At 39.9% G+C, this 576,716-nt stretch overlaps 2 protein-coding genes and 1 long non-coding RNA gene across 3 annotated transcripts; 2 read left to right on the forward strand and 1 right to left on the reverse strand.

The window, feature by feature from the left end:
- Window positions 1–1,759: 1,759 nt before the first annotated feature.
- Window positions 1,760–472,747, reverse strand: LOC122551638 (voltage-gated inwardly rectifying potassium channel KCNH7-like). The gene is made up of 17 exons (XM_043693875.2): window positions 472,105–472,747; window positions 463,398–463,628; window positions 244,785–244,937; window positions 219,373–219,405; window positions 205,679–206,113; window positions 195,015–195,035; window positions 160,844–161,058; window positions 98,671–99,096; window positions 82,848–83,247; window positions 78,763–78,962; window positions 65,409–65,661; window positions 30,546–30,751; window positions 23,715–23,814; window positions 22,780–23,046; window positions 19,337–19,487; window positions 7,042–7,234; window positions 1,760–5,188 (listed from the first exon to the last, which is right to left on the reverse strand). Exons 1-17 carry the CDS (start codon window positions 472,178–472,180, stop codon window positions 4,922–4,924), a joined length of 3,627 nt encoding a protein of 1,208 aa, XP_043549810.2. The 5' UTR covers window positions 472,181–472,747; the 3' UTR covers window positions 1,760–4,921.
- On the forward strand, window positions 140,661–190,336 carry LOC122551639 (uncharacterized). Its single transcript, XR_015757697.1, has 3 exons — window positions 140,661–140,846; window positions 141,990–142,174; window positions 189,927–190,336. It is a non-coding gene; the product is annotated as an uncharacterized LOC122551639 (long non-coding RNA).
- Window positions 472,748–481,787: 9,040 nt separating the features above from the next.
- On the forward strand, window positions 481,788–482,168 carry LOC122551929 (histone H2B type 1-O-like). Its single transcript, XM_043694499.1, has one exon. The coding sequence runs from the start codon at window positions 481,788–481,790 to the stop codon at window positions 482,166–482,168; it is 381 nt and encodes a 126-aa protein (XP_043550434.1).
- Window positions 482,169–576,716: the final 94,548 nt, after the last annotated feature.

A 576,716-nucleotide genomic window follows, 5' to 3' on the forward strand; every position in this document is an offset into this window, starting at 1 on the left:
AATTAGAATTTTTAACATTTGTCTTCTTCTTCTGTAGTCACATTCAAAATGCCATTGATATGTTTTTACTATATTTAGTTTCAAATTACTTTGGTGAATTTTAGAGCAACATAATTGAAACATTAAACTCGTTAGGAGATCTTATGCTTTGACATTTGCTCACAATACTCAAAATAGTTATGATGGTAATGAAAATTGAAATGCCATCACTTCTAATGCTTGGTAATGCTTCATAATATTATTTAATAAAGTTTTAGTAAAACTCAGATTGTATTTAAGTGCAATAATGTTATTGCAAATATGGAATAAAAAGCAATTTACAGTTTTTATATTTGAGGCAATTAAATCAGAAAAAAAATCTGTTTCTTAATCATTAATATTATTATAGTGATTTGTGATATTAATCAATGGATAACCAACTTGGAATAACCAACTTGGAATAACTAACAAACGAGAGAGGAGGGGATATGATGTTTTTGATAAAGTATAGGTGAATTGGCCATGCTAAATTGCCTGTAGTGTTAGGTGAAGGGGTAAATGTAGGGGAATGAGTCTGGGTGGGTTGCGCTTCGGTGGGTCGGTGTGGACTTGTTGGACCGAAGGGCCTGTTTCCACACTGTAAGTAATCCAATCTATAACATTGCGGCTGTACTTAGGGAAGGTATTCCTGGGAAAACGAGCAGTGAAGTTATAAAGATGGAACTGAGAAATAAGAAAATGATGATCACCACATTAGAATTGTACTATAGATCCCCCAATATTCAGCAGGAAATTGAAAAGAAAGCATGCATGGAAATCTGAAATATCTATAAGAATAATTGGGTTGTAATGATAGTTCCAAACATAGACTGAACTGTCACAATGTTAAGTGTGTACAAGAAAATTTTCTTATTCAATATATGAATGTATTTAATAGAGAAAGAGCAAAGTGTGACCTTCCCTTAGGAAATAAGGCAGGACAAATGACTGAGGTGTCAGTGGAGGAATATTTTGGGACTAGTGAACATAATTCTATTATAGTTTTCAAATAGTTATGAAAAATGATAGATCTGATCTAAAAGAGGTTCTAAATAAGAGTAAGGCCAATTTTGATAGAATTAGGCAAGAACTTTCAGAAGTTGATTGGACAGTCTATATACAGGTAAAGGGATAGTTGGAAAGTGGGAGGTCTTCAAAAATGAGATGAGAGTTCAAAGACAGTATATTTCTGCCAGGGTGAAGGGCAAGGTTGGTCGGTGTAGGGAATGCTGGATGACCACAGATTTTGAGGTTCAGATCAAGAAAAAGATCGAATATTTTCAGCATAGCTGGGATCAAGCGAAGCCCCAGAGGAGTAAAGAGCATGATAGAACATAGAACATAGAAGAATACAGCGCAGTACAGGCCCTTTGGCCCTCGATGTTGCGCCGATCCAAGCCCACCTAACCTATACTAACCCACTATCCTCCATATACCTATCCAATGCCCGCTTAAATGCCCATAAAGAGGGAGAGTCCACCACTGCTACTGGCAGGGCATTCCATGAACTTACGACTCGCTGAGTGAAGAACCTACCCCTAACTTCAGTCCTATATCTACCCACCCTTAATTTAAAGCTATGCCCCCTTGTAATACCCGACTCCATACGCGGGAAAAGGTTCACACTGTCAACCCTATCTAACCCCCTAATCATCTTGTACACCTCAATCAAGTCACCCCTAAACCTTCTTTTCTCTAATGAAAACAGCCCCAAGTGTCTCAGTCTTTCCTCATACGATCTTCCTTCCATACCAGGCAACATCCTGGTAAACCTCCTCTGCACCCGTTCCAGTGCCTCCACATCCTTCCTAAAGTATGGCGACCAAAACTGCACACAATATTCCAGATGCGGCCGCACCAGAGTCTTATACATATGCATCATGACCTCAGGACTCCGGAACTCAATTCCTCTACCAATAAAAGCCAGTACGCCATATGCCTTCCTCACCGCACTATTTACCTGGGTGGCAACTTTCAGAGATCTGTGTACATGGACACCAAGATCCCTCTGCTCATCCACACTACCAAGTATCCGACCATTAGCCCAGTACCCCATCTTTTTGTTATTCTTCCCAAAGTGAATCACCTCACACTTAGCTACATTGAATTCCATTTGCCACCTTTCTGCCCAGCTCTGCAGCTTCTCTATATCCTGCTGTAGATCAATATACTTAAAAGGGAAATCAGGAAGGCAAAAGGGGAAATAAGCTAGCTTTGGCAAATAGAGTTAAGGAGAATCCAAATTGATTCTACAAATATATTAAAGAATAAAAAGTAACTAGGGAGAGAATAGGGCCCCTTAAAGATCAACAAGGCCATCAATGTGTGGAACCACAGGAGATGGATGAGATATTAAACTAGTATCTCACATCAGTATTTACTGTGGAGAAGCACATGTAAGCTAGAGAACTTGGGGAAATAAATAGTGATATCTTAACAAGTGTTTGTATTAGAGAAGAGGAGGTTCTGGATTTCTTAAAATGCACAAAGGTGGATAAATCCTCTGGAACTGATCAGGTGTATCCCACAACTTTGTGTAATGCTAAAGAAAAGATTGCGGGGCCCCTTGTTGAGATATTTATATCATTGATAGCCATGGGTGAGGTTCTGGAAGACTGGAGGTTGGCTAATGTGGTGCCATTATTTAAGAAAGGTTGTAAGGAGATGTCTGGGAACTATAAACTGGTGAGTCTGATGTCAGTGGTGAGTAAATTGTTGGAGAGGATTCTGATGTACAGGGTTTACATCCATTTGGAAAAGCCGAGAATGTTTACAGAAAGTCAACATGGCTTTGTGCATGAGAAATTGTGTCTCAATATCTTGGTTGAGCCTTTTAGAAGTGACAAAGAAGATTGATGAGGCCAGAGTAGTAGATGTTGCTGATATAGACTTCAGCAAAGCATTTGACAAGCATGGTAGATTGATGAGCAAGGTTGGATCACATGGAGTCCAGAGGGAGCTAGCCAATTAGATTAAAAAATTGGATTGAAGTTAGGAGAGAGAGGGAGACAGTGGAGGGTTGCTTTTTGGACTGGAGACCTGTGAACAATGGTGTGCTAAAAGGATCAGTGCTGGGTCCACTGCTTTATGTAATTTATATAAATGATTAGGATGTGAATTAATGAGGTATGATTAGTAAGTTTGCAGATGACCCAAAATTGGTGATGGACTGACAGTGAAGAAGATTATCTCAGGTCTTCTGAGATAATCAGAAGATTATCAGGTTGGTGAAAGGGCTGATGGTGGCTGACTGAGTTTAATTTAGATAAATGTGAGCTGTTGCATTTTTGTAAGGCAGGTTAGGGCAGGTTGATCATAGGAGACTGGGGAGTGTTGCCAAACAAAGAGACCTAAGGGTGTAGGTGTATAGTTCCTTGAAAGTGGAGTCACAGTTGAACAAGATGATGAAGAAGGCATTCGGCATGCTTGCTTTTATTGGTCACTGCTTTGAGTATTGGAGTTGGGATGTCACGTTGTCGCTGTACAAGACATTGGTGAGGTCACTTATAGAATACTGTGTTCAAATCTGGTCTCCCTGTTGTAGGAAAGATGTTATTAGGAAAGAAGATTTACAAGGATGTTGCTGGGATTGGGCTATAGGGAGAGGTTGAATAGGCTGTTTTTTTTTTAATAAAGGTTTATAAAATCATGAGGGGCATGGATAAGGTGAATAGCCAAAGTCTTTTTTCCCAAGGCAGGGGAGTCCAAAAGAAGGGGGCATAGGTTTAAGGTGAGAGAGAACATGTTTAAAGAGGACCTGAGGGGCAAATCTTTCACACAAAGAGAATTGCACATATTTTACAAACTGCCAGAAGAAGTGATGGAAGTGGGTACAATCACAACATTTAAAAGGCATCTGGATGGATTATATAAATAGGAAGGGTTTCAAGGCATGTGGGCCAAATGCTGGCAAATGGGACTAGATCAGTTTTGGATATCTGGTCAGCGTGGATGGGTTGGACTAAAGGGTCCGTTTCTGTGCTGTGTAACTATGTAAATTTATAACCGACTAAACTAACTATCTGCTGAGCTGCCTATCTTCATGATTTAGCATTAGTTTGTTTGTGAGTATTCAGAAAATAAAACCTTAAGCAAACATATGTTACCATGTGAGCCAAGCATCAGATATACGAAAATATTTATTGCACTTTAGATTTATGGACCTTCAATAACTTGATTTTAAAAGTAAATATGTCAAGTCTTGCTCAAAAACAAATGACAGTTGAATTCCATACTTGTATGCCTGTCTTTCAGGCCACTACTATACTAGACTCCTATAATGCAACTTGAATTGTATTTTTCTTCACTATGAAGATTCAATTATATTTTCCCATTCTTTCATAGAATAGCAATGTCGGAAAACAAAGAAATAAGATGAACTAATTGAGTTTAGTGGAATGGTCAGATGCTATTTTAAGCACAAAATGTACAGTTCCCACAGATTTGAAAGAGCTATGAGCTCAGTGTGCTTACAGTAGCTGTTATTTCAAGTAATAATATCTAGTTCAGACCAGAACTGCAGCTTTTGCCTGTTAAACTTACATTAACAGACATCATTCTGTCTCCCCCCCACCCCACCCCATGAAATCTCTAGTTTGAGTTCAAACTAAATTCATGCAACACAGAAACCAATGTAATGGCATGCATTTCAGGCTTGTTATCACTTAAGGTGCCTTAGATTACTGGCAGTGCGACATTGTAAATGTATTCTTATTGAAGCTTTCAGATCATCATCAAAGAGGAACTTTAACATTGTGAGCTCAGAGCTGATATGAATCTACAGTGCTTTTGCATATGACAGTATCATTGTAGACCCCTGAGTCATACATGGAGGATGCTATTCATAAATAGGAAAACAGCCACTCAAAGCAGCAAACCTACAGAAATGCAGAATATTAGTTGGCTATTTGCCTGGAAGACCAGGATCTGACAGATGCCTATGAAGGCCCAGCAGTCCCATGGTACTTAGCGAGGAGTCCGGTAAGGAAGGGTGCCGCACTGGACACAGAAAGGATGGTGACTGCTGCTGTTGAGACTGTGAATTTTGTTCTTGTTCGTGGTCCAAAAATGTGGCAAAATTATCTTCTGATATTGTGTTGAGATGAACCCCACTTGACAAAGACTCTTTGGATTTCAGTTTGGATTTTTCAAAATCTGGAAATTCTGGACTCTGAAAGAGAGAAGGAAACATAAAATCTGAAATAGAAATATCACCATAAATTATATTTCAGATCTTATACTTGCAATGGATACAGAACTTTTGTTACTGTTGATTAGTCATTTGAAGATATGTCTTCCATTGCAGAACTTGCAAGTTTGAGATCCAGGATTATTGCAGCTAACACTTTTGTTAATGAAATTCCTGCATTCAAATGTAATGCTGGAATCTAGGATGGAACTGAATTATACTAGGTTTCAGGGGGATTTCACCAGGAGAAGACAGACTATGGTGGGATCCTCCTTAATAAAGCCAGCTTCAGGTTATCAAGATAAATTCACAATTATATTAGCTAAAGGCATGTGTTGTATAAGATAATGGGTCTGAAAGGGTTAATGTTAGAGACTGCATTTGGGTCCAGTCAATCTAATGACTTCAGACAATCTTGTGTGGAGAAAGAGGTGTCTAGCTTGAGATTTCAATAAGATCAGCTATGTCGTTGGTGGTTCTGGATAGCTTTAGTAATTATGTGTTACTAACCAATGCAACATGTACCTTTTGCTACTGTACAATAAACTACAGCTTGGTTTTATGGCAAGTGCTTCTTCTTGCTAAGAATTACTAACTGAGTGGTCTATCCTCTATCACTTTTAACAAAATAGGCCCTTACTCACAGAATAGACAGGAGAATTGGTGACAGTGCTGTAGCTCAACAATTAGCAGGTTGTGTAACACATACTACATGGTGATCACTGGTGGAATCTACTTAAGTACCTAAAGGAGAAAATGAGGACTGCAGATGCTGGAGATCAGTCGAGAGTGTGCGCGAGAAAAACAAAGCAGATCAGGCAGCATCTGAGGAGTAGGATAGTTGACATTTCGGGCATAAGCCCTTCATCTGGAGATAAAGGGCTTTTGCCCAAAATGTTGATTCTCCTGCTCCTCTGATGCTGCCTAACCTGCTGTGCTTTTCCAGCACCACACTCTCGACTTAAATACCTGAAGGCACAATAATGAAAAGAAAAAATCTATTTAATCCAGGATAAAAGAAAGAATCAGAAAACAAATGAGTTGACCACTTTAATGTTATAAATATCATCAATGCCTTAAAAATTCTAGGTCAGTCAGCAACCACAAACACTTGAACATATAGGCATTCATCAGAACTTGTTTGCTTTAGGCTAAAATATAGATAAGAGAGGATTGAGGCATGTGCTCCACTACAGAACTTGGTTGGCTGAGGAATTGATGCAGTTTACTGCAGTTCCAGTTTTTGAAGCATGTGTGAAAGAGTGAGGCAGAATTCTAGATGTGTAAAAACATATGTGTAAGTAGATGGAATGAGGAATAGTTCATGCCTTCCACCCTAAGGACATGAAGTGGTAATATTATTGGTCTTAATTAACTGCTGATGAAATACTGTGATTTGTTATGCTTAATGAAAAGTGTAACTTAAGTGTTGCTGATAAAGGGTCAGCTTTGACATTTTGAACATACACTCTAAAAGGCACCAAATATATTTCATTAAACCTCCAGTTAATGTCCTTAGGGAAGGTTTAGTGTATGCCTACCCCTGCACTTGCTCACCACTTGCATGAACCTCAATTTCATGGAAAATTCCCCTCAACCCCTTTAGGTGTAATACTCTGAAGGATTAAAAGAGAAAAATCATGGCATGTGCTTAATAGGTGGGAATTTAAAAATAAATTGTTTCCTACCATTCCATCTTCCAGCATATCTTCTGTAGGCACATGCTTAAATTGCCAACTTCTACCCTCCATTCCCCCAGTTACTTGAGATAATGGAATTGCTCTTGGTCAGGCCTTTAGAAAGTTTAAATCATAATATCCAATATGGATATTCACCTGTGGTGTTGTTGGAAAGCTGTGTTCTGACCTTACAGATGTTACTGGTTGGACAGTCTGTGCCATCCTTGCAGATGATCTTTGATAGTCCCTTGTGGCTGTTACCATACTGTATGCAGGTGGTCCTGACATGGATTGTCGTTGCAGTAACTGTAAGACGGTGTGAATGTCAGTAGACAGTTGTGTTTCCAGCCTAAAAAAAAACACCGTATGCTTAATTTTTGTATCTTTCTTACATTCTGTACACATATTTAGAACAAATTACTTTTTGTCAGTATTATGTAAAAACCTGATTTTAATGATAATAAAGAGCTGAGTTGTTACTTGTTTAAAAATTCCATGAAATAAAGATATATTGTATGTAATCATTGAGAAATGTTCAACTATGTATCATTAAAACAGTTCTCTCTTGAAGTAATGTTATGCAAATAAATTTAATCTTCTTAATCTTCTCTCTGCAACTTTTTGCATTAGGAATCAGCATGTACATAAAACAATACCTCAGTCTTCAGGCCACCAAACTGCTTCTTTGGTTACCTGTTAATAGGACTTGCTTAGAAATATTACACCAAATTACGCCTTTGAGCCCAAACACGGTCTTTTCTGATCATACCTACAAGCCTATTTCTCCATCACCTTAACTGTTTTTCATTCATCCAAGTGTCTAAATTAAACATTATTGTTAATTTAGTTTTTGTATCAACCACTGACTCTGAAGCATTCCACGGCCTCTCATCTCTGCCTCAAGATATTTCTCCATTCCTCTGTTCCATATCTCTTACACTTAAAGCTATACCTCTGCAAACTAATCTTCGAGTTCTCAACTGTCGAAACAGTCTGCTTCAATCTAGTTTGTCCCATTATTTCATAACTTAAAACATGTCTAGTATTTCAACTTATTTGTGTTACTTAAGTGGCTTTCTGTTGCATCTAGTTCTGAAGCCTCAGCATCCCAAAACTGCAAACAGTAATTCAACTGAGGGCTCAGTAAAGTTTATTTTACTTGATTAAGCACTATCTTTGGCTTTGTTTTAATCTTATACCTCTGGAACTGAAAGCTAGAATTTTATTACATTTTCTTTGTAAGACTTATCAATTTGAGATATCTGATGCAACATTATATGAACACATTCCTATGACATACTGCTTTACTCAGCATTGAGCCTACTTCCACTTGGAATATAATTACTGCTTTTCTTTACACTCATAGTGACAGTGAATGTAACTGCCACTTCTTCTCCATTTGACCTTTTAGAGAATTAACTATATCTTCTATTTCAATATGATCTGTAAACAGAGATACAATTCCCTCTTGGCTTATATCCAAATCGTTGGTACATACAATGAAGAGTGGTAGCAATGAGCCCCAAGGAACACCATTACATAATTCAACTACCCTGAAAGACTGCTATGGCCTTTTCCTCTATGTTTGTTCCCTGTAATCAATTTTCAAACCAACTTGCTGTTAACCAGATACTATTATTATCTGGTTAGTACCTGTAGATGTTGGAAATTAAATCTGAATGTTTAATTTTAGACCAATAAAACTTTTCCCAACATTTCATCATTTAAAAGAAAACAAGCAATCTTTATTAGATATGAAAGAATTAAATAAAAAAAACAGCATGATTAACTTAACATTATGGCTTGTATTTTCAGCTCAGAGTTGATAAGTGAAGTTAGGACTACAGATACTGTGCTGCATCAGGGAAGAGGATAGCTCCTGGACATGTTTCAAGATAGAGTCACACCCCTTAGATTAATTACATTAAATTTACTTTGTAGTTAGGAACAGGAGGCTATGATTGTGTTAAGGAAGTTAACATGGCCCAGTATATTTTTGGAGGAGCTTCAGACAGACCCTTTGCTCCAATAGACATGAAGTTCTTGCTCAGGTACAGACTGCAGAGAAGAAGAAGCAATGTAGTACAGAGCATCATTCAAGTGGCTGGAGAAGAGCAAAATGCGGTAGTATTGAAGGATAGCATAGGGTAATGGAACCATTCTCTTCAACAAAAACACAGTACATGAGGCTTTGTTGCCTTGCTTGTGCCAAGATTCAGTACATCTGGGTTGAACGGGAACTCAGGGGAAGGATCCAGTTATCATGGTTCATGTAGATATCAATAACACAGGTAGATTTAGGAAAGAAGTTCTGCAGACAGATTACAAGAAGCTCAGGGCTAATCTAAAAGCAGGAACATAATGTTAACAATCTCAAATTACCTGGGTCATGTGTAAATTGACATAGAGTATAGAAAATTAGAAAGCTAAATGCATGACTCAAATACTGGTGTAGGCAAAATGAGTTCAAACTCATGGGGCACTGCCACTAGTACTGGGGAGAGAATGTGCTGTTCTATTGGGACACATTTCATGTTGGAACCAGTATCCTAGTAAATTGTATATTTATGGTTGTAGACGGGGCTTGACAATAATCAGCTGGGTGGGGGTGCAGGGTTCTTTGGAGGGAAATGGAAGAAACAAACAAAAGAAAGAGCAAAGGGTGCAGGGTAATAAAGAGGCAAAGTATGACAGGCAGCAGCAGGAAATATAAGCAGTAAATTGCAACAGAAATTAGAATCAGAACAAATATTGATGGCAAAAAGTCAAAACTTAAGACTCTATCTGAATACATGCAGTATTTTTAATAATAGAGATGAATTGAAAGAACAAATGGAAATAAACAAATTTGACTTGATAGCTAATGCAGAGAAAAAAACCCCAAAGAACTGTGAATGCTGGAAACCAGGAACAAAAATAGAAATTGCTGGAAAAACTCAGTAGATCTCGCAGCATCTGTGGACAGAAAGCAAAGTTAACATATCAGGTCCAATGACCCTTCTTCAGAACTTCTTCATATCTTTAAAATGTCTTAATCTGCATATTGACTGATCAAAGTAGATGGGCAAAGGTCATATGGAAGACAAAGTTGTAAAATGTATCAAGGTTTTTTTTAGAGCCGTACATTTCACAACTAACTCAGGAACAGATATTTTAGATCTAGTAGTGTGTAATGAGATAGGATTAATTAGAGATCTTGTAGTTAAGGATCCACTTAGGGATAATGATCACTACATGGTTGATGGGAACCAACTTGGGTGTCAAACCAGTGCCCTCAACTTAAAAAGGGCAATTACAGAGGTATGAAGACTTGTCTAGATTGGGCTGAGAAACTAGGATAACGGGGAAGTCAGTGGATGAATAGTAGTAGACATTTAGATTAGGTTCCCTACAGTATGGAAACAGGCCCTTCAGCCCAACAAGTCCACACCGACCCTCCAAAGAGTAACGCACCCAGATCCATTCCCCTACATTTACCCCTGACTAATGCACCTAACTCTATGGCCAATTCACCTGATCTGCACACCTTTGAATTGTGGGAGGAAACTGGAGCACCCGGAAGACACCCATGCAGACATGGGGAAAACATGCAAACTCCACACAGTCGACCGAGGCAGGAATCAAACCCGGGTCCCTGGTGCTGTGAGGCAGCAATGCTAACCACTGAGACACCGTGCCACCCCACATTAATTGTGGCACTCAATAAAACTTTATTTTAGACAAAGAGAAGGACTTGACAAGAAGGATGAACTATCCATGGTTAACAAGGACAGCATCCATTCAAAACTAAAGAATTGCAAAGTGGTGAAAACCAGGGGTGGGCCAGAGGATTGGGATTTTTTTTAGTAACCAGCAGAGGATGATTTAAAAAGTGATACAAAGGGGAAGAGTTTCTATGGGTACATAAAAAGAGAGTAGCTAAAGAAAGTGTGAGATGCTTGGAGAATGTGATTGGGAAATCACTAATGGTGAACAAGGAAACTGCAGTTAATTTGAACTAATATTTTGCATTGGTCTTCATTATAATGTAAATATCTCACGTAACAAGCTGTTCAGAATCTGAGTTTTCTTGTTCTGGAGGATGTCGAGGGTGAAAGAATTTTTTGCAGTGATGGAGAGTGTGTCCTCCAGAAGATGTTAAACACCAGGAATGGGCACATATTATTGGCTTCACTATGGACTCTAATAGGGGTTATGTTTAGGCCACCAATCCTGCATTATTCAGGTACAGAAAAATGAGGAATAAAACATTCCCTCCTCAATTCTTTGTGAATATTATATTCTGTGAAGATGAAATTTTACTATACAGGTCTACAGCCAAATGCTGGAAATAAGAATAGGTTGTGTAGTGATTGAAACCATGGCCAGGAGATTCTCATTGACTGTGAGATTCTTGCTTGGGGTTGTTAACCTGGGCCAATCAGGGAGTGCTGGCTGACTGATATAAATAGCAGATTCAGATGGTCTGGGGAATGGCTTTGAGCTGAATAATCACAGCCCATGTACAGTGCACATGTAAATAAAATGCGACGTGGTGTTGGGATTCTGGCCTCTGTGCAATTGTTTCAGGTTGGTTATTTGTTTGTTTATCAGCCATGCAGACACAATGGCCAAGTAACATCCTTCTGTGCAGTAAACTTGCTATGTTTCATAGAACATAGAACATTACAGCGCAGTACAAACCCTTCATCCCTCGATGTTGCGCTGACCTGTGGAACCAGGTTCTATGTTAATGATTTGGATTAGGATGCAGAGGCTAACATATCCAAATTGTCTATTGATACAAAAATAGGTTGGAAGTCACAATGTGATTTGAACCTAAGGAATCTACAATGGAATATAGATTGATTGAGTAAATGAACAAAAAATTGGTTGATGAAATTTAAGGCAAGCTTTTATGAGGTCTTACACTTTTGGATGAAGAATCAAAAGACAAGCTATAATTTAAATGAAGAAAGACTTCATAAAAAGGAGCACAATGGAATCTGGTGTTCTTGAATATGAAGCACAAAGGCTTGCATATAGGTGCAACAATTAATTAAGAAAGCAAATGGAATTTTGGCCTTTATTGCTAGGGGACTGGAGATTGAAAGTAGGGAGATCATGCCACAAGTGTACAGGGTAATGGTGAGGCCACACCTGGAGCATTGTGCATAGTTCTGATCCCCATATTTAAGAAAGGATACATTGGCATGGAGAACAGTATAAAATAGATTCATTAGGTTGACTGGTCAGATGAAGGGGTTCCTTTAGTCCAAAAAGATTAGGCCTTTATTCATTAGATTTTATAAGAATGAGGGCTTATCTTATTGAAACACTCAATATTTGAGGGGGTCTGACATGGTAGATGTTGAGAAGATATCTCTACTGCAGAGAAAATCTCAAGCTAGGAAACATAGTTGCAGAATAAAGGGACATCCATTTAAAACTGAGATGCAAAGATTTGTTTTCTCTCATGGAGTAATGAATATCTGGAATTCTCTACCATAGAGTGTTGTGGAAGTTAAATCACTGAAAGTATTTAAAGAGAATGTCAATATATTTTTGAAGTATCAAAGATTTAAAAGTTTTGAGGAATTGAGCCCTGGTCTTATAGTCAGACATGATTTTATAGAATGGTGGAGCAGGCTTGAGAAGACAGATGTCCTACACCTCCATCTATTTCTTTTATTTCTTTAACTATATAAGCAACACATTTACTTCTTACTTCCCCAAATATTAATTTTTCTGAGACCCTTATACTTCTTCAATACTTGTAAGCTAATTCAGCTGATTACTTTCACTTGCAATAAGACACTGTGAGCCCAACTGTAGATTCTCCCAGCAACTTCATTCTAGGTGATCTTCAAGCTTCTATTTCATGACAAAACTCAAACTGAACTCAAGCCTCATCTGTATTCCATACAATCAATGTTGAAGTTAGCATTTTCTGATGCTCACAGAAAAGAGCAGCATGGTCTCTCTAACAGTCATTTATTTTGGCTAAGGTCTTGCAGAACTGCAAACCACATCAAGTCCAGACTTCAACTAACTCTTTCTGTAAATGCAGACATAACATAAAGCTAATGAACTTTCCAAAATTTCATTCACTTCCATGCTCTGGGCTGTCCTCAAACTATCTTTCAGTTAATTAATTCTCTTCTTTAGTTTCATTTTCAATCTCATGATGCTTTCTGATCTTTAAATATTCAATGAATGCTTTAAAAGTAATTTAGCTCTTACTCCCAACACAAAAAAAAAATTCCGGATTGCAGTTCTTTGCTAATACTTTAGACATTTTGTCTCAATGCAATTATCCAACCAAGTAATCCTCCATGATGTTTTATAGGTCTCACCTTCCTAACTGTTACACTTCTATGTCAACCTGGTCTCAACCTTTTAAACACAATATGCATTGGTTTCTTTAAATTATTTATCCCATTTTCCACAACTAAACTCTAATTATTAAAATAAATTAACATTGAATAAATTATTTTTAATAATTGTCCTTAACTTCAGGTAATAATCTCCCGTGTTGTGTTCTTTAATGCAGTCTAGAATAATTCTCTTCAATCATTCCAAGCTCAAGCAGATGTTAGGCCTTTGCTCAGCACCAGCTAATACTACATGGGTAGAAGATCTTTTGGGAATGGATTGGCAATGTTTGTGGACCAGCCATGCATACTTGGAGCAAACATGTCTCCTCATATACAAAAAGTCACTTTTAATTCAGCTCCCAGCCAAAACTGGGCACACTCACTTGCCAACAAAGTTGCCATCATGTCAAAAAGCACAGTGGTTGGTGGGAGGGGGTTGGGGATGTCGGGATGGGCAGCAGTAAAACTAAAGAACTGATCATGGACTTCAGGAAGAATGGAAGAGGGCGTGTCCCTATCTACATCAGTGGAGCTGAGGTGGAGAGGGTTGAATTCCTGGGAGTGACAATAACCAACAATCTATCCTGGACCTCCCATGCTGATGCGACAATGAAGAAGGCACAACATCTCTTCTTCCTCAGGAGGGTTAGGAAATTAGGCATGTTCATGAGGAGCCTCCCCAACGTCTACAGTTGCACCATAAAAAGCATTCTATTTAAGTGCATACTGGCTTGGTATGGTAACTGCTCTGTCCATAACTGTAAGAAAATACAGGAAGTTATGTACACAGCTCAGACCATCACACAAGCCAACCTCCCATCCATGGACTCCATCTATACTTCTCGTTGCCACAGAAAGGCAGCCAACATCATCAACAGCCTTCCCAAACTGGTAATGCTCTCTTCCGAACTCTTCCATCAGTCAGGAGATACAGAAGCTTAAACATGTATACCAACAGGTTCAAGACAGCTCCTTCCCTGCTGTTATTGGATATCTTTCACTTTAAATCTAATGTTGAACTTGCTTTCTGCACCTCATGTACAGCCGTAACCTTGTATGCCTTGTTTTGTCTAAACACCTTCTGACCTTGTATGTTATGATCTGCCTGAACTGCTCACAAAGCAAAACTTTTCATTGTACTTAGGTACATGTGGCAACAATAAATAAATGGAAGTAAAGCAGTCTTGGTTAGTTTTAAAGCATCCAGTCAAACATTTCTGCTCAGCCAACCGCAGCCCCCACCTCCCCCCACCAAAAAAATTAATTAGAAACACATTTTGGCTGCGTTACTTTCTCTTTAATGTTTTGGATCTGATTAGAACTTGCATGGTGCCAGCTCTGACTACATCCAATATAAAGTGGAATTCAGGTTTATATTTCAATCATCGAACATTATTTGCCTCTTATAAGTAACAAACTGCTGGACATACCACAGGCACGTTAAAACTAAACTTCTTTCAAAATGGAACGTGGCCATCATTGACTTTGATGAGAATGATAAGGATCCCATCCCCACCTTTGAGGCTGTTAATACCCAATAGCACCAGGCACTAGGAAATGTGAATCCCTATTAGTGAGATTAAAAATTAACAAGGTCTCAGGTTTGAAACAAACAAAATAAAAGCAAAGTGCTGCAAATACTGGAGATCTGAAATGAAAACAATAATGTACAAAGTGGTGGAGACATTCCATGCTAGAAAACCTGAAGAATTCAGAAGCAGAGTCATATCTAACTCGCAACATTGGGTGGAATCTTCCCAGCTCCTGTAAGATGTAGCCAATTGTGAGTCAGTTCGGAAAATAAGCTCAGCAAAATGAGATCCTTGACGTTGAGAAAAAGGTCTGATTTTTCACCCAAGGTTTTGATGCTGCGAATCTTGTTACTAAGTAGTGAGAGATCTGTTCGTATATATTAACATGTCATTTTTACTTAATCTTTTCTCTTTTAAATGCAGGTTCCTATTTCTCCTAGAATGTGACAATTCCAGACATTAAAGTCTGAGCAGATACCTGGCTTCTCCAGTATACTGCTTGCTGCCCTCGGTCCATCTTGGCCAGCATATCCTAACAGCTCAAGGCATCCTCCCACATCCTTTGTCCATGGAAGTTGCCACTGGACATGTACCACTGTTGACACACCCTCACGGTACAACTCTCACTCACTCACTTATAACATAATTCACTACTTCAGTACCAAATCCTGGAGTATGCTAAGAGCTTTCATTGTAATACTGCTGCCAGGTCCCTCTGTGCACATTCATCTCATGCATAACACAGGGTATATTTCAGGACACTAAGTGTGGTGCCAGTTTAGTTCTCTAGTGCTCACGCATTTGGGCCTACTTGGATGCTCACTGCATCTATGTTTTGTTTTTTCTGCGCATGACCACCTCTCTCAGAATTGACAGCATCACAATAGTTCTGTCTTTCCTTGCCTTTTACTGAAGACACGATTCAGATACACTGCCATGGTTGCCAACAGTGATTAGACTATGTTGGACGACACCATGCTAAGTCATGTTACACAAGTTTATGTGGCAAAGCAGTCTGCAAGTACTGTGAACTAATCACCATGTCTGAAAGTCTAAAGGAGAAGTCCTCTGACCAATCAAGGAAGAGTATGGTCAGTTCTAGTGTAGTCAGTCAAGGACATTGATATCAATCCAGGAGCTTTGATACATTGCAATCTCCAACTGTATTTGTGTGACATGACTTGTTCTGCAAGCATCAGAATAGGCTCATTATTGTGCAGGCAACACATGGCCCTTCTTGTTTAAATTCTCTGTTTCTTAATGTATTGCCAACAATGCTGTACTGTCATTTATGTGTATGTGAGTTCTGACTGGTTTACATTACTAAACGCCTGGTCTGCTTTTAATATTGCCCACATAGGTTCATTATAACTATGACCACTGGAAGCGGCCCACAGCAGGGATTATTGACACTGAGGTTGTGAAGCAACAGGGGTGCAGAGGAATTGGACGGCAATAAATGTACTAACAAGCCCAGAATCAGCAGTGACCTCCAGTGGCAGCTGAACAACTTCCACATAAAGAAGTCATGGCTGAAGGCCCCCTTAGGATACAAAGTTGCTAAAGGAGGCCCTAAGTCTAATGTCTTGATACCATTTCCCAAAGGTGAGCCAAGGTACAGTGATACTGCAGACTGAAGATGTATCAGAGCACTATCACAGAACAGTGTCATATCTGCTGGGGCTGGACTTGTGATGGTGGGTGGCCATCTTATCCCAGCGGCTATCAAGGTGACAGTCCCACTAAACGTTTCTGCACTGGCTGCTTCTAACGTTCCATTGCAGACCTGCAGTTAAATTCTCTCCATTAGCTCTGTTTCTACAGATGCTGCCAGACTTGCAATTTCCTTTAATTACTAACTTAGACTTGAAAGGTTGGGCAGAATTACACAATTGCAGAAAAGGTGGAGAGATATTAGAATATAGAACCCCTACAGGGCAGAAAGAAGCATCACAAGTGGAAGGTATGTTGCTCCCAAGGCTAGAATTGAATCTGAGTTCCTTGAATCAAAATTCACAGGACTAGATTCCAAACCTTAAATGTTCAATAATGCAGACATAAGCCCATGTTTGCATGCGTTAGCAAAGCTGTCAGTATAATGGAGTGAAGCTGGTTCATGGAAAGAAGTGCACTCAGTGGAGAAAGAGACATGTATTTGGAGTTGTTTCTAAACCATATGTTCAAAGAATCCTATCAAACTGTGATGATAATTTTGACAAGGCCTGCCCTCTTTATAACTAATGCTGTGACTTTGACGTGTACACTTCTGCTATTACATAACTTGTAGTACAGGGAGAACTTCTTAGATTTACCAATTAATGTGGAAAGTATGTAGCGAGCAAAATGCAACTACCTCTCAAGAACTGACAAATGCCAAGGTGTTTAACATCCTTGTTCTTCAAGGGATATGTAGTGTTGATGAATCCAGAGCTTTCAAACTCTGCACCTATGGCCTTAAGCTCATTGCAAAAGTGAACCTTGAAGTATAGCATTGTAACCCATTACAGCACAAATTGACTGACACTCAAAGGGTCCACACTCTTCGTGAAAGGACATTACAGTTTCTGCACAAGTGGAATTTCATAGTCTGTCTGAAATAGGGCTGGAGATACTGGGATCACACTGTTCAGTACACTGTGAGTAAATGTGGCTGATAAGGGTTTGCTGCAGGCATCAAGGCATTTTACCAAACAATATTGAAACATGACAGTTCACTTTGAATTTTAACTTGTAAAGCTTCTGGATATGTCACACAAGCATCCATGAAGAATAATTTATCATGTTGTCTTCAAATGCATAAAAAACCTTACTGCAACAAAGACATTTTGAAAAAGGCTTTTGCTGTTTGCTGCATTTAATCTTTACACAAAAACAGTGGAGAAATTTTCTCTAACAATATTATGAATCAACAAGATTTTAACATTGTAGAAAGAATGTCCAACTCAAGGCAAGGAATGATTAGCGATAGTCAGCATGGCTGTGTGTGTGGAAAATCGTGCCTTACTAACTTAATTGAGTCTTTTGAAGAAGTAACAAAGAGGATTGATAAGACAGAGTAGTGGACGTGATCTTCATGGAGCGCTCAATAAGGTTCCTCATGGTAGACTGGTTAGCAAGGTTAGTTCACATGGAGTACAGGGAGAACTAACTATTTGATACCAAACTGGCAAGAAAGAGGGTGGTGATGGAGGGTTGCTTTTCAGACTGGAGGGCTGTGACCAGCGGTGTGCCACAAGGAACAATGTTGTATCCATTGCTTTTATATAAATGCTTTGGATGTGAATATAACAAATATGGTTAGCAAGTTTACAGAGGACACCAAAATTGGAGGTGTAGTAGACAGCAAATAAGATTACCTCACAGTAAAACGGGTTCAGATGGGCCAATGGCCGAGGAGTGGTAGGTGGAATTTAATTTAGATAAACGTGAGGTGCTGTAATATGGAAAGGCAAATCAGAGCAGGACTTATACACTTAATGGTAAGGTCCTGGGAAGTGTTGCTGAACAAAGAGACCTTGGAGTGCAGGTTCATAGTTTCTTGAAAGTGGAGTCCTAGGTAGACAGGATAATGAAAAAGGCATTTAGTATGCTTTATTTTATTGCTAAGTACATTGAGCATAGGAGTTGGGAGGTCATGTTGCAGCAGTACGGGACATCGGTTAGGCCACTTTTGGAGTGCTGCGTTCATTTCTGGTCTCCCTCCTATCAGAAGGATGTTGTGAAACTTGAATGGGATCCAAAAAGATTTACGAGGATATTACCAGGGTTGGAGGATTTGAGTTAGGGAGACGGTGAATAGGTTGGGGCTATTTTCCCTGGAACATTGGAGGCTGAGGAGTGACCTTACTGAGTTCAAAAAATCATGAGGGACATGGATGGGTTGAATAGCCAAGGTCTTTTCCCCAGAGTGAGTGAGTCCAGAATTAAAGGGCATAGGTTTAGGGTGAGTGGGGAAAGATTTAAAAGGGATGTAAGGGGCAACTTCTTCGTGCAGAGGGTGGTGTGGGTAAGGAATGAACTGCCAGAGGAAATGATGGAGACAGGGACAATTACAACATTTAAAAGGCATCTGGATGCATATATGAAGAGGAAGAGTCTAGAGGGATATGGACTAAATGCTAACAAGTGGGACTAAATTAATTAAAGATATCTGGTCGGCATGGACGAGTTGGACTGAAGGGTGTGTTTCCATGCTGTACATCTCTATGACTCTATAACACAAATTTTCTTACATTATCGTTAGAAATATTGTCCATAATTCTGAAATTATAATATAAAATATGCTTTTGAGTTTTTTTATACGAGATGTGTCTCTGGTAAGGATAGCATTTGCTGCCTAAGCCAAATTGCCTGTGAGATGTTTATCTATTTATTTCAGATTTCTAGCACTTGCAGTATTTTGCTTTTAAACCACTACTCATATTGTTTTCAAATTTTCGTATTCAAAAGTGAAGGGCACTTTTAGGAATTGACACAGACAATTTACCAAGATATCTTCCTTCCATTACTCTGTGCAAGAGGTGAGGTTGGAATGACTAAAATAGAGCCTGAAGATATGATTACCTGCTGAGGTGTTCCTGAAGTAAATCTAGTCTGTGCTCCACTTCTCCATATGTTATATCGCTTCCAGACTCTGAGACACCACGGGCTGCTTGAGAGGAGGCTGACTGCGTTGACATATCAGGGTATTCTGCTGACTTTCTCTCATTAGCATCTGACAAAACATGTTTAAAAGAAAAGCCAAAAATTAACATAACCATTTTTAACATTTATTTTGTTACCTTCGACAATTCCTCTTGCAATAGCAATCCCAGGAAAGGACAAAGGCAAAATGTTGCAGATATGTATTAACTATAAATAATATCTTTGTTAACTATCTACTATTGGTTTTCATAGGTATAAAATTATAGTTGCTGAACTATGATTGGATATGTTTTCAGGATTTTTCATAGAGTTTTTCACTTTGGGAGGTCAGGTGACATTTCTCATACAATTCTCCATTGCTCACTTTATTGTATCTGCATCCCATCTTTCCAGTGTTACCTTCACACAATCATCCACTCACTAGTGGCAAAAGTGCTCATGGTACCACAACCGTCAGATCTTCACACCACAGATACCATATTTATACCTAGCTGTACACTGTTTCAAATATAGTGTATTGCTGTACATTTTTAAAGGAGATGCCAGAGACCTGGACATCTGGTGGATGGAGTAGTGCAGAGGAGTGGCATCCTCTTTCCCCAGGACCACCAGATGAGACCACTGCGTCAGATCTTTCCAGCCTTATCCAAAGTCCGAATCACTGTTTCCCTTGTACAGAGGAATGCGCAGCAATGTCACAAGAAGTTTTGTAATCTTCTGCACTTTACATGTTAAGTTGCATTTGCTCTGGGACTAAATGGGGACTTTTTGTCTTTGAGACAGCAATAGTCATTAAGTGATGACTACATCCAGCTTAGATCTATTGAAATATCAGAGCTCTGATGAAGAGTCATCTACACGCGAAATGTTAGCTTGCTCTCTCTCTCCACAGATGCTGCCTGGCCTGCTGTGATTTCTAAGATTTTTGTTTTCAGTATGAAGTATGTCTGCCTAGTTTGCCAGAACTTTAGAAAGTTCCAGGAAACCATCCAAAAATGTATAAAAACAGGGTTCACCTGCCGACTGATCTCTCTTGAGTCTACTGGAAGCCTTTGGAGAAGACCAGCATGGCAAGATGTAGAGACCAGCTGACCATCCAGTGAGAGAGAGAAAGAGAGAGAGAGGAAGAGAGAAAGCAGATTCAGACTCAGAGAAGTGAGAGAGTGACTATGTAAAACTACAAGAAACTTGGGAAGTATTGTAAACCTAAGGAACCAAATAGGTTTTGAAATAGCTTGTTTAATATTAAAGGTTATTGTGACTTGTTTCCTAATGAGTTTTGTGTTGGTCCTGGCTTGTGTTCGTGATGAGTTGACTGCTTCGGTATTGTGGTAAATTCATCCATAACATTCTGGCTGGAATTGTCCATTGTGTTTAAGGAGGAATGAGACAACAGGATCAGATCTTAAAAGTCTGCCCCGGGTACATTGTGTGGGGCTTTGATGCTTACATCGTAGACAACTCTAATGTTCCTGGTTTGTTTCATGGGCCAGATATCTCACAAGGATGGTTGTTGGGATTCAAAGATCACCCCCGTGATCATGACTGATGACTCTGTTATACAACTCTCTGACTGAAGCCAAATGTAAATACAATTCTGCCCATTTTTCAACTAGGACCACTGTGGAGCAGATGATAGGCCTCCTGAAGGGAAGGTTCCAATGCTTGAATTGATCCGAAGGTCCTTGTTAGACACTCCAGACAGAATGTGCTGCATCATCTGAGCATGCTATGATCTGCACACCTGCAGCAGGCAAAGAAGTGATGTGGTGGATGCTGAAGAGCTAAGAGGGAGCAATAGTCTTCCCAGGAGGAAGATGAGGAAATTGAGTCAGAAGAACATCATCTTCTCAGTGATAGAGTGGCACAATATCAGGTCCTTTAAGCCAAGCAGGATTTAAGTGACACCCAGTTGCAGTCAATGAAAGCTGGATGTAGTGATTATTTATTGACTGAAAATTTGTTGTTGCTCAAAATGCAAGCAGTCTGTTTCTATTCTTTGAGGCATGTACAGCTATTATTTGTTTCTTTATGGTTTTCTTCTGCTGTTGCTGAATAAAAATGCATGTTTTAAACTGTTTGAAGGCTTCCTTGTGAGACACTTCCACATTGAACAATGCTAAGAGTATGAGCTACACTGGGCTTTGTGTAGACCAGGTTGTAAGATGCAATGGGGCTGCATGACTTGGATCTTAAACAATGCTGGACGTGAACTGTACACTTTAATGTGCAATAAGTAGGCTCTGTGTCACCTCTGTGCCCTGTGATGCATCAGTTTGTGGCTGCCTTCTCACCTTGTGCACAATGAAGGGCAACTCTGGACTACCAATGCTTGATTGTGCGCAGCTGGGTTTCAAACATGGCACTGGCACTAGGGATCAAGTAAGTGGTCAATATTTCTACCTACAGCGACTAGGAGACAACAATGAGCATAGAGCCTGAGGGGCATGGTGCACAGGTAATGTGGTGAGTTTGGAATGATAGTGTGAAAAAAGCTCATGGAGAGGTCTCATGATTTCTGGTAAGATAAATAAGATCTGGAGATAGGTCACAGTTTAGCTGAATTGCAGAATAGCCTTAGGGAGGACCTATCTTATTCTTTATTCAAAATTGAACAAAATGATAAGCAAATGCCCATGTTCTATGGTATTCACTCTGGTTCATATAGAAGGAACTCATACCCAGATTGTATCACTTACATCAGCAATAAAATTAAATTGAAGTGAATTTGGAAGCACTTGGGAAAATTCAATCAAGGGGGTCACCAATCAGAAAAGTCACTGTTATAAATAGAATGGATAGATAGGTTCATAGTGAACCTGTGAGTAGTAACTGCAGGAGAGAAACAGCTTGGGATTGGAGGAGCAATGAGCAGCAATAAGTCAGTCAGTAAGTGAGCAAGCAAACTGCCAAGGTGCGTTTACCATAGGAGCTTCAGCAGTACCGGCACAGGGTTCCTCACAAACTGATGTGTTGTGTCAGTGATGCTGAGGCTGAGGGTCCCAAGTCTTGAGAGAGCCGACTATTAGGAGGTTCACCTGCTAAGTCTGGGTGGAGGCGTTCTTCTGCAGGGGGTTGGAAGGAAGAGGCTCAAAGTAGGTTGGGGGAAAAGAAATGTTGCAAGGAGAATGGTGGAAAATTAGGAAGCAGCAAGGGTGTTAGTGGGAGAGAAGGAGGCTACAAGCAGGCATACTGGGTATTATCTTGAATTGTCTCTTTGACTGTTTAGCTTAATTGCCAGGTTCATTGCATGAACATTTTTCTGTCTCAATGCTATTCAATGAAATGATCTTCAATATTAAATTCAATAAACTAAAGTATCACTAACATCAGCTTTGCTGGGTTTTGTTCTGATTCCTTACCTGACACCTTAATTCTTCTTTCAGCTTTCCTGCTTTGTATTTCTGATCCTTGTGCAAACCCCAGCCTGCAGCTCTCTTGTATCTCTGAAGGAAAGTCCAATATTCCAGAACATAATGGTTTCTTCTCCTCATCAACAGAGGTAGAAAAGGATGATGATGGTCCACTGTGCTTTTCTTCCGAATCTCTTTTTTTACAATAATTTTGCTGTTCTCCTTGTGAGATATCTTGAGTTGCTTCGTGGAACTCATAATCATTTTCATCATCATCTGTGATGGCAAATATTATTGAATAAGGTGAGTGATTGCTATTATAAACAAATCAACCTTGGAAAGTAGGCTGACTTTTGATTATTAACCTTACGGATTCCCATTCATCAAAATGGTCAATTTTTGAAGTGAGATCCATGTAAGCACTGGTAAAGTATTGTATCCATTACCTCAAATCCATTTAAAATTAAATTCAGTTTATTGTTCACATTGCACTGTTAGTTTTCACATAATGATGCAGTTCAGCAATAACTGTAATGAATGATTTAATTCAACTGATGATCAAATATAGTATGGGGAGAAAGTGAGGGCTGCAGATGCTGGAGGTCAGAGGTGAAAATGTGTTGCTGGAAAAGCGCAGCAGGTTAGGCAGCATCAAAGGAACAGGAGAATCGACGTTTCGCGCATAAGCCCTTCTTCAGGATTCCTGAAACGTCGATTCTCCTGTTCCTTGGATGATGCCTGACCTGCTGCGCTTTTCCAGCAACACATTTTCAGATCAAATATAATATGCCAATTAGTTGTATTTTAACAATCACATTTTGGAAATAAAATGGAACTCTATTTTAAAACAAGTATATTTTCCTACATGCAAAAATTAAATGTTTTTGCTTCTATTTGCTAAATTCTCATTTTAGGACCAACATTAAACACAAGAGATAAATTACCTTCATTTATTTGCTTTTTGAAGGAAAGCTTTCTTCTTCGAGGTCTGGGAATCTCCTCATCTGAATCATCACTTGTTTCTGCTCTGAGCAGCATGTCTGCCTAGAATATAAAAGAATAGCAGTGGGTGGCATTAGACAAAAGTAATGACAGAAAATGAGACAGAAATATTTCAGTATTTACTGAATCACAGTTTAAGGGACATGAATAAACATAAAGGGTAATTTTGACAATAAAATTAAATGTGCAATATTGGCTCATCTGTCCACTTAATGGTATTTTCTGATTTTAATCTAAATAACAATCACGAGATGTGTAATAGAAGGTTAGTGGGATGGGTCAGATTACTGTGACTCAGTTACCATTTATTGAAATAAATTATCTTTCAAATGTTTCATAAATTAGCAAAAACTGATTTAAATCTGCTTTGGTAGAGTTGCCATACCAGTCTAATCTTGGCAGTCCATTCCATATTATTGAGATAAATGATATTAACATCTGGCTGCTTTTAAACAGAAGAAAATAAGAAATAGAGACTTCAAACCAACTACAGGTACACCATTCAATAAGGCTGATTTCGACCACAACTCCATCTCATAGAATCAAAGAGTCATAGAGATGTACAGCATGGAAACAGACCCTTCGGTCCAACCCGTCCATGCCGACCAGATATCCCAACCCAATCTAGTCCCACCTGCCAGCACCCGGCCCATATCCCTCCAAAGCCTTCCGATTCATATACCCATCCAAATGCCTCTTAAATGTTGCAATTGTACCAGCCTCCACCACTTCCTCTGGCAGCTCATTCCATACATATACCACACTCTGTGTGAAAAAGTTGCCCTCTTAGGTCTCTTTTATATCTTTCTCCTCTCACCCGAAACCTATGCCCTCTAATTCTGGACTCCCCGACCCCAGGGAAAAGACTTTGCCTATTTATCCTATCTATGCCCCTCATAATTTTGTAAACCTCTATAAGGTCACCCCTCAGCCTCTGACGCTCCAGGGAAAACAGCCCCAGCCTGTTCAGCCTCTCCCTATAGCTCAAATCCTCCAACCCTGGCAACATCCTTGTAAATCTTTTCTGAACCCTTTCAAGTTTCACAACATCTTTCCGATAGGAAGGAGACCAGAATTGCATGCAATATTTCAACAGTCTCCCATGGGGTACCTTGTCGAACGCCTTACTGAAGTCCATATAAATTAAATCTACCGCTCTGCCCTCATCAATCCTCTTTGTTACTTCCTCAAAAAACTCAATCCAGTTTGTGAGACATGATTTCCCACACACAAAGCCATGTTCACTATCCCTAACCTGTCCTTGCCTTTTCAAATACATGTACATCCTGTCCCTCAAGATTCCCTCCAACAACTTGCCCACCACCAACGTCAGGCTCACTGGTCTATAGTTCTTTGGCTTGTCCCAACAGTGGCACCACATTTGCCAACCTCCAGTCTTCTGGCACCTCATCTGTGACTATCGATGATACAAATATCTCTGTAAGAGGCCCAGCAATTCACTTCTCTAGCTTCCCATAGAGTTCTAGGGTCCACCTGATCAGGTACTGGGGATTTATCCATCTTTATGCATTTCAAGACATCCAGCACTTCCTCCTCTGTAATCTGGACATTTTGCAAGATGTCACCATCTATTTCCCTACATTCTATACCTTCCATATCCTTTTCCACAGTAAATACTGATGCAAAATACTCGTTTAGTATCTCCCCCCATTTTCTGCTGCCTTGCTGATCTTTGAGGGACCCTATTCTCTTCCTGTTACCTTTTTGTCCTTGATGTATTTGTAAAAGGTCCTTGGATTCTCCTTAATTCTATTTGCCAAAGCTATCTTATGTCCCCTTTTTGCCCTCCTGATTTCCCTCTTAAGTATACTCTTACTTCCTTTATACTCTTCTAAGGATTCATTCGATCTATCCTGTCTATACCTTACATATGCTTCTTTCTTTTTCTTAACCAAACCCTCAATTTCTTTAGTCATCCATATCTCCATGTTCCTTAATTCTTTTAGTGCCCAAACATCCATTAACTTCTTCTTGAATACCGTATACTCAAATGAGCATCTATGGCTCCCTGGGGTAGAAAGAGTTATGAAATTTCTCCTTATTCTAGTCTTTCTGTGTCTGTGACTTCCTGTTCTAGATTCACAGGAAAATCGTTTCTCTGCATATACCCTGTCAAGAATTTTACATCTTTAAATTCAATCACCTCTCATACTTCAAATTCTAAGGGGTAGAAGTTGAGTTTAATCATAGAACAATCCGTTCATCCCTTAATGATGAATAGGTATTTCAAGCTTGACCACACTAATGCCCTGTATAACTATTGTAAGATTTCTTAACTCCTATACTATAATTTATTCTGTTAAATTCTGAGAATTATCTACAGATGCACCCAGGTCCCTTTGAATGCACACAATTGCCAGAATCTCACTGTTTCAATGATCACACCATTATTTTTTATTCTTTTTTTGAAAAGTGAGTAACTTAGTACTTTACCATGAATTACCATTTTATTATAATTTTATTGGCAATACTTCATTAGGTATTTTGTATTTTATTTCTAACCTTTCTGATTCTCATGTAAACAGTACTATAATTGTGCACTGAAGTTGTATTACGTAAATACATTTTCAAATGTATCTTCTCATTTAAAAGTGCCTTAGACTGGATTTTGAAACAACCAAGATAATTCTCACATTATTTACTTTTATTTCTGAATTGTATATTCCAAAGAAAAATCAATAAAATTGATACTTATAAATCAATAAAATTGATTTTGTCACACCAGTTGTATCAAAACAATTTATTTGCTGATATTTGGAGATTATTAAGAGCAATACGTTATGTTGCCGTAAGTAGGTCTTTTGTAACACAATTCAATGTGTTTGTAGAGAATTACTAGAATATTTAGCTGGCATTGTTATGGATGTTTACATTTCTTCAGGTCAATGTGTACCAGGGAATCATCCTAGGGTCGTGCTCATCGAAATAATTTCAGTGGATTTCCAATTTGATTCATGTCTGCACCCCCGTCTCAAAACCTGGTGGAGTGTGAGTCATTGTTGAAGCAGGCCTCAGGTACCTGCCTCAGGATAGCATACCAACTGTATGGCTGGATGGCTGACTAAAATATTGAAAGAAAGAAGAGCTTACATTTATGTCGCCCTTTTGTCAATCTCAGTATATCCAAAAGCAGCTTATTGCTAATTAAGAATTTTAAAGTGTGGTTACATTTGTATCGTAGAAAATATGACAGCCAATTTGAACAGAGCAAGATCTCAGAATTAGTAATCTAATAATGACCAGGCCGTTTGCTTTTAGCTATTGAATGAGGGATAAATATTTGCTAGGGGGAATCTCTCTGCTCTTCTTTGCATTAGCACTATGGGGTCTACCTCTTTCCTTCTCCTATAATGACCTAATTGTCTAATTGTATCAGACAATGTTATTAATTGTTGTTCTCTGATGCTAAGATAAATAATGGGGAAAGAAAATGTACGTTCCAAGAACTATCTCAGGTGGCACAAGGATTTAACAGGTATAATCAAGCTCCACGCTTTCAAGAACTGAACAAATCGGCCTTACCTGGGAAGACAAAATCTTTGTAAAATATCCAAACTGAAACAAATCAACTCTGAGAGTGCAACCCACTCTTGGTACTGCTCCAAGTCTCATGTTAGTGTATGCGTTCAGGTGGCTGGAGTGGGACTTGAACTCTCAATGTTCTGACTGTGAAGTCAAAATACTACAATTGAGCCATTGCAAATACCAAAATACTAAATGCTGCTGGGCTGACTTGGGTAGAATTGATTAATTACACTACATGCATAAGATTGGGCAGATATACTAATGGACCACCATTATTTTTTGAAGTAAATTCCATAAAGTACCAATGGGGTGTGGGAGCTAGCAGAATGGCTTCCCACATAATCATGACTTAGCCTGATGAAATTTATATCAGGTCGCTGGTATAAATCCAGAAAGAAATTTGTCCCATTATAATTTGATGTGTGAGCATGTTGATTCAATACTTAAAGAGAATTTGATACTGTTTAACTGTTAAGTCATCATTAACACTGTTTAATGATTTAGTGTTATCTCATTTTAATTACTAGGGCATCGATTGTGGCATTGCTTCCAATAGTCTTACAACCAAACTCAAGGCTTTATGTAACAAAGCTGTCTGGCACTGACTGAGCACTAATGGAATAATGTGTTCAAATATATATTGTGTGATGATAAGTATAACAAATTGTCTGATCTGCAAAACACCTGCAACTTTAAGCTTGAGACGTGATTACATTAACAGGGCATAAAGGTCTGAAAAGGAGACCAGAGAGGGAAGAGAAAGAAAATCAGGAAGAAAGGCAAAGACAGAAGGAAGGAAGAAGATTGCATTGACATAGAACCTTTAATATATCACATAATTAAGTTATCACAAATGCTATGAGAAAACGTAAACAGAATAAAACCAATTAAATCACCCAGTATCAATCTAGACACCAAATTTGGATAGAAAGCCACACCCAGGATGACCCTGCAAAATTCCCCTCAACTGGCAGAGCTATCTCACAGATTGGGAGAAAGTGAGGACTGCAGATGCAGGAGAACAGAGTCAAGAGTGTGGTGCTGGAAAAGCATAGCCAGTCAGGCAGCATCCGAGGAGCGGGAGAATCAATGTTTCGGGCATGAGCTCTTCATTAGGAATGAGGCTTGTGGGCCAAGAGGGCTGAGAGATAAATGGGAGGGGGTGGGGCTGGGGGATAGGTAGCTGAGAGTGCTAAAGGTACATGAAGGTGGGGGTGTATGGTGATAGGTCAGAGAGGAGGGTGGAGCGGATAGGTGGGAAGGAAGACAGACAGGTAGGACAGGTCAAGAGGGTGGTGCTGAGTTGGAAGGTGGGACAGAATCAATTAATTACACTGCACACATAAAGTTACCTGCACTTTCACTAGTCATTTACTGTATCCGTTGCTCCCAATACAGTCTCCTCTACATTGGGCAGACAGGACGCCTATTTATGGAATGCTTCAGAGAACATCTCCAGGACACATGGATGAAGCAACACCACCACCCCATGGCCAAACACTTTAACTCCCCATCCCACTACTCCAAGGACATGCAAGTCCTGGGTCTCATCCATTGCCAAACCCTTACCACTCGACACCTTGGGATCCTCCAACTATACGTGATCTATGTGATTTCACCAGTTTACTCATCTCCCCTCCCCCCACCTTATCCCAGGTCCAATCTTCCAACTCGACGCCGCACTCTTGACCTGTCCTACCTGTCCATCCTTCTTCTCACCTATCTGCTCTACCCTCCTCTCCGACCTATCACTGCCCCCTTCAGCTACCTATCTCACTTGCAGCTGCCTTTCCCCCAGCCCCACTCACCTCCAATTTATCTCTCAGCCTCCATGGCCCACAAGCCCCATTCCTGATGAAGGGCTCATGTTGAATAGATTGGTCAAGCAACTGGTGGACAACTAGCAAAGTCCCACTCTTTGCATAGGTTGCATTCTTGAAACTCTCACAAATGGGGGACACTTTTCTTAACGAGTCAAGATAGTTTCAATATACAGTGGAAGATAAACAACAATAAACACATAGGTTGCATTCTTGAAACTCTCACAAATGGGGGACACTTTTCTTAACGAGTCAAGATAGTTTCAATATACAGTGGAAGATAAACAACAACAAACACAATCTTTTCAACATGACTTCCCTACTCCCATAATCAAAGGACTGAGCAAGCTTGCCAAATGCCATTTTAACCACTATATGTGAGGCAAACTTAAAAAAATTATATATCTGCACCCCTAGATCCCTCTGTTCTACTGCACTACACAAGGCTCTACCATTAATTTGAATACAAATGCAGAAGTTGAATGAAAACGTGTTTAAGAAGTATATAAAATTTGTCACACTAATAATAAAGTTAGAAAACTACATGGCAGATAATGTATGGACAGCGTGGACTATACACTATGGACATCTTTCATATTTTAGAGTATCTAATTTCAATCAGGAGTGCTTTCATCTTTTTCTACTGGAAACTGCAGACAGGTGAAGGTTGAACTAACAGCAAGCAAAATGGTATACATAATGTTTTGCTTTGATAAGCAAATTTGTGAATGACAAAGATGTAATTGGTGTAACATTTCTGTCATCACATTCATTTGGGCTGGATAAGTATTCTTCCATTAACAAAGACAACATGGGGCAAATGGATTCCTTCTGTACTGTCAATTTTTTGTATTTTTTTTCCATTGGATTACAGATTTATTACATTCCAAAATGGCTGGCAACTAATTTAATACTTTTCAAATGTATGTACTATGGTAATAATGGAAAATGCTGCAGCCAATGTATGCATAAATTGTAATTGACAACCAAATAATCTATTCTAAGTGGTCTTAAAGAAGGGTGAATCTTGTTTCAGGTAACAGTACTTCACTGCTCTTCTTCAAACAGTGCCATAGGAATCATGTGAGAGGGCAGTGTTGGTATTAAGCCTATTTTTTTTTACTAGTCCTCATACACCTTTTCAGTAGAAATCAGGCTTAAACTAATGTGCTTTAACAGTTAAGGAAATAAAATTCCTAGTCAATAAAATTCCTACTAAAAACTGTAAATAGGAACAGCCATAATTTTATAAGTTTGCCAGTCTCAAACATCTCAATAACTAACTAAAATGTCAAACTGTGTTGAAGTAGTACCACTAACTGCCTGACATGACACAGTAACATGCTTGTTCGCAGTTAATTAGAAAATGTTGGCATATTGCTCTTTGAGTTGCCTTGAAATTGTTACCTTTGAACCTTCATCTCGTAGATTGAATGTGAGTTCCAGATTTGTTAAGAAGTAGTCGGAAAATTCTGGATACATATCCAAAACTTCTAAAAGGTCTTCCCTCTGGATCTTGTGCAAATCACAGTACGTCAACGCTCGTACATCAGCATTAGATTTCCCAGGTCTTGCATAAAGATGGATCATTTCACCAAAGATGTCATTTTTCCCTAGACAGAAACAGATGTTCCTTTTAGAATCAAAACTCCTTCGCCATAAATCTTGAGTCACTATTTTCCCCTGATACTGGATTCAGAAAACTCCAAAGATTCTTTTGATTTGTTTTTACCTTGAGACACAGATTCTCATAAATGATTGAAGCATGTAACTCAATAGATACAACTGGGCGTCTGTGCTGACGGCTTATTGATGATATATGATATTGCTTTAACCTTCTCATTGGAAGAAGTCGGATAGCTACTATTTACGTATGAAGCTGCCACTGAAACCTGAAATCAACTGTTCTCTAAATGAAAACATATGTCAAAAGCTATGGCTGAATAATAAGCTTCTGGATTGTATCTCAAGTGCTTTTTTTTCACTAGGGCTGTTGCAGGTCTGTTTTAACATCAGTAACCTACATAGCCCATTTATTTTCCTTTGTTCTATCTAATTAAGTTGCATTTATTGATGACTGTGCTATGTTTTACTGAATTCTAGTTTGGTAATCTTCAGGTTCTGAAAGGGAAATTTAAATGAACAACTATTAAATAAGAATCACTGAAGTTTTCAAACATATTGCTTTAATTTACAGGAAATTTTTTTTGAACTTTGTTGATTGTTGTAAATGGACTTTAACTCAACACAGAAGTGGTGTTTCTGTCCTGCCCAAATGAAGTCTCAATTTTACTAATGGTTTAAAGTGAAAGTAGATAAAATCTTTATCAGATAACTTTATAATTATGTGCTAATTATTGCAGTTGCACCGTTGCAGTTACTAGCACGTTAAGAATTTTACAGACATGCTTATCAAACATTTGATATGATACACATTGAAATGAACTTGCTGTATGAAATAATCAAAGGCCTATTTTATTACTGATAGTGAACTAGCAAAAGACATTCAGAAACCAATACGATTGAAATGTACAATTCATCCTAATGGGATGTAACAAACCAATAGCAAGTAACCAGCCATTGTCTTCTTCTTGAATTCTTTGCCCAATGGAAAATCTGACCCATTATGGGTAGAGCAAGGAGGCAGGTCCCAAATTCACACCAGACAATGGAGAGATCAAATTCGGTGGTACCAACACCAATCAGATCCACATTAGCTGTCCAGCCAATTGAGCTAATCATAATGAGTAAAATAAAAGTGCAACACACACAGAGATGTGTGACTGATCTGGAATCTCTCCCATTCTTACCTTCTGCCTCCAGGTTCTATAACAGACAGGAAAATGTTAAGGCCCCTGTTGTTTTGCTTACCTACTCTTTATCTCTGTTGGTATTCAGTTCTGACTATTTGGACATGCTTCATGGTAATTTATCATTTTTGATTAATCTTGCCTGATGTAGGCAAGCAAGAACTCTCAATGTGAGGAAGCCTTAGCCCTGGGACTGCTTCCTTATACTCCAAAGGATGTCTCTTACAAGATTGTCCAGAAACAATTGAGAACAGCAAGATGGGATCAGTATGTTTTGATCAATTGATATGGTTAATTGGCGAGTTGCATGCATATTCCAGCAGGGGGCACTGTGATGTCAGGTATGACAAGAGGGTGATTTCTAAGTTTCCAAGAGGAACATTAACTAAGTGCAACATCTTCTGTACAGGTGCAGTGTGCCTTAAGTTCATTTTAACTGTTGCAGCAATCCACTGATAGACTAAAGTGGAAACTGCAGCATTCATCAAAAATAATGATTCAAATAAATACTCCCGCTTCTGAAGTATAACACATGAAACAGTAACAGTTGGAAATTCAGGGGTAAAATGCACATGAACTTGCAATTTGTATTGCTGACAGGCAAGATTCTCTAATGGAAGCATGAACTGACCCCAGTTTTAGCCAACAGACTGCAGCTGTACCCTGCTCCATTCCCTCTGCTTCTACTCCTAAATCTTCCAATTTAATAAGTTCATGTTTAAGTCTGATCTGGTATCAAACATTCACTTCTTGAACTGTTACTAATAGTGAGTAATTATTCTCAAAATTTCAATGATTGACACATTATATAAAATTAACAACCCACAAAATGATTTTTCCTCTATATTGGGTTAGTTAATTTCCAGAGAGACAAGGTTGGTCAACACTGCACTGAAAACAAACAGTTCCTTGGCACTTTCATCAAATTCCCAAATCAGTCCACTTTGTCACAATATTGAAGAGAAAGATTTTCTATCATGAACAGTCTTATTATCAAATATATGAGAATAATAAATGGAAAATGTGGTGATTAACAAGTTCTTGAAGAGAACTGAATTTAGAAGAATTTTAGGATAAATGATACAACAATATTGATTGGTTGTTGAAGTGACATGAAATGAAATTAATTTATATGTTGTTATAGAGGAAGAGTATTCCGGGCCTTCAGAAATATTTAGGAAAAAGAAGAAAAACTGCAGAGATTTACAATGGGTTTACCACTGACTAGCCCCATTATGTCAGAATTTACTCTGAAGACCATTTATCCAATGAAAAATGAGTAGTTTCAGTAAGATTTAGCTTTGAACACCTGCTCAATATCAGCCAGACATTGAAAAATAACCTAATTATACAAAGGATTTGTCAATAACCTGGAAAGGCATGTAATATAATAGTTTGATGAATGTTGCTTTAATTATATAATACAGCACCTGCGCCTGAAGGTTAAACTGCAAGAAAACGTTACAATACATCTTTGCTGACAAGAACAAAATACCTTTAAAAAAAGAAAACGGCATTTAGCTACAACAGGAATTGTCGAACAGCTTTTGAGTATTAGGTTTTCAGTATCAGGTTATTCACTCATTCTTTAGGCAAACAATATTTACAGTCTGCACTTCATGGAAAGATTACCTATCTCAATGTAGCTTTGGTTCTATAATTCTAATCATATGGATTTTATGATGTTTCTCTTGTATCAATATATTCTTTGACAGGAAACATCTGGTTGCTATGTTCAGATTAAAATCCATAGGTTTTAGAGCTATGACCTGTGAAATGATTTGAATGGTCCCTGTAGTTGCCAGATGTCTTGACCTCAGGCTTTTAAATTTTTGTTATTTATTTTATTTATTGTCATTTTTGTCCAATGTGCTTATTAAAAAATATTTCAATGATGGCATTACTTTATTTTTTGTACAGATGCTAACTCTCAAAGTTCAGGCCAGTGTTGGGAATGTGTTAATGTTTACAAGAGGAATGCCCCACTTGTAGCAAGGTTTGAAGATCATTGTACATCCACAATTTCACAGTAGAGAATTCATTTACAATTTTCTTAGGAAAGCAACGAACACCCAAAAGGTTCAGCACAGGGTACTCCTGCTGCTAATGTTGATAGTCAAAGGATACTTGTAGCTGCAGATATCAGGTCTTCTGAATTACAGGTAACATATTAGTCGGTTTAGCATTTATTGTTCACCCTTACTGCCTCAAGTAAGGAAACACTTAAGGGCACAGCATCCATAAACAATACAAAGGTTTATGATAATGGTAAACACTAGAAAACAAATTGAAGACTCAAACTGCATGGGATTCAAATATGGCATGCTTTCATTAAATAAACTTTTTATTTTTAATAATATTTACAAGTTGTTTTGCGTCGTGCTAGATTATAGTAACAGAAATCTAAAAGTCAAATCAACAAATTGTCTAATCTTATGATGTCATTTTTATTGACACTTCTGTCAAGTAGCTTGCATATTCATTTATATTAATGGTCTTTCAGCACTATAGAAATTCAAGTTTTTGCTGTATACAGTATATGCACTTTCACAAAAAATGTGAAAAATCAGGTCAGTGATGATCTGCACTGCAATTGGTATTACTGTCTCTAAACTCACCTTCACCCTCAAATAGCCAAGGTATTTGCACAACTCTAATTCTGGAACTCTTGAGCATTCCTGATTTCAATGGGTCCACTACTGGTCTCTATGCTTTTAGCTGCTAGACTCTGGGATTATCTCCTTAAACTACTCTACCTCACTTTCTATTTTTTCCTCCTTGAAATCTACCTCTTTTGTCGAAGTCTTTGCCTATCCTTCTGCTGATCTCCTTGGGTGGGTATTAAATAGACCATAAGACCATAAGAAATAGAAGTGGAAGTAAGGTCATTCAACCCATCGAGTCCACTCCGCCATTCAATCATGGCTGATGGGCATTTCAACGCCACTTACTCGCACTCTTTCCGTAGCCCTTAATTCCTTGCAAGATTAAGAATTGATCAATCTCTGCCTTGAAGACATTTAACGTCCCGGCCTCCACTGCACTTCGTAGCAATGAATTCCACAAGCTGGCTGAAGAAATGTCTCCTCATCTCCACTCTAAAGTGACCCCCCTCTAATTTTAAGGCTGTGCCCACGAGTCCTAGTATCCCCACTGACAGAAACAAATTCCCAGCGTCCACCTTTCTAAGCCATGCATTATCTTGTAAGTTTCTACTAGATCTCCCCTCAACCTTCTAAACTCTAATGAATACAATCCCAGGATCCTCAGCTGTTCATCATATGTTAGGCCTACCCTTCCAGCGATCATCTGTGTGAATCTCCACTGGACATGCTTCATTGCCAGTATGTCCTTCCTGAGGTGTGGGCCCAAAACTGGACATAATATTGTAAATGGGGCCTAACCAGAGCATTATAAAATCTGAGAAGCACATTGCTGCTTTTGCATTCCAATCCTCTTGAGATTAATGACAACATTACATTTTCTTTCTTAACCACGGACTCAACCTGCAATCAACCTTTAGAGAATCCTCGACTAGCAATCCCAGATCCCTTTGTACTTTGGCTTTATGAATTTTCTCACTGTTTAGAAGATAGTCCATGCCTGTATTCTTTTTTCCAAAGTGCAAGACATAAGACAAATACGACATATAACCGCATGAAATGGGATTGGCAGGGGGAGTTAATTGGGAGAAACTAAAATCCCATTTTCCTGATGATGGGATAAAATGTAGATATTAAGTCAATAGCTTTACAGATGCAGTTTGAACCTTACTTTGGCGTGTTGACTTGTAGTTTTCAGTCTATTTGCACCCCATAAGTAGTCATTTCTTAAAATGCTTTCAAATTATGCTCTGCTTCAAGAATAAATCAGCACAACACATGAGGAATTGAGACACTGGTTTCAATCTTATAAAGATGGCATGGGTTAGTCAGGTTTATCTTTTGATTAAAATCGACAGCTGTTTTTGTCAGAATCTCTGGCTCAGGAAGTGCCAGTTTTGACAAAGAGCAAGGGGGGCAATGGCAAATTGGGGATGTCAGAGGTGTGAGTGGTTAGGTTGGACCTTGGAGGGGAGTGAACAAGAAGTAGTGAAGTGGGTAATGTTAGATGCTGCAGTGGAGCGACTGTTTCAGGCCATGAGGGAAGCAAGGTGTAGACAAGGATTATTAACTGAATGATTAATGACCTCAGATTTGAATATCGATCAGCAGGTAGATAGGGTGGTGAAGAAGGTATGTGGCACGCTTGCCTTCATTGGTCAGAACATTGAGTGTAAGAGTTGGGACAGCATGTTGCAACTGTACAGAACATTGGTGAGACCCCTTTTAGAATATTGTGTGCAATTCTGGTTGCCCTTCTTTAGGAAAGACGTTGTTAAACTTGAGAGACTGCAGAAAAGATTTACAAGGATTTTAGATTAGATTAGACTCCCTACGGTGTGGAAACTAGCCCTACAGCCCAACAAGTCCACACCGACCCTCTGAAGAGTAACCCACCCAGACCCATTCCCCTACATTTAACCCTGACTAATAACCTACACTATGGGCAATTTAGCATGGCCAATTCACCTGACCTGAGCAGCTTTTGGATTGTGGGAGGAAACTGCAGCACCCGGAGGAAACCCATGCCGACATGGGCAGGATGTGCAAACTCCTCACAGACAATTGCCCGAGGTGGGAATCGAACCCAGGCCCCTGGCACTGTGATGAGGCAGCAGTGCTAACCACTGAGCCACCGCTTTGCCCTTACTTTGCCAGGATTGGAGGTTTTGAGTTATTGGGAGAGGCTGAATAGATTTTGGCATTTGTTTTTCCACTCAGGAGCATCAGCGGCTTAGGGCTGACCTGACAGAGGCTCTTAAAACCATGAGACACATGAATAGGGTGAATATCTAAGGTCAGTTTTTCCCAGGGTAGAGGATTCCAAAACTAGAGGGCATACATTTAAGATGAGAAGGGAAAGATTTAAAAAAGACTTGAGGGGTAACTTTTTCACGAAGGGAATGGTGTGTGTATGGAATGAGCTGCCAGAGGAAGTGGTGGAGGTGGCCACAATTTCAACATTTAAGAGGCATCTGGTTGGATATATGAATAGGAAGAGTTTGGAGGGTGGACCAAGTGGGCAAATGGGACTAGGTCCGATTGGGATGTCTGCTCAGATGAATTGGGCTGAAGGATCTGTTCCCAGGCTGCATGCGATACCTAACCATCTTGTTTGCACGGATCCCCATCACACATATGGCCTCACAGAAGCCATACTGTCACCCACTTTAGTCACATTTGCCAAGCAATACTGAGGCTGCCTACACATTCACTTGTGTGGCATAGCTGCCAATTCACAAAGATAGTTTGTAAAAGCAAAATACTGCAAATGTTGACAGCCTGAAACAGAAATTGTCATGAAAACTTGCTTAGTCAGGCAGCATCTGTGGGGGGAGAAATTGAGTTAATTTTTGAGATTAAAAACCTTTCATCAGAACTGAGAAAAGTTGGCTACATGATAGGTTCTGAGCAAGGGACAGATGGGAAAGGAAGGGTCTGTGATAGGATGGCTGACAAAAGAGATTGAACCACAGAAGAATTAGCCTTACAGGATCAAAGGGAATGGTGATGGGACAAGGAAATGAGTAATGAAACAAAAGACGTAATGAAAGCAGTGTAATGCTCCCTGAGATCCTTAATTGTGGAGCCTATGGAAACCTCTTTGGTAACTTAGATGAAGGGATTGAAGGTATATTTGTCAAATTTGCTGATGACACAAAAAATATGCCATAAAGTAAATTGTGAAGAGGATATAAGATGGCTGTGAAAAGATAAGGATAGGTTAAGTGACTGGGCAAAGATGTGGCAAATGGAGTGTCATGTGGAAAAACTTGAAATTGTTCATAATGACAGATAGCATATTATTAAAATGATGAGATATTGCAGAGCCCTGAGTTGTAGAGGGATCTGGTATCATTGTGCATAAATTGCAGAAGGTACAGCAAATAATTAGGAAGGCTAATGGAATGCTTTCATTTATCATGAGGGGTGCTGCATTGAAAAATAGGGAGATTATGCTTCAGTTAAACAGGGGACTCATAAGACTGTATTTGCATTATTTTGTAGTCACCTTATTTATGGAAGGATGTAAACGCATTGGAGATATTTCAGAAAAGATTTATCAAGTAATACCTGGAATAAGAGAGTTGTCTTTTGAAGTAAGGTTGGACAGGCTAGGCTTGGAAGTGGAAGGGATAATTTGATTTATATACATAAGTTCCTGAGGGTTTTTTACAGGGTACGTTTGTCAGATATTTTCTCCTATGAGAAAATATAGAACAAGGGGACATTGTTTACCAATCAGGAATTATTCATTTAAAACAGAAATTAGGCTTTTTTCTTATTCTCAGAGTGTTCTGAGTCTTTGGAATTCTCTTCCTGGTGGAAGCAGGGATCTTGAATATTTTGAAGACAGAAGTGGATAGATTCTTGTTAAACTACAAGGTGAAAGTTATCAGAGGCCAGCAGAATTGTGCACTTGAGATTATAAACAGATTAGCCACAATCTTATTAAACGGTGGAGTAGGTTTGAGGGCTGAATGGCCTCCTATTTCATATGCTTGTATGTTCAAAATATGTGACTGTGCCATTTAATCTGGCAAATTGGGAATCCTTTTCCTGCACTGGGTCCAAATTCTTTGATAGATGCCCAGGTGCCCACATCCTCTGCTGAAATCCATTTAGGCCACATTAGTCAGGCAAGAGGGTCTTTTGTTGCCATCTGTGGAAAACAGCACCGCCTGCTATTCTCTCCCGGGCTGGAGGATAATCTGTAGGGAGGCATACCGGAGCTTGGAGCTGGACTCTTTCTCATGTCAGACATGTGCCCAGTAGTTGTTGATGATATGATTGGAAGGGGACCCACTCACAAAAGAAGCATATGGAGTGAGTAATGGGTATATGTTCATAGGAGTGTGGTGAGGGTGATGAAATACAGCAACAAGAATTGCGATAACGTTTTGATAGAGTAAAGTTGGTCACGAAGATTGTGATTATTAAGCAGAGCCTCTCTGGTTGTCCAGAAGAACATCTTATAGCCACCTGCACTTGGTGCATTGTCAGCTGTTGGTGGGCTCACCTGATGAACATCCACTCCCTCCCATATAACCACATGTGTCCTCTTTGCATTCTATCAACAATTTAATTTGAATCATGTTGAAAGTGACTCATGGTACACATCCAGGAGTGGCACTCATTTTTGGTTCTGCTGTCAGGAATAGGATGCCAGTTATTAAATACTGTCCATTCTATGGTTTAGTGTCACATTTTGTGTGATAATGCTTCTGTGAAGCATCTTGGATGTTCCATGGTTGAATGATGGCTCACTTGAAAGCATCTGAGTAGTACATAATCCACTGTGGGACTTGGTCACAAAATCCAAGGCTGACACTTCATAGTCAGGAATCTTCCAGTCAACTGTGATGATAATATGACAGCATTTCACACTTAGAGAGAGGGGGAAATAAGGAGCCAGTGTCTGAATCATAAAAGCATGTTTCAATCATTGAAATATGACATGCTTCTGTTTGGCTTGAAGAGTACAAGCCAAAAAGCTTCAGCAAGATATCTCTTTGCGGTAACATTCAAATTTAGCATATCCAAACTGGGTGGATAAAGGGAATCCATATATGTGGCATCTTCTGATATCTAGATATGGTGTCACATATGATGTTACTATATAAGATAACAGGTTTGGGTGTTGGGAGTGATATATTAGCAAGGATAGAGGATTGATTAACCAAGAAAACAGAGAATTGGGAAAAATTAGTCATTTTCAAGATCAAAACTTATAGTTAGTAGAGTGTCACATTAGCCTTGTTCGGGCAAAAATGAAATAAAAAACGGTGAGGAAATCTCTCCAGGAGTCAGGAATGAGATAGAATGATAATTGGTTGAATCTCAAAACTGGATGAAAGGAAATGATTAAGGGATGACAGTGGTGGCAGAAAAGGCTTGGCAGCAAACAGAGTTAGAATACTGGGTTCTAATGGAAATCTAGTGAAAGGGACGTTTAGATGAGAGCACTAAACTGAAAGCTTTCTCTTGACGATGTTTAAGAACTTTTCTTTCTTTTGAAGGGAATGGAGTTTGATGAGTCACCACCCAAAGCATCAGGACCATACGTGGAAATATAAGTCAAACTTCATAGATCTTTTGCTACTGCTGTTGGGGAGGTTTTAAACTCATGTAGCAGGGGGCTGGGAACCAGAAGAGAAGACAAGTAGACAGTGAGGTGGAAACTGGAGACTGTAAGACTCATGAAATTAGCATTAATAAGGGGAAGAGTAGGCAGAGAGCAAATGAATGCAAAAGAACTGGTGGCCTGAAGTGCATATACTTTAATGCAAGGAGTATAGTGGGTAAGGCAGATGAACTTAGGGCTTCGATTGGTGCCTGGGAGTATGACATTATTGCAATCACAGAGACTTGGTTGAAGGAAGGGCATGATTGGCAACTAAATGTTCCAGGATATAGATGCTTCAGACAGGAAAGGGAGTGAAGTAAAAGCAGGGAGGGGGATGATTTGCATTGCTGATCAGGGATGATATCATGGCTGTGCTAAAGGAGGACACTATGGAGGGTTTGAGCAGTGACACATTATGGGTGGAGCTGAGAAATAAGAAGGGTGCAGTTACATTGTTGGGACTGCATTGCAGGCCTCCCAACAGTGAGCGTGAGGTAGAAGAACAAATAGGTAAACAGATTATGGAAAGATGTAGAGGCAACAGGGTGGTGGTGATGGGAGATGTTAATTTTCTCAATATTGACTGGGATACACGTCGTATCAGAGGTCTGGATGGGGCAGAATTTGTAAGAAGCGTCCAGGAGTTTTCTAGAGCAGTATGTCAATAGTCCAATGACAGAAGGGGCCATATTGGACCTTGGATTGGGAAATGAGCCAGGCCAGATGGTAGAAGTTGTGGTGGGGGATATCTTTGGGAACAGTGACCACAATTCTGTAAGTTTTAGAATACTCGTAGACAAAGATGAGGGTGGTCCTAAGGGAAGAGTACTAAACTGGGCCAAGGCCAATTATATCAAAATTAGGCAGGAGCTGGGAAATGTGGCTTGGGATAGCTATTTGAAGGGAAGTCCACATTTGATATGTGGGAGGCTTTCAAAAATAGGTTAAAGATAGTGCAGGATAGACATGTCTCGTTGAAGGCAAAGGAGAGAAAATGCAAGATTTGTGAACCGTGGATGACAGCAGAAATCTTGCAACTATCCAAGAGGAAAAGGGAAGCCTATATAAGGGCCATACGAGCCTTGGAGGAATATCGGGAGAATAGTTCCAGTCTTAAACGAGGAATCAAGCGGGCTAAAAGGGGTCATGAAATAACTTTAGCGAGCAGAATTAAAGAGAATGCCAAGGCCTTTTATTCATATATAATAATCAAAAGTGTAACCAGAGAAAGGGTTGGTCCCCTAAAGGTTAAGGAAAGAAGGTTGTGTGTCCAACTTGAGAGAATGGGTGAGATTCTGAATGATTATTTTGCATCAATGTTCACTGAGGAGAGGGACATGATAAATGTTGAGATTAGAAATAGAAGTTTGATTACTCTGGATCACATTGACATAAGTAGGGAAGATGTGTTGGGTAGGCTAGAGGTTATTAAGGTGGACAAACCCCCAGGACCAGATGGGATGTATCCCACGTTGCTGAGGGAGGCGAAAAAAGAAATAGTTAGGGCCCTGACAGATATCTTTGTAGCATCCTTAAACACAGTGAGGTGCCTGAGGACTGGAGGGTTGCTCATGTTGTTGCCCTGTACAGGAAGGGTAGTAAGGATATTCCAGGTAACTACAGACCAGTGAGCCTGATGTCAGTGGTGGGCAAGTTGCTGGAGAAGGTACTGACAGATAAAATCTATTTATATTTGGAAAAGAATGGGCTTATCAGTGATAGGCAACATGGTTTTGTGCGGGGGAGATTGTGCCTTACCAACATAATAGAGTTCTTTGAGGAAATTACCAAGTTGATAAATGAAGGAAGGGCTGTAGATTTAATCTACATGGACTTTAGTAAGGCGCTTGATAAGGTTTCCCACTGTAAACTAATGGAGAAAGTGAAGACACATGGCGTGCAGGGTGTTCTAGCTAGGTGGATAAAGACCTGGATGAACAACAGGAGACAGAGAGTAGTAGTTGAAGGGAGTTTCTCGAAATGGAGAAAGGTGACCCAGTGGTGTTCCACAGGGGTCAGTATTGGGGCCACTGTTGTTTGTAATATACATAAATGATCTGGAAGAGGGCACTGTTGGTATGATCAGCAAGTTTGCAGATGACATGAAGAATGGTGGAGTAGCAGAAAGCATAGGGGACAGTTAAAGAATACAGGAGACTATAGATAGACTGGAGAGTTGGGCGGAGAAGTGGTAGATGGAGTTCAATTCAGGCAAATGTGAGGTGATGCATTTTGGGAAGTCTAATTCTAGAGTGCATTATACCTTAAATGGAAAAGCCTTGGGAAAAGTTGATGAGCAAAGACTTCTGGGAGTTCAGGTCCATTGTACCCTGAAGGTTGCTGCACAGGTGGATAGAGTGGTCAAGAAGACATATGATATGCTTACCTTCATTTGAGGGGGTATTGAGTATACGAGCTGGCAGGTTGTGTTAAAATTGTACAAGACATTGGTTCGGCTGCATTTAGAATACCGTGTACAGTTCTGATCGCCACATTACCAAAAGGTGGATGCTATGGAGAGGGTGCAGAGAAGGTTTACAAGGATGTTGCCTGTTTTCATGAGAAAAAAGGAGCTTGAGGGGGGATCTGATTGAGGTCTACAAAATCATGAAGGGTATAGACAGGGTAGACAGAGATAAGCTTTTTCCCAGGTTGAAGGATTCAATAATGAGAGATCATGCTTTCAAGGTGAGAGGTGAAAAGTTTAAGGGGGATACACGAGACAAGTACTTTACACAGAGGGTTGTAGCAGCCTGGAATGCGTTGCCAGCAGAGGTAGTAGAGGCAGGCACGGTAGATTCTTTATCGGCAGCACAGTGGCATAGTGGTTAGCACTGCTGCCTCACAGAGCCAGAGACGTGGGTTCAATTCTCGCCTCAGGCAACTGTCTGTGTGGAGTTTGCACATTCTCCCCAAGTCTGCGTGGGTTTCCTCCCACAGTCCAAAAATGTGCAGGTTAGGTGAATTGGCCATGCTGAATTGCCTGTAGTGATCGGTATGGGTGGGTTGCTCTTTGGAGGGTTGGTGTGGACTTGTTGGGCAGAAGGGCCTGTTTCCACACTAAGTAATTTAAGATGCATCTGGACAGATGCATGAGAAGGTGGGGAGCAGAGGGATACAAATGCTTAGGAATTGGGCGATAGCTTTAGATAGTGAATTTGGATCGGCTCAGGCTTGGAGGGTCAAAGGGCTGTAAAGTTTCTTTGTTCTTCTGATAAGATTATCCGAGAATTAACAATGTGTGGTATGGTATTGGGATACCAGATAAGTCTGCAAAGATATTCTCAGACTAGTTCAAAATAGCCTGGTATAAAGGAGGGGAAATATTGTACTGAAGAATGAGTTTCAATCATGTGTACCTCCTGGACAAACAGCATGGCACAGAATGGTTAATGTGGCCAGCAAAGTGAAAAGAATCTTCATTTACAACACAATGACGCACATTCCCTCAAGAAACTGATCATAACACAAATGGGACAGAATAAAGTGAGCGAAATTGCAAAATAGGAGCAAGGAGAATTTAGATTGAATAATCAAGAGCTTTGGATTTGGAATACTTAGTTAGCAGCATCTTCAAGATGAAAGAGAGCTGGAGAATTTTAAACCCATGTATGATGTTACTTTATTGTTATTGAGTGAGGTGAACTGCGGATAGAGAACTGGAAAACACACCAAATTTGGGAGCATAAGTCTGAACTTATAATATTCAGAAGGTATAACTGATAGAATATAGTGAATTTTAGAATAAATCATAGAATCAGATTAACTGAAAGAAAACACGAATATTGACAATTTGAGCAGATCATCACATTCAATGATCAAGGAAAGAATGACAGTGAAAACTATAAGTCAAAAGTGAGAAAGAATATAAAACCTTAAGATTCCAAAGAAGTTTCTTTTAATGACTTGTTTAAATTATAAACATGATTATATTTCATTCTTATCAATGGAATTTCAATATGTGTGTTACCTTATTTAATAAAGAAAATTTGTATGAAAAGTATTTAATGTAAAGACAATAAAGCCCATCTAGGAACTAAATTTCTGTTTTAAACAAGAAAGCCTGCAAATAGAAGTTGCAATTGCAGCTTCAAGACAGAGACTGTTTTTATTTCAAGGTCAAGTGAAAGAGAAACTGCTCCCAACTTTGCCAGCCCTGCCAAAGAATTACAGCATTAGGTGTATCCTTTTTATTAGATGTGATCTTTTAAATTTTATAATGATTGGTAGGAATGAACATCCTTTCTGATTTTCAGTTAAAGTTTTTTAGGGAGAACAAACTGCATTGCAGAATTAAACAAAACAAACTGTTGGTGACAAGGAAAGTACCTGATTTAATGGGAACTTCAATTTAGATTGAGACATGAGGTTTCTAAAAAATAAAATAGCGGGTATAGCTCATTGGGGATTTGGAGGGGGGGTGGGGGGTGGGGGGGGGGGTGGGGGGGGCGGCAGTAAATGAAGACCATGAAGTGGATACTTGATGGATTGTACAAAGGGATAAATGAGCAGGTTGAATGGCTCAGAGAAATTATGGAAAACCTGATAAACTGAGCTGAGGAAGCCCAAGGGAAATGAGGCTGGTTTGGGATGGATAGCAATGGGACCACAACCAAATAGGGTGGTGATGCAAGCTCATGCTAAAACAATCACTCAATCATCTGATTGACAGGGAACAGGATGAAACCAGAAATGTTCAAGAAGGACCATTGTGTTATGCGTACAGACTATGGTTGGTAGGCCAGATAATATGCAACCTTGATTGGATCTAAAGTCGGGAAGTACCTGACTGGATTAACAGCACACAGTTGGCACAACTAACCAAGTCTAAGGGGCAACGTGACTTAGACGAATGTGATTCAACTGCCATGGAAGGATGAGACCTAGAAATCATTCATGCCTCCCATTCTCCCCACAACACTTCACTCAATCTAGATAATGGGTGGAAGGGACATTAATGTGTATCAATCATGGAAATGTCACACAAATATGGAAGCTTATACTGCCTCAACACACTCCTTAGTTTCTGCTTCAGCCCTCGCCTGTCACAAGGCTTGTATGATGCACATCTGACAACAAAAACTGGAAATGCTCAAGGTGTTCAATCACCTCATAGTCTATGAAGAAGTAGAAGCAGAACCAATCTCACACTTAAGTGAACAACGGGGGGCAATTAGACAAAGAATAGGGAAGACAATTCAAGTTTCACCATCATTTGCAAAAGAAATTAGACATTCTTGAAGAGTGCACAGAACAAGAGTTTCAGGAATAGAAATGGTAATAAAAAAGAGGATAAACATTAAAATTCTTCTCTAAATCAGGATAGTCACATGCTAGTAGGAGTACAGCCAGTATTGGCTCTGACATGCGGATTAATGGCCTGTAGATCTTGTAGAAAGGAAAAACAGATTATTTTAAGAGAAAACAGAAAGTTCTGACAATAGTAGCAGCAAGTTCAGTTAAAAGCCTTTTCCCTTCTCAGCCCTTACTGAAAGGGGAGGATTGTTAGGGCAAAAATGAAACACCTACGTAGGTTCCCCTCCGAGCTATTCAATCACAGCCAAAGAATCCCCACCAATGGTTTCTGTTCAGGCCACTTCACCAATATCTGTGAATCCTCCAAAGATATATCAGTGACTCTCTCCTCTTCCTCATTTACAGGTTAATCCTTAATAAGTTTCCCCTGACATTGGAGTCAACCTCAATATTTTTTCAGATTACATTCAGCTTTACCTTTCCATCACCTTCCTTGACTGCTGCACCATTTCTGTCCTGCCACACCATTTGCTTCTCTAACAATCCAACTTCAATATTGATAATGCCAAATGCATCATCTTTAGTTCCTGTCACAAATTATGCATTATTGGGACTAGTTGTTATATTGTTCCAAGTTGTGTTACATGCATATAGATTGTGACAAGCTGGACAGTCCTATCTGTCATTGTTTGAGGCTGAAACAGACAGTTCGCAACATTTGTACCCAATTTGATTGAAGCTAAGCTCCTCATACCCTCTCTATCACGAGGACTGCCAACTTCCATCTGCATAACATTCAAACCTCTGCTCTTGCATTGAGAGTGTGGTACTGGAAAAGCACAGCACATCAGGCAGCATCTGAGGAGCAGGAGCATTGACATTTCGGGCATTAGCCCTTTGTCAGGAATGAGGCTTGTGGGCTGGGGGGAGGGAGGGAGGGAGGTGGGGCTTAGGGGAAGGTAGCTGAGAATGCAGGTGGGGTGAAGGTGGGGGAGAAGGTGATAGGTCAGAGAGGAGGGTGGAGTGGATAGCTGGGAAGGAAGATGGACAGGTCAAGAGGGCGGTGCTGACTTGGAGGCTTGGGACTGGGATAAGGTGGGGGAGGGGAAATGAGGAAACTGGTGAAATCCACATTAATCCCGTGCAGGTGCAGGGTCCCATAGCAGAAGATGAGACGTTCTTCCTCCAGGTGTCGGGTGATTAGAGTTTGGCAATAGAGGAGGCCCAGGAACTGCATGTCCTCAGTGGAGTGGGAGGGGGAGTTAAAATGTTCAGCCAGGGGGCGGTGGGGTTGGTTGGTCGGTGCGGGTGTTCCAGAGATGTTCTCTGAAATGATCCGCAAGTTGACATCTGTCTCCCCAATGTGGAGGAGACCACATCAGCTGCAACAGATACAGTAGATGACATTTGTTCAATACAGTAGATTTCTGTTGGGATAACATTTGTGCAGATACAGGTAAATTTCAATCCATCTTTGGGCGAATCTTTTTTTGTTGCTTCCAAACATACTTATTCGAATGTTCTCATGCCCTAACCTCTGTAAATTTCAGTTTCTCTGAAACTTTATTGCCTCTGTCCTATTGTATGCCAAACTCATCTCTTGGCCTCATTGACCTTTGTCCTCATTGCTCTCGTTCCTTGGCGCAAATGCTTCAACTTTAATGTGGTAATGTTTTGAGCTGAATTTTCAATTTGGGTGCAATCAGTAAAACAAGCACAAATTATGAGGCTCTGAGTTACCACTCAAACTCATTCACATTTCACCAAATTCTGCCATGAATTAGCCAATATTGTTAAACTTATGTATCTTCAAATGTATTTTGAAGTGGGTAGGAGAGATACCTTCATCAAAAAGTGTGGTGCTAGAAAAGCACAGCCGGTCAGACAGCATCAGGAGAGTCAACATTTCGAGCATGAGCTCTTCATCAGGAATGAGGAGGTGGCCCAAGGAGAGAGAAATGGGATGGGGGGGGCCGGGTAGGGCTGGGGGGAAGGTAGATGGGAATGTGATAGGTAGATGAAGGCAGGGGTGAAGGTGATAGGTCGGAGAGGAGGGAGGAGCAGATAAGTAGGAAGGAAGATGGACAGGTAGGGCAGTTCAAGAGGGTGGTGCCGAGCGGTACTTGAAAACAAGTACAACTGAAAATGTTAGCAAGAGGCACTGACTCTGTGGTGTTCCAGCATTGTCTGCAAGGAAATAGCTCAGAAAAGAAAGTTAGCTCCTAGGTTTGCTGAGAGGAACCTGCAAGTGCCAGGTGACAGTGGTGAAGAGGATATCAGTGCTATATCCTGCTGACTAGCAAAGGATGTCACACTACCAGCTTGGGCTGAGGTAAAAGTCTAGTCAGTGCTGTGGCCCTGGTGAAATGTTGCGCACAGTAGTACAGGAAGAAGGTTTCATAGTAGACTCATTCAACTTGGAAACAAACCCTTTGGTCCAATCAGTCCATGCTGACCATACTCCCAAGTTAAATTAGTCCCACATGCCTGCGCTTGGCCCATATCCTTTCAAACCCTTACCTATTCTTGAACTTATCCAAATGTCTCTTAAATGTTGTAACTGGACCTGCATTCACCACTTTTTGAATTGAATTGAACTTATTGTCACATGTACCGAGGCACAGTGAAAAGATTTGTCTTGCAAGCAATACAGGCAGATCACAGAGTTAAGTCGCATAGATAAGTAAATAATAGGTAAACAGCCGCAAAAAACAAAAACACAGCTACAGGCGAATATTAAGAGTTTGTGAATCCATTCAGTGTTCTAACAACAGTAGGGTAGAAACGGTTTCGAATCCAGTTGGGTGCGTGTTCAGGCTTCTGTATCTTCTATCCAATGGTAGAAGTTGTAGAAAAGCATTGCCAGGGTGGGATGGATCTTTGACAGTGGGCCTGGTAGATGGATACTATAGATGGGAGGTTAGCCTTTGTGATTGTTAGGGCCAAGTTCACCACTCTCTGTAACCGTCTCTGATCTTGAATGGTACAGTTGCCATACCAGGCAGTGATGCATCCAGACAGAATGCTCTCAATGGTGCACCTGTAAAAGTTGACAAGGGTATTCGTTGTCATGCCAAGATTCCTCAGCTGCCTGAGGAAGAAGAGACATTGTTGGACCTTTGCAACCAGTGTGTCCACATGTAGAGTCCAAGAAAGCTTATTGTGGATGACCACTCCCAGGAGCTTGCCACTCTCCACTCTTTCCACCTCTGTGCTGTTAATATCTAGGGGGGCATGAGTAAGATACTGCCAAAATGCAATTATGACGTTCTTGGTGTTGCCGGCATTGAGAGCTGGGTTGTTCTCAGTGCACCCATCTGTAGACTGTTTCATCGCCATCTGAGATTCTGTCAATTCATTCCACACATGAACTACTCTCTGTGTAAAAACGTTGTCCCTTTTAAATATTTTTCCACTCACCTTAAAAATATGTCCCCTAGTTTTGAACTCCCCCACCCTAAGGAAAATACCCTTGTCATTCACCTTATATATAGAACATAGAACATAGAAAAATATAGCGCAGTACAGGCCCTTTGGCCCTCGATGTTGCGCCGATCCAAGCCCACCTAACCTACACTAGCCCACTATCCTCCATATGCCTATTCAATGCCCGTTTAAATGCCCATAAAGAGGGAGAGTCCACCACTGCTTCTGGCAGGGCGTTCCATGAACTCACAACTCGCTGAGTAGAGAATCTACCCCTAACATCTGTCCTATACCGACCACCCCTTAATTTAAAGCTATGCCCCCGTGTAATAGCTGACTCCATACGTGGAAAAAGGTTCTCATGGTCAACCCTATCTAAACCCATAATCATCTTGTACACCTCTATCAAGTCACCCCTAAACCTTCTTTTCTCCAATGAAAACAGCCCCAAGTGCCTCAGCCTTTCCTCATACGATCTTCCTACCATACCAGGCAACATCCTGGTAAACCTCCTCTGCACCCGTTCCAGTGCCTCCACATCCTTCCTATAGTATGGCGACCAAAACTGCACACAATACTCCAGATGCAGCCACACCAGAGTCTTATACAACTGCAACATAACCTCAGGGCTCCGGAACTCAATTCCTTTACCAATAAAAGCCAGTACGCCATATGCCTTCTTCACCGCACTATTTACCTGGGTGGCAACTTTCAGAGATCTGTGTATATGGACACCAAGATCCCTCTGCTCATCCACACTACCAAGTATCCGACCATTAGCCCCATACCCCGTCTTTTTGTTACTCTTACCAAAGTGAATCACCTCACACTTACCTACATTGAACTCCATTTGCCACGTTTCTGCCCAGCTCTGCAACTTATCTATATCCCGCTGTAACCTGACACATCCTTTCTCACTGTCAACAACTCCACCGACTTTCGTATCATCCGCAAACTTGCTCACCCAACCTTCTAGCCCCTCCTCCAGGTCATTTATAAAAATGACAAACAGCAATGGTCCCAAAACAGATCCTTGCGGAACACCGCTAGTAACTGCACTCCATATGCCCCTCATGAATTTATAAAACTCAATGTGTTTGCCCCTCAAATTCCTACACTCCAGAAGTCTCAGCCTTTCCAGTTTATATTTATATCTCAAACACTCCATTCCCAGGAAAACCTGGTAAATCTTTTCTGGACCTTCTCCAGTTTAATAGTATCCTTCAATGCACACAGTGTTCCAGAAGAAGCCTCACCAATGTCCTGTGCAACTTCAACATGACATCCCAACTCCTATACTCAAGTACTTTAAGAACGGGTGGACACTGAATCATGGAAAAGTATATTATTTACATTCTCAACATTGCTGGTTCACCACCAATCTTTCTATTGGTGGGAAGAAATACACGTGTACCAATTTCTGAGTCATAGGAGTCAATTAGGTTTTGCATTTTATAGGTAATGCCATAAAATATAAAAATAATGAAAATGTTAAATTGGTATAAAGTATCGGTTAGGTAATAGATGAGGTTCGATATTGTCTTTTGTATGTTACCTAATAGAAAGGATAACAAAGTCTATAAGACAAGTGTTTCTTGTCATTGGGATGAACACTTAAGAGTCATAAAGTCATAGATATATGCAGCACGGAAACAGACCCTTCAGTCCAACTCGCCCATGCCAACCAGAAATCCCAACCTAATCTGGTCCCATTTGCAGCACTTGGCACACATCCCTCTAAATGCTTCCTATTCATATACCCATCCAGATGCCTTTTAAATGCTGTAAGTTTTGTTATAAATTCTGTGTCTTACAATTGTGTACTCCACAACCACCTGATGAAGGAGCAGCACTCTGAAAGCTAGTGCTTCCAATTAAACCTGTTGGACTACAACCTGGTGTTATGTGATTTTCAACTTTGTACACCCCAACCCAACACTGACATCTCCAATTCAAGGAACTGAATTTGTACTCCAAGGTCTCTTCATTTAGCAACATTCCCCAGAACCTTACTTGTATATGCCCTGCTCTGATTTGCTTTTCCAAACTGCAGCACCTTGCATTTATCTAAATTAAACTCCATCTGCCACTCCTCAGCCCATTGGCCCATCTGATCAAAGTTCCGTTGTAGTCTGATGTAACATTCTTTGCTGTGCACTACACCTCCAATTTTGGTGTCATCTGCAAATTTCCGAACCATACCTCGTATGTTCATATCCAAATCATTCATATAAAAGATGAAAAGTAGTGGACCCAGCACCAATCCTTGTGGCACACCACTGGTCACAGGCCTCCAGTCTGAAAAGCAAGACCAAGAACGGGAGGGCGATGTCCGAGGTGGTTCAGGTGAATGTGAGCTCAGGTGAAAGGTGTTAGTGTAGTTGATAAACTGTTCAACCTCCTCATGGGAGCACGAGGTAGCACTGATACAGTTGATGCAGTGGAGGAAAATATGGGGGATGGTGCTGGTGTAGGTGCGGAAGACGAATTGTTCCACGTACCCGACAAAGAGACAGGCATAGCTGGGGCCCATATGGGTGCCCATGGTTACACTTTTGGTTTGAAGGAAGTGGGAAGATTGGGAGGAGAAATTGTTAAGGGCGACGACCAGTTCAGCCAGGCAGATAAGGGAGTCAGTAGAGGGGTACTGGTTGGGATGGCATGAGAGGAAGAAACAGAGGGCATGGCGGATAGATGTGGACAGAGACTGGATGTCCATGGTGAAGGTAAGGCATAGGGGCTGAGGAAATAAAGGTCTTGGAGGATGTAAGGGTGTGGGTGGTGTTCCAAACGTAGATGGGTGGTGTCCCTGTACACATCTATCCGCCACGACGAAAGTTTCCAAGCCCTCTGTTTCTTCCTCTCATGCCATCCCAACCAGTTCCCTTCAACTGACACCCTCATCCACCTGGCTGAACTGGTCCTCCACCTAACCAACTTCTCCTTCTAATCCTCCCACTTCTTCCAAACCAAAGGGGTAACCATGGGCACCCACAAGGGACCCAGCTATGTCTGCCTCTTTGTCGGGCATGTGGAACAGTCCATCTTCAGCAGCTACACTGGATTCATGCCCCACCTATTCCTCCACTACATTGATGACTTTATTGGTGCTCTCTCGTGCACCCATGAGGAGATTGAACAGTTCATCAACTTCACTAACACCTTTCACCATGACCTCAAATTCACCTGGACCATCTTGGACACCTCCCTCCCCTTCTTGTATCTCTCCATCTCCATCTCTGGGCGACTGACTAATCATGGACATCTGCTACAAACCTATGATCTCCCACAGCTACCTGGATGACACTTTTCACCACTCTGCATCCTGTAATAACACCATCCCTTATTCCCAATTCCTCTGCCTCTACCGCATCTGTTCCGAGGATGATCAATTCCACCATAGAAAATCTCAGGTGGCCTCCTTCTTCAAAGACCACAATTTCCCCTCTCACATGGTCAATGATGCCCTCCAGCGCATTTCTTTCACTTCCCACACTTCCCCCCCTTTGAACCACACCTCTCCCAATGCAACAAGGACAGAACCCCCCCACCCCGACCCTCTCCATCCAACCCGCCAACCTCTGTTTACATTGCATCATCCTCTGCCACTTCCGCTACCTACAAACACTAGGAATACATCCCACCCCCCCCATCCCACCACTATCAGCATTCCAGAGAGACCATTCCCTCTGTGAATCCCTTGTTAGATCTGTGCCCCTCACCAGCCCTCACCCTACTCCAAGCACCTTCCCCTGACACCACAGGAAGTGCAAAACCTGTGCCCACATCTCCCCCCTCACCTCCGTCCAAGGCCCCAAAGGATCCTTCCACATCTGACAGAAATTTACCTGTACCTCCACAAGTGTCATCAACTGTATCTGTTGCGCCTGATGGGGAGACAGGCTGCCAACTTGCGGATCATTTCAGAGAACATCTCTGGGACACATGTACCAACCAACCACCTCTACCACCCCGTGGCTGAACACTTCAACTCGCCCTCCCACTCCACCAAGGACATGAAGGTCCTGGGCCTCTTCCATCGCCAAACCCTAACCACCCAATGCCTGGAGGAAAAAAAAGTCTCATTCTCCGCCATGGGACCCTGCACCGACATGAGATTAATGTGGATTTCACCAGTTTCGTCATTTCCCCTCTTCCCACCTTATTCCAGTCCCAAGCCTTTAACTCAGCACTGCCCTCTTGACCTGTCCATTTTCTTTCCCATCTATCCGCTCCACCTTCCTCTTCGACCTAACAACTTCTCCCTCACCTTCATCTATCGCATTCTCAGGTACCTTCTCCCCAGCCCCACTCTCCCCCCCTCATTTATCTCTTAGCCCATGTCCCACAAACCTCATTCCTGATGAAGGGCTTATGCTCGAAAGGGCTTATGTCGATTCTCCTGCTCCTTGGATGCTGCCTGATGCTTTTCCAGCATCACACTCCCGAGTCTGATACTCTAACATCTGCAGTCCTCACACCCTCTGAATCTTTGAGGGGCCCTATTCTCTCCCTAGTTATCCTTTTGTCCTTAATATAAAAACCCTTTGGATTCTCCTTAACCTTATTTGCCAAAGCTAACTCATGTCTCCTTTTTGCCCTCCTGATTTCTCTTTTAAACATACAGGACTTCCTTTATACTCTTCTAAGGATTCAGTTGATCTCTGCTGTCTATACCCGACATATGTTTCCTTCTTTTTCTTCAGCAAAACCTCAATATCTCTTGTTATCCAGCATTCCCTGTACCGACCAGCCTTTCCTTTCACCCAAACAGGAATATACTGTCTCTGGACTCTTCTTATCTCATGTCTGAAGGCTTCCCATTTTCTAGCCGTTCCTTTACCTGTGAACATCTGCCCCCAATCAGCTTTTGAAAGTTCTTGCCAAAGACAGTCAAAATTTGCCTTCCTCCAATTTAGAACTTCAACCTTTAGGTACAGTCTGTACTTTTCCATGACTATTATAGTCACTGGCCCCAAGGTGCTCCCCCACTGACACCTGCCCTGCCTTATTTCCCAGGAGTAGGTCGAGTTTTCCACCTTCTCTAGTAGGTACACCCACATTCTGAATCAGAAAATTTTCTTTTACACACTTAACAAATTCCTCTCCATCTAAACATTATCCACTATATGTAATCTTTTTTGTCCATACAAAAGCATCTGACTCGGTTGATTGTGATAATGCATAGGGTGCCATTCCCAAGATTGGCAGCCCTCAGAAGTTTGTCACTATCCTCCACCTACTCCACAATGACATGTCATCCATAATCTTCATCAACAGAACTACCAGAGACACTGTTGTAGTGAAGATTGGTGTCAAACAAGTCACATTATACTGACTCGTTTTAAGTTTGCAATAGTCCAGCTCACCTCCAGCAAATTGCTCACAGATGTGGAGATAATTTACAAAACAGATGGGAAAGTGTTCAACTTTCATGCCAAAAACAAAATCACTCCAACCTCAACATTATTAAGCTTCAGTATGCAGATAATGCTCAATTCAATAACCGAGCATCAGTTATCAATTCCTTCTCTGAAACACATAGGAAAATGAACTTTTCACTAAACATCATCTCGGTGCCAGCACTATCTTTGGCTGTATTTAAGGAGAAAGATCTCAATCTTGAGATTAAAGTCATGGTTTACCAGATAGCAGTGATCGCTGTACTCCTATAGGTTTTGGAGACTTGAACAACCACAGCAGGTATGTGAAAATACTGAAGAATTATCACCAGCAGTGCATTAGCATGATCTATTAAATTGGTGGCCAGAAAGATGCTCCAATAGTAGGATCCTCTCCAGCAAGTCACCAGACAAAACATATTGTTTGTTTATTTGATGTCAAACCCTGCCAAGCAATTGCTCCACTTGGAACACAATCACAGCTGGAGGATCCAAAAAGATAGTAGAAACACTTTAGAAAGCATCACTGAAGAGGCTGAACATCCCATAGACCATGGGGTTCCCTGACATGTCACTGATCAAATTGGAGAAGGATCATTTGAGAAGGCAGCAAATGTATTGCATGACTTTATTGGGAGTTCCAGAAGTGAAGTGAATTTGTGGTGTTAGAATACATGTACAACCTTTCAAGGAAGGCATCTACCAAACCTTCAAACAACAGCATCCTGCACGTAGCAGGGTCTGCAGATTGAGCATTAGAATTATGCAATCTCAGAACACAAGAAACCAGAATGGAAGTAAGTTATCCTCAATTCTGAGAAACTGTCTAAAAAGGGGAACTGGAAGACATAATCCCTCATTCTGAATGTGATAATGATGACAGCTTTGTTCACTTGAGTGGAAGAAGTTAAGGGAGGACTCCCAAGGGAGCTGTTACAGTCCTCTCTTCATATCTGACAATATCCCAGAAGTATCAGGTTTCTCAACTTATGTTGGATGTAAACCTTTGGCAAAAGCAACATGACATCCTTAAGTGGCCATTACTTTGCTACTTAAGGACCTCAACAGGACCTAGAGCATCCTGATTCTGTATCTATTCACTGTAATATCAGGGAGATGTTGGCTTTGGGTGTGATGGTACTGGAAAGGCAATCACCTTTATTTTATGAACATTCCCATCCCCAGCCAGGCTGGTGAAGGTCTGTAATATCCAGACCATGAAGCTTTTACAATACTCAATTATCCCATAAGTTGCTATTAAATTCAAGACAAACATAACTTTTAGGAAGAAATTAACCAAATATTTGAAGCACAAATCTATTAAGGGAAATGGATTGGTTTAGAGAGCTGTGATATGGAATGGGCAAAAGTATAAACATGAGGGGCTAACTGAATGCTGATCTTCTGTGATGTACTGAATCAAATTCTGTAATCATAGAAGTGGGAAAATGCAGCCAGTTAGCATATAAATCTAATTTTTCTCATGAAACTTCTGTTGAAACTGCAAAATAAATTTTGTTGAAGATGAACATAAAATTCTCAGGAATGGTTATCTCTGCTACACAGTTTTTAAAAGCTTAAATCATAGAATCCCTACAGTGTAAAAAGAGGCCATTCAGTCCATTGAGTCTACACTGACCTTCCACTCAGATCCAATCCCCCATCCTCACCCCACATTCACTAATGCTAACATACCTAGCCTATACAATTTAGCATGGTCACTCCATCTATCCTTCATATCTTTAGACTGTGGGAGGAAACCAGAGCACATTGCAAAAAGCTACACAGACAGCATGCAAACTCCACACAGACACCCTTGCCGGCAATTGAACATGGGTCCCGGGTGCTGTGAGGCAGCAGTGCTAACCAATGAATCTTGATTAGATTCTTTTCGTTTTATTTGTGATTACCAAACATGCTTAAACTAAACTGTATCAATTCATCAACATATTGCTTGCTGTACCAGACACAGCTAAAAATATATATTTCTTATATTAGCATGTTGTAATCAAGTATGGTGAAATATACACTGCATTGTCTAACATTAATACAATGGACTGATTGCGACTAGTAGATTTGAAGGGACATTCAATGACATAGACCTGGAAATTTCAGTCAACAATAAAGATACGTATTTGTTCTGATTTTAAAGAAAACTGCCATAATGACTTAATAGATTCTACAGCAGAAAATTCCAATATTCTGTCAACAATTTGAATTTGGTGCTATTTAAAAGTGATCTGCAGCATTCAGCAACAGTGACATTGTTGAGCAATGTGAGTAGCCAATCACATTGACAAATTCTCATGGATCACAAAACACCAAGTAAAAAGTACAGATTATAGCTTCATGTTCAATCATTTTATAGAGAGAAAAATAAAGATTGAGTTACACATTAGATTAAGGTAGAAGTTGACATATCAAAATAAACTTCATCTGCCAATGCTTAACATTTTCAAGAGGTTTTTATAGTTATAATAGTATGCAAAACATTAAATTTAATTCCCCCTGTGTTGATCGTCTTTGGGAAGAATGCAATAGTGGATATTTCAGAAGAGTATGATATCCCCTTATGCACCTTCCGGATCTACCATTTTAATTGCGTCCATGCAGTAATCCCAAAGGTCCTGAGCCCATACACGTAGCTGGCAGCATTTTCGGCTCAATTTTACAGGTGCAGTACAGTTCAGAAGCTACTGCTGGCATTACTATCACCACTCTCATGGGACACAATTCTGAGCTGCCATTTCATCAGAGAGTCAGCAGCTCTGCAGCTATAACATTCATGCCACACAAGTACCAAACAATGGCCAACTCCAACAAGAGAGTATCTAGTCATCATCTGTTCTATATTCTATGCCATTATCATTGCTGAATCCCCCACCATCAATATCCTGGGGATTACTATTGACTAGAAACTCAACTGGACCAGCTATCTAAGTACTGTGACTACAAGATCAGATTAGAGGCTTGGAATTCTGCTAAGTACAACTCACTGGCTGACTCCCCAAAGTCTAATGACCATCCACAAGTCAAAGTCAGAGGGTGATGGAATATCTTCCATTTGACTGGAAGAGTAAAGCACCAATAACACTCAAGAAGTTCCACACTATCTGGTACAATGTAATGAGCTTGCCTGGCACCTTAGCCACCACTTAAACATTCATTCCTGCATCACCAGTCTACAGTGGTGATAGAGTATACCATATACAAGATGCACTCTACCTTTTGACCATATCTTCGAAACACATGGCCTCTACCAATGTGAAGAACACAGCCAAGAGATGCATGGGAACATCACCACTTGTAAGTCACACATCAAACTGATGTGGACCTTTATTGCCATTTTATTCACTGTCATTGGGTTCAATTCCTGGAACTGCCATCCCACAGCACAGCAGGCATATCTATGCCAGATGGACTGCAGGAATTCAAGAAGATAACTCACCATAACCTTCTAAAGCGCAATTAAAGATGCATAATGAATGGGGCCCTTGCCTGCGATGCTTACATCACATGAAGAAGTTGAACAAAAAGGCTTTGTTTGTGCCAATGATAGGGTGCAGGAAGAAAGAAAGATTTGCCCATGGTGACATGCTGTGGCAGGCTGCTATGTGTACCTTGAAGCCCTCGGGGACCATTGTTGCCACAATGACAACATTCTGCTTATGGAGCCACTAGGAAAGAAGTTCCTCAGTGTAGTGAAGGTTGGCTTCAGGCATCTGCCAGACTCAGCAATATCATGAGGGCGTTGGAGGGTGGCAGGTTCCAAGTTTCATACCATACTGGCAGCTTGATAAAATGGTGCCATCTGAATGGTTAATTAGCTCAATTACTCACCCCCTCTCTGGTCAACGTTGCAGCTAAATTGCAACCACTCCTGCCATTGATAACATTCCCTGCAGTGGAAGGCCGACTTCTGAAGAGCTGGTAAAATTCCATCACAGAAGTTATGAGTTTTACACAGGCATGATGACAGATCCTAACATATTTAATCTTGTATATTGTTTCCTGTTACAGCACTTGATAGAGAAGATGGAAATTATGTATTTTAAATAATCATACAACTAACAAAACATAAAAGTCTATTGATATTAAGTAATATATAACTTAATATATAACTTAAGTTAGTAATCCAAACAGTTTTAATAGGATCAGTTTAAGAATTTGAATTCAGTTTTAAAAATTTGAAATCAATGTAAATAGCCATGAAGTTATCACTTTCTTGCACATCCAACTAGTTTGTTAATGTTTTACAGGTCATCACTGAAACAACTCCACAGAGGCCAGTATCCCATCACCAAGCCACTCTTTATTTACATGTACATCGAACATAGAGATCATAGCACAGGAACAGGCCTTTCAACACATGATGTTGTGCCGAACATGACACCAAATGAAATGAAACCCATCTGTCTGCCCTAGACCCATATCCCTCTATACCTTGCATAACCATGTGTTTATCTAAAGTTCGCTTGAATGCCCCTATCATATCTGCCTCCACCACTACCCCTGGCAGCGTGTTCAAGACTCCTCCCACTCTCTGTGTAAAAAAACTTGCCCCTCACATTTCCTTTCAACTTTTCCCTTCTCACCTTAAATGCATTCCCCTCTAGTATTAGGTATTTCAACTCTGGGAAAAAAGGTTCTGACCATCAACCCTATCTATGCATCTAATAAATTTATAGACTTCTATCAAGTCTCCCCTCCGCCTCTGCCACTCCAGTGAAAACAACCTAAGATTTTCTAGCTTCTCTTTATCAGCTTATACCCTCTAAACCAGGTAGCATCCTGGTAAACCTCTTCTGTACCCTCTCCAAAGCCTCCATCCTTCCTGTAATGAGACAACCAGAATTGAATGTAATACAATGTAATACAATGTAATAAGTCTTAAGTGTGGCCTAACCAAAGTCTTATAAAACTACAACATGACATCCTGACTCTTGGACTCAATTCCCCAATCAATAAGAGCAAGTATACCATATACCTTCTTTATCATCCTATTGACTTGTGTGGCTGCTTTCCGGAGCTATGGACTTGAACCCCTCTGTACATTAATGCTGTTCAGGGTCCTGCCATTTACTGTATACTTTTCCTTAACATTTGATCTCTCAAAGTGCAGCACTTCACACTTACATGGATTAAACTCCATCAGTCTTTTCTTCACCCATATGTGCAATTGATCTACATCCCGCTGTATCCTTTGACAAATTTTGACATTATCCACAATTCCACTGATCTTTGTATCATTTGCAAACTTACTAACTCATCCATCTACATTTTCATCCAAGTCATTTACATATATCACAAACAGCAGACATCCCAGTACGAATCCCTGTGGAACACCACTAGTCATAGACCTCCAGCCAGAAAAACACCCTACCACCACTATCCTTTGCCTTCTATGGACAATCCAATTCTGAATCCACTTGGCCAAGTCACTGCAGATCCCATGCATCTTAATCTTTGGGATGAGTCTACCAAGAAGGACCTTGTTGAAAGTTTTACTAAAATCCATGTAGACAACATCCTCTGCTCTACCCTCACTGATCACTTTTCTCACCTCCTCAAAAAATTCAGTCAAGTTTGTAAGACATGACCTGCCCTGCACAAAGCCATGCTGACCATCTCTAATTAGACCATGCTTCTCCAAATGGGCATAAATCCTATCCCTAACAATTTTCTCCAATTGCTTCCCAACCATCAGTATGAGACTCATCAGTCTATAATTTCCTGAATTATCTCTATTTCTCTTCTTGAACAAAGGAACAACATCAGCTACTCGCCAACCCTCCAGGACCTCTCCAGTGGTGAGTGAGCATACAACAACCTTGGTCAAAGCACCAGTAATCTCCTCATATGCCTCTCTCAGTAACCTGGTGTAGATACCATTGGGCCCTGGGGACTTATTGACTTTAATGCTCTCCAAGACACCCAATACCACTTCTTTCTTGATCTCAAAATGGCCTCATGTATTAGCATGCTCCACACAAACCTCACTATCCTCCATATCCTTCTCCTGGGTGAATAACGATGCAAAGTGCTCATTTAGATCTTGCTCACAACCTCTGCCTCTAAGCGCAAATTCCCTCTTCATCATTGTGTGGTCCTATCTTCTCCCTAGTTATCCTCTTGTCTTTAATGCATATATTGAATGCCTACTTGCCAAGGTCATTTCATGACCCTTTATTGCTTTCCTAATTCCTTGCCTGAGTTCTTTCCTGCTTTCATTATATTCCTCATGGACAGTGTCCAATTTTAGCTTTCTAAACCTTACATATGCTTCTTTTTCCTTTGACTACATTCACAACCTCCCTCATTATTAAAGCATTCCTTACCTTGCCACCTTTGTCCTTCTTCCTTACTGGAACATGCTGGTCCTGAACTCTGATCAGCAGGTCTTTAAACAATTCCCATTTGTCAAATATGGACTTGACCAATAACAGCTCCTCCCAATTAACACCTGCTAGCTCCTGCCTAATACTGACATTTGCCCTCCCCTAATTTAGTACCTTTCCATAAGGTCCTGACATTATTGTTCATAGCTATCTTAAAACTTAAGGAGTTATGATCACTGTTTCCAAAATGCACTCCCACTGAAAGGTCAGTCACCTGGGCCAGGCTCATTAATCAATACAAGCTTCAGTATAACATGTCCTGTAGTTGGACTATCCATGTGCTTTTTCTAGAAACCCTCTAGGACACAATTAACAAATTCCACCCCATCTAAACCTCTTGCTCTAAGGGAATCCCAGTCAATATTGGGGAATTTTAAGTCACCTACTATGAAAATCCTGTTTATTGCTTCTTCCCATAGTCTGCCGACATATTTGTTCCTCAAAGTCTCTGTGGCTGTTAGGGGGCCTATAGGGTAATCCCATCAGAGAGATTGTACTCATCTTATTTTTGAGCTTTGCCCATATTACCTCAGTGGATGAGTTCTCCAGTATTTCCTCTCTGAGTGCAGAAGTGACATTCTCCCTGATTATTAATGCAACTCTAGCGCCTTTTTTACCTTACTCTCTATGTCTTCTAAAACACTGAAACCCTGGAATGTTGAGCAGCCAGTCCTGTCCCTCTCTTAACCAAATCTCTGTCATGGCCACAACATCATTGTTCTGTGTACTGATCCGATACTCAGCTCATCTGCCTTACCTATAATATTCCTTTCAATGAAATAAACACACCAGCCCAATGGCACCGCCATGTTCATTGACCTGTCTCTGTCTGTCCTCTGACTCACTTGTCGTAACACCTATCTTCCCCTCAATCCCTCTACTTGCTGACCTTTTACTCTGGTTCCCAACTCCCTATCACTCTAGTTTAAACCCTCCCAAGTAGCACTAGCGAATCTCCCTGCAAGGATATTGGTTCCTCTCTAGTCCCTCTTATACAGGTCACCTCTGTCCCAGAAAACATCCCAATGATCCAAGAGTGTGAAACTCTGCCCCTGCACAACTCCTTAGCCACGCATTCATCTGCCTTATCTTTCTATTCCTTGCCTCATTAGCATGTGCCACTGGTAGTACCCCAGAGATTACAACCCCTGAGGCCCTGCTTTTCAACCTCTTTCCTAACTCCTGTACTTACTCCGTAGGACCTCATCCCTCTTTTTACCCATGTCATTAGTACCAATGTGCATGATGACCTCCGGCTGCTCAACCTCCCCCTTAAGAACTTCATGCAACCACTGAGAGATGGCCTTGATTCTGGCAATGGGGAGGCAACACACCATCGTGAAGTCTCAAATGCGGCCACAAAAATGCCTGTCTGTGCCCCTAACTAGTGGGTCTCCTACCATTATTGCTTGCTTTGACTTTGCCTGACCCTGCTCTACATCAGAACCAGTTGTTGTGCCACAGGCCTGGCTGCTACTGTTATACTCCCCTGAGAGGTAATCCCCCTCAAACAGTATGCAAAACAGTTCACCTGTTAGAGAGGGGAATAGCTGCATGAGACTCCTGCACTACATGCCTGCCTCTCCTGGTGGTCACCTATCTACATGTCTGAACCTGTGATGTGACCACTGCCCTGTTACATTCACTGTCCCTTGTATGCTCCTCAGTGTGTCTAACCACCGCTCCATCTGAACAACACGGTCTGTGAACAGTAGCAGCCAGTCATACTTCATGAGACATTGTTGACAGGGATACGAGACTGCTCCCTGATCCCGTACATCCGGCAGGAGGACACCACTGCCCTTAGTACCACCTCTGCCCCTTTAAATTCAGAAAGATAAAAGAATCTTGTATAGTTTTAAAAGAAAGTACTTGACACTGGCCCAGCTTCATCAGAACCAGCTCTCATAGTGAACAAAATTGCTGACATTCCTGTTTATATCTGTCAGCCAGAGCTTCCTGATTGTATCAGGTCAACAGCCCCAATCAGGGAACTCATATTCTATGAGGTCCACAAGCCTGATCTTATTACAATCACTATATCCCTACCCCTCTATGTCCTGGGACATAAGCCTGTTCTGTTTCTTGTAGCCTCTCCTGGGGAAATTTTCACATCGTGTCTGGTTCCTCCAACTCAGCCGCAGATACAGGAAGCCTTGACTGGACCATAGCCCGCATCTTTTGCGAGGAATGTTCCGGAAGAAATTCATCCTCTTCTTCAGGCAGTAAAGTTGTCGAGACTGCAACATCCGCTGTGTCTATCTCAGAGACCGAGGTTTCTTTGACGTTAGGTGGAGGGGGAGAACCTAAGGGTTCCAATAGCTTCTCCAGTTGTTCTGAGGGGCTGAGTATGTTTTGCTCCTGCCCCATTTGTGAGTTTTCAGCTTTCATTTGGTTCATGTTTATTCAGGACCGCCTCACCAACCCGAACCTTGTACATCATGAAAAAAGACTTTGCACTGACCATGTCTCTAACCCACACATGGCCATTTCCATGGATTTGGGACCAAACTTCGTCTTCTGAAGTAAACGGTCTCTCTCGCCTAGAGGAGATTTGTGTCCAGCATTCCTGATGCCCATTTCATCCTCCCCTGCCAAGATCCAGGAAGATCAGACTTAACCTGGTGTGGACTCATCTTCTAACTAACAACTCTGCTGGAGTTATGCCTGGCGTTTCATGAGGGGCGGTCTGATAATCAAATCAAATCTGGGACAGTTCGGTATCAAGTGAAGTTCTAGCTTCTTTAAGCCTGCCTTCAAAGTTCGGACTGATTTTTCTGCCAGACCATTGGATGATAGATGTGTATGGAGTTGTCCTTACATGCTGAATGCCAATCAACTTTTGGAAGTACTCATTTGCTGCTGGTAAACGATGGCCCATTGTCTGTGACTAACACATTCAAGAGTCCACGTAATGCAAAAGACTCTTGCAGTTTTTTTATTGTCTCCCCTGTGTTTGACAAATGAACTTTATGCTCGTCCAACCACTTTGTATGGGCATCCAATGGCTAAGAACATTGAGCCAAGGGCCGGCATTGTTGACATGTCATTGAGTCCAGGATTTACCTGGCCATTCCCACCAACGTGTGAGAACTCCTGGTGGTAATTTTTGTTGTTGTTGGCACTCTGGGCACTGCTCCCCCAGTGCAGCTATGTCTGCATCCAATCTGTGCACCAGACAACTTCTCACCAACATCACCATTTTGGATATCCCTAGATGACCCTGGTGGAGTTTAGCCAGTATCTGGTGGCGACCTTTGTTCGGGACCATCACTATTTCATTAATCCCACATACCAAACGATTGCTCAGCATCTCGCTAAGAATTAAACCCAAGCCATATGCCTCCACCAGTCATCTTAACTTTGCCAAAAATCCCGACTTGGATTCCCCAAGTTCTTGAATTGCTGAGTAATCTTGATTGTGTCTCTGAATTAGAGGAGACCAGGGGTCATAATATTCCTTAACTAAACCTGTCAACTCTTGAAAGGTTTTAGTCTCAGAAAATGTCAGGCTCCTAATAACCAAAAAAAGCTGCAAACCCACAAGCTTCCAGGAGAATTACTCATCACTTTTCATCTGCCCCAAAATCATATGCTTGGAAAAAATAGCACATTCTTTCCAAATACTGGACCCAATCTTTAATGGCAGGATTGAATCAGTGAAGCTTTCCAAAGAATGGCATGATGCCAGAAATGCTTATTCTCACTCAAAGATGACTGTTGTGAGTGAATTTCTTCAGGAGCATATTTTTAATCTTATTGCCATTAAAAAAAAATCCATAGCAGCTGGTATCCCATCAGCAGGTCACCCTTTATTTGCATAGGCATATTACCTGACATTGGTCTGGCTTCATCAGAGCCAGTTCTCAGAGTGAACAGAACCTCTGACACCATGGGTGGCATGGTGGCTCAGTTGTTAGCACTGCTGCCTCACAGCACCAGGGACCTGGGTTCGATTCCAGCCTTGGCAACTGTCTGTGTGGAGTTTGCATGTTCTCCCCGTGTCTGTGTAGGTTTCCTCTGGGTGCTCCGGTTTCCTCTCACATTCCAAAGATATGCAGGTCATGTTAAATTGCCCATAGTGTTAGGTGCATTAGTCAGATGGAAATGGCTCTGGGTGGGTTACTCTGTGGAGTGTCAATGTGGACTTGTTGGGCAGAAGGGCCTGCTTCCACACTGTAGAGAATCTAATCTTCTGTTTTTATTTGTCAGCTTGGGCCCTCTGATTGGACCAGGTTAACATCCCCAATCAGGGAACTTATATTCCATGTGGTCCACCTGGCTGACGTCATTGCAATCACTGCACTCACCTGGTTTGACTTGTATGAATATCAATATGGTCGACTCTGATATGGGCGAAAGTGAGCACTGCAGATGCTGAAGATCACTTTTGACTCTGATATGGGTGAGTAAACCACGTTTCTGGGCCAATTAAGGATGGGCAATAAATTATAGTTTTGCCTGTCATGCCCATGTCAACGAATTAAAAGTAATTCATTGATAGCCTTTTATTAAGATGGACAAAAATATCAACTTAATTGATGCCTTTTTCTGTATCTATAGAACATAATAAGAAATTGAAAATTTACAGGAAGAGTTTAAGCAAAGTCCTAAGTATATTTTCTATTCTACAGACATACGGTTAGCATTAGCACTCACATCAACTAATCAGCAGCTGGAGACTACCATTCGAAAAGCCGTGAAAGTTCTAAAATACTTATTGAATCTTCGTGTTTCTTGTTCACTTACCAAGAATTGCTACTACAATATTTTCCTTTAGGATTTCTATGGAACCCCTAGAGATGAAGTAGAGTGCAGTGAGAATATCCCCACTGTGAACCAATGTGTCACCGGGTGGAGCATGTGTGGTTTTAAACTTCATAGCCAGAGCTCGTAGGCAGCCCTTGCTGGCACCTTTGAATGCCTTGCAGTTCTGAAGTAATGCCTGGTTGAGATGGAGACATATGTCTGCCTGTAGACATTCAGGAAATCCCTTGAGGACCTAGTGAAAAAATTATACATTAGCAATAATGAATGGACACAGTTTTTAATTACAGTTAAAAAACTGTACTCTCAAAAATGATTATAAGAATGGCATTCTAGGCTAACTATTTCACGTAAAATTCTAAGTCAATGTGGCAGCTATTAGAATATTCTGTGATGCTTCCAAAACTGCTTTATTCCTCCTAAGTCATAACAATTTTGAATAATTTGAGCATACATTTTGGAAATAAGTTTTATTTAAATATAAACCACTTATCAGATTACTGGTGCTGAACATATGCAATATTAAAACGGTATGCTGCTGGACAATTCGTATGTAGGTTTTCCTAAACTACTTATCAAACAAACAGTATTTTTGTGTCGTTGCGATGTTCTTGTGAAGTATCTTGGGATGTTTCATTATGTTAAAGGTGTTATGTAAATATATGTTGTTGCCATTATTGTGCACTAGGTATATTTTATCTTAGTTCCAGAACCATACTAAATACAAATATCCAATTACTTATTTTTAATTATGAATTAAATCATCTGAAAGAAATGACACCTAGCTTAAAAAAAACAGCAACAGCAGAGATTATCTAAATATTTTAAGAACTGAATTACTACCTGAGATGTGCTGAGATCTGTGAACGTCATGCTTAATATGTGCATATTAATGAAGACCAGCACAAAAGATAGAGTAAAATCTCCATATTATCATTTTTGCTCAAATGAGAATTTGGGAAGTACTATAAAACAAAAAGTTTAACTTGCTATTGAAAAATACAAACAGCTTTCACAATGCAGAATTAGTCCATGGTGAAGAGTTTGATAAATTGTTTCTGTTTGCCTCCTAATTTAGCAACCCAGTAAAAAAATAGTTTTGGATATTTTGTTCAATCTTGTTCAGCCACCAGATGGCACAACCTGCACTGTTTATCACCGAACAGATTGCATTCATGGCAAATTTACAGAACTAGAGGCAACAGATTGATTGACCAAGAGGCATGTCTCATGCAAAATAATACTGCTTTCATGCAAATTTATCATCGTAATAGCACAGTTCGAGTTTTGAATTTAATACTAATAAAAAGTTAAAATAAAAATCTAAATCCAATTGATTCATTCTCTAATAGGCATAAAATGACAAACTTGGTTAGTGAATGCCATCTCATTATGTATTTGTTTGATATGGCTCTGGGTACAATAGTAATATTTAGCCTTATATCTCTTCCATATTGGTTTTAACTGTTTACAGTGATCTGTGAAATGTAGAACATTAGATTCAGAATTTTTAAAAATGTCTTCATTGAGAAATTAATATTCACTAAATTTGAATACATTGACACAGACATTATTTGGTTCTGTGCAATATTTGAAAAAGAAAGTCAGTTCTAAACTAAATACAAATTCATCACAAACTCCCAGGCAGCTTGGGTGTTTAGCCTTATGCATAGAGTTATAAATAGTACAAGTTGCTGTGTTTCCATGTCAACAGCTGCAACCTTCACATTCATTTCTTAATCTCTACCTATCTAGTGTGCAAAATTCCTGGAATATTTTTGTTTCAGAAGTTATGTTTTTAATCGCTTTGCTGATTTCTTTTCTTTAGATTTGTTTTTGTCCATTTTCATTTATTTTCAAAATTGCTTAGTATCATATTGTAGTGACAGAGACATTGGTGAAATAGTGAAAACATTCACTCCCATTAAATTTCAGATACAACTACAATTAGAAATATTATAATAAGATACTTTCTTCACAAGTGAAGAATTGCCAATGCCTAAAAGCATGACTGTCAGTAGCTGGACATGTACCTGTTATGAACCTCTTTGTTTAAAAAGAGCTTCTGTTTTCAGGATACAAAATTATTTCCAATTTGACTTTTAAGATGTCTGATATTGTAAATAAAGTAATAAAAATAATTGTGTGCAATATAAACAAGCCATGAATGATTCAGAGACATCCTTAAAGGATAAAAATCCTTTTAGGGGAATATTTGCTCAATTACAAATCAAAAATCAATGCACTGCAATTTTTACTTGCTGGAATGATTTGATAAGGGAAATATATGATTGCCTCCATGGATATTCCTATTAAGTTACTTTAAATAATTTTAGATTTAAAGATCTTTAAAGATTTAATAATCAGTATAATTTGATGACAATATAATTTGTAAAATTCAGACTTCATCCAACTATAACTAGCCAATAGATTGTTGATATATATTTTGTCCATTGTAAAAAATGTAAAACAATACCTTCTTAAATAAACAAAATAATCCAATGTGCCACTTTTAATAAAAACATACTTAGCTCTTAAATAATGTAATCCTGAATTAGCAAAAAGTGGAAATAATAGGTATGGTTTTTAAACATTCAAACACACGTTATCTTTCAAACTTCTTGCTTCTCAGTAGTATTCGATACATATGGTCTAAAACTATCTTCATCATTCATCTTATCTGTCAAGCAATCATTAACTTAAATGAGATTTTGTACATAATATACCAAATGGAATAAACAATAAAACAGAAAAGCAGGAAATGTTCAGGAAGCAGCTGTGGAGACATTAAAGCAATGACCTGTAAGTTCTGGTGATGCCAAAAAAGGCCTCCAAAATGGAGGGGAAGCAGTGCTCATGCTTCTTGGCCTCGAGGAACAGGTGATGGAAGAAGAATCAAACACCACTTAAGCCAGGCATTTTACCCTTTGCAAACTGTTTGGTAAGTCTGGGGCAAAAGCATTTTGGGGTGTGAAACAATGGGCAGAATCTTCTTCTCACATTGATGATCCTGATGGTAGTACTAGAAGAACATGGCACATCTATTCAGAGATGGAATGATTGGCCATATAGCGGACAACCAATTTGTTATGCAGAGGAGAGAGCCCTGGACAATCATGTGACAGGGACATGCAGGAAGTTGTCAGCCCTGTCATTACTGGTTGAAGTTCTCTGCATCATATTTGAATGGTTCCCAGACAGGTATCCACTTCTCGTCATCTAGTAGCATCAGTTTGGCTGTTTGTAGGGAATGTGTAAACTCTGGATCTGCTGGCACCCACAAAATAACATTGCGTAAGGAGATCATGAGATCTTATTCATTGAAATCTGAATGCAATGAAGTTCTTTTGGGTCCATCTAGCATGTTACTATACTGCCCTTGTTCTTTCTGCAGTGATGTGCCCTATTATACTTGATCAAACTTCATTGACTCCAGAGCTTCTTCCTATCATCATTGGTCAACTCCCAGTAAACATCATCTATTATGTTTAACCTTTGTTCTTTGTTTTACTCTACTCTCAGGAACTCACCATACACTTTCCTCTATAACCCTTGATCTCACATCATCATGCTTGCCTCATTGTCTGTAGTCTTGACCTTCATTAAGCACTCTCCCCCTGTCTCCTATGAATCTTTGTAGGCCTACCATCTTCCTCCCACCTTCATGCATCCATCCCTCATATTCCTTTCATCTACCTCTCTCCCTCCTTCCCTTCTACTCTTTCCCCCACTCTGGACGGTCATGACCCTTTCCCATTGAAAGCTGCCAACCAACTTCAGTGCATCAATGCCTCTTTTTTCCTGAAATAAAACAAAAGTGACAGAGAAATTCAGCAAGTCTAGCAGCATCTATGGAGAGAGAATTAGAATTAATATTTTCATTTCCTCCTCTTTCCTGTTTCAACAAAACTCCTTATTCAAGAACAACACTGTCTTCAGCAAAGATCCATGAGGACAACTACCTTATTTACTGTACACCATCATTAAGCAGTCATTCATCAGAATGCAAATGTTATTTTCACTTGATGCATATTTAATTCCAAGTGAAAAATCTAAATTGTCAAAGTTGAGTCTTAATGAGCATGCATAACATGCTAACAAATTAAATCGAGGCCCTGGCTGGGTCTGTTAGGGAGCATGGTCAGCCCTCAATCTGCTGCCACATTAACACACAACTTCCATTCCACATCAGCAAGCTGGCATTTTTTCTTCTCTTCAATTAAGTGCTTATGCCCGCTTGTTGACAGTTCCTGCGAACCTCACAGGATTTTGACCAGTGACATCTGCACTTGCTGCACTTTGCAACGCCAGTATGTGGGAGTACCTGCTACTAAAATTTAAGTTTTGATTTTTTAAAATCCTGAATATGGAGCTGGGGGAAGGAATACTCTTTTATATTGTTACTCCTACCCATCCAGCTTCATGTCCTTGGGCTTCCCTTCAGCCTGGCCTCTGATCTTCCAATCCCTGGTGTCTCCTCTGAATATCCTTATCAGCCACCTATATTCTACTTCCCAGCCTCTGATCTCCTGATCCCTCCCCCAAGTTATTTTCTAGGATGCAACAATACTGTTTTGTGCTTGGCTGGTTCCAACGGAATGAGGTCTATGTTCCAATATTAACCTCAGGGTTACACCATTTATGAGTAGGAGACATATACGATATTGAGCACAATGGAATTTCTTCTAAACATTTAGATCTTGCTTGGTTCCTCAGATATCCTGAGGAGGTGACTAAGACCTGAATGTTGACATGTTTCGATACAGATGCTGCTTACCCGGATGACTATTGCCAGCATTCTCTAGTTTTATTTTTGAATTAGTAGGATTTTGTTTTTTTTGTTCTGTGTAAATGTCAACTCAATTCCTGATACAGACATCATGACTAGACAGTGGCACAGATTTTATAGTTCAAAAGATGGCACACTGACAGTATTCATTGTCATTACCCGATGAAACTGACAACATCCTGAACATTTCAAAATGTGTAGTTAAATGTGAAAACAAGTTGCTCTCAGTGCTTCCCTACTCTTCCACAGACTGTTTCATTGAAGTCCTTGCAGATATGAATGCTGGAAACCACTATATTTGGTGCAAATGTCCACTTTTTAGCAATTAGTATCAGTATAAATACATCTTGAAAAGTTACAGCTTTTTGAGGAAGATACATTATTGTTTAGTCATAATTATTGCTCGTCAATCTTGCTGGCCGTGGAAAACTAATTTTACATTTGTGGAACAGTAAAATCTCCAGCCCATGATAAAAATCGCATAGATTTTTTAAAAATGATTTTTTAAAGTTTGTATACAGTAGTTCAGCTTCTACCTTAATCCCAATCTTCATTTCACTCTTAAGTAATTTTTACTCAAGGTTGCTGTGTGTGAGAGTTGTTTTCCATATTCTTGGTGATTTAGCCTGCTTGTTGATCTTATTGTAGTTGTATAGTTGAGATCCCCTAAAGCTTAAGCTGAAATGAAATGAATGTTGGGGAAGGTGAAATCCATTCTACAGTGTTCATTAAATCTTTGTAAGTAATTGAGGTCAATGGCGATTAGTGTCTTGTCACCACCGATTGCAAAATCTGGGCTATTGGGAATCAGATAACTGCTATGCAGGAATGTTCCAGGAAGTTAGAAATTAATGTGTTTCTGATTTTTTGTGTTATGTGTTACTGAAATGTCAATTTATGGACAAACTGCACTAACAATCAAATAGTTATAAATATACTTAGAAAGAATACACGGTTCTGTACAAGTTGTTCTTCCCCATTAAGCAGTAGTGTATTTGAATCAATGTAAAAATACACTTTGTTTTGCAAACAATATGTTCTTTTTCCTCAGAGCAAAATGACAATATAAATTTGACTTTCCATTTGTGTAAATTTACTATGCCACCAAAATTTCTGTCTTCCAAACACATCTAATGGTATATGTTAGATTAGGACTGCTCAAGGAAAAGAATAGAAGTTTGCATGAGAATAAATAGGTCACAAAATTATCAACTGTGTTCTACTATTCACATCTTTTCATGCATGAACTAATACAGTAACTATTTACACTGTTGCACTGTGTTATGCTTGGAATAAAAATATTAACCTCTTTCATTCACAAAAGATTCAACTTGATAAGTTCATTGTGTAAAATAAAGACTGCTGAACATTTACTTAGCTCTGAAAAATGAGGGCAACATTTTCTTAGCTGGAAGCATTGCCATTGCTAGTTTACATGAAGGTATTTATGGCACTGTAAGCTTCTGTAAATTCTAAAGCAGAACATTGTGAGAGTGAGGAAATTGCACTGTTGACAAAGGGCTCAATCAGTGGCGATCACTTCTGTTCTTCTTTCATGGCCAAGTGTTAGTTGAGATGATCAGATCGAATGTGTGTCAAAGCTGAAATGTCAGCTTCAAGGATTAAATTAGTCAGTACTGCTGACTGAAATTCAATATTTGGCAGAACTAAATCGTAGTTGGATTTGTAGAAAGTAACTTTTAAAAATTGGCTCTAACTGAAACATAATAGAATGCAGTTTATTTAACACAATGGAGGAAATGTCCAACATGACATAAAAAGTTTACTTATACTTTGTACTGTGATGAAAAAGACAGAAATCAATGGTGGGGCATTTAATCACCAATATGGCTCCGGTAAAACTCTACTTTATGAGAGGCTAATTCTGATCAATATAGATTATTTTGAGGTTGTGAGAAATTTTGGAGAGACCTGAAAGGTTGTTTCACCAAGAATGCAACCGACTTGCTTTTGCTTAAATGGAGGCAATAGTCAAGTGTATTCTCTTTGTCAACTACTTAAAAGGGACCCACTGGGGCCTCCATCCTTACAAAATGTAGAGGACACATTCATTTTGCTGGCATGGTTAATATTAGATAACTGCTTGTATTGATCAGATTAATCAGTAAATCCCTTAGTTCTCCATCTTAAAAAAACACATTCTATATTCATAGAAACTGGACAGTTATGCCAAGAAAGGAGAATACATAAATGAATTTCATTAACCAGAAAATGTCTGAACATATAATTTCACAGCTTGGTTTAAAACAGATTTTTTTTTTGAAAAGGAAGTGGACGACTGAAAGCTCTTTGCTGCAGGTTTTGTCAAGATTAAAAATGAAAAGAAAAAGAAAGCAACATAAAAATAATCAACCAAAACACTATAAATAACAATTGCACACTCAGATTATCTCATGGCAATAAGGTTTCCTACTCTTTTGTACTCTGCTATCTTTGTTTACTCATAGACCATCTGTCTCTTGGGCTTCATGCTAATGGCATAAAGAATAAAATATTGCCCTGGATTTCTGGTCACAAAGCTAGTCTTTTTTTTAAATAAAAGCTGTTCCTTGGCTCAAGGATACTCTGTCTTTGATTTTTTTCAGAGGGGCAATAAACCAGGCCAGGCTCTGATTAGTCTACTTTGGTACAGCGATGAAAATGATTTTGAGAGGCCTTTTGTTTATATGCAAACAGATGAGACGTCAGGCCAAAGTGATCATGTTTTAGAAGTGACCTGTAGAATGAAAGGGGAGTGGTCTGCTCTCTTGTTGAGCTGAGCAGTTTAGTTCAGTCCAGAACTGGTTGGGAGTTCAACATTGAGCTGAGTGGAAACTCTCTCTTCTGCCCTTCTAACTTCAACCTGTAAGCATCTGACCCCTTTTTGTACTGTGTTTTAAAGGGAATTTGCTTATTGGGACTGTTGTGTACATTCAGAACAACATATTTAAGTTTAGTCTACAGACTGAGTTCTGTAGGGGTTCTTTATTCTGTTCTTCATGTTTCATTGTGTAATTTTATGAACAAGTTTTTTGTCTGTTTTAAACCTGGTAGTCAACCTCACAAACTTAATCTGGGCATTTTTCCCTGTACACTTACCAAAACAAATTGCAAAGTCATGGTCTGGGCTGCTTGCTTAAGAATGTTTTGAGTGGTCTGGCCTAGTCCATAACATTTGTAACAGGAAATCTTAAAAAAAAAACACACTGGCAAAGAACTTTTATAAGTAAGGAATGCCATTCCTTTAGGTTTGAATTATTATTGAAATTACTCTAAAAATATATTATGTGTTGTATTTATTATATGTAAAATTATATTGGGAATGTATTATCTTTTCCCTTTAATTCTCTTAACCTGATATTTCTTTCTCTTTCGTCTCATGTTTATGGATTTACATTTAATTATTCAAATTCATATTTCTATACCTCTCACTGAGACTTGTGCAATCTGATTATTGAAGGGGCATATTGTCACTGCATGCCTTGCTGATACACTACAGATACTCCGTAGAGAATGGCATGCTGAAAAGGATCTGAAAATATTGTAAGATAGAATTTGCAGCTGGCTGTCACTCTTAAGCTTGCCTACTTTCCAGTGGGACACCCTACAGCCAGTTAATACACAGAGAAATAAGACTCCTTTGAGACAGGGCCTTCCACTTCTCACTATTAACAGGTTATGTCAGTGGGCAAAAAATTAGCAAGTGCAGTATAATATGGGAAAATGTGAAGTTGTTCATTTTGGAAGAAAGAACAAAAGATAAAAATGTTATTTAAAAAGGAAAAAAATTGCAAAAAGCTGAAACAAAAAGGGACTTCAGGGTAATTGTGCACGAAACCCAAAAAGCTGGCACACCATTGCAGCAGATATCAGGAAAGTTAATGGAATGTTGGCCTCTTATTTCAAGGAAGTTGGAATATAAGAATACAAAAGTCTTATTGTAATTCTACAAGGAGCTGGTGATATCACATCCAGAGTACTGTCAGCAGTTTTGGACCCCTTATTTAAGGAAAAATATAATTTACTTGGCAACAGTTCAGAGAAGGGTCATTGGGATGATCGTTAGTATGGAAGGGTTATTTTATAAGCAATGTTTAAACAATTTGGGACTCTACTCATTAAAAAATAGAAGAATCAAAGGTGATCTAATTGAAATATAAAGGATTTTTAAAAGATGTTTGACAAGGTAAATGCAAAGAAAAGGTTTCCACTCATGGGACAGTCTAGGACTGGAGGATAAATTTTCAGAACAAAGGGGCACCAATTTAAGACTGAGATGAGGAGGAATTTCTACTCTCAAAGAGTTGTGAATCTTTAGGTTTCCTTGCCACAGAGAGCTGTGGGAGCAGGGTGCTCAGGTATATTTAAGGTTAAAATATATCGATTCTTGATCACTCGAGGAATGAATGGTTCTGGGGAATGCACAGGAAAGTGGATGTGAGGAATGTCAGATCCAGCCATGATCCTTTTGAATGGCGGACCAGGCTTGAGGGTTGAATTACCTACCTCTATTTCTTCTGGACTTATGTTCAATCTGACTGGCAAGCTTTTGGTTTCAGCAGCCCCACCTAAAGCGGTGATCATTGTTGGGTTTGCATCCACCCCCGGAAGAAGAGCCAGAAGCCAGATGACAACAGTTGGATAACGGAAATGTTGAGGATGGCATTTTTGGTGGGGCTAGGATAAAGGGTGCTCATGAAGGTGGTTGAGAGTGTGGGGTTGGGGAGCTCAGGTCAGGATATGAGAGGGACAGATCTTGGGAGGGTGAATCTTGTGTGGGTGGATCTCTGTACAGAAGATGGGAACTATTCAGGAAATCTACCCACCCCTTTATTGCCTGAGGCATCCTGTTTACCTGCTGCATCTCCTATACATTCTAACTTCCTCTTGCTGTCTGGAAATGATGACATTTTCCAAGGCTTCTGATGGCAAATCTGCCAGGAATAAATCACAAAAATCTGCCTCATAAATTGTCACTCAAAAGCCAGTGAGAAGGTTTTGGGTATCGATATGCTTAATGCTGATCACAAACCAATGTGCTCAGTAGAGGGACACATATTGAAGTGTTATTTGTCCCTTAAATAGAACATTTAAAGGTTATAAAAAAATAAATATGCTGTATATATCTTTTAAAGCATCATTCTCAAAACCTGATATTGTAATTAATTATAAAAGTACAATACAATTCTTTTCATAGCATACTGTAACTCAAAAGAGAAATCTCAATAGCATGCTTTTGACTAGAAATGGAGAAATGCTACTTCTTTCCTTCATTTAAATGTAACTTATTTTCACTAACCAATCATCTAGTACTATTAATACATAACACCACACATTCACTGACTCTCAGAGAGACTACTCTCGAGAGCACAAATATGTAATATGGATTTCCCTACTCTTCTTGCAATGAGCATTGTCACATTTTTATGATAATTGTGTTTGAGGATGTCATGCAATAGCAGTTTTCTTAAAAACATGCAAATTTGACAATTGTGGAATAGTTCGGAGGCTAGAAAAGTGCAGTTAATATGTGTAATGCTGTCATGTATATAGTTTCAACATAAAATATTCAGACATAAAAAATAAATCAGAATAACAAAACAAGGTAACGTGTTCACATCATAAATTGTCACAAAATAAACATGTTCACAAGAAAAAACAGTGCAATGCAAACCACGTGCATATGGAAGTAAGAAAAGACATGGGTACTGTGAGACACTAACTTTTAATTAAATTACAACGAATTGTTGACTTGCATAAAAAAAGTTGCAATTTGCTTTTCTTATCCATGTCTTTTATTTTACTCCCATAATTCACCTTATCCCCTTCTTTTATAATTCATTACCTAACTATGGGGTCATGCAGAAATCTCACAATTTAAATTTAGAAAGCATCAAAACAGTTTAGTAAGCTGCAAAAAGAACAATAATGTTTTTATGTTTGTAAACAATAATAACATATACCTCCTGTTCTTACCAGAGGGTTGAGTTATTCCAAGTATTGAGGAGTGAAGCAGATAAGGAAGAGATAAGCTTTTGTAAATACAACAAACAATTAAATATTGGTTCTGTTTTTACATTGATACATCTTAAGAATAGGACTTCAGACATGATGAATGATTTGTTACATAGTTCGAAAGACCAAGAGCATTCCTATTCAGACTAAGAGGAGACATCTTTTAGCATTTTTGCACGTGATATTCAAGAATTTAAGAATGAAAATGTTTGTGCATAAATGCATTTGAACAGATGTAAAAGCACACTGATTGATCCATTGAGATTGAAAACTCCACACAAATTTGACATTTGAAATGCATGTTTGTAACAACATGGTTGTATGAAATACATGTATTATTTCCACACAAAAGTAAATTAACAGTTGTGTTTAAGTGAATTGCAGCACTATTTCTCTTAATGATGTTACCAAAGCTTTACAAATAATATGCAGTGGCAATTCAACTCAAGTGTTAATGCCACAGTCTAGGAGCTTTGTTGTTTACTTTGGCTTAAAGTGTTATTGTTTAAATAGAAAGAGTGTAAATTTTGTCAACTGATTGACCATTTAGTGCAAATTTTTAAAAATAAGATGTGTTTGACAAAGTAATCTTGTCAAACCAAAAACTTGTCCAGAGACAAAACAATAGTAACTGCAGTATCTGTGCTTTCCAGCTAATAGGAAGGGGGATGCAAAGGCACATATTTCATGCAATGGTGCTGTTCCAAAACTATACTGGATTCTGTCATCAATTTATGAAAAATATGAAGTGGTTACCAAATTTAAAAGCATTTGTTTGTCCCACATATTATTAGCAATAGAACTGAAAAGCAACTTGATATATTTATAAAATTATCCTTAAACTATCAGGTATCCAATCACCAATATATAAAAACTTATTACACTTTAAATAGTGTTAAGTGCCATATTACTAGTTATTTGTTGGCAGATGTCTACACACTAGACTGTTTCTATTGGCAATGAGAACTTAATGTCACCAGCATTTTCATTCTGCTTAAATTTACAATTTTAAAATGTATTCATGGGATTAGGGTGTTGCTGGCGAGGCCAGCATTTATTATTAACCATTCCTAATTTGCCCAGAGGTTAGTGAAGAGTCATCCACATTGGCTTGGGTCTGGAGACAAAGCAGGCCAGACCAGCTAAAGATGTCAGATTTCCTCTCCTAAAGGACAGGATTGAACCAGATAGATTTTCTTTTAATGCCAGTTGAAAATGGTTGCATGGTCACCATTAAGTTTTTTTTTAATTCCAGGTTTTTTTTATTGAGTTCAAATTGCACCAATTGACTTGGTGGGATTCAAACCCCATGTACCTAGAATATCGGCCTGGAGTTCTGCCAGGCTGGGTTCAATGACATTTAGACATGTCACCACTTCACTGAATCTTTAAATACCAATTGGACTGATAGTGTTGTACAGGTAAGTCTGATTTGGTCAGGAAACCATCTTTTCTACCTTACAGTACTGTCGGATTTTTGATTGGATCACCCAAAGCTACTTTCCAAAGCAGTTCAATAAAATGTGCATATTGAACATAGCCTGAAGTTCATTAATATTTAGCCAATAAGGAACTGGTATTGACTATTTTTTAAAAAAATCAGAATTCTAATGAGTATTCCTAATTATAATTTCTATGTGTATATTTGCTTTGAACTCAAATCACAATTTTTAAAAATGCTTTTACTCAATTTATTCTCAGTTGTGGAATTTTAATTTATCAACTGTGCCAGGTTAAATAGTTAATAGCAGTAGCTAGTTTCCATTGTGGTGAAGCTACTCCTTTAACAAGGTTATGTTGTCTGTGGTAATTTATTTAAGAGAGGTCGTGAAAGACACAGACTCTGAAAAGTCTAAGTTGAAGGGCTTCAGGGCCAGTTTGATTATAGCAAACAGATACTGCCTCAGGAATTTGGCTTTCAAGCTTTTTGAAAAAAACACGTACAATGAAAGGGGAGTGGCCAGTTCTCCTAGCTCAGCTTTTCTCTGGTTTGGTTTGGGTTTAAGTAATGTTGGAAAAGCTGTTGGATGCAAAGAAGCAGGTTCAACCTGATCCTCCTCTCTCTCTGACTTCTCTCCTGTAAGACCCTGTGTTTGATTTTACCTCTTGTGCCAAAGGGTGTTTATTGGGATTGTTATAAGAATTGGGAGCAGCATCATTAAGTTGAAATAATCTGCTGGGTTTTTGGATACGTTAAGTTATTTGGATTTTTTTTCTCTTTTGTTTCTGTTTCATTTGATAATCTTGTAAATAAATTCTGCTTTGTTTAAAACTAAGTGGTTTGATCAGCTGCATCACTCCTGGGATATTCGTGTTACATCTGCTTAAAACAACTAACAAAGTTAGGATCTGAGCTACTTTCTTGAAATGTTTTGAGGAAGTCTGGCCTGGTCCATAACACCATATCTCTTCTAATATTTTTGAAAGTATAATGATACCACTTAACTGCTTCTAATGTCTCTGTTCTACAACTTACAGATTTTGTGCCTACTCAACAAGAATTTCAAACATGAAGAGATCAGTAGCACATACCATGTTCATATCTATGCCGTTTGTATATGTCCAGGCATGTTGGAAGTATTCCTCCAGCCTCTGACGGAGAGGATTTGGAATTTGATGAAAGCGTATGAATTCCTTGACTCGAAGCATTTGCATGTGATATCTTGCTGTTCCAGAATATAGTCTCTGGATAATTGCTGAGACGTTACCAAAGATACTGGCATACATTAGTGCTGATCAAGAAAAAAAATGGATTCAATCAGATAAGTGAGTAAAGCTTTATTTTAATAAATGGAACCTCTTAAATAAATCAATTTCAAAATTACTCTGGAATGTCTTGAACCATAACTATTCTTAAGTATATTACATATACCAGATAATTTTCTGGATGATAGAATATAAAATGTTATAAATAGAATTAAATAATGCTGTGATGGTTTTTTCAGAGTTTGCAAAAACAAAGGCCACAACCTTTTGGCATTTTCTTTTAGACTCACACTGTGGAAATATCTGTAAATACAATCATTATAGTCGTCATAGGGCCACTCTCTCGTTACAGAGGATGACTGATGGTGGTTTAACCTGAGAGTCACCATGCCTCAGGTGAGGGGAGAGGTTTAGAAAGAGAGTCATTCATGGTAACCTCAGCTGGTACAGGAATAGAACCCATAATTTTGGTGTTACTCCATATTGTAAACTGGCAGTCCAATCAACTGAGTTAACTTAGTCCCCATTATTATTAGGTGCACAGAACAACCAAAGAGAAGCAATGGCACTAATAAGGAAGCAGAGTCTATGAATATTTCTGAGACAGATGTATAGTTTCTTGGTAAGCAAGGATGTTGAAGGTAGACAGGAATACAGAGTTGAAGTTACAATCAGAATAGCCACAATCTTAATATCAAAGCCAGAAATTGCCGAAAAAGCTCAGCAAGTCTGGCAGCATCTGTGGACAGAAATCAGAATTAATGTTTCAGATCGAGTGGCCCTTTCTTCAGAACCGGATCATGATCTTATTAAATGGCATTTCAGGCTTGAGGAGATAAGGCTACCCTGACTCCTAACTCATATGTTCATATATATGCTGCATATATAGTTTAAATGATTTATTTTTTGTAATATCATTTTGGGAGGGTTATGGAATGTCTGTAAAAGAGGAATGCTTGGATTCTTGACAAGAAATGGAGAGTTGTTGCCAGCCCCTCAAGACTTGCTGTCAACTTGGACGATTCCAATATGCTTTAAAGCAGCTTTAACCAGCTGTCTAGGAAATCACCTGCCTCGGGATTTGAGGTGCAGTACTTTTATATACTAGTGCCCATGCTATGTTATCGTCTGCCATGAAACCACAATACATGCACCACAGCAGAGTAAACACGATCTGCAATAAGATGTTGGGTAACATTTATTCTACTTTAAGCATAAATGCAGTACAAGTATATCAAATGTATATTGAAAGATCCTTTCTCGCTTTTATCTTCTGATTTATAATTATTTCTGGGGTGTGAGTTGTACTCCTTGTTGTAAATATAGTTACAAAATAGCAGTTCAGTTCATCTGCTGCTTGACTCTTATTCATTATTAATTCACCAGAATCACTATCTAGAGGACCAACACTCGCTTTTTTATAGTTTGTCTGTTAAAAGACCTGTAGATTTTTTATGTACCTACATAGTTGCCCTTCATCCTGGAACTTCTCCTTCCTTTTAAGTCCTTGCTATTTTTTAAATACTGTCCAATGTTCAGACCATACGAAAGAGGAACAGAAGGAGGCTGTTCTGCCCCTCGAGCCTGCTCCGCCATTTGATAACATTGTAGTTGATCAGACATTCCTCACGTTCACATTCCTTCACCTTTTCCTGTAGCCCTTGATTCCCGACTGATCAGGAATCTGCCACAGCATTAAATATACAGAAGGACTGTGCCCCCACAGCTCTCTGTGGCAAGGAGTTCCAAAGAAACTCAATCTTCTGAGAGAAGAAATTCCTCTTCATCTGTGCAGTCGCAAGTAGATAGGATAGTGAAGAAAGCGTTCGGTATGCTTGCCTTTATTGGTCAGTGCATTGAGTACGGGAGTTGGGAGGTCATGTTGCGACTGCAGGACATTGGTTAGGCCACCTTTGGTATAGTGTGTGCAATTCTGCTCTCCCTGCTTTAGGAACACTATTGTGAAGGGTTCAGAAAAGATTTACAAGCATGTTGCCAGGGTTGGAGGGTTTGCGCTATAGGGAGAAGCTGAATAGGCTGGGGCTATTTTCCCTGGCATATCGAAGGCTGAGGGTTGACCTTGTAGAAACTTATAAAATCATGGGGGCATGGATAGCCAATATCTTTTTCCCTGAAGTGAGGGAGTCCAAAATTAGATGGCATAGTTTAAGGTGAAAGGAGAAAGGTTTAAAAGGGACCTAAGGGCAACTTCTTCATGCAGAGAGTAGTGGCGTGTATAGAATAAGCAGCCAGAGGAAGTGGTGGACGCTGGTACAATGACAACATTTAAAAGGCATGTGGATGGGTATATGAATAGGAAGGGGTGAGAGGGATATCGGTCAAATGCTGGCAAATGGGACTAGATTGACTTATGATATTTGGTCGGCATGGACTAGTTGGACTAAAGGGTCTGTTTCCATGCTGTACAACTCTGTGACTCTATGACTCTAAGCATCTTGTTTTGTTTAGCATAATATAATGAAAATATAAGTAGGAAATATGAAATGAGCTTAAAACCGAGCTGTTAGTATTTGAAGGTGATTAATGAGTCAAATCAATGTATTAATTTTGAACATTTTCCTGTAAATCCCAAAGTCTAGAACAATGATAGATATAATAGCAACACCAATCTTAGAACATCTCGAACTATGGAATTCCATTTAGCAGACAATTTTCCATTAACATAGTTAAATCAATCATAATCATTAGCCAAGCTTGACAATTTTAATTTATTTCTATTTCCTGCGCCCTGCATGTTAGGTAGAATCATCCAATTGATTAGTTTGACCTAAAGACATTTTACTTTCAAAGTTTAACCTTCTGAGGGGCACCATTCTCTAGTACAAGATCATTTATATTATATTCTTATCATCACAGGAAGCATTTTCATGAGCATAACTTATGCCCTTAGTATATCTAGGGAGTTGTACTGAGAAAGATGTATTGAATATCAACTTAGTAACATCACCCAGACATAATTAGGGTTCTAGCCACCACTTCAGATCAGCAGACCACAGGAAATGCAGTCACCCATATAGGATTTTTATGTATCACAAACATTTTTGCACATATGTGGTTATGCAGCCAATGCGAGCTGGCTATGTGCACATTGCATCTTTTATAGACCAAAAGGTTCACACCAGCATTAGTAAAGATGACAGCTTCAATGACCCATAGGAATTTGAAGCATCATACTGATCTCAAGAGTCATACTGGAGCTGACATATCATAACATCGCTGCTAAGCCTTTACCCTGGTTGCACCACAGTGGAGTAAATAAGATCTGTAGTAAGATACATTTATATTACAACAAGCATAACCTTAGAGCAAATATTGTGTTATACAATTCTAAAAACATAAGAAATAATTAAGAAATAAATGATAAACTGGACTGAGATATAGAAATTCTCCTTTTCTGGTAAACTAGCTCAGTCTTTTAAAATGTACTCTTCTCATGTTATCTTATACAGGGCTACCAGAAATGACAGTGTCGTTAGGAACATAAAATATTGAATAATAACTGAATACGTATATCTCCAGTAACTGATCACAATAAGAGGGTTGGGTTCAGATCATTTCCAGGTATTTACTTGTCATTACATGGGCCATTTCAAATAGTAGAACATCATTGAGCTGTAATAACAGTTGAAGGGATTTATTATCTTTGAGGTCATCTCCTACTACCTTCCCGTTATTAAAAATATTGGCAGGGTTTTAATTCTGAATTCAGAGCTTATTTATTCAGTACATGTACAGATACCAATCCCAGATTTAAAAAACTTGCAGTTCAAAACATATCTTATGAAAGAACTCTGCAAAGTTACAGAACTAAATCACCCGTAGATATTCACATTTCAGAAGCTGACATTTTTTCAGTATTAAAATTAGTACAGAGAGTAAAGATCACTTACAGCCAATCAACATGACGCAGATGGAAAAGATCTTCTCCGAGTTAGTGTTAGGGGACACATTCCCAAAACCAACACTTGTCAAACTGCTGAAAGTGAAGTAGAGTGCTGTCACATATTTGTCCTTGATGGATGGTCCAGAGCTAGCATCGCTGATATTATATCGTTTTTCTATTTGCTGTCCTAAAGAATCCAACCAACCAATTTTGTGTACCAGGTACGGTCGCTCCACATTCCCAATGGCGTACCAAATGCAAGCCAGCCAGTGTGCAATCAAGGCAAATATGCACATGAGCAGCATCAGAACTGCAGCCCCATATTCAGAGTATCGATCTAATTTACGGGCAACCCTCACCAGACGCAGCAGGCGAGCTGTCTTCAGAAGACCAATCAGTGTTGTTGTCTGTCAAAACAGTAGAATTATCAGTGAAGGAGAAAAGAGATCACAGCTTTTTCTAAATGAGATGTTTATGTTCATTGATTTTCTAAAAGACAACCTGCCTGACCCCCAGCTTTTGGTTACGAAGCACAACACTTTCAATACAGTAAACCCCGTTTTCACAAAGAAAATCTTAGTTAAATTTATTGCTGAAAAGGTGAAAGATAATTCTGAGCAACTATGTAGGAAAACCAGTATAAGGAGGTAAAAAAAATTCATTTCATTTGCATTATACATCTTGACAATCATAAATAAATATTATGTACTTCCCATCAGCCATATCTTTTGCAAGCACTGTCAACGTGCATCACGTATATGCTGACATCCTTAATCACCAATTGCTTATCTATTGACAAACAAAAATGTTCCATCATATTTATAAACTGTAGTTTTCTGATCGAAATTTCATTCAACTTCCCAAATCTAACAGAGTCATAGAATCATATTGCATGGAAACAGATCCTTCAGCTTGCTTCATCTATGCCGACCAGGTTTCCTAAATTGAACTAGTTTAATTTGCCCGCATATAGCCATTTTCCTCTAAACCTTTCCTATTCGTGTAGCTGCCCAAATGTCTTTCTTGGGTTAAATCTAGTGAGAAACATGGGATCTATATTTGAAACCATCTGTGTTGAGGTTTTTGCCTCACATTTGCTCTATACTCAAGATTACGTTTTCTATTGTTAGACTATTGCCTGCTTAACCAGGCAAAAGTGGGTACTGCAGATGCTGGAGTTTAGAGTCAAGATTAGAGTGGTGCTACAAAAGTCTGAAACTTTGATCTTCCTGCTCCTCAGATGCTGCCTGACCTGCTGTGTTTTTCCAGCACCACTCTAATATTGCCTGCTTAAGTTGTTCTCTCCCAAATGCTGTACAAGCATCTATGAACTTACATCACTGGAAGGAAGGATTTTTAATGTCCTCTTCACTGTTTCAGTACCTTCATCATACTCTAGATTGGCTGAAGTTTGTGTAAGTGTTTTCTCCCACCACCATCGTTCTTGTTGAATTCCACTGGGTTCCTATTTCAGTTAATGAACTTGCAAACGTGTAACTGATCTTGAGTCCCTCCAGGGCTCACTTGAGCAATACTCGGCATTTTTTGACTGTACCTTTCACTTATCTGATCATGTTTCCTTGTTGCTCCTTTGGAGGTCCATTATTCAAACCTCTGTCATTCAGGTATCTTTCTCAAACTAATTTACCTTGATATCGTCATTGCCTTTAAAACCCATTAAAGTTATTCTGCACTGTGTAATTGTTTCACTGCTTAAATTTCTTCATCCTTCTCAGTTTGTGTTTCACTTTCATGTATTTTGTTACTTGCTTTCATACCCCTTTGGTTTTGGATAATCTTCAGAAACATGCAGAGGGTTTGCAGGAACTAATTTCTACCTATTGACTGCTATACATGCATCCTGATCATTTCATTGGTTCTGCATCTGGGCAATGCTAATGCATTGGCTCTTTGCATCAGGAGAGGACAATATAATGATTGCATGGGTTGGAGATGTGGGGGTTGTGGAAATCAACTAGCAACTAAACAGTTAATAATTCTTTTAAACAGAACTAATGGCACCATTGCACAGTGGTGAGTTTAAAAGAGGGTATTAGTTGGATTGTTGAGCTTCAAAATGGCGCCACTGGCATCAAAGCAGTGTTGCACATTGATTGAATTCACAATCTGATCATTCTGTTTACATCTGGCATATTTTCACATTATGCAGGATTGTCATTTGCCCCAATCATCATCTAGCAAGATTAGTTTCACGTGTCTTCATGCTTATTGTGCACATTATTTTGGAGCTGTCAGTTATTCAGTGTACCCATAGATGTGCACTGAAAAGCTGCTTTTCTCACCTTTTGCTTGAGAAGAGCACATCTAATCCGTGTTAAAAAAATTTTCCATGATGGATAGAATTCTTCAGGGGCAAGGAGTAACATTCTTGCTCCTTTGCCTTAAAAATAAAATAGGAAATATTCGGTACTGTTTGAATGTGTTATATTTTGAGTTTAGTATGTGTGGAGTTAAAATTCTTGCAGTAATAATTAAACAAAAATATCTCTTTGCTGGTTTTACAGAATTCAGAAGGGCTTATAAGTTTCAAATAACAAACATGCCAGGTAATGATTACCTCCAACATGAGATCATATAACCATTTTCCCTCGATGGTGGGGTGGGGTGGGATGGGGGGCATGTGTCTTACCATTAACTAGAAATATAATTGATTTAGCCTTACAAATACTGTGGCTACAAGAGTCCATCTACAAGGCCCAAGTAATGAATATGATGGAATGCTCAAGAAGCTCAACAGAAACCAGGAAAATGCAAACTGTTTGTTTGGCACCCCATCCACCATCTTAATCAGTCACTCCTTCAATCACTGATGCACAGTGGCATAGAATGCACCATCTGCCAGACACACTGCTAACATTCCCACAGGCTCTTTCAACTGAATCGTTCAAACCAATAACACCTCCCTCCTAGAAGGAAAAGTGCTCATATGCATGAAAACACCAACAGTAGAAGTACCCTTGAAAGATGCATATTATCCTGACTCGGCATTCCTTCACTGTCACGAGGTTAGTATCCTGGAACTCCCTTCCTAAATAGTGTTGTTCATGCCTATGTATGACACAGACTACAATGGTTCAAATTGCTGGATGACTAGCACCTTCTCAAGGACAATTAAGGATGGGCAACAAATACTGGCCTTGCCAATAAAGTTAACATCTCATGAAAGAATAAAAATAAAGTTTTATGTGTATGAATTTCACAATTTTATCACAATTTTTCTTGGCAAAAAGAGTTATGTTCAATTCATCCACATTTAATTAAGTACAATACTATACATATCACAACTGATTCTCTGAACTTTTTAAGTACATAATTCTTTCTTGAGATAAATCCTTTCAGTAAGTGTTGCATAATCAACATGAGAAAGAATTCAAGAGGGACTGATAACTGAAAAGTCAAACACCTGCCTCTAGCTTTTCAATGATCTATGGAGAGTTCAATGACTGTGGGCTGTCGATATTGTTTGCATTACATTCCCTGTCGATGTTTTCGATGGTGGGTTGCCATCCAAAAGCATGGTACCTCCGACTATTTAGTGTAACTAATCGATTCAGTTTCATTACAGGCAGACTAAATGATGTGCACTCATCTTGGTGAGCCAGGGGATCTACAGACAACATTCAGAAGCTTATAATATGATATTGTGAGTTACATTATCAGATTAATATAAAATAATGCTTTCTTTTACTAGAAGTGCAAAGATTTAAGGTTTACTTTCTCAGTGACTAAGGGTTGAATTTTACCAGAATTCTCAGTGCTGATTTTGACAAGTTTCATGAAAGATTTTACTCCGTGCGACCAAACAAGATATCTCATGTCATCTTCCCACATTCACCTATTAGCTATGCACCACACTTCAGTGGGGTTTCACTCATCATATCATCCCTACTTAATGCAGGCAGAAACATGTGCAGTATTGTAAAATGCAGTTGTCCACCTGGTCAAGTGCTGGCAGTCTGAGCTACACTGCAAGATTCCTATCATTGGCACAGGCATATCAGACACAGGGAAATTTCCTATAGGAATCTGGAGGTCCTGGTGGATGAGGTGGTGCAGAAGAGAACAGTCTTTTATATCCAATTGGCAGAGGAGGCCATGACACCTGACCCTTCTAGCCTGGTCTGAGGATGCTACCTGAGTCTGCTTCATATCTATGGTCCTGAGGAATTCTCAGCAATACTGTAAGAAGGTCAATAATGTTTCTGCTCTGTGAGGATATGTTCTTACTCTTTCTGTTACCATGCACTCACTCTATCTCTGCTATTGTCCCCCACCTCTCACCAAGGCTCATTGTTCACCATTCTCACTATCACATGCAACACCGTTTATCTTTTACTCTCATGCATCAAAACATCCCAACTTTACAAAACCTATTTTGCAACTGCAGTTCCTACTCATTTACTCCGGACACCTCATCACCTTTCCCCCACCTGGACCAGCACTAATAGTTTAGCTAGCCACCTTCATCCCACTCAATCCTTCCATTGTTTCACTCCCAGGAGAAATCAGCCCAAAAGAGGGCAGAGAAAGCCAAGACAGATGGTAGGATGCAAAACATTCAGATCTTTTCTCCCTTCAAGGAAAGGATTCTGGACTTAGCCAATTAGGACTGTGACCATCCATGTAGTAATGCTGAAATCTCCATGTTCTGGCAACTAAGAAAGAAGCATTGTCCATTGCTACTTCCTGTGCTCTCAGCTACCTCGCTGACTGTGTTAGCTAGATTAAATTCAGGCGCACATGATAGTGAGCACATTCCTGTTACATCTCTGCAACTGGTAAAGGAAGAAATGCCCTAGGTCACTGGCACTCAGAAGGCAGAAGGAAGCAAAGCAACTGCACATCTCCAGACAAGTGAGGGTGTCATGATGTCAGCAATTTTGAATGTAATTGGAATTATAAGCAAATGGATGAGTAGCAGGCAGCTTTGTCACAGGGACTAGGAAAATTGACTCAAATTTGAGGGAATCCATCAACTCTGTTAGTGGCATGTGAACATCTAGCTGCCTTCACAGACAGGTTTGCAGCTGCTATTCAGACCCAGGTCCAACATATCCAATGCTTGCTGGATATTTACATGGATTAGCATTCCATCAACTTAGTCATTCCAACAGCAAATCATATGGAGAAGAGGGACCCAGATGGAGGAGGAAACACATACAGGCCCCTCAGAAATCTCCTCACAGGACAATCCAGAGATTGCTAGGACTTCCACTTCCACTCTGCTGCCGCCTTCAGGCTAGCAGGAATTCAAGCTGAGCACTGTGCATCTGCATTTGGCCAGGACACGCTCAGCATGTATAGGTCCTCAAGACATAAATGCCCTATGGTCACCTGATCAAACCTTTAAGGCCAGTAGGGTCAATGGTAGGGCAGATTCCCTCTATTCTAGCTGTGGATTCTGAGACCACATGGAGTAAAAATGGAAAGGAAAGAACGATGACCTTCTGAGGGCACATAGGTGGTACGGGGTGATAACTGCATTGTGAAAATGTTTCCACATTCATATATTCACTGTTGGTCAGCTATGTGAGCACATGATTTTATAGCTGCATCTACAGGATTGAATGTGCAGAATAGCAAAACACAATATGGTCTTAGGTGTGCTGGCCAGCGGATGTTAGAAAATGCCTGCTACTTTGGCAATCAGGGCCAATCTTTCCAGAGCGCAATATATTACTTGTGCATCACAGACGTTAGTGGGATTGACTCCTGATGCTGCACAATGTGGTCAAAAGTATTTATGACCAATATCTGGGCTTCACACACAGGTCAACGCCTAAGATTCACATGTAACATTTAATGCTAAGATGAGTCTTTCCTCCGCTGTCTGATTACTGTGATTGTCCTTTGAAGAAACTCATATTGCACGAAGGTGGAGCCCCCTCCCTCTCAGAAAGAGCTATGGTGACAGCCATTTTTGTCCATTTTGAGCAGTGGATATTTTCATGAAAGAAACACAGTGAGTTCCATTATTAGCATCTCACTCTGGGTTAACCCCCACCACAGTATTCTCTGTAGCCTTCCCCATCATCCTCATTAGTTTTGATGTTCCCATCCAAATAATTTATTTCGGCGTTTATCTCCACACTTTATCCTCTGAGCCATAGCCATATTGTTTCAAGATATAGCCATCAAAGCCAGGGTCATGCTGACTATTACTGACCCTGTTTCCTACCTTACCCTTTTCCCTCCCATGCTTTTTCATCTTTCTCCACCCCCTTAAATATTGAGTTGCTTCCCTTCACAATCCGAATTCCCTCTGCATCCTACATACTGCCTTCAAACTCCACAGCTGAGCTTCCTTCTAATCCCCTCTTGCATTTTACTGGATGAACTCCCAGGACTAACTATGGCTTGCCCCCTTGGCCAAATTGGATAGACAGCTGTTCAGTCTTCTGACTGATCTTTGCATAGCTCCCCAAATGATGACTCCCTGGACAGGTTCCACTGGCCCACTCTCCAAACTGCAGATGATTCCTGACTCTGGCTGTCCTAAGCAACCAACTGATTGTACCCAAACCCCTGGACTGATATCAGAGGCTGCTTTTGACTTACTGTAACAGAACCTCAGACTGAAGGGTATCTCCTTTGACTTAACTGAGGACTACTCCTGTTAGACTTTGAGCTATGATTTGGTTGGAGGACAAGCTGCATATGCTGCTGGCACATGTGGAAGAGTGAGATTGGCAATAATATAATGATATACAGAAACATGTTCACCCTCTTAACTGATCACTATTGACAACTATGAGAAGCTGCATGGCTTTGTACCAGCATACCAACACAGAAAAACTATTTACCTTTAAGCGCTGGCTGAGGGGGAGAAACATAAAGAGGCAAGGTGTGGCAAAGAGGGCATGACGTGGCATGGCAGAGAAGTTGTGAGCAACCAGGCAGTGCAAATTGAGTGTGTACTACGAGATCAATGAGGAGCTCTGAGGTATACCATGACATGGGTATCTAACTCTATGTGCAAAGTGCCCTGGCAATGAGAGCTGCTGGTGCACTCTAAAATGCAGCATGGAAGTGGGTCAAATGATGCAGAGAGGCTGGTATATGTCTGATGCCAACATCAGTTGATTGTCTGCATGTGCCTTTTGCCCACGAAGCATGTTCTGACATGTTAGTTAGTGGTGTCCAAGATGGAGATCTGGAGGAGCAATGGGGGATCTAGAGTCATCATTTAAATGCTCTGTGTTTGATGATTGATGTTCGGAACTGTCATCATCTAGATGGCTGGGTAGAAGCCACCTATAACTACAGTTCCAATGTGTAACAGTAGCTACAAAATGATTGGGAATACACTTCTTTATCTTTAAATCTTTTATATAATATTGCAAGATTTGCAGAATTTTTACTTGCTCTCTGGCCTTTTTCAGTTTAAGATTAGATTAGATTCCCTACGGATTAGATTCCCTACAATGTGGAACAGGCCATTTGGCCCACACTGACCCTCCAAAGAGTAACCCACCCAGACTCATTTCCCTCTGACTAATGCACCTAACACTGTGGGCAATTTAGCATGGCCAATTCGCTTAACCTGCACATCTTTGGAAAGCATATATCCACTGTTCAGATTTCAGTTAGCATGAGTAAATAACCAATTGGTTGGGTGCACATGAGAAATTGCAGCCTCTGATTTTCCCTCCCATGCAATGGATAAACTTTGCCCCGCTTCTGTGCTTTCTTAAAATGGCTGCACATTATGACTGGCAATCACTCTGGAGAGGTATAAATCAAAATCTCTGCTCTCTGGCTAGTCTTAAGAGACATGTCACTCACTGCAATGTCAAAGTTCTGGGTATTAATGTGGAAAATGTGCGTGATTTCTGAGTATATCTCAAGTTGTACATTAATTCTATTTGTGGTACCTTTTAAAGTGCTAACCTCTAATATTCACAGAAAGAACATTCCGTTTATAGAAAATCAATATTTTTAACTTGAATTGTAACTAAAATGTCAAATTCATTGGTGAGTTAACAACAGTTTATTGCTGTCAAAATGATATCTGCTGGAGGTTTAGACTTAAATTGACCAAAATAAATATCCATTTGTTCTTCACAGCAAGTAATATTAATTTTATATTACTGCCCTTTCGAAGCACAGCTGGCAAATAAGACTGTCAAAGCATTGAATGCTCACACAAACTATTGTGGACTGTTATAGTATTCTCTTGTGAGGTTCAGAATGAAAAGATTTGAGTCACATGAACAGCCTGAAGTTGAGCTGACAGAGCCAGCTTTTTATGGAGAGTCTCTTTCACCACATACCAAAAAGAAATCTCTGAGACAGTTCATGAACTTCACAAAAACACTTTAAAAATTGTGGTGATGGTAAGTGAAGAGTCTTATCAACTTTTGAAAAGGAATTCCAAAGCCATTAAGAAAAGGTTTCATGTTAAAGTTTCATAGTTCAATATGGTTGTCACTTCAACACAATTTAGTTTAGATATGTCAGTTTAGCACACCAAAGACTGAGTGCAAACTTTCCCTAAGTAAATAAAAGATAAACAATAGAAAATTTCTTTCACTGAACCCTTCCACCTCACATTATTTCACCACACTGGTGGGATGCAGCTTTGGTGAGGAGTCATTTTGTGTTCTCTGATCTTCGGCTGAATGAACTCCACCAAAAAATAGTTTCAGGATCTGCCGCCTTGTCCTACCTCAGTCACAATGGGGATTAAACCCTATGTGTTGACAGCAATCTGACCCCCATTAGCAATTCAGTCAACTGATTTAACCAGCAATCCCACCCCCCACAAAAGCTTGAGTTGCCATGACAACATACTGTGTTACATGTTACTCTTTCTTGCTCGAGCCACTTCCCATTGGCATATTTGGAAGGATTTACAAGATGCTAGTTAACCTGTTTGGCTGAATTATGAAAGCATTTTCCTTGGTCAACAAGTCAGAAAATGGCACTTGTACATGAAGCTTCTAGTTCAGAGTCAGCACACCGCACCATGAGGCCTCATTTTTTAGTACGTGAATAATTTCCTCTGACATGAACACGAATATTGGAAGAAAGGTGGCACAATTCCATCATCACATGGAAAACTCTATTCTATTTAAAAAGTCTATTTAAATCTCTTTCTATTCTTAGCATTTACAAGCTTTGCAGATTGAAGAGGATGCAGTCCATCCCGACCTGTAGATACACATCTAATGTAAAGATCTTTGAGTGTGCATCGGTGGAAGGGAAATTATTGGAGTAGATTCTTAGGAACAGGATTTCCTCACATTTGGTAAAGAATGGATTTAATACAAAGTCAGCATGGCTTTGTGCGCGGAGTCCTTGCTTCACAAATTTGATTGAGTTTTTTAGGAAGTGACAAAGATGCTTTATGAGGGTAAAGCAGAGGATGTTGTCTGTCTGGATTTTCCTAAAGCATTTGACAAGGTGCCCCATGGTAGGCTGGTGCAGAAGATTAATGTACTGAAGCAAAATGCTACCTGTTACTGGACATTCTTCCTCATTTGCTCACAGGTTCAGTATACAGATGAACCTGTATTTATACTTTTAAATACTTGCATCCAGGTTGGCTGGGCACTGATCACTAGGAAAGAACAGACCTTATCTCGTCTTTTCCAGAGACTTCAAAGCTTAGTTAATTGCTGCATTCAGTCATTACTCCCATTTGGTAAAAGAACATCATTAAGGATGAACAAACAAAACTGTTGGCACCGAGTATCTTTGGAAGTGAAATGAAGAACTTCTGTGAAATTAATTGTATTTTTAAGTAAAACACTGAAAGTTAGGGGAAAAACAAAGGGGCAGTAGTTTTTGAGTTTGGAGGAACTTTAGCGCATAGTTGAAATGTTGAAATTTAGAGCATTCCAAATGTCTAAACATTAACTTGTTCTCATTTATATCATAATTATTGTATAATTTGTAATCCAATTATGTCTTTGACTGCTTATATCACAGCAATATTATAGGAATGGAGAGCTTTAAAGCACTTCAACATGAATGCAATGAGTGTTATCTTTCAAGGAAGAGATCATGACAGTTACCATTGGAGAGCCACAAAATGGTTTAGTGATGGGAGAGGGCCAAATAACTTGCATTTGTGATTGTCGATCAAATTAGGAGCTTCTTCACCTAAACTCCAAAACCCTGAGGTGGGATTAACAATCCCAATCTTCCAACTTTAAAACTATGAGTTTGATTGTGTTGTTCCTCATGTCCCATTGAAATGATGTGAATATTTTCAATGCCAAGATTGACCCTTTTCCATCAGCTCCAGAAAATTAAATGAGTCAGTGCATGAAAGCAAAATGCTTTGACTTGTGCAACAGCAAAACATTTGAAGTTAGGTTCTTGGTCAAGAGTAACGTTTCATAGAGAGAAACTTATGAAAAAAGCTTTCAGTTATTGTTTCCAATTTAAGTATATTAGATTTGTCTGTTGTTATAACGTCGGACACTGAGGGCGACCTTATAGAGGTTTATAAAATTGTCTTTTTCCAAAGGTAGGGGAGTCCAAAACTAGACAGTATAGATTTTAGGTGACAAAGGAAAGGCTTTAAAGGTACCTGAGGGGAAACTTTGGACAGGTACATGAACAGGAAAAGTTTAGTGGGATATGGACCAAATGCAGGCAAATGGGACTAGTTACGTTTGAAATACCTGATTGGCATGAATGAGTTGGATCAAAGGGTTTGTTTCCATTCTGAAAGAGTCATAGAGTCTTAGAGTCAAAGTCACAGTGTTACAAAATTGGCTTGAGTCAGAGAAGACAGCAGATAGTTGTGGAGGGGTGTTTTCCTGACTGGAGGTCTGTGATTAATGATATTCCATAAGGATCAGTGCTGAGACCTTGTTTGTAATATATATAAATGATTTAGATGGTCTGCTTAGTAAGCTTGCAGACAACATGAAAACTGGTGGAATTGTGGATTGAGAGGAAGGTTGTCAAAGGATGCAGCGGGATATAGATCAGTTGGAAAGATGCGTGGAGAAATGGAGCTTAATTCAGACAGGTGTGAGGTGATGTATTTTGGGAGATTAAATATAAGAGGAAAGTATACAGTAAATGATAAGACCCTTAGGAGCATTAATGTACAGAGAGATCTTGGGGTGCAACTCCATAACTCCCTGAAAATGACAACATTAATAGATAAAGTGTTAAAGACACTGTATGGCATGCTTACCTTCATCAGTCAGGACATTGAGTATAAAAGTCCACAAGTTATGTTGCGGCTGTATAAAACGTTTGTTTTAGAGTGGATATCTGGAGTCTTTTTTTTCAGGATGGAAATATCATTTAGTAGTGGGCATAGGTTTAAGATGAGAGGGGATAAGTTTAAAAGAGATATGCATCACTGGTTTTTTACACAGAAGGCGGAAGAATCCTGGAACATGCTGCCAGTGGAGATGGTACAAGTAGATACAACAGCAATGTTTAAAAGGGATTTACACAGACATATAAACGTGCAGACAATGGAGGGATATGGACCATGTACAACAAATGGGATTAGTTTAAAATGGTATCATAGTCTGAACAGACATGGTGGGCTGAAGGGCCTATTCCTGTGCTGTACTGTCCAATTTTCTTTTTGTTTTACATGAGTGCGTGACTAAAAACATAGATGGCAATCAGAACTGAAACATTATGTAGCCTTTGTTGATTGCATTGGTAACAAGGAAGATAGCTGATGAGGCACATCAGCATTCCTCAGTCATAAATATGGTTAGCATGGAGGAATTCAGCACAGTGATATTCTACATCCTGCTGAGTACAGGAACCTGCACCATAGGATGCCCCAAATTGAAATACAAAGATGTGCTAAAAGCCCATTGCTGAGATTGAAAGTAGTTCCCACTACATTGGGAAAAAAAGCATTGCTGGATAGATCCAGATGTATAAGTCTCTGTCAACAAGCAACCACAACATTTGAGGAGACCAGAGTTAGGGACCAGCAACAATGCTGCAAAGCAAGTGTCTTCATCCACTCCTCTGACAGTGATGTTATATGGATTATTTGCACTCGATATGTAAATTAAAATTTGGCTAAACAGCACAAATGACACTCATACCAACCAAGATGGTGAACAATTGATATTGTTGCTGAAACCCGTCCACCGAAATGGCAAGAAAATCCATCACATTGCAAAATTAACAAGCTAAGCTGCAGTGTTCATTTCAAATCAACTGGTAAATTCTAGATGCAGCTCTACACATTGTGTTCCAAGTACTACACAGGCTCATCCAATCCCAAAATGTTGAGCAGGAATTTTCCCTCTTCCTCCAGAGGCACCACCTTTCTCTGCCATTCACCACTTTCACTTAGATAAATTAGTCAGTTTGATCATCCACATTGAAAGAAAAATGAAAAGCATTATAGAAGTGCATTTCATTCTGCATTTATACGAGTGCCACTTTGGCATACACCTGCAAAATCACTCAGCACTGGTTAGCTGATCCCATCTTTCTGGATTAGAATGGTGCTGGAAAAGCACAGCAGTTCAGACAGCATCCAAGGAGCAGGAAAATCAATGTTTTAGGCAAAAGCCCTTCATCAGGTATTCCTGATGAAGGGCTTTTGCCCGAAATGTTGATTTTCCGGCTCCTTGGATGCTGTCTGAACTGCTGTGCTTTTCCAGCACCGCTCTAATCCAGAATCTGGTTTCCAGCATCTGCAGTCATTGTTTGCACCTAGCTGATCCCATCTTGACAGGAGACATTGAAGCCTAATACCCCCGCCTATCAGTTTCCAAAAAGGAGTCTTACAACAGAGTACCTCTAGCTTGCTTTCACTTGGTAGGTCATTCCTTGGTATTGCAGGAATGTTGCTCCATATTTCGGAGAGAACATTTAAATATTAGGTAAATGATTCTGGAGTGACATTGGAAAATCTCAATCGTTATTTTCTGTGGGGATACCATGTATGGACGTTAACTTTGAAGTTGACCGTGGATGTTTGCAAGATACCTGCTTCAGATTGGAGAGTCGGTAGGATGTAAAGCCGAACTGCAGAGACTGCAATCGGGAGACTGGCTGAAATGCTTGTAACTATCAGCCAAAATGACCATAATTGCAATCCTACTCCACTTCCTCCTGAAATCCCACCCTGGTGCGGGTTGAGTGGGGCTATGATGGTGAAAGCTGTTGTGGAGGAAGGGGCCAGGCTTAAAGGTAAGGAACATGGGGTGCCCGACACCGGCAGCTGGGGGGCAGGATAGAGGCTATGGCTAGCAGGAGGCCCAGAGGCTGAGTCTGGCAAGAGGACCAGCAGCTGGGCCCAGACTGGAGATAGAGAACTGCTGAAGCAGTAGCAGGATGAGAGTGCTGCAGGCATAAAAGGAGGTTATAATCAACCAAATGAATTTTCTAGAAGACAAATAGTTTCAACCTGGGACATGTAGAAAACTGAAGTAAAGGAACTCAATGATGGTGGTAAATCTTTGCGAGGTACAGATTTCAAAGTGCTGCTGAGCCTTGCAAGTTGTTTTTGCATGATAAGAATGCATTTGTTAGGAGAGGGAAGCCTTTTGTGGTGGGGTCGTTGTCACTGGCATGGCAACAAGAGTGCGCCATGCGCGCAATGGTAGCAACCTCCTGGTGATCAGAGGCAGCAGCAGCAGCAAGCTTGTGACTCCTCCTGACAATCAGGTCAGCAGCAGCAATGGTGGCAAAACTCCTCCTTGCAATCAGAGGGGGTGGCAGCTGTATGACAAAACTCCTCCCAGCCCCTGAGTTGGCAGCAGCAGCAGGAATGTGGCTACTCCTGGTAATCAATGTGAGACCCGCAGACGGCCGAGCATTCCATACACCTTTTTTGAGACAGCACTTTAAGAACATCTGAATGTTTTCCTTTCCTTAAGATCTGGGCATTTTTTTTTTCTCCTTTTGGTTCTGTTTCTTTTATTTCTTCCCCTTTTTAAGAAAAGAATTCTGGTGCTGTAACTAAGATGGCACCAGAGAATGGTGACTTTATACACTTTTCACTGTACTCTTGAATTCCTATATTGAATAGACATGACAATAAAATCTAATTCTAATTGGGCTAATTTTGTCCATTCCAATGACAATAAAAAGTAAACAGTAAATAAAAGGCAATTGGGCTCTGAAACAACAAAGGTAGACATCAATTGCCACCACCTCCACACCCCTTATCACAGCCAAGTTGCTCCGATACAACTATAACAGAAGATGCCCAATCCCAAAAGCAAGGTCAATGTAACTCCATCGGTCTACCAATTACTGATCTGTCAGCCTTCTTGCAATTATGAGCAAAATGGTAGAAGTAAACATCTAACCTGCCATCAAACAATATTTACTCAATAAAAGTCTGCTCAATTGAAACATTGAAGCTGGCAAAACAATTTGTTACAACCTTTATCCTGTTTTGGAAGAATAGGTGAATAACAGAGGAGAAATGATAATGACCTGTCTTGAGGTCAAAGCAGCATTCAGCTTGTATGTCACTAAGAAACTGTGCCAACATTGAAATCTATATACATCAGGAAGAAATATCTCCAGTGGTTGGAATCATACTTGATGCAAAGGAAGTTCATTATGGTTGTTGAAGACCAATCATCACATAGGACATCGCATCAGGAGTTTTTTTTTTAAGTAAAACATCCCTAGCCTAACAATATTCAGCTATTTCCCCAATGATAATTCTTCATAATTTTAGCACTCATTATCATGCATTCAAGAGAGCATTCCTCGGCAACGTGCAAGAAGCTAGTAATGATATTTGGGCTGACAACTTTTACAGTCACCACCATCATGAAGTTCCTCACATCAACCTCTTGGGATCACCATTTACCAAAGTTAGCTAGATGAGCCATATCAATACTATGACAATAAAAGAAGGACAAAACTCCAACAAGTGGCTTAGTTCAACAGGATGGTGAACAAGTCAGTGCTCACCTGTAGCTGTAACTACAGTTGGAAAATTCCAAAGCATCCAGGACATTGGAACAGAAGTTGGGCATTCAGTTTTTAAGCCTGATTCCATCACTCAAGTAGATCACAGTAGTAAACATTAATCGCATTTATACAGCAAACACTTATTCATTTACTGCAGTCTAATGCTGAGCACATACCTAATCCTGGGAACGTGTCCAATGTTCCAACAAATTTGGATATTATTTGTATTCAAAAATTTCTCCAAGTTCGTGGAGACAAAGGGGAGTTTCAAGTTCGCTTGAATTTTATGTCGGATTGTAACTTTAACTTTAAGGTTCTTTAGCTTGGTAAAGTTAATTCTGGAGACCTTTGAATTAAGATCAATTCTGCCCTCAGAAACTCTGGTGCTCATCACTACTCCATCCTTAGGATTGTAGCTGCTGACATATTAAACCAAGCTGCAGGGGTCACAGATTTGAAACATTTAACAGCAGATTTAAATCCATTTACATCTAAATTCTTGATATAAACCATCCGCAGCTAGCACCATTTTACTTTTGAATTGAACTTCAAGTGGTAAATTTGGTACTTTCTTATGCCAGTCTAGAAAAAAATTTTTTTTTTTCTTGAACATGGAACCTACCTGATTAAGTTAAAAGTTACTTTGAATAATACATGCCAACCCATCTATTAGGACATAAAATATAATATAGCTAGGTTTCTGATTTCACAAACTTTACTTGTAACACCAGCAAATAACACCACACGTTTCCTCCTGTTCACAGTGAATAGTAAATTTAGATATTTTACTGAGTGGAAAAGTTAAGCCAATCTCAGACAACGAAAATACTTTTTACCCTTCATCTTGAAATTCTAAACATTCTGATGCTTTTAGAATATTATTTTCTATAAATATGAAGCTAATTGTAGTAGATAAGACTTACTTCATCTGACCCAGATCCAAAAATCAGCAGGTCAAAAGGTATAGCAGCAACCATGTCAATGAGGAACCAGCCTTTGAAGTAGTGAATTGCAATTTTTGCTGGATGACTAACCACTTCTTCATTTTGATTTACATATGTTGTTCTGAAGTTTATTAGAATATCAATAATGAACATAATATCCACTATTAAATCTACAACATTCAATGGGCTGCAGGAGTATCCACACTCTCTTCTCTTTTGCTCCTCCCTGTCATTAAGTAAAAAGGCTGCAGAATAGGGAGTGAAGATTGCTGTATAAATTACTAGTAGCAGAATTAGCCAGTCCCACACAGCCTTGAAAGGACTATAGTGTAGGATGGTGAGCTTGTGGATGCGAGGAGTTTGAAGCTTGTACTCTGGTAAAACGTCAGCTCCCAGGGATAGAACCTGTAAGGTGCAGAAATGGAATAATGTCAAAATGATCACTACTTTTAGGTTAACCCAATTTATCTTTATTATGATAAAGATTTCCATTGTAAGGTTGACAGTTACTGAAAAAATAATTATAATTCAACCAGAAAATATATGATCGCATATTATTTACAATATAAGATTTTTAAAATCTTTTTTCTCGGGTACACAGGATGTTCATAGACCATTCAGCCTTTTGAGTCTGTCTTTGCCATTCTCTATTCACACTGAAATCTATTTACTTGAATCCAAACTTCTTGAAAACTTACTGTCTTGAAAGGTACAATTGACCCAGAAGTTAGTTTGTTGGAAAAGAGGGAGAGAAGGCTTAAATAGTTCTGGTAGAATTGAGGGAGAATTTCAACTCCCCTATTGACAGAAAAGGAGTGCAGGAGCAGTTAAAATGAAATGGCTTCATTGCCCAATCTGTTTATGCCAATAAGCTTCCTGCTGGGCTTCGATTGCAAACTCACTTATAAATAAAGAAGAAGATCCCATTATGTACAGGGGATGCTATTGTCATTTTAAACTGTTCCAGAGCTGCCCACGATGTATCAGGAAAGCAGCCAAGCCCATTAAGGTACTTTTTAAAAATCCTCACAAAGTCTGGGAAAAATAGGAGTCCTGTTCCAGGTGTTGAAAGATTTCTTAGGGAAATCTGCTATTCCTATCATGCCCATTCATGCCACTCGTGAAACAGACATCCCTGCCTTTCCATGACTTACCTTACTGCTGGCAGACTCTTTCTGGCTTTTGGGATACCCAATTTTTGACCATTCCTGACAGCCAGCAGCCAGAAACAGCCTCTGGCTCTCAAGCGAGATACTTGGCAATTAACATAGATTTGGCCTCCAAATCCCAATCCTACATTGGACTGGTGGCTATTTCCAGCAGCTTCCCATTATGAGTTAAACAAGACTTCAAGGTTTCAGTCTGAGAGAGGTCAAGAGCTTTGAACAATGCAATATTTATTTGCTTATTTTTCCAACATAACTTTGGAAGTGGAAAAGTTATACTATTTTCCTCTAGATGGCAGTAATGTCACTACGATATTCAAAGTTATTAAACAAAAATCAGATGGTAAAAATATCCTCCAGATTTTATGTAAAGCATCTGAAGTTATACATTTCTGTGAATTAAAAATATACAAGTTCATCTCTCGTAGTGTTGCTACTGGACAAAATTAAGAGTCGTCTCTTTTCCTTATTTTTCTCTCAGTTAGTTTGTTTTCCTCTTTTTGCTTTTTACATGCATTCCCTTACACCTGGAATAGTTGTCGTACACATTTCCCCCATTAACATTTTTGTACCTTTCAACTTATTTTCAAGCCCAAATCATAGTCCTACTCAAGCTGGGGAGCTGTGTAAAACATGGTGTCCCACTTGAATCTGAGCTGAACTTCAACCGTATCCAACTTGTCACCAAGACTGACTATCCCCACCACTGTTCACTAACCCCAGCTGTACTTCACCTGCAATGCCATTAAAACTCTCATCTAATCATTTGTCAACTGCAATGCCAATATTTCCAATAAGTTCAAAGAGGAAAAAACAGCACATGTTGGAAATATTTAAGGAGGGCTTCTGTTCTTGATTGCCAGCAGCTGCAAGATTTTGTTTTAGGTTTTCCATTAACTTCTAAACTGACTTCCCAACCAATATCCTATATCTGATTCTGTATCATTCTTAGTTCATGTATCACCTTTCTTCTTGCTGAGGTCAACTGGCAGTATTCTCTAGCTCCTTGTTTCAATGAACAAGAGCCTGATATGTTTTATTGGCCCTGCTGCTTATGAGACTGCGTATGTTAGTGACATAAGACAGAAATCTAAATAGGGTACATCCAGAGTGGAGAGATGGTTGTCTTAGAAAGCAGTATTTCAGCAACACAATTATGAATCCTGAGTCCTATACCTGATGGCAGCCATAAGGAGTGATCAACTAAGTGTTGTATCAGTATAGATATTCTGACAGTGACTATAATTTGCTCTATGTTTGAGGTAAAAACAATGACTGCAGTTGCTGGTAACCAGAGTCTAGATTAGAGTGGTGCTGGAGAAGTACAGACCAAAATTTGCAAGAAGCATCAGTAGCATATTGCAAGGATAAAATATTAGAAGATTTATCTCAAGCAGAAATCTACTGAAGCTTGGTGGCTATCCCAGTTGAGTCACTGCTCCAGATGCAGCAGTTTGAAAATGAAAAAGGCCCTGAGAGAGATGCATGTGCAAATTGTAGAAGAAGCATTTCCAACAATATTGAAGCAGCAAGAGCATGTACAACTGCTATGAAATGTGGGAAAATGATAACAGAACTAGATCACTCACCTCTCAGTTCAAACAGTCCTGCTATTGTCTTAATTCGGCAATAATGAGGACAAGATTAGGGCAAGCTGTGAAAGTTCCACAAAGACTTGCCTCCTAAAAATAAGCACTACCACAGTTGTGTGGTTGTGTGGGGGTATTTAGGGAAAAAAATCCCCCCAAGAGATTTAGAGTCTGCTCAGTTTAGGGGACTGACTCTGTGCTGAAAACAATATATAACCAGGAGATTTAAAGTCTCCTCAGTTTAGAGTACTGACTCAAAAGAAAAAAAAAGACTGGCCTCCTGATGTTTGGACTTTGAGGTGATATGGATAGTGGTGGTGGGGTGAATATGAAGTGAGAATGTCAATTGTTTAAAGAAACTAGGTGCTCTGCTTCCTCCCACAGTCCAGTGCAGGTAAGGTGGATTGATCATGCTAAATTGTCCATAATGTCCAGGCTCGGTGGATTAGCCATGGGGAAATGTGGAGTTAGGGAGAAAGGGTAAGGGTTGGGTCTGGGAGGGATGCTCTTTGGAGGGTCAGTATGGACTCAATGGGTTGAATGGCTTATTTCCACACTGTAGGGGTTCTCTGATCTAAGTGGTGAAACAGTTGAAATTGAGAGAAACCTAGGGGGCTGTGTGCAGGGTTGTTTATGATCTTACTTCATTAAAATACATGTTAATAAATGATGACATATAAGATGATGTAACATCAGAAGAAGATGGAATAATCTACCTTAGAAAATGGTGTCCCAGAGAAAAATATAATGCAAATAGCGCATAAATAAATGAGTTTTTTTGAATTCTCTGCACTTGGGTAAGGTAGGTATCGAGATGCAGCATTCTAAGAATGGAGACAGGACTGTCGGAGGAAGTAGCCTTTCAGCAGTGTCGTACAGAACTCCCAAATTCTCAATCTTGTAGCAGCATGAAGACTGATCAACTAAGGACTACATTAAAGACAGATCAAACACTGCACTCCTCCACTGCAAATCTATCCAACTCTATACCACTAGTTATACCCTCCTAGTTTTCTGGATCTGACAAATTATCCACCAACATTCCACACCATGTCTCATCAGGATCTAACCTGGGATAACTGGCTCTGCTCCTTGTAATCTTTGTGATCATTTACAGCTTCCAATGATCAATTTTGTTTTGCAACATTATTTGACCAAAGCACCATCCTCAACAGTTTTACAAAATAATGGCATGGAAGTTTTTTTTCTTTGATATTTTCATACTATGGGAGCACAACTGGCAAGATTTGTTTGTTCATCCCTAATTGGGGTCTCAGTACGATGATGAAATCATCTTTTTGAACCATAGCAGTTCATTTAATGCAGGTATTCAGTAGGTGTTGTTAGGAATGGAGTTTCAGGCTTTTGGCCAATGACACTGAAAGAAAGACAAATTAGAACCAAGTCAGGTTAGTCAATGACTTGGAAGTGAGCTTGCAGGTGGTGATGTTCCTGTGTTTGCTGCCTTTATCCTTTGAGATGGTGAAGAATTTGGGCTTGCTAGGTGCTGCTGAAAGATGATTGGTGAGATGCTGCATTGCATCTTGTACTTGGTACACAGTGTTGGCACTGTATGTTGGTCATGGAGGGAGTGCGTCTTTAATGATGTGCATGGAATGCTAACTGAAATGGCTTTTGTTGCCTGAGTGATGTTGAGCTTCTTGAGGGTTGTTGGAGCAGCATTCATCCAGGCAAGTGGAGAGTATTCCATCATACTTCTGACTTGTGCCTTTTAGATGGTGGACAGTCTTTGATGGGAGAAGGTGAGTTGCTTGTTACAGAATTACACAGAAAAAAGCAGGAGTCAGCCATTTGGCTTTGTGGGCATGCTTTGCCATTTAATACAATCATGGTTGATCATCCAAACATTACTCTGTTCGACTTGCTCCCTACCATAACCTTTGATCTTTTTTAGTTCTAAGACTCTATCTAATACTCCCTTGAAAACATTCAATGGTTTGGGCTTAACTATTTTCTGTGGTAGAATTACACAGGCCTACCATTCTTGGAGTGAAGAAATTTCTCCTCATCTCAGTACTGAATGGTCTACCCCATATCCTTTGACTGTGACCCCTGGTTCTGGACTTTCCAGTCATCAGGAATATTCCTGCATTTACCCTGTTGAAATTTTCAGAGGTTTTGATGTGATCTCTAATGCTCAGCCTCTAAATTGCACCTGTAGCCTCAGTATTTATGTGCAGGTCCAGTTAAGTATCTGGTTAATGGCAACATTGGGGTCTTAGCAATAGATTTAGATTAGATTAGATTAGATTACATTACAGTGTGGAAACAGGCCCTTCGGCCCAACAAGTCCACACCGACCCGCTGAAGCGCAACCCACCCATACCCCTACATTTACCCCTTACCTAACACTACGGGCAATTTAGCATGGCCAATTCACCTGACCTGCACATCTTTGGACTGTGGGAGGAAACCAGAGCACCGGGAGGAAACCCACGCAGACACGGGGAGAACGTGCAAACTCCTCACAGTCAGTTGCCTGAGGCGGGAATTGAACCAGGGTCTCTGGCACTGTGAGGCAGCAGCGCTAACCACTGTGCCACCGTGCCGCCCACTAAGGGAGATGGAGATGGAGATGGAGATGGTTAGATTCTTTTTTTTGCATTTGGACATTCCCTGATACTTTTGTGGTGCAAATGTTATTTATCATTTGTCAGTCAAAACTGGAACATAGTTCAGGTCATTCTGCATTTGTACATATCTGCTTCAGTATCTGAGGAGATGCTAACGGTATTGAACAAGGTGTAGTCATCAGCAAACAAACCAGTACTAATCATATGATAGAGAGCAAGTCTTTGATAAAGCAGCTGAAAATGACTTGATCTAGGATCCTATTGCAGTAACAGCCTGGGATGGTCAGATGATTGAACACCAGCAGTCACCACCACCTTCCTTTACTAGTTGCCAAAATGCCTTTCACTCATATGGATATGTCAGTCCCTTGATTTGTATGGTTTGCAACATGATGATGGATTTCTGCATGTATCAACCATAATGGCATGGACTGCAGCCAGGAATCTAATGAGGGGAGAAAACATTTATGTATTGTTAAGATAATTCAAACTCTCTGTGGTGAGTGTCCAAATAGGAGGACTCCCACTGCCCTATACAAACCAACAGTTGGTCTATCAATGCCAGTGTGGTAGCCTGTCAACATGGCATGAACATTCCTGCATTATTATTAAAATATAAGCAGTGGGCCCTTCATTGACTCTTAGTTGAGTCTACAGTGGTCAGACTGCCTCTTAACTATTTCCTCCAAATGTTAAAATAGTTGCAGTAGTGGGGAGGTGACAGGCACAGTATAACCTTCCAATAGCCTCACCACAACTGTTGGCTCCCTCCCATGGGGTGTAAAATTCTGGCCTATATTAGACACCAAGACATTGAAAGAACATATTATTCTACAATCTAAGTACTGAATGTTGAAATAATCTAGACGATTCCTATCTGATGCCAAGTTTATAAGCTGTTGCGAGAATCATTAAATTAAATGAAGTTGGTAACCTAAAAGTAAAATTGGATAAATTATCAAATAAATGCTGTGGCGAAAAATGTAATTGGAACTTTGTAATGCAAATATTTTGCATTGTGTTTGCCAAGGAGTGTACATTATCGCAAAGTGTATGAAAGATTTTTACTATACTGGCATGCTGGTTAAAACTTAAATTGGAAGCCCTTAACACAAATATATATATTGGAACTGTCTTCACTTTCTTTATTCTGTCTCAGCAGTTTCCACCTACGTGCACTACACTGAATATCATTTTTCATCTCAATTATCTCTACTCGTCTCATGACTGCAAAGAGCGACTTGCTGAAGCATATCACAGCCACTCAAAATAAACATGGGTTTCCCTCAATTTCTCACTCATAATACTCACAGATTCAAAACAGTAAATAGCTTACGGCATAGATTGCATAGAAAATATCAGAGGAGAAATCATTTATTGTGACATGATGTTTCTCGAACAAAAGAATGTTCCACATTGTTACAGGTTTTGAGGAAAGTCATAGATTTTGCCTTTGTTATTGAACAAAATAAAAACAAAAAAAGAGGAGCAGGAACAGATCATTTGGTCCTATATCTCAACTCCACCTTGTCTTGATATTCCTAAATCCCTGAATTCTCTTAGTACCCAGCTTTCTATTCACCTCCGTCTTGAATATACTCTACAATCTGAGTATTCACAGCTCTCTGAATTAAAGGATTCTAAATATTCACAACACTTTGAGTAGAGAACTGTTTCTTCATCTCAGTCCTAAACATTGATCCTTTATTCTGAGCCATGACTCCATGTTCTAGATTCCTTAGCCAGGCAAAACAATCTATCAGTTTCAAATCTTTTATGAATTGTATATCTTTTGATGAGATCACCTCTCATTGTTCTAAAGACTAAGAAATATAGGCTGGTGAACTCAATTGTGCCATGTCAGATAAGTCCCTTATTCCAAGAATCAGTCTTGTTTGTCTGACAAAGAGTGTATCAATACACTCTTGTTTAGGTAAGGAGATCAAAACTGTACACAATAGCCTATTTCAATTCATTCCATTAGTATCAAGATATAGTTGGAGACATTGGATATTGCAAAAGCTATGTGCCCTGACAGCATTCCAGCAATAGTACTGAAAACTCGTACTTCAGAACTTGCTGCAGTCCTAGTCAAACTGTTCCAGTACAACTAATACACTAGGCATCTTGCTGACAATGTGCAAACATGCCCAGGTATGTCATGTGCACAATATACAAGACCTATCCAACAGTCAATTATTATCTGATCAGTCTACTCTCAATCATCAGTAAAAAGATGGAAGGTGTCTTGAATGGTGCCACCAAGCAGCACTTGTTTCGCCACAATCGGCTCACACTGGTTAGCTTGGGTTCCTCCAGTGCCACTTACCCCTGCCCTCATTATAGCCTTGGTTCAAACATAGACAAAAGAGCTGAATTTCAGAGGTGAGGTAAGAGTGCCAGCCCTTGACACCAGGGCCAATATGACTGAGTGTGGCATTAAGGAACCTTACTAAACTAGAGTTAATGGGTATTGGCGGAAAATCCTCTGCTGATTGATATCATATCTGGTACAAAGGAAGATGGTTGTGTGGTTGTGGTTGTCAGAGATCAAGCATCTCAACTCAGGACATCTCTGCAAGAGTTCCTAAGGGTAGTTTCTGAACCCCAATGATCTTCAGCTGCTTCATCAATGTCCTCTCCATCATAAAATTAGAAGTAAGCATGTTTGCAGATGATTGCGCAATGTTCAGCACCATTTATGACTCCTCAGATATTGAGGCAGTCCATTTCCAAATGCAATAAGATTTGGATACTACCTAATTTGAGCTGACAAGGAGCAAGTAACATTTGTGCCACCTTAATAGCAAGCAATTGCCATTTCCAATTAGAGGCAATCTAACCACCACCTCTTGACATTTAATGGCAGTACCATAATTGAATCCTCCCTATCAATATCCTGGTGGTTATCAGAAACTGAATTGACTATCCGTATAAGTATCGCAGCCACAAGAGCAGGTCAAAGGCTCAGAATATTACAGTGACTAATTCACTTCTTGACCTCCCAAAATCTGCCTCATTCCAGTTAGGAGTGTGAAGGAATACTCCTCAGTTGCTTGGATGACTGCAGCTCCAGTAAGAAACTTGACACTCTCCAGGACAAAGAAGTCTGTTTGACAGGCACCATAACCACTAACCCGGCCACTGATGCTCAATAGCAACAGTGTGTAAATATAGGAGAGTAAGATGTGAAGAGGATATCTATGATCTTATTAAACGGCAGAGAAAGCTTGAGAAAATGAATGGTTTAATTCATTTGTTTGCGAGTAAAAATCTATCCTGGACAATTCACTCGATTGTCAGTGAATGATTTCATTCTATTTTTATTTCTGTCTGTACAGGATTAGAAGGAAAGATCAATCCAGGATCAAGAACTTCTAAAACTAGTGGAATTGTGTTGTTCATTGATTACCAGGAAATGTTAATGAATATTTGCCATTTTAGGAAACAAGTTCAATTCAGAGCTTATTTGCAATTTAACCACCCTATTCTAATTGCTTTTAAAATCTACATTAACATAATAAAATAAAAACAAAGTACTGTGGATGTTGGAGATCTGAAATAAAAACAGAAACTGCTGGAGAAACTCAACCGGTCTGGCAACATCTGTAGATGGAGAAACAAAGTTAATGTTTCAAGTCCAATATGAGTATTCTTCTGGCTTTTCCCTCTGAGATGAGTCACATTGGACATAAACGTTTGTGCCTCCACAAATGCTGCCAGACCTACTGAGTTTCTCCAACATTTACTGTTTGATTAAAGTAAGATTCCTTTCTGAAGTGCTTTTGTGAAACAAAAATACTCAGGAATGGGGAAGTGAGGGAGACTGGGATGAATTAAATCGTTCCGTCAGAGAAATAGTTGTATTAGTTTTTGCTTAGTTGGTGATACTCCCACCTCTAAACCACAGAAGCTCCTAGGTTAAAGCCCCATTCCGAGGCCTAAGTGCAATAAAGCCAAAGCTGACAATCCAGTGCAGTGCCGAGATTCAGTGCACTTCTGGTGGTGCAGTCTAATGGATAGGCTCCTTCTGCCCTTTCGGGTAGATGGAAAAGATCCCAAGGTATTATTTCAGAAGAGAGTCTTGATTTTTACATGTCAATCTGAGATTTGGGTTCTATTTGCAGCTTCACATGGTGGATGTTTTCTTTCATTGTGATGGATGTAATCAATTTATTGTAGATATGTAAATGTTGGCTGGCATGATACCTTCAGAATCAAATTTGTCATTCAGTGTAATGAATGGTTAGTAATATGCAGTTCAAACATATTGTGGACTTCATGCTCATTACAATGTCATATGACCTAGGCAATGTTATGTATTTTCATGAACCCAGGTGTTTGCACAAAAAAATATTGTGTGTTTTTTCCTGGTTCAAGTTGGATAACTGTCTATCAGCTCAATAATCATGTTCCTTTACTGTTTTCTTCCTTCTTTCTAGCAATGCATCATGCATATGTAGGCAGATGGTAAGAATTGGGAAGAAAAGAGCTGTGTGCATCTGTCGATCAACATGAAAGGTGCTATTGTGAATAAATCATTAACTAAAGGAGTAGCATGTAGATTTAACATATAGTTTGGAGAAGGTTCACTGGGATGACCTTTGGTGTGGAGGGACTGTCTTATGAGAAAAGACTAAACTTGTTGGGACTTTACTCACTGGAGTTTAGAAGAATGAGAGGTGATCTCATTGAAACATGTTGGATTCTTAAGGGGCCTGACAGGGTAAAAACTTAGAGGATGTTTCCCCTCTAGGGGCCTAGGATGAGAGGGCACAGTCTTAAAATAAGGTTGAGATGAGGAATAATTTCTTCTCTCAGAGGGTTGTGTGTCTTTGGAGCTCCTTGCCTCAGAGAGCTGTGGGGGCAGAATCCTTGTATATATTTACGGTTAAAGTAGATAGATGCTTGATCAATAGGGGGATCAAGGATTTTGGGGAAAGGGCAGGAAAATGGATGTGAGGAATGTCAAATCAGCCATGATCCTCATGAATGCAAGGGCTGCTCGATGAGACAAATGACTAACTCTTGTTCCTATTTCTTATGATACTATGGTCTTATGGTCTTATGGTCTATGTAAAAATTACTTTCATTAATCATGGATTTTACAGTGCATGCAGTGTGTTCTCTCAGTGCATTTGATGGATGGTAGTGAAGACAGAAGGTAATATGTTAAATATCCCATTTCTTTTACACATGACACGTTAGAGTACTGTAGACTGCTGCTGGACACTATTTGTTGAGATATACCGAATGTTCTGAATATGATGGGCAATGTATAAACAACCATCACACTAGTAGTATCCTGGATATGTTGTACAAATGGAATTTGGTGAAATAGTCAGTCAGCAGAAGGAAGTCGTGCCCTTGGATATGGAAAATATCAGTCACAATCTTTGACCATAACTCAGAAAGAATCTCATGTGGAAGGAAAGGTTCTGTCAATTGTTGAAGTTGATGTATTGACATATTTCACACAACATCAATGTCCTTATTAATGCTTAGCAAATATTCACACACCAATTGCTTCTTTTTCTGCACCCATGTGACAGACATGTTTTCAAACACATCTTAATGCAGATTATGAATTATTTTCCTTTAAAAATTATGTTCTTAGGCATTCTTAGTTTATCTCTGAATGATCAAAATGAATGCAATAGCTCAAAGATTTTCAGGCCAGATTTATGATCTTTATTAGTGATTGTAGCTGATCACCATGGAACGCAGTTTGCTAAATCTGTTCTGCTTGGCTGTGACCAAAATGTATAAGATCAATGTTAAAACTCTCACTCAATTCAGACTCAATAATGTCCGCTGGTAAGTCTAAAGGAATATCTTTATTCTAAGCATGGCTTGGAAGTTGGCTAACAGCATTGGAGATGGTCATTTGGGAACCTGGTTTGCACTGTACTTCAAAAGGTGACTAGAGGTGGCAGCAGCACAGCATCAGCAGCAAGAGCGGACTGTGTGCAGAATGGTGGCAGCCTCCCAGAGGTCAGAGGTTGCGGCGGTGGACATGGCTCCCCCCAGTGATTGGAGACAGCAGCGGTGGACATGGTTCCTCCTAGAGTAACAGACAGCAGCTTTGACATGGTTCCTCCCAAAGGTCAGAAGCAGCAGCGGTAGACATGGGTCCACCCAGTGCTTGGAGGGGGCGGCAGTAGACATGGTTCCTCTCAGTGATTGGAGGCAGCGGCAGTGGACATGGTTCCTCCCAGAGGTCAGAAGCAGCTTTGGTAGACATGGTTCCTCCCAGTGATTGGAGGGGACGGTGATGGACAAGTTCTTCCTCCCAGTGATTGGAGGGATGACGGTGGACATGGTTCCTTCCAGTGATTGGAGGCAGTGGTGGTGGACATAGTTCCTCCCAGTGATTGGAGGGTGTGGCTGTAGACAAGTTTCATCCCAGAGGTCAGAGGTGGTGGCGATGGACATAGTTCCTCCCAGCGATTGGACGGGGTGGCAGTGGACATGGTTCCTCCCAGTAATTGGAGGGGGTGGTGGTGGACATGGTTCCTCCCAGTAATTGGAGGGGGTGGTGGTGGACATGGTTCCTCCCAGTAATTGGAGGGAGTGGCAGTGGACATGGTTCCTCCCAGTAATTGGAGGGGGCGGCGTGGATATGGTTCCTCCCAGTATTTGGAGGGGGCAGCGTGGATATGGTTCCTGCCAGCGATTGGATGGGGTGGCAGTGGACATGGTTCCTCCCAGTAATTGGAGAGGGTGGCGTGGATATGGTTCCTCCCAGTAATTGGAGGGGGCAGCGGTGGAGATGGTTCCTCTCAGTAATTGGAGGGGGCGGTGGTGGACATGGTTCCTCCCAGTAATTGGAGGGGGCGGTGGTGGACATGGTTCCTCCCAGTAATTGGAGGGGGCGGTGGTGCACATGGTTCCTGCCAGTGATTCGAGGAGGCGGTGGTGGACATGGTTCCTCCCAATGATTGGAGGGGGCGGTGATGGACACGGTTCCTCCCAGCGATTGGAGGCGGCAGCAGTTATAAAGGCAGCATGGATGAAGCTCCTCCCAGTGTTCGGGGCCAGTGGGAGCAGCAGAAGTGGCAAAGGTCCTCCAGCGATCAGAGGTGGCAGTGACAGCATCATCAGCAACAAGAACATGGCTCTTCCTGGTGATCAATACAAGATTAGTGGGCTGACAGATACTCTCGGCGGTAGTTAGGCCCGGGTGGTTTCAGCGGTGGTTCCAAACATCTTTGTGGATATAAGACTTAGACTTTGAGATCTGGACATTTATCTTTGCTTTTGGCTTTCTTTTATTTCTGCTACTTTTTTTAAAGTTCTGGCTTTGTAACCAAGATGGCACCAGAGAACAGTGACTTTGTACACTTTTCCCTATACTCATGTGTTTCCACACTTGAGAAAACGTGACAATAAAAAAAATCAAATTCTAATTTTAAATTGTACCCTTGGATCTTCAAAGGTTGGTGCTGTAGCTGCACTTGTGAGAGATTTTTGGCAGTTCATCATCAGTGTTTATTTGTTAGTATGAACAATGAAATGCTTGCCGAATGAATATGTATGAAACAGTTGCATCCTGAAGACCATAGCAACTGCGTCTCTTTCGGTGTTGGACTGTCATACCATCCTTCGAACCAAATACAATATGCCTGTCATCATGTTGTCGACATAGTTCAAGGCATTTCTGGGATATAGAACATAGAACAGTGCAGCACAGTACAGGCCTTTTAGCCAATGATGTTGTGCCGAGCATTTATATTCATCTAAGATCAGCCTAACCTACACACTTCTCAATTTACTGTCATCCATGTGCTTGTCCAGCAGTCACTTAAATGTCCCTAAAGTCTCTGACTCGACTACCACCCCTGGCAGTGCATTCCACGCACCCACCACTCTCTGCATAAAGAACCTACTTCCAGCATCTCCCCTAAACCTTCCTCCAATCACCTTAAAATTATGACCCCTCATGACAGTCACTTCTGCCATGGGGAAAGGTCTCTGGCTATCTACTCTACCTATGCCTCTGATTACCTTGTACACACCTATCAAGTTACCTCTCTTCTTTCTTCTATCCAGCATGAAAAGCCTGATCTCATTCAACCTTTCTTCATAAGGGGTTTAGATTAGAGTGGTGCTGGAAAAGCACAGCAGGTCAGGCAGCATCTGAGGAGCAGGAAAATCAACGTTTCGGGCAAAAGCCCTTCATAAGACAAGCCCTCCAATCCAGGCAGCATTCTGGTAAATCTCCTCTGCACCCTCTCTAAAGCACCTAGATCCTTCCTATAATGAGGCAACCAGAACTGGACTCAATATTCCAAGTGCGGTCTAACCTGGGTTTTATAGAACATAGAACATTACAGTGCAGTACAGGCCCTTCGGCCCTCGATGTTGCGCCGACCTGTCATACCAATCTGAAGCCCATCTAACCTACACTATTCCATGTATCTCCATATGCTTGTCCAATGACGACTTAAATGTACTTAAAGTTGGCGAATCTACTACCGTTGCAGGCAAAGTATTCCATACCCTTACTACTCTCTGAGTAAAGAAACTACCTCTGACATCTGTCCTATGTCTATCACCCCTCAATTTAAAGCTATGCCGCCTCGTGCTCGCCGTCACCATACTTGGAAAAAGGCTCTCCCTGTCCACCCTACCTAACCCTCTAATTATCTTATATGTCACTATTAAGTCACCTCTCAACCTTCTTCTCTCCAACGAAAACAGTTTCAAGTCCCTCAGCCTTTCCTCGTAAGACCTTCCCTCTATACCAGGCAACATCCTAGTAAATCTCCTCTGCCCCCTTTCCAAAGCTTCCACATCTTTCTTATAATGCAGTGACCAGAACTGTACACAATACTCCAAGTGCGGCTGCACCAGAGTTTTGTACAGCTGTAGCATAACCTCATGGTTTCGGAACTCTGTCCCGCTATTAATAAAAGCTAAAACACTGTATGCCTTCTTAACAACTCTGTTAACCTGGGTGGCAACTTTCAAGGATCTGTGTACCTGGACACCGAGACCTCTCTGCTCATCTACACTACCAAGAATCTTACCATTAGCCCAGTACTTTGCATTCTGGTTACTCCGACCAAAGTGAATCACCTCACACTTGTCCACATTAAACTCCATTTGCTATCTCTCAGTCCAGCTCTGCAGCTTATTTATGTCTCCCTGTAACCTAGTTGAAACTTTATTGCTGGAACAGCACAGCAGGTCAGGCAGCATCCAGGGAACAGGAGATTCGACGTTTCGGGCACAGGCCCTTCTTCAGGAATATGCCCGAAACGTCGAATCTCCTGTTCCCTGGATGCTGCCTGACCTGCTGTGCTGTTCCAGCAATAAAGTTTCAACTTTGATCTCCAGCATCTGCAGACCTCACTTTCTCCTCCCTGTAACCTACAACATCCTTTGTCACTATCCACAACTCCACCGACCTTCGTGTCGTCTGCAAATTTACTAACCCGCCCTTCTATGCCCTCATCCAGGTCGTTTATAAAATTGATGAACAGCAGTGGACCCAACACCGACCCTTGCGGTACACCACCAGTAACTGGACTCCAGGATGAACATTTCCCATCAACCACCACCGTCTGTATTCTTTCAGCAAGCCAATTACTGATCCAAACTGCTATATCTCCCACAATTCCATTCCTCCGCATTTTGTACAAAAGCCTACTGTGGGGAACCTTATCGAACACCTTGTTGAAATCCATATACACCACATCAACTGGTTTACTCTCATCTATCTGTTTGGTCACCTTCTCAAAGAACTCAATGAGGTTTGTGAGGCACAACCTACCCTTCACAAAACCGTGCTATCCCTAATCAAATTATTCTTTTCTAGATGATTGTAAATCCTATCTCTTATAACCTTTTCCAACACTTTACCAACAACTGAAGTAAGGCTCACTGGTCTATAATTACCAGGATTGTCTCTACTCCCCTTCTTGAACAGGGCAACCACATTTGCTATCCTCCAGTCTTCTGGCACTATTCCTGTAGACGATTTAAAGATCACTGCCAAAGGCTCGGCAATCTCCTCCCTGGCTTCCCAGAGGATCCTAGGATAAATCCCATCCGGTCCAGGGGACTTAGTTACTTTCACACTCTGCAGGATTTCTAATACCTCTTCCTTGTGAACCTCAATCACATCTAGTCTAGTAGCCTGTATCTCAGTAATCTCCTCGACAACATTGTCATTTTCTAGAGTGAATACTGTTGAAAAATATTCATTTAGTGCTTCCCCTATCTCCTCTGACTCCACACACAACTTCCCTTCCCACTACTATCCTTGATTGGTCCTAATCTTACTCTTGTCATTCTTTTATTCCTTAAATACCTATAGAAAGCCTTAGGGTTTACCCTGATCCTATCCACCAACAACTTCTCATATCTCGTCCTGGCTGTTCTGAGCTCTCTCTTTAGGTCATTCCTGGCTACCTTGTAACCCTCAAGCGCCCTAACTGAGCCTTCACATCTCATCCTAACATAAGCTTCCTTCTTCCTCTTGACCAGAGATTCCACTTCCTTCATAAACCACAGCACCCGCGCTCTACAGCTTCCTCCCTGCCTGACAGGTACATACTTATCTCGGAAACACTGTAGTTTTTCCTTGAATAAGCTCCACATTTCTAATGTGCCCATCGCCTGCAGTTTCCTTCCCCATCCTATGCTTCCTAAATCTTGCCTAATCGCATTGTAATTGCCTTTCCCCCCCAGCTGTAACTCTTGCCCAGTGGTATACACCTATCTCTTTCTATCACTAAAGTAAACATAACAGAATTGTGATCGCTATCACCAAAGTGCTCACCTACTTCCAAGTCGAACACCTGGCCGGGCTCATTACCCAGTACCAAATCTAATGTGGCTTCGCCCCTTGTTGGCCTGTCTACATACTGTGTCAGGAAGCTCGCCTGCACACACTGGACAAAAACTGACCCATCTATAGTACTTGTACTATAGTGTTCCCAGTCAATATTTGGAAAGTTGAAGTCCCCAAGGACAACTACCCTGTCTCTCTCACTCCTATCGAGAATCATCTTTGCTATCCTTTCCTCTACATCTCTGGAACTATTCGGAGGCCTATAGAAAACTCCCAATAGGGTGACCTCTCCTTTCCTGTTTCTAACTTCAACCCATACTACCTCAGTTGACGAGTCCCCAGACATCCTTTCTGCAACTGTAATACTGTCCTTGACCAACAATGCCACACCACCCCCTCTTTTACCATCTTCTCTGTTCTTACTGAAACATCTAAATCCTAGAACCTGCAACAACTATTCCTGTCCCTCCTCTATCCATGTCTCCGAAACATTGAAGTCCCAGGTACCAACCCATGCTGCAAGTTCACCCATTTTATTCCGGATGCTCCTGGTGTTGAAGTAGACACACTTCAAACCAACTTCTTGTTTGCCGGTGCCATCTTGCGTTCCTGAAACTTGATTTTGGACATCCCTACTCTCAATCTTTTCTGTACTCGCACTACAATTTTGGTTCCTATCCCCCTGCTGGATTAGTTTAAACCCACCCCAATAGCCTTAGCAAATTTCGCCCCCAGGATATTGGTACCCTTCTGGTTCAGATGAAGACCATCCTGCTTGTAGAGGTCCCACCTACCCCAGAAAGAGCCCCACTTATCCAAGAATCCAAAACCCTCCCTCCTGCACCATCCCTGTAGCCACGTGTTCAACTCCTCTCTCTCCCTATTCCTTGCCTCATTTGCACGTGGCATGGGCAACAAACCAGATACAACAACTCTGTTTGTCCTAGCTCTAAGCTTCCATCCTAGATCCCTAAATCTCTGCCTTAAATCCCCATCTCTCTTCCTACCTATGTCGTTGGTGCCTATGTGGACCATGACTTGGGGCTGTTCCCCCTCCCCCTTAAGGATCCCAAAAACATGATCAGAGACATCACGAACCCTGGCACCTGGGAGGCAACACACCAACCGTGAGTCTCTCTTGTCCCCACAGAACCTCCTATCTGCCCCCCTAACTATGGAGTCCCCAATGACTGCTGCTCTGCTCCTCTTCCCCATTCCCTTCTGAGCAGCAGGGACAGACTCTGTGCCAGAGTCCTGTGCCCCACTGCTTTCTCCTGGTAAGTCGCTCCCCCAACAGTATCCAACACGGTATACTTATTGTTGAGGGGAATAGCCACAGGGGATTCTTGCACTGCCTGCCGGTCCCTTTCCGTCCCATGACGGTAACCCATTTGCCTTTTTCTTGTACCTGAGGTGTGCCTACCTCCCTGTAACTCCTCTCAATAACTCCCTTTGGCTCCCGAATGATCCGAAGTTCATCCAAATCCAGCTCCGGTTCCCTAACGTGGTTTCCAAGGAGCTGGAGTTGGGTGCACTTCCCACAGATGTAGTCAGCAGGGACACTAGTGGTGACCCTTACCTCCTGTAGTCAGCAGGAGGAACATTCAGCTGCCCTAACCTCCATTCCCACTATTCTAAATTCCCAAAGAGATTGTTGAAAAAATAAGGAATATAAAAAAACTCGTTACCTTACCAATCTGGCGCACAGGTCCTTTTTTTCTGGTTAGAGGAGGAGGATGGGTGGGAGACACTACCCGAGTAGTGTTTCGGGAAACGCAACCACACAAATATATGACTTCCCAGAAGTCCTTCACTCCTCCCTCGCACCTCTCGGCAAATGGAGGCCCGATTCCTGAGGTAAATCCCTTTTAATGCGGGAAAACTCACCCTTCCTGGCAGCCCTTGCTTCACCTCTCCTTCTCTCCTCGCCGCTCTGGCAAAATAGAGCTTCAGCAAAATCCTGCGGCTCTTAAACTCAATCTCCTATTAATGAAAGCCAAAACACCATACACCTTCTTAACAACCCTATCAACTTGGGTGACAACTTTGAGGGATCTATGTATGTGTGTCCCAAGATCCTACTGTTCCTCCACACTGCCAAGAATCCTGCCTTTAGCCTTGTATTTAGCATTCAAATTCAACTTTCCAAAAGGAATCACTTTGCATTCATCCAGATTAAACTCCATTTGCCACTTCTCATCCCAGCTCTGCATCTTGCCAATGTTATGTTTAGCCTGCAACAGCTCTCGACACTATCAACAACATCACTGACCATTGTATCATCAGCAAACTTACTAACCCACGTTTCCACTTCTTCATCATAGTCATGGATAAAAACTACAAAGAGCACAAGAACAGATCCCTGCGGGACACCACTGGTCACCGACCTCCAGGTGGAATACTTTCCATCCACTACTGCTCACTGTTCTCTTTTGGCCAGCCAATTCTGTATCCAGACAACCTAATTTCCCTGTATCCCATACCATCGAACTTTCAGAATGAGCCTAATGTGGGGAACCTTTTCAAATGCCTTACTGAAATACATATACAACACATTCTCTGCTTGACCATTGTCAACTTGTATTGTCACATCCTCAAACAACTCAAATAAGGCTTGTGAGGCATGACCTGTCCCTCACAAAGCCATGCTGACTATCTTTAACTAAACTATGTTTTCCAAATACTCATAAATCCTATTTCTCAGAATCCTTTCCAGTACCCTGCTTACCACAGAGTAAGACTAGCTGGTCTGTGATTCTCAGGGATTTCCCTATTCCCTTTCTTGAACAGAAGAACATCATTCGCCTCCCTCCAATCATGTGGTATTACTCCCATGGAGAGTGAGAATGCAAAGATCATCGCCAGAGGAGCAGCAATCTCATTCCTCGCTTCCCATAGTAACCTTGGATAGATCTAATCCAGCCCTGGCACTTACCTATCTTGATGCTTCCCAGAATTTCCAGCACATCCACTTAATATCAATCTGTTCAAGCCTATTAACCTGGTCCACAATCTTCTCACTATCAACAAGGTCCCTCTCTGTAGTGAATACTGCAGCAAAAAACCCATTTCGGGCCTCCCTTACCTCTTCAGACTCCAGGCACAAATTTCCCCCACTATCCCTGATCGGCTCTACCCTCTCTCTTATTCCTCACGTAAGTGTAGAACACTTCTGGTTTTTCCCTAATGCTTCCTGCCAAGGCTTTTTCATGCCCTCTCCTAGCTCTCCTCAGTCCATTTTTGATTTCTTTCCTAGCTACCCAGTAATCCTGTAAAGCTGTGCCAAATCCTTGCTTCCTCAACCTCAAGTAAGCTTCCTTCTTCATTTTACAGGAAGCTCCTTGATTCTTGTAAGTCCCAGGCTCCTTCACCTTACCGTTCCTTGACTGTCTCAGTGGGACAAAGTTATCGAACACTCACAACAAATAATCCTTGACAGCCTCCACATTTCTGTTGTGCCTTTCCCGTAGGACAATTGTTCCCAATTTATACTCTACAGCTCTTGTCTAATAGAGTATAATTTTCTCTCCCCCAATTAAACACCTTCCCATACTGTCCGCTTCTATCCCTCTCCATGGCTATGTAAAGGTGAGGCAGTTGTGGTCACAGTCACCAAAATGCTCTCTCACTGAGAGATCTGACACCTGGCCTGGCTCGTTGCCTAGCACCAAATCCTCTTTGGCCTCCCCCTAGTTGATCTAAATACATATTTAGTCAGGAATCCCTCCTGGACACACCTGACAAAATCAGCTCCATCCAGACTATCTGCACTAAGGATATTCCAAACAATATTGAGGAAATTGAAGTCACCCATAACAACTGTTACATCTGCACTTTCCAAGAGCTGTTGTCAAATTTGTTCATCTCTCTGCTTCTATTGGGGGGTCGATAGAAAACACCCGATAAAGTGACTGCTCCTTACCTGTTACTGACTTCCACCCATACTGGCTCAGTAGACAAACCCTCCTCAACAACCTTCTTTTCTGCAGCTATAATGCACTCTCTAATTAACAATGCTACTCCCCTTCCTCTTTTACCCCCCCCCCCCCCCTCCCTGTTCTTTTTAAAAGACCTAAACCCTGGAACATCCAGCAACCATTCTTGCCTCTGTGAAATCCATGTCTCTGTTATGGCCAAAACATTGTAGCTCCAATCTACTACCAATGTGGTTAGTTTGACAGGAGTATTATATTGAAGTACACACTTAATGGCTGTTGGAGCATCTTTTAGAGATTGTAAAGTATTCTGGTGATTTTCATCTCACATGTATGGTCTGTTTTAGTGGAGAAGATCTTGAAAAGGAGATACCATGATTAAAATTTCAGAACATATATGGATAAGAAGTTAAAGAAACTGAGACATCATTATAAATCAGCTTTTTGAACAGTGCATGAATCTACTGAACATTTGTTTTGGTATGATCAGGTTTGATATGGTTGATGAACAAATTGAATGAATAAATTGATCTGGTTCATATGATTTGACAGCTGTTCTGTTCAGACAAGACCATTGTACCTTTGCCAGTGCTACGAGCTGACTAAGGTTTGTATCAGGAGAAAATGAAGACTGTAGATGCTGGAGAGTCAGAGTTGAAAAGAATGGTGCTGGAAAAGCACAGCAGGTCAGGCAGCATCTGAGGAGCAGGAGAGTCGATATTGTACTTCGGGCTTCTCTGGGTGATCGAATTTCTGAAATATTTTAGGCAAAAGTGAGTACTGCAGATGCTAGAGTTTAGAATCAAGAGTGTTGTGCTGGAAAAGCAAGGCAGATCAGGCAACATCCTAGGAGCAGGAAAATCGACGTTTTGGGAAAAAGCCCTTCATCAAGAATCATCAGGATATATATTTAGGCCACTATCCTCTGGTAGAACATAGCTTGTGTATGTCACGAAATGCTGCACACTGTCTTGGTGGGTGAGACAAACCACACTTTAACTGAGATTTGTATACAGCTCCATTTCTTCCACTGAATCTATTGACAGCTCAGTTGTTTCAGAGTCAAGCATTACAGATGTTGCTGACTGGTTACAATAACTTTGAACTTATGTCCTTCTTCCAGCAGACTTGATGGCTGTAAGAGCAGTTCCATAAGCCTTTAAGCTAAGTTATATTCAATGAAATCATATTCTGTACTTTTGCATCAATACCAGCCTATAAATTGTTCAAATGTTTTACCAGGCTGCTGACAGTATGGATCGGACTCAGGGCCTGTGTATCTTGAAATTGACTCAATTGAACAGTTTAGTACTCAAAGTTTGTGAGAAGATTTGTAGCTCGGGTGCACGTTGCTGTGGTTCTGTTCGCCGAGCTGGAAGTTTAGTACTGTTCAATAGTCAAAAACATTTAATCAGGGTCTTTGCGGTCATTATCAGAAATAGTGGATGATTTTAATCTTCTTAGCCTTTTAGTGTCCAAGTGTAAAGAAGCATGATTGCTCGCCATTATTTGTCAGTTATCTACTAATCCTAAAAGCAAAGGTTGATTATTTAGTTAAAACAATTGGCGTTCTGACAGCCTATCAATGGATTGTCAGCCAATAGTAAGGTGTTTGCTTTTGATGTCTCTCATATGTAGCTTTATATTCTTTAAAATTTAAAAGTAAAAATCTTTTTTGCATTGCAATGCCTTTCTTTTTATATTTTCTCTGGCTTACTTCTCTTTTCTCTATTATTAAACCTACAAGCTTCTGCCTGTAGGTGGCATTCACACCTAAAATGAAGCAGTGAAGACATCATGAAATTTTTTTTTGTACACATTTAAAGAAAAAGTAAAATGATGAATCAATCACATCTATACCAGATAAGGCCTCTTTAGTATGAAGAATATTCTTTTTCTGTGGGTTTTCTGTACTTTGTTCCAGGATTGCTTTTGGTGGAAGTTATTCTTCAGAACTTTAAAATGAGTGTTTTGTTTTAAATTGTATCTGTTGTGAGTTAACTGTAAACTAATTTTTGTTTGAAAGTGTGAGGCAGAAATAAATACTCTGTTCTTTAGTCTTGTAGTCTTTAGCTTTGGTTGTATTTGTAACTCCAGCTCTGAATTCAGAGAAGCTAATGGTTGACTGTAAAGAAAAAATGACTATTGACATACAATTCTGCTATCACATTTTAGACTTTAGCATCTATTTAGTGTCACTAACATACTATTACCACTAGCTATTAGTGACTGACACCATGATGTAATTTGTGGTTTTCTATGTTAGTGCACATAGCATATACCACAAATACAGACTGATACAGATGCCTTGAAGTTTATTAACAAAACTAACTATTCACATTGATACAATATCACAGTCTGGGTTCTATACTTATTGTGCTTGCTAATGTTATTCTATATTACACACAAATAACTCACTGACGACACTGACTTCCTAACACACTAAGAGAGTGACTGAAGGGGTGGTGGGTACTTTAATACAAGAATGTGGAAAATTATGATGGCATGCAATTGTATTAAAGGTGCAGGCCTGTCTGGTCTGGAATCTATCCCATAATACAACACTGGTCAATATCTAGCCCTCAAGCAACATCACAAAAACACATTATCTAATAATTATCACACTGTTAACCACATTCATAATAAAAAAAAACATGTTGGCAGAATACAGATGTTTGTCTGTGATGCTGACACAACAAAAATAGAAACTTCAATTAGCTAAAAGATGCTGACACAACAAAAATAGAAACATCAATTAGCTAAAAGATGATGGGCTAAATGATCTATTTCTTTCCTTGACTTACCTGTTTAATATATTGAATCTAAATTTTTATTCAATTGCCTCCTGATTTCTAATAACCAAGAATATTCTCTTAACCAAACAGTTAACATACATTAAGCACCAATGCAGATTTTGACAGAAACAGAAAAGTCAATTCAGTTTCATCGCAGCCAAGTAGGGCCCACATGGTTCCCACAGCAACAAAGGAACAATTGGCAGAGTATGCATTTACAAAGTTTTGTATCACACCTTTAAGCAGCAAGTTCACAAGGGCATGATAAAATGCCAAGGTTATTCCACAATTGATGCACCAAGGTAGACAATGGAGGGATAAGAATGTCCTTCCCTATCTATTGTTTTTGTGAGGATTCAATATGAAATGATCTTAGGCAGTAAATCCAGTGCTCATGGTTATCGTCCTAAAGCATGAGATTGTTTCTAATTCAATGGCAACAGTCATTCTCACTTGGAGAACTGAAAATCACATAAAGGCTAAGTACATAATCTGCAGGATTTGTTGCAGCAGCCGCACCACAATAAACCACTTGCCCTAATTAGAAGCTTTTAAAAACCAAGCCACTTATTCATAACTTTCTAATATATGTTTCTTGTTATATCCTTTCTTTTCATTGTTTTTGTCTTGGTGATATGCTAGATGTAAAGCAGAACTGAGACTAATTCAGATCTGGTATGAACATTTGTTCATTATAGAGATGCTGATTAACCAAATACTGGCATTTATGCATGGGGCAGTCAATGTGCTGTTCTCCACAAAAACAAAACTCCATGGAAGGATCTAACCCCAAGTGTATTTTACATAAGCAGGTATGGATTTTTTGACATCCTTCAATGCAGTTTTCAAGTTCAAGGCAACTGATTACATTATTGCCTTGCCTGGAAAATCTTTGGATCATCTACATCACAATGTTTAATTTTCAAAGCAATTAAATTAATTACATCACTGAGGAGGATAAGTATAATTAAGGTACACGTTTTATGTATACAATATAGTTACAGATTCACAAAACAGATGGCAAAGATGAAAATGCCAAAGGTTTTGCAGTTTCACTTTACAATTTGCTTCTAAGCATTTTATTGTTCTATATTAATTATATACATACAGGTTATTGTTATAATCAGATTGCTGTTTTGAAAATGCTAAGTAACACATTTCCTTTAATGGTGCTTAATGAGAATAATTCTAATTAAATATATAGATTGAAATCTCCTTAAATTTGCTGTATAAATACTTCGCAAAGCTTACAAATCACAAAATGCAAGGTTTGATGCTGACCTTAGCTAAGATGAAGTTAATCAACTGGTCTCAACATTTCCAGGGTGAGCGGGGGAAAGTGCAGTAAACAATTCAGACCCTACTTGCTACCAGTGATCCAAATGAAAAAAAAAGAGATGTGCAATTGTTGACTAAACATAAAATGGGTACCATTGTAGTGGTCTTAATGGATGAATAGCTTGCTGGCTGCCTTGCCTTACAATTAAGAAATTGCCCATTTGGCTCAGCATCATAGTGTTGTGAGTCTCCATAGGAAAGTACTACAACATGAGTTATTTTCTTCACGATAGAATTATAATTCGAAGAAAATCTTTGAAAACAAAACACCTCCCAAAATGAAGATTACATCACTTGACAAAAATATAAAATTGTTATGATGCAAAAGTAAACCATTCAGTCCATCCTCTCTGCATCAGGACTCTGAAAGAGCATCATGATGTGATGTCATCTTTCTGCTGTTCCCTGTAACCCAGTACATTGTTTCTTTTTAAATCATCGTCAATTGCCCTCTACTTGAAATTGCATCCAGCACAAATCCAGACAGCTCATTTCAGATCCGAGCCATGCATTCTGTGCAAATAAAAATCATGCATCACTTTTACTACTTTTGTAAATTCCATTAAAGATTCAGCTGCTTGTTCTTTATTTATTTATGCTTGGGAAAAGTTTTTTTTTCCTGTATGCATATCCAGACCTCTTATGATTTTGAAAACTGCAATCCCACAACTCATTCCACTGGTTTGAAGCCCTCCCTGTTGTAGCGCCTTTCTAGCCAGGCATACACATTATCCTCTAATTTCTATATTCATTTGCACAGATTAATGGAAATTATCAGAGATTACACTCTCTGAGGTTCTGCCTGTTAAGGTTCTACCAAGCTCCCTAAACTCTGACTGCAGGATTACATTTCTGGTTCTACTATGCTATTGATATCATTGGCATATCACACTCTCCCCGAAAAATATTCTGAAGCTACTCTGACATCATTTACCGCAGCACCAGGGAGAAAACATACCATCCTGGAGACTCTTTATGACTGTAGAAACAGCTGTCAGTTTCTCTAACTAATGAATCACCTAATCACTGCGCCTCTTTCACTTCGCTTTCTTCCCTAATGTACGGCAGGTCTATCCAGAGGTATAACGGGCTTGCTACTTGTTACGCTCCTCTATAGAACCATCACGGTCATCAGTAACCAGAATAGAAAATTGATTCTCAAGGAAGACCTTAAGGGACTCCTGTTTTCCCTGAATTGTTCTTTTGAACTGTCTGGCAGTCATGCATTCTCTATCTGTCAGTTTGGCCCGAATGTGTGGCGTGACCACTTCTCTGAAAGTGCTATCTATGTCACATTGAGCCCCAAGGATACAGTAATGTGATTCTAGCTGCTGCTGGAGTTCCAAAACCAAAACCAGTTTAAGCAGCCAGTGACATTTTCTGCGTGTGTTTGTCTAGGTCATGTAAAGTGTCCATGATTTCCCACATGCCATAGAATGGGCATTCTGCATGGGTGAACTGCCATCCCATAACTTTGGCTTACTTTTCTACTATTAAAATATAAAATTTCAAGTTCTGATTTATTTCCTTAACATGATACTTTCTCTAGGGATATATTTAAAGGGATATTAAAGAAGTGTTGATAACTTTGTTTGAAAATAATGGATTTCTTTTTAGCACATTCTAAATTGCTAATCCCTCCATTGCAGAAGTCGGTTTGCTGCATCTCAGAGCCAAGTAAATGCATTGCTTAAGGGTATGAGAGGATGGCAAGGTTCAAAGAAGTGTCCTGGAGCCTAGACCAGGAAGAACAAAAGGGGGCAACATCAGAACTGGGTGCTTCCAATCTGCATTGGAATCCACTGAAGGATGTTGATCTTTTAAACACTTACTTACATAAATAAGCTTGTACACTCCTGCCTACCTGGTCATGGTAACTGCTTTATGAGGAGCTTATGCCCGAAACGTCAATTCTCCTGTTCCCTGGATGCTGCCTGACCTGCTGCGCTTTTCCAGCAACACATTTTCAGCGCTAACTGCTTTATGCCATGGGCAGCAAAATATTGTGGTCAATTAATTTGGTAATCTCTTGAACCGGCTGTTCATTTCAAAATGGCTGGTGAGCTGCTGACTTCTTCACTAGCCCACCTACTATATTATGGGGGCAATAAAGGATGAGCAGGAAGGTGCTGGGTTTGCCAGTCCTCATAATTTACATGCTGCTGTGTCCACACTCCACCCTCATTGAAAGAAAACACCATAAAATCCATTCCAATTTTATCATAATTAATACACTTGCAAACAATGTAAAACCCTTTGCTTCTTCGAAACAAAACAGAATAGGTTACATTTTTTTGTGAAACTACCTTATTTTTTAATGTTCAGAAGAAAACTCAAATATGATACAGCCACAAAATGTAAGACTAGGTTTTATTTGCTTTTAAAATGAGCTCTAGCTTAGAAAATATTGAGTAGAAATGATGAACTTTCAATATAAGTGAATGTTTTAATGGAAATTTGAGTGCTGTGGGGAGTTTAAATGTTGCTCTCAAACCCTTGGGAACCAAGTTGAATTCAAGCCCGAAATAATGAGCTGAAAGTCTCTCTTCTCTACTGATTTAAGTTTTAAATGAAGAATGTTGGGTTATCACATTAAATCTTAGCAGTTGTGATCTAATACAGAAACACTTATCACAAATTGCCTTCCTTTACTCATGGTTGATGTGGGTGCTGGAAAAAAATTCACACTGGGATTTATTTTCAATTGCAGTAATAATTTTATTTTAACCAGAGTTAGTCAAATCCCCTAGATTTGCAAATTAATAAGATTCTTAAAATGTAAAAAGAATACTTTGTGCAATTAGCAGACGGCATGTTTCCTTTGAATGCCACTGGCAAATGTAATTTAATTAATCTAATTAGCCATAATAGTTTGGCTCCTTCTCAGTGGTCATATACAGAAAGGATCTGGTTCACAGAGGAGGTGACCTGTCTGTCCATATGGCCTTGCATTTTTTTTAATATTCAAAAAGTAAGATAATTTGATTGAAGGAGCTAGCAGCAGATTTCTGAGTGTAACAGTTCACTCATTCTGAACAGCCTGCTACTCGATTCTTTGGTTCAATAATTTCAAAATAGCAGAACTTTCAGAGATCACCAATTTCCAAAATGTCCAATTAGTATGTTTGGTAAAAGGGTATAAAAGAAATTCATCCTAAAGCAAACCGTGAGGTTTCATTTTCCACAATATACTTTGATTTGGCACTTATCAAAAGTTTTCTGGAATTCCAAGTACATTAGGCCTACTGGTTTTCCTTTAACCAAAGTAAATATCATTCCTTAAATTTCCCTTTCACAAACCTGTGCTGATGCTTCCACATTATCTTACACTTGTTAAGCATCCAGAACAAAGCTCTTTAACAATCGATTCTATCACCTTCCCACAACAGATGGCAAGCTAACTGGTCTATAACTTCCTGTTTTCAGTCTCCCATCATTCTTGAATAGAGGTGTCATATTTACTACTTCCAAGTCACATGGAACTCTTATCTAGAGCTTAGGAAATTTTGTGATATTAACATCAATACATCTGCTACCTCATGAGCCACCTCTTTTCATCCTGAAGTTGAAGTCTACAGCTCTATCAACCTGAAGCTTTAGAAGAATTGTAAACTGTGAAGAGGGCAGTTTAATCTGTCATGCTTCCCTCGTGATTGTAATTTCAGCATGTTCCTCATTTCTTTCTACCTCCTGATGTTAAGTTATTACTGGATTTTTGTTTTATATTGTCTTTAGGTAAAACAGAAACAAATATTTGTTCTCTTTATCCACTATTCACCCTATTGTCACTAAATCACCGGCTTGTTAAGTGCAGAAGGGGACCACATGACCCATCATACCTGCAATGGCTCTTCAAACAAGCATCTTTACCAAGTGCCATCTCCTCCTTTTCCCTGTACCTTTCCCTGTACTATTTTTATCCAAGTAATCATTAATATCCTCTTGAATGCCTCAGTTGAACTTGACTCCACTATATTTATAGGCTGTGCATTCCATACCCTAGGTACTCGCTGTATGAATTTTCATTTCTTACCCTGGCTTTTTTGCACATCACCTGAAATCTATATTTCTTTTACGTGTGGGAACAACTTCTCCCTATCTACTCTATCCAGCCAGCTCATGGTTTTGAAAACCTCTATCTAATCTCTTCTTAGCCTTTTTCTCTTCCAAGAAAACATTTCCAACTGCTTCAATCTATCCTCATAACTGAAGTTTCTCAATCCTCAAACCATTCTTGTAAATCACTTCTACACCCTTATTTTTATAATGTGACACTTGAAACAGTGCTCAATATTTCAGCTGAGACCTAACACGCCATGTAGAAGTTCAATATCACTCTATGCCACTATTAATAAAGCCAAGGACATTGTACACTTTATTTACTGCTTTCTCCACTTGTCCTGCCACCTTCAATGATTTATGCACATATACACCCAGATCACTGGTTACTCGTGCACCCCTTTAGGATCGTATCCTCTGTTTTAAATTGTCTTTCCATGTTTTTCCAACCAAAGTTGCATTGCTTCACACTTCTTTGCATTGAACCTCATCTGCCACCTATCCAACCATTCCACCAACTTGTCTGTGTCCTTCTGGAGTTCCACACTGCCCTCTTCACAGTTTGGAATTCTTCTAAAACTTCAAAATCATCCACTGCACACCAAAATCCAAATCATTAGTACATATCAGGAAAGGCAAGGGTCACATACTGATCTTTGGGGAACTCTACTACAAACCTTACTCCAGCACAAAAGAAACATCCATTGACCATTATTTTTGTTTCTGATCACTCAGCCAATTTTGTATCTATGATCTATAACTTACCTAAGTCTGTTGTGTGACACTGCATCAAACATGTTCTGGAAATCCATATCGATTACGTCCCTTTTAATTTTGTTCTTTCTTTCTGCCTTGTTCTTATGATTCTGTATCTAAGTATTTGAACCTAAGATGGTACCTTGTCTGGCAACAGTATACACTTTTCACTGTACTTCTGTACTTCTGTTCTTGAGTACATGTGACAATAAAAATCTAAATCAAAATCAGTAGCAATACCCTTCTCAAACCTGTTAACTTCACAAAAACTCAGCAAGTCAGTTAAATTAAATTTGACAGTGATTTTTGCCAGGAAGTTGAGCAAGTTCCCTCCCAAATCTTACAAAACTTGCTGAACTAGTTGCCAGTCTCTTCCCTATGATAAGTATCACATCTGATTTCTACCCATATCACCACAGCTTCCTTCTCGAACAACTTGGCATTCATCAGATGTCTACCAAATGATGAAAAACCATGGCGTAGGCACCATCTTTAAAGGTCCATTGTACATCTGATAAAGCACAATCAATTGAATCTGCCCTGCATGGTTCCAAGCATTTGTGTAAGGCAAAGAGGGGAAATCAGTAACTTACTTTGAGGCAGGACTTCCTGTTTTCCCCCTGGACCAGCAGTGGAGGCTATAACACCTAACGATACCAGCCTGGATTGAGGTTGTCACCTTGTAAAGCAGTCTCAGTTGTCTGCAAGAATGGCCAGCATCGTAGGAAGAAGGCCAATGACCTTCTCCATGCCACCAGCATAAATACTATCATCTTCTCCTAACATTCAGCTTTCCTCGATCTCTAACACTGTACTCATATCCCACAAAGACTCATCTCACTATTGGCCGGGACATCTTCCACACTTACTTTTGCACACTTCAACCAGATTTACCCCTCAATATTCAAGATTCAATCCTTGTCAACCAGCAGCCATATCTATCTGATACAACTATCAGATCACATATATATGCTTCAATGTACGCTATCATATATTTACTGTGTTGTAAATGCTACACATATTCAGATACGGAGTCTTTGGTTATTTTAATAACATCTAGTCTTGATTGTTCAAGACTATACGTTAATAGGTTTTCATTTTTTCCATCTTTCCATTCTCTAGGTCTGGTTTCCCATATTCGAATCTTATGCTCCTACCTTGTCTCTACTCTTTGATACACCTCATCTTTCCACATTTGATCTCTTTTGTTGTAGTAGGGCTCCTAGGCCAGACCTTGCTTGCTCCAACTCCTTTTCTTTTCTATTTTTTGTCTTTTTTTTTCTCTCTGTACCTCTACTTACCTCTTGTCCTGAGCTCAGATGGCATCGATGGTGTGAGAGCCCAGCCAATCTCAGTGAGCCCAGTAGTGAGGAGAGTGAGCCCACTGCAGAGCTCAAGTGGGCCCAGCATGGAGGAGAGTCAGCAAAGTGTGGACCTCAAGTGAGTCCTTACTTACTTTTCTGGGGTGAGCACAGGACCTGGCACTGAAATCAGCCACTGCTCCATCAGTGGGAGCAATGTCGGCAACGTAGGCCCAGCTTTGAAATATGGTGCCTGAGGATTGGTGACTTCGTCGGTGGTTGAGTCCGGTACTGGCAGTAGCGAAGTGGTGATGAAAGGGCATCACAATGACATAAAAATGAGAGACACAACTCCAATGTTGGTTGATCTGGCTCAGGAGCAGTGAGGTGGTAGTGTAGGAGTATTGGCTGAGTAGTAAAAGATGGCACCTGAGGATCAGCGATTTCAACATTGGTTAGGTCTGATGTAGATGGCAGAGGAATGGTGGTGCAGGCATTGTTGATGGTGATAAGCTGGCTCAGGACTGATAACTCTTTTAAGGCTATATCTTTCCTTTTCATCCTTGTTCCTAAATTACTCAAAAAGACACTGAATCGTGGAACAAATGAAAGCTATTCACCGTATCTTGTTGTATTCTTACTACAAAAACACGTGACAATAAAATCACTAATTAATTAATTCATTCATTCAGTTACCAGTTTATTTAAAACATACTCTACCTCCCTAGTTATACAGGCCAGAAGAACATTGGCCAAGCACAGTTCAGGTGTAGACTACCTTAGCTCTTTCTTTCTCCATTACTGGTACCAGTGCACCAGGAACAAAAACCTATTTCTCGAATACCACATTGTTTAAACTACATATTCATCTAATTTTATATATCCAATGCCAATTTTCACGCAAGTAAGAATCCAGATGTTTTCGAGGATCTGATTTTTAATTTAGTACCTAGCTTCTCATACTATCTATGCAGAACTTCTTTACTAGTTAAACCTATTTGATTGGTATCCATATAGACTCTAAGTTATTCACCAACCCTGAGCAGATACCCTGAGCCCTAGCACTGCACAAGCAACACAGCCATCTGGTCTCTTGTTCTTTGCTGCTGAGAATGGTGTCAATCCCTTTCTTTATACTGTTACTTCCAGTACATTCCTTCTTGATCCCTGCACATGGATAGCTTTCTGTACCATGATGCCATGATATAATTCAACTTCTCAGGAGCTGAAGAAAAGGCCCTTTGCCAGTGACTTTTAATGTATGCAGAAGGCCTGAATTTGCCCCTTCCTTGTAAGGTCAATCCCATTTTTGAAAGATTGAACTGTGATATTACATTGTGAAGATTTTTCATACAAGGAGAACAGAATGTTGACCTTGCAGAATTGAACTCAGCTCATTATTTTATTCTGAATGTGCTCCTCCGTGATTTTCACAAGTAAAGAGGATCTAATGAATGGAAATGGAGAAGGGTATCATCAGATCTGTGACTCTTAATTGGTACTTGCCCATTATTATATAGTTGGTTATTTTGCTTCATTAAAGAACAACTACCGAGAATCAGCAGGGCATACAGGAAGAAGCATCTTTTTGACAATTGTACATTCTGCTCTATGAGGTGCAACACAGGAGGGGAGGACAGCCAGATTTATGCTGCAAGAAAGAAAAAGGGGGTTGATCAGGTATATGCTGCCTCCTACCACAATAGATAATGTAATGTGTCACCAAGTGTGGATGATATAAAAGCAAATTACTGTGGATGCTGGAATCTGAAACCAACTGAGAAAATGCTGGAAGATCTCAGCAGGTCTGGCAGCATCTGTCAAAGCTTTGACAAAGGGTCAGTTAGACTCAAAACATCAGCTCTTTTCTCTCCTTACAGATGCTGCCAGACCTGCTGAGATTTTCCAGCATTTTCTCTGTTGGTTGTGAATGATGTATGGTTTTGAGAAGAGCATAACATAAAACTGCATATAGTTTTGGATGATTCAAATAGAGATCATATCCTTTCAGTGTCTAATACAGACATTGTGCCATGATTTTCAGGCAGCATCAGAAACAGAGTAAGTGAATTATTGGTACATTTCCAATTCCATATTCAATACAGTTTGAAGCTTTTATTCACATTGTAAAATTATAGGAGGCATACACTTAGCATATCTACATCTTGTATTTTGCACATACTGCCAGGTTTTCAACAAGGATAGACATACCAGGTAAACTCATTATACCATACTTACAGTACATTTTTTGGCATATTATTGAAGGCAGCTACAATGACGCAGCAAGGGTCAGACATTGCTTCACATTTTTATCTCAATGAAGGAAACAGTCAATGCTGTCATTAGAGTGACCATAACCAAGGGCATAGCTCGTGAAAGGACTGAAACCATTGAAGATTACAATATCTGCAGACTTGGCCCCATCTTCTTGTAGTTCCACAGATGATGCAGTTGCTCTCCCCTCCTTGGATACCATTCTACATGGTAATCCAGAATTGTGTCATCCATATCAAGGAAACTTGGTCTTTGAGGGCAAGAACAACTTGAGGTCATTCTACAAAGCCATCTTCTGCGGTGTCTAGTGCAGTGCTGCAAAAGAGATTGTACTCTAGGATTACAGGGGATTCATTGATTCTCTATATAATCTGGCTTGGTTTGATTTATATAATATTTTAATTATTTTGGAGAGACTTTTAGCTTTGCATTGTGGCCAAGTAGACTCTGTGTTGTTCAGTAACAAAGGGGAGCTAAATTGTGGATGTATTGCTGAATGGAGAATGGAGATATTGCAGTCACACCCAGGCAGGCTGGAAAGGGGCTGTTCTCATTGCTTTTCTTCCTCTCCCTTCTTCTCAATTGCTCACCATTTATCTGGTGGCAAGTGCTCCACTGACATGATGGCAACTGTGTACAGTGCGTAGCAAACCATCAAAAATCTTGATGCTATCTGTATGAAGTGTTGGCAGACTTCTCCAGAGTGGATTAGGCAGCAGTGGTATTAATTCAATACCTGAGTGATTTCCAGATCAAAAGTGGAATGATTTTCATTGTAAGCATGCTGTTCATGTGCACGTGTTGTGCACCAATGTAGTTGTCTTCTGGTTTGACTTGGTGGCTCGATTACAGACAGCACACAGTGGATCACCAAAGTAAAGACGCATCATAATTGATGCTAGGTTACCAGACCTGGTTGAACAATATCTGCATGCTGAGTGAGTAGAATCATTTTTGGTGTGATACCTCTCAAAATTGCCACTTAGCATCCCCACAGTAATGATCATGAGTCAATGGTATTCTGTACAGTGGGTAGCCCGAAATCCACAGAAAGCAATGTGTTCACTGTTCTTGTTTGTCATGAGGGAATGAAGCATATTTAACTCCCTTGGAACTCAGAGAGTCAATGATCTCCCTTGTGTAACAGTGGTCAGCAAATTGGGAGATATTGTAAATAGCACTTATTTAAACTTGGAACAAACAAAATCCATAAAAGCTGGTTTCATTGGCTGCCTTCAGAGACATGAGTGTTGCTGTCCACACTACACCCGAGGTGCAGTTATTTACAATTGCTGCAAGGAAGCGAGCCTCTGTGACTATGTATTTAGTGAATTGCAAAAGTCTGAAACACTGTTCCTCACTAAAATTTAGATAAGAGAATTGATCCTTAAGCAATTTAGTTAGAAATAGCCTTCTTCTGAGAACTCTTTTCATTCTCTTCCTCTATCTTCGAAAAACTTGATCTGCTCTGTGCTAACTTTACTTATTCTCCCTATACTTTGGGGAATAGATACTACCATATCTATATCAGAGAACAATTGATTTGTGCAAAAAACATTGGTATCAGGACAAAGTCTTATAGTACATTCCACAGCAAATCAGTAAGCTTCAATAATGTTAAGGAAATCAGGAAGCCACCAAACATGACTTAATTATGTCAAGAGCCGATATAAATGAATCAGCAATTAACTGATATCTAGCTGATGATCCTGTATATTGCGCTGAGAGTGTCTGTGTGTGGGGTGAGTGGGGGGGGGGGTACAGTGTGGGGGGGGGGGGGGGGGGGGTGGGGTGGGGTGGGGTGCGGTGCTGTGGCAAATATGGCCCTTTACTGCTGCCATATGCATATTCAGTTTAAGGGTTAAGATTGGATGCTCGATGGAGTATTGAGCTGCAAAATGGCAAAAAAAAAGGTTACAGGCTATTTGGGGTCACAATTTATCTCTTGCATATTTCTGATGCACAATGCATTGTGTGCATCCAGCACCATCATTCTAATGTTGGGTATGATTTGCACCATAGGGTCATAGAGTTATATAGCATGGAAATCAGCCTTTAACACTCCAGGGAGAAAAAGCCCCGGCCTATTCAGCCTCTTCCTTTAGCTCAAACCACCCATTCCCAGCAACAGCCTATTAAATATAGATGCATATGCTGTCAGCAACACTTTGAAGGAAACAAAATTGTAATAATAGCACTGAAAGACTCGGTGCTATGAAGCAACATTTCAAGACCAGCATTTTTGCAATACATCATCCCTCTATTAAAATTAAGTACCATCTTACATTCTGTGCTGAAGTATTGGAGTAGGGCTTGAACCCACAATCATCCAATTCAAAAGGAACCCTAGTAACATTGAATGGAGTCAACCCTTCCATTTTCTCCCCAAACTGTCCCCTGCTTCTTTATTTCCTTTGTTTTCTATTTATAAGCTTACTTATTGTGAGAAATAAGAAATGTAGTTTTCTGCAGGTGATATAGAAATGTAGTTTTATAGGTGCTAGTGGAATGTAGCTTCTGTAGATGGGAGAAGGGTGAGACATTATACAAACAGTCACGAAATTCTTGTAGCATGTAGTATACTTAAGGCTAATGAATATAGGTGGTCTTTTAAAGAAGTAGTTCTAAAGAAAATAGTTTAAGCTAGAAAATAGTTTAAGCTAGGAGTGTTGTAGCTGACCACAAAAGAAGAAATAAGGGCGTTTTCACAATAAAGCTTATAGTAACAGAACAAACAAAGAATAAGGAATGCAGACATCCAGGGACGGCTTGGTACAAAGATAAGGAAATTGAAAAACAAGTGAGGTAACCGACTTGTGATAGGACCAGAGAGAAAAGGGAGGCGTGTTTCAGCAATTCGTAAACTAGACAAAGAACAGCTACATTCTCTGTTACATGCGCATTTCTACTGGACCATAGAAGCGCCCAGATTTGCAAATTCGTAATAAATTGTCCTTGTTTCCAAGGCTTTGTCTCCGGCTGATTTATAAGTGAGTTCTGTTTCTCACAATTGGGGGCTTGTCCAGGATCCAAAACTCCGACCGCTCGACACTCTTGGGATGACGGGGGAGTTGCACCTCGCCGATTTTGGCAATCTCCTACTCCCTTGTTTGCTGTTTGTGGTTTGGGCGAATACGATCCGGACTGGGAGACCCTGGAAACAAGGCGGGCAGACGCGGCGGGTTCGGTCGGGCAACTCTTGTGTGCACAAGACCTGGGTCTTAAAAAGGTCTTAAGGTCTGGAAAAAGATGTATCCAGGTGATCGGGGTTTGCAGCGACCAGTAAGAGCTGTGGGGTTTTGCAGTGACCAATAAGAGCTGCAGCTATTGCCACACAAGTTAGGAGCCGGCAGGACCAGGTAACTCTGTGCACAGACCAAGGTAAGGAAAGAGACCTTTAAGTATTGCCTTGGTGGTCGGGACGACCTTAAGTGGTCGGGAACGTACGAGAAGCACGGGGAATTGACGAGATCTAAAATAAAGCATATGTCAATGGAAAACAGCCCGTGTCAGAAGGGCTAGTAGCTGAAGGGCTACTGAGGGTACACTTTATAACTAACTTATGGCCAACCATCCAGAAAAATATTTAAAAGCTAGAGGGGTCGTTGTGGGAAGCTCAAAGTGTCTGTGAAATATGGTGTCTGTGTGTGTGTGTTTGTGTGTGTGTGTGTGAGAGAAAGAGAGAGAAAAGAGCTGTCCAGCTAGTAGAAACTTTAATCCTTTGTGATCCGGTTTGAATGCATATTTGTTTGTTGGTGATTGAATGTTAACAGTTGAAGTCTCAAAAAGCATATAATTGGTCAGATTAATCGGACAAGTAAGGTGTCTAGTCAGGACCCTGAAGGGGGTGTGGAAGAAGGTGACACCGGACCCCGTTAAGATTAATTAAATTTGTAACAATGGGAGGCACTGGGAGTTGCCTGGGTAACAATCGATCTGTAAAGAATATTAAAGGGGAATATATTCCGCCCGACAGTTCTTTGGGGAGAATGTTGGGTAATTGGGAAAACAACTCCTGGACGCGGGAGAAAGATAAGGCTACAATGATAAAATATTGTTGTTTCGTTTGGACTAGAGAACGTATTAAGGCGCCTGGTATTTTTTTGGCCCAAGTATGTGTTCGATGAGAATTGGCTGTGTCAAGATTTTAATATATATGTCAATCGAAAAGAACCTACAGTCAAAAAGAGTCCGATTATGCAGCTTGTTGGATAGGGAGCGCAGGAGTAAAATTATGTTCCATGAATACGGAGGAATCAGGGAAAGAACAAAAGAAAAGAATGAAAAAGGGAAGCCACAATGGGATCCCTTAATGTGTTTGCCGCCCCCATATATTACTCCCCAGAATGAGCCTACAGCTCCCGAAGTAGAACCGAGTCCAGACATAGAAAGGGGAACGGATTCTGAACTAAAAGATGCAGAACTTAGGGGGCCCAGAGTCACTCGAGCCACCACACGTAAAGGAGGGGCAGAGATAATGGAAAATGCAAAATTATGTCCCTTACGAGAGGTTCCGATTGGGGAAGGTACAATTGGATACGTAAACGCTCCCTTAACTAGCAGTGAAGTTAGGGTCTTTAAAAAGGAAATGAAAAGTTTAATAGAGGATCCGGTTGCACTGGCCTAACAATTAGATCAATTCCTAGGACCTAATTTATATACCTGGGGAGAACAGATGGCAATTTTAGGAACGTTATTTTCAGGGGAAGAACGAGGAATGATTAGGAGAGCGGCTTTACAGGAATGGGAAAAGAAGCACCCACTTGGGGAAAAAGGGGCCCCAGCAGAGCAGAAATTCCCAAATGTTGACCCTCATTGGGAAAATAATGGCAGAGAAGATAGGAAGTCAATGAGGGATCTACAAGAAATGGTAATATTAGAAATTAAAGAGGCGGCACCTAGATCACAAAACTTTGTTAAAGCCTTTGAAGTACAACAAGAGAAGGATGAGACCCCTTCTGCATTTCTTAAAAGGCTCAAGGAGGCCACAAGGAAGTATTCGGGAATGGATCCCGATAATCTGATAGCACAGGAACTCTTAAAGGTCCAGTTTGTAACTAAATCAGGGCCGGACATACAAAAGAAATTACAGAAATTAGATGGATGGAGTGAAGAACTGTTACGAGAAGCAGAAACAGAAAGCCAAAATGATGGTGGCTGCAGTAGAAGAAATAAGAAAAAGAAGAATGGGATCAGGGGATAACAGGAAAGGTAGGGGAGGATACAAAAGACAAGGGTCAGATACCCGAGAAAGGAGGCAACAGGCAGGGTGTTATCATTGCGGGAAAGTAGGGCATTTTAAACGGGAATGCCTGGAATTAGCACGAGAAAGGGAAGCCATTTCCCTAATGACCTTAGATGAAGATTAGGGGAGTCAGGGGTTCCTTCCTCCTGAGACCCACCGGGAACCCTTGATAAATTTAAAGGTGGGACCTGAAGGGGAGGAGGCAGTATTTTTGGTGGACACGGGAGCGGCATGGTCATCCCTAAGTTTTAGACGATTTACTTGTGTCAGGACAAAAGAAAGATGGCATGAGGTTGGCCACCAACAGACTGTTAAATTTTCTAGGGCAACAGGGTTTAAGAGTATCTAGGAATAAATTGCAATATGTAGAGAAAGAGGTGAAATACTTAGGACACCTTATTAGTGAGGGCACTAAGCGCATTAACCCTGAGAGAATTAAAGGGATAGTAGAACTGCCCCTTCCGACCACCAAATGAGAATTACGGAAGTTCTTGGGGCTAGTGGGCTATTGTAGATTATGGATAGAAGCATACGCCCAGAAAATGAAGGGGTTATATTACAAATTGACAGAATCTGAACATGAAAGACTGCACTGGACAGAAGAGGAAAAGAAAGGGTTACATGAGTTGGAGCGTAGTCCAATCACTAGCCTGGGAAAGGAATTAATACACGAAGAGTTGATAGGACAAGTGTTGAAAAGTTTGGAATTACCCCGGGAAATAGCTATTGTCCACATACCTGGGCATCAGAAGAAGAACACTCTAGAAGCAAGAGGGAATAGGCTAGCAGACAAGGCAGCCAAAGAGGCAGCTATGAACCTTACAGTAACAAAAATACGGGTTCTCATGCCCCTAGTGGAGTCCCCTTCCGTGAACCGTGTGTACACGGAAGAAGAGGAAAAGAAATTCCAGGAAATGGGGGCCACTAAGACAACCCAAGGAAAATGGATTCTCCCGGCTGGGAGGGAGTTATTAAGTGAACCAGTCATGAGAAACATCCTAGCCACCTTGCACCAAGGCAGTCATTGGGGCTCCCAAGCTATGTGTGACATAGTGTTAAGGAAGTACGGATGTAAAGGGATATACACCTTAGCTAAGCAGGTATGCACAGGATGCCCAACTTGCCAAAAGATTAATAGGAAAGTAAGAAGCGAGGAAGTACCTAACGCCGAATTTACTGATAAGTTTCTGAAAAATTATATTGTGGCTCTTGGTTCTTCATTGTCTTTTCTTAGGAATAAGGGTCTACTGGCACATTCACCATCTTCAGAGTTCACGGCACATCAGATAAAACCGGGAGATTGGGTTCTGATAAAGACCTGGAAAGATACTAAACTGCACCCAAACTGGGAAGGGCCATTCCTCACTCTCCTGACTACCGAAACGGCAGTATGGATTGCAGAAAAAGGGTGGAGCCATCACACTCACGTTAAAGGTCCGGTAGGTGCTCCTTCTTCCTCGGCAGAGTGGGAAGTTAATCCTACAAAGGACCCTCTGAAAATCAAGCTGAGCAGAAAGACTGAACTGAAATAAGAGACTTTTAAAATTACTGCCATTGATTTAAAGAAAATTGCTGTAAGTGCTGCGTGAACTCACTTTTCCCAGACACAGGAGCAAGGAGTGGGTGAGTACAGGGATAATATTATAAAATAGGTACCATGAATAGAGTTACCAGCTTCATCCTCTTAGTGTTAAGGTTTTACGAAATAAGGTTGGCATGTTCAAAACTATTAAAAGTCCCTGAATCTAACTACCCGCAAGTAATAAAGATTGATGTTTGCAGCTTAGTAGACTGCGGAGATGTAAAAGATCAGAGAGAATATAATTCTTTTGAAATCAGTCTCCAGACACAGATGCAGGAATCATTTGGTGTACAAGGATGGCCACCCGACATCACTGTTCATAGAGATCCCTTTCGCCCGTCCCCGGAATGTACTGATGAGAAATGCAACCCAATATACCTCACAATTAAAAATACCTCCTCTGAAGAATCCTTTCCTACTCGCTTTCTACCTCCCCGTGAAAATAGGAGTCGACCCTTTAGTAGTAACCTTATGGTCTTAATGGAAGGCCCTGGGGACCCCCTGAAAATATGTAGGGGTGCGATGACTGGGAGGTACCCTGGGAAGTGTTTTGTTGGCTGCTGTTTCCAAATAATGGTAGAAAAGGGAAAACAAAAAGAACAAAAATCCTATATCCCTGACAGTGACCCGAAATTGGTAAAAGCGATAGAGGTCAAAGACTTAAGACAGACCATTGAAATAGAAACTGGATACGGGGATGCAAATGCCTGGGTTGAATGGGTGAAATATACGGTAAAAAGCCTAAATAAAAGCAATTGCTATGCATGTGCCTCAGGTAGACCGGTGGCTCGGGTGGTTCCCTTTCCGCTCGGGTGGAAGTGAGACAGGGCTGATATACTATGCATGATAGCCCTATACCAGGATGAGACGGCGTGGGGAAACCCTAGTTGCTGGACATTGCTATCGATGTTTCCTTCCCTAAAGAGGAGAGAACTAAAAACTCCCCCTATATTTGCGAATGCGGTTGGGAACCATACCTCCTGTGTACAGAGGAATGGAACAGACCAGTCCCGATTTCCAGGAGACTTAAAGCTATGCTCGGAAGTTGAATCAGTTTCCGAGACAGAGTGGGGAGGGAACTATTCAGCCAGATACCCTGAGCGGATTTGTGGTGGAAAGATTTTAAGACCCACTATGCTCTCTAACTGGCGAGGCACTTGTGCAATTGTACAACTGGCAATTTCATTTACCTTGGCATTTAAGAAAGAGGAGATGGTAGTAAAGAAGGATGAGCGAAGTAAGAGATCGATATTAGGTACTTCCTTTGACGACAGGATTTATCTTGACTCCATAGGGGTTCCCAGAGGGGTGCCTGACGAGTTTAAGGCCCGCAACCAGATTGAAGCAGGTTTGAATCATCCCTATTTTGGTGGGTAATGATTAACAAAAACGTAGATTGGATAAACTACATTTTTTATAACCAACAAAGATATATTAACTACACTAGAGATGCAGTCAAGGGAATTGCCGAACAGCTTGATGCCACTAACAGGATGGCTAGAATCATGGTTTGGGAAGTGGAAAGGGGTGGTAGTCTGTTCTCACATCCTTGATAATAGTGGTAGGGGTACTAGCAGCAGTTGGTTGTTGTATTATACCTTGTGTACGAGGATTAACCCAACGATTAATTGAAACAGCCTTAGCGAAACAAATGACCCTAAAGGGTAATCAAGCTGAGGGACTCCATCTCCTGAACAACAAGGGAATGGGCACCCTTAAGAAACTGGACATAATAAATGAGGGTGCAGAGAATGAACAGCGAAGGGAAAGTCAAAGGTTACTTCATGAATTCGAGAAACAAATAAGATTGTGAACCTCTGCACTTGAGGGTGTGAAGAGGGCAGATGGTTCCCATACCAGGAGTCGAACCCGGGCCGTCTGGGTAAAAACCAGGAATCCTAGTGTACGTTCAAGAAAATAGAAGGGGAGTTTAATTTAGATAAAGAGAAGTCACGTAGTGGGGAGAGGGGACCTCATGCAGCGCAAAGATATAACTATGTACATGTTCCAATGCTCATTGCTCATCTGCTTAATGCATCTGAAGCTCTTTCTTGCAAGATGTAAGATTGTGAACCTCATCGCCAAGAAAGCGTAAGAGGGCAGAAAATAAGAAAATGAATTAAAGGAAACTTAATAAGTGCAGAAACTACAGTTTAAAGAAAAGAAAAGGGAAAATTGTGAGAAATAAGAAATGTAGTTTTCTGCAGGCGATATAGAAATGTAGTTTTATAGGTGCTCGTGGAATGTAGCTTCTGTAGATGGGGGAGGGGTGAGACATTATACAAACGGTCACAAAATTCTTGTAGCATGTAATATACTTAAGACTAATGAATATAGGGGGTCTTGTAAAGAAGTAGTTCTAAAGAAAATAGTTTAAGCTAGGAAAAAACTATGGAGTGTTGTAGCTGACCACAAAAGAAGAAATAAGGGCGTTTTCACAATAAAGCTTATAGTAACAGAACAAACAAAGAATAAGGAATGCAGACATCCAGGGACGGCTTGGTACAAAGATAAGGAAATTGAAAAACAAGTGAGGTAACCGACTTGTGATAGGACCAGAGAGAAAAGGGGGGCGTGTTTCAGCAATTCATAAACTAGACAAAGAAAAGCTACATGCTCTGTTACGCGCGCATTTCTACTGGACCATAGAAGCGCCAGGATTTGCAAATTCGCAATAAATTGTCCTTGTTTCCAAGGCCTTGTCTCCAGCTGATTTATAAGTGAGTTCTGTTTCTCACACTTATCTTTCATTTTGAGTTCTGACAAATGGCTCATGTGGGTGTAGGACCATTTAGTGCAGCCACTTTGGCGCGAGCGATTCGGCGTGACTGGTTTGGCGCGACCCATTTCGGCGCAGACCCATTTCGGCGCGGGCGATTCGGCACAGCTCTTATTTATTCCTTTTCAGGCTTACTTACAAGCATTAATGAAAGCAATAAAAAGAAAAATAACATTTATCCTCTTCAGTAAAAATGTTAAAAAGAAAATAGAAATGAAAGAAATAAGGCAAATACAAAATTGTTAATGGCATTTTAACGGATTTTATTTTATTTTAATAATTTGTATATTAATATGTTTTATTTTAATATATTTTAATAATTGTAATAATAGTAGTTTAATAACTACTACTGAATAACTACAAAACAGTTCTGCACCAAATAGGTCTGTGCCGAAATATATTTTATTTTAATATATTTTAATAATTTTAATAATAGTAGTTTAATAACTACTACTAAATAACTGTAAAACAGTTCTGCGCCAAAATGGGTCGCACCAAACCGACTGCGCCGAATGGTCCCACTCTGGGCTAATGTATTACTGTTGACATGAGTCTGCTTTGAATTTCTGTTGAGAATGTGGTGCTGGAAAAGCACAACAGGTCAGGCAGCATCCAAGGAGCAGGAAAATTGACATTTCGGGCAAAAGCTCTTCATCAGGAATGGGTTGAGGGGCTTGGGGGCCCTGATGAAGGGCTTTTGCCCGAAACATCGACTCTCCAGCTCCTTAGATGCTGCCCGACATGCTGTGTTTTTCCAGCACCACACTCTTGACTCTAATCTTCAGCATCTCCAGCAGTCCTCACTTTGACCCTGTGAAATTCTGTTGTTTTATAATCATACATAAAGTTATTAGAACTAAAGCCTTTGTTTCTATTTTGCATCCTTTTAAATTTTTTTCTTCTTGCCTTCCTTTGAAATTCACTCATTAATTAACATGCAGACATATCAGTTCGGCAAAAACATTGCACTCAATGTATTGACGTTGAGATGTGCACTAAGCCATTTAATGCAGGCAGCATCACAGCATATGTTCCTCATGTTGTTGCACAGAAGTGATCCAAGAAATTATAAATATCTCTTCAGATGAACAGAAGGCTGGACCATTTGTTATAATCTTCTACACGTTGAGTCTGTCGGCACCAGTTCAGACATATCATGGATCACAAAGAGAGCATCAGAAGGAAGTTCCTAGAGATGCACTTGGTGCAAGTAAAGACCAATAAATTGAAGAGACTGCAGAAGCAATCTAAATGAAAGGGCAAGCCCAGGTATGCAGCAGTTGTCAAAAAAACTCTCTGCTTACAAAAGCTTGATGTGAGTTTAAGAAAGCACAAACATCTCTTCAGCACTTGATGTACAGTGTGTCAGACCCACTGTAGAATTGCTGCTCCAATGTTGGGGTAGTAATGTGAGACAGATTAGGGCACCTGCAGGCCAAAATGGAACTGGTGGGAACTTCAAATAGGCCAAGTGTCAATTCCAAATTACAAATAAAGGCTAGGAGTTTCCAATTGACAGATTGTTGTTCCTGCAGAGTATATGGGAATTTCATACCTGGACCCTGTGGAATCCACAGTGCAGCTGTCTCTGAGTGAATTACCGTGGCAATTTAATATTCTGCTGGGCAATTCCCCTCTGCCTGGAACCCTCCAAAAATATCCAATTCCCCTCTGCCTGGAATCCTCCAAAAATATCTAATTCCCTTCTGCCTGGAACACTCCAAAAATATCCAATTCCCCTCTGCCTGGAAGCCTCCAAAACTATCCAGTTCCCCTCTGCCTGGAATCCTCCAAAAATATCCAGTTCAAATAGAGAATTCAAAGGGTTCTGCTGCAGTTAACTAAATAGTCACTCAGGAACAGTCAGATGGTTAAAAACACAGGTTAACTCCTGAGTAACTATTCAACTGACTGCCAACTCACCATCTACCCCACCCCAAGCTATAATGCCCTCAACCCTTTACATCCCAGATCCTGACACACTCTGCCTGACACTCAACAACTCCTTTACTCCAGACACCGCAACACATCCCTCCTGCTAACCATGGGACCTGACAGCTTCACCCCTTCTGCTGAACACAACGAATCCTATCTCTGCTGTTGGACATAACATTCTCTTCCTGTGTGCTCTTCCACTTCAACCTGAAACCCTAGTCCCTCTCCCCTCAGGACCTGACACATCAAACCCCATCAAACCTGATACCATGCATTTATCCTGACCTACTGTAAAAACTCCATCATGCCTGGCCGACTTTCCACCTTACCCCCTGTCACTTCACCCACCTGCATACTTACCTTATGTACTTACCATTTCAGGGGATTTGACAAAGTGGCTGTCTGTGATACTGGACCTTTAAAATTACAAACTAATGTAATTGATTTCAGTGAAAAATGTTTTTTTTTTGGCTTCTCCCAAAGATCCTGCGTTATGGAGGACCTATCACATTTAAAGTTAGCTCCACATATCTGTTGGAGCCCTGAAGAGAGTTTCCTGTCATAAATATAGTGCTTTAATTAATGTGAAACAGGAGTGAAATGGCAATCTGACAGCGATTGCCTCTCCACAGAAGATGATAACAATAACCTGTTGTTTCTGTAACATGTGGAATGAACTTCTAGATGGAGTGGTAGTTGTGGGTATAGTTACAATCTTAAAAGACATTCAGTTAAATACGTGAATGAGAAATGTTTGAAGAGATATGAGGATGCACAGGCAGGTCAGACTAGTTTAATTCAGGATTATTTTGGTTGGACTGAAGGTCTGTTTTCGTGCTGAATGACTCTGACTCTGTGACTCTGTAAGTGTGGTAGTTGATCTGCCATCTTACTTTCTACAGTATCAGTGATTTATGTGTGGCAATCTTGACTCTGAGAGAGACTTGTCCATCAAGGAAAATGCACAATGTCCAGCTGAGGTTAACAGGGAGGCATAGTGGAGGAGGGAGGCAAGCAGCGGCTGGTGTCCACCCTGCCTCCATCTTCAGATAATGATCATTTTGGTGGGAGTTTCCAATAATCCTTTTAAAGATGGTGTGTGTTTCAGTCAGCAGCTGTGGAATGGGCCCACTGCCAGTTTCAGACAGGCACTGTGAGCTGTCACAGGTGTGCCCTAATCTATAAAACATTATTTGCAGAGTGGCTGTTGGCAAGGAAGAATCAGGCTGCTAAGGGTGACACCAGGGTCCAGATAAGTAGCAGGGAAATGGTTTGAAAAAGCTGTCATGGGAGGGAATGATTGGAATGTACTTGGAAAAGGGTCCAGCTGAAGACTCCTATTTCCTCACTTTTTTGTGATTTGGGACTCATACTATTTGGACCCTCATTAAATTGTAATTGGGATTTTAAAATACCACCATTCTATGATTAACATCTTTTCAACAGTGCAAAATGTCTGAGACTAGCAGATGATGTAAAATCCTGAAAATTACAGATCTGCCGTGATAGAGTGAATATAATATTTCAGTCACTCCTGCAGAGAGACATGAAATTCCCATTCGATCTTGTAGACTTTTAACATGACGCGATTTTGCGTAGAATTAATCTGTGAAGTTAACTGTGATGTTCTGTGGGAAGCTGCCACATGTTACAAAACCTAGCAAATTTCTGATTTGACACCTCGCAGGCACACACACACCGGTATACCCCCATCCAATTTAGTGAGCCCCACTCCTTAAATATGAACATGGAGTATATGAGTATACCACCACTGCTGCTTATTCAGCGTTTATACAAAACTGAGGAAGAATAGTAATTCCTCTGAATGCCAAGGACAGATCGATGCATATCGAACATAGTGTAACTATTAACAGAAAGAAAACCTGCAGAAATGTAATGCTGAGGTAATAATCAATTTACTATGATGGCAAAATTAGAGCTTCAGGGAAAATATACATAATAACTAGAACGCTTTGGCTTCTTTGAAGAATTATTCCCAAAAGTGAACCAAATTCAATTTTCTTTAAATTAGAAATGCTATTTTGAAGTTTGTTGACAAAAGAAGCAATAGGTTTAATTAAATCATTTGAATCTGATTAGCTATGAGAATAAGTTGATGAATAATGAATAATAAAACATATGAGACTCCATAATGATTCAGTTTTAACATGAGTGTATGAATGAGGAAAATTACCCCCTCCCCCGCCATTGCCTTTAAATTTATCTTAGAAGTAACAATTAAATGATTTATAACTTGTATTCTCTGGACAGAAGGACTCAGCAGCATGGAATATGCAAGTTCATTACTTTGCTGTCTTTCATCAACTCACAGCTCAACCGTATTTTACGACATTTCTGATCTTTTCAGAATTCTAATGAACTGTTATAAAGCTATAAATCAGAAATAATCCATTAGGTAACTCAAGTCCAAACATAATCTTAGAAGTACACTAACAAGCAGTTGTTTGAAACTATTGAGAAAGAATTAGATTGGAATCCATGTCTTCAGTAATACGATTTTAGCTGATTTATACACAAGTACCATACTCAAATGGAAATCCAGTTAGCTGCTACTTTTCAGATACAAAGCTATAGAAATCCCTCTGAGAAGGGAGAGTGGAAATGTTGGTATTTATAGATGTGAATTAAATGCAATGCTGCCTCTCCCCTTGTTAAAGTTTAGTTCAACTGCCAGAGAATCTCCTAATTAGTGTTAATCTCTACTACTGGTACTGCTAGAGCTTTTCAAATGCAATTTTATTGTTCAAATGGTCTATTAATAGTTTCTGCAAGTAGATTTCTGCTTTAAAACCAGTAACAGTTTTGCCTTTCAGCGATAACACAATTCAGGTTGAATAAAACAGGAAGATAATTTTAGATCTCTAATAATTATGTTATCATTTTGCAACTGATGATGAAAAGCATTAGAAGATATAAAACTCCAGATACAGAATAGAGATCTTTCTTAAAATAGATCTGTTTTTACTAAAATTAACAAGGCCCAGTCTTGGAACAACAGTAAAACCTTTGCATCTCAGTACTATTTGCTAGAGTTCTTAAAACTGAGAGATACTAAAATGTTATTTTATGCTACTAGTATAAGTTTTAAATGAAGTTCTCTGAGAATTAGAAGAACAAATTTAAATCTTTGAAATGAACTCAAAATCCATTGGATGTGTTACGTATTCTGGTTGCCTGAAGTTTAGACTAATCATATTTTTAAATTCAAAGTACCAGAGCTTCATTGAAGTGTGTTTGTTGCAGGTCTCCATATAGCTGGTGAACTGATTTTATTTTGCTCAGTATGTGACTGCACTGCAGCAGTAAATGTGGCACCTCAGAACACATTCCCAGAACAATTAGTTCCGTATGAATAGCATAAAAATATAGCTTTCTTTACAAACTACCTCTATGTCAACATAATTATTCAAATCATTACTTTTTTTAAACAGTCTAAACAAAAGATGATTAACAATTGTCTTTTATAACTGAACACATTATTAGTCTGCAATAAGTTAATTTCTTGTCTCCATTTTGTAGATTTGGCATTCATTGTTCTCAATGATGAGTTGGCATGCTGCTCAGGGGACATTCTGCATGTTGTTCCTGCTGCCATCTAAGTGTTGCCTGAAGTTGCTTATGTCCTGTCACTTCACAAAACTTTGTTGAAGTTTCACCACTTGTTGGTGATGTTGTGATTTAATCTCACTGGTTAATAATGTTGTTGGTTTATGATTTCTGGTTTTAAATTACAAGTTATAAATCATTTAATTGTTAACTCTAAGATAAATTTAATGGGGATACAGACGGTGTCACTTTCTTCACTCATACACTCATCTTAAAATGGAACCATCATGAAGGCTCATATATTTTATTATTAACAATTTTTTCTGCATTTCACAATTCTTTAATGCCTTTTGGATGCCTGTTGAATACATAGTTGCTCTGGTTCTGAGCTTTCACTTCTCTATTTCCATGTAGCCATCACGTATCTCCTGTACAATGATTTTCTGGACTTGGTGGGGTATGATTGTTCTGGATCCAGCCAGCAGTACACCATCTTCTACTGCGTTGTTATCTCTAGTAGACAAGTACATCATTTTCGATGGTTGTAACTGTCATACCTTATCAAATCCCTGGATCAAATACCGGTACAGAGCATCAGAAACACTTTGAAATGAATCTTATGTTTTATTTGGCGAAGTCCAAGTCACATCAGATTGTTTGGAGGTTTCTTCAGTGCAAGGCTTAGCAAGTTTCCTCACCACACCTGACAAAACCTCTAACACAGAAATTACCTACACCACCCCATGGCAATCCTGACTTTTGACTTCTACCTAGCTTTTCCCCGAAGGAAAATGAGGAGTTTGACCCTGTCTCTTATTTCTTCCTGGTTTGGATTTCAGAGCGATATCAAATCTGTGAAGCCATTGAAATAAATTCAACAGTTTTGTTGGATCTCAGCATGTATCTTCTGTATTGATCTGATTCAGTGGACTATCATTAGTTTTCCTTTGGTGGGTAGCTGCTGCATTTCAAACATAAGTAAAGGATAATTGTATTGAGAAAGCCTTATTTTATGAGTAAGGAGAAAACACAGCTCACCGTTTGCATTTGCTGGCATTAAACCCTGGCTTAGTGGAGGCTAGTAAAGTTAATGTAAAGTCATTGAGGACATGGAATTGTTAGGCTACAGTTACAAGGTAATGTCGCTAAATGCAGGGATCTCCGGGAAGCTTGACCTAAAATGACTAAATTCTCAACTTAGAATTATGATTTTAGCATGAAACATTGATCTAGACAATTTACATTTGTCACAACATTGTTATAAGTATGCTAGTAATAGACATTGATGCGATGTACAGTTTATGCTAATGTGGCACAGCTGACTGAACAAAGTCCTAATGACAATTGTAGCTTCCTTCTCATAATTTCATGTTGTTCTGCTCGGAATCCAATATAAGGCACAGAATGTTAAGCAGAACTTTTGCAGTTACTCCCGCATAACAGTTGATTGGTAAATTTAGGGACAGATGGGAAAATGGGTGCACCTTCTATCAAACAAACCATATAAGAGCCAACAAGACATGGACCTGCCCGTACACCAAAATGGAGTTTAGTTTCCATGAACAGGTTTTGAAGAGAGTTGACCTGTTTCCATCAAAATCTTTCTATTTTATGGAGCCAATGCTAAACTGAAAATGGGCCAATCAGGAACTGTTGCTATCAGTGAAATGGGCCAATCATGGATTGTTGTGATTGAAAGAATTGGCTAATCAGAATTGGCTAATCAGGGTATGATGAGCAGCAGAGATTGTGTCAGCACTGTGGTTATAGACAGAGGTTGAAAAATTGGAAAGTCAGTTCAGTGGTCATTGTTCCCCAGTCTGATGTTAAGATGATTCTTGTTGCCAGATGTGTCTTTAAGAAGGATTTGTTCTGTCATGCTTCTTTTGAAAGCAAGTGTTGTAAACTTGGAGCTCAGCTTCCTACTCTGAGCCCAGCAATGTAGCCGGTTTTGGTTTTTTTAAAAGAAGGATGAGTGGGTGGAGTTGAAACTTTATTGCTGGAACAGCACAGCAGGTCAGGCAGCATCCAGGGAACAGGAGATTCGACGTTTCGGGAACAGGAGATTCGACGTTTCGGGCACAGGCCCTTCTTCCGGTTTTGGTTTTTTTAAAAGAAGGATGAGTGGGTGGAGTCAAGAATACACAGACCCAAGATTTGCAGATTTGGCTGTTCACTGTTCATTTTGCAGCTCCTGCTGCAAAATGCTTGAATTCTCTTTCCCTCTCTCTCTCACACAGAGTTTTCTCTTGGTGTTCTTTCTTCCTGGACTGAAGAATTGCATGTGAGACAATCTGTTTTTACTGAACTTGTCATTGTTAAGGGTGTATTTATGTGATGTTACCAAAATGGAACAGTTGCTGTTTAGTAGGTAAATAATCTATTATTCTGTTAAGTTTTCCAAAAGAGTTACGTCATTCCAATTTTTTTCGTCTGTATTTTAACGATAGTGTAAGAATATAGTGTGTTTTGCTTCAAGCCTGGTAGTTTGACCAATTGAATTGCATGCCTCGCACTTGCCTTTAAAATGAAGAAAAAGTTGGAGTTGAGGGAATCTTCTTAATATGCTTTGAGGGGGTTTGGACTGTTACATAACATCCTTTGTTATCTTGATAGACCCCTTGTCATTTAAATGTCTTTGGATGTTTTCTTGGGTTAGCAAGATGTACAGAGTGGCTGATGTACTTAGATAATGTCTTTGATTTATCAATTTTAAAAGTCATAGTTTACAGCAGCTGCTGCAGGAAAGCAACTGGCTTTCTTGAATTTTAAACTATGTTTTTGACTGCAGAGAACATACAGCTATGTACATTTTCTCTCTCTCTCTCTCTGTCTCTGTAATTTGTTTTCATCTGTAGGTTTCTCAGCCACCCGAGAACCAACCACACAGTTGTTGGTAACTTAAAAGTTTCTGTCACTGATAGCTGTCATGGGTCCAACTTCCTGTTACCAACCAGAGCTGCATTAGTTATATACCCTCAGCTCCAGCTGATCTGCAAGCAGAACTTCAATTGCTGCTTGTTCAAATAGTTATCTACAACGTCTGCCATGATATCAAGTTACATTCTTTCAGAACTGCAGCTACTCTGTCAAACACTGTTTATTAAAACATTTCTTCCTCATTTTAATCCACAGTTCAAAAAGCACAAAAGTAAAAAGACATGGTCCTTCCAACACAACACATGCCAAGAACAGCAAAAGTGAAGGCTTTGATCAAATTATAGAATTCACCTTTCCTAAAATTAAATAGAAAATTATGAGACTTATGGGAATGTTGTCATGTACTCAAAGAATCTTGCATGTTCCAATAAGGTCTCCTTTTATTCATCTAAATTCCAATGAGTACAGGCCCAATGTACTCTAAGTCTTTTCAGACCAGAGTTATTCCATATCTGTTATGAGCCTAGTGATCTTTTCTGGATTGCCTCCAATTTCTGTAGGTAAGGGCTCCAAAACTGCTCATAGTATTTTAGTTGTGGCCTGATTAGTGCTTTGCACAGTTTTAATAAAACTTCCCTATGTTTATGCTCCATTTCCTTTGAGATTAAAAAAAGCAGTATTCCAAATGCCTTCCCTATTACCTGCTGAACTTGGATGCCAGCTTTTTCTGATTCACATTTGAGGTCTCCCAAAAAGACTATCTGCACATTTCCTGCATTTAAAAAAAAATTCAGATGTCTAGCATTTCTTCTCACATTGTGTGAAATTGCCTCAGAACTGTATAATGTTCATCTAATACTTAGCAACACCCGCTTTGGGCACCTTCTGGATCATTGAGGCCTTTGAAAAGGGTATGTTTCAATTCATCTCGCTGAAGAATTCTCCTAAAATATAACCCATCATAATTTTGCTTTTTTTAATATAGTTGTTGCTTAATGGTGTCATTTTTAGTTTGGCCACCTACACATCCACAGATTCGTGATCAGAATTCAGCTGGCTCCCTTTATGACTGATGACATTGCTTACTCAATAGTCAAGTGAAAGCAGATGGAGCAGCATTGAGAATACCACATGCCAGTGCACGGCCTGCTGTATTTACATTCACCTATCAATGCAATGCCAACAACATTTAGCAACAAAGCAATCAGAGAAACATGGCCACTCTTCTTGCTTGAACGATGGAGTGTGAACTTTCAGCATGCACACTCAATATGTAGATTATTCTGTGATCAGTATGTAGCAAATGAGGAGAGTTGAGTAGGAATTAAAGACTGTCCCAATGTCAGAGTTTCAAAATAATTTTAAAAACAAATAAAAGTTATAAATTGCATTTATATACTATGTTTCATGATCTTAAGATATCGGCTGGTTCCTTGCAAACAATGAACGAGTTCTGAATTGTTTCACAATTAACCAACTAATAAAAGTAGGGGGCTTCACATAGGACGCTGAATCCTCAATGACTGGGGAACCCAGTACACAATGCATTGACATGAAGAAACAGCTGAAGGCATTTGATTCTCAAAGGCTAGAAGCACTGTTAACTTTCCAGCATTAACATTGAAGACTTGTACTCCAGATCTTGCTGCACCCCTAGCCAAGCAGACCCAGGACAGACTCATCACAGACAGCTACTAAGCAATCTGGAAAATGGCCCAGGTACATCATGACCTGAAAAATAGTCAAATCAATAGGTCACTATCCCATCCGTCTACTTTTGATTATCAACAAAGTGATGAAAGTAGTCATCAACAGTGCTGTCATGCAGCACTGACTTAACTACTCATTAATACTCCATGTGGATCATTCATGAAATGTCATGTTCTCATCATGTCATTAGTCCAGGCACGGACAAAACAGCTGAACTCCAGAGGTAGGGAAGAGTAATAGCCTTTGTTATCAAGGCATCATTTGACAGTGTACTTTAAGGATCCCCCACAAAACTGAAGTTAATAGAAATTGTGGGGAAATTCTCTAATGTTTGGTGTTATATCTACTATGAAGGAAGATACTTGTAGCTGTTGGGGATCAATCTCAGTTCTAAGATATCTCTCAGAAGACTCCTCCTTATTGTATCCTAGGACCAACCATTTTCAACGGCTTCATCAATTACCTTTCCTCCATAAAGTCAGAAGAGGGATATTTGCTGATCATTATGCAATGTTTAGTACTATTCTCAATGCCTCAAATACTGAAGCAGTCTGTGACAGTGCTCAGCAATACTCATTCCTGATGAAGAGCTTCGGCCTGAAATGTCAATTCTCCTGCTCCTCAAATCACCTGCTGTGATTTTTCTGCAAGACACTCTCGACTCAGCAAGACTCGGAAAACATTAAAGCATGGGCAAATAAGTGGCAAGAAACATTCATGCCAAAGTTCTCTTAAACAAGAGAGAACCTAACCATTTCCTCTTACCTAAATTAGAAGGGGACTAATCCACTGGCAAGGAGATTTGCTAGAGCTGCTAGTGGTCTAGCAGGGATTGTGGCAAGTATCACAATTCCTGACTGCTGTTTATCATCTACAAGGCAGGAATTAAGAATGTGACGGAATAATATTTATTTTTAGGGTAAGTGCAGCTCAAACAACATGCAAGAATCAGAACAAAGTCACCTGCTGGATTACTTACGCTATCTTCAGAATTGCACCAATGCACAACGACAGCAGCATCCACCATCCACAATATGTACTTTAACAACTTATCAAGGTTCTATCAGCAGCACCTTCCAAAGCCATGACCTCTACTAAAGGACAAGGCAGTATATGCAATGGGACCACTATCATATGTAGATTTAACTTCAAGCCATGTACCATCCTGATTTGTCATAGGATCACCATTCTGGAACTTCTATCCCCTAATGACACTGGTAGTGTACCAATACCATATAGTCTACAGTGTGAAGAAAGCTGCTCATCACATCTCTTTGAGGGCAGTTGTGGCTGGGCAACAAATGCTCATCTAACCAACAATGCCAATATCCTGTTAAAGAATAAAAAATAAATCACTGTGATAGCCAGTTTTCACATTGTACGGCTCCACAAACAACAGTGAGATAGCTAAGAATTTTATTCAGGCACTTCCTATTTAAGCTTAATGACAACCTATGATAGTCTCTTTCCTGCCAAACCCAAGTGCCAATGTATAAATACCTTGGGATGTCGATGGAGACATATCTTCACTGATTTATTTCCACAAGGACTATTGTAACTAAGCTATGCCATTTGCATCTGGCTATTTTAAAGACAATCTGGAAGAATTGGATAGGTCTTTCTCTAACTGGAAAATATGTCATTGATTAAATGTGCCTTCCAAATGAACCAGTCCAGAGTTCATTACTATATCAAATAACTGACATTATTTGTCAGACAAAATACATCACAAACAAAAACAACATAATCTTTAGTTTTAACCCAAGACATCACAAATGAAATATACATGGCCATCAAGATGCCACCCATAGATCTCAATGTATATATAAACCGGGTGGCTCTTTAAATAAGGATGTTAATGAGCAAAAACAAAAACAGAGTTAACATTTTGAGTTCAGTGACTCTTCTTCAGTTCTGTAGCATTGACTTTGCTTTCACTCCACGGGTGCTGCCAGAGCTGCAGTACTTTTTGTTTCTGATTTCCGGCATCCACAGTTCTTTGTCTTTTTTTTCTAAAGTGTATTTATGATCACAGATATGTTTTCCTGCATGTAAATTCCAATTGCCTAGAAAGTAGTCACAATGTCCTAATTCTGGTTATATGATGGATCATAAAGAATGACTTTGTTACCTGCGAGACCTGGGGCTTTTCCTTGCAGTCGTGATTTATAAACCCAATTATAAATTCTCATGTTGCAACAAAACATAAATACAATGGCCAAGGTTTTGTGAGTAGTAAAGATGGTGAAATTAGTAATGAGATTGTACCTCCATTAATGCTCTCAAACTTCAGGTGCTGTTGAACATAGAAATCAAAATATTGCTGCCGGTGACTTGGCAATTTTTCATAGGTTTCATTGCTGAGGTTCCCATAGAGTGCAACATATAAATTAGTGAGAACTTGTTCTGTTAGACTATTAGTACTACGATAAAAATCCTTGAAAAAGTTGCTGAATGATGTTTAACTGGGTTTTTAACAGTGTCATTGTTTATAATTTCCGCAAAACAGTCTCATTGATGCCAAAGTGCTAATTTAATATTGTGGCATTTCACACAACTGTATTATGACTTTAAAAAGTTGTTTATATATCATTTTCTATCCTTTTCCTATATGTAAACCACATTGGTTTATTTTGCTTCCTGTAAAACTAAAAAAAAATGACGGTATTTTGAATCCTTTAATTCCTGGTTTGCTGTCTGTGAGAATAAGTAGACAGGCAGGAGGCTGGAAGAATACAGCAAGCCAGGAAGCATTGGGAGGTGGAGAAGTCGATATTTCGGCTGTAACCCTTCTTCAGGACTGGGGGTGGGTGTAGGGGGAGCTACGGTTAAAGGAGGAGGCGGGGGTGAAGTGGGGATAGATGAAGACAGGTAGCGGGTACGAGCTGGCTGGTCAATGAGAGGAATGAATCTGACAGGTGGCTGGGAGGGGTGGAATGGAGGGGAAGAAGCTGGGAAGGGAGTCGGGGGATGGGAAGGGAGGATATTTGAAATTGGAGAACTCAGTGTTGAGTCCTCTGGGCTGTAGGCTACTCAGGCGGAAGATGAGGTATTGTTCCACCAATTTACAGAGGAAATTTGCTTGGTTCATTGTGGCAACGGAGGAGGCCAAGGATGGTTATGTCAGAAAGGGAATGGTTAAGGGAATTGAAATGGGTGGTGACTGGGAGGTCTGGTCAGCCCCTGTGGGCCCAGCTGAGATGCTCAGCAAACCGTTCTCTAAGTTTACGTTTGGTTTCCCTGATGTAAAGAAGACCACATTGGGAGCACCTGATGCAGTAAACCCGGTTAGAGGAGAGGCAGCTGAACCTCTGTCTCACCTGGAAGGACTGTTTGGGGCCCTGGATGGAATGAGGGACTGGCGTATTGGCAGGTTTTGCATCTTTTCTGGTTGCAGGGGAAGGTATCTGAGGGTTCGGGGGGTCAGTGGGGAGAGCGGCACAAACCAAGGACTAAAAAAGGGAATGGTCCTTGCAGAAGGTGGAGAGGGGTGGGGATGGGAAGATGTACTTGGTGGTGGGGTCTAGTTGGAGTTGGTGGAAATATTTCAGGATAATGCATTGGATGCAGAGACTGATGGGGTGGTATGTGAGGACAAGGGGGCCTCTATCTTTATTGTGTTTGGAGGGGGAATGGAGGTGATGCAGTGGAGGACTGACTGGATGACACAGGGAGGAAAAGCATGTGGTTCAAAATAGGTGGACATCTGGGATGCTTGGGAGTGGAATGTCTCTGCATCCGTGCAGATGTGGTGGAGACGGAAGAATTTGGAGAATGTGATGGAGTTCTTGCAGGATACTGGGTGGAAAGAGGTACAGTCCAGGTAGTTCTGGGAGCCTGTGGGTTTGTAGTAAATGTTTGTCTGGAGACTGTCGCCGGAGCTGGAAATGGAGAGGTCAAGAAAGGGGAAGGAGGTGTCCGTGATGAACCAAGTGAATTTGAGGGCGGGGTGGAAGTCACTGCCCATTTTAATTCCCCTTCCCACTCCCTTTCTGACATGACCATCCTTGGCCCTCTCCATTATCACAATGAACCAAACCGTTGGAGGAACAACACCTCATCTTCCGTCTATGCAGCCTACAGCCCGGAGGACTCAACATTAACTTCTCCAATTTCAAATAACCCTTCCCATCCCCTGACTCCCTTCCCAGCCCCTTGCCGTCCCTTCCACCTCCTCCCATTGACCAACCAGTTCATACTCTCTGCCTGTCTTCACCTATCCCCACCTCACCACCCTCTCCCTGCCACCCTGTTTATCTGCAGCTTTCCCACACCCACCCCCAGTCCTGAAGAAGGGTTACACCTAAAACGTCAACTTTTCCACCTCTTGATGCTGCCCAGTTTGCTATGTTCTTCCGTCTTCCTGCCCGTCTACTTTGGATACCAGCATCTGAGGTTTTTTTTGTCTCTACCCACGCCTGTGAAAATAAAGCTATATGATTTACTGCTTATCTCAATTGACAACATAATCACAGCTCGAGGGCCAGAAACTCTTGACTTGTTGCCAGATTCAAACCACCATTGGGAAAGGAGAAATCTGATCAGCTTTGTGTGAGGTGAATTGCCAGTACCATTATTTTATGACTGACGATTAAATTTACCCCTATGAGTCCTATACCAATATTTGAGGTTCTATATGGAGTACAAAATAGACATGCTAATGAAGCAATATTATTGCTTGGATTATCAAGCATATGGCTGTTGTGTAATCTATTTAGCTATCTGAGTTCATCACTATATTTTGCATTGTGCTATTCAAAGAGGCAGCAGGCTAAAAAGGAGGCTCATGCTATTACAGCTTCACAGGAAGAAAATAATGGAAGCAGATGTAGGATGTGGAGAGATATCATCCACCAGAATGGAAACTGATAACACCTATTACATTCCACTGGGACAAATACAGTAGGGAAGGATTGCTATACCTCTGTATTCAAGATCTCAATTACATCATCACAGTATTCATGAATGTTGTTTTAGAACATAGAACATAGAACAGTACGGCACAGAACAGGCCCTTCAGCCCACGATGTTGTGCCGACCACTGATCCTCATTAATGCGCCCTCAAATTTCTGTGACCATATGCATGTCCAGTAGTCTCTTAAATGTCCCCAATGACCTTGCTTCCACAACTGCTGCCGGCAACGCATTCCATGTTCTCACAACTCTCTGTGTAACGAACCTGCCTCTGACATCCCCTCTATACTTTCCTCCAACCAGCTTAAAACTATGACCCCTCGTGTTAGTCATTTTTGCCCTGGGAAATAGTCTCTGGCTATCTACTCTATCTATGCCTTGTATTATGCCTTGTATACCTCAGTTAGGTCCCCTCTCCTCCTCCTTTTCTCCAATGAAAAAAGTCCGAGCTCAGTCAACCTCTCTTCATAAGATAAGCCCTCCAGTCCAGGCAGCATCCTGGTAAACCTTCTCTGAACCCTCTCCAAAGCATCCACATCTTTCCTATAATAGGGCGACCAGAACTGGACGCAGTATTCCAAGTGCGGTCTAACCAAAGTTTTATAGAGCTGCAACAAGGTCTCATGACTCTTAACCTCAATCCCCCTGTTAATGAAAGCCAAAACACCATATGCTTTCTTAACAACCCTGTCCACTTGGGTGGCCATTTTAAGGGATCTATGTACCGGCACACCAGGATGCCTCTGTCCTCCACACTGCCAAGAATCCTATCCTTAATCCTGCACTCAGCTTTCAAATTCGACCTTCCAAAATGCATTACCTCGCGTTTATCCAAGTTGAACTCCATCTGCCATCTCTCAGCCCATCTCTGCATCCTGTCAATGTCCCACTGCAGCCTACAACAGCCCTCTATACTGTCAACGACACCTCCAACCTTTGTGTCGTCTGCAAACTTGCTGACCCATCCTTCAATCCCCTCATCCAAGTCATTAATAAAAATTACAAACAGTAGAGGCCCTGTAATCCTACAACAGCCTACAACAGCCCTCTATACTGTCAACGACACCTCCAACCTTTGTGTCGTCTGCAAACTTGCTGACCCATCCTTCAATCCCCTCATCCAAGTCATTAATAAAAATTACAAACAGTAGAGGCCCTGTAATCCTCTAGAGCTGAGCTTGACCCTAGCTTCCTCCACCTTATGTAAGCTACCTTTTTCCTTTTGATGAGAAGCTCCACCGCTCTCGTCATCCAAGGTTCCTTTATCTTACCACTTGTCTGTCTCAGAGGGACATATTTATTCATCACTTGCAACAACTGTTCCTTAAACAGTCTCCACATGTCTATAGTGCCTTTACCATGGAACAATTGCTCCCAATCCATGCTTCCTAACTCATGTCTAATCGCATCATAGTTTCCTCTTCCCCAATTAAATATCCTCCCATTTTGCCTAATCCTCTCCTCCTCCATAGCTATATTTTCTGTGCTTGTTATCTCATTACTTTGGATACTATCCAGAAATGTGTGCAAGGACACCACTTGCTTGGCTGTACTTTGCATTTAAGTAAATCCCTCCAGTAGAATTGTTTTTTTACCCCATAATCTATCTTTAAATTCATAAATACATTGTCTGAGGTGCAGCACAAAGGAAAGAACTTGACACAAAGTGTTGTGAAGGTGCCATTTCCTCAACATGGAAAGAAACAACAGGGGAAGACTAAGGTAAAATTTACAGAGCAAAACCAACCAACAATTTGCAAGATTGCTAAGATCACAAGGCTTATAGCTCATTACGCAGGTGGTTAGTAAACACAGGTCATGCTTTGAGATTTTAGAAAGAGAACCATTGTATAAGGTATCATAATTAATGAATATTACTTTGTAGAAAATGACATTATAAATTCAAACAATGCACTTTACAGATGTATGTCAAGGAAAAAGTCTTAGGGTTATCTCATCCAAATCAGATAGTTTCTTTAGAATGACTGATCCAATTCCTGTTTTTGTTTTCTCCTGACATACATAAGTACGCCTCGCTTGTCAGCAGAGTTGTGTAATGGAAACACAGAAAAGTGCTGGGGTGGACAACACAGCATCACTATGTTCAAATCACCTTCTCCCTGTCTACAACTTTATCACATTCCTTTACGTGGAGCTTTTTCTAGTGAGTCTTTTACAAATGGCATTGAAAATGATGTATGTGGCATCATTATTCCTTACTGCACATCATGCAGTTTTGGTTGAAGAAAGGTTGCAAAAATTACTTTATGCAGGATGTGCTTCTCTCCTCTTAAGTGCAAAAAACAATGATATTGTTCAAAGGATAATTGTATTGATATGTAAAAGGAACTGTACCTAGCTTTCTCTAGATGCCAGTGATTTTTTTATTTTTGTGCTGTCTCATGTGTTTGAGGTGATGGATATGATAACTGCATCTCCTATCTCATCCATCACTTAGATTGCATCTGTGTTTTACAATTGAGTCATTTAAGAGATGGTAATTTTTTGACTTATCTGTTGCAGTCAATGTTCATGGACTGTAGTCCTACACTTTTATTAAGTCAGGTGCCAGAACATTCTAAAGATGAAGATGGGCTTTCTTGAATGATTTTGCAGAGCAATTCTTATTTGCTACAGCATAAAGTCAATTTTGTTAGGACTGATAAAAATCAGAGCTATAGTGAATGTTTAATGATGATGCGAATCTCTGGAAATAGAGACCATTCTTAATATTGACCCATGTTGTTTTCCCTAAGAGACACAGCTCATTGCAACAAGGTCTGGCAATCATCACTAATATAAAGAAAACTTCCAAAATAATCTGAATACAGGCTTAAAACTGTTACATTTCACAGCTTTGGCTTACTGGCCTCATCCCAAAGCTGTCCAAGTACTTCCAACTTGAGGGGACAGCTGTTGAAATGCTCCTTTGCAACAGATATTTTTGAATCCACCTTGAACAAAGGAGGAGTATATGAAGAAGGCTGACCAACAAGCCGCCACAGTGCTTCGCGCGAGCCTGGAAATTGTACATTGGTCTACCCACAATTCTCCCTGTGTTGATAAGATTATCTGCACCTGACCCAAATCCTTAAATGTTGACAGACTAAATCCTTCTAAAACCATATCCAGTATATTCCACCTTCATAGTACTTCTGTGGAAAAGGATTTGTATATCAAAATGGATTATCAGAGACCAAAGAATGATCCCAGACCCATACACTTAGGAGTACCCCAAGATAGGACTTTGAGTTTTAGGAATACCTAAAGAAAGCATCAGCAAAGATTATAATAGAATTAATCTTTTGACCAAATTCATTGGATATATGGAATGCTCCTGTCGCAAACTTTATGCTGACAAACATTACTCCTCATATATCTTCCCATTCAATCCATCTTTGCCTGTCTTACATTTCACTGCTCGAGATAGAGTAACATCTTTGCACAATAACTACCAACAGACATGCTTTAGATCAATAAATGGGAAATATGGGAAGTCACAAATATGTTCCTTCTGACAACCCCATCTATCAAATTTCAGGCTATGAATTGCCACAGTGACAGTGGTCCTTGCTAATGGTATTCAGAATGATCAGGCAGCCCTGACCGGCACTGGACCCTCAGTACAATTCTCTTCAGTAGATGTGCTAACAATACAGCATACTGTAGAATGTCCCCTCTACAAACTAAGCATGATTAACTACTTAAACCTCAGCATATGTGGAGGTTATTGCTTGAATTTGGGAATTTCCACTTAAATACATTTACAAGTAAAAATACACATTACAATAGGTTTTGTCTGGACAATCTCCAATCTATTTGGTGTTATATACTTAATTTTGCTTCATTTATTATAATTTTGGTCTGTCCTTCCTTTCATTGTCCTGTGTCAACATCAACCTTTTTGTGTATTATTGCTATGTATTATACTCAAGCAAAAATATACAAATTTAAGAAATAACAAATTGGTTTAAATACAGAAAAAGACAATAATTGTTTCATAAACATTGATTGTCTAATTTCAGGTTATAATTAATGAGTCATATCTTTCATATTACTGATCAACCAGGCAGAAAAAATTACATTCAATATTGAATACATTGCAAGTATTTGGCAACAATTCATGCAAAATATGTTTTTCTTGAAATGGCCTCTTAACATTACATTTGTGCAATATTTTGTTCTCTGGTATTTTCTGTCTGTGATGAATGTCTCCCCTTGTTTTAAGGTGTTTGGCTCTAATTTGCTGAATGCCATAAAAGGTACTTGTACATGTACATGAAGTTTCACATAGATGTGTTTGAATTATTGTGTGGTTGCCTGCAATTGGATTACTAGTGTACATCAAAGTTCAAGGTAGGCACATGAATGAATTAGTCACAGACCCTCAGCAATGAGCTACAGTTCACACATACTTTATATAAACAGTTACAACCTGCTTTGGGTCACAGAGAGCTGAGCTTCCTCAAATGGACACAGTGCTTTGCAGAATATCCAAAATGGAGAAAAAATAAATGTTAAATCAAATGGTGACTGTTCAAAATAGCAACTAAGTGGATGACTTTTATCTTTTCTGAGTTTGATTACTAATACTGAGATACAATGGAATTTGTGTTCATGAGTAAAATCAAGTGTTTCAGTTCTCTAATTCCCTTTAATTGCAGAATAATGCACATAATTTTTTGAAATTTCTTCTCTTCTCCAAATTGAACATAGCATATTTTATCTATTCATTCACTGATGGAACAGATGAAATAATTAGATTTATTTCTTGGCCAGGTTAACTCTGTGATTCCAATGTTTACTGGAACTTGCAAGAGCAACAAATGGATTTGCATAATTATTGAGGATAATAATTATTAGTGAAAATCATGTTTACAAGTATGAATAATTTTCTTTTAACTACTTTGTCCTATGTGCAATACTCTTACCTGTGTTACTTTTTCTGTCACGTTGTGCGTTCTTTCCTTCACTTTAGGTGCAATGATGGTCTTCTCTGATGAAGGTGGGGATGAACTCTTCTTTTCAGCTTTTATATCAGAAAAGTTCAGGGTGATTTGAGGAATCTTGCTAATTGTGTTATATTTGTTGAGATTAGAATCTGATGTGGAACCCAATAGGCTTGACTTGATATGATTAAAAGGGCCTGAGGAAAATTCACAGTAAAACAAGTGAGGATATATTCTGTACACCAGATATTTTACACAAATTCACATCTTATGTTCTCTCAAGATGCAATTGTATCTTGAACTTTTTGATTATCCTTATGGGAAGGACCATTTCATTAATTTAATAATAATGACAAAAATATAAATAACTAATTTCAGTTATTACAGTTGAATGCATTTTCAAAATGCATGAACTTTTTGCATGATTGTTTTCATCTGCTCAAAGTATGGAAATTCCCATTGTACATAGTGCAATATCAAATGCAGAACCTTAATTAGATATGACATTGCATGCAAGCTTTTGCAATTACAAATGATCTACACATATCATCTAGAATTTACTAAAAATCAAACTATGAACAGATCATCACATACTCAATAAACAGTCAGTCAATGGTCATTGCTTGATCAACTACAGATGCACATGTATTTCTGCTAGAGTTGAGAACTGTATAGTTCAAAAAATTTTGTTATTTTTACAGGTTCAATATATATCTATATTTTGAAAGACTAAGCAAATGGTTCAGTCTAACATGTTTCTGAAAGTCTTTAACACAAGTTAATAGTGTTTCAAAACACATACTTTCGAAAACTAATTTCCTACCATCAGCTATGATCCATGAATGAAGTCATGTTACCAATTAAGATCAAGTAATGCTTTGTCACTAAAATAAATTTTTATCCTTACTTATATTACACTTACCCCTGTTTAGTTTTAATATTGTAATATCTATTTTATACAAACCACATGACATTTTTCCATTTGTGCTAACTAAAGTGATAGTGCCATTTGATTATATACTTCCTTGCATTTTTATGTGCTGTTATTTTATTTTAAATCTGTCTTTGGTTTCCTTGACCAGAAAATTCACTATAAACATGGTAAAAAATATACGACTAACTCTGCCCTTTGTATGGCATGCGTGTACTTTACTGTTTGATAGTGCTGGCTTGTTACTGTTGATAACATTGGTTACCTGATGATTAGATTCAGCAAATAGAAACTGAAAGAATTGAGAATGCTGTAAATCAGAGAGAAAAATAGAAATTGCTGGAAAAGCTCAGCATGATAAGGCAATGCAGGATGACACTAAGTAGAAAAGCAAGTGAGCAGTCTTGAGATCTAGCCTGGCCAATCCAAGAGCTGAGTGCTTGTCTTTTTACCTAAAGTGTCCCTGCTGCAGCCTTTCAATGCTAATTGCTTCTTCTTCACGCCAGGTATTACTTTCTGTCTGATTCTGCCACACATCCTGCCTTTGCCTATGCTGCTTTGACCCCCCAATAAGATTCTGCCCAATGTCTTCTTCATCTTCTGAAAGTTTCCATAAAAGCAAATAGTTCACTTATCTATCCTATTAATTTTATTTTTAATTTTAAATACATCAACTAGACCAAATCTTTTGTGCAAAGGCTAAGCAGGTTGGCTTTACTCCGTGGAGTTTAGAAGAATAAGAGGCAATCACATTGAAACATACAGGACTCTTAGTGGGGCTTGACAGCATAAATGCAGAGAGGATACTTCCCCTCATGGGAAAGCCTAGGACCAAGCAGCATAGTGCCAGAATAAAGGGGTTCCAATTTAAGACTGAGATGAGGAAACATTTCTTCTCTCAAACAGTTGTGAATCTTTAGAACTCCTTGCCACAGAGAGTTGAGGGGGCAAGGCCCTTGTGTATCTTTAAGGCTGAGATAGATAAATTCTTCATTGGTCGGGGAATGAACAGTTACGGGGAAAATGCAGCAAAGAGGACGTGAGGAATGTCGGGATCAGCCATGATTCTATTGAATGGCAGAGCAGGCTCAAGGAGCCAAACATAAGAAATGGATGTCATGGTCTAACTTCCATTCTTTTGAACTGAAGAGAATAAAATCAAATTTCATGTGTTTTTATTTTGACAACTCTTGTATCATTCTGCTGAATCTGCTCTCTATCTCTTCAAAGGTCAATTTTTTTGCGGTTTGGTTTCAAAACTGAGCGTAGTACTCTAAATGGAAACTGATGAAAGTTCTAGTCAATTGAAATATCACTTTCTGACAATTTGATTCCAATTCTTGTGTGATAAAGTCTAATTTTCCATTCAAAATTTTGATTACCTTTAGTATCTGTACAAATGTTTTTACCGATTTGTGCAAACAAAGGCATAAATCACTTGTTCCTCTATAGTTCTTATTTTCTTATCATTCAGAAAATATTCCAAATGATCATGTTCAGATCCAAAGTGAATTATCTCACACTTTCCCGGATTGAACTCCATCTGCCACACTTTGCCCAGTCACTCCATAATCTATTGTAATGTTCAACTTCAATTCACACAGTTTAACTGTGTCTCTAAATTTAATTGAATCTGTGAACTTGGATATGCATTTGTTGTGGGCATGGGAATAATAGTGAGTTATCACTATTAATCACTTCTCAATTGGCTGCAGATAATTATGTTTTAAAGTGGAAATATTTCATATTCCTACATGACCGCTCCTGGCACCTAATGAAAGTTGCACCTCGATCAACATATGGCACTGGGTAAGAGTTATTTTAGGAAGTTCACTGCTATCTTTGCTCCTTTTTTTTTTGTTTAGGTCCTTTGGGCCTATCAAGTGATCAGTAGTACAGTATATGTCATCATTGAGTATCTACAGAAAAAACACTGTTCTTAGAAAACAGGAAGGTTTACTTCATGATTGCAATAAGAATAACCAAATTTGGTTTGGCATTATTGCAAGGATATTATGGAGCTGGTACATCCCCAAAAGCTCGAGCAGAACTACACAGATTATGTATTACATTTGTTGAATGGATGAGCCAATGTAACATGACCATTATGTTTTTCAGTACCATCATCTCATACAACAAAAGTTTTATTTGTTGAGTGCTATACATTGCAATAATAAACAAAACACAGGTCTTAAGTTTAAAAAAGGAGACATGTTTACTTCTTAATACCTGGATGTATTCACAATCACAATCACTTAACCACACATACATACACAAACATGAAAAATGATAACAAGAGAGGGAGCATATGCTCTAGTCTTGACTTTTCATCACATCATTTTAATACATGAAAGTCTTGACTACAAGATTGAAGTGTTGCAGGCCTGATGATTCCTTTTTGATTTCCTGGAGAAATGGAGAACAGAAGTTTCTGATGATGAATTCACAGTAGCTCACTGCTTGCTGCAGCAGGTTTTTGGCTTCAGTCCAGCTGAGGTGCGTTCGACCTCATATAGTTAAGATCAGGTTTGGCTCTTCAAGATAGTAGGTTTATGATATCCCTAATTCTCTTCTTGCTATTTAATTTCAGGCAGAGTCCTTGCTTTGTTGGTCTCACTCTATCTGTCGGCATTGTTTCACTGAGTCTGCTCACCAAATGTGTGTTTATAAGTATACCTGCAAGGACTGCAACAAACATTACATTGGACAGATGGGCAGGAAACTAGCCACCAGAATTCATGAGCACCAATTAGCCATCAAAAGAGATGGCCAACTATCATTAGTATCGATACACACAGACGAAGGTGACACCAGTTTGACTGGGACAATACATCCATCCTGGGACAGTCTAAACAAAGACATGCACAGGAATTCCCAGAGGCCTGGCATTCAAACCGGAACTTCATTAATAAACGTATCGATTTGGACCCCATTTACCAAGCTATCAGGAAAAGAACCGGAAGTGATATCACCCTGCACAACAGATCAAGACAGATAAATAGCAAGTGGGACAGTACACCAGCACTTCATCAGAGGCTCACTGATGATGTTACCTAGCATGGTGATGAAACATCTGCAAACAAATCTATTAGCTCAGCGAGCAAATTTACAACTTGAACCACAACCTACAAATCTTCTCCAAAAGCGCAATAAATATCCCTATCACAATCTCGCTTCTGCCAAGTGTCCATTGTAACTGTTTTGTCATTTCCCACTTAACTTGTCCCTGGTGACTTCGTGCATTGACTTACAATAATGTTTGAGTTTCATTCATTTATATCTCCAGCTAAAAGAATGGGTTTCCAGTCACAGTGATTCTGTGGAATTCCATTCACAGTCAAAAGGTTTCGTAGGCTATTGTGAACTAGGCTTCTGAAGTTACTCAGACAAACTGGTAATCATAAAATTCATAGGAAAGATATGTTGCATTTTAATGTCTTATTAATGAAACGTCATGTAAATTAATTTATAGTTTATTGCTTTGATTAAGCAAACAACTTAATTTTCAGCTGTGTGTTCTTTTTTATTTATTCATTTGTGTGATGTTTGCATCACTGCCTGGCCAGCATTTATTACCTGTCTCTAGTTGCGCTTGAGAAGGTGGTGATGGGCTGCCATTTTGTACCGCTGGATTCCAACTGCTGTGGGATGATCCACAATGCCATTTGGGAGAGAATTCCAGGATTTTGATCCAGTGACAGTGAAGTAAAGGTGATATATTTCCAAGTCAGGATGGTAAGTGGCTTGGAGGGGAACTTGAAAACTGTGGTGTTCCAATATATCTTCTGCTCTTGTCCTTTGGGATGGAAGTGATCTTGGATTTGGATGGTGCTATCTGAGGATCTTTGATGAATTTCTGCAGTACATATTGCTGCTACTGAGTATCGATGATGGAGGGAATGGATACTTGCAGATGTAGTGCCAATCAAGTGGCCTGCTTGGTCCTGGTTGGTGTCTAGCTTCTTGATTGTTGTAGGGAGTTTATTTCATCACACTCCTGACTTGTGCCTTGTAGATCATGGACTGAGCTTTGGGGAGTCAGGAGGTATCTTACTTGCTTCAGTAGTCATAGCCTCTGACCTGCTCTTGTAGCCACTGTGTTTATGCAGTGAGTTCAGTTGAGTTTCTGGTCAACGGTAACCCCAAAAGTGTTGATATTAGGACATTCAGTGGTGGTATCACCATTGAATGTCAAAGGGCAGTGGTTGGACTGTCTCTTACTGGAGCTGGTCATAGCCTGACATTTGTGTGGTGTGAATGTTACTTGCCACTTGTCAGCCCAAGCCTGAATATTGTCCAGATCTTGCTGCATTTGAACATGGATTGCTTTAGTATCTGAGGAGTCATAAATGGTGCTGAACATTATATAATCATTTGCAAACATCCCTACTTCTGGTCTTATGATGGAACAAAGGTCATTGATGAAGCAGCTGAAAATGGTTGGGCTAAGGACACCACCCTGCGGAACTCCTGCAAAGATGTCCTGGAGCTGGGATAACTGACTTCCAACAACCATTACCATCTTCCTTTGTGTCAGGTATGACCCTAACCACTGGAGAGTTTGCCTCTTGTTACCCAGTGATTACAGTTTCACTAGGGCTCCTTGATGCCACACTCAGTCAAAAGAAGCCTTGATATCAAGGGCTATCACTCTCACCTCATCTTTAGAATTTTGCTCTTTTGTCCATGTTTGAACCAAGGCTGTAATAAGGTCAGGAGCTGAGTGGCCCTTGTGGAACCAAAACTTGGTGTCACTGAGTAGTTATTGCTGAGCAGGTACTGCTTAATAGCACTGTTAATGATACCTTGACTGATAATTGAGAGGAGACTGATGGGGTAGTAATTGGCTGGGTTGGGATTTGTCCTGCTTTTTTATGTACAGGACATACATGGACAATTTTCCATATTGTCAGGTACATGCTGGGCGGCACGGTGGCACAGTGGTTAGCACTGCTGCCTCACAGCACCAGAGACCCGGGTTCAATTCCTGCCTCAGGCGACTGACTGTGTGGAGTTTGCACGTTCTCCCCGTGTCTGCGTGGGTTTCCTCTGGGTGCTCCGGTTTCCTCCCGCAGTCCAAAGATGTGCAGGGTCAGGTGAATTGGCCATACTAAATTGCCCATAGTGTTAGGTAAGGGGTAAATGTAGGGGTATGGGTGGGTTTCGCTTCGGCGGGTCGGTGTGGACTTGTTGGGCCGAAGGGCCTGTTTCCACACTGTAATGTAATCTAATGTAATCTAATGCCAATGTTGTAACTGAACTGGAACAGCTTGGCTAGGGGAGCAGCAAGTTCTGGGCCACAAGTCTTCAGTACTATTGCCTGAATGTTGTTAGGCCCCATAGCCTTTGCTGTATCCAGTGTCTCCAATTGTTCCTTGATATCATGTGGCTGATGTCTGTAATGCTGGGGACCACTGGAGGAGGCCGAGATGGATCATCCACTTGGCACTTCTGGCTGAAGATTGCTGCAACTGTTTCAGCCTTATCTTTTGCACTGATGTACTGGGCTCTTCCATCATTGAGGAGATGAATATTTTTGAAGTCTCCTCCTCCATTGAGTTGTTTAATCATCCACTACAATTCATGCCTGGATATGGCAGGACTGCAGAGCTTAGATCCGATCCATTGGTTGTCAGATCGCTTAGTGCTTTCTATCACTTGCTGCTTATGCTGTTTGGAATGCAAGTAGTCCTGTTTGATATCTTCATCAGGTTGACACCTCATCTTTAGGTATGCATGGTGCTACTCCCAGCATGTCCGCCTCCACTCTCCATTGAGGGATATGCCAGGCCATGAGGTTACAGATTGTGCTGGAATACAATTCTGATGCTGCTGATGGCCCACAGCACCTCATGGATGCCCAGTCTTGAGTTGCTAGATCTATTCCAAAGCTGTCCCATTTAGCACTGTGATGGTGCCACACAACATGATGGAGGTTATTCCCAATGTGAAGGTGGGAACTCGTCTCCACAAGGACTGTAATGTTATTACTCTTACTGATACTGTCATGGACAGATGGCAGATTGGGAAGGATGAGGTCAAGTATGTTTTTCCCTCTTATTGATTCCCTCACCACCTGCTGCAGACCCAGTCTAGCAGCTATGTCCTTTTGGACCTGATCGGCTCAATCAGCAATACTGCTGCTGAGCTACTCTTAGTGGTGGCCATTGAAATCCCCCACCCAGAGTACATTTTGTGCCCTTGCTATCCTCAGTGTTTCCTCCAGGTGTTGTTCAAAATGAAGGACTACTGATTCATCATCCAAGGGAGGACGGTACGCGGTAAATAGCAGGAGGTTTCCTTGCACATTTAACCTGAAGCCATGAGACTTCATGGAGTCCAGATGCAATGTTGAAGACTCCCATCAATTTCCTCCCAACTGTATACTACTGTGCCGCCATCTCTGCTGGGTCTGTCCTGCCAGTGGGACAAGACATATCCAGGGATGGTGATGATAGTGTCTGGGACATTGTCTGTAAGATATGATTCCATGAATATGACTGTGTTAGGCTATTGCTTGACTGGTCTGTGAGATAGCCCTCCCAATGTTGGCACTAGCCCCCAGCTATTAGTAAGGAGGACTTCGCAGTGTCGTCAGGGCTGTTTCTGCCGTTGTCTTTCCTGGTGACTATGCCAGGTGATCCATCCAATTTCGTTTCTTTGAGACTCATGTAGTGTAATGTCATGTATATTGATAGAAACAAAAATAGGTCATGTGGCTTCTCAACCATGCTCCGTTTTGTTTCTAAATGCAATGTGCTCATTTTCCATAAATTAATGAATATAACTATATGGTTGTTACAATATCTCAATTCCATCATCCAAATCATTAATATTTTTGGTGAAAAGCTGACGGTCTAGTACAGAATCTACCACTTGTCACATCCCAGTCAGGAAACTAACTCTACCTTTGTCTCCTAACTCACAATTAATTATCAACCTATGTCCAAGGCAATCAAGTGTTTTACTATTTGCTAATCTTGGAAACAAACCCTTTGGTCCAACCAGTCTATGCTGAACATTATCTCAAATTAGACTAGCCCCATCTGCCTTTTCCTGGCCCATATCCCTCCAGACCTTCCTTGTTCATATACTCATCCAAATGCTTTGTAAACTTTATCAGATATCACCTGAAAACACATGTTGAAAAAAAAAGACATTCTCTGATTTACAATGAAAGTGACTTTCTCAAGAAACTCAGCTAGATTAGTTAGATTGATCATAGATTATAAATTTATGATGAGTGTCATCAGTCATCTGATGATTGGATACGTACATAGATTGCACATATCCCCTTCCATGTTTGGATATAAGCTACAGTGGCAAACCTAAAACCATTTTAATAGTCTTTCTGATAATTGATTGTTTTCAGAGTTTTATATTTAAGATTCTCTGGAAATCTAATTTTAAGTTGATCAAATCAAATATTTCTTAAGTTTCTGTTCACCCACCAGACAGTTGTTCAGCTCCACAATCTAATGCACGTATATCAATAAAAAGAGAAGCTGCAGAAACTAAATCATACCTGAGAAAGTATGACTAAATTATGTTACAGATTTCAAGCAAACTAATCACCAGGCTTCTCCACAAAAAAAAATCTGTGGCCACTGACACCAGTCTGGAATTTTGCAATTTGAGACATTTCCGATTTTGGCAAGGCACACCAGTCAGTAACTTATAGATTTGCCACATAAGTGATAATTGCCTTATTTGCTTGAGTAAATCATTGTATTTCTTTCTACATAGAAAACCAACAGAAATATGACAGAGCTAAGCAATTTTATGGGCTAATTTGATTGCCATAGCTCCAGAGTTTTATGGATTATATCTATGTAACCCATTGCACAATTTCACTCCTTCTGCAAACAATGATTCCATCTTCCTATGTTTTGCTTATTATATAATTATAGCACTAGTTTCTACAAGTTAGTATTCACTTGAAATCCAGTAACCCAACTTCTTCATTTTAAAGTTATAGCTGTGGTTCTTCATGAAAACATTGCACCAGTTTTGAAGAACAAAGTGGGAAGAAGAGATAATGAAGGAGGAGGAGTCTGTAATAAAAGATAGGATAAAAAGGCCAGAACTGTTACAGTAATGGAGAGTTTCTTAGTCATGGCAAAAATGGCTCCTGAGCCCCAAGTCCAAACTCTAAACATGGCATCTACAATTTTGTGAGGCTTGGAAAAAGTGGGGCAGCTTCAAAATTTCATGTCTGTGGATCACTAAGACAGCTGACAGGATAAAACAGCAGCTGACTCCAGTCATGCCTGATTTTTGACATTTAAGAGTACAAAAATAACATGCATAATTTAGACTTGATAAGAGGATGTTTAACTCTGCTTGGTTGCTTGGGTAGGTAGGGTAAACATTTTAGTGTTAACATACTCTTTTTCCTATGGTCTCAGGGCACCTTTAGGGTAGGTCAAGTGCTCTTTGGGCAAGGTAAGGTACATTTTGGTATTATTTGATGTAGCTCTGAATGTAAGCAGAAAATTTGTAAATGCATTGAACTGCTAATTGTAGTTATTAAGAGACCTGTCATCAGTGTTGTCTATAGAGCTGCCAAAAATAACTGTCAAATAAAACTAACAAAGGGAGGTATGGCTCTGGAACAGCACAGCAGGTCAGGCAGCATCCGAGGAACAGGAGCATCAATGTATTGGCCATAAGCCCTTCATCAGGACATTCTTGATGAAGGGCTTATTCCCAAAACGTCAATTTTCTTGCTCCTCGGATGCTGCCTGACCTGCTATGTAGTTCTAGCACCACACTTTTCGACTCTGATCTCCAGCATCTGCAGGCCTCACTTTCTCCTATCAAAGGGAGGTGCCAAGTTGTCAAGGCTTTTAAAACTTGTGCCCTTTAAATATTTTAAAGGAATTGCAGTTTCTTAGGATAGTGGAGAAGGCATTTGGTATGCTTCCCTTTATTGGTCAGAGTATTGAGTAAAGGAGTTGGGGGGTTATGTTAGGCTGTACAGGACAATGGTTAGGCCACTGTTGGAATATTGCATGCAGTTTTGATCTCCTTCCTATCAGAAAGATGTTGTGAAACTTGAAAGGGTTCAGAAAAGATTTACAAGGATATTGCCAGGGTTGGAGGATCTGAGCTACAGGGAGAGGCTGAACAGGCTGGGGCTGTTTGCCCTGGAGTTTCGGAGGCTGAGGGGTGACCTTATAGAGGTTTACAAAATTATGAGGGGCATGGATAGGATAAATAGGCAAAGTCTTTTCCCTGGGGGCGGGGAGTCCAGAACTAGAGGGCATAGGTTTAGGGTGAGAGGGGAAAGATATAAAAGAGACCTAAGGGGCAACTTTTTCACGCAGAGGGTGATACGTGTGTGGAATGAACTGCCAGAGGATGTGGTTGAGGCTGGTACAATTACAACATTTAAGAAGCATTTGGATGGGTATATGAATAGGAAGGGTTTGAAGGGATATGGGCCAGGTGCTGGCAGGTGGGACTAGATTGGGTTGGGATATCTGGTCGGCATGGACAGGTTGGACCGAAGGGTCTGTTTCCATGCTGTACAACTCTATAACTTTGTGACTCTATGCTTGCTCTTTTACTTTGTGTATTGATATAAACCAAAAGATTATCATTACTGGATTAGAATGTAACCTTCCATTCCCACTTTGGGGTGCCTGTAAATTCAGTTTGAATGAGACCTTCAAGTGGTTATGGATTTTTGAACTGATATCATGATCAACTACTCTCCATTTGTCTGAATGAACACAGCTAATTTACATTTAAGAATCTCAAACTACCCATGATGATACATCCTAGTTGATCAGTGCCTCATTCACTCCTTAAACATATACTCTTTTCATTCCCAATCACAGTGCCAGTATTGTCCAGAAACAATGAGATGCATTGAAGCAATATGACAAGGCTCCTTCAATAGCACCTTCCAACTTTAATTTTAATCATATAGAAAGACAAGTACAGCAGATTTGTGAATACACCACCACCTGCAAGTGCCACGTCCCTCCTCATCCCCCAAATCAGACATAGCCTGACTTGGAACTGTATTGCTATTTCTCCACTGCTGTTGGGCCAAATCCTGGAACTCTCTCTCTAATAGCACTGGGGCTGTAACTGTATCACCTGGAATTCAAGGTTTCAAGATGGTGACTCACCACCCACTTCAGGGGGCCAGTTAGAGATGGAGAGTGAATGAAACACATTCCAAGAACAAGGGAAGAGCAAGGAGGATGTAATAGTCCAATTAATTATAAGTCAATCAGCCTCAGCTCAGTTCGAGGCAAATTATTGGAAAAAGGTCTCTGGGCCACCTATGCCCATTGGTGATACCCTTCATGGTCACTCCCTCCCCCCTCTTTCCTCCCTTTCAAACTTGTCCCCACCCCCACCTCTAGACATCCTTTCATTCTGATTCCTGCAATCCCCTGGACTAAGTTTAAGGTCAGGATTTTCTTTATTGGGAAGGACTGATAACCCTGCAGTTGTCAGCACTTCAGTCTAAACAAGAGCTGTTCACCATTCAATTAGCTAGCAGCTTTCTAAGGCTGGACTTCGTTTCATAATAGGGCACAAATCAAACAGTCTAGCAATTAACATTGCTTCCAGCATTAACTTGCTGAGGGCAGCCATCACTTTTATGGGCTGACTCACCACAGATATTTTTTCACTGAGTCTTTAGGGACTACAGTGCCTGCTAAAATCCAAGGAATAATAGATTCTGCCATACTGTGTTGCCTGAATGTATTCATTTTTGTAATTGATATAACAAATGAAGTACATTTATTTAATTGATAAATAAATCCTTTCACAGCAATTATGTAGTCTGTACATTGGAGTAATTGGACCTCCATTGATCCTAACTTTAAGGCCAGTGGTTGTGAGGGGTGATAAATGAAATGGAGAAAGGAAGATCCTTCCAGTAGTGTGAAATCAATTTCTCAGCCATTGTTTCAAGATTCTTTGCTGTAAGGAATGCTGAAAAAAATCCAGTGTGATACATATTAATATACGAATTAGATTGGTTAGGTGGGTTGAAAGATTTATTCTGATTTTTAAGATTAGGCCTTTTTAATTATTGGAGGTAAACTGTGGCAGCAGTTGCAGTATGTAATAATCAGCAGGAGGCTTTCTCACCTATTTGTGATCTGATGCCATGTACTTTCATGAGATCTGGATTCAATGTTGAGGAGTCACAGGGCAGCTCAGTCCTAACTGTGTACCATTGAACCCATGTAAGTAATATGCCTTAAAAATCCTAATCTGTGACCTGCTCGTGAGCCACAGTATTTGGCTACACCAGTTCAGTTCATTTCAATGATGGAGAAGGAAAAACCCAGGGATGGCATTAGTGCTGTCTGGGACATGGTCTATAAGGTATGATTCCATGAGTGCATCAATATCGGGATGTTGATTAGGTTGTGGGGCAGTTTTCCAGATATTACTAAGCAGGTCTTTGAAGGGTTTGCTTTTGTTGTTTCTGGTCCTTTGTCAATACCAGATGGTCTGTTCACTTTCATTTCTATTTTTGGACTTTGTAGTGGTTGATCCAATTGGGTGAATTGATAATTAATTTTATAGGCTAGTTAAGGTTCAGTTGTATTGCTGTGACTGGAGTCACATGTAGGTAAGGATGGAAGATTTCCTTCCTGAAAGGGCATTAGGTAAATCAGGTGAGTTTTTCAACAATCCACAATGGTTTAGTGGACAACCATTTTTACCAGTTTTTATGATTCCAGACTTAATAGTTGGATTCCAATAGTTACAAGAAAGGTCAGAGTCAAAGAATTTTGCATCAAATAACACATGTCTGGTCTCTCCAAAGCCTGTCTGCTATCTTCAAGACACAAATAGCAATACCGTGCAACATCTACAAGATACACTGCAGAAATTCACCAAGGCTACTTAGACAGTACTTTCCAAACCCATAACCTCACTGCCATCCAAAAGACAATGGCAGCCAATGCATGGGAACAACACCACCTTCACGTTCCCCAGAAGCTAGCCACTATCCTGACTTGGCAATGTATTGCTATTCCTTCAGTGTTTCAGAGTCAAAAACCTGGAACTTCCCCCAAACCTCAGGAAACCTTGCACCTCCCCCCCCCCCCAACAGAATTGTAGGTCAACTTATAGCACATGGACTGCAGTAGTTCAAGAAGACCATTCACCACCATCTTCTCCAGGGCAAATAAGGACAGAAGATAAATGTTGGCCCAGCCAGCAATGCCAAGGTCCCACCATTCAAAAGACAAAAGAGAAAATCTGCTGTAGTGGAATTCAAACTAACGTCCCCTGAGCATTTGACTAGCCTTACTAGTCCAGTTACGTTAATACCATACTACTGCTTCTCCCACTTCAAATAAAAAGGCCTCTGTGTTCCACTAAATGGAAATATACTTTTTAAAGTCCACAGTTATTCATTCATATTGCTTCTTCACATTTCACTTGAGAATGGAGTTGTTATTTTTAGGTACTACCTGAGCCCAGCATTATATGTAAAACTGTTTACTGGAATAATAAATAGCATTGAACTGAATAGTTCTGATGACAAGTCTCAGAAGTTCTAACAATATGTAACTCACTTTTCTTTGGAAAATGCCACTGTATAACAAATGATTTCGATTTGATGGCCTCCATACAATTTATTCTATAAGCTGTTTATTATCTTGATTCTACATATACTTTGGAAAGAAACATTGCGCAAAACTTGTATATATTTTGACTGTGACATGGTTCATCTTGTAGTTATTTACACACATGACACTAGATGAAATAATTTAGCTGAACATGACATTCGGTGCAGTTACCAAAATGGAAACTGTCGAAAGAGAAGAACTGAAGTGGAGGTAGCTCAAACATATGTATTTGTGTTAAGGATTTCCAATTTAAGTTTCACCCATGACACCAATATAAATCCTTCATCTACTTTGCAATACTTTGCTGACTTCTCCTTGATAAATGCAATTCAATATGTTAGTATCAAAACATGGGATTATATTTTGTCCATGGCACTTACTAGATAAATTATCCAATGTTACTTCTAAATTGATATCAGAATTGAATTAAATATAATTGACTGTAACTGATTTTATAATCCTAACAGCAAACAGAATATAAACTATGTTCTTCATGACAACCAAGTAACCCAATTATAACAAAAAAAACCCAAAGTACTGTGAATGCTGGAAATCAGAAACAAAATAGAAATTGCTGGAAAAAGTCAGCAGATCAGGCAGCTTGTGTGGAGAGAAAGTAGCCTTAACGTTTCGAGTCAAGTGACTGTTCTGAAGAAGGGTCACTGGATCTGAAACATTAACTCTGCTTTGATTGATTGATTGATTGTTGCATGTGAAAAGCTTTGTTTACGCGCAGTACAGGCAGATCATAGTAAGCAAGGATGTACAGATCAAAAAGACTTAGACACAGGCATACAGGCTACATTGCACAGGGTGTGCACTAGGCAGGATCAATGTTAGCAAGATCAGCATTATTTGATGTTAGAGAGTCCATTCATCAGTCTAATAACAGCTGGGAAGAAGCTGTTCCTGAACCTGCTGGTGCGTGTGTTGAAGCTGCTGTGTCTTCTGCCAGACTGAAGATGTTATAGGAGAACATTACTGGGGTGTGATGGGTCTTTGATGATGTTGGCAGACTTTCTGCAGCAGTGAGTCATGTAAATGGAGTCCATGGATGGAAGATTGGCTTCCGTGATGGTTTGGGCGGTGCACACAACCTGCTGTAATTTCTTCCGGTCCTGGATAGAGCAATTGCCATACTAACCCTTAGCGTATATTTTCAGTGGTGCAGCTATAGAGCTTGGTGAGGGTCTAATGGACATGCCAAATCTCCTGAGCCACCTGAGGAAGAAGAGGCGTTGTGTGCCTTCTTGACCATCGCATCTACATGGGAAGTCCAGGACAAGTTTGCATGCCCATGTTAGTATCTTTTGAGGCTGAGGAGGAATGAAGTGGTACTCTTGGTTGGATGTTCTGTTTGCTGATAAGTAAGATGCTGGATAGTTTCAAGCGAAGGCTGGAAATAATCAATGATCTGGCAATTTAGGTTGATTGAGGATGCATAGTTCATTATGATTTCTCAGGTCCTTACTATGAGTGAATAAGATGGTCTATATGAGAGCACATCTGTGTAGAAAGCCCATGGTGAAATATTGGGATAATGTACAGATGTTTAAAGCAGATCTTTGGGTACTGACAAGAGGCTTGGGAACTGTCACAGATACAGCAGAGGTTTTATGAGCATACGCAAGCTGAAGGAAAGACCTGGTTTCTGTATCTCTGGAGCTATATTGTCTTCCTGGAGCCCTCCTTTAAATCAAACCTTGATAGCTAGCTGAAGGATTACTGATGAAGGACTTATGCTCAAAATGTTGATTTTCCTGCTCCTCTGATGCTGCCTGACCAGCTGTGCTTTTCCAGCACCACAGTCTCAACTCTGATATCCAGCATCTGCTGTCCTCACTTTCTCCTGAAGGAATATTTAGTTGAAATAGTGACAGTTAAGAATATTTATCTGGAGTTGAGGAAGTTTACTAGTGACAGGTTTCAAGCATCAATGGTTGACATGTGAGACCACATCACTTGGATCTTGATGATAGATTGGACTCTCAAGAGCAAAAAAGAGACTATCATCAGGCAGGTGACTGTTGGCACACAGCTTACAGCTCCATTCCTTGTTCCAACCTCCAAGATAAGCTGCTTGTCAATTCTACCCAATGGATACGTCAAAGAGAAGTGCTGGAATTGTGGCAGGTTCTGGGCACTCAAATGATACTGACCTCGCCTTAGTGTTATTCTGGGAATCGCCCACATCAATGTAGAAGAAAAGGAGAAAGCGGCTCACTTAGAAACCTAAGAACTGAGGAGGCTGAAGTGTTGGTGTTTGAAGGCCCAAGTGGCGTAGAGGTCAAATAGTGATGAGCATTTTTCCCTCAAAGTTGTGCAGCAACACAGCCACTCAGATGGTCCATGCTTGCTGATCAATGTTGGATGCATTGACTTCAGATTTCAGAAGCTGCTGTTTCACACTGACCTTGAAGGTCTACACACTGCCATGAACGTTTAGAGGAGTTAGTTGAAAAAGATTGTTGGAATGACCTGTGCATTGTGAATGCGGGGGTGGGGGTTGCGTCTGGTGTGACGAGGCTTATTCCGACCCTGAAAGAAGGTGCAGTGATGAGCTGCCAGGAGGTAGTAACTGTTGCCAAACATATGACCCCTGGACAGCCTGACCAAATTGGACCCCAGTGTGGGTGATCCACCACAGAATCTGGATCCCATTGAAAGTACCAGTACAGATAACAGGCTGAGAATGTCCTCTTGAGCAAATGTTGGATATCATTCCAAATCACACTATTTGCCAAGATTAGTGATGCAAGATGAGAATGCTGCCACAAATGTTGACCTGAACATTCTAGGCATTGTACACAACTGAATGTGCTGCTCCCACAATTTAGCCAATTGTCACTGTGTGCTATGTGTAATTGTAAAGATGGCAAGTTTCAAGCAGTGGAACAGGGCCTTCAACAGCAGGTGGCAATGTTGTTCAAGATCCAGGACTATGTGCTGATGGACGCACTAAAATTTGGGTCAGCTGCTGCCAAGGCACAGTGAGGAAAGATCACTGTCTAAGCAATGAGAGTCCATTCAGTTAGCAGACCCTCTCTTTGCCTCAAAGTATATGTTAATAGTGTCTTGGATAAGGAGGGAAGTGCCTTTGGATTTGCTTTTCTTTAGTACCTGTGCATGTACATAAAGAAAGTTGTTTTATGAATAAAGTATATTTTTGTGAAAAAGAAATGAGCAAACTCTTGAAAAACATGTAGAATGTATTCCTGCTGCAGACGTTGGATGTCGATGTTGGGTGACGTTGGATCTCCGAGGAGTGATAAGCCAGCAAGCCTAGCTCTTTGCCTCGGAGATCTCCAAGATAATATTTCGGTCCAAAATCCACTTTGTGGAGCAAGATGAGACATGCTCACATTCACAGGGAGAGCTCTGTGATCAGCAGCCTAAAGGAAGAAGATGGCTTGGTCATGTCATCTCAGTATGACATCCTGAAGATTAGCAAATCCTTTTATGTCAGACTGTATGACACAAAGTCCACAGATAGTGCGGCCTCCCAGTCATTCCTGTCTTCCATAATAGAGGTCTCAGACAGCAGCATGCAGGCGAGGCTAGACTACCTGATGAGCTGACTAAGGCCCTCCAGTCCTTTAAGAAGTGCTAAACTCCCAGAGGTGACAGTGTACCAGTGGAATTGTATTCAGCTCTGTGTGACGTGATTGGTCAGGACCTGCTGGAGGTGTATGACAGTATGCTTCTGACCGCTAGCATGTGTGAAACCATGTGTAGGGGCATCATCACCCTCATCTACAAGCAGAAGGGAAAGAGAGGGAGGAAATTAGAAATTTCTCAGTGCTTAATGCAGATTACAACATCCTGTCCAAGGTCATCACCAATCAGTTACAAAACCTGAACAACAATTATAAGCCTTGGTGCAAAACATTACTTCTGATAATGGAATAATCCAGAAGCCTAGCTCATCAACAGAGCAAATTGTATGTGTGTTTCTAAGAAAGCAGCAGTGTCAACAGTATTACCAAGACAGGAATGCTAAACTGGTTTAAGGTGTATAATCTGATGACATAATGAGAATAAAACTGTTTGGCAAGTTTCTTCCTTGCTCTAATATGTTCAAGCATGGTGGGTACTAAGAGTTACTATATGCAAATCATGAATTGGCAGCAGTTGACTTTTGCTGATGAGCCTCTTGCAAACAAAACTCCTGCAGTTGACAACTTCTGTGAAATGTATGCACACTTCAGGGTCCTCTGAAGTGTGCATAGTGGGAGACAGTCAACAGTGTACCATTCCTGACAGCATAGCAGGAAGTGTGTACCACTTCTGCCCCTTGCTTTTTCCATTTCCCATGTGATTACTGAAAGTTATAGTACTTCTGGTATGCATCATGGACCTCTGTGATCATACAGCAGAGCCCACTTTTCAGAAGTGAAACAAGTCATCTGCTGATCTGTGGGTGAGTCATAAGAAGAGCCTCCAAGGAAACTAAGAAGGCTCAGTATCATGGAAATCATTCTGGCCCAATTTTAATGCCATTAACATTAGATTTGAAAACACAAAGGCAGCATGGAAGATTTTCAAAATTAAATTTAATTTGTAAATATTCCACTTTACTTCAGTTTCACTTTATTCATATGTGCATCATTGCAGTTTGTTGAGAGTAACTCATTCAGGGAGCACGTGATGACTGACTCCGTGAACTTGGATGAGATGTATCCCAGGCTGTTAAGGAAGGCAAGAGAGGAAATAATAGGAGCCTTCTGCCATTAACTTATTAAAAACTGAAAGAACTGTGGATGCTGGAAATCAGAAACAAAAACAGAAATTGCTGGAAAGGTTAATCAGGTTTGGCAGTATCTGTGGAGAGAAATCAAAATTAATGACCCTTCCTCAAAACTGATGGTAGCTAGGAAAATGTTGTTGTTTTTATGCAGAAGATAGGGTAGCGAGAGGGGGTAAGGAGTAAACAATAGGTGGAGACAGAGCCCAAAGAGAGAGGAGAACAGTTGGACAGACAAAAAAGTGGATAACAATCAGCCTGGGAAAATGAATAGGTACCATCAATTCTGAGGAAGGGTCACTGAACCCAAAACATTAACTCTGATTTATCTTCACAGATGCTGCAAGACCTGCTGTATCTTTGCAGCAATTTCTGTTTTTTGTGACACTAGTTTATCTTTTTTCTCTTGCCTAACAGGGATTTTTAACTTGACCCATGGAAATCCAGAAAGGCTCCTTCCCAGTCAAACATCAATTGAGACTGTCCTTTCAGATCCTTCTTTTCCATGAACACTGTAACTGCCAAGTATGACAACTTTTTCTTAAGGTTTGCTAACTCATACTGCTCTTCCTGCACTCCCTATCAAGTCTATAGTGATAGTTTTAGCCTGGCAGGCTGTTAGTCTTCTTGTTTTTTCCATTGATATGATCTCAGCTGATGGCATGACAGGACAAGTCAGATCCCAGAATGAAATCTAGCTTGATGGATCATCTTGTTTCAAAAAATAACATTGTGGTCTTTCACTGAAACAAGCACACAAGACTGCAGATTTAGTTTTATTAATAAAACAGACTTTATTAGACAAGATAAATAAATATAAAATGTTAAAAATCTAGCCGAATAAACATTTGCAGTATTTTAAATTAGATGGTGAAACAAAATACCACCCCAACACCATCATTAACATTTACTCAAAAAAAAAGAAATATTTCCTCGCCCTGTAAAATCTGTTGGTTTGATTTAACTGCCATTTTTTCTCTGTTCATGTCCTGTAAGCTATGAAACATTTTCCTTGGATCCTCATACAACTACCATCTCAGGCATTATCAGCTTTCAATAAACAATGCAGATTTTCAACCAACCTGGTCTAGAAATTTTCTAATATCTCTTTCACTACATATCTTAATTCCATATGTGTGAGGAATCACCTTTTTCCCTAAGGGAGACTAAACTTGTATTTAACTCCTTGAAATTGCCCAAAACCTTTTCAATTCCTCAGTTTTTCAAAGCTAAGTTCAATTCTCGATTATTCAGTTCACCAACAAAACACTGGAAGGCACATACTACGTCAAAATTATTGATCTAGAAAGACTGACTTAGTTAATATTAAATCCTTCAAAACAAAAGACCAATATCCATAACACTGCACACAAGATACCTTTGTTCTGAAGTTTGCTTATTATTCAAGTTTTTGCAGCTATTGATGAGCTGTTTGAGTGATCTGAAAGTGATATTTTATTTAAAGCAGTAGTATTCTGATTTTTTTCTCCTGGATACAGTTTTTTTTCTATAATTGTTATCATTACTGTGATAGAAAAACAATGATGTCCATTGCTATAGTATGTGCTGGATAGCCAAATCACCAACAGATACTCATTGGGTGAGGAGAGTTACCACCGATCCTCCTTACTACTCTGACTCTGAGGGCCTGTTTGGTTAACAGTGGTAGAGGATTAGCCACTACTCAGTCTTAATTAAAAGTGGCAAATGTCTTAGAAAGAGATGTTTGCAGGTAAAGGGACGGCTGGAAAATGGGAAACCTTCAGAAATTAGATAACAAGAATCCAGAGAAAGTATATTCCTGTCAGGGTGAAAGGGAAGGCTGGTAGGCATAAGGAATGTTGGATGACTAAAGAAATTGAGGATTTGGTTAAGAAAACAAAGGAAGCATATGTCAGGTACAGAAGGATAGATCGAGTGAATCCTTAGAAGAGTATAAAGGAAGTAGGAGTATACTTACGAAGGAAATCAGGAGGGCAAAACAGGGACATGAGATAGCCTTGGCAAATAGAATTAAGGAGAATCCAATGGGTTTTTACAAATATATTAAGGACAAAAGGATAACTAGGGAGAGAATAGGGCCCCTCAAAGATCAGCAAGGAGGCATTTGTGTGGAGCCACAGAAAATGGGGGAGATACAAAATGAATATTTTGCATCAGTATTTACTGTGGAAAAGGATATGGAAGATATAGACTGTAGGGAAATAGATGGTGACATCTTGCAAAATGTCCAGATTACAGAGGAGGAAGTGCTGGATGTCTTGAAACGGTTAAAAGTGGATAAATCCCTAGGACCTGATCAGGTGTACCCGTGAACTCTGTGGGAAGTGATTGCTGGGCCTCTTGCTGAGATATTTGTATCATCAATAGTCACAGGTGAGGTGCTGGAAGACTGGAGGTTGGCAAATGTGGTGCCACTGTTTAAGAAGAGCGGTAAAGACAAACCAGAGAATCATAGACCGGTGAGCCTGACCTCAGTGGTGGGCAAGTTGTTGGAGAGAATCCTGAGGGACAGGATGTACATATATTTGGAAAGGCAAGGACTGATTGGGGATAGTGAACATGGCTTTGTGCATGGGAAGTCATGTCTCACAAACTTGATTAAGTTTTTTGAAGAAGTAACAAAGAAGATTGATGAAGGCAGAGCAGTAGATGTGATCTATATGGACTTCAGTAAGGCATTTGACAAGGTTCCCCATGGGAGACTGATTAGCAAGGTTAGATCTCATGGAATACAGGGGGAACTAGCCATTTGGATACAGAACTGGCTCAAAGGTAGAAGACAGAAGGTGGTGGTGGAGGGTTGTTTTTCAGACTGGAGGCCTGTGACCAGTGGAGTGCCACAAGGATCGGTGCTGGGCCCTCTACTTTTTGTCATTTACATAAATGATTTGGATGCGAGCATAAGACGTACAGTTAGTAAGTTTGCAGATGACACCAAAATTGGAGGTGTGGTGGACAACAAAGAGGGTTACCTCCGATTACAACAGGATTTGGCCAGATAGGCCAATGGGCTGAGAAGTGGCAGATGGAGTTTAATTCAGATAAATACAAGGTGCTACATTTTGGGAAAGCAAATCTTAGCAGGACTTATACACTTAATGGTAAGGTCCTCGGGAGTGTTGCTGAACAAAGAGACCTTGGAGTGCAGGTTCATAGCTCCTTGAAAGTGGAGTTGCAGGTAGATAGGATAGTGAAGAAGGCATTTGGTATGCTTTCCTGTATTGGTCAGAATATTGAGTACAGAAGTTGGGAGTCATGTTGCGGCTGTACAGGACATTGGTTAGGCCACTGCTGGAATATTGCATGCAATTCTGGTCTCCTTCCTATCGGAAAGATGTTGTGATACTTGAAAGGGTTCAGAAAAGATTTACGAGGATGTTGCCAAGGTTGGAGGATTTGAGCTACAGGGAGAGGCTGAATAGGCTGGGGCTGTTTTCCCTGGAGCGTCGGATGCTGAGGGGTTACCTTATGGAGGTTTACAAAATTATGAGGGGCAAGGTTTGGATAAATAGACAAAGTCTTTTCCCTGGGGTCGGGGAGTCCAGAACTAGAGGGCATAGGTTTAGGGAAGAGGGGAAAGATATAAAAGAAAGCTAAGGTGCAACTTTTTCAGGCAGAGGGTGGTACGTGTATGAAATGAGCTGCTGGAGGATGTGGTGGAGGCTGGTACAATTGCAACATTTAAGAGGCATTTGGATGGGTATATGAATAGGAAGGGTTTGGAGGGATATGAACCGAGTGCTGGCAGGTGGGACTAGATTGGGTTGGGATATCTGGTCGGCATGGACAGGTTGGACCGAAGTGTCTGTTTCCATGCTGTACCTCTCTATGACTCTATGACTCTATGTGGTTTATTGTGTGATAGCAAAAGAAGCAAGTTATATTGGATTGTTAGACATCATACGTAAGACTATCAGGAGATGACGGTGGCACATCTGAGTCAAGAGCTGGACTCCTTTTTTCATGCCGAAGAGACTGTATGACATCATATTGGACAGAGCTTCATACATTTTCCAACATCAACCCTTTCAAAACAGTACCATATACAATAATCTTTGTCCAAATCTCTGCTTTAATCACTATCCCAGGCCCAGTCCCAGTCCCAGCTCCGGTCTCTACTTTAATCTTGGCCCACTCTTACCCCTAATCTTTGCTAAACCTCCAGCCATTGCCCCCGTCTTGACACTGACCTTTGTGTTTTCACTGTTGTTGCTGCCATCATGCATCAAGCCTGACAGACATTCCACCCCAACAACCAACTCTGGTCTGGTACATCACAGGGAGCAGAATAAATAGGCTTAAGGAGGGCTATGTCCTGTTGGAAACACTGCATGGAATTGATGGTGGGATGACAGGTATTCAAGATGTGTGTTAGTGGCCACTTTATTGAAGGCCCTGGATGAATGTGGTTTTCAGTTGTAGGGCCTGTATTTCCTTTTGCCTCCTCCTGAGAGCAACTTGCCTTTCTCTGTAATACCTCTGTCCATTTCATGTTGCAGGGTAAGGGAGGTATTTATGGCACCTATTGATGGAAATTAATGCTATTTCCCATGGTGAGCCAGCAGCAGAACCCCCTAATACTCCCACCTTCACCCAATTAAAGACTGTGACACCAACGCCCCTAACTGGCAATTCTATCCCGTGAAAATTGAGGTCTTAACCAGACAATTAAGGCTCAGTTAAAGGCCTTATTGCACTGCTATTGCTGTTAACCCCACACTATTTTAGGCGTCAGCCAACAATAATACAAAACCAGTAAAATCTTTTTCTGTTCACACAATATGATTACACCAGTGCAATAAAGTACAATAGAAATTGCCCATAGCTGGCGGTGGGTGGCTTAGTGGTTAGCACTGTTGCCTCACAGGGCCAGGGACCTGGGTTTAATTCTAGCCTCGGGCGATTGTCTGTGTGGAGTTTGCACTTTCTCCCTGTGTCTATCAGGGTTTCCTCCGGGTGCTCCGTTTTCCTTCCACAGTCCAAAGATGAGCAGGTTAGGTGAATTGGCTATGCTAAATTGTTCATAGTGTTCAGGGATGTGTAGATTAGGTGCTTCAGTCAGGGAAATGTAGAGTAATAGGATAGGGACATGGGTCTGGATGGGATACACTTCGGAGGTTTGGTGTGGACTTGTTAGGCCAAATGGCCTGTTTCCACACTATGGGGATTCCATGATTCTATCTATATGATGCTTGAAATTAGAAACCAACAACTTAGCTAAGTGTTTAATATAATGCTAGTAAGGTGCCTTCCTAACAATTAGCACTTAGTGAATGAATGACAGAATATTTAAATTTATCATTGAAAATGTTTTTTACACCTTCCCCTTTAACTAATTCTCTTACTGTAGCACATCTATCTAATCCAATATTTTGGAATAGTGTGATTAAAACTAAAAATGTGTTTGTTTGTCCTTGCCATCAGATTGGAATATTAGTGGCTGGATAATGCCTGGAAAACAGAGAGGCGCTAGAAAGCTGAATTTTCAAGTTGGGTCTAACAATGAATTTCAAAGAAAAAGAATGATTTAATAAGCTGAAATAGTGAGGAAGGAACAATAAAAACACTATAGTCATAAATATTGTGAATTTTTAAAAATACTTTCCAATGTTTCTTATAAAAAACAGACTTTGCCCATTCATAACTTAGAATACAGCAAATGCCAATAAAATGCTGTCTTTCAATATAACTGTATTTCTCATCTTCAACATTTTAATAATCTTTTAGCCTTTGAAATAATCCATCTCTTCAGTTGCTATAAAATGAATGAGAAGTTAACTTCAACACAGGAATAATATTCTATTTGTGTAATGATGTATCACATTTGGGTCTATTTGTGCTTTCAGCACCTAATCATCAAGGCAAGATACGGTGATCAACTGTGACACCATCACTTCAGCCAACAACATGACAGTGAAAAATCTCTCAGTGCCAGTTTTCTGTTAAATCTGTTTAGATTCTAGAATTTAGCAGCGTTTTTCAGTTGTACTATACCAACAGTCACATTTTTCAATTAAAATTACAGGCTTGTCATCACCTGATCTTTCAAATTAAAAAACATGTTACATATCAAACTCTTAAGTAATTCACTGGGTTCAATTTTGTTATGATGCTTCCACAACAATGGCCATTAATTTCTGTCCACGTCACAGGCAATGACCTAGAGCACCTAATGCTTGCACTTGCTGATATCATTTTGATCTGACAAGTTAATATCTTCTTCACAGCTGGTGAGATAAGCAGAATTTAGAATGGGGATTATAACTGCTGACGCAAAAATTAAATAAATGTAATTTGATTAGTCTTTTCCTTCAAAAACACTGACCCAGTAAACTATTCATATGCAGTTATTATTTTAAATGTTGCTGCATAAATACATTAAAATGTAATGAAGGGGCTGAGAGATCTTGACAGATACGTAACCATGATTTCAGACATCGATGCCACAAAAACAGTGACTGTTTTAACCAAGTTTTCAGCAATGAATGAGTTGCTCCACTTTATATAGAAATCACAATAACAGACATTATCTGCTTGGAAGAATGCAGGCCTAAACAGATATATTCAATATAATGGTCCACATTATGATCAGGGAAATGTTATAGATGTCATGTGGAGGATACTGCGCAGATGAATATGTACAACAACATTTTACTAGTGTAAAAGTGCAAGAGGAAAAAGATAATGGGGGTTCATGATGTTTTAAATATTATCTCATCATTTTCAGTCCACAGTTATGAGAACAAACCTCTCAAAAAGTTTGAAGCTCTATCTTTGTGTTTTGATTTTTTAATTTACAAATGGATGATTATGTTGAAATGTCACTGGCAGAAGTTACAAACAAAATACATTATTTAAATTAAATAATTATTCTTTTAATAACTCAGAAAATATACTTAATGGGATGCAGTATGTGATCCAGATGTATGCATATTATTTGAAAATTAGAGTAAGCATACCCCCTTGCCATCCAAGAACAGGAAACTATTATTAGAAAGATACACAGATGGAAAGCTGTAAGAAGTCTCCTATAAAACAAAATGTAGCAATGACTTAATATGGTTCATCAATCACATTTTGTAATAGTTTGATGAGGTTGTAACATATTGTGAAAAAGTAATATCCACACCTACATCTTTGTATACTTAAGTAAGACACTCAACAATATTTTTCATCATAAATGAAACCACTGTAGACTGACAGTAAACTAAATAAGATCTCAGCCTCTCAACTGGTAATTATGGGGATCCTTTTGAAACTAAGGGACTTAGATCAATAGCCTGTTTAATAATAAAAAAGTAAAAGTGGGACATAGAGCGGATGGCTAATCTGCTCAGATTTGCACTAGACAGATGAGATTGGAAATCATGTTAATGTTTGCTAGGCTATGCTGTGTTAAAGGCAAAATTCTCCCATCTGTTGAATACTGGGGCAGGAAGGTATTGCTCAGGATCAGCACAAAGAGCACACAGGTCCATACTAAAAAGTGTTAGTGATTATGAACAACTTATTTACTGATTATAACCTCTCAGTCTCGAGGAAGAATTTTAATAAATGCTTTTTTCTGTCAAATTTTCAAGATGTGGCCAAGACTAACATTTAACGTCCACCTCTAACTGACTTTAAAAATGTGATGATGGAACTACATTAATCTAAATTTCATCCCTAAGTTCTTAAAAGGCACAGATATCTTCTGAAGTATAGTTTCAATCCCTGAGTATCTCTATTCTGCTTGTGTAGACTCTGGAGGATGCATCTCACTGGTCTTAACAAGGCTAAATCTGAGCAGACTCTCACCCAATATTCACAAATGATCTGGTCCAGCCAATGGGTAGCGATTGGTGTGTGAACAGTAAGTCATTGGCTGAATATTCCAAATGTGGCAATCATTATTGGATTGCTACTCCATTCCTATATTTTTACCCAAAAATGGAATTCCACATTTCTATCTGTATATCTAAATTCAGCTTCTTCAGAAATATAAAGCAGTCTTTCAACTGAGTCCTTCTGTGCAGTGCAAGTTCAGCAAGGCATGTCCCTTTTACTGAACTAGCTAATGCATTCTGGCAAGCCATTGTTCCCTTAATGGGAAAATGCCATCCCTACTACTTACCGTGAGAGTTCACCTCCACCTTCCTGACAGCAGTCTACATACCTCCTCATGCAGATGTGGAGAATGCCGTAGACATGATTTACACCACCACTGTAAATCTGTAGAGATGAAATTCCCCAAGCCCCTCATCATTATGGCCAGTGACTTCAACCAAGCCAACCTCAAAAGGGTGCTGCCAAAATACCACCAAACACAACTCCTGCTCCACTAGAGGACCAAACATTCTGGACCACAGCTACACAACAATCAGAGAGACATGCCTCTCCATCCCCTGTCCACAATTTAGAAAATCAGAACACAGTGGTGTTTCTCCTGCCAGTTTACAAGCAGAAGCTAAAACTGGAGGACCCTTCACAAAAAGAAGTACAATGCTGGTCATAGGCTGTGGAAGACTGTCTCCAGGACTGCTTGGAATTGGTGGACTGGACTATATTCAAGTCCTCAGCAGAAAATCTAGATGAGAATGCCACTACCGCAATGGACTTCATTAGCAAATGTGTGGAGGACTGTGTACCAAAGAAGTCAATCTGTGCGTTCCCCAACCATAAATCTTAGATGAACCATGCAATTCATTCCCTCCTGAAGGCCAGGAGTGCAGCATACAAGTTGGATGACCCAGACCAATACAGGAAATCTAAATATGACCTCTGCAAAGCCATCAGAGATCCCAAGAGGCAGTACCAGACTAACTTAGAGGTCCAAACCTACCAGACTCCCGCCACCTATAGCAATGCCTAAACAACATAAAGGGGGACAAAATGAAACTGAGCAAGATAGCAGACAAAAACACCTCTCTTCCTGGTGCGTTCAATGCTTTCTATGCTCAGTTTGAGCAGAATGCCAGTAACGTGGTGTCACCTACCCTGACAACTCCAGCCACACCTGTTCCCTCGACCACTGTTGCAGACATCAGATTGGTCTTCCTGAGAGGCAACCCAAGGAAAGCGATGGGCCTAGACAGAGTCTTTGACTGGCGGAGATATTCACTGACATCTTCAACCTCTCCTTCCCTCAAGCTGAAGTCCCTACCTGCTTCAAGAAGGCCATCATCATCCTGGTACCTAAGAAAGCACATGCATTGTGCCTTCACGACTACCTTAATAATCATGAAGTGCTTTGAGTGACCGGTCATGGCCCGCATCAACTCCAGTCTCCCAACCTCAATCACCTGCAATTTGACTACCGACATAACAGCTCCACAGCGGATGCCATATTCCTAGCTCTGCACTCATCCCCGGAACATCTGGACAACAAGGACACCCACATCAGATTTGTGCTCATTGACTACTGTTCCGCCTTCAACATTATTATCCCCTCCAGACTGATCTGAAAACACTGTGACCTTGGTCTTGGCTCTGCCCTCTGCAACTGGATCCTCAGCTTTCTGACCACAATCAGGGAAGACAGGTAACTGCACCTCCTCCACAATAACACTCAACACTGGCCCCTCCCAAGGATGCATCCTCAGCTCCCCCCACAACAGTGTTGCCAAATTCCAAATGCCATCTTGGAACGCCATCTACAAGTTCACTAATGACACCATGGTAGTAGAGCGGATATCTAACAACGATGAGTCAAAATACAGAAACGAGACAGAGGGCTTGATGATGTGGTGCAGTGAGAACAACCTCTATCTCAATGTCAGCAAAACTGACTTCAGAAAAAAAGGAGGACAACATGCCCCCATCTATATTAATGGAGCTGAGCTTCAGAGAGTGGAGAGTGTTAAGTTCCTGGGAGTAATGACAACCGACAACATGTCCTGGACTTGTCACGGATCAAGAAGGCAAAAAAAAATGCCTCTTGTTCCTCAGGTGGCTCAGGAAATTTGGCATGTCCATAAGAACCCTCACCAACTTCCATGGTTGCACCATTGACAGAATACTGTCCAGGTGCATAACAGCCAAGACCAATAAAGAAAACTACAGAAGGTGGTGTGCACAGCCCAGACCATCATGGAATTCAACCTTCAATCCATGGACTCAATTTGTACAGCTCACTACCGCAAAAGCTGCAAACATCATCAAAGCCTCTGACCCTCTTCCGTAAGGCAGAAGATACTGAAGCCTGAACACATGCACAGGTAGGTTCAGGAACAACTTCTTCCCAGCCATTATTAGACTGATGAATGAACTCTTCAGCATCAAATAATGTTGATCTTGTTAACATTGATCTCATCTAGTGTACACCCTGTACAATGTATCCTGCATGCCTCTGGGCATTTTCTTTTACAACATATGTACATCCTTGTTTACTGTGATCTGCCTGTATTGCTCATAAATAAAGCTTTCACTGTACTTTGATGTACGTGAATCAATCAATCAATCAATGGTTAACCTTCATTCATGTTGGGAGTACATACTGATACTTATGGACTATGTGAAACACCTGAAGACCTGGAACTGTTTAACCACTTTCTTATATATGGTTTCTTGGAAATTATCTCAACAGTTTAATGTGTGCATTATTTGTTGTGTTCTAAAAAACAAATGACACTGGGAATAAAAGACAAGCAAAGCTTTTTAGGGAGATAAGAGATCAGATTTATGGCCTTTAATTGTTGGAAATCTGATTTTTGAAAAAGCCTCTCGTGGGCCTTTGTGTTGATTGTTACCCAGCAGCCCTTGATGGACTTGATTTCTGTTTTCCAGGATCTAGGGAGTCAGTAAGGAAAGGAACCTCAGAAGCTGCAATTTTCTCTCTTCTTCTTCTGGGAATCTAGTACAGATTCCAATTATCAGCATTTCTTACTATCTTATAAACCCCGAAACTGCTGAACTCTGGTCACCTACTCTAGACGTGTGTCCACCTTCACTTCAATCCAACTGAAGATACTCCATCAATCTAAAGCTTTCAGCAATTTCATTATGTTGACAAGAAATCTGGTGGACTGTGAGAATTCATCTAATTCTAGCCTTTCTTTTCAGGCCATCAGGTTTTTCTTAAAAAAACAAATTGTCTCTGCAGAATCTGTTGTCTTTTTGTGTTGAATGAGTGTGTCTATTTTGGGTTAAGGGGATATATTTCTAACTATGGATTATAGCTAAGATGTTAACTAGTGTTTGCCACTTGTTTTAAGAATTAGGTTTCATGTTACAATAAACAAATTACTTTGAATTCAGTTCAGAAGCCTCATGAAAGTCTCTTTTATTCTGTCTAGCAGTATGAAAGAGAATTGAGTGGTCATTTTGATGGTAAAATTAAAATACTTACATAAATGCCATGAGTGGCAATGAGTAGTGGAGCTTCATTAAAGACATATGCCTCCCATCGCGTTTGTAACATCCATGAAAAAAACAGAGACATTTCTGGACATTTAAGTATTATTTTACGGTGTTAATGTATGAGTACCAATGAGTTAATTGGATAGAGTGGATAGGATGGTAATCTGGTAGAATGGCGGTAGAGTGGGAGGGTGACGATATGGTAGGTGGAACAGTTGTAGATGGAGCATAGGTTGCCAACTATGTGGACTGGCTGTGTGGTTGAGTGGCTAGGGTGGATGAGTTGTAGGGTCACATTGGGAAGAGTGTTTCAGGAATGTTGAGGGTTGAGGATGGATGGGTACTGTCAGGAGGGATCAGAAGGTTGGAAACTTGGGATTTGGGGAAGAGTTGGAGAGTTGTGGGGGAGTTGGAGGATTGTGGGTTCAGATCATCAAAGGAGTTAAAGGGTCAGTGAGTGTGACAGTAGGCTTGCAGGAACGAGATGAACTAACTGTAAAAAGTGTTATAGGTATGTAAAGGAAAAGATTGGTGAAAACTAATGTAGGTCCCTTATAGTCAGAAACGGGGGAATTATAATGGGGAACAAAGAAATGACCGATGAATTAAATTCATACTTCACTTCTGCCTTCACAAAGGAGGACACAGATAATTTACCAGTAATGATAGGGAACACAGGGTTTAGTGAGAAGAAGGAACTGAAGCAAATCTATATTAATAGAGAAATGATGTTGGAGAAATTGATAGGATTGAAAGCTGATAAATCCCAAGGACTTGATAATCTACATCCCAGCGTACTTAAGGAAGTGGCCCTAGAAACAATAGATTGGTGGTCATCTTCCAAGATTCTTTAGACCCTGAAGCAGTATCTACAGATTGGAGGGTAGCTAATGCTACCCCACGGTATAAAAAGGGAGGTAGACAAGAACAGGGAATTACAGACCAGTGAGTCTGACATCCTTAGTGAGGAAGATGCTATATTACCAAGGATTTCATAGCATAGCATTTAGGAAACAATGACAGAACCAGGCACAGTCAGCATGGATTTACATAAAGGAAATCATGCTTGACAAATCTACTGGAGTTCTTTGATGATGTAAACAGTAGAGGAAGTGGGGGAGGAAGTGGATGTGGTTTATTTGGACTTTCAGAAGGCTTTTAACCAAGTCACACATAAAAGATTAATGTATAAAATTCAAGAGCATTGGCTTGGGGCTAGTGTATTGAGATTAATAGAAAGTTGGTTATCAGACAGGAACAAAGAGTAGGAATAAATCAGTCTTTTTATGAATGGCAGGCAATAACTAGTGGTGTATCACAGGAACTGGTACTAGGATCCGAGTCATTCACATTATATGTTAATGTTTTAGATGAGGGAACTAAATGTAGTAGCTCATACATTTGCAGAAAACAAAGCTCGGTGGAAGGGTGAGCAGTAAGAAGGATGCAGGAAGGTTGTAGTATGATTCAGACAGGCTGAGTGAGTGAGAAAATGCAATGCTGATGCAGTATAATGCAGGATAAATGTGAGGTTATCCACTTTGGTAGCAAAAATATGAATGCAGATTGCTATTTCAATGGCTGTAAATTGAGAGTGGGGAATGTTCAATGTAAACTGGGTGTACTTGTGCACCAGTCACTGAAAGTAAGCAGGCAGATAAAGAAGGCAACCTTTTTGTTAGACATAGTGAGAGGATTTGAGTACAGGAACAAGGATGCCTTGTTGCTATTATGCAGGGCATCGACGGGGGTCACACCTGGAATAATGGGAGCAGTTTTGGTCTCCTTATCTGAGGAAGGATGTTCTTTTTATAGAGGGAATGCAGCGAAGATTTTCCAGATTGATGCTTTGGATGGTAGGGCTGGCGTATGAGGAGAGATTGAGTCAGTTAGGATTGTATTTACTAGAGCTTAGAAGAATGAGGTGGGTTCTCCTAGAAACCTATAAAATTCCAGCAAGACTAGACAGGTTAGACTTAGGAAGGATATGGAAAGTCCAGAACTAAAAAAAGTTAATGGATTAGTTTATGGATAAGGGATAAAGGTTTTTTTTGGGCGAGATGAAGAGAAGTTTCTTCACCCAGGGAATGGTGAGCCTATGACATTGTCTACTACAGAAAGTGGTTGCGGCCAAAACATTATGTTTGAAATAAGAAGGCAGATATAGCTTTTGTGGCTAAGGGATCAAGGGATATGGGGTGAAGGCAGGACCAGGGTATTGAGCTTGATGATCAGCCATGATCATATTGAAAGATACAGCAGGCTTGAGGGGCCAATGCCTTACTCCTGCTCCTATCTTCAATGTTTTCATGTTTCTATGTCAGTGGTAGGTCACAAGTGAGGGATTAGATGTAATGGTGGGGAGCAGTGTTATCAGTTAATTGTATAGATACCCCAGAGTTTGACATGATTTTAATATCTCTAAAATTTCTTGGGTAACTATGCAGGTAAGTAAGTCAGATGTCTGTCATCTGTCCATTTCAAACTTAAAGTCTGAAAGATTTGAGCGGGATCACAAGGAACTTGTAAATTACCCCTGAAAGTTAAGTTTTGCAGTCAATTCCAGTGGAGTCAGTGCACTGGAATTTCAAGGGGGTCCAATGTGTATGTCCAGTTTGAGCTCTGAGCATCTGGAGATCTCTATGATCTTTCCCACTACATCTGTCCACAAAAAAGTCTCACAAGCTAATAGAATAGTTGCAGAAGTTGCAAAATCCGGCAAGCAGACAATAAATGAAACACTGAAATTTCCTTCTCCACAGGAGAAGGTTACACATTTAGTTCTGATGGAAGTAACAAATATTAGTGCCAGACTCAGTGCAGAAACATATTACCAGGGCAAAACTGGAAAAGTCAGATATTGCTTCTAAAAAAGTTAATATCACATTGGGATAGTAAATATATATCTTGAATTAAATAATTACAAAATAAAACTATGGCCCACTTGGTAGCATCATACTGCATGTTTGAAAGTAAATGTGCCACACTGGAAACAATTGATAACATTTAAAAAACTGCCTACATAACAAAGTACATAAAATTGGAGAGAATTTAGACATACAAGGTATACAAGTTGGGACTTGCGAAAGTTAGTCAGCATTAATAAAAGTTTTATTTAAAAATAAATAGTTGGCTAACTTTCAAGTAGTAATTCTGTGATGGTTAAAAAGAAGTGTTTCCTAACAGACAAGCAAAAGCTGTAATACAATTTAATTTAAGTGTTCCTCAAGCAATGCTGTTGTCAAACTTTCTTGTAGAGATCATAGAATCCCTACAGTGTGGAAATAGGCCATTTGGCCCAACAAGTCTACACCGACCCTCTGAAGAGTAACCCACCCAGACCCATTCTCCTACCTTATTACTCTACATTTACCCCTGATTAATGCACTTAACCTACACATCCCTGAACACCATGAGCAATTTAGCATAGCCAATTCACCTAACCTGTATATCTTTAGACTGTGTGAGGAACTGGAGCACCCGGAGGAAACCCACACAGACACAGGGAGAACATACAAACTCCGCACCCCTGAAGCTGGAATTGAACTCAGGTCCCTGGTGTTGTGAGGTAGCGGTGTGAACCATTGAACCACCATGCTGTTCATAAAACCTTTTGTCTTTGGGTACTTTTGAACCACAAATCTTCCAGTTAACAGCTGAACATGCTAACCCATTACGCTACAGAGACAGATGCTAGAGAAATTGAATACAGTTTTCTACATCTTTGTTTTGATCTTAGATTTTTTTCTCTGCTCAAGCTAAATTATAATTCTCAAATTTATGTGCCAGTTTACATTTTATGTTAGCAAATTCTGATTTATTCACTGTGATGGGGACAATCATCAGCAATTCGGTACAATGCTTCCCATTTTTAAATAATCATTTTAATTCCATAAGTTGTTTGTTTCCTTTGTACTGTGCAATTGATAGAGAAAATATTAAGCATGAAATTACTTTGCAAAATAATGTAAATGACCAAATTCCTTTCTTCACTATTTTAACCATGGTGTTAACTTGTTCAGTCTAAAAAAATTGACTCATTTTCTAAAGTTATGTGTAAAGGAATTTCAAGTACTTCAAGCAATTGGATATTAATTTATTACATTGCAATCTCAGAGATACCTCAGAATATGCTAAATTTTGCCTGCAAATCTGTTTTATTTTAATTGCATAGTTATCAGAATGATTTGACGTTAGACAAATCTTTCAATTCAGCACCTTGATACCAATTTGAAATAACAATGCTTTCACATACAATCTTATTTTTTAAAAAAAAACTTTCAGGAAGATGAATAATATTTACTCAAATTATTATAATTATTGATGAAACTATTTAGAAAAATCATAAATTCTCAAACAGTTTTAAATTAGTTAGCATTTATCTATTTGGAATTAGTTGCATGACCTTTCTGAGTTTGCAACAACAGCTAATTCTATTTCAACTAATAAGCAAGACAAATGCATTCAAGTAACACAACTTAAATAAGAGCATGCAAGCTTAGTTGAAAATATTACCTTTAATATGTCGTCCGTTGTCTGTGTTGCAACATAGTGACACGTAAGAAAAAAGAAATAAGAAATGTACAAAATAATAAAATATAAATTCTAAAAATCATTTGTTTTAGAGATTTATTTATGCAGGAGCAGTCCAGTCAATACACCAAACTCTGTAAGTGTAACACTCTCGGTGATTGTATCATTTTCACAATGGGGCTACAGGGCCATGGGATTTGGATTTTTCATGATACATTTTTGCTATTTCATGGCATATACATTCCATGGGAATCTCATTATAAGTTGCGAGAAGCTTATGCAGAACATGCCTCAACACAGCATGTGAAATACTTGCTTTTCAAAGATAGAGCTATAATGAGAATGGAGAGGTGCTGTGAGGGCCTGACTACCTATTAAAGTGATGTAAAATTCTAGTGGCTGGTTTCAAATATATACTAAAAGGATGCAAATGAAAGGGGTAGTGTTTTACTTTTCAGTCTTTAAATCGTGTTTCTAATTTATATGTGGAATCATAGCTATATTTAAAATAGTTGATACTATTTTAACACTTATTAAATAGTCAAGGAGGAAAAACTGGAATGATCTGTCAGAGGGAATGGTAGAGGCTAGTACGTTTGCAACATTTAAAAGGCATCTGGATGGGTATATGAATAGGAAGGGTTTGGAGGGATATGGGCTGGGTGCTGGCAGGTGGGACTAGATTGGATTGGGATACCTGGTCACTATGGATGTGTTGGACCGAAAGGTCTGTTTCCATGCTGTACATCTCTATGGCTCTATGACTTGAACTATTACTGCATATTAATATGCTTTAGATTGGTGTCTAAGAACATATAGAATGATATTTAAAAATGTTTCCACCTACACGACAGTATAGTTGAGTCGGCCATTTCACTGACAATGATACCAGATTGAAAATTATGTCCATCATCAATTGTGTATATCATGACAAGGAATAGAATATCAACAACCATAACACTAGTCTTGGAGACACTCAAGGATATATTTCTCACTGAATTTCCAGGGTTGTCCTCTGATTACTTCTGGAGATGAGCATAAAGGTTTTAAAATGTTTTATTACAACAGGATGTATTGTATTTAAGTAGGACCGTAGGAATAATGATTCTAAGGTACTTAATTAAGGGAAAAGTGAAATAAAGTAAAGCTAGAGCTTAATAGAAACAGTGAAGATAATCTTTTGGCTGAGAAGCTAAGACAATGGGGACTAAATTGAATAGAACTCAAAAACAGGTAGAGCAATACAAGAATTGGAATGCAGAATTAACTCAAGCCCATTTATTAAAATGAAGACAGCTTCTTGCTGCCTATCATTTGAATGACCTCTGCATTTAGTCAGTACTGACCAAGCTGTTTAATAGCTCAGCGCTTTGCTGGAGATCAATATTCCATGACTTACAGCTTGCCCGCAATGCTTAAAACTGGCCTGTACTATTTAAAGTGGAGGTGCATTGTGGCCTGAGACTTACAATTAAAAATAACTTGATTGAGATGGGCAAAGAGTCTTGAGTCCTCCCCTGCGTCCCCAACCCGGTTAGGTCATCAGATACAACCAGCTGCTCTACAATTTGCATGGAGTTGAAGCAATTTTTTGATGAGTTACGATCCATAGCATCTCATAATGAGATCTGCTTATTTAACTCATCTCCATCCCCATCACTAGCACTATCTCTAAATCTTATGCCGAATTGGTTTGCCCAAGTCCTGAAAGCAACTATTTCCCCTCTCGCTGGATTGAAAACCTGACGTTATCTAGTACTTTGTCCTGAGGAGGTGGAATAAACCAGGAATTTTCCTTTTTCCTGTGTTCCACCTCAAGGATTAAAATTCAGGCCTTAATGATGTTTCCTCACCAAGTTATGGTTATGGGCAGATGTATCGAGTTAACCTGTCGATCAATCTCAATTTAGTTGAATAACCCATTTCTGTTCCTTTGTTCATATACTGCAAGTTTCACACCCGTATTGCAAAGACTACATGCTCTGCCAATTCCTCCACCATGGCAGCTACATCAGCCAAATATATTACACCAGAATTGCTATAGTACTACCTTTTCTCTTGCAGGACATTGTGATGTCAAATGAAAAGCAGCAGGAGCTGACCGGTGAGGGATTGGTGCTCCTTGATTCTCTAATCCCCATGGAGGAGATGATGCTGGCCATTACAAGAATGTTCATGCTGAGGCTGTGGCCAGAAGTGGGGTTGAAACCATTGAGGAAGATGATATCCTTGAACTTAATTCTCTTTTTCTCATCTCACTTCTGCCTCATCTCATATTTCCTTTTTGTTGACAAGCTGCAGGTGATACAATCATGCACCTCTTATTTTCCGTCTCTCTCTTTACTCTAGTCTTACCTCTGTGTCCTTTTCATTTCAGATATCCAAGGGTGCAACCTGACCAGGCAGTAGAGGAACAGTAAAAACAAAGTAATGGTGAAGACACAGCACAATCACTTTAATTCACACCTGTACCAGTTCAGAAACTGACACGGATGTTTCTTAGTGGAAAATGAGAGCTGAATTTGCCTGTCGTAAGATACTGAGCATAAGTGGTCTGCAACCATGGTAGGGGGCATGAATAGCTTAGTCTCAAGCACAATGAGATCACCCATAAGATTCCAGCTGCAGAAGACTTAGATGAGCACTTCAGTGGGCAGCAGACAGAAGATGTTTGATGTCTATGAATAATGAAATGCTCAGTACATTGAAAGTTTTGTTGGAAAGCTTTCAGTCAACAACACAGAGAATTGAGGATTATGATATCACCTTGGCAAAGCCTTTTACACATTGCCAGTGGTCAGCTAAATCCACAGATTTGTGACACCAACCATGATACAATATGATATGACTGATGATGTAGCTTCCAATACAGAACTAGCAGGAGCCACTCAATGTTTGAGTTATGCAGAAGAGGTACAATCTACTGTCATGCAACAGCAGTTTGCTGCCTGCATGGCTGTGGATTATAATGTCTTAAAGAGGTTTTCAGGGTGCTACAGCAATCCAGCAAATGGATGGATTCTGTTGTCCAGAGAAGCTACCTCAGGGCAGTGGCAGTGGCTCCAGGCTGCGTGAACCTGCTGTCTTGACTCAGGAAAAGAAGCATTCAGCCTCCAACTCGAAGTGCTCTGGCCTTGTTCAAGGAGAGCATGCCAGCAAAAGCTCCAGGCACACCTAAAAATGAGGTAGCAATCTAGTGAAGTTACAACACATTATTATGTGGATGCAAAACAGAATTGACAGCATTAAGTGGTCCAACAGATCAGATCAGAATCTGTAGTCCTGTGATGTGACTCATGATGACCGAATAAATTACTAATTGAAAGAGGAAGATCCAGAAGTATTTCCATCCTCAGTGATGGGGAATCTAGTAAAACAATTTAACATACAAAAATAAACATTTATAACCAGCTTCAGCCAGATGTACCAAGTGGATTTCTCTTAATATCTCCAGCATCGCAGAATGTAGTCTTCAGCCAACTCAATATTGCATAATAGGTGAATGCATTGAACACAGCAAAGCCTTTGGGCCTCATTAACATCCTGACTGCAGTTGTGTTCCAGGCCTACTCACACCCTTAGCCAAGCTGTTCTAGTAAAGCTAAAATATCAGGAAATGTGGAAAATTACCCAAATATATCTTAACCACAAATCCAATCCAGCATGAGTCCAGTCACGATCATCAGCAAAATGAAGGAAGATGTTGTTAACAAGGTCATGAAGTAGCATTTACTCATTGTTTACTTATCGACCAATGTTCACCTTGGATACAGCCAGAGCCACTTGGTTTCAGACTTCATTATAGCTTTGGTAGACACATGCCAAAGCAAATACATGCAAGAGATATACTGAATATTATTGCTCTTGACATCAAGGTAGCATTTGGTGAAGTGTGGCACAAATCGGCCTGAACAAAATTGAGAACAGGGAACTGTTGACGAATTTGAAGCTGGTTGAAGTCATACCTAACTCAATGGATATTGATTGCAATTGTTGAACACCAATCATCTCAGCTGAGGATGATACTGCAGCAGTTCTTTAGAATATGTTCCAAGAGCTAACCATTTCAACTACTCGTCCAACGACATTTTCTCCAATGAAAGGCCAAAAGAAAGAAGGTTTACTGATGATCTCACAAAGTTCATTGCCATTTGCAAATCATCAGATGCTGAAGCAATCAGTGTGCATATACAGCATGACCTGAGCAACGTTCGGGCTTGGGTTAATAGTTGGCAAACACATGATTGTCATATAATGGCCATCTCCAATGGGAGAAAATATAACCACATCCACTTAACATTTAATGGCAATATCTTCACCCTCACCACCAATATTCTGGAGTTAGAACTGACCAGAAACTTAACTGGACTGGCCATAAAACTACCATAGCTACAAGAACACAACTGGGAATTCTGAGGTAAGTAACTCACCTCCTGACTTCCCAAGACTTGGTCACTATTTACAAATCAGGTGTATGATGGGAGACTTCCTGCTTGCCTGGTTAATTTTTCAATCCAACAATATTAAAGAAACTCAACACCATTCAACACAAGGCAGATATTTTGGTTGGCACCTCATCCATCACCTTCAACGTTCATTCCCTTCAGCAGGGCCTTGCAGCAGCAACAGTGTGCACCGTTCATAAGTTGCACTGTAGCAAGTTGTCATGGCTTCTTTGATATTACTTCCCAACCAGTTACCCTTACATCAAGGAGAACACAGACAATTAATGCAATGGAAATCATTTTCAAAGAGTACTGTGGATGTACTGAAATGATATATGCTGCAGTGGTTCAAGCAGGTCACCAGAGTTTTCTCAAGGAAAATTACAGGTCTTGTCAGTGATGGTCACATGCCATGACCTAATAAAAATAATGCTCTCCTGTTTTCTATCAGCCAACCAGCCCAAATTACCATCTCCTGTACTTACAAACATGAAAAGATTATTGAAAATACTAAGCACATTGATTCAAAGCAAGAGATCATTAAGCATCTAAACTGTAAAAGGTTGATGATCCCTTTCAGTAATGATGAAATTAGGCAGGCAAATATGTTGCTAATTATGCATTTCACTGTGCAAGTTAAGAGAGGAAATCTAGAGAGTGGAGCTCCAGAATGGTGCCATTGGCATCAAATCTGTGTGATTTATTTCAGGATCTGCTTGTTCTGCATACTTCTGCCATGTGTGCGCTGTGTGCATGCATGCAAATGCCTGTATCCAATGGCATTTTGTCCCACAATTGTGTGAAAGTTTCCAAAGCCATTTTAGAGCTCTCTCAGTACCCACAGAATCTGATAAATAGATGCTAAAGAGACTACATTCTCATTCAAAGGATTTTGTGAAGGGATATTAAGAAGTAATGTTGATAGGCTGAAGGCTTTGGCATGTAAGATTGAATCAGTGGAGGGAGATGCATCAAAAGTTATCATCGTAGTACTGTGTGTGGAGGAAGATATGGAGCTGGAAAAGCACAGCAGGTCAGGCAGCATCCAAGGAGCAGGACAGCCAACATTTCAGGCATAAGCCCTTCATTGAATGGCTTATGCCTGACTCATTGACTCTCCTGCTCCTCGGATGCTGCCTGACCTGCTGTGCTATTCCAGAGCCACACCTTTCGATTCTGACTCCCCAGCATCTACAGTCCCCACTTTCTCCTGTGGACGGAGATAGGTAATGGAATAAAGGTATATAAGGGAGGATACTGCCATGGAGGATGTAAGTTTGAAATTTGGTACTTTGCATGAATGAGAGTCTGTGGAATACAGTAAGATGTGTTGAGTTAAAAGAGCTTAAAGTACAGTGTAAGAAATTAAGATTAAAAATTTCTGAGACCACTGGATAGGAAGGCTGACAAAAAGCACTGTGAAATAATTGGTCTTTAAAAAATGGGTCTTTTGTCATAGAGAGGTTTGGGTGACTTAGCAATGTTTGATGGTGGTATATGCACCCACATTTTATGTCAATTGTGTGCCTGTCACCATACTGTTAAATGTTTCTGGAATCTGTGCCTGAAAAAGATACTAGACACTTTGCATTTGCGAAGAGGGACCTTTTTAAAGCCACCTTTCCAAAATATTTCCTGCCTGAATATAGCTTGGATTGAGCTGGCTGTGTCCAAGATACATGTGTTTAAATGTGTCCAGCCAGCAATGACCCTTAAAGAAACTACTAGCAGCCAACAAATTTCAGTTATTTAAAAGAAAAATGCTTACCAGAATGTGGAGTCAAGAGGAGCCTGGAGGATCTGGCTCCAAACTAATTCTGAAAGCTGACCCCTGTCAAACAAGGTTCCCCATGGGAGACTGATTAGCAAGGTTAGATCTCATGGAATACAGGGAGAACTAGCCATTTGGATACAGAACTGGCTCAAAGGTAGAAGACAGAAGGTGGTGGTGGAGGGATGTTATTCAGATGGAGGCCTGTGACCAGTGGAGTGCCACAAGGATCAGTGCTCGGCCCTCTACTTTTTGTCATTTACATAAATGATTTGGATGTGAGCATAAGAGGTACAGTTAGTAAGTTTGCAGATGACACCAAAATTGGAGGTGTAGTGGACAGCGAAGAGGGTTACCTCTGATTACAACAGGATCTGGACCAGATGGGCCAATGGGCTGAGAAGTGGCAGATGGAGTTTAATTCAGATAAATGCAAGGTGCTGCATTTTGGGAAAGCAAATCTTAGCAGGACTTATACACTTAATGGTAAGGTCCTAGGGAGTGTTGCTGAACAAAGAGACCTTGGAGTGCAGGTTCATAGCTCCTTGAAAGTGAAGTCGCATGTAGATAGGATAGTGAAGAAGGCGTTTGGTATGCTTTCCTTTATTGGTCAGAGTATTGAGTATAGGAGTTGGGAGATCATGTTGCGGCTGTACAGGACATTGGTTAGGTCAATGTTGGAATATTGCGTGCAATTCTGATCTCCTTCCTATCAGAAAGATGTTGTGAAACTTGAAAGGGTTCAGAAAAGACTTGAGCTATAGGGAGCGGCTGAACAGGCTGGGGCTGTTTTCCCTGGAGTGTCAGAGGCTGAGGGGTGACCTATTAGAGGTTTACAAAATTATGAGGGGCATGGATAGGATAAATAGACAAAGTCTTTTCTCTGCAGTTGGGGAGTCCAGAACTAGAGGGCATAGGTTTAGGGTGAGAGGGGAAAAATATAAAAGAGACCTAAGGGGCAACTTTTTCACGCAGAGGGTGGTACGTGTATGGAATGAGCTGCCAGAGGATGTGGTGGAGGCTGGTACAATTGCAACATTTAAGAGGCATTTGGATGGGTATATGAATAGGAAGGGTGTGGAGGGATATGGGCTGGGTGTTGACAGGTGGGACTAGATTGGGTTGGGATATCTGGTCCGCATGGACAGGTTGGACTAAAGGGTCTGTTTCCATGCTGTACATCTCTAAGACTCTAAATCCATCCCAATTGCTTCCTCCCCACATTGTTTTTCCGCTTCCTCAGAATATCCTCTCTCCTGGTTAATCTCTCCAATCTCCAGGCCCTAACTGAGGGTTGTAGCCATATAGGAAACAATCCTCACTTGTTCTTCCTGGATCTTTGTCTGGATACCCAATGGGCATTCCGACCCAACACCTGACAACATTGACAAGGTCAAAAACCCACTTTCTGGTGAGACAGGCTTCAGGTATCAGGTTTGCAAGGCTTTCAATAGCACTAACCTACAGTAATGTGAGTAATATTGTAGATGTCTAATATTATGGAGCAGTCTTTTTGATGGGGAAAATACATGGTCAGATTTTTGTGGAGTCACAGAGACTCTTTAGATCTTTAAAAATGGTGAATAGGATCCCATTCTTTATCTGCATCCACAATTTTCACCAGCACAAGAGAAGGTCATTGGTTAGATTCCTGATGAAGGGCTTTTCCCTGAAACGTCGATTTTCCTGCTCCTCGGATGCTGCCTGACCTGCTGTGCTTTTCCAGCACCACTCTAATCTAGACATTGGTTAGATTGTTGCTGAAAATGTGTTGCTGGAAAAGCGCAACAGGTCAGGCAGCATCCAGGGAACAGGAGAATCGACGTTTCGGGCATAAGCCCTTCTTCAGGAAGGCATATCTGGTCCGCATGGACAGCCCATTCCTGAAGAAGGGCTTATGCCCGAAACGTCGATTCTCCTGTTCCCTGGATGCTGCCTGACCTGCTGCGCTTTTCCAGCAACACATTTTCAGCTCTGATCTCCAGCATCTGCAGACTTCACTTTCTCCTCATTGGTTAGATTGTTGCCAAGCCTAATAATGCAACTTCTTTCAGAACCCAGACTTCTTAAAAATATTTAATTTTATTGAAACAGATTTATAGAGGGAAGCATTGCTTGATTGTTATCTTTACAAACCTTCTTCTGTGATGTGATCTATTTTATCATTGGCTCAATGCTTGCTTACATAAGATAAAGAGGTTTTCAGTGTTGATAGCATCTGTTATTGATTTAATGGTGCTGGTTGATTGACACTTTTTTGATGTATTGCAGTAGGATTTTTTTGTTAAGCAAGGTGTACATGTTTAAGTATTTCCTTGGATGTCGTAGTTATTATAGGTTTATTTTGTTCTGCAGCGAATGTCTAATAGGTGAATGAGCATGGAATTGCTCTGATTTGGCATGGAGGTTATAAGATACCTTAGGTGTGGGTAAAGGATTTGGGTATGAAGGGCCAATGGGAATGTACAGGGAGCATACACTGGCATGAATGGCATGGATGGGAAAGTGAGGAGGAGTGAGATTGTGTGAGGGGTGTTGGCTTGTAGGTCTATTTTTAAAAACAATTGGGCCAAAGTTCTGGAGAATTGAGACATACCTTTCATCAGCCTATAATCACTCATCAGCCCTTATGCCTGCCTCTGATCTACACAATGCCATTTTATACCTAAATATTCCACCAATCAGGTACTTCTTTCCTAAGTGAATGCAGCATGCTGGGAATTTCCCAACCTAAACTGCCTGTCTTGATCGTGAAAATCCAGCCCAGAGTTGAGTCATCTACTGTAACTCACCCTATATAACCTAACCATTGTTTACTTTCCAACTTTACAGAGTTTCCTGTAGCTATACATATGTAAATATAATATATAATTAAGAGTGATTCACCCTATATAAAGGGGTTCTATAGTAACTCATCTGACTAAATGGGTTAGTTGTCTGTGTGACACATCATGTATAAAGATGTTCTTTAAAGTGACTCATCCTGTGTAAATGGACTCCCCATAGTGATTCTCAAATGGCTACTTATAATGACTCAAAACCAATATCTGACTCATTGCATGAAAAGCCAAATCATTTCTATATAGAAATTACCTATCAGGCTCAACTCTATCCAGGACTCATTTTTCTTTTTTTTTCATACTGAGGGAGCACTAATTGTGAAAATCTTTTGGATAGTAGAATGATTTGCCCTGTGCAAAGGGCCTGCTCTATTTTAATTATCAAAAAAGGCAGCAGTGACTCATTGGGTATAATTACAGAAAATTGTTGAAGTTTCAAAGCGACATTATTGAAAATGGCAATTTTTTAATGTTGTGCATTCATGTTTCCAGAAAGCATCAGGATTTGGACACTGTAAAAAGGGATTGTGGATAGAATGATTCAAATCGCAACATCATGTTCCGCGTTCCATTCAACGTCCCGCACCTCTGCCCTCAAACCCCACCTCTTCAACCGCAACAAGGACAGAATCCCCCTGGTCCACACCTTCTACCCCATTAACCTCCGCATAAACTGCATCATCCACCAACATTTCTGCCACCTACAAATGGACCCAACCATGAGGGATATATTTCCCTCCCCACCACAAAGACCGTTCCCTCGGTGACTACCTGGTCAGGTCTATTCCCCCCCAACAACCCACTCTCCCCTCCTGGCACCTTCCCCTGCCACCACGGGAATTGCAAAACCTGCACCCACACCTCCTCCCTCACCTCAATCCAAGGCCCCAAAGGAGCCTTCCACATCCATCAAAGTTTCACCTGCGCATCCACCAATATCATTTATTGTATCCGTTGCTCCCGATGCGGTCTCCTCTACATTAGGGAGACTGGACGCCTTCTTGCAGAGTGCTTCAGGGAACATCTCCGTGACACCCGCATCAATCAACCCCACTGCCCCATGGCCGAACATTTCAACTTCCCCTCCCACTCTGCAGAGGACGTGCAGGTCCTGGGCCTCTTCCACCGCCACTCCCTCACCACCCAACGCCTGGAGGAAGAACACCTCATCATCTGCCTTGCAACCCTTCAACCCCAGGACATCAATGTGGACTTCACCAGTTTCCTCATTTCCCCTCTCCCCACCTTACCCCAACTCCAACCTTCCAGCTCAGCACCTTCCTCATGACCTGTCCCACCTGTCAATCTTCCTTCCCACGTTTCCGCTCCACCCCTGAAGCACCCAGCCTCATTCCTGATGAAGGGCTCTTGCCCAAAACATCGATTTTCCTGCTCCTCGGATGCTGCCTGATCTGCTGTGCTTTTCCAGCACCACTCTAATCTTGACTCTAATCTCCAGCATCTGCAGTCCTCATTTTCACCTATAATTTTTACTAATGTGATTAAATCATTTGCAAGTTTCTCAAGTAGTAATATGGCAAAACTTAAACTCAAAGAAAGCATGCTTTGTAAAAAAAACTAAGAGCTTACCTTCGCTTGCATGTCGATCCCTAAATATAATCCTAGAGTTTACATGGTATCCTTCAATATCATGAACTGAAGAAGCTCTCCTCATACTGCACACACTTTCTCTTGACTGACTGTATGTTAGACCAGAGGTAGACTGCAACGTATCTGGATTCAATCCATCCCAGTGTCGCTTTGGTGAAGAATGATCCAGTGGTCCTGGCAAATTTACAAATGGAGGAGAGCTACCTGGTTCTGTCAATGCTTTTGTTTCTTCAAATTCTGAAGGGCCACAGCTTTCACTTGTGGGGGATTTCAAGTCTTTCATGGCCAAAGAATCATCGCTTACTTGAGAAGGTTCCACCACAACCACATCAGGGTCCTCTTGGGGAAGTGATTGTTTGCTGGATGCAAGAAGTCTTATTGCAGGCAGCTTTAGTCTGAAAAATCTTCCTCGGCCTACAGTAAATGAAATAAATGAACATGAACAAGCAACACTAATCATTTGTTTACTCAGTACTGAAATAACCAATAAGAACGCATATAGAAAATAAAAGCAGACATTGGCAATAACTTACAAATTCTCTCCATCTGCTGCTATGTTTAGAATGGAAATCCCTGTTCCTTGATGAGGAAGATTAACTTGACATGTTCATTACTTATACTTTAAATAATGCCTAAACTATAAAATCTGATCAATTTTGAATTTATTCATAAATGATTATTTGGTAAGCTAAGGAAGGAATTCAAGAGTTTTGCACATATCAATTAATGTTTTAGAACAAGAAGAGCAATTTGTCTTTGGCCTGCATTTTACAGTATACGTAATTATGTCATAATTGTTTGAGCAAAGAAAATTATTGAGGAAAAGAAGAAATCACACTAGAGAGGTAAATAAATTAAGAAAATGGCAGAGCTTATATCATGTAATGCACAGGATATTACAGTTGTGTAGGAATGATTGTTTGGTGTATTCTTGTCTGCCAATTTTTATTTTTACTCATAAAACTGGTGACAAGGAAGTAAAAAACATGTGTTAAACTGACAATAAAAATTTATAAGGAAACATAAGGTAGAATGCAAATACTCCATCATATAAAGTATACTTGTGATGAATTCACAAATACAGCTCGAGTTGAGATTCTGTACTTGGCGATACTGGCATTCTATTTAATTTCACACTTTCATCTTGGGCTTTGTGAGAGCCTAACCATTTTGATGACTGATTAGTCACGTTTGTCAGCCTCTTGATGAAGTAGTGAGCCAGCAGGAAGCTGAGCATTTTTTTTGCTGTTGATCACTGTGCTCATAATATTCTGAATTATCGTTTTTCAGAATGAAAGAAGTGTACTTGCAGACTAGGAAAACACCTCAGATTCTAATACTGCCATCTTTCATCATTCAGAGGTTTCCTTTGACAACTGTTGTTACACATGATGTGGGTTGACTGTGTTTAACTACAAATTGAATACTTGGTGCCCTTGGATATTTTTGATTTTTGCAACCACAGTAATTTAGTAGCTCTTGGTATTCTCAGTTTTCTAGGAAATTTGTACTATTTCTCTAAGTCTCTGGTTCCTATCAAACAGCTGGACTTTTGCTGGATATTTATACAATTAATATACCAGAACATGTTTTTTTTTTTTGACGCATTACATAAAAACACAAGAATATGAGTAGTAAGTGCAGAAATAGGCTGTTTGGCTTCTAGAGCCTGATCTGTTATTCAACAAGATGATGCAAGGTCTGCTACAGATCTCAACTCCTATTTTGTGCTTGCTCATCATAATCCTCAACACATTGAGATTTCAGAAATCTATTTACCTAATCTTCAAATACTTTCAGTGATCTAGCCTCCACAAGTCTGTAGTACAGAATTCCAGACATTCACTACCCTCAAGGAAAAGGAATTCTTTCACATCTCTGTTTTAAATGAGTGCTCTCTTATTCAGTAACTACATCCCCCCAGCTTGAGACTCCTCCACTAATGCAAAACATCTTCCCAACATTTACTGTCAAGCCTCTTGAATGTTTCCTTAAGGTTACCCCTCATTCTTCTAAAATTCTAATGGAAAATGACCTTAGTAGGTTTTGATAGTTCATCTCAGGAATCAGTCTTGTGAATCTCTTTTGAATTGTAATCAATGCCAGAATGTTTTATATGTAAGGACTAAAACTGCACAGAGTACTCCTGATGTAGCTTCACTAATACCCTGTACTGTTCCAACAATATTTTGCTATTTTTAGACTTAAACACTCGAGCAATACAGGACAAAATGCTATTTGCAATGAAGTACTTGCACTTGTATACCAACTTTTGTGATTTGTGTGCAAGAGCACGCAAATCTCCTTCTGTGCTGCAATGTTATGGACTCTTCCTCTCCATTAAGATAAGTCTGCCTCTTGATTTTGCCTCCCAAATTGAATGACCTCACACTTTCCGACATTAAACTCCATGTGCCAAGTATTTTTCCCTCTGCTCAACCTATCTATATCCCCTTGCAGACTTCTTCTGTCCTCATCACCATATTTGTTTTTTACTTATTTTTGTTTCATCAACAAATCTGGATGTACCCTCTCCTCCAGTTCCTCAACATAGTTGAAATAATTGAGACCCTAAGAATAATCCTTCTGGCATTTCACTAGCATTTTCCAATCTGCTGCACCCTCCTGACATCCAGAAAGTTTGGGGAATTTTTCATTCAATGCTTCCACTATCTCTGCAATCACGTCCTTTAAAACCTTTGGATGTAGACCATCAGGTCCTGGTCACTTGTTTGCCTTCTGTCCTATTGGTTTGTAAAATACTTTACTCCTTATGATAGAAACTGCAAAAAAATGCTTCTTTCCATTAGTACCTTGCTTATCTGTTGTCTTCTAAATGTTTCCAAACTGTTCTCCACAGAGAACCAACACAAAATTAGGTTTAAATTAGCTACCTTTTTCCTGTTCCCCATTATTAAATCCTGGTCACAACCTCCAAGTACCATACTTGCCTCAGCTACTCTCCGTTTTGTTAACTCATACAAGCTGTTGCTCTTTATTTGTATCTCCTTTCATAACCAATGTTTTCCCTCCTTATTAGTTTTTTTGGCATTTGCTGCTAGTTCCTAAAACTTCCCAATTCTCTGGTTTACCACTCATTTTCACCAGCTTGTACATCTTTGTTTTTCTTCTGTTGAATATTCCTGTTCACCATTTATTACCTCATTGTGTCTTGTACTGTGTCTATTAAAAGGTTTTGGTCTTGAGAATTAGTACCAAATATTATAAACCTAAAGTCAACCTATGTTTCCCTTGGTTATAATTTCTCCACTGAGGGTGTAAGAACACAAATCATCCCTGTGGTGAAATATGTAAAATCTGATAAAGTTGCCAACATCAGCAAAATCCACAGGGAATCTTAAACCAACATGTACTGAAGAAATTCTAAAGATAATTTATATCTGACTACACCCTAGAAGCCAGTTTTATTCAGTGACAATTCAGAATAATATAAAATGCCAAGGTCAGAAGTAAGATGTGATTCATTTTTAATGTGAAAAAGTTATTTCAGAATATTGAGAAAGTAACAACCTTCTGAAAAGCTGTCAGTGCACAGTGTTTACCTCTAAGTACTTAACAAGCAGTATGTGTCTCATTAAAATATTAAAAGTTTCACAAGGCTGTAGCCTAGAGGAAAATATAACCAAAATACTACGTGCAATATGCTTAAAATCTGAATTATAACATTATGCTTTATTAAACCCTTGCTGATTGTTCAATATTTGTATTTTATTATTTTATTAATTTTGGTTTGGAGCTGTGAACCAGGAACTGTGGGTTAAAGATTACTTTTGGACTATGGGTAACAGCTTGTGTTATAAGGAAAACAGACCAAACAAGTTTTTTGTGTATACAGAAGGCCAGGCCTAGAAGTTAACTACCACGTTTCTTCCAGAAGTTAATTAGAGGTTTGTTCCTGATCAAAAGGCTCTGTAAATGCTTCAACAATGAGAAGAATATTATGTTGAAATAGATAGCAGAAATTGGCTATTAATGAGGTCAGCAACTGGAAATTGGTTCCAGCAAGTCTGGAAAAGACCTTATGCTCAAGCAGATAATAGATATTGAATGGTAACTGGGACCTCATGCAGGAAAAAGTTAGAGTTTTAATTGGGCTTTGCATTGTGTTTTCTGTGTAAAAATAGAGTTTGGTTATTGATGCTATAGGATGAAGATTTGAAAGTTTCCTTCCTAAATATCTATGAGCAGCTCTTGGAATCTCAGAGAAAAGAAAATCAAGATACATGTATTACTGTAGCCTTTATCTAAATGAACTGTAAAAGTGACCCTTAATGACATTTTTAGAAAATCGACCAAGAAATCATTATCTATGTTTGTGAAACAACACATCATAAAAACCACTTAAATAAACTGGCCAGTTTTTATTATTTTCTTTTATTCACCCTCAATTGTGTTAATTTGTTTGTTTATATTTGGTGTGACTGAGGCTGAAAATGAAGGCTTTTTGTTACATAATACAAATCAATTTGAATGGTCACAAAGCTGGTGACCATTTTTTGCTAAAAGCTGTTCCTTTTCTCAAAGGTACTGTGTCCTTGGTTTTTTTCAGAGGGGTCATAAACAGACTGGGCTCCAAATTGACTGGTTTAGTACAGAGATAAAAGGTACTGAGAGGCCTTTTTGTTTATACGTAAACAGGTTTGACTATAGGCCAAAGCTTTTATGTTTACGTGACCTGTATAATGAAAGGGGTGTGGTCAGTCCTAGAAACTGGAGTTTTGTTTGAGACATTCAGCTGTGGAGCTGTGTGGAAACAGACTTCTGGACTCTCTATCCTTCTGCCCTTTGAACTTCGACCTGTAAGCCTTTGTTTCATTTTTTGCTCTGTGTTTAAGGGGTTTGTTTACTGGGACTGCTCTGCATATTTGGAACAGCATAATTAAGTCTAGTTTGGGTAGACTGAGTTCTGCAGGTATTCTTTGTTCTCTTCTTTGTGTTTCATTCTGTAATTTTGAGAATAATTTTTTGTTTTTTTTAAACCTGAAAGTCAACTGAGCAACTTACTCTTGGTAACTTTCACTGTACACTTACCGAATCAAATTGCAAAGTTATGGTCTGGGCTGCCTGCTTAAGAATGTTTTGACTGGTCTGGCCTAGTCCATAACAGATAGTCGAGAGTCATAGAGATGTACAGCATGGAAACAGACCCTTTGGTCCAACCAGTCCATGCCGACCAGATATCCCAATCCAATCTAGTCCCATCTGCCAGCACCTGACCCATATCCCTCCGAACCCTTCCTAATCATATAACCATCCAAATGCCTCTTAAATGTTGCAATTGTACCAGCCTCCACCACATCCTCTGGCAGCTCATTCCATACACGTACTACCTTCTGCATGAAAAAGTTGCTCCTTAGATCTCTTTTATATCTTTCCCCCCTCACCCTAAACCTACGCTCTCTAGTTCTGGACTCCCCGACCCCAGGGAAAAGACTTTGTCTATTTATCTTATCCATGCCCCCCATAATTTTGTAAACCTCTATAAGGTCACCCCTCAGCCTCCGACGCGCCAGGAAAAACAGCTAAAGTTACTGACTTGTGGATAAATTACTAAGTCTTTTGTTTGAGATACAAATTGGCATTGAGAATTGATTATTTGCAGAGTCTGGCTTGGTTTTTCAAAACTGAAAAATGTGTTGCTGGAAAAGCACAGCAGGCCAGGCAGCATCCAAGGAGCAGGAGAATCGACGTTTCGGGTATAAGCCCTTCTTCAGGAATGAGGAAGGTGTGCCAAGCAGGTTAAGATAAAAGGTAGGGAGGAGGGACTTGGGGGAGGGGTGTTGAGAATGCGATAGGTGGAAGGAGGTTAATGTGAGGGTGATAGGCCGGAGAGGGGGTGGGGCGGAGAGGTCGGGAAGAAGATTGCAGGTCAAGAAGGCGGTGCTGAGTCCAAGGGTTAGGTCTGAGATAAGGTGGGGGGAGGGGAAATGAGGAAGCTGGAGAAATCTGCATTCATCCCTTGTGGTTGGAGGGTTCCTAGGCGGAAGATGAGGCGCTCTTCCTCCAGGCGTCGTGTTGCCATGGTCTGGCGATGGAGGAGGCCAAGGACCTGCATGTCCTTGGCAGAGTGGGAGGAGGAGTTAAAGTGTTCCACCATGAGGTGGTTGGGTTGGTTGGTGCGGGTGTCCCAGAGGTGTTCTCTGAAACGTTCCGCAAGTAGGCGGCCTGTCTCCCCAATGTAGAGGAGCACTTTCACCGCTTATGCCCGAAATGTCAATTCTCCTGTTCCTTGGATGCTGCCTGACCTGCTGCGCTTTTCCAGCAACACATTTTTCAGCTCTGATCTCCAGCATCTGCAGCCCTCACTTTCTCCTAGTTGGTTTTTCAAATGTCTGGTTGGGAGCCATTGAGGTCAATTCTGTGAGCCTTTGAAAGTTTTTAATTTTACAGTATTATGTGTGCAGAGGGTAGAAAGGCTAATTTGGTTTCAGCTGTCTGTCTCCATGTTGTAACAACTGTGTGTTTCATATATATTTTATATACATACCTGTCATCACCATTTCTACTTTTGGAATATCACCCAAGTTTATTCCTGCCTCAGCTTATCTGTTTCTAAAATTGTCAATGATTCCCTTGTTATCTGGAGACTTGATAATTTCAATGCAAAAATGGTTGGCCTCCTAATTTCCATCATTCATAAACTTGAGCTCATTCACTCATCATCAGTAAACCTTATCCTACGCTACAACAAGCCTCAATCATGAATCACTCCAGTGTTTGTCCACTTAAACTGGCTCCCAGTCTGGCAAGATCCCAAATTTTTATCACTTGCATTTTATTATGTCTAGAGCCAGCCCAAATTCTTTGAGATCTTTGGAGTCCCCTAATTCTGGCCCCTGTGCATTCTCAATTTTAACTCCATCATTTACTGCTGTCCCGACAGCAGTTTTAGTGCCAAGTTCTGGAATTCCCTTTATAAAAATCTTTGGGCTAAATCTTACACTTTCATGGCCAAGTGCAAGTGATATTGAGATTGGTGGAGTCATTCTCACTGTGAGGTCAATTCTATTTTCTCACTGAATCTTACCAAACTTGTTAAATTAATTGACATTTTCGCCCTTACTGTGAATAGCATGTCCAATTTTCACCCCACCTTAACACATGCAGTTCTCAGATCAACTCTCCACAGTCTGCAATTGGCTATTATCTCTGACAATGGTGCCATATTTAAAAGCTAGTTCTGCATCTGTACAAGTGCTGTCATTATGGAAGTGTCCTGTTAGCTCCTGACATTTGTTGTGGACATGGCAAGCAGGGGATAATACGCATCCTGCTTCTGTGGGCATGGTCCTGTAATTTGTGCTGCATAGAGAGGTGCACAGATGCAAATTACTCTTTTCCCCAGAACCAACAGTGGAGGCAAAAGCACTAGATGTAGCCTGAGATGGCCACCTGACTTCAAATACACTTAGCTGTCTGGATGAAGGCCCAACTGTGTAAGAAGATCAATGTCCTCTCCACTCCACCAGCGTAAGTGCTACTATTACTTTTCAATGCCTTACACTCACTTTACCTCTGCTACCAAACCTACTACCCACCAAGGCTCATGCTTGACCATTCTCAATAATGTCTGCAACATCTTCCCCACTCACCCTCACCCATGCCAACCTGTGACACCAATAACCCTGCACACCCTTTGCGCAGGCTACTCACTCACTTGGGAATTCTTCCCACCTGCACAAACAGTAATATTTGTGCCACCCATTTTCATTTGGTGTAAGAACTGTCTCTCTCTCTCTCTCTCTCTCTCTCTCTCTCATTCCATAGAAAAGAATCTCACAATAGATTAGCAAGCTGAGTCGCGTGCTGCCTATCATTTAGTTTCTCACCCTGTATGAGCAGAGAATCCTGACTCTGACTGTTATCTCCTGAATGTCTTACTACGCATGCCCTTTTTGGGGAAAATTATTAGATAACAGTTCTCAAGTCCTGCAACACAGGAATAAAAAATTTGAATGTGGGAAGATTTCCTTTTCCTGGAATTTCCCAATGTTGCTATTTATCATTCTATAAATTACGTACACCATAGTTTGCCACAGAGATTGTTGGGTGTTGGGCACTTACCTAAAAGGCCAACCTCAGTTTTCTGGGAATTAATCTTAGCTATCTTCCAGAATATTAAGTAATCTATTCCTCATCCTTCACAACTACTCAGCACCCCCAACAATTAACCATTAACCATTAATATCTGTTATTGTTTCTGTCAAATTAATGTCCAAACATGCATACACCCACACTCATGGTTATTTAGCGTCCCAATGCCAACTTAATGCACTGCACATCTAATGGTCCATTGCCAACATATGGCACCTCCATGGTTATTGACCCAATATTCTCTCTATACATAACCTATCATCAGTGGCAGTCTCTTGTAGATTGGGATGACTCTCTTCCACTCTCAGGGTGAGTCCATAGGTGGCTGTATAGAGCAATGCAGTTTCCACAGGCTCTGTTACACTTGGGGCAGGAGGTCATCATGGGAAGGGGTGAGTGGGGCATTGGTGTGGCAGCATGCTCCTTTCACTGTTTTCAGCTGGCTTCTGCTTTTTCTTAATGGCAAGTCTCAGTGCCTGCCTGGATGCTCGTCCTCTACTTTGAATGGTCTTGGTCCAGTGATCCTCAGGTGCCTGTGGAAATGTTGCACTTCGCTGGTGAGGCTTTGAAGGTAACACTGAAGCACGTCCTCTGTCCACCTGGAGCTCACCTGCTGTTTTGAAGCTGGGAGCAGAGCACCTGTTTGGTGAGACTCATGTCGGTCATGTGCATGATGCCACCAGCCCATTGCAGCCGATCAACAGTGCTTAGTGCATCAATGCTGGGGATGTTGGTCTGGTCGAGGACATTGGTGTTGGTGCATTTTTCTTCCCAGCAGATTTGCAGGATCTTGCACAAGCAATGTTGGTGATACTGCTCCAGCACCTTGAGATGCCTACTGTAGATAGTTCATATCTCAGAACCATATAGGAGGGCGGGGACCACCATAGCTCTATCAGCCATGATGTTGGTGTTGGATTTGATGTTGTTGTCCTCAAACACCTTTTTCCTCAGGTTGGCAAAGGTTGCACTAGCACACTGGAGGCAGTGCTGGATCTCTTCATCAATAGCTGCTTTGGCCGAGGTATTGGAAGTGGTCATTGTTCTCTTAGGTCAATGTACTCCATAATAACAATCATTTAATTGCTTCAAAAATCCATTCATAATTTACTTTAAAATCTGCTGATACAATAAGCTTATAAACCAGATCTTTAACTAATGACAACAGAACCTATAAGAGTTGATCCACTTTACCTTGTGTAAATTAATATTGAGCCATTGACAAGATAGATTTAAGTAAAGCAAAGCTTGTAATGCTGTTAATCAAGCAACAATTTTCTTTCAATGAACTTGTACTAACATAGGGTGAAGCTTTTTAAGAGATTCTGGGCTCTCAGCCAAGCCTAATGTCGAGTGTTCATTGGAGTAGTACAGAGTGTATGATTGTGGAAATACCATGAATAAACAAGGAGGCTATCGGGACCATGCAACTGCTAAGATCTTTGAAATTCCTTTGAAATGATCCTGAATCTACAATCTAGGATTAATAACTACTCCGAGGAGCCATGAACAATGAGGTTGGGAGAAGCTGGGCTGCGTCCATTAAACTGTGGGAAGCTAGGTGATCCCCACCTGTAAAGGTATCCAGCCAGGTCAAGAGTGTAAGCTGTAGGCTCACTACCCTCAATGTTCATATGTGCAAAATTAGGGGTGCTGTGAACAGGGGCAGCAATCCCAGAATCCTCGATGATAGTAGTATTTTGAATGATGCAAAAGATCTTCCATGGGTCTTGTTTGCAGGACTGAAAAGTCTATCAGTTGTATCTGTACAGCCATTGATGAATAGCTATGTGCACAAATGGCACACATGTCAAGTCAAAGTGCAGCAGTGATCTTTGTAATACAGAACCTGTGTGCCCTTAGAGTATCCCTCATGAATGCTCAGACTATTGTTATTGAGGCTTCAGGCTCTAATTTGTAAGAAGCTCACTTACTCATTTTTAACATGCAGAATTCTGAGAATACTGATATAGGAATTAACAGGCCTCACTACATACCATAGGGTCTTGTCCCATGCAAATTAATGGAGCAGCTGAGAGTGACAGCAGCAGGATCATGTCTTCACTCAATACTGAGAGGATGATGTTACACAAGATAACACCACATCTACCCTATCCAGCATTCTGTACATATATTAGAATTCAGATTGGACAAGCCAAGTTTGTATGATTGAATCAATTATGGGGTCTTCTCCTGAATCACTACATGAATGCTCAGTGAATTGCCACTGACTTTCAGTGAAACCATGCAGTAAGACAGCACAGTTACACCTTCCATATTTAGAAAAATCTACAGTTTAGGAATTATTCATTTGCAAATATGCTGACATTAAAGGAAAGCATAATGGGGAACAAAAGGAACATTGCTCACGTATGGTACACCATCGATCAATTTGTTATTTGTTCTGTATTTGAACTTTGGCCTGAAAGCTTGTTTATAATTAAGCAGAATAGGGTAGTAGTACAACAAACAATGGTCATTCATGATTGTTCAGTAAAGCCTAAAGTACAATGTTGCAGATGATGCTTTGAAATGCATCATGGCTTATATGTGGACAGGAGAATACCTCAAAAGCCACAATTTGGACATTTAACCAAATGTAGCAGCATCTGTGGAAAGAAATCAGAGTGAATGTTTCAGGTCCAGTCAGGTCCTTTTTCAGAACAGATAGTACCTGGGGAAAAAGTTGGGTTTTTTGCAGTAACTAGGGAGGGTGGTGGGGGTAAGGATTTAACAATAGGTGGAGATAGAGCCCAAAGAGAAAGAAAAACAGTTGAACAAAGGAATAGATAACAGTCAGCCTAGGAGAATGAATAGCTGCAAATGGGGACTATTAGTGACTAACAACCCACTTTCAAAGTCACCTTTTCCTCTTGTCCTTCACAGTTATTTTGAACATTTCTCCCACATTTTCACATTTCTATTGTTGCTGCTCAAATAGAGCAATTCAGTTTTTCTCTATATGTGTGAATGTCTAATTTCATAAGACTATGACAGAGTTAGAAAATCCCACCCTCTCTTTAAAATGAAAAACCGCAGGTGCTGGAAATCAGAAACAAAAACAGAAATTGCTGGAAAAATTCTGAAGAAGGGTCATTGACCCAAAATGTTGATTCTGCTTTCTGTCCATAGTTGCTGCCAGATCTGCTGAGTTTTTTCAGCAATTTCTTTTTTGTTTCACAATTCCCTGCCTCACACTGTCCCACCCCCATTGCCACCAAACCATTTCAGGTACTGTTGAAATTAATTTTATAATTAACTTTAAGTTGATCAGTCACTATCATTCCTCACTATTTTCAGTTGGCTGCCTTCTCTATGCTTACTGTAGGTCAGAGTTTAGCCTTTTAAGTGACAGAAACACAAGTTCAGAGTTAGACATGAAATTAAAGGTTACTGCCTTGCTGGACAACCTCCAGGAACATAGCAAATTTAAACACCCACTGCTTTTTGGCTGCAAACTATGACAATTAGATACCAGTTCCAAAATGCTATCTATCCATGTAAAACATGTAGATACTGTGGGTGTCATTTTTACAATGTTGACAGTGCACATCTGCTGGCATTTGACATCCTTGGCCATTCTCCTTTGATCTTTTCCATCCTCAGCTATTATTATCAAGTGACAGGGGAGCAATGAAAGGAATTCCCTTTGCTGAATACCATCTGCCTGTAAAAAAAATCATGTGGCTGTTAAACCTCTGATTCCCAACTTGTATAAACTTGGCTGCGTTTGGCCACATGTGTCACACAGGTAATGAGTAGCAATATTGTACAAATGCAGAATGAATATAGCTTTTCAAACTCCCTCTCTAAGGTTGAGTGACCAGATTTGGACGACAAATTTTTGAATGCTAAAATACATGGTTTATGTGAAGATCATGCAGTGATATTTTAACAGATATGAAATGCAGAAACTTCAAATCACTGATTTTTCCAGGCCCACCTACAGAATGGTTGTTTGTATGACATAGCAGTTCCTGGGCTCATACCTGATTTTTCAAACACAGATATACATTTTTACAGTTTTTTTTTATTGAAATGAAGACATATGCCACTTTCTATAAGCTAATCATTATAATTTAAGCCAAGGACTAAATATTCTACAGTTTGAAAATAAATTAACCATAATACTCTTTTTATGATTAGTTATAATTTAAGCTAACAATATTGATGCTCAACATAGCACTTTAACATTACCAAGTCATGCAATTTTTTGTGAATTCTCTTAATGATCAACATTTCCTGTACTTTCATATGTACTCCAGGAATGATACAGAACATTATTTTACACTGATTGCATTTGTATTTGATAGTTTGTAAAAGATATTTGTTTTTAATGTTATAAATAGCAAAGGCTACCCCACTAATTAGATGTAAAATATTATTTTCCCTGATCTATTGAATGTACACATGACCCATTCTGCTTCACTGCTTTAATATGAATATGTTCAAGTCTATTACTGAATTCAGTATCTGTGGACAGCTCTGCTAGAAATAACCTTGCATTTCCTCTGCTTTAACAGCCAGAAGGTATGTAAACAAATAAAAGTGACACATTGAAAAATGAATACACTTTAAAGCAAACATCTTTCCTTGATGTGCTATAATTTTATTGTACTTAATCACCTTAAAATAAATTCTAATCTACAAATTCAAAGCACAGTGGAGTTTGGTTGCAACCACATTTATACTGACATTATTTGTTCCTGACATGCAGTTTTGGTGGGGAACATTTTCTTTGTCAAGCTGATTTCCCAAGGGAAAGTCAGTACAGCCTACTGTGACAGGAAAAAAATTGAGCTTTTGGATTCGCATATATAAAAGTACTCTATGGTTGTTCCTTGTAGGGGAAGCAATTAAAAAAAACTAGCAACTGAAGAACTACTGATAATTTGAACAATTGACTCCAATATAACTTCTTGCTGGACAAGCTACATAACAATTGACAATTTCTCAATGTTGTACTGCATTGCCTTTTTTTTAAAGGCAAGTATGTGTTTTAGAAGTAGTTCACAGGATTGTTGTGAGTACATTTTAAAAGACGTTCATACTTTAAGCAAGGCATAAGAAAAATTAGGAATTTGGTAGTTAATATGTCAGCACAGGTGATCTTCTGAGGTCGCAGATAAAAAAGCGATAAAGTTCCAAGCAATACACAGGGAGTATTTAGACTACTGTATCTGATCAGACACTGGACGTCAAAAATGGAAAAGCAGTAGTTTGAATTTGAATTATTATTATTCTTAACTTTAAAAAGTACTCCAACAAAAAAAAACACATTTGAATTAATGAATAAAAGTAGACTAGCAGAGACTTTTTGATGGTTTTTTAAAAAATGAATTTTTGGGGTTTCTCCACAGAAAATAGTTGATTTAAATTTGTACATAAATGTTTCAGAAAAATAGTAACTTAATTTCAAAACAGTTTGCCATCTATTCTAATTAGAATAGGAATGTTGTAATCCTTGAATATGGAATTTCTGTCTGGAATGATCTAGTTATATTATATCATAAAACATAAATACAGAACAAATCAGAACTGACAGCAGTAAACTTTACCTGCAAAAGAGTCACTGGAGATAGGGTTGCCATCTGAAATACAATTGAACTACATTTGGTGAAAGCAGCACGATTGGTGAAAATTTAAAAACAGTAACATGTAACAAGATTGATACTGATCAGAGATTTTATTCCATTCGACTCAAAAGATGCTTAGAGCTTAAAGCTCTTAACGCATAATTATTTCTCTTAAGTTTCAATATCAATTCTGTAATTGTATTAAACTTAAGATAATTTTTACTCACCTTTTCCATTGATTTACATCGGGTAAATCTGACCATTGCTCTGAACCTCCAGTGTTGCTTGCACTAAAGAGATTTAAACTTTTGCGAGTAAGCACTATGAAGTGTACTTTGGTAAGCATAGGTAAACTAGACTCTGTAACCCTAACCAAGAGTCAAGACTCTTTTTTTTCACTGATCAGATGCTTCAACAGGGAAGGAGCTCTCAAAACTCAGCACGGTCATTGGAATAGCCAGAAGGCTCTGAACCTGTAACCTGTGGCGCTAAAGGTGGATTCTCTAGCATTATAGCGCAGAGTGTCATCCACAATGGTACAAAACCTTGAAAAGAACCTTGGGGAGTTTTTGTCTTCTTTTTCCAACTGTTTTGTGTATGTTTGCTCCTACAGGCAGCCCTGGATCGACTAGGTGAAGTATTCACTGTAGTTCATTATTCTTCATTGAAAGGCCTGGCGGTGTATGTTTTAGGAGCTGAAACTCTCTCCTTTTCTGTTTGAGAACTTAGAATATCACTTATCAGCTCTGATAAGATAGTTTCACTCAAAGGATTACATTCTTAAAAAAAATAAGTTGGTTCAAATCCAGCTTTAATTTTCTTTTTATTGTACTTATTCTTTTTGGTTGCATTGAGAAATTCATTATTTTATTTGGCAAAACTTAATATTTGATAAATTTATTTGAATTTGAGAATGTTTTCCATGGTTTTCTGATTTGTGGCAATATGTGACTGTCATAGGAGAGTGTAATTAGATTAGATTAGATTATTAGATTACATTACAGTGTGGAAACAGGCCCTTCGGCCCAACAAGTCCACACCGCCCCGCCGAAGCGCAACCTACCCATACCCCTACATTAACCCCTGACCTAACACTACGGGCAATTTAGCATGGCCAATTCACCTGACCTGCACATCTTTGGACTGTGGGAGGAAACCGGAGCACCCGGAGGAAACCCACGCAGACACGGGGAGAATGTGCAAACTCCACACAGTCAGTCGCCTGAGGCGGGAATTGAACCCGGGTCTCTGGCACTGTGAGGCAGCAGTGCTAACCACTGTGCCACCGTGCCACCCACGGTGGCACAATAAATTCCTTCATTTGGAAGGAGGTGATTTGGCCCATTTGCTTAAGTCCCTGTTCTTTGTCCAATGTCCCGCAACCTTTCTATTTCAAATATATCCAGTTATCTTTTGAAAGTTACTATTGGATCTAATTGCAAAGCCAGGAACTACATCTCAAATCACAATTTATTGGAGAAATATTCTTCACATTTTCTTTCTAAAATGTTTCTAATTATTTGTAAATCCATGGCTTATAATCACAAACCCCTCCCCCCGCCCCCCCCCGTTCCAGTAGAAACAGTATCATCTCCTCTATCAAAGCTCCTCATTATTTTCATTACCTCTCTTAAATTTTCCTGAATCTTCACTGTTCTAAAGAGAACAACCACAGATTTGCTAGTCTCTCCACAGATTTGTAGTTGCCTGTCCCTGGTTCTACTCCTCTCCAAGTCTACGATACACGGTAAGTGTGATGTGGTGGAGAAAATAATCAGCTATTAGTGTATAAATGTTTATAATTTTATAAATGTTCAATGTAACCTTCTTGCTTTATGCATCTATTTATAAAGCCAAGAATCCAGTATGTTTTTTTTTCTAACAGGCATTTAAATCAACTGCACATGTGACTTCCAAAGATTTGTAAATGTGAACCTTCAGGTTTTTACATTTTTGCAACAGCTTTAAAATTGTCATCCTACCTATATTGATTCTCCTCATGATTTCTTCCATAAGGAATCGCTTCACAATGTTAACGTGTCTGAAAATTTCATCAATCTGACCACATCATTTGACAATTGTTATTAATTTTATCCTTCTTTACTGTAATTTCCACTTTGGTTATATGAAAATTTTGAAATTATATACCCAACTCCAGGCCATTGACCTATTTGAAAAAGAGTAATAATCCTAATACTGTTCCCTGGATTTAAATGCGATACATGGAACAGTTCATCTTCTGCAGTTACATCAGCTCCATCTCCCACCTTTTCCTCCACTACGTTGATGACTGTATCAGCGCCACCTCGTGCTTCCACAAGGAGATGGAACAGTTCATTAACTACACCAACGCTTTCTACCCTGACCTTAGTTTGACCTTGACAATCTCTGTCACCACCCTCCCCTTCTTGGACTTGGACCTCTCCCTTTCCATCTCTGGCAACCAATTTAACGTGGACATCTATTTCAAACCAACCCACTCCCACAGCTACCTGGACGAGATCTCCTCCCACATCCCCTCCTGTAAAAAATTATCCCTTACTCCCAATTCCTCAGCCTCTGCCATATCTGCTCCCAGGAGGGCCAATTCCACCCCAGGACATCCCAGCTGCATGCCTATTTCCAGGACTGCAATCTCTCCTCCCACAAGATCAACAATGCCCTCCAGCACATCTCTTCCACTTTCTCCACCTCTGCCCTTGAACATTACCCCTCCAACTGCAACAAGAATAGAACCCCCTGGCCCTCATCTTCCATCCTACTGATATCTGGATACAGCGTATTATCCTCTGCCATTCCCGCCACCTACAGTCAGACCCCACCACCAAAGACATATTTCCCTCTCCACCCATATCTGTGTTCTGAAGAGACCATTCCCTCTGTGACTCCCTTGTTAGGTCCACATCATCCTTCACCCCATCTCCACTCCTGGCACCTTGCCTAGCTGCTGCAAGAGGTGTAAAACCTATGCCCACACTTTCCCCCTCACTTCCGTTCAAGGCCCAAAGGATCTTTTCACATTCAGCAGAGATTTACCTGCATATCCATCCACCTCATTTACTGTCTCCATTGCTCTCTATGTAGTCTCCTCTACATCGGGGAGACAGACGCCAACTCACTGAATGTTTCAGGGACCATCGCTGGGATACACACACACCCAACAACCCCACTGCCCTGTGGTCAACCACTTCAAATTCCTCTCCCACTCTACCAAGGACATGCAAATCCTGGGCCTCTTCCACCACCGAATCCAAGCCACCCGACGACTGGAGGAAGAACGCCTCATCTTTCGCCTTGGGATCCTAAAACCACACGGTATCAATGTCAACTTCATTAGTTTCCAAATCTCCCCTCCCCCACCTCATCCCACATCCAATCCTGCAACTTGGCACTGCCCTTATGACCTGTCCCACTTGACCATCTTCCTTCCCACCTATTTATTTCACCCTCCCCACCGACCTATCACAATCACCCCCCACCTGCATCCACCAATCACCTCCCCAGCTAACTCCCCGCCAGTCCCACTTCCACCTTCCTACTGATCTTGTAAGCCCCTTCCCCTTCACATTCCTGATGAAGGGCTTATGCCCGAAACATGGATTATCCTGCTCCTCGGAAGCTGCCTGACCTGCCACACCTTTTGCCCCAGATTTACTACAGTTTGATAAACAAATTATTAAATTACTATATGCATAACTTATCTTAATAAGTTCCTTAATTTTCATATGACTACATGTTCTAATTGCTAAACCAATGAAATTAGGCATGATGAGGAACAGGGAGGAAACATTTAATTTCCAGTCATCATCTTTGGATTCCTTAAAATATGGACTTTTTCAATATATGTATCTATATTTTTGGATCAGCAGACAAAGATGAATAAATGCTGATGCCACACAACTTCCAGCACAACCCCTCTACCTCTCCCATCCGCCACCTCCCCATCTGGCTTTACTGGAGAGTACTAATCAGATCAATCTACAATCCTTCAATATATGTGCAGATTGTTATAGGCCAGCAGGTAGATATAGAGACAGACTATATTTGTGCAGCAATGCTTCCAGTTACATATGACAGCTGTTTAGCTGGAGTGACGGTAAGTATTTTTGTGGGATACGTATTCATGAAGGAGCAATTTGTCACTTATTCCCAGTCAGTCTCAATTAATACATGGTACATAGTTGCACAGATGGCAGACACTTGTCAAGCAGAATGGTGGGAGATTAATTGTTAGAATGGAAACCAGCATAAATTTTGGGATAATTTATTCTTTTGTGAATTGATATTGCCTTTATACATTGAAAAGTCTATTCAAAAATGTGGTTTTTGATTTGATCTCAATATACATTATTCTCCAACTGTGGCCCTCGATTCAATGCAAAAACATAATCATTTTGTTAATTAAAACAATATGCTGAGAAGCAAATATATCATATGCTCTGTATATACGCAGTCAGTATGCTTGGTCTGCTCAATATTTTCATGCTAAAATCTATTAATAGGACTTTCATAACATCTTTGTATCTCGCTAGTTAACTGCTATCATCAGGAGAATCTTGCATTAATTGTGCTCATCTTTTTCTGGAAAATACTGAATGATTAGCAATATTTTTCCTTTTTGATGTGGCAAGATGTAATACACATTGATCTAGTCGCACTGAGAATATGACTATGTCTTTGAGTCAAGGGTTATTCAGAGAAATGACGATCTTGCCAAGGTAACTTCACCTCAAAAAGAGATAGTGGAGGAAGGAGACTAAATACATAACCTGATCATTCATTTAAAACTTTAAGTATTCTTTTTAACCCCAGCATGGGATTTGCACCAGAAAACATATTAATTTTATTTTTATTCTATTAATACAACTGTTGAGGCATTAAAAGTTTTCCAAGAGCTTAATCTGACACTAGTTGTTTCTATTTGCATGTGGAGTTTAACATTAAGCATAATGAATGATCAGAAAAACACACTATGCATTTTACAGAGTTTGTTTTGTAGTTGTTTTATGTTCCATAATTTTAACTTTTAAGTGACATCTTACTATAATTTTTGTATTGAACCAACTGTTAGCAGATGTACAGCAATGGAAAAGTGTTGATAAGACTTTTGAGATAGGTCTATCACAAAATATGGTTTTCACACTTGATATGGGATCACAGTAATCTGACATGAAGCAAGTTTAAAGGTTTTTAGGTAGTTTGTGCACCCGATAATACATATCCAAATTTAACACAGCATACAAATTTTGTATTGCTTGCTCATTTAAATTACAGTCTGCAGTCAATGCTGAGTGTCCTGTTGTGTGATTGCAGACTCAAGCAGAAGCTGCCAAACTGTGGGAAGCTTGCATTAGTTCAAAGAGCTAGCCCTACTTAAAGCCAGCCAGTACCACTGACAGCAGAAATGCATTATGGTGGAGCAGATGTTGAAATTTATTGTAAAACTGAGTGTGGGAAAGTCACAGCAGAGCATATGCTATACTCTGGCCCTTGGATAACAGGAGAGATGTAATTTATCTGCAGATGCCTTCCAGCCGAACTTTGAGAAAGATAGTGACAGTAGTCAATGCCTGGAGTCTCAATCCAAGACCTGGGTGCTAAAACACAAGATATTCAGTGTACGAGTGAACAAGGTCAGTGGATGTATTTTCAAAAGCCACTGCTGACTAATTGTACAACTAGATTAGATTAGATTACTTACAGTGTGGAAACAGGCCCTTCGGCCCAACAAGTCCACACCGCCCCGCCGAAGCGCAACCCACCCATACCCCTACATTTATCCCTTTTACCTAACACTACGGGCAATTTAGCATGGCCAATTCACCTGACCAGCACATCTTTGGACTGTGGGAGGAAACCGGAGCACCCGGAGGAAACCCACGCAGACACGGGGAGAATGTGCAAACTCCACACAGTCAGTCGCCTGAGGCGGGAATTGAACCCGGGTCTCTGGCACTGTGAGGCAGCAGTGCTAACCACTGTGCCACCATGCCGCCCACTAGCTTCTAACATTGTTCAAAGCACCATAATCCTATCACTCATCTGCCAACAATCTAAAGCAATAATGACTCATGCTGAAAATGTGTTGCTGGAAAAGCGCAGCAGGTCAGGCAGCATCCAAGGAACAGGAGAATCGACGTTTCGGGCATAAGCCCTTCTTCAGGGCTTATGCCCGAAACGTCGATTCTCCTGTTCCTTGGATGCTGCCTGACCTGCTGCGCTTTTCCAGCAACACATTTTCAGCTCTGATCTCCAGCATCTGCAGTCCTCACTTTCTCCTCAATAATGACTCATACCAAGCACTCAAAGTTTCATCTAATCCTCACACGCTTTATACTGCATCGATTGTATGCCGCTTTTACCCATTGCAAGACAGTCAACAATTCCAGGGTGAAGTGGCCCATAAATGCAGGCAGCATTACTTACCCAGCAGGAGCTAGATACAGCTACATGTTCTTACTCCACTGGATAAAACAGTAGTTGCTCAAGGGAGCTGCCAAGGCTCAGACTGTGCCCAATGGCAACATTGCAAACATTAAAGATGACAGCAGTATCATATCTAATTTTCTCTATATGCCCCTCATCCCAGAGTTAAATCAGAGATTGCCTGGCAGAAAGCTTATGGTCAAATTAGAGGGATTTATCACTAACCTGGTAGTGGGTTTTTTTTAACCAAGTTAGGAATTCATACTCTCCAGTATGGAAGTGATGGCATGAAGACATTTGCAAACCCATCCACCTGCTGACTGATGTTTCATCTTCCTTTGAAGCAGAAGTAGCAGTTAACTTCATTCTTAGCTTTCATCAGATGTTATGCAAGCTCAGACTGCTGCCATCCCAATTCAGACTCGTGTGATCATAGCTCTGGATATTGGCTTTCCAGGAACCTGCTGAGCAATCTGTCCTCTAACATATTTCTAACATTACTGAGATGTACCCCAAAAGGAGTGGCAGTGGTTTCATGGAGTGTGAGCCTGCTATTCTCTCCGAAGATGACAAACATTCATTTTGCCATCACTGCCATTCTAAAATGGGCTTGAGGTTTTCTTATCTTGTTTAGATAACAGCAAGGGCTTCAGGGTGAATGAGCTAACTGGGTTATAGCACAATGGCACAAGAAGCCATTCATGGGGAGGTGGGGGGAAACAGGAAGGAATGCAGTGATAATAGGGGACAATGTGAGGGCGACTCACGTTGTTCTCTGCACCAAAAAGCAAGACTCCAGCATAGTGTGTTGTTTGCTCATTCCAGAATTTGATTCATCTGCTTTGGGTTGTAGAAGAACTTGCATCAGGAAAGGAAGGATAATAATGGTTGTATTCCATATTAGCACCAATACATAGATAGAACTAGCAAAGAGAGGGAGTATAAGAAATTAAGTACTAAATTAAAAACAGAATTTAAGTCATAATCTCTAGATTACTATTTGACTCACATGCAAATTGGCACAGGATGATTAAGATTAGATAGGTGAACGAGTAGCTCAAATACTATTATGGGATAAGTGGGTTTTGGTTCTTGGAGTACTGACACCAATACTGGGCAAAGTACGGTGTGAACCACTGGGACTGTCTAAACCTGAACTGCACTGACACCTCTGTTCTCAAGAGCTGCATAATAGAGAAGAAGAGGGACTTTAAGCTCAATAAGGAGGGTAAGGTAGAACAGGCTTTGGTAAATGTAACAAATCAAGGGATGGAATCAAGATCGGAGAGCAAACTACTAATATAGAAACTGAATATCAGAGAATGGCAAGAAGCGATAGAGATAAAAACCTAGGAATACTCCAACTGTCAAGGCTAAACGCTACAAAAATTAAAAAGAAACAAAACTGAATACATGCTGCATTCATAGCAAAGTAAATGAACTGATAGCGACTGTTGAAGTGAATAAATATGATCTGATAGCCATATGGAGATCTGGCTGCAACATGACAAGATCTGAGTTATGAATATTGGCATTAAAGAAGCATTGGAAACTAGGTAAAGACAGAGAGGTTCTCTCCCAATTAAAGACAGTACTTGTGGAACAGCTAGAGATGACCTTCATTCAGGAAACCATGATGTAGAACTGGTGTGGGTGGAGTTGAGGAATGGTAAAGGAAAGAACCACCTGATTAAGGAGCAGGACTCTGAAAGCTAGTGCTTTCAAATAAACCTGATGGACTACACCTGGTATTGTGTGATTTTTAACTTTGTATACCCCTATCCAACACCAGCGTCTCCATATAGTGTTACAACTACAGAGAAAGATCAAATTTAATATGTGAGAGGTCCATTCAAAAATCGATAACAGTAGGCAAAAAGCTGTTCTTGAATCTGTTGGTATGTGTTTTAAATGTTTGTATCTTTTGCTCAATGGAAAAGGGTGGAAGAGAATATAACCAGGGTGAGATGGGTTTTTGATTATATTGGCCGCTTTCCTGAGGCAGTGGGAAGTATAAAGTCAATGGAGGGAAGGCTGTTTTGCGTGATGTACTGAGCTGTGCTCACAAATCTCCTGTGGTCTTGGGCTGAGCTGTTGAGATAACAAGCTGTGATGCATCCAGATAGCATGTTTTCGATGAGAGGTATCTATAAAAGTTGTTGAGAGTCATTGTGGACATGCCGAATTACCTTAGCCTTCACAGGAAGTAGAGGTGTTGGTGTGCACTCTCAATAATAGCATTGACGTGGATGGACCAGGACAGATTGTTGTTGATGTTCACTACTAGGAACGTGAAGCAATGCTTTCAGGGATGAAGAACTTGAGCAATGTGGATTGATTATAGAAATTAGGACTGTTTACCTTGATGAAGAAAATTTAAGAGGAAATATTTATGAGGAGGTATTCAAAATCTTGTGGAGTTTATACAAGAGAACATAGGGAGAACCTAATCCCACTTGTAGATGAATCAAGCACTAAAGGGCACATGTTTAAGGAAATGGTATAAGAAGCAGTGACAACATGACAAATGTTTTTCACACAGTAAATGGTTAGGATTTGAAATGCAGTGCCTGAGAATGTGGTTGAGGTAGTTTCAATCAAGGTATTCAATGAGTTACTGTCAGCAAAGGGAAAATGTGAAAAATTATGGGCAAAAAGCAAGGACATGGCACTAGGTAAATTGCTCCCATGGAGACACAGCACTGACTAGCTGGTCCAAACAGCCTCCTTCTGTGCTGTAAACATTTTGTGATTGTATGATCATCAACTGTTGTTTGAAAGGCCTCTGGGTCAGTGACAGCACCCACATGAGCAACAATCCTGTGTAAAAAGTCAGAGAGTCTCATCAACAGGGGATTTTTGGCTTACACTAGCTACTAATATTAGGAAGGAGGACCTCTGAATGTGTGTAAGAACCCAAAATATTGGAGGTCTCTGAAAAATGGTGTCTCTGAGCAATGGAGGCCTTTGACATGTAAGGGGGTCTCAAATATCCAGGGGTATCCGAAATACAGAAGTTCTTGGGTGTTTAGGGAATGAAGGCATTTCTGAAAAGGTCTGAGGAAGGACTTTGAAATGGATAAACCGAAATAAAGGTGATCCTTGGTTTGTTTTCTTCCCTGGCAACAGTTTTCCGGCCTTGCCTGCTCACACGTGGCCTCCAATTTCTTGGAACTTCTTGCATCAAAAATGCTGGTCTGAAACAAGGGGCAAAACTGTTTAATTACAAAAGGTGCAGCCATTATGAGGTAAATGCAATCAGAATCCTCAAAGTCATGTGATCACTTGCCATATGACAAGATGTAAAATGACCAGGAATAACATGGTTGTTTTGTGTGCTCGGAATACTGTATGAACAAATCCCCAGGATTATCTCCAATCAGAGATAGAAATTATTTCAGTACTTGCACCCTCAGTGTCATGCGTATTTAACATGTTGTGGTAGGATTTCAATGATACACGTGTTGCTGCTGGTCACACTCAGCATCATTCCCCTTAACTACAGGGGCTGTTGTAATAGTGGTATGTAATCAGCAGCAACATGTGCCACACAGAGAGAGAGAAAACATTTTGCGTGTAAATTTTTAAAAAGGACACCTTGCCTAAAGTGAGCAATTTCTCAGCATTTCCACTCTCGCTATGGCATTTTTGAGAGGAGCTAGATGTTAACTAGTCAATAATGGATGGACTAGAGTTGTCAGCATCTGCTATTACCTCTGGTAAAAATCCCAACAGTGCTGATGGAGGTCAGTAAGATGATTCCTGCCAAAACATTTTCTTTTGTCTACCAATGGAAGCAGTACAAGGATGTAAGTTGGAAAATCTTAAAGACAATCTGAGAATATGTCTGAGGAATAACGCAGCCAAAACAGAAAGTACTAATAGTGCTCAACAGGTCTGGCTAAACCAGCTGAAGCTGGCAGGGGTCTTTCCCTAAATACCTGATATGTAGATTGGGCTATAGCCATAGGCAAGTATGATTTGAACTCACGGAGGTAGCCAAAAATGTCCACATAGGCTGAATTTCCAGGAAGGTTTTTACTTCAATTGTACAAAAACAAAATATTATGGATGCTGAAATAAACGCAAAGTTTACTGGAAGAACTCAACAGGTCTGGTAGTATCTGTAGAGAACACCATCCCGTTAACATTTCAGGATTTTGACTTTTCATCAGTATTTTATTTGGTGGGGCCAGGAGGATGAAGTGTGCCTTTTTATGTTGCAAAAGAAGTCACAACTTTCATCACCTTTCCAGCATCACCTTCTCCACACTGACCTTCAATCACTGTTTGACTTTTGAAACTTTACAGTTGCTTCCTGTCCATTTTGCTTTCTGGGAGTGGGGCACTCACTCAGAAAAAAAATTCCCCTTGATGGAGGGATACATGACCAGAGGCATAGACTTAAGGTAAGGACAGAGGGGATGTGAGGATATTTTTTCCACTCAGAAGGAAATGGGAATCTGGAACTCACTGCTTGTAAGGGTGGCAAAGGCAAAAACCCTTATAGTATTTAAGAAGTGTTCAGCCATTTTAGATGCCAAGTCATACAATGCCAGGGGCCAAGTGCTGGAAAATGGGTTTAGAATAGTTAGGTGGTTGCTTTTGACTGGCGTAGACTCCATGGATCGATGGTCTTTTTCTGTGCTGTAGACCTCAATGGCTCAATTCTACATTGAAAAGCATTTGTCTACATCCTTCCAAATGTATATTGTTCTATCGGCCCTGATGTCAACAGGTTAGGCAAATAACTTGCCGCCAGTCCCTTGGTTTCACTTTCTCCACATACATCTTTTCTCAAATCAAGGCCTGAATGATTCTGCAGATTTGTTTTTCATCCTTGTGTTATTTTATCATTGTGGCTTTGCCTTACTTCAATACTGAGAAAATGTTACATATATTATTTGGAAAAAAAAATCACCCTCATCCTAAGTCTAAAAATTGAGTAAGAATGTACACATTCCTTTTGAGACAATTTCACCTTCATCTGAATGAAAAACATTTGTTTCCAATTTTGCCATATGAAAGACTAGGAGCAGAGAATGGCCACTTTGAATCAGCCAATAAAGAAATGTCATTGTGTTGCACCGTAGCACATGGGTGGTAATGGTAACAATATCAATAGGTCTTCATAAAAGGGTGCACATCATGGTGCCTCTCTTGAAACTACTGCAGTGATCTTTGTTAAGGTCAGCCCATCATCAGGATCAGACAGTGACCTTCTGTTTTATTCTGAGTCCCAAGCATCAATATATATACTCCAACCTCAGACAGCTAGTCATGTCTGACTCAGATGAAAATTGCTATCCGGTTTCAGATTAAAATGAATGCCCTTGAACCTGTTATGTTCACCTCTTTTGTTATTACCATTTGCCATATTTTAAAAGCAAACAAACAACTATTGTGTCAAATTATCTTATTATAAATGAACTGAGAGCAGTTTGTTTACATCATAAGCAATAGAAGAAGGCAGAAAAGTATTTTTATTCCAAACAAGTGCATCAACCAAAAACTGATGCTTGCTTTCTTTTATGTGCTCTATTTTTATTGGAGAACCTTATTAACAATGACTGAGTGATATGAAATGTGATTTTTTAAAATGATGTGGTCAATGAATGATTCTATATTAATTTTAATGTCTTGTATTAAGTCCTGTGATTGGTCAGATCTGGGAATTGATCCAAAAGTAGCCAATAAATCAATTGCAATTAACTGAAATGGTTGTTATCAGGATATTGTACAATTTGTCACTGATGGCGAAATAATCCCACAGAGACCAGTATCCCATCACCAAGTCACCCTTTATTTATCCTTGCATAGTCCTTGACACTGGTCTGGTTTCCTCAGAACCAGCTCTCAGAGTGAACAGAAGCCCTGACAGCCCTGTTTTAATCTGCTAGCCAGGGTTCCTGAATTGGACCAAGGGACCAGCCCCAATCAGGGAACTTATATTCTAAGAGGCCCACCTGGCTGACCTCATTACAATTACTACTGATATAATGTATTATGCAATGAATGACTCATTGTGTCAGAACTATTACAGAATTGGCAGGCCATGAAATTACTTTGTGTAATAATAATATGTGAATATTTAACATCTTTGTCTGAGGTTCCTTTGCTACTTCAGTAAAGACATTAATTCATCTATTGGTAGATTAATGCTATCCCAGTGCTGCAGGGCTGGTGGAAGGTTGCTGAGTTTCAGCAGATGAGTCTTCAGATGGTCTTGTAGGACAATCGCAAATGGTTGGCTTTTGCCTACATAATTTTAGCATGGGTAGCAGCAATCTGGGCCAACTTCAGAGCCAACACATTAAAGGAGTGATAAGGGTGGGAAAATAAATGCTCTTCTGATAAGGCAGGACTGAAGTTCACATTTAACAGAGCCACCAGTGGCAGTACTTTAGCAATACTAGCCATGTGTCATAAGATAGATAGTGGGACTGCAGTGAAATCCTGCAAACCCTGGTACACAGAATAAAGGTGGCAACAGCCTGGGTATGCACACGATCCTGCATCATATACATCTGAGACTCTGCAACAGTTGTTTGTGCTACAAAGGAAGCTGAAACATTAAACATTATGTTCAGTCTGTGAGCATGACAATAAAGCTGTCTATAACCTCCACTCTGTAAAGCATGGGCTCCAGCGTACACAAAGCCCAATGTCAAAATAGTGCTGGACTCATTCATGATCTTGACATTGTAGGTAGGCTTTTAGTGAAGTGTGCCATTACAAGAAATTTCATGTGCATGTGAATTTCTTCTTAGTCATTGTATTCTTGTCCTTTCATCACTGCCTGAACATTTCTCAGGTATCTGAAAGGAGAAAGACATAAGGTCAGAAGTCAGGTGACATCAGGTTATAGTCCAACAGATTTATTTGAAATCACACCTTTTTGGAAAGTTGCCCATTCGGCACACTTCGCTGATGAAGGGGCAACATTCCATAAGCTTGTAATTTCAAATAAACCTGTTGGACTATAACCTGGTGTTGTTTCACTTCTGACCTTATTCACCCCAGTCCAACACAAAATCTCCACATCATGAGTATTAGTGTGCTATTCACTGGTTCTAGTCAAGAATAAGAAGGATGCATATGTCAGGTTTAAAGTGAATCTTTTGAAGAGTACAAGATGTGTAGGGGCATTCTTAACAGGGAAATCAGGAGAACAAAAAGGGGATACGAGATAGCCTTGGCTGATAACGTTAAGGATAATCCAAAGAAATTCTACAATTACATTAAGAGCAAAAGAGCAACTAGAGAGAGAGTAAGGCCCCTTAAAGACCAACAAGGTTGTCTATGTGTGGAACCAGAGAAAATGGGAGAGATACTAAATTAATATTTTGGAGGTCTGAAAAAAAAATCAAGTTGGATAAAGCTCCAGGACCTGATCAAATATATCCCAGGATGTTGTGAGAAGTTACAGAAGAAATTGCAGGGCCCCTAGCAGAGATATTTGTATCATCCACAGCCATGAATGTGGTGTCAGAGGACTGAAGACTGGCTACTGTTGTACCTTTTTTGAAAAAGAATGTAAAGAGAAGCATAGGAACTAAAGACTGATGGGTCTAACATCAGTTGCAAGTTATGGAAGGGGATTCTGAAAGAAATGATTTACATGCACTTGAAGAGGCAAGGAGAGATTAGGGAGAGTCCGCATAGTTTTGTGCATAAGAAGTCATGTCTCACAAACTTGATTGAATTTTCTCAGGGCACAACCAAATGGATTGATCAGGGTAGAATGGTAAATATTGTCAAAAGCTTTACTATAGTCCATGTAAACAATGTTCCACATGATAGACTGATTAGTGAAGTTAGATCACATGGGATTCATGAACAGCTCGCCAATTGGACACAAAATTGGCTTGATGGTGGGAGACAGAGAGTGGTAGTGAAGGTCGTTTTTCAGACTGGAGGCCTGTGACCAGTAGTGTTCCACAGGGATTGGTGTTGGATCCTCTGTTGTTTCTTTGTAATTTACATAAAGATTTGGATGAGAATTTAGGAGGCACGGTGAGTAAGTTTGCGATGACACCGAAATTGGTGAAAAAGGTTATCTAAGATTACAAAGAGATCTTGATCAATTGAGTCAGTGGGCTGAGGAGTAGCAGTTGGAGTTTAATTTGGATAGATCCAAGGTATTGCATTTCAGAAAAATAAACATGTGCAGGACTTATACAGTTCATGGTAGGGCCCTGGGGATTGTTGTCAAACAGAGAGATGTAGGGGTTCAGGGACTTATTCCTTTGAAAGTTGCATCAGAGGTAAACTGGGTGGTTAATAAAGCATTGAACATGCTTGCCTTTGTTGCTTAGAATTTGAGTTGCGATGTCACGTTGCAGTTGTGCAAGACATTTGTGAGGAAACTTTTGGAGTAGTGTGTACAGTTCTGCTATAGGAAGGATATTATTAAATTGGAGAAGGTTCAAAAAAGATTTACCAAAATGTTGCCTGGATAGCAGGGTTAGAGTAATAAGGGGAGGCTGGATAGGTTGGTACTTTTATTACTGGAGCATAGTAGGTTGAAGGGTGACCTTGAGGGGGGGGGGGGGGGGAGTGCAAAACTAGAGAGTATATTTTTAAGATCATCAAATAAATATTTAAAAGGAACCCAAGGGGCAGCATTTTAACACTGAGGGTGCTTCGTATGTAGAATGAACTACCAGATTAAGTAGTAGATTCAGGTACAATTAAAATACATTTGGGTAGATACATGAATAGAAATGTTTAGAGGGATTTGGCCCAAACACAGGCAAATGGGACTAGTTTAGTTTGGTAAATCTGGTCAGCATGGATGAGTTGGACTGAAGGGCCTGTTTCTGTGCTGTTTGATTCTATGACTCTCTGCTTGTCTCGCTTCCCTGTAAATATTTCCATATTTATTGCTTTAAGCCTTCCTGTCAATACAAGTTCCACATTCTCACCATTATTTGGGTAAAGAAGCTTCTTCTGAGTTCCCAACTGAAGTTCTTAATGATTAGTTATACTCTTCCTTACAAGATGAAACATTCACTCTGAGTCAACTATATCAATTCTATCATAATTTTAAAGATTTACGAGGACAGAATCCCAGCTTTTTTTTCAAAAGTAATTCAGCCTTACAATTTTTTTGTGACATCTACAGATGTGCATTTCCTGTACCATTCTTGCAAATTTTGGCTGCACCCTCTACTTTTTACATCATTTTTATAATATGGCAATTGTGGAGTAGAGGTTTCATTATACTCTTACTCTAAGAATAGCTACTAAGCATGAACAAAAGGAGCAATACCATAATGACATCTAATCATGAGTAATTAGAACCAGAATCTATAATGCTCCAGACAAATGCCCTCTCTTACCATGACTTATAAACAGTTATACTTGATACAGTCTTTCACTGTTCACTCACAAGATTGCAGACCTCAATGTATTAAGTTATTAGAACTGCACACAATATTCTGAGGGTCACAGCATTAAAGCTCAATGTAGTTTTTGCATATCTTCTCTGCTGTTCAAGTCTATTGACTAGAAACAAAACCTAATGCTTGATTTGCTGCAGCAGCCACCTGAAAATGCAGGGTATCAACGTTAAGATGGTTATAAGTGGAAGGAAGTACTTGGATTAACCTTTCTATAGGTGATATGAGGCACTCAGCAAAACAAGATTATCGAAATAATATTTCATCGATTTATCAGTAGAGTGCTTCATTATATTAACTCATCTTGTTGTTACACTACGCTGTTTTCCATTCACAATTAGATATGAATCGAATGGTAGCCTTGTGTAACATGGTCATAGCTCATAGCATTTGAATGAGTCAAATACTTCAGATTTTTTTTGTCAATATTAAGATAAGGCATGCTAGTCCTGGTGAACCAACAACTTCAGGAAAGCATATTACACAATAAGCACACCTAGATTTAAGCACAGCAAAGTCTTCTTAACAATAAGTTGGAAAACGCACTGTTTCACATAGATTGCACCATGTCACATGCTGAGATGATGCTGTCCTATCACTTCAAAGCCTATCTCTTTCACAAATATCAAGTAATATGTCATTTGAAATGAAAGAAATTCAAAGTTCAATTATTTGCTTGTTATTTTCTATTCATGGAGAAACAAAACTGCTTTACAAGCAGGAATTTGAAACATAAACAGATGCCAAAAACACTCAGCAAATTTGGCAACATTGTAGCCAAAATTATTGACTTCATATTTTTTGTGAATATTCTACTAGATGAAATGTGTGCATCTAAAACATTAAATGATGTGTCCTCTCCACTGAATAAAATCACCACATATGAAACTATTTTAATTTTATGATCATCATTATCAGAAACCTTTGATTACATTGCTCATGCTAAGAAAGCTATGGATGCAGACATGATTAAGATGATGGAATGTTTGTTACAAGAACAAGAGGTGTGATACTTATAGAGGTAGTATTGTACCCTTTGAAGCAAGAGGAACCTGAACCCAGGCCGCTTAGTCCAGAGGTATGGATATTACCACTGCACCACAAGAACCCTAAGAACTGAAAACTACATATTCCTTTTTATGCTCCCACAGTTTTCAAAGGTGCACAATTAAGCATTTATGTTTCTTGTCATTGTTTTCATATCCGTTGAAGTGTCACCAATTTGTACATTTGTCCTACAAACAGCAATGCCATAAATGGGAGAAAAATATTCCACAAAATAGACTGGTTTTTCGTGTTGATTGAGAAAATTATAATGCTAATCACAACAGGAGTGAATTCCTGCATCTATGGACAAAATCTTGCAATTCTTTGGGCATTCCTTTGAACAAACAGTTTAACTTCTCACTCAACAACAAAAGCACCTTTGATAGTGCAGCATTTTCTTTGCACTGCTGTGAAGCAGCAGTCTCAATTGTGTACAGATCCCATAGTATGGCTGTATTCAAGAATATTTGAACTGACAGAACTAAAATATAAAAGCAAATGACAATAACAGGTTTGTCATAATAAATTACATCATCAGATTGAAAATGAAGGAATTCTTCTGAATAGGACTGGATCATCAAGTCATTAGAATTAAGTGCATTTACAACAGTCATAAACAAACAAAGCATTGCTTCCAGGCCCACTTACTCTATATTGTTATACTTATTCCTGTTGTAAATCAAAATAGTTTTGAATTCGATAATCATCGATTTGTTCTCATCATAATCAGAAAAACAGCTCACAGTTCAGCTGTTAACAGAAGATTTGTGGTTATGTTCATATCCTTAGAACATCCCAAGCCACTTTCCATCAAATTAAGTACTCATTTATTAGTATATAGAGCATGATCCTTTGCTCTCACTAGTGGTGAGCTTGAAGATGGGAAGAGCAGTAAATTAGTTGGAGGGCTGGCATGATAGACTCTGCTGCTTTCCTGCTTACCCATGTATTACATTCTGGAAGAGCTGGTCTGTGGTCAAGTTGCCCATTCCACCATCGACTAAGGCCTTTAACTATCTAATTAATGAGCAATTAAGGACCTCATTCCACTGCTTCTGGGAATAACCCAGCTGCAGGTAGGCCTGTTACGATGCTGAGGTGACAGCATCAAGTTCTTGGGAGTGATGATCACTAATAATCGGTCCTCATCCATTACATTGAGAAAGCACAACACTGCCTCAACTCCCTCAGGAGGCTAAGGAAATTCCACCATACAACAACTAATTCAGCTACTAATGCCTCAGCAGGAGTGAGTTCGGGAGTGGGACAAGCCCGTCGGTCAAAGGCAATCAGTGCCGATTGAGGAAATTGATGAAGGAGAGGAGGGGAACCTGCTAAAAGCCATCCCATGCCCTTACTTCCAAATGTCAGGCCCCACTCTCCACAACTCCCACCTGAAAAATCCCTGCTCCACAGGATTTACCCATGACCCGGATTGCTTTACAACTCTGTATTACCCTAATAGAATATTGAAATCTTTTACCCAGGTATTGTGTGATAGAATAGGTGACAACACTTCCTCCACGATAATCCTCAACAAGACCACTACTGTCCTCCTTATACACTCATGACTGTGTGGCCAACTTCTGCCCCAATTCCATTTACAGGTCAGCTTACCACCATTGTAAGTTGAATCTCAAACAACAATGAGACAGAGTACAGGAAAGAGATTGAGTTCTTAGTGGTATGGTTTAAAGACAACAATCTCTCCCACAATGTCAGCAAAATGAAGGATCTGGTTATCAACTTCAGGAAGTGGAGTAAAGGGCACACTCCTATCTGCTTCAATGGTGCTGAGATGAAGATGGTTGAAAGCGTTAAGTTCCTGAGAGATGCTCATCAACAATCTGCCCTCCATTTTTTCCTCTCCAGACGTTCCCAACAGTACCTTTCCACCGACACTCTCATTCGTTTGGCCGAACTGGTCCTCACCCTTAACAATTTCTCCTTTGAATCCTCCCACTTCCTCCAGACCAAAGGGGTAGCCATGGGCACACGTATGGGCCCCAGCTATGTCTGTCTCTTTGTTGGCTACGTAGAACAGTTGATCTTCCGTAATTACACCGGCACCACTCCCCACCTCTTCCTCTGCTACATTGATGACTGCATTGGCGCCACCTCGTGCTCCCGCGAGGAGGTTGAGCAATTCATCAACTTCATCAACACATTCCACCCTGACCTTAAATTTACCTGGACCATCTCCCTCCCTTTCCTGGACTTCTCCATCTCCATCAGTGACGACCGACTTGACACTGACATTTTCTACAAACCCACCGACTCCCACAGCTACCTGGATTACACCTCTTCCCACCCTATCTCTTGCAAAAATGCCATCCCGTATTCCCAATTGCTCCGCCTCTGCCGTATCAGCTCCCAGGAGGACCAGTTCCACCATAGAACACACCAGATGGCCTCCTTCTTTAGAGACCGCAATTTCCCTTCCCACGTGGTTAAAGATGCCCTCCAACACATCTCGTCCACATCCCGCACCTCCGCCCTCAGACCCAACCCCTCCAACCACAACAAGGACAGAACGCCCCTGGTGCTCACCTTCCACCCTTCCAACCTTCTCATAAACCAAATCATCTGCCGACATTTCCGCCACCTCCAAACAGACCCCACCACCAGGGATATATTTCCCTCCCCACCCCTCTCCACCTTCCGCAAAGACCGTTCCCTCCGTGACTATCTGGTCAGGTCCATGCCCCCCTACGACCCACCCTCCCATCCTGGCACTTTCCCCTGCCACCTGCAGGAACTGTAAAACCTGTGCCCACACCTCCTCCCTCACCTCCATCCAAGGCCCTAAAGGAGCCTTCCACATCCATCAAAGTTTTACCTGCAAATCCACTAATATCATTTATTGTATCCGTTGCTCCCGATGCGGTCTCCTCTACATTGGGGAGACTGGGCGCCTCCTAGCAGAGCGCTTTAGGGAACATCTCCGAGACACCCGCACCAATCAACCAAACCGCCCCGTGGCCCAACATTTCAACTCCCCCTCCCACTCTGCTGAGGATATGGAGGTGCTGGGCCTCCTCCACCGCCGCTCCCTCACCACCAGACGCATGGAAGAAGAACACCTCATCTTCCGCCTCGGAACACTTCAACCCCAGGGCATCAATGTGGACTTCAACAGCTTCCTCATTTCCCCTTCCCCCACCTCATCCTAGTTTCTAACCTCCAGCTCAACACTGTCCCCTTGACTTGTCTGGACTTGTCCGACCTGCCCAGCTCCTTTTCCACCTATCCACTCCACCCTCTCCTCCCTGACCTATCACCTTCATCTCCTCCCCCACTCACCTATTGTACTCTATGCTACTTTCTCCCCACCCCCACCATCCTCTAGCTTATCTCTCCACACTTCAGGCTCTCTGCCTTTATTCCTGATGAAGGGCTTTTGCCCGAAACATCGATTTTGCCTGTCCTCGGATGCTGCCTGAATTGCTGTGCTCTTCCAGCACCACTGATCCAGAACAATCTGTCCTGGTCCATCCACATTGAGAAAGCACAACAATGTCTCTACTTCCTCAGGACGCTAAGGAAATTTTACATGTCCACAAAGACTCTTACCAAATTTTATACATGCAGCATAGAAAGCATCCTATCCAGATAAATCACAACTATGGCAACTGCTCTTCCCAAGACTGCAAGAAACTACAGAGAGTTGTAAATGCAACCCATTCTGTCACGTAAACCAACCTTCCATCCATTGACTCCATCTATACTTCCCACTTTCTCAGCGAAGCAACCAACATAGTCAAAGAGCCCTCCTACCCTGTTAGTACTCTCTTCCATTGGGCACAGGATATAAAAGTTTGAAGACAAATACAAACAAATTCAAGAACAGCTTCTTCCCTGCTGTTATCAGACTTTTGAATAGACCTCTCAACTATTAATGTTATTCTCTTTCTCTGCACCTTTTCTGCAGCTCTAACACTGTATTCTTCACTCTGTTCTGCGACCCTAGTGCACTTTGTATTCATACGATCTGCCTGTATAGCATGTAAAACAACACTTTTCACTGTATCTCTGTACATGTGACAGCAATAAATCAAATCACATCAGACAAAAGACAGGAAGTCTACTCAGATTTTACTTAAAGAAACCTTTTTTTAATGTAACTCTTTGAGTACCAATGCTCAATATAAAACATACATTCATTGTAACACATATCTCTTACTTCATCTAACTTCAACCTTAACTCACTCTTTTAACTTCACTTTACCTTACTTTAACTTAATTCACACTTAGCCTTAATCATCACTTTAACTCTGCAAGTTTGGCTTGAAACAAATAACATCCTGATTCGAGTAAAGTGATCAACTTTTGCTTTTGGTGTAAATCTTGCCTCATGGTTCTTTGTTTTCTCTGAAGATAACTTCATGGCACATAGTTCTCAAATGTCAGTCTCGATGGCTCACTCATGCAAAATCCTTTGTGCTGGTAACTTTTATCTCAAAACGTGTCTCTGGTACTCAGCCAATGAACTGACCAAACCTGATCATACCATTCAATCCCAGCCAAGATATTTACTGGTAAACAACACCCAAATGATTATACAAAGTCATAAACAGCCACAAACTATTCTCCATATGAGGTAATATGGTGTCAGTTTGTCTAGCAGGCCACAATGACACCTCCTTTGGTTGGTCAACACAGGAAACTGCAGGTCACAGCTTTCATTACAGCTCACAATATACCCTGGCTGGAGGTTTAATTGAGGTCAGACTTTGAACTAGCTTGACCAAAGTTCTCAGCATGCTTGATTTTAGTTCTTAACCCAATTTTTTTTAGCCATTTCTCCTCCTGGCCACCTAACCACACCTGAGACTTTGGTGCACTTCCCTCTCAAGCAATCACAGTCCCCTCAGTGGCACGGCTGAGTGCAAAAGCTGCTACCCTCTGATTGGCTTGTATCTCTCACTGGGTGGTGCTTCCACCGCTATGATGCCAGTAGAATACTGACAGATGCCCTTTCTACTGCCTAATCTAAATGTGGTTTGGTGGACCTTCCTGAAAGGAGTCTGTGCAGTGTGTTGCTGGCAGGTAAGACCCATGACACCACAACAAGATTCTGCCCACAGTAAATGTAATGTAGGATACAAAACCAACCTATTTATATACATTGGGTTAAAGTAAATTACGGCAGATGCTGGAATCTGCAACCAAACGAGAAAATCTCAGCAGCTCTGGCAGCATCTATAAGGAGAGAAAAGAGCTGATGTTTCAAGTCTAACTGACCCTTTGTCAAAGCTTAAAAAAAGGGAGAAATAGGGAGGTATTTATATTAGGCTGAGAGAAAGCGAGTCATGGCTCCAGAAGCAAAAGTAGCTGTAAAGAGGTGATAATGGCAGTGCATGGAGAGATTATAGGGAGATTAGGAGCTGGGAATGACCAAGATGGAAACCAGTGCTATGTGACAAAATATGTGGGGGATGGGTGAAGCAGAGGCAAAATGGAAAACAGGAGAGAAGGGTAGCAAAGGGGGAAGAGTTCAACTTCAGATGATTATCCCATCTCGACCCCTCTGCTTTCATTCTGCTCCGTAATTTTATTTCATTTATTTTATTTATTTTTTTCATTGTTCTGTACCTCTTATTTCTTGACTGTCTCTCTTTCTCTCGCTCCCCACTCTCTCAACGCCTTTTTCCTCTCCTCTTCCCCCTTTGCTACCCTTCCATTTTGCCTCTGCTTCACCCCTCCCCCCCCCCCCATCCCCCACATATTTTGTCATATAGCACTGGCTTCCATTTTGGTCATTCACAGCTCCTAATCTCCCTATAATTTCTCCATGCATTGTCATTATCACCTCTTTACTGCTACCTTTGCTTTTGGAGCCATGACTCGTCTTCTCTCAGCCTCATATAAATACCTCCCTATTTCTCCCTTTTTTTAGCTTTGACAAAGGGTCAGTTAGACTCGAAACATCAGCTATTTTCTCTCCTTACAGATGTTGCCAGATCTGCTGAGATTTTCCAGAATTTTTTCTTTTGGCATTTATATAAATTGACCTTTCATAATATTAATGTAATAACAATCAGACAACTTATTTTTAATTTAGTGTGCTCTTGTACGGTCATAAAATCATAAAATGATTGTGGCACAGAAGGAGACCATTCAGCCCATTATGTGTATGCCAATTTTCTGTCAGGAGCAACTTCACTACTGTTACTCTCCCACCATCTGCCCATACCCCTGTACATTCTTCTTTTTCAGAAAACAATTCAAGTTTCTTCTAAATTTCTCAGTTGAACCTGTTTCCACAATCATCTCAGACAACGGGCGGCACGGTGGCACAGTGGTTAGCACTGCTGCCTCACAGCGCCAGAGACCTGGGTTCAATTCCCGCCTCAGGCGACTGACTGTGTGGAGTTTGCACATTCTCCCCGTGTCTGCGTGGGTTTCCTCCGGGTGCTCCGGTTTCCTCCCACAGTCCAAAGATGTGCAGGTTAGGTGAATTGGCCATGCTAAATTGCCCGTAGTGTTCGGTGCAGGGGTAAGTGTAGGGGAATGGGTCTGGGTGGGTGCACTTTGGTGGGTCGGTGTGGACTTGTTGGGCCGAAGGGCCTGTTTCCACACTGTAAGTAATCTAATCTAAACAAATCCTTTCTCTACAGCAAACAACTTTTCCTATTTATCCACATAGCTAACATTTTGATCCCTTGAATCATTATTGTGCAACTTTTCTGCATACTTTCTAATATGTCGTCCCTAAGTGTGGTGCCCAGAAATGGGTACTCTATTCCAGTTGTGGTTGATGCAATATTTTATACAAGCTTATCATAACTTCCTTGCTTTTATACTTCATGTCCCTACTGATAAAAGCCAGGATATTTTACTTGTCTTGTCAAATTCAATATTTTATATGCATATAAAGCAGGGCTCTCTGCTCCTAGCTACCTTGCAAATGTATTTTCACTTTATATTGCCTCTTTGCAGTCTTTCTTTCAAAATGAATGACCTCACTTTGTAAAATTTAATTTTATCTGCCACTTGTCTACCCATTCTATCAACTCGAGTCTGTCCTCTTGACTTCTGCATTTCCTCCTTACAGTTCACTATATTTACAAGTTTTGTATGCTTCAGACATTTAAAAATTATACCCTGTATACTTATACCAAGTCATTAACACATATTGGCAAGAATAGTGTCCTTACACTCACAATAGGTGAATGCTTGCAACCACCTGTAACCGCCATTTTTTTACTAATTCACAGGATGGGGGCAACACTAGCTAGGACAGCATTTATTGCCATCCCTAATTTCCCAGAGGGCAGTTTAAGAGTCAGCTACTTTGCTGTGGGTCTGGAATCACATGTAGTCCAGACCAGGTAAGAATGGCATTTTCCTTCCTAAAAGACATTAGTGAACCAGACGGGTTTTTCCTGACAATCAACAACAAATTCAAGGTTATCACCAGACTCTTAATTCCTCAAACTTTTATTGAATTCAGACTCCACCATTTGCTGTAGCAGGATTCAAACCTGGGTCTGCAGAACATTATCTAGGTTTTGGGATTAACAGTCCAGCCACAATATCACTAGGCCATGACTTCTCCTATGAGGCTAAGGAAGATTGAAAAGTTCTGGCCAGGCGTTTTTCAATTTCTACTTGCTTAGCACTTTGGATTCAATTCATCCAGTTCTGCTCCCTTATTAACTTAAAATATAGACAGCTTACCCAATACCTCCTCCTAGTTTATTTTGTTGAGTGATAAATGTTGGCAACCTGGGGATAGCTACCTTAACATTCTTCAAAATGGGGCATTAGATTTTCTGTGCCCCCTAGGGGGTCAGCTGGTTCCTTGGTTTAATGTCTCACCTCATATGCTGCAGCACTTGAAGCTGCAACTATCTGACTCATGGGGCAAGAGTTACTTCATGCCATGTCATTTCTATCAGCTTCTTCAAGGCCTGATCATCTAGTCTAGCATGAGGGCTCTTGCATGAAGTATTGTCTCTACCTCTGGGCCAAAAGATCTGTGCTCATGTTTCACTTATTTCAGTTGAGAGTATGTTGCTGGAAAAGCACATCAGGTAAGGCAGCATCCAAGAAGCAGGAAAATCGCTGTTTCAGGCCAGAGCCCATCATTAGGACTGAGCTCACAGTCTCTCACCTATCCCAGACTATGTGTCAAAACATGTCGAAGCAGGTTGATTAAAATATCTGTAGTCTAGTATGCAACAAAGGGTCTTGGTTCAATTCCTCAGTGAATGACAGGGTTCAAATAAAGTACCACAATTACTTTTAATGTTTCTATTCTAGGAAAAGATCTCTTCTATTCTCGTTCATGGAAAATGAACTAGCACTCCTACTTTTAATTTCTAACACTCCTGGACAGAAATTGTAATAGGAGTAATTTGTTTCATCTGATTCTGTTACAGAGGCAGTGATCACTGAAACACAAAGAAAGTAATCATAGAAACTTGCTTCTACCTGATACATCTCATAAAAGTAAATTATTAGTGTCTGTAGTTCAAGTTCAATGACTGGCATAATTAAAGGGACACTTACGCGAGTCTTTGGTTGGCGACATGTGATTTAAGCTGTCTGGAGACTGTAAGCATTTCTCCTCATCCACAAATTCAAAGTTTATGATGAACATTATGACCACACCTTCTTCATTTTTCACTGGAATTATATGAGTGTTGCACAAAAATGTTGATCCTAAATAATAGAAAAGAAAAGTAGGTCAATATCTCCAAGACAGACTGAATAAGATCCATGGCTGAGAATGAATAACAATGCAATTTGTACTCTCGGTTTTTGGCTTTGTGAATGGTAAGTTATATTTGTCTAAATAACAAAGAAGTCCTCATCAGGGAATTGATGATGGATTGTTGTATAATGTTGTTCGAACACTAAAAGGTGGATAGGAAAACCATTTCAGAACACTTTAAAATTGCTTATGTTAGATTTATGAATTTCAACAGATTTTCTTATGGTTTCACAGAGGTACAGAGAATTCCTCTTGTTAACATTCACTTTTGAAATGAATGGTGAGAATCATGGACAGAAATTGTAATAGGAGTAATTTGCTTCATCTGATTCTGTTACATGTCTGACTGATGAGTTGTAGACGTAGCTATCTTCATGCTCATTGTGTATCTTTAAGATATGTCTGCAGGACACACTTATCTGATTTACACTGTCAAATTGTGCTTATAAAGTACAACAATCTTTTGATTTGAGATTCAACATTTTTACTCAAACCTCAGTGGTTTACAAGTTCACCTTTATAGAGTTGAATACTTTTCAAGGCAGCATGCAGTATAGTCTTTGTTTTATGATTTTGGAAGATGATTTAGAATTTGTATTACACATCTGATTTAGCCAACAGTTAGTCACCAGATGTTGTAAAGTGTCACAATAACACAAATCACAGTATTCCTATTTTGGACCATGTTTCCTAATAAAAGTTGAGAAATGTTATTTTATCTGCATGGCTGTACAATTCATAGTGATATTCATTATCATATCTAGTTTCTTCATAGCCGTCCATTATTTTTAGCTTTAGTAATAATTTTGTTTGTCTATTTGCCTGTATATTTATCATATTAATTGAGTTACATGAGCACATTCAATAGGAAATTACAAATGTATAAGTTATTGAGCTGAAGTAGACCATTCAGCCCATTGAGCCTGCTTTCCCATTCAATATGATCATGGATGATCTGTTTGTGTTTCCAATTCTGCTTTTCTATCTGCTCCTAACAAACATTGATTTCCTTTGCTACCTAAAATCCATCTTTGCTTTAAAAATATTCAATTACCCCAAATCTGAAGCAGAGAGTTCCAAATTTGTATAACCATCACAGAAAACAATTCTCCTCATTTCTGTGCTAAAACAGTGACGTCAAATTTGTTAATGCTTTTTAAGGAGCCAATAGTAAAGCTTATTTCAATAAATTATATTTTTCCACTAAAAAAAATTAGAATCTTTAAGCCTATAACCAAAGTCATGCATCAACTGCAGTCGGCTCATTCAGCTCATTGAAAGCATAGACTTTTGCAAGTTATTTGAAAATTTCCGTATGAAATACAGTTGTAAACTTACAAGGATATTTGCCTTTTCCAAACACGTTAACTTTGTAAATGAGTGCCAAACAGTTGCTGCAACAAGTTTATCATTGATGTATTTACTATATAGGGTATTTCAGTTCCCTCAACATGCAACTGGGCAAAATCAATTATAGGATATAATCTCTACAGTCCATTCGGTCCATCGTGTCCAACCCTCCGAAAAGCATCCCACCCAAATTCACCCCCCTACCCTATCCCTATAACCCTACATTTCCTTTGGCTAATTCCCTTGCCTGCAATCCTTGAATGCTATGGTCAATTCAGCATGACCAATCCACCTCGCCTGCACATTTTTGCATTGTAGAAGGAAACTGGAGCACCCAGGGGAAATCTACGTTCTAACCGCAATTCACATCATGTAGGTGCACCTTCAAGAAAGCAGTCATTTGCAAGGAAACTAGGGATGAACAATAAATTCTGGCCTCACCAGCAATGCCCACATCCTGAGAATGAATATTTAAAATGGAATTTAAGTTAAACTTATATGAATTACTCATAAGCATCTGTCACTGGTGTATGACTACTCATTTCTATTTGACACTGAAATACTGTCTGAAACAGAATAATATGGATTTGTATGGATATTTCATATACCAAAGTCTTCCTGTATTGATATCATTGCATTGAAGTTGGAATTTAAGTTGAGAGCTGTGAGTCAGGAAACTTCAGAAACATACTTGCACTGAAATTGCCCATTATTTAAACTTCTAATGGGTTGATTTCCACTGAACCTTCCATGACACTGAGCTGATTTAGATCAAAGATGTGAGATTTCCACCAATAGTGTAACCTGGAAATGCTAGGCTGATTAACAACATATCCAGCAAAGAGATCAGCCAGTGTAACTGAAGCGATAAAACCATGATGATAATATATCTTTAAGTGGTGTATTTTGTCCTGGTTTTGTTCTTCAAAACTGTTCCTTTAACTAAGGGGAACAGCTATTCCTATCTACCCTGGCCATACCCCTCCAATCTTTAAGTACCTAAGTCAGGAAACCCCTCAGCCTTCTCTGCTCTAAAGAAAATTATCCCAGCTTCTCTGCATAGCTAAAATGCTCCAACTCAGGGAACATCTTGGTAAATCTCCTCTGTACCTCCTCCAGTGCAATCACATAATTACAATGGTGAGACAGCAAGGACAACACATGGTGTTCCAGTTGTGGCCGAAGCAAACCTTTATACACATGAAGCTTTTTTACAGTTAATTTTTGCAATGTTTTGGTTAAACCACAACTACAGTATTGGATCTAGGTCTGATCACTATATATTTAGGAACAATGTGAGTATCCTTGAGACGATACAGCAAAGCTTTATCAACTTGGGCTCAGGGTCAAGAAATTGTAGCTACATGGCTGGTTTGGAGTCAGAGCAAAAGAGTTTGAAAGGATTTGTCAGATCAGAACAAAATCATGATAGATTTTGATAAGGTGGGCACAGTAAATTGTCCTTTTCAGTTGAAGGGTTAAGAAACACAGGTTTAATGTTTTGGCCAAAACATACAGGGGGATGTGAAGAAGAAATTTATTACAGAGAAATGACGTGAAACTTAGTGTCTATCAAGGTGGTGGAAGTGGAGGCAATAGTTCTTATAAAAAGGACATTGGAAGCACATTTGTGGTAAATAAACTTTCACAGCTACAGTGATAGGATGGGGAAATGGGACAGACTGAACTATTTTACAGAGGGCCAGTATTAACATGTTGGGCTGAATGGCCTCAAGTGATACAAAGGCTTGACTCATTGATAACCCTTGGTTAACAATTCCAATGCAAGCAGCATAGGAACTTTCCATAAATAGCATGCAGCCTAGTACTAAACATACTGTTGACTGACTGCTCAATTCAACAGGAACCTCCAGGTTGTCTGAGGCTAATATGTTTTCAACCTTGCCTGCACTTCTCAAAGCAAGAATGTATTTTGACTATACCAAATGTTGCAAGCAGCTACAGAATATAATCTGACCTACTAGAAGAGTGACTTACAATGCAATCAGGGAGACAGCATGCTCTAAGACTCTCAGATGCTACGACACCCTCATTAACCAAATGCATCACACCACCCTTTGCTCTTGCAAGATTGGGCAAGAGTGAGGGCTGCATTATAGAAACATAGAATCCCCACAGTGTGGAAGGAGGCCATTTGCCCCTTTGAGTCCACACCGACACTTGGAAGAAGAGCATCACACCCAGACCCAGCCACCACACCCCCCTCCCCCACCTTATCCTTGCAATCCCACATTTACCATGGCTAATCCACCTCACCTGCACATTCCTAGACACTATGGACAATTTAGCACAGCTAATCCACCTATTGGATGTAGGTTGGTTTACTGAGCTCAAAGGTTTGTTTTCAGCTGTTTCATCATCATACTAGGTAACATCTTCAGTGAGCCTCAGGATGAAGCACTGGAGGTGTAACCCGCTTTCTATTTATATGTTTGGGCTTCCTTGGGTCAGTGATATCATTTCCTGTAGTGATGTCATTTCTTATGATGATGTCATTTCCTGTTCTTTTTCTCAGGGAATGGTAAATGGGATCCAAGTCAATTTATTTGCTGACAGAGTTCTGGTTAGAATGCTATGCTTCTAGGAATTCTCGTGCATGTCTCTGTTTTAGTTGTCCTAGGATGATTGTGTTCTCCCAGTCAAAGTGGTACCCTTTCTCATCCGAATGTAAGGACACTAATAAGAGTGCATCATGTCTTTTTGTGGCTAGTTGATGTGCATGTCTCCTGGTGGTTAGTTTTATATGCATCTATATATCCACCAGGATACATGAACATCAACTAGCCATAAAAAGACATGATGCACTCTTACTAGTAACCTTACATACAGATGAGGAAGGACGTCACTTCGACTGGGACAACACATCCATCCTAGGACAAGCCAAACAGAGACATGCACGAGAATTCCTAGAAACATAGATTCCAACCAGAACTCTAACAACAATTGTTTTGACATCACAACCCAAGGAAACTCAAACATATAAATAGAAAGTGCTTCATGGGGAGGCTCATTGAAGATATGGTGACAAAATGTCTGAAAACGAACCTTCCAGCTCAGTGAACAAACCTATATCCAGAACCTCAGCCTGAGCTACAAATCTTCTCAAAACTTGCTAATCCACCTAATCTTTGGATTGTTTGTGGAAACTGGAGCACCTGGGGGAAACCCATGCAGACATTTGGAGAATGTACAAATTCCACACAGACAATCGTCCAAGGCTGGAATTGAATTCGGGTCCCTGGTACTGTGAGGCAGACTCATGCTCTCCACTGAGCCACCATGCTGTCTCTGTACCTCTCAAAAAATGGGTGTCTTTTGACTAGACCAGATGTTGCAGCTAGCAAGGGAATAGAATCTATTAGAATTTATTATTCCATCTGTGGAAGATGGTGTTTGCCATTATTGGAGCAGCCATCAATAAGACCATGGTCAGTGAAGAAATTCAAAGCATTGAACCAGATGGCGTCATTTATCTAATCCCCTTTCTCTTTCTCCTGATCCAACAGCCTCTTCCGATTTACAAGTTGCACATGGTGTGAGCATGCCACTTCCTGCTTTTCACCATTTTCCTCATAACAGCATTATCCTGTGCCAGTCTCCATTTATTCTACTGACTTCCTCCCCCACCCACCCCCCACCTCTATCCCACCTCACTATCAATGTAAACACCACCCTTTCCCAGCCACTTTCAGTTCTGACGAAGGGGCACTAGACTCAAAAGATTAACTTTGCTTTTCTCTTTACCAATACTGCCAGAACTGCTGGGTTTTGCTAGCACTTTCTGTTGTGGCTTCAAATCACCATTATCCATTTATTGGTAGAGGAATTGAGTTCCAGTGTCCTTTTATTGGTAGAGGAATTGAGTTCCGGAGTCCTGAGGTCATGTTGCAGTTGTATAAGACTCTGGTACGGCCGCATCTGGAGTATTATGTGCAGTTTTGGTTGCCATACTATAGGAAGGATGTGGAGGCACTGGAACGGGTGCAGAGGAGGTTTACCAAGATGTTGCCTGGTATGGTAGGAAGATCGTATGAGGAAAGGCTGAGGCACTTGGGGCTGTTTTCATTGGAGAAAAGAAGGTTTAGGGGTGACTTGGTAGAGGTGTACAAAATGATTAGGGGTTTAGATAGGGTTGACCGTGAGAACCTTTTTCCACGTATGGAGTCAGCTATTACGAGGGGGCATAGCTTTAAATTAAGGGGTGGTAGGTATAGGACAGATGTTAGGGGTAGATTCTTTACTCAGCGAGTCGTGAGTTCATGGAATGCCCTGCCAGTAGCAGTGGTGGACTCTCCCTCTTTATGGGCATTTAAACGGGCATTGAATAGGCATATGGAGGATAGTGGGCTAGTGTAGGTTAGGTGGACTTGGATCGGTGCAACACCGAGGGCCAAAGGGCCTGTACTGCGCTGTATTTTTCTATGTTCTATGTTCTATGTTATCCACAGTTCTTTGTTTTTATTTTAGTAGGATTCATGAGATGACTGCTGAAGCAGTTGAAGTCCATATGCATCAAGACCTGGATAATATTCAGGCTGGAGCTGATAAATGCTGAAAATGTGTTGCTGGAAAAGCGCAGCAGGTCAGGCAGCATCCAAGGAGCAGGATAATCGACGTTTCGGGCATGAGCCCTTCTTCTCCTGACACTATCCCAGCCAAAGCACCTCACTTGATCAGAGCCCCATCCACAACCTTCAACACTCACTCCCTCTAGCACTGAGGCACAGTGACTACAGTATGTACCATCTACAAAATGGGATTAACCAAGGTCCTTTGGCATCATTGTCAAATCCCATGATCTCCACCATTTAGAAAGAAAATGGCAGCAAAAGCATCGGAACACCATCACTGACAAATTTCCCTCAAAGTCACACTTGGGAACAGATTGCTATTTCTTCATTGTCATCGCTTGAACTCTTTCCCAACAGCACTGTTGGTATCTACACAACATAGGCTCCAATGTTTCAAGGTAGTGGCTTACTGCCACATTTCCAAGGGCAGTTAGGGATGGACAATAAATGTTGACCCAGCAAGTGATACTCATATCCTAAGAAAGAATAAAATATATTTCTGCCTGAAAATCTATTCATGTGTTAACGGTACTACAATTGGTTTCATATCAATTTTACTGAAATCAATAATGCCTGCTTTCTAAGGAAAGATGCTTAGCAATACATCCTTAGTAATAGTGAATAGTTTATTATGATTGTTGTTAATAAGAGTTTCACTTTATCAGCACAAAGCTATTGTCAACATAATTATGCCAGTCTGGCTTTTCATGTTTAATTCAGAATTTTAACTTGTAGAGGTCAATTTTCAAACATTGTTAGTTGTAATTGAACACCAAAATTTTAGAAGATTATAACCCTGAATCATGTTTTGTTTGTTGAATATGTGGTTTCATCAACATGAAATGTAAATAAAAACACTGAAAGAAATAAACACATTTACTGACGCCGAATATTTTCATCTGCAGTGGTTCATATATAGATAAACACTTTACTTGTTGTTACCTAATAAAAATCAGTGAAATAAAAAAGATGTTTGAATTGTAGGAAAGAAAATTCAAAATACTAGCATCTCCCAGAAACACTTGAAACTTTATATTTTGTACCCATGATGTGTGCATTCCACACCAAAACCCAAATTGAGTTTTGTTAAAAAAAAGACAAGCTGTTATAGCATGTTGCCTTTGAGAGCATAACTGTTTTTTTCTGCAACACTGCAATTCTATAGTACCAGTTTAGCATTAACATTCAACTTCTTAACTTCATAACTTGTATATGTACTAGACTTCTGGGACTGTAGATGGAAAGAATAGTGATGAAAAGGAGAAAATATGACAATAGGAAAATCAGTATGAAAGAGTAAAACACCAGACAATGGAACTCAGAAATAAAAACAGACAATGCTTGAAGTATGCAGCAGATCTGATAGCAATTATGGAGAGAGAAACTGAGAGTTCATGGCCAACATTTTAAGGATCAAATTACTACAGGTGCTGGAATCTGTACTGAAAACAACAAATGCTGAAGATCACAGTGGGTGAGACAGCATCTACAGAGAGAGAGCAAGCTAACACTTCGAGTCTAGATGACTCTTTATCAGAATTCATCAGTCCCTTCATCTGATGAAGAGTCATCTGGACTTGAAGTGTTAGCTTGTTCTCTCTCCATGAATGTTGTCTGACCCATTGTGATCTCTGGCATTTGTTGTTTTCAGCCAATATTTTAACCTTGGTTTATAGAATAGGGGACAGGCACTAATTCAGCTCACTTGTTTTTCACTGGTTTCTGCACAATTATGATCACAATATAAAATGCTGGCAGCTTACACACATGACACATGCAATTCTCTTTCACCAGTTGACAATGCAGTACAATGAGAAAGTTTATGGTCACTCTTTGTAAAAGAGTTATAGGTGTACTTGCCACTTGATGGAATATGACTGAACTCACAGTTTTGGCTGGCTGTCGCATTGACTATCTATTACCAGGGATTTCATGCTGCCAGACTTGCATTTCTTCTTTCTATAAGGCCATATAAAAATTGGAGTACGTATTGTGCCTTCATTTTTGGAGCTCGAGTTTAAACCAAACATGACTGCTTGGTTGGAAGTCTTTTCTCTCCTTTGTATATATGGAATTTATACTAAAATGGTGACTTCTCTGACACTCAATTCTTGTTAATACAAATGAACTGTATTTACACTTTAAGCATGTGATTTAGGACTTCAGTTGACTCAGCAGTAGAAAGTGGTACTAGTGTTATTTTTAATGAGATTTTGAATTGATTCCATTCACATGATTTACCTTATGATGTCTTAAATGTTCAGTATTCAATGTCCTCTGGTCTTATGGTGTATTCTGTTAAAATACTTTTCGAGAGATATTGATTAAGCACCTACCATAATTGAGTAAGCATTGACATACTTATCAACAGTCGAGAGTGTGGTGCTGGAAAAGCACAGCAGGTCAGGCAGCATCAGAGGAGCAGGAGAATTGATGTTTTGGGCTCACCATATTTTATCACATATTTTATCTCACCACCCTCTTGGCTCACAGCCTCATTCCTGATGAAGGGCAGTTGCCCGAAACTTCAGTTCTCCTGCTCCTCAGATGCTGCCGACCAGCTGTGCTTTTCCAGCACCACTCTCTGGACTCTAATCTCTAGCATCTGAAGTCCTCACTGTCAAATACTTTGACAACAGAAGAACTCGGAGTCCTGTTTTGCTTCTAGTGCCACACTTTGTTTTAATATGATAGCTAATGTGTAAATGTGTTAATGTAGCAATGTGTGAAGAAAGTGAAAAGGTAAAATTGGTCATTGTTTCCTTGATATACTTGATTGTTTTGTAGGGGAACTATGCATTACTTGTATGGGTGATGAAGTAACATTTAATTTGATAGCTGATCTGATAATCTCATAATAAGGAATAAAATTGATTGGAATTGTGCCAAATCTATCCAAGCTTCAATTATTGATACCTATATCAAACATCTTAGATAACAAGATTAATATCTTGTTCACAGTTCTGAAGAAGGATCATGAGAGCCGAAACATTAACTCTGCTTTCCTTCCACAGATGCTGCCAGACTTGCTGAGTTTTGGACAGTGTCATTTCAAATGAACCTTCCAGCTCAGCGAGCAAATTTACATCCAGAACCTCAACCTGAGCTACAAATCTTCTCCAAACTTGCTGTGTTTTTTTCAGACACTTCGAATAATGTTTCTGATTTCCAGCATCTATACTTATTTGGGTTTTTTTTAAGATTAGCATCTTGTTCATTGTGATAAATCACATCAGTTCTGTGCTTAAGTGTATGTTTAGTTATATTTGATTTACAGATATGATGAATAATATGCCATTTTGTTAAATATTATGAATGCATTAATCATAGTTTCATCATTATTTCATTAAAAATGCAATGAATGTCTAACTCAGTAATCTATTCCAGTTATATTTATGAGGTTGGTTCCTAAGACATTTTGACTTAATGTACAACATGTTTATTATAAATTGTATATAGTTTTGTAAAATATGTAAGTGCAGTTTAAAATGTAACTAATTTACATATAACACATATAGATCCACACTTGGAGTTAAAAGAAAACAACATTTTCATGAAAAAAACATTAAGTAATTCTAGGTGGCAGCTAACTGATTAAAATGCATATTTTGTTCAGGCAACCAGAAATTATACAATTAGAATGGATTAATTTTCCTGTCAGTTATATTAGTTTACATCAAGATTTTACACAAGAAATGAAATAAGACTAGATAATTTATTCTATCAAATTGATATTTAAATCAGTTGTCCAAATTCTGATTAAAACAAAATGCGTTTCTTATTCACTGTCAATTCTATAATGTGCTTTTCAATCAGTTGAACGCATTGTCTTCCACAATTGTCCATTCTTTCATAACTCATGTCATGACACCAGCTGCGCAATGCAAGTAGTACAGACAATTTATTAAGTAGTTTCAACAGCAGGATTATTTTACCTGCAGCAAATTCCATGATGTACAAATAAAAGGTTGCATTTATAGCCTCTCCCACTTTGACAGTGCGCTATTAGGAAATATTGGCAAGAGGAAAATTTGACATGAATATTATCTTTCAAGCTCTTATTAATGTGAATTTTAATGGCACTGATAAGACTCCTCGAATGATGGGACAAAACAGATATCATGCCAATGTACCTTATCCCATACTTTGAGTCCCTTACTTTGAGTGATATATGGTTGATAAACAATATTTGCCACAGTTTTGTTTTGACTTTGAAACCTACATAAAGCTGCCAGTATTATTCACAAATTAAATGAAATTCAATATTCTGGGAGCTAAGAATCACAAATTACAGATTGATGGGATAGTTAATTGCATTGTGCTGCAACAAACGTGTCAGGACTGTTTACCAACACTAGTAGCGATGGTAGATTACTGTCTTTAATTTTTATTCAAGTTCACTGTTATATCTTATAATGATTCACAGGTGTAACCTGTAGATAACATTAGTGTTTTAGAGTTCTCTCAGCATTTGTAACCAAGTACACATGAAAACAGATTGTCTTAAAATTGGTTGCGAGTTATGTGTGCAACAACAATGCATTCCAATCTCCTCAATCTTTTATGGATGCCTGTCAAATCTTATGACCAAGTGAATTTCAGGACACAAACTGGTCATATTCTGAATGTCTGGTGCAAATATCTTCCAACTGGGGTTGTTTGGTTGGCAAGGTTTCTCAACATTATATGAAAGTACTTTTTGGACCTCTTAAATAAGTTTTTTTCTCAGTTGTTTTTCTTTAAAAAAGACATGCTTACTGTGATCTGCTTTCATTGTGCAATAAAATGGAAAAGATTTCTCATTCCTTGCTTAAACATCCCGTATTTGATATGTATTACTGTTGGCTAAATATGTTGAAATGTTAAATTATCAGGCATAAAGAAACAAAGAGCTTATTTCAACATTTAGGTCCTGATTATTTATATTGATATAAGCTAAATTATGCACATTCGAATTTGGGCATAATTATAATAAAACTGGAGACTGGACTTTCAATTTTAGTAAAATAGCCACAGCTACAGTTGAAATTTGGGCTGCAACTTCTGAATTGCAATCACTGAAGAAATACCAAAATGTTAAATATTTCTACCACAGTCTGGTAGCAGAATGATTGTCCATTTGTAATATCTTATTTGCATTTGAGCTGGAAGAGAGAAAGCTTTTGAGTTTACTATATATTCACTTCCTCAAATCTCTTTTTGCTTTTAATTGCTTTTAATTCAGATAATTATTTGACAATGTTTATTTTTGGTGCCACTATTTCTTCACTGATTGCTTAACAACTTCATCTCAAACATTATTCAATGCTTCCAAAGCATCTTTACACATACAATTATCTCATCGGGATAGTGATAAACTGAAAAAAAAACTTTCACATTATAACTACGTTAAGAATTATTCTGTTCCTTGCCCCTGTAGGACAAAATATAGACAATTGTCTATTGTCATTTTTGAAAAGTTACATGGAAGGTTTCTCTTCATAAGTACTGGTAAGATTTCTTGCACTATCATCCCAAACTTGCACCTTAAAGTGTACGCTATACCCCAATGGTGCTGCACTTGTCCTACTCTCCCATTTGCTGTGGGCAGAAGTACTGTCACTGCCAGAATCTCCTGGGATTCCTATCACTGGTGCCTTCTTTAAAAGGCTATTGTGCATCCAGTCAAAGTTTGGCAGTCTGGAGCTTCCCTGTATAGTTCTATTAACTTATCCCACACAAGGTGGATAGTAGGGTACTTGATGCTGTGCTTTGTGAACAGGGACCTGGAGATCTGGTGGATGGCGTGCAGCATAAGAGGGCTGTCCTCTTTCCCCAGAACTGGCTGAGGAGGTCACAATCCCATATGCTGCCATCCTCTTCCCCAGCAGGGGCGGCATGGTGGCTCAGTGGTTAGCACTGCTGCCTCACAACATCAGGGACCTGGGTTTGATTCCACCCTCGGGCGACTGTCTATGTGGGGTTTGCACATTCTCCCAGTGTCTGTGTGGGTTTCCTCCAGGTGCTCAGTTTCCTTCCACAATCCAAAGATGTGCAGGTTAGGTGAGTGAGCAATGCTAAATTGCCCATAATGTCCAGGGATGTACAGGCTAGGTGGGTTAGCCATGGGAAATGTGGGGTTAGAGTATAGGGTAGGGGTGTGGGCCTAGGTGGGATACTCTTTGGAGGGTTGGTGTGGACTCGAAGGGCCGAATAGCCTGATTCCAAATTGTAGGGATTCTATAATTCCACTTGGGTCAGTGTTATCTCAATAGTCTATAGAAATAGCGGCAGTGTAGGAAGAACGTCAGTGATCTTTGCTGCTCCACAAGGTTAAGCACCACCATTTTTTCTCTGCTATGTCACTCCCTCTTTTTCACTGTCTGCTACTTCACCCTCCAACACCCCGAATACTAACCATGTATCAATCTGCCTATCCACTCACTCATCAATCACCTCAACAGATTTCCCTCATCTGCATCAGCTCTAACAGCTCTGCTAGCCACTTTCATTTCACTTAATCCCTCTCCTCTATTTCCTTCCAGGAGAAACTGGCTAATAATCACATGGAGAGAGCCAGGACAGGTGGTAGGATGCTGAATATTCAATTCCTCAGCCCCTACATGGCCCTGGCTTCCAAGAACTGGTTCAGTACCTGCAGAAATGCTGCAAGTTCTATGTCCTAACAACCAAGTAAGAAGCATTGTCCATTTCTGTTTTACTCTCCCACTACCACCATACTGAACGTATTGTTTGGGTATTCAACTGCTACCCTTTGTAACCAATGCATTCTTTCTTTTGTATCCTCCAGGTACTATTGCCATCACCATGATGTCAGCAGCCAACATGATGGTACCACACAGTATTTCTCCTTCCCCTCTGTGAAAGAAGGTGCAGGTGCCTCAGAGGAACCCCTGATATGACTGCCTTGTGCTCTCTCTCAGCTCAGATCCTGAAACCTCAATCAGTACATTAGCTAGATTAGAGTCAGGTGTACATGCTGATGAGCAAATCAAAGCTGCATCTCTGCAGAAGGTACTCCCAATTCTAATCTCTCTGCATCAATGTCCCAGGTCATTGCCAGCACTCAGAGGACTATGGAAACCAGGCACTTGCTCAGCTCCAGAGGAGAGTACCCCAGGGTGTCAGCAATTTACAACTTCCTACAAACTTAATTTTTTATTTTAGGTTTTATTTCAACTTTACAAAGAGGCAGGAGCTAGGTTTGTCTCTGGAACTGGGAAAACGTGCACAAAGGTTGCACGACTGCACTATTGCTGCTGATACCATCCAGCCGAATGGCTGAACAGGTTGTTGGCTGCCATGGAGAGCCAGGTCCAGCACTCTCAGAGTCTGCTGATAGATGCACAGACCTACACTCTAAGACTCTAGCACCAATAGCAAGATGACAGCAGGACAATGGACCCTAACCTCAATCCAAGAGCTCCTTCCTTACAAAGAAACAGAGCAGTGGCAGTGGATCCCAGCTCAGGTGAAACCAGATTAAGGACCCTATCAGCAGACTCTGAAAGTGTTGGACCTGGCTCCCCATGGGCCATCAACCTGTCCAGCTGTTCGGCCCGATGGTAGCAACAGCAATGGTGCAGTCGTACAGAATGTGGGGCTGATCGAAGCTAATGGCATTGACAGGGAGAAGGTAATCTATAGATTTGAAGGTTCACTAACCTCCTCGCCCCCACCTCCCCCATCCCCTCACTGCCTTCTCAATCAGTTAGGAAACCACCCTCCATGCATCAACAGTAATTGCTATGCCATTTACTTTCATCTCCCATAATACCTGAGTCTTTCTCAGTCCAGGAGTAAAACAGCCCACAAGGTCAAGATTAAGTGAAGTAGTCCCTATCATTCAGCTCCTCACTCCTTATGAGCAGAAGTTCCTGACTTCAATTGCCCTGGAACATGACGAGAACTGATATTAGAGGTTGCCCTTGACTGACTGAGCTAGAATTCTCTGACTGAAAACCATCCTCTGAACTGGACTGATTACAATCATGGCATACTTACTGGCTTTATTTCTGCATTGAAAAGCATAGTGATACAGCAGTAATTTGGTGCTGGTATCTTTGGCTGAGGGGGTAATGTGCAAAAAGGTAATGCAAGGCAGGGGATGCTAATGAAAATTCAGATCAGCTCAGAGTGAGAGGGCAATGTGACAATGTTGGGCTTTTAATAAGGCTTTAACAAACAATAATGAACATGAAGTGGGAATTCCCCACTCCTGAAAATCTCATCATGCCACTTGGGCAAACTATACAAGATGCAACAAAATGATCTTGACGTGAACTGGACTTGTTGAACACTTTTAGATTAGATTAGATTAGATTACTTACAGTGTGGAAACAGGCCCTTCAGGAAACAAGTCCACACCGACCCGCCGAAGCGCAACCCACCCATACCCCTACATTTACCCCCTACCTAACACTACGGGCAATTTAGCATGGCCAATTCACCTAACCTGCACATCTTTGGACTGTGGGAGGAAACCGGAGCATCCGGAGGAAACCCACGCAGACACGGGGAGAACGTGCAAACTCCACACAGTCAGTTGCCTGAGGCGGGAATTGAACCCGGGTCTCTGGCGCTGTGAGGCAGCAGTGCTAACCACTGTGCCACCGTGCCGCCCACGAATCTAAAAAAAAACACTTATCTCACCATAGCCCATATTAATCGAAGCCTAGTAAGATTGTACTCTTTTTTTTTAAGTCCAGATTGAAATAACGAACTACATTTAGATTTCTCATTTTAAGATCCTGAAGGGTCTTGACAGGATTGATGTTGAGAAGATGTTTTACTTGTGGGATAATCATGAACAAGGGGACATAATTACAGAATAAATGGACATTCATTTAAAAGTGAGATGCAAAGAAATTGCTTCTCCCAGATGGTAGTGAATATTTGAAATTCTCTACCAGACAAGTGTGGAAGGTAGGTCATTGAAATTATTGAAATAGAAGGCAGATATCTTCTTGAAATATGGATGTGCTGAGGCATATGAGCAGCTGGAATGAAAGAGGATCTGAGGCCTGGGGCAGATCAGCCATGAACATATAGAATGGCAACATAGGCTGAAGAACTGAATAGCCTACCTATGCCCCTGTTTCTTATATTCTTTTATGATGTACGATGTACATCAGCAAGATCATGTGGAATTTCTGATGTGTTGCCATCAATGGGAATTTAACAGTAAATTAGAATTATGATGGCCATCTTCCATTGGTAGATCTTACATGCTTGTGCCTGAACCTCAATTTAGGTGTGAAGATTTGGGAGAGGTCCATGAGAATTCCTTTCACAGTTACCCAAGAAATGTTCAGCAGTTTAAAACGGCTGGGTAATTCCATTCCTGAGATCCCCTAATCTCCTCCACCTCACCATTCAATTAGCCCTGACCATGTGACTATTCCCCCTGTTCGACTACCCTCGTGACTCCACTACTATCCCAAACCATGAACCAATCCCTCCAATCAACTACTTACTCATCTACCCACTCATGCCTCCACCAATTTCCAGATTATGGCAGCTCCATTATGGGCAGAAGGGTGGGGCAGAGAGGCATGTCCTTTTTTTCCATGACTCTATTCTGCTCATAGGAGTTATATGGGAGATGCTGCACTGTTCATTTGTTTATCAGCTGGGATTAGAAGATCCATAACAAATGGGAAAGTATGTCCAAATATTTGAGTGCAGCAGCAATGCACACACTGCTCTTGCTGACTGGAAGATTGAGTTATATAAAGAACAAATTATTTCCTTTACACGAAAGACGCAGAAGTTTTTACATAGAAAATGAGAATACAGGAACAGGAATAGGCCATTTGGCAATTTGAGCCAGTTCTGCCATTCAATATGACCATGGCTGGTCATCCAAAACCCTCTTTCCGTTTTCTTCCCATATCCTCTAATTGCTTACATCCAAAAAAAAATCTACATCCTTCTTGAAAGTCTTCAATATTTTGCCCACAGCATTTTGTGTGGCAGAGAATTGTACCCTTTCTAGGTGAAGAAATTTCTCCCTATCTCAGTTATAAAAGGCCTGAGATATCCTTATCATTATCCTTATCCTTATCCTGTGACCCCTGGTTCTGGACTCACCAGTCATTGAGAACATTCTTCCTGCATTTATCCTAGCTAATTCTGTTAGGATTTTATAGATTTCTATGGTGATACCCTATATTATTCTAAACTCCAGTGAAAATTATCCTAACCGATCCAGTCTCTCCCACCTACATTTCAGGAATCAGTCTGATAAGCCTTCTTTACACTCCCTCAAAAGTCAGAACATCCTTTCTCAGATAAGGAAACCAAAACTGCACATGATATTCGAGGTGTGGTTTTAGTAAGGCCCTGCACAGCTGCAGCATGACTTCTTTGCTCCTGTATTCAAATCCTCTCACTACATGGGGGCCAACATACCACTTGCCTTCTTCACTACCCTACTGCATCTACTTTCAATGGCTTATGTACCAGGACATTGAGATCTCATTGCATTTCCCCCTTCCCCAATCTATCATCATTCAGATAATCATCTGCCTGACTATTTTTGCTATTAATGTGGATAACCTCACATTTATTGACATTATGCTGCATCTACCATTTATTTGATCACTTGCTTTTTGTCCAAAGCACACTGAAGCTTCTCTGCATCCTCCTCACCGTATACCCTCTCATCTAAAGAGCAACCTGTTGATTAATAAAGAACTTTGTTAATTAATAAAGGATCCTGTTAATTAATAAAGAAAACAAAGCTATTTAATCAAATAATATAAGCAAAGGAAGAATTTGCACTTGTGACATTGGAAGCCTAACATTGAGAAAGAATTTTATTTTTCATCAGTAAATGCCTTTACTTCAAGCATTAAAACTAATTAAAAATGTTCTTCAGTACAATTGACTAAAATTAAATAAATTTTGAGAGTGAACAGTCTTTAATTCATGTAATATTAATTAATCAATATTGCAATGTAAATTTCACAGTTAGAACAATACTCTGAGACACAGTAGTTAAAGCATCTTGAATTACACCTCACTGTTAGTGTCAGGTGAGCCAGCTCACATGTTGTATTTCCATATCCTTCTTCACAAAAGACATTCCTTGTAACCATTAAAATTTATACCATTTGCAGGATTAGTTTAACTTTTCTGTTACTGAGTTCCAGAGCCGTGTCTCTGACAAACTGAGCTTGTGTTTCCTTTGGCAGTTCTTTCTGCAATTAATAATTGACAATGCTTTCTCAAATTTATTTACAAAGTGACCATTAGATGATACAGACCTTAAAGACACTGATTGAATAATGCAATAGCTGTGACCAAATGGGTTGTCTGGATGCTTTAATCTGTGTTTTCTCTTACTGACTGCATCTGTCTTTCCCATTGCACATTTTACAGAGCTGAGCCAATGGTTTAATGGGATAAAGCTTTCTGTGATCAATAAAATTACAAGTATACAAAACAAATCCCATGATTGGGATGATGACTTGTTTTCTGACTGCACACACTGTCATCTATAAGTCAACTTAAATCCATCACCAGATCTCAGACATTTAACTTTAGATGCCTTCATCTTGTCTCCTTCATGTCTTCTGTTAATAACAAAAAGTAATCTCATCTGACATCTGCCATACAATGAAACCTTTTTCTTGTGTCCATTTACATATACATTTTGACTATGCGCCAGATCCAAGACCTCTTATTTCTCCTTTCTTTTGTAGTTCATTTTACTTGGTCTTTCTCAGGCTCTTGAATTTTTCCTTTCCTTTTGCCACCTAATTATACCATCTTTCATTTCTATCCTCTATTTTTCCTCCAAATCTCAAACAAACACATTACTGTACTTCTGCTATCCCATTCTCCTCCTGCCCTTCCAGGTTTGAATCTACCTTTAGTAGCTTCATATCTAACTCAGTATTTCTCTTGGAATTTTCCAAAAGACTTACCAAGTCAACCTTATCCAGCAGCATCATCTATCCAGCTCCAATCTTGTCAACATTTCTATTCATCGTGTCTACTGAGAATTAACCTGATGAAACCCTTTCCCATCCTACTAAACCCAACTGCTTACAGTGCCCCATCCACTTCACCAGCAGATGAACACTAACAGCCCTTGCTTCCATTTCCTTCAAAATGTACAATTGTTCACAAATAGAGTTCTTAACATCCACTGTTTACTTATTGCAATGTAATTTACTAATGAATAGTTAAAAGTAGTTTTTCACTACTGGTGCTGTAAATTAGCCATTAGTTAGTGTTTTTTGTAATCTCTGTAACATTTGTGTTTTCCAATACTATATTTAATTATCTTTTTTCTAAATATAGTTATTACTATTATAAGACTGTCACTGAAATCCAGTGCTGACATTAGCTGATGTTCTGAAGAAATCTCTCTGCTGTATCTTCTCTATTATTGACTTTGTTCTTCAGAGATAAGAAGGAAAAATGCTGGAAACAGGAAAGCATAATCATGTATATTGTCAAAGGAAATGTAACAATTTATACAAGTTTATTATATTCAATTCTCCTTATGTGATAATAGGATTATATCACAATGATTTGAATATGTATTTCTTCCATAATGTTAGTTGAAAACAAACTTGTTACAGTTAAATTACCTTTTAGGAATGGACCACCAGCCCTTTGTTTAAAATGGCTTTGTGGCCTCAGCTTTATAATGGGAGAATGTCTGATATAATAGCAAATTTTCTCATGCTAGGAAAGCAAAAAAGGTGAACCTAATTCTTACAGAATTGTCATAAAAATGCAACTGCAAAGTTTTAAGATGAAATCAAGTAAATTAGAAATCTTGCTCACCAAGTGAAATTTATCCTAATATAAAGCATCTACTAAACCATTAATCTTAACTTTGATGTATCATGTAGAAATGATACGTAGAAAAGGAGGTTTGACATGCTTAAGGCTCAGGTAAGTGAGTTAAAGGTGCCGTGTAGGAATCAAACTTCCACCAATTAAGTTATTAAATCATATGGAAAATGGAAGCAGTCTTTCTCCTATCATGCACTTCTTGGTTATTGTTTCGATTTTGCCTGAAGGAAAAATAAGACACCATTTTGCAGTCCAAGAAATCAAGTGGCATTGTTCCAGCCACCAGAGGGCTCTCTGAACTGCTCCAGAAATCACCTCTCACCCATCCATTTTGCAGAGAAGTATATAAATTTCCAGATAAAAGAGTAGTAAAGAGTTGATCCAGCAGCATGAGAAATATTGTCCTTACTCAAGGAAAGGGCAGACCATGTGACACTGCATTGACCATGTACACATAGTAAACAAGGCATTCCTTAGAGTAAGGCAGAGTGAGAGGAATGCATTACAGGAATGCTGCTGAGACACATAGTGAAAACATTTGATAATGTTTTATTATTTACCACACTAGAACTTCAGTTTTGCAACAGGACTATGTATAGCAGTTTTAATAGCATTCTTAAATTGCCAAAAAACAATTTTGAATATCCAGGGAAGCGAGTGTAATTAATAACAAACTTCTTCTGAACAGTATTATGGTTTGTTAATTAACGTATCAGTGGAAAATCCTGCCTGCATTCTTTTAACACACACATTAATCTGTTTATATAAGTAACTACTACAATTGATGACAATGTTTATGAAGGCATGGAATAGCATTCAAAGGACATTAGATCCATAAATGGACATTATAAGTTTTAGACCAATAATGACCCTGAATTTCCTGGCCATTTTGGCTTAGAACAAGCTCAGAACATATGGGTAAATTTTCCCATATTTTGGCTAAATGGCAATTTTAAGGACTTTCATGGAGGATCTCCCTCAGTTAGCTCTGGTGACTTTTCTCACACAGTGTTGAACAGTGCACTTTATTAATTAAGTAGCTTATCTCCATGGCATGACTCTTGCAGGGGTGGTGATATTCATTGGTGCTGGGATCTTGTAGGCACCACATTTAAATCACAGCTATGCACCATTTCAAACACTACAAGCCAGGAACTGCCTTTCAGAGTTTGTGTTGTATAATTCCAAACACCATGGCTTAGAGAGGCAAGTTGGCTTTGCAGGTAGGGACTTGGAAGTCCTGGTGGATAGGATGGTGGAAAAGAGGATCATACTCTTTCCACAGGACCACCAGGGCAGACGATAGGACCGTACACTACCACCTTGGTCTGAAGTAGCCACGCAGGTCAACATGGTGTTCACTGTACAGGAAATTGTGCAGCCATGCCACAAGAAGGTTAATGACCTTCTGAATTCCTCAAGACCAAGTGTCATAATCTTTTATCTGCTATCTCATACTCCCATTCACTCTGTTATTGTACCTATTTCCCACTCAAGGCTTTTGGTTGACCAATTTCAATTTTGCATGGCTCTCAGCCACCACCCCATTACTGCCACCAACCCCATTCTCAACCCCGGTCGACACAACCTTTCTGCCCTTTGTGCTTCCTATCTACTCAGTTGAGACAACTCACCACCTTTCCTGACTGAGGATGGATCAACTCACTGCATGGCCATCGTCCCCTTGACTGGATTAAGAATGACTCCACTTAGGCTTTCAGAGGGGACTATTTGCTTGAAGCACATACAGGCTGACATGGGGACCTAGAAGAAATACCATTGTGCCGCAGCTGCTTAGTTACTGCTCTGACGTTCAATTGGTGCCATCTAGCTTCTCATTTGTACCCGGGAGAATAACAACTAGCATGGAACTGAGGTGAGGTAAAATAATAATGAGATGTTGCAAATAGGGTGCCAGCATCTTACTAGTAAGATTCCCAGCTAGTTGTTAAAATTTTATAGAAGATTGCGGACTTTTTTTCTCTTGGCATGAGAATCTCACTTTTTCCCTCTTGCCATACTCTCCCAGGTTTCTTACCATTGCCCATGTCATTCAGAGGCTGGAATATGTCCACACTGTATGTAGAATGATGGGGCTGCTAGTTCAATCAGTACCACAGTAAACATTTGATTTCTAGACTGGTAAGCTCACACGGGGATCAGCCTGACAGCCAAGTTCTGCTGGTGTTAATTTATATTAGGATGGCTCCTCTTGGTTTCCAGTGTCTTTAGGTTGCCATATCCTCAAGTTGTTCACACCTTCCACTTATAAGTAGAACACTGCTATTTGATTCATGTGTGGAATGGAAACTCCCCACAAAGCTTTCTCTTTCACTTCTTCTCACCTAGGGCCTGTACACTTACAATAAGACATCCCTGCTCCTACACTCAAACCCTCTTGCTATAAAGGTGAACAAATTTCCTTTTTCACTGCCAGCTGTACCTGCATGCTTATTTCAGTGACTCGTGTACAAGAACACCTAGGTCTTGTTGCGCCTCCCCCTTTTCCAATCTATTGCCATTCAGACAATAATCTGCCATTCTGTTTTTGCTACCAATGTGGATATCCTTTTATTTATGCAGATTAAAAGGTAAAGTTGCTCACTTATTAGAGAAGGATGACTGATACCCACATCTCAGGCAAGAAACAACGTTGAGAAGGTAGGACTTTCATGGACACCTCAGCCGGTAATTGTCCAACTCACAATGAAGCATCCTCACAGCTCACCTTCCCATCCTGATTTGTGTCAACTGAAAATTTTGACATATTACATTTAGAATCACTACAGTGTGGAAGCAGATCAATTGGCCCATCAGATCCATGCTGACCCTCTGAACGGCATCCCACCAAACTTACATTTCCAATGGCTAATTCACCTAGCCTATACGTCCCTGGACGCGATTGGCAATTTAGCATGGCGATCCACGCAACCTGCACATCTTTGGACTGTGGGAGGAAACTCACGCAGACGTGGGGAGAATGTGCAAACAACACACAGTCACCTGAGGGTGGAAGTGACCCCGGGTCTCTAGTGCTGTGAGGCAGCAATGCTAACCACTGAGCCATTGTGTCAACCTTCAGTTTCTTCACTGAAATCATTAACATATACCATCATTAACTGGGGTCTAAGCAATGATCCCTGCAGTACTCTATTAGTCACCATCTCTTAGAAAAAAGATCTGTTTATTCCTAACCTTGGTATCCTGTTTGCCAACTAGTTTTCTATCCATGTCTGTATATTACCCCCATTCTCATGTGCTTTAATTTTACATGTTCATCTCTTCTGTGATGCCTTGTCAAAAGTCTTCTGAAATTCTATGTAAACCACATCCACATACTCCTTCTTATCAACATTACTAGTTATACACTTGAAATATTCCAGTAGATTTGTCAAGTATGATTTCCCCTTTGTAAATCTAAATGAAAGGTGTTGTCAGATGGTAGCAAACTCCAAGCTGATAAAAATTGAGTTAGAGGCTGAAATGCTGATTTTGTTAAAGGGATTCAGGCTTATGAGTGGCACAGTGGTTAGCACTGCTGCCTCATAGTGCCAGAGACTTGGGTTCAATTCCTACCTCAGGCAACTGTCTGTATGGAGGTTGCACATTCTCTCTGTGTCTGTGTGGGTTTCCTCCCATGGTCTAAAAATGTGCAGGTTAGGTGAATTGGCCATGCTAAATTGCCTGTGGTGTTAGGTGTAGGGGAATGTGTCTGGGTGGGTTGCTCTTTGGAGAGTTGGTGTGGACTTGTTGGACTGAAGGGCCTGTTTCCATACTGTAAGTAATCTAATCTTATACTTACTGGACAATGTTTAGTTAAATGATTGGTAATTAAAGCATCAGCTAACATTCCTTAATGATTTTGTATGGAATTTTAGAGGTTCACACTTGACCTGAAACTCTTTTACCAACTGACTGGAAGCAAAATATCATTGCAGGGAATTTTCAATTCTGTTTAAAAGATATACTCTGTTTTATTGTTCTCTGGGATCCTTTCTCAAGATTCATCAATGCTTTACCAACATTTCATTCTCTTGCAATTATAATGACAACATTAACCAAAAAGCTTTAAGCTCAATCTTATTGGACACCTTTAGGAGTCAGTAGGTGTAAGGGAATGCTTGATCAACTGAATCTTGCTGGGAATCCCTCTTGGTTTATGTGAAGAATGGGATGAAGATGTATCACCAGATAAATCGGTACATATTGTTGAAGAAGCGAGAAGGTCAGTTAGATTTCTTCCCTCCTCAGGTAGAGGGCTGTCCTCTTTTCTTGGACTTTGTAGAATCATACATTGCCTACAGTGTGGAAGCAGGCCATTTGGCTCATCAAACCCACATTGATTATCCAAGGGGCAATCCACTGAGATCCACCCGTTACCTTATCCCTGTAACCCTGCATTTCCTATGGCTAATCCACCTACTCTGCACATCCCTGGATACTATGGGCAATTTATTATGGCCAATCCACCCAACCTGGACAGCCTCTACTAGAAATGACAGTGCCATGTTCAAGAACATATGGCTCCCCATAATTTGTCCTTGAGCCTTTCTGAAACAGGCTGTGTGTCAGCCAGGCCATTCCAATCCCTCAAGTGAAGTGGGTGCTTGAGATACGAATATTGCTTAATTGGCACACATCTCTGCTCTTGGAGCCTCCAGGTAAGATGAAACTATGATAAACAGCAATTGGCAAAATTGCATGCTAAAACTGCATTTTGAAACAGCAGTTCTTATTCGCAAAGTGTCTGTTTTTTCTCACTAAAGGGAAAAGCAATCCTGAAAGCTGTATTGTTATTTAATGACAAACTTCTAATCTTCTTTCTGGGTATGTGTGATGCTTGAAAACTCAACATTGAAGCTTAAATGCTTTAGATATTTGACAGTCTTAAATGTATTGCACTGATTGGTAGAACAAACTGAATTATTTTAAGTGATGCTGTCAAGCAGTTAAATAACGATTTTTAACTTTGTCATATTTCAAATTCTGATTATTATTCTTAATGGGCTTGCCAGAAGTAAGCTGTGGTTTTATTGTCAGAATATAAGCTGAAATAATAACAGGATTTGTTTGCTGGCTACAGCAACCCTGCAGTAAAATACTCCATGGTCATAGCAATAGTACTTAATATTATTATCCAAATGCACAAGGGAACACAAATAAAATAAAATAAAATAAGAAAATAAAAAAAGTTGAGTAACATAAGTTTAAACATTTAAAAGATTTTTAGGGATAAATATTACATATTCACATCAGCCATCTCAGAGTGAGAGGTATCTTCTTGGATGGTTTCTGTCCATGCTTTCCTATCTGGGCAAGTTATTTCCAATTAATATGGGTGTCAAAAGGTGTGGCAATGGAAAAGCACAGCCGGTCAGGCAGCATTTGAGGAGCAGGAGAGTTGGTGATTAAGGAAGGACATAGGCTCAAAACGTGGACTCTCCTGCCCCTCAGATGCTGCCTGACCAGCTGTCCTTTTCCAGCACTGCATTTTTTGAATCTGATCTCCAGCATCTGCAGTCGTCACTTTCTCCGAATTAATATGGGTGCCCATTTTTCACTATTTCAGAATTGCTATAAGTAGTCGTCATTTCACTTTTGTCATCCATCACAAACATTGGCATTACAATTGTCAATGTGCCATAAAAGATCTTCCTAACTGTACTGTCTGAAAGGTTATTAGAAACAGCATAAATAATTTCAAATGGGAATTGGATACCTACTTGAAAAGAAACAATTTGCAGGGCTTTGGGGAAAGAGCAAAAAAGTAATACAGGCATGATGGGTCAAAAGACCTCCCCCGTACCATATTTTCTACGATCCACATTGAGTTCATGTTCTTGACAGAATTTCAACCTTTTGATTTACTCTACAGTCTGATAGTTTCAGCTAGGTGATTTCTGTTGTATAATTTAACACAAATCTCACATTTTGATTTCATACACCCACTTGGTAACACAATCCCGTATCCTTTGTCAAGATTAAAGAGTAGCATTTTGTTGGGAAGGAATTATTTCAGTATGCACCTTAATGCAGAGATTATTGTAATATTTTGTACCACACAACCATCATAGGTTTCATTTTAAAGTGATTCTGGGATGAATTTAAAATCTGGAGTAAAGTTGGCAAAGCAATGTTGGAATATGTGTAATTTAACCAAATGACTGCCTAAAGTCCCTTCAGAATCCTTACCCCAGCAGGCTTTGCAGTTGCTCGGCAACACAAATGGCCCTGGGGTGGCAATAACTAAATCTGACAGCACTTTAATGGCATCTTCCTCTTTTAAGCTGTATGTTTATGCAGAGAGTAATATGCATTAACAAACATGAGCTGGCATTCTTTGGGGAAATGGTGCAAATGGGACAATGCTCAATCCTAACACAAGCATGAAAACCTGTGTAACACTAATAGAAATGAAGCTAGATGTAGCAAAGATTGAAATGTTTGGTTTTTAAAAGAGCATATTGACAGTTATCACCTAAAACTACAATAAAAAATGGAGTGCTTGAAATTTATAGATTCTTCTTAGGGCAGTTATTGATTATTTTTGATGATCAGTTTAATACACTACAGAACAAGAAGTTGCAGTATGGAATGATACGCCTATTTCTGGTGACTGAGAAGAGATGGTGGCAACTTGGTTCAGCAAGAAAATCCATAATTACCAGCAAGCTCTGAGATCTGTGTTTTCTAAACAATGGGCTCCAATGACACAATGACAATTTGATTTACAGGTAAGTTTGAAACTGAGCATGTTTCACAATATTATCATGAGATTCTTAAACTTTCCCCTTCATATGGGCTGCAGTCAGGCTCAGCCCAGGAATGTAATGACATGACATTTTTTTAAAAAATGCAATAATAGGATATGGGTATCATTGGCTTTGCCAAGCATTTATTGACCATCCCTACTTTCAATCACATTGCTATGGTTTTGGACTGACATGTGGGCATAGACTAGGAAATGACAGCAGTTTTCTTCACTATGGGGTACTTGTGAACCAGATGGCCAAAAATTGACAATGGTTTCATGATCATCGTTAATTCTGGATACTTTTTCATTGAATGCATAGTCTACTATCTTCCATGACAGGATTTGAACATAGATCCCGAGAGCATTACCTGTGTCCCTGGATAAATAGTCCAGCAATAATACCACTAGGGCCTCCCCAATTTTACCACCGCAAATATGTTAAATAAACCAAACTTGAAAACATACTGCAATGACAGGTTGAACATTGTCTTCATTATGATGACAGCCAATCAAAATGAGCACTGTCTGCTGCTAATAACTGAAGGCAGATTCTCTCTTACAGCAGACATCCTGTGTTCACAAGTACTTTACAGAATCGTTCCTGCTTCACTTATTTGCCTTATATACCCGACGCAAGCTCTGGAATTCAATCTGCCTATCTAGTGGATCTTGTAATTTAGAAGCAGAGTTTTCAGGACAGGTTATTTTTATTCTCAGTGGTTCATATCACTTATGTTGTGGTCAAAAGCATTGGAATATCGAATGGAGAATACAGCAGTTTCAGCAACAGCCCCAAATGGTGTGGGAGAATAGAGTTGTCCTGGTTAATACTTCAGAACATTCTTTCAAATCATAATACTCTGGAAGTACACAGGTTAAATATTTAATCAGCCAGGCACAACTAGTCCAGCAGCTAAATCAAAAGATGCTTATGAACATATTATCAAGGGAAAGCTAACAAGCTATGTCAAGCAGGTGTACAAATTTTGGATGCTGTGGTGTTCCCCTGCATGCTGGTGCACAGTTACTGTACACATTCAAGACACTCCGACCACACTCTTGTGTGTGTAGATCATAGCCAGGCAGAAATTCAAAATGAAAATTGTAAACTGGAACATTTGACAAGCCAACATCTTGGAAAAGAAACTCTGTACGTGACCTGGATTCAGAATACATGTTTATTTGCTTACGTAAGTTGAGCGACAGGATGGCCATTGTACATTATTTAAAGGTATGTATCCTGACATTTTTAACTGTCCAAGATTACTTCTCAACTTGCATGATGAAGCAACATGTAACTGAAGCAACATGAAGAATTAAAAACTAGAAGCCCATGATTAAATTTTTAAATGTCACACTGAATGTATTTTTAAAGTGATAGATTATAGAAGTGGTGAGACCAAGGGCTAGGGCAGTCTTGTTATTTTATCTCCATTCACTCACTGTCTGACAATTAGGCACAATGCCATGGGTAATATACAATACAGTGTTTTGCAATCATTATTTGAAAAGGTATCACACAGCCAAAAGTCCAACATTTATGTCCTTTTGTTTTTTTATAGTTATTATTATGCCTCACTGGGGTAGTGGGCTGGAAATCAAGGCCAGTTATTCTCAGAACTGTCACAGAAGATTTTACAGAGGTGTACAAGCTCACCAATTTACCTGATTTTCAGACCCAGAAAGCACAGATTAGGTTTCTCTATTTAGCACAAATTAGTATTTATTACAAGTGGATATACTCAAGCTACAGGTAAACAATTATGAACAGTCAGTATATAAATCTTAGTTAAAATTCTAACTTTTTATTAACATTTGCTAATTAACCTGTACAGAGATGGTATTACATACCTTTGGAGCAGGTGGGTCTTGAACCCAGATCTCTTGGTTTAGAGGATATAATCACTGTGCCATGAAAATGCCTGTCATCCTTTATGAATGTTTCCTTACAAATACAGAATCTGCTGAGAAGATTCTTACACTGATCAGAATATTGCTTTTCAGTCTCCCTTCTCTGACGCTTTCATTAGTTTTTAGGAGGCACAGAGTGTTTGGTTTGAATATATTAGAGGTGACTGCCTTATACATTCAATGCCACTGCTTCTAGCAACAGATTAAGGATGATTAAACTCATTTTCTTCAGGATTAAAAGTTGGTTTGGCAACAAAGAATAAACATGACTTCTGAGTTGATGGAGATTTGAAATCTTCTCCTTATCTTGTTCGCAGCCCCAAGCTGTTCAGCTACCTGAAAACCAATCACATTGTTGTTGGCAGGAAGAAGGGTTCTGTCTTCAATAACTAGTCACTAGTCTACAGACCAATCAGCTACTCGTTGCTAGCTGAATCTCCATTCACACACACCCTGTGCTCCAGCAGATCTGCATCTTTTCCTAATATTACTTGAACCAGCAGCTATGCAAACATTGCTTACAATGAGTTTCAAGTTACTTGTTTTCAAAAAAAAGCAGTAATACTCTAACAATCCTTAGTTTTTAAAGTAGTTATTTTCTGATTTTAGCTCACAATCAAAAATACAGAAAAATAAGAAGACACTGCCTTTACAATATGGTGAATGTGGCAACACTGTTTTACCATCTTCAAAAAATATTGCAGCAAATCACTCAAGCTGCTCCTTCAGCACCTTGTAAACAGCTGACCTGCATGCCTTAGAAGAATAAAGCAGCAGATTTCTAACTATACCAAATATAATTTCACTTTCAAGGCACACATCACCCTGACTTGGAACTATATCACTGTTCCTTTAGTGTCACTAGGTTAAAATCTTAGAATTGCCTTCCAGACAACATAGTGTGCACAGATCCAAGTACTGCAGTGGTTTCAGCAGGAAATTCGCCATCTTCTCAAGGGCAATTAGGAATGGACAATGAATGTTACTCTAGTCAGTGATGCCCATATCCCAAAAACACATGAACAAAAACAAATTTATTACTTTTATTGGTCAGTGCATTGAGTATAGGAGTTGGGAGGTCATGTTGCAGGTGTACAGGACATTGGTCAGACCACTACTGGAATATTATGTGAAATTCTGGTCTCCCTGCTGTAGGAAGGATGTTGTGAAACTTCAAAGAGTTCAGAAAAAATTTACAAGGATGTGGCTAGAGTTGGATGGTTTGAGCTAAGGGGAGAGGCTGAATAGACTGGGGCTATTTTCCCTGGAGCATCGAAGATTGAGGGGTGACTTATAGAGGTTCATAAAATCATGAGGAGCATGGATAGCTGAAAATGTGTTGCTGGAAAAGCGCAGCAGGTCAGGCAGCATCCAAGGAGCAGGAGAATCGACATTTCGGGCATGAGCCCTTCTTTAGGAATGATTCCTTAAGAAGGGCTCATGCCCGAAACGTCGATTCTCCTGTTCCTTGGATGCTGCCTGACCTGCTGTGCTTTTCCAGCAACACATTTTCAGCTCTGATCTCCAGCATCTGCAGTCCTCACTTTCTCCCAGGAGCGTGGATAGGGCAAATAGACAAAGTCTTTTTTCCGGGGTGGGGGAGTCCAAAACTAGATGGAATAGGTTTAAGGTGAGAAGGGAAAGATTTAAAATGGACCTAAGGGGTAATGTTTCCATGCAGTGGGTGGTGGGTATATAGAATGAGCTGCCAGAGGAAGTGTTGGAGGCTGGTATAATTACAACATTTAAAAGGCATCTGGATGGGTGTTTGAATAGGAAGGGTTTAAAGGGATATGGGCCAAATGCTGGAAATTGGGACTAGATTAATTTAGGAGACCCAGTTGTTATGGATGAGTTGGACTGAAGGGCCTGTTTCTGTGCTGTATATTTCTATAATTCTATGACACTATAAATTAGCTGTACCTATTAAGTTGCTATGTTGCAACATCTGCAACAAAGCTCCTTGTTGCCACAGGCCTAAAGCCCAGTTGCAGAGCTACAATGGAGATCTTACATTTGAAAATCTAACAACTGTTTTATTTTTGTCCAACTGCAAAAACTTTCAGTGATTTCATGGAGAAAGCCATGAGGCAAGGCTTATCTGACTATTGTTGTTCTTCTTGTTATTCAAATAACTCACAAGTAAAAAATGGTCATAACATTTTAAGATGTGTTTAATGCTTTGTAAGTGGTATTAACCCAGACAATCATCTGTTCCTACTGAACAATCACCAGTTTTGTTATGGAATAGATGCCCTTGTTATTCACAATAATCCTTTGTAATGATATACAAGTCACCATATCGAACAACTTCACTATTATATCCCAGGTCAATCTCTCTGCAAGTTTTCTCTTGTTCCTTGCTTTGTGCTTAATATTTTATGATTTTCCTGGGGTCTAATATAGGGTCAAAAGAAACTTCCTCGAATTAAGAATTGAGAAGATAGAAGTCATTGTCTATGGTCCAATCCAGGCCATTCTGGTCCCTATTTAAGGCTGAACCAGATTTGATTATTCACAAACCGGCTGTACTTTACAATCCCAAAATGATATTCAACCCTAATATTTTCTCCAGCACCAATGCCACCAACCTTAACCTTGTTTAATATTGCATCTTTGCAGCTCATCTATTGGAAAAACCTTTCCTTCACCTATATTATGTTTACTTCTTGATTCAACTGTTTCAATGCTCTCTTGGTCAACTTCTGTCTTTGCAGAAACTTAAATTCATTACTGAACTTTCATGAAAGCTAGCATGGGACAAATAAGTTTGATGAAAGGAAGACCATAATAACCATAATGACCATAGGTAATAAGGAGTAGGCCATTCAGCCCCTCAAGCCTGCTCTGCCATTTATTAGGCTCATGAGTGATCAGATATTCCTCATGTTCACTTTCATGCATTTTCCCCGTAACACGACATGTTCAAAGGCTAGTGTGATAGAAGTGGGTTATCTATTGGATACTAGCTTCAGGACTGAGGGACGTTGAGGAGATATTGTTGGGACAGTTTAATCCTGGTGCTCCAGTGAGTCACATAACCAACGACGTTATAAAGGGTTTTAAACTAAATAGTGAGGGCAACGGATAAAATTTTGAAAGGTGATGCAAATCAAAAAGCAGAGACAAGGCAAGAGACTAAAGTATTGTAATACAAAATGAAATTGACCCCGACAAGAAAGGTCAGAGGCTAGGGATTTAAGGGCAAATCAACAGAAAAAACAAGAAGTTTCATAAATAATAAAAAAAAACTGTTTAATTCAGACTCTGTAACAGTTTGCATGTTATATTCAAAACAAGCAGATAAACTAATAGGGAAAATAGAATTTTTAAAAATTCATTTTAGATTGTGAGCTTTGTCAGCCAGGCCAGCATTGTTTTGACCATCCTATACCTAATTGCCTGAATGGTAGTTAAGAATAAGACCATAAGATATAGGAGCAAAATTTAGGCCATGCAGCCCATCCAGTCTGCTCCACGATTCAATCATGGCTGATATGTTGCTCAACCCAATTCTCCCACTTCATCCCAATAATCTTTGATCCCCTTGATACTCAAGAACCTATCTATTTCCATCTTAAATATACTCAATGACCTGGCCTCCACAGCCTTCTGTGGCAATGAATTTCATAGATTCACCACTCTCTGGCTCAAGAAATTTCTCCTTATCTCCATTCTAAAAGGTCTTCCCTTTACTCTAAGGCTGTGCCCTTGGGTTGTAGTCTCTCCTACCAATGGAAACATCTTCCCAAAACGTACTTTGTCCAGACAATTCAGTATTCTGTATGTTTCAATTGGACCCCTCTCTAAACTCAGTCGAGTATCACCCCAGACTCCTCAAATGTTCCTCATGTTAAGCTTTTCATTCCTTGGACCCTTCTCATGAGCCTCATTTGAACATGTTCCAAGACCAGTACATCCTTCCTGAGATATGGGGCCCAAAACTGCACACAATACTCTAAATGTGGTCTGACCAGAGCCTTATAGAGCGTCAGAGGTATATCCCTGCTTTTATATTCAAGTCCTCTCAAAATAAATGTCATCATTGCATTTGCCTTCCAAACTACTGACTCAACCTGCAAGTTTACCTTGAGAAAATCCTGGACTAGAACTCCCAAGAACATCAGACTGCTGAATTTTCTGCCCATTTAGAAAATATTTCAACCCTCTATTCTTTCTACCAAAGTGCATGACCTCACACTTTCCCACATTGTAATCCATCTGCCATTTTGTTGCCCACTTTCCTAACCTGTCCAAATCCTTCTGCAGCCTCCCTGCATCCTTAATGCTACCTGCTCCGCTACCAATCTTTGTATTGTCTGCAATCTTAGCCAGAATGCCCTCAGTTCCTTCATCTAGATCGTTAAAGTATAAAGTGAAAACTTGTGGTCCCAATACTGAGCCTTGTGGAATACCACTTGTCATCAGCTGCCATCCTGAGAAAGACCCTTTTATCACCTCTTTCTGTTTTCTGCCAGATAGCCAAGCTTCTATTCATGCTAGTACCTTGCCTCTCACACCATGGGCTGTTACCATACTCAATAGCCTGCTGTGTGGCACCTTGTGAAAGGCCTTCTTGAAGTCCAGGTAGATAACATCCATTGGCTTTCCTTGGTCTATCCTGCTCCCTCTTTAAACAGATGTGTCACGTTAGCAATTTTCAAATCCTCTGGGACCCTCCTGATTCTAGCGATTCCTGAAAGATCACCACCAACACCTCCACTGTCTGTTCAGCTATCTTCCTTAGAACTCTGGGGTATAGTCCATCTGATCTCGGTGATTTATCCACCTTCAGGTCATTCAGTTTTTCTTGCTTCACTGTGGGTCTAGAGTCACACATAGGGCAGACTAGATAGGAATGGCAATAGTTCTTTCCATAAAGGATATTAGTGAACCATTAGTTACATAGTAGTTACATTAGTACTACACCACTGCCTCCCCAGTTACAATCAAATAGCCATCACAGAACAATGTTTACAGGATGACATGGATTCAGACCTGAATGTTGAAGGGGACATGATATATAAGAAGATAAGGAATCTAGTAAAAGATGCAGATGTGGCTTTTTATGATTAATCGTATTATTAGCATAGTACAGTGGGATGACCTAAGTTTAGAAAACCAGAAGGTAAAAGCAGTTTTGGTAGAGCTAAGTTATAAGAAAGACAAGAAATCACTTTTTGAAGGGGTGTACAGGCCTACTAACAGCAAACACATGGTGGGATGATGTGTAAAGGAAGAAACAATAGAAGCCTGTCTGAAAGTATCAGCAATAACGATGAGGAAATTTAGTCTGCACAAAGATTAGAAAAATCAGATAGGCAGTGGTAACCTAGATCAGGATCGCGCAATGCTTCCAGAATAGTTCCTACGAACAGCACACTCTGAGACTACCAGAGAGCACGCTATACTACACATTGTGTTGTGCAATGAGCTAGCATTAACTAATTACCTTATAATGAAGGTACTATTAGATTTCAGCAGTCATAATTAAATTTAGTTTTAAACTCAATCTGAAGGAGAGAACAATGGGTCCAAGACTAATATTTTTAAACTTAAATAAGAGTGATTACAAGGCCATGAAAGCAGAGCTGATTGCAGTAAACTGGCAAATTAAGTGATAATCAACAGAGATGTAATTGCAGACATGTCGGGCAACATTTTAGAATATACAGAATGGACCCCTTGTTAACTAAAAACGTTAAATGTAATACCAAACTTAAAGAAAAACCATAATTGCACAAAGAAAAGTGGCAGGTCAGAAGAGTGGAAAGCATATAGAGGAAAACAGCAAAAAAGACGAAAAGGTTAATAAAGTGGAAAAACGTAGAGCATAAGAGAAGGCTAACAAAAAATATTAAAATAAAAGCAAGAATTTCTATCGACACTGTTAAAAACAGAATTCACAAAGTTAGCATGGGTATTCTAGAAAGTGAGTTTAGGAAATTAAACATGGAAAGCAAGGTAATGGCAGATTGCCATCTACAAGATGTACTGCAGAAATTCACCAAGGTTCATTAGACAAAATCTTCCAAATTCTCAACAACTACTGTCTAGAAATACAAGGGCAGCAGATACATAAGAACATTACCATCACCTGCAAGCTCCCCTCCATGTGCATGCCATCCTGATTAGAAATATATACTGTTCCATCAGCATTGCTGGGTCAAAACTCTTGAACTCCTTGCTCAACAGCAATGTTGGCATTTATACAGCAAATGGACTGCCGTGGTTCAATAAGGCAAATCACCACTTCTTCAAAGTAATGAAGGATTGACAGTAAATGATGGTAAATACGAGGCCTGCAGATGCTGGAAACCCGAGTCTGGATTAAAGTGGTGCTGGAAAAGCACAGCAGGTCAGGCAGCATCCAAGGAGCAGGCACATTGATGCTTCGGGCAAAAGCCCTTCATCAAGAATAGAGGCAGGAAGCCTGCAGAGTGGAGAGATAAATGAAAGGGGGGTGGGTGTGGGGTGAAAATAGCATAGAGTACAATAGGTGAATGGGGGTGGGGCTGGAGGTGATAGGTCAGAGAGGAGGTTAGGGGAAGGTAGCAAAGAGTACAATGGGTGAATGGGGGTGGGGATGGAGGTGATAGGTCAGAGAGGAGGGTGGAGTGGATAGGTGGAAAGGAAGATAGGCAGGTAGGACAGGTCATGGGGACGGTGCTGAGCTGGAAGGTTGGAACTGGGGTAAGGTGGGGGGGGAGAGGAAATGAGGAAATGAATTGTGGCGTTCTTCCTCCAGATGGTGAGGGAGCGGCGGTGAAGGAGGCCCAGGACCTTCATATCCTCGGCAGAGTGGGAGGGGGAGTTGAAATGTTGGGCCACAGGGCGGTGGGGTTGATTGATGTGGGTGTCCCAGAGATGTTCCCTAAAGCGCTCTGCGAGGAGGAGTCCAGTCTCCCCAATGTAGAGGAGACCACATCGGGAGCAACGGATACAATAAATGACATTGATGGATGTGCTGGTAAACCTTTGATGGATGTGGAAGGCTCCTTTGGGGCCTTGGATGGAGGTGAGGGAGGAGGTGTGGGCGCAGGTTTTGCAATTCCTGCGGTGGCAGGGGAGGGTGTCAGGAAGGGAGGGTGGGTTGTTGGGAAGCGTGGACCTGACCAGGTAGTCACGGAGGGAACGGTCTTTGCAGAAAGCGGAAAGAGGTGGGGAGGGAAATACATCCTTGGTGGTGGGGTCTGTTTGGAGGTGGCGGCAATGTCGGCAGGTGATGCGGTTTATGTGAAGGTTGGTAGGGTGGAAGGTGACCACCAGGGAGGTTCTGTCCTTTTTACGGTTGGTGGGATGGGGTTCAAGGGTGGAGGTGCAGGATGTGGACAAGAGCGTTGAGGGCATCTTCAACCACGTGGGAAGGGAAATTGTGGTCTCTAAAGACAGAGACCATCTGGTGTGTTCTGTGGTGGAACTGATCCTCCTGGGAGCAGATATGGCGGAGGCAGAGAAATTGGGAATACGGAATGGCATTTTTGCAGGAGGTAGGGTGGGAAGAGGTCTAATCCCAGCTCGTGCATTGTTAACATTTTTGCAATAAGGTTTGTGATAATGGAGCTTTGTGTTTGCATGGACACACAGAACCTTATCCACACGATATCACTAATAGTATTCTGTCAGTACTGTACTGAAAAATCCACAAACCAAATGACTTACAGAAATCTTTATAACTTGATTTGGAAGTTACTACAAATGATTGGTTCATTCAGTTTGCCGTAAGAAAGAATCCATGCCACAATTCATTTTCTATAAGATAAATACTCTGCACACAATCTATTTTTTGTAATTCCAGTTGGACAATGCATTGAGTGTTTGGAAGAGTGACAGTAACAATGTGCAGGCTGACATTATTTTGCTTGTGCAGTTTGTTTTCTTATTGCAAATTGTCTACATGATTAATGTATAGCACTAAGCTTTAATTGAAACATTCTCATTGTTCCTTCATTCATGTCAAAAATGATATACTATGTTCAGTTGTACCTATGTTTATAATTAGTCTGGGACCATGTGGCCATAAAGGAATTGCATTGCTGGCCCATAACAAAATAACAACATTGTATTCAACTGCTAACAGATATAATGTATATTTCTTGAGATGTGAAGAAGGATCAGCCCCTGATTTTTTCTTTCAAGCGGCACCATCAAAATCTTTAAATCAGTGTTGCCAGGAGGAAACTAATCAATGATATTGTTTTTCACAGAACTGAGGAACCATGACCTCTAAATCCATACAACATGCACTTTCACAATGCAAACATCCTTCCGGAATCACAAAAAAAAACAGTGGATCAATTAAATGTTTCAAACCATAATTAGTTTAGGGGTCTTCAACAAGCTCTCTGTGTTTAGTGCTTTCTGTGAAATCATGAGGAACACAATGCAGTTACTTTAAATAACACTATGACTTGTCTTACAGAGGTTACACATGTGCAAACACAGCCACCTTTCCTCAAGAGAACACCACAATTGCTTGAGAAGAAATACAAATTAATTTTGGTTTCACAATTCTATATTCATACAATCATATTTTAAAATTACTCTACAGATCTGTGATAGTAGAAGGTGAAAGTAGCTATAAAAAAGCAAGATACAGAGCGAATAATCACTGAAAGAGATTAGGAGAAGCTTGTTGACCAAAATTGAGTAAATAGAGAGGATATGTGTTTGCAAGTCTGATTCTATACTTCTAGTGGTAGTAATGTACTTCCCCATGTATAAACATTAGGGCAAGTCTCTTAAGCAAAACCACTTTTCTTTAGGGTTAAATCCAGAACATTTCTCTTATAAACATTATTGAATTTGTTCATTATTTCTTGTTATGATGCCTATGACTATTTTCCTACATTCACAGTTACAACTGATACAAATGCATGTTGATAATGTCAATGTGTTATTTAAAGTAACTGCATTGTGTTCCTCATGATTTCACAGAAAGCACTAAACACAGAGAGCTTGTTGAAGACCCCTAAACTAATTATACTCAAGTGAAGAGTCAGAACTTTGTAACCACCCAAGTATAGATTGGCCATGGATGGACCACTGCAAGATTAATTTTTCTAAAAATAGCAATGAGTTGAATGTTAGTGTCAGCCAATCAACTAGTAAACTGTCAAGTATTTCCAATTGAAAAAAAGAACTACGCTTTCAAAGTATAACACTTTATTCTTTCTTGGGTGAGCGTTGATTATAAAACCTGTGTCCTATTTATATGAAAAGAAACCTTCAAGTCTTTTTTTAAGCCAATAAACATCTGTGATTTTGTATGGCTCATATTCAAATAGATGCTCATTTGTTAAGGGTAACTGAAGGGTAAGATGATAGTCTACTGGGAATAGGCCCTTGACGTCATTGTGTTATTCGATACAAGGAAGCAGACATTTGTTTACCAGAGGACTATGTATAGATTCATTAAATAAATCACTGTGCATCAGGGTTGTGTGCTGTACCAGGATGTGAAATAATCAGAACAAACAGACATGGTTTTAATGACATGATATATGATCTCTTCCACCTGTGTTTATTTCACTATAAATTTGCTTTTATTGGCTACAACTACTCCTTTGGCGCAATACCTTTTTGGTGCTGAACCACGTGACAAGCAAGGCTGAAATTAATTACAATTAACAAAGAGCAAGAGGAAGGAGGCAGAAGGGAGGTTAGAAAAGTGGGAGAGAAGATGGGAAGATAGGTGAGAAAAGGAAAAGGAGAGGGAAGAAAGGGAGAAATAAAAGGTGACATGATGGGAATAGGGAGATAAGGAAAGGTAACTGGAATGAGGGTGAGCAAGGAATCTTTTCAGGAGGCAAAGGGAAGAATGACAGAGGGTGAAGCTGGCATTATTTGAAGTAAGATTGAGGGAGGGGTTGATAGGGAAGGATGGGGAACTCTTTTGGAATGCAAAGACGTAAATAGAGGAAATCTCTTAATGGAGGATGAATTATAGAGAAAACACGAGAAGAAAGGGATGTAAAGAATGAAGTAGGGTAGAATTTTACTTTTTGGGACCTCAATGATAGTTTAAATTGGAGTCACAATCTCTGATTTCCCCAAAATTGACTAATTATTGGAAGGAAGGTGGATATCCAATTAAGAATGGAGTATGCAATCTTGAAGTTGGAGGGCCAGTGGGAGGGCCTCCAGTTCAAAAGGAGAAGAAATGTACAGATCAGATAAGAGAGAAAGAGAAAAGGCACGTTAAAATAATTGAATTAAAGAAGAAATGCTTCAGGAGTTGGGCCTTCTCTGTGCAGGAGTGAATTTAGTCAATGTCAGACAGACAGGCTAACAGAAGCACTGACCAGGCTAAGCCCCCATCTTCTGCCAAGAAGACCCTTTTAGGTAGATGGCCTGGTCCTCAATATCTTTTGGGGGTCCAGGACTGACTAGAACATTTCAGCTTATCCTTGACAATAAAACTCAATGAATCATTATCCTCAATTGACTGAATACTTTGTGCTTGAGGAGACGAGGCAGAACATTCTTCAGGCTCCAGCTACAGGGGGCTGGGCTTCATTAACTTTCAATAAAAACAAAGCTCTTGTCTATGATATATTTATGTTTACTTTCACTGACTGTTTAAAATCAGGTACCTGTCATTGTGTAAATTGGAATTTAGTACAGCTAGCCAATTGCTTTGCAGGATAATTCATTGCTGTCTTGTAAGATCATAACCATGGTGCTGTACCTTGCAATTAATATTACTCTGACATTTGAAATGGAATTTTCTGACCTGCTTATTGATTTATAAGAAATAACAAATGTTTTTGGTCATCCCTAGAATCTAAGTTGCACAGAGTATTGGTCAGAAGGTTCCTTGAAAGACAATAATGAACCAATTTGACTTTCATTGCCAATCCAGACTATTCAGCATATTTCCAGTTGCTTAATCTTTCAAACAAAATTCAAATGCAAAACTGACAGTTGCTTAGAAGATTGCCATAAAGCACTGTGGACAAGCCAAACATATCCTAGTGGGACTTTTGTCCCTCACTGGGAAGAAATCCCACCCTTAGGAGACACTTACCCAGATAGCTTGGCAACTTCAGCAGTCCAGGACCACCAGCATTCCTAGTGAGTGCAGACAGGACTGCAGGCAAGCCTAGTCAGAAGGTGCCAGGACAGGGTTGTTGTGGCCCTTCATAAACTGGGGAGAAGGGTCAGGGGTAGCTGTAGGAGTTTAGTATCATGTGCTGGAAAGAAGGTGATCCTATCTTCTAAGGAATATACTCCCTGATGGACAAGAGGCATGCTCCAATGATCGTACCCTCTCACCCCTTATGTCCAGCTTTTTATTTACTCCAAAGTGTTTAAATGATTTTTCCATATAAAGTCTTTTATGGTATGAGCAGTTTAAGTATTTTGAATAAAGCCATTTGTACATGTTATGAGATATTCCTGGTATATTTAAGACTTAAACCCAGAGTCTGACCCAGAGGCAGTAGCCCTACTACAGTGCCTCCAAAGCCCTATATATGGGCAGGGTAATATTGGTTCATTTGAGCTTTTAACAACTTCAATTGACTTTGGATTATTTAATTACATATGGCAGGCAGTTTGATGATTTCAGTTCTTACCCACCCTCTGTGTAATTGGGGTGAGCTGAGGAGTGAGAAAAGCTGATAGCCCAGCCAACCAATCTATATGACATACTCCACTAGCAAAAGGAAACACAATGGGGCTTGCAATATCCAGTTCATGGAGTTCAAATTAACATTCTCTGTATTAATATGTACAGCTGGATTAATAGTTCAGTGATGTAAACACTGTTTCTTCCGCTTCAGCTGTACCAGCAACACCAGACTATTGTTATAACATTACAGCATGCTACAGTAGTTCTCAATGTAAAACTCAATAGGTTAAGTATCATCATTGGTGTTCTTACTAAGGTTTGACAGAATAATACAAAATATAATGTTATACTATAAAATTAATAACTTTGCTACTCATGACTTTGTTCAAGAGTCAAATATATGCAAAGCATATTGTCAATGCTAAGTGATCAGAATTATTTGCTATGTAGACTGGAAATACTCTGTTGTTTAGTGCCAAAATTAATCACCTGATAGCAGCTCCAGTTGTTCAAATGTTAGGTCATGGGCCTATGTAATTACTTTAATTTCATGAATTATTTTGAAAAATAGTGAACTCCATTTTCCAATTTTCCATCAGTCAATATTTTAATTCTATATTGACTGTTGTGTTATATTGAATCAGTTGTACAGGTGTGAATCCTACTTCTCTGTGAAGTTAAATTGTAATTTGTAAGTAAGTATGCTCTTATAAAGCCACTGAACTATGAGTCCACATTATTTTCAATGCAGAATCACAAAAGTGTTACTGTGCACATGGAGCCCACTTGGTCTATCATCTCTACATCAGATCTGTGAATGAATATTTCAACTTAGTGCCATTTGCCTGCTTTTTCCCCATAACCCTGCACATTGTTTCTATTTAAATAATCATCCCATGTCCTCTTGAATCTATATCCACAATACTTCCACACAGTGCATTCCTGACACCAACTACTGCCTGTGTGAAAAAGATTTTTCTCTTATTGTATTTATTTCTCAGCAAATTACTTGAAATCCATGCTCTTTCATTTTTGATACTTTTATGAGTGGGAATAGCTTCTCCCTATATATTCTATCCAGACTTTTGATTTTGAAAGTATATATCAAATCTCCTGTTTGACTCTCTGAGAAAAACAATCCCAAATTCTCCAATCATTCTTCATAACATGACATTTCTTATTCTTCAAACCATTGTTATCAACCTCTTCTGTGCTTTTTCCAATGCATTCTCATCCTGGAGTGTGGCACCCAGATATACAATATTTTAGGTGAGGTCTAACTGGTGTCTAATTCTGCATAGCCTCCTTGCTTGTGTACTATGCTACGATATACTATATTGTCTGCTCTCTCCATCTTTTCTGCCACTTTTAGTGACTAAGCAGTTGATTTTTACCTTCAAAATATTATCTAACTAACGCCCATTGTTACAGCTAACCTGAGAATGCAACTTTTAAAAATGATTTTGTGATTTACACATGAAAGAAGTGAAACTATCACGGTATTCGAACAGATGAAAGATTCAACAGACAATCAAGGTATTTTTCAATGTATAATTTCAGTAACATCACACGGTAAATTTTTGCTATAAATTCTGTGCCTTAGAATTGTGTCCTCCACTATCACCTGATGAAGGAGCGGAGCTCTGAAAGCTAGCGTGATTCCAAGTAAACCTGTAGGACTATAACCTGGTGTTGTGTGATTTTTACCTTTGTTTCTATGTTGCTTTTTTTTTTATCTTCAATGAGTTCTTGATCTACCCAGCCAAACCCAATGCCAAGAATCAGGTCTAGCAATGCCTCCTTTCTCATTGGACAGGTCACAGATTGTTGTAGAAAATTCTCCTGAACGCAATTTCAAAACACCTGCTAACACTACCACTACCAGAACACAATTTAACACTAGCACTATTGTTGAAATAATCACTGTTGTTCTTTATTTTTCTATTTTTAGTTTGAAACTGTGGTAAAGTTGAGAATTGACCTTTGAACTTTGAGCAGCAACTTGTTTTTGGAAAGGAGGAGAGAGCAAATAAACTGATGTTTGTTTATGGGCAATTGTCTGGAGAGATAATTGCAGGTTAATTATTGCCCCGAGAACACTACAGATGTTTTAGCACAGAAACATTCTAGGCTCAAGACTGGCAACTGGCTGCATGTTGAATTGGTCAATCACGGGCAGGTCAGTGCTGGTCAGCCAAACAAAGAGAATGTTAGTAAAAGAATGGGGAAAGAAAAAGTGAAGCAGTTCTGACTGGGGTTTTGAGGTCATGTGTGTTTTGAAAAATACATCTTAATGGTATTGCTATGTTTTGCTCTCTCTCTCTTTCTTTCTGGTTTTCATTGCAGTTGACAACTTGTTGGTTGTTCTGATAAGAAAATACCATGCTGTAAGAAGTAAGTGAATAATCCTGGAAAGCTATTGAATGAGTTTGCATGGATCAGTGACTTTGGAATTCAGGACTTATAGTTTATTTGCTAGTGAACAACTACATTAATCAAAGATTTCTGAAGACTTGGCATCCATCATGAAACTGTTGAACTGGTAAATTGCAATTGTTTATGCTATTTTTCTTTTAAAATGTATCCTTTAACTGTCTCTGCTTGTCTATCAATGTGCTTGGGCCTGTGAGATAACACTATCCAGTCTACATTTGCATAATTAAAATCCCCCAAGATAAATACTCTATAATGTTTACACCTCTCTGCAATGTTCTTTCAGATTTGTTTGTCTATATCCTTCCAACCATTGTGGGACACAGAGGTCATAAAAGCATTAAGATCTTGAAGAGAACAACAAACTGGATGTCAGAGCAGTACTCAATATGAACACAGACTCTGGGATAAGGAGAAAAGATCCAAGCTATGACACAAAAAGTGAACACTTGGTTGAAATATAATGATAGCACTTTGCATTGAAGGCTGTGTACATTTGAAATAGCCTTTTCAAAGAGGCATATGGAGTTATCATTGTTATGAGGACAATGTAGAAAATGTTAATAGACGAGACTGATGAGGGAAGTGAGGTATGATATTTGTGACCATTGAGTTTGATCTGACCAATGGAAATGTATTTTTACAATCCAGATCAGTCCTATGTAAATATTGTATTTCCATTGCAAATAATTATCGCAATAATACAATTGGTCATGGATCTATTATTGAGTGCTAGCATTTCATAACATGAAGTTAAAAAAATGAAAGATTGGCACGAATATGCCAATCACATCAACTAGATATTCCAAAATGCTATACAGCCAATTATATACTTCTGAAGGGCAGTCATTGGTGCAATGTAATAGCAAGAAAACGATCAGTCCCGTAATGGGGATAACTGCATTCTCCATATGATATATGTTAACCGAGTTCATAAATTGAGAACCCAGTGCTTATCTACATAATAAGACTAATTTTAACTTTTAACAGTGGAGTAGGGAAATCAGCCTTTGCCATGTTATTTCTTTCTCAGGATTTTAAATCAACCTGAGTCATTCCATTCTAAGTAAAACATGAGTAATTACCTCAACAAAGTTCACTCAAAATGGAGCTTCTGGCCATTGATTCTTTTTAGGTTTGTGGAACTTTGCTATAAATAAACTAACAGCTGCATTTGCCTGAGTAACAAGTAACTGCACTTCTGAAATAACCCATTAGCATAAAATGCTTTCAAATATCCAATGGATGTAAAAGACACTATATCAGCAAAATATTTTTCAAAACTTATAAGGGGTTCAATCAGAAATAGGTGGCTTACTATTTGCTGCTGAAACTAACAATGAATCTAACAGTACTCGCTCACATTTTTGCGAAAATGGCACAGCAGTTTCAGGCAAAAAACAGATTTGATTTGATTTATTTATTGTCATGAGTATTTTGTTACAAAATACAGTGAAAAGTATTGTGTAGTGTCACCACTATCTAATGTCATCTTAAAGCACAGAAAAATAAACCAAAACATAAAATATAAAGGCAGAAGAATAAAGAAATAGTGTTCAATTTTATGGTTCTTCTTGTTAAGATGCCTGGCTGAATGCTGAATCCTTTATTCCTGATGAAGGGCTTTTGCCCGAAACGTCAATTTCGAAGCTTTTCGGATGCTGCCTGAATTGCTGTGCTCTTCCAGCACCACTGATCCAGAATCTGGTTTCCAGCATCTGCAGTCATTGTTTTTACCACCTGAATGCTGAAATCCAAATGTTCTTGTCCATTTGACCAGTAGCTCTGTGAAAGTGAGATCTCACTCTCTGTCTCACCAATGAAATGTGTTAAATTGTATTTAGTGCAGTACTTATGCTCTTAATATGAATTAAACTTGCCACTGAAAGTTGTCTTTTCCAGTTCGCAGCAAGTAATTTTCTAACAGTGTAGCAAGTATTAATCAATACCATAAAATCTCTGGCCTTGAACTAGTCTATGGAATCTTATTCCTTTTGATTTTAATTGTTGAAGATATTAAAATGGTCATCTCTTCCACCTTTCTTCCTCTTAATGCAACTTTCTCTGCCTCCCTATTTATCTTTTGTACTTGATTTGACATTGAATTTACCTCCTTCCAATTTATGCTTCCTTTTCAATCTTTCTGCTGTTACTTTAAGAATTCCTTGACTGGATTTGCTAAGATGTGCAGTTGTTTGTCCCAATTCCTTCACTGTGATGCTGTTGCTGCATTTGGTTCTGAAAGGGTTAAAACCAAACATTACCTACTATGCTGATGTCTTATGAACTTGTGGGCAAAAAAGCTTTACTCTTCTAAGAGGTAAAAACAATGACTGCAGATGCTGGAAACCAGATTTTGGATTAGTGGTGCTGGAAGAGCACAGCAGTTCAGGCAGCATCCAAGGAGCAGCAAAATTGACGTTTCGGGCAAAAGCCCTTCATCAGGAATAAAGGCAGAGAGCCTGAAGCGTGGAGATATAAGCTACAGGAGGGTGGGGTGGGGAGAAAGTAGCATAGAGTACAATAGGTGAGTGGGGGAGGGGATGAAGGTGATAGGTCAGGGAGGAGAGGGTGGAGTGGATAGGTGGAAAAGGAGATAGGCAGGTAGGACAAGTCCGGACAAGTCATGGGGACAGTGCTGAGCTGGAAGTTTGGAACTAGGGTGAGGTGGGGGAAGGGGAAATGAGGAAACTGTTGAAGTCCACATTGATGCCCTGGGGTTTCTTTAGAGACCGCAATTTCCCTTCCCATGTGGTTAAAGATGCCCTCCAACGCATCTCATCCACATCCCGCACCTCCGCCCTCAGACCCCACCCCTCCAACCATAACAAGGACAGAATGCCACTGGTGCTCACCTTCCACCCTACCAACCTTCGCATAAACCAAATCATCCGCCGACATTTCCGCCACCTCCAAAAAGACCCCACCACCAGGGATATATTTCCCTCCCCACCACTTTCCCCCTTCCACAAAGACCGTTCCCTCCATGACTACCTGGTCAGGTCCATGCCCCCCTACAACCCACCCTCCCATCCTGGCACCTTCCCCTGCCACCGCAGGAACTGTAAAACCTGTGCCCACACCTCCTCCCTCACCTCTATCCAAGGCCCTTAAGGAGCCTTCCAAATCCATCAAAGTTTTACCTGCACATCCACTAATATCATTTATTGTATCCTGTACATTGGGGAGACTGGGCACCTCCTAGCAGAGCGCTTTAGGGAACATCTCCGGGACACCCGCACCAATCAACCACACCGCCCGTGGCCCAACATTTCAACTCCCCATCCCACTCTGCTGAGGACATGGAGGTCCTGGGCCTCCTTCACCACCGCTCCCTCACCACCAGACGCCTGGAGGAAGAACGCCTCATCTTCCGCCTCGGAACACTTCAACCCCAGGGCATCAATGTGGACTTCAACAGTTTCCTCATTTCCCCTTCCCCCACCTCACCCTAGTTCCAAACTTCCAGCTCAACACTGTCCCCATGACTTTTCTGGATTTGTCCTACCTGCTATCTCCCTTTCCACCTATCCACTCCACCATCTCCTCCCTGACCTATCACCTTCATCCCCTCCCCCACTCTCCTATTGTACTCTATGCTACTTTCTCCCCAACCCCACCCTCCTCTGGCTTATCTCTCCACGCTTCAGGCTCTCTGCCTTTATTCCTGATGAAGGGCTTTTGCCCGAAACATCGATTTTGCTGCTCCTTGAATGCTGCCTGAACTGCTGTGCTCTTCCAGCACCACTAATCCAGAATTTACTCTTCTAAGATTCTGACATCAGGTACTTTTCAGAGTCTTTGTAACAATCTTTATTAAATCAATGGTATATGGGAAGCCCATATCCCATGAATAAATAAAACAAAATGTAACTTATAACTAGGAACATAGGATTAAGATTAATCTATTCATCTAATTGAGCTGATCTGCTATTCAATATGATCATGCCTGATAGCCAATTCATTGTCCTTTTCTTAGATGGCTCCATATCCCATTACATTATTTGTATTTAGAAATCTGTCAATCTCTTCTTTCACTGGATTCATTGACTGAGCTTCCACAGCCCTCTGGGCTAGAGAATTTCAAAGATTCATGTATGTGCATATGAACAAGGAACAAGAGTAAGTCACTCAACCCTTTGAGCTTACTCTACTATTCAATAAGCTCATGGTTGATCTTTTTTTAACCTCAACTTTACATTCTTGCATATTCCAACATTCTTTCATCTCTTTCTCACAAGAGGAAACACCCTTCCCAGATCAACCTGGTCAAGTGGCCTCAGGATCTGATATGTTTCAGCTAAGTTACCTCCAACTCTCCTAAACTCTTCTAGCTGTCTAGCCTTTCCTCATAAGGTAATCTGCCCATCCCAGATATTAGCCTAGTAAACCTTCTCTGAATTACTTTCAATACATTAACATCCTTCCATAAGTATGGTGACCAGTGCTGTGCACAATACTTCTTATGTGACCTTACCAATGCCGTGGGCGGCACGGTGGCACAGTGGTTAGCACTGCTGCCTCACAGCGCCAGAGACCCGTGTTCAATTCCCGCCTCAGGCGACTGACTGTGTGGAGTTTGCACGTTCTCCCAGTGTCTGCGTGGGTTTCCTCCGGGTACTCCGGTTTCCTCCCACAGTCCAAAGATGTGCAGGTCAGATGAATTGGCCATGCTAAATTGCCTGTAGTGTTAGGTAAGGGGTAAGTGTAGGGGTATGGGTGGGTTGTGCTTCGGCGGGGTGGTGTGGACTTGTTGGGCCAAAGGGCCTGTTTCCACACTGTAAGTAATCTAATCTAATCTTATATAACTAATGCATTAACCTCCCTACTCTTGCATCCAATTCCTCACACAATAAGCCATAACATTCTATCAGTTTTCCTGATTACTTGCCACTCCTGCATTCTAGCCTTCTGTCCTTCATGGACTAGGACACCTTGGTCTTTCTGTACCTCAGAGCTCTGCAATCTTTTATTGTTTAGATAATATGCTTAGCTGTTGTTCTTTCTAACAAAATGGACAGGTGGATCTCATAGAATATGAATTCCCTGATTGAGGCTGTTAATCTGGACCAATCAGGGAGTCCTGGCTGACAGATATAAACAGGAGTGTTACCGGGGCGGGCTGCCCCAGAGGTGGTCGAAAGGTGCTGAGGGTGGTTAGTGAAGCCGGAAGGTGGGTAGGCCGTCCTGACTGCTGTCACCCTGGGCGGGTACCGGGGCGGGCTGTCCTAGAGGTGGTCGAAAGGTGTGTCAGGGCGGACCGAGAACTGGAAGGGGCATGGGGTGGACCGAAAACCGGAAGGTGGGTAGGGGCGGGCTGCCTTAGAGCGGTCGGAAGGTGGGAGGGGCGGGGGTTTGCTGGGTCTATTGTCTGCACTTTTGTATGTAACGGTATTGTCTAATGTATAAATGTCATTGTCACTGTCTTGTCACACGTGGAACTGGGATTTGAGGTTTGTCCTCCTCTCCCTGTAAAATGGTTGAACAGTAGGGTTCGGGGCCTAGCTTTGCTGCTCCTCTCCCTTGTAACATTGCTGTCTCTTATGTACAGCTGTAAATGTTTTTTGTAAATTGTTTGTAATTTGTTTAATAAAATATAAATAAACAGGAGTGTTAGGTGGGAGGGGCGGCGGCTTGCTGGGTCTGTATTGTCTGCACTTTTGTATGTAACGGTATTGTCTAATGTACAAATGTCATTGTCACTGTCTTGTCATATGTGGAACTGGGATTTGAGGTTTGTCCTCCTCTCCCTGTAAAATGGTTGAATGGTAGGGTTCGGGGCCTAGCTTTGCTGCTCCTCTCCCTTGTAAAACTGCTGTCTTTTGTGTACAGCTGTCAATGTTTTTTGTAAACTGTTTTGTAATTTGTTTAATAAAATAAAAAAAAAATAAACAGGAGTGTTTTGATCACACAGCATTGCCCTTTGATGTGAAGGGCAATGTTTGTCACTGGCCACCCGGGTGTTTTCCTATCTTCCTGGTGGTGGAATTTGAATAAAGATTCGTGCACTTTGTTCTTTCACTGTGTCTCACACCTGCACACACACACAAAAAAGAAGAAAAAACAAAAAAAAATTAAACAGGAGTGTTCACTCCTGCACACATACAACATGGGTGCTGGGGGAAAAAATAATAAGCACTACCGCAGTTAGGCGGTAGTGTGGGGGTAATAATAAAAAAATTTTTAAAAAAATAAAAAAAATAAACAGGAGTGATCCAGTCATCGGTAGTATAGTGGTTGGTATCCCCACCTGCCGCGTGGGAGATTGGAGAAGAAAGAAACAAGAGAAAAAAGCAAGAAAAAAGAAAATAAATAAATAAAAATTAAACAGGAGTGTTCATTCTGAGAGCTGGCTCTGAAAAAGCTGGTGCAGTGTCAAGGACTCTCCATGTGTAAACAAAAGGTAACTTGGTGCTGGGGTATCAGCCTCTGTGGAATTATTTTAGCTGCCTTGGGCTCAACCCAGCAATAATCAGTCCAGAATTCACAACATAGCAAATTAATCTGTTCAAGGAGAATTAAGGATGGGTAACAAATGGTTGCTTATATCCCTGAAAGAATTTTTAGGAGTTCACTTCCTATTGGCAAATGCAGTTAACTGTGGTTAATTGGGAGAGCTGCTTTCTGGGGCATTGCTAATGAGATTTGACTCTTAAAATGGGCACCATCAATGGGCAATGGTTTAATTCTGGGTGGTGCCCTAACCATTTAAAGGTCAAAACTATCCCCCTACAAAGAAAAATGTTTTTTAAAAAATTAGAGATTCAGATTGATCACTTCATGATTAGGGCATTGTGCATTTGATGTCACATTTTCTGAATTTGAAATAATCTCTTATTCCCAAAATAACTTTTTTTTAAACTATGTTGCAGAATGAAAACATATCAATTACAAAAAAAAAGTAGAATTTTGAAGCCAGATAAATTGAATATTATGTTCTTTTCAGGAACAAAGTAATTTAGTGCCTGAAAGCTAAACCTCACTTTGAGAAAGGGCATCCTTTCTGAAAGCAGGCATGTCACAGCAGCATCCTAGTAAGTTGGGAGTTTCCAAAGAGGAAAACTTAATTTTCTGCTGCTAATAAAACAAAGAGCTGAATCTTAATCAAAAAGCATCAGTGACATTGAGTTTTTTGGAGGGTTTTTCTCCACAATGCCTAATGACATCATCGTGTATCTTATCAAACTTGTCACATTAATTATTTATCCTCCCCTACTGCACCTCTATCACCTGGTTCTGGCTCTTGATGAAAGATTGATCATAACACCAATATTTCCCTCAAAATTTCTGGCAGCTGATTCTATGGAACTTTGAATCAAGAAAGAACACTGAATTGTCTCCAGTGCTTCCAATAGATTGATCGAAGTATGGTCCATTTAGTCAACCATGTTTTGTGATTAGAAAACATTTGTGACAAATCAATACACATGTTGTTGAATCTATAAGCATAGTTTCCAGAAACTGCTCTAACCTTTGACTGTGGGCCTATGATCTCTGACCTGTGATCTCTTGGGTGGAAGAGAGAACAGTCTTCAGGAATGCAAACTGATCATTCTTTTCTCATGTTCATCCTATGCAGAATATATAATGACTTTTTTTTACTGTCTAAATACAATCTTTGGTTGGATATTTTGTATTTCTGTGTTCAACAATTTTCAGCCACAACCTTTTGCTTTGTTAATAGAAATTATGCAAATTTCTGGGATACAATATTGAAGGCAGGCAAACATTTTGCTAAATTAGCATCATACTCGATTTAAAACACACAAATTCAAGAAATTTGGTCAATATTTATTAAAGTGTTGAACTTCTACAAGTTATTGTAGTTCAGTAACATTAACAATAACATGCAAGAGCTTAATAAGAACATAAGAAACAAGAACAGAAGTGGACCTTATCCTTCCAAACCCTTCCTATTCATATACCCATCCAGATGCCTGTTAAATATTGTAATTGTACCAGCCTCCGCCACTTCCTCTGGCAGCTCATTTCATACACACACCACCCTCTGCATGAAAACATTGTCCGTTCGGTCCCTTTTATATCTTTCCCCTCTCACCCTAAACCTATGCCCTCTAGTTCTGGACTCCCCCAGCCCAGGGAAAAGACCTTGTCTGTTTATCATATCCATGACCCTCATGATTTTTAAAATCTCTATAAGGTCACTCCTCAGCCTCCGACACTCCAGGGAAAACAGCCCCAGCCTGTTCAGCGTCTCCTTAAAGCTAAAAGCTACAGGATAGAGTAGGGGGCTGCCTCTCGGTTGAATAATTTTCAGATAGTCAGTGTGGACTGGATGGAATCTGAATGCAGACTTTGTCCACACTGTAAAGATTCTATGAATTAAACCTTCATGTCCAAAGGATCATAAGCCATCAGTTCTGCCACCTCCACCCTCAGGTCCCACCGATGAGAGGTTTGTTGTATGAAGAGAGATTGAACAGTTTAAGCTACTTTCTCTGGAATTTAGAAGAATAAGGGGAGACCAAATTGAGATCTTCAAGATGATAAAAGGTGTGGATAAAATAGACATGTAGCCGATGTTTCCTCTTGAGGGGCATTCCAAAGAAAGGTCATAGTCTCAGGATAAGGAAGATCAAATTTAAAACAGGGTTGAGGAGAAATTTCTTTTCCAAAGGGTTGTGAATCTATAGAGTTTGCTACACCAAAGTGGATACTAGTATAGTGAGTAAATCTAAGGAGAAATTAGACAGGCACATACTCTCCTCCTTTCCCTTGTCAGTATTCTGCAGAGGTAAAAACAAGGACTGCAGATGCTGGAAACCAGAGTCTAGATTAGAGTGGTGCTGGAAAAGCACAGCAGGTCAGGCAGCATCTGAGGAGCAGGAAAATTGACATTTTGGGTAAAAGCCCTTCATCGGGAATAGAGGAAGGGTGCCTGCAGAGTGGAGAGATAAATGAGAGGGGTGTGGGGGTGGGGAGAAAGTAGCATAGAGTATAATAGGTGAATGGGGGTGGGGATTGAGGTGATAGGTTAGAGAGGAGGGTGGGGGAAGGTAGCAAAGAGTGCAATGGGTGAATGGGGGTGGGGATGAAGGTGATAGGTCAGAGAGGAGGGTGGAATGGATAGGTGGAAAGGAAGATAGGCAGGTAGGACAGGTCATGAGGGCGGTGCTGAGCTGGAAGGCTGGGCAGTATTCTGCAGAGACTGTGCTCCACACTTCCACCACTCCCCCCGACTCCCCCAGACACCCTAATCCACTCCCAATACCTCCCCACACTCCCACAGCACCTCCCATGCAATCAGCAAAGGTGCAATCCTTGCCCATTGACCTCCTCCATCCTCACTATCCAGACACACGTTCCAGATGTAGCAACAATTTACATGCTCTTTATTCAATCTAGTCTACTATGTTCACTGCTCACAATATAATCTCCTGTACGCTGGGGAGATGAAATGCGGACTGGACAACTGCTGTATGAAATACTTCAACTCTGCCCTTAGATATGGCGCCAAACTTCTGGCTGCCACTTCAATAACCACAATGTCCTCATGACAACATTTCTGTCTCAGGCCTGCTACAGTGCTTCAGCAAAGCTCAATGTAAGCTGGGGGAGCAACATTTCATCTTCCACTTAGTTACAGTACAATCTTCTGGACTCAACATTCAGTTTAATAATTTCAGTATATAAACACCTTCTTTTATGTTTGTTACCAACCCTCAGGTCCCAGTGATGAGGGGTTAGTCGTATGAAGAGAGATTAAACAGTTTAAGCTACATTCTCTGGAATTTAGAAGAGTGAGGAGAGATCAAATTGAGGTCTTCAAGATGATAAAAGATATGGATTAAAATGGACGTGGAGCAGATGCTTCCTCTTGTGGGGCATTCTAGGAAGAGAGGTCATAGTCTTAGGATACGGGATAGCAAATTTAAAACAGATTTGAGGAGGAACTACTGCTCCCAAAAGGTTGTGAATCTGTAGAATTTGCTACACCAAAGTGCAGTTGATACTGGGATAGTGAGTAAATCTAAGGAGGAATTAGACAGATTTTTAGTTGGTAATTGGTTGAAGGGTTATGGAGAGAAGGCAGAAAAATGGGTGAGGAGCATATCAGCCATGATCAAATGGAGGAAAGACTTGACGGGCCGAATGGACTAATTCTGCTCCTATATCTTATGAATTTGTGAACTTTTCTGTATATATTTGTCCCAGCACAGCCAACCCATTTTTAACTGTTTACATTTCCCATTAGCACCCTTCCAGCATTCCTCTCTCTCCTGGTTTACGATCAACCACCCCTTTATCTGCTTCTTATCACTTTCTCTCTCTCACCACCATCTCCATCTATTTGACTAACTCTTTCGATTACCCCACCCCCAACATCAATACCCAATATCAGCAAAAAGATGAAAGGTCACTGAACTCAAAATGTTAATTGTTTTTCCTCTTCATAGATGCCACCAGATCTGCCTGGTTTCTCCAGCAATTTCTGTTTTTGTTTTGTACAAAATAGTAGTTAAATCCGTTCTTTTCTGCCAACTTAAAGTCCACTACATAAGTCATTTTATCTTCTGCCCAGACAATATGATCCATCTTCCTTTATGTCAAACTGATGGATTATATGAATGAAGCAAAGAAAAACTTGAATTATTATGCAGTGTTTACATTAAAATCATTTTAAGTTTGTTGGATTAAGTTATATCCTATCATTATGTCAAATAATAATGAATATTTGCTAATATGACATATCTCATGAACTCATTGTAACTCAATTATGACTTAAGTTCATGAATTAATCACTCAGATTATGCAAGGAATTTTTGTCATTATTCCATTAATTTTTAAATTTTTTATAATGTAATATTAGTGCAAAACCCTTGCATGGCTATACTTATTGAAAACCTGCATTAGCATTTATTTTATTATTTCCCTTGTCTGCCTTTTGTTATGTTTTTGCTTGAATTGCTTCATTTACAGAAGATCAGATTAATATGAGATGTAATTTGAAGTGCAAACTGTACCAGGCAGCAGCATAATACATACAGAGCATTTTTTTCCAATCTATAAATAGGTTTTTGTCGGTCGATGGATTAATTTTGCACTGAAGCATAGACCTTCCACATCTTATTCTAAAAATAATTGGTATTTGCTCTGGAGGTTGACCAAGCTGAGAGCGCTCTTTTGGTATTAAACAATACTAGTCCTGATCAAAGTATAAAATAGGATGAAGCTTTAATGGTTGAAACTGAAAGCATGAATTTCATGCCAGGTTAATAAACTATGTTGAATATTGAGACATGTCTGTGTAAATGAGGATTATGTGTGTTAACTAAAATAAATGGCTTTGGATACGTTTGTTGAGGATGAATGTTGTCAATTTTTAACCTCTGTATGATTAAATTTGGGCAGAGGTGCAATGCATTTATCAGCAGAAAGAGCACTGATTGTTTTACAGTAAATTAATAAGATCATTTCACAATATGATGATGTAATGAGATTTTAATTTCCAGGCCTGTTCCAAATTTACTTCTATTTCAACTCTCTTTGCATTTTCCAAGGACTGCACTTTCATTACCTACAAATATTCTCCCTATTGAGATTACTAAAATAAATAAGTATACTAGAAACCTGGACATGCTGCTGTGCCAATGTTTGAATTGAGAGGTCAGAGGAAATCAGTGATTCAGGTTGGATCTCATTACAACAGTGCTGAAAATATCCAATGAAGAGGATCAGGCATCAATCATTTTCTCTTTAGGCCCCTTGATTAAGGGTTGTGCGCTTGGGAGAAGACATTGCGAGTGTTCAGGTTGTAGACATGTGCCAAGGTGGAGAAGGAATACAAACCATGGTGAGTGAGGGTGAGGTTTGTTGATTCTTGAGGGAAGGACAATCAAGCTGTGTGTGTGTGTGTGTGAGAGAGTATGGTTGGCAGTCAGAATCAATGCCACCACAAGACTTGCCTATGAAAGCCAGCCAGATAAACACAAACTTGCTCGAGCGTCAGAAACAGCAGCTCTCTGTTTCTGACGGTTGCTGAAAATGAGAAATGGTTGCAATATTGTTTTTAGAGGAGCTGCTGCTCAATGACTCAATGAGAAGGAAAGAGTCAAACTCAACTAATTTTGTGGACTGACCTGATGGAGCCAGTTGGCAACACCTAACTAGAGGGACCGACCAACAGCACAGTGCCCAAAGCTGGCAGCTGCTTCCTTTATCAGTTCTATAACCAGTATGATATTGCCTGTATTGTTCTGTCCAGAATTCTAAAGGCCACATTGTCAAAACATGAAAACCACTTTGAATCCAGCCTGGAAATTCTACAGAAAAACAGACAGAAGGCACTAGGATACCTAACCCATGAACTCCTTCAAACCAGCAATGGTGCTGGTTATTAATCACATGCAGAAAATAGTTAAGTTCCAGTTGAACATTATGAATTATTCAGCTATTTCTCATCACTGAAGAGATTGTTCAGCAATTAAATGTGAGATATTATGATTACCACCCTGTAGCCTTGAGAAAGTAACATGCTTTAAATTACAAACAATTCAATTTCTTGGCGAATTCTGTTTTCACATTATGAGGTTGAAATGACATTCAGAAGTTCTCCATTTATACAGATATCTTGTTGTGTTGCTTGGTTAGATAAGAAAGATAAGAGAAAAGTTCCACGCATGATTTGGGTGATTAATTCATGAACCTGAAAGTCATGACTGAGTTACAATGAGTTCAAAGGGAATAGAATGTAAAAGTAGAGACATTTTGCTAAAGCTATACAAAACACAGGTTAGACCACACCCAGCAGAATGTGAACAGAGTTGGTCCTCTGATCTAATGTAAGACATATTCACATTGTAGGCAGTCCAGAAAAAGTTCACTAGGTTGATACCAAATATGGAGGGTCTGTCTTATTATGGAGAAGCTGAGTAGGTTGGGCTAGTACTAACTGGAGTTTTGAAGAATGACATGATCTGATTCAAACATATAAGATTCTTAGGGGCCTCGAAAAAGTAGAGGATGAGAAGGTATTTTCTCTTGGTCGAGAGTGCAGAAAAAAATGACCCAATGTCAGAGTAAGGGGTAACCCAGTTTGGACTGAGATCAGGAGGAGTTTCCTTTCTCAGAGAGTAGTGAATGTACGAAATTCCTAAGCAGTGAGGGTTGTAAAGGTTGGGTTTTAAGTAATTTCAAGACTGAGATATGCAGATTTTTATTTAGTAAGGAAATTAAGGGTTATGGGGAAAAGGCAGAAAAGTTAAGTTGAGGATTATCAGATCAGCCATGATCTCATCAAATGATGGAGGAGCCTCGAAGAGCTGAATGGCCTATTTCTGCTCCTACATCTATGACCTTAAAAGTAAAAAAGTAAAGTCACCATAGCCCCAGAGGACCAGAGAGCAGTTCACTTAGAGAGAGAGATGACTAGTGGTGAGCTTAACTTGAGGGACATCACACCACAGTCAAGGGGTGAGTATGAAAGGCGGGACATTCATGATAACTTCACTGGATGTGGGAATTGAGCTTGTGTTGTTGTTATACTGCATCCTAAACCAGCCATCCAAGTAATTGACTCTGGCATCATTATCAACCAAGACCGTGACACTACTCAAAAAACAGAGTTGTTCCAAGTGTTGAAATATGTTGTTTGTTGGGATAGAGAAAGGGGTACCACAGAATAAAACCCAGTGTCTGAATTTGAGAGACAATATTCCAAAATACTCCATGTCACAATTCTCTGCATTCCAATTCATCTGCCCAACCACCATCTGGTCTGTGTTCTTGGAGTCATAGAATCATACAACATGGAAACAGACCCTTTGGAGCAACCAGTCCATGCCGAACATAACCCCAAACTAAATTAGTCCCACCTGCTTGCTCTTGGCCCTTATCCCTCCAAATCTTTCTGATTCATATATCCATTCAAAAGTTTTTTTAAACCTTGTAATTGTACCAGTATCCACCACTTCCTCAGGAAATTCATTCCACACATGAACCATCTTCTGTGTAAAAAAATTGACATGTGCTTTTTAAATTTCTCACCTTTAAAATATGCCTCCTTGTCTTGAAATTTCCTATCTTAGGGAAAAGATAATTACCATCAACTCTATCTATACTTCTCATTATTTTATAAACTTTTATCAGGTCATCTCTCAACCTCCTAAGCTCCAGTGAAAGAAGTCCCAGTCTATCCAGCCTTTCTTTATAACTTAAATCTTCCGTACCTGGCAACATCCCGGTAAATATTTTCTGAAACCTCTCTAACTTGATAATATCCTTCCTATAACTGGGTTACCAGAACTAGACACAGTATTCTAGAAGAGGGCTCACCAATGTCCTGTACAACATCAACATAACATCCCAACTCCTAAAGTCAAAGGACTAAGCAATGAAGACAAATGCACCAAATGCCTTTTATGTATCTGCACCCCTAGGTTCCTCTGTTCTACAACACTACCCTAGGCCCTCCCATTAATTGTATAAGCCCTTGCCTTGTTCATTGTACAGAATACAATACCTGTGATTTATCTGGATTGAATTCTATTTACCATTTTTTAGCCCATTGACCCATTTGATCAAGATCCTTTTGTAATCTTAAAACACCTTCTTCACTGTCAACTATGCCACTAGTATTGGTGTCATCCACAAACTTACTAACCTCGCCTTCTATGTTCTCATCCAAATCATTTATATAAATGACAAAGGAAGACCCAGAACCAATCCCTATGTAACACCATTGCTTACCGGCCTCCAGTCCAAAAAGCAACCCCCCACCATTACTCTCTGTGCACTGCCATTAAGCCAATTGTGCCCAATTGGCAAACTCACCCTGAATCCCATGTGACCTAACATTACTAATTAGTCTACCATGTGGAACCTTGTCAAACGCATTACTAAAATCCAAATAAATTATGCCTGCTGCTCTGCCATCATCAACTTTTTGGTAATTTGCTCAAAAAACTCCATCAAGCTTTATGAGTCACGATTTCCCCCCACAAAACCATGCTGACTATCACTAATCAATTTTTGCTTCTCTAAATGTCCATAAGTTCTATCTTTTATAATCACCTCCAACAATTTACCCACAACCAAAGTCAGACTCACAGATCTATAGTTCCCCAGTTTCTCTTTACAACCTTGCTTAAACAAAGGTACAATATTAGCCACCCTCCAGTCATCAGGCACCTCACCCGTAGGTATAGATGATGCAAATATTTATGTTGGGGGTCTTGTATTTTCCTCCCTTACTTCCCACAAGATTATGGGACACATCAGATCAGGCCTAGGAGATTTATCCACCTTTATATTCTCTAAGACCTCCCAAACTTCTCTTCTATAATCTGAACTGTTTTTAAAACATCAAAGTTTATTTTTCTGCATTCTCTAGAGTCCATTTATTTCTCCACAGTAAAAACTGATACAAAATATTCATTTAGTATCTCTCCCATCTCCTGGGGTTCAACATAAAGACAACCTCTTTGATCTTCTGAAGTTCTACACTGTCATCCTTAAAGTTTACAATTCTTTCAAGTTTTCTGCCATCTGCAAACTTTGAAACTCCCCCCTGCATATCAAGATCTAGATCATGTACAGACATCAGGAAAAGCAAATATCCTGATAACAAGTCTTTGGAACTCCACTACAAACCTTTCTCTCTTTTAAAAATCTATGCTAACTCTTCCTAAGCAATCCACCTTTTTCCATGTAATTGCTAATTCTATCCTAAATAATTTTATCTTGAAGCTTCTCCACCACTGAAGTTAAACTGACTCATCTTTGGTCTTATCCTTACAAACTTTCTTGAACAAGGCCATAGTGTTTGCAATTTTCCAGTTATAGAGTCAGAGAGCACAGAAATAAACCCTCTGGTCCAACTCATCTATGCCAAGCAGGTTTCCCAAACTAAATTAGCCCATTTGCTTCCGTTTGGCCCATAATCCTCTAAAGCTTTCCTATTCATGTACCTGTCCAAATGTCTTTCAAATATTGTAATTGTACCTGCATCTACCACTTCCTCTGGCAGTTCATTCCACATATGAACCACCCTCTGTGTGAAAAAAAAGTACCCTTCAAGTCCCTTTTAAATCTGTCTCCTCTCACCCTTTAAAATGCCCTCTAGTTTTGAAATTCCCTACCTGAGGGAAAAGACCTTTGCTATTCACCTTATCTATGCACCTCATGATTTTATAAACCTCGATAAGGTCACCTCTCAACGTCCTATGCTCCAGTGAGAGAAGTCCCAATCTATACAGCCTCTCCTTAAAACTCAAACCCTCCAGTCCAAGCAACATCCTGCTAAATCTTTTCTGAACCCTCTCCAGTTTGATAATATCCTTCTTCAGGAATGATATTATCATTCCTGAAGAAGGGCTAATGCCCGAAACGTCGATTCTCCTGTTCCCTAGATGCTGCCTGACCTGCTGCGCTTTTCCAGCAACACATTTCCATCTCTGATCTCCAGCATCTGCAGACCTCACTTTCTCCTCAATATCCTTCCTATAGCAAGGCGACCAGAACTGTACACAGTATTCCAAAAGTGACCTCACCAGTGTCTTGTACAACAACAACATGACATCCAACATATTGACAATGTCAACCATTCTGCCCTCTGGAAAGCTAGTTTCGTTTTGGTAAATTTGGGTGCAAAGTATTCATTTAACTCTTGAACCTTGAACATACCCCTGCCTTTTTGGTCCCTAATTGGCCCTACTCCTCCTTTTATCACTCTTTTACTATTTATATGGTCTAGAAAGCTTTGGGATAGTCTTTTATGTCAGCTGTTGAAATGGAATTAATGGAATTTAATTAACAGGGATCTGTGACAGCAAAATAAATCAACAATACTCGAAAAAGAATCAATTGAACTGACAATATTATGAAAAAATATTGCAGCAGTTTGACTGAAACTTGAGGACAGGAGGGATCCAAATTATTCCCTATTTCTGGGTGGCATGGTGGCACAGTACTACTCACAGCCCCAGAGACTCAGGTTCAATTCCCACCTTGGGCAACTGTCTGTGTGGAGTTTGTGCATTCTCCCCATGTCTGCATGGGTTTCCTCCCACAGTCCAAGGATGTGCAGGTCAGGTGAATTGGCCATACTAAATTGCCCGTAGTGTTAGGGGAATGGGTCTGGGTGGGTTGGTGTGGACTTGTTGGGCTGAAAGGCCTGTTTCCACACTGTAAGTAATCTATTGCTCGCAATTTTATGCAAAGGTATTTTGTCTCCTTCCTCTCTCAGTATCAGATTTAAATTGATGACTATTGATTCCCCAGGCATAGTGGCTTCTTAATGTTACAAACCTGTGCTAATGTAGTTCAGCCTTGATCAAAGGGTGGAGCAGACTTAATAGGTCAAATGGGTGAATTCCGTTCCTATAATTTAATGTCTTATAGTCTTCTCGTATCCTTGCTGGCACACATCCCAGTTATGGCAATTAAAAGGAGAATAACCAATAATCCATGAGTAGGAGTTGAAATTTGGTCTCCAGAATTTACCATGGGGATTGCAATAAGTAGTAACCTAAACCCATTTACTGTAAAATAGGCAGCAGAAAGCCTTGGAACTGAACAGCCGACTACATCATTTCAAAGAACAGGTTATGAGTCAACCATATTGCTGTTGGTCTGGAGTCCTATTCAGACCAAACTAGGGAAGATAGCAGATTTCCTTCATAAAGAACATTAATAAATCAGATGGGCTTATTTTTATGAAGAATAGTAGTGATTACATGTTTGTCTTTAGGCTAGCTTTTAATTCCAGAATTAATTTGTTGAAATTCAGGTTTCACCATCTCCCATGATGGGATACAAAATGAAAAAAATCAGCCTGGGGTTACTAGTCCAGTGACATTACCATCATATCACTACCTCCCTACTCTATGATGGGGTTCTATGGTACAGACATTGAGAAGATCCTTCCATCTTTGAATGAGTCCTCTGGGGTGACAAATGTTATATAGTCACCAAGATATCCAATGAGGATTTCAGGAAAATCTCCTAAAGGTTTCCACAGAGTGGAGGGAATGTGGATATGCTACCATATCCAGAAGATTGAGACAGCAGCACAGGTAAGTTTTAGGGGAAGCCAATTAAATACATAATGCAGAAAGGAATAGAGGATAGTGATTAGGTGATAAGAAATAAAGCGAAAAGAGTATTGCGTGGAGCGTGTGTGCTGCATATTTTATGTAAAGTAAATAACAAATACTAAACCACAATCTTCATTGCTTCTTAACATATAGGTTCACAAAGCAATCCAAGTACTCATTATCTGATTGAGTATGTGGAAGATTTTGTCGAGTATGCAACATACTTGTTATTTACCTGCTTATACTAATGCTAACAAATATTCATTTTGAGCTAAAGAATAACATGAGGCGTGTTCGCTGCTCTGAACTGCTCTGAAAATCTAGTCCTGTAGTTTCATGGGACAAATAAAAGTGACAGCAGAATCTTATGGGGTTTGAATGATCTGGGCTACAGTAAGATTTGAGGCAGAAACAGGGGAAATGTCCAGTGAAGCCATTCTTGACATCAGGAGCATCTCACTGCATCTTTTATGCTTTTGAAGTGGGGTGAGGTGAGTTTCTTGCTAGGCAGCATGCATTACCAAATAAGGGGAATTAGTGCTTGTTCAACACATTATTGACAGCCCAATATTAACATTCAGGTTCTTATCTTACCAAACACATCAAACAAGTTAGATGTTGACAATACTTGCAAATGGCAGCCAAAGCATGTACCTGGCAAATTCAGCTTGCTGATTTCTCCAAATGGTCTTCATGTTATACACTGGACACCAACATCTCAGGGTATATTCCATAGGTATAAGCCACATGTACCCCACATCCATGGATATTAGTGTCCAACATGTGCCAGTATCTAAGAACCCCCATGGCACTTCTCTGATGCACTTACAAGATAATTTTGCACTTCAATGCTACACCTAGGGCTGCACAAGCAACTATAACTATAACGCTACAACAAAAGACACTGTGTACTCAGTACTCATGCATCTCAGCTCATGGATGGACCAGACTACATCTCTGAGTTCATTGTTCACTATCAGAGGGTTCACTCACGCTGAACGTGCCTGCATACTTAGAGCATCCTGATCTTGTATTGCCTAGCATTTTTTGCACATTGCCTCCTCAGCCATTCATACCAGCTTCATATTACATCTATTTTATCCTGTCATACAGTACAGTTACAAAGGAAGTTTGCCAGTAAGTCCTAGTCAAGCCAAAGCCTTCACTTAGGAGGCAGCTTATAATACCACTCCAAGGTATTGGAAAGGGTCAGTCTGCCTCTTGGGCAACCAGAGGGTGAAAATGAGGACTGCAGATGCTAGAGATCAGAGTCGAGAATGGGGTGCTGGAAAAGCACAGCAGGTCAGGCAGTATCTGAGGAGCAGACAAATCAACGTTTTGGGCAAGAGCTTGATGAAGGCATATTGCCCAAAACGTCAATTATCCTGCTCCTCGAATGCTGCCTGACTTGCTGTGCTTTTGGGCAGAGTTAGCATCTTCTCCACACATGGGATGAGAAGCCAAATTACTAGGCAGACCATCACCTGTCTTGAATCTTTCTGCCTTTTGGGTGCTGTTTTCCTTTAGAAAGGAAAGAGAGAGAGAGTCAGAGAGAGAGAGACGAGCATTACAGGCATGTAAGTAGGTGACATAGCTGTTACTTTTGGTGCAAGTGGGGATGTGTCCTGAGTGAATGAATAGGCAGTGCAAAGGGCATGCAGGGTTAATAGTGTCAGGGTTGGGATGAGTGAAAGTGAGTGGGGAAAGATGTTGCAGCTGATAGGAAGGGTGGTACATGATGGGAAGTGGATACAGTTACAGAGCTAGCTGAGTGTGAGTTATCGTGGGGAAGATGGTGGCACCTATGCTGGCCAAATGGAGAATGTCATTGATCTTTTTCCTTCGGTGATGGTTTTATTCCTCTAGATAGTTGAATTGCTGGCAACTTCAGACTAGGCTGGCACAGTTCGGTATTATGGCCTCTACTGCTAGTTATTGGTGGGGGGCTAGGGGGAGTGGGGAGATTGGGAGGGGTGGGGATAATGTGGGAAGTGGAAGACCCAACTCAGCCCATTCTGTCCAGCAGGACCTCCAGGTCCCTGCCTGCAAAGTGGACACTGACTTCTCCCTGTCTGTTATGTCTGGGGAAAACATCAGGAACTGTGCCTTTCAGGGCAGCTCTGGATTGACACTACTTGCCGAAATGCATGACATGCTTTCAAAGATAGTGCAGGTGAATGGGATGCCAATGCAGTGGATACGCTGTGTCTCAAGTTGTTCTGGGAATGGTAAGATGGGTCAGAAACAAACATGCGTGACACATAGGGCCTACGTAAGTAGTTAATGAGGCAGGTTTGGTACAATAAGGCAAGAAAGCTCACTAGCCTCGAAGTGGAATTCCCTCTAAACACTTGATGCAACTCAGACTTAGCCAAAAAGATGTAAAATGTTGCCCTCAGTTCCCACAGTCAGTTCTCATTTGCAAATAATTGGTTCAACACGAGTTTACATACTGATGTTGAGTTTGCAGTAGTTGCAAGGAGGCATATTTTATTTACTTGCTTGTTTGAATATATTTTGTATTCACTGGCTCAGTTGTTGTTTTTAGTCCACTACTGGTAAGGATTTACCATTGAGTTAAACTCATCACAGAAAATGCAACATGGCATTCAGAATGTCAAAACAAACTTCAAAGCCAAGAATGCAATTTTCAACTTGGCACCAATTTACCAATCAAACTTGCAGATGCTTTGGGCTAATTTTAACCTACCACCCCATGGAAACTGTCAGGGTTAGATTGTCTGCCCATTTTATGTCTCACCTAATTGTATTCTACATTTGAAATTTAAAAAAAGCTGCGTATGAAAAACGCAGTGGATTCGATCACATCAGTCTGCCGTAGGGCAGGTTAAGTTAAAGTCACTCCCATAGAAAATAACAGGCTTGCTTATAAATGAAGGCCAGTTTTCAATAAGCGAATAAAACTTCCACTAAAACATGGGGAACTTTAATGCTCTGAGCAAGCTTCTATCCATTTTGGCTTGGATATTAGTAAAATGTGACAGAAAATTGCTTGCTAGACTTGGACACTGCCCATTGATGAGCAGGAGATAAATAGTCTTAAAATGGTTGCAATGCAGAAGAGGCTACTTGGCCTACCTTGTTTACGCCTTCCCTCTGTGGGTGGAATATCACCTTACCACAAATGTAATCTTGACGCAGAACCAGGAGGAAATTTAAATATAAGGGAGTCAGAATAGACAAGAGATGCTCCCATTTGCAGGTGACCTGGCTTGAAGCTGTTCATCATGAGAAACAGTTACTTACCCAGCAATGGGAGGCAGCAGATTAAATGTCCACATATGGAATGATTATGTAAGAATGTTCCCTCTACAGGGCTAGCCTGTCAGCTTTGGCCAGAATTTATTTAAAAGATTCTAAACCTCTTCAGAAGATTCCTCAGTATGGAAGTTCCGACATAATTCCCTCCCAACGTCATTACCCAACTCTGCCCAAGAGGCTGTCAAGGCTATAGTATTAGGAATTTGCTATCCTTAATTAAATGTGACACACAGGCTGGGCCAGTTAGTTGATCACCTTTAGGAAGTTCTTCAAGGTAGGAGTGCTGTCAGTCAATATGGGATTGGGATCTGGAAATGGTCCTAATGAACCTGCAATTATTTTCAAAATGCTCAATGTTGTACAAGCAAAATCCAGCTAATATTCTTTCTCTGGGTTTCCCTGTAAACTTGTGCTGTGAACCCTTGAGTCTCAGTCATTAATATGTGTCAAGATACGCACTGGTCCTGGTACAAACCCCTGGGGAGCCTCATAATACACCTTCCTTTAGGTTGAAAAAAACATGTTCACCACTACTTTCTGCCTCTTGTCACTGAGCAAACTTCATACATATATTGCCACTTTGCCCTTTCTTCCATGCACTTTGATTTGGTTGACAAGTCTGTTTTATCAAATTTTCTTTTGGAAGTCCATATATACCATATCAACTGAATTGGGAGAGGCACTCCGAAAGCCAGTACTTCCAAATATAACCTCGTGCTGTGTGATTTTTTAACTGAATTACCCTCAGCCATCTTGTCTGTTACCTCATCAAAATCCTCAATCAAGAGCTCATCACAATTTGCCTTTAACAGATGATGCTGATTTCCCTTAATCAATCCATAATTGCCTAAATGACAGCTAATTCTCTCCTGAATTATTTTTCTGAAATATTTCCTACCTCTTGAGGTTAAACTAACTCTCCTGAAGTTATGGAATTATCTTTACATCAATTTAGAAAAAGTAAGGTCAGTTGTAGGTTGCAGGACTCCACAGTCAGGAGTTTAGGGACCAAATCTTGGCATGGGAGGTATAAGCTTCACATGTGGGGCCCAGAGGTGTACTTCTGGTCCCACAAGGAAGGCAAAACATATATCAAGAATATATCTTTTTAGAACTCTTCTGAACCCAACCAAACTTCATTTGGATTGATTCAACAGAAAATGTGCGACCATTTTGTCATTTAGGCTACAGAATAAGAAGTGCTAATTGATTCCATTGCATCATGGGAGTTAAACATGTATCTACTAAAAAGGACATTGCTGCATTTAGGTGGACAACCAGTACTTAGTGCCTACTCTGTTAGTCAAGATCAAGGAATGTCAATTCCAGTCAATCCAAGGACTGGGTGATTTTAATTGACTATTTATCCAGTTTTAACTGCAATGACAAGAGTTAAAATCAACCCCAGAGCCTGTTAATTCAGTTCTAAATTAAAAGTAATCCTATGGTTATGGTTCTGGTTTCTGGTACAATACTGAAAGCATATCTTCTCTATGTTCAAAAAGAAATGTATTCTAATAAACTGTAATCAAAAGCCAGACATGAACTCTTTTATATTGAAAACATTTGTCTGTGCTTTACAGTTTGTATGTTAGATATTATAAATGGCAGTTTCAAATTGGTCAGTTAGGTTGAAGAACAGTTGAGCTAGAAATGTTATCATCCAAAAATGTTTATTTACTTACATGACAAGGAAATATTTAAAATTGAGAGTTTACTTTAATAGTATTGACTCTGCTGAGACTTCCTGTAGATACTTCACATTGAATTCAATTTCAAAACTAATATGATTGTCCATGGTTGTCTTATTCTATTACTAAAATTTCAATGCACCTTTAGTTCTAACATTTGTGGTAACAGGAAATTGGTCTTTGTCAGAAAATCTTTGTTCAAAATCTCCAACAAGGAAATTTAGCCTAATATCTCTGAACTGAAGACAATCCATATTTACATTAATTAATCAAAGTCCCTCTTCGCATCCTGACAAGTATTCACCCACATTATGATTTCACTGGGAAACATGGTTCCATTTTATGGTTGTTGATTGAGTGAAGATTTCCTTGTCTTGAATGCCATAATATTTACAAAAATCAAGTCATTGAGATAAAAATAATGGAACTGTACTTCATTTCTTTTTAATAATATAGATCAAAGCATCATTTAAAAATATTCAGCAATGTTAAGTCAGGTCTATTCATGATTTAATGCTGTTCATTATACAAAATATTAAAATAGAACATTTTTGTTTGTAGCTCTGACAACTGTGATACGAAAGTATATTGATTCCACAATATGATCAATTTTGACATTTACTTTAAGTCTGAAATGAAAATGTTTATTTGAATATAATGGTCAATGTTTTTCCTATTGTTTTCCACAGGATTGCCTGAGGAACAGCTTCTTATAGATTGCTGGAAGGAAGACTTGTCCATTTGATAGTTGATCCATTCCACTGAAGTGTAGATCTTCTATCATCTACCTGGATAGCAGAACAGGCTCAGGAGCTGAGTGGTCCACTTCTCTTCCTACATTGCATTCATTATTCCTGCAGAAGTGTATCCTATTACTACCTACTCTGGGAGATGGTGTTAAGAGTTAAAGTGGGAAGCACTAGTGAGCACACCATATGAGTGAATAGCAGCAAATGTAGTGCCATTAGGGAAGTAGGAAAATTCTTGAGGATTAGCTCCAGGATACATTCAAATGCTAAATTCACGTCACACTTATAAACAAGTCACATGAATTAAAATATTCATATCCTTAATTCTTGCATCAAACATGGGTGTTTTGTTTTCAGCATTTACTATTTATTTCAGATTTCTAGCATCTGTTGTATTCTGTGTTTTGATTTCTGTTGAATTGTAGTTGTTATGTATGTAAATATTGTTTGTGATATGGTTTGGAAGTGGTTTACATCGGGAAGTACAAGTGGGAGCTCATGCATTGGGAAAGTACTGTAAGTGATGTTTTTTGAGTCCCTGACACTGCAGCATGGCAGGTAAAAATTATGATCTAGAAATAAATACACTATCTTCCTATTCGATACAGGCTGAAGAATGGTTTTCATCCATATATGAGGGTCCATGTGAGATACTGAATTGTCCCCAATGTATAAGGATAATCCATATGCAGCTTAAGCATGGCATTTAAATGAACACTTCCACTGCTGCATTGTGGTAATGTTACTGGATTATTAACCCAAGGACAAAAAGAATGCTTATTACTCATGAATCTCACTATAGCACTTTGGGAATTTAAATTCAATTAAATAAACTTGGAACTAAAAAAAAAGCTAGCATCAGTGATGCTGAATGATTGTCATAAAAATCCATTTCATTCACTAATGTCCTTATTCAACTCAGATTGGAGTAAATGTGTTTCTAGACTTAGAACAAAATAGTTGACTCTTAACTGCCCTCTGCAATAGCCTGGCCATTCAGATGTATCAGACCATGACAGAACAGTTGGACATAAATAAGACTGAATAGAGAACCTCCTATCAGCCAAGGCAATGGAAACAATATTCAGCTCAACAATGTTCTTCTGAGTAACATCTGGAAACTATTGCCAAAATTGGAAGAGCTTCGGAAGATCTGAGTTGAGCAGCAGTCTGGCAGAATCGGCAGAATTTAATGCAACATTGCGTCATAGAGGCCCACCTTCCCTTTTCCCCCAATCACTCCAGGGCAGTAAGTGTGTGAATGGCACAGGGTGAGGGGAGAGCACGGAGAAAAAACGCCATATAAGCCCTGATGAGTACCTGATGAGGGTGGTCCTGTTCTGGCAACAGGACTACCTGTTGGTGTAAAAGACCACCCACTTTGGTAAGACGCCTCTTTGCCCTTTCCAGTGAACCATACATCTTGCGTCGAACTCACTGGGCCTGCAAGACTAGCCTCTTATAAAATCCCTTCATCGCTCCATTGCAACTCAGATTCATGCACCTCCTGTAGTACCTATGAGTTGCCACCTCACCAGTGGCACTAATGATACTGAGAGATGCCGATCCGAGGCAGGCATCCATTCTAAAGGAGCCAGGAACCCTAAGGCCAATCATATAAAGGCCCAATTAACTTTTACTCATGTCATGGTGCCAGGAATGGTGATATGAGTCACCAGTGGCCTTCCAACCGATACATGTATCAAGAGACATGGCCATTAAATCCAGCCAAATCAGAATCACTAAATATTTTATAGTCAATGGCTGCTTCAGCACAATCTCTATATCTACCCTGTCAGTGAGATATCATAATTGGTGGTACATGGTTATGCAATTGACATTATGTCAATCATAGGCAAGAAAACTTCTAGCTGATTACCACCTACTACCTTCCCTCAGCTGAAGAATCAACATTCCCCAATGTTGAGCACCACTTGGAAGACATTCTGAAAGTGGCAAGGCACTGAATGCTATCTGGGTGCAGGATTTCAAAGTCAATCACTAAATGCGATTAGGTCACATGACTACTGACCAAGCTGGCTGAAATCTGAAGGATGTATTTGCCACACAGAGCTCGCAATAGGAGATGAGAGACTGACTGAAGGAAAAATGAAACCTACAAGGTCTCACTCTCACCAATTTGCCTATTGTTGATGCATTTGTCCATGAGAGTATCGTAGGAGTTACCAGCATAAAGTCCGGAGGAGATGAAGCCTCATTTTCACAGAGGACACCTTCCATCATTCTTTACCTATTATCAACATGCTAAGTGAGATAGACTAAGTACAAATCTAGCAGCTGAAAGGTGAGCAGCCATGAGGTGTGCAGGCCATAGGTAGTAGCAGGATGATTTCCATCTCAATCTATAATCCCGTGGCCCATCATTATAACAATGCCCTGAAATGTGGATGAAATGTGAAATGTAGAACAACATGCCAGCAGCAGTACTGAGCATACCTGAAAATGATATAGTAACCTCAAAGTTGCAACACAGAACTGCATAGATGCTGCACAATGGAAGCAGAATGCAACAGACAAAGCTGAACAATTCATTTACCAGTAGACCGCATAAGAGATGTTTATTCTTATAGCATCCATCATGAATGGTGATGGACATTTATTTAACTGTGTGGAGAAGGTCTTCATTGATATTCCTATCCTTATTGACGATGAGGCTGGAAAATTGATGCATTTGCATCTAAATCGAGCCAGAGATGCTGAGATGAAGATTTATCCTGACCTCATCCTGAAGCCCAAAAAGCAGAGATGCCAATTGTCAGCCAATTCAACTCACATTTTAAATTCATTTTTGTAATGTGATGTATGCTGGCAGAGCCAGGATTTATTTCCTGCCTGCCAATGCCTTTGGCAATATCGTAGTGAACTGCATCCTTGAATCTCTGCAGTCCAGGTACTGTAGGTACAATCACAGACCTACTAGGATCACATTGTAAAGGGATTGTGATATAGTTCTAAGTTAGGCTATAGTGTCGCTTGGAGACAATACTTGGTCATAGTATTACATGCATCTGCTTTCCTTGACCTTCCAGATGGTGGATATTGTGTGCTTGGAAAAGATTGTCTGAGCTGTTGCAGCTAGCAGATGCTACACACTGCTGTCACAGAGCACCAGTGGTGGAGGGAGTAGCTCTTCAAGGTGGTAGATAGTGTGCTGATCAAGTGGGTAGGTTTGTGCTCAGTGGTGTTCAACCTGTTTAGTGTTGTTGGAACTGCACTTACCTGGGCATGTGGAAAGCATTTCATCATATTCCTGACCCGTGCCTTATAGGTGGTGAGAAGGCTTTGGAGAGGCTGGAGATGAACTCTGAGTTGCAGAATTCAGAAATTCTGACTTACTCCGAGAACACAGAATTTAGAACAGTGCAGCACGGGAAGAGGCCCTTCAGCCCAGCATGCCTGTGCCAACCATTTTAAACTCATTCCATCTGCCTGCAGATGGGCCATATGTCTCTATTCTCTACCTGCTTGTGCATCTGCATAAATGCCTGTTAAACATAGCTATCATCACTGATTCTACAACCTCCTCTGCTAGTGTGTTCCAGGCACCTTCTACATAAAAAAGGTTTCTCCCATAACTCCTTTAAATTTTGCCCTTCTTACCATAAACCTATGCCTTTTAGCATTTGATATTTCCACCTGAGAAAAAGACTCCGATTATGCACTTTATCCATGACTCTCACAATTTTCTAGACTTCTATCAGGCTACCCATCAGTTTCTGATGTGCTAGTGAAGATAATCCAAGATTGTCCAAATTCTCTCTATAACTAATAGATTCCAATCCAGGCAACTTCCTGGTAAACCTCTTTTCCATCATCTCCAAAGCCTCTATATCTTTCCTATAGTGTGGTAACTAGAACTGTACATAATATTTCAAATGTGGCCTAACAAAAGTTGTAGTTAACATGACTTGTCAACTTTTATAGTCAGTGCCCTGACTGATGAAGGCAAGCAAGCCATCTGTCTTCATTACCACCTTACCTACTGGTGTTAACACTTTCAGGGAACTATGGACTTGCACCTCTGTATCTCTCTGTATATCAATGTACCTAAGGGCCCTGTCATTTACTGTATATTTTCCTTCTGTATTTGACCTACCAAAATGCATTTGCTTACACTTGTCCAGATTAAACTCCATTGGCCATTTTTCCTCCCAATTTTTCAAATGATCTATATTCTGCTGTATCCTTTTGACAATCTTCTTACTATCCACAGCTCCACCAATTTTCATGTTGTCTGCAAACTTATTAATCAAGTGACTTATATTTTAATCCAAATCATTTATATATTACAAACAACAGAGGTCCCAGCACTGATCCTTCCTGGTCAGAATGTTTATGTGGTTGATCCAAAAAGGTTTCTGGTCAAAAATATGGTGTTGATGATGTGAGACTTTGCAATGTTAATATGATTGAACATCTCTTCCTATCAGTTGTAGGTCACAAGACCATAACCATCCAAAAGGCTGTTTGTGTGGAGTTTGCACATTCTCCCTGTGTCTGGTTTCCTCCAGGTGCTCAGGTTTTCTCCCACAGCCCAAAGATGTGCAGATTAGATGGGTTGACCACCCTAAATTGTCCATAGTTTGGTTAGCCATGATAAATGCAGGGTTACAGGGACTGGGTAGAGGGGTGGGTGTGGGTGGGATGCTCTTCGAAGGGTTGGGACACACTCAAGGAGCCTCTTTATGAACTGTAGGGATTCAATGATTCTAAGGCAGCTAATTACTCATTTTCAGAGCAATAAGGGATGAACAATATATGCTTGGAAAAAATACTTCGCTGAATGTGAGGAGGAGAGATCTTCTTTGACTGCTTGTTAAAATTGTGAACTGTTTCTGGCCATTGTTAATCTTTTGATCATTGCCTAGATTCCATACCAATTTTCCACCTAGTTACAACCTTCACCAGGTCTCTAATTCAGCTCTCTACTGCTATTAATTTCTAGGTCTTTATATTTGAAAAGAAATGCAATAAGATGTATTAGCAGAGAATGGTTCAAACTGTGAACTCTCACCCCAATAGAAGTCTCCATCATGAGCAGGGGAGAAAAGTGTGAATACATAAGGAAAATAAAATTATTTGTGTAAAGCAACATTAAAAGATAATGTTTAAATCATAGCTTGTAATAGCATAGTTCTAAAAGAATTATGGAATGAGCTGCCAGATATGGTGGTGAAGGCAGGTACAATTACAACATGAATGCGTACATGAATAGGAAGCATTTAGAGGGATATGGGCCACATGCTGGCAAATGGGACAAAATCAGTTTAGGACATATGGTTGGCATGGCCAAGTTGGACTGAAAGGTCTGTTTCTGTGCTGTCTAACTCTATGTATCTACCTATGTGCCATCAATTATGTTGTGCAATATTACCAAATGAACACTTAATGAGTTGTGTTAAATCCTCCAAACTTCCTTTTTTTAACCAAATTGAATGGCGTTAAAATGTTTGGCAGCTGAATTTGACATAATCATGCTAAACAATCGTACAACGATATCAGGTGGTGCCTTCTTCAGGCTTATCTTTCATAGCCTTTTCAGAGAAGCACAGCAGCAAGAAGCAACTATTATGTCAATAAGAATGTTTACATCTCATGAATTCCTACTCAGTGTCCAGTACAAGTCCACTCTGGGATATACTGGGAATTCAACAAATTAGCAATAATTGAAGTATGCAGAACTTAGGTTTACATCTAACTTAACGCTTCACAAATGTTTATCTCAGCAATTGCAAGTTCACTCCCTATATATTCAAAGCTCAGGCTTCCCAGGTCTTTTCTTTTGTTTACTTTAGCTTTCAGCTGCTCTATCCAGACTTAAGGACTCAAGTACAGTGAACAGACTAACAAAATCCAATGCAAATCAATTAAAACATTTAACATCACAATAGACAAGATTCCTAATGATTGCATCTAATGGTGTATAGTGGAACATTAAGTTGTAATTTATATTGAATAAATTAACAGATGTGTCAATCAAGTTTTTTACTGAGAAAAATATGGAAAGTACAAATAAAATATTTTTCATAATAGTCTGACTTTTCATATAATGATAAAATAAATGCAAATAAACTTTAAGGACTGGACTTGCCCATGTCACTAAATGCAAAAAGATATTACTATGGTTAAATGGTTTTAGGTCTGGACATTTCAAAGACAAGCCCAACTAATGTTAGGAAATGTTCTTTTTTTCATAGCATCTGAATGCAACCATTGGATAAGATTATGAATAGAGATTGACCATCAACAGATTACTGCTGATTTACTCGCAGCAGCTGCATTAAAAGATTTACACAGTCTTATAAATGATTTTGAATCATTTAGTTGGAAAGAGTAAGGTATTTATTTTCTGTAAAGATCTGTTACAGTTGTCTCCCTTGACTATTTACCCATTATTATGCCTACTAAACAGATTGTAAGTTGGAAACCACCCAGTTTCACTAACATCAACAATTTTCTGGCATTTTAATGAATTTAACTTTCAGGGTAGGAATAAATAAGCCAAAAACATTATTCAGAGCTGAGGATCTTAAGAGAAGAACTCTATCAAAAGGACCAAATAATACTTCCAAACTAGCTCTGCTCCATAGAGATACGGAGTTGACTTTCGAAAAATCAAATCCAAAGTATAATGGAAAAATGTGGTTAGATGAATGTACAAGCCTCCACCTCTTCTTGATAATGTTGATTATTCACTTTTCTGTCTGAGCTTGTTTGCAGCCAGCGAAGGAATGTAGTAACATTGTTTGATGGGTCAGAGAGAAAACCAGTTCCTGTGCTAAAGGGCCCAGTACAGACAAAGTCATCCATTAATTGAGGGGAATACCCTAAACCTAACCTTATTATATGACATTGAAGAATTGAAAGTAGTCTTCCTTATGATCAACAGCATGAGGATGACCTTTAAATAATTTGTTACTGGAACTCTTGAGCTAATTTTACTAACACTCAATATTCTGCAACAATCCCCAGAGTCAGAACAGAACACCAACAGTATAGTCTCAAATATTGCTGCTTTTGGCTGTAAACAATATTTTTAAGGCACTGTTGCGATTTGAGTCTATTCTTTTTGACCAAGTGGTGTTAATTATCAGTTTCACAGTCAGGGTTATTACTGTCCCAGGCTGCAGAATCTTTTTGACTTTCCCTACACTAAGGAACAAATTCCAAAGCCTATATCCTGCACCCCAGGAGATGCCAATGAAATTGTGGTATAACAATTATAATTTTATTATCTCAAGGAATAGTTAGCGAAATATTGTCACATGTGATGTTTCTCGATTATTCTTGCTAGTCATGAATTATATCTGTTAAAACTATAAACAGCACTTTACCAGACTTCTTGTTTCCATCAAATTTCATTTAAAATATCTTGTTAATGCATTTTATCGCAGGGAAAATGCATGCCATAAAAAAGGAACATCAGATTGTAATTAATTTATTGATCAGTTATTCATTGGTTGGGAAGACAATTATTTTTTCTTAAGACAATTTTCTTTTTGGTCTCCAATAATCTTTAAGAAACTTGTTCAATATCAACAACGCTTGTTTTGTGTCCCATTACCAACAGCTTATTGCTATAGTACATATTTTCATCTCAGGATATTGATGTAACATCTTCATAATTTTCTCATTGCTTTCCATTTAGCACTTCACATCAATTTGAATTTGTCACAGATGCAACTCGGCAAGGTTACTAAACAGCACCTATGTGCCCATTAGTGCAACCAATGAGAAAGGCTTGAGTAGCAATTTAATGAGGGGCTGTCATGGTGCACTGGGAGAGGCTGGGTTTAGTTTGAATAGGCTAGGGCTGTTTTTCCTGGAGCATCGGAGGCTGAGGGGTGACCTTATAGAGGTTTATAAAATCATGAGGGGCATGGATAGAATAAATAGACAAAGTATTTTCCCTGGGGTGGGGGAGTCCAGACCTAGAGGGCATAGGTTTAGGATGAGAGGGGAAAGATATAAAAGAGACCTAAGAGGCAACTTTTTCACTCTGAGGGTAGTATGTGTATGGAATGAGTTGCCAGAGGAAGTGGTGGAGGCTAGCACAATTGCAACATTTAAAAGGCATCTGGATGGGTATATGAATAGGAAGGGTTTGGAGGGATATGGGCCAGGTGCTGGCAGATGGGACTAGATTGGGTTGGGATATCTGGTCGGCATGGATGAGTTGGATTGAAGGGACTGTTTCTGTGCTGTACATCTCTATGACTAAGTACATGTCATAGCATGTCTGGATAGGTTGGTTTAAAAATAACTAGCTATCCACTGAAAATAGCATCAGTTCTAAATTTCACTCCAAGTCACATGGGAGGGCCAAAACGCTAAATTGTACCTATTTTAATACAATGAATCTGACTGGTAATGCAGATGAACTTTGTGGCATTGATCAGCATGTGGGAACACGATATTGTCACAATCATTGAGGTGCGGTTGAAGGAAGGGCAGGATTGGCAGTTCAAAATTCTTGGGAATAGACGTTTCAGGCATGCTTGGGAGGGAGGTGTTCGCAGGTGGAGCATTGCTTATTGATAAACAAAATCATCCCAGCAGTAATCAGTCTTAGAAGGATCTCCAAATGAGGCCATCTGGTAGAGCCTTAAAATAAAAAAGTGACAATCATAGAATCCCTACAGTATGGAAGCAGGTCATTTGGCCCGTCAACTTCACGCTGATCCTCCAAAGAGCATCCCATCCAGATCCATCTCCCCCTATCCCTGTAACCCTAGATTTTTGGTTTTGCATTATTCTAAGAGCAAAGACAAGGGTAGCAAGTACAGAGAACCCTGGATGTCAAGGTATATCAATTGTATGATTAAAAAGAAGAAGGAAGCATATGTTAGGTACAGAGCATTAAAAACAAGTGAGGATCTTCAAAAGTACATAGAGTATAGGAGGCTGCTTAAAAAATAAATTAAGAGGGCAAAGAGAGGCTCCAAAATATCTTTGGCAGATACAATTAAAGAAAACCCCAAAGCATGTTATATTAAGAGCAACATAATTACCAAGGAGAGAGTGGGACCTATCCGAGACCAAAAGGGCAATATGTATTTCGAACCAGAGGACATGAGCAAAGAACATAAAACAGTACAGCACAGTACAGGCCCTTCAGCCCACAATGTTGTGCAGAGCATTTATCTTAATCTAAGATCAACCTAACCTACACACCTCTGCATTCATTGCCATCCATATGCTTGTCCAGCAGTCGCTTAAATGTGCCAAAGGTGTGAAGTGATGCGCTTTCGGAGTTTTAATAGGGAAGGATATCTACAATGAATAGTAGATTCCAAGGGCATACTGGGAACAAAGGAACCTTGTTGGACAAGTCCCCAGATCCCTGAAGGGGTCAGCACAGGTAGATATACTTAGTAGTGAAGGTGAAATAGGGTATGCTTGTATTCATTAGCTGGGGCATAGAATATTGGAGCAAGGAAGTCTTGTTACAACTGTATAAAACATTGGTAGGCCACAGATGGGATACTGTATGCAATTCTAATTGCCACACTACTGGAAGTACATTGCACTGGAGATGGTAGAGAAGATTCACCAGGATGTTGCTTAGGATAGAAAATCTCAGTTATGAGGAAGGATTAGATAGGCTGAGTTGGTTTCCCTGGAGCAAAGGAGGCTGAGGTATACAAAATTAGGACAGGTGGAGATAGGGCAGATCATGAGAATGTTTTCCACATGGCAAACATGTCTAAGACCAGGGAGCATAAATTTAAAGTGAGGAATAGGTGATTTAGAGGGGTTCTGAGGAAAAGTTTTTTTTTCATTCAGTGTGATAGAAATACGGAACATGTTTGAGAGCGTGGTGGAGGCTAGTATTCTTGTAACATTTAAGAAGCAGCTGGACGAGCACTTAAAATGCCAGGGCACAGTGGGCTATGGCCCACATGTAAGGAAAATGGATTTGTATAATTGTATTTGCTGGTCAGTGTCGATATGGTGGGAAGATGGGTCTGGTTTTCTTCTGTATGACTTCATGACTCTAAGGAGAAAGTGAGGACTGCAGATGCTGGAGATCAGAGCTGAAAATGTGTTGCTGGAAAAGCGCAGCAGATCAGCCAGCAACCAAGGAGCAGGAGAATTGACGTTTCGGGCATGAGCCCTTCTTCATGACTCTAAGTCACACAGCATTATGTTCTGAATATATTTCGTCAATCCTTCAATTGCCAGCAGAACAATAATGTGGAATTCCTTACCTGACACATTAAACAAAAGGACTGTGGTAATTCAAGGGGGAAACCAACTGAAAGGAGCATTAGAGAGAAGGAATGGATAAAATCTCACAATAATTTCCTACACCCAATAAAAAATATTGTCATCAGTAGCAGTGCTTAAGTGAGATTAAAATACATGGGCATAGAGATACATGATCCACTATTACTGCCTTGTTTGTGTGTGAGAAACAAAAGGATATATTAATGGCAACAAGATTTACAAAATTAACTTGAGAGTATATACCTGTAAACTGCTCCATGAATGTAATCATGGAATGTGTGAACTTTATTCTTTTGGTTTTTCAATTTCTATGACAATTAGAAGTTGTAATCCTTTATTACTTACAGTCGTTAACTTTAGTAAGCATTGATGTTGGAAGGAATGAATATCAAAGTTTCTTATTTAGCTATGTGAGACATCTATCTCCAAAGAGAATTGGCTGATCTCTTAGGAATGGCTAGATTTGAATTCTATTCAAGAGAAATTTTAGGCCTCAAAACAAGTCTATTTAAAGTGAATTACAGTTATTCTTTCCTCATTTATGGGATGTGAGCATTGCTGCCTGACCAGCATTTCATGCCCATCCCTAATTGTACTTGAGAAAGTGGTGATGAGATGCATTCTGGTACTGCTGCAGTTCATCAGGAGTGCTCGAGTCTTAGGGTTTTGACTCAGCAGCAGTGAAGGAATGGTGATATAGTTCCAGGCCAGGACAGTTTGTGAGTTGTAGGGAAACTTGCAAGTGATGGTTTTTCCATGTACCTCGTGTCCTTGTCGTTCTTGAAGGTGGAAGTGGAAGGTTTTGAAGGCGCTGTCTAAGGTTGGTACGTGATTTAAACCCTAAAGGAATATTTTAATCAAACAATGAGGAGCTCATCAGTTAGAAAGCCCAACATTGTACCTTTCAGGGAAGGTCCACTGAATTAAATCTTAGTCACACACTTAATTAGACAGAAGCAGGTCGTCCCCAGGATGAAGAACAGCTGGGGCTGAAACCAGAAGCCAGCATCTCTATTGAACAGCAGAGCCATCAGGAAGGCAGTGACTGTGGTTGGTATGACACTCAGCAGAGGCCTACTAGCATCACTGGGTCTCAGGTATCACAAATTTGTGATAATGGGAGGAGAGTTAACAAGTGGGGGTCACAGAAGAAGGGAGGAATAGGAATCAGTGGCAAAGACAGAGTAAGGGATAAGGATAAGTTTGTCAGGAGTTTGGCATTCAGTGGACTCACACTTTCCCAATGCAAAGTTCCTTGAACACACATTGATTGATTTTGAATGAGGCATTCCTACTGGAAACTCTTAGGGAACTACACATATTTGCTACTTGTATTCCCTACATGTCAAGCACTATCTGCCTCCCCTCACCTGCTGCTGGGTTGATACATATGGCAGCTGAAAATGTGTTGCTGGAAAAGCGCAGCAAGTCAGGCAGCATCCAGGGAACAGGAGAATCGATGTTTCGGGCATAAGCCCTTCTTCAGGAATCCTGAAGAAGGGCTTATGCCCGAAACGTCGATTCTCCTGTTCCCTGGATGCTGCCTGACCTGCTGCGCTTTTCCAGCAACACATTTTCAGCTCTGATCTCCAGCATCTGCAGTCCTCACTTTCTCCTGATACATATGGCAGCCTGATGAGGCTCTAAGATTGGCATTAATAGTCTTTTTCAAGGCCTCAAGTAGAGCCATGGTGCAAAAGCCATCCATGGATCTTCTCACCATGTAATTAACTGGGGTGGAGGTTACAGTATCTCCAATCCCCTGTCTGCTGCAATGTCAATCCCAGAAACCAAATTGTCTTTGGGGAGGGCATTAAATACCAACTCAAATTGTTGCTGTTAAGCAGAAATATTTACAATTTCTTGTCCCATATAGATTTTCTTTGTATTAAGCTAACCCAGCTAGCTCAGAGGTGGCTCCTAAAGTGAGCAGAACCCCTGACACACCTACTTATCTGTCAGCCAGGATTCCCTGATTACACCAGGTTAACAGCCCCAATCAAGGATCTCTTACTCTATGATCTATATCTGGCTGACCTCATTCCAATCACTACAATATTATTCACAATGACTAACATACATGTCTCATCCAGTTCATGTACCTAATGAAGTGTGAATCATATAAGAAATTTAAAACAAAACTAGCCTCTTTCAAAACTCTACCAAACTTGTTCTGACACATTGAAACCTGAAAAATGTGTGTGAGCTATTAATGAAAACTACATGGAAGTGTTGAAACACTAATTATGTTCAGCTCAGCTTAAATTATCTCATATATACATTTAAGTTAACTATGAGCTGCTGTATGGAAATAAGACCCAAGTTTACCACTTCATTTTCGTATTGCATAGTGATAATAGATTTTTCTTTAGGCAGCTGCTGATAGTACAATTAATTATATATTTTAAAACTACACAGAGCCACATAATTTAAGAATGATACTAGCTTTGCAGCTCACTCCTGGAACAAGCCCTATATATTATGACTGCCAAATAAGACAGAAGGGATTCTAGTTATGGGGAGCCAGTGGCAAGTAGGAAAACAGCAGTTGTTCCTTGCATGAAATCACATCTGATGAAATATTACATTGTTAATGTGTTTCTGACTGCAACATAGTACTCTTCTTTGGGTAAGAATATATATTAATCTTAGTAGATATTTAAAATTATCTCCAGACAATCAGTGACCATTTCAAAAGCAATGTCTCCTCAGAAAAAAATCAAGTAGAATAAACTCTCAAAGAGTGGTTACTGGACTTGAAACGTCAACTCTGCTTCTCTCCATGGATGCTGCTAGACCTGCTGTGTTTCTCCGGCAATTTCTGTTTTTATTTAAATCTCTCAAAGATTGTTTGCCTCTCAATGTACTATCACACTTTTTAGGATCTTTCAAAGATTCAAGGTTTAGAATCTTTGCAAAATTCCCTCTATGGTACTGAGAGGTAGATTGAACGGGCAGTGGTGAGAGGAAGAGAAGGAAGGGAGAAGACAGGGAAAATGAAAATGTCAGGAAGATTCAGATGTAGTGGCAAGGTTCTAGTTGTGATGGTGGTAGGGAACACAGTGATTGAGTTGACTGATAGCAAACTTTGTAAGAATGATGGCTAGCAGCACTCCACAACCACAATGTTGTGTTAATATCCTTGATCTACACTCAAGAATACAAGAATTATTTGTGGAAACCTACATTATTTCTAGCTGCATGCACCCCTGCATTTTCTGTCAAACTGGCCAGCTCCAGCTGCACTTAAACATCTCCTCAACCAGAAACAGGTTCTGTTATAATGCACCTGAAAGAATCCAAAAGGGTTATACATAACTGAGTGTAGTAAACACTACTCACTGTGATGATGCCATGAAGTCTTAAGCAGACTAAAAAAGGGGTTGATAAGTTGCAGACCAGACCCTATTCTACTGAAATATGCTTCATATTGGAGAAAAAAGATACATTTCGTTGAAACTTTCCATCTTGCACTCAACGAGACAATTTGCAACAAATATAAATGTAAGAAGGGTAAATATTACTGTATGAAAAGATACCACTGATTGATTGGCAAATGGATTTTGACTGGTAGAGGCTTTGCCATGGAGAATGTAACAATTACATGATGATCGACAGTTAACTGTCACAATTTGCTCAAATTTTAAACCAGAAAGGCTGACTCAGATTAAGCCATTAGTCTGAGAAATGAACCAAATTGACTGTTTTGTTGAAATTGGAACAATGTATATGTATTTTCTTTCCGTGCACAAAAACAGGGCCCTGTATATTTAATATATGCAACTTCCAGTTTGCACTAGTGCTCTATTATTTGAGCTGACTGACAAACCTAAACTAGTTGTCAGCATAGCTCTTAGCACACTCGAGATTATTTAACAACTGTTGTCCAAAGACAGAATCACATCTGCTGTTGAACCCTATGTTTTGAATTTTGCAAGAACAGTTTGGTTGGGTCTGGGAAGATAAGAATTGGAGTAGACCATTCAGTAACTCAATCCTCTTCCATCATTCAATGAAATCATGGCTGATCTGGGCTGAACTCCATATATCTGTTTTTGCACACATCCCTTAATACTTTTAAGTCACAAAAATGTATCTCTGATTTAAAATTAACAACAGATATAACCCACTGTCATTTGTGGAAGAGAATTCTTCCTAACATCTCTCCTGAATGGTCTGGCCCGAACTCTCAGACGATGACTCCCTAGTTCTGGAATCCACCCACCAGTGGAAATTTTCTTTTAATTCGCTCATGGGATGACGGCATTGCTGGTAAACCAACATTTATTACCCATCTCTAATTGCTCAGAGGGAAATTAAGAGTCAACCACGTTGATGTAGGTCTGGAGTCACATGCAAGCCAGACCAGGCAAGGATGTCACTTCCTTTGCTAAAGGGCATAATCAAAGGATTCATGGTTATCATTAAACTCTTAACTCCAGATTTTTATTGAATTGATTTTCCACCATCTACTGTGGCAGGTTTCAAACCTAGGGCTCCTAGAACTACATTACCTGGGTCCCTGGATTAACAGTGCAGTGATCATACTACTAGGCTAACATCTCCCCCTATTTATTAGGAAATAGTTTATCATTATTTCTTCTGCCTTTTCCTGTTAGAATATTGATGACTTCAATCAAATAACCTCTCAACCTTCTAAACTCTGGAAAAAATAGACTTAATTTGTACAATCTCTCCCCATAACGTACCTCCCAAAGTCCAGCTATTATTTTTGTAAACCTATGTTGTACTCTATCCAAGACCAATGCATCTTTTCTAAGATGTGGTGCCCAAATCTGCTCACACTACTCCAAGTGGGGTCTAACCAGGGTTTGGTGAGGCAAAAGTGAGAACTGCAGATGCTGGAAATTAGAGTCAAGATTAGAGTGATGCTGGAAAAGCGCAGCAGGTCAGGCAGCATCCGAGGAGCAGGAAAATCAATATTTCAGACAGGAGCCCTTCATCAGGAGCTGATGAAGGGTTCCTGCCCAAAACATTGATTTTCCTGTTTCTCAGATGCTGCCTGACCTGCTGTGCTTTTAGCACCACTCTCATCCTAACCAGGGTTTGGTCAGTACCACAAACAGCCTAAAGATAAACTCGTCGGTAATGATCCATCAATCTTTGAATTTATGTCCAACATAGACAGCATCACATAAACGTTGAAATTCAGCAATACTTAAGTTTTGCATTACTGAACGACCATTTGTAAACTCCACATTGAACGTGCACAAGATCCTTCCAGTTAGACTAAGAAAGGTATATCATCATCCGTGCCATACTATTTCAGAAGTTTGAAGGGGTCTTCACAGAAAACAGATTCCTTAAGCAAAGGGCCTCAAGTCTGTGTTAGACAGGCTCTCAAAACTTACAGTCTTTCCTTTTGTGCGGCTCTGTATTTTAAGCCCATAATATGCATGCAGTTCTTCCATGACCTATCAGGTGCTAATTTAGCCCTCAGGAACCTGACATGGTAGTATCAATTTGTAGCCCATAGATTCGATGGGTTGAACGCCTGTTTCTGTGTTGCAACATTCCAAGACTCATACTGTAGCTGCCACTCTTTCCCTTAAGGCATAATATTAAAAATGCTTCTAGCAGCATCCCAGTTGTTTTCACCATTCACTTAATCAACTTGATATAATTTGACAACTAGTTAATGCCCCCCAGCATTATTTATACTGGAATAAGAAACTAGAAAATTAACAGTAAGTATAGATATATGCTGAACACTAAGGGGATGATTAATATAATATTGGCTAGATAATGTATGATCGTTTTCCTTGTATTACTTTCAAAATAAAACCAATTCTTGCAAAAATCATTAAAAATTGATCAAAATAATGTATTTAATATAAATCTAAAGTTCTTATAATATATAATAGAATAATTACGTTGCTTCATAATTAACAATTTGCTCATAAAAGCACAAGATGGAATTTTCTTTAAGCCCTTCTCTATGCCTGAAATTGGGACCCTGCATGGGCTGTCTTCCTAATGGGATGCCCCAAGGCAAGACCAAAATTGGATAACAGCCTTCATTAACATTTTTTGGCTGTGCTGCTTGTGCCTGTTATGCTTCCCTAAGTAGTACAGTCATTTTAAAAATGGAGCTCATTTTGCTTGTCTCACCAGCAGCAGCTTAAGTTCTACGTGGAGGATGAGTTGCAGAGGTGGAGTTGATAATTCTATGGAATTGGGAGACCACACTGCTCTGATTGGTTTCACAGAAACATTTTTAAAAAATATTAAAGTTATTTTTTGAATTGCTCAATTAGATTTCGAGTGATAAGAAAACACAAATCTGAAGACAAAAAGCAAAAGTTTTGAAAGGATAAAAATGTAATACCAATAAATAGAAAGTTAACAATGATAGGGATTACATTCAGATGTTGTCATATAAATAGATACATCCTCTTCCAATATCATGATTGACAGATAGTAAAGAAAAAAGATGGTTGGTATTTGACATGAAGTAAACACAAGTTATTAACGTATTGGCATTTCAGTATAATGGCATACTTTATAGTTAACTAAAGGCCTCCAAAATTGTAATGTCTAATATTCAACTCATATGATGATAGTACTTTGAAACAGTCTGTTGAGATGCTGTAAGTACACAGAGCTTCACATCTATATTTCAGAGTAGCACTTGGGCATCATCAATCAACATAGTCTGCTATCAGATTATTGTATAGAATGGAAAGCTCTATTGATGGAATCAATTTCATTTCTCTTGCAACATTAAATATGACAGGACAGGATTGAAATGTTTTACATTCCCTCTATGAACCAGCATAAGAATTGTCACAGCAAATCTTCAGGATCTAAAATTTGGTGGTGGGGTGAAATGGGTGAGATGGGTGCTGGAGCTAGAAATTTGATGGACATCCAAATGGCAAAACTTTATTCATTGAAAATTGCACATTAAAGATCTGATATTAATCATGCCTCGCCAGATGAATCCATGCACACAGTCAAAATAGAATTGAGGCTTAAAAATCATGATTTTCTGTATGTTCCAATTTGAGTCTCTCATTTGAATAGATAAGAGGGGTATCCTCCAGAAGCCAGCAGGGACCTTCTTTTAATATGCATATCTGGTTCCAATGTTACCGTCAGGGCATGACTGTAATTTTAATCAGAAACCTGCATTGAAAGGCCTGTGTGGGTTCCCCACAGTTTAATTTGTAGCCTGTTCGGGGAAGCCAAAAAAGGAAAATAGATTTCCTTTGTTTAAAACAAATCTTTGCTCACGAGACTGGTCAGAGTAGGAGCACACCCTCAACATTCAGAGCAGGCTTAGGTCTCCTTTGCTGTAGATTTTATCCTTTTCCTCAACTGTGTTGGTTCCCCCAAATGTTCTTTTAATCAATTGGACAGGACTATTCTTTCACGTATTTAGCAGTTCACGATACTCCTTAGCCTGGTGCATGTAGCAACCATTGATATTTACCTCCCAGATGCAGACAGTAGTCTAAATGGCTAAGCAGATTAAAATATCCACCATAACACCCTGCTGCAGTTCACACAGTTTGCTCTCCACCTCAAGCCCCGCTCACATAATTATTTTGCTAAATTATAATTGGGACTTATATTTTGGTGAAATAGAGTACATGCATAAGAAGAGATTTTCCCAAGTATGCCCTGTCCATAAAAGGCAGCCAAAATCCAATCCAGCTATTTCCAACTCATCAGCTACTCTTAATCAACAAAGTGTTGGAAGATGTCATTGATAGCACTATCAAGTGGCACTTACAAATAACATGATCATTCATGATTATTTAGGGTGTCACCAAGAACATTTGACTCCCTGCCTCAGTGCAACCTTGATACCGCCATTGACAGAAGAGCTGAATGCTAGAGGTGAGGTGAGCATGACAACTATTGACATAAAGGTAGTATTTGGTTGATTATGCTCTCCAGAAACTTTTTTTTAAAATTGAGTCAATAGGAGTCAGGGGAATAACATGGAATAAGACAACACTTACGTTGAAAAGACTCTAATAGTTCCTTTACACCGATAATACAAGCTCCAGTCCAGTCAATAAGGTGTAATGCAAACTTTATGATTATTCAACTTTAGGTTTTAATGGATAATTTGGAGTGATCATTAACAAATTGCTTCTGAGTGTTTGGGATAATATCTCAAGTGTGCACATCATTTTTTTGCATATTGTGTCTATAAATAATGAAGAGAAGGATCATTTATACACAACAAAGGGTCAAACAAGCAATGTTCACAGCAATTTTCAGGCTTTATTTAAATGCCTCAGGAATGTTAGACCTAATTTATTGCCCATCAGAAATGACTGACTACTTAAGGGAGCATTTTTTCTGTATTCAGAAACAAAGAAAGAAACTGTTTGCATTATTGCAAGACAACCTCCAAACACGATCTCAAACACAAAACCTCACCAAGAATGAACATATGTCAATATTAGGACTGAAGGTGCTTCTCTTCAGCACTGTGCTAATCCATTGCCTTCCCTTGTTGTTATTTGTAGGTGTTCCAGCAAAGGTGAGATTAAGGTCCAGGGAAGCTAGTTCTGTTTGTCCACCTCTTATACTGCTGTCATTAGGCCCTCAAAGGGAATCACACCTCTGGGAGCAATTATGGGCACATTTGGTATTTAAGCTCTGCCTTTTCCCATCTCTTTATCAGGTTGGTTTGCACAATCTGAATGTCCAACAGGATGCTGATCATCTTGCCATGCAATTTACAACTGGATTATCTTGAAAGCTTGGTGATGGGCTGTAATTCTGCCTCATGAAACTTCATTTTCTTCAGTAGGAGTGTCAGGTGATAGGCCTGCAGATGGCACATAAGTTCTGTGGTGACAGAGTGGAACTTGCATCTTTTTGACTTTGGTTGAATTAAATTCTAAGTGGGAAGGCCCAAGCTCCACATTCTCCTTCCGCCATCAATTGAGGCCCTTAACTGATCAACTTAATGGCCTGATCCCAGCTGGGCTGCAATTATTTCAGCTCCAGATGGAACGCGAAAACATGGCCTTTCTAAATGGTTAACCAACACATACATGCTGTTAGTTGGTGTGTAGTCTCTTGATCTGCACTAATCTGTGCACAATAACTGTCTGAACCTTAGAAGAGGTGCTCGGCTTTCTCATCTCAATGGGCTGTGGGTTTTCTGTGTACAAGTTCTCCTGCTTTCAGGCTTATGTCCAAAACAGAAAATCCTGGCCCATATTCCGTTTAAGGTTAACTAGCTTGTCTTATACTGTGGCTTTCCATGAAACTAAGCTATTGATATAGACATCCTGACGCAAGATAATTCATAGATCTTTATACTACCAACTTTCAAAATGTTACTTTGCAAAAATGTTCCTGGCATGCTTGGTCTTAAACTATAGGAAACAGTAGGCAAATTGTTTTTCATATTACTTCCAAAATGTGGTATAGTTTTGTAACAGGAATATTTTCCACTTGGTTGCAAAAGTGGATATTAGGGCAATGACAAACATAGTTTTCAGCTTAGTCAAAATTGCACCAGAGCACCAAATCCAAGATTTCCATTCCCCATCCTGCCATCTACTTTTATCATCAAGCAGGGGGTGGAGGCTGAAGTACTGGGTTGGGTTGTGATTTGCACAATCATGGTTCATGGAGACAATACTACATGTTAAATTACAAGTGTCTTCAAACAAATCCAATTTTTGATCATTGGACATCCAGAATTTGACTCATGGGATTTGCACTTTTCAAAACAAAGCTCAAATTTGCTCAAGTTTTTGAGGACATGAGGTAATGCATTCAAGAGGTCCAGGAACATATTTGAAAAAGGTAAAGTGCCCTTTGGTACATGTTAGATTTGGGAGAGACACTTTGGGATTGTTAAAAGTAGACATGTATCTGTGCAAAAGTGGGTTAACTCAGTGAAACAATCAAGCGTTCAAAAGAATCGTCAAACAGTAAGGCATTTAAAATTCCTAGTGTTAAACCTTTTTTAAAAAAGACCAGTCTGTAGCCTTGCAGCAACCAGTTTTTGTTATTTAATTTTGTCAGCTAACATGATCCTGAAGGTAATCATCAGTGGATTTATGGTGCATGACTGCTTTCATAAGCAATCATTATCATAATGGAGTGCCTCTTCATTTACAGCTTGATTGATAACTGCAAGTGGTTATAAAGTCATTGATGTGGAGTGATGAATGCAAATGCTTGTTTTCATTAGGAATCAAGTTGAATGAATTTAAATGGGTGATTTTTTTTAAAAAAAGATTAATGAGTCTGTTTTCTTTATACACTAAAGTCTTGAATCAACATTTCAAATTTAATTTGAGTTCAATTCATTTATGTCTAGAGATAGGTCCATGGTCAATATTGGGTGAACTGGTCTAAGAGTTGAAAATGGTGGTGGGTGGTGGTGTCATGTTGACATGAGTTGGCATTATATTGTCATAGGAACAATAAAGGACTGTGGTTAGTGCATAGAAAGACACAGCTTGACATGGAAAGTATGAAGGGCCATGAGGATAGTAGAGGTGTTTACATTGTATTGAAGGCATGACTAGTGGTGCACTAAGGGTTTTGGATGGCTGAGATAGCATGATGGACAGGATGGACCATGGGAGTCACAGCTAGGAAGCATGAGATGGTGTGAGTTGTGATGAATGGAGCTTGGGAATTGTGTGGAGTTTGAGGGGTGTCATGGTAGTGACAATAATCTAAGAATCAATTGCTGATCAGGGATTAATTAACTCTACGGTTTAGATTTTTTAAAACACCAAAACATCCTAACTGATTGCTAAGTCTGCAGCTTGCAAACTTAAGGCAGAATAATTGGCAGTCAGAACTACAACAATATATATACACAGCACATGAAGTCCTTAAAGGTGAACTCTCTTCAAGGCAAGATACACATACAACATCCCCTTCTTCCCAAAAGAAAGTTTAACTACTTACAATAACAAGTTCTCAAAAAATCACTGCAACTGCTGATAATTAGTTGATATATTCATAACTCAATGATGAGAATTTTGTCTGAAGCTTCCTCTTTTTTCCAACAATCAGCTTGCAATCACACACCTTAATCACTGCCTTTCTCAAGTGAGTTAAACTGTACTCTCAATAGAGATTTGTCAGCTTAATAGCAAGTAGATTTTTCAACACTGTCTGATGCTGTAATGAGCAAGACACTGAAAGTTGTATTTAGTATGATTTAAGATTTATGGTCATGCGATATACCTGTAGATTAACTTATTTGCTTATCTTTGAAGCATGTTAGGCCTCATGATGTTTTTGCATCACTGTTCAGCATGTCATGTTAATATTAATGGTCTAAACTTCAATGGCTTGTCAAGGATTAACTCCCCATGTGTTAATTTGTTCAAAACAGTGAACTGAATTTTATGTTAAGAAACAGACATTACACCAACCAATTGTTTGTGCAACTGTCAAACACCAACCAGACTAACTGGCAGACAGAGTTACAACATTGTATACTGACCTTTAAATTTCCTTACAAGCTGCAGACCATCCTGACTTGGAACTATATCATATTCTTTCACTGTCACTGGGTTAAAATCTTGGAACTTCCTTCCTAACACCATTCCAAGGACTATAGTGGCTCAGAAAAACAGCTCACTGCCACCATCTGTAGGACAAAGTTAAAAATCACACAACACCAGGTCCATAACTTTGTCCACTCCAGTCCAACACTGGCATCTCCATGCCATGGCTACCATCTGTAGGGCAATTATTCCACAATAATTAGTCCTCATCCCTGTATGAATAGAAAGAAAACACAAGCCATAGAGTCCTTAAAGGTGAACTACCGTAAATGAAAGGTACATGTATATCGGGGGGAAGCTGGGGAGATGAGGGTGTCTTTTGGTTTCTTGTTTTATTTTAACAGCTAGGTCAGACTGGTCTTACAGAAAGCTTGTCTCTGCACCTGGTAGCTGCTATGGATGCCCTTTCATTGTTTTTGGGGATGGTGAGCCTGACTCCCTTCAACACTCCCCACAAACATCCTAGAGTTCTGAGGGAGGTGGCTGAGGAAATAGCGGAGGCATTGGTTGTGATCTTTCAAAAATCACTGGAGTCAGGGAAAGTCCCAGATGATTGGAAAGTCGCTGTTGTAACCCCCTTGTTCAAGAAAGGATCAAGACAAAAGATGGAAAATTATAGGCTGATTAGCCTAATTTTGGTTGTAGGTAAAATTCTAGAATCCATCAGTAAGGATGAGATTTCTAAATTCTTGGAAATGCAAGGTCAGATTAGAGCTGAAAATGTGTTGCTGGAAAAGCACAGCAGGTTCAGCATGGATTTAGTAAGGAGAGGTCATGTCTGACAAACCTGTTAGAATTCTTTTGAAGAGGTATCAAGTAGGTTAGATCAGGGAAACCCAAGGAATGTTATCTATCTAGACTTCTAAAAGGCCTTTGATAAGTTGCCTCACGGGATGCTGCTGAGTAAGGTGAGGGCCCATGGTGTTCGAGATGAGCTCCTGGCTTGGATTGAGGATTGGCTGTCTGACAGAAGATGGAGCATTGGGATAAAAGGTTGTTTTTCAGAATAGCAGCAGGTGACAAGTGGGGCCTTGCAGAGTTCAGTGTTGGGGCCGCAGCTGTTCAATTTATATATTAACGATCTGGATGAAGGCATTCTGGTGAAGTTCACCATTGATACAAAGTTAGATGGACAGGCAGGTAGTACTGAGGAGGTGGGGAGGCGACAGAAAGATTTAGACAGTTTAGGACTGTGGTCCAGGAAATGGCTGATGAAATTCAACATGAGCAAATGTGAGGTCTTGGACTTTGGAAAAAAGTATACAGGCATGGACTTTTTCTAAACGATGAGAAAATTCAAAAAGGTGAAGTAGAAAGGGATCTGGGAGTGCTAGTCCAGGATTCTCTACGCTTTGTGCGTGGGAAATCATGTCTCACAAACTTGATTGAGTTTTTTGAAGAAGTAACAAAGAAGATTGATGAGGGCAGAGCAGTAGATGTGATCTATGTGGATCTCAGTAAGGCGTTCAACAAGGTTCCACATGGGAGACTGATTAGCAAGGTTAGATCTCATGGAATACAGGGAGAACTAGCCAATTGGATACAGAACTGGTTCAAAGGTAGAAGACAGAGGGTGGTGGTGGAGGGTTGTTTTACAGACTCGAGGCCTGTGACCAGTGGAGTGCCTCTGTGCTGGGTGCTCGTTGTTGTGGTTCTGTTCACCGAGCTGGAAATTTGTGTTGCAATCGTTTCATCCCCTGTCTAGGTGACATCCTCAGTGCTTGGGAGCCTCCTGTGAAGTGCTTCTGTGATGTTTCCTCCGGCATTTATTGTGCTGGGCCCTCTACTTTTTGTCATGTACATAAATGATTTGGATGCGAGCATAAGAGGTACAGTTAGTAAGTTTGCAAATGACACCAAAATTGGAGGTATAGTGGACAACGATTTACCTCCGATTACAACAGGATCTGGATCAGATGGGCCAATGGGCTGAAAAGTGGCAGATGGGGTTTAATTCAGATAAATGTGAGGTGCTGCATTTTGGGAAAGCAAATCTTAGCAGGACTTATACACTTAATGGTAAGGTCCTAGGGAGTGTTGCTGAACAAAGAGAAGTGCAGGTTCATACCTCCTTGAAAGTGGAGTCGCAGGTAGATAGGATAGTGAAGAAGGCGTTTGGTATGCTTTCCTTTATTGGTCAGAGTATTGAGTATAGGAATTGGGAGGTCATGTTGCGGCTGTACAGGACATTGGTCAGGCCACTGTTGGAATATTGCGTGCAATTCTGGTCTCCTTCCTATCGGAAAGATGTTGTGAAACCTGAAAAGGTTCAGAAAAGATTTACAAGGATGTTGCCAGGGTTGGAGGATCTGAGCTACAGGGAGAGGCTGAACAGGCTGGGGCTGTTTTCCCTGGACCGTCGGAGGCTGAGGGGTGACCTTATAGAGGTTTACAAAATTATGAGGGGCATGGATAGGATAAATAGACAAAGTCTTTTCTGTGGGGTTGGGGAGTCCAAAACTAGAGGGCATAAGTTTAGGGTGAGAGTGGAAAGATATAAAAGAGACCTAAGGGGCAACTTTTACATGTAGAGGGTGGTACGTGTATGGAATGAGCTGCCAGAGGATGTGATGGAGGCTGGTACAATTGCAACATTTAAGAGGCATTTGGATGGGTATATGAATAGGAAGGGTTTGGAGAGATATGGGCCAGGTACTGGCAGGTGGGACTAGATTGGGTTGGAATATCTGGTTGGCATGGACAGGTTGGACCGAAGGGTCTGTTTCCATGCTGTGCATCTCTATGACTCTATGACTCTAACTTGCAGGTTGAGTCCATGGTTAAGAAAGCAAATGTAATGTTGTCATTTATCTCAAGAGGGTTGGAATATAAAAGCAGCAATGTGCTTCTGAGACTTTATAAAGCTCTAGGTAGGCCTGATTTTGAATACTGTGTTCAATTTTGGGCCCCACACCTCAGGAAGGACATACTGGCACTGGAGTGTGTCCGGCAGAGATTCACACAGACGATCCCTGGAATGGTAGGTCTAATATATGATGAATGGCTGAGGATCCTGGGATTGTATTCATCAGAGTTTAGAAAGATGAGGGGAGATCTAATAGAAACCTATAAGATAATGCATGGCTTAGAAAGGGTGGACGCTGGGAATTAGTTCCCGCTAGGTGGGGAGACGAGGACCTGTGGGCATTGCCTTAGAATTAGAGGGGGTCAATTTAGAACAGAAATGAGGAGACATTTCTTCAGCCAGAGAGTGGTGGGCCTGTGGAATTCATTGCCACAGAGCACAATGGAGGCCGAGATGTTAAATGTCTTCAAGGGAGAGATTGATAAATACTTGATCTCGCAAGGAATTAAGGGCTACGGGGTGAGTGTGGATAAGTGGAATTGAAATGCCCATCAGCCATGATTAAATGGCGGAGTGGACCCGATGGGCTGAATGGCCTTACTTCGTCTCCAGAATTAAAATTGGAATATCCAGGACCAGGAATTTTCTTGACTCAGGGCAAAATCTTAGGTCTTGCCTTTCAATGAAAACAGCGCAGAAGATGCTTTTCTCACTTCCCCAAATAAAATTTGGCATGAAAACTATCATTCCCTTTTTTCTTTCTGGTTTTCATATGTCATAGGTTGTCATGGTGCTCTCTCAGTGCTGTATTTGAACAGAAGGTGGCTGAAAGCTGCAACTCCAGGGGTTATATTTGTTCTATGTAAACAAATCTTATTCATAGGAGCTACATATCCCTTGTTCAAAGTCCAAGTGAAACTTTCAAAACAAATCCCAGATGTAAATCCTCGCCTCCAAGAAGGAAACTTCTTGTGGGAATGTCTAACATTGCATGTATCTATTAATTGGTTATTAATGAAAATTTTACTTCAATAATGCAAAAATATTTCATGTATTTATGAAATAATAATTTATGTGCAGTTAAAAATGCACAGCCACAGTAGTAAAGAAAATAAATTTTAAAAATGTATTAAAATTATTTGAGCAATCTTATTTGAGTTATTTTTATGGTATTTGCTGTCCATGAATTTCAGCTCTACTCAAACCTATTAGAAAGGTTTTCATTGACTGCAGTACACTGGACATTCACAGCACCTTGCTCTGCTTAGCTATCAGTGTAATCAAAGAAGTGGAGTGCAGTTGTTTCCAGGGAACTAGGGGCTGGATGTACTATGGTCCCTGCCCATTGCACCTTTTTTGGCCCAAGTGGCCTTGCCTTGTGGTTTGTATTAGAGAGGCAGACTCCATCTGGTTGGTGCCTCTCCATGCAGCAAAATGTCAATGTTGCTGTAAATGGCCTCTGTTTGGACTTCCAGTTATGTAAATTATGCTTCTTGATCCCCAACCACAAACAAGCAGCTTCCATACATCTGATCAAACCATTAGTAAAATGTCCCAAGAATGGGATCTTCTCAGGAGACCAATCCAATCTAGCACCCTGTGATATTATCACTTCTCTCCTCATCTTCCTCCCCCAGGTCAGTAACATTCTTGGCAAAACATGCACCGCAATTGCTCAGTTTTCTGCTGAGTGTTCACAGTTTTGAATCATTTGGACTTAGCCATTCAAAATGCTTCATATCGAACAGAAAAAGTATTTTTTGCACTGAATGACTCTGGAAATATAGGTGTAACCGTCATCCTCAAAGTGGTTGGAATTGTATTGGACAAGAGGTTTAAATGCTAATAAAAAAATACTAAAACTAAACTCCAGGTACCTGACCACTTATGCTTTTTAAGAGACCTGGACAGGTGCTAATACCTGCCCTGAGGAATAGGGTTGTTGACCATTTAAGGATGTCCTACAGTCTTCAAGAACTGAAGATTAGTCTCCAAGACAGTTTTGAGCAAACTAACAGAGACAAATCATAAGGGAAATTAAAAAAAAAGATTTGAACAGTTCCATTAATTAATTATAAAACAAAGTATTGAAGATAGGTGACAGGCTTTTTGATTGACAGTCAAACACCATACAATTCGCTAAGGAGAAGTCTTCTACTTTTGTGGTTTTTGTGGAAACGTAGGCTCTGATGGCCATGTTCGGTGACCAGTGTTTGAAATGTGGTGGTTAATGTGATGTTACCTTCATGAATACAAACAGCTTTTTAAGTTTAACTCTAGGAGGCTGGTCAATCATTGAACATTTTAACAGTTTTTAATGTTAAGACCCAGGATCTGAGAATTCTCATGCATGAATCAGTACAGGTTAGGTACAGCAAGTAATGAAAGCTAATAGAATGTCATTATTTATTGCAAGGGAAATTGCATTCAAAAGTAGACAATTTATGCATGAATTATTCAGGGCACTGGTGAGATCACATCTGAAGGATAGTGCAGAGTATTGATCACCTATTTGAGAAAGGACTTAAATGCATTGGTGATGGTTCAGAGAAGATTTACGAGGCTGGAATGGGTTGTTTTATAAGGAAAGTTTGGACAGACTAAGTTTTATCTGCTGGAAACTAGAAGAATAAGAAATGACTTAACTGAAACATATACAATCCTAAAGGATCTTGACACCTCAGCTGTATAAAGGAGGTTACCTCTGATGGATAAGTCTAATACTAGGGTTACCCTTTTAAAACCATTGGTTGGTTATTTAAGCAGGGATTAGGCAACTTTCTTTTCCTCTGATTGAGTTGGAACACACTTTATGAGTCCTGAAATATTTTTAAGACAGAGGTAAATACATTTTTGTTAAGCAAGGGGGTGAAAGATTATCAGAGGTAAGTGGGATTGTGAAATATGTAGGATCAGCCATGATCTTATTGAATGGCAGAGCAGGGTCATAGAACTGAATTCTTGCTCCTGACTTATATATTCATATACTCATATATTTTGAAGGAGATTGAATGCCTCTATTTTTACAATGTTTCTAATTTTAACACTTCTTGGCTGGTTTCCCAGCTTCAGAAAGCCTGCAAGCAAAAGTGGTTGAGAAGGTGCTGAGTCAATCACAGGTATCATTACGTTTCAGTTTATTGGTCAGGAATTGTAGAATTGTTTTCTTCATGTCCATTAGACTCACTAAGCTTACTTTATCAAAGCAACATTATAAAATGGGCACCATCACCTATCACCAATCACAAAACACCTCATGATTGCTCTTACCTGATCCTCATCTCTGATCTCTCCCTACTTCTTCCTTGATTTTCAACATTGTTACCCTGATTCATCCAATAACTTTGGAAAATATACATGATCCTTAGCTGCCAGGTTTCATGGAATGTTTCTTGTCTGACTTGTAGCCAAATCTGTCAATCAGCTTTAAAGCTCTAGGCCATTGGTAAAACTTGAATTTGCAGGTTTCCTGGCCATAACTCCTTCCCCTACTGCTGCAAAGGGGAGCATTTTCAACTGCCAAGTGCCCAAGGCAACTTAGAATAGAATAGAATCCCTATAGTTTGTAAACAGGCCATTCAGCCCAACAAGTCCATATCGTCTGAAGAGTATCCCAGCCAGACCTATTCCCCTGCCCTATTACTCTACATTTTCTATGACTAATGCAGCTAACCTACACATCCCTGAACACTTAGGGCAATTTAGCATGGCCAATTCACCCAACCTGCACCTCTTTGGATTGTAGGAGGAAACTAGAGCACCCAGAGGAAACCCATGCAGACACAGGGTGAATGTTCAAATTCCATTCAGACTTTTGCCCGAGGCTGGAATTGAACCCAGGTCCCTAGCTCTGTGAGGCAATAGTGCTAACCACTGAGCCACCATGCTGCCCCAACCTGCTGAGGAGCTCATTATTCAAATGAGGTGCAAATCTGAATGGTATATGTCCATAGTTGAATCCACCAGGCAGATGTTGCAGTTTCAACAATGACCTTGCATCCATTTTGGGCAAAATTTTGAAATTATGCCATGCCACAGTTCCAGGTGCAGTGTTGTTTTTTACAATGTGATGTGGGCACTGACTAGAAGATTGACTTTTAATTTTGCAAATATTAAGTATCATTAAGAGAATTAAGTATCATATTGATGAAATTAGTGTTTTGGTTCCAGCATAGTTGAAGAAAGTTAGGAATTAGTTGATTTTCTGTTTGATGCTATGAGTTTCAAATGCTTATACTTACATTAATCATTTCAAGCTACAAACATTTTATTTCCACAAATATGCAATTAGGACCATAAATATCAATCTTAAATATCAAATATTTCACAGCAATTCCCAGTAACAGGAGATAAGTATTAAATAAATGTATAATTAAAATTGAGTCTCTGTATGTAATGACCATGCAATCTGCATTACAGCAACATCAGCTAGTCTTATGAGGTAAATGGGATGTTTAACAGGATAATCAATGGAATGATTAATGTTCTACTCCCTAACATACAAATCTGTACAAATATCTTTTCTATATAATAGTCTGAAATGATTACATGTGAAGCCAATTTACTGGGGCAATATAGTACAATCATAGATAGCTTATGACCTTATTATATCCTTGATGGACAAAAGGTGAGACTAACTGCCCTTGACACCAAGGCAGAATTCAGTTGAGTATTGTTTCAAGGACCTCTACCAAAACTGCACTCAATGGAGTCAGGGGAACGTGTCTCTACTGGTTGGAATCATACCTAGCACAAAGGATGGTGATTGTCTTTATTGGAGACCAGTTATTTCAATCTTGAGACATCACTGAAGGAGTTCCTCAGTGTAGCATCTTCAGCTGCTGCATTAATGGTTTTCTCTCCGTCATAAGGTAAGAGGTAGAGATGTTTGCGAATGATTGCAGAATGCCCAGCACCATTCTTGACTCCTCAGATACTGAAGAAGTCTGTGTTCATATGCAAACAGACCTGGACTTCATCACGTTTAGGCCTGATAAGTGGAAAGTAACATCTGTGACTTACAGGCAATGACCATCTTCTATAAGGAAGAACCTGATCATTGCTCCTTAACATTCAATAGCATTATCATAGTTAAATTCAATATTATCAACATGCTTGGAGTTACTATTGATTAGAAACTGAACTTGACCAGCCATATAAATTCTATGGCTTCAAGAGCACTTCAAAAATTAGGAATTTTGTGACTAGTAACTCACCTTCTGACATCCCAAAGCTTGTCTGCCACTTAGACACAATCCAGGAGTGTGATGGAATAACTCTCCACTTGCCTGGATGAGTGTAGCACCAACAACACTCAATAAGTTTAACACCATCTCAGGCAAAGCAGTTCACTTGATTGGCATCATCTTAAACATTCACTATTTTAACCAACAATGCAGAGGTTCAGCAGTGTGTACCATCTAAAGTATGCACTGTAACAACTGTTTAAGGCTCTTTTGATGGTACTTCTACCATCTAGGATAACAAGGCAAACAGCTGTGTAAGAAAAGCATCTCTGCCCGCAAGACACACAGGGAAGTTTTAGGTCAGGATGGTATGTGCTGCATAATCAACCATTATCAGTTAATGATTGAGGTGAATTGCTACCATGAATATTTCTATACTTTGACTAAGAGTCTGTTATGCTAACAGTGGCAGCATGAAATACCAGTTAGTCTTAAAAAGAGGTGTTAGTTTAAAAGTATATTTTTTATTGGATGATGGTAACAGGTAAAAGATTGTCATGGCTAGTAAAATATCATTACTCAGTTTATCAGAATCCCAGGATTGGGACCTCATTGGGAATTTGAGCTAGACTCCTCTTTATTTATCCTATTTAGACAGAAAGATTCTTTGAGAAGATTTCTCTTGAGAATTTAATAAAGGCTGAATTAGATGGATTTTTGATAGAGAAAGATTTAAGGTTCAGAGGCTTAATCTTTAAGTGCCACAAACATTGCATACTGACTTTATTGATAGAACTTGTTTGAAAACTATATAGCTAACTATCGTTGACTGATGCACACAGAATGTAAGGACACAGAAACTTTTTTTTTAAAATTATGGTATAGTTTTGCAAAAATGAAATTAAAATGATACAGAATTATAAATTCTCAAAAATTGGAAAAATCTGAAGTTTAGCGAAAACATAAATGGATGTTTTACAAATGCGCTTAAACAAATTTTCCTCTAGTCTGAGAAAAAACTGTGTTTGGGAGATCACAGTGGCTATCCTTATTTTTCCTGTGTGCAGTAATTTATGGATAGTTCCATGACAAGCAAAACAATTTTCACCCAAATTGAAATGGCAGAAGTAAAACTTATTGATTCACTTTTCCACTGTTCATCACCTGAACCATCCTATTCACATTTATAGCATTCTGAAATGGATCAGTTAAGCAAAAGGCATTTGATTGTTTCTCTAATTATTGTAATTTTGACAGTGCTGTGATAATAACCACACAACGTCACTGCTACTTAGGGACAAAGAGGCTATACCAGGTCCATGCAGCACTTTCTGGTCAAGGGAATTAAATGGCAGTTAACTATGATATTAAGAAAGAATTAGCTGGTCAATCCACTCTTGACAAACAAAGATGTAAAAACTATGGTTTTTACAGAGCTTAAATTGTACCAGACTAACTTTAAACTCATAAGTTAGGTGCAAGTGACTTTGTGTTAGTGCAGAATTTGCAGTAATACATTCCTAAGTTTTATTTGTGCAAATAAGCTTGATGCACGAAACAGCCACTGAATTCAATGCACTCTATCAGAATTGTTTTCGACTATAAACAATTCAAACAAAATATTTCATTTTTAAAATTAATGAAGTACCTTTACTGAGTTATTATAGATGCACCATGGAGTGTATTGCCTTAATATGGCTACACTGAACAAATTTGCAAATGGTGAGGCAGGACTGCAAAATGTCCCTCCGGCTTTCTCACCCACATGACCTGCCAGAGGGATACACGAGGCCTAGGTTAGCCTGTCTGCCTGCCCTTGATTCAATTTAAAGCATTGAGGGAATAATTGTGATCACTTAAGACATACTTTCTGTCAGACCTCAACTTTGAGGCTGGTGGGAGATGCTACGCAAAATAATGAGAATAAAAATTCCAAATGACGGCTTCAGTAATTGTGAGGGTTCATGGTGATGAAGGAGGTTACAGAGGTTGGGTGGCTTGCAGGGACTTGAAGAGGTTTCACACAGTTTTGGAGTGTTTTAAGGACTGGAGAAAGTTACCAAGATAGGGAGGGTTCAAGCATAGGAGGATGGTGCAGAAATAATGAGGTTGACAATGGCAGGAAGATGTTTCAGGAAGCCGGAGAGGTGGGGGTCTTGAAGGAAGTGACACAAATAGGAAGGGTTATTGGGAGTGGAGAAGGTTACAGAGAGAGCCAAGTGGTTTCACAATGAGAGAGAGTATAGAGCCATAGGAGGTTACAGAAGTACACATCATGAGTGGATTTAAGGTAACTGAGGATAGAATTGTGTAATAGCCAGTGGGAGGTCACATTTTTAAAAAAATTGTTCCCCAATTCACCAATTGCATTACAGCCAAATCATGTTATAGGAGAACGACCTGTATGATATTGCATCTAGCGTGATTTAGAATTCAGCTAGAATTTATTACATTACTATTGTACACTTTACTCAAAATTGTCTGAGATTTTGCAAGTAAATGATACAGATTCAAATATTTGTTAAATATTTTGATTTTGTCGAGGTGAACAAAACCAGTCTTAAGGATAGGAAACAGAATTGCATTTGAGCACTCCCAGATGACATCAAGTTAACTCAGGCTAGCTAAATGCATCTGTGTCCTCTGTTGTACAATGTAACGATATGGTTCAACCTCACAAGCAAAATTACACCAGGGTAAATGTTTCCAGGCTCCACATTATGCACCCTATCAAATTCAATTAGTGACATTGCTAGGTTAAATATACCAAATTGTTAACAGCTGCATGTTGTAGTCTGTGCCCATGAAGCAGTTTGTGTCACACTTCTCAAATCAATTTACTTTGAGCCCAAATAGACAGCAGACAAGGAGATCAGTCTGTTCTGAGGAAGAAGATTTCAGGTGAAAACATTCATTCTGTTTTTCTCTCTGTAAAGATGCTGCCAGACCAGTTGAGTTTCCCTAGCACTTTCTGATTTATTTCAGTTGTCTAACATTTTCACTACTTGGCTTTTATTATAAGGAGATTAGTCTAACTAGGATGCAATCCAAGTGACATTATTGAAATGTACTAAGCCAACATGCCAAAAGCCCATTTTATTTGGGGGATGAATTTTATGTATATCTTGACAGGTCAAAACCTTGAATTAAACATTTCTCTTAAAGATACAGCTTCCATATGTTGCAACCCTCACTAAACAAGAGTAACTTAATTGGGCTGTGTGTACCTCCAGAATGGAAGATGGTTACGGTCTGTATGATGGGACAGTCAGAGTCAGATGACCAGTAGGACATTCAAAGTTCTGCTGCAAAGGTGCTTGCATACAAGACCAGACTGGTTCAGGTGTCAGTTATCACACTTGGAAGTCACGTACTGATTGCCAAATGAAAAGGGATACATCCTTTGGGCAGGTGTCATTCACCATAATAACCAAAGCTTTCAGGCACTTGGCAACAGATGACAACCCAAGATCACACATAAAAGCTTCATGTATAGCAAATGTGGTAGAAACTGCCTTGCAAACAGTGGCCTCTTTAAGCCATTCTAGACACCCAACTTTAAATGATTTATTTGTTGCATCTCCATTATCTTTGGCTTAATGGAAGGATATTGTTTAAGATACTGGTACAAGCATTAATGCATGATATCTCAAAAAGAAAACTCTGGGTGACAGCAGATTTTATTTTAAAATTAAAATTGGTTAGACATGATCTGGTCTCAGAAAATGTCATTAAAGATGCTAAAACAGTAGATAAGTAGTTATATGCTGCAAAATAATGGAATGCAAGGTTTCATTTTTTTAATCTTTTAGAAAATGCTCAGTACATGAGTGTAAATGAATTAACTTGGATGCATTTAATTGTCACATATAATGTAAAAAAAAATTTTCAAGTAACTAAAATATATATGAGAAATGTTGAAAATTTAACATTCTGTGGTATAAAATGAAATCGATGGTTGTAATTATTAACCTGAAGTGTTAATTCAACATTTTTGCTGTATCTTGTAATAAAATACACATGACAATGAATAAATCAAATAATTCTGTCTCCCAACACATTTGCCAAGTTGTTAAATTTTGCCAGTATTTTTTGTTTTTATTTTATAAGCTAACTGCAATGTCTGGATTCAGCTGTCCAAGAAAGAGCTCTGTGCATGTATGCTCAAATATCAAAGCAATGTGGATAGCAGGATCCATAGCCTGACTACTTAAATTAACCGTATTGGGATACAGGAGGTCCCTGGGCACCCTTTACACAAGATTTGACACCTCACTGGACTTGCACTCTGCGCAATGTCAAATGGAAATGGTGTAGTATTTCCCTATCTCCAAGGAGTCTCGCTCTGATTTTATTCGAAATCATCTTGGGTCCTGACTCCAGATTTAATCAAAAGCTTCAGAATTGAAATATTTTCTCTTTTATTATTCCAATGTGTGCCAGAAAATAGTAGGTAAAATAGTTTTATCCCTAAAAAATAATCAAACCATAATTTTTGTGATTTGGTGAATTATATTTCATTGGCAGAGTCTTTCATATCTCATGGTGGCTCTGTTCCTTTGAACTGGTAAATCAGTTTGTCTTCCTGTTAATTAGGAGCTGCCCAAATATGTGATATGAGGAGCAATAACAGTTTCATCAAACAGCTGGATTTTGCCAGCTAGGTGGGAAGTTTGAGTTAGGAAGTAACCTGATTTAGCAGCCCTGTCTTAGTGTGTCGTATTTTCACTCTGGAACATGTGGTGCACTGGAGAAATTCTGACCACCCCCAGAGACTGCCTGGAGGCCACTATACGTTACTAAGACAGGCTGGTTAGATGACTCATGTTATTCTCTGTGGCTTTGGCCGAGTAATATCAAAGGATTTTAGGCCCTTTAGCCCTTATCCCTCAGTCCCATTCTCTTCCCATATCTCATGCCACCTGAACATCACATGATACATCACTGAATTCCTATGCCAACCTCATAGACAGCCATCCAGTATCCCCTATAGTCATGTGGAAATGAAAATAATTAAAATCTAAGAGAAATTTCACTCATACATACTTAACTTTGAAATAAAAACTTGCATTTTTGAAGCATATTTTTAAAAACACCCTCAAGTGGGTTATTCTGGTGTAAATACAAAAACAAGTTCTATTCCTTAACCACAAGCAAGAATGCTGATCCTTTGGTAATAATTTAAAATTGTTAATCAAAATGTGAATTTAATCCCCTGCTGAGATAAGTGGTTCTGGAAATTTTGGTACTCAACCAAGCATTCATTATGGGTTCAGCTGAAACAACAACGCTTGAGAAATGTCAACAATTTAGGATCTTAAATCGCAGGAACAGATGGTAATGTTTTTTATAAGCTAGACCTGATGTCATGTCAATGAATATTGACACAAACACAAGCTGTCACCTGATCTTCTTTAATCACTTATAAATTAACTTCGGATCACGACAGTTCTGCAGAACTTACTCAACTTTACAGATCATTTACGTCTCATCCATAAATTCCTAGCTGTTTCATTCCAGTTTCATTCCAGATTGAAACAATGCAAATGGGGGTCTGCTTGAATTCGGTATTATTTTCCAATGGCCCGGCTGAGTCTGAGTTTCCAACCTAGGAGATTCTGGGTCTGCCCTTCCCCAAACTGAAGAAAAAGGATTTGTTAGAAATCGAGATGGGTCGTCTGCATCTGAATCAGATGCATCATTTCTAAAAGCATTTTGAGCCATCCCTCAGTAGAAATCCAACCCTCAGTAATTTCGACATTCACATTCCTTTGGTAAATAACATTAAACCTATGATTTCTACAAAATATATTAAATATTCTGATGACTAAAATATAGCTAAATTTTAAATGGACATTTCCACACCTTTTACTTTTACAGCCTGACAGTAGAAATTAATCATGCCCATTAATGGACCAAGTTATTCATTTTCAAGTATCAAGGAATTTAATTGTATGATTCCATTCGACCTTCCATAATGTGGCTTAATTTAGCTGCAGTATTTAAATACTTATAAAATAGGTGCTCTTGAGGTATAATGGTAATGTCCCTTTCTTTGAGCCAGAATTTCCAGATTTGAGTCCTACATGTTCTGGAAATGTGTTCATAATAAACTTGAAGAGGTTGACTAAAAAGACTAAACATTTTTAAATGTTTTAATTGAAGGAAACTTGAACAAAACAGTCTATTAATAATGATGAGATTCCTAGCATATTTAGACAATGAACAACGTATGGTACACAAAACATGGTGGCATCACAGTTTTACACAGCATATTTCTTAGTGCTGTTAGATCATGCAGAGAGAGGAAATCTTTTTTTTTCTCCTCAGCAAATTATTTGTCAAAGCACATGGATGTTCTAGGAATACAAATTACAGTTTTCAAAAGTAATGCAAAGCAAAATAACCCATTGTATAATAACATGTAGACTCAAATACAATTTCAATAAATTGATTGGTTTGTGGTCAAGGGAAGAGCAAATTATTCTCCTCGTAGGACATTTCTAGAATAATCATCTATTTCCCCAGATCCAGTCAGAAGCCAATTAACTAGCATTTTCCAAAATCTAAAATTACTTATTTTATTGGAAATGTTGTGGACCTACTAACATCAATCAGATGTTTTCTTTTGTTGGTTTACTCTGTCACTGGAGAACTCTCCTTCTTTTACAAATTCCTTAGGCTGTTGTTAAAATAGACAGCCCAACCTAAACAACGATTGTGTTCTTTCTGTCACCACGACAATTAGGGTCAGATGACATTTTCAGGACCCGAACTGGAACTATTGAATGGAGACCTCAAACGGTGTAGATCTAGATATGGAGACCCAGTAGATGTGATGTATCTGGATTTTAAAAGGCATTTGAGAAGGTGCCACACAAAAGGTTTCTGTATAAGATAAATGTGCATGGCATTACGGGCAATGTTTTGGCATGGATAGAGGATTGGCTATTTAACAGGATGCAAAGAGTGAGGATGAAAGAGTGCTTTTCTGAATGGTGATCAGTGACTAGTGGTGTGCCTAATGAATCAGTGTTAGGACTGCAATTGTTTACAAATTGTTTAATTTGGAGTTGGGGACCAAGTGCAGTATGTCAAAGTTTGCAGATGTCACTAAGATGAATGGTAGAGCAAAGTGTGCAGAGGACTCTGAAAGTTTGCAGAGGTATATAGACAGTTTAAGTGAGTCAGCAAAAGTCTGGCAGATGGATTACAATGTTCGTAAGCGTGAAGTGATCCATTTTGGTAGGAATAACAGTAAAAAGACTATTCTTTGAAAGGTAAAGAATTGCAGCATGCTGCTGTGCAGAGGAATCTGGGTATCCTTGAATCACAGATGGTTGGTTGTAGGTGCAACAGGTAATTAGGAAGACAAATGGAATTTTGTCCTTCACTCCTAAAGGAATATATTTCCCTCCCCTCCCCTATCGGCTTTCCATAAAGACCATTCCCTCCGCGACTCTCTTGTCAGGCCCACGCCCCCACCAACCCACCCTCCCCTCCCAGCACTTTCCCCTGCCACCGCAGGAATTGCAAAACCTGCGCCCATACCTCCCCCCTCAGCTCCGTCCAAGGCCCCAAAGGAGCCTTCCACATTCATCAGAGTTTTACCTGCACTTCCACACCTGTCATTTACTGTATCCACTGCTCCCATGCGGTCTCCTCTACACTTGGGGGAGACAGAACACCTGCTTGCAGAATGCTTTAGAGAACATCTCCCGGACATCCGTATGATCCAATCCCACTGCCCCGTGGCCGAACACTTCAACTCCCCCTCCAACTCCGCCAAGATATGCAGGTCTTGGGCCTCCTCCATCACCACACCCTAACCACCTGACGCCTGGAGGAAGAATACCTCATCTTCTGCCTTGGGACTCTCCAACCACAAGGCATCAATGTGGATTCACCAGTTTCTTCATGTCCCCTCCCCTCACCTTATCCCAGTTCTAAGCTTCCAACATTGGCATTGCCCTCTTGACCTGTCCTACCTGTCCATCTTCCTTCCCATCTATCTGCTCCACCCTCGTCTCTGACCTATCGCCATTACTCCAACCTCCACCAACCTATCGCATTCTCAGCTACCTTCCCCCCAGCCCCACCCCCCTCCCATTTATCTCTTCACCCCCTCAGCTCACAAGCCTTATTCCTGATGAAGGGTTTTTGCCTGAAATGTCGATTCTCCTGCTTCTCGGATGCTGCCTGACCTGCTGTTCCAGTACCACACTCTCAATTCAGTTTCTGATACCTACTTGGTTTGAACAGAAGTCTGATCTTCCATATTAAAACAACTTTATTAAAGCGCTGATATGTTTTCAGTTCCCTGTAGTACCAGCTTGCGATCTTGCTCCTTGCTGATCTCCACAAAGACTCACTCTGCAATCCTTTAGAATTATCATCTCCCTTTCGACTAAAGTTACAAAGCTGAACAAGGTGCTGACTCAAGAAGATGTTCAACAGAAATATTCATTATAAATTATGTCAAATGACTGATCCTCTGTGAAATGTGAACATTTGCAGAAGGGTAACCAGGGAGAGGAGGTGGCGGCATTCCTGATGAAGAGCTTTTGCCTGAAACATTGACTCTCCTGCTCCTCCGATGCTACCTGACCTGCTGTGCTTTTCCAATGCCACACTTTTTGACAAGGGTATCCAGGGAGAAAGGAAAAGAATGGTAAAATATACCACCACCTATCAAACAACAGAATTCTTGAAGTTCTCATGTTTTATGTGATTGCCCCGAACTCTATAATGAAAATATACTGAGCTACTTTCATTTCCATTTTCAATTCATGCAAGTTATTCATTATAGCAGGTACCTATTTTCTCTAATACCACCATCCCATCTCTCATCAGGAAACTAAGAAAATGGAATACACAACACTTCACAAGGTCAGATAATAATGATGTTTATTTTTTGAAGAAATTGGGAATACTACAACAAAATATGCTCACAGCAAAGGCATTGGTCATTTGTCATGAGTATCAGTACTGAAATGGAACATAGTAAATACTTTTGGTGGTCTTGTTTATTTTGAAGACTAATTAGAAATACTAAAAAACTAAATAAATACAACAGGAAATCAGTTTTTATTCAGTGCACAATTTTTAACTTCTGAATTAAAAAGAAATGCATATTTTTTCCTACTCAATTTCATTTTTATGCATTTAGTTTGGAAGACTATTCAGGATATGTTTTCTGGGAATATTCCATTCAAAAATCTGCATTGTAGAAGCTCACTCAAATTATTTAGTCCATTCAAATGGCACATTCCAAACATCTGTTTCTTTCTGTCATTTCTAGAAAAGGAGACTTTAGTGTGTTGTCAGTTCTTATTATCTAAACTAAATATATATTCATTAGTACGCAAACATTTGCAAACAGAAGATATTTTCACTAAGGTTGAAAGTAACAAAACAAGATTGGTGTTCGCATTCTTTCAGTAAGCAAAGAGAATATTTGAAACAGTTCACCTTTCTGGAAGATGGAAATTTCATTAGAGTTTATTTCCGTTATCAATTATTAAGAGAAATGCACTTGATTGAGTGACTCTCAGGCAGTCCCTTCACTACAAACACATTCCTTAAGGAAGTAATTTAGCTTCAATGACATGCATGAGCAGAGTCAGAGCTGGAAGAAGGTTGCTACGTTACATTCTCCAATTTACTGCAGCCGGCAACCTTTGTTTAAATAGGTCCCGAATCCAAAATTAATAATTCCAAAATATACATTAAAGCCTTTTGATGCTGAATTGTGCTATTATTTTTCCATTAAAATCAAAATTATGATGTTTTAACAAGATTTGGTTTATTTACAGAAGCTCACAAATATTAGAAGGGAACTTTTGTACTTTATCTAATTGCATTTTAAAAGGTTTACCATTACCTACAAGGCTAATCATTAACATGGGCTTTGTGTCTATGCTATTTAAAGATTCCTCCAGGATCCATGTTCTAATAAAGGTTTCAGACCTTTAGAAATCCACAGCTGGCATTCATTCAGCTAAGGTTTTAAAGGCTGTAAAGGCAGGAAATTCCTGGGGAAGCCCCTCTGACATGTTCTCTTGATGTGATGCAGAAGATCCATCCTTCGTTGCCTTGAAACATAAAATAGATGTCTGAGCTAAAAAGGGTGATAAACCCACAGGTTCTGATTCATATTCTTAACTCCCATGGGGATGAAAGTTAAAATCTTTTCAAAGCCAGGACTTTTGGGGCAATCAATTACATTTTAGGGAAAAATGCATACTGGGTAATCTGTTAAGATGAAATAAATTAAAATAAAACAAGTTGGACAGTGCCAATTCCCTGTGAGGCCAGATGTTGAGTTAATTATATCATAGATGCCCTGTTTTTATTCTGCCTGTTATTTAGAAAGCAGTTTTGACATGTCACTGAATGGCATTCAGAAAGTGCAACATCATTAAGCTGTCAGTCTCAGAGACAGATTTTGCCACACACTAACACAGACAAATAACGTTGTGTTAGCGATACATTTCATGCTTCACTAAAACCGGCATTGAAAATGTAGAAAGAAAATAAGTTTTGCAGTAGTTACTGACATATTTGGCTGCCAAAACAAATTACATTTCATTAGGTAAACCTTTTGGAAAAACAAACTTATTTTACAAAGGAAAACCTATACAATTATCAAGCTAAAGTAATAAACATGTCATAAAAGAGAATTATTGTAATTTATGTTCTGTTCATTTCTAGTTCGTTTTTTCCTGAAGTCATTACTTCAAACATCTGGAACAGATCCAAATGGATCTTTGTTTCTAATTCCCACATGCAACATGATGTGCAAAGCAAGGCATAAGTCATGTTTAGTGCTTTGCTACATAGGCTGACATTTGCTGTGTACTAACTAGTGCTGCAATTACTGGTACAACTTTAAACCAATGCAATTTTAGTGTTTTCAGTTCCTGTGAAGAATGGATTCTACTAAATTTATTTTCATTGAAAATATTATGTAACCACAACCAGATGGGATGGATACATTTAAAAATGCTACTGGTATGAGAATGGGGGAACAGATCATTTATGATGTCATAAATATATGTGTGCTCACAATGAGACAATGGTAGTCATGCAGGAAGTTATAGAACAAATGGGCTCAAAATACTAACCAGGTCGATCATCCACAAAAGGTGTAGCCCATAGAAACATAGAAGATAGGAACAGGAGAAGGCCATTTGTCCCCTTGAGCCTGCTCTGCCATTCATCATGATCATGGCTGATCATCCAACTCAATAGTCTAATCCTTCTTTCTCCCCATAACCTTGATCCCATTCACCCCATGTACTATATCTAACAGTCTCTTGAATACAATCAATGTTTTGGCATCACCTACTTCCTATGGTAATGAATTCCACAGGCTCACCACTCTTTGGGTGAAGAAATGTCTCCTCATCTCTATCCTGGGTCGACCCAGAATCGTCAAACTGTCATGCCTGGTTTTGGATATACCCGCCATCAGAAACATCCTCCCACATCTGCCCTGTCTAGTCCTATTAGAATTTTATAAGTCTCAATGAGATCCCCCCTCATTCATCTGAACTCCAGCGAAAACAATCCTAACCTCATTAATCTCTCTTCATATGTCAATCCCACCATCCCCAGAATCAGCCTGGCAAAACTTCACTGTACTCCCTTGAGAGCAAGAGCATCCGTCCTCAGAAGAGGAAACCAAAACTGCACACAATATTCTAGGTGTGGCTTCACCAAGGCCCTATAAAGATGTAATAATACATCATTACTCTGGTACTCAAAACCTCTCACAATGAATTCCAACATGCCATTTGCCTTCTTTACCTCCTGTTGCACCTGCATGCTTACCTTGAGCGACTAGTGCAAAAAGACACCCAGATCCCACAGCACACTCCCTTCTCCCAATTTATAGGATTCAGATAGTAATCTGCCTTCTTGGTCTTGCTTCCAAAGTGAATAACCTCACATTTAAGCAAATTATATTGCATTAGCCATTGATTGCCCACTTACCCAACCTATCCAGATCATGCTGAGAGAACTCTGCCATTGTCACAGTTCACCTTCCCACCCAATTTGGTATCATCTGCAAAATTTAAGATGCTACAGTTTGTTCACAAATCATTAATATATATTGTGAATAGCTAGGGTCCCACACCAATCCCTGTGGCATCCTAGTTACTGCCTAACAATTTGAAAAGGACCCATTAATTCCTATCCTTTGTTTTCTCTCTGCCAACCAATTTTCTATCCATCTCAGTACAGTTCCCCCAATCCCATTTGCATTCATCTTGCAGAATAAACTCCTATATAAGATTTTGTCAAATGCTTTCTGAAAATCCAAATATACCATATTGACTGGCTCCCCCTTATCAACTCTCCTATTAACTCTTCACAGAATTCCAACATAGTTGTCAAGCATGATTTCCACCTCATAAATCCATGCTGACTGTTTGATTCTGCCAATGCTTTTTAAATGCTCCGCTATAAAATCCTTGATAATGGATTCGAGAATTTCCCCAACTATCGATGTTAGACTTATTGGTCTATAATTTCCTGTTTTCTATCTACATCCCTTTTTGAATATTGGAGTGACATTAACTACTCTCCAATCTGCAGGGACTGTACCAGAGTCCATAGAATCCTGGAAAATTACCATCAATGTGTCAACTATCTCTAAAGCCACTTCCTTAAGCCACTTTGGGATGTAGATTATCAGGCTTTTGGGATTTATCTGTCTTCAATCCTTTCAATATAGATTAGAAAGATCCCATACAGACAGTAAAAGCAATAGAATTAATCTCAAGAGAAGTGAAATTGACAGAGTTTGGCAAATGGTCCATACTCAAAATATCATCTCTTATTTTTTGTCACAACTTCTGTTTCTATTGTCTTCCCAGTTTTCTCAGATTTGTGTCAGGTTTTCAGCACCAGCACTTGTTATTTTTACCTTAAGAGTGGTACACACTCCTGATCTCTAACCAATAATTTCTATTGAAAGGTTTCTCTATGTGAACATCTGGAAAAAGTACAGTAATATTCAATTGTAACTCTGCATGATCAGATAACCTGCTAGCAGCTGCTGCCTCAATACAGCGTTGAAGAGGGACCACTTAGATACGGCACTGGTGAGAAGCTAACGTCTATGGAATTCTTGTCTAGCATGAGTCAATATCTTCAGGAGTGGTGGAGGTTGAGTGAAAAACTGCAGTTAGGAGAGCAACATTGCTGATCAACTGATCAGTTATGCAAATTAAATTTTAAATGTGAAAATTCAGTGATGAAACAATAGATTGAAATTAGGCTGTTGCCAATCACAGTTATCATCTCCCTTCACCAATAGATTTGTTAACAGAATTTAGAAACACAAGGGGGATTAGGACAATTTGTTTGGTTGGAACTCTCCTGGTAGGGCAGCACACCTCCATTCACTTAGGCTCCTGATGGTAATTACAACCTGAGTCTCTTTGAATTCAAAGTACTATCACACCTGGACTTGAAGTGAGATGGGAACATGACGAAGTCCTCACTCTGCAGTCTGTTATTTGATTCCACAAACATTGCTCCCTGCTCACCCAAATGCTCAGGTTTCTTATGTGGGGAGCATTAAATTCAAAGTATTTAGATCACATTAAATTGCAAAATAATTCATAAAAAGGAATAAACAGGTGTCATATGCAGTACCAAAAATAAAATAACATTGACAGCTTTGGTGTACAACAGTTGGCTGTGATCTTCCACAGAAACACAAATCTATTTTGCACAGGTTTCATCACAATATTATATATTGTGTTTGTGTGAAGTGCAAATGATTCTCATGAACCTGTACTCAGGTGAATGGGATTGAGTGGAATGTAATCTGACTGCACAGTATTCTGTTTGGGTAGGTTTCAATCAAGCTTAATATTTGCAAATTTTGTGTTAAGAAAGAAGATAGATTCCAGCTATAAAGTGATGTCTATTTTCAATAGATGGCATTCTCATGTCATGGTACTTTGTTAGCCCAATTTACAAATGGTGGAAGAATAACAGAAATGCATATATTGTTATGTATAAATTTATTCAATGATATCTCCTCCATAACTGAACAAACAAGATACGTAAGATAATTGATAATTTTAGTTATATTTCAATGCATTTCTGCCAATATTACTTCAGTTTATTTTCAAATTTGCATTTTGCTGACTGTCAAAGCTGCAGAGCTGAATGTAAAGCTATGCAGCTTATTATTTTTATTTGCAAACAAGTTTCAAAAATTCCACATTTACAAGTGAATTATTTCCAGTTTTGCTTAAGAAGCTCTGATTAAAAAGGATGCCTGCGTAATCCATTGTGAAATATTTGAAAAATGAAAATGTTCGAGAAAATGAAATTAAAAATGAGTCAAATAAAACTGACACTGTAATTAAAAAGAATTTGGGCATCAACATCTTGTTTTTTCATTGTGTTTCTATTTATATACAAAATATTCAGCCATCCATATCTTTGGAAATACTCCAAATAACATTTCTAATTTAATTCAAATAATACAGAGCTTTAATGAGAAATGAAAATCATTTGCTTTTCTAGCCTGATTGGATAATAACATTTTATATTGATGATTTATTATTCTCACCTTTTTTAAAGTACGTAAATGTGCAGATTGATTGGCAAGTGGTTTCTTATTGGTAGAGATGTGGATGTGGAGAATGCAATTATGCAGGTGAAAAAGGTGGAATGTGTACACAGATTCTCTCAGTTTGCAAAGGACAGGGCCCTGAATCTGAAGGCAATGCCTTGGCCAATCAGTCAGAACCTACTTACAATCAGGACTCTGTTCTCATGTAGTATAAACTGATATTCACTTTGAGCTTTAATGCATCAAATCTGTCATGCAATTCTGTCTTAATAAGTACAACATGTCGCTTTCTTCAGGAATATTTACATCATACAGCATTGAAAAATTTGTAGCATTGCTACAGCGTATATTGTAGCAGTTAGTCTTTGGTTCCCATTGGAGCTATTCTGATTAGTAAAGACAATAATTCTCTCCAGGATTGATTATTATAGATTAATATAAGTCTGGATCCTTTACAATGATTTGAAGAAAATCACATCAGGATCAAAAACCCCTCTGTTGTTTCTGACTTCTCTTCAAAATAAAAGGTGAATAACCTAGTATATAACATGATGTTTTTGCAAAGAGTTCATGTTGAACCTGTATTGAGCACCACCCAATAAAATGATGTCACTCCACCTTTAGGTGGAGAAGAGACAGCCCAGCACAAGGTCCTAATGGAAGTAAATGCTTGTCTTCTCATAAAGGTCCAATAGCAGTTTATCTTCTAACAATGCTAATGAGATTCTTAGAATCAGTGTGGAAAAAATGTTTATCCGACAGGATCCTGTGGCACAGTGATAGTGTCCCCCCCCCCCTCCTCTGAGCTAGAAGATCTGGATTCAAGTATCACCTGCCTTGAAAGTGATTTAAAAAAAACAAGAATTTCAGCAGCATTCTATCTTAACAATGGGTCACAGAGGTTGGTTCCGTAGCTATATGACAGAATATACAGTATATCATCCAGTGCCATCCTGACACTCTTCCAAATAATGCAAATTCCTCGTGGAACTGAATTCTAGACCATAGTTTACCCCCATTTACTCTTCTCAACAGATGGAAAACAAACATATATCCTTTCCATATCCAAGGGCTAGGGACTGTTAATTTAAATGACATTTTGTTGGACTGGAGATATGAAAGTGAGGTCATCACAATATTTCTTCAATGATATCTCCTCCATAATTGAACAAACAATATACGTAAGATAAGTGATCATTTTAGTTATATTTCAATGCATTTCTGCCAATATTACTTCAGTTTAATTTCAAATTTGCATTTTGCTGACTGTCAAAGTTGCAGAGCTGAATGTAAGAAATAAATAATAAATTGATAACACACACTGGAAAATCGGCAGCAAAGTTTTCCTTCTCCAGTCATAATATTCCATTTCAAAGCAAGGTTTATTCTCAACTTATGCCAACCTACAATAGACACTAAATCCTTTGCTTAACCTATCCAGGAATTGTCTCTTATTGTAATCATACAGTGGATGAGACTCTGATATTGACAGCATTAGGATAACAACATACACAGTGAAAATAAATTTAGCAGAAAGTAAGAATAGTTGTTAGAATATTCACAATCAGCATTGTGCAATCATCATTATTACATTGCATTCACTTTGTGCAGTAAAAAGCCTAGCTCTATAATTCTGAGGCTAAATAGCATTATAACTATAGTTTCTTTTCTGACTTCATGTTTTACAGATGTTCAGGTCTCATCAAAAGGCAAACTCATACAGACACTAAATGATGACATTTTAAGAGTTTTCTAAATTTCCACATGCAGCACCAACAGCACTGTCACAAAAGTTGTTGTTTCTAAAGATTAGGAATCTCAACATACTATGTGTGAATAATGCAAAGAAATTATGTTAATGTGTATTTACTAATAAATCTATAGCTCCCTTTCAAACTGCTTTGATAAAAATGTTTATTTTTCTTTTTACTGGACATTTCCAATGTTTTCTTTGTTTTCAGATTTCTCACTTCTGTAGAATGTTTCATTCACTGATAATTCTTTTCCAAGGATGCTTACCTGAAGACATTTTTTTCTCTGCTGCAATTTCCATTTCTTTCTTCTTGTTCACCCTCTTTTCTTTATATTTACCATCTTGTGTCTGACTATGTATCTATAAAAAAAAATTGCTTCACAGCCAAACTTCCTTCCTTAGCAACCATTTCTGGCTCTTATCTTATTCTTATTCTAGGTGGATTTCAACTGATATTCCACTTTCATGTTTCAGATCCACCCACGAGCTCAGACATCTACTAGATGTTTACATACCTCAAAGCAACTGTTCCTGCTTCATCCTGAGATCCAAACTCAACCTCATTTGCTGCCAACTATATACTCCAACCATCTTTTAACTGCACTGACTCCTTTGCCTCAAAGCAGTACAGGCTTGCAGTTTTATGGCATGTTAAGTTTTAAATGATGCTTAGCAAAAAACATTTTTTCTTCCTTTCAGTCATCAAAGATCAAAAACTTCATAATTTCACGGATATTAAAAGCACTCTGGAAACTTCTTTTTCACTTCCCTAGAGCTTCATCTGCTCTTGCCATGTGTTCACAAGAAACTGACCTTTCTCCTTCTGACCTTGAACAAGTTGTCCTGAACAAAGGCACTAGGTTCACCACTTACACCGAAGCCTCATTGAAATTTTGAACCTGACAACCATTGTTTTGATAAGGAGTCTTTACCCCATACAGTGGATACTTCTATTCACCTCTAGAATTCTGAATAGTTGGATCCCAAGCCTTCTATCTGGCCTCCGAACCATGATTAATCTTTTCAATCAGGACTGTGAGTGTGACATTGGAAATCTCAATTTCCCAGTTCCCTTCATTCACTCTAATCTATCTTCCTCTGAACTTGGAGCATGCTGTTCTGTCAGATAAACCCCTAAGATTTTCAACAAACCTGCTGACAAAGCTATTGTTGTTCCTGTTTAGTTCATTAACCTTCATCTAAGTTTCCCCAAATGCCAAACTTCTGAAAGTTCACTTTACATACCCTCTAAAACCATGAACCACTACCGACCATCAAGCCACTGTTCTAGAAGTGCCACTGACCTCAGCTCCTCTTTCGATCTGCCCTCCACAGCCCAAAAGCCACAATCCAGCAACACTGAACAGTCACTTTTATGTCCTTTCTAAAATCTACAAGTAGGATTGCCTTGGTAGATCTACCGGCCTGGATTGTCTTCCATTTACTGTAAAATGGTGTGAGAGCCGTTCAGAGCAAATAAACCTTTACTGCCACAAATAAGAAAGTCAGCTGGATCAAATGAGGCTCATTGGCAAGCTTTTTGGCCAATCAGGCACCGTGACCAAAAGGCCATGGCAAAAGCTGCCAATCAATCAGCGGCTGGTAGCAACTTAGGGCTATCGGGTTTCAATGAGGACTTAGTCACTCACCCATAAAGGTAATTTTTATTTATATAAAGGATTGCAGAAAGAGAGAAAAAGCAAGACCGAGACAAGGAAATGGGTGTGCTTTAAGCAGTCAACCTGCTGCCTCCCATCTGTGCCGAAAGATTGGGCAAAGCAGCCATTATACTTGTCAAATTGAAAGGCAGATAATGAAGTTGATGGCATATTGAAGCCCTTTTGTGATTCTTAATTTACCATATTAAGGGCTTAAATTTGTGGCAGGTTTAAATGTCATATATGGACCTTTGTGCCCAGCACTTCATTAGTGTGGAGGCAGGAAGGGAGTGGATATCTCACTGATGCTAAACTGCTTGATTATTTCAATTCCCACCACATCCCTCACAACCTTTGGGAAGGGGATACTCCTGCCTAATGTTTCTGTCTGACCCTGCTTTAAAAACATATTTCTTCCTATATTGACTCAAATTCTTCCCTTGTTCAGTCTCCATGTCAATTAGTAAGAGTTTTGATGTTTTCTGCAATTTAATTATTTCCTGAAGTGAACAATCTTCCCTTCACCAATGATATCACTTTAAAAACTCCATCCTCCATCATGATAGTTTAAAAGCCGTGTGCTTCTTCTTTGATTGGATGCCCAACTGGTCCCCATCACCACCATTCTCTTCTGCCTTCATGAGTTTATCCTCGTAATGAACAGCTTACACTTCAACTCAGCTCATGTCATCCAAGTGAAAGGTTTTGCTCTGGGTAACCCCATTATTCCTAGCTATGTTTGCCTCTTTTGGGGAATATTTTGTACATTCTTTGTCCTGATTCTTTCAGTCCCCTCCGGTGTAGCTTTTATCTGCTACATTCATGTATTGCTGCTATTTGTAGTCCTTGCCCTGAACTGAAAAAAGCCCATTACTTTTGCTTGCAATTACACCCTTTTGCCTGTCCCTTCCTTGATTTTTCAGTCCTATTTCTGGGGATAGTCATAGAGTCATAGAGATGTACAGCGCGGAAACAGATCCTTCAGTCTAACTCGTCCATGCCGACCAGATATCCTAAATTAAACTAATCTCATTTGCCAGCATTTAATCTCATATCCCTCTAAACCCTTCCTATTCATATACCCATCCAGATGCCATGTATACATTGTAATTGTACCAGCCTCTACCACTTCCTCTGGCAGGTCATTCCACACACGCACCCACCCTCTGCCCCATAGGTCCCTTTTAAATCTTTCTTCTCCCACCTTATACCTATGCCCTCTAGTTTTGAATTCCCCCATCTTGGGGAAAATACCTTGACTATTCACCCTATCTATGCCCCTCATGATTTTATAAACTTCTATATGGTCACCCCTCAGCCTCCCATGATCCAGGAAAAATAGCCCCATTCTATTCAGCTTCTCCCTATAGCTCAAACCACACAACCACTCAACATGAATTGAATTGAAGTGTAAGCTGTTCATTACGAAGATAAACAATAAGAGTGACACGGTGGCTCAGTGGTTAGCACTGCTGCCTCGTAGCACCAGGGACCTGGGTTCAATTCCTGCCTCAGGTGACTGTCTGTATGGAGTTTGCACATTCTCCCCGCATCTGTGTGATTTCCTCCAGATGCTCCAGTTTCCTCCCACAATCCAAATATTTGCAAGTCAGGTGAATTTGCCATGCTAGATTGCACATAGTGCGAGATGCATTAGGCAGGGGTAAATATAGGGTAGAGGAATGGGTCTGGGTGGGTTACTGTTGAACAGACGGTCGGTGTGGACTTGTTGGGCCATAGGACCTGTTTCCATACTGTAGAGCATCTAATCTAATCCTTGTAAACCCTTTCAAGTTTCACATCTTTCCTGTAGCAGGGGGACCAGGACTGAATGCAATATTCTAAAAGTGGTCTAACCAATGTCTTGACCAGCTGCAACATGGCCTCCCAACTCAAATGTTCAATGCACTGACCAATAAAGGCAAGTATACCAAGCATCTTTTTCATTACCCTGTCTACCTCTGACTCCAATTTCAAAGAACTATGATCCTGCACACTGTTAAACCAATATTCAATCTAAAATCCCCATAAATATTTTGACTACATGTTCATCACCAACTTCTTTTAAGATCGTTACGCCATTTATTTAGTTTCTCCATCTCAGTCACATCTGTTCACATACTAGCACTGCTGATAGGTCTTCCCTTTTCCTGAATCAAGAATTTTGGCCTTCCATGGTTGACGACACCCTTGCTTGTGTACATTCCGCTTCCCATATTTCTGTTCACATTATTTCACCTTCCACTTCAGAATAATGATTGAGCTTCCTTTGTCTTCACTATTCATCCACACAGCTTCCACATTCAATGGATTACCATCCATCATTTCTGCCACTGTCTGTATAATGCTATGCCAAACACACTTACCCTTGCCTATTACTTTCAGTGTCTGAAGGCACCATTCCTGTCATGACACCTTGATCCACTCATCAATCACACCCAATCACACAAGTGAAGAAGATACAACAATCTTTACTGTCTTCCTTAACATTATCCCAGACACAAAACTATCCTGTTCAAGTAAAATGGTGATTTGCTTCCACTTCTTCCAAATTAAATACTGTACTTGCTGCTCCCAATGTGGTCCACTCTATGCTGGAGTGACCAGAAAAACAGATTGGGTAACCATTCTATGGAACACCTCAATTCAGTCTTCAAATATGACCAGAGCCTCTGGTACCTGTCACTTTGATTCATCACTTTCTCCCACCTTGACCTTTTCGTTTTTGGCTGTTGGAGTATTTTAATGAACTTCAATGCAAGTTTGAGAAAGAGCATCACAGTTTTCAACGGGACACTTTGGAGCCTTTTAGACTCAATATTGAGTACAATAATATTAGTCCAAAATTCCTGTTGTGATCTTGCTTAGTTTTTCTTGCTGATTTGAATTTTCTTCTATCTTGATTCTTATTCAGGATTTTTCCATTCACATCTTCTCTCGGCATATATGCTGTTTTTCAACTTATTCCATGAACACGTTTTTTGATCATTTATCACTTAAGCTCTCCTACCCTAGACAGACCTCTTTTATTTCTTTTGTACTTTTCTCTCTCTCTCTTACTCGTTTCACTTGCTCAAATTTTATTGCAGTGCTGTTTTCAGTTCTGATGAAAGATTACTGATGTGAGATGTTAACTCTCCATATTTGCTGGCAGACGAGCTGAGTAGTTTTAGCACTCCCTGTTTTTGCTTCAGAGTTCCAGCATCTGAAATGTTTTCCTTCTGTGCTTGTAATTTCTCTGCTTCAAGAATCTACTGAACAGAATGGTCATTTTGGTTCCTTGAAAACTAATCCTAAACCACGTCTCTGTAGGTTAACAACTAGCTAGTTTCTACATCTTGAAACAAATTAAAGTGAATTGTCCAGGAGAGAAGAGGCTTTAAATTTGAAACTAAACAATGTTTACCAACTATCCCAAAATCAGGATGCAACCTACCAATTTAGAAACAAAAAAATCTCAATAGAAGCCTTGATTTTGTTTTAAATCTTTTTCAGTCAGGTGGAGGATGTATGCAATTGGAGTAGTTTGGCTGAGAGGGATGCATTTGCATTCATTTCGTATTTCAATGAACAGAGGTCATTGACAATGTTCTCATTCTCAGTCTATTTAGGATATATTAAGTTGTCATCCATTATGTATTTCATTACTGTGCATGACAACTTCAGCTTCACCAAGAGCAATAAGATGAAAGCAGTATGGTGTCAGTCCAATGTTAAGGTCTCCTTAGGAATGACAACTGCTTATGCATCCACAGAGGTTCTGGCCCTTGTCCTAAACTTTTCTACAGGTCAACATCATACTCTTAAAGCTGCCATTGCCGTAGCACTGTCACTGAAGTGAACCATTGAAATTTCCAGCCAAAAAATGGTTTATATTTTAAAATTGCATAATGAACAGTATCTCAATTCTTTTGTCAATATAATTTCTTTGAGAAAATAGAAGACAAAAAATGAGAAAGATACTGAATGAGTGAATTTGTTTTCTTGAATGAATAAGAGAATGAATCCAAATCAGGCAGACAACATTGGCTCCAATCCAATTTATTAAATTCCATGCCTGTACTTTCAGAGTTCACAGCAGTACATCAGCAACCTTGGTCAAAGCCCTCAAATTGTTTTCCAATCATATTGCCAAATGGCTGTGTCACCAAATCCTAAGCCTAAGATCATCAGTTCCTCAATGTAACTTAAATTCCTATCCCCACACAAGTACAAAAGTACAATCTAAAATTGTAAAACTATTATTCCTGATGAAGAGCTTATGCCCGAAACATCTCTGCTCCTTGGATGCTGCCTGACTGGCTGTGCTTTTCCAGCACCACATTCTTCGACTACAATCTAAAACCCTCTGGCATATTATATCAAGTATAGAAGGGTGCAAGGTGTTACTCATGATTAATTACAATAAATACTCTGTTAGGGAAGTGGTGGCAAGTTGAAAACTTAAACCCTCGAGACCATGTGATTCTTAGAATCATAAAGTTGAAAGAATGATTTTTCAGTTACAATAAATTTAATTTGCAACGTTGTAAAATTGTAAAAAATGAAAACCAGAAGTTAACATAACTGAATTTTGTCCAAGAAGAATGTATCTAACCAAATTTGGATTAGTTTGGATTTCTGACCTGAATTTGCCCTCATTTCTACCTAAATATCACACATTTGTGACAAGTGATTATCTGTAACTGAAACTGATTCTTTCAAGAAAAAGAAAGCAAGAATACCATCTGGAAAGATTCTATTTTTTAGGTATGACTATAGGAATGATTAATGTTTAATTAAAAAAAATGGCTCTGCCTATGATATATAAAAATGTCACACATTTATATGTATTTTTAAATTATTACATTACAGTTATTTGTAATTACATCTAAAACGTAGAGACACAGGATTTCATAAAATACAAATGATATTGCAAATTGGTGTGAAGGTACAGAGAGATTTGAAATGGCAGAGCATGTTTTGATTATATATTTCTTTTCACCTCATTGGTCAAATAGGTCAAGTTAGATTTGCTGCTGTTCCACCGAATACGATACATAGTGAAAAGGATTATTGTACCTGCAAATTCAATTTTGGACAAAGCTGATTTTAACATCATGAACTTATGAAAATAATATCTGAGCAGATGCTTCCGTGACACAAATTCTAGCTTTATTAAATAAAAGTGGATGATTTCATATACTGAGGAATCTTTTCGACTTGAGGTAAGCAAATTCCATTTGGATTGCATACACTGGGAGAAAGTCATTTGGAAGCAAAATTTCCCAACCTTTCTGAGATATGCTGGACTTGTCAATATTTTTGTGGACCATATGTCTTTTTAAAAAAGCTAATCAGAAAAACATGTGTATCAATATAGAAGGGTAACTTGGTTAAAAATAACTATTTTCAATTGTATTTTGTTGTAATATTGTTCAAGTTTTTACAGTCATCAAACTTTTTATACTTGATAAATTGATATAATTCACATTATGTCCATTATTGTGGCAATTATAACATTTCATTGTTTCATGACCAGCATTCAATAATTTGTCTTGATAATTGGCATTAATATTCTTATTTATGCAATCATGCATTCATTTTGTCAAACCTTTTCATATAAACAAATTTCTTCGTGAAGAGTCCTCTTTTGAGGCCAATCTTTGCAATTCACAAGTATCAGGTTTTAAGTGCCAATTATCCTGCCTCTCCGACTGCAGCATGTATGAAACCTGCTACTTCTGACCAGGTCCAGAGGCATCGATTTTTTTTTTCCTGGATGACTAATATAATCTGGAATATTCTTGGTGCAGGCCTGCCCCCTGACACAGCCTGAAACTGGCATAAGAGGTAGGAAATTTAAGCAAAGCTGCTGAACTCTGCTTTTGGGCTTTTGAGATCAAGGCTGCTGACTTTAACAAATGTATAAAGAATGAATAATGCAAACACTAGAGATGAGTTTGCAGTTTAAACAACCTTTGCAAGGTTCACATTTCAGATGTGCAGAGGCCACAACTAAGGTCAACATTATACCACCAAGGAATCTACCCCTACTCACCTGTAGGCCAAAATGAAATACATTAGCATTAACCCACACCAGATCACAAAAGACTGGATAGATACCGCTAACTGCCAGTTAGTACAGATGTATGATTATCAAAGCTAACATATAATCCCCTCACTAATTCTATGCAACTCGGCTGCCAGAACCTGAATGTATATACTTTACCATTAGACTTAATGAGATCACATTCCTCACACTAAATGGACAGGAATCAAACCATGGGATTATTAAAATTAAAATACATTTTCTTTAAATGGCAGCCTTTTGTTCTGTGATGACAGCCAGATGCTGCCTGCTCTGATGGCTAGGGAAGAATAAATGTGGATTAGCAGAATGACATTTTCTTTCTTTATGCACGGATGACACTATGACAGAACAGCATGAGTTGGATCATGTGCACAGTGGAATGTTTTGTGTTTTAGATATGTGAGTTACTATAAATTTCAATGCTGCCTCGTTGATCATTTTAGCAAGTGGCAGTTTTTGTCATGTTACAGTTTTATGATTATGAATGATTATAGATAACTGATTACTGAAAGCATAACATCAGTATGTATGATACTATTGTTTACATTTTAACTGTTTCCAGTGTTAAATCTGAAGGAATCTTCCAAGTTCTAAACATCTATTACTATAATTTCTATTTAGATTCAATAAAAGTGCCAATTGCTTCATTTGCACGCTGTTCTGCATTACAGTACCTTCTTACAGACTCAGGAAAGCCAGAGAGATATGAAGCCAATTGTGAAGTGTTGGTGTAAGATTGTAAGCCAACAGACAATAATTTTGTTGAACAATGTAGTTATAATTTGAGATTTGAAGTTTCTTGAAGAGATTATCTGAAAACATGAACAGATCATTTCAAATACATTGTAATATATTATTGCCAGATTTTCTGTGACATTGATCATGGCAAGTTGGGAAGGTTGATTGCTTTATCAATGGATATACTTATGTAATGAATGAGATAACATAGAATCATAGAATCCCTACAGTGTGGAAACAGGCCATTTGGTCCAACAAGCCCACACTGACCCTCTGAGGAGTAACCCATCTATTCCCCTGCCATATTACTCAACAGGAGGACAGGAAAAATTTCTGGCTGTAACAGCTGCTCCTTTTTTGAGGTATTTTAGGTGTTGGAGGTGATTTCTTTAATTCCAAGAGCAGCAATTACTGTTTTATATGTTGTTGCACTATTTTGGAACTTTGGAGAAAAACAGTCGAAGCAACAGCAGTTTTAAAAGGGAGAGGTACAGACAAAGGTAGCACATGGTGAGGTCAGTGCAGGAGAGAAAGAGAGAAAGAAAATGACACAGCAGTGAACCTGCACGGTTACTGCCTTTGCTGTTTGAATTCATGTATCGCTGGACATCGAAGTGCATCTGGGCAAATTAACAAACAGTGCAATTTACAACTGATCTTGGAGGAACCTGTTTTGGAGAGGTCATAGCACAGAAACAGAAGTGAATATTTTAAGTGTGGCCTTACTGTAAGTCTGCAGTAGTGAATAGAGTGGGTTCTTTCTTGAATATATGTTTTTTGAGATATGTCTCTTGACTAAACTTAAAATATAAGCCATAAGTATTAATTTAACCCGGAGCAGTGTTTTGTGGAGGAATAAGAGGGTGCTATTTTCTGGGTCTGCAGATTGTGAAGAAACAAAAGTGGCTTTCAGTAGAGTGATATGCTCTTCTCGTCGGATGTGGGAGTTTAGGGACAGTTTACGGGTTACTGTGGATTATATCTGTAATAAATGCAATTGGTTGCAAATCCTATCAGATCAAAGCAGGGTGGGACCCAGGGAGATAGTGAGGAAAGAGATCACTCTGAGACTGGTACAGTTGAGAACAGAAGCAAGTCAAACAGTCAGGGCAGGCAGAGACAAAGCAGAGAGCAAGATAGGACTGATAAACTGCATTTATTTCCATGCAAGGGATCTAACAGGGAAGGCAGATGAACCAGGGCATGGTTAGAAACATGGGACTAGGATATCATAGCAACTACAGAAACATGGCTCAAGGATGGACAGGGCTGGCAGCTTAATGTTCCAGGATACAAATGCTACAGGAAGGACAGAAAGGGAGACAAGCGAGGAGTGGCATTTTTGATAAGGGATAACATTATAGCTGTACTGAGGAAGGACATTCCTGGAAATACATCCAGGGAAGTTACTTGGGTGGAACTGAGAAATAGGAAAGGGATGATCACCTTATTGGGATTGTATTATAGATCCCCAAATAGTCAGAGGGAAATTGAGAAACAAATTTGTAGGGAGATCTCAGTTATTTGTAAGAATAATAGAGTGGTTATGATTGGGGATTTTAAATTTATAAACATCGACTGGGACTACCATAGTGTTAAGGGTTTAGATGGAGAGGAATTTGTTAAGTGCATACAAGAACATTTACTGATTCAGTATGTGGATGTACTTACTAGAGAAGGTGCAAAACTTGACCTACTCTTGGGAAATAAGGCAGGGCAGGTGGGACAGCACTTTGGGGCCAGCAACCATAATTCTATTAAATTTAAAGTAGTGATGGGAAAGGGTAAATTAGATCTAAAAGTTGAAGTTCTAAATTGGAGAAAGGTCAATTTTGACAGTTTTACGCACAAACTTTCAAAAGCTGATTGGGAGCAAATGTTCGCGGGTAAAGGGATGGCTGGAAAATGCGAAGCTTCAGAAATGAGATAACAAGAGTCCAGAGAAAGTATATTCCTGTTAGGGTGAAAGAAAAGGCTGGTAGATATAGGGAATACTGGGTGACTAAAGAAATTGAGGGTTTGGTTAAGAAAAAGAAGGAATCATATGCCAGGTATAGACAGGATACATCGAGTTAATCCTTAGAACAGTATAAAGGCAGTAGGAGTATATTTAAGAGGGAAATCAGGAGGGCAAAAAGGGGACATGAGATAGCTTTGGCAAATAGAGATAAGGATAATCCAAAGGCTTTTTACAAATACATTAAGAACAAAAGAGTCACTAGGAAGAGAATAGGGCCTCTCAAAGATCAGCAAAGCAGCCTTTGTGTGGAGCCACATAAACTGGGGGAGATACTAAATTAGTATTTTGCATTAGTATTTACTGTGGAAAAGGGCATGGAAGAAATAGAATGTAGGGAAATGGACATTTTTCAAGATGTCAATATCTATATTACAGAGGAGGAAGTGCTAGATGTCTTGAAACCTATAAAGGTGGATAAATCCCCAGGACCTGATCAGGTGTACTCTTGAACTCTGTGGGAAGCGAGGAAAGTGTTTGCTGGGCCTATTGCTGAGATATTCACAGGTGAGGTGCAGGAAGTCTGAAGGTTGGCTAACGTGGTGCCACTGTTAAAGAAAGGTCATAAGGACAAGCCAGGGAAGTATAGACCAGTGAGCCTGGCGTCGGTGGTGGGCAAGTTGTTGGATGGAATCCTGAGGGACAGGACGTACATGTATTTGGAAAGGCAAGAACTGATTAGGGATAGTCAACATGACTTTATGCGTGGGAAATCATGTCTCACAAACTTGATTGAGATTTTTTGAAGCAGTAACAAAGAGGATTGAGGAGGGTAGAGTGGTAGACGTGATCTATATGGACTTCAGTAAGGCATTCGACAAGGTTCCCCATGGGAGACTGGTTAGCAGGTTCAGATCTCATGGAATGCAGAGAGATCTAACCATTTGGATATAAAACTGGCTCAAAGGTAGAAGCCAGAGGGTGGTGTTGGAGGGTTGTTTTTCAGACTGGAGGCCTGTGAGCACTGGAGTGCTACAAGGATCGGTGCTGGGTCCACTACTTCTTGTCATTTATAGGAATGATTTGGATGAGAGCACAAGAGGTACAGTTAGTAAGTTGGCAGATGACACCAAAATTGGGAGGTGCAGTGGACAACAAAGAAGGTTACCTCAGATTACAACGGGATGTTGATCAGATGGGCCAATGGGCCGAGAAGTGGCAGATGGAGTTTAATTCAGATCAATGCGAGGTGCTGCACTTTGGGAAAGCAAATGTTAGCAGGACTTATACACTTAATGGTAAGATCCTAGGGAGTGTTGTTGAACAAAGAGAGCTTGGAGTGCAAGTTCATAGCTCCTTGAAAGTGGAGTCAGAGGTAGATAGGATAGTGAAGAAGGCGTTTAGTGTGCTTTCCTTTATTGGCCAGAGTATTGAGTATAGGTGTTGGGTGGTCATATTGCAGCGGTACAGGATATTAGTTAGATCACTGTTGGAATATTGCTTGCAATTCTAGTCAGTTGGAAATGTGGTTGCTTCGGAGTCCAGCAATGAGTGGAGGTCAAAAAGGCAGCAGCCACACCCTCCCTGGTGGTGTTGGACTCTGGTTGCCAACTCTTGACTTCTGCCATCAAATCCTGCTTTTGTTGGCCATGGTGATGACCATGATCCCCTACAACCGGCATAAAATGTCATTCTCGAACTGTGGCCTCCACTAATGGGCAGCAAGGAACCATAACATGATAATAACATAGCTATTTTTTGTTTTGTAAAAGAGACCAGCTACGTCTGTCCAACAATTGTACTGCAACCTCTTGCCCTTCAAATCAGTAGGAAACTGCACTTCATTACACTGAAGCAGCAGTTACTTACTGAAAGAGGAACTTCCTGAAAGCTGAACCACTGGAAGACTTGGCAGCTCTCAGATTCAAGCCCATGCCTGCTTAGAGAATCCAGCACCTTAGACCATGCTACCATAAATGTGGCTAGTTTAGGTATTTTCTAATTAACCTGTTCAGAGTTGTTATTATACACGTCCAGAACAGATGGGACCTGAACCTGGGCCTCATAGTACAGAGGCAGAGATTCTACCTCTGCACCACAACAGCCCTATATGGCTAGTTTATTATGGTTTCCTTCTGGACTTACAGAAATTCAACACCCATTGGCAAAAGACTGAAAAATAGAAATCGAATCAGATTTACTGGAGCAAGAAACATTTCTAACCTCAGAAAAGTCAAAGACTTTAAAGATTTTACTTTCCTTCAGCATTGTGATTTACATCTCTACAGCTCAGTACATGGAGTTTGTAAAGGGCTTTTGCTGTACTCTTACAGGTGTAGGGAATCCAATCCAACATTGTAAATAACCATGAAGCTGGATTTTGCACTGGGGCTACAACCTTTGATTTGACTAGTGTCCAGGCCAAAGACAGTTGAATCTCATCTTCTTATTATGAATTTTATGAAGGCAGTGAAAAAACGAACTTTATGCTATATTAATTTCTCTTTATGGCTTTTAAAAAAAGATTGTATTTACTAAGCAATGTACTCAATCTTTGTCAGAGAGGAAAAAAAATACAATTGCATCTTATATCAAAATCTAAGAAATTCCATTTATTAGTACTAAATAAATAAAAAGAAAATATATTCTGAGTATATTTTAATAGATGGGAGAAATTTGTTTGCCAATCTCACAACAATAGCCTGGATAATTCTCTGAGAGTCCTAAAGAAACCACAAAGGAGTTCTTCTATAGGCCAGGAGGACGTGAAGGTGAAGCCTCACATAGTGGATGAGCCACCAGGGAGTATGGCAGAAGCTGAACCTTGACTTTGAGAACAGTAATGTTCAAGGATAGAAGTCCAATAGGTTAAGCAGAAACCCCATTCAGAAAACAAAGGGTAAAGGGAAGGGAACATACTCCACAGCAGACACCACAAGTTGGAGATCTCAGGGGACAATTCTAACTGCCATTCTGAAAGCAGGTTTTAAATCAAGGTGAAGTGAATAAACATGGAATGTGTGTATAATGTTGTCCCAATTTTTGCATTGCTGTTTGATCCTCTCTTTGTAATAAAATGCTCAATGTAAATAAAGGAGAGAAAATTATTAACATTCCTTGAGGTGGGGAGGTGTCATGATTGTGATAAAATATGGACTATTAATTTTTGCCTTTCATCATCAAATTTTAATACATTGACATCTGGAAATGGTTTTAAAAAGGAATAATACTGACTTAAAAATAGCCACAGTGATTGCTTAACCACAAGTAGAGCCAAACTCCAGGAAACTGATATGGAATAAATGAAATTGTCTGAATTCAAATTAACCCCTTTATCAAACATTATTGAAACCAGTCAGGAGTAAAATATCTCTCATCTCCCACTTAATACCTGTATGATATCTTTCACATATTGATGATGAAAAATGTGCTGTCCATTATTCATCTTAGAAACAATGACCCCAGACACGAGAATTAAGAATAAACTATATTTCAAGAAACTGTTTTGACAGAATAATGGATAATAGCCAAACTGAAAGAAACTCTCTCTCTTGCTTTCGTTCTCTTTCCATCTGCTCCTGCTTAGTAAAGACGAAGCAATAGTTGATGAAACAAATTGGAGGGATATTAGAACATTAAGAGCTATAAAAATATCTGTACAGAAGTCAAAAGGTATTCACGGTTGTTATTAGTCCCAGACATTGCTAGTCAACTATGGTCTCAGCATTACTCCTTACAGCTTCAGAACACCATAAGAACTTTAAACTGCATATTTTCTTTTATCTTGCCTTTTGTAATAGATACTAACTTCTTAACTTTATTTATTTTTATGTGTGTGTATTTACTGTTATGTCTTATTTTTCTTGGCTAGTAATTAATAAAATTGCTGACACTTCAACTTGAAAAAAAACCTTATAATTGGTTCATTAATGTCTCTGGTGAGCTGGTTACCTTCATTCTTTATTGAAGTGAGTATAGCTCTATGCTAAAAAGATAATTACATTTTTGTTGCAGCCAAGCAAGGAGGTTGAAAAGAGGGCAGCAGATTCAACCCTCCTCAGCTGGTTGGAACTTAATATGCTATGGGAATACATTTAACTTCCTTGAAGTCAACAGAAGGTCTTCCCAGATGACCTCTGATATCACTGTGGGTGTTGCTATCAGTCTTCCAGACATTAACCTTTTCATATCCCATACAGTCCCTCATACTGCTGGATTGACAGCATCTGTGAGACAGAAATAGAATTAACATCCCATGCAACTCAAAACTATAGCTGTTTTTTTCTCTCTCCACAAATGTTGCCAGACCCACTGAGTATTTCCAGAACTGCAGATCCCCATTCCTACAATTAAGGGAGGATATTCTTGAAAGAAATGTGTGCATTGTGCCACATTGCTTATGAGTGTGATGTGATTTGGTATTGAAACATCAGCTATCCAGGACTAAATGAAGATTAGGAACCCTTACTTATTACTTTTTCATGTAATCTCACTCAATTAAGGATCGTCTCTTTTGAGTATAATCATGGACTGTAGCCAGCTGTCTCCTTTCCTAAATGTACTTTCACTCAGTGATATGCTACTGCTTGATGGTTTTGTTCAATTGAACATCTGCTTTCTAAATTAGAAGAAAATTATAGCAAAATTATAATTAAAAGCAAATTCATGTTGAAGAAACAATCCATGTCTTATGGTTTGGTGAGACTTTATGCATTTGGGACCCATATCATTTTCCAAAAAGTGTAAATTCATTACACTTATAAATGTTGAAAAGAATTGCTACAGAATGCTGTTAGTAACAAAATATAATTTTTTTTTTGATTTACTCTGAAACAGCAGCTTGATTACAGCATGCCACAAAATGGGAGAAAGGAGAGGAGGTAAAGCTTGTAATGTGATTGTCACATGTCAGGACAATTTTATAGATTGCCCTTAGCAAAGACATAAAGGCTTTTTTTTCTCATTAAGTCTGACTGACATAAATGCTTGTGTTGCAATGCTGCTAGTTATCTCCTAGCCCTTTGCATACTTTTATACAGTTCAGTTCTATTTCATTCAGAATTTGCCATTTCATTCATTTTACACTTTCTCAGGCAACAATTTCAGTTTTATATCAAGCACGTTTTTCCAACCATTGACACCACACTGTGTACAGTTTTTGTCTCTTATGTAAAGAAAATTGTACTGGCATTTTAGGCAATCCAGAAAAGGCTGAATAGATTGATTCCAGATATGGAAGGATTTTTTTATGAAAAGTGATTGAGTCAGTGGGGCTTGTGCGACAGGCAACTTTATTGAATCATACAGATTCTTAAAGGGGCTTGACAGGCTAGATGCTAAAATAATATTTCCCATTGTGGAAGAAATTTGGATCAGGCGACATAATATCAGAGGAAGGGGTCACCCATTTAAGACTGGGGTGAGGAGGAATTTCTCTGTTGACAGTATATTTGTGGAATTCTTTTATGCAGAAGGATACAGAGGCTGGGTTAAGCATATCCAAGGCTGAGATAGATATACTTTTAATCAGTAGGGAAAACATAAGTTGCAAAGAAAAGGCAGGGAAGTGGAATGTCAGATCAGCCATGACCTCACAAAATGGTGGAATCGACTCAATGGGTTGAATGGCCTACTTTTATTCCTCTAGGCAAAAGTGAGGACTGCAGATGCTGGAAATCAGAGTCTAGGTTAGAGTGGTGCTAGAAAAGCACAGCAGGTCAGGCAGCATCTGAAGAGCAGGAAGATCGATGTTTCAGGCAAAAGCCCTTCATTAGGACTGAAAGCAGAGAGCCTCCAGGGTGGAGAGATAAATGGGAGGGGGTAGGGCTGGGGAGAAGGTAGCAAAGAGTACAATAGCTGGATGGGGGTGGGGATGAAGGTTATAGGTCAGAGAGGAGGGTGGAGCGGATAGGTCAGAAGGAAGATTGGCAGGTAAGACAGGTCATGAGGATGGTGCTCAGCTGGAGGTTTGGAACTGGAGTAAGGTAGGGGGGGAGGGGAAATGAGGGAACTGGTGAAGTCCACATTGATGCCCTGGGGTTGAAGTGTTCCGAAGCAGAAAATGAGACATTCCGATGGAAAATCTTTGACCAAAGAACAAGGTGAAATGGTAATTTCTGATCAGAATCATAAAATGTCACATTACAAAAGAGATCATTCTGTGTACTATGACTGCTTCCTGGAGTTTTCTACCCTGCTCTTTCTCTGAACCTTTTTCATAAGCGTATTTTCAAAATATTTACCTATTTCCTTTTATATAAACATTTTGGTCTTGGCTTCCATCATTATTTTTGAAAGAACATTCGAGGCTAAACCATTATCCAGACAATGCTCAATTTTTGGGTGATAATGGGCCTACTAAAGCCTTAATACATCATAAAGAAAATATGTATATAATTCCATACAGAAATGCAAAATCTACTATATGCTGTAGGACAAAATATATAAAATCTTTACTTATACTTGAAACAGGAATTGGGCCCTTTTCATATTCATAGAAGGATCTTTGAAATATACCTTTTTGAGCCTCCGCAACTTCCCTTCTGGCATTCCACAAAATTCTGGGATTCATGCCCAATGCTTTTTCCATTTTGAACAAATAGTTCTTATCTTCAATACACAATCCAAAAAGCATCATATTTTACTCTACAAAACAAATATTCACAGCTAGCTATCTAGCTAGCACATACTAAACCTGGGATGGAATGCTTTATGGCAAACAGTGAGTCAGTTGGCAGCTGCGATAGGATTGTAAAATTGCTTACATGGAAGCTTACATGCCATGGAAGTGGGCCATACCTACCATCTACCCAACTCTACTGGGAATTTTACCAGTGGGAGAGATGGAGGCGAATGGGTTATAAGACCAAAAGGGATAGAAACAGAAGTAAGCTATTCAGCCCATCCAGTCTGCTCCGCCATTCTTGGCTGATCTGACAATCGTCAACTCCATTTTCCTGCCTTTTCCCTATAACCATTGATTCCCTTACATTTTAATATCTATTTCATCCTTGAATTAACTTAATGATCCAACCTCAGCAATCTTTTGGTACAAAGAGTTCCGTAGATTCACTATCCTCTGAGAGAAATTCCTTCCCATTTCTATCTTAAATGTTATTCTGAGATCATGCCTCTCGTCATAGACTCTTCCACAAGGAGAAACAATCTTCCCACAAGGGATGAACTCAGATTTCTCCAGTTTCCTCATTTCCCCACCCCCCACCTTGTCTCAGTCCCAACACTCGAACTCAGCACCACCTTCCTAACCTGCAATCTTCTTCCTCACCTCTCCGCCCCCACCCCCACTCCGGCCTATCACCCTCACCTTTACCTCCTTCCACCTATCGCATTTCCAACGCCCCTCCCCCAAGTCCCTCCTCCCTACCTTTTATCTTAGCCTGCTTGGCACACCTTCCTCATTCCTGAAGAAGGACTCATGCCCAAAACGTCAATTCTCCTGCTCCTTGGATGCTGCCTGACATGCTGCGCTTTTTCAGCAACACATTTTCAGCTCTGATCTCCAGCATCTGCAGTCCTCACTGCCTCCAATAGGTTTCCTTGGTAAAGTGCCCAAAACTATTCATGGTTTTCCAACTGTGGTCTGACCATTGCCTTGTACTGTTTTAGCAAAACCTCGCACTTTTAGGTTCTATACCCTTTGAAATCAAAGCCAGCATTCCATTTGCTTTCACTATTACCTGCTAAACTTAAATGCAAGCTTTTTTGTGATTCATAATTGAGAACTCCCAAATCCGTCTGTTCCGTAGCTTTCTACAGTCTTTCTTCACTTAAATAATATTCAGCTTTTCTGTTCTTTCAGCCAAAGTGAATAATCTTACAATTACCCACATTACATTCCATCTGCCAAGCTTTTGTTCATTCATTTAATGGGCCTGTATCCCTCTGCAGACTCTTTGTGTCTTCCTTCCCACTTGTGTTCCCACCTAGTTTTTATGATATTCACAAACTTGACTATAATACATTCACTTTCCGTATCCAAATCATGAAAGTATCTCGTAAATAATTGTAAACCCTGTGGCATACCACTTATAGGTTGCCAACCTGAAACTAACTCCCTGATCCCTATTCTCTGTCTTCTCTTAGTTCCTAATACCTTGTACAGTTTCAGCAACACCTCCTTACTTTTATATCTTACTCCTTTAGCAATAAATGCTAAAATTCCACTTGCCTTCCCCATTTCCTGCTGTACCTGCATACAACTTTTCTGTGATTCATGCACAAGGACACCCAGATCCCTCTGCAACAAAGCACTCTGAAGTTTCTCTCCATTTAGATAATAAGTTGCCTTCTATTCCTCTAACCAAGATCAATAACCTTACACTTATCCACAGTGCTGGACTGCTAATCCAGACACCCAGATAATATTCTGGGGGCCTGGGGTTGAATACCAACATGGCAGATAGTGGAATTTGAATTCAATAAAAATCTGGAATTGAGATTCTAATGATGACCATGAATCCATTACTGATTGCTGGAAGAAACCCATCTGGTTCACTAACCTCCTTCAGGGAAAGAAATCTACCATCCTTATCTGGTCTGGTCTACATGTGACTCCAAATCCATAGCAATGTGGCTGACTCTTTACTGCCCTCTGGGAAATTAGGGATGGGCCATAAAAGCTGGCATATGGCCTCATCCCATGAATGAATTAAAAAAACTTAAACTTCAGCTGCCAAATTTTGATCCATTCATCTAAACTGTCCATATCCATTTGTAAATGTCCGAGTTTGTCATTGCAACTTACTTTCTCACCTATTTTAATGTTATCTGCAAACCTGTCCATAGTATTTTGTATATTCACAGTGAAGTCATTAAAACAGATTGTAAAGTTTGGGGCCCAAGCACTGAATTTTGTGGCACTTGTTATGTCTTGCCAATGAAATAAAGACATATTTATTCTGATTCCCTGCTCTCTATTTAAATCCTGCCTTTTCCAGGGATGTGTAATAACATATCTGAACAGGTTGATTTTGTAAAGAAGAATTAATTAAGGATATCTTCCCACTGTTGCTGGTATTTTACCAGGAGCAGGAAATCTGTATTCCCATCCTATAGTTCTGTATGTCTACCTACATGCAATGTTTGAAGAAGGATCGTCACTACCACCTTCTAAAGGACATTGGGGATTGGCAATAAATGCTTGTATGGGCAGTGATACCCTCATCTCCTGAACAAATTTAAAATAATATATACTGAGTGTACCAGATGAAATCTCCTCCTTTTTTGTACTCTCTGCCCAATGGAAATCCTTGCCTAAGATAGTTCCCCACTCCTGCATGCTCTCCCCCACTTCCCTGTCGAACAGGGACTCCTACTCCTTCTCTCAGAGGCCTGCCAATTTGGATCCCGTGAAGTTCTGGACAAACCTGGATCATTAGCTCCTTGTCTCCTCTATAGGAACTGTGCATAATACCTGCAGAAACCTTCACACTCGGAGATCCACCTGGTACAAGCAAGCTGCCAGCCATTTGATTGACTAGCAGCTCCTGGAGCTATCTCCTCCACCCAGATGGGATAGGATTCTTACCCCATGCCAATTAGTGGCCTAACAGCCATTACAAATGATATGAAGAGCAACCCAGCCAAAAAGGAGTCAGGCTTACATACAATGGATTTACATGTCTGTGTAAAAACTTAGCCATGCTCTGAACCAGAAGGCAATGAGTTAACATTCGACTTCAGAGGCACAAGCACAAAATCTAAGCTGACATTCCAGTCCAGTACTGAGTCTTTGCTGCACAGTCAGGGGTGCATTTCTTCAAATGAAATGTTAGACCAAGGTCCTGCCTGTTATCTCAGATGGATGTTTAAATCACATGGCACAGTTTCAAACAAAAGAGCAATCTCCATGCTGTCCTGACCAATAGCCATCCTTGGTAATGGTGAGGCAATGGAGATCTTTTTTGAGGCTAGGTGCCACCACTGACTGAGTCAGAAGGACTGCTGTTCTGAACTTTTAATTTTTTTTAGTTTTCTAATTTATCTCAATGACCTATAATGCTGGACTATATATTTCTTTACTTTTCTTAATTAAATTGTTTCCTAAAAATTTGATCTTAAATATCTGTGTCTAGGTACCTTTGTACCTACGATGGTGCTGTAATGCTGTAATTATAAACTTTTCACTCCACTCATTTGAGTACATGCAGCAATAAAGCTAATTCAATTCAATTCAATTGACTTCAATTCAAACATTGCAACACTGAATAAATAAACAAAATGATTGACTGTAAAACATTTTGGGACATCCTAAGATGGTGAAGGAATTTTATAAATGTAAGTCTTTCTTTCTTTAAGAAATAGCAGAATTCACTGTGTGTAATAATCTGTGAAGAGTTATTATTCCATTGAGTCTAACTGTAGAAAATATACCTGTACTTTTATTGGGTTTACCTTTTTGATGTTTATCTGTACTCACTAACTAAATACGAAAAGCCTCCTATTATTCAGATGGTAAGATGATAATTTGGCCATTGTCCAATTTGATGGCATCTCCTTACTTTCTAAGTTATAGGGAGACCTTTAATGTGCTGCTGACTCATTAGGTAATAGGTGATAGGGATACCTTCACTAAACTTGAACAAGGTCTAAAGATCCTATTTCAAACTCTGGCTGACTTTCAAGTAAACAAAATAGTCTTGGTTGACTTACATTAACCATTCACTTTGCAGAAACAAAGGCATGTGTTAGAGCGTCAACAGGAGGAGGTTGCAGATTCTTTTTAAAAAGAAGCAATATATTACATTGAGCCAGAGACATTAATAAGGTGCTAAGTTATTGCTGAAATTGCTAATCCAAGGGTGTGTCTGATACAGAGAACATGTTTCTGCTCTTGCTTGTTATTTAACTACTTTTACCAGAAAACGCACATGTTAGAATACCATCTGGGACCAGCAGTTGGACTCTGATGGCCCTATTATAGATAATCTACCAGTACTCACAGCCCTCTTTCATGTTTGAAGGATGGCCATTTCAGTATGTTATGAATGGTTCCCAGAAGTCTTTGAACTCGATTTAGTTGTTGCCTCTAATTTTTCTTTGGATATTTGGTCTCAGTTATTGGGTGCTCCTACTCCATTGTTGATACATATAGTGTTCATCTTAGCCCCACATTTTACTCTTGCTAAATGAGATAATAGCACAGATATACTTTTATAGGCCAAGAACCTTTGACCACATTGCTGACAAGAAGTAGAATTATTTGGGGGCAAACGATTGATTAACTTGACATGGTATGAATGATTTAACTACTGATGTATACAATCAAATCTCATTCTTAAAAGTTAGCATTTATTATCTATCAAAAATAAAACAAATAAAATATCGAGCGGAAGACTTCATAGATTTGAAACAATCCTAATATTTTTATTGTTTGGAATTTTGATTTGATATACTTGATCTGACTGTAGATTCCCTGTAATGTTTATAATGTGATCTGATTTGTTGGAATATAGGTTCCGAAACATGAGTGGAATTGAAGGTTTAAATCAAATAAAAAACCTTTTAACTATTATCAGGATGAATAAAAATAATCAATAATGTCACTCAGACCAATGTTTAATAAAAGAAAATATGGCATACTGCTCATACAGGAGGAGAATATGTACCGACCAAGCCTGAATGCAAGCTTTTGTTTACTAATTGCTATGGATCAATTATGTATATAATTGGATTTTCAAAGTTAGAGCAATGGGATCACATTACATGAGAACTACTATCAAAGGATAGCATGGCAGATAATTTTGCTATTACAATGTACAGTACTGAAGCTTTTATTGCACATAGTGTAAAGGTTGAGAGCACTTGAGGAGGAAGTGCTTTTCCACTTTTTGCATCTAATCACAATATGAAGCACTTTTAGATCAGGTTTCCTCTTGTGAAAGTCAGAAGCAGAAACTCTCATCCCTGTCACCAATTGAAAGAACTTAAAGGAATTAAACAATAGAAAGATACAGCATAAAGAGTAACAGAATGCTTTTGACATCATATTGAAATATTAAAATAGTATTTCAAAGTAATAAACGTAATGCAATTTAATGAAATGACATCATTCAGCAAATGGAATTACTGATGCTGCACAAAAATAAAATTCACATACATTAAAATGAACATTGCATGAAAACTCTCACCTCTCCCCATTTCTGTAACTTCCTCTAGCCACACAATGCCTCAGTAGTCTTAGTTTCCAGTATTCTTGCCTCTTCTAATATCCTTTTTGCTACACAACTGAGCCCCATCTGTGTTGTCTAGAATTCACACTCTGAAACTGTCTCTGAAAGTGATTCCCCTTTCTTACTCTCTCAACTCATTTAAGAACATCTCAGAACTCAAGGAATTAAGGGCTACGGGGAGAATGCGGGTAAGTGGAGTTGAAATGCCCATCAGCCATGATTGAATGGCGGAGTGGACTCGATGGGCTGAATGGCCTTACTTCCGTTCCTATGTCTTATGGTCTTAAGTACATATAGGTTATCCTTTTGTCTCGACCCTACTTGTTTGGATTCTTTTTTTGTCTTATTACAGCCTTCAAAGTGTTTTCAATGTTTACCTACAATTAAACAATTGCTGAAAAAGAGAATGGTTTTCAATGATGGTCTTTCTTGTTGAATGACGATTCCTTTTGTAAATCTCCTCAATTTCAAAGCAAAGGCTCCTGTTCAGACAATTTCAGAGAAAATGTTATCCGAAAGTATCTATACATTTTTAAAATATCTGATCAGGGTGAGATATATGGTTTACAAGACTGCGCAGAAGTTCTAGGCCTCTGTTCTTTAGTTATAGACTCAAACCTCTCCCTGCCAACAGTTTGAACTTAGGTTGGTCTATTTATAACCTTTATGTCTCATTTCATCCCAAGAGGAATTTTCAACCTCAGATTTATGCCACCAATAATTTTGGCTGTTTCCACTTCTGTAACATTGTTCAACCTTCACCCCTGTCTCTACTTATCTGTTGCTGAAAGCCCCCTTCATGCTTTTGTTACCTCTAAACCTAATGGCTTCAATACTCTCCTGTCTGGTCTTCCACATGCTACCCTGTGTAAATTTCACGTAATCCAAACTTTTGCTATCCACGTCTAATTCACAGCAAATTCTATTCCCCTATCCCTCTTGAACATATTGACTGTCAGTGATCTTGACTAGGTCTGAGGTTAACAATGTCTTGACTTTAAAATTCTCACTTTGCATGCCTCACTCCTCCCATTTTTTTCAATCCTGCAATCCATGGACATTGCCATGTTTGACAAATTCTGGCCTTTTGTGCCTCGCTAACATTAATCGCTCTACCTTTCCACTACCTTTACCACAGGATTTGGAGTTTCCTCACCATACTTCTCCACCTCTATCTCACTTTTCTCTTTTAAGACACCCCTTAAGACCATCCTCTTTAACAAAGCTTTGGGCCATCTGACCTGATGCCTCTTCATATGGCTGAGTGTAAGACTTTGTTTTATATTGATAGATCGACAAACTTTAGGATGTTACGGATTCTACTTGATAATAACTAAATTTCTTGTTAAGTATCCCATTATGATTAATTACTAGATTTTAAAAATAATAATGTATTGTTTTTAACCTTAACTCCATCTGTGTATCCTGATCTTCATATTACTTTCCTTAACATTTTTATGTATTGACTTTATGATTAATACTTTCCCTTTCTACTGATTATTTGTGAACACTTTTGACAGTGGCTGAAAGCTCTGACAGCTTGATAAAATTATTGGGCTTGATGCTGTGAGTCTCTTTTCAAACAAGCTACTATTTACAATTTGCAAGTTTTCATCAGATAGATCACTTCATCTCGCAATGTACCTCTCAACAGGTGCACAGCTTCAATGCTACCCACAAAATCCAGCCATTGTTTCCAGATTAAATTTCTCTTTCCTCTAATTTACTGAAGGTAAATATTCTACTGAAGATACAAATGTGCTCTGCAGAAAGGTTTTACTTTTCATTTCTCTTTTCCTGAAAGGTGCATATTTTTAAATTTTCATGTATTTTTATTATATCCAGTGCTGTCTGGAATTGGCTGATTGGGCCATGTTCAAACAGTCCGCAGGTACCTTGGACGAGTACGCCACCACTGTCACAGACTTTATCAGCAATTATGTGGAAGACTGCATACCGAGGAAGTCAATCTGGGTGTTCCCCAACAGGAAACTTGGGATGAATCATGACATAAAGTACCTGCTAAAAGTTAGGCGTGAGGCCTTCAGATCAGGAGACCCACTCAAATATAAGGAATCCAAGTATGACCTTTGCAGAGCCATTAAGATAGCCAAGGACCAATACCGATCCAGATTAGAGGCCCAGACAGACACACAGCAACTATGGCAAGGACTGAATGACACCACAAGTTCTAAAAAGAGACAGTGCAAGATAGCAGATGATGACATATCCCTCCCAGACTATCTCAACGCCTTCTATGCTCGCTTTGAGCAGAATTTCAGCAGAGAGGTAACACCTATTCCGACATGTCCTGACGAACCTATCCCAACAGTCACTGCATCGGAGGTAAGATCAGTTTTCTTTCATGTGAATCCAAGGAGAGCGATGGAACCAGACTGAGTACCAGGCCATGCACTCAGGGCATGCGCGGATCAACTGGCAGAGGTCTTCTCGGACATCTTCAATCTCTCTCTGCAGCAGACCACTGTCCTTGCCTGTTTCAAGAGGGCCAACATCATCCCTATGCCTAAGAAGGCTCATGCAACATGTCTCAATTACTACCGCCTACTAGCCCTAGCTTCAGTGGTCATGAAGTATTTTGAAAGGCTGGCCATGGCATTAATCAACTCCAGTCTCCCTACTACTCTTGACCCACTCCAATTTGCCAATCAGACCAACTGATCCACATCAGATGCCATATCACTTGCCCTTCACTCCTCCCTAGGACATCATGACACCAAGAACAGCTACGTAAGAATCTTACTCATTGACCACAATTCCGCCTTCAACACTATTATCCCTCCAGACTGATTATCAAACTTAGTGATCTCGGACTAAGCCCCACTCTCTGCAACTGGATCCTCAGTTTCCTGACCCACAGGCCACAATCAGTGAAGATTGGGGACAATATTCCATCGTCACTAACACTCAACATTGGAACCCCTCAGAGGTGCGTACTGAGCTCCCTACTGTACTCATTGTATACCCATGACTGTGTTACCAAATACCAGATTAATGCCATTTACAAGTTAACTGATGACACCACCATAGTCTGTCAAATCTCAGATGGCGATGAAACAGACTACAGATGGGTTGTGGAAGACCTGGAAAAATGGTGCACTGAGAACAACCTAGTTCTCAATGTCGGCAAAACCAAGGAACTCATTATTGACTTTCGGCCGGATCTTACTCATGCCCCCCTACACATTAACAGCACAGAGGTGGAACAAGTGGAGAGTGTCAGGCTCCTGGGAGTGGTTATCCACAACAAGCTTTCTTGGATTCATCATGTGGATGCACTGGTTACAAAGGCCCAACAATGTCTCTTCTTCCTCAGGCAGCTGAGGAAATTTGGCATGACAGCGAATACCCTTACCAACTCTTATAAGTGCGCCATCGAGAGCATTCTGTCTGGATGTATCACTACCTGGTATGGCAACTATACCATTCAAGATCAGAGATGGTTACAGAGAATGGTGAACTCAGCCCAGACAATCACAAAGGCCAACCTCCCATCTATAGAATCCATCTACTAGGCCCATTGTCAAGGAAGGCTGCCAGCATTCTCAAAGATCCATCCTGCCCTGGCAATGTTTTTCTACAACCTCTACCACTGGAGAGAAGTTACAGAAGCCTGAACATATGCACCAGCTGGTTTTGAAATAGTTTCTATTCTACTGTTGTTAGCATACTGAACGGATTCACAAACTCTTAACATTCGCCTGTACCTGTGTTTTTGTTTTTGCCGCTGTTTACCTATTATTTACTTATCTATGCTACTTAACTCTGTGATCTGCCTGTATTGCTCGCTGTGCCTCGGTACATGTGACAATAAATTCAATTCAATTTAGTTCAATCCAATTCAATTATATGTTGCAACCCCTCAAGTAGGTGACTGGAACGAAGGTGCACTCTTCCAAACTTTGTCATTACAATATGCAAATACTGACACAAGCTGAGAAGCATAGCATTCATTAGTGCATAGCCAGCGAAACCTAACTGTGTAAGTCAGGAAATGTTATTTAGTATGTATGCAAGCAGGTTAGTACAGCAGTCTATAATCTCTTACAACATTAACAAGACAACTTACTTCACTAATGTTTTGTTTTCCTATCACATCACAAGTACCAGTTCCACATAAATGTATCCAACCTAATATTATATGACCTTTTGATCTGCATTTTGTCTCTTGTTGCAGTGGGATACAAGATGAGATAAATATGAATGGAAATGATTTCAGTATCAATTGCTCCCTTTTGCTAAACATTAGTAAGGAATTGTAGATGAACTGCCTACTCCACTACTGATTGTTTGACAGAAGTGCAATTATTGTAAACATGATGTCCAACACAAATGCGGTGAAAAGCAGATGAAACTGAAGAAATTATATCCCAATCAAAAAGAATTCCAAATAGTTTGAGATACTCAATTTTTAACATGTTTTCTTTCCTGTCTTTTGAGAGTTAGTATCTCCAGTCTCTAATCTGCAAGGACAGTGTCGTGAACATCACTGAGAAGATTTACAAGTGAGCAGTTCCATTAGAAATCTAAGTGTGCAATATATTCACTGATTCTGGGTGCTAATTAGGAACTGCTGAAAACATTACCAGCTCATACTGCTGTACTCTTAACTTCAAAAGAACATGAAAATCTCAAACAAAATTACAGGGATAAAATTGAATTTCAACCATAATATGAAGCAATCAATAGTAAATTGACGACTTCAATGGAAAACAAACCTGGCACAGTGAAAACCAGACTAGCTCCACTGATACTCGCGACTTAGCTGAAGTCCAGTATCCCCTGGCTGTTCTTGTTTAGGAAGTCCCATGTTTCCAACAGTGACCACTGCTTGAAACTGGATTAAAATGACTAGCAGCTCTTTAGGGTGAATATTCCTCCCCATGGTAAAGACGCAAACTTTAGATAAGATTCCCTACACTGTGGAAATAGGCCCTTCGGCCCAACAAGTCCACACCGACTCTCTGGAGAGTAATCCACCCAGACCCATTTCCCCTCTGACTAATGCACCTATGGGCAACCTAGCATGGCCAACTCACCTGACCTGCACATCTTTGAACTGTGGGAGGAAACCAGAGCAAACCCACACAGACACAGGGAGAATATGCAAACTCCACACAGACAGTCACCCAAGGCTGGAATCGAACTTGGGTTCCTGGCACTGTGAGGCAGCATTGCTAACACTGAGCCACATTGCCGCCCCTAATCTCATCTCAAGCTAATTAACTCCTGAGCAACATTTCAGATGGGGTGATGGGGACTAGAAACCCCATAGAATCCAGCCCAAAAAGAATGCAGTCATGTATATCAGAAGATTTCAGATTTGTCCGAGCTCAACTGTCTTATCTCATCAAGGATAGGAGTAGGATTTGGCTTTAGTGTTCCTAAGTGTGAATGGGAAAAAAGAATTGTACAATTGTGCAGCACAGAAGAGCCTATTCAGCTCATCACAGTCATTGTAGCCCGTTGAAAGTGCTATCCAATCAATTCTACCCTTCTCACATTTCCACACTGTTCTGCATGTTTCCTTTTTAAGTATCTATGAATTGCAGATTATAAAAAACTTGCTGCAGAAAATAATACTTTCCTTATCTCTTCATAGCGTCAATTGCTAAGAATATCAGACTTTAGTTTTCCAATGACTGGCACCCCTCACTACCCTCCAGCATGGCCAATGGAAAGGTTTTTCACAGTTTGCTCCAAAACTTTGGCCATTTCAATTAAATTTTCCTTCAATATTCTTTGGTCTAAGGAGGAGCATTCGAGCTTCTTAAGGATCTTTTTCAGCACAATGGAGCATTGAGTGAGGAGAGAATTGGTTGCACTGTTCTTGTCTGCCAAAACTTAACTGTCTAGCTCACACAGCATTGAATGTACTGGGGAGTAACAAATATCTCAGCAAAGGATCAACTCCCTTCAAGAAAGTAGGAGGGGAGAAAAAGGAAGTTAACAATTGAAATGATGAAGTGATACATATCCCACAAAAATAAGGATGATGGCAATGGGTGTGTAATTGTTTTCTTTTTCACAGCAGTAGCACAAGCCATTTCCAGATGTCCATTTCCTGGTTTACTGCACATGAGATAAATGCCAATGAAAGTCATGGACTAACTTTAGTAATGGCTCTTGGACCCCCACTCTGGAGTAGAAAGCATGCCCCGGTCCATTACCTGCCAGAGTGTGGTTATTGCACCACAGGTAAGCTCTTAATTTGTCACCTCATGGCCTGCTTTCTATACAGGTGCTGTCTGGACTCCTGCTGCTACCAATGGAAGATTCAGCAGCATCACTGAGATAGGTGGGAGTGTGTGCAGGAGACCTCTGGAGATGGGTCGGGTAAGTGAAATAAAAGTCACTGTGCCGTGTGTCAGAAGGCAAATCCCAACTGTGACTGGATCCTATGTTTCCCAACTACAGTCCTTTCATTGGCCAGTGAGACCCCTTCCACTACCCACTCAGGCTACTGTTGGAAGACAGCCTCCAATTAGCAGTCAATCTCTGGATACAATGGCAGGTTGAGCCACTATTTGTGAAATGCCAACAGCAATAGAGAATGGTCTCTTTACATATGTACACAAAATGCCCAATTACTTCAGATGGGCATTATCTCTGTGCTAATTCAAGTTTTGATATAAAGCTGGATGATGATACGGCATTGCGAAGCTAATTAACGCTACTTTCTTGCTATTTTGCAAAGTTTTGGATAAGGTATCTGCCATCCTGTTTAGGGTGACAGACAAAAGTCTGCATCTAAAATCTGAATGGTTATGATCATAATCTGCAAGCACTCATTCAAAAGCTTTGCTTGAAATTCCAAGAAGGCAGAGTCACTCTCCATGACAGATAGTGTCACAATTTTCTACATCAATTATCCATTAGTGATTGTGTTCCCACTTTCAAACTCCCCAGTATAATGGAGATTGAGCTGGATTTTCCCATTTGCAGTTACTATGTGTTGGTGAGTTAGTTTTGCTACATGGAATATTATGGGGATCTGAGTGGTGTGGACTAAAGCGGGATTTGAAGCAAAGTTGGATGAGCAGTAAGACAAGACCCAGAGAGGAATTTGGAGGTGCTTGTGGATGTACTGGTGGAGAGGAAGTCAGTCCTTTCCCCTGCTGACCACTAAAGGACAACATGCCAGAAGAGAAAATGAGGTCTGCAGATGCTGGAGATCAGAGATGGAAATGTGTTGCTGGAGAAGCACTAATGCCCGAAACATCGATTCTCCTGTTCCCTAGATGCTGCCTGACCTGCTGCGCTTCTCCAGCAACACATTTCCAACATGCCAGAAGACCCAGCCAACAATCCTGGAGAGAAATTGTAATATGGGTTTTGTTCCATATCAAAAATGACACCCGGCAATGCCACCAGAAGCATACAAGGTTTGTGTGCTCTACAAGGCTTAGTGCCACCATCGTCACTCCCACAGAATCAGATCTGATTCCAACTCTGCCACTTCTCATGCATTCAAGAAGGTTTGAGAGCTACAATCTCAGTATTGAGTGCACCATGTCATTCATGGCAGCACACCTATGTTATCCTCAGAAACTCTTAACCCTTCATATGCTCTTTGATTCTTACTCATCCACTGCAAACAAATTGCCACCTATCCCACTCGTATATGACTACTAACTGCTCATTCATTCATATACATGATAGTCAATCCCTCCCTATATCACACTGTAGGAAAAATTGTACCTTGCCCCATCTCCTACATCACAATGACATCGTAACAGTATTCTAACTGACCTTCTTGTAAGTCAGACTGCTTGCACTTCGACTGTAAGACTGTCTGTGCTAACCTCACATAATGTAATTGGGTGACCCTCTTGACTAAAAATAGTCTCTTTTCATCCTGAAAAAGATTTTCCTTTTGACCTTTCCACTTGCTTAAAGCATGTGCAGTCTGATTATTGCATAAGTTGCTGGAACATGCTGCAACTTTGACATTGAAATATCACAATGCCATACAGTGACATGTCAACTCCCTGCCTGACTGGTGGATTAATTGTACCATGCTTTGCACATCACAAGCTGCCTGCTTTCTTTTTCACTAAAATGCAAGCCAGTGACTGCCTGTAATTCAATGCTAATGTCAGGGGGGGAGGGTCATAAGAAAGGAATGGGAAGCAGACAGAGGCTGGAAACCTGAATTAAGTTATAATGTGGGTGAACACTAAGAAGGGAAGCTCAGAGCCATAAGATGATTATGTACATGTCAGAACAAAGTCATCCTATGCATGGAATGCATTGTTATCCCAGACCTGGCAGAGGCACATAAGGCATAGACATAGCTCAGCTCACAAGTAAAATGTTTAAACTCGGAGTGGAGTCTGACTTGGTCTGAGAGTAGGTACACTGATGGGCTGATTCTGGTGGTATGTATGGATGAAGGGTGAGGGAGGATGGTGGCCATCATCTCTTTTTTTTTAGGATGATTTGTTACATGGAATATTATGGGGATCTGAGAGATGTGGACTGAGGTTGGATTTGAAGCAGAGTTGGTTGAGTAGTCAGGCAAGACACAGAGAGGGATTTGGAGGTGCTTGTGGATGAATTTGTGGAGAGGAGGTCTTAGGGAGTTGTCATCCCCACTGCTCCAAACACTTGGTCAATATCACTTTGTTCATGATTATAACTTTCTCAAGCTCCTCTTTCCCTTTCATTTCCTAACTTATAGCTACTTCTGGAAGTTACTTGTATCATCTACAGTGAAGACTGATACAAAATGTCAGCACTTTTCAACTGCCCTTCATGTATTTTCCAATATTATTTCCCCAGGCTCACGTTCTGGAGAAACTCTCATTTTGTTGACTCATTTACTGATTAAATGTCTGCAGAAACTTCTGCATTTTGTTTTATGCTTCCAACTAACTATCTCCCATACTTTTTTTTTGTCCTTTTCAATATTTCAGTCAATCTTTGTGGCTTTCATTCATATTATGTCTGATTTTCTGTTCTGGCACCCACTTTGAACAATCACGTGCTTTCTCCTTAAGTTTGCTACCATCTTTATCTTTTAAGCAAGGTTGGAGAGTAGTCCACCCATTGGATTTTTTTTCTTTCTCATTTGAAGTTCTGAAATATCCTTTAAATATCTGCCATTGGATCCCTTTTGGCCTATTCCATATCCTAATTTGCCAGTTCATTTTAGCTCACTTTACCTTCATGCCCTCATAATTACCCTGATTTAAGTTCAAAACACTCATCTTCACCCAGTCCTTGCTTCCTCAAACCAAGTGTAAAATTCAATCATTTCAGAATCCCTGCTACTTTATGAGCACTTTCTTTATGAGGTCATCTTATTCCATAATACCAAGTCAAGTATAGCCTGCTGTTAGGCCAGCCCCAGAGCATGCATTTCTAAGAATACATCCCAAAAACATTTTATAAACACTTCTTCTCGCATTTGCTCATCTAATTTTGAAGTATATATGTAAACCTAAATTGCCTATTGTTATCTCAGAAACTTTCTAACAAGCTCACGTTATTTCTTTCTTTATATTCTGTCTTACTATGTGATTACTGTTAGGTCCTGTACACCACTACCAAAGTGACTTCCTAACTTTATCATTTCTCATCCTGGCTTAAATTGCTTCTATTTTCTGATTTCATAAACCTCGGTCAAGTCTCTGTATTGTGCAAACTCCATCATTAATTAAGAGAGCAACCATTCCACCTTTTGCTCGCTTCCTGATTCTCATAAATATCCTATATCCTTTAATATTCCGATCACAATCTTCTGGCATGTAGATAATATATAAATCTATGATAATCATTTGAGTTAGAGTTCAATTTATTTTTGTCACATGTACCAAGATATAGTGAAAATTGTTGTTTTGCATGTTATACAGGCAAATCTTAGCATACAAAATGCATCAGTAGCACAACTCAGGGTAACAGAATACAGTGTTACAGCCATGGAGAAGGTGTAGAGAGAGAGATCAGAATTAGCACTTGAGAGGTTCAATCAAATGTCTGGTAACAGTGGGGAGAAAGCTGTTCTTGAATCTGTTCATACATGTATTTAAACCTTTATATCTTCTGTCGAATCAAAGAGGGTGGAAGAGAGTATAAGCAGGTTAGGGGAGCTCGTTGATTATGCTGGTTGCTTTCCTCAGGCAGTGGGAAGTATAGATTGAGTCAATGGTTGGAGGGCTGGTTTGAGAGGTAGGCTGGGCTATGTTCATGATTTTATGTAGTTTCTTGTGATCTTGGAAAAATCAGTTGCCATATCACGCTGAAATGCATCTAGATAGGATGCTTTCTATGGTGCATCTATAAAAATTGATTAGAGTCATTGTGGATATGCTGAATTTACCTAGCATTCTGAGGAAATAGAGTCATTAATATGCTTTCTTGACATCACAACAACATGGGTAAACCAGGACAGATTGTTGGTGATCATCACTCCCAGGAACTTACACTGTTGATCATTTCCACTATTGATACAGATAGGGGTGTGCTCTCAACTTTGCTTCCTGAAGTCAATGACCAGTTGCTTTGTTTTGCTAATATTATACAGTAAAGTAGATGTAATCACAACATTCAAATTCAGTTATAGTGCAATTATTGATGAACTCTATATACAGCTGTCAGAGGTAATTGTAATTCTCTCATTCACTATTTGTGAGCTTCCTATCTTTGCATTTCGGACTGAGATGGATTCGAGGTGCCACTTATCTCCAGGCCATCATCCTCTGCTTCTGTGAGGTTCACTATTTATGACAGAGCATCTCCAGTTCTATTCTCCATCCTTGCATTTGCAGTCTTCAACGAATGGAAAAACAGATTTATCAGTGAGTTTAGATGAACTATTCCCCTGATGGATATTGCATTCAGTGAAAGTGACTACGAGACACATGCATCACATGCAGAACATTTAAATATGTGTCAATTGAGGATGAATAAAAGGAGGAAATGCAATGGACAAAATGGAAACTGGATGCGCTAAAAGTTGAGAAGATGTGAATACTAAAATAATGGCAAATATTTAATAAGACAAAGTGAAAAGTGAAGGTGGCGGATTAAAACACAGGATAGAGGTAAGTAAACAATTATACTCACATTTCATGACCTGATTAGGTTATTATACTACTTTTAACAAAGAAATGATGACCTAGCAATAAAGGTCCTGTGTTCACCTCCAATCAGGCCTGCTACCTGAGACCAGCAACTTTCTTCCTGCCATTCTTCCTCCTCCTGACTAACCCAGCAAAGAAATCCAGTGATGTATCACTTTGTCTGGTGCTGCCCTTGCTCCAATTCAAATATCCATCCTTAACAGTTCCAATTTCCATTTATGGAATGTCCCTTTACATATAGCTGCAATCACATCATGCAGATGTCCATCATATCTTTTGAGTAGCTTTGAGAAGGAAAAAATAGAAGTCAAAATATATTGGCACAATTGAGTTCAGGTTACATATTCCACCGTTTCAGTTCTCCCCACATGCTTCCACCTCACCTTCAGATTCATATTGAGAGTGTTATTTCTTTGATTTCTGCAACCTATGAGGCAACTAATTTTTGGTGCAAATGCCTTAAATGTATCTTTTTGGATGTGGATTGACAGACAGGGAAATCCAGCACTTCATAGATTATACCTTAGTTTGTTATCAAATCACCCAAGAAGTCGCAGTGCAGAACAGTATTAAACAAAGGTCTCCAATCCAATACACCTTCAAACCAACCTCAAATGAACATTGAGCTATTTTCTGTACCAGTCTTTTTCATGTTCTTTCTCTAATAGACCATCAGTTTATTGGTGTTTTCTATTGTTTCTATTCTTTGGAGTTGGACTGATCAGCCTCACTGTCTTCTGCCAGAAAATGGCAGAAATCCAGGATGAAAGTAATCACGAGGTTTCTGCTGATCTTTTGCAAGATTTTGTTCCATGATTGAGAAAACAACAAGCTCCTCTCCAATCTAAAGCAAATTCCTAGCTTCAGACATAGCATCAGCATGTTCAAATTTATTTTACTTTAAACCCTTACTAAAGCAGAGCACACATTCCCTTCAGTCTGTTAGTCTGTAACCCTAAGGTTATGCTTGAAAAACAAATATTGTAACTACTTTGACAACCAGTTCATTTTTAACTTTATTACAACAGGCAACATAATCCTACTGGACCATAAGGCTGCTCACTCATTAGAAAGAGATAACTGTAGTGGTTCAACCTGAGTGTCATCACACTTCAGGCCAGGAGAGAAACTGAGAAGGAGAGCCTTTCATGGTAACTATACCCAGTGCGGGATTTGAACCCATTTTGCTGGTGCCACTCAATGTTTCAAACAAGTCATCCAAGCTAACTGACACCTCTAAGCAATAGTGGTATCTGCCCAATATATTGTTCAGCTTATTGCAATGAAATAATGTTTTAGTTTGTTTCATTTCCTGCAAAATGAAAACCTTAGTCATTAATGTTTTATATTTGTCACAAAAAGTGAAATAAATTAAAGTCACTGCAAATTTTGTCATTTGATATGTCTTTCAAGTGAATAAGATATAATTTTTGTTTATATCTTAGTATAATATTGTATTTCAGGAATCATGGTATTTTTCATAAGTAAATTTATTTAATAATTAGTGTAAGTTGAGCATAAAAGGGAGAATACTCATCTGTTTAATAATTTCTAATTATTTCCGATCTGTGGAGATTTCACAATTGAATAAAGAAGTTCAGAATCTTTCACAGCAACTTAGAGGTTTCAACAGTTAACTAGGCAGATATAGACTCCAACATTTAATGTCACTTTTCAGAAAAATAATAATAGTAGAAGCAGACAGTTTTGCTGTTGGTACAGCTGCAACATTCAGACCATTACCTTCTATTAATTTTGTCAGATTGCAGTTGCAACATCGTAATATATGCTCATTTAAGTTTTAATGGTGAAATATGATTTCATTGTGTTAGGAAAGAATGGCTATAGTCAATGCCACAAAGTTTCATTTTTATGCATTAGTATTATGTAGAATTTTAATTCTTAATTGAATTGGATAATGTCTTTCGATATCAGGAATAGAATCATTTCAATAATGAATTGTGTTTTTCTGCATGAAGAAGATGAGCTTTACATTGTCAGACCATGCAGCAATGATGAAACATGCACATAAGTGGAAGCAGCCACAAGCAATTCAGATGGCTTTCTAAACAGACACTTTTATTTTAGACCTTGGAGACATAACTATCTGAAAACTAAAACACAGGATTGAATATAGATCATCTACACTAGAATATAAATGGATCCTTTTGGAAAAAAGGATGATAATTAATAGGCTACCATTAATAAGCCTACTACAATTTTAACTCGAGCCCTCTAATTCTCCTGTTCACTTAATGTGCTGTAATTTTACAGCTTTTTTCTTGCCAGAGGTTTTCTTGTTACTCATAAATCAAGCTTTTACAATTTTTGTTTTATTGTCTTAGATCAATTATGCTTTTCTATTTATGGATGAATTTTCTTTCAATGGTCTAACTTTATTTTATTTTTATATATTTACATTATTTATTTCTATTGTTGCATCTTATAGCTGTCTACACCTATCCAGGTTGGGCCTTGCACCAATCTACATTAATGAGAAGTGTACTCAGCTCTTAATCTCTATTTTATTTAGTTTTCTGTTAATATTTTACACTAATTGCTTTTTTTAAATAGGGAAAGTTGCCTTTTCCTACTGAACCATAGGGCTGCTCTTTAGTTAAAGAGAAATAACCTCAGAGTTACCTCGCCTCAGACAAGGAGAGAGGTTGAGAAGGACAGTCCTTCACAGTAACCTCAGCCTTTGCAACACAAACAAGCTGAGCTAACCCCCAGTTCCTTGCTTTTTGTTAATACATCCAATTAGCTATACAATATGTACAGAGAAACTTGATACCTTTCTAATTTTTTTTCTATTTTTACACAGAGGGTGGTTTGCATATGGAATGAGTTGCCTGCGGAAGTGATTGATGGGCACATTAACATCATTTAAAAGGCATTTGGACAAATACATGGCTAGGAAAGGATTAGAAGGATATGGGCCAAGTGCAAGGAAATGGGGTTAGCGTGGATGGACATTTTGTCAGGATGGACCAGTTTGGGCCAAAGGGCCTGTCTCCATGCTGTAGGTCTCTATGACTTTATGACTCTATGACTCCAACTAAAGAATGCTGAAGTAAACATTTTGAGTTGGTGACCAAATCCATCCTTTCTACATTTCCTACACTCTTAGAAATTAATCAGGAGAATTTGCTTAATGTCCAACACTTTCTTTTCAGGATTATAATCTTACATAGAAATGTAATGTGTTTTATTCCTATGGATAAGTATCCACATCAGAAATGTAAAATGTCTTTGAAAGCTTGCCTCATTAAAGTTGGATCAAAATGAAGTACTAATATTGCTTTGGGTTGGGACCAGATTTAAACATTTTCAGGAGAAATTCCCTTGACAGCAGTCAATCCAGAAGGACACATCTTTGGAAAAGCTAGAACTTGGAAATCTGGCCCAACATCAGAATCTTCATCGATAGCACGATGGTTAGAAGGAATTTTAGAGTTGGTGGGCATTTTTATGGTCAAAACAACAGAATCTGTTTCTAAGACTTCATTCTAATTCCAAGTTCCATTAGCTTGGCTAGGTTCTTTTCAGTTTAACCAAGTGAATTAATCTTGTTAATTTCATTTATTCATCTCTTTTTTTTATTACAGCAAATACATAGAACAACTGACTGATTTGTGGGAAAGCCAGCTGGCCTTGGTTTTAGCCATTTCATGAATGATTATGATGACTACAGTCTCCAAGTTCAACCGTGGATGTAATTTAGTGAGCAACTGAGGTTTAGGTTTCATAAGAGCATCATACTGATCTGTTTCAAAGAATTTTGCATTTTTATCTTTTTTAGCAAAAGTTCTAGATACAGAATATCTTTCAGTGCTTTAAGCCAGCAGTATTAATCACATATAATGGAAGACACCTGGGTTAGAAAGGAAATTATTTTTCACAACGTGGCATTTCAGAAAGGAGACGGGGATTGCTCTTCTTTTCAAATTTGGAGGTGAGTCATTCTAATGCTCTGTCACAGGTGAGTTTAGTCTTCGAGACTTTCACAAGTTTTCAGGCTATTGACAAATATATTTGTCATCAACTACTGTTCTGGGTTTTGATACAATCAGGTCATTTCTGTAGTGTATATGGGTTTTTGATTGAATGCTGGATTTTTTTTCAGCCTACTACAGAAGCATTAGCACATAGAAGGCAGATAGATAGAAAATTTAAAGTCTCAAGCGAAGATGCCAGAAAATACCAGATAAGTAAAATTTGGTACAAAAATATAAATTACTCTCTTAATGCACAGAGCAGTTGAAGAATGGAAAAAAAAAACAAGAAAGATTGAATTTGTCTATGTTGGGTTAAAAGTGGAGATCTTGTGGTGTAGTGGTAGTGCTTTGGGTTAAAGTCCAAATTCTGGGCTTGCAAGGAAGGTGTGTTTGCAAACGAGCCAGATAGATTGAGTATCAATTTATAAAACTTTTCAACACATGCCAATGGCAGGTCTTAACAGCAGGAAAGATTTTGGTCAGCCACATAATAGAAGTGAAACACTCTACAATTGTCATCCATAGCTCTCAGGCTGCAATGTGCACACACACAAGTGTGTGCTGCTGCAGCAACTACACTCATTGGGGGCTGATTCGCTTAGTTGGCCATAGTGTCATACTGAATCAAATTGATGCCAAAAGCCTGAGTCTTCATCACCATTTTCACTGGAGTGGTTCCAATCGCTGCCTACTTTCCCTACCTGTGGTAGATCTTCACTGAATCACAGTACTGTTCTGGCACAGAACATGCCATTTGGCCCAGTGTACCTGTACCGGTTCTATTACCTTATGCCAATCTTCAGCCCTTTCTCCCTGCACACCCTTTTAACCCAAATACTCAACCAAAGGCCTCCTGGATGACTCAATTGATCCCACCTCCACCACATTTTAAACATGTTAATATTTGACTGAGGGCAATAAGCACACCACTGTATATTAATGTCATGGGGGCTTGGTCAGAGTGAAATAAAAGCTTGTAGGAGACTGTCCTGGGTTCATGCCTCTGTGGTAATGTAAGTCATCTTTATGTAAACTGAATAGCTGGAGAAATGCAACAAACTTCATATTGTTTACTGAATAAGACTCTTCTAGTCAGACTAGAAAGGTAGATATTCTGTTCCACACCAGACTCCAACAGGCTTAAGCAACCCCTGCACAATAGTGAGAACTGGGGACATAGTAAAATTCTTGTCTCTTGCTTGTATTTACAATCTTGATTTTAACCAGGAGACAGAGCCCCAAATTTGGCACTGAGAACAGAGTGGCCCACATTTACGCTGGGGCAGAGTGGGAGGGGGTGCAGGGGTGGGGAGTGGAGGAGACAGCTTGACTGTTGAATCCCATGGCTTGTGTAATTTAACTATTTGACTCCTGGCACAGCATAAACAGAGATTATTGAGAAACAGCTCCAATGCTTCACTGGGAGAAGGGAGGGAAAATTCCAACCTTCTCAGTTAGCCAAGAACCAAATGGCTTCACCTGAAAACAATTCCTTAGCAGTATAGTACCATCATGTGCTTTGATTATGCACAATAATCTCTTTTATGTGACTTTACCGAAAGCTTTCTGAAAATCTAAATGCACCACAGTCACTGGTTCTCCCTTATCTTTTCTATTTGTTATGCTCCTCAAAAGCTTCAGTAGGTTTGTCAAACATAAACTACTTTTCACTCCAGTGAAAGTGGATGACAATTGTAGAGTGTTTCACTTCTATTATGTGGCTGACCAAAAATCTTTCCTGCTGTTAATTTTTTATTTCAACCTTTGCAGTGTCTGTGTGGGTTTGGCGGGCAGGATGGAAAGTCATGAGAGGCAAAGCTAAAGAATTTGCAGCCGATTAGTTACACAATATCACAGCCACAATGACATGTTCGATGATTAGATAACACATAATACACATGCACGCACACACACAATGATAATTCTAATTTTTGAGATGCTTTTTGGCTAGCCAGGCCCTTAGTGTTCAATTGTCTTTGCCTAGAAGCTTCAACTGGTTTGTACGAAGTCCAAAATGATTGATTCACTTTGAAATTAAAAGAAAATTATCAAAAGGCACAATTCCAATAACTGGAAGAAATGTAACTCACTTTGTTCAAGTTTAAACTGCAGCAGAGAATAGACAGCTTCTGCTGGCAAGAACAATAGCACACACTTCTGTGCTCTCTCTCTCTGTCTCTGTAACTTGTTTCCAATTCCAACCTTCTCAGTTAGCCAAGAACCAAATGGCTTCACCTGAAAACAATTCCTTAGCAGTATAGTACCATCATGTGCTTTGATTATGCACAATAATCTCTTTTATGTGACTTTACCGAAAGCTTTCTGAAAATCTAAATGCACCACAGTCACTGGTTCTCCCTTATCTTTTCTATTTGTTATGCTCCTCAAAAGCTTCAGTAGGTTTGTCAAACATAAACTACCTTTAATAAATCTATGTCGATTTTGTGTAATGCTGTCAGTATTTCCTGTTTTCACAACTTTTATAATAGACCTTTCCCTTCCACTGACGTTAAGCTAATCAGTCTATAATTCTCGGGTTTCTCCCTCCCTCCTTTTTTAAACAGCAGAGTTACATTTTCCATCTTTCAATCTGCCAGGAATATTCCAGGATCTACTACATTTTGAAAGATAACAACCAACACATTTATTATTTCCATGGTCAGCTTTTTAGCCTCTGGAATGCAGGTTATCAGGCCTTGAGATTTTAATAGACCATAAGCCATTGATTCTGCTCCACCATTTGTTCATGGCTGAGATATTTCTCAACCCCACTCTCTAGTCTTCTCCTTGTAATCTTTGATTCCCTTAAATAATCAAATTATTAGCCTTCAGTCCCATTAATTTTTTTATGCACTTCTTTTATTAATACAAATTTCCTTCAATTTCTCCTTCCCAAAGGAGCCTTGCTTCCATAGCACTTCTTTCTCAAAAAGATTATGAATTAACACCTTTTCATCCCACAAATGAAATCTAGGATGGCCTACCCCCGAGTTTGTTTTTCAATACACTACTCTAAAAATGTATCTTGCATGCACACCAGGAATTCATTCCTAATGAAGGGCTTTTGCCCGAAACGTCGATTTTCCTGCTTCTCGGATGCTGCCTGAACTGCTGTGCTTTTCCAACACCACTCTAATCTAGCACCAGGAATTCATCCCCTGCAATATCATTGCTAGTGTGATTTGTGCAGGCTATGTGAAAATTAAAATCACTCATGATGGCTCTGGAAGTCTTGCTGTACGCATCTTTAATTTCCTGTTTAGTGCTAGCCCCTATTTTTCCAATAATATTTGGAGTCTATAAACAAGTCTCACTAATGTTTTCCACTCATTGTTGCTTCTTAACTCCACCCATACTGATCCTACATTCAGATTTCTGCACCAATATCTTTTCTTACTAGTGCTCTTATTTGATATTTCAATAACAATACCACCTATCTCATTTTACATTTTGCTTGTCCTTCCTTAAGAGTCAATAATCTTGAGTGTTCATTTCCCAGCCTTGGTCATCCTGCAGCCCATGCGTTTGTCATTGTCATTGTATCCTACTCATAGACAATGATGACTTGTGCTGTTAACTTTTCTACCTTATTGTGAATTCTACATGTGTTCAAGTATAATACCTTTAGACTTATTTTTCTTCTGACTTCTTGACACAATGCTTTTTATACCTCATTCCTATGTGGTGTGAGCTCTCATTTCCTCTGCCTTTGTAGTTTTTTTATCTTTCATTTTCATCTTTGTTTACCTCCCCTGTTGTCTCCTTACTCAAGTTCCCATTCCTCTGCAATTCCAGTTTAATACTTCCCCAGTGCATAAGCAAATGCCCCTCAGAGGTTATTGGTCCCGGTCTTATTGGGATGCAATGCATCCAGCTAGTACAGGTCTCCTCTTCCCTAGAATTAGTCCCAATGTCTCAAGAATTTAAAGCCTATGTTCCTCTACCATCTCTTCAGCAATATTCATTCATACTATTCTCCTATTCTTGACCTTGCCAGCACTTGACACTGGAATTAATCCTTTGAGTACCATCTTTGTAACCCTGCAATTCAATTTATTCTCTAGAATAAATTGCAAGACACCATCCCCCTTTCTATCCATGTCATTGGTGCTGACATGGACCATGATCCCTGGCTGTTCTCCCTCCTCCTTCAAAGTGTCCTGCACCCACTCAATGACATCCATAAGACCATGAGACATAGGAGCAAAAATTAGGCCATTCAGCCCATCAAGTCTGCTCTGCCATTTAATCATGGCTGATAGGTTTTTCAAACCCATTTTCCCACTTTCCCCCCATAACCTTTGATCCTCAATGCATCCTCACTGAGGAATGGGGCCTGAAATTGCTCACAATACTCTAAATATCTGACCAGAGCTTTATAAAGCATCAGAAGTACATCTTTGCTTTTATATCCTAGTCATCTTGAGATGTATGACAACATTGCATATGCCTGCCTAACTACAGACTCAACCTGCACGTTTACCTTAAGAGAAACCTGGACTAGGACTTCCAAATCCTTTTGCACTTCAGATTTCTAAATCTTCTCCCCTTTTAGAAAATAGTCCATGCCTCTCTTCTTCCTACCAAAGTGTGTGACCTCACAAATTCCCACATTGTATGTCATCTGCCACTTCTTTGCCCAGTCTCCTAACTTGTCCGAAACTTTCTGCAGCCTCCCTGCCTCCTCAATGCTACCTGCCCCTCCACCAATCTTTGTATCTGCAAACTTAGCCAGAGTGCCTTCAGTTCTTTCATCCAGATCATTAACGTATAAAGTGAAAAGTTGTGGTCCAACACTGACCCTTGTGGAACACCAACAGTTACTGGCTTCCAACCTGAGAAGAATCCTTTTATCCTCACTCTCTGCCTTCTGCCAGACAGCCAACCTTCTATCCTAGTACCTTACCTCTAATACCATGGGTCCTTATCTTACTCAGCAGCCTCCTGCATAGCACCTTATCAAAGGCCTTCTGGAAGTCCAGGTAGATAATACACATTGGCTCTCCTTGGTCTAACCTGCTCATTACCTCCTCAAAGAATTCTAACACATTTGCCAGGTGTGACCTCCCCTTGATGAAACTATGCTGACTTTGCACTATTTTACCAGGCACTTCCAAGTATTCAGAAATCTTATCCTTCACAATGGACTCCAAAATCCTACCAATGACCAAGATTAATTTAATTGGTCTATAATGTGTGTCTTTTGCCTTGCTCCCTTTTTAAACCAGGGGTGGTTGGGGGCGGGGGGGAGAGGAGGCGTAACATTTGCAATTTTCCAGTCCTCTGGGATTCTCCCTGACTCTAGTGATTCCTCAAAGATCACTAATAACACCTCTGCTGTCTCTTCAGCTATCCTCTTCAGAACTCCAGGCTGCAGCCCATCTGGTCCAGGTGACTTATCCACTTTCAGACCTTTCAGTTTTTCTATCACCTCCTCTTTGATGATGGCCACTGTACTCATCTCTGCCCCCCTGACTCTATTGAATTTTTTGGACAGTACTCATGTCTTCCACTGTGAAGACTTACGACAGTACTTATTCAGTTCCTCAGCAATTTCTTTGTTGCCCATTACTATTTCTCCAGCATCATTTTCCAGCAGCTCAATGGCTGCTTTTACCTCTCTTTTGCCCTTTAAATATCGAAAGGAAGTCATGCAATCATTCTTAATATTACTGGCTAGCTTACCCTCATATTTAATCTTTTCCCACCTTATTTCCTTCTTTGTCGTACACTGTTGGACTTTGTAGTCTTTCCATCATCGGGCTTCTCACTGGTCTTCGTCACATTATATGTTTTCTCTTTTGCTTTTATGCTGTCCCTGACTTCCCTGGTCAGCCATGGTTGCCTCATCTTCCCTTTAGTTTGCTTCTTTTTCCTTGGGATGAATTTTTGCTGTGTCTCTTGAATTCCTTCCAGAAATTCTTGCCATTGCTGTTTCACTGTCTTTCCTGCTCAGCTCTTCTCCTAGTCTATTCTGGTCAGCTCTTCCCTCATGTCTCTGTCGTTGCCTTTATTCAACTGTGATACAATTACATTTGATTTCACCTTCTTCCTCTCAAATTACACAGGAAATTCTATCATATTATCCTTGAATTTGGCACTAGAGAGGCAACATACCATTCTGTTGAAACTTCAAACTATTCCCTTTATGGCAGAATTCCCTACCATTATTGCTTTCACACTTTCTTTTTCATACCTCCTGTGCAGCCGAACCACTCCTAGATCCACAAAATTGGCTCTCCCTTCATCCCTTACAGATACCATCTACCCGAGCAACACCCAAAATCAATAGTCTGTAAGAGAAACAGAAGGTACCTGTTGCCTTTGCACTACTTGTCTGGTGGTCACTCACCCGTTATTTACATGTGTACATATTATCTCAATGTACATGTTATCCATCAAAATCTTCACCTTGAGGCTATTCCACAGTAACTCTAGCCATTGCTCCAGGTCTGAATGTTGATTTCCAATAGCTGCACCTGGAGTTCGCATCAGATACGAAGTCCTGTTTCCTATTGCTAGCTCCACCTATCTGTTCCTTTTGTTGCTGCTGTCCTCAACTCATCCACTCATATCCATGTTGCTGACTGCATTTCTTGGGGTCCTCAGCTTGCCCATATAACAATACATCATGACTGTATCCAAACATCTTCTCTTTAATGGCAGTCTATTGTTCAGATAGAATTTTGAATACCAAACTTTAAATGTAAGCTAACTAGCCCAGATCTATTCTCACCTCACTGAGATTAACATTCCCTTTATTTCATCCTGGATTGCTCTCTGTCCTATCCCCACAGCCAATCGCAAATCCTATTATAGAATGATCACTGTTCCTTAAAAGGTCTTTAACTGGCTTTTGATTTCCTCAACCCACTTCATTGCCCAGAATGATTAAACAACGTCCTGGAGTGATTAGTGTATTAAATTGTTTAAAGTTGTTGAAGACAGCAGGGAGTAACGTCGTGGAGGTGGCAGAAAATGTTCTGACTTCAAGAATTTAGCACACACCACATTTTCCCAGATCTGGGTGCAGTAGCATGTTTCCCTTTTCTATTCCAACATGACAAGGAGAAAGAGTAGATACAATTTGGAGCAGGACAAGCTGCTAAAAGAAAGAGAAGGGGAGAATAAGAATTCTCAGGATGAAGTCATATTCCTCGAAAATGCTGAGAGAGAAGTTCTCCCATCATCACACTGTGTCATTGAAGTTTTCTGGCAGTACAGTCAGGTCCTTGGGGCTTGACACCAGACATTGACCAGCAAACTATCTACCCCCACTGCCTCTTCAACGTTTGTCTGGAGGGATTTATAGCTCTACAAATAGATCACATCCCTTTCCTTCTCTACCTCCTCCACTAAGTTGTTCCAGTGCAGTGTTGGAGAACCTGGATCATACTTTGGATCAAGTCAATTGCCAACATTGTTCACGCTGCTTGGTGCTCAAAATCTCTTAGAACATAGAACACTACAGCACAGTACAGGCCCTTTGGCCCACAGTGTTGTGCCAAGCATTTATCTTAATCTAAGATCAACCTAACTGACACACCTCTCAATTTACTGCCATCCATGTGCTTGTCCAGCAGTCACTTAAATATCCCTAATGTCTCTGACTCCACTACCACTGCTGGCAGTGCATTCCATGCACTGACCATTCTTTGTGTAAAGAGCCTACTTCTGGCATCTCCCTTTACCTTCCTCCAAACACCTTGAAATTATGACCCCTCCTGACAGCCATTTCTGCTGTGGGGATAATTCTGCCCTCTGGCTATCTACTCTGTGCCTCTCATTGCCTTTGTGTCATCAGCGAACTTATTAATGCACCCTTCCACTTCTTAATCCCAGTCATTTGTAAAAACTACAAAGAGCAGAGGCCCAAGAACAGATCCCTACAGGACACCACTGGTCATCGACCTCCAGGCAGAGTATTTTCCATTCACGACCACTCGCTGTCTTCTTTTGGCCAGCCAATTCTATACCCAGTCAAATTTCCCTGTACCCCATACCTCCTAACTTTCTGAAAAAGCATACCGTGGGGAACCTTATCAAGTGCCTTCCTGAAATCGATATACACCACATCCACCGCTTGACATTCATCAACTTGTCTCATCACATCCTCAAAGAATTTAAGGCTTGTGAGGCATGATCTGCCCCTTACAAAGCCATGCTGGTTATCTTTAATCAAAGAATGTTTTTCCAAATAGTCATAAATCCTATCTCTCAGAAACCTTCCATTACCTTGCTTACCACAGACGTAAGACTGACTGGTCTGTAATTCCCAGGGATTTCCCTCTTCCCTTTTTTGAACAGAGGAACATCATTCGCCTCCCTCCAATCATGCGATACTACTCCCGTGGAGAGTGAGGATGCAAAGATCATCGCCAGAGGAGCAGCAATCTCATTTCTCGCTTCCTATAGTAACCTTGGATAGATCTGGTCCACGAGGAGAAAGTGAGGTCTGCAGATGCTGGAGATCAGAGCTGAAAATGTGTTGCTGGAAAAGCGCAGCAGGTCAGGCAGCATCCAGGGAACAGGAGAATTGACGTTTCAGGCATAAGCTCTTCCTCAGGAATGAGGAAAGTGTGTCCAGCAGGCTAAGATAAAAGGTAGGGAGGAGGGACTTGGGGGAGGGGCGTCGGAAATGCGATAGGTGGAAAGTGGTCAAGGTGAGGGTGATAGGTTAGACTGGGGTGGGGGCGGAGAGGTCAGGAAGAAGATTGCAGGTTAGGAAGGCGGTGCTGAGTTCGATGGATTTGACTGAGACAAGGTGGGGGGAGGGGAAATGAGGAAACTGGTGAAATCCGAGTTCATCCCTTGTGGTTGGAGGGTTCCTAGGCGGAAGATGAGGCGCTCTTCCTCCAACCGTCGTGTTGTTGTGGTCTGGCGATGGAGGAGTCCAAAGACCTGCATATCCTTGGTGGAGTGGGAGGGGGAGTTGAAGTGTTGAGCCACAGGGTGGTTGGGTTGGTTGGTCCGGGTGTCCCAGAGGTGTTCTCTGAAACGCTCCGCAAGTAGCCGGCCTGTCTCCCCAATATAGAAGAGGCCACATCGGGTGCAGAGGATGCAATAGATGATGTGTGTGGAGGTGCAGGTGAATTTGTGGTGGATATGGAAGTTTCCTTTTGGGCCTTGGAGGGAGGTGAGGGGGGAGGTGTGGGCGCAAGTCTTGCACCTCCTGCGGTTGCAGGGGAAGATGCCGGGAGTGGAGGTTGGGTTGGTGGGGGGTGTGGATCTGACGAGGGAGTCACGGAGGGAGTGATCTTTACGGAATGCTGATAGGGGAGGGGAGGGAAATATATCCTTGGTGGTGGAGTCCGTTTGGAGGTGGCGGAAATGACGGCGGATGATACGCTGTACATGGAGATTGGTGGGGTGGTAGGTGAGGACCAGTGGGGTTCTGTCCTGGTGGCAGTTGGAGGGGCAGGGCTCAAGGGCGGAGGAGCGGGAAGTGGAAGAGATACGGTGGAGGGCATCGTCGGCCACGTCGGGGGGGAAATTGCGGTCCTTGAAGAAGGAGGCCATCTGGGTTGTACGTTTTTGGAACTGGTCCTCCTGGGAGCAGATGCGGCGGAGACGAAGGAATTGGGAGAATGGGATGGTGTTTTTACAGGGGGCAGAGTGGGAGGAGGTGTAGTCCAGGTAGCTGTGGGAGTCGCTCGGTTTGTAGTAGATGTCCATGTTGATTTGGTCGCCTGAGATAGAAATAGAAAGGTCGAGAAAGGGGAGGGAGGAATCTGAGACAGTCCAGGTGATTTTGAGGTCGGGGTGGAAGGTGTTGGTGAAGTGGATGAACTGTTCAACCTCCTCGTGGGCGCACGAGGCGGCGCCGATACAGTCATCGATGTAGCGGAGGAAAAGGTGGGGAGTGGGGCCAGTGTAGTTGCGGAAGATGGACTGTTCCACATATCCTATGAAGAGGCAGGCATAGCTGGGGCCCATGCAGGTGCCCATGGCTACTCTTTTGGTTTGGAGGAAGTGGGAGGATTGGAAAGAGAAGTTGTTCAGGGTGAGGACCAGTTCAGTCAGTCGAAGGAGGGTGTCAGTGGAAGGGTACTGGTTGGTACGGCAGGAAAGGAAGAAGCGGAGGGCTTTGAGTCCTTCGTGATGGGGGATGGAGGTGTACAGGGACTAGATGTCCATGGTGAAGATAAGGCGTTGGGGACCGGGGAAGCGAAAATCATGGAGCAGGTGGAGGGCATGGGTGGTGTCCCGAACGTAGGTGGGGAGTTCTTGGACTAAGTGGGACAGGACCGTGTCGAGGTATGCGGAGATGAGTTCAGTGGGGCAGGAGCAGGCGGAGACAATGGGTCGGCCGGGGCAGTCAGGTTTGTGGATTTTGGGCAGGAGGTAGAAGCGGGAGGTGCGGGGTTGTGGGACTATGAGGTTGGAGGTGGTGGATGGGAGATCCCCCGAGGTGATGAGGTTATGGATGGTCTGGGAGATGATGGTTTGGTGGTGGGGGGTGGGGTCATGGTCAAGGGAGCAGTAGGAGATCTGGTCCACCCCTGGGGACTTACCTATCTTGATGCTTCCCAGAATTTCCAGCACATCCACTTTCTTAATATCAATTTGTTTAAGCCCATTAATCTGGCCCACAGTGTTCTCACTATCATTAAGGTCCTTCTCTCGAGTGAATATTGAAGCAAAAAACTCAGTTTAGGGCTTCCCCTACCTATTCAGACTCTAGGCACAAGTTCCCCCCACTATCGCTGATCGACCCTACCCTCTCTCTGATCATTCTGTTATTCCTCATGTAAGTGTAGAAGGTCTTTGGATTTTCCCTAATCCTTCCCACCAAGGCTTTTTTGTTTCCCCACCTCGCACTCCTCAGTCCATTTTTGAGTTATTTCCTAGCTATCCTGTCATCCTCGAAAGCTGTGCCAGATCCTTGCATCCTCAACCTTAAGTAAGCTTCCTTCTTCCTTTTGATGAGATGCTCCTCTTCTCTTGTCATCCAAAGGTCCTTCACTTTACTATTCCTTGCCTGTCTCAGTGGGACAAAGTTTCCAATTCTCACAAGAAGTGCTCCTTAACCAGCCTCAACATTTCTGTTGTGGATTTCCCATAAAACAATTGGTCCCAATTTATGCTTCACCGCTTCTGTCAAATAGCAGTAAAGTTTCACCTCCCTCAACAAATACCTTCCCATACAGTCTACTTCTGTCCCTCTCCATGGCTATGCTAAAGGTGAGTCAATAATGAGGTGCTAGAAAAGCACAGCAAGTCAGGCAGCATCTGAGGAGCAGGAGAATCAATGTTTTGAGCAAGATCCCTTCATCAGGAATGAGCCTCATTCCCGATGAAGGGCTCTCCTGCTCTTTGGATGTTGCCTGACCTGCTGTGCTTTTCCAGCACCCCACTGTCAACTCTGACCAATCCAACATCTGCGTTCCTCACTTTCTCCTATGCTAAAGGAGAGGCAGTTGTGGTCACTATCACTGAAATGGTCTCCCACTGAGAGATCTGACACCTGGCCTGGCTCGTTGCTGAGCACCAAATCCAATATAGCCTCCCTCCTAGTCAGCCTATCTACATATAGAGTCAGGAATCCTTCCTGAACACACCTGACAAAATCGGCTCTATCCAGACCATCTGCACTAAGGAGGTTCCAATCAATATTGGGGAAGTTGAAGTCACCCATAACAACCACTGTTACATCTGCACCTTTCCAAGGTCTACTGTCCAATCTGTTCTTCCAACTCTCTGCTGCTATTGGCGGATCTATAGAAAACACCCAATAAAGTAACTGTCCTTTCCTGTTACTGACTTCCACATATACTGTCTCAGTAGACAACTCTCCTCAACAACCTCCTTTTCTGCAGTTGTGATGCACTCTCTAATTAACAATGGTACTTCCCCATCTCTTTCACTCCCCTTCCTGTTCTTTTAAAAGATCTGGAAAATCCCCACAACCTGGAAAATCAGGGTTTCTTCTACAAACTATTTCAGAACTTGCCATAGCCAAGATGCCATTTCCTTTGAAAGCTTCAACAGTTTTAAGTAGTACAGGAAAGCTGCAAGTGGTATTGGTTTTATTCAGAATAGGTTTTTCTGTGGAAATGTGCAGCCAAATGACAATATGTTTTATGCTGACTGCATTAGTTTGCAACATGAAGTTGGCATGATGCCTACAATTAGACACAATGGCTGCATTAATCATGCATCATGATCACTGTGTCTATTTTTAGATACTTTTAAATTTAGTCAATGTAAATCTGAGTTGATCACAGCCCAATGTGTTAGCACGTCTGTTTGTAACACCAAGTGAACTTTGCCCAGTTAGGAGAGATGGCCTTTCCATTTTTGAAATGTCAAAAAAGTGAAACAGCAGAAATTTTTCCCAAAAACGTTTTTTGCAGACATTATCCTTGAAGGTGTCTTAAATGTGCTATACGACAATTCTTAGCAAAATTATCTTACAACTTAGAGGTTCCGTTTTGCTTACTACAGTTCAAGTTCAATTTTGTGATCGAATCCAATCAAATATAATTGAACCTGATTGAGATTCATCCAACTTCATTCAGCAAATTGTAGTAGTAAATAACTTGTTATGTTGTTGTAACACTTAGTCATTTTGTTTAATGAGAGTTATTGAATTGAAGCAAACCTTGCAAAGAGTAATCATTCTGTCTATCTTTTAAATGTAAACTGTAATTCTGGCCCATAATTTCATCAAAGCTATTGTTTGAGGAAGATGACCATGTCACTCAATTCATATACAAATATTCCTTCTGGTTTATACACACATATAACTGAACAACTAATTAAAGTTTTGTTACATCTTGCTCAAATGCACTTAATTATTTATCAGTCTTCTTCCTTCAAACTTTGAAAGATATGGCCAAATCAATAACTTCCATCGGTGCTGAGAAAATGAAAAAGCCACTTCACAAGAAAATTATTTATCGCTTAGCTTAGCTCAGCACTTAGTTTCTGCAAGAGAAGGTGGAAGTAAAGTTGAGCAATTAAGGTAAAGATACTTGTAGGTCACTGCTATTATTCTTTACATTGCCCATTATTTATTTTATGAATTGATTTTACAGTGAAAACCTAAAAGAAAATGAATGATTGTAGCTTCTGGTAGGAAGCAGGGGCAGATAACAACCTGGCAGATTTTACACTCTGGGCCTCACACGGAGCTTAGTATCAACTGCTCAGCCATTTTCTAGGGAAATCAGCAGATAGCAATGAGGACAGACTCAAATTGAGTGGCCCAAAGGTAAATGTAGTGTTCGTGGTTCAGAACAATGCACAGCAATGCAAGAGGAAGGTTCATGGTAAATGTTACCATCTCCTCACTGCTACCTCACACTCACTCTAACTGTACTACTGCATTGACATCCCAAAGCTCATTGTTTACCACCCTCACTATCACGTACACCAATTTCCATCAATTGCTCTCACCCACCTCATCCTCACAGACTGGTAAACCTGCATGCCCTCTGTTCTGCCTACTCACTCAAGACACATTACTAACATTGCTCCATGGCACCAGCCCCAGCCACTGTCATCTCAATCAATTACTCCCTTTGTCTCATTCAAGGTGAAAACCCATAAGATAGGAGAATGAACCAAGATAGGTGGTGATATTCATTTCCTTATCCCTATTAGGAGAGCATCCTTGTCATATTGGGAGAGGACTGTGACTGCTAATGTGGTGTGGTCAAGACTTCCATGTTCCAACAGCCAAGTAAGATTTGTTGTCAACTTCTGTGCTGCTCTCCTATTACCTATGAACTTCTTAACATGACAAAACCTCTGCCTTTATTTCAGCACCTCATTCATTTTTTGTCTTGTGCAAGCTTGAGAGACATTAGCACAGTCTCTGCCCTGAAAAGTCCAGCTCCTCCAGACATCAGTCCCCCTTCCATCTCTGAGGAAGATTACGCATACTCCTGTCGGATGCACCAGCAAAGCTTCTCCAGCTCAGACACTGACACATCAGTGGATACTTTAGCCAGGTGCACAACCTAGTAAGCACATAGAACATAGAACATAGAGCAGTATAGCATAGTACCAGTCCTTCGGTCCTCGATGGTATGCTGAACTTTTATCCTACTCTAAGATCAAACTAATCTACATACCCTTCATTTTACTGTCACTCATGTGTCTATTCAAGAGTTGCTTAAATATCCCTAACGCATCTGACTCTACTACCATTGCTGGCAGTGCATTTCATGCACCCACTACATTCTGTGTAATGAACCTACCTCTGATATCTCCCCTAAACCCTCCTCCAATCACCTTAAAATTATGCTCGATCATCATATCCATTTCCACCCTGGGAAACAGTGTCTGGCTATCCACTCTCTCTATGCTTCTCATCATCGTGTACACCTATTTCAAGTCATCTCTCATCCTTCTTTGCTCCAATGAGAAAAGCCCTAGCTCCTTCATTTCATAAGACATGCCCTCCAGTCCAGGCATCATCCTGGTAAATCTCTCTGCATCCTCTCTAAAGCTTTCATATCTCTCCAATTATGAGGCGACCAGAACTGAACACAATATTCCAGTGTGTTCTAACCATCGCTTAATAGAGCTGCAGTATAACCTCACATCTCTTAAATTCAATCCCCCTACTAATGAAAACCAACACAATGTACACCTTCTTAACAACCCTATCAATGTGGGTGGCAACTTTGAGGGATGTATGGACATGGACCCCACTATCTTTCTATTCCTCAACACTGCCAAGAATCCTGCCTTTGATCCTGTAATCTGCATTCAAATTCGACCTTCCAAAATGAATTACTTCACTGCCATGTCTCTGCAGCCAACTGAGGAAGAAACATCCAGGTTGCTGGCATTCAGGGATTGCCAGAGACCAGGCACCTGCTCAGTCCTGCCAAGTCGGAAATTGATTGCACAAATAGATATAGCAGAAGCAGGCAGATTTATTGCAGGAGACACTTGGGACACTGAATTGAAGGTGAGAGGAATCAACTGATAATATCTGTCCCATGCTGTCTCTGACACGTATGCATTTCCAGCTTGGCAGCTGCTGTGGAGATCCAGAGTATCATAATCAGTATCTGCTGGATACATGTACAGACCTGCAGGTATAAAAGATCAAATTAATCTGTATGTGTAAGATTCTGTTTAGTATTGTTGCCCCTTGAAGGTTCTCATATTGATCACAATTTGAGCCCGCTCCCTCAGAGATGTAAAGAAAAGACACTTACTCCACCCATTCCATCTCTAGTGGAGACTATTTTTCATTTCCATTGCTCAGCACAAACAACAAGGTAGCTTGGAGCAAGAGATCTTGACATCACTCCAGCTACCATTCCCTCTTAAGGAAATAGGGCAGTTCTGGCAGGGACCCAACTGGACAAGGAATCGCACACATGCTCCTCAGAAATCTCCCCTCAGGACACTCCAGTGGTAGCCAGGCCTTCCACTTCCAACCTGCCTGCTATCCTCAGCTCTGGGAATTCACGCTGAGGACAGTACACCTCTCCCTGGGCATTGGGGTCACCTGCCAAAAATTTCAAGACCAACTGGCTTCATTATAGGGCAGGCTCCCCCTATTCCAGCTGCAGATCCCATGACTACATATTGTCTTAGTGTGAGGAAAAGGAAAGAGAAAATCTTCTGAGGGCATATATCCTCAAATTTTTAAATACATGTCCACTTTTCATCATCAACTCTGTGAGTGATTGTCATTTAGCTACAAGTATAAAGTTAGAGAGATTACCACATGCTTCTGCAGCTGTACAGGGCCCTGGTGAGACCACACTTGGAGTACTGTGTGCAGTTCTGGTCTCCAAATTTGAGAAAATACATTCTGGCTATTGAGGGAGTGCAGCGTAGGTTCACGCGGTCAATTCCTTGAATGGCAGGATTACCTTACACTGAAAGACTGAAGCGACTGGGCTTGTATACCCTTGAGTTTCGAAGATTGAGAGGGGATCTGATTGAGACGTATAAGATTATGAAAGGATTGGACACTCTGGCAGTAGGAAACATATTTCCACTGATGGGTGAGTGCCGAACCAGAGGACACAGCTTAAAAATACGGGGTAGACCATTTAGGACAGAGCTCAGGAGAAACTTCTTCACCCAGAGAGAGGTGGCTGTGTGGAATGCTCTGCCACAGGGGGCTGTGGAGGCCCACTCTCTGGATTCATTTAAGAAGGAGTTGGATAGAGCTCTCAAAGATAGTGGAATCAAGGGTTATGGAGATAAGGCAGGAACAGGATACTGATTAGGAATTATCAGCCATGACTATATTGAATGGCGGTGCAGGGTCGAAGGGCTGAATGGCCTACTCCTGCACCTATTGTCTATTGTCTATTGTCTACATGCTCACACTATGTGAGCAATGGCTGATTTGTTCTAGTGTATGATAGCTTGAAACTTTGTCATGATGGTATGAGGGAACAACATATGTTAGAACATAGCACATAGAACATTACAGTGCAGCACAGGCCATTTGGCCCTCAATGATGCACTGACCTGTGGAACCAATTTGAAGCCTATCTATCCTGTACTACTCCATTTTCATCCATATGTTTATTCAATGGCCATTTAAATGCCTTTAAAGTTGGCAAGTCTACTGCTGTTGCAGGCAGGGCATTCCACACCCCTACTACTCTTTGAGAAAAGAAACTACCTCTGACATCTATCATCCCTCAATTTAAAGCTATGTTCCCTCATGCTAGCCATCTCCACCCAAGGAAAAAGGCTCTCACTGTCCACCCTATCTAACCCTCTGATTATCTTATATATCTCAATTAAGTTACCTCTCAAACTTCTTCTCTCTAACAAAAACAGCCTCAAGTCCCTCAGCATTTCCTCATAAGACCTTCCCTCCATACCAAGCAACATCCTAGTAAAACTCGTCTGAACCCTTTTGAAAGCGTCCACATCCTTCCTATAATGTGGTGACCAGAACTGCACACAATACTGTACAGCTATAACATGACCTAATGGCTCTGAAACCTAATCCCTCCACCAATAAAAGCTAACACACCGTACGCCTTCTTAACAACACTATCAACCTGGGTGGTAACTTTCAGGGATCTATGCACATGAACACTGAAATCTTTCTGCTCACTTACATTACCAAGAATCTTACCATTAGCCCAGTACTCTTTATTTCTGTTGCTCCTTCCAAAGTAAATCACCTCACACTTTTCCATATAAAACTCCATTTGCCACTTCTCAGCCTAGCTCTGCAGCTTATCAATGTCCCTCTGTAACCTCCAGCAACTCCACTGACCTTAGTGTCATCTGCAAATAACCCATCCTTCTACGCCCTCATCTAGGTCATTAATAAAAATGACAAACAGCAGTGGCCCCAAAACAGATCCTTGTGGTACACCACAAGTAACTGAACTGAAGGATGAACATTTCTCAACAACCACTACCCTCTGTCTTCTTTCAGCTAGCCAAATTCTGATCCAAACTGCTAACTCACTGTCAATCCCCTGCCTCTGTATCAAACACCTTACTGAAATCCTTATATACCACATCAACCACTTTATCCTCATCCAGTTGTTTGGTCACCCTCTCAAAGAACTCAATAAGTTTTAGGAAGCATAACTTACCCTTCACAAAATTGTGTTGACTATCCCTAATCAATTTATTCCTCTCTAGATGATTATAAATCCCATCTCTTATAACTTTTTCCAACACTTTACCCACAACCGAAGTAAGGCTCACTGGTCTATAATTACACGGGTTGTCTCTACTCCCCTTCTTGAACATGGGGACAACTTTTGCTATCCTCAAACATTTTGGCACTATTCCTGCAGATAATGACAACATAAAGGTCAAAGGCTCTGCAATCTCCTTCCTAGCTTCCCAGAGAATCCGAGGATAAGTCGCACCCAGCCCAGGAAATTTAACTATTTTCACACTTGCCAGAATTGCTAACCCCTCCTCATTGTGAACCTCAATCCTGTCTGGTCTAGTAGCCTGTATCTTAGTATTCTCCTTGACAACATTGTCTTTTTCAGTGTGAATACTGATCAAAAATATTCATTTAGCCATTCCCCTATCTCCTCAGCTTCCACGCACAACTTCCCACCACTATCTTTGTTTGGGCGAAAGTGAGGACTACAGATACTGGAGAATAGAGTCAAGATTAGAGTGGTACTGGAAAGGCACAGCATGTCAGGTAGCATCTGAGGAGCAGGAAAATCGATGCTTCAAGCAGGGGCCCCTCATCAGGAAACTGCTCCTGATGAAGGGCCCCTACCCAAAATGTTGACTTTCCTGCTCCTCGGATGCTGCCTGACCTACTGTGCTTTTCCAGCACCATTCTATCCTTGATTGGGCCTAATCTTACTTTAGGTAAAAACAATGACTGCAGATGCTGGAAACCAGAGTCTGGACCACTCTAATCTAATCTTACTCTAGTCATTTTTTTTATTCATGATATACCTATAGAAAGCTTTAGGGTTTTCCTTGATCCTATCTGCTAATGACTTCTCATGTCTCATGCTGGCTCTTCTTAGCTCCCTTTTTTTGTCTTTCCTGGCTGACTTGTAACTCTCAAGTGCCCTAACTGAGCCTTCACATCTCATCCTAACATAAGCTTTCTTCTTCCTCTTGACAAGAGATTCAACTTCTTTAGTGAACATCTCTAGTTGTGATGTCCTTGATCAGTTTGTAATTTTAACTTTTATTAAACAACAAGAAAAGCAGATAAAGATTATACCATTAAATTGTATGTACTGTTATGATTACACAGCTGGCCTCAGCAGCATTGAAACATTTCACTCAGTTGCATTGAAAGAAATTTCACAAAGAAATCCTGCCTGCATTGCTATGATGGTGCTTCTGCACTTTTGGATGCTGAAGGCGTTGTTTCATCTGGAAAAAGTCATAATTTTTCTAGCAATACAATGATGTGGCTCTCACAGTTCCTCAACTTTCTCAAATAGCCTCTTTGTACCCATCAGATTTCTGGAGCAAAGCATCCAAGGATTAAGCAGTGTCCTCTGCCTAAACTGTACAGTACTGTAACTAACTAGTAGACATTACCAGCATCAGAACTTGATATGGAGATGACACCTTATGATTCTTGTTAAACTCATAGTAGTAAGTTATTTCATTGAAGATAAACTGGACCTTTTGACATGACGTTTTGAATGCCACCTCTAACTATGTGTCAACTATGGGTCACCTGCAATTTTGCCACATCAGGAGGGCACATTGGGCTGTAGACCCACATTCAGAAGCTGCACCACAGGTGCTGCAGGTTGCTGCTGGCTCTGGGTTTTCAGAGGCACGTGTTCCTCATCTATTTTTATGGACATTCTTAGTGCAGCAGACACTGAGAGTGTCTGGATCCACAGGGTCAGTCCCAATGGACTTGTGCGCACAATGTCAGAAACAAAGCTGTTTCTCAGTAGTGTGATCATTCAGCAGTCACAGCACACAAATGACATTGAAACACACTCCTCCAAATTTTGGGACATGCCTCTACATGGATATTTTACATCGTTGACCTCATTCAAATATATGTTTCTGCAGCCATTTGGTACACGCAGAATAGAATGTAAGAATGATAGCAAGAATGAGAATTTTTCCAGCAACACACAACCTCAACTTTAATCAAGAAAGGCAGCATTGTACATGGCTGCTGTTCTTGTGGCACAATGGTAATATCCTTACCTTTGAGCCAGGAGGCCCAGGTGTAAGTCCCACCTGCTCCAGAAGTGTGGGATAACATTTCTGAACAGGTTGATTAGAAAATAGTTCTGATAAAGACTCATATAGACTCAAAATGTTAGCTTTTGTCTCTCTCCATGGATGCTGCCTGACCTATTGTAATTTCCAGCATTTTTTGTTTTCAGTCCTGATTAGAACATAGCTTTGAATAATATCAACATTTTATGATCCATAGCCTGAAGTAAATGGTTCTGGAGCCTGTGCAGGTACTGAAAACTTGGGATGTTATTGTGAATTTTGGAACGAAGGTGAATCTCTACAGCTTGTTTGACATTACTTGTGGTTCACAGCCATTACTAATATTAAAGTTTGTGAGAAGATTTGTAGCTCGGGTGCTCGTTGCTGTGGTTCTGTTCGCCGATCTGGAAGTTTTTGTTGCAAACGTTTCGTCCCCTGTCTAGGTGACATCCTCAGTGCTTGGGAGCCTCCTGTGAAGAGCTTCTGTGGTGTTTCCTCCGGCATTTATAGTGGCCTGTCCCTGCCGCTTCCGGTTGTCAGTTTCAACTGTCCGCTGTAGTGGCCAGTATATTGGGTCCAGGTCGATGTGTTTGTTGATGGAGTTTGTGGATGAGTGCCATGCTTCTAGGAATTCCCTGGCTGTTCTTTGTTTCGCTTGCCCTATAATGGTAGTGTTCTCCCAGTCAAATTCATGTTGCTTGTCGTCTACGTGTGTGGCTACTAGGGATAGCTGGTCGTGTCGTTTCGTGGCTAGTTGATGTTCATGGATGCGGATCGTTAGCTGTCTTCCTGTTTGTCCTATATAGTGTTTTGTGCAGTCCTTGCATGGGATTTTGTACACTACATTAGTTTTGCTCATGCTGGGTATCGGGTCCTTCGTTCTGGTGAGTTGTTGTCTGAGTGTGACTGTTGGTTTGTGTGCTGTTATAAGTCCTAGTGGTGTAGTGTAGTGTAAAACCCATAGTTGACTAATGTAGTGTACAAAATCCCATGCAAGGACTGCACAAAACACTATATAGGACAAACAGGAAGACAGCTAATGATCCGCATCCACGAACATCAACTAGCCACGAAACGACACGACCAGCTATCCCTAGTAGCCACACACGTAGACGACAAGCAACATGAATTTGACTGGGAGAACACTACCATTATAGGGCAAGCGAAACAAAGAACAGCCAGGGAATTCCTAGAAGCATGGCACTCATCCACAAACTCCATCAACAAACACATCGACCTGGACCCAATATACCGGCCACTACAGCGGACAGCTGAAACTGACAACCGGAAGCGGCAGGGACAGGCCACTATAAATGCCGGAGGAAACACCACAGAAGCGCTTCACAGGAGGCTCCCAACCACTGAGGATGTCACCTAGACAGGGGACGAAACGTTTGCAACAAAAACTTCCAGCTCGGCGAACAGAACCACAGCATTACTAATATTAGTTTGCAATGTTTAAAGATACAGTCAATATTGCTTTCGGCCAAGAATAGTAGTTAAGATAGTTAATCAAATGCATAAGGCTCACATACAAAATTATGTGATAACAGATTAAATTAACGTGCATGGTGTAGGTGACTGTTTAATTCCGTTGCTCCTTGATGGTCCTCATATTGATCACAAGCTGAGCCCATGCCCTCAGAGATTAAAAAAAAGACACTTACTCCACCAACTTCATATCTGGTGGAGACAATTTTTCATTTCCATGTGTATTTGTGAATCATACTGCAGATTTTGGAAGACAAATCAATTAGAACTTCACAGAGTGAATCACAGACTCAGATTCTCAATCTCTGTGACTCTGACCCCAATAAAACTTCCTGTTCCTTCCTGCCTTGCTCTTCCTGTCAACCCCATCAGCTATAATCTTCCCTACATTCCCAACCAATTCTTTTAATTAATTGCTCATCTCCCCACTTTACCCCTGAACTCCAGGCACACAGCAGTTATGCCAATCATAATTATATTCTATCCCCCATCACAGTCTGAATGATAGTGACTGTCAATGACAGCCCATCCTCTGCATTGCTTTTCCTCTCATATTCCAATGTCTCCTACCCTGATACATTGAGTTTCACCCTTCATAATTATTATCCCTTCTGCATCGCAATGCGGTGACTCCAATCCCAAAAAAATGACTTCCCCACCCCTGAACTAACCTGGGATGACCATGGCTCACTGCCTGCCTGATGTGGAGACAGCCCTGACTGATAAATGACCAGATGCCTGCCTGGTTTTTCTGCAGGTCTCGACTGACCCGCAATTAATTCCTGGTCTGTTTACACTAGTCCTGCAGCAGGAACCATGGCCCACTCTCTGTATTGTAATGATATGGATCCCTGACTTATTGATTCAAGGCCCTGACTGACCATGTCTAATCCACTGGATTTAGAATGGATGATGCTCCTTGATTTTGTCTTATTCACTCATCGGATGTGGATGTTTCTGGTAGGCCAGCATTTATTGTCCATTCCTAATTGGTCAGAGGGCAGTCAAGAGTCAACCACATTGCTGTGGGTCTGGAGTCACATGTAGACCAGAGCAAGTAAGGATTTCCTTTCCTCAAGGACATTTGTGAACCAGGTCATCACTAGACTCTTAATTCCAGATGCTCTTTTGAAATCAAATGCCACCATTTGCCAAGGCGGGATTTGAACCCAGGTCTCTAGAACATTAGCTAGTTTCTGGATTAATTGAGTAGCAATTCTACCATTAGGTCATTGCCTCTCTTCTGTGCTAATATCATGACAGATGACAGTACCTAGGTAAAAACAATGACTGCAGATGCTGGAAACCAGATTCTGGATCAGTGGTGCTGGAAGAGCCCAGCAGTTCAGGCAGCATCCGACGAGCAGCAAAATTGACGTTTCGGCCAAAAGCCCTTCATCAGGAATAAAGGCAGAGAGCCTGAAGCGTGGAGAGATAAGCTAGAGGAGGGTCGGGGTGGGGAAAAAGTAGCATAGAGTACAATAGGTGAGTGGGGGAGGGGATAAAGGTGATAGGTCAGGGAGGAGAGGGTGGAGTGGATAGGTGGAAAAGGAGCTAGGCAGGTCGGACAAGTACAGACAGGTCAAGGGGACAGTGCGGGCTGGAAGTTTGAAACTAGGATGAGGTGGGGGAAGGGGAAATAAGGAAGCTGTTGAAGTCCACATTGATGCCCTGGGGTTGAAGTGTTCCGAGGCATCTGGTGGTGAGGGAGCGGCGGTGAAGGAGGCCCAGGACCTCCATGTCCTCGGCAGAGTGGGAGGGGGAGTTGAAATGTTGGGCCACGGGGCGGTTTGGTTGATTGGTGCGGGTGTCTCGGAGATGTTCCCTAAAGCGCTCTGCTAGGAGGCGCCCAGTCTCCCCAATGTAGAGGAGACTGCATCGGGAGCAACGGATACAATAAATGATATTAGTGGATGTGCAGGTAAAACTTTGATTGATGTGGAAGGCTCCTTAAGGGCCTTGGATAGAGGTGAGGGAGGAGGTGTGGGCACAGGTTTTACAGTTCCTGCGGTGGCAGGGGAAAGTGCCAGGATGGGAGGGTGGGTCGTAGTGGGGCGTGGACCTGACCAGGTAGTCACGGAGGGAACGGTCTTTGCGGAAGGTGGAAAGGGGTGGGGAGGGAAATATATTCCTGGTGGTGGGGTCTTTTTGGAGGTGGCGGAAATGTCGGCGGATGATTTGGTTTATGCGGAGATTTCTAGGGTGGAAGGTGAGCACCAGGGGCGTTCTGTCCTTGTTGTGATTGGAGGGGTGGGGTCTGAGGGTGGAGGTGCGGGATGTGGACGAGATGCGTTGGAGGGCATCTTTAACCACGTAGGAAGGGAAATTGCAGTCTCTAAAGAAGGAGGCCTTCTGGTGTGTTCTATGGTGGAACTGGTCCTCCTGGGAGCAGATACGGTGGAGGCGGAGGAATTGGGAATACGGGATGGCATTTTTGCAAGAGATAGGGTGGGAACAGGTGTAATCCAGGTAGCTGTGGGAGTCGGTGGGTTTGTAAAAAATGTCAGTGTCAAGTCGGTCGTCACTAATGGAGATGGAGAAGTCCAGGAAGGGGAGGGAGGTGTCAGAGATGGTCCAGATAAATTTAAGGTCAGGGTGGAATGTGTTGGTGAAGTTGATGAATTGCTCAACCTCCTCGCGGGAGCACGAGGTGGCGCCAATGCAGTCATCAATGTAGCGGAGGAAGAGGTGGGGAGTGGTGCTGGTGCAATTACGGAAGATCAACTGTTCTACGTAGCCAACAAAGAGACAGGCATAGCTGGGGCCCAAACGTGTGCCCATGGCTACCCCTTTGGTCTGGAGGAAGTGGGAGGATTCAAAGGAGAAATTGTTAAGGGTGAGGACCAGTTCGGCCAAACGAATGAGAGTGTCGGTGGAAGGGTACTGTTGGGGACTTCTGGAGAGGAAAAAACGGAGAGCTTGGAGGCCTTGGTCATGGCGGATGGAGGTGTAGAGGGATTGGATATCCATGGTGAAGATGAGGCGTTGGGGACCGGGGAAACGGAAGTTTTGGAGGAGGTGGAGGTCGTGGGTGGTGTCTCGAACATATGTGGGGAGTTCCTGGACTAGGGGGGATAGGACAGTGTCGAGGTAGGTAGAGATGAGTTCAGTGGGGCAGGAGCATGCTGAGACAATGGGTCAGCCAGGGTGGTCAGGCTTGTGGATCTTGGGAAGGAGGTAGAACCGGGCAGTGCGGGGTTCCCGGACTATGAGGTTGGAAGCTGTGGGTGGGAGATCTCCTGAGGTGATGAGGTTCTGTATGGTCTGGGCGATGATGGTTTGGTGATGGGGGGTGGGGTCATGGTCGAGGGGGCAGTAGGAAGAGGTGTCCTCGAGTTGGCGTTTGGCTTCAGCGGTGTAGAGGTCAGTGTGCCAGTCTACCACTGCGCCCCCTTTATCTGCTGGCTTAATGGTGAGGTTGGGATTAGAGCAGAGGGATTGGAGGGCTGCACGTTGTGAGGGTGAGAGGTTGGAGTGGGGGAGGGGGGTTGACAGGTTGAGGCGGTTAATGTCCCGGCGGCAGTTGGAAATGAAGAGGTCGAGGGCAGGTAATAGGCCAGCGCGGGGTGTCCAGGTGGATGCAGTGTGTTGGAGGTGGGCGAAGGCGTCCTCTGAAGGTGGGCGGGAGTCCTGATTGTGAAAGTAAGCTCGGAGGCGGAGGCGACGGAAGAAGTGTTCGATGTCACGGCGTGTATTAGATTCATTGATGCGTGGACGGAGGGGGATGAAGGTGAGTCCTTTGCTGAGGACTGATCGTTTGTCCTCAGTGAGTGGGAGGTCTGGAGGGATGGTGAAAACTCGGCAGGGCTGGGAGCTGGGATCTGGTGTGGGTGTGGAGCTGGGAGTGGGGTCGGAGCCAGGACCTGGAGTGGGTGTGATGGTGGGGGGAATGGGGGTGGAGGCATGAGCAGGGGTAGTGTTCCCCTAGGGGTTCTGGGGGGTGGGGATAGTGACAGTGGGGTCTGTGGGGGGTGTGTCAGCAGAATTCAGGTGAGTGGCGCTGGTGGGGTCGGAAGTGGTGGCAGACATGGCAGTAGGGGTGGCAGAAGTCACTGAGCGTGTGGCATCGGCGATGATGTGAGGGCCGGAAGTGGCTGTGGGAGTGGCCATGATGGGGGCAGAAGTGACATCATCAATCAGCGTGGGGATGGTAGCTGCATCAGCCGCATGGCTAATGGCGTTTCCGAGGCCAGGGGAATCTTCTGGAATGTTTGAGGAGTGCTGGTTATGGAGGTGGGTGGATAAAAGTTTGTTGTACTTACAGTTTTTGATGTTTGAGATGGAATTGAAATACTATTTGTTGAGAGTATGAATTCTCCTGAGGATGTAGTACAGAGTGGGTCCTTTGCAATTCTGAGAGAGTGTGGCCCTCAGCTGAGGCAGGGCTGACTGTAGAGAGGTTATGTGCCGGCGCATTGCTGCAAGCGTGGAGCGGAGGATCTTGAAGGAGAACTGTTGCTGGTGTTTTTGAATCTGTAGTCTGTACTGTTTGTCCTGTTCGGGTCTGAACTATGCTGGTTTAAAGGTGGTCCGGAGTCCGTGTGGGATGAGTTGGTTACGGAGGCATGCACTAATGAAGCAAATGTGGCTGTGGTACCGAGTTTGTTTCACGACATGGTTGAAGAGCTTAAGGGCAGAGGAAATGACCTGGGAGTTGCAGTGGGAGAGGGACTCTCTGGGATTCTTGTAGAGAGAGGAGGAAAACCTCTTCAAGGCAGGCATCCTTGCAAGAGGATTCGCAGTAGGATTAAAATCAACGAGGTAAAAACAATGACTGCAGATGCTGGAAACCAGATTCTGGATCAGCGGTGCTGGAAGAGCACAGCAATTCAGGCAGCATCCGACGAGCAGCAAAATCGACGTTTCGGGCAAAAGCCCTTCATCAGGAATAAAGGCAGAGAGCCTGAAGCGTGGAGAAATAAGCTAGAGGAGGGTGGGGGTGGGGAGAAAGTAGCATAGAGTACAATAGGTGAGTGGGGGAGGAGATGAAGGTGATAGGTCAGGGAGGAGAGGGTGGAGTGGATGACAGTACCTCTTGACCTGACTGATGAATATTCCCTTTAGACATTGAGGCATAACCTTTTGGTAGACGTATGTGCAGTACATTTGCCACATAAGATGCTAACACATGCTGAGGTATGGCAATGAATAGCATGGTACCATTCAGTGAAGTGCCCATCCCTTTGACTGATCATTGCTGACAAATATGAAAGCCTGCCTAGCTTTGTATCCATACTAAAAGACAAGACAGAAGTTCTGTGAGCCTGTAAGTTCTAAATAAGTGCAATAAGAAAAGGCAAGAGAGTAAAGCTGTGAACATTCAAGTCAGTGCAAAGTGAGTGAGTCTAAGAAAGCAAGCTAAGAGCCCTGAGGTGCTTCCTGGTCTGATGCATGAGATGAGTTCTTGTTCTTGCCCTCAAAGTGGCCTGACAGTGGCATTACAATGCAAGGTACTTGAGAGTTCCAAAGTGCAGAATGGAAGTGGTGAGTCAGAAATGTGCCATAATTATATCCTAAGGCTAGCGCTTGTCTTATGTCAACCTCCATGAGCAAAAGCTGCAGGTGGACAGTGCTTAATGGTGTGATTTGAGATATTGGCACTGCTGGTCAAGTTGGAGTCCCAGCCAAGCAAACGGTGAGCTAACTGTTTGACATACACGTCAGACTTTGTCACCATCTTGTTTCTCTCTGGGTAAATGTCAAATTGCATATAATCAAGGTGAGGAAAGATAATAGTGTGATATTAAAGCATGCACATAAACCTCTCAATACTTATTCCCGAGACTGTCATTGACCAGTTAACTCTCAGGTGAAAATTGGACCTTTTTCTCCTTGAGGTTTAGAATCTCATTTATTCTGATCTCACCTGTATTTTCCCCATGCCATTGTCAAAGTTATTCGGTGATGAGAAAGTTCATCCTTAAATGTTAGTTTCATTTTTCAGTTCTTTGAATCATGCAGGGTTGCCTGGAAATTTGTTTACATATATTTAAATTTAGCTTAAATAAAACCTTCATTTGTTCTGTATTTTGGAAAACAAGGGTAGAAGAAAGGAAAAGTAGTGGGCTCCGGCCTAGTAAAGGTGTCCTATAATGTGGGGAGAGATGGAGAGAAGGAGAGATGGAACCATCCAGAATGTCAGTGAGGTAGAAAGATTTCATCAGAAAGAGAAGCAGGTCAATCAGAGAGAAAAAAAATCATCAGCAGTGTAGTTTAAGCATTCACTAAACAGTCAGGATAGAAGAAAAGAAGTCCTGAATGGCTTAGAACTTAGAAAGCAACAAGTTACAGAAACAGAGGTTTAATGGTTTCATGGAGGAGATCATCCTTTCAGGTTGTTGAATGGATGACTTTAAGCAACATGGGTTCAGGAGTAAGTAAGCTGTCTTAGCAATTTGTTTAATGGTATGAAGAAGCATTAACTAAAGAAGTTGCATTGAGTAAATGCAGACATTGGCTGGATAAAAACACAGTATAGCTATAACAACAGAATAAGGAACTTTGAAGCAGAAGCTAACCTTTTGCTGAGGTTTGATTATCAATAAGTATATGGCTGAAGGTAAAAGCATGGAATTTTAATTTCTGATACTTATTTCACATAGTTCTCTTTTTGCCATTCCTTCATGGGATATGGATATCTCTAGCCAGACCAGCAATTATTGTCCATTCCTAGCTGCCCATGAGATGGAGATAGAACATAGAACATTGCAGCGCAGTGTAGGTCATTCATAAAAATGACAAACAGCAGTGGCCCCAAAACAGAACCTTGTGGGACACCACTAGTAATTGAACTAAAGGATGAACATTTCCTGTCAACCACCACCCTCTGTCTTCTTTTAGCTAGCCAATTTCTAATTCAAACTGCCAAATCACCTTCAATCCCATGCCTCCATATTTTGTGTAATAGCCTACCATGGGGAACCTTATCAAATGTCTTACTGAAATCCATGTTTACCAAATCTACCACTTTACTCTCATTTACGCAATGACAGGCTCATTCAGAAGGTCAGGAGAAATGGGATTCAGGGGAACATAGCTGTCTGGATACAGAATTGGCTGGCCAACAGAAGACAGCGAGTGGTAGTAGAAGGAAAATATTCTGCCTGGAAATCTGTGGTGAGTGGTGTTCCACAGGGCTCTGTCCTTGGGCCTCTATTGTTTGTAATTTTTATTAATGACTTGGATGAGGGGATTGAAGGATGGGTCAGCAAGTTTTCAGATGACCCAAAGGTTGGAGGTGTCGTTGACAGTATAGAGGGCTTTTGTAGGCTGCAGCAGGACATTGACAGGATGCAGAGATGGGCTGAGAGGTGGCAGATGGAGTTCAACCTGGATAAATGCGAGGTGATGCATTTTGGAAGGTCGAATTTGAAAGCTGAGTACAGGATTAGGGATAGGATTCTTGGTAGTGTGGAGGAACAGAGGGATCTTGGGGTGCAGGTACATAGATCCCTTAAAATGGCCACCCAAGTGGACAGGGTTGTTAAGAAAGCATATGGTGTTTTGGCTTTCATTAACAGGGGGATTGAGTTTAAGAGTCATGAGATCTTGTTGCAGCTCTATAAAACTTTGGTTAGACCGCACTTGGAATACTGCGTCCAGTTCTAGTCACCCTATTATAAGAAAGATGTGGATGCTTTGGAGAGGGTTCAGAGGAGGTTTACCAGGATGCTGCCTGGACTGGAGGGCTTATCTTATAAGGAGAGGTTGACTGAGCTCAGACTTTTTTCATTGGAGAAAAGGAGGAGAAGAGGGGACCTAATTGAAGTATACAAGGTAATGAGAGGCATAGATAGAGTCGATAGCCAGAGACTATTTCCCAGGGCAGAAATGACTAACTTGAAAGGTCATAGTTTTAAGCTGGTTGGAGGAAAGTATAGAGGGCATGTCAGAGGCGGGTTCTTTACACAGAGAGTTGTGAGAGCATGGAATGCGTTGCCAGTAGCAGTTGTGGAGGCAGGGTCATTGGGGACATTTAAGAGACTCCTCGACATACATATGGTCACAGAAATTTGAGGGTGCATACATGAGGATCAGTGGTTGGCACAACATCGTGGGCTGAAGGGCCTGTTCTGTGCTGTACTGTTCTAGGTTCTATGTTCTAATTCCTCAATCGCATTGTAGCCAATTTGCGTAGATGAAACACGCTTTTTACCAGAACAAACTTGCACTGTTAATGAATGGCAGTGGTGGAGAGACTGAATATTTGCAGGTCTGATACCAATCAACCAGGCTGTTTTCTCCTAGATAGTGTCAAGCTTCTTGAGTTCTTGGAGCTGCACTCATCCAAGCAACAGGGGAGTATTCCATTATCCTCCTGATTTAATGCAGGGATATTCAGCAATAACAATGTCATTGAATGTTAAGGAGTAATGATTAGATGCTCCCTCCCATTCACAATTTGCTTCCTGAATCTGTCATTCACAGCTCCTCCTACTCCTGCCTCACTCCTCTCCTGAACCCTCAATCACAGCAAGGGCTCAGTGTAGAAAGTAATGAGTGAGAGCGTATTGAGAGAAGAAACAAGAGAGGTAGTTGCAGAGAGAAAATTGGTGAGAGATGGACAATCAACATAAAGAAGACACTGTGATCAGTTTCTATGAGAAAATAGGAGATTTTGGCAAAACGTTGGATTCAACTTATACATTTGTGAAGCTTGAAAAGTTTTTGACCCAAAGATGGGGATTAATTTTTATACAAATTTGACTATTACTTAATATAAATCATAATAAAAACATCATGATTTATATGTTTCTTACAAGATGTTTATACATTTTTAGTGTAACCCAAGACTGAATTTACATGCTTTTACTCTCCCTTTTTAAAATATTATTAACTGAGACTAGTATGTCAAAGTTTTATTTCTAATAATCACAGCAGATGTTCATACAATATTTATCCAGAAATTTTCTCTGTAGCTATTTAAAGAAAAGAATCTCTGAGCTTGGTGACAGATGCAGAACAGCCTTCTGTTCCTTTCAGGTATCGTGAGTTTCAATGTTTTCCAAATCACATAATTGTGAGGCCAATTCAAATTACTGCAGATTTATGGGAAAAGGAAAATGCAAAAAAAAACACTCTTTTGGGAAAATCCTGCTCATATATTCTTTTCATTTTACATCAGCACTGTTCACTATGAAGCTAACTGCTTCCTCACAATGTCAAATTACCTTCATAATGAAGACAAGAAAACTGGTTTTAGCTTTCCACACATTAGGATTTGAGTGTTTAGAATATGAAATGCACACAGTGCAAACACAACAACCATAGACTAAGGTGTTAATTGGTGCAGAAGAACTGTTTTGTGCTGTATATTCCTTTGCTGGTTGTTACTATACCACATATAAAATCATTTTCGAGTAACAGAGGAATGGTTATTAAAGAGCGAATCCAAAAAGAAAAGGCAAACTGTGCAAGATTCTAGAGCTGTAATAAATTGTGCTTTTGACATTCCTAAGGGCTTTAATCTGATATAACAAAGAAAAGCACTCCTGATTGCTCTGGAGATCCCAGCATATGATGAATTCAGCCCTCAATAAAAAAGATACCCTTCATTGATTTCTTGACAGTTAATTTTTGAGCCGCCAATTTCCTGGCAAGCAACTTGGCAGAATCTAGACTCTCTATGGAGAATCCCTCCAACCTTTGAATAGCAAGAATTGCTTTGGTAAGTAAGGTTGAGAATAGTATAGATTTCAACACTGAAGGTTTAAAACTGCTGCTGAAGCATTTACATCAAAAACAAAGAACCTAAATTTAAATTTACTGTCATTGACTTGACATTGGAGTGAACCTTAAGATTTTCCAATCATTTTATATCAATCCTGATCATTATTTCCAATTATTCCTAAATATTCATAAGGCAGCAATTACATTTTAAATTGCCTAATAACTTCTCAAAATATGTATCAACTTGTCAGCATTTCACATGAGAAGTCAACTCTCTCCCCTAGAATAAGGAGTTAGTCCTAGGAGCCAATCATGAGTTGGAAGGCATAATTCAGGCTTGTCACAACAGATCAGAACACTGGAAGGTGGCAATGAAAACTGTATAATCATTTATTTTCTTCGCTCTTGTTAGATTTGCAAAGAAATTACCCCATGAAGTTTTAGAAAAGATTTGATCATTTCATGAGTGTCAATTGAATATTTTCTCATGACTGCTACTAACATTAATGTTGACAATATACCAAACTATTATAATGCAGATGCCAAAAATTGTAGTTTTCTGCAGAAGGACTTTGCTGAGATGTCCAGCTGTTGCATTATATGAATGATATTTTCTTCAGGTCAAGAATTTGTTGAATTTCTCCAACAAGAATGATATATAAAACACAGACAATGTTGGAAAAACTCAGCACGTCTATCAGCATCTGTGGAGGGAGAAACAGAATTAATATTTTGAGTTAGAGTCTGAAGAAGTCATAGAGTTATAGAATGTACAGCATGGAAACAGTTCCTTCGGTCCAACTCGTCCATGCTGACCAAATATCCTTAACGAACCTAGTTCCTTATGCCAGTACTTAGCCCATATACCTCTAAACCCACCATAGAATTATAAAATCCCCACAGTGTGGAAAAGGCCATTTTGCCCAACAAGTCCATACTGACTGTCTGAAGAGTAACTCAACCAAGACCCATTCCCCTACCCTATTACTCTACATTTACCCCTGACTAATGCACCTAACCTGCATGTCTACAGATTGTGCGAGGAAATCAGAGCACCTGAAGGAAACCCATGCAGAAATGGACAGAATTTGCAAACTCCACACAGACAGTCGTCCGAGGTTGAAATTGAAGCTGGGTCTAAGTGTATAAGTCTTGCCCTTATTTGCCTTTCCAAAATGCAACACCTCACATTTATTTAAATGAAACTCCATCTGCCACATCCTCGGCCCATTGGTCCATTTGATCAAGATCCCATTGTGCTCTGAGGTAACCTTCATCACTGTCCACGACACCTCCTATTTTAGTGTCATCTGTAAACTTACTAACTATACCTCTTATGTTCACATCCAAATCATTTATATAAATGTTATATTGGAATGTTTCATATTTTACCTTTAAAAGAGGATTTATGTCTTTTCCTAATGCTCAGGATTATAGGCAAGGCTGATATCAACCATCCCTAATTGGGCCACCTTCTCAAAATGCTGCAGTCTGTCTGATGAAGATATTGTCATAATTATGTTAGCAATGGAACTCTACGATTTTAGTTCAACAATGAACAAATATGGCTTTGTCAGAATGATTTTAAATTGATGTGAAACATGGGTGGCATGCCAATGGTGGAGGGTTCATTGATAAGCTGACAATCAGGGAGACTGATTTACATAAAACAAAGAAGTATGAATGCTGGAAATCTGAAACATAAACAGAAATTACTTGAGAAATTCAGCAGATCTGGCAGCCCCTGTGGGAAGAAAGCAGAGTTAACATTTTGACCCAGTGACTCTTCATCAGAATTAAAATGTATTTGCACTGAATGCTACTGAGCTCCATGAGTTTTGTTGCAGCAAAGATGTGAATATAATTCCATCATTTTTCTGTGAATGATGGCCATGCTTTGGAGAAGCAGGAAGTGAGCCATGCCATGCAGAATATCCAATGTTGTGTGGCTCGGCACTTATGGGCTGGTTTGGATCTGTTTCTGACTGTGATGCCTGAGATGTTGATATGGAAGGCTTACGGTGATGGAAATATCATTGAGTGTCAGGGGAAGTCAGTAGATGTGTTTGTGAAGATAGATACAAATATTATTTATCATCCTAAGTCTGAATAGTGCCTAGTTCTTTTTGCATCAGTGCATGGATTGATTATGGTGGCATATCACAGCTGATCTCTGTGCAGCTATCAGTAAAGAAATTCACTTCTGCCCGTATAAAGGTTGGAACGTTATTGATGAAGCAACTGAGAATGTTTGCTGAGGATAATGGACTGAGGAACATTTGCAAGAATATCCTGGGCCTGAGGTGATGTCCTCCAACAACCACAGTCTTTTTCCTTTGAAATAGGTATAATTATTTGGAGAGTTTTGAGCATATGTAATCATACAGCCTGCTAGAAGTACACTGTCAGTTATATGATTGAACAGTTAATAGAAACAATAATGAGTTTTAATTAAAACGATTACCCTCAAATTCCAGCTGAAGAATTTAATTCCAATCTATTGTTATGAAATGCGCTGCAGAACTCTGGCTTCTTGGTGTGAGACACAATTCATAGCTATAATCTTGTTCTAATCAGTTTACACTCACTAAATTACGGCTCCTTTTTTGTAATATGGAGTAACCAGGAAAACAGATCACAAACTTATATTTAAAATTAACATCTACAGGAAATTATGAGAAATAATAATAGTAACATTATAATAGATCTCTTCTTTCAGAACGAAGGCAAACAGTTGGGTGTAAAGCAAACTATAATGTTTAACTTACCACACATATTTCTTATACATTTATGGGATGTGGGCATCACTAACTGGGCTGACATTTATTACCCTTCCCTAGTTGCCCTTGAGAAGTTAGTGGTGAGTAAAGGTAAAAGTAACGTCACCATATTCCTACTGGACCATAATGTGGAGAAACTGGTGTTGGACTGGGGTGGACAAAGTTAAAAATCACACAGCACCAGGTTATAGTCCAACAAGTTTATTTGGAAGTAAAAGCTTTCAGAGCGCTGCTCCTTCATCAGATAGATAGTGGTAAAGGATCATAGGACACAGAGCTTATCGCAAAAGATCATAGTATCATACACTGATGCAATATATTGAACAAACCTAGATTGCTGTTAAGTCTTTCATCTTTTAGAATGGGTTTCAGGTTTTGATTTATTCAAGTCACATTCATGAGATAGCTTAAGGGTTTATAAAAAGAAAGGTGACATCTCAGCTCAGACAATGCGTAAAGGTGTGAGGTTAGAGTCTGTATATATTCCAATCTTGAGTCAGACTGGTTCTATTTCTAAAGTAGGAATTTATAAAATGTCACATGGATTGAATGGACCATAAACTGCTTTCTCATTGGGGAGAGGTGACTGTTAACCTGTGGGTCACCATTCCTCAGGCGAGGGGAGAGGTAAGGAAGGAAAGTCTTTTATGGTGACTTCAGCCGCTAGTGGTGAACTGCCTTCTTGAACTGCTGCACTCCATTTGGTGTAAGTAGATCCATAATGCTGTTCGGAAAAGTGTGTTCTGAAGGGAATTCTATAGAGTCTATTCAATACTGCTTGTCCATTGGAAAATCAGTGCCCTCATTTTTAAAAATGCTTGGTACTCCTGCCATGCTCTCCAGCTGGAGATTACATTTTTACAGCCTTTTTGTTAATGATTATAGCATATAATGATATTTACTTTTAGGAAAAGAAAACAAATATTTTTGATGGTTCAAAAAATGCAACATAGATTAGAAGTTACTGATGTCAATGATAGTATCGTATTTCTTTGATTTTTCACTCTGTTATTTTAATACAGAATGCTAATACATCAGTTTTAACTTCACCTTGTAATTTTTTTTCAGCATGTGAAGCTAGTTCTTATGTTAAATATCTTTGAACTCTTCGGGAAACTATTTTTGCTCTGAAGACAGGATGACAGCAGGTTCCAAAATTTCAGCAAAGACACAAAGTAACATAGCATGTGGGAAGAAGGAGTACGTCAATAAAAAAGAAATTAAAAAGAAACATTTGCATTCCCTTTCACATACACAAACTATAACTCGTGTAGGTCAGAAATCTGTCTTACTCAGTCTTGAATATGTTCATTGACACAGTCTCCAGTGCACTTTTGAGAAGAGAATTTCAAAGCTTCATGACTATCTGTGAAAGAGAATCCATGTCTTATATTAGAGATTGATTGAGTTGGATTCTCTCTGGAGTGGCAATCATAATCAAATTGCAATCTACTGCTCTTTTACTTTAAGAACAAGCTCCATATTTCTAGCAAAATATATTGGTCATGGATCCTGCAAAAATGCAGCATGTATCTTAAATGCAATTATGTTTACATTGTGCAGTATAGCTGGGGAAAGGCAAACCATATGCCCTTTTTTGACAGTGATTGCTATATACTGTGATCTAAACATCCAGCAGCACAGTCAGCCCTCTTGAAACGGTCAGTATGTAATGTAAATGGAAGGTTAGGAAGTCAGGCTCGAAGTTTGCCAGGTGAGTATACTGTCACATGTGTAGAATGCCAAGATTTCAAGTGGTTTGGGTGTCAGAGTACATGGGTGACAAGTGGGTGGGATGCTATGTAAGTAAACTACTAGGCGGGCACAGTGCCAGAATCTGGGTAGGTAGGGTGGCAAGTAGACACAATACCTTATGGGTAGGTGGTCAGATCTTCAGCTGTCTTGTCAAGTTCAGTAATTGGCCCTGGCCAAAGAAGAGTTGTCCGGTCTGGTGGAAGGCTAGGGTGAGTCGGGTCTGGGGCACTTAGGGGAATTTAGGTCTCAAGGGATGTTGGGGTTTTTGTGAGGTCTCAGATGGAAAGAGGTTGCTCGGTGCCAGCAACAGAATGCTGGTTGTCAGGTTAAGCTGCAGGGAAGTTTATCATGTCTGCAGGTAGAATAGAAACCATGCTGGGTACACAGGGCACGTCAGTGTTGGGTCATGGGGAGGTAAGGCAGGAATGTCAGGTCCCTGGGAGAGAAATGCATGTTGCATCATTGTCTGAGGGGTCATCATGTAGATTTGGGATGTATGTGGTACATTAGAGGGACAATTTATTAATTACCCAGAACTTAGAATAGGTTTTTAATTGCTAATGTCTCCTGGACAACTCTAAACGTAACAAAAAGGGAATCTCCTCATTCCATTCTAAATGAATACTTTCAGAGCAATCCAGCTGCAGAGGAATTGGCCATCAGAATCTTAAATTTCCCAACAATTCTGTCAGTCTGCTAGGAGGGGGATTTTGTAGAGTCCCAAATCGCAACTTTCATTTGTGCTGCACAAATGACTAACAGGCCATCAGAAACTCTGGAACAATATTTTTAAACTGTCTCTTCAGCTTTTAATTCTGACAAGAGAAGAAATATCCTTACAGCTTTACCCTGCCAAGCCCTATTCTGAATCTTAAACCTTTCAATAATATCAACTCTTTTTTTCAATTCCAGTGAAAACTTGCCCAATTAGTACCATAACCAGTGATCTGTTCATGTCCAATTGTTCTTTCAATACATTTCCAAGACCATAAGACACATATCAGGATGTGTTTTGAGTTTTATATTTGCTGGAGCCATGCTGACATTTGTGAATCTGTTGGTCAGCTTTTGCAAGCTGACAAATATATATCTGTAATCATCTTTATAAAGTGCCATCTGTCTATAACACTGACCAACCATGAATACATTGATAGGAAATAGCTTCCATTAAATACTAATCCTTGTATTTTGCATTACTGCAACTCAACCCTGTCATTTTGTATTATAACTATTGAATTGCACCTGTATGCAAAACTGTTAAGGAACAGGAATAGATAGGAGTACACATGCCAGCTCTAAAAATAGCTGACAACTAGAGAACAGCATTGACATGTTAAAACAATGAGCTACATAAGCCGTGTAACATAATAAGTTGAAGATACCAAGGACATTTCTTCCTTTGTATTAGTGAGATAAAGAACATTCCTACATGAATATTTGAAAGGACAATCCAGATTTTGAACTCAAAAATTGTGGTGCAATTCCAGATGGGTCCATTGTATAATTCCCTCAAAACACTTGTGCATTTTTGAAGATTTTGGTTACACTTCAGGACTTCTACAATTCAGAAGCCCAAATCTTCCACTGAGCACAGCAGAAAAATCTGTACATTAGTCTCTGTGCTGCTACAAAATCCTGCAAGGGCTCTGATACACACAGTGTGCTGTAATTACCTGAGTTCAAATTTCTCATGGGTTGGTTTGCACTGATTTGAAGCATTCAAGAAAGTCTCTGACTCTGAGCTCAAAGTAGCGGCTTAGACCATAAACGTAACTTACCTGAATATTTACTCTGGAAATGTCACTCTGATTAATACCTAGTCTGACTCAATGATTAGTGTCAAAAGGTGTGGCGCTGGAAAAGCACAGCAGGTCAGGCCGCATCCGAGAAGCAGGAGAGTCGATGTTTTGGGCATCAGCCAATGATTAGTCAATGTAACTGAACTGAGCATGAGAAACAACCTCCACTGCTTCCCCCTCCCTCACTGACAATTAATTCTCCAACCCAACTACAGAAACTAAAACCTCTCCCACCACCAGCCATAATACCACTACCCATCCTCTACCCAACCATCCTTGCAAAACTAAACCCGAAGCTGGTGAGCCCAACAACTTGATCTGACTTTCCCTCTGACAATGCCAGCAACAAACCACCCTGCCTCTAATGTACTCAACCTCCTTGCCTGACCACAACCCCCGACAGGCTATCCAACCCAACTGGCCGACCACTGGACAGCCATTGATCGCTCACTTGCTCACTCACTCAGTCATTCGCTCACTCATTAACCCAATCAGTCAGTCAGCCACTCACTCAGTTACTCAGTCAGTTAACCAGTCAGTCACTGACTTACTGACTCCATCACTCACTCAGGCAATCATTCACTCACTCACTCACTCATTCATTCACTCATTTGCTCACTAACTCATTTACTCACTCACTCACACAGTCATTCACTCACTCACTCACTCATTCACTCACTCACTCGCCCAGTCAGCCAGTCAGTCAGTCACTTACTCACTCACTCATCCATTCACTCACCACCCACTTTTCTACATATCCGCTCATTTGATACCCATCAAAGTTTCTGCTGAAAGTGGACTGTTCAGTTGTGAGTGCCGAACGTTTTGCAGACAGCACGATCAGAGGATATGAGCCATGATGTTTAACCTTCTAAGCATAGAAAAGAATTCTCCTCCATCTAGGTGACAGACAGACTGCACTCCATCTAATGTTTCAATCATTCACAGAAATATTCTTATTCTTTCTTTCCAAAGAAATACCAATTTCTTCTGTTCATTCATATGTTCCTTTCATACATTCCATGATCCCCTCTTCACCATCATCTATATAATTGACAACTTTCTTTGACTAGATTCCAAATCCCTGCTTGCCATTTTCTCTCACATTTCTCTTTTTCTTCCATGTAAGTTCAATTTTATTTCCTCTTTCTCAAGCATTTTGCTTCTCTTTCCATCTGTTTGGTTTATGTCTTTCTTTCTTTCTCTCCCTTCTTCTCCATTTTCTCAACTCTTCCATTTTTCATCCTTCTCTGTATTCCTACCACCTTATCTTCATTTTGTACGTTCTATCCTTCACTGACCATCCTTAATATCATTTTGCATGCTTTCCTCTATTACTCAACATTTCAACTCTTTCAAGCCTTTTTCTATCTGCATGCACTCCCAATTACCCTGCCCTTGCGTTCCAACCTTTCCTGTGTCTTTTATTTGCTCATGATATTCTTAATCAAGTTCAGACTAAAGCACAGAACATCGTCCAAACCTTCTTTTCATGTGCTCCCCATACTAATGATTGCACTTTACACTTCTGCATATGAGAGAGGAATTTCTAGTTTTGAGAGTTTCACCTCTTATATACAAAGCTGGGGCTGAGATCACCAGCTTTATGGAGTGGAAAAGAGAAAGGAGGCATGGCATTAACCATTTGACTCAGGAGAAATGGGATTAGAGATAGTGAAATTCATGGTTGGAAATGCATGGATTGAGCTGTGTCAGCAAATGCTAATGCATTGATCCGGGACATGTGTTGCTATCTGAATCCATCAGCAACAAGGCAGTTCAAAGAGAAAACTAACACCGCAGCTTGGTTCAGCGGCTTGGTAGTAAGCATTAGCTTACATAAAAAAAAACCTTTAACTTTATCTGGAAGCAAATGGTCTTTCATAACAAAATCAGATCATAAGATGCGCAAAATCATTCATCAATAATAACGTCGACAAAAACCTTCAAAAATGTCACTACACAACAGCTTGGAAAAAAATCTATTCAAAGTTAACTTTACTGTTGTATAACTCACAAATTCCTTTCCACTTTTGAGAACTAAAGACAACAACAGAATTGATTTTACAAAAGGCATATCTTTTGCTGATACACATGAACACTTTTTATTTCAAGATAATGCTTCTGAATGCTCTAAACCCTTTAGTACGAAGTCTTCTGATTTTGATAAAAAGCATAATATTGAGAGAAATTAAACTGAATGTCGATTATAGTTGCATGATCTTCTGTAAAATAAAGGCAAACAGTTTTGTACCAATTAAATTTAGATTACAATTTTAATCCCTTTGGAGTATTTGACTCATGAATTGTCAGTAACAGTATTTCAGACAGCTGTAAAATATTATAAGATTATAAAACTATAAATTGTAGAAGCAGAAGTAAGCCATTTGGCCCATTGAATCTCCTCTGTCATTCAACAAGATCCTGGCAGATCTGATAATCCTCAACTCCAATTTCCTTTCTTATCTCCATAACCCTTAATTCCTTTACTGATTAAAACATTTGTCTAACTCAGCTTTGAACATACTCAATGACCCAGGCTCAACTGCTCTCTCCATTAAAGAAATCTACAATTTCACTATCTCTGAAAGAAGAAATTATTCCTCATCTCTTTCTTATGTGGTGACTCCTCATTCTGAGATTATGCCTTCTGGTCCTAGACTCTCCCACATGGGCAACCACCTCTCCACATCTACTCTGTCAAGCTCCCTAAGATGTTTCAGTAAGGTCTCCTCTCATTCTTTTAAACTCCAAAGAGTACAGGCCCAACCTACTCAATTTCTCCTCATAACAAAATCCATCTATGATCTGGATCAATCTAGAATGTCCTGCAGCATGTCCTTTGTATTCTGCTTATAGGTCAGAAACTTGTATCGTCCAATAACAATTTTATCAAGCATATATTCTATGGATTTCTTAATATGACAGAATTCTCAGCATTCCAGGCTGCTACAAGATGTTTTATTAGAAATAACGGAGACTCTGACAATTATTTTTCAATCCCTCTGGTTTAGAATGCACTTGTGACTGACTCAGTTATATCTGTAGTCAATATTATCCCTGGAAGATGATGGGGTGATTCAGCAATGGTAATGCCATTGAGTGTAAAGGGTAATTGATTAGATTCTCTCTTATTTAAGATGCTCATTGTCTGACACTTATTTTGTTTGAATGGTATCTAGTTCCAAGCCTGAATGTTGTCCAGAATGCACTGGGAGATCCAAGTTAAACTGAACACAGTGATTATTGTCAACATCCCCTTTTCTGATCTTATGAGGGGAGTGCAAGGTTATTATTGAAGCAGCTGAAGATGGTAGGCCCTAGAATGGTGCTTCCCACATCTTTTCCCCCTGTTAGCCCATCTTGAGATTTGTAATGTGTCTCAACCACCAAATGAGAACTGTTAGAGCAGACAGACAATTGTACAGCTGTTATACTTGGACACAGCTCCACAACAGTCATTGCTGCCTCAGAGCCTGTGACTCCACTTGGGTCCCATCCCCACATTGGGAAGTTTTGGCCTAAGACATTGCCCTGAGCAATACCCACATCAATGTCTTGCAACTGGGATGATTGACTTTGTTTTCCCTGATTCACATTGATTAGTCATTCTCATCTAATTTATCAGTGTTGCTTATGAAGTTACATTGAGCTGCAGGCTAGCTATGCATCTACTTCAGTTCCAAAATTTTGTTGATGGTGTCAGACTGTATGAACCTATCTTTCTTGTAAGTGAAATGAAGTAAGTCTTTCCACACTCAACTATCCTAATATGGTGTGTTCACCAAAGATAATGTCAGATTTCATAATAAAGTACATCTCATGAACATTTTTGAAATTAATGAGAAGTTCCTTTACACAGATGTTGACACCTTAGACTCTCCTGCGGATCTCTTGCACCATCTTCTCTTTCTTCACAAATGATCTAACTACTGCAGTTTATGGGTTGCCATACCTTCAGAGATGATTTTGATGTATTTCTTTTAGGAGGTCATAACATTCAGTTGTTCTAATTATTAATTCCTATTAATTCCAATAGGAATCATGTTGTATTATCTAAAATCTGGTTGTAACATCTTGGAATAAGACTGAGAAAGACAAAAGCTTCTTTGGTTTATTTGTCATCCTTCTTTCATGTCACCAAAGTCCTTCTGGCGATTAAGTGCATGGTTTACAAGACATATATTCAAATAAATGTCATATATTGAAATTGCTTTCTTTAGCTAAAGTATCAAATCAACTATCAAGCCGTGAGGGGGATTCATGACAAATAGGGGAAATCAGCACCTTATAGATTTGTCACAAGGAGGTCTGGACAAAAATAGTTCATAGTTTGTAAACTAACTTTGTTTTTGAATCTGCAAAGCATTAAGATTGCAAGCATCATAGATCGTTTCATTATATTGCACAGCATCTGGAGAGGAAAATGTTATCTGCAGTCCAGTCATGACTGCAGTTATAGAATCATAGAGATGTACAGCATGGAAACAGACCCTTCGGTCCAACCGGGCCATGCTGACCAGATATCCCAACCCAATCTAGTCCCACCTGCCAGCACCTGGCCCATGTCTATCCAAACCCTTCCTATTCATATACCCATCCAAATGCCTCTTAAATGTTGCAATTGTACCAGCCTCCACCACTTCCTCTGGCAGCTCATTCCATACACCTACCACCCTCTGTGTGAAATGTTGCCCCTTAGGTCTCTTTTATAAATTTCCCCTCTCACCCGAAACCTATGCCCTCTAATTCTGGACTCCCTGACCCCAGGGAAAATACTTTGTTTATTCATCCTATCCATGCCCCTCATAATTTTGTAAACCTCTATAAGGTCACCCCTCAGCCTCCGACGCACCAAGAAAAACAGTCTGTTCAGCCTCTCCCTATAGCTCAATCCTCTAACCCTGGCAACATCCTTGTAAATCTTTTCTGAACCCTTTCAAGTTTCACAACATCTTTCCGATAGGAAGGAGATCAGAATTGCACGCAATATTCCAACAATGGCCTAACCAATGTCCTGTACAGCTGCAATATGACCTCCCAACTCCTGTACTCAATACACTGATCAAAAAAGGAAAGCATAACAAATGCCTTCTTCACTATCCTATCTACCTGTGACTCCACTTTCAAGGAGCTATGAACCTGCACTCCAAGGTCTTTGTTCAGCAATACTCCCTAGGACCTTACCATTAAGTGTATAAGTCCTGCTAAGATTTGCTTTCCCAAAATGCAGCACCTCACATTTATCTGAATTAAACTCCTTCTGCCACTTCTCAGCCCATTGGCCCATCTGGTCCAGATCCTGTTGTAATCTGAGGTAACCCTCTTCGCTGTCCACTACATCCAATTTTGGTGTCATCTGCAAACTTACTAACTGTACCTCTTATGCTCGCATCCAAATCATTTATGTAAATGACAAAAAGTAGAGGATCCAGCAGCGATCCTTGTGGCACTGGTCACAGTCCTCCAGTCTGAAAAACAACCCTCCACCACCACCCTCTGTCTTCTACCTTTGAGCCAGTTCTCTATCCAAATGGCTAGTTCTCCCTATATTCCATGAGATCTAACCTTGCTAATCAGTATCCCATGGGGAACCTTGTCGAACACCTTACTGAAGTCCATATAGATCACATCTACTGCTCTGCCCTCATCAATCGTTTTTGTTACTTCTTCCAAAAACTCAATCAAGTTTGTGAGACATGATTTCCCATGTACAAAGCCATGTTAACTCTCCCTAATCAGTCCTTGTCTTTCCAAATATATGCACATCCTGTTCCTCCTGCTATGAGAAAATGTGGCTACCACGATGCAAAATGCAAGCAGATTTGATAGAGATTCGATGGCTTCAGCTGGAATTACTACTTGATTGTATTTCACTTTCATTTTTAACTCAGAATGACATTTCCTCAAAAGTTAAGCTGTTGAATATTATTAACTAGATTATTTTCAAGATTATATGATTCCTTTACAATCAACATAAAATTTGTAGATCTATAATTGCTTAATTTAGACTTTGGCCTCCTTCCTGAATAGGAATATTACTTTTGTTTCTAATTTAAGAAGCATTAAAATCTAATATTATGACCATAAGAAACACTCAAAGATTCACTGAGATCAAAAATACCTTATGAATATCAGTGAACCAGATATTCAGGACGTACCTCCTGATAGTGATTTGGAAATGACCACAACATAAACTGCATAAAACCAGGAAGGCTATATTAATTATCAAGCTATTATTTGCTTTTGTTGATTTCTATATAATTTAGATCAGTAGTAAGATTTGTTGAAGTAATGTAAATATCCAACCCTTGATTGTTTTTTCCATTGCTTTGTAACTATGCAATATTTTGCAACTGATATTTCATATCTATGTCTACTTTTAATCAAACAAGACTTGTCGTAACCAAGAGGTTGTTGGAGATAAATTACATTATTCAGTGGCAGGGTTATTCATTAGCAACTGTATTGCTGATACCAATATAGAAACAAATTCATTTTTTGAGTTTTTAAAATTGCAAAATGTATTTAAATGGTTTATAATTGCAAAACTTTCTCTAAACTGGCAGGAACTTTACTTAGTAAATAAGTTATTAAATTAAATTATTGATATGGGAGGAGCAGAAAATTACAGTTCCCTTACAGTAAATAGTCCAGAATCTAACATAGGATGAATAGAGGACACTGTGATATATCATTAGGCAAGAGATCTATTAAGTATAAAAAATAAATTAAAAATGACTCTGGTGTAATATACCTAAGTCTAATATATTTAAAAAATGTTTGGTTGTTTGCCTTCAGCTTTTCTGTTCACTCACAAGTAAGAGTAGTTCTCAAATCATTAAGTAATTTAGAAATACCTTATTTAAGAGGCCAGTTTAAAAATATATGCAGCTAACCTTTCGATGAGTAACAGCTGACATGAAAGCAATTTTAATAATTGGAGATGTCTGCAGTCTGATCTGGGTAGGGAATTTCAAGCTAATAAGTTGATAAGATAGGAGCTAAAAAGATGTCGTTACTGGCATTGAGAAGGAGCCTAGTTAAAAAATACTGTTAAAGATACAAAAGATTCCTAAATATTTTATAGTCCTTACTGTGGAGTGGTGACTAAAGAACTTCTGATATGAGTGAGCATGGCTACTAAAGTTGGGCTTTTTTGGCTTCTTTTTTTGATTTATAAGATCTTATTGAATTTATGTGAAGATTCAATTCTATGTTTTTGACATTTTGGTGGTGACTTAGATTTAATAGCTTTAGAACAAATCGAGTGTAAGGAGTCAAGATGAGTGGAATGGTCTGAGGTGACTTGAGGTGACAATCATAACTTTTGTCATAGTGCAGAGTGGTGATTTATGTGTTGATTAGATGTGTGCTTATTGCCAAGGTAATCGGTGGAGGAAGTCTTATGTATGACAAGCCTGATTTGAACATCACCTGGGGACCATTAGCCAGTTTGTCGGTTGCATAACAGTAGCTTTGATGTTTGCTTTGAGTATAGTTCAGCAAAAAACATACCCACAAGTTGTTATTATTATCAAGGATCAGAGAATTGTTCTAATAAACAAGCTCACTATATAATTATAATGCGAATAAATAGGATCAAAAAGTGTCACAGGAACTGGACAGGGATTTTTCTTTGCTTCCTTTCTGTATGTTCAGCTCACTTTGTTGCTCCTTCAAATTCAGTCTTAAACTGTAGTTTAAACTTTTCTCTAAAAGTAGTTGAAAGTATTCTCTCAGATATAAATGATATCAGGTATTGAGTGTCTAAGAAAAATAAATTCACCACAATGTGTTTAGTATGGATAAATGAGAAAATAATTTTAAATTTAGAAATTTAACCACACAAACCAGTTTTTATTGCAAATTCTTCCAAATAATTAGATTACTTACAGTGTGGAAACAGGCCCTTTGGCCCAACAAGTCCACACCGACCCTCCAAAGAGCAACCCACCCCCCTACATTTACCTCTTCACCTAACACAATGGGCAGTTTAGCATGGCCAATTCACCTAACCTGCACATCTTTTGGACTGTGGGAGAAAACCAGAGCACCCAGAGGAAACCCACACAGACACAGGAAGAATGTACAAACTCCAAAAAACAGTTGCCTAAGGTGGGAATCGAACCTAGGTGTCTGGCACTGTGAGGCAATAGTGCTAACCACTGTGCCACCGTGCTGCCCTCTTTTGGTTCACTGTTCAAAAATGAATTCCTTCCATTTTTTGGGCACAGCAGGGAAACATTTTGGTTTAGATTCTAATCCTTGAAGAATGAAGTTGAGTTCTGAACATTCCAATGTATTTTCTGAGCTTCAGTGTCTTGGGAACTATATGATATCTTTCCATAATCCAGGCAGATCCGTGCTGATCAGTCAGATCTGCGTTTGGTTTAAAGTTATTCTGGAACTTTAAATGAAAAATTATGGAGAAAATCAAATGTACATACAGGTTGTTCTGGTATAAGACACTGTAACACGATTGTCGAATTGGGGATGCTGTTTCAATAACTTTAAACACTTTAAATGCTGTTTGTAAAGCCCGATTTTTCAATGATGAGGGGTTGCACAAGAAGGTAGCCATCGCATTATAGAAGAACTGACTGTATTTGGAACAAATAAGAAAATAATTGAGGTGCAATACTTATTGTAAATAAAGGTGATTTTCAACTACTTAGTTAAATAAAGATTTAAATTCTGTACAGAAATCTCATAAATCAGGTTCAATTGGACATATTGACAATGTTTGTAACTGTGACTTAATGCCACTCTTTGCAAGTGTGTCTGCATTTTTGGAATTTGTGTGTTGTGTAATTTATTTTCCTGGGGAGATATTATACACCAAGGCAAAGTTTGGAAGGTCTCAATATAGATTTTGTGGGTTTCAGATCACAATAAATCTCTTTTGAGGTACTATCCCCCCACTAATATTGCTGTACTGGTATCAAGCTTCAATGTACTCAAAGTCCTACCAGACTGTCCTCAGAAACTGACACAAAGTAAATTTCAACCTTGACTCTTCATGTAAAATTCTACTTAAAAAAAATTGCCAAAACTGTGGTCAATTTATATTTTTACTTCTATCCTTCTATCTTCACAGCAGATTGGAGAGATTGAGAGTGAGGTTTAGAAACTGTCATCTTAATCTAAAAGAATACAACAATTTATGGTTAAATCTGCCAATATGGGTTGGAATCTGTTATGGACCAGACCAAATCCCCTCAAAATACATCAAGGAGAAATCATAGTTCCTAACTTTTATCTTATTTTAAGGCAAGTGTAAGGTGCTGTGTTGCAGGTGTGATTCAATTGGTCACGCTACTAGGCTTTAAACAAAACACATTTTATTCTTTAACTGCAATTAAAATATGAACAAAGAAAGAAGAATTGGCATAACTTTAACTCTATTAAATACTTAACAGGAATAATATATTATTTAACTACTACTTGTCAATAGTTCCATAGGGACATAAGCAGCAGAGCTGGACTGAGAGGTGACAAATGGATTTTAATGCGGAAAAGAGTGAGGTGATGCACTTTGGAAGGAGCAACAGGAATAAAGAGTACCGGACTAATGGTAAGATTCGTGGTAGTGTAGATGAGCAGAGAGATCTCGGTATTCATATACATAGATTCCTGAAAGTTGCCATCCAGGTTGATAAGGTTGTTATGAAAGCATATGGTGTGTTAACTTTTGTCGGTAGCTGATTGAGTTTTGGAGCCACAAGGTCATGTTGCAGCTGTAGAAAACTCTGGTGCAGTCACATTTGGAGCATTATACAGTTCAGTTCTGGTCATTGTTATAGGAAGGATGTGAAAGCTTTGGAAAGGGTTCAGAGGAGATTTACTAGGATGTTGCTTGGTATGGAGAGAAGGTTTTATGAGGAAAGGCTGAGGGATTTGAGGCAGTTTTCATTAGAGAGAAGAAGGTTGAGCGGTGACTTAATTGAGACATATAAGATTATCAGAGGGTTAAATAGGGTGGACAGTGAAAGGCTTTTCCTTGGATGGAGATGGCTAGCATGAGGGGACATAGCTTTAAATTGAGGGGTAATAGATAAAGGACAGATGTCAGACGTAGTTTCTTTACTCAGAGAGTGGTAGGGGCGTGGAAGGCCCTGCCTGCAACAGTAGAAGACCTACCAACTTAAGGGCATTTATATGGTCATTGGATAAACATATGGATGAAAATGGAATAGTTTAGGATAGGTGGGCTTCAGATTAGTTCCACAGGATAGTGTAACATTGAAGGCCAAAAGATTAGATTACTTACAGTGTGGAAACAGGCCCTTCGGCCCAACAAGTCCACACCGACCCGCCGAAGCGCAACCCACCCATACCCCTTACCTAACACTACGGGCAATTTAGCATGGCCAATTCACCTGACCTGCACATCTTTGGACTGTGGGAGGAAACCGGAGCACCTGGAGGAAACCCACGCAGACACGGGGAGAACGTGCAAACTCCACACAGTCAGTCGCCTGAGGCGGGAATTGAACCCGGGTCTCTGACGCTGCGAGGCAGCAGTGCTAACCACTGTGCCACCGTGCAGCCCACTAAAAGGCCTGTACTGCGCTATAATGTTTTATGTTCTATGTTCTAAACTGCATATGTGTCTGCCATTATTTCGCATCCTGTTTCCGTAGTATTTCATCCTGACTAAAATTGATTGATGTGCCACTTTTCTTCTTAAAAAAACATATGAGGCATAAAAAGCTTTGTGTATTCATATCTACAGAAAACAAAGAGAGCTAACCTGACAGCCCACTTCCACATATCACTGCAACAACATTAAATGGTCCGAAATTTTCCAAAGTATGTTCTATTACTGCTCCCATCAGGGTAAAACCCAAAAGTCAAAATTGAGCTTCCAATTTTATTAGCTTCTCACTTGAAGCTCTGAGAGGAGAATAAATATAATGTATATTCAAGTTGACATACTAATTGGATGTTAGCAATGTTTTTCAGACCTTTGCCGGAATGACCATCAGAAACTATCTTCAACCCCTGAGGATCCTCTGAAAATAATGAATACCTCTGGATGCCCCCTTAGTCAAACATTCAAAAAACAGCATTCAGCAGCTGAATTGTTTGAATAGTAAGTACATAAAAGTGCATAAGTCAGATGAAAAATACACAGAAATCTGATGACAGAAAAATCTGACCATAAATTGTACAGACATTTGGGATTACCTCATGGCTGCCTTCTGATCTTGGGTCTATACTTTGAAAATGCATATTAGGACCATGTTTTTGAAAGTAAGGAATGATGTTGCCCTTCTATGCATTTCCATCATTGCTTTCTGTAGAAAAAGAGGTTATATTAGAAATTGTAGATTAAAAATTCTTTTTGCTATTCGATGTTGAAAGTTCTTTCGCTAATGTCAGTACATTAGATACTGACATATTAATATGTGATAACTGCCCATTACAGCAACAGCTATCACTGATTTCTTTTAATACATTGCTACTGCAAGAGAATTATTAAATGTGCTGAAAACATTTAATTGAAATAAGTGATGAACTGGAATTGCCAGGCATACACTCTGACTTTTATGCCGTCGACATGTTCAGATGTGTTATGATACACCTTTGGAGCAGATAGAATGTAAAGCCAAGCACTTTTCATCAGAAGTAGGGGCACTATTGCTGTACCACAAGAGTCCAATGATACTTCAACTTACTGTCAAAGTGGGGATTTTCACTTGAGGTGAAAATGACATCCACAACACTACAGCAATACTGCTTGACCATGAACCTAGACTGTTCTTTCAGTACACTAAGTGTAACTTTGAGAAGGTGCTGTCTATTGGTTTCACAAATAAGCTACCAATTGATGCCAATAGCCAATATTCACTGATATTATCCACAGAAAGACAAGGAAGGTCTCAGGTGGCATAGCATATCATCAACATTAGTTTCTAATTTTATGTTATAACAGGAAATAATCCCTGTGGTACACATTAATAGTTATTTGGGGTGTAGGAAACAGGCAGTAGGTATAATGGAAATATTCTCTGATTGACAGGATGTGACAAATCGTTCAGAAATTTGAGAGGGATTTCTATTTAAAAAGTCATAAGTTATAGAGATATATAGCACAGAAACAGATCCTTTGGTCCAACTTGTCTATGTCAACCAGATAACTAAATTAATGTTGTCCCATTTGCCAGTATTTGGCCCACATTCATCTAAACATTTCCTATTTATATACCCATCCAGATGCCTTTGAAATGTTGTAATCATACCAGACTCCACCAGTTCCTCTGGCAGCACGTTCCATACACGCACCACACTCTGCATGAAAACATTGCACCTGAGGTCATTTTCATGTCCTTCCCCTTTAATCTTAAACCTATTCCCTCTAGGTTTGGACATCCCCACCTTGGGGGAAAGACATAGTCTATTTACCTAATCTATGCTCCTCATGATTTTATAAACCCTTATAAGATCACCCTTTCAGCCTCCATTGCTCCAGAGAATTCAGCCTCAGTCTATAAGCTCTCTATAGCTCAAACCCTTCAAGCCTGGAAACAGCTTTGTAAATTTTTTCTGAACCCTTTCTCATTTTGCAACATCTTTCCGATAGGAGGGAGACCAGAATTGCATGCAATATTCCAAAAGTGGCTTAACCAATATCCTGTACAGCCACAACATGACCTCCCAACTCCTATACTCAATGCTCTGACCAATAAAACATACCAAACACCTTCTTCACTATCCTGTCTACCTGGAACTCCACTTTCAAAGAGCTATGAGCCTGCACTAAAGGGTTCTTTGTTGACCAATACTCCCCAGGACCTTACCATTAAGTGTATAAGTCCTACCATGATTTACCTTTTCAAAATATAGCACTTCACATTCATCTAAGTTAAACTCCATCTGCCATTCCTCAGCCCATTGTCCCATCTGATCAAGATCCCAATGTACTCTGAGGCAACCTCCTTTGCTGTCAACTATACCTTAATTTTTAAAAATTTTAATAGCTTGAATGTTGGAGATGATGGAGTGTGCACAGATTTATTAGAATGATACCAGTGTAGAAAGGATAAAGTTATAAGGACAAACTGTATGAATTTGATCTTGCAGACATTTTCACTTAACCTATTCAGAGATATTGTTACACACTCACTAGAGTAGTAGGACTTGAACCTGGGCCTTCTGCCCCAGAGATAAGGATACCATCATCGCAACAAAAGAACTCTAACTTGGCTTTGTGGTCTAGCTGTTGTCTTTATAATGTGATCCAATCCAATTAATTTTGAAGTTGTTAGTGAATAATTACAAATCCTTTCATCTGCGTCATGTGTTTCAGATCACTTAGCACAGTCAGATTAACTTGTTCAACACACCTGTAAATCTTCTTCTCATCACTTTCATTATCACAAGATGAAATGATGAGGGAAATTTTGAATCTGCACCCGATCATAATGAATGTTTACTTGCCTATTTCCTGTATCTCTGTCCACAGTAAATGAATTGCTGCTACTAAATCAACAAATGAAAACTTTATTGACAGATATCTGCTTGATAACAAATATCATATGACTGAAAGGAGCAAGGTGGTGGTGTTTGCTGAAAGCTGAAACAATGTATATTGTGGGAGTATTTTTTAAATAATTGTTGCATGTCCAAATTATTGGTTAATTAAATGGGGTGGAATCGTCACAATCTTCTGAGTGTAGGGGACTCTGGTGATAAATTTGGGAAAATTGGAGAAGATGTTGAGTCTAGCCTTTCTCAACATTGAGAGCAAAATGTCACGTTTCAACCAAGTCCTGGACAGAGATGAAATTCTCTGAGCAGTGAGCAGTGAGAGGTCTATTAGTAGGGATTATTACTAACCATTACCCCCATTGCTATCTAATCTTGCCTTATTGACATGAGGGTTCCCATTCTCCCACCCATTGGATTGTAACCAGATGCCACAAGTTCCCAGCCTGAAAGTCAGAGTGGATACCTGGCAACTTCAGTTCATGACTTGCTTCTCAAGACCGCCATCTTAACAACCTACACCAACATCTCAGAGCAAGCACCGTGGGCAGTGAGTGCATGCACACAATGTCCATGAATATTAGTGCCTGACATGTACTAACCCCACTGTATCATTACAGTATTCTTCTACACTTCAAAGTTGCACTTGGAGAGCACTAGATGCTTTCATTGTAATAAGGAGGGGCAGATACCCAACTCATGGATTTGACCAGGCTGCATCTCGGGGCTGCTCACTCAGTTGCTTAGCACATTGCACCTATCTGTTTGCCTGTAGCATCCCTGCCTGGCCTAGCCTCACCTTACCTTTTTGTGCCTTACCTCCTCAGACAGCTATTATAGGTGCATGGCACTGCAACAAAAACTGAAACTGCTGGAGGAACTCAGCAAGTCTGGTAGCATCTGTGATGAAAAAGCAGAGTTGACACTTCAAGTCTAGTGACCCTTCTTCAGAACTGGACTCAAAATGTTAACTTGGATGTCACAGAGTCTTCCAGACCTGCTGAGTACCTCCAGCAATTAATGTTTTTGTTTCAGATTTCCAGTTTCCACAGTTCTCTTTTATTTTGCATTCATAGTACTTCTGTCTTGCATTGCCTTGCTGTTAAACGCAGACACAAAGCCAAATAACTTGTCCTGGTTGTCAACACTCATCAATCAAGGGGGCAGACATTGCTGCTGTACAACACAGCGTTATTTCAATCTGACACCTGCAGCATGTTCCAGCAAAGTACATGCCAAACACACTGCATGCCCATCAACAAAGTCAAAGAAGAGTAGTCTTCAGGCAAGTCAAAGGGAACTGCTATAAGTCAGGGGTCCTGGACCTCTCAGTCAAGGGCAGCAGATACTCACAGTCCAGGAACTTACTTCTGGTCAGCCACCTGTTTGAAGTGGTCAGAATCAGGAACTCCATCTCACTACAATCTGGGGAATAGCCACAGTGAGTCGAGCGAGTGCTGAGGCTAAAATCAATTTTAAAATAAAGGCAAAGTTGCAAGTTGTGAGGAGCAAATTATTTATACATTCACACACATTCAACATAGTTGGCTGGAAATTAGGAGGATGTTCACAGATTTCAGAAGCAAAACTCCTCATTATTACATGCATTTATTGTGAAGCTGATCAAGTACAGCATAAATTTAACGGGAGACCACTACATTCCATTGAACTCACTCACTGAACATTGCAGTGACCATGAATGCACAAGGCAGCTCTGATCTTCTAAGGATCATCCTACTCCTTCAATTAACGTGATCACAGTGGAATGATCTAGAATGAAAGTACATGGCTGTTTCTCAGCTAATATCACTGATGTACCATTGATAATTTTATGGTTCGATATTATCAGAACATTGTGTACAAATTTTTATTAATATGAGGATTACAGGGCTGATAGTTTGTTTTGATGTGGATTGCATATGACTGTTATGGATACAGGAAAGATACTAATAAATTTGAAAGAATCCAGAAAAGATTTATAAGGAAGCTACCAGCATTAGAGGGTTTGAGTTACGAGGAGAGGTCGGATGGGCTGGGACCTTTTCTTTGCTGGAATGTAGAAAGTTGACGAGGTGACTTTATAGAGGTTTATAAAATCATGAGAGGCATGGATCAGGTGAATAGCAAAGGTCTTTCCCCTGAGGTAGGGGAATTCAAAACAAGATGGTGTAGTTTTAAGTTAAGAGAGGAAATATTTAAAAGAGACCTGAGGGGCAATTTTTTTGCACAGAGGGTGGTGTGTATGTGGATGAAACAGCCAGAGGAAGTGATAGACACTGACACAGTTAAATTATTTTAAAAATATTTGGACAAGTACATGAATAGGAAAAGTACAGAGGGATGTGGGCCAAACACAGGCAAATGGGACTAGTTTAGTTTGGTAAACCTGGTCGGCATGGATGTGTTGGATCAAAGGATCTGTTTCCATGCTGTATGATTCCCTGGAGTGTCAGATGCTGAGGGGTGACCTTATAGAGGTTTATAAAATCATGAGAGACATGGATAGGATAAGTAGACAAAGTCTTTTCGCTGGGGCGGGGGAGTCCAGAACTAGAGGGCATAGGTTTAGGGTGAGAGAGGAAAGATATAAAGCACAGCAGCAGAAGGCCATATGGCCCATTGAGTGACCTCCACCCATCAATGTTGGAACTCAATCCCATTTTTCTGCCTAATACCATCTCTGATTTTGCTATCGTCAAACATTTCAGCCAGCTCAGTTTTGATTACCTTTATCAATTGAATATCTATGACTTTCAAGGGTAGAGAAATCCAATGATTTAGAACGCTTCAAGTGAATAGATTTCTCCATCTCTCTGTCTTAATGATTTGTTCTTTAGTTGAGACTGTGCTCCCTAGTTCTGGATTCTCCGGGCAAGAGAAAGAACCCTTTGACTCCAGAGAATTTGTAGTTGCACTGTAATCCAATTGAAGCTAAAGTACCGGATATGTGTTTAATATCACTTCCTTGATGTTGTACTCTATGCACCAATGATAGAGCTCAGAAGGCAAAATGCTGGGCACCTCTCTTAATGTCTCTTGCTACTTTCAGTGATTTGAGCACATATACAATAAAAGGTACCCTACTTAAGATTTTCATTCTGTATTATACCTTTTTTTAGTCTTCTTCCCACCAAAGTTAATAACTTCACACTTAAACTTCATATAACACTTGTCAATGTGTTCCACCAATCTATTTATGTCCTTTGTATCATTCACAAATGTTGAAATTGTGTCCTGCAGATCAACATCGATATTATATATATCAGGCAGAATAGTGTTGAATCACTTTCTCTGGGAAACTTGTCTTGGTGTGAAAAACAGTCATCAACATTCTCTGTTTCATCACACAGCCAGCTTCATACTTCTGTTGTGACTGTCCCTTTTATTCTATAAACATTAACTTTGCTCAAGTCAATCCTGCAGCACTTTAACAAATGTCTTTGGGGGCAATCATCAGAACATCATTACCTTCACCAGTCCTCTCCATTGCCTCAAAAAAACTCAGTAATTTAGTTAATCGTGATTACCTCTTTCCAAGTATATATGTCTTTTCTAACCCACAAATGCCCATTGACTGTTAATTTCCTGCAGAATTCTCATATCTAAAAGTTTCTCCACCACCAAAGTTAAAATGCCTGCCGTATAGTTTCTATCTTTATACACTTCTTTGAACATGAGTCGAAATTCTCCAACCTGAGGCAGCAAGTCTGAACTTAAGGAAGATTTGAAAATTATGACTAGTGCTTTTGCAATTTCCTTCAGTACCTTTGGGCACATCACCTGGTGCTATATTATCTTTACGTACAGACAGTCAATCCAATACTTCCTCCTTCTCAACTTGCAATACTTCAAATGTTAAACCTCATCCAAGGTTGTAAGGTTTTAAATGGAACCTGTTTTAAGTAGCTATTCCATTTAATATAAAGCTCATGGAAATCTGTAGCCTCATCCAAGGTTGTAAGGTTTTAAATGGAACCTGTTTTAAGTAGCTATTCCATTTAATATAAAGCTCATGAAAGTTTGTAGCATAGCTTAATTTTCACCTCAAATATGGCTGGTATAAAATTCAGATTTACTAAGTTCTGTACTTAAGTTTACCAATCAAACTGTCCTCAGCAACAACTCTTGCCCCATAGACACTTACTGGGAAAATTAACCATAGATATCAGCACTGGGATATTTGACCTTTCAGTAAGTTCTAAATTTGATTGTATTAAGGTATAAGTGACAGTATTATCTGTGAAAAGCCCCATCAAAGCCAAATTATATACATCATCAGATTGAACTGTTGTCCTCGAACATAGCTCCATTGCTTTCAGTATTCAGAAAAAAATACTAAATATTTTTTATGCTGAATCATTGACCTACAATTGATTATGTGTTTTTGTGATAAGATGTGGTCTGAATTTTAGATTATTTTGATTTGATGTCATTGTCACCGTGGTTCACGAGGCCTAGCGAGTTTTATCACACTCCCATATCAAGCTTGTCTCATTGATTATGTAGCCGACTCCTATTGCACCCTTCTCATCCAATGTTAGCTAGATTCTATGGCTTACCATAGCTGGAAGTTCTTGCCATGGGCTGGATACCTCAAAATAGCCTGATATCCCTAGTACAGATGCCACCTTTAAAATGCTGTTGTGCAACCAATGTTGTGCAACCAGGTGCTGGCATTCCAGAGTTGCATGCATTACTGCACACAGTCTCTTAGACACAATGGCAGACAAGGGGAACTTGACACCCCGTTTTGTTAACTGGGTGTTCCTGTTGGACTGCATAGTGTAGGACTGCCTGAGGAAGTCACAACAGCAGACCTTGCTAGCCTGGTCTGTGATTGCCAACTGGGACAATGGAGTGTCCATGGTTAAAAGCAATGCCCAGCAACATGAAATCAATGACAATCTCTGGTTCATCAGAATATGTGTCAACATTCCCTCTCTGCTCTCTCACACTCTAATCTCTGTTACTGTACTCACCTCCCACCAAGGTTCATGCTGTAATGCTGTCACTATTTCCTGTAACATTTTTCTCTCACTATCATTCACCACAATGCATAACACAGCTAACACTGAATGCTCTCTGTGCATTTAATTAAATTGTTTCTCAAAATGATTATGCTTAGGAAGATCAAATAGTTGCATGTTAATTTTAAAAAGTTCTGCAATACATACAATGTACTAGTGCCCCAGTCAAGACTGATCAAAAAACAATTCTCCCTGCAGAATAACAGATGTCCTAAAACAAATTTTCCATTGCAAAAATTTCAAATGGGATAATTTTATACACTTCAGAAAGAAAATCCTGTCAATCTTATGATCAATAAAAATATGAGAGAATTGAAAAAAGTTCATAAATCTTGAGAATTATAGCAAATGATCCTTGGATAAGGATATATTAGTTGATGGAAATGATTAACAATTTTAAAACTTCCTCAACAATGCGATCTAAACAAGACACTGAGCAAAGAATTACTAATTATGGTAATTAAGAACTTCCTGCATCAAAATCCACCTATACACAAGGATTGACTTCCATTAATTTATCTGCATAGTCTTGATAGAGGGTGATACCAGCAACCTTGTATATATGTATTATTGATTTAAAATGATGAGGTGTAAGGTGGTAAGTAGATAGGTTGTCCTGCGGCAATAAATGTGAATTCTCTTTTGATTTATATTTCCATTTACTTGCCATATTTTGTTTTGCAGACGTATTTCTACCTTGGTCATTATAATCTTTTCAGTACTACACCAACACTGTATTTTCATTGTACTGATGAAACTCCCTTCATATGTTAATGGCATATAAGAAATTCAAGCATGCAATGACCTTTGGCAGTGGGTGGAATTCTTCTTGTCTTAAGATTCTTTAAAGAAAAAGGATACCAAACATAGGGGCAAAAAAAAGGCTTTTATCAAGAGTGTTCCACAATTATCCACAAACAAACCAAATAGAAGGGCAAAGTAGGTCTAAGCCATTATCATGCTCTTTTATGGCTTAGTAACAGGTTAGAAATAAGTGTCAAAAGGGAGGAAGTGATTTAAATCTATCAGAGTGAAAGTAAGAACAACAAAAAATGAATAAGACTTCCTGCGCACTGTCATTGTTTTGTGTAACTGCAGGTACATTTTTACAGTGTTCTGTTTCAAATGTGCAGCAAATCTTGTATCTTGGTGCACATCTTTTATTCAGTACAAAAATGAGCAATATACTTTGCTTTGTTGATGTTGAAAATTAAATGTTTAAATGATTCTTGATGAAAAATGAAAAATGCAAGGCAAGAAAATATTGAGACAAAACAAGATCTAAATATAGATTGAAGAAGAACCTAGATAACACAGGGAGAGAAATAAAGTGGCTAGATTATTATTAGAGGAACTGATAAGAAAATGACTGGATGAGAACATAGACTGAACAGAAAGGATCAAAGTGGGAATGTAACAACAAACCTCATTGTTTCAAGATGAAATGCTGTAAAACAAGAAAAATACTTGATTTTTGAAATTGTCACAGAAAGGGCAAGAAGTTTGCTATGCAGTGAAAAAAATAGATAAATGGATGAGCAAATGCATAAGATAACAGGAAATAGAAGGGGAACAGATTACTTTCAAGAGATCTATAAATTAAAGTTGTTTATTTAAGTGGTTTGAGAGTGGGGGAAGGGGTGTTAAGTGTAGTGCCATAGGTTACACTCATATCACCAGTTTTATATCAAAAGGGAGTGGTTGAAGGTACATGATAATAATAAACTGGCAACATAACTTAGCAATTAAGTCAGTGATCTGAGTCCCAACTGCACTAAGATGCGTATTTCTTTTAATGCTTTTTCAGTTCACGTGGGAGATTGAGAAATGTTGACTGGCTCCTAGTGTATACATTGCTAAATTTAACTCATTTGCCTACCAGCAGAATGAAATGTATTATGCCCAGGTGTCTAATTCTGCAACCAGGCTAAACAGTATAATTTAGGAATGTAAACATCACAGAAACAGCACATGGATATTAGTTTTCATCAATCAAATCACATAGATACTTAATATAACAATTTTTAAAGTGAGAGGTGCACAGTTATGTCAAAAATGGATACCAACACCATCTGGCAATACGTTAAATACAGTTTACTCCTACATATGACAAGACACATTTTAAACATGGATTATAAGGGGATCATATTTACTGGGGCACTGGTATCCCTCCAGCAGCCCAACCACCCCAAAGTCGTTTAATGTTTAGACGAACATTAATTGGTTTTATACATGACTTTTGCCCAATCTGAGCAAGAAGTCATGGTCTGAGAGCTACCAGTCAACTAAGTGCCTGTCAGCTATTTGGCCCAGGTAGTGCCACCAGAAGCAGTGGGCACAGCTGGTACAACAACAGGTCCAACATTTGAAGAGCTGCAGCCAATTAAAATGGATGGTGAGGGGAGAAGTTTGGAGGTTGTGTATCACCAGCAGCACCAGGCTGGGAGGCCCCAGCATCAGGGTTCTGAATCTGACATATACAGACCCAAAGGTGAAAGGGAACTAGGGGTCTGGGGGAATGAGCATCCCACATTGCCCTCTTAGTCCATGCAGAAATTTATGGGTGACAGGGGTCCCATTGGCCTATTGGGATTGGAGAATAGATAAATGAATGACTCCAGCAGCACTGGTATAATTGTGACTGGGGTAGGATGGGTGAAAAATTTGTTGTGAGAGGATCTTAAAATTGATCCATAAGCTTCACTAATCAACATTTTAATTATAAAAGAAAGTAGATATTCCCATCCATTCTCTCACACATTAAAAGATGGCCACTTGGAAACAGCTCAGGATATATATCCAAATTAAATATCCAGATTGTTAACCTCAGTATGAGGTATCTTTGATACCATTACTGCTCATTTTCATATTTAGCAGACAGAAATCTGAGGCCAGGATCAGCAGAGTATTAGCACCTTAGTATCAGAACCCTGAATTGCCAGCTGTTGCAAGATACTTACCTGAGAACTAATTTAAACCCTAGACTTAATCTTGGCTGAAATCTACCTTGACAAATTATAACCAGTCCAATCTGGGTAGGGTATAGGAAATTATCATATGGTAAAGAATGAAAACAATAATAAGGAGTCAATCGCAGTATGTGGTAGTTTTATTTTAAAAGTACGCATTATATAGGTTTTTACTTACCACATCTCAACGTTATTGAACCTTCCTTGTGCTACATCCTCACAAGGTATAGTCTCAGATTAAAGGATAATAAAAAAACTTGATTTTGAATATTTCAAAGAAATTTATGTTCTTGATTTTATATTAAACACCTACGACACTCGCAGTTCTCATAAGCTCAAGCAATTTATCATTTAATTTATCTGATCAACATCATAAAGTACAGAGCTAATCGTAAGCAATAACCAAGGATATGGTTACTTAATATTTTCCTGATTGCCAAGATGATCCATAACAGAGCACAAAGTCAACATTATCACAACAATCAAAAGAAAATTAAAGTACTATAATTACTGCATATTCCTAATCCGGCTGACTCTCCCGATGATTTTGTCAATGATAGAGATTCACTATTCATACATTCAAAGAATTTGTTTTCTGAATTTCATATACTTTCAGAATAATATCTCAATTCTTGTTACTCAGTTGCTGAGCTGCTAATCCAAAGGTTATCTTTTTAGCTCTGTGATACATGTTCTTGTTAGCTGATTAATTGTTGATGTTAGAAATAGAACATAGAAACATACAGCACAGTACAGGCCCTTCAGACCTTGATGTTGTGCATAATCTAAGATCAAACTAACCTACATGCCCTTCATTTTACTATCATACATGTGTCCATTCAAGAGTCGTGTAAACGTCCCGAATGTTTCTGACTCTACTACCACTGCTGGCAGTGCAATCCACGCATCCACCACTCTCTGTGTAGTGAACCAACCTCTGACATCGCCTCTAAACCTTCCTCCCAGCACCTCAAAATTATGCCACCTTAATGTGATAGCCATTTCTCCCCTGGGAAGACGTTTCTGACTATTCACTCCAAAAAGAGACCTAAGGGGCAACTTTTTCACGCAGAGGGTGGTACTTGTATGGAATAAGCTGCCAGAGGAAGTGGTGGAGACTGGTACAATTGCAACATTTAAAAGGCATTTGTATGGGTATATGAATAGGAAGGGTTTGGAGAGATATGGGCCAGGTGCTGGCAGGTGGGACTAGATTGGGTTGGAATATCTGGTTGGCATGGACAGGTTGGACCGAAGGGTCTGTTTCCATGCTGTACATCTTTATGACTCTATGCCTCTTATTATCTTGTCCAAAACTATCAAGTCACCTCTCATCCTTCTTCATTCCAATGAGAAAAGCCCTAGCTCCCTCAACCTTTCTTCTTAAGACATGCCCTCCAGTCCAGGTAGCAACCCGGTAACTGTCCTTTGCAGCCTCTCTAAAGCTTCCACATACTTCCTATAGTGAGGTGACCAGAACTGAACACAATATTCCAAGTGTGGTCTAACCAGGGCTCTAAAGAGCTGCAGCATAATCTCATGACTTTTAAACTCAATTCGCCAACACACCATATGTCTTCCTTACAACCCTATCAATGTGGGTGGCAACTTGGAAGGATGTATGGATGTATGGAAGTATCCCTCTGTTCCTCCACACTGCCAAGAATTCTGCCTTTAATCTTATATTCTGTATTCAAATTCAACCTTCCAAAATGAAATATTTCACACTTTTCCAAGTTGAACTCCACCTGCCACTTATCAGCCAAGTTCTACATCCAGTCAATGTCCCACTGTAACCTAGAACAGCCCTCCACACTATCCACCACTCCACCAACCTTCGTGTTATTGTCAAACCTACTAACCCACCCTTCCACTTCCTCAACCAAGTCATTATAAACATCACAAAGAACAGAAGTCCCAGAACTGATCCCTGTGGAACACCACTGGTCACCGAGCTCCAGGCTGAATACTTTCCATCTACTACCACCCTCTGTCTTCTAAGGGCCAGTCAATTCTGTATCCAGACAGCCAAATATCCCTGTATCCTATGCCTCTTCATTTTCTGAATGAGCTTACCCTTATCAAATGCCTTGCTAAAATCCATGTACACTATATCCACTGCTCTACCTTCATCAATATGTTCTGTCACATCCTCAAAGAATTTAATAAGGTTTATGAGACATGACCTGCCCCTCACAAAGCAATGCTAATCAAACTATCATTTTCCAATGATTTGGAGATGCCAGCATTGGACTGGGGTATACAAAGTTAAAAATCACACAACACCAGGTTACCTGATGAAGGAGCAGCACTCCAAAAGCTAGTGCTTCCAATTAAACCTGTTGGACTATAACCTGGTGTTGCCTGATGAAAGAGCAGCACTCCAAAAGCTAGTGCTTCCAATTACACCTGTTGGACTATAACCTGGTGTTGTGTGATGTTTAACGTTGTTTTCCAAGTAATCATAAATCCTGCCTCTCAGAATCCCCTCTAATAATTTGCCCACCATAGATGTAAGACTGACTGGTCTATGATTTCCAGGGTTATCCTTATTCCCTTTCTTGAACAAGGGAATAACTTTTGCCACCCTCCAGTTATCCAGCACTATTCCAGTGGACAGTGAGGATGCAAAGATCATCGACAAAGGTGTAACATCTCTTCCTCGCTTCCTGTAGTTACTGTGGATATATTCTTTCCCGCCCAGGGGACTTATCTAGCCTTATGTTTTTCAAAACTTTCAGCACATTCTCCTTCTTAATATCAGCCTGTTTGAGAATATCAGTTTGTTTCATGCTGTCCTCATAAATGTCAAGGTTTCTCTCAGTAGTGAATACTGAAGCAAAGTATTCATTAAGGATCTCTGTTAACTCCTCCTGAGCGGCCCTACCTTACGCTGGCCATCTTCTTGCTCCTCACATAAGTGTAGAATCCCTAAAGGTTTTCTTTAATCCTGGGAGAAAGTGAGGACTGCAGATGCTGGAGATCAAAGTCAAAACATGTGGCGCTGAAAAAGCACAGCAGGTCAGGCAGCATCCAAGGAGCAGGAGAGTCAACATTTCAAAATTAAGCTCTTCATCATTTCCTTAATCCTACCCATGAAAACATTTTCATGCGCCCTTCTAGCTCTCCAAAGTTCATTCTTCAGTTCCTTCCTGGCTACCTTGTAACCTTCTAGAGCTCTGTCTGATCCTGGTCTCCTCAACATTAAGTAAGCTTCCTTCTTCCTCTTGACTCAATGGTCCACATCCCTTGTTACCCAAGGTTCCTTCAACCTACCACCCCTTCCTTGCCTCAGTAGGACAAACCTGTCCAGCACTATCAGAAAGTTCTCCCTGAACAACCACCACATTTCTGTCGGGCATTTCCCTGAGAACATCTGTTCCCAATTTATGCTCCACAGTTCCTTGTAATTCCCTCCTCCCCAATTAAATACCTTCCCATACCGTCTGCTATTACCCCTCTCCATGACTATAGTAAAGGTCTGGGAGAAAGGAACAATTTCTGTGCTCCTTCTTTGAACATAGAAATCTTTGCAAAGTAGTGTTAAATCTGCCTTATTAATAAACATTGACTTCTAATCATCAATGGTATAATGCAGTACACTTATAATACATTTTGCATTGCCTTTGTGTTGAACCTGGGATTGGCACCAAATTTATGGAAAGTTGGACAAATGTGAGACATTGACTCGGAGAACAAAACTAACATTTTCATAAGTTTACAAATGAAAACTTACACTATAAGCCAAAACATTCAGTTGATTTTTTTTACATTCAACAAAATAGTTTTCTTGTAAAAGCCTACTGCCCCTGAAGTTATGTCTCAGGATTCAATGCATGGATTTGAAGTGTCTCTCTCTGGAATTTTCACTGTGTTGTTTACTTTAAGTAGGATAATACACCAACTAAGATAGTGAAAAAGAAGACTTTCAAATTTCTACAGTAAGGATGTGAAAATTGGTGTCTTAGGGCCAATGTTTAAATCCCAGTAGCTGTCTTCCCTTCATCTATATACTACAAAAAATGATACTCTGAACAATAATGCCTCCTTTAGCAATTATACTGTCAGCAGAATATAACCAACTAATAAAATTGGCCTCATTCTCAAAATCCACGAAAATGTTAACACAATGACACTTGCATTGTTTTGAAAAGGCATCCTCTGGTGATTGTAGCAAGGTCAGCCAGCCAGACCACATTGAATACAGGTTCCTTGATTGCAGTTTTTAATGTAGTCCAATCAGGGAGTCAGATAAAAAGAAGAGATTCTGACGCTCTGAGTGCTGACTCTGATGAGGCTGTGCCAGAGTCAAGGACTTTCCACATGTAAATAAAGGGTGACTTGGTGATGGGATACTGGCCTCTGTGGAGCTATTTCACATCCCATCTTCTATGACATCATGTAACATGAGTTTAAAACATTATTCGAAGACGTGTAAGATGATTTGATTTATTAGCCTGTTAGAAAATGATTACACTAACTACACAATTTGCTACTGTGTAAAAATTGCATGATCTCAATATGTTGATTCAGGTTTAGACTTGTTCAAGCTAGACAATGCCATTAAGTGTCAGTATGAACTGCAAGTCAAAAGTAATTTATTTGCATTCTCAAATCTGTTCCTGGCAAACATAGCACCATGGCTCAATAGTATATAACTACTTTAATCTAGCAAATTATTCTTCATCTTTTTAAATATTATCTTAAGTAAATGCCATTAAAATAATGTCAAGTATTATTCAGCAAAAATCCCTGAGGTTAAATTGTGCTAAATATATTTAATTGTTTAATTGTTAATGTACACCTGTTATCTTAGGTTTTCCCTTGAATCATTTACTTTCATTAATTCATAAAGGTAAGAAAAGATTCACTCCTACATAGAACAGAGAACATAGAACAGTACAGCACAGGAAAGCATGACTTTGAGTATGACTTTGTAACATATTTCAAAACCTCACAACTGTAGGGTTTTGAACAAAACTTCCGATAAAGCATTTTCATTAATATTGCAGTGCTGCAGGATATACTAGAAGTATTTTCTTAGCAATTAAGTTTGAAAGATTCAATAAAAGAACAATTTCACAATTAGAAGAGGAATAGCATGAACCCATGTGGAATGTACGCATAAATAAATTCTGATTCCATTTTAATGTCTTCAAATATTTGTAAACAATTTATTCTGTTTACATTACAAATGCTCTAACTTTGGTTTTCCTAAAGACTAGAACCATATAAATAATCTTCAAAGCTTCTTGGAACTAAATTCATTTGATTACATATAGCTAGCCATGTAAAAGATGAATCAATCTGAATATATTAATTCAGAGCAGCTATTAATTTAATGAGTGTAATGTTAAGTTAAAGTAACATTACTTGAGAAATATAAAAATTGCATTTCAGAGCTGACCCCAGGCAACGTGACAATCTAACTATTATTCATCATCATGCTGAAAATATAGTACTGCTAGACTTTTGCACTGCTGTGTAAGTGTATTTGTGAATGACAAGGCTATGGCAAAACTGATGTTCTTGAAGTTCATGTAAAGCAGTTATTAGCTTTTACTTAGTATTTTTCTTTGAATAAACTGTCTTTAAACTGAACATTAGTGCAAGATTAAGTAGCTAAATATACTCCTGCATGAGTCTCCAAATGGTAGGTTTCAAACTCTTATCTACTATTCAATATCTATTTCATGAGGAATAGAGGTTGTTCTGACATTTCCCTTTACAATTTAAGTTTAAATCCAGACTTGATTGATGAAATGAAACTCTACTGTCTGCCAGCTGATTTTAGGAGCGTTTAAGTCTTCTTACCTAATTTCTGTTGGGTTCAGGATTGAAATCCATGTTCAGCATAAATTGTAACTATTTTGGGAATCAGATTTAGCAAAGTTGGAAAGTTTTTTTTTTAAGAATTTAAAGTCACTATATGAGTGCAGACGTGATGTACTATTTATAGATTAAGAACTCAGCATGTTGTAGCATGAGAATACAAAGAGTTTTAATCAATTTCTGCTTCTGATACATTGACAATGCCTTTTCAATGGTTTAACCTATTTAGTTTCTCAGTATTAAATCACTGATCTCAAAGAAACGACCTTCATAAAAGTAAATTTGAAAACAAATAACATAACACATAATATTAGAATGTGTCAAATTTGGAAATGTCCCAGAACTTTTTCCCAGAACTCTCAACACCTATGCATGCTGCTAAAGTTGCCTGGAGGTTTTCCATTAAGTATGTTTGCATTAATGTTCACATAACTTAAATACATCATAACCTATTACTTGGAAATTGTCTCTGTTATATGTTACAGTGAAATTTAATGGTAACAGATTGCCAGGTAGTGATTTATGTTCTAGTTTAATAAATCCCAAAATGTTAAAATCCAAGGTTGGTTTGTGAACTGATGCATCTTATACGAACTTGTCTTATGTCATAAGTATGTGTGTTTCTATCATGGGAATACAAAGTGAGAATACATAATCTTTTGCAAATAAGCTATTTCATCCATAGAATTTTGTTAAGCAATAAAGCTTAGCGCTCTTGGCCTTTGAGTTTATAAACTAGCTCCATGCTGTTATATGTTTTGGTCTTTGACGAGCTGACTGATCTCGGCTAGGATGTAATAATTGACTTTTATGTCATTCAGTCTAGGAAGCAAAATCAATCAAGATTATCACTTTAGTCAATACCCTATTGGAAGATAAATGTGGATGGATATTGGGTGAAGACAGAGTTTGATTCATTTAGGCTACCCACTGCCACAGCTAAATACCTAGGAGCCATTTAATATATTAAAAAAATGGCGAGCTGAGTAAACTAATAGAGGACTGTGAGCACTGGGAAAACTGAGCTGAGCCAATTCTGGAAATGATAGACAAAGTTAGGAGAACATCAAATGCAAAAAGCATTTAGTTTGGTTTAGAAACTTAAAATTGTGTGACACAGAATTGCTGCATTAATATTTTCCATTAACAATCATAGTCAATAAAGCTACTGTCAAGGAAATTGGTCTACCCCAGCCGCACAAAGTGAACTGTTAGAGAATTGGCAACCAATTTATCACCACAGTAATTTTTATTTACAATTGATTTGTAAAATATTGACATGATTTTAAACTTCAAGCTAAGTAACAAAGAGATTGAAAAATGAGTCTTCAAAAACACTTTGGACTGTTACACCATGAATTTCAGTGGAAAAACGATTGGGCACAAGTAAGCAATTGACCTACAATTTGCTAAGAATCCATTTTGTGATGATGACAAGAGCAATTTCAACCCATGTAGTTTCACAATGTTTTATATGTTTTTTGTTATTCCATTGAACAACATTGTCAAATAATGCATAAGTGCATATTATCACCAAGAGCAATAATAAGCTATGAACCTTGTTTCAGGAGGTTCATTCAACACTTAAAGTAGTCATTGCAGGGAACATTAATAAGAAATCTTTTCAAACATTTGTAACTTCCAGTGAAAACCTGGTAAGCATAGTTTTGAGCTTCTGACTAGACATAACTAAGCTCAATTGTTGTTTCGACTAAAGCCTATTTTGGTACAGTGATTAAATCTATATTTTATCTATACTCACCCAATTATTAACAGGAGTAATAGATAAGCAATTGCTATTCATCTGGTTATTTGTGGGAGAGACATGGGAGGACATGTTCATAACTTGGGGCTTATACTGCCGATTAATTAGATCATGATTCAGAGACAACTCAACTTTTATTTCCTGCCTTCCTCTATATTCCTCAACACTTACAAGATAATGCATGCCTAATGGACGCTGGAAAGTTGTTTCCGATTAGGACCCATTGGCACAGCCTTAAAATTAGAGGGGGTCAATTTAAAACAGAAATGGGGAAACATTTTTTCAGCAGAGAGTGGTGGGCCTGTAGAATTCATTGCCATGGAGCGCAGTCGAAGCCGGGACATTGGGTGTCTTCAAGACAGAGATTGATAAATTCTTGATCTCATAAGGAATTTAGGGTTACGGGGAGAGTACGGGTAAGTGGAATTGAAACGTCCATCAGTTATGATTAAATGGTCGAGTGGACTCGATGGGCCAAATGGTCTTGCTTCCACTCCTATGTCTTATGGTCTTATGGTCTTACCAATGAAAGAGTGGGCGACATGGTGGCACAGTGGTTAGCACTGCTGCCTCACAGCGCCAGAGACCCGGATTCAATTCCCACCTCAGGCGACTGACTGTGTGGAGTTTGCACGTTCTCCCCGTGTCTGTGTGGGTTTCCTCCGGGTGCTCCCGTTTCCTCCCACAGTCCAAAGATGTGCAGGCCAGGTGAATTGGCCATGCTAAATTGCCTGTAGTGTTAGATAAGGGGTAAATGTAGAGGTATGGGTGGGTTGTGCTTCGGCGGGGCGGTGTGACTTGTTGGGCCGTAGGGCCTGTTTCCACTCTGTAATTAATCTAATCTAACTCAGTCTTGAAAGCATGATTTGTCCTTTTAATCACTTTTTAGAAGAAAACTCCTGATTTCCAATATAATATTGTATTTTACAAAAAAAGTTTCCTGATTTTGTTCTTGATTGACGTTAAGTTTAAGGTTTTGTTACAGATATTTCAATCAGTATGAAATAACATCGCTCACCACTGACTTCAAAGGAAGTTGCCACAAAGATCTAGGAATCTCTGTGGCATAAAATTTTCCCACTTTTTTACAGATCAGGGAAATCTTCGGGTCTTTTAAATCAGTAATATTATCAAGCAGATTGAAGTATTTTCAAGCACAGTATACTGGGAATTAAATGCACTGAATGTCCTTTCATGTTTAATATCAATAAATGTTTGGGGCAAACACATTGGATTAAGGCAGAAACTGAAACTACATAAACACATTTATAAAAATATATATAATCTTAAAAATGTAAAACTAATTCAATAAAGTAGAGAAACAAATTAGCAAGTTAGCTTTTCTAAGCCATTGAAGTTGTTCAGCAGGAATTATAAACCTTGTGCACTGATGAAAACCCCTGTTACACCATATTCAACAGGATGTTACTTTTTCATTGGATTCTACAATGAGGCCATTAGGGGAATAAGGCAAGTTTTTGTCTCATCAGTTATTTTATGTTGATTGAAGTCTCCAGGGATTTCAGCAATGTACTCCATGGACAAGTGTAAAATCACTGACAACACATTTTCACATGCAACTACACATGTGCAAACTCCAGAAGCTACTCATTTAAAAAGCATGATAACGGAGAATGCCTCCAGTTTGCCTTCATTATTATGTCAATGCCCAGGCCAGTACAACCTTGTACTGGATTTTTTTTCAGAGAAAATGGTTCTCCTTATCTATCCTATCAAACGCTTTTAATATTCTAAACATTTTGATTAGAACATCTTTCAACATCTAATGCACATGGGAATTGGAGCCAGGTTTATGCAACCTTTCACTATATTTTGGATTGCAATTTATACCTGTCAACATACTTTAATGATTTCTGTACTTGGACTCTCATATTATCACATCTCCTAATCTCTCCCCATGAGTAATGTACTCTTACCTGTCTCTGTCAGATCCACTCTTTCCCACAATGCACTGTATTTGCCACAGTTTTATCTACTTCTTTAATCCAATTATGTTGATTTCCAACTTCTTGCATCCATGAACACCATTCAAAATTCAATGAATCTAGCATCAACTCAAATGAGGACATACTTTTCTCTATTTTTTCATCCGAGTCATAAGTAAATAATGAGAAGCTTACTTATCATAACCCTCCAATCAGCATACCTAACCAATATCAACATTCTCCACCTCTGACCTTCTAACCAATTTTGAACTCAAATCATTCTCATTTTTTGCAAATAACGATAAGGGATTTTCTGGTGGATGTGTATGAACAACATGGTGCTCATCTCACAATGGCATAATTGTAACTTGTTTCAGGATATGATTGGTCCATCATTGTCTTATAGATTTTAGCCATTCTTTGTTCAAAAACTAAGAAGAGAACAGGCAAATCAAATATTATTATTCCAGGGAAATTGAATTTGTCTGTTTTATCCTGGTTTAACTACAGCTCAAGTTGCCTGATTGATTCAGAACATTACTAAGGAAGCTTCTTGTTGCTGTGACTGAATTTAATTGCACAACATTAATTCCACCAGCTATGTTGGAATTACCGCCAACATCTCAATCGCTCCACAGCATGAAAACTATCCCAAAGTGTCAGCTCTTCGATTCTCAGTGACACAATCTGACTTTTGACTAATTGAGAAAGTGCCTTATTATTCATTACATTAATTAACCACAGTGAATGTGATTGAAAGGTTTGAAAAATGTTTATTGAACTTCAAATATTTGGAAAAGGGGCTAAACTGTCACAAAACTTACGGAAGGCTTATTGCTGATTCTCTCAAGCTATAAAATTATTGCTACAACATCACTCAAACTGATATGGTCATACTAGAGGGATTATCCTGCATGAATTTATACCTGAACTCTATCCTTTGCTTTCTTCAGTTACAGTTGTCTAGCTATGTTATTCACTATTGTGTCTATAAATTAACTAAATTATCCAGCCCCATTTTCAAATGAATTGTAGTGAACCACCTTATTTTTTACATGAATTAAATTTAACATTTAATGTAATTTCATATCAATCTGTCCTTTTGTGTTGATTAAGTACAAGTTATAAATAGGATTAATTCAAGATCTTCTAAGTAAAAAATGTAATTCTTTATCCTACCATCCTTGCGATAGAATATGACGTCCACTTTCCTCTCTTCTGAGCCAAGCAAGGCTTGGGCAATCTGGGCAATTGCATGTCGCTTGCTTTCTGGACCATGCAGGAAATCACAGGTACAAGGCTTCTGCATAACATCCGGCCTCGAGAAGCCAGTCATCTCACAAAAACCATCATTGCAGTAGATAATTGCACAATTCTGTACTCTTGCATTGGCAATGATGAATTTTCTGTCTGTAAAGAAATTGAGAGATAATGATGGATAATGCAAAACATCAATCTGTTCTTCCAATTCATGGTTAATGACTACCTAGTTATGATAATTAACAACCACTGCTTGTTCAGGCAATGTATTCGGTTTTTACATGATAACAAAGAGAATTTCAAAATTGTTGAAGTTTGAAAATATTATCAGAACACAAAACATACAGTATACTTATGTCTATTTAACATGTATATTTGTGTTTGATCAAATAGTCTTTTAATAATACAGAAATTGAGCATTGAATTAAACATATGAATTAAGGAACTTGCACAGATGAGTTCAATTTTCACGATACCGTATGTACCCAACTATGTGGTGTTGCCATATATCTCACGCATTCCAAATCTCACAAATACCTTGTTTGGATTCCACAAGAACTGTGCTTTCAATGAATTCTGTTTATCTTTCTAGCACGTGCATACTTCCAGTACACAGAAAATACTTTTTCTATATTTGAATTGCAGTTGCATGCAAGAATTTCTATACAAGTCTTAATGGACTTCATTCTGCACTCAAATTCAGCTTTGAAATGGAATCATTGAGCTCCCTTTAGTTGATGTCCTAATTCACAAATCATCCAAGACTACTCTACTATTGTCAATATTCACTAAACATGTTGGAATACCTACAGTTTCATGCTATAAGATTAGTCTTACCAGCACCTCATTAATAGGGCTTGAGCCAGTTATTCACCATGTAAGCTTCATGCTGAAAAGGGGTGCATCAAAGGTATCCTGCAGTATAATGGCTACCCTAATCAGATAATTTCTCACCTTATATCACACAAACTCATTAACAAACCTACGGCTGTCATTTTTAATCCTGAAAAGTGCTCATTCTACCTCAGATTATCCTAAATTATTGTAAAGTTTTGAGAAACAGTGAAGCTAGCTGCTCCCTGCTATATAAATGCAGAAGCAGTAGAAGTGATATTTGCCACCAACAGGATGCTGCCATTAAGGCAAAGCGATGTTCTGCCTATCACACTAATGAATGAGGTGGTACATGAATTTCAGAATGTAAGCCATACATTCCAAAGACTTGCAGGTTGTTTCATGCAGGATATCTCTTTAGCTGTTTGCAACAAGCAAAGTACTGACCATATTCAACCAGCGCATTCTTGCAAAACTCATAACACATTGTTCAATGATAACTCTGATTCTGCCTTTGGGTAGCATTTGCTGGCTAATCCTGTTGAGTAAAAAAAGTACTGACAACAATTTATGCTTGTCAGTTGGGTTCACAATGTGGTGCACTTGCATGTATGAGCATCCACATGTATTAATGCATAAGGCCCACACTTTTGTATTCGGAAAGAATATGTGCCCATATCAACTCAACAAAATATTGAATGCCTTGACAAATCAGAGTCAGTCATTCTGGTTTAAAATTTAAGCAAAACATGGCAGTTAACTGTCAATCATCATTTTCTGTGGCAAAACCTCTGCCAAACAAGAAGCATTCACCTCTCATATAGTATAAACTGCTGGGTCTCTTCAGTTATTACTTCTGTAAATTGCCATGATGAATGTAGGATGTAAAGCTTTGACAAAATGGGGTCTTTATCAGCAATATTTTGTTAGCAATGTAAAAATATTTAATGATTTGAAAATTGCTAGGCTCTGTTCAAATTCCACAATGTAGGTCTGCGTTAAAACATCACTGTTGTATTGAAGACTGTAACTAGAAATTTCTCTGAACAACATCTTGCATATCTATTTTTGCTAATTATTTTCTCCTGCTCAATAAGGTGTGAGATGACAAATTAAGGAATACTACCATGTTCTGTGTATGTATTAATTGCACGGTGAAGAAAGGGAATTTCGCAGGGACTATATCCTTCTGTATCAGTACTGCTTGGCCTCAAATACAAATCTTAAATTGCCTTTCAGAGTTAAACCAATGTAATTGGAACAAATGCTAAATGAGATTAAAAATCCAAAACAATTTGAACTTGTATTGGTTATATGCATACTCAGAGGCAAATAATTTTCATAAAATCATTTCAAACTCAATTGTACCTTTCCTAGTGTGAAACATACAAAACTCATATTCCTGCTTATATTTCTATGTACACGACAGTTTCAATGTATTTCCAGAAGTTGCCCAGTTTTTAATTTATATTTTAGAGGCACATTATAAAGAAAACAGGCTGTCAGTGATAAAACATTATCTTTTCGTAACTGTCTGGCGCTTAATGCTGTTACATTAGTGCCTCATCGGGTTGGGCCAGAGTTCTAACTGAACTGAAATATTAACTGTGAGATATCATGATTAGCTGCTTTGTCCCTTCCTTTATCGCCATCTCTGCTATTACAATACCAACAAGAATCAGACACAAGCAGAGGTATGAGTACAATACCGATTGTCCCATAAAGGATGATACATTACTGTAACAGGTCACATATAATATCATGCAGTGAGTATGAGGATGATTTTTCTTGCATCTGGGAGGGAAAATGTAACCCTGATCTCCGCTGCTTTCACTAAAAGCTACAGCCATATACCTGAGCAGTCTTGATGGAAATATAATCTCTGGCAATCAAAGCTGGAAAGCAATATAGCTGATTCCTTGTAGCTTCAATCTGAGAAGTGGAAGTGTAACCATTATCTATGCTTCTTTATTGGAGAAGAAAGTGATTGCCTTGGGGCCTCATGGTTTAACGAGAGGGAAACAAAACAGCTGTGGACATGGTCCTTCGTGGTTCTGTGTCAGAAAGTTCTAGACTTGAGAACATCATGTAAGGTAGCACAAGAATATAGTGCAATGCTGTTGGAAGCACCAACTTTTGGAGAAAATAAAACTAAAGCTGCTTGATGATGTGGAGTTAAAAGATTCCCATGGTTTATGTGAAGAATAACAAAGGGAAAATAATTATATCTTACTGAACACCAAAAATAAGTAAGTGACCATTCATCTCCAAACTGTTTAGTGGATGTGATTTGAATTCTGAATCTGGCTATATAATAGCAGTAACATTAAAATAATGAATTAATTGATTGTTTTCGTCTTTTGAACATTGTGGAAACACGATTTGGCTTATTTGGCTTTGCAGTATGTATATCTATGATGTGTACTAGTGTAATGTTGTAAATATATCTTGCCATTGGTAGTAAGGTTGGAGAGGATGCAGTCCTGTTCCTGGCAGGCTATGTATGATTGGAGAATATGTTTATGTTCCAGTTGGCCCAGTGAGGCCACTGCCACAGCTTTGATCCTTAACATTAGTCAATGAGTCCATGATTTCCCATTTTTATACTACTGAAATATAACTATGTATCTGCAGTAGGACATTTATACTTTACATACCATTGACCTTATGACCTTGCACACTCTGCTTGATTGTTTTCAGCCACAATGAATCAAAATTTAAGAAATATTGAGGAATATTCAACAAGAGTTAATGTTGAGTATAAAACAGACTAAAGTACACAGTTTTGATTCATAAGCTGGCACTGTATGAAAGTTTAGCTAAAATTTTGTAGAATACAAGTAGGAAAATTCACTGTAACAAACATCCAATATCAAATGTAACTTTAGTCATTGTTTAATTAAAAAGCTTATGATTACCAACTTTAAAAGCACCATCAATGTAATTTACTCATGAAGGCTACTTTTATGGAAAATTGGAAAGACAACACAAGTAGATTGCTTTTTAATTAATTCATAGGATGTGTGTCATTGGCAAGACCAACATTAGTTAGCTGTCTCAAAATACCTTTGAGAAAGTGGCAACGAAATACCTTGACTACTTGTCGGCTGTAACAAAGGGCAATTAAGAGCCTCATTGCTTTGGCTCAGGATTTGCATGCAGGCCAGACTCTTTAAGGATAATCGATTTATTTCTCTAAACAACATCTGTGAACTGCATTGATTGTGAAAAATTGCTGTATTGAAGTAGATTTGTTTGAAAACTTTGGGAGCTAAATTGGATAGTCCCTGAAATTGGACATGGCAATCAAATGCAAGATTACATTATACCCACTCATAGTCTCTCAAATGGCACACACACTTTCCATTGCCTGGTAATTATAATTATTGTAGTCTTCTGTATAATGCTGAATGCATAGCTCATTGGTTGGGCATCATCACAGGGGTCCACATTTGGGTGGGACTTCTACTGTTTGAAGCTAGCCTGCACAATTTAAAGTTAAACTTAATCTCTTAAAGGTGAGCTGTATTCTGGTAGGAGCTTTGGCTAAATCTTCATGGAGCAGTGATAAATCTGGAGGAAGCAACAGAGAAGGTGTTCCATGGCTTTCAAATGCTACACTGTAGGCCTTAGTGCATCAGGTGGAGAGAGCAAGAGAGATGTTATTTCCCCTGCAAGAGCCAGGTGGCCCGAGGCAAATATTAAAAAGGCAGCAGGAACAGTCTGTAGCAGCTTGACTGAAATTCATAGCTTTACCTCACTATTTCAGACTTAGCATTGCTGCAAGGCTTACACTCAGGCTCAGTATCCCAATTATGACTGTGGGTACCAGTGCTCATTAGTGGTTTGGATGTTATCACAGAACTTAAGTAGATTACTAAAATAACCCAGGCACCTCAGGATTGTCTTTACCACCAAGCAGGCACCTTCTAGTTTTATGTGGTGGCTCAAAGATTGCTGGAACAGCAGACTTACACAAAATAAATGCATCATGCCAGTGGTCAAGATAACAGGAGTTCACCAGTATGATATGCTTGGATATTCATATCTGAAAATGTGTTGTAGGAAAAGCGCAGCAGGTCAGGCAGCATCCAAGGAGCAGGAGAATCGACGTTTCGGGCATGAGCCCTTCTTCAGGAATCCTGAAGAAGGGCTCATGCCCGAAACGTCGATTCTCCTGCTCCTTGGATGCTGCCTGACCTGCTGCGCTTTTCCAGCAACACATTTTCAGCTCTGATCTCCAGCATCTGCAGCCCTCACTTTCTCCTTGGATATTCATATGCCAAGTATACAATAATTGTACTCTTAATGGTTTCAGCACATTCTGTAATTGAATTGTAATGCAGCCAAAGTCATGTCTGTACAATAATTTGCACATTGCCATAATGGGAAGCCTGAAATCTTGGCAAAGCCAGAACTAGAGTCTAAAGTTTAAAGGAAAGACAATTAAGTCGCTTCTCCTGACACAAAGAATGTCTGTGAGGTCTTTAATACAGTGATGAATGCTGAAATTGAAGGATTTTTGCTGAGTTATGTGTTCCAACTCGGAAGAATCCACTTGAAGAAAAACATTTCAGAGCCACAACTTCCCAGCTGCTGGCTGTGTTATTCTCATCCTGTGCTGAGGCTCAAGAGGTGGAACAGTTTTTGGTGAAGCACAGATTTGAAACACATGACTTCACATTTAGTAACAGTGAGGAGGTGTGATACCTGCAGTCTTTAGGCAGAAAGTCCCTTTTCCACCTCCTTTTTGAGCAGCTCATCTTAGTCAATGCCTCTGCTCCATCTCCATCTGATGTTGCAACTCAAGGCCCATTGAAACTCTAGCTTCATAACAGTAAGCAAATCATTTACTTAGCAACCTAGCTGCAGGATCAAATTCCTTTCCAATATCCAATACAATTCCCTGCAGAATTTTCTAACTTTTCTGAACTCCTCCAAACAGCCTGTACTTCTAAAAACTCTGAAAGAGACAGTAGAAATTAATAATAAGAAAAAACCCAATAAGTTAGATAATGATGTGTTTTTAAAAATAGAACAATGCCTTATTCAGCTGGATCAGTTATAAATTTAAAAACTGTGATGGATACTTTTTTATTAAGCAAAGGTATTAAGTGAAATGGGCCAAAAGCAGCTATATGCAATTAGGCCACAGACCAACCATAGTCTCAGATGGTAGAACAGACTCGCGGGGCAGATTGGCCTATTCCTGTTCCTATATTCCTTATGTGTATAGAGAGGATATTAATGACAGTGGTGCAGTAAGCAGCTATCAAATTAGTGTTAGGCACAGTTTAGGCTTCGTGATCTTCCTAGTCTGCACATGTCTGGCACATCCACACAACACTATGTGAATGTCTTCAACAAAATTGTGTTCAGTATGGTCTGCAGTAAAAGTGAGTGAGAGTGACATGGTTTCCAGTTTTCTGATAAACCACCACCCTTGACATTGAAACTGTAGGTACAGAGGAGTGTATTTTTTGAGCTATATGACTATTGAAGCTTTGACAGATTTCACGTTTGTCACACGAATAGGATATACCCAAATCTTGTTTTGGATTTTGTTTTTCTGATCATCTGCTATCTGTTCTTAAATTTAAATGTTGCAGATGCACATTGCAGATGCATATGTTCAAAAATGTGATTGACTGTGCATTATCCAAATTGATAGGTATTTTATTTTTTTTTGTTGGGAAGTGAGTATCATTGGCAGTGGCAGAATGTATTTCCCATCACAAGTTAGTCTTGCAAAGGTTTTGAGAGCTGCCTTTGTGAATTGGTGCAGTCCATGTGGTTTTGGTAGATCCATGTTGCTGTTAGGAAGAGTGTCATAGAGCCATTGAGATCTACAGTAGATAACAGTGCAACATAATTTTCCAGAATTGTGCTAGAGAACACAGTTTCAGTACAAATAAAGTGTGAATGAAATTTGCCCAATTTTAATTTGAAAAGAGAAGTCAATATTTGTATTTTACATGTCTAATTATTTCTGGGCTTTGCAATTTTGCACTCTTCTAAGAAATTCAGTTGAAAAGTCAGCGAACCTGCAGTGCTAACAAGGCCTGAAGCTTTTTACACAGAGCCTTTTATTAATAACATCCCAGACACAGTTGATCAGCTAATGAGAAGTGAAGGTTTTTTGAAAAAAAAAATATGGTAACTGCATGAAAAGTGAAATTTCCAATCAGTCTCTAAATACAATGTATTGTAACAGGTCCAGTCGAACACAAGCATCTCTTCCAAAGCAATCAACTCCTGGGAGATCCAAACTTCTTTGCACCTGTTGTTGCATGGGGACATAGCACAGCACGCCATGTCAGTTGAGATATAGGCTGTTATGGAATCAGAAGCTTAAAGTGAAACCTCACATTGTATTAAAAAAAACACACCTGCGCACTTGTTCAAAACAAGAGAGAGAGATGAAACTGGCTGGCATATTATTGTCGGATTTCTGGGGCTTAACTCTTATTTGGGATTGAAATGTTCCCTGTCTGCAATGATTGTACAGGCTCCTTCGGGGCAGTGAATATTCTTTTCTAGTATGCACACAATCACTAAGCTGTTGACAACTGAGCAGAAATAAGCACTGGATTCACTCAGAAACTCTCAGGATTGGCAAAATTGAAAATTGGAAGAAAAAAAGTAAAACAATCATAGCTGCATTACAAATCAGTGGTTCTGAAATTCAGTTTAAGTAATATTGCTTGACATATGACTATGCTGTAATTTATGAGAGCCAGTTAATGCTGACATAATAAAAGTGGTGTTCTGCATTGAGTATTAACATTTCTTACTTATCCAGTCCCTCCAAAATAAAAAGAAGCCAACAATGAAACAAATTACTCTATAACAGAAGAGGGCTGTTCTATATAAACTGAGTTTTGTACCAACCCTAGTTTCCATTTGACAGCAAGAAATCTGAGTCAACTTTGTTGTAATTTGCATCATTTGACGTCACAGCATTTAGATGTTGCTGCTTTTGTATACATTCAGTAAATAGCCGCCACATTCAAGGAATGAAGCTTTTTTTTAATGTTCAAATTAAACTTAATGAACGTTCACATTAAAATCACTTGTATTTAACCGAGCTAGTTGGTTCACCATGTCAACTTATCTCATGTACGCACGCACATTAAACTGGCAGGTTTATGCTCTTGATTCATGTCCGCAGAGACGTGGACTAACACATTGTAAAACCTTTAACAGCCATAAACAGAAAGCTTATGTTATTTCCCTGGGCTACTCCGAATCTTGGTACCAATTCCCGGAAGCCACTCCACTGTGTTACTCAGTTCACCTTACAAAGATAATTGATACAACTTTGTTTTTTTATAAGTACAATAGCACCACGCTACAACATCATTTCAACAATTGCTTAATATAGAGGCACATGATATATACTTCACACATGACTGAGAAGTACTGCTTTTAACGTTCAGTTTGTCGCTTTCCCTTTCAAATGATAGTTTATTCCTGCACATTGATTTGGTTGTCTGCTGAGAGCGACCTTAAATTGGAAAAACCGTATAGAAACCGAGTAACCCTCCTTGCGATTTTCCAAAAAGAAACAATAGTGAAATTCTCGATTATCATCTGGATTTTGGGAAGACCAAAACCAAGCACCTTTTACAAACTAAGATAAAAATCTGCATTGCAATTGCAACCCCGCCTTTACATTCTTAATTAGATCTCCACAACCACTAGAAGATCAATTGTGAAAGGGCAGCCCACCGCCACACATCCAGACTGACAAGATCTTGAAATTTGACAGCAAGTGTATTTTTCTACTTACTTTGGCCCTCGAATTTCCGTATAATGGTCCCCAGAAAGGTATTTTGCGGCGCAACATGCCCTCTTCGCACAGGCATGTTTGATGTGATGTGGTTGCTTTGCCCGATTGAAAGAGCCGTTGCGATCCGTTCGGTATATGCTCCTCTTAACAACCACTCTGCCTCTCTCGGATCGTCCCTTTGTCAGAAAAGCATCATCGACAACACAGTCACTCTCCGCTTGGCAACAGCAGACCTTCCGGGAACATCCAGAACTCAGGGTCCCCCAGCAGACCCGAGCACCCGCGCAGAGAATGACAATGAACAATGCCCCGGTCCACCTTCTCGGAACAAAAGCATCGCAAATTTCGGAAGGATGTGCTTTCCTCAAAGCGCCAGGGTGCTGTTGAACGGAAGATATCAGCAGCTCTGAGAGCCCGGGTGACGCTCCCCTCGGCTCCACACGCAGCTCTGATTACCCGAGCGTGTCTGTACTCAACTGATCGCTGCCCATTCCACTTTATGTTAGAAACAAATTCACGAAACGGCACACGGGATTAAAAGGAAAGCACTGTAGACAACAAGAAGGGCGGAACATGCCCACTTGGCCAAGTCACTACAATTAGTTGTGAAAACAATCACTGCTCGATAACCACTGATGGCTGTCCAAGGTACTGAAACACAACTCCAATTTAATTTGAAATGACGCAAGTGTTTCACAAAAGTAAAACACATCCCTGCACACACAACAGCCATTACCGAGCACCCACAAAATAGACAGGTGAGATTAACAAGAAAACAGAATAAATATCCGTGGATGCAGGCGTTTCTGAATATGAGGCTTTAGAACATATTAATTCCCCAATAAAATGAGTGGGATTTTGCTCAGTTAAGAACAAGTTAAGAATTTTACAGCGTGATACAGAAATATTTATTCGGATGTTGCAAAACTTAATTTGATGTGAACCTAATTCCGCTTTATGCATATGGGTAAATCGATTTAAAGTGAATCGAATGAACAAAGGTTTTCTCAATTGTACTTGACTGGCTTCTTCCGTTCAGGCGATGAAAAGAATGGTAAACATTATTCGAAACTATGGAATGATACGAAGTGCAGGTACAGATAGAAATGAGACGCCACCAGGGTGAAGAAGATAACTAATCTTGGGGTGTAAAAGAACCATAGTAACTTTAGCTCGCCAAAGACATAGGAAAAGACATAGGAATAGTCTATACATATAAACAAAGTCAAATATTCCAATGTCGCCGATTTAAGATGAATTGTCTGACAGCTAGTTCGGAAACCAAGTCAGGTTTAGATTTAGGATACTTGTGGGATAAATTAGACGTTTTATTGTGATAGTTCTCATATTGCTAACTGGAATGGGGATCGTGGTTAATGTGGAGTTTGGGTTGGTGATGTGAAACAGAAATTACAAAATAAGCCAAATGATGAAAAGAGAGGTCTGACCAGGGTTAATGTTGATTTTTTGAGGTGGGATTGATGCAACAATGGATTCTGTCTACGAACTTTGAGCAGGAAATTTAGGTGAGATGTGACTTCACAGTTCTGCAGTGGAGATCAAGGTTATCAAAGTAAAAATGATAGAGAAACCATTTGACAAGAGTTGAGTTTGAAGAGGGGAAAGATTTACAAGGGACCTAAGGGACAACTTTTTCACATAGAGGGTTGTGTTTATGGAATGAGCTGCCAAAGAAAGTGGTGGAGATTAGCATATCTACAAAATTTAAAAGGCACTATGATGGATACATGAATAGGAAGGATTTAGAGGGATATGGACCAAATGCTGAAAAAATGGGACTAAATTATTTTAGGATACTGGTTGGCATGGATGTGTATGACTCTATGAGGTGATCAGATCAAATTTCTTCTTGATCTGTAATGTCTGTTTCACATAACTGCCCACAACTCCCCAACATTTTTTGTTTTATTTATTGATAGGATAGGGGTGTCACTCGGGAAGTGCCAGTGTTTAACTCCCATTTCTAAATATCTTAAGGAAGGTGTAGTGATTTCGCTTCTTGAAGTGCTGCATTTCTTGTGGAGTTGGTCATCTCACAGTATTGTTGAGGTTATAGTTTGAAATTTTGACCCAGTGTCTGCAAAGAAAAGGCCACATCCAAGAAAAGATGTTGCATGACTTGGAGGGCAAGGTACAGTTAGTGGTGTTGCTTTGGGCCTATGGAGGTAGTGAAGACTGCAGATGCTGGAAAGTGAGAGTTGATAAAATGGAGAGCTGGAAAAGCACGCAAGTCAAGCAGAACAGGAGAATCAAAGTTTCAGGTAGGACCCTTAATCAGGACCAATGCCACATATCTTCTTTGGACCTATGCCATTTATCTTCTACATGGTACTGAACATGGATTGGGAGATGCTGTTGAAGGAGTCAGAATAATGGTGAACACTTAAGTGACTAATTATAGGAGTCAACTCCATCAATCCCTCTATTTTCAATGATGTCAATGTCCAGTATGAATCTTGACAGCAAAGGCTGCAGTGTTTGAAACCATCTTCTGTCAGAAATGTTAAACCAAGCCTCAATCTTAAGCTCCTGATTGTCACAGAAGCCAGTCTTTTTCCAACTCAGTTCACGCTATATGAAGTCCAGAAATGGTTGAGTACCCTGGATATAGCAAAATCTATGGTGCAGGACTACAATCCACTGTAGCGCTGCCTTCTGCCCCAGAAAGAGTCTCACATGTCTGGGACATTGCCCAGACATCTCCTGTTCACAAAATTCTTTGGATGTCCAACGAACCAGTTACCACATGATCAATCTACTCTCAAATTTCAACAAAGTGGTGGAAGGTGTCATCAGTACTGCAGAAAGTGACACTTTTTTGCTTGTTTTTTATTCTAGATGATTCCAGCAAGGCCAGTACTTATTGCTCATCCATTGTTTTCTTGAGAAGATGATGACAAAACCACTTCTTGAACCATTGCAGTCAAATAGATACACCCACAATGTTTTTACTGTCATGGTTTGATGCAATTGAATGGCTTTTTCAGTTATTTCAGAGGGCAGATGAGATTTTAAATTGATGACTACACCACATATTGGAATTACACTTTTATCATCGGTATATAAATTTACATCCATTTTTAGAATAACTTTTTGAAGCTCTAAAGACCAACATAAATGTTGAAATATGTGGTAGCTACATTGATAAGAAGGCTATAATTTACATTTCCACTGCAAGTCATATACCAAACAGCCATTTCAGGATGCAGAGAGAAAAATCAGGTAGGAAAATGAGTAGGTCTGTGATGGTCAAAATATGATGTGTAACTAAAGAAATTATCAAGAATGGTATGAGGAGAAGGAAACACCAATAACAGAGACATCAATGCAATAGAAATAAAAGTGAAAGATGGGGTGTAACTGTAAATAGAGTGTAGGCCAGATTCATGATATGAAGCACACTTATAGACAGAAAAAAATCATGTTGATGGTGTTTTCTGCACCTTTCAAGGCTTACAAAATAGAGAAAAGCCATTTAGCTCATCACATTGTGTTTGCTCTTTCATTGAGAAACCTAATACTAAATCTCACTAATGCAGGGTCTTCTTCTTTTTCCATCTATTCCTCTGGTTGACAATAACTTCTTAAAGCTACAATGACCATTGCTGTAACCTCATAGTCAGAACATTTCTTTCTCAATTGTCTACTGCATATAAATATTTTACCTAAACACTGTCCTCCCTCTATTAAAGATAAAATATTAATTGTTGAATCACTGCCCACTTGCAATAGTTGACATACTCACTCAAAACTTTTAAGCGTAAGAGAACTTCCATTCAATTCCATCTTTGCCTTTTCTATGGAAAGATGCCCATTAATTCAAGTCTCTCTCAAATATCCATTCTAGTACTGCATATAGATCTCATTTCCTCTCAATCACAGGATCACCTACATTCATCATTTGTATGTATTGCTGCCTCAGATCATTTGCTGCTAAGATTTTCATCTATGCTTTCGTTAGTTCCAAATGAAACTATCTTAATGTTCTCTTGACTGGTTTTCCATCTTTCATGAACTTGAAATCATTCAAAATTCTGCGCTTTGTATCCTAACCTGTACTTAGCTCCATTCAACATCACAACTTGCTGGCCTTGATTCCCATTCCAGCTAATATGCAATTATAAAATTTACATCCTTATGTTCACATCCCAACATGACCTCCTTTGAAATATCACTGTAAATATCTACAATCCTAAAATCATTCCAGAACATTGCTTACCGCCCTGGATTATATCTCCTCAAACCTCATGATGCGGAAAAGTTAGCTGAGTTGGCAAAATGGCTGAAACTTCAGATTATATCAATGGTATTGTTTCAATTCTGTGATAATTTTAAGATCTGTCTGGTCACTCTGTCTTGAAAGTGTAAGGCAATGGCTAACTACCACTGAATAAAATCTGGCACTGGAAATGCATAGCAGATCAGGCAGCATCTGAGGAGCAGGAGAATCAATGTTTCGGGCATAAGACCTTATGCCCAAAATGTCGATTCTCCTGCTCCTCTGATGCTGCCTGGCCTGCTGTGCTTCTCCAGTGCTACACTTTTCAACTCTGATCTCCTAGTCACTGAATAAAACCTGTCAAAGCAACAACTCAAGTTGAAAAATTAGCCAACAATGAGACAAGGAATTTGTCTCTGGGCAGAGCAAACACAAACATGAAACCTTCATGTCTTTTTTTCACTCATAAAACCATTCTGTTTGATAAAGCTTTCAAACATAGAGTCATAAAGTCATAGCAATGTACAGCATGTCAATAAACCCTTCGGTCCAACTCATCCATGCTGACCACATATTCTAAATTAATCTAATCCCATTTGCCAATATTTGGCCCATATCCCTCTAAGCCCTTCCTATTCATATATCCAGCCAGATGCCTTTTAAATTTTGTAATGTACCAGCCTCCGTCAACTCCTTTGGTAACTCATTCCATACATGCACCACCCTCTGCATAAAAATCTTGTCCCCCGGGATCTTTTAAATCTTTCTCCTCTCACCTTAAACTTTTGCCCTCCAGTTCTGGACTCCCCTAAACTGGGGGAAAGATTTTGACTATTCACCCTAACCATGCCTCTCAAAATTTTATAAACCTCTACAAGGTAACCTCTCAGCCTTCGACATTCCAGAGAAAAAACCCTAGCCTATTCAATTTCTCTTTATAGTCCCAACTCTCCAACCATGGTAACATCCTTGTAAATCTTTTCTGAACTCTGTCAAGTTTCACAACATCTTTCCAAAAGGAAGGAGACCAGAATTGCATGCAATATTCCAAAAGTGACTTGTACAGCCCCAACATGATCTCCCAACTCCTGTACTCAGTGCTCTGACCAATAAAGGAAAACATACCAAATGCCTTCTTCAGTATCCTATCTATCTGCAACTCTACTTTCAAGGAGCTATGAACCTGCACTCCAAGGTCTCTTTGTTCAGCAACACTCCCTAGGACCCTACCATTAAGTGTATAAGTCCTGCTAAGATTTGCTTTCCTAAAATGCAGCATTTATCTGAATTAAACTTCATCTCCCACTCCTCAGCCCATTGGCCCATCTGGTCCAGATCCTGTTTTAATCTGAGGTAACCCTCTTCGCTGTCCACTACACCTCCAATTTTGGTGTCATCTGCAAACTTACTAACTGTACCTCTTATGCTCGCATCCAAATCATTTATGTAAATGACAAAAAGTAGAGGACCCAGCATTGATCCTTGTGGCACTCCACTACTCACAGGCCTCCAGTCTGAAAAACAACCCTTCATCACCCCCTCTGTCGTCTATCTTCGAGCCAGTTTTGTATCCAATTGGCTAGTTTTCCCTGTATTCCATGAGATCTAACCTGATGAACCAGTTTCCCATGGGGAACCTTGTTGAACACCTTACTGAAGTCCATATAGATCACGTCAACCACTCTGTCCTCATCAATCGTCTTTGTTATTTTTTCAAAAAACCCAATCAAGTTTATGAGACATGACTTCCCATGCACAAAGCCATGTTGACTATCCTGAATCAGTCCTTGCCTTTCCAAATACATGTACATCCTGTCCCTCAGGATTCCCTCCAACAACTTGACTACCACGATGTCAGGCTCACCAGTCTATAGTTCCCTGACTTGTCCTTACCACCCTTCTTAAATAGTGGCACCACATTAGCCAACCTCCAGACTCCGGCACCTCACCTATGACTATCTCAGCAAGGGGCCCATCACTCACTTCCCTATCTTACTATAATTTTCTAGTGTACACCTGATCAGGTCCTGGGGAATTATCCACTTATATGTTTTTCAAGATGTCCAGCACTTACTCCTCTGTAATATGGACAATTTACAAGATATCAACATCTATTTCCCTACATTCTATATCTTCTATGTCCTTTACCACAGTAAATATGATGCAAAATACCCGCGGAGTATCTCCCCCATCTCCTGCAGCTGCACACAAAAGCCGCCTAGCTGATCTTTGAGGGGCCCTCTTCTCTCCCTAGTTACCCTTTTGTCCTTAATGTATTTGTAAAAACCCTTTGGATTCTCCTTAACTCTATTTGCCACAGCTATCTCATGTTCCCTTTTTGCCCTCCTGATTTCCCTCTTAAGTATACTCCTTCTGTCTTTATACTCTTCTAAGGATTCACTCAATCTATCCTGTCTATACCTGACATATGCTTCTTTCTTTTTCTGAATGAAACCCTCAATTTCTTTAGTCATCCAGCATTCCTTACACCTATCAGCCTTTCCTTTCACACTGACAGAAATATACTGTCTCTGGACTCTTGTTCTCTCATTTCTAAAGGCTTCCCATTTGCCAGCCGTCCCTTTACCTGTGAACATCTGCCTCCCTATCAGCTTTTGAAAGTTTTTGCCTAATACCCTCAAAATTAGCCTTTCCTCCAATTTAGAAGTTCAACTTTCAGATCTGGTCTATCCTTTACCATCACTATTTCAAAACTATGGTCGCTGGCCCCAAAGTGCTCCCCCACTGACACCTCAGTCACCTGCCCTGCCTTATTTCTGAAGAGTAGGTCAAGTTTTGCACCTTCTCTAGTTGGTACATCCACATACAGAATCAGAAAATTTTGTTGTACATGCTTAACAAATTCCTCTCCAACTAAACCCTTAACTCTATTTCAGTCCCAGTCTATGTTTCGAAAGTTAAAATCCCGTACCATAACCTCCCCATTACTCTTACAGTTAATTGAGATCTCCTTACAAATTTGTTTCTCAATTTCCCTCTGACTATTAGGGGGTCTATAATACAAACACAACAAGGTGATCATCCCTTTCTTATTTCTCAGTTCCACCCAAATAACTTCCCTGGATGTATTTCCAGGAATATCCTTCCTCAGTACACCTGAGTAATGCTATCCCTAGTCAATAACGCCACTGCCACTGCTCTCTTGCCTCCTTTTCTGTCCTTCCTGTAGCATTTGTATCCTGGAAAATTAAGCTGCCAGTCCTGTCCATCCCTGAACCACATTTCTGCAATTGCTATGATATCCCAATCCCACATTCTTAACCATGCCCTGAGTTCATCTGCCTTCTCTGTTAGGTCTCTTGCATTGAAATAAATGCAGTATAATTTATCAGTACTACCTTGTTCTCTGCTTTGTCCCTGCCTGCCCTGACTGTTTGACTCACTTCTTTTCTCAATTGTACCAGTCTCAGATTGATCCCTTTCCTCACTATTGCTCTGGGTCCTACACCTCCTCCTCCACCCCAACTTTCTAGTTTAAATCCTCCTGATCAGCTGTAACAAATCTCCCTGCCATTATATTAGTCTTGAGAGGATTCAAGATGCCACGTAATTGCCTGTTGGAATTTTAGATTTCCCTGGCTTTCACTATACAATCAGTGTTTTGGAAATTTTGAGAAGTCTTGCAGTGCATTTTTCAGGATACATTCAGTCTCTGAGTCTCCAGGGATAAGAATATCTGGACTCAAGATTTTTTATTATGGATGAAAAGATTCCCTAGTGTGAAGGTTTGTCAAGTTTTTTTTAATTGTTTTGTATTTTACATTTTGCAGTGAAGTTGAACCTATACAATATTAAAATATAATAAGACATGAAGTGCAAACATACAAAAAAATTAAGTATTTCAGGATTGCATCATTCCCAATTTCCATAAAACTTAAAAACTAACTTTGGAATAGTAGTTCTTAAGTTTGAGGTTGATTTAAAATCCAAGAGTAACACTTCAATTGTAAATTTGATAGTTGTGAGGTTTTAATTTTGAAAATTAACAACCTTTGGGTTCTGAAATGGTGTTACCAGATGTTACTCATTTGACTATGTTCATCTATGACAGTCACTCAGCAGGGGAATCATTACATGATGCAATGAATTAGACATTCAGGGAGGATTCACCAATTCTCTACAATTTGTTGCTTCTGAAATTAGGCTAATGAAGGCCTCCACAATATTGTTCAGGGGTGTCACATGCTTTAGCTCTTGCGATCATGATTCTGTTCCAACGGATTGTATGCTAACTTATAAAAAACAAAAATAGACAGAGCACAACTGATGTTAAGCAGCTTCAAGAACATACTGCATAGACTGCATGAGTTCAGTTGATTTACAAGTTACCTTTGTCTGAATATTTGTTAAACTCATTACTGAATTTATAGCCTGGTAAAAACAATACTTTTCACTGATAGATCCTTGGTAGTCTGGGACTTTTGCTCACTTTTCTTTTGACCTAAATGCTGACCCATGTTCCTGGCCCATGAACATTTCTATCTTTTGAATGTTTATCCATACCATTTATCCCCATGATGGCACCATTTTGTAAAGCAGTAACAGCAGAAATTAAAGTTATGCGGCCAAGTTTTTAAGGAAAAATTGTGTTAAATGGCTTAAAAATTCCACCTTTTAACTATGTTGGTAGCCGTTTTACAATCAATTACATTACAATCAATTGAGTAACTGATATAAGTGCCCTTTTAATGCCCTTAGCAAAACTGATCACTGAGATGCACAAATATTCCTTGTGCCAGGTGCGCAATGGCAGGAAATGTATCATTTTCTCAGCTGAGACATCATAGCACATTCACTGTTGTGTGAATGCGAAATTGGAATGGACAGTGACTGTTCTACTCAAATTCTTGCCTGCACCTGCACAGATCAGAAAGTTTTAGTGTAATCTCAATGAAGAAATTTGGGGCCACAGTTTCCAATAATTGTTTTGAATTGCCTTTTCACTTAGAGTTTAAGTGTAAATATGTTTTTTGTCCCATCTCACACTTAAATTACATCAAATATTTTGTTTTAAAATAGGTAGAGTTCAACATTATTTCGAATCAATCAGTTTGCATTTTAATGAAGTGTTTTTGCCAATAAAATAGGCAAGTTGCAATTAACATCTTTGTAATTTTTAAATTCACTTTGGTGGATAAGAGGGTTGTGAAGTAGACCAGCATTGTTTACCCATCCAAATTGCCCTTCACTGTTGTGGTGAGTTGTCTTGTTGAACCATTGCAATTCATTTGTTGTAGGTTCACCCGCAATGCTGTTAGCGATAGGTTTTCAGGATTTTGACCCAACAATAGTGAAGGAATGGCAATATATTTCTGTTGTGATTGCAACTATGTAGATCTTGTTGACTATGAAATTCTTGACTGGGGTTGTTAACCTGGGCCAATCAAGGAGCCCTGACTGACCAAACAAGTGACCCATCATGATGGCTGATGAGAAGAAAGCACAGCAAACCTTTAAGAAGGGTGCAATGAAAATCTTCAAGAAGGCACCATTAAAGGACAGCAAGAAGAGGAGCAAGTCCAGGAAAGAAAGTTACTCCATCTACATCGACAAAGTAATGAAGCAGGTTCACCCTGATATCAGCATCTCCTCTAAGGCCATGAGCATCATGAACTTGTTTGTCAATGATATTTTCAAGTTCATCACTGGAGTGGCTTCCTGCTTGACCCATTTCAATAAGTACAACACCATCAGCTCCTGGGAGATCCAGACCACTGTGTGTCTGCTGCTGCTTGGGGAGCTCACCAAGCTCATCGTGTCAGAGGACACAAAGGCTGTGATCAAGTATACCAGCTCCAAGTGAAACACCACACTGTACTGAAAGATAACAACAAGGGAAGGGACCCTTTTGTGGTGCAGTGGTAGTGGTTTGAGAAACCCAGGTTCAAGTCCAACTTGCTCCAGAAATCTCTGAACAGGTTAACTAAGAAAATCTCTGAACAGGTTAATTAAGAAAAATCTGTTAAATTAAAAGAAAAGAAAAGTATATAAACAGGTGATTTAGAAGCTCCTCAGTTCAAGACTGACTCTGTGCTAGCTGTCCACAGCCAGTGTATTGTGCACAAGCAAATAAAGGTGACTTGGTGACAGGATAACGGCCTTTATGCAGTTATTTCAATTTCTAAGCCAGGATGGTGACTGTCTTGGAGAGGAGCTTGCAGGTGATAGTTCTTGTGTTGTTCTTGGCCTTTTAGATGGAAGTAGTCATGGTTTGGAAGTTGCTGCCGAAGGAGCCTTGGTGAGTTTCTGCAGTGCATCTTGTTGATGATACCTACTGCTCCGACTGTGCGTCAAGGAGTTGACAGTTATGTTGAGCAGGCAGAAAAGAAGAGTTGAAACCTGGGGCAAATCAGCCATCATTTTGGCCTAGTCCAGATCCTATTTCTTATGTTCTTGTGATAGGTCTCACAGGTATTAGAAACATTAGATGTGGGGTGTCATAGACTGGCCCTTCCACTGACATCTAGCCATTGGATATTCAAACAATGTGACAATGCTACAAAGTGAAGCTTACTGTCTGTTGCTATCTAGTCTATCAGTGCAATGTTAACTATTTTTCTTTCACCTTTCTTCAGGACCTTTGCCATTCATGGACCCTATTAAAGCGGATTCAGATGGGCACAATTCTCCAACTGAAGCAATTTCACAATCTCCATCATGGAACTTGGCAGACCAACTGGGTCAGTTCAGGGAGTTAGAGGAAAGAACCAAAAAGAAAGAACTTACACTTATAGAATGCCTTTGATGATATAGGACATCCTATTGTACTTTCCATAGTATGAAGCATTTTAAAAATGTAACTTTATTGTAAAGCATGGTATGCAGTTTCCAATTTATTTTCAGCAAGCTGTACACCAATAAGATAATAAGCAGATAACTTGCTTTCAAAATATTGATTGAAGGATGACTGTTAACCAGAACACAAAAAAATGCTATCCAGTCCTTCTTGAACTTTTACTGTATGCTCTTTTACAGCAACTTGAAACAGCAGGTGAGGCTTTCAGTTTATCACTTCTTCCAAAAGGTATCACCTCTAGCAGTGTCGAACTCCAGTATTACATTGAAGTGGTAACTTAGGTACTGTCTGTGGAATGGATCTTGAACTCATGACATCTGACTCAAGAGGCATAAGTATTACTTACTGAGTCATACCAAACACCTGTCATACACTCAGCATGAGTGAGGAAAGGTAGGGGGCAATGGAAAGGGCAGTCAAGGAGACAGTTCACCCGAAACCAAGCTTGAGGAAAAACAGATATCCTGATTTCAGGGTTCCAACCTAACCAAACAAAATTCCTATCCAAATGCATGCAATATGATGTGGGAGAAAACCCTATCAAGGGCTTCCAGTACCATTTATGAAAGCTTAGAGAAGTCCCCATTCAGCCAGTTTAACATTCTATTCAAAGGCTTCAGTATTCTATATCCAGAGTTAAGCATGTACATTGATACAGTCAGACTTTCAAATCAAGTGTCTGTCTTGCCAGCTTTTCATCTTGGTGATAGCTCAAATTGCTGTTGTTCAGTCCCACAACTCTAACCACCTTGAATAACCTTAAAGACACCTCTGATTTCCTGAAATCTACTTTCTCACAGATATGTATGAGTGATGAGTCACAGCCCTGAGGGAATGGCAATGGCGCAATAGGAGTGGTAAATCTAGCCATCCCCCAGGATGGCAGCATGTCTGTTGCATTTCTATACCTTCAATAAATATCTGGCATAATTCCAACTGGATAGTTTGTCTTGATTATCCATACTCAAGGTACTACAGCCAACAGTTGGGCTCTTTATGGCCCCATTTTTAATTTTTCATTAGGTACCTCAAGTAAATGGCAATATCATTTCACCAGATATCCTGCAGCCACTGAGAGAGCATGTAATATAAATCACAACATTATAAGTGAACAGAAGTTTGTGAAGAGATGATAATATTATGATAATGTCACTGGATTGGCAGTCTAAAGGCTCAGACAATGTTTTTGGGACATGCACTCAAATCCCATCTCAGCAACAAATGGAGTTTGCACTCAGTCATAAAATCTGATTTGAATTGTCAATGATAATGGCTATGACAACTGTCATTGATTGTTGTAAAGTCCCCATCTAGTTCACACACTATTTTTAGGCAAGTAAACCTGCCTTTCTTATTTAATGTGGCCTACATGTCACTCTAGACCCACCCCAATGTGGATTACCTTCACTGACCTCTAAAAATATTTAGCAATCAAGAGTAATTAGGGATTGGCAATGTCAGGCTCCTACTTATTGACTACAGCTCCACTCTCAATGCCATAATTCCAAACAAATTCGTCTCTAACTCTGAGATGTAGGTCTTGGCTGCCCCCTCTGTAACTGAATCCTCGACTTCCTGAACCATAGACCACAATCAGTAAGCATAAGTGACAACACCTTGTCCACCACAAACCTCAAGACTGGTGCCCTGCAAGGCTATGTACTCAGCCTCCTACTATACTCCTTATACACGCACGAATAGGTGCCAAATTTCACCCCAACTCTATTTACATGTTTGCTGACAATGCCACCATTGTAGATTGAATCTCCAACAATGACAAGACAGAATAATGGAAAGAGATTGCTTAGAAGCATGGTGAAAAGACAACAATCTCTCTATTAATGTCAGCAAAGTGAAAGAGCTTCAGGAAGTGGAGGGCACACCCTTGTCTGCATCTATCATGCTGTGGTAAAGTTCATTGAGAGCATCAAGTTCCTGGGAGTGATGATCACCAACAATCTGTCCTGGTCCAGACTGATGCAACAGTCAAGAAAGGACAACAATGTCTCTGCTTGCTCAGGAGACTAAGAAAATATGGCTTGTCTACAAGAACTGTTAATAATGTTTATAGCTGCACTATAGAAAGCATCTTATTTGGATGCATCACAGCGTGATTTGGCAACTGCTGTTTCTAAGACCGCAAGAAACTACAGAGAGTTGGGAACACATCCCAGTCCATCACACAAACCAACCTATCATCAATTGACTACACCTATAGTTCCTGCTGCCTCAGGAAAGCAATCAACATAATCAAAGCCCAGCCCACCATGGCTACACTCTCTTCCACCGTCTTCCGTCAGGCAGAAGATATAGAAGTTTCAATACACGCAAGAAATTTGAGAATAGCTTCTCACCGGCTATTTTGAACAGACCTCTCAAATTTTAATGTTGATCTCTCTCTCTGCACTTTCTATGCGGCTGTAACACTGTACCCTGCACTTTGATCTGCTCCCCTAATGCACTTTGTAAGGTACAATCTGCCTGCAGAGCTCACAAAACAACACTTATCACTATCTCGGTACACATGACAACAATAAATCAAACAACAAATTATGGCTTTGCCATTAATGCTCATATCACATTAAAGAATATAAATATTTTAAAATTACAGCACAGAAGTCCATTTAATCTATTCTGCCTAAATTTGCTCTTTCAAGAAACCCATTCTCCTGCACTTTGTATACACTAATACAATTGTCTTCTCTCAAGTTCTCATTTAATTATTTTTTGAGTGTTGTTGAATCAGCTTCCAGTATCCTTTCAGACTGTAATTCTAGGTCATTCTCATTTCCCATCATTAATAAAAAGAAATTGATGAATTAAACTCCAGGTACACAGATGTGTGAAATATTATTTTAAGGCTATAATAGTTTTAGTCATTAAATTATTCATTTTTACTAATTTTGAAGTTTTATTTCCAGTATGATTTCAGAGCAAACTCTGAGTCTGCTATGTCAGGAGGTTTTTTTAATTAAATGATAAATGTTCTTTCATGCAGAGTTGAAGAACTGCAAAGATGGTAGTAAAGTTTTCTTTTAGATAAAAAGGTATATTGTGGACTGCTTGAGAGGAACAGGTCAACTGAAATGCTTTGCAGGCAACTCATTCCTGCCATTCCTGCTTATTGCACTGAACCTTCCTTTTCTGCTCCCTCCTTGGATTCAGCCGGATATTCCTTACATGGTGTGTGATCCAATTCGAGTTTCTTTTCCATGTGCAGACTTCTGAAGGTTATGTGATTTAACAAACTACCAAAAGTAAGATTACTTTTGGGGTTTCACTAATGTATCCCTCAGATCTAGGCAAATGCCTAACATTGCTTCAAGGGCTGAAGTGTATATGATCATTAGCCAAATGAACTTGGATATATCTCATCCCTGTAAGTATTTTGGGATTATGGAAGAATATCATAAGCAATGTTTGTTGGGGTAACCTTTTAAAATTCCATGATTTGTGAAATAGTGGGTCCAGGGAATGGTGTGGTTGATGGTGAAGAACACGGGAATCATGACAGATGTCTGAAAAGCTACAATACTCTTGTGTATTATTTAATGGGCAGCAGCATGTTAATGGAATAAAATCCCTTGCAATGAATGAATCTGTTGTTATGGTGCCATTATGTTTTTTTAGGAAACCAGCTCCTGTGTGTATCTACAGGCTCTTTCTGTCTCCGTCATTCGCAAAAGTACACAATGGTCCTAGCAAAGGATCATTAGATGATCTGCTTGTTACTGACTCAGCACTGCTAGAAATTACCAATATTATCCTGGAAAGAGCCAAAAGAAAGGGCAGTGATTAGTTGCATTGCCACAGGCAAAGCACGGTCATATGGCTCAGCAGGCAATAAGTGTATTTTCTGGACATTTCAGGAATCCATGACAAGATTTCTTGAGAAACATAGTCTGCGCTGCTCCTCAGGCAATTCCAAATAAAGTGATTTTAAGCCTGTAAACTCCCATGGGCCACATTATTCCTTTCTTCAAGCAGTCCTGCTGTTGCTTGTATTTTGCTTGCCAGTGACTGTTGTTTCTCTTCCTCCATTTTGAGCACTCTCAGAATAACATTCATCAAGTGCTGTGGGTGTATTGAAAAAGTTAAGCAAAATAAGCTCCAAAGCAAACACTCAACACAAGCCTGCAAAATGTAACAGCAAACAGATACATGTGTTGCATCAGGATCATACTAGCCTTCAGAGGATTATGATTTACAGGAATTCATAAAGCTCCTACCTTCTTTGAAGTGAAGCATTCAATGCCTAAAATAATTATTTAGATATTAAAGGGATGGTCATCAGAAACCTAGCAATTATGGAGCGGAAGTCTCTCCATGCAATTTTAACTTTGCTACTGCTCCATCAGCACAGGACAAGGGAGAGTTAGACTACTCCACCATTTAATTAGAGCACAGCTAATCAGAACTTACTGTCATTTGCCTTGCCTTCATAACCTTGGATACCCTTATGCAAATAGAAATCTTATGAACTCAAGCTTGAAAATGTAAATGCATTTTGTGTGTATAAATGACTCTTCATCATTCTGAAGTAGTCTAGATCTAATTTTAAGAGTAAACCTTGTTCTTCTGGTTTACTCATCAGAACAACCACAACTTAAGTGCATGCAATGCCTTTAGCATAATGAAACATTCCAGAGGCACTTCACAGGAGCATTTTAAGACAAATGATGCTGAACCACATGAGGAGATACTAGGTAAAATCACCAAAAGTTTGGTTGGAGTGGAAAGTTTTAAAGAACAAAAGTAGGGTGGGAAGATGCAGTGTGGGAATTCCACTGCTAATGACCGAGGCAATTGTAGATGCACCACCTATAGTGAAGCATTTGTGACTGACATTTCACAACATGACAGCATGAGAGGAGCACAGATATCTCAAAGGCTTGTGAAGACGGAGGAGATGAAAATGATAGGGAAGGGCGAGTCTTGGGAGGGATTTGAGAACAGGGTTCATAATTTAAGAATCAAGATGATACTTGATGTGAAGAGGAAATAATTTCCTTGCTTCTACATTACCAGATTGTGTTATTATTTAAATAGCTCAGTGAGATCAATGCCAATCCTAGAAATTGATGAAATCAAGACAATTTAATCATGTTAATGTTCTGTTGAACCAACACAGAGAATCCTGGAGAACCTCAGCAGGTCTAGTAGCATCTGTGGAGACAGAAACAGAGTTAATCTTTCAAGTCTTCTTCAGTTCTTCACAGCATTCACATAGCAAAGGGTGAAGTGGTCCACCTCCTGAACAACATCTCTTAGTTCTTATGTGTGATAACCCTGGTGAGTTACTGCACCCTGGACCTAGGATATCTAATGGTGAAGTGCCGTCCCTACTACCTGCCATGGGAGTTTACTTCTGCTATCCCACACCATGCAGAGTTGAAGTGCATACTTGATCAAATATGTGGTGCTACAATTGGTCTTGAAATGGATTACCCTGAGACCTTGTTCATCGTGGCTGAAGACTTCAATCAGGCCAACCTCAAGAGCATGCTACCAAGATATCACGTCTCTTGTCTCATGAGATGTCCAAACACTTTGGACCATTGATATACAGACAGCAAAGACGCCTACCACACCATTCCCCACCAGCATTTTAGTAAATCAGATTATAAGAATGTACTCCTGCTGGCTTACACGCAGAAATTAAAGTGTATAGATCTGGTACAGAAAGTCAAACAGTGTTGGTCTGAGGTAATGGATGAACGCCTATGTTTCTGCTTGAAGTCAGTGGATGGGTCCATATTCAAGAACTCAATGGCCAACCTAAATGATTACGTTACTACCATCACAGACTTCATCAATAGGACTTTATGCCAAACAAGTTAACTTGAGTGTTCCCTAAACAAAACCATGGGTGAATCAGAAGATCAGCTCCCTACTGAAATCCAGGTCTGAGATCGATTTGAGTGACCCTGACCTATACAGGAAATCAAGGTACAATCTTCATAAAAGCATTAGGGATGCCAGGAGATAACACCAGATTAAACTAGAGTCCCAGATTAACCACATTGTGGCAAGGCTTACACGATATAGTGGGCTACAAAGCAAAGTCGTGTAGAATCACTGACAACAATGCATCCCTCCCCAATGAGCTCAATGCATTCTATATTTGTTTTGAACAGAGATCAGTGAAATTATGTCACCTACCCTGACAGTCTCTGTCACCAGCCCCGACAGTTACTGCACAGAAATCAGATTGATTTTCTTGAGAGTGAAGCCATGGAAAGTGACTGTCCCTGACCATGTATTCAGTTTCTGCGCAGACCAGCTGGCAGGAGTATTTGCAGACATATTTACTCGCTCATTACTACAATGTGAAGTTCTGACCTGCTTCAGAAGACCACTGTCATCCCGGTGGCAAAGGAAAATCAGACAACATGCCTTCATGACTCCCACCCAGTGGCTTTGGCATCCATCATTATGAAATGTTTTAACATGTCAGTAATCATTGAATCATAAAATCTCTACAGAATGGAAGCAGGCCATTCAGTCCAAAGTACTGAAGCTCTACGAAGATAATCTTACCCATCGTCCTATGCTATCCCAGTCATCCTGCATTGCTGATGGCTAATCCACCTAGCCTGCACATCCTTGGACACTATGGGCAATTTAGCATAGCCAATCCACTTAACCTGCACATCTTTGGATTCTGAGAAAGAACTAGAGCACCGGAGGAAACCCACACAGGTAACAGCACACATCCACTCCAGCCTCCCAGATTGCCTTAATCTGCTACAAAATTGGCCCACTGTCACAAGAGGTTCTCAGCAGAAGTGATCGCCCTTACCCTTTACCTGCAACACTGGATACCAAGGAAACCAACATCAGATTCCTATTTGTTGACTTTAGCTCCACCTTCAACACCATAATTCTAACAAAACACATCTCCAAGCTCTGAGACCTCAGGCTCTGCTTCCTCTTCCAGATTCTTGGCTTCCTGACCAGCTGACTGCAATCAGTAAGAATAGATGACAACACCTCTTCCACAATAATCCTCAACACCAGTGGCCCGCAAGGCTGTGTTCTCAGCCTCTTACTATACTCCTTATATGCTCATGACTGTGTGGCAAAATTCTGCTCTAATTCCATTTACAAGATTGCTGATTGACCCCTTAGTGGGTCAGATGTAAAACAATAGTGAGACACCTCACAGGAAAGCGATAGGGAGCTTATCGGCATGGTGCAAAGATCACAATCTCTCCCTCAATATCAGCAGAATGGAAGAGCTGGTCATTGACTTCAGGAGGTGGAGTGGACAGTCCCTGTCTGTATCAATGATTCTGAGATGGAGGTAGCCAAGAGCCTCAAGTACCTTGTAATAAGGGTCCACCCATGTTAATGCTGTGGTCAAGAAAGCACATGAACACCTCTACTTCCTCTGAAGGCTGAAGAAATTCAGCCTGTCCACAATGACACTTACTAATTTTTATAGATGCACCATAAAAAGCATACTATCAAGGTGCATCGTGGCTTGGTATGGAAACTGCGCTGCCCAAGACTGCAAGCATTGTGAACAGAGCCCAGTCCATCAGGCAATCCAACTTTCCATCCATTGACTCCATCTACACTTCCTGCTGCCTCAGGAAAGCAACCAATATAATCAAAGACCCCTCACACCCCGGTTATACTGTCTTCCATCCCCTTCCATTATGCGAAAGGCTTGAGAACACATGCCAACAGATTTTAGAACAGATTTTTTCCTGCTATTATCAAACTTATGAATAAAGCTCTCATATACAACTACAGAGAACTGCAGTAACACTATAGTCTGTATTCTGGTCTGTTAGCCTGATGTAGTTATGTAAGGTATGATTTGTCTGGTTAGCACACGATACAACATTTTTCACTGTATCTAAGTACATGTGACAAAATAAATCAAGTCATATCGAAACAATCACTGTATTTGTTTCAGATTTTCAGCATCCACTGTTTTTTTTCTCATTTCCACGCTCTTCTGTATCCATGCTTTGCCCCTCCCAAGGCCAATATATATATATTTTGAGATTCAGTGCTCAAAACTGAACACAATATCCCAGATAGAGTCTGAACACAATCCTATATAACTCAAATATTTTGTTCTCGCTTCTGAATATCAATTTCCTTGACAGAAAGGTCATTATTAGCCTTTTGATGACATTGTATGTGCATTAACTTTTAGCAATGTGTGCACATAAACACATAAATCTCTTTGCACCTCCACATCTTCTGTTTTTTTTCTGCATTAAGAATATATTCCAAGCTGTCCTTCCCGAAATCAATGTTGAAGTCTGAACAATTTGACCATTGAACTACATCAGCTATAGATTTTCTCATTCATTTAAACTCTCTATGTCCCTTTGCAACATATTGCTCCATTCCACACAAATTATAATATCTCTTCACTCATTTATATCTGCAAACTTGAACATACATTATTATATTCTTGCAAGTTATTAATATGTGTAGTGAGAAGTTGAGTCAAGAGTGTGACTTTCTCCTACTGAGAAGTTGAGACTATAATATAGACCTCTGGGATGTACTTCTTGTCTCATCTTGCCAAACAGAGAAAAAGTCTCTTATACAAAAACAGAAATTGCTGGTGAAATTCATCAGGTCTGGCAGCATCTGTGGGAAGAAAGCAGAGTTAACATTTCAAGTCTGGTGATTCTCCATGAGAACAAATACCTTATAAAAAATCTCTTATCCCGAGTCTCCGTCTCTAACCTCCAAAAGAAACATTGATCCATGGCTTACTGGATTACTTGCAATTCCATGTGTTTTCATTTGTTCAGTGATCTCTTCTCCAAACTCTTAACAAATGGCTTTTGAAAGTCAACAGCGATAGGCATGTCCCAATCTACCAAACATAAAAGTCAGCTAAATTAACCAAACATAACCAACTACAAATAGACTCATAGCAATTTAAAGAACAAAAGGATGCTATTAAGCCCAATATGTCTGTGCCGGTCAACAAAGATCTGACTGCACTAGTTCCATTTTTCAGTCATGGCACTTAGTCCTGGAAGCTGTGATAATGCAAATGGGTATCTAAATACTGCTTAATTGTTACGAGAATTTCTGGTACAATCACCCTTTAAAACAATGTATTCCAATGTCTTCTGACAACCCTCTTTCTCAAATCATTTCTCCTCAACTATCAAAATCCATGCTAATTCTCTTCAAACAGACACTCAAACAGCAGTTTTTATTACCTACAAGATGCACTGCAAAAATTCACCAAAGATCCTTAGACAGCACCTTCCAAACCCATGAATAATTTTAACTAGAATCACCATGGCAGCAGAAACAATGGGGAAACTACCACCATCACGTTCCCCTCAAAGTCACTCACCATCCTGTCTTAGAACTATATCACTGGTTTTTCACTGTTGCTCGATCAAAACCCTGGAATTTCCTCCTTAATGGCATTGTAGGTTTACATACAGCACATGAACTGCAGTGGTTCAAGAAGGCAGCTCACCATCGCCTTCTCAAGGGCAACTAGGGATGGGTAATAAATGCTGGTACAGCTGGTGATACCTATGTCCAATGTGTGAATAAAGAAGGTAATATTTCTGGCAATTACAGCTTCTGCATTTCTAAGCTGAATTCAAAAGCAATAACATTTCTCCCTGATTTTGGCAAAATCATTAGCACACCAATAATAACAAATCAATTACAGTTTAACAAATTTTTCAACCAATAGTTGGAATTCAAAAGCAATAAAATTTCTCCCTGATTTTGGCAAATTCATTAGCACACCAATAATAACAAATCAATTACAGTTTAGCAACACATTTTTCAACCAATAGATTGTTGAAGCCTAATAAAAACCTTTTAAGCACACTTAAAGAAACATGGATTTGCATATGGAAAACTGAATGTAAAACTGCAATTATTACTTCATGGCTTTAACATTAAAATTGATCTACACATTCATCTTAATGCTTGCAGTAGTTTTATCATATTGTGGATTGTGCTCCAGTGTGGGACAATGAGAAGAGGGGTGATGGGTGAGTGGGACTTGATGAAAGGTGGAATATGTCCAGCTGAGCTTTACTTGACGTCAAGTTTGCTGAAGGAGATTAGAACATGTTTTGGAGAGGAGTCAATCACAACTTCAAAAGAGTCAGAAATGTATTTGTGTTCTTGCATAAACTATTTTAACTTACTGGAATTCAGTGCTTTCAAGAATCACTGAAAAACCCTGAGTGAGTAGGCCCATTGCTGACTGCTGAACTTTCCCAACTAAAGTTTCTGCTTGGGATACCAAAAAAGGTACCCAAGAATACTGCACATTATGTGTAGGATGACCTATATTTGTACACTTTGCACTCATGTTATGCTCAAAGAATGGTCACAATGCATAGCAGTTGGTGCCTAATTATTTTAAAGATTCTAAATTTTAACATATCATGAGGATATTATCTTTGTATGTGTGAAATAGCTCTTCTGTAAATTACTATTAGGAGTGTATGTCACATAAATAAGTAAAGATAATGGGCAGAATTCAATTATCACTGTTTTTGGAATTGCACTAATGTCATAAGCTGCTATGCTGTGAAAGGCCTATTCACGCCACAGTTATTTGTGTCAACATCTTAGAACACTTATTAAACACATTAAACAAGAGGATCTCATTAAAATGCATTGAGACATTGCACAAAGCTCTGCAAAATGAATGGATCAAGGATCAAAGTGCAAACATAACAATTAGAAGGAAAAATGAAAAAGATTTTCAAAGTTTGCCAAACAACAAGTGAATTTCTTTAAGGAGATTACTAAAGGAGAATGATGTAAATACATAACGACATAGTTAACGTATTGGTATAAGCCATTCATTAAAAAGTAAAAGAAAAACATGGTGACATCAGAAGGGATCAGAAAATCAGTCAGAACAATAGCCTATTTTATCCAGTTCAGACCAATATGAGAAAAATGACCTATTCCTATTGTCTAATATTAAACATAACCATGACAACTTACTCATTCAATCTTCAAATGCTGGGAGGCAAGTAATCAAAATCTACTCTGAACAATTTTCACCACAGTGAAAATCAGATCTAGGACTTCATGATCCATCTGAATTACTGGTCAGTGGAAGAGAAGTATTTTTTCCCATAAATTTAAGACCCTCAGGAAACCTTGAATGAAAATTAGATCTATTTAAACAGGGTTGTCTGGAACTGTGAAAGAAAATGTACAACAAAAGAGAAACTGGCTGAAATGATAGGTATGTTGCAAAATAGTATGTTAACACATGGAAGACATTTTTCAGGATAAAGGAAGGTGTGCTGGACTGCATGTAGAGCATTTAATCCCTTAAGGCCTTTTGGAAGTGCTGATCGGTCAGGATCATGACACCAGCCAACCCTTATCTGGGCAGGCAGGCAGATTTGAAAGTAAAAAGTTGCTGTGTAACTGTTGGGTAAGGCTTAAAATATCATGACAAGTAATGGCGGTCTGTTTTACTTAAGGACTATTGATTTGAAAAAGGGTGATCTACATCTATGGGGAAATAACCAGGACCACTGATGTAAGTGGAGAGTGGGAAGTGATGCTTTAGTGAAACTAGGGAGCCTCTTTAACATTGAAAAGTTGCAATTATAACAAATGTTCATAGTATTCCTTCTCAGAGAATGCTTTCATTATTGACAGTTGATCGTAAACTTTCTGAAAGTTACTTCACCCGACTTGTACAACACTGACCTTGAGCTACAGTTCTCTGTTATCAACCTTCACTCTGGCATGGCAGCATCTTCTGTGGCTTGACATTGCATATCTAATAATCAGCAACAGGATTAGCAACACCAACAGCATCAGCAACAACATACATTCCTCAAGGCAGAGGGAATGGGCAGAAAGATCCAGCTTTCAGAAGGTGAAATTCCAGAGTGTGTGTCTATAGCCAGAGAAATATTCACTTGACCAAAAGGAGCAGCAGGCCCTCTCTGGGCTCACATCTTCACAACAGTATGTTGCTGACATTTGCAGCTTCATTGAGCAGGATGTGCTTACCAGAGTACCAGTTGTCACACATAGCCCGTGAACATCAAAATTGTTGCGACTGGAGGACAAACCCCAGCATTTCTGTTTTTTTTCCTGATGTTGTATACTCACTTCTCCAGAAAGCAGACAGTTATTTGAGTTAGTAGTGGCTTGTGTGGACAAGAACAATGACATTTGTAGGGATGGTCAGTGTGAGTAATGGGCACGAGAGGGTAAAAGGATGAGGGTGGGAATTATGAGTGTGAGTGAATGTTGGATGCTCAAGTAGAGGTATGTCATATCTGGAAAAACAAGAAAGAATGAAGTTTTAAAGTGTGTTATTCTGAAGAGTAGTTTCCTGTATAACTTCAGCCAGGGCTCAGATGATCAAATAACCATAATTACAGCAAAACAGGACATAGACCAATGTTTAACAATGAAAATTGCAAGATCTGTTTACCATGAAGCTTAGCACCTGAAAGTGCATTTTTATTGTGTATCATGTTCTCTTGAGATCTTGGATGCACTTGGTCCACTGTCTTCTGGTTGAGAACCACTCTGTTAAGGTTTTCCTTGCTCACTTCCATCCACACTTGCTTGATTGGAAAGTTTATCCTCTCAGTTTCACGTGGGGGAGCTTAGTATAGGTATTTGCTTAAATCATACAGAAAACCACTCAGACAAAAGTGAGACAACAAAGGAACAACCATCCCAAGTCTCCTTTCGAGTCCTATGTTTTCTGTGTTTGCAGCCACAAAATCCACAGCCATTTCGGAATCTCCGATTCACTGAGGAAAGCAATGAAGGGCACCTTCTGCCATGGATCAATTAAATTGTGATACCAGATCCCCTGAAGCTGCCAATTAACACTCATTATTTCAATAAAACTTAAATTGATTCAATTCTGATCCATGTATCAGAGCTCAAACCACTCACACCTGTTCCAGGATTCGAACTATTTGATGTACTTGTGGAAAAGATATGGAGATGATATGAATGGCTCTAAACAAGATTAATCTAATTCCTCTTCACCATAATCTCTATCAACAGATAAGACATCTCCAGCTAATTTCAATTCCAAAGTTTATTCTCAGAACTTTTAAATTCCATTTATATAACTAGCAAGATATGTGTTCCCTCATCCATTATTATTTTAAGTGAAGCAAGTCAGAATGTCCCAACAATTAGGTAAGAATTATCTAATGGTTAATAATCCTCACTCATGCTGCTATCCTCTGGCTCATAGGAATTGTCACTGACAGTCCAATTTATCAAAATATAAATGGTGGTTGTCATGTTAAGAATTGTAGCAAGGAGCATATCTTTGGTCAATATTCATAATGGTATCCAAAATTTTGACTAGCTATTATAACCTGCATAACTATGTTATACTATTCAACCAGTATATCAAAATGATATGCTTTATCCAAATCCTGTAATTTCTTTATTCATCTGTGGTACTAGAATTGGTCTTGAACCTATTAGGTTTACATTGTAACATTTGACAACCATGAAATAAGCACAAAATGGGGTATTATTTTATAAATCAGAGACATATCTTGAGTATAGTAGTTCCCTTTGTACTTGCTAAAAATTTAGCAGAGAGTCATTGGATGGCTCTGTTTAAAGTTGCTAGGCCTCTTAACAATGTGGGTGGTCATAACATTTGTTCAGAAATAGTGTAGGAACAATCTAAGGAACCACCAAGGTAATATGATATGAGAAAACATTGTATGTGGGAAGCTTGGAGAATTTCACTGAGCGATGAGAACAATGCAGAAAACCATAGTTGCCCTAATGAGAAAGTGCTCCACATACTATTAACATCCCACATGAGAGCCCAGAAGATTGTTAACAATTATATCTTCTAATGTTTATAAGGCTTTGTGTATAAGGAAGTAAAATACTGAAAATTGCTCTCACAACATTAACCGTGCATTATGTATTCCAGATTACGCCCATTTTACTCATTAGCCAGCCACCAACAGGATAGCGGAAACATCACACTGCAGCGTTAAATACAAAATGCAAGAAAGAAGATAGGTGAGCATCAGGTACCTATAATGGTTGCGATACATCAAAATGGCATTTTTTGATCTGAATATTGGATATGACTATAACACTGGAATCTCAGAAACACTTGTACGCTTTGTTCCCTTTTTATTCAAATGCAGATTACAAATTTACAACCATACTGATAATGTTTTTGAGTTGATGGGATTATGAAATGTTGTGAATACTAATATCAAATCTTATAAATTTTGCACAATTTTCCCTAAGAATATGCATTCTGAGCTCTTTACACTATGAAATTTATCAATTTTCTTAAAAATATTTACTCTTTGCTTCAGGAATGTGGGCCATTCCCTAAAACTGGATCTCTTCTTCAATGGGACATAATCATTTTGTCTAAGGCTGTTGCATTTTGTTACTTAATATGTTGGCTTTTAGTTTTAAGAAAAGAAACAATTCCAATTATGTGACATGTTTCTTGCCCATGGGCTGTTTTAAGACGCATTCCTACTATGAAAGGAGTTTTTTGGAAGTGTAGTCCTTGTTGAACTACAGGAAATTTGATTTTAAAAAAGTGACACAACACCAGGTTATAGTCCAACAGGTTTAATTGGAAGCACACTAGCTTTCAGAGTGCCGCTCCTTCATCAGGTGATGGTGGAGGACACAATTCTAAGGCACAGAATTTATAGCAAAAATTTACAGTGTGATGTAACTGAAATTATACATTGAAAAATACCTTGATTGTCCGTTGAGTATTTTTCAAGGTATTTTTCAATGTATAATTTCAGTTACATCACACTGTAAATTTTTGCTATAAATTCTGTGCCTTAGAATTGTGTCCTCCACTATCACCTGATGAAGGAGTGGTGCTCCGAAAGCTAGTGTGATTCCAATTAAACCTGTTGGACTATAACCTGATGTTGTGATTTTTAACTTTATACACCCCAGTCCAACACCGGCATCTCCACATCAGGAAATTTGATAGCCACTTTATGCATAAGAAGCTTCCATACACAGGAATGTGGTCACAAATAGAATCTGTTTTTATGTGATGCTGATTAGGGGATAAATATTGTCCAGAATGTCGTGGATAATATCCTCAAATTATCTTTGAACGAGTGCTCTGGGATGTTTTGCATCCAGCTGATTGGGCAGCTAGAACCTCCGATTAAAATCTCATCTGAAAGATAGCATCACCAATGACGTATTGTTTTCTCAGTCCTGCAGTCTTGATTTTTGTGTTCAACCAATTAAGGGGAATTTGAACCTAGCACTGTACAGAGTAGAGTACAGAGTAAACGCTAATTAATGAGACCTGATTACGCTAAAGAACTTTAAAATTTCAGAACTGATTGTTTAATATATAATTCCCTTCCTGATTCCCAGTCCAACCAGCTAATTTTGGGTAAAAACCGAAAAAAATATGAATGCTGGAAATCCGAAACAAAACCAGAAATTCCTGGAAAAGCTTAGCAGGTCTTGCAGCATCTCTGGAGAGAAGGGTGTAAGGAGTAAATGATAGCGCCCAAGGAGAGAGAAGAACAGTTGGACAGACAAAGAAGTGGGTAATGATCAGCCTAGCTATTTATGAGGACTATTAATGGGTTGTGTGTAATAGCAGCCCATGTGATGACAAGGTCTGATGTGTGAGGTTGGGGTACGGACATGGGAGAAGGTGCCTCAAGTCCTAAAATGGTCAAACTCGATATTGAGTCTAGAAGGCTGGAGAGATTCCAGGATGAAAATGAGGAGCCGTTCCTCCAACTTGCGCTGAGCTTCACTGGAGCACTGCTGCAAACCTGAGACAGAAATGTTGGTCAGGGAACACAGCGGTGCATTGAAGTTGCAGGAAACTGGAAGCTCAGGGTCTTTTTACGGACAGAACATAGGTGTTCTGTAGTTGTCAGAATGTAGTGGTCTCCCATTCTATACTTTGTTTCCCCAGTACAGAAGAGACCACATTATGACGACGAGATGCAGTCGACTAGATTGTGTGAAGTGCAGGTAATGTGCTGTTTCATCTGGAAGGTGTGATTGGGCTCTTGGATACTGAGGGGGGAAGAAGTAAATATGCAGGTGTTACACCTTCTGCAGTTGCAGGGGAAGGTACCATCAGGTTGAGAATGGAGGAGGAGTGGACCAGGGTAATCCGGAGGGAACAGTCCTTGCGGAAGTCTGACAAATGAAGGAGAGGAGAGTATGTATCTGGTGGTGACATCTCGCTGGAGGTGACTAATGATCCAGTGGATGCTGGTGGGATTGTACATGAGGACAATATGGCTGTTATGGGAGGGAGAGAGGGACTGAGGGCTGAAGTGTGGGAGATGGGTCGGTCCAGCTATGGATCCTGTGAACTATGGTGCTAGGGAATTCTTGGTTGAGGAAGGAGGTGGACATGTCAGAGGCTCTCTTGTCAAAGTTGCCAAGATCAGAACAAATGGAACAGAGATGAAGGAACTGGGAAAATGGAATAGGGTCTTTACAGGAAACAAGACTTTATAGGATGTGTAGTCAGAGTAACTGTGGGAGCCAGTTGTTCGTAGAAGATATTGGTGGTCAACCTATGCCCAGAAATTGAGATGTCGACGGAGGGAAGAGAGGAGTCAGATGAATCAGATGAAGGTGAGAGAGGGGTGGAAATTAGAAGAGGAAATTGATAACTTTTCCAATTCCAGGTGAAAGGGGGAAGCAGCACTGATGATATCATCAATATATGGGAGAAAGAGTTATGGGTGGGCACTGGGATATGACTGGAACCAGGAATGTTCCTTGTACCCGCTAGAGAGACAGGCATAACTGGGACCTTTGCAGATACCCATGGGTACGCCTCTGACCTGAAGAAAGCGAGAGGTGTTAAGAGAAGTTGTGTAGGGCGAGGACGAGCTTGGCCAGGCAGAGCAGGGTGGTGGTGGATGGCGACAGTTCAGGCCTTTGTTTCAGGAAGCATTGGAGACCCCGAGACCATACTGATGGAGGATTCACGTATTAAGGCATTGCACGCCCATGATAAAGAGGTGGTGGCTGGAACACAAAAACTGGAAATTCTGAAACTGACGTAAAGCATCAGAAGTATTATAGATATAAGTGGAAAGAGACTGGACAATGGGAGAAAATCTCGAGTCAAGGTAGGTAGTGATGAGTTCTGTGGGACAGGAGTAGGCAGAAACACTGGATCTGCCCAAGCAGCCCTGTTTGTGGATTTTGGGAAGGAGCTAGAATTGAGCTGTGCAGGGTAGGGGAATTATGAGCTTGGAGGCAGTAGCAGGGAGATCACCAGATGCAATGAAGTTAGTGACTTCATTTAGTGGACATAATGGCCTGATGTTTCATGATGGGGTCAAAGTCAGAAAATTCTGGAATTGATGCATGAGCAACTGTCATTGTTAATTCCTGTCAGAGTAATGGAGGAAGTTTAATTAAACTCAGATATTGAGGGATGGTATCTATTTATCTCAAGCTAATGAGCCATGAAAATAACAAGTGCTCCAAAAATAATTACTTTACCACAGGCTATAATTCTTTTTCATATATGAAGCAGAATATCAACTGACTTGGCATAGTTTTTTAGCTACATTCAGTTTCCCACATTTGTCCCTTAAACCAGGAAGAATACATAAAAGTCTGCACACATAAGTAAGTACTAATCAACATTTAATGACTAGAAATTACAAGTGAAGGAGCTAACAAGCTGAAGAAGCAGCTCACATTTTGAAATATATTCTACAGCTCAGGACAGGCTGTGAATCAGTTGTGTAGGTCGAAATTGCATATGAGTATGTGAAAGAGGGAATTTTTTGGTCTATATTTGTTACGTGCAACTAAAAGCAACTATTTCAATCGTTACACAAATGGATAGCCCACTGGTCAGCCAGATTATCAAAATGCTAATTACAAGGAAGATCTAAACTTTAAGAGTCCATGAGGGATGACTATAAGAGTATAAGATATACCATGGCAGGAACAGAAGTGTAACAATTTTTGGGACAATATTATGTACACTATACATGACCTGGAGATTCAATAGTGTTGCATATCATCATACTAGATAAAATCAATATCTCACAAGACTTTGGTAAATCCTGTGATCACAACTCCTGCATTGTTCTCAGTTGCTGTTGTGGGGTTGAAGGGAAGCAGCTAAAATAATTCACATTGCTAACATGACAGCAGGGACTTGAGAGAATCACATTTACATTGAAGCTTGACTGTTGCAGAATATATACGACAGATGTTGGGACAGAGATAAAGTTCATTGCCATCCCTTGTGGCACTTTCAATGAGGGCTTCTGTACAATGCAAAGCATCTGGAGCAAGTGAGAGAATCTTTGCTGAGAGAATCCAAATAAGTGACAGAATCTTAAAATTAAATCTAGGTTGTGTAGAACTGAAATTAGTAAGTATCTTTTGAAGGTAAGGATACTAAAAATCTAAACTTTCCCCTTATGGCTGTGGATAATGGGTCAATTTCACTTTAAAGATCAAAATTGATAAAGTTTTGGGTGAGGGCATCAAGATGTACGGATCAAATATGTTTGAGAGGCTGAATAATCTACATCTGATCATATGTTACGAAGAAAGTAACAACCCAGGAACACTTGTGAATGTTCCTTCGAACAGAGACCTTGCGGCACAAGACTCCATGGGTATATTAAAAGAATACCTGGATTATACAGCCTTGCTGATTGGTTATTTAGAACATAGAACATAGAACATAGAACAATACTGCACAGAACAGGCCCTTCGGCCCACGATGTTGTGCCGAACACTTGTCCTAGCTTAAGCACCCATCCATGTACCTATCCAATTGCCGCTTAAAGGTCACCAAAGATTCTGACTCTACCACTCCCACAGGTAGCGAATTCCATGCCCCCACCACTCTGGGTAAAGAAAATTTGTGGGAAGAGCTGATTCTTCTATAGTGCTGTTTTACATGCTTGCTTTCACAGATTGTTGACTGTTTCTCTTCCATTCATTCAACCAATAAATGATAATGGCAGTGGCACTGGGAGAAAAATGCTCAGTCACTCTGAAGATTTATCACAAGATTGCTTTTTAATTATTCATTCACAGCATTTGGACATTGCTGGCTAGGTCAGTATTTATTGTTCATCTCTAATTACCCAGAAACCAGGTAAGAGTCAACCACATTGCTTTGGTTCTGGAATCATATTAGACCAAACCCGATTGGGTTGGCAGGTTTCCTTTCCTAAAAGACATTAGTGAATCGGGGCAGTTTTACAACAATGGACAGTGATTACATCGTCACCATTACACTAACATGTTATTCTAAATTCTCATTGAATTCGAATTTCACCATCTACCATGGTGAGTTTCCAACAGGTCTCCACAAGAAGGGCTGCAGACATGAAACAATAACTATGTTTTATCTCCACAAATACTGCCAGACCTACTGAGTTTCTCCAGCAATTTCTATTTTTGTTTGTTCACAGAACATTCGCTTGGGGTTTTGGATTATCAGTCTGGGGTTAAGATAAGGCGCACAGTGGTTAGCACTGCTGCCTCAGTGTCAGAGACCCGCGTTCAATTCCGGCCTCAGGCGACTGACAGTGTGGAGCTTGCACATTCTCCCCGTGTCTGTGTGGGTTTGCTCCAGTTTCCTCCCACAGTCCAAAAAATGTGCAGGTTAGGTGAATTGGCCATGCTAAATTGCCCGTAGTGTTAGGTGAATGGATAAATGTAGGGGAATGGGCCTGGGTGAGTTGCGCTTCGGTGTGGACTTGTTGGGCCGAAGAGCCTGTTTCCACACTGTAAGTAATCTAAAACTGTTTCCATCAACTTAATGTACAAGATCTAGAGAGAACAGGCTTAAGGTTTGAATATCTAAAGGGGATCTGAGGAAGAACTTCCTTTTATATGATAATGATCGAGAACTTGCTGCATGCAAATGTGATGAAAGGGAGGTGATCCATTAAAATTGAGTGGACACTTGAGGAAATAATGCCCCAGATACTCTGATCAAAGTTTCCAACCTTGAACAAATTAAAAATTACTCACTTACCTTTCGAGGACTTCAATAATGGAGAATTCTAGACAGGAGTCTTCTGTAGTGAAGCTGTCTGAGAATCCACAAAAGCAGAGTGCACAAGATCTTTGTGGAAACTATACAGTCTTCAGTAGTGGTCAGTGTGCTGCATTTTGTGATTTTAAACATCTGGCAGTACAGCTAGACGTTCGACGGTTCCAGTGTGAGAGTAAGTTTGGAAAGTACATGAGGAAGTTAGGGTGCCAGGTAGATGAGAAGGATGTGGTGCCAGGTGGCTGAGAGCTTTAGTGTGCCAAGTAGGTATTGCAAATACAGGCATTTACAAAGGTATCAGCTATTTCTGGGATTCTGCATGAACCCAATGAACAACTCCAGTCTAGGCAGTTCCAATGATTTTCTATCCATCAGAACATTGTTGCAAACATTGGTGATATTACTGAGCTATAGATATGAAGTGATGAAATCAGACTGAATTGTTCTATAGAGAGCTGGCATCAATGGGACAAATAGCCCTCTGTGTTAACAATTGCTATTGTCCCGCGCCAAGGACAGTTTGGAGGTAGGCAGGCTGTCAAAATATTCCCCTACCATCAACGTACTGATTTCTCAGCTCCCATTCTGGCCCCAGCTATTTGTCGATATGGAACAAATGTAGCTGTCCATCAATCCACAGCCTAGTATTAGTTAATGATTAACCTATTGAGACCAATTAAATAATTTTGATTGAGAGTTTCTATTTGTCCTCCAGCACCTAATATAATTGCTCGCAGGCATCTTTTCATCAAGTGCCACATATTTTTGGCTGTGTCAAACAATGTTGTTTTTGATGGCAGGTGGGAGATAATTTGAGACTCAGCAGCCCTGGGAATCTTGAATTAAGGAAATTCTGCCTGATGACAGGCCTCTAATTGGTTGAGCTGCAGAGTGTTAAAAGGTTGTAAATGCCAGAGCAGCAGATGAAACTAAAATACCCAGCAGCTGAAGAGGGAGATCAGTGTTTCAAGCAGACCAATGTGTTCTCTATGTCCGCTGAAGGGCAAGAACAGCCAAAAGCTACGCACTCAATAGTGATGGCTGGTGTGTATTTATGACAGGAGGGTGCATCCATTTTGAAATGACCTCTCCCTTATGTGCCCTCTATGGCAGCTTGTTACTCTTTTTTTTATGCTTATCTATTCATAGAATGTGGGCATCACTGACTAAGCCAGCATTTATTACAAATCCATAACTGCCCACAGGAGAGTGAAGAGTCGGCCACATTGTGGGTCTGGACTTGCAGGTAATGACAGCAGTTTATTTCCCTAAAGGACATTAGTGAACCAAGTGGGGTTATCCTGACAATTGACAATGGTTTCATGGTCTCATTAGACTAAAACTCCAGATATTTATTAAATTTAAAACTGGTAGGCATCTGATTAGACCTCTAGCTATAGCAGAGTCGAGAGTGTGGTGCTGGAAATGCACAGCAGGTCAGGCAGCATCCAAGGAGCAGGAGAATCAACGATTTGGGCATAAGTCCTCCTTCAGAAATGAGGCTTGTGGGCCGGGGAGCGGAGTGATAAAAAGAAGGGGGGGTGGTATTGTGGTGAAGGTAGCTGAGAATGTGATAGATAGATGAAGGTGGGAGAGAAGGTGATAGGTCAGAGAGGAGGGTGGAGCGGTTAGATGGGAAAGGTGATCAAAAGGTCAAGAGGGGGGTTCCGAGTTGGAGGCTTGGACCTGGGGTAAGATGGGAGGAGGGGAAAATCGGTGAAATCCACATTAATCCCGTGTGGTTGCAGGATCCCAAGGCGGAAGATGAGGTGTTCTTTGCCCAGGCATCAGGTAGTTAGGGTTTGGGGATGGAGGACCCCCGGACCTGCATGTCCCAGGAGGAGTGGGAGAGGAAGTTGAAGTGTTTTGACCATGGGGCAGTGGGGTTTGTTGGTGTGGGTGTCCCAGAGATGTTCTCTGAAATGATCTGCAAGTTGGCATCCTGTCTCCCCAGTGTAGTGGAGATCATATCATTGGTGCAATGGACACAGTAGATGACATTAGTGGAGGTACAGGTAAATTTCTGTTGGATGTGGAATGCTCCTTTGTGGTCTTGGACGGAGGTGAGGGGGGAGATGTGTGTGTACTTATTTGTCCGAGTTCTCGGATTTCTTTGTTCTCCTACCCTCTATATTTAGTCACTTACCTTCTTTCCCTTTCTTTGCTTCCAAATGAATTATCCTAAATTGCTGTATATTGAACATTGGTGTGGATCTGACAAGGGAGATCCATACCACCCTCCCCAACACCCACCCCCACTCCACCCCACCAGCCCACACTCCACTCCCAGCACCTTCCCCTGCGACTGCAAGCAGTGCAAAGCTTGAGACCACACCACCCCCCTCACCTCCATCCAATGCACCAAAGGATCCTTCCACATCCAACAGAAATTTACCTGTACCTCCACTAATGTCATCTACTATATCCGTTACACCTGATGTGGTCTCCTCTACGTCGAGGAGACAGGACACCAACTTGCAGATTGGTTCAGGGAACATCTCTGAGACACCCTCACCAACCAACCCCATCACCCTGTGGCTGAACACTTTAACTCTGCCTCCCATTCCACCAGGGACATGCAGGTCCTGGGCATCCTCCAATCGCCAAACCCTAACCACCTGATGCCAGGACGAAGAACACCTCATCTTCTGCCTTGGGACCCTGCAACCACACGGGATTCATGTGGATTTCACCAGTTTCCTCATTCTCTTTCCCCCCTGCTCTCTTGACGTGTCTATCGTCTTTCCCAACTATCTGCTCCACCCTCCTCTCTGACCTATCACCTTCTCCCCCCTTCATCTACCTATTACATTCTCAGCTACCTTCTGCCCTGTCCCAACCATCTTCCCTCCCATTTATCTCTCAGTCCCCAGCCCACAAACTTCATTCCTGATGAAGGGCTTATGCCCGAAACGTCGACTCTCCTGCTCCTCAGATGCTGCCTGGCCTACTATGCTTTTTCAGCGCCACTCTTGACTCTGATCTCCAGTCCTCACTTTCTCTAGCTACTATGGGCTGTATATTGAATTTATTTGGAAAATGTATCAATTTCCAGTGTTAAGAGTTACTCTGACAGAAATCATATCAGTGACTGCATCCTACCTAGGTGGGGCTCATGACCCAAAAATGTTTGCAACCTCTGTTTCTCACCACTGGAGAGGAAATCTCAATCTCATGTTATGACTTAACCAGAATAATCATGCCCTAGTGTTCAACAAACCATACCAAAGTGTCTAAAATCCCAGCTGGAACACCAAAATGATCAATTTGCCTCATTGACTGCTATTCAGAACAAAAGGTAATTCACACCAGGTTTTGTCATGAACAGAAAATAATTCTATTTATTATAACACAAGTAACTTGAACAAAATGGTAGTGAACACACACACAACCCCACTAGCCATCCACTCTGGTACAAGGTATATGAAAGGCAAACAAAAATCAAAAGTCCAGATTTTAAGAGTTTCATGTTCTCAATAAGGACATTGTAAGGACATTCTTCCTAAGTTTGTTATTTGATCTGCTACTATGTATTTACATTGCTTGTTCTCCCTAATCACCACATTGAATCCATGTCTTCAATTAGTTCTTTACTTCAGTTTCTCTATTGCAGAGAAAGGACCACAATTCAAGCAGTTTCCTGACTTTTTTTCAGTTCTGGTAACATCCTTGTAAATCCCTTCTGCACTCATTCAGTGGCTCGATAATCTTCTCCTAATATGGAAGCTTGAATTGCACACACAATTCCAATTTTATTCTAACCAAGGTTCTGTGTAGGTTTAATATAACTTTTCTGCTTTTGTGTTCTATTGCTCTGAAAATAAATCCAGTACTTTGTTAGCACTCTTTACGGCTTTGTTAAACTTAATTTGCTACTTTTAGCAATTATTTGTCTGAATTCTCAGATCTCTTTGTTCTCCTACCCTCTATATTTAGTCACTTAACTACTTTCCCTTTCTTTGCTTCCAAATTAATTACCCTAAATTGCTGTATATTGAACATCGGTTGACTTTTATCTGTCCAACTTACAAGCCTATTTTAATATTTCTATATTTTGGAGCAGGCTCCTACTGTAACAAATTTGGTATAACATGAAAATTATGACAGCAAACAACTAACTCCTAAGTCCAAACAATCAAGTGTTAGCTTTAAATTAAACCCAATGAGAAGCGTACATAATTTATTTTTCGTTTAAATATCAATGGTTCATTTTAGATTTTCTTTTTGCCATACAAGAAACATTCCAGTGAAAACTTACTTGATACAAGATCAATATGCTGATTCCAGGACTGTAATTAATTTAAGCACATGGTGTCGTAAATAAGTTAAGATAGTGTTCCCAAGAGTAATGGGTGAAAACTGGACTAGCTAGGAAAATGGACATTGGATTCCACTTTTTAAAAGCCAGGTGTATTCGGATTGTAACAGGTGCTGGATCTTGTTATAAAATAGACACTCAGCCAGAAACAGGAGCAGATATGATGCAGCAGGCCACAGAGGATGCTCCAGCATTCTCTGGTTCAACACTGAAGGCCTAATTGATGCAGAAGGTGGACAGGAGGAGAGAGACCCTCTTCCTTCCCAATGATATGGAGACATTACAAAGGTTGTTGATCCAGATAGCTAAACATCCGCTTCTGAGGACCTGAATGAAGCACCAAAATAATATATTAGCCTCTGGTTAAGATCAGTAAATGCAGCTTCAGAGGATGTATGCTTATAAAAGATCATCACCCATTTTTCCATTTGCTGCATTCTTTTCAGTTTCTATCAAACAAAACTTTACCTGATGTTCTTACAGATAGCACTGTTGTAAACCTCCCAGTCACATTCTGTGCTCACTAATAGCTATTTAACAATGACAGACACCAATCTCCAAACACATTGCACGATATTCATTGACAATTTCCTCTTTTTATATGATAAAATGGCTCTTAATTAGAGCCACCAGAACCTAATCAATAAGACTGAATGTTTTCCCTCAAATGAAGAAGACTGTGGGGTCAGTCTCATGGTGCAATCAGTTACTGCGTGGTACTTATCTGATAGAGTAAAAGCATGTGAAATGCTAAGGTTGTGAGTTCGTACCTCATTTAGAGCAAATTTTGAGAGTTGCGGTAGTAATTGTATCCTTACCTCTGGATGAGGAAGATAGAGTTCAAATCCCACATACTTGAGAGGAGTGTAATAACATTTCTAGAAAGATTAATTAGAAAAATAGGTTAATAAAAAAATTAAAGAAGACTGTGCAGGGCATCATTGCAATGTCAATGACTGTGTCTGCTCACTGGAAGAGCTAAAATTTTACAGAATGACAGTGCACTTCTGGCTATTATCACTTTCTCACACCTGACTTCACCTTCTTGATTTTGGAGCTGCAGATGGAGTAATTATATATCTCTGGCTTCACCCTACTTCCCACCACCTCAATTCTATTCTTGTGACTTTTTATTATTTCAGGTACATAAAAAATACAACTTGGAAAGGTTCCATATGAAACATACTGCAAAGTAGGAGCACATGCTGTAAAGGGTAGCAGCATGGACAGATAGTTGGTTGGTAATAAACAGAAAGTATGCATAAATGTGAAGTTGATTACTTTGGCTGGAAGAAAAAGAAAGCAGAATATTACATAAATGGACAAAGACTACAGAATTCTGAAATGTAAAAGGATTTAAGTGTTCTAGTGCATGAATCACAAAAGGTTAATTTGCTGATATAGCATATAATCAGGAAGACTTAATGGGATACTAGCTTTTATTATGAGAGGAATCAAATAGAAAAGTAAAGATCTTTTGCTTCAGTGATACAGAGCACTGGTGAGACTACATCCTGTATACTGTGTATAGATTGGTCTATTCATATATGGAAACATATAAATGATTTGGAGACAGTTCAGGGGAGGATTACTGAGTTGATACTTGCTGGAGTGAGCAAGTTATCTTATAAGGAAAAATTGAACAGATTAGGCTTGTTTCCATGAGAGTTCAGAAAAGAAAAAGGTGATTCAATTAAAGTTTTTAGGTTCTTGAATCCACTTGACAGTGTGACGTTTCCTCTTGTGGGTGAGTCCGTAATGAGGGGATCCTTTCAGAACAGAGGTAAGAGAATTATTTTTCACTCTTGGAGTATTGTGTGACATTGTTACTCTGCTCAGAAGATACTCATTGAATATTTTTTGGCAAAGGTGTTTGGATTCTTGTTAGACAAGGGATCAAGGGCTATCTGGGGGTAGATAGGAAGGTGGAATTTTGAACAAAGACTGATCAGCCATGACCGTATTGAATGGCAACTATCAACTTTGATCCTAATTCATATGTTTGTATATAAGGCATTAGTGCAGGTGTATATAGTACAAAAACAAAAAGTTGATTAAGAAGAAACACTCTCTCACTTGCAACTGCCAGTTCTGATCGTGCCACTATGTGTAGTTCGGAGTGCAGTACAGTGGCAAAATCTATCTACAATTGGCTATGAAATTGAAAACTTCAGAGCATGTTGGTGCAGACAAATCTGGATACCCTTGTGCATGAATCACGGAATACTAGCATGCGGGTTCAGTAGGTAATAAGGTAGGCAGATAGAATTTTGACATTTATTTCGAGAGGAATCATATATAAAAATAAAGAAATGTTGCTGCAAATGTATAAAGCATTACTGAGACTGCACCTGGAGTATTGTGTAGTTTTGGTCCCCTCACTTGAGGACAGATGTAGTTTCATTGAAAGCAGTTTAAAGGAGGTTCATGAACTCTTTTCCAGAAATGAAGGGTTTGGCTTGTGAACAGTCATTGAGCAGTTTAGGCCTATATTCTCTTGAGTTTAGAAGAATTAGAGGAGATCGAATTGAGGTTTATAAGATATTAAGAGGAATTGACAAAGTAGATGTCGAACAGAATTTTCCCCTTAAGGGAAATCTAGAATGAGAAGTCATTGTTTTAGGATGGATTTAAGGTGAGAGGCGGGGAGTTTGAAGGAGGCAAGTTCTTTACACAAAGGGTGATAGGTGCTTAGAACATGCTTCCAGGGGAGATGGTAGAAGCAGATGCAATAGCAATGTTTAAGAAGCATTTCGATACATGAACAGACAGGGAACAGTCGGATATGGACCATGTGCAGATCGACAGCATTTGTTTAGAATGCCATCATGATTGGCACAGACCTGGTGGGCTGAAGGACCTATTTCTGTATTGTACTTTTCGAGACTTGGAAATATATCACAGTTCCTTCAGTGTCACAAAATCCTGAGTCTCCCTCCCATTGCAGATAGACTGCAATGGTTCACAAAGGTGGCTCACCACCTCCTTCACAAGGGCAATTAGGGATGGGCAATACATGTGGGCCCATCCAGCGATGCCCACATGAAAAACAAACCAGAAGAAAATCCAATTAATGAGCATCTTTAACCTCTGATCAGGCATTGTAGGTCTGATTTTAAGATATCGCAGAATTCATGAGCATCCCTGTTGTAAAATACAGAGGATTTAGACACCACTCCTGGCTTCAGTGGTGGTAACAGAAATACCAGAAAGGAGTGGAGTCCTCCTGTTGAGAGCCTCAGTCCCCTTCCTTCTCCCCCTGCTGTGAAAGTCCTTTTGTTTTGCTGTTTCTGGTCTAACTTTATTTCATGCTTTTGACCATAGAAATAGTAAGTTTCCTTGACAAGGAACAAATGGTTTGACCAGAGCTATTGAAGCCAGAATCAAGGTAATCTCCACTGACCTGAAATGTTCTGTTTCACTGTGCACACATGCTGCTTGAACTGCTGAGCATTTCCAGAATGGTATATATTATAGGAAACCACATTGCATTTTTAGAAATTCAAACTAATCCAGTCAAGGTTATTTGGGATCAACTGCAGGTTACTGAAGATCCCGATGAATAGCAGTGGTGCAAGGGAGCACCTTCCTCCATTGAACCACTGCTCATCTCTGTTTCTGTTTTAAATGTGGATATAAGCTGGAGAAATGAGGTTGATAATGGCAGCACAGGAATTAAATTAATATTGCACACTGATCAAATCACAATCTGTCTATTCTGCATACTTTTAGCACATTCTTCTAGTGCTCACACTGATGCCCTTAACAAAATGGCATATTGCCAAAGTCATGCCAGAAATGAATGTGTCTAATGAAGATAACGTTTTGACTCCTATGGCAATAAAATGGCAGGTTCTAAGGACCCCAATTTAGTAGCTTATGGATTGCGCTTCCAATCTAATGCCAGCATCATGCCCATGGATGTTCTCAGGCACAGAACCCACTGGAGTTTACAGGTTCAGTGAAAGGGCATAATATTTTCATATTGTTGTCAAATACCTATGTTACAACATCATATTTGTACTGACTACCATCTCCTGCCTGCCCATCAATGGGCAAGGGTGTTACCCCATCTTTAACAATCTTGTGTAAAGGGATGGCAATTTTTTGGTTTGGTCTTCTGCAATATCATTACCTTTAAGAAACTAAGAAATGCATTAAATTTTAAATGCAAATTGATTAAATATTTACAATAATGTAAGTATAAAAAAGTAATAAATTTAATTGGAAGCTTTAAACCTTTACCTGACTGGAACAAATGCACAGTCAGTGAACAAGAAATCCTCAACGGTCCATCAAGCCCATTTACACTGCATGTCATGTATAATTGATCAAATCCATTAAATTCCCACGAGAAAATAACTGACTGTTGGAAAAATCTCTTATCAAAATGTTCTTCCACAAATGTTTAGTCACCCCCCTTTAAAAACCTTAATAACTGATATTGCTGGAAATTTATTTTATATATCCTAATTCTATAACTGAAAAGTTTATATTAAGCACTTGAAACTTTTGTTCTTTGATTCTTTATTTGAAGATTGAAAAATAAAATAATTAAAATCTGGTTAGTTTTTAGGTATCTCAAAAAAAGTAAAGTTTAGGGTCAAGTTTGATCAGAAATTACAACATTGCCTGTGATGTATTGATTATGACCTCACCTTTGTCTAGTTGTAGCAGCAATTTGTAAAAACATTACACCCCTTCTCGAAGCAAACTATTATTGTGCTTTCAAAAACTCTCAGATATCTAACAAGAGTTGGTGCTGTTTTCCCTGGAACGCAGAGCCTAAGGGGTGACCTTATAGAAGTTTACAAAATCATGAGGGGCATGAATAGCATAAATAGGCAAAGTCTTTTCCCTGGGGTCAGGGAGTCCAGAGCTAGAGGGCATAGGTTTAGGGTGAGAGGGGAAAGATATAAGAGACCTAAGGGGCAATTTTTTCACGCAGAGGGTGCTAAGTATATCGGATGAGCTGCCAGAGGAAGTGGTGGAAGCTGGTACCACTGCAACATTTAAAAGGCATTTGGATGGGTATATGAATAGGAAGGATTTGGAGGGATATGGGCTGGGTGCTGGCAGGTGGGATTAGATTGGGTTGGGATATGTGGTTGGCGTGGATGGGTTGGACCTAAGGGTCTGTTTCCATGCTGTACATCTCTGACTCTGACTCTAAGTTGCCCAATATGACAACACCACAAACCTTGTCACGGCAGATGCTGCAAGTTATGTCGGAGTGTCGACACGGATACCACCAATACACGTGGGGACACCATCCACCATGTACGCGGCAGGTAGTCATGTGACTCTGCCAACATTGTCTATCTCATACGCTGCAGGCAAGAATGCCCTGAGGCATGGTACATTGACAAGACCAAGCAGAGGCTATAGCAATGAATGAATGGACATCGCACAACAATCAACAAACAGGTGTATTCCCTCCCAGTAAGAAAACACTTCAGTGGTCCAGGACATTCGACCTCGGACCTTCGGGTAACCATCTTCCAAGGTGGACTTTGGGACAGGCAACAATGCAAAGTGGCCAAGCAGAGGCTGGTAGCCAAGTCTGGTACCCATGGGGATGGTCTCAACTGGGACCTTGGTTTCATGTCACACTACAGGTGACCCTACTGCACTTCTGTCTGTCTCTTTGTCTCTGTCTCTGTCTCTCTGTCTCTCTTGTTTGCTCACACATACTCACTCACACACTTATACCCCTTTACACACTCACACACGCGCTCACTCACACTTTTGCACACATTAGTTTGTGGGGTGAATTTGTACTTGCAGAATTACATTTTATTTTGCTCAAAGACTGCATGGATCCATGTAAGATTTTGTCAATCCCTTTTATAGAAATAGAATCAGTTTGAACATTGGGGCACAGACAGCCTCACACAGGGCACCTCACATCCTCAATGCATATCTGGGCCAACATGGAACTTATTGTTAAAGTTCACTTGAGAATGTAACCTTAAAAAAAATGTTCTGGGATTAACATATGAAAGAACTGAAACCAACATGGTCATTATAAAAGATGAGACTTAACAAACAATCCAGATCTTTTTCAATATACCACACTGTTACATTGTACTGTAAACTTTTGCTGTAAGTTCTGTGTCTTACGATCTTATACTCCACAACCACTTGATGAAGGAGCAGCGGACAGAAAGCTAGTGCTTCTAAGTAAACCTGTTGGACTATAACCTGGTGTTGTGTGATTTTTTAACTTTGTCCAATATTGGAATATTTCTGCCAAGCTATCCAATTCAAGCAATTCTGTGCTCTGACATCAAAACAACACTTTGACCAGCTGATAAACAAATGAACTTTCATAAATATCCTCCAATCTTAAAAATCTTAAAATCCCTACAGTCCAGGAAAAGGCAATTCAGCCCATCACATCTGCACTGACCTTCTGAACAGTACCCCACAGATCCCTGCATTTACTATGGCTACCCCATCTAGCCTGCACATCCCTGGATACTGGCAATTTAGCATAGCCAATCCACCTAAGCTGCACATCTTTAGATGTGGGAAGAAAACCGAGCACCCAGCAGAAACTCATGCAGACATGGGGCGGATGTGCAAACTCCACCCTAGGCTGGAATGAACCAGGTCCCTGGCACTGTGAGCCAAGCAGAGGCTGGTAGCCAAGTCTGGTACCCATGGGGATGGTCTCAACTGGGACCTTGGGTTCATGTCACACTACAGGTGACCCTACTGCACTTCTGTCTGTCTGAGTGGCAGTGCTAACCACTATGCTGCCTTTTATTTTTCTAGTCTCTCTAAACCAGGGTCATAACCTTCAGAAACTCTATCATTTCATTCACTTTTTCCTTGCTTCTAATCTCATTGGGTTTTAGTAATCTAAAATTATTATTAACTAATTGCTGCTTCTTCATTTATCCTCATCTTTTTATCTTACTCATGCATAATGCAGAGTTGAAATCATCAATTAGTAAGTTAGAATTTTATTTAATTGTAAGGTGTGGATTTTTATATAAGCATTTCTGATTGGGTGAGAAGCAAGCACAGTGAATCTGTAGCCTGTCCGATGGAAGTGGTTTGAGGCCCAAATACAACTTGTCTCCTAAGGTCAGTGTGACCGAGATACTGAAGGAGACAACCACTAATGTTGAGGAAGCCAGGACAGTATTGAAGTGTTGCAGACAGGCCTGAGAGAATCTTTAACTGGTTAGATTGGAAGATTAATGACTTTTCTTGAATATTTCTAGACATTCACAGTAGTAGCCAATTGTAATGCAGAAGCTTTGCTGCTCATGAGGGCATGTTTATTTTATTCTGATGAAATTTTATGTTGTACTGCTTGTCATACAATTTTTGTTTCTTTGTTTCCTTTGAAAGAGTGGGCGACATGGTGGCACAGTGGTTAGCACTGCTGCCTCACAGCGCCAGAGACTCGGGTTCAATTCCCGCCTCAGGCGACTGACTGTGTGGAGTTTGCACATTCTCCCCGTGTCTGCGTGGGTTTCCTCCGGGTGCTCCGGTTTCCTCCCACAGTCCAAAGATGTGCAGGTTAGGTGAATTGGCCATGTTAAATTGTCCGTAGTGTTAGGTAAGGGGTAAATGTAGGGGTAGGGGTGGTTTGCGCTTCGGCGGGTCGGTGTGGACTTGTTGGGCCGAAGGGCCTGTTTCCACACTGTAAAGTAATCTAATCTAATCGAATATCATTAAACTCCTGCCCGATTTGATGGCCGGAGCAACAGGAAGGAGTTTTGTGGGCTTACATGGGAGCCGCAGTTGTATCACACATACCATTGTTTGCAAGGAACATTCATCTAAGACAGAAATGTAGAGGGGCTACATTATACTGATTGACTCATGAAACATACTATGTAGATTCGGTTCCTTCTTCGCAAAAAATTTCCCATTTCAGATGAGACCCGTGCAATAGGAGTGTCCATGTTCTTCAGAACTCTGCAACTGAAACAGGCTAGTGTCCTCGGCCCAACCATCCTCAACTGCTTTATCAGTCATAAGGTCAGAAGTGGGGATATTCACCAATAATCAGCACTATTCATAGTTCTTCAGATATTGAAGCACTCCATGTTCAAATGCAGCAAGACCTGGACAATATCCAGGCTTGGGCTGATAAAGGGCAAGTAGCGTTCATGCCACACATGTGCCAGGCAACTACTGTCTCCAATAAAAGGCTATCTAACCACTGCCCATTGACATTCAATGCTGTTACCATGACTGAATTCCCCATGGTCAACATCCTTAGGGAACCTTTGAACAGAAACTCAACTGGACTTGCCATATAACTGCAGTGGCTACAAGAACAGGTCAAAGGTTAAGAGTACTGTGGTGAATAATTAATTTCCTAACTCCCCAAAGCCTGTCTGCCATCTACAAGGCACTAATCAAGAATGTGATGTATCACTCCCCACTTGACTGGATGGGTGCAGCTCCAACAATACTCAAGAAGCTTGGCATCATCCAAGACAAAACAGCTTACTTGATTGGAACCACATCTACAAGTATCCATTCCCTACACTGGTGATGCTAAGTTGCAGCAGAGTGTACTATCAACAAGCTGCATAATAGAAATTCGCCAAAGATGCTTCGATAGCACCTTCCAAACTCACGACCACTTCCATCTAGAAGGAGAATGGCAGCAAATACAAGGGAACCACCACTTGCTTCTCCTCCAAGCCACTCACAATCCTGACTTGGAAATATATCAACATTCCTTCATTGTCATTGGGTCCAAATCCTAGAATTTCCCCTCCCAAGGTCTTTGTGGGCCGATCTGTAGAATGTGGACTGCAGCTGTTCAAAAAGCTAGCTCACCTTTACCTTCTCAGGGGCAACTAGGGATGGACAATAAATACTGGCCAGGTAGTAGATACCTATGTTCCATGAATAAATAAAACAAAAAAACACATGTCAGCATCTACAATGATCACCACCCCTCAGAGTTTTATTAAAGGAAACATAAAACTATTGGAAGTACAAATATATTATACAAGATCACAGGAAAGGAGAAACTTATGCTGCATTTATTTGCATTTCAGTGCTTTATAAAAGGTTGACACATGTGCACCCAAAGTACAATATTCTTTCACCTTCTCTTTCTATTACTCGAGGTGAGTGCTACTGTAGCAGCAGCTGCTAGGCTGCCTTTTCACGGATGACTGGCAGTTTTACTTTCGTGAAATGGGTCCAAATTGCTCCGGCCGGTTTTGAATCTCTTGCATGGTACAAATGCACCATTGTCCACCTAGATTGATAGGTGTGTTTGAGTCTCAATCTGAGGGGAGATAGTGTGGCAGAATATTCTGGAGTGTCTCTTGATGCCCGTCTGTCACTTGCCTGTAGGTGAGCCCTGGCCGCTCCCTCACTCCTGAGAATGGAGCATTTGGATGGACTTCAAACTCCCTTGGTCCTCTCTTGCCAAACCAACAAATGAAATCATCCATGATTTGAGTGAGGGAATGAAAGTCCTTGTGAACATCCAGCCAATACTGATTGTTCTGCTGCACCTGCCTTTACATGGCAATTGCCACTTGGTCCATGGAGTCACAATATCAGAGGGAATCAGAGGTTCCTCTACCCTTCAATCCAGTCTGCACATGATCCAAGCCAAACATCCCTCTATTTACCTCTGTATCTCTCCCAGCTCAATGACCAGTCCAGGGGCTCACTAACTCAACTGGGTTGTGGTGGTGGTCAGCAGGAGCTGGTTTTCCAGCAGTTCTCTGAACGTCAGAGACCTCAGCTAGTTTTTCCTCCCCTATCTATGGGCCAATGCTGTGCAGTAGCCAAGCTGGCCCAAACGTGTCTACACCACTACCTCCTTGAATCTGTGCTGGGTGCTGATGCCATCAGAACTCAAACTCTGCTCTGCCACAGCAAGCATGAGTCAGTGCCAGGAAAGACTGAAGCTGTTCACCTGCCCAGGAGTCAGAGAGTTGTCATCAGACTGATCACTTCTGGCATCCACAACTGGTCACGATGACACAAACCAGTCAGCAGTCTTTGTTGGATGAATCTCCACTACATACACCCACTGTGCTGTGGTTTCTTACCTCTCCTCCCCCACTGCTTGTAAAGCAATAGTGTGAACTCAACTCTCAAACGGTTATGAGTAACTTGTTTTGAAAAGTGCAGTAATTCCTTCCACTGTCTTTGGTTTTCAAATAGTTCTTTTGTCATTCTCGTCCACAGTCAAAAATAAAGAATAATGTCATTTTTATAAAAGTGATCATCTGTTTGCATTTGTTCTACACAGTGTAAAGGAAGTCAAATCATGAACAGATGATACAGTTTATTAAACTAAAGGAAGTACAGGTAAATCACTAATTCACTTGGAAAGAATATGTGGGGCCTTAGATTTTATGAAAGGAGGAGATAAAAGGGCATGTGCTTGCAAAACAAATATAGTACGAAAGGGTGTTCGGAGTGACTGAGGAATGTATCTGGGTTATTTCTGCTGATGTGAATGGCACAGTGGCTGAGCAGTTAGCACTGCTGCCACATGATGCCAAAGACCCAGGTTCGATTCCAGACTCTGTGTGTGTGTGTGTGTGGCACATTCTCCCTGTGTCTGCATAGGTTTCCTCTGGGTGCTCCAGTTTCCTCCCAAAGTGTGAAGAGGACACCAAAATTGGTGGCTTAGTAGATTTTCTAAGATTATAAAAGGATTTTGATCAAATCAATGAATGTGCTGAAAAGTGACAGATGGAGTTCAATCTGGGTAAACGCGAGGTATTGCATTTTGGTACAACAAACAAGGGTAGGGCTTGTGCAATTAATAGTAGGACCTTGTGTAGTGTTGTAGAACATTGTGACTGAGGATTGCAGGTACATAATTCTTTAAAGTTTATGTCACATATAGAGACTATTATTAAAAAGGCATTTGCACACTTGCCTTCATTGCTCTGTCCTTTGAGTATCGGAGTTGGGATGTTATGTTGAGTTTGTACAGGACATTGGTGAGGCCCCTTCTGGAATACTGTATCCAGTTTTAGTTGTCCAGTTATAGGAAGGGTTTTATCAAGCTGGAGAGGGTTCAGAAGAGGTTTACCAGGATGTTGCTGGGTATGGAAGATTTGAGTTGTAAAGGAAGGTTGGACAGGCTGGGACTTTTTACTGGAGCATAGGAGGTTGAGAGGTGACCTGATAGTTTATAAGATAATGAGAGGTATAGACAGAGTTAATAGTAGTTGCCTTTTTTTTCCAGATGGGAAATTTCAGGACTAGGGGGCACATTCTTAAGGTAAGAGGAGAGAGATTTAAAAAAGACAGAAGAGGTAAATTTCTTTTACGCAGAGGGTGCTTCGCATGTGGAATGAACTTCCTGAAGAAGTGGTGGATGTGGGGACAATTACAATGTTTAGAGGACATTTGGATGGATGCATGAATAGGAAGGGTCTGGAGGGATCTGGGCTAGGAGCAAATAGGTAGGACTAGTTTAGTTTAGGATTACGTTCGGCATGGACTGGTTAAATTGAAGGGTCTGTTTCTGTGCTGTATGACTCTCAGTGCAGGTTAGGTGTATTGGCCTTGCTGATGTGCCACCGTATCTGGGGGTGTGTTGACTTGGTGGATTAGCCATGGGAAATGCAGGGTAATGAGGATAAGGTAGGGGGTTCGTTCTGGCTGGAAGACTGTTTGGACGATCAGTGCGAACTCGTTGGGGTTCCCTTAAAAATCTCATCCTTCTCAATAATAGTAAGAAAGATGTCAATTGGCATTATTAGAAAAAAATGATGAAGGGAATTTATATGGACGTAAGTAGAAATATTTGGATGAAGGAAATTTGATTGGTGTGCAACTTATGTCTGTTTAATGTCAGAAATCACACAACACCATGTTATAGTCCAACAGGTTTATTTGAAATCACAAACTTTCAGAGTGCTGCTCCTTCATCAAGGTGAAGTGATTTCACCTGACGAAGGAGCAGTGCTCTGGAAGTTTATGATTTCAAATAAACCTATTGCACTATAACCTGCTGTCTTGTGACTTCTGACTTTGTCTACACTAGTCCATCACTGGTACCTCCACATTATGTCTGTAAGGCAGAACACTGTAAGATTGTAAATAGCTGATCAAGTATATACATAAACCACACAGAAATATAGGTCTATTTAATTGATTTTGCAGTTTAGAAATACGGAGCCAATTTCAAGACACTGTAACTTAAGTTATAATTCTGATTATCTTAAATAATTGAAAGTCATTGAATGTGAAATTAATTTTTAAAGAGAAAAACAACCAAAAATTAATGACTCAGATGGCCTCCAACTTCCCTCCCAAGTAGTCAACAATGCCCTCTAGCGTATCTCCTACACTTCCCTCACCTCTGCCCTTGAACCCACCCCTCCAACCGCGACACGGACAGAACCCCCCGGTCCTCACCTTCCACCCCACCAACCTCTGGATACAACACATCATCCTCCACCATTTCCGCCACCTACAGTCAGACCCCACCACCAGAGATATATTTCCATCCCCACCCCTATCAGCATTCTGCAGAGACCATTCCTTCCGCGATTCCCTCATTAAGTCCATGCCCCCACCAACCCACCCTCCACTCCTGGTACCTTCCCTTGTCACCACAAAAGGTGTATAATCTATGACCATGCCCCTCCCTCATCTTCATCCAAGGCCCCAAAGGATCCAGCAGAGATTTTCCTGCACGTCCAAACACCTCCTCTACTGTGTCCATTGCTCTTATTGTGGTCTAAATCTGATGCTGGAGATCAGAGCCCTGAAGAAGGGCTTATGCCCGAAATGTCGATTCTCCTGTTCCTTGGATGCTGCCTGACCTGCTGCACTTTTCCAGCAACACATTTTCAGCTCTTATTGTGGCCTCCTCTACATTGGGGAGACAGGATGCCAACTTGCAGAACATTTCAGGGAACATCTCTGGGACACACACAACCAACAACCCCACCACTCTGTAGACGACCACTTCAACCCCCCCCCCCTCCTACCTCACCAAGGACATGCAAGTCCTGATCCTCCTCCAAGCCACCTGACACCTGGAGGAGAAATGCTTCATCTTCTGCCTTGGGACCCTCCAAACACATGGTATCAAGGACAAATTCATCAGTTTCCACATCTCCCCTCACCTTATCCCATGATCCAACCATCCAATTCGGCACTACCCTCTTGAACTGTCCTACCTGTCCATCTTCCTTCCAACTTATCCACTCCACCCTCCACTCCGACCTTGCACTATCACCTCCCACCTTCATCTACCTATCGCCTTTCAAGCTACCTTCCCAATAGATCCACCCCCTTCCATTTACCTCTCAGCCCTTTTGTCCACCCCTACCCACATTTCTGCTGAAGGGCTTATGCCCAAAACATCAACTCTCCTGCTGTGCTGTTCTAGCATCACACTTTTTGACTTTGATCTCCAGCATCTGCAGTCCTCACTTTCTCATAAGTAAATGACCAGGCAGGGATCCATCTACTTGATCCATTTCTCCAAACAAATTCACTAAAATCATTTTGATTTATATAGATATGCTCATTCAGAGATGGCAATATCATTAGAGCATGGAGTCAAGACAGTGCACATGTTGGCTCAGATCTTCTCATTTCGAAATGGTCAGAGAATGGATATACCCTGACAGATGCACTACAAGACACCTTAGAAGTTCCAATGCACTGAATATTTAGTAATTGTTTGGGAAGTTTAAAGGTACTGATAGACAGTTCCTTAGCATCTGGACATTGGCTTATTGCCCAGGAAATGTAATGGGGATTAAAATCTTCTTAACTACTGGGTAGCTATGTAACTGATCCCTCATTCCCAACCATTCATACTGCCCCCACCCAATCTCCTCACCACACCGCACTGTGCTAATCTGATCCAGACTTAAACACATGACACTCTACAACACCTGCTCTCCCCCAACCAGCAATCAACAATATTTCCCTGACACTCAACATAAAACCCCAAACCGTCCAACCCTTTCCTATACCCAACCCCCTGACACATGACTGTTGCTGCCAATACCCAAACAGACCCTCTATCCCTTCACCAGCCCTTAAAATGCTTCCACTCCCAATACAAGCTGAAACCCATTTGACACTCGGCCTATCCTTTGTCCTTGTCTCCTATTTGTCACTCATGAAACTGCCTCACTCATGAAACCGCCAATTTTCCCCCTTACATACATGGCATTGTACACCCTGTCATCCATATCTGCCATCCTGTTCCATCATCCACCTGAAACCCTACCCAGTTGTCACTTACTGACTTGCCTGCAACCGTATCTGCTTGACCAACTGAAACTTTACCCTCTTGCCACTATATCCCTCCAACCCTTACCCACCAAGCATGGTACCCACTTATCTACCCACGATCTAACACCATTGCTCACTGGTACCCTCAGGCACCTAACTACAATCCTATCCCCTTATGCAGTTACCCTGATCACTTAAATTCTAACTGTAGCTTGCATTGAAAGTTCTTGACTTTCAACCTCCAGTTACCCCTATAAAAAGGAGATGTAGTTTGGCCTCCAGTGCTGAGCAGTTACTTATATGAGTTATCCAAAATGGTAGATGGAACTTTACTAAAGTTAACAATTTACCAAAATTAGATAGTGGTAGCTGGGATCTGTAGTTTAGATATTGTGAAAACACAAAGGCATAGGAAACTATCACTACTACCTTAAGGAAGATAAGACATGTTATCTGCAGGGTTTTGATCCCAAAACGTTGGTGCATTAAACTACATACTAAAACCACACTTTTGAGAATATATCATGCTTTTCCAAGTACATCTGATTACTATCCAGTTACCAAATCTGTACAAATGATTCAATTGCACAAGCACAATCCATCATTTTGGAATAGGTGGTCATTATGGGGTCTTTAACTTCCCCAACATTGACTGGAAATCCTATAACTCTAGTACGTTGGATGGATCACTTTTTGTCCAATGTATGCAGGAGGGTTTCCTGACACAGTATGTCGAAGGGCTGACAAGAGTGATGGCCATACTGGATCTGGTACTTGGTAATGCACCAGGCCAGGTGTTTGATTTAGTGATAGGTGAGCATAATTTGGAGAGAGTAAGCATAATTCGGTTACGTTTAATTTAGCAATAGAAAGGGATAGGTACACGCCACAGGACAAGAACTATATTTGGGGGACGGGCAACTATAATGTGATTAGGTAAGACTTACGAGGCATAGAATGAGGCAGCAAAGTGCAGGGGATGGGGACAATCAATGTGGAGCTGGTTTAAGAAACAGACATTATGTGTCTTTGATAGATATGTCCCTGTCAGGCAAGGAGGAAATGATAAGGTAAGGGAACCATGGTTTACTAAAGAAATTGTATCTCTTGTTAAACGGAAGAGGGAGGCTTATGTGGCGTTGAGGTGAGATGGTTCAGATGAGGCGATGGAAAATTAGAGTAGCTAGAAAGGATTTAAAGAGTTAAAAAGAGCAAGGAGAGGACATGAGCAATCTTTAGTAGGTAGAATAAGGGAGAACCTTAAAGCTTTCTATAGATATGTGAGGAATAAATGGATGAGCAGGGGTGGAATAGGGCCTGTCAAAGACAGAAATGGGAAGTTGTGTGTGGATTCTTTTTGAGATCAGAGAGGTACTAAATGAATATTTCTCATCTGTTTTCACTCAGGAAAAGGAGATCATTGTAGAGGAGAAGACTGAGATACAGGCTATTAGACTTAAAAGGGTTGAGGTTAGTAAGGAGGAGGTGTTATTAGTTCCAGAAGGTGTGAGAGTAGATAAGTCCCCTGGGTCAGGTGAGATTTTTCAGAATTCCCTGGGAAGCTGGGAAGGACATGGCTGAGCCTTTGACATTGATCTTTGAGTCGTGATTGTCTGCAGGTTTAGTACCAGAGGACTGGAGGATTGCAAATGTTGAGCCCTTGTTCAAGAAGGATAGCAAAGATGACCCAGGTAATTATAGACCAGTGAGCCTTATGTCAGTTGTAGGAAAAGTTTTGGAAATGATTATGAGATAGGATTTAATCATCTAGTAGGCAACAATTTGATTGGAAATAGTCAACATGGATTCGTCAAGGGCAGGTCGTGTCTCACAAACCTTTTTGAGAAGGTGAACAGGCATGTGGATGAGGATAGGGCAGTTGATGTGGTGTACATAGACTTCAGCAAAGTCTTTGATAAGGTTCCACATGGTAGGCTACTGGAGAAAATGTGGAGGCGTGGGATTGAAGGTGAGTTAGCAGTTTGGATTAGAAACTGGCTTTCTGTAAGAAGGCAACAAGTGGTGGTTGATGGAAAATATTCAGCCTGGAGTCCAGTTACTAGTGGTGTGCCACAAGGATCTGTTTTGGACCATTGCTGTTTGTCACTTTCATAAATGATATTGACACAGGCATAAGTGGATGGGTTAGTAAGTTTGCAGATGATACTAAAGTCGGTGGAGTAGTGAACAGTGTGGAAGAATCTTGCAGGGAGACTTGGATAAACTGCAGAAGTGAGCTGATAGGTGGCAAATGGAGTTCAATGCAGATAAATGTGAGAAGTTCACTTTGGAAAGAATAACAGGAAGGCAGAATACTAGGTCAATGGAAAGATTCTTGGTAGTATGGATGTGCAGAATAATCTTAATGTCTTTCTATATAGATCCCTGAAAGTTGCCACTCAGACTGAATGCTGTAAAGAAGGCATAAAGTGTGTTCAGTTTTATTGGTAGAGGGATTGAATTCCAGAGCAGTGATGTCATGCTGCAACTGTACAAAATGCTGGTGCAGCTTCATTTGGAGAATTGTGTGCTGTTCTGGTCACCCCAATACAGGAAGGATGTGGAAGCATTGGAAAAGGTGCAGAGGAGATTTACCGGGAGATTGCCTGGTCTGGAGCAAAGCCTTATGAGCAAAGGCTAAGGGACTTTGGTCTGTTCTCATTGGAAAGAAGAAAGCTAAGAGGGGATTTAATAGAGACATACAAGATGATCGGAGGATTAGATAGGGTAGACAGTGAGAGTCTGTTTCCTAGGATGATGACATCTGCTTGTACAAGGAAGCATAGCTGCATATTGAGAGGTGATAGATTTAAGACAGATATTAGAGGCAGGTTCTTTACTCAGAGAATGGCATGAGCGTGGAATGCCTTGGCTGCTTATATAGTTAACTCAGCCACATTAGGTGCACTTAAACAATCCTTGGATAAGCATATGGATGATGATAGGATAGTGTAGGGTGATGGGTTTAGATTAGTTCACAGGTCGGCATAACATCGAGAGCCAACTTTAGTACATCTGCACTGTACTGTTCTCTGTTCCATATTCTATCAGCAGCACTCATTGACTGGAAAACAAGAATATTAAAGGGAAGAAATCATTGATGGGACTGGTCTACAGACCACCCAATAATAATGCTGCAGTGACAAAGGCGACCAATCAAGATATATCTGACACATGTGAAAATGGAACAGCAGTAGTCATGGGGAACTTTAACATGTACATTGGCCGAATCAAGTCAGTAGAGGCAGTCTTCAAGAGAAATTCATAGAGCTTATCTGTGATAACTTTCTTGAAGAGCAATTTTAGATCTAGTCCTGTGTAATGAGGCTGGTAACATTAATGATCTCATATTTAAGGATCCTCTCGGAAAAGTGATCACAGTATGATCTAATTTCGGATACAAATGGAGGGCGGAATAGTGTCATCTAAAACCAGGGTGTTATGCTTAATCAAGGGAGATTATGATGGGATGAGGAAGACGTTAGCTAAATTAGACTGGGAACGCCAGTTATATGGTGGAACTGTTAAGGAACAGTGGAGGAAGAGCCAGCCTGGGATAACCATGGAATTAAAGAAAGGCATCCAATTTAAAAGCTCAGGCTTACAAAGTAACCAAGAATAGTGGGAAACAGGAAGATTAGGAAAACTTTAAAAAGCAACAAAGAACCACGAAGCAAGCAAAGAAGAAAGGAAAGATAGGTAATAAATGCAAATTAGCACAGAGTATAAAAACATAGAGTCATAGAGATGTACAGCATGGAAACAGACCCTTCGGTTCAACCGGGCCATGCTGACCAGATATCCCAACCCAATCTAGTCCCACCTGCCAGCATCCGGCCCATATCCCTCCAAACCATTCCTATTGATATACCCATCAAAATGCCTCTTAAATGTTGCAATTGTACCAGCCTCCACCACTTCCTCTGGCAGCTCATTCCATACACGTACCACCCTCGGTGTGAAAAAGTTGTCCCTTAGGTACCCTTTGTATCTTTCCCCTCTCACCCTAAACCTATGCCCTCTAGTTCTGGACTCCCCGACCCAGGGAAAAGACTTTGTCTATTTATCCTATCCATGCCCCTCATAATTTTGTAAACCTCTATAAAGCCACCCCTCAGCCTCTGACGCTCCAGGGAAAACAGCCCCAGCCTGTTCAGCCTCTCCCTATAGCTCAAATCCTCCAACCTTGGCAACATCCTTGTAAATCTTTTCTGAACCCTTTCAAGTTTCACATCTTTCTGATAGGAAGGAGACCAGAATTGCACGCAATATTCCAACAATGGCCTAACCAATGTCCTGTACAGTTGCAACATGACATCCCAACTCCTGTACTCCATGCTCTGACCAATAAAAGAAAGCATACCAAATGCCTTCTTCACTATCCTATCTACCTGCGACTCCACTTTCAAGGAGCTATGAACCTGCACTCCAAGATCCCTTTGTTCAGCAACAGTCTCTAGGGCCTTACCATTAAGTGTATAAGTCCTGCTAAGATTTGCTTTTCCAAAATGCAGCACCTCGCATTTATCTGAATTAAACTCCATCTGCCACTTCTCAGCCCATTGGCCCATCTGGTCCAGATCCTGTTGTAATCTGAGGTAACCTTCTTCGCTGTCCACTACACCTCCAATTTTAGTGTCATTTGCAAACCTACTTAATGTACCTCTTATGCTCACATCCAAATCATTTATGTAAATGTGTATTTTTTAAAACAGTTCAGAAAAGTTTTTATAAATATATAAAATGGAAAAGGGTGGCTAAAGTGGATGTAGGTCCTCTGCAGGATGAGAAAGGGAATTAATATTGGGTAATGCTGAAGCAGCTGAGGCCTTGAATGACTATTTTGGGTCAGTCTTCACAGTGGAAGATATGTCTGACATTCCAAAGATTGATGTTAAGGATACAATGTGTGGTGAGGACTTTAATTCAATTGTTATCACTAAAGGGCTTGTGTTGAGCAAACGTGAGGGTCTAAAGGTAGGTAAGTCACCTGGTCCTAATGAAATGCATCCCAGGCTGCTGAAAGAAATAGCAGAAGTTATAGTAGATGTGTTAGTGGTAATTAAAATTCACTGGACTCTGGGTGGATCCTGGTAGACTGGAAGGCAGCAAATGTCATGCTGCTGTTTAAAAAAGGGTGTAGGCAAAATGCAGATAACTATAGACCAGTTAGCTTAAAATCTATGGTTAGGAAAAGTCTGGAGGCTCTCATTAAAGAAGAAATAGTGAGACATCTGGATGAAAAGGGCTCCATCAGACAGACATAGCATGGTTTCAGGAAGGAAAGGTCATGTTTTACAAACTTACTAGAGTTCTTTGAGGAAGCACAGTGGATGGAGGGGAACAAGTTGATATTGTATACTTGGATTTCCAGAAGGTGTTCAATAAGGTGGTGCATGAAAGACTCATCCATAAGATGAGAATGCATGGGGTTCTAACCAATAGAAAGCAGAGAGTTAGGATAAATGTGCGTTTCTCTGGTTGGAGTTCAGTGGTGAGTGGGGTGCTGCAGGGGTTGATGTTGGATATGCAACTGTTCATGATATATATAAATGATTTGGAAGAGGAGACTGAGTGTAACATATCAATGTTTGCTGATGACATGAAATTGAGTGGAAAGGCAAACTGTGCACAGTATGCTGAGGGTCTGCAGAGAGATTTAGATAGGTTAAGTGAGTGAGCAGGGCAGATGGAGTACAATGTTGGTAAATGTGAAGTTATCCACTTTGGAAGTAATAATAGTAGGTCAGATTTTTTTTTTGAATGGTGAAAGGTTGCAGCATGCTGTTGTCCAGAGGGACTTAGGAGTATTCATACATGAATTGCTAAAAGTTGATTTGCAGGTGCAACAGGTAATAAGGAAGACAAACTGAATATTGGCTTTCATTGCTAAAGAGACTGAATTTAAGAACAGGGAGGTTCTGCTGCAATTGCACAACGTGTTGGTACGCAGTATTGTACGCAGTTCTGGTCTCCTTACTTGAGGAAGGATATATTGACTTTGAAGGTGGTGCAGAGGAGGTTCACAGGTTGGTTTCAGAGATGAGGGGATACCCTATGTGGAGAGGTTGAGTCGCCTGGGTCTGTACTTGCTAGAATTTAGAAGAATGAGAGGGGATCTTATGGAAACATAAAATTATAAGAGGGATAGATAAGATAGAAGCAGGCAAGTTGTTTCTGCTGGTGGATGCGACTAGGACCAGGGGGCATGGCATCAAGATTAAGGGGAGTAGATTTAGGGCAGAGATGAGGAGGAACTGCTTTTCCCAGAGAGTAGAGAATCTGTGGAATTCTCAGCCCAAGGAAGCTGTAGAGGCAGCCTCATTAAATATATTCAAGACCCAGTTGGATGGATTTTTGCATGGCAGGGGAATTAAAGATTATGGGGATCATTCAGGTAAGAGGAGCTGAGACGATAGACCAGCCGTGATCTTGATGAATGGCAGAGCAGGCTTGATGGGCCAAATGGCCCACTCTTGCTTCTATTCTATTATCATTACTTAGCAACAGCTATAAGAAGTGACATCGATATTGAAACTGGTGGACATCATTCACAATAGTCATTAAAATTACAATTTGCAAAGCAGGAGGGTCAAACATTTCCTGTGCAAATTGGTACTAATATTAAACTACACCTTTGTTTCAATAAAGGTCAAATATAAAAACGATAAGATTCATTAACATAAGTATAATGAGACCAGCACATTTAGACTCTGGTCCACTAATCTCTTAATTTATCTTCAACATCAATTTTCCTTTCAAATTTCATTTCAGAAATGTATTTTTGTTCTTTTCTGTACAATTTCACAATGCTGATTACAATGATGTTATACTATGTTCATTGTTTTGGGTTTATTTTTGTTTTTACCCCCACTAGCACTATTCCCTGGCAGAAAAGATAATTAAGCAATCTATCTATCTCTATCCTGTTGACAATGCTATTTTGAAACATGCCCCCTGGAAGAGATGAAGGTTTGCTGATTTAGGTTGCCATATGATTTCTCCGCCTTCTTGTGGGGAACTGTAGGAACCTCCTGCAACATCTTGATATTGGAGAAATGTTGGCATGGATCCATGTCAACCTATTAAAAGCAGATGAACTAGCCAAAGCAAAGCTTCTTTTGGTCTTGCAACATTATTCTGCACAGTCTCTACCCCCTTGTCCTCTGCACATTTCAAAATAAGCATTCACTGGATGAGTTTATAATGGCTTTGAGATTTTTCATGTTGCCATTGCCTGCAGAGATAAAGTCAGGAAATACCTATCTTTGTCACAACCAAGATTAAATTTTCTCTACCTCCTTTTGCTGTCACCTAATATACCTGATGAAATGCCCTGCTAGCAAGCTATTGATTTGCATAAAACAACTGGGGATTTTTGAAGTGTTTTATAGAGTCATAGAGTCGAGGTTTACAAAATTATGAGGGGCATGGATAGGATAAATAGACAAAGTCTTTTCCCTGGGGTTGGGGAGTCCAGAACTAGAGGGCATAGGTTTAAGGTGACAGGGGAAAGATATAAAAGAAACCTATGGGGAAACTTTTTCACGCAGAGGGTGGTACGTGTATGGAATGAGCTGCCAGAGGATGTGGTGGAGGCTGGTACAATTGCAACATTTAAGAGGCATTTGGATGGGTATATGAATAGGAAGGGTTTGGAGGGACATGGGCCAGGTGCTGGCAGGTGGGACTAGGTTGGGTTGGGATATCTGGTCAGCATGGCCAGGTTTTGGCATTGTATTTCATGGATTTTGAGTTAGATTCCATCTAATTATAATGAATGGTTGGGGAAATCAAACCCCCATGAATATTAAGTATTATTTAGGGAAAGAAATAAATAGCATCTTTGCATATTATACCCTAAAGGTCTTAAAGAAATGCCGAATTGTTTTACGTTAAATGTATTTTGAAGTATAGTCATTGTTTTCACATTTGCAAACTCAACAGGTAATTTTCAAGCAGTGCCAAAAATAGCAAATGAGTCAAATAATTAAATAATCTGTCTTTTTTTTAAATGTTGTGATAGCAAAGTGTTCTTCAGGGGACATGAGAATTCCCTGTTCTTTAAATAGCACCATAGGATTTCTTACATCTATTTGACTGAACTGAAAAAAAAAACAGATGATGCCTCATTTGAATGTATCATCAAAAGACACTACTTCAAAACAATCCCTCAGTGCTGAATTGAAGTATAGCGCGAGGTTAAACACCTCTCAGGGGGGGATCTTGAATACGTATCTATTGCCTTCAAGCACAATAGTGGATCAGACTAATACTTTGATAGCAATGACAACATATAAGCAAAGATTGTTTTCAAATTTGTGACAACGTTTAATGTTATTTCACTTCCAATTCAGCATATTATATGTAGCACCACAGTTACATTTGCTTTACAACATCAGTTACAATTTGTGTACAACCATAAAATGTAGGAACAGAAGTAGACCATTCAGTCCATTGAAGTTGCTCTGCCTTTCAATGTGATCAGGACTGATCTAACAATTCTGAATTCTACTTTCTGGCCTTTTCTCCATCACCCTTGATTTGTTCATTGATTTAAAAACCTGTCCATCTCCCCCTTGAATGTGCTGAATGACTCAGCTTCTACACGCTTTGCAGTTAAAAATACCCTAAGAGAAGAAATGACTTCTCCTCTCTGGCCTAACTGGGAAATCCCTTAATATAAGATTTTTCTCTCTGGTTCTACACTCTCTCACAGGTGCATCAACTTCTGCACATACACCCAGTCAAAACCCCTCAGAATCTGATATGGTTCAATAAAGTTACCTCTCAATTTTCTAAACTCAAGGAATATAACTCCAACCATGCACAGCATCAATGTTGCGAACCTTCTTTGGTCTGTTCCAATGTCAGTTTATCTTTCATGAGATAAAGAGAACAAAACTGTTCACATCGCTGTTGATCTAACTAATGCCTTCTATTTTATCCAAGTATACTGACTTTATTTTTATGGCAAACCTATCACATTATACTTTTAACCTCCAAAATGAAGCACATCATCCTGAATTATACACTTTATATGGAGGTAGGCATTTTGCTTGCACCCACTCCCTCCAACATCAAGTAAGAAAGTCAGCCACAAAATGACTGACTTTAAAAATAGCTGCCCCACAGTGATTTAACACTGCAAGTGGCTTTAGCAAGATAAGAGGTGGGACACAAGAGAAGAAAGCCCACCTTTTGACTGATACTGGCCATTCTGCTTTTCCAGATTGTCATGTAGTCCCAGCAGTGGCACATTGTAGTAGTTCCACAAAGAAGGCAGCACAGAGACTAGAATGAGTTGAGTCTAGATGTTTTGGTTGGGAAGGGATTGGGGCTCACTAGACAGGGATAAGATTGTCAGGTTCCAAAGGCAAGCATGGATGAGACAAAATGGAGTTACTAGTTTGGGGGATGAAGAGTGTTCTCCTCAAGCACGCAAGGCAATCCTTATCCCATGCTCTAAAGTGACACTTCTCTTTCCTGCTTTTTTTTCAGGATGAATTGTGAAAAAGCAGGTTTCCTAATCTCACTTGTTTTCACTGCCCAGCATATTATAGTAGTGAAGGCAGAATAAAGCTATTTAGTTGCCACCTAAATTGATAGTTAATAGCCTGAATAGGCATACCTATTATATTATGGGGAACAGGTTAAGGGAGGGCAAGAAGGTGGTGGGTGAGTGGTCCATCATTTCTAGATAATGTTTCTTAAAAACATGGGATGGCATAGTGGCTCAATGGTTAGCACTGATGCCTCACAGCACCAGGGTCCCAGGTTCAATTCCACCCTCATGCAACTGTCTGTGTGGAGTTTGCATATTCTCCCTTGTGCTCCGGTTTCCTCCCACAGTCCAAAGATGTGCAGGTCAGGTGAATTGGCTGTGCTAAATTGCCAATACTGTTAGGTACATTAGTCAGAGGGAAATGGGTCTGGGTGGATTACTCTTTGGAGGGTTGGTATGGACTTGTTGGGCCGAAGGGCCTGTTCCACACTATAGGGAATCTAATCAAAAAAAAGCTAGGAAATGTTTCTCTTAATATTCCAATACATTGTTATGAGGAGTTCTCACAGTTCCAGTACTCTTAATTGTATGAGCAAATTTCTGTGCAATTAAATGTAATATTCTCCATTACAATGCATAAATGCAACGTTATAAATAGGTGTAATGAGTAATAAATTAGTGGTCTGGTGTAGACAAATTAATTGGTCAGCATTACAGTTTTTCACTCTCAGTGGAAAGGAGAATCATTAAAACAATTAATTAATCTCACAGACTTTTATCTTTGGCAGACACACTACTTTAAACTAAAAAATAATCCAAAGTATTGAATCATAATTGTGTGTAAAAACTATGACTTAGATTCTGGGGGTTTGTGATCATAGTTACCTTATGTAGACAGGCAATCATGTGTAAGCAGTTTTCGGGTAGTTTATTGAATGGGTTAAGAAGTAGCAGTTTAGATATTTTCCTCATCAAGCTGTGCAGAATTGTTATCACTCACCTCTGGAGCAGGTGGGAATTGAACAGTTCACAGGTAGGGACACTACCACTGCACGAAATGAGCCCTCAAGCAACAGTTTAGATATGATTAATCACAATCTTCAACTAGTGCTTCTCAAATCTAAAACCAATTTAGACTCACTTCTATGAGATCCTACTTCTTGTACCATTGTTAACATATCTCATTTTCAGGCTGGCATTCTATACTATGTCAATCAGTTGTCTGAACCCTTTTGACCAATGACCACAAAGAGATACTCAAGATACCAGGATGACCGTTGTCCCACTGGCTTCATCTGACGGTTAGTTTACAATTCTTTCCAAGTACAAAAACTTACTTTCCTAAATGCTTTACCCAATCTGAAGCTGTTTGGTAGAATGAAGAAGCATAAGCAGTGGAGCACTATAGTTTGGAGTGTTCATCCCTGATTTTCACTGTCTTTAGGGGGTGGTAGTCTTTAGTGGTAATATTTATTGTTCTTCACCTTGAATTCCTGGTCTTCTCCCAAGAGGTGATTACTTGTTCCTCTGGAAGCTCCCTTTTTCACTTACTCTCCTGTTAAAAGAAAGTCAGATTCTTAAGTTCCTCACTCTTTGAAAAATAACTGAAAAAGTTAATGGACAATTTAATACGATATTATTGATGTCCTATTTGTGAATGTTAGAGTGTATTGTATCATTAAAATAAATGTTATACACTTGGAACAGAAATGAATTGAAGATGTGAAAAGAAAACAAATGGAGATTATACAAAGAGAAGACTAAAGAAAATAATGAAGTAAAAATGAAATTATGTCCAATAAGGTTGACTTTGACAACTGAAGACAAACATAAAAATATTGCTATAGATGTTCAAAATACTTTAGTATGGAATGTGTACTCCATCCAAGTATCACATTTCCAAACATAAGTCTTAAAGATAGAACAAGTGTGTTTAAAGTGGTCAGTGTTCTATGTTGCTTTGATTGTATTATGCAAAACAATAATTGATTTTTAATGCTCGGGTGAAACTTGTGCCGTTAACATCCATTCTTACAGTGGTCAATGCATTACTTAAAAAGACATGCATACTTGCCTTAGAAATCCAAAACAATAACAGTAAAAACAGCCTCAGCAATCACAAGAACAAATGAAATACCAGTCCTGGATAGGAACAGTTTGGAAGCTAGCCATCCCTGCTGATGTAAATTAATGAGATTATACATGTTTAATGAAATGAGGATCAAAAGGCAAGCATGCGCAGACCACAGATAATGAGCCTTATTTTCTTTGATTTTATGAGTTTATTGTTTGCAGCAACATCAATGTAAAATGAGTTGCACTGTAATTTCCATTCATCAAATTAAACATTTGCATATTAATAACAGCAGTGGAAGAATGATCATTTCAAACATTCTATAAAAACTGCAAAATATTGAAATACTGAACAAATCCTCCCTTTACAGAAGCTTAATCTGTCTTTATTGATTAGTCCAAATGGAAGTAGTCTTCTTTTCATACTTAATCTAACAAAATGAACTAAATCCATTAGTTAATCTGACCCTGCAAGGAAAGGATCACCTTCCTTTTGAGCATATAGAATGAATATGATCTTTTATGAAGTACAAAAACTCTATAGGCTGAATTTTCCCAACTTCTGAATGAAGTGGGCAACAGTGAGTCAATTGGGAAAACATGGTGAGATCTAAAAAATTAGATCCTCAGTATCTATGTCCAATTTCCAACCTTAGGTTTAAATAGTGAGACAAGAATATCACTACAGACTGCTGAGAGGTCTATTTGCATGAATATACATCCCATTATTATCAAATCCTGTGTCATTGACTGTAGTTTCATATTCTTCCAATGGAGCAAATAGAAACTGGATAGTGACCATTCCCAAATTGAAAAGTCTGAGCTACTGGCTCCAGCTCTCCAATTACTCGTTGTTGTGGTTCTGTTCGCCGAGTTGGGAATTTGTCTTGCAAACGTTTCGTCCCCTGTCTAGGTGACATCCTCAGTGCTTGGGAGCCTCCTGTGAAGCACTTCTGTGATGTTTCCTCCAGCATTTATAGTGGCCTGTCTCTGCCACTTCCGGTTGTCAGTTCCAGCTGTCCGCTGTAGTGGCCGGTATATTGGGTCCAGGTCGATGTGTTTGTTGATAGAGTCTGTGGATAAGTGCCATGCCTCTAGGAATTCCCTGGACAAAATCCCATGCAAGGACTGCACAAAACACTACATAGGACAAACAGGAAGACAGCTAACGATCCGTATCCATGAACACCAACTAGCCACGAAACGACACGACCAGCTATCCTTAGTAGCCACACACGCAGATGACAAGCAACATGAATTCAACTGGGACAACACTACCATTATAGGGCAAGCCAAACAGAGAACAGCCAGGGAATTCCTAGAGGCATGGCATTCATCCACAGACTCTATCAACAAACACATTGACCTGGACCTAATGTACCGGCCACTACAGCGGACAGCTGGAACTGACAACCGGAAGCAGCAGAGACAGGCCACTATAAATGCCGGAGGAAACATCACAGAAGTGCTTCACAGGAGGCTCCCAAGCACTGAGGATGTCACCTAGACAGGGGACGAAACGTTTGCAAGACAAATTCCCAGCTCGGCGAACAGAACCACAACAATGAGCACCCGAGCTACAAGTCTTCTCCCAAACTTTGATCTGCAATTACTCCTCTGGACCTCCTTCCTGACCAGTGGTCACAAACACCTTAGGGCTCATTTGATGGGAACAACCAACTGCATCTCTTATCCACAGAGGATATATACCAGCTTCACCATATTACTATGACTCATTTCAGAATAATTTTGAATACAATATTCCTCTTCAATGCTCCTTACATTGCATTATGTTACTGGTCGAGAGTGTAGTGCTGGAAAAGCACAGCAGATCAGGCAGCATCCGAGGAGCAGGAGAATTGATGCTTTGGGCATAAGCCCTTCATCAGGAATGATGAAGAGCTTATGCCTGAAACGTCAATGCTCCTGCTCCTCGGATGCTGCCTGACTTGCTGGACTTTTCCAGCACTACACTCTTGACTCTGATCTTCAGCATCTGCAATCCTCACTTTCTCCTAATTGTGTTGCTGGTGCCAGGTCACTTTACATGCAGGGATGGGCACCCATCTTGTGCGTCAGAGCAGTGAGCACCTCAGGACTTTTCATCTTGTCCTTAATGCTCAATCACTTTGCAACTACTTAAATATCCATAGCACCTCTGCCTCGCCTTGCATTTTTTTTTTGCTTTTCTGCCTCATTCAGAGCTTACAGGCTCACAGTCTTGCCTTGCAGTTTGGCACAGATACAAAGCCAGGAAACTTGCCATGGTTATCAGCAGTGAGCAGTCAGAGGGATAAAAATGTATGGCATTGTATTGCATCAATGTCATACCTACAGCATGTACCAACATTTTATATGGACACACACTGTTTGTGCTTCAGCCAAATGTCTGTTTTTAAGTCTATAGGTAGTAGTCATTAGTCACATAAAGGGAGACTCCTGTTAGTCACAGGTATCATCACAGTCAATCAAGGGTAGTGCCCAATCTCAGACTAGGAACTTGGACATGGTCAGTCAGTCATTTGGTGCAGTGTAGGTCAGAAGCTCTATATCACTACAAGCCTGCCACAGTCAGTCCTGAGTGTCAGTGCAAGCAGTCTGGGATTATAAAAGTCAGGCAGCTGTACAACGATCAATCATTGTTCAGCCACTCATTGCTCAGGATGTCCAATTCTGTCAGGAGGCTGACCATGGGTCAGTCCTGAGGAGTCGCTAACATTTTTTTAAAGGTTAGTTCATAGAATGTGAACATTGATGGCAAGACCAGCATTTCTTGCCTATCCCTAAATACCCTGCAACTGAGTAACTCTTTAAGCCATTTCAGATGTCAGTTAACAGTCAGCCATTTTGCTGTGCATAAGGACCAGATAAAAGCGTCAGATTCTTCTTCCTTAAAGGGCATGAGTGAATTGGATAGGGTTTTATAGCAATTTGACAATGGTTACACAGTCATCAGGCATTTATTTAAATTCAAATTTCAGCATTTACCATGTTAGTATCCAAATCCATGTTGCCCCCAACATTAGTGACATTATCATTATGCCACAACTCCCCCTTGACTTAGGAGGTGGTTTTCAGAAGCTACTGCAGTGGTTAGGAAGTTGGGGAACTCACATGTGGGAATTGGAGGCGATATGCTGGGTTGCAAACTGGTCAATAACTGTGAAAAAGATCCAGTGACAGCATGGAGTAATATTGCTGTGGCTGTTGTGCAATAATAATGTCAAAAAATTGAAGAGGAAAAGATGTGCCAGCAAGCCACGATCAGGAGAAACTACCAGTCGCAGATGAACAGTTTCCGAATGAAGAACTTGCAACTGAAGACCTCCTTCAGGATGTAGAGAAAATACAGGAGGTCCAGAGTCTATTGTTCCAAATGCAAATTTTTACCAATTGAGCACGGCATCACCGAGGACAGCTATCACCGAACTAAGTCAAGTGCTGGAGTGCAAATTTTGACCTGAAGGGGTGGGTCACCATCTTATTCCAGTGATCATCAAGGTGACAGCTGCACTAAATTTGTATGCACTGTTTGCTTCTAAGTATCCACTGGCAACATGCATAGGATAGACTGTGCCACATACAGAAGTTAGCATTGTCAAGGAGGGTCTGCCTACTGAGTCAGTATGGGTGGAAATTAGGAACAGTAAGGGAGCAGTCACCTCATTAGGGGTTTACTACAGGCCCCCCCCAATAGCAGCAGGGAGATTGAAGAAAGCATAGGTCAGCAGATTTTGGAAAAGTGTGAATGTAGTAGGGTTGTTGTAATGGGTGAATTTAACTTTCCCAAAATTGATTGGAACCTCCTTCGAACAGATGGTTTGGAAGGAGCTGTTTTTGTAAGGTGTGTTCAGGAGGGTTTCCTAACTCAGTACGTTGACAGGCCGACGAGGGGAGAGGCCAGTTTGGATTTGGTGCTCGGCAATGAGCCGGGGCAGGTGTCAGATCTTGTGGTGGGAGAGCATTTTGGTGATAGTGACCACAACTGCCTCACGTTCTACATAGCTATGGAGAATGAGAGAAGCAGGCACAATGGGAGGATATTTATTTGGGGAAAAGGAAGCTATGATGCTATCAGACGTGAGTTGGGAAGCATGGACTGGGAGCAATTGTTCCATGGAAAGGGCACTATAGACATGTGGAGACTGTTTAAGGAACAGTTGTTGCGAGTGATGCATAAATGTGTTCCTCTGAGACAGGCAAGAAGGGCTAAGATAAAGGAACCTTGGCTGATGAGAGCGGAGGAGCTTCTCGTCAAAAGAAAGAAGGCAGCTTATGTAAGGTGGAGGAAGCAAGGGTCTTGCTCAGCTCTAGAGGATTACAGGCAGGTAAGGAAAGAGCTCAAAAATGGTTGGAGGAGAACCAGGAGGGTGAACGAAAAAGGCTTGGCAGAACGGATTAGGGAGAACACAAAGGCATTTTACACTTATGTGAGGAATAAGAGAATGATCAAAGAAAGAGTAGGGCCAATCAGGGATAGCATAGGAACTTGTGTATAGAGTCTGAGGAGGTAGGGAAAGCCCTAAATGAGTTTTTTGCTTCTGTCTTTACTAAAGAAAAGGACCTTGTAGTGAATGAAACCATTGAGGAGCAGGTAAGCATGCTGGAACGGATAGAGATTGAGGAAGCTGATGTGCTGAAAATTTTGACAAACATTAAGATTGACAAGTCACCAGGGCCAGTCCAGATTTGTCCTCTGCTGCTTTGGGAAGTGAGAAATGTGATTGCTTTGCTGCTTGTGAAGATCTTTGCATCCTTGCTCTCCACCGGAGTCATACCTGAGGACTGGAGGGAGGCAAATGTAATTCCTCTCTTCAAGAAAGGAAATAGGGAAATCCCCTGCAATTACAGACCAGTAAGTCTCACGTCTGTGGTCTGCAAGGTGTTAGAAAGGATTCTAAGGGATAGGATTTATGACTATCTGGAAGAGCATGACTTGACTAAATGCAGTCAGCACGGCTTTGTGAGGGGCAGGTCATGCCTCACAAATCTTATGGAGTTCTTTGAGGATGTTACTAGACAAGTTGATGAGGGTCGAGCAGTGGATGTGGTGTATATGGACTTCAGCAAGGCATTTGATAAGGTTACCCATGGTGGGCTCGTTCAGAAGGTCAGGAGGAATGGGATACAGGGAAATTTAGCTGTCTGGATAAAGAATTGGCTGATCAACAGAAGACAGCGAGTGGTAGTGGAAGGAAAGTATTCTGCCTGAAGTCAGTGATGAGTGGTATTCCACAGGGCTCTGTTCTTGGGCCTCTACTCTTTGTAATTTTTATTAATGACTTGGATGAGGAGATTGAAGGATGGGTTAGCAAGTTTGCAGACGACACAAAGGTTGGAGGTGTTGACAGTATAGAGGGCTGTTGTAGGTTGCAGTGTGACATTGACTGGATGCAGAGATGAGCTGAGAAGTGGCAGATGGAGTTCAACCTGGATAAATGTGAAGTGGTGCATTTTGGAAGGTCGAACTTGAAAGTTGAGTACAGGATTAAAGACAGGATTCTTGGCAGTGCGGAGGAACAGTGGGATCTTGGTGTGCAGGTACCTTAAAATTGCCACCCAAGTGGACAGGGTTGTTAAGAAAGCAAATGGTGCTTTGGCTTTCATTAACAGGGGGATTGAGTTTAAGAGTCGTGAGATCTTGTTGCAGCTCTATAAAACTTTGGTTAGACCGCACTTGGAATACTGTCTCCAGTTCTGGTCACCCTATTATAGGAAAGATGTGTATGCTTTGGAGTGTTCAGAGGAATTTACCAGAATGCTGCCTGGAATGGAGGGCTTATCTTACGAGCTTGAACTTTTTTCATTTGAAAAAAGAAGGAAGAGAGGGGACCTAATTGAGGTGTACAAGATAATGAGAGGCATAGATAGAGTTGATAGTCAGAGACTTTTTCCCAGGGCAGAAATTGTTAACATGAGGGGTCATAGTTTTAAGCTGTTTGGTGGAAAGTATAGAGGGGATGCCAGAGGCGGGTTCTTTATGGAGAGAGTTGTGAGAGCATGGAATGCGTTGCCAGCAGCAGTTGTGGAAGCGAGGTCATTGGGGATATTTGAGACTGCTGGACATGCATATGGTCACAGAAATTTGAGGGTTCGTACATTAGGTTTACCTTACATGAGGATCAATGGTCGGCACAAGATCGTGGGCTGAAGGGTCTGTTCTGTGCTGTACTGTTCTATGTTCTATAATTCTCCCATACAATGTTCTGCACAACTGGAGCAAAGAGGGGATGTGATGGATGCTGAAAAGCTGGGATAGCAGCAGCAGTCTTCCCAAGAGGAAGATGAGGACATTAGTTAGAACATCACTTTTAAAAACATAGAACAGTGAAGCTTTGGGTGAAAAAAGCCAGACAGGATTTAAAATTGACACCCAGTTCCATTGAATGAAGATTTAATTCTGTAATTATTCATTAAATGTAACTTTGTTGCTGTTGGATATGCAAACATCTTCTCTGCTTTCCCAGAAGCAAATATAGCTTTACTTTGTTTTCTTTCATTTTTCTCTTGGTCAATAAAGGTTAATTTTTATCACTGTTTGAAGGCTTTCCAACATGCAATGCTCTCTTATTTGAATAACAACAAGATGCCATATCGGATGTTATGGAAAGCATAGCACTTCTTTAGGCACTGTTCTATTATGGTATGATGCTGAGGACAGGCAGGCTGTGTAACGTGGTTCCTGTAGCTGCAGTTACAGTAATCGTAAATCATGCAGGTGATGATATGAAATAGCAATACATTTCTGAATGTGAACTTCAATTACCAGTGAAGTGTTACCTGTCAATTACATGCATTCACAAGCTTTTATTTTATTTTTTGCTTCCCCACCCCCCACCCTACAACCCCCCCCCCCCCCTTCCCCCCCCCCTCCCCCCCGGCACCCTCCCCTCCCTCCAAACACATGGCAGCATTTGAATTGCAGCACAGTTTGATTTTAAATAATGCAGAAATCTCTGAAAGTTCAGGCAGTGGTGAGCACTTCTGCTGATGTTGCAGTGAAGAATTGCTTGAATAACCTGCGAGAGCTCATGGAGAGAAACTGTCCACGAAACTCCTGAAATTGACACTTAGTTAAATTTTAGTAAATTTTTTTAGGAAAATTCAGCTCCATGTTTCCATGGAGGATCTTCTATTACAACACAGTAATACGGATCACCTGGCTTAGACAGGTCTGTGGGCTTTAATGGAACCTTATTATTATGAAAGATTAAATCACAATATTGGCTATAACTATCCATGTATCAGGCAGGATTTTAACTCAAGCTGTAATGGCTTTGACTGTTTGTTCTTCCATATTCCTGAAGAAACATTTCCAACAGCTGCAACTGGGTTGGAAGAACAATGTGTTTTAGACTGACAATGGGAGAGCAGTATGAGCCAGGGCTGAGAGGAGTAAGATTTGTTTGCTTACCATGTTATACACCAGTTTCATTCGAAATCAATGCAAGTTAGTCATTGATGAAATGTAAAAGCTTTCATAATAATTACATTTGACTAATTTCAATTACTTTCTAAACAAAATTGCTTTTTGAAATTTAGCAGATTTCTTACATAGCACATTGTCATTTATAAATCTTGCTTAAACCACTTCACAGAATTCAGTAAACAACTTTATGACTCAGATACCAATATCCTCTGTTATTTCAGCTATAACAATATAAAGCTTTCATATCTTTTATATCCTAGGCTGTGACATTGCACTTTCAGTGTTTACCATATACAATGTAATATGTGCCTTATCCTTAACTTGAAAAAAATGTCTTTCAGCAGATCACAGGGAGAATTCAGCTTTCATTAGCTGTACTGCAAGAGAGTTCAAATAAAGGGCCCCCTTTGAGCAAATATTAAACATTACACTCATAACTGAATCATTAAATAAAATATTAGCAATAAAATATAAACACAATGGGTAGGGATGCAGTGGCATAAGGATAGATTGGTAATTGCTTAGCTTGCTCATGTCTCTTGTAAGGCACCCAGCAAAACCATGTTGGGTTTCCAAATGGCTGCCAGAGTGACCAATCATTGCCAGGCAGCCTGATCATGGGGCGGCACGGTGGCTCAGTGTTTAGCACTGCTGCCTCACAGTGCCAGGAATCTGGGTTTGATTTCAGCATTAGGCTTGCACATTCTCCCCATGTCTGCATGGGGTTTCCTCTGGGTGCTGCAGTTTCCTCCCACAATCCAAAGATGTGCAAGTTAGGTGAATTGCCCATAGTGTTCAGGGATGCATACGTTTGGTGTATTAGTCTGGGGTTAAATGTAGGGGAATGGGTCTGGGTGGGTTACTCTTTGGAGGGTCACTGTGGACTTGTTGGGCTGAAGGGCCTATTTCCACACTGTAGGGATTCTATGAATCTAGGACTGGCATCAGTACGTCAAATTGCACCCAATAGTTCTATTTAAGAACCAGAACATGAACAATGAACTGAATTGCTTTTTTCTGTGCCAAGTCATTCTATAATTTTCTAAAATAGCTCGTTAACATGAAGTCTAAGCATTGACAAAATGATCAACTCTTCATTAAAGAACGAGCCAGAAAACTCATAAATTTAATCGAGACAACTAGGCATCGATGACAAAATAGAGTGCAGCAGTGTATTTTAAGGAAAGTAGCTGGTCTCCACCAGATAAAAGTAAAGTACAATCCTTGCCCCATTTGAACACATTATTTACTGATTGAACTCAGGAAAAAAAATAACATAATAATCATGTGACATCTGCTGTGCAATGTTGCTCTGAATATTTCCTGTATTAGAGTAGCAAGCTTCCTTTTTTGTGATCATTTATGTAAGAGTTTGATTCTATTTTTGCAATTGGCATAAACGAGACTTTGGTGCTGCAGGAGCTGCATTAATGTCATGTAGCAAAATATAGCTTCATTTTCTGGCTTAAAATTGAGTTATTCAACAGCAAGTAGATATATTAGTATGTAAAACATATTAATAATATGATTAATATATTTCAGCAAATAATGGCCCAGAATTTGTGGGAAATGGTGAAGGAGGCCATTCACCTCAAAGAAGGCTGCCCACTATAATTTTTCTGGTGCAGCTTCCTCTATCCTAACAGTTGTTTAAATCTGGCTCTCTGTCAAGGATATGTCTTAGGGTGCAATAGCAGTGCCATCAACAGTAAGGCATGGAGCCAATCACACTGAAGGATTCACATATAGGAAACCAGGAATTTAGAAGCACTTAACATTATTCACTTTTATGGAATAATGTGATGACCCAGTAGAATGCAATTGGCTTCTCAGGGCAGTTTGGGCACGTGTTAGCAATTCTGAAGATAAAAACAAATGTGCTCCCCATACAAAGCAATGTAGAAGTGGAAGGTTTTGCCAAATTCTGAATGTATTGGAGCACACTAGTGGAGAAGTCTTGGCTCATTGAGAACAGCTTCAGGATTTCAGCTTAATTTTTTATCCAGAATGCAGCCTCTGGAAATTACTGTCAGATTCCATGAAGTAGTGATGATGAATGCTGACAGTTTTGTCATTATTACTACAGCAAATTCTCATTTAATATTTGATGTGACCTTGTATTCATTATGATTGTACAATGCTCATGACTCTGAGTGCCAGAGGCCATAGAACCTCTTGTTTAAAACAAATAGCCTTAAATTACAGAATAGCAATATTGCATATAGTTTTGCCAATGTCTAGCATCGTTATTCATTGATCTTTAAAATTATTTCATTTAAAAATAAATCCTGAAATGCAATCAGCCATTCTGTTCCAAAGTTTTAAAAAAAAGGTGCTAGCCTGAACATCGATGCACTTAATTTTTTTATAATATTTTGATAGAAACGTACTAATCAATTATTTCTTCTTTCCACACTAGTGCTCTGACATCAGCAATAGGAATTGAGGTAAACAGAGTTGACCAGTGCCTCAATTTTGAAATTCTAATATTTCAGGTTAACTTCCTCCATGATGGAGACTACTCACTTTCTGACTCATTAAGCCTTGACTCAAACATGGACAAAATAATTGAATTCCAGAGCTGAGATGAGAGTAACAGCCCATGGCATCAAGGCCACATTCGATGAATTCCTCAGGGGTCGCAGGCGCAACCATCTTTAACTACTCAATCAATGACCTTCCCTTCTTCATAAGATCAGAATGAACAACACTCAAGAAGCTTGACACCATTCAGAAAAAAGCAGCCCCACATGATTAAATCTACATCCACAAGAACCCATTCCTGTTCAGTAGCAGCAGTATATGCTACCTACAAGATTCATTGCAGAAATTCACCGAAGGTCCTTAGACAGCACCTTCCAAATCCACAAGCACAACCATCTAGAAGGGCCATGGGAACACACCTTCCAAACTGCTCACCAGCCTAACTGGAAGATAGCTCACCATTCCTTCAGTGTCACTGGGTCAAAATCCTAGCATTCCCTCCCTAACACCATTGTTGGTCTACCTACAGCACATAGATTGTAGCTGATTGCACTTCAATAAAGCATTTTTTGGATATTTTACTATGTTGAATGCATTACATGACTAAACTTGTTATATTAATGGGATGTAAACAGTAAAATTCCTGTGGACCTTAATACAGTATGGTTACTGAGATCAATGACAAACGTATCAAATGATCATAGTGAGCATGTATTTTACTAGTTAATATCTGTAGAAGGCACCAGAGTCCCAGAGAATCATAAAGCAAAGCAAAAAGACAATCGCAGATGCTGGAAATGAGAAACAAAAGCAGAAATTGCTGGATAGAAAACTCAGCTGGAAATGTGTTGCTGGAAAAGCGCAGCAGGTCAGGCAGCATCCAGGGAACAGGAGAATCGACGTTTTGGGCATAGGGCTTATGCCCGAAACGTCGATTCTCCTGTTCCCTGGATGCTGCCTGACCTGCTGCGCTTTTCCAGCAACACATTTCCAGCTCTGATCTCCAGCATCTGCAGACCTCACTTTCTCCTCCGGATAGAAAACTCAGCCAGTCTAGCCACATCGATGGACAGAAAGCAGAGTTTATTTTTCAGGTCCAGTGACCCTTCTTCAGAACTGATTGATTGTAGCTTGGAAAACTTTGGTGTAAATGCTGAAGCTAGGGTAGGGGGAGGAGGGAGGAGTAAACAACAGATAGACATGGAGCCCAGAGAGAGATGACATCAGTTGGGGAGTCAAAGGATTGAGTAATGGCCATTCTGGGTAAATTGATAGCTGCTGATTTGAGGGGTACACTTCACCCCATCTTCAGCTTATATACCAACATTTTCCCAGCTACAAATCAGTTTTGAAAAAAGGGTCATTGGACCCATGCTTTCTCTCCACAGATGTTGCCAGACCCGCAAAGTTTTTTTCCAACAATTTATGGTTTTATCCCAAAGGGAGCGCGGTTTTGGTAGTCAGCTTATCCTGACACCACACCTCAGGCAAAAGTTGAGGTTGAGAAGGCAGGGTCTTCATGGTGACCTTAGCCAGTACAGGAATGGATCCTATGTGATAGCATCATTCTGCATCACAAACCAGCCATCCAACCAACTGAGTTAACCAGCCTCAAGTACTGCGTATATCTAATATCACTAGAGGGTGCTTCTGTGGCACAGCATGACATTTTATTGCATTTGGTATTTTTTTACCTATAGTTCAAGGGTCATTAGACTTAGTCATTGAAAAAATACAATAACAATTATTATTTGTATAGAACACTATGTAACATCTAACCCGAGCTCTTAGAGGTAATTTCACTCTTAAAATAATGCAGTTCCCAAAAGAACTAACTAATTGGAATCCAGAGAATGATCACATGCAGAAGACATGATTGATAATTGTGAAGTCATGGTGAAAACTCTAAGATAATAAGTAAATATTTTTCAGGACTAGAAGTTCTTGCAGGTAGTGTTTTCCTCACAATTATATGTTGTTTCATCCACGCTAGTTTGAATAAATATTTAACCTTTCAATTATGCAGCTAGTCTTCTGAGATAGGGAAAGCAAAATACCTGCCGATGCTAGAAATCTGAAACAAATGTGTTGGAGAAACTCAACAGGTCCAAGTGCATCTGTGGAGACAGAAACTGATCTTATGGATCCAGTGTAATTCTTCCCCAGGATCAAAAAATTAATTATCTTTCTGTCTCCATGATGCTGCCAAAAATTCTGAGTTTCTTCAGCGTTCTGTGTTTGACACTGAAGTAAGTGAGTGTGGTTCAATTGTAAGGACAGATTTTACAATTTGATGATCTTGGAAGGAGTGTTACTTGCAGTAAGTGTTCTTGGGACTTCATTGATATGCAGTCTTAGACTTCAGTCATTCATTTTAATGGTACGCAAATCAAATACTGCTCATGCACAATTTTCTATTTCCCTACTCAAAGGGAGAGCCAGATCATAGAATTCTCTCTGCAGTACCTACAATAATAAGTGAATATGCAAATCTAATAAATTGTGCTACATTGCATCATTATGTGCAACCATACACAAATTGCATACCATTGATTACAATTGTATTTGAAAAGCCTGACTGTAGACTAGCTAATATGAACAGATGTCAACCTGTGAAATTCTGTGAAAGCCGAGTGTTATTTATGTTATGGAGCAGATGAATAAATGAACCTGCGTGATAATAATGGGTGCTTCTCTTGGCTCCACAACAAAATCTGTGAACCATTAACTGTCACCCACAACACTCCCTAGCCCCCATTTGAACCTACCCTCATTCCCTTGCCTCAGGTCTTTGGCTGGTGACAAATACTGTAGTCTCGCATTACATGGTTCATTACCACAGAAGTGGTCTAACAAGCCACTCGCTTGTGTAAAGTTGCTGATGCGGTTCTCTGTTTTAAAGATATTGCCAGTGTCAATGGGTGTTCTCGTTCTGACACTGGAAATCCCTTCAGTGAATAATTGGATCTGGCAGCTGGTTTCTGTTCTTTTGTTGTTAAATCATTTTCAGCTTGTTTATTTACATGTGCAAATTTTTAAGAACCAGATTTTTAACATTGATTAATTTCTGTCAACTGATTGCTCTGCATTTTCAGGCTGCTCTATATCTGCTGGAAGTTGCTGTTAGCCCCACATTCCTTAAACGTGGTCCTAATCAAATTCTATGGACACTCATGATGTAGCAGCCACAGAGACACCAGCTTCTGTTCCTGGGTCCACTGGGACAAAGCTGAAAAATGTGTTGCTGGAAAAGCGCAGCAGGTCAGGCAGCATCCAAGGAGCAGGCGAATCGACGTTTCAGGCATTAGCCCTTCTTCAGGAAATGAGCCTGTGTGGACAATATGTCACACCTTAACTGGGAAGAGAGCACTGATAATTGAGCCCCACTGTTTCACAACCTGTCACAAAATGTATAAATACCACCTGGATAGTCATTTTATCTGACTGGCCACTATTCTGGACAAAAACATTTATACTGATTTTCATCAATAACAAGAAATAATTATTGTAAAAACACAAGTTTAACGAATGGCAGAGAAAATGAAGGATTATTAATCAACAACTATGCAACTTAAACTATACCTATTCACAACTCCACATGCACCTACATATTCAAGATTAAGACAGACATAAGGCTGACAATTTGACACAATATTATAAGCCAAAGAATAGACTGGATGCGCAAAATTCTGAAAGCCAAAAATTCAGATCACAAGAATAGTTTAAGTTGTCTCTCTCACCGTTCTTTCTGATTTTTTGCAATTGTGGCATTTTGTGAAACTACGTGTTAAAATAAGACTGAGTCAACACAGCTTCATCAAAGGGATGTTACACCTGACAATTCTGTTAAAATCTTTGGGGAGATAATGAGCAAGTCAGACAAAGAAGAGCCAGTGGACATGATCTATTTGGATTGTAGAAGGCCTTTGACAGGGTGCGCACAGGAGGCTACTAAATAAGCTAAAGGCCCATGGTGTAAGGGGCAAGGTGCTGGCATGGATAGAGGCTTGACTGACACACAGAACAAAGTGTGGTGAATCTGTGGAACTCGTTGCTGAAGGGTGTGGTGGCCACGTGATTGAGTGTAGTTAAGACAGAGATAGATAGGTTCTTGATTAGCAACAGGATCAAAGGTAATGGGGAAAAGTCAGGAGAATGGGTTTGAGAAACATAACAGCTGTGATTGAATGGTGGAGCATACTTGACAGGCCAAGTGGTCTAATTCTGTTCCCTCCACCTTATGGTTTATGTACAGTGCAAGTCATTCTTCATTGTAATAGTTGACCTGGTAAGCCTAGGTCTTTCATCATATTAGAATTTTTATTAAAATTTTCTTGTTTTCATTTGTATTTTCACTCACGTGGAAAGAAGGGTGGAGAGAGTTTTCTGTTTGTCTGCTGTGCATGTCTGCTATTGCTCTGCACTTACAGATTTGTAACACACTACAGCTGGACTAGCACAAGGGCTGGTGCCATGCACTATATCCTCAACTTATACACTTTTGGTGCCACTCGGTATGGCTAAAAATGTGTACCACTTGATTTTTCCAATTTGTAAAACTCTCCTCTTATCAGTGTCTGACCTCCACTCCAGTTTATCATCCAAATTAAAATATAGTCCCTTACAAGCACCAGAAACAAAGCTGTTCTTCTTTAATGTGATCAGTCAACAGTCACAGTATGCATAAATGACATTTAAACATTGTACTCCATTTATTAGTACATTGGGGCCTCTGATAGTGGGATGTTTATACAAGGACCTTTTAAACTATAGATCTGATCAAGATATCTCCTGCTCAAGTCATTTAGCGCTCATACAGCAGGAGATTAGCCTTATCTCATTTATTCTATGTGCAACTAAGATCCACAACAATATAGTTAACTCATAATTCTCCTCTGGGCAATTTGAGATGAGATATAAATATTGACGTAGCCAGCAATGTTGCATTCCTTGAAAATATTTTTAAAAGGATAATATGAACATTAAAAATCACACAACACCAGGTTATAGTCCAACATGTTTATTTGGAAGCACTAGCTTTCAGAGCACTGCTCCTTCATCAGGTGGTTGTGGAGGTTAAGATTATGCTCAGGATCTTAACCTCCACAACCACCTGATGAAGGAGCAGAGCTCTGAAAGTTAGTGCTTCCGAATAAACCTGTTGGACTATAACCTGGTGTATGATTCATAACTTTGTCCACCCCAGTCCAACACCGGCACCTCCAAGCCATGGCATGAATGTTGAGCAGCTCCTGGGCCTTGTGTAGGCTATGTAAGACCTTGGAATGTATTTGTGAACTGTGGAAGGTAGATGAAATTTTACAGATCACTTGACATTACCTCTGCTTCATAGTCACTGCAAGGATTAATTTGTAATATTCAGTGACATTGGTCAAGTTTACTTGTATTCAGAACCGTTACTCAACATCCTAGGTCAATGCATGAGGTTGATCTGCAGAATTCCATGATTACAGATGACTTTAACGTATACTGAGTGAGTGTCTAATTAATACAATTGGCCTTCAATGGGCCTCATCACTGACTTATAGAGCCCACTCTCTCAGAGATGAAGAAATATCACATCACATCTTCTTCCCACCCTGGGCGTGGTGGCAGCCATTTTTCATTTCAGTTATGTACTTGTGATTTGGGGGAGATGACACAAGTTATGCTTCCTGAACTAAGTTGCAGGTACAGTCTGTCAATCTAGGTCCCTCAACCCTTCATGTTATTTTCTGGTCTTGCCTTTCATAATGTTAGATCTTCTACATATTCATAGAATCCCTACAGTGTGGAAGCAGGCCAGTCAGCCCATCAAGTCCACAGCAACCCACTGAAGAGCATCCCATCAAGACCCATCCCCTTACCCTATCCCTGGGACCCTGCATTTCTCAATGCTAATCCACCTAGCCTGCACATTTTAGGACTGCAGGAGGAAACCATAATGCCCAGAGGAAACACATGCAGACAGATAAACAATGTGCAAACTCTACACAGACTGAGGCTAGAATTGAACCTGAGACCCTGGAGCTGAGAGGCAGCAGTGCTTAACCACTGAGCCACTGCACTGCCTTGCCACACTGCGCTCCCCTGTCCCACCTAGGTCTTTTATTGAATTTATCATTTCTTCACTTTACCCCCTGAGCTCCAGCTGTACAGTTTGCCAACCATTGTTACGCAACATCTCCCCATCAAAAAAAGACAGGGTGGTGGTGATCCTTGATGATCTTTTTGGGAAAATTCAGTCCTAATTTCCCATTCCAGCTGTATTTCCGCAGTTGATTCGCTATTGTTCATGTCATTCAAGTCCTGGGAAAATTCCACCTTCAGGGCTGAAATCTTATGTTTTGTTCTGGGATATACCTTGAGTTTCTTTGGAGAGTTTTCAGCTAGGATGGTGTATAACTTCGAGAAGAATTCACAAGTGTTGGTGCTTCCGTGCTACATAGTCCTTATTATTCTCAGAGGTAGGGGGTCATAAGTTGGGAAGTGCTGATGGAGGAGTCTTGGGGAGGTACGTCTGTACATGTGATAGTTGGTAAGAGTTGCCAACATGATACACCAGTGGTGAATGGGATGCCAATCACTCTATTCAGTGGTAGTTTTGAAACATGGTTGCATTCAGATTTAGAGATGGTTTTACAGATATCACTTTTTTTTGGTTGTGATCATGGTTGCCCAAGTTTTCAATTGCTGAAAATGTGTTGCTGGAAAAGCGCAGCAGGTCAGGCAGCATTCAAGGAGCAGGAGAATCGACGTTTCAGACATGAGCCCTTCTTCAGGCATCTGATCTCCAACATCTGCAGTCTTCACTTTCTCCTACAAGTTTTCAATTGCCAAACCTGGCCTCCTGGCCAATTGTAGATCCAAAACATGATGATAGTTCACCACGCAAATATAATTCTCCTAAAGTTTAAGCTAAAGAATTCTTAATACAAATTTTATAATTTTTATAATTTGAAAATTAGTCCAATACAGGTGCACAATCCTTTATCCAAAATGCTTGGGACCAGCTGGTTTTCAGAATTCAGGATTTTTTGGATTTCAGAATAAGTGACAATTTGATGGTGAAATTTTTAAAAAATCTTACCAAAAAGCAGACACTCTGAGTAAAACAGGGCCCTGAAACAGAATTGAGGTCTGCCAGTGCTAGGTCACGCCCCTATACATCATATCTGAGTGACACGCATCGAATGGGTGTGGCATTGGGCTAATTTTTTGTACGCCAAACAACCTTGTTAATGAGAAAAAAACTTCACAAAAAACCTTCGGAATTCGGAGCTTTTTGGATTTCGGGATTTCGAATAAAGGGTTGTCTACCTTTCTCATAAATAAATGAGAAAGAGTCATATCCAACATCTGACTCACTGCAAGTAATTGCAGTAAAAGCAGTAAAATGATTGTTGACAAGAAAGCTATGTTCTGTTTCAGTCTATGGGAATAGAATTTGCACATCTGCTATCTCACAGATATTGCTGATAAAATGACCCATTGAAGTAACATTTCACAAAAATGGCTAAAATTCTGTCTACTTACATCAAAGTAGTTCGACTAATCCTGAAAATTGTGTAAAAATTATTACAGTGATTATGCTAATAATTCATTCAAAAAGTTCTGTTCATTAATTAAATCAGAAATAATTTTGTTTAAATCAGTAAAGTCATAGGAGGAACCTTTTCACAAAAGAGAAGTCCCATATGTATACAAAGTCACTCAAATGATTTCAAATGGTAATTATCAGCTCGTGTATTAACAGAGGCTTTGTATGGCTTTGAATTTGTGTGCAGATAAGCTCTTCAGTGTCACTCGCTGGTGAAATTATCTTTGGGGGCTATTTCTGTCAGAAATCAGTACAGAGTCTCATGGTGTGTGCATGTGCAAACTGAGATAGCAAAGCTTGTCATGGCCAGATAGTCTGAATTCTGCTGTGTACTGATAGGTTTTCTTTTATCATTGTCAAAAGCAACATAACAAGCTGCAACTTCACTACTCGTCACAGTGAGAGCTGTCATTTTGAGACATACTGACTTGGATAGGTTTTATCATTTGCATTAATAGATCTGTTGATCAGAGCTACATTGAAATATATGTTCAAGCCAACTAAAATAAATAAAATATTTTAACAGCAAAAGATTCAACTGACAGACCACTATGTTTCACAGAATAGATTGGACCATTCATATAATATATTTAACATTTAATAAAATCCAACATATCTTTAAATGGATGTAAGTACTGATAGTAATTGATTTTGAAAGTATGTAATTTCATGTTAATTTGATTGCAACTATTTTGTGACTAATGGCATTAATCAACCTTTCCTGTTTATTAAAACATGTTATGTCAGTGGAGATAGCAATGGGTATTTAAACAGGGGGCTTTGCATCGTCTGTTACAGTGGCTTTTAATTTACAGTACTAGAGGTAGTCTGGTCTGGCAGATACATATGTTTTGGTTTAAGGAGATTACACAAAGTCAAAGTTGAAGATCTGTCGATAAACATGATCCTTAAATTGCTAAAAATACAGATGAATCTCTCTCTGTCCTCTGGGGTATACTGTCACATAGTCATCTCTGCCTCAGCAACAATCAGATTCAGATGGCACTGACATCATTAGACAGATTGTATGGTTCATTCAGCCCACTAACAACATAAAAATCTCCTCTCCCATTAAACTGTCAAAGTAAAGGATGACATGGAGTACTCTGTCTGTACTACTCCGTAGGAGTGGTGATGATGAAAGGTTTATCAGCAAATTTTAAAGGAAGAAAATGCCAGCAGTTAGGTGAGTAAGTAGTATGTGTTGTCATGTGTGTCAGGATTCCCAAGCTGAGTGCTATTTGGAACAGATAGATGTTATTAGTGAATTTATCACTGGTTGGGCTACAAAATTGGGCAAGGCTGTTTATTCAAAGGCACAGATCTGTTCATAGATTGTAACCTCACCTGTCTAAGGATCTATTATTTGGTAGTGCCAGTTGTCAGGATTCTTTTTTAAAGTTCCAAGCATTTTCTCAATGTAATAATTTCATTTTAGCACAGTGCTTTGGGAGGAAGACATAATGATAGAATTTTTGGATAAGGAATCCAATTGTTATTAGTGCTTAATAATATTTTAATACTGTTTATATTTAGATCAATATTTGTGGCTGGAATTTTCCAAGACCCTGAATAACATGCACAATAGCAAGACAGTTGGGAACATACAGCAAGAATGGAAAAATTAGATTCTCAACCTCCAGGAAAAAAAGTCTGATTTTCCATATAAGGTTTCAATGGCTAGCTGTGAATTTTGCTAGTGAGGGACCTATTTGCCTCAATTAACATCTCATTTTTAGCTAATCTCACCTCATTTACATGCAAATTGTTATTTTTCCAGGCAGCAGTGAGAAACTGGGTGCATGAAAGTCCAATTGATTAACTCACAATTGCAGTCTTTTGGCACCCTTGGGAATCCATATTCGGCAGCGTTCCCAACACCTCAGGACATGCTCCAGGAGCAGCAAGTGCCTTGCACCCTATATCCACAGAGGATGGCATTGAATAAGCACTAGCTTCACCACCATAGCACATCTCCAACTCACATAATGCAGTTCACTACTTTAATTGGGTATATTATAGCTCACTAATGTCTTTCATTGTGATGATGCTGCCATGCTTTATTAAGTGTAGTGACATACATTGGAGCACAATGCATCTCAGGGTCCTTAACTTGCTCTCCTAGCGCTCACTCACTCAGACTTGAATGCCCGTAGTATCTCTGCTTTAACTTGTGTTTTTATGCATTTTCCCCTTATTCAGAACTTAAAAGCCCACAGTAGTTCTGTCTTGCTTTGTCTTTTAGTACAGACAAAGCCAGGCAGCTTGTCATATGTGGCACAATGATCATCCAAGGCATAGACGTATTGATTTGTGGCACTGTGCTATGTCAATGTCACACCTGCAGTGTTGCAGCAGATTAACAATCACTCAATGTGTTTTAACCAAATCACCATGCCTCAAGTCTAAGGGTAAAAGACCTCAGTCAAGTCAAGGGGAACTGTTTCTGGTCAAGGTGTATTGGCACAGCCAGTCAAATGCATCATCTGATATCAGTCCAGGAGCATGGATATGGTCAGTTGGTTTCTTTGGAACATTCAGGATCAAGGGTTCTGTGAGATTATAGTCCAGGGAGTCTTGAGGGGGGTATGTTCACTGAAAGACATGGGAATTTTAATCGGGGAGAAGTCAGAGGTCAATCGTGGGGATTGGAGACAGCACATTAGAATGCAGCAAAGGCAATAATTGAGAAGGGGTGCAATATAACACAAGAATTGGAGATGATAGAACATAGGAGGGGAAGGAGATCATGGGAGTGGGAGGTAGAGGTGGTGTCGTAGATAGTCACCAACCTGGCTTTGATTGCTATACAGCAGAGATAAACAGTTAAATGAAGATTTGGGTTGGAACATGAGAAACCTGAGGAATCTGAAAGCTGATAGTCAAATAAAAATGCACTTACTTTGCCTGAGTAGGTTCTACTTGTAGGTAACGTCAGGCCAACAATCAAGTCATTAATCATCACAAAGTAATCGTCTGTGAAGCAGAAATAATATCAGATGAACTGTAAAGTTCTACATAAGTTTGACAATTCACAAGCGCATTCCAAAGTCTTAAAGACTGCACAAAATCGAGGAGGTGCGCACCTCACAGCTCGCACTGTAAAACTTACACCTAACCTTTTGTGCAGTGCTACCTTTCTTGGGTAATGTAGGGTATCAGGGTAGGTGGGGCAGTATGTCTTCTTCATTCTACCACATTTGCTGCCTCCTATAATAGGTGTGCATCATGGTTTGTGCAGCAACATTTGCATTATGTCTATTATGTGAAATTCCATATAGACGCATTTTGATGACCTCATCACTAGAGATTGCCATGTCTCAGTGTTTGGATGTTTACTGTCATTGGGGTGTATCACATTTGTTGATTGATAGATTACTGAGCAATTGTTATCTTTCTGATATTTTCCACATAGGCTCACTTGAATTGTTACCAGTAGATCCAGACACAAAGTTTGTGTCACCTTTGCAGCCATTGCTTGATGTATTTCTCAGATATTGAGAAGGAATACATGTGTCTGGAAGTCCAGGACCAACAGCAACCTCCAGTGGATATAGAACTGCCTGGAAATACAAAATTCTTTTATAAATAAAACACAGAAGACCCACAGTCTTACCTCTTCAAAGGTATGACCTTCCAACTGAATGAGGTGCAGTGGATAATGTTTTAGCACACATACAGATGGGACTCAGAGCACCATTTCATGAGGCCAAGTGTATATGCCATGCAAAACCTTCTTTCATTGGCACTATCAGTGCCAGACAATGTATCTTTAACATGAAGTCCCTACAGTCGCTAAGGTTTGGGAGTTTATTATATTACAGTACAGACAGTTGGGCATCACTTAAACAATGCATGATTTGCTCTGGAAAAATAGAGGTCACAACAAGGGTATGTGATCGGTGATCAGGATCTGAGAGAGTTGCAGCATTGTACCGAGTAGGAAAATTATGACCTTCATCAGAAGGACATCATTGTCTCCATTCTACAGCTTTGCTGCACTGGCTACAACAGCTATACAGAACACCTTTACCACTTCTTCAATGGGACTAATAGTGAATACAGTGAAATCTACGTACATTTATTGTGGATATAATGATGCTGAACAGGTTCATATCCCCTATTTAAGCCAAACTGTAATTGCAGCTTGCTAGTTTATCATTTCTTCTCTTATTCTGTTGTTAAATAAAAGTTAAGAGCACTAATTGCCTTCACAACATCTGATGCTTTCTTTTATGCTGGTATGGGCTCTGTGGGAAAAAAAAAGTTATCTTTCAAACAGGGTTAGAATATTGTGTAAGGCTAAGTACCCTCTTGATCTTAATTCTTGTGGATGCAGGCAAACTGATACTCCAACACACAGGTAATTTTGTAACATAAACACATTATTACAAATGTGACATTCTATTTACAAAGAAATATCATCTATGCCATCTAAGTGCCCTCAGAAGTTTTTCTTTTTTTCCTTTTCCTCCCACTATGTCTTGGTGCAATCCTAGCATCTGCAGTTGTGGTGGAGTGGAGCCTGTTGGCCTTAGAGTTTTGAAGGGATAACCTGGGTTATCCCAGCCAAATGCAGACTCATTGTCCTCAGCATAGTAGGGGCTGGGCATTTCTGGAGTGTTCTGAGAAGAAACTTCTCAGGAACCTGCATTTGATTCCTCCTTCAGTTGAGTGCCTTCTAGCACCACCCAGTTTCTGGATAGGAAAGGCCACCTGGGATGAGAATAAGTCCTGCAGCATTGTCACGTTGCTAGAGATGCTAAACACAAATAGCTTCAGCAGGTCACAGACATCTGTCAGCCATTGAGTGTTCCGCTGGAACTGGCTTTCAATTATGAGTACAAATTTATCTGTGGAAATAGCCAGTTGCCCATATACCAGAGCCAGCATGGTACTTATGACATGAGTGGACTCCTCTAATCTTTCCTCCATTTTCTCCAATGTCTTCAGTTAGCTTTTTTGCTGGTCCCTGTGTCACCTTGTGCATTTGAAAAGGTATTAATGGCCAGTTCCATAGAGTTCACTTCTGCCTGGAGCTGAGTAGGTGCTTGGTCTCCAACAATCCTCTGATTTACAGATACCTGAAATGTTTCTTCCTCATCCAGTTGCAGAGATGTGCATTGATTCTAATTGACCTTGTGGAGTGTACAGGAGACAGCCTTGTTGGTACATCCTCTGAGGGATCTGAGGCTTCCTCAGAGATGGAGGAGGAGATTTAGACTGGAGAGATTGATCTCTTCATGGCAGAGGCTATGTGAATGCCATTCATGCCTGCAGAAGACAAGAGGGAATGAGTTGTGAAATAAGGGTAGAAGCTTGGCAGTGTCACGAACACATTCATACTGGCGGCAATGGGACAGCAGTGCAACAATTCATAAAGACTCTCAATGAGTAGGCATAGTCTTCGCTCAACATGTTAAGCCTGATAGAAAACGAGCAGACAAATGCCAGGCAACCTATTACCTTTTAGAATAGAATAGAATCCCTACAGTGTGGAAACAGGCCCTTCAGCCCAAAAAGTCCATATTGACCCAGACCCATTCCCTTACCCTATATTTACCCCTAACTAATGCACCTAACTTACAGATTGCTGAACACTATGGGCAATTTAGCATGGCCAATTCACCTAACCTGCACATCTTTGGACTGTGGGAAGAAACCAGAGCACCCAGAGGAAACACACGCAGACACGGGGAGAATGTGCACACTCGCCACAGATGGTCACACGAGGATGGAATCAAACATGGGTCCCTGGCGCTGTGAGGCAGTAGTGCTAACCGTTGAGCTACCGTGCCACCCCATTAGGGCTCTCTGTATTGGGCCTCTCTGCATTTTGTTTTCCCTTGCAATCAGACAAGGACAGGAAGTGAGTACACTGAAAGTGGCTGTCCTGGCTGTTCATGTTGGTGCTGGGAGGGGAATGGTGTCCTGAGTGAAGTGCAGAAAACAGGAGAGTTTCTAGCTTTTTTTGAGGGGGAAGATAAGGTAAAACGGTTCACTCAATCTTTATAATATTTGGTGGTAGATGGTCGTAGAATAAGAATTAAAGTGAGTATGAGGTAGCCGAGAGGAGATGGTGGCACTTACCTTACATGGCACCGAAGATCATCAACTTTCTTGTAGCATAGCTGGGTGCTCCTCTGGAGTATGGGCACTGCACTGCTCTGGGTGACAATTTCAGGCAAGTTCTGAGGCCATGGCCTCCTCTGGTGGCCCAGGAGAAAGAGGATGGCCTTCCTGTCCACAAACCTATCCACTAAGACATCCCAAAACTGACATTTAGCCAAATTATGAGAAAATTGACTCTTATGTCTTCAGTGGTTTTCTAATTCCCACACTTCCGTTTGGCATCCTAATATCATTCTATAATCCAGAAAATTCTGAAATCCAGAAATCAATTCATCCCATACTTTCATGACTGGAAGGGCTGTATTCATAATTTCTTCCACTTTGCCTCCCTCATTACTATTGCCTGCTTTTTAACAACTGTGGAAACAAAAGCTTGCAGTTTTTTACTGTCTTTAATATTTAAAATATTCCAAATTGTTGCATGAAATAGTGCTGGAGTAACGCATCTTAAAACAGAAGTTGTCACATTAAATTTTACCATCCATATCATCAAGAATATTGAAAAAATCTGTGTGATTCAATTGTTTTATCTCCCTGTAAACTCTCCTCAGTTCAAACAGTGTTTCCTTTCTCAAAAAAGGACTTGAATCAGGAAAATTGTGTCTCTGCTTTCATCAAATGCAACTCAATGCGAGTAATCAATTTACTTCTAAGATAACTATATTGAAATCCTGCAGAAAAGAGAAAGATATGGCCAGATTGTGCTTTTAAAGGTTTTCCACTACTTAATCTGAAGCCAGAAGGAAGAATTTTCTTTCACTGTTGACTTTGGAAGGAAAGAACAAATATAATTATAAGACGATATTTCAATTAATATGACAGTTTCACACATCATAGTGTCTCAAATCATTTTATGCAATGGGGAATGATTTTGGGGAAATGGTTTTTATCACACAGATAGATGTGTCAGCAAAATTACATGCAAACATACAAAGGAGGAGCCTGCTGCAACACCATGTAAAATCATCACTGATCTAATTATTCGAGATTCCTGCTTACCACCTATATAACTTCAGCTTTAAAACTATTCAGAAATACTGCCTCCATTTCATTTTGAGGAAGAGAATTCCACAGAATCATGACCCTTTGTGAAAAGAAAATACTGTCTTAAATGAGTGACACTTCATTTTGGAACAGTGATGCACAATAGGAAAAATATTTTCCACATCCACTCTCTCGATGCCCTTGGGATCTTACATGTTTTAATCAAGTCACCTTCTACTCTTCTAAACTCCAGCAGTTACACACTTAGTCTCAATTTCCTTTCTTCAGGAGACACGATGATTCTGGGTTTAGGCCCGATAACCTTTTTTCTGAACTGCTTCCATGCATTTACATCCTTCCTAAAATAAGGAGACCAATTCTGTACGCAGTACTCCAGATATAGTCTCATCAACACACTGTATAACTGAAAAATAACCTTTCTACTTTTGCATTCAATTCTTCTCACAATAAATACTGATACTTTTAGTTATCCTGATTACTAGCTGTACCTGCATATTGACATTTTGTGATTTATGCATTACGTCACCCAGGTCCTGCATCTCAGGTCTCTGCCAAGGCATGCTGGCTCTGCCTGATTAACTTGAACTTTTCCAAGTGCACTGCTATAAAATGAAGAATACTTTCTAACAACTTCATTTTGACAGCTTTTAAGCTAATTAGCCCTTATATTCCTGCTTTCTGTCTCCATCCTTTTTTTTGAATAAATGAGTTGCACTCATTATTTACCCATCTAATGGGACAATTCCAGAACCTAGGGAATTTTGCATAAACTATCCCATCAGCATCACTCCTTTTATGACCATAGGAAGAAATCCACCAGGAAAATGTCAGCCCACAGCTTCTACAACTTACTCTTACTGGAATTTTCCTTGTTTCCACCTCAGTGAAGACAGCTGTACAAAATACATGTTAAATTCATCTGCCGACTCTCTCTTTTTTTATTATTATTAATTCCATTGATACACTTTCTGTGAGACCAATGCTCATTTCATTAACTCTTTTTAAAAATATTTACATAAACTCTTCTTTTGTACTCTAACTTTCTATTGACCTCTCTTTCAACCTAATTTACCAGTTCAGCTTAGCTATTTCTGATTTCTCGCTCTCATAACTGCCCTCATTTAAGCTTAAGATTCTTAACTTTGACCAATTCTTCTCACCTTCAAACTGAATATAAAATATACTATGGTTGCTTTTAGAAAGGGGTTCCGTCATTATGGGGTCATTAATTAAAGTTATTGCATTGCACAGCACCAGGTGTAGTATAGCATACTCTCTGTTTGGCTCCAGTAGATACTGTTCTAAGAAGCTATCCTGCAAACATTCTATTGACTCCTCGTTTAGCTATCTTTCCCAAAATTCCTGACCCTGTGAAGTTGGGAAGTGCTATACTTGGAGTGAAACTGGCAATTTCCAGCCTCATCCAACATTTTTGTTAGCATAGCAAAAGTCTAGGTGTAATAATCATAAAGCTATACATCATAGAAACAGGTCCAACTTTGGTCCAACTCATCCATGCCAAACAGATATTCTAAATCATTGAGTCTCATTTGCCAACATTTGGCCCAGATGCTTTCCTGTTAATGTAGCCATCCAGATACCTTTTAAATGTTGTAATTGTACCAGCCTCCACAACTTCCTCTGACAGCTCGTTCCGTACACGCACCTCCCTCAATGTGAAAAAGTTGCCCCTCTCACCTTAAACCTTAGTCTCCTAATTTTGGAATCCCCTACCCTGGGGATAAGACCTTGGCTATTTACCTTATCCATGCCCATCATGATTTTATAAACCTCTGTAAAGTCACCCCTCAACCTTTAATGTGCCAGGGAAAATAACCCCATTCCATCCAGCCTCTCCCTATAGCTCAAATCCTCCAACTTTGGCAACATTCTTGTGAATCTTTTCAGAATACTTTCGAGTTTAGCAACATCTTTCCTATAGCAGGGAAACCAGAATCATAGAATCCCTACAGTGTGGAAACAGGACCTTCGGCCCAACAGGTTCATACTGACCCTCCGAAGAGTATCCCACCCAAACCCATTCCCCTATCCTAATGCACCTAGACCACACATTCCTGAACACTATGGACAATTTAGCATGGCCAGTTCACCAAACTTGCATGTCTTTGGATTGTGGGAGGAAACTGAAGCACCTGGAGGAAACCCACACAGACACAGGGAGAATGCGCAAACTCCATACAGATAGTTGCCTGAGGCTGGAATTGAATCCAGATCCCTGGTGCTGTTAGGCAGCAATGCTAACCACTGAGCATCGTGCTGCCCCAGAATTGAATGCAGTATTCTAAAATTGGTCTAACATGACATTCCAACTCCTAATCTTAATGAACTGATCAATTAAAGCAAGCAAACTAAACATCCTTTTCACCATCCTGCCCACCTGAGACTCCACCTTCAAGGAACTTTGCACCTGCACCCCTAGGTTCTTTTGTTTAGCAATACCCCCCGCCCCCCGGGTCCTAACATTATGTATAAGCCCTGCCCTGATTTACCTTACCAAAATGCAACACCTCACATTGATTTGGATTAAAGTCCATCTATGACTCCTCAGCTATTCGCCCATCTGATCAAGGTCCTGTTGTTCACTGTCCACTACACCCTCAATTTTGGGGTCATTTGCAAATTTACTAACCATACTTCCTATATTCACATCCAAATCATTTATAAAAATAAGAAAAAGCAGTGAACCCAGCACCAAACCTTGTGGCAACCACTGATCACAGGCGTCCAGTCCAAAAAACAATCCTTCACCACTACCCTCTGGTCCTGCCTTCAAGTCAATTTTGTATCCAATTGGCTAGCTCTCCCTGGATGCCATATGATCTAACCTTACTAACCAGTCTACCACGAGTTTAATTTCACAGCAGAATAATTCTTTCTAAATACTCCAACAAAAAAGCTCATAAAATGAAATAGTATACCATCAAACATAAACAATTACAAATTAGGTAAAATGGAAACATAAAAAGAAAATGCTGGAAAAGTTCAGCTGGTCTGGCAGCATTTGTGAAGAAAAATCAGAATAAATGTTTCGGGTCCAGTAACCCTTCCTCAGAACTAAGTTGAAAGGGAAATAATTTTAGAAATCCTTAATTCTACTTAATTCCAGAAATATCTCCGTCTACTTTATTAAATGATGTCTTGAATCTGAATTGGTTCATTTCATATTTTTATGATTCAAGTTGCTCTTTCAATTGTCTGCTTACTATCCTTCTTTAATCAAATTATGAATGTGAAACCCCTTTTAAGATTGTAGTCGAAGAGATGAATATCAATTGTGGAAATTCAAGTAAGTGACTTTTATAATAAGCAGGCAATTTCCATGTATCTCCTTGCTATACTCAATGCATTCAGGTAAATAAGAAGCATTCATAGTTACCTTCCAGGGTAATTCTCTATTATTAAAAAATAATCAGGCAATTTTAATGCTATACTATCTTAATTGACATAATCTCTATTGTGAACTACTTTACTATCAAGTTAGTCATTGTGCAGGGTTAGAATTGTAATTGGTGCAAACAACAAAGGGTTCCCAGACATTAATAGTAGAAATTTCTGATTTAGTATTTACTGCAGGTTACCATTCCCCATCTCATAGACGAAAATAAGCAGAGACACTTAGAGCTCTATAAAACTTGATTAATTTATTATGAACTTAAACAAATAACACACACTTTTAACTACTAGAGATATCTCAATCTCTGTCTTTCACTATCCTGGGTTCTGTAACTAACTCAAATCATTGAAACCTGGGAGAGTTGGCAGCTGGCCAGGCTGGAACTCTTCTTGACATCTTTACCATGCCCCCTGATGTACCTCCTGCAGTGTTAATCTTCAAAGTTCTGCTGAAAATCAAGGCTCTTTATACATAGGTATCTGTGCCAAGTTTATGCCTTATTTTGAGCTATCTGTGCACATGATCATCTTGAATGTTTTGTCCTTATTTGGTAGAGACAGCAGTTACTGATTTCCTTCAATCGTAGCCCTTAAAAGACCTGAATGACTTAGCATAATTCCACTCACCTAACAACACACTGTAAAGCTTCTTATCAGTTCCTGTTATCTTCAGCCTTATCCAACATTACGTTGACCAGAAAGAGTTGATCATACATACATTTAATTCTTAAGTTTTAATGAGTGCTGTATCATGGTTCATTATGACCAATGGCAAGAAAGAATCTTGGAATCTCCAATGGAACTACAATATTCGATTGACTTTATCACCAATGATATTTACTTTTTCTGTACGGAGAACATTACAAACGATAATTAATTAATTATAAATGTTGATGTTGTGCACAATGTTTTAGTAAACTGTATATCAAAAATAGCTTTAGTTTATATATTCATTGATGATTCAGAGAACAAAGAACGAAAACGTATACAGCACAGGAATAGACCCTTCGACCCTCTAAGCCTGCACCAACACATTTTGTTCTTCAATGCTAAAACTGTCTTCACTTGCAGGATCCATATCCCTCTATTCCCTTCCTATCCATATATTTGTCCAGGTGTTTCTTGAACGTTGCTGTTCTGTCTGCTTTCACCACCTCCTCTGGTAGCATGTTCCATGCACCCAACAATCCTTGTGTTAAAAACTTGCCTCGCACATCTCTTTTAAACTACCCACCTAGCACCTTGAACCTGTGTCCCCTAGTAATTGATCCCTCCACCTTGGGAAAAAGCCTTATAATTTCCACTCTATCCATGCCAATCACAATCTTATAAACTTCTATCAGGTCGCTTCTCAACTTCCTGTGTAACAGTGAAAACAAACCCAGTCTATCCAACTTCTGTTCATAGCTAAAATCCCCCATTCGAGGCAACATCCTGGTAAATCTTTTCTGTACCATCTCCAAAGCATCCACATCTTTCTAGTAGTATGGTGACCCAGAACTATATGCAATATTCCAAGCGTGGCCTAACTAAAATTCTATAAAGCTGTAGCATAACTTGCCTATCCTTATACTCAATGCCCCTTCTAATAAAGGCAAGCATGCCATCGGCCTTTTTTACTATCTTATCTACCTGCACTGCCATCTTCAGTGATCTGTGAACCTGCACATCCAGATATTTCTGCATATCAATACTCCTAAGGGTTCTGATCCTCACTGTATAATTTCCACCTGTACTTGACCTTCCAAAAGGCATCATCAACTCATGTTTGTCCAAATCAAACTCCATTTGTAATTTTTCTGCCCTTGTCTCCAACTGATCTATATCCTACTGTATCCTCTGACAATCCTCCTCACTATCTGTAATTTCTGTAATTTGTATCAACTGCAAACTTACTAACAAGACCAGCTTTGTTTTCCTCCAAATTATTTTTGTAGATCACACACAGCAGAGGTTCCAGCACTGATCTTTGTAGAGCACCAGTAGTCATGGTCCTTCATTCTGAAAAACATCCTTACACTGCTTCCCCTTTGTTTCCCATGACTAAACCAGTTCTGTGCTGAAAATGTGTTGCTGGAAAAGCGCTTCAGGATTCCTGAAGAAGGGCTTATGCCCAAAACATTGATTCTCCTGTTCCCTGGATGCTGCCTGACCTGCTGCGCTTTTCCAGCAACACATTTTCAGCTCTGATCTCCAGCATCTGCAGACCTCACTTTCTCCTAAACCAGTTCTGTATCAATCTTGCCAGCTCACCTCTGATACCATGATTCTACTTTTGTACCAATCTGCCATGAGGGATCTTGTCAAGGGTTTACACAAGTCCATGTAGACAACATTAACTGATTTTCCCTCATCGATCTTCTTTTACAACAATGCGATCACATTAGTGAGGCACAACCTGTCCCATACAACACCAAGCTGTCTATCACTAATAAGCCCATTTGCTTCTAAATGCATATAGATCTTGCCCCTGAGAATCTTTTCCATTAATTTCCCAACCACCAACATGAGACTCACAGGCCTATAATTTCCAGGATTATACCTGTTACCCTTTTTAAACAATGGGACAACATTGGTTATTCTCCAGTCCTCTGGGATCTCACCATTTTATTTAATGTCACTTAAGCATTTCAGCAGATGCTTTGGGAATCACAACTTATTAGATCTCAGGAAGCATTTGCTGTTTAAACAAATGTCAATATCCATACAGTTAGGAAGAAATACAAGCAATATGGACACACAAAACATATTTTGTATAACTTTACTAAAGATTATTTGCTCTCCAAAATGATAAAACTGCTCAAAATAGAGATCTGCAAATTAAATTAAAAATGGAATAGAAATCTATTACAAAAGAATGGAGTGGAGAATTATCCAATCAAGTGTCTGATCAGGTATTAGTTGAGCAGTGATATATTAATAAATATTCATATACAGTGTTTGTTGTAGATCAGGTTCACAATTACAACATTTTAAATGGCATCTGGACAGGTATATGAATATGAAGGGGTTAGAGTGATATGGGCCAAATGCTGGCAAATCGGACTAGATTTATTTAGGATATCTGGTCAACATGGATAAGTTGGACTGAATGTCTGTTTCTGTGCTATATGTCTCTATGACTCAATGATTCTATGACCTAGAATTTGCTAAGCTTGTCAGTATGGTATATTAGGACAGATTCCCAATGATTAACTTAAAATCTTGTGCAATTTATTTAATTTTTAAGACATTTACTGCAACCAAAAAACCAGCAACAACAACTAAATATTTCATAACAACTAACGAATTCTCTATTTTACAGAGCTGGTAGTATTGTTACTAGTAATCTAACTTATTCAAGATTCCCAGGTTGTGTATACATGCATATATGTTACAGCTTGCCTTCTGCAGAATTGCTGTCTTTACAGAAAAACAACAAGAACAATTCCCTCTGTAAGTCTACTCAAGACAAATCAGAAGTTTTGTTCTCTGAAATCCACATGCCAGGTTTAACTCTCAAAAATAATAATATCCCCTTGGTAGCCAAGTCATATGGGTGCACCACCAAACAGAACTAAGAGAAGGTCACATGTGTTTTCATTACATCATATTATCCCTTTGCAGAAGAGACAGTTCAACAAATATGGTATAAAACCTTGATTTCATAACACTTAAAAAATGGTTAAAGACTTTAGAGCACTTAATTGTTAGCACAGGTTTAGAACACTGGAACCATTTATTAAAAGAAAAGGTAATGAAAATATGATTTGAGACTCCTAAATTATCCCTATGCAGTGAACAGCTGTTTGTATTCGCTCAGCTGAAGAGAAACAGGAGTATGGAGTTAGGTTAGAACTTTGCATCTAAAAAGACATTTTGAGAAAAAAAGGCTTATAATATCCAGTCCCTGGTACAATAAATTTGAAGGCAAGAAGCCAAGATTAGGGCTCATTGACAAGACAATACATCTTGCCAACTCCCTGTTTGACTACTGTTGAAGTTGTTGCAGTGCCAAAAGACGTGATAGTGAGAAGGATGACCTTCCTTGTCAGATTGGATCCTCACTTCAGGATATCATTGCAAAATGCCTGGGATAAAGCAAAGAGAAAGGACTTAAACGTACAGCTGACAACTGTTGTCTGTTGTAGTACCAAATGTAAAGTGAATGTTAGCTATGGATACTCTTGAAATAGATGGCTATCTGCTGAAATACAACCTTAATAGCTATTTTATAAATAACCTGCACAGGGGTATTATTCCAAATCATGAGAGCAGGTGGGACCCAAATCCAGGTATCCTGGCTTAGAGGTAGGGGTACTATCACTGCAACACAACTGCCCTAATTTTTTTTTTTTTAAATAGCCTATTTTTCTAATCAACCTATTCAGAGATGTTATTACATACCTCTGGAGCAGGTAGGACTTGAACCCAGGCCGTTTAGTTCATGGGTAGGGGTAGGGACACTACCAGTGTGCCACAAGAACTCTAATTAGAGACTTAGTAACCAATTCTACATAGTCATTGGCAGGTATGTGAGTCATTACTGGTTATGTGATGATGAATGAGTGGGCACAGTCCATTGCCTGGAATCCTCCATTGTTTCCTGCCTTTCAAAATAAGTCAATTAAAGGAAATTCCCAATATGAAACGCAATGTCTAAATATAGTGCCAACACACGTGACACAAAGGCTGCTGACCAATTCAATGGAAATAAATGGGAAATGTGAACACTTTCAGAAATAACCTTAAAAGACGACTATTAGCAGAGCTTTTCAAATGTAGTTCTTTAAAAACCACCTATTAAGATTCATAGCAGCTTATTTTATATGTATAGGTAAATGATTGGGTGTTACACTAGTGCAAATCTTATTAATATTATCAATATTATTACATACAAAATGGTAGTATTGGCACAAATAAAAAAGCTTGACCTAAAAGCAATGTTATTAAATGGATGAAAATCTGATGTAATTGATCTCCACTGATTTTTAAAATTTGGTCACGTTCATCAATCAGTTGCAAATGATTCAGAAATGTAGCACTATTATTCTGACAAATTTATCTCATAGCAGAGTAAACTTTATGCAAAAAATAGTTGATTATTTCCAGGCTATAGTTTCCTATGAGTGATGTTATTAGATAAACATTTAACTAACGCATATCAAATCCCTGTCTGCTATTTTCACAAAGGGTTTGGCTACTTGTTTAAATGGATTATATGTTTCAATTAAATTAGCAGAGAGAGGAATTTACAAACATGGGAAGAGGGTGGGTGGGTGGGGGGGGGAGGGGTGGTGAAAGGATTTCCTGCACCTATTGACTTTGCCATAGCTGACATGACACAAACTATGTCTATCATAAATCAGCCTTCAGGAAGCTAATAATCTCTTCTAAGAGAGGAAAATAGTACTAGAGAAAGGAAACTTCAGCTAGTTCACGGAAAGAAATCATGAAATTCTTACCCATTTCCAAGGTCAATCAAGCAAGCTTCAAGTTGCCATGATACCCGATACTTCTATCCCTAATCAATGTAATCATCTCCTATAATTCAAGGTGTCTTGTAGTAACATCCTTCAGAGCCTGCATTGAATTCATACTCACCATATGTTTTACTACTTCTTCCAAGGACAACTCTTTATGAAAATACTGCACGTCATCGAGCCTAACTTGAGAATGTCCTAAATCAAACTGAAGATCTTCTCTTGTCCAAGAAACAGATTCAAATAATCATTTGGACAGAATTAAATTTAAATATTTTGAATGTTTCCTTGAAGATTATGCTTTTCTCAGCTGAAATATACAGTTCTCTAAACATATTCTTAGAATTATGAAACATGAAACCAGGGTCCAGATATTTTCTAATCAATCTTGTCAGACATGCTACTACATACTACTGGAGCAGGTAGGACTTTAACCTGCTACTACAACTGGGGACACTACCACTGCACACCAGAACCCCATTTACACATCAGCATGTACTTTTCCACAACATAAAATGGAGGGAATGGCCCAAAATTGTTATGTTCCACCCACAAACTCAGCATTCCCCATTTCTGCTGTGATGGGCACTAGGACAAGGCTTGTGAAGTGCCTGTATGTTTTATAGAGGCAGTTAGTCATTTAAATCATCAGCTGCCTCCACTGAAATAGGACTTTGATAGTCTCTGAGTGCGTAACCCAAAATGTGTGAAGTAGACCTGGTAAGAGCCAATCTGAATTTGTGCATTTGTTGCAGAGCTGCTTCAATCTAGTCCTGAGATTCCTTTGGAGCAGGTCAGTTGCTCTTTGGGTAGGTTAGATGCCCTTTGGAAAGTTTAAATTAGACGGACATGAGCATGAAAAATGCATAAAATCTTCACAGTCAAGCTCAGAATATGTAATCAAACCTGTCAAAATTGACTGTTGAAACTGTCAGAAGCATCTGTTAAAGCGCTCTGTCCACAAGTCAAGAAGACCTCGCAAAAGGTATGTCTCAAACAGACTTGTCACAATGTCAAGACATTTAAAATACCTGCTGTTTAATTTGTGAAAATATGACAATGTTTAAAAAAATTGCTTATTACTTCATTCTGGATGCTGACTGAGGGTTTTATTTCTTGTTTCAATGCTGCAAAACCAATGTCAGAAACATCCATTATCACAGGAGGGTGTCTATCATTTTTCAATTCAATTGAAAGCTACATATAGTTATAGTTTCTTTGATGTGGGTCCTGTGAATTGCAATATTCATTCTTATAAGGGATGGTGTACTTGAATAAATGTTTATTTGCCATATAGATCAGATGAGCTGAAAGAATGAAAATGTTATGATGGATGAGACTCGAGAGATGTTTCTTGTTTTTTTCATTATACTTCACAACTTTGCTAATGGACAGAGACATATCTTCTGCACCTACTTCTGAACCCTGTAGTGCCCGCATTAATTCCAGGGCGGCTCATCTCATCTCCGAGGCTGTAGAACTTTTACTCATAATTATTGATACCAGCAAGCTTAAGAAAAACGTATGTAACTGCACAAGGGTGAAAGGTCATTCATGGGGAGTAGCATCACTGGCAAAGTCAGCATTTATTTCACATTCATCTTTGAACTGATTCAAGAGGCAGTTGAGAGTTAATCATATTCCTGTCAGTCTAGAGTCACATGCAGACCACAGAATTTGAGGCTGGCAGCTTTAGTGAACCACCTAGGTTTTTAAGACAAGTGACAATTTTCCATGGTTACTATCAGAGTCACTACTAATTCCAAAGTTGTTAACTGAATTTGATTTGTTGCAATGGCAGAATTTGAACCCTTGTCTATGGAGAAGTAGCAAGGGGAATCTGGATTACTAGCCCAGTAACAATGTCACTCCACCATCATTTGCTTTTGCAAATGCCTTGAGACACTACCAATTGAACTATGATGTTCCTACCAATCAAGGGGCTTGACTAAAACATCCTGCATGTTGATCACATGCTTGGTTCTACCATGACTCAAATGCATAATGATGCATTATAGGTTATAGAGTCATAGAGATGTACAGCACGGAAACAGACCCTTTGGCCCACCTCGTCCATGCCAACCAGATATCCCAACCTAATCTAGTCCCACCTGCCAGTACCTGGCCCATATCCCTCCAAACCTTTCCTATTCATACGTCCATCCAGATGTCTTTTAAATGTTGTAATTGCACCAACCTCCACCACTTCCTCTGGCAACCCATTCCACACGCGCACTAACCTCTGCGTGAAAAATTTGCTCCTTAGGTCTCTTTTATATCTTGCCCCTCTCACCCTAAACTTATGCCCTCTACTTCTGGACAGCCTCACCCCAGGGAAAAGACCTTGTCTATTTATCCTATCCATGGCCCTCATGATTTTATAAACCTCTATAAGGTCACCCCTCAGCCTCCAATGCTCCAGGGAAAACAGCCCCAGCCTATTCAGCCTCTCCCTATAACCCAAATCCTCCAATTCTGGCAACATACTTGCAAATCTTTTCTGAACGCCTTCAAGTTTCACAACATCCTTCCAATAGGAAGGAGACCAGAATTGCATGCAATATTCCAACAGTGGCCTAACCAATGTCCTGTAGAGCCGCAACATGACCTCCCAACTCCTGTACTCAATACTCTGATCAATAAAGGAAAGCATACCAAATGTCTTTTTCACTATCCTATCTACTTGTGACTCTACTTTCAAGGAGCTGTGAACCTGCACTCCAAGATCTCTTTGTTCAGCAATATTCGCTAGGACCTTACCATTAAGTGTTTAAGTGCTGAGATTTGCTTTCCCAAAATGTAGCATCTTGCATTTATCTAAATTAAACTCCATCTGCCACTCCTATGCCCATTGGCCCATCTGATCAAGATCCCATTGTAATCTGAGGTAACCTTCTTCGCTGTCCACTACAGCTCCAATTTTCATGTCATCTGCAAACTTACAAACTATACCTTTTATGCTCATTTCCCAATCATTTATCTGCCACCACCTTCTGACTTCTACTTTTGAGCCAGTTCTGTATGCAAATGTCCAGTTTTCCCTGTATTCCATGACAGCTAACTTTGCTAAGCAGTCTCCTATGGGAAACCTTGTCAAACACCTTACTGATCACGTCTACTGCTCTGCCCTCATCAATCCTTTTTATTACTTCTTCAAAAAACTCAATCAAGTTTGTGAAACATAATTTCCCACACACAAAACCATGTTGACTATCCCTAGTCAGTCTTTGCCTTTCCAAATACATGTATATCCTGTCCCTCAGGATTCCCTCCAAAAACTTGCCCACCACTGACATCAGGCTCACTGTTCTACAGTTCCCTGGCTTGTCCTTACCACCTTTCTTAAACAGTGGCACCACGGTAGCCAACCTCCAGACTTCTGGCATCTCCCCTATGGCTATCGATGATACAAATATCTCAGCAAGAGGTCAAGTAATCACTTCCTAGCTTCCCACAGAGGTCTAGGGTACACTCAATCAGGTCTTGGGGATTTGCCTATATCAAAAAGATATTTGACCAAGGGGCTAGTACATGTACCATTTTATAAATGCTTTACGTTTGCAAAATCACGTGGTAATTTCTCGAATTAAAGCTGAAAATTTGTGAATCTCTGTTTAGAATGATATTGAATCAAATTTTATATTTTGATCTTTTGGCAGGCTTTCTGGAGGGTGACAATGTCATCTTGGAGGCGAAAGTGAAGACTGCAGATGCTGGAGATCAGAGTCAAGATTAGAGTGGTGCTGGAAAAGCACAGCAGGTCAGGCAGCATCCGAGGAGCAGGAAATTTGACGTGATGGGAAAAAGCCCTTCATCAGGAATGAGGCTCATTCCTGATGAAGGGCTTTTGCCTGAAATGTCGATTTTCCTGCTCCTCAGATGCTACCTGACTTGCTGTGTTTTTCCAGCACCACTCTAATCAATGTCATCTTGGAGCCTACCCGACCATTGGTATTAGAAAACTTCCTGACATTTCCTTACAGTAGTGACCAATTTTGGATTTCTGGATTTCTGTCAACATTGTAAATTGAATTGCCTGTTTCAATATGAAATCCTCCTTGGATTGACCAAATCTGATATTTTTTCATCCCTTCCATCAACTGCTGTATGGAGTCTCTAATTAGTTAATCCCTCAAAGTACTGTACACACAACATTCTGCGAGATGATATAAAACCATTCAAAATTGCTTCTATTGATTTTCTCAAATGCTGAGCTCACTGATTAAACCTCACACATTCTATCAATAAACTTATTTCAGAGATAAAGCACATGTTTGAATGCTTCAATCAGTGTATCATACTTCACAGTACTTTCTTCTAAGTACTGTCTTAATAGAACATTATCAGCAGCTATTAAACCCAAAGCATATAAAAATGTCCAGACTTGATGACACTGTTCCTTCATGAATAAGCCTAAAACTGTTCAAAAGCAGTGAAACTACTGCTTGTGAGCTCCCACTTCTGGTTTTGTTGTTTTCTGCATTATCAAATGATTGAGGTATTGGCAAGGTTTTTACTATCCCTGTGGATTATCACGCCTGACTGACCAGAGTGTGTACATGGGCTTTTCTTTTTATTGACAAAGTGTTCTGATCCTGTGTGTTTTCTCTCTAGTGTTTTGCCAGTTCATGGCTAGGCTTCAAAATTGTCCTGAGGTCTTTTTTCCCACCCTTCAGAATCTTCCCACGGTCTAGCCCATAATTTAAGTCAGTCAAGATCTTTTCACTGTCTTCAAAGTCTACCATTCCTTGGATTCATTTTTTAACTTCAGATCCAAGCTCTGTTTGTTTTCCCCATCTTCCACGATGTTTCATCTCGCACTTTAAGCCGTACGGAGAGATGCACATTGAGATGCCAATCTGAAGTACCTTGGGATATGGCTGTTTTCCCACATACTTTCCCAGAGGCTGTTTGCTCCTTATCACTAAGAGCTCTTCAACTATATAAGGCAACACTGCCTTATTTACACCAGTATATTGTGGGTTATGAAAATACAGGTCTGTAGTATTTGTCTAAGCCCATTCACTTCACATACTTAATCTATTCTGGTGTCTTCTCTCTTACTCATTAAAGTTTTATGTTTAGCTCCACTATCATGATCTGCATGAATCTTACTGTACACCATTTTGCTGGGTTTATTTGTAGTTTGGACTAAGCAGTGTAAATTTCAGCCCAAATTAAACATTTTCCATACAAACAAAGCTAATGCAGCCAAATCTGTTCCCGAGTTCTTCTGACAAAAATGGATCGAAGATTATAAAAATAAAGCTATTTTAAATTGGATATATTTGTCACTGTTTTTAGCTAATCAAAATGCTGAATACAAAAGTGAGAACAAATAAGAATCAGTAAATAAACAGGTAAAAGATATAATCATTACTAAAATAATAAATAATAAAATTTGAACAAGTAGAAGGCATATTGAATTGAAATATGGTTCTGTTACCCTATCTGGCTTGATTCCAAACAGAAAAATGTTTTTTTCTCTCTCTCTCTAACACCTGCTAAGTGTTTTAAGCTGAAATGTGTAAAGGCAATTTCTGTCTACACTCTAGTAGACCTGAGTCAACAACAGGAAATAGCTTAAAAATCACCAGTAACAATCATTCTCAGTTAAACCACAAGTATAGATAATCAAAGTGAGGGCTCTTGAGGCTGAGTGTAAGTGTCCCTACCTCTCGGATTCAGGTCATCCATATCATGGGTGTGTCATCACATTTCTGAGCAGTTTGATAAAAACAAATAGAAAACACAAATGATCCCATTTGCGGAGTGGGGGTACAGCTTCAAAATTGGAGGTTAGTCTCAGAAATTAAATAAACAGATGTGGACAGAAATACTTTATAAAGTAGGACAAACACGTCAGTTCACATTATTGTCATTGTCAATGAAAGTATGCATGTTTTGCTTGTAGACACATTTTAAGCTTTTCTGTTTTATATATGTATTTGAGTTTGGACTGTGATAAAGGCAACTATTGGTCATGTCCAACCCATTACTCCAATTTCTCCCTCCTTCCCCTCCATCCCAGACCATGCTGGGCTTTACCTTGTCCTCATCTTCCACCCCACCAGCCTCCCTATTCAATATATATCCTCTATCATTCTGTTACCTCCAGCCCGATGTCACCACAAATACTGTTGATTGCTGAACTGGTAGCAAGCCCACAAAGCTCATGGCAACACTTATCACAAGAATGCTACATAGAATAACAAAATAAACTTTTCAGAACTGACAGAAGATGTGCAGCAACAGAAGAAATCTGCAACTCCAAGGCACAGTTATAGGCAGGTAGTGGTCCCAAATTAAGACTGAATTAAGACTGAGTCAACCAGACATCAAGGATTGTCTAAGTTAAAGCCAAAATGACAGGGGGAATCTTATTCAGTACAGCAATTCATGCTGAATGAACAGTGTTTTTTTCAAAAATGCCTTGCATATATAATCGGGCATTGCTATCATAGCTCACAGATATTATGTGACAGAGCTAAAAGAAAAAGAACAGAATTATGAGGACCATGAGAGAGAACTCATACATTCCAGTGGCATAGAGTCAGGGAAATTAATGACCAAGTTCTTAAAGCAGGTAAGCATTGACCATTAGAAAGAAGTATGCGATTCCTAATATGAAAGTGATCTCGGGAGGTAAGAAGATGACAAAGGGAGTCACAGCGAAGTTTTGAAGTATGGAAAAACCTCAAAGTCCTGGAAAACCTCCACTACAGAAGCAAAGAAAGTAGTAATATGATCATACTCCTATAATCTGTATTAATGTAATAAATGTCACATTATCTACTCAGAAAGACTCCTCTCGTTAGACCAGAAAGGTCTCATCAACATCTACATTAAACCACTTCAGACTTGAAAATTCCTGCAGAGAAAACAGATTTCACTGGAATCTTTTTGCATCAGGCCTTTTTGTTGATCAGTCTAGCTACTAGCACATAACTATTTATCCCCTATATCAATCCTATATTATCCAAATAAGGAAAGCACATACAGGGACTGCATGTGAAGTTCAGTTATTGCAATCAAATGGCAAGAAATGGCAGCCTTTCCTTGAATCTTCCAATTAAATAGGTTCAACAATTTAAATCTGTTTGGCAATACTTAAATCAGATACATTTTTGAAATAATCTTACTATTTCAGAGTTAATTTGTAGTGACTGAATTTTTAGAACCTCGTGTGAGATTTGACCATTCCATGTATAAAAATATGTCATTTACTGAAATGTAAAATTAGGGGAGTTGTGATATTTTCCAGCAAACATTTTTCTGCCTATTATGCATAATCTGTGCCACATTCAGCTGCCATCTGTTCCCAGAGGGCCCCTGGGCAGACCCTTATCTAGGAGATGGAAAATGATGATGATGAGGACAGGCAGGGAAAATATGGTTCATCCATTGAATGGGACAATTATAAGGAAGACAAGTTGGAGAAATGGGTCACCTTCAGTGTGCACCTGTTCCATCTCCCTTTACCTTACTGTTAGTTACCAGCTTTCTTTTGATGAGAATAGTAAAAGACCTATCATGGACCTGTTAACAGCTTTCCAATAGAGGGAAACAGATCGGCTTCATTAGTGTGCATAGCAGGGAAATAACTGTTGCCAATGGGCCAGCTCTTCTCTCTTGAATTGGAAGGATATCAGAGACTCAGGGGATTCAGGTGTCATGATGGTTTCCTGAAACTTAAGTAATTGTTGGCAAGGGATTACGCTCAGATCAAAAGTAACCTGAATACTAAAGGAGTGAGAATCCTTGTAAGGCTTTTAGATCCTATAGGGGAACATTGATTTGAAGAAAAGTAATCTATCTCAAACATTGGCCTTGATGTTTTCTGAGTAAGCATGATCAGGTGCCCTATAAAAAATGATGTATGGGTCCCCATTCTAGGATGCACAACACTACACCTGCCACAACCAACCTGGTTGCTTCATTAGAGAATGGCATTTTCCAATCCTCCACAATTTACATGGAGTTGGGCTTCAAGGTTCACAATGAGTCAGAGGTGTCATTAAACACAGTCTGCATGATAAACTTTTTGAAAGTTATGTTCAAAAGGTCTGCTTCACATTCCCTTGTCAGACCATGACCCTGTGCTCATTCCTCATGCCTGCTATGCCAGGTCATGGCCCTTACACGCTGTTCATAATGCCTCATACCTCCATGTCAGTCTCTAAGACATCACCCATGCCTTAAGGTTTTCCATTCTCCTATGTCAAGCTCTGGCACTTCCATGTCCATTTATCCACTATACACTGCAGAAGAATGATCCTTATAGAGAATACTGGATGTGTTAAAAACAGCTTTTAAATGGCATTCATTCATTATGCTCTGTGTTAAAAAATTTTAAACTTCTTATAAGGCAAAAAAAGTTAATCACCCAAACCCTTTATAGTATCAAATGCAGAAACTGCAAGCACTTGAAATCTCTGAACCTTGTATAAATAAATATCATGAGATTAACAGCACATCAGAGAGCCAGAGCTGTCAATCATGCATGGGTTTCAATGATTCACCAGGGTCATAGATTTCTCAGCTCTCAGCCAGGCCTTATTATGCAGAATTTTTAATTTGCAACATGGATACCATTTTGTTTCATGGACTATTACAATTTAGCTTCCATCATCTGACTATTAGGTCTGAGACTAATTTTTATTTTAGAAAGGTTATGCTGAACTAAAATGACTGCCATGGTCACCTAACTTCAGACTGAGGCAAGTCCTGGAGACCTAAGTGGAATAAACACATCGGCCTGCAATAAAGTTACCATTTTATCAAAAGAAATTGAAACAAGACTTTAAGTCAGCATCTAGAAATTCATATTTCCAGCTTTAATTCATAATTGCATGGTAAGTGACATTGAACATCAAAGTTTGCCTCTACCTCTTCTGCTGAGAAAGAAAATGGTGCTATACTTCGGAATGTATCAACCACCCATTTTTCAGGAGCAACAATTGAGCAGAGAGAGTTATAAATAATTTTGTAACAAAAGCTGGAAGTCTCTCTTTCTTTCCCTGTTTCAACTTCTCAGAAGTCAACTCTCAGTGAGAAAGCAAATTAGGAAAACTATCATTCACCAAGAACTCAAAAGTATTTTCAGGTTCCACTACTGTTGAAGATACAAGAAAACAATTAAACACCTGTTGTCTTAGGTTGAAATTTAACATAACAAAGATTCTAGGGACTTTAAGCAACATAGCTTTTATTCTTCCTGTCTGTACCAGATAATGTTCTTTCTAAATTTATTATTTGTCATACAGTCAGATAATCATATAGATTTACAGTACAGAAAAAGACCATTGAGTCCTAGCCTGGCTTAAAATCGAATTGTTCTAACATAGTGCTGCTTACTCAAAAACAATGTTATTTATTATAAATTGGTAAACATGTTGTGCACGAAGTCCTTCCACATTATTGCATATTTTTAATCAAATTGTTTAACACAATTTCTTCTCTACCACAATCAAAAATTGTTATATTAATAATTATCAACTTCCAAACACATTGGTTTAACCTTGTAGGGACCTGAACAATATGGGTCAGAACAAGATAGTGGGCAGCACGGTGGTATAGTGGTTAGCACTGCTGCCTCACAGAGCCAGAGACCCGGGTTCAATTCCCGCCTTAGGCGACTGACTGTGTGGAGTTTGCACGTTCTCCCGGTGTCACAGTGCAAAGATGTGCAGGTCAGGTGAATTGGCCATGCTAAATTCCCCATAGTGTTAGATAAGGGGTTAATGTATGGGTGGGTTGCGCTTCGGTGGGTCTGTGTGGACTTGTTGGGCTGAAGGGCCTGTTACCCCACTGTAATGTAGTCTGTAAAAAAGATTTATGGCAGATTCACGTGTAAAGTCCAGCGAGGTCCA

This window comes from Chiloscyllium plagiosum, unplaced genomic scaffold, assembly GCF_037043375.1.
Source record: "Chiloscyllium plagiosum isolate Xiang-an unplaced genomic scaffold, Cpla_swu_hap1 HiC_scaffold_7, whole genome shotgun sequence".
Lineage (NCBI taxonomy): Eukaryota > Metazoa > Chordata > Chondrichthyes > Orectolobiformes > Hemiscylliidae > Chiloscyllium > Chiloscyllium plagiosum.

Excerpts from the sequence above, each read along its gene's own strand:
- LOC122551638 (XM_043693875.2), bottom strand. The coding sequence starts at position 472,180 with ATGCCTGTGCGAAGAGGGCATGTTGCGCCGCAAAATACCTTTCTGGGG. Across the intron at positions 78,963-82,847 it reads CTGCGTCATGTTGATTGGCT|CACTAATGTATGCCAGTATC; the intron begins GTAAGTGATCTT and ends TTTCTTGATCAG. Across the intron at positions 30,752-65,408 it reads TATTGTAGTAGCAATTCTTG|GGAAAAATGACATCTTTGGT; the intron begins GTAAGTGAACAA and ends GTTTCTGTCTAG.
- LOC122551929 (XM_043694499.1), top strand. The coding sequence starts at position 481,788 with ATGGCTGATGAGAAGAAAGCACAGCAAACCTTTAAGAAGGGTGCAATG.